Source organism: Vipera berus, assembly GCF_964194415.1.
Source record: "Vipera berus genome assembly, chromosome: 3".
Taxonomy (NCBI): Eukaryota; Metazoa; Chordata; class Lepidosauria; order Squamata; family Viperidae; genus Vipera; species Vipera berus.
This window is the reverse complement of record NC_138204.1, coordinates 67,264,191-67,840,906: the sequence shown is the minus strand read 5'-3', so window position 1 is coordinate 67,840,906 and position 576,716 is coordinate 67,264,191. Positions and strand designations below refer to the sequence as shown.

Sequence of the window (576,716 nt, the reverse complement as noted above, 5' to 3'; positions counted from 1 at the left end):
ATTAGCATAGGCCCCAAGTTCAGAAGCTACAGAAATTCTGTATCCATCTTGTTTCCCTTGGTTGAATTTCAAGAAATTGATAGCTTTTTCATGAACAATTCTCCTATTATGGTCCATATATTTCAGTTAAATGCTCCGAAACAAATGCTCATAGTGTAGCATGGAATTGGGTGAAAAGTACTGATTTTTAATATTGGGTGCAAGAGTAAGGGTTCTAATACTGGTCGAAAGTATCTATCTTGGGCTGTGCATGGGATGTTATTGCCTTACATCTCTAATGGGGCTACCCTTGCAGACTATCTGGAAGCTATAGCTAGTGCAGAATGAGGCTGTATAGCAATTCTAGGTGCCCCAAGGATGGCTCATGTTGCTCCGACAAAGTTCATTAAGTCATTTATGTCTCATTATTGCACGAGCTGAACTGAATGAATTAGGGCCTAATCAACCCCCAGCATGCTTTTTTCGAGAATGTGAGCTTTTCTCTCAAACTGTAGGGTTTTGGCCTTCTTAAGCCATGAGAGACAGTATAGTACATGAATAAGAAAAGTTTCTTTTAAAAATACTAAGGAATAACTTGGATAATCTTAAATTTGAGGGTAGGGGTGGGGAATGATGTGCCATCTAGGCTTGGCTTATTTATTTGCAGGTTTTGTGAAGTCTTAATAATTTTTTTTAAACAAAAGACACCCGTCTATGTAAGCTTCTTTGTGCTTTGCTTGCTTTTCTTTTTTCTTTTGAATATATCTTAGGAAATGATAACCTAATGCCAAATATACTGATGCATATTGGCCTAAACTAGGGGTAGGCAACCTTGGCTCTTTTATGACTCGTGGCTGGCTCAGGAATTCTGGGAGTTGAAGTCCACGAGTCATAAAAGATCCAAGGTTGCCTGCCTCTGGTCTAAACAAATGCTCTTTCCTTTTAAAGTTGAAGGTCAGGAAAAAGACAAAAAGCCCTGGCTTTCTCATTATTCATATATGAATTTGCTCTGTGAAAACAGCATTTCATGAGTACAGGATAATAAAAACAGCTATGTCTTAATACCCATGAAATGCTGTTTTTCCCCACTTGCTGTTTGATTAATGGTCCCAGATCAGGCATGATATAGCTTATGTGCAAGTGCCTTTCCTAAAATTATTGCCCTCCTGGGTGAATCTGCCTCATTCATAGTGCATGTTTTCCAACTCTAGGCTAAAGATAATAATTAGACATGCCAGCTGCCTTTAGGGAATTCATAGAAATATCTGTTGCTTGGTTGCATCATAGCATAGGCTGTGAACAGAAAGTTTTCTTAAGCAAATGCATGCTGCTCATTTGCTCAGACCATGTGGGTTTAGAGCAAGCCTGAGATATTGGGAATAAAGAATGAATTAACCCAGAACTTGGACTGTCATTCTGAATACATCTCTGAACTAAGGCCATGCCCCATAGCATCCTCCACTCCTAGCATCCTTTGATTGTTCTATGTGTTTGAGGAAGAGGCTATATGTTAGGAAAACAGATATGCCCAAACATTGGAAACTCGTGATTATTTAAAGTGAACAGTTTGGGTCTGACAGAGTAAGAGTCAAAGGTAGTCCAGTAAAGCTCACCGTTGTAGAGTTATATTAAGTGATATATTCCAAATACATATATATATATTGGAATGCTGCTTCTTTATAGCATTCTGAATTTTAAATTTTCATCAGTCATCTGAAAGCAGAAGAAAGTCTTGCTTCATTTATCACAGAACATCTGAGGGTAACGTCTGTAGTCATTAAGAACAATTATGGGACTGAAGATATTATAGAGCACATTGGATGACCCGGGAGGGAGAAAAAATATTCTTTGGTATTTGCAGAAATAATCAGAAATTTAAATTTTTTCAAAGGCATTGCATATAAGACTCAAGCAAGGAATAAGATCCAATCTTTTTTGTTGTTATTTTTAAAGGATTATAGGTTTGTGTTATATTTAGGACCAGGGCTTTTTTTGTCATAGAACGCTCAGAATGGAGTTCCGGCACCTTTTTGGGATGGAACCTTGTAGGGTAGGCAAGGTAGGTTGTATGACATGTGTGAGTTCCAGCACCTTTTTCTTTCACAAAAAAAGCACTGTTTAGGACCAATGTTGAATATAAAAAAATCACATATTTTCAAAGCTTAACATTAAGACTTTGGCATGAGAACACCAAAATCCACACTCATTTGACCAGGTTAGAAAAATAAACACTTTTCTTTTCAAGCATATTAATACTTTAAAAACAGTGACTGGATTCACAGCATTATTTTAATTTTAATTGGGGTTTTTACTCTTTCAGGGACTGTTATAATCTTTTTAATTGTGTTTATTTTTTTTTTTAATTTTTGTATTTCTTGTTTTAATTCCCTGTAAACCGCCCTGAGTCCTTCGGGAAACGGCGGTATACAAATCCAATTAAATAAAATAAAATAAATAATTATAGACTTATGAAAGATCCTAGGCCTTTCCATAATGTATCCAAAATATATTTTGAAGCTGGTTATTTGTGTCTCTAATCATTTGTTCTATGATTCATTTGCTTGTTTTCTTGGCTAATGATGGTATTCTCCGGAGTCTTTTCCAACACCAAAGCATTCATTCATTCTTGAACTCTTCTTGTTCTATCATGCACACTTCTTAAATTCACCATTCCAAGCTTCATTTCCATGCAACAGAGTTGGCAGAAACAGGATTTTGTATGTTGCACTGTTCCAGAGAGCAGGAAAAAAAACTGACCTGAGAAATGATTAATGAGACAAGTTGTATAACAATATCAGAATGGAGATTTATTTACAAGAAATACAATACATATTTAGGAAAAGCCTAGAACTCAACTAACTTTCTCAAACCAATAGAAAAGTCAAAGAGTATGTACTTTTTAATTTGTGCACCTGGGAAGAAAAGATGGAGAAAGTGACTAGAGATTAGTAATCTCTTAGAGCAGACAGAGCAATAAGATAAAGAGAAGACACAGGACACATCTGTAACTCTCTATTTACACTCCAGGGCTCCCTTCTGGCCAATAGGTCATGAGATCCTGGAGAATCAATGCCACTGGCTTCACATTTCCAATATTATATTCTACCATGCTTACTTATTTACAGAAACATTCATTCCTTGAAACAGCATACATTAATTTTCAGATCCAATTCCTAGTTACTTCATATAATATAACCAGGGCTTTTTTTCTCATAGAACGCTCAGAACGGAGTTCCGGCACCTTTTTTGGATGGAACCTTGTAGGGTAGGCAAGGCGGGTTGTATGACATGTGTGAGTTCCGGCACCTTTTTCTTTTACAAAAAAAGCACTGAGTATAACTAATTTTTGCCAGAAATTATTCTGGTTCTCAGACCACACTGTGTTTTTAGCTGCACACAAAAATGTGCATATGTTCATATCCTTAGCCAACACACCTATTACATCACCACAAACATTCCTAATACATAACATAACCAAGGGAATATAACACACCCTGCCTTACTCCCTGGTCAATGCTGAAGTATTCACTAAATGGTCCTTATATTCTCATGTATATTTACTTGCATCACATTCTGTTCTTACTGAATTCCACTACCAATTTCAACTCTAATCTGGAGATTACTTTGCAAAATGACGGATTTAGCATTTTATCAGTTTGGAGGTACATGCTGGCATGTACATAGAATGCAATATATTAATTAGCTTACTACTATTTAGATTCCACTTTCCTGCAAGGAATTCAAGGCATATTTATTCCTCTCCTCATTTTGTTCTCTCAACCGTCCTGCATATTAGCTCATACTGAGGTAAGATGACACTATTGTATAATATTGTCCAATTGCTTTAAATGAGTCTCAGGCCAAAATATATTTAATTATATTTATATAGAGAAGACCACTATACCTCTTTGCCTTGACAACAATCTTCCACAACAACACTATACAATCAAAGAAAAAAATATAATATCTTCAGTACCACCAAACACCAAATACAATTTTGCAAACCTCAATTGAAAAGAAAACAATACAATACAGTACTCAGTAGTAACTGAGACTTAGTTTCTGATATGGTATAGGGTCTCCTGCTAGAGCAGGAGGTTGGACTAGGAGAGCTGAAAGATCCCTTCCAACCTGGTTGTTCTGTCATTCCTTGCACAGAAGTTTATTTGCCTTCTTACTGAAGAAGGCATAATAATCCCTCACTGAGCTGGCACAATGGTTAGAATGCAGTACTGCAGGCTGCTTTTGCTGACTGCCCGCTGCCTGCAGTCTGGCAGTTCTATTTGCACCAGCTCAAGGTTGACTCAGCCTTCCATCCTTCCAAGGTCAGTAAAATGAGGACCCAGATTATTGGGGGCAATATGCTGATTCTCCCAACAGCTTAGCGAGGGCTGTAAAGCACTGTGAAATCTATATAAGTCTATAAAGATTGCTGTCAGCCCAAGATTGTTGAGACATAATTTATTTATTTATTTTATTTATTTATTGGGATTTATATACCGCCCCTCTCCCAAGGGACTCGGGGCGGTGTACAGGGCAATTAAAACTCTATGAACAACACATAATATACAAAAATTAAAACGAAATTAAACCAAATAACCCTAAACAATAAAACACATTCTAAAATTTAAAATTTTTAAAATTTAAGATCTAAAATCCCAGTCCCTCAGTGCAGGCCGGCAAGTTCAAATAGCGAAGTCTTCAGGTCACGGCGAAAAGAGCGAAGGTCGGGAGCTATCCGGAGCTCAACAGGGAGGTGATTTCAGAGGACAGGGGCGCCCACAGAGAATGCTCTCCCCCTGGGGGCCGCCAGTTGACATTCCCTGACTGACAGCACCTTGAAGAGGCCCTCTCTGTGGGAGCGCACAGGACGATGGGAAGTTAACGCCGGCAAAAGGTACTCCCGTAAATAACCTGGACCCATGCCATTTAGGGCTTTATAAGTCATCACCAGCACCTTGAATCTCACCCGGAAGACAACTGGAAGCCAATGCAGCTTGCGGAGCAGAGGTGTTACATGGAAGTATCGGGAGACCCCCATCACAACTTGCGCGGCCGCATTCTGCACCAGCTGGAGACTCCGAGTGGTATTCAAGGGCAGCCCCATGTAGAGAGCGTTGCAGTAGTCTATCCAAGAGGTCACGAGTGCATGAGTGACTGTGCGTAGGGCATCTCAGTCCAAGTAGGGCCGCAACTGGCGCACCAGGCGAACCTGGGCAAAAGCCCCCCTGGTCACAGCTCCTATATGATCTTCAAAACTGACCTGTGAATCAAGGAGGACACCCAAGTTGCGAGCCCTATCTACGGGGGGGTAACACCTCACCCCCTATAGATAAAGATGGAATAGAATGGACAACCCGAGATGCCGGTATGCACAGCCACTCGGTCTTGTCGGGGTTTAGAAGAAGCCTGTACCTCCCCATCCAGACCCTCACCGCCTCCAGGCAACGGGACATCACGGAGAGGGCATCACTGGGTTGATCTGGGGTGGAAATAAAAAGCTGGGTATTATCAGCGTACTGATGATACCCCACCCCAAAACCACGAATGATCTCACCCAGCGGCTGTTTGTTCTTATTGTTATTAATTGGTTAAATTACTTCCATCTAAATTCATGTCTCTGGTAGCTTACTGCTTCGAATTCCTATTCAACTAGAAGAAGAAAAATGAATTTTAGTCGTTGCCATATTGTATACTGCTGGCTGAGGGGATTCATTAGTGTTCTTGAATCCCTCCCGAATTACGTAGATGCCTTCAGGTAGAGATGTCTGCCAAGATCCAGCTATGCTCAGGCTATGAGCTGTAAATATGGATATTGATAGCCCTTGTTCTTGCAGTTTGCTTGTTCCAAACTATTATGAATGAATGCCCAAATTCTCTGTAATTTTATTTAAAAGGTATCAGCATGACAAGTCAGAAACCCTTGAATAAGAGTAACATTTTCAGCAACAGATGGATTTAACACTGCAGATGGAAGTTTAAGATACAGGTAATAACAAACTCAGCAATGTTCTTTACCAAAGTATAATTGTGAGAGATTCATCACATGCTCATTCCTTCGGCTTCACTAAATAAATTTTATTTGCCATTTATCTTTCTCTAAGGCTCCAGCAAAGATCTCTGTTCAGATTAGGCCTGACACTGGGTGAAATATTTCTGAGAACAACTTTCAGTTCACAATAAAGGGCCAAATAAACCATAATGTTAGTAGACCTGTGACTTAAAATCAGTTCAGCTTCCAAACCTACACAGTAAAAGAAAGAAGTGAAGATATAACTATTTGTTTGTTTCTGCAGTTTCCATGATACTAATTAACTATGATCCTAGTTAGCCATGTTTATGGCTACATTTGTTTATTTATTTATTCTGCCATATAATTGCTAAGCTCCTGAAGTTTGGGTTTCTTTACTCACTTTCTGTGCTGTCACACAAAGACACACACCATGGGGGTAGGGAGTTTTTATTAAGGCTTCTGAGCCTAAACTGGTCCTTGTGCCAGCACCAGCTCAACCCCAATGAGTTCCACAGGCTACTCAAATGAAACCAACACTAGTCCTTAAGGCAAAGGCAAGTTCAGTCCACTAGGCAAAAGCAAGTTCCAAGATGAAGGCAAATCCACAGGCAAAGGCAAGGCAAACACAGGGAACAGCTGAAGAGACACAATCTGAAGTTCAAGGCATGAACATGCAGCAAGAAAACAAACACATTGTTCCCAGCATTGACTCTGCCTGATGTGCAAAATAGAAAGTTTCTGGTGCAGCCCATCAAGAAGGGCGAGGCTTTCTCCTCACAAGTAATCTGGCTGGCTTCTTTGCTCCTGCCTTTTTTCTGTCCTACGTGTTTTTTGATCAGGTGCAGAAGGCAGTTCCTCTTCCTCATCACTGACTGGCTTTAGCCATATGCTTCCCTCCCCCAAAGCCTCAAGGTTGTCCTATTGCAGCTGTGCTTCAGCCAAATCCCTCTCAGACAGATGCTTGGAACCAACTTCCCTCCAGACATGCCTGGAACTGGTTCATCCTCCACCAAGCTGACATCTGGACAATTACGTGGGGAAGCATCCAGGGGAATTATCACACTTTCAAATTTTACAAAACAATTTTGTTTTGCAATTGTTAAAGTGATCCTGGATGTCTGATCCTAATCAATTTCAAAATTTTGATGTTTATCAAAGAATAAACAATAGACTTCAGAATCCAAATTTACTCATCCAGTGAAAGCCGACATATGATGGCCTATAGTGCATAGCATAAGTACCAAATTGATGGATATTTTGTCTCATCTGGTAATGTGGATCCAGGATATGGCTGATCTTTCCTTCTTGTCATAAACAGGAGCTTGTTTTTCCCCATTCATTCAAGTTCATATCCGTTATTAAGTGAACTCTGCCTGGTTTTACAAACTTTGTTGCCACTGTTGTTAAGTGGATCATTGCAATTGTTCAATGAATCAGGCATTTGTTAAGCAAATCTAGCTTCCCCCATTCACTTTGCTTATCAGAATTTGGCTGGGAAGGTTGCAAATGGGGATCTTGTGATCTCCCCACCCCCACCCCCACCCCCCCAGGATTCTGAAACCGTTGTAAATACATGCTGATTTCCAAGCACCCAAATTTTGCTCATGTGACCATAGGAATGCTGCAATGGTTTGTAAGTGTGAAGACTGGCTGTTAGTTACTTTTTTCAGTGGTGTTGTAACTTCAGTTCATCACTAAATGAATGGTTGTATCTTAAAGATTACCTGTACTAGTGTAGTAAGGATGTTCCTCCTAATTTCTAACCTGAACATATTTCCTTGTATTTTTAACACATATATCCATGGTGATTTTCAATCATCCAGATCACAGTTATCCCAAAGGTGCTTTTTCAAGAGGCAACTGGACTTTCTTTGCTTTTCCTGGAAGACATTTTGCTTCTTATCCAGGAAGCTTCTTCAGTTCAGAACCAAAGAAACTTTTTGGATGAGAAGCAAACACACTTATGTTCTGGTCCAGGCTTCTGGGATAAGTGATAATATATGTACTCCCTCTTTTATGTGTCAAGCCTTAGATATTTGAAGACTATTATCAATCCATCCTCAATCAACTCTTCTGTAAACTAAATATATCAACATTCTTTAACTGTCCCCATCTCACTATCTTGACAGCCTGATGTTCAATGAATTAGATCTGGACTGATGGGAAATGCATATGGATTGTAGATGAAGATGAACTGGACAACTGTATGTAATGGAGTTTTAAGTGGAGCAACAGTTGCACAGGGGCATCCAACTCTCTCTACAAACGAGATCTTAATCCAGTGGCACAGAGAACTGTTATGGCTTGAAGAACCTGTCTGTTGCAGTAAATGACCAGGACATCTAAGTGTCTTGTCATGCTCTTAATAGTCCACAGTGCTTTCTAGGCCTATCTTCTTGACCTTGATTGGTATCTCCCACTCAATACACCAGCTCAAGACTTCTCACACTGAGATAGACAAATCTGCAACCTGATTGAAGGTTGAAGACTTATTGGTTGCCCGCACAAAATAGTTTAATGTAATATGGCCACTGCATATGTACAACAGCCACAGGTGAAAGCTGAGTGCCAGATGGGGACCAAAAGTGGACAAGCTACCTTAAAATGGACATGGTGAGCCTCTCCACAAGAAGTACTACTACTCCCTGAGCATCCATACACCAATTTTCTAGAAAGAAAGGCGAAAATATACTCCTGCCTTGCTGCATCTAAAAAGCATTGAACTGAGGTTTGTGAATTTGTACCAGTTCTTTTCCTGTTTTGTTAACTTTACCATTGCTGTATCAGTTTCACTTGGAACATAGTTGCTGTCATATTACTTCAGAATCTATGACTACTTATAGTCATAGTAGTACTTATAGTCTGATGAAGCAGAAGGATTCCTTTCAACTAATTTTTGTTAAAAACAACCTTCAAGTACACAGCTGTGATTTTAACTGAGTATCATGTTTAAAGAAAGAATTATTCTACCCCATCTTCTCCCAAATATTTATAATAATGGAAAGATTATGCTGAATAAAATAAATATCTCAGAAGATAATAATGTGCTAACTTTATATTTTCAGATATATTATTCCAGGTGCAAAGCTGCTCTTCTCAAAGCACCAATGATTGGGGTTGCCAAGACATGCACATGCTTCTCTTTCTGTTGTCTTTGAGATTTTTACTGCAAGATTTAGATATTTAAGCATTTTTTTCCTAATGGTCGCTCAATAGTAAGCTTATTTTATAGATATAAATAGTATATTATGTTACAGGCAGCTCTAAGGGATATAGTCATCATTTTGTGAATATCTTGCTTGAAAATCAGCAGGTCAGCATTTTCAGCTCCTGATGAACCTTTCATTAAAATATTATGTGCACTCAATTCATCCAGAGTTAAGTATTTTAAATCCCATTAATTTCAGTTTCAATAATTAAATATATCATTAAATCTTTCCCAGTGAAATCAATGGGACATAAGAGTCCTTTAAAAATGGGTTGGATTCCTTTTTATACCTGTCAGCATTCTGTAATGTAAGGAATATTATGGCCATAAAGGTGGGTTGTATTGGGTGAGTGAGTGCCAGTCCAATTCATTTCCTCATTATCTTTGCTTCATCTTCCCTGATATTCATCTCCCCTCATCTTCACTTCTGTCGAACTGTAGTTTATTCCTGTGGCAGCGTCAGCAGTGTAGCCCCTGCAGAAATCTCTAAAAGCGCATTTCCGGAACTTTCGCAAAATGTCTGACACAGGCCAGGTTGCTGCTTTGTACAGCATCAGCTACACTGGGCATGGTGGAACCAGCCCCCCCCACCCCTTCTTGATCAGAAGGAAACCTAGTTCCCCAATATCCCAACCACGGCATTTTTGAAAAAGCATATAAGTTTTAGGCTGGAGCTTTGTGTTGCAACAGGCCAGCTTCCCATTTAACTTTATAAAACAACATTTTTATGTAGATGGGATACAACTTTATCCTTCCTTTTCATCTAACCAAAATGAGGGTGTAGATGTTCTGAATCAATCCTTGAGCAAGATGAGGGTAAATGAGTGAATAAGCTTTCTGTGCAGGAGAATGATTATTCACTGTGTTTGCAAGAGGACTGCAGAATCTATCATTGTCAGGTGAAGATACAGGTGATTTGATTTGTTGGGAGTATCTTCTAGCAGTTTAAGCTGATGTGTATCAACAACACTATCTGGACCAGAGTAACTTGGAATTAATTATTCCTGATTGAGTAAACTTCTAGTTGGATTTCTGTAATACACTTACAGTAAGAGACACTACAGGTAGTCCTTGACTTAGGAACCACAACTAAGCCCAAAATTTATCTTGCTAAGTGAGACAGTTTTTGAGTTTTGCTCCATTTTACGACCTTTCTTGTCACAGTTCTTAAGTGAATCACTACAGTTGTTAAATTACTAACACCGTTATTAAGCAAATCTGGTTTTCCCCCTTGACTTGGCTTGTCAGAAGTTCGCAAAAGGGGATCACATGACCCGAGGATACTGCAACCATCATAAATATGAGTCAGTTGCCAAGGGCCTGAATTTTGATCACGTGACCCTGGGGGTGCTGCAACGGTCGTAAGTGTGAAAAACAGTCATGGGTCACTTTTTTCAGTGCAATTGTATTTTCAAACAGTCACTAAATGAGCTGTTGTATTTTGAGAATTACCTGTATCTTTAAAACTACACAGTTCTGTCAGTTATTAACTGCAACTCTACTAACTGGATGTGGTGCAAAAGATCATGTAATGTGTGGCTTTTATGTTGCACTGCCTATCCTCTGGAATGATTTGCCCCCAAATATGATTGTCCTTGACCTTGTTGGCCTTTAGAAAAGTCCATAAAACCTGGTTTTCTTCAAGGTTAGGACAGGATGGCTGGAATTCCTGTGGAAAGAGGCTAATGATGGGGGGTTTCTGATGGCTAATTTAAGGCCTGTGTATTTCTTTTTAACTACAATTGATTATCTCATTTTTCTTTGGTTTTGTTTTATTGTATGCCATCCAGAGGTGCAGTGTTCAGGTTGGGCAGCAATACACATTTTTAAAACATAAATAATGAAGCCAGTTCAATGAAATTGCACTGACTTCCAATCTATTTCTGAGCCCAGTCCAAAGAGCTGATGCTGAACTTCAAATCCTCAAAGGCTTGGGTACAGAGTCTAAAGGAGAGGTGTCCAACTGTAGCAACCTTAAGACTTGTGGACTTCAACTCCCAGAATTCCCCAGCCAGCATGGCTGACTGGGGAATCCTGGGAATTGAAGTTCACAGGTCTTAAAGTTTCCAAGGTTGGATACCCTTGATTGAAAAGATTATACCCTCCCTTATATATCTGCCCAGACATCTAGCTTATTTCAGAGGACTTCTCACAAAGCCCTTGCCAAATAATGTTGTGTGGATGATTATCAGAAAAGGGAGGGGCTTTTCAATTGTGGCATTCTAATTATGGAATGACCCTTTTCTTCACCAGAAGAAACTTCACGCTGTCTTTTTCAGTGCAAAACTACAATGCTCTTCTTCCATTAAGGATTATACAGTAGATGTTAATAGTTGTGACATAATGCCTACACTAGGGTAAGGGTTTTTATTGTTTTATATGATTTTATATAATTACTTTATCATTCACTGGGCTATTCACACAGTCCCCTGGGATGTTCTTTCCCTCCAGCCTCAAGATGTTTTGGGAATAGCATTTTGCTCCAACAACTGCTACCCAACTCTTCCTATTCACTCACAGAGCAAGTCTGGCATAGTTGCTATCTAACAAGAGGCAGCTCTGAAGAGAAGATCTGGAAAGTGGTACTTCTGTCCTTAAATGTAACAGACATAATCCACTATAGAATTTGTCAAGCTCAATCTTATGGATGCCCACCAGGCACTGAGATGCAGTAGGTGCAGCTCAACTGTCTCCCAGGTAAATGCTACTGACCAAACAGTGTCTTCCCAAGGAGCAAACCTTGTTAGTAAATGGGATTAAATCCCTAGTTGCAGTTCTATTGCAATTGGATGAGAACCACTTCACCAGCATGCAAAGCCACTCTAACTTCCAGTCTGGGTTGGTTACAAACAACCAGGTATTGTCTCTTTTCCTCACACCAATGAACTTGTAAGGTGAGGGAAAACTTTCCCAGAAGCAACATTCCTGCTTTTTTCCAAGCATGTAACAAAATAGCAAAGCAATTGACTCATGTTTGACAGAGAGAAAGAAGACCATCAGAGCAAGCTTCTTGACTGCCCATCATTGCCACACCCACCCATTAAGATCAGATGGTCCTTAGATATTTTCTGAGGTAGAAAAGAACAAAAAAAAATTGTGTTCTGTTCCAGCCTATGACCGGCCCTGTTTGTGTGTCAGGGACAACCTCCTTTTTCTTTTAATAATCAATAGGCTGGAAAAAACCCAACCCAAATTTATTTACAGTTCCAAATAATAAAGTCTTTCAAACAAAAAAGCAGCAGAATATTTTCTTCAACCAAAAATACATGATTCAAAACATCCAACAAGAGTCAAACAAGAGTCAAACAGATTAGCAAGAACAGACCAGGATTCTCTTTGAATGTTTCCAAATGGTTGCCTTCAGCAACCAGCACTGCCCACACCTTCCCCTTTAAGTATCTGTCCCAAGGCGTGGCTTCTCAATGCCTTCTCCTCCTTTCACTGAGTTGCCTCATAGATTTTATCTCCTCTGCTCTGCTGGATTGCCTTCTGCTTCTACCGTCTCTGAACAGATTCAGCTGTGACTCCTCTGAGTCCGACACCTCCTCCTCACACAGCTGAGCCTCATGAGGAACACAACTGGAGGGGCCAGGCTGAGAGTCCTGCAGTGCATCAGAGCCTCCCTCTGACACCAAAAGCTCTCCAAACCCCTCCTCCTCTTCCTCAGATTCCTCAGACTCAGCTGCAGGGAGCACAGGCTGACACTGAGTCACAACAAATTGATAGGTGCACACTTGAGGTGGATCAAGAGGAACCCTGCAGGTCACTGACCTCACTCAGTATCCTTCTTCAGATGAAGCAGAAAGTTTGCATTGGAGAGGGCTTGTTCTACTTTCACTTTTCTTGGTTTCCTGCTAGATTATCGTGAGCCAGGATCCGAATGCCTTAGCAGCAGTCTTTCTCTCCAGACGAAAGCTCTGTTGTGGGCACGTGTCCTCAGCAAAGATAATCAGGTCACTTTGGAGATGTGGCAAGAAGATTGTATGCATGAACCCCTCTGTATTTTTTTTGTCATTCATTCAAAATCCACTTATTGGGTAGATTAAAGATGTGATAAATACATTATACTAATGAATGCTGTTTTATGTGTTAGCATCAGTACACTTTTGGTGTACTAATAATTTTAACCTTCTAGCCCAGAGGCCCGCAATCCTCGGGGCACCAGGGACCGGTTCTATGGAGAAAGATTTTTCTGTGGACCAGAGGGAACGTGGTTTCATGTGCTTCCTGCATCCCATGGATGGGGCTTCACTTATTTGCGCAGCACAGTTGCTGGCATGCCGCAGCCTGCTGCGGTCCACAGACTGGGGGTTGGGGACCCTTGTTCTAGCCCATTCCATTTTGATCTTACTGCCTGCCTAAACTGATTATTTATTTATACTTGTTTGAAAGCCTTGTAGTCTATTGTTCCTAAGCTCCTGCAAATGTTTGTTTTCTAGGATAGGAAATAGGTCATAAGTATTTCTAGGCAGTGCAATTTTCATTATCTGAAATGGAGAAACTGACCTGGTAAATGGCTACTTCGCTAATCAGAATTCCCCCACCTTCTGCATCGTTTCATTCCAATTTACTAGCATATGATTTGAATATCACATTGTTGCCCATTAGCAATCAGTGGTCAACCATCCAAATTGGTATATATTTGCTAAGATCTTATTGTTTGAAGCATTATGGTTTGATATTTTAATGCTAATTTTTTGTGATTCAAAATGCACATTATATTTTTACTGGCTACTATAGAATCATCAAATCAGCAAGAGCTATTGTATTAACTCATCTGGAAATTGATAGCAATTAGGCAGTTTCTATACAGAATTTCATCAGGTGATTAGCTAAGGTCACACTTTACTTCAAAAGGGTGTGAGGTCAAGCAAGAGATTTTGCTAACTATGCAACTTGCCCAATTATGCTTTTAAAGGATGCACACATGGGAAACTTTGCTCTCTGCCATTACAAATAGGTCCATTATATTAATGCAACCTTCTTCATAGTATATCATTAACATGTGGAATTAGGATACTATTTTAATCCAATAAATTTATGTACATTGAGCCTATCAAAATATAGAATACTCCAAAGTCAACAGCAATATGACAGGTTTTTTTTTATTGCATATCAAGGTCTTCTTCTGATTAGCTGCAGCCAAATCAATGGCTTTTGTAATATTGCTTTGAATTTTAGACACAAGAGCAAAGGTTTTGTACTTTTTTTTATCAATCATCTATAATAAATTCTCCATCTGGACCTTTTCCCAACACAGATACTTAAAATAAAATCTTTACCAGTGAAATACAGAGTACTACATAGTATTGTTACCTTACTGCTTAGAATTTTTTCCCCTTTTGGGCTTTCTTAAACTTAAATTTTATTAAGGGCCATAGACTGGCATGAAACAATACAATATAAAAAGTAAATCATATGACGTAGAACAGACATGTCAAACACAAGGCCCGGGGGCCGGATCCGGCCCGCAAAGTGGTTTCATGTGGCCCGCAAAGCCATCTTAGAAACAGTGAGGGAACGACCCCCTCTGCCTTGGCCCTGGCCCAGAGACCCTCCTTCTGCCAGAGACCCTCAGATCTGTCCCACTCCTGCCCAGGCCCCCATAGGCACCCTTGATGTGAACAATGTAGAGCTGGCCACGCCCACCCAGTAGGCCATACGCACTCTAGTCACGCCCACCCAGTAGGCCACACCCACCCTGGCCATACCCACCCGGCCCCCTGAGGGCAACCACAATGCTGATGTGGCCCTCAATGAAATTGAGTTTGACACCCCTGACATAGAAGGTGAAGCATACAGAAACAGTCAGGATATCAATATCAATCAGAATAGAGCTGGAAAGGATCTTGGAGATCCTCTAGTCCAGGGCTAAGCAACCTCAGCTCTTTTATGACTCATGGACTTCAACTCCCAGAATTCCTGAGTCAGCTATGCTGGGAGTTGAGGTCCACGAGTCATAAAAGAGCCAAGGTTGCCTTCCCCCGCTCTAGTCCAATCTCCTGTTCAAGCAGGAAATTCTATACCATTTCAGACAAGTCTTTTCTTAAAAACCTCCAGTGATGAAGCACCCACAACTTCTGAAGGCAAGCTGTTCCACTGACATTTTGATCTTGATAAATCTTGATATTTGTCAAGATTGCCACATATAATTTTGGAATGTCAAAATTTATAAAAGCTTACAGAAACGCCTGCAGCAAAAAAAATGGAGCTTCTGGATCACAGGTAGAACTTTGTTGTCTTCTTATTGCCTCCAGAAGATTATAAAGTAGTCCTTCAGCTCAGATTACTTACAGCATTGTTTCTGGGGTTCTTATATACCCTTTACCTACCCTTGTTCGCCAATTTTCAAATGAATAATGACCCATTTAGCAGAACATCATTATGCCTAACTGACAATGGATCTCTAATCCACATCATTAGACAGGGATCTTTACCTTCGTCACCTATGATTCTTCAATTACAAATCAGATCATTATGGTTTTTCACCTCCTAGTATGCTGTGACATTTCTATTTGCACATCTAGATTAAGATGTGGAAATGCCAATGTACTTGATTCTGAGTTTCATATTGCTAAGGCCCAGTGCCACTGAACAATAACCCCGCTAGAAGGAGACAACTTGGAAAAACTCAACTGGTACAGAAGAATAAGCAAGATCACAGGTGACAGAATTCTATTCCATCTGTGGTGCCATTTTCTTAGCAGGAGAGATTAAAGAATGTGATATTCTCTAGTTTAATTCACTGCCCTATTACACTCCAGCTCCTCTTTTTTTAGTAATGTCCTTTCATTACTAATTAAATACAACCCACTCATTTAAGTGCTATCCTTGTGCTTAACAAAAGAATTTTGCCCTCTTGCTTGTCTCCATTGATTAAGATTAGCAAAAAAATATAATCTTTTTTTTTTTAAAAAAATCTAGGGTTAAGACAGTGAGGGATTCAAATATGTGAACAACTGGTTCTCTGTGTGGATGCTGCTTCCGGAAGTGCATTATGGGCAACAAAAAATTAACTACCAGTTCTGTCGAAGTGGTGTGAACTGGCTGAATCCCACTACTGGATTAAGATATACAGGTAGCCCTCACTTAAAAACTGTCTACTTTAGCAACAATTCAAAGTTACACCCATGCTGAAAAGAAACTTTATGAACTGGGGGTTGCACTTATGATTATTGCAACATCTCTGTGGCCATGTGATTGACATTCAGGTGCTTTGCAACAGGTGAACATGGAGAACCATTGAAGCATCCCATGGTCATGTGATCATCATTTCCATACTTCACAGCCAGCTTCCAACAAACAGAATGAATGGACAAGCCAGTGGTAAAATCATAAGTCATGGTTACATAATGTTTTGCTTAACAACCATGGTAGGTCGAAAGCCCATCACAGTCGTGTGATGTCTAGTAGCTTAATGACTGTTTTGCTTGGTGTCAGAGTTGCTGGATCCAACTGTGACTGTTAAGGCAGTACTACCTATAAGCACAGGGAGAGACACTGTATAAGGCTTAAAGTACTCCTTTGATATCTTAACACGCCATATACTTCACAAATACATATGTATGTGTTTCACAAAAATCAGCCAAAAATATTGGTTCCATTTGCTTCTGTATTGTCATGAAATGTTCCTCCTAGTTACAAGAAAGTTGCTCAACCCCATTGTAGCAAAGCTTTGTAAAAGAACGACACATGCAACATGCCCACCACAAGACAAGACAGGTCCTGATAATGCCATGGTCTATGGTATAGGAACAGACTTGTCACTTGTGTAAGGATGAAAGCAGGACAATGTTCCTCTTCTGAAGGTCAGTCTTGATCTTCCATTAGCCATTGTTTTTTGGCATAAGAATCCCAGCGTCTTTTTGCCAAATTTACTTTTGTTTTGCCTCTATGTCTTATTTTTTCTTAGGCCAATTTTAAGTATCCGTTGTGGTAATTTTGGTGGAGGGGATTGTGTTGAAATAACATTCCAGCTATCTTAGGAAGAAGGACTGTTGTATTATCCATCCCCTTGCAAAATTGTCTCTCTTTCTGAACTAGTCCTGAACATTTGTGGTATAGCATGGAACTACCCTACAATGTCTTGTCCTATAGGACTTTTAGTGAGCATTTTTTACATTGTCTGCACTGGCAGGGGAGCAAAAATGACATCTTTCTGTACATTTTCACACACAAAAAATCAGACAAAATAACCTTGCATTAAAAATGACATTACTGATACTTCATGGAAATTGGAGTTCCAAAAATATGATTGATCATGCAATTACTGAACCTGTGGTGGGGCAGGGCTTCGCTTCCTGTATTCAAAAACATTTCAGCATAGTATTTATTTTAATTTTTATTTTAATTCCATTTATATCCCGCCCTTCTCCAAAGACTCATAACTATTTGCCAGGTAAAGTAAGAAGGTTCTTTTGCTGTGAGGTGGTAAGAACATGAGATCTCACAGACGTTGAGTCTTGCATCTTGAGGAACCAAGATAACATCATCATGATCCCAATATTTATGCAGACTATATCTGTAACACTTTGCTGCGACTTAGTGCAGCATTCTTAAGCAAAATGGCCAAGTTCTCCACAATATAGACATAGGTCTTATAGCCAATGGTACAACTTTTTTCAGATATATAATGGTACTCTGCTGGTTCCAGATAACTTTAATTCAACTTAATTCTGTTCTTAAGCTAATACTTGGCAGACATCTCATAGATAGAGAAAAGGATTTTTTTACCCTCTGTTGACATAAGGCTATAATCTGTCATTTACAGTACACCAGGGGTCCCCAACCTCCAGGCTGTGGCCTACTTGGAATTGGGCTGCATGGGTGGCTGGCTGGAGCATGTGCATGCAACTCAACTTGTGCGAGTGGCAGGCTGGCTGCCATTCATGCATGTGCACGCCAGTCTGCTGCTTGCACAAGTCCAGCTGCACATATGTATGCCAGCATGCTGCTTGCACTGGCCCACAGCTTGTGCAAGAGCTGCACATGTGTGTATGTGCTGGCCCACTGTTCATGTGTCCCAGTTCCCCTCTCCCCACCCCCCAGCCAGGCTACCAAGCCACAAAGGTTGGGGACCACTCATTTACACACAATATGGCTTAAAATTATTGCTTTTTCTTTCCCACCATTTTGTATTCTCTATAGAAGCCTATAGCTTCTATATGAGTCTGTATTTCAATTATTTTCAGAAAGTTTTGGAACCTGAAAGTCCAACATGCCATTAAATCATACATTGCAATAACTCAACTAGTGGATCAGAAAGAGCATTTATTCCATGTTCTTATATCTGGTTACATTACAGAAAGAGTGAAGTTCCAAGAGTTAAAATAAGAAATACTTTGTCTGGTGCAGTGAGGAGGTAATCAGAAGGGCTCAAAAAGTGGAAAAGTGGATCCTCACTACTGAAATACTAAACTGGAGATTTGTATGTCTTCTGGAGTTATTCAACCATTCTTAACAATAACGAGGACAGACTTCACAGTATATCATCTCCGTGATGAGATGACAGGGGTGTGATGCTAGAAGACACTATGTCACTCTTGGGGATCCTGCCAAAACGTTTTCCTGCAGGAATTTTGTCAAAGTCCATTGGAATAGCATATACTGGGTTTAAATCTCGAATTTGAAAAATGTCCACAAATGCAAATTGCTGAAGATGGGTGGATGTTTTCAGCATGAAAATTGTTTTGGTTTTGATACTGACTTGCTGAAAGGACAATTTACTGTACCGTGGCAGAATGACACTTTGAATGGCATCCTAAATAAATAGACAGCACTAAATGGATTTCTAAATGAAATCCACAGCCCACAGCCCAATTTTTGCCAAATTGTCACATGTACTCTATGTAGTTGAAGTAAGTAATCATATTTAATTTGTCCCTCGGGAACTTTTTCTTCATGATTAAGGATTGTACGCTGACATAGGATTTAACATATGGGTTTTGCTTCTAACTAAATATTAAATATGCGTTGGATTAAAGACAGAAGATTTAAATACATTTGAGGAAAAGTTATTGATGATTGTTTATTCTGAAGTGGGTATATCTAATTTTTATTTGAACTTTCTTAGTGCCACTGGATGTTTTGCAAATCAGTGTTGAAGTGAAGAATGTTACATTGTAAAAGGAAGATTGCTTTCATGATGAGTCCTTTAGTTGTTGCTAAACTAAGCGAACCCTAACAACCTTCTATCATTTTGTGTTGACATGCTAAGAGCCATGGATTCTTCTTTTTTATGAGTACCTTGAACAGATATTGAGAAGTAAGTGGAGTTTAATACTGTCTGTGGCTGATTTCACAAAAGTAAGCAGGGTTGAACCTAGTTAGTATTGGGACAAAAGGCTAACAGGAAATGTCAGAGCTGTAGTGTGTTGTAAAATAAGTATTTGCAAAATAAATATACAGGGAGACTATTTCTTTCTTTGACAGCAAAATATTATGGGTCAACTCTGCCACTTAATTTAGCATTAGCTTTAGGCAGATAGAAATATTCTGAGTTAAGTCTCAGTCTGAAATAGATTTTGCTTTTTATAAAGTTTTCTTTTTCCCATCTGAATTCATAGCTGGTGATCTTTAGTTGTTAAATTTTATTCCAGTAATGATACTGTCCAACTGTACCTAGATTTGGCTCTGATGGTTAGGAATTATGGAAGTTGACAATCTGGAACTCAATATATTGCTACGTTTAAAGCAATAACTACAGAGCTTTAAATCTAAAATGTTTTGTATATTTATTTATACATCATTCTGCCTTTTCTTGGAAAGGTGTTATAAGTTATGATAGTTGAGTGAGTAACTTCCACCAAATCAATGTCGACCCTTAAGAGGCATTAAAATAGGACTAGAGAGACCTATTTCAACCTTCATTCAAGAAAGTTAACAGGGCACCTTTGCCCCTGTGGCCCAACTTCACAGAATTGATTTTGTGAGGAAAAATTGGAAGAGAGTTTGTTATATATGACACTGGGGATTCTGGAAGAAAATCAGGATAATAATAACAAGAACAACAACAACCATCAGTCAATTGCAAAAAGCGGCTTTACTGGGGACAGCTTCCATCCTGCGATGATATCAGTAACACCATCAAATATCCAGATCTGCCTATCCCAGGTCCTTGGTAAAGACTCGATAGGTAGACAAAAATGCCAAATCCAGTTTGAACATCTGGCTGATGGTGTGAGGATTGATAATAAATAACAACAACAACAGTAGCAACAATATAGCACGTGATACACTTAAAATCATAGAATTGGAAAGGTTTCTTTAAAACAGGGATGTCAAACTGCTGGCCTGCGGCCCAGTTGCATCCTATGGAGGCCGCACCCACCCCAGCTCCAGCAATGCAAAAAAAAAGTCGTGATACGTCACGATACATCATGTGACATGGCAAGTTTGACACCCATGCTTTAATCCATTGAACACAACTCCTTGCTTAATGCACAGTTCAAATTAAGTATTCTGAACAAATGACTTTTTTTGTCTCTGCTTCAACACATCCATATAAGGAAGACATCGTCTCTCTGTAAATTGGATTTTTTTAAAAAAAAATGCAACCCTCATAATCTGTTTTCCTGTAGCTTAAATCTATTATTCCATGTCTCACATTCTGGATTGGGAGATAATTGTGTGACACCTTTTCAGATATCTGAAGAGTGCTATCATCTTACCATTCAGATGTCTCCCTTAAATGTTTAGTTCTTTGAGTTGCTATTCATAGGACTTACCTCTTAGACCCTAATCATCCTTGGCACCAATTTAGGTTGCTTTGAGTTTCTTTTTTGAAAGCAAACTTTAAAATCCACCTTGGGAAACCGCGTTGAATGTGTTATTTGCCACTGAGGTACAGATTCCAAGTTTCTTCCATTTTCTTTTCTTACAGGAACCATTGATCACCACCTGTTTCTCCTTCCTCCGTAGGACTTATGTTCTTCTTGGGAGAGGCGGTGGCAGGAAACTGCAATGAGAATTTGTCATTCCTAACTTGAGTTAAACCTTCTCTACAATGGATTCCTGCAAAAATGAACCAGGCCTTATTTCGTTAAAGCCCCAAACATGCATTCTTAGTTTATTTGATTCCAAAAGGAACTTTGCCTTAAATTGGCTGGGGGAAGCCTGGGCACCTTATAAGCAAGGGAACGGTTTTAAAAATATTTTCCGTTAATTAAAATAGATGCTTTATTTAACATATTACATAAACATTGCAATTTATTAGAAAAGACCTTCTAACATTTGACAGCAAACATTATTTCAAATATTTCTATTTCCTTCTTCAAACTTTTAGTGAATTTATAAGCGTGTTTAGTTCAACTAGCCTATGTCTGTTTACTTAGAAAATGTATCCATGCTGTTTCTTCTTCAGTTTTAGAGCTGGTTTATTTTTTCAATAGTTAATGTACACAATTTTAGATGTAGGAATTATGTAAAGAAAAATTATTATATTTTTTTTACCCTTAGGATCCATGCCTATGGTTCATGAAATTACTATATTAGTTAATTTGGTAAATAAAAAATGTATTTTATTCATATCATTTTATTTCTCAAAATAATAGCTTCAGATGACAGTATAAAAACTGAAAGGAATAAAAACAATAATAACACCAGCAGAGAAGACTCTAATTTTCTTTTTTATCATCTGAATTCATGATTTCAAGATCAGTTTCCAGTATTTTTTTACTTCTACACAGCCCTATCTCCGTTTGCATAGGTACCTTTCTATTGGTGTTTCATTTTGAGCAGATTTAACTAGCATTGTATAGCATTGAGTTACGATTTGACTATAATTCTGTTTTACACATAAAACAGACTGTGTTTGTCCATGTTATTCCATAAACATGGAATAGGTACATGAGGATATTCATATGTAAAGTTAAATTTGATATAAAGCTGTATCTTATATGTTGTTGTTAGCTGCAAAGTCGTGTCCGACCCACGGTGACCCCATGGACAATATTCCTCCAGGCCTTCCTGTCCTCTACCATCTCCTGGAGTCCATTTAGGCTCACGCCTACAGCTTCAGTGACTCCATCCAGCCACCTCATTCTCTGTCGTCCCCTTCTTCTCTTGCCCTCAACTTTTCCCAGCATTAGGCTCTTCTCCAGTGAGTCCTTCCTTCTCATTAGGTGGCCAAAGTACTGTATTTGAGTTTCAACTTCAAGATCTGGCCTTCTAAAGAGCAGTCAGGGTTGATCTCCTATAGGACTGACCAGTTTGATCACCTTGCAGTCCAAGGGACTCGCAGGAGTCTTCTCCAGCACCATAGTTTAAAGGCCTCAATTCTTTGGCACTCAGCCTTTTTTATGGTCCAACTTTCACTGCCATACATTGCAACTGGGAAGACCATAGCCTTGACTATACGCACTTTTGTTGGCTACAGTCCCCATCTGCAGTGATCTTGGAGCCCAGGAAAATAAAATCTGTCACTACCTCCATTTCTTCCCCATCTATTTGCCAGGAATTGAGAGGGCCGGATGCCATGATTTGGTTTTCTTAATGTTAAGTTTCAAGCCAACTTTTTCACTCTCTTTCTTCACCCACAACAAAAAGCTCTTTAGTTCTTCTTCACTTTCTGCCATTAGAGTGGTATCATCTGCATATCTTAAGTTGTTGATATTTCTTCCGGCAATCTTAATTCCAACTTTTGATTCCTCTAACCCTGACTTTCTCATGATGTGCTCTGCATATAAGTTAAATAGGCAGGGCGACAGTATACAGCCTTGCCGGACTTCTTTCCCAATTTTGATCCAATCAGTGGTTCCATGTCCAGTTCTCACTGTTGCTTCTTGGCCCACATATAGGTTTCTCAAGAGACAAATAAGATGGTCTGGAACACCCATCTCTTTAAGAACTTGCCACAGTTTGTTGTGATCCACACAATCAAAGGCTTTAGAATAGTCAATGAAGCAGAAATAGATTTTTTTCTGGAACTCCCTAGCTTTCTCCATGATCCAGCGTATGTTGGCAATTTGATCTCTAGTTCCTCTGCTCTTCGAAATCCTGCCTGCACTTTTGGTAGTTCTCGATCCACATACTGCTGAAGTCTAGCTTGTGGGATTTTAAGCATAACTTTACTAGCACGTGAAATGAGTGCAATGGTGCAATAGTTTGAACATTCTTTGGCACTGCCTTTCTTTGGAATTGGAATGTTAACTGATCTTTTCCAATCCTGTGGCCACTGTTGAGTTTTCCAAATTTGCTGGCAAATTGTGTGTAGCACTTTTACTGCATCGTCTTTTAAGATTTTGAATAGCTCAGCTGGAATACTGTCACCTCCACTAGCTTTGTTGTTGCTCAGCTTTCCTGAGGCCCACTTCACTTCACATTCTAGGATGTCTGGCTCAAGGTCAATGACCACCTCATCGTGGTTATCAGGGACGCTAAGCTCATTCTTGTATAGTTCTTCTGTGTAATTTTGCCATCTCTTCTTAATCTCTTCTGCCTCTGTTGGGTCCCTGCCATTTTGGTCCTTTATCATACCCATTTTTGCATGAAACGTTCCCTTCATCCCTCCAATTTTCTTGAAGAGATCTCTGGTCCTCCCTATTCTATTGTTTTCTTCTATTTCTTTGCACTGTTCATTTAAGAAGGCATTCTTATCTCTTCTAGCTATTTTCTGGAATTCTGCATTCAATTGGGCGTATCTTTCTTTTTCTCCCTTGCCTTTCGCTTCCCTCCTGTCCTCAGCTATTTGGAAAGCTTCCTCAGACAGCCATTTTGCTTTCTTGCATTTCTTTTTCTTTGGGATGGTTTTAGTTGCTACCTCTTGTACAATGTTGCGAACCTCCATCCATAGTTCTTCAGGCACTCTGTCTATCAGATCTAATTCCTTAAATCTATTTATCACCTCTACTGTATATTCAACAGGGATATGATTTAATTCATACCTGAGTGCTTTTCCCTACTTTCTTCAGTTTATGCCTAAACTTTGCAATTAGAAGCTCATGGTCTGAGCCACAGTCAGCTCCTGGTCTTGTTTTTACTGACTGTATAGAGCTTCTCCAACTTTGGCTGCAGAGCACATAGTCAATCTGATTTCGGTGTTGACCGTGTGGTGATGTCCATGTGTAGAGCCGTCTCTTGGGTTGTTGGAAAAGAGTGTTTGCTATGACCATCGTATTCTCTTGACAAAATTCTATCAGCCTGTGTCCTGCTTCATTTTGTACTCCAAGGCCAAACTTGCCTGTTATTCCGGTTATCTTTTGGCTTCGTACTTTAGCATTCTAATCCCCCACGATGATAAGGACATCATTTTTTGGTGTTAGTTCTAAAAGGTGCTGTAGGTCTTCATAGAACTGGTCAATATCATCCTCTTCAGCACTGGTGGTTGGGGCATAGACTTGGACTACTGTGATATTGAATGGTGTGCCTTGAATTCGAAGTGAGATCATTCTGTCATTTTGAGGATTGTATCCCAGTATTGCTTTTCCAGTCTTTTATTGACTATGAAGGCTACTCCATTCCTTCTGAGGGATTCTTTCCTGCAGTAGTATACTTGATGGTCATCTGAATTAAATTCACCCATTCCTGTCCATTTTAGTTCACTGATTCCTAAGATGTCAATGTTCAGTCTTGTCATCTCTTGTTTGACCATGTCCAGCTTGCCTTGATTCATTTTTTTAAAAATTCCATTTATATCCTGCCCTTCTCCGAAGACTCAGGGCGGCTTACAAGCTTAGCAGTAGCCTTCATTCTATGTATATGTCTGCTTATTAGGGCTTTCACACACACCCCAAGCGGCATTATTACAAAGTCAGCTTAATTGCCCCCAACAATCTGGGTCCTCATTTTACCTACCTTGGAAGGATGGAAGGCTGAGTCAACCTTGAGCCTGGTGGGATGCGAACCTGCACTAATTGCAGGCAGCTGGTGTTACTTAAGGAGGCATTAGCCCACTTTTCCACCAATTCATGGATCTTACATTCCAGGTTCCTATGAAGAAATAATCTTTACAGTATTGGGCTTTTCTTTCACCACCAGATACATCCACAGCTGACCGTCCTTTCGGCTTTGGCCCAGTCGCTTCATTCTTTCTGGCGCTACTAGTACTAGCCCTCTGCTTTTCCCCAGTAGCATATTGGACGCCTTCTGACCTGAGGGGCTCATCTTCCAGCATCATATCGTTTTGCCTTTTGGTACTGTCTATGGGGTTTTCATGGCAAAGATACTGGAGTGGGTTGCCATTTCCTTCTCCAGTGGATCATGTTTTGTCAGAACTCTCTGCTATGACCTGTCCATCTTGGGTGGCCCTGCATGGCATAGCTCATAGCTTCATTAAATTACGCAAGCCTCTTTGCCACGACACGGCAGTAATCCATGAAGGGGGTATCTTATATAGGAAAAGCTTTTTATATACTATAAAATGTGTACACATATTGATTGTTATCAATCCATTCCAGCCAATTTACCCATTTTAATTATCTGTAGCAAAGCTTTTTACTTTCGGATTGATTTGCTTGCTCAGTCAAATGCAAGCAGCTTTGCACAAACTTTAGAAACTCAACAATTTATGAAAGTGAAGGTAGATTTTCTAGAATTGTAGCCTTTGTGAACACAAACCCAAAGCTTGTGATTTACAATCTAAATATCCATTGAAATCCTTGTAAAAGATATCCTTTTTTTGGCTAAAAAATGTTCAAAGTACAGTGTAGGACTTTTGTTTTTCCTGGACTAAGTGTGCAATGGGTATTGTTTAGGGAAAAAAATACTTGTCCAAATTATGTTCTATAATATACTATTATAATACAAGTAGTCCTCACTTAATGGTAATGAGAACCAGCTACTTTATCATGAAGTGATGCATTTTCAAAATGCGATGTCACCCACATAGTCACAATTAAGCATAATGTCCCATGATTCCCATCTGAAACCTCCTGCCAGCTTCCTCATTGATTTTGCTTGTCAGAAACCAGCAATGAATGTAGTAATCACATGACTAAGAAATGCTGTGATGGCCACCACTATGAAGACCAATCATAAGTTGCCTCATTCAGTGCCATTGGAATTTCAAATGGCCCCAGAATGAGTGGTTGATAAATGAGGACTATCTTTACCACTTTCTTTCCTATTACCACTATTATAAAAGAAGCAACTTCATTCTGTTAGTGACAGTCTGCATAGACTCCAAGAGATTAGTTATTTTCCTTGTCTTCAGTGTGACTCTTAATGACCCATGTTCTAGGACTACAAGGTGTTCAACCACTTTTTGCAAGGAAGATCTAAAGGGAGGAACTCTGTACATGGAAATCTCCTTTCGCATTCACATTCACTGTACCTCTGGCAATTGAGATTATGGTCTGCTGTTGATGGCAGGAAGCTCAGCCAGTCTATGATATCTCGGATGGGCTAGAAAGGATCAAAGTTTCCTTTGAATTCTCCATAGAAATGTCTCCCTAACACTGTTTGGGAAGCAGCTTTACGCTGATCTTCAGAGATAACAGTTTCTCTTTTAGTGCCTGAGAATTTTAGGAAGATAAATAAAAGAATCTTCTGTTGCGGATTCCATCAGCCAAAGAATTTCAGCTAGTGGGATCCAGGAGAAGAATCTTTTCTGCCATACCCCTTGCCCTTTGGAACATCTTGCCATAGGAGGTACTATCTGCCCCTCTCTTTTTAACATTCAGGAAAGGCCTTAAAACCAGGCTATGCCAGCTGGCATGGGGTCCTGAAGGAGAAGCTGCTGGGTGGAGGTGGTTGGTAAACTAACAGATAAGGTATCCCACCTCTCCCCTCCAAAGTTTTGGGTTTTTTTAGCTATTTTAATTTCTGCAATCCATTTTATATTTATAATTGTTGTGATATGTTGCTTTATCTTGATGTAAGCTACTCAGAGTTGCCTGAACTGCAAGATGGGTGGCAAATAAATTTGACAAGTAAATAGCAATAGCAATAGCAACAGCAACTTAGACTTACAGTGGCGTAGCGTGGGGGGTGCAGGGGGGGCCGGCCGCACCGGGCGCAACATCTGGGGGGGCGCCCATTAAGCTCGCCGGAGGGGGACGATTCCGCTTCGCCGAGGGTCGGAGGAGCGAGTGAGTGAGCGAGCGAGCGAGCGGGCGGAGCGTAGAAAGCAACCGCATTCGCTGCGCCCAGCCAGAGCGGGATCCCGTCCTCTCGCGGCTGCGGATCGCCTCCTTTCTCGGGTGGGGGTGGGGAGGCTTGGCGGTGTCTTGCCTCCCTCTCTTTCTCCCGCCGCGGCTCTCCTCCGCTTGGCTCTCAACCTGCAAGCCCGGCCCCCCCGACCCAGCTCCCGCCCCCGTCTCCTCCTTTCCCGGAGGTAAAGATAACAACTGCAGCTGCCGCACCTGCGGCTGCTTGCTGCTGCTGCTCCTCCTCCTCCTCGTCCTCCTGCCGTATTGACTCTCTGCGGCCACTCGGTTCCCCCTGCAGGAGGCGATCGGGACCGCCCCCCCGACACACGTCGCCAGCAGCGAGAGTTTCCAGCCAGGCCGGCGAATCTTTGGGGCGAGGTGCCAAAGAGAAGGAGGCGGCTTGGCTTGGATAAGCAGCGTCTGGGCAGAAAATAGGTCGGGCGCCGCAGCAAGTATGAATTCCTGGGGTACAGCCTAAGCAGGCAAAGCTGCAGGGTGGGTTGGTTGGCTTTTCCGGCTTTGGAATAACCTTGGGAAGCTGAGGCATTGTAAGTTGGAAGTCATTGTTTGTCGCCTAACATGTTGGGTCAACCCCACGCCACATGCTAAGCCATAAACCGTGGTTGGTATCCAGGGTTTAGGACAAGATGGAGAAAACTAGCCAATTGTGGGATCATAAATCTTGGTGAAGCCCATCATCGCTCCATGTGATGTATGCACTCAATCTACAAACGTACGGTAGTCCAAGCCTATTCACATCTGTTGTAAGGTCATTCTCTTGTGGGGTTTATCCTGACGTCCACTAAGAGTGGAACAAACATGCCCCATTAACCATTTTCAACGCCATGTCCTCTCTTTGTCTCATCCTAAATCACAGCTGAGGCACCTTAAAGTTGCCTTGTTTCAGTTTTAAACTAGCATTTTCCCTCTTCTCCAGAGACCCTTTTTTGCCTTGAACCTAACTCAGGGGTAGGCAACCTTGGCTCTTTTATGACTCATGGACTTCAACTCCCAGAATTCCTGAGCTAGTGGAAGAGACTCGAATGCTAAAATCCACAGGTTAGGGGGCGCAAATTACTTGCCTTGCCCCGGGTGCTGACAACCCACGCTACGCCACTGTAGACTTATATACTACTTCACAGTGCTTTACAGCCCTATCTAAGAAGTTTACAGAGTCAGCATATTGCCCTCCCCCAACAATCTGAATCCTCATTTTACCAACTTTGGAAGGATGAAAGCTGAGTCAACCTTGAGCCAATCAGAATTGAACTCCTGGCTGTGGGCAGAGTTAGCCTGCCATGCTGCATTCTAGCTGCTGAGCCCCCACAGCAATAAATAAATAAATAAATAAATAAATAAATAAATAAATAAATAAATAAATAAATATTTTAAATCAACATATTCAGACTGCAGTCCTGTGTATTGCAAACTATGGCTTCTGACAGACATGCTTGGGACTGAACTGTTAAAGTCATGTAAACCTATTAACCTGTAAGCAACAAATGCACTCACACTGGATCTGATAACTCTGAACCAAATGAAATTGATTTGGGATCATGAGCGATTATTCCTCTTCCCAATTAGAGTGGAACTAAAAGGAGGGAGGGGGGAAACCCTCTACTTCCTAATGGATTCAAACCAACATACCAGATGAGCCATGTAACTAGGTATCTGAATTGTTTAGACACATTGGTTTGCTTCTTCATGACATGAAAGTAAACAATCTACCAACAGAGAAAAGAAACAGATCCACATTCTGCATTATATGTTAGTTGAAGTGCAAAAAAACTGGTGATGGGACATATGCAGTATGGCTTATTTTTAAATAAATATGTGTGCATATGTTTCGGGAGCAGGAAAGGTAGCATTGTGCCAGGAGTTTTCTCTTTCATCCTACAACTCTCTTAATGTAAGTGGAACGACTACAAACTAATTGAGGTGTTGCTTAGGAGCCTTCAAAAATGGCAGGATAAAAAAAAAAACAAACCCCAGAGCTAAAAAGAATTTGGATTGGTGGGAATTGCCCTATCTCTTTACTTTGTAAATAATCAAAATGTATTAACTTCTTTAGGCTTGATTAATGGAAAGATTCTTAAAATTACTACTAAGGATTTTGATTGGTTACTGTTTTAAAAGTGTAATGTTTAGTTTCAAAGTTGAATTCAAGTATAATTTCAAGAAAGAGGGGTGAGACATTTTTTAAAATGATTATTTAGGTTCTACTAAATATATAGGAGAAACTGCTAAACATCTACTGTAGGAAAAACCAGAATGTCAAGACGTTCATTGTCAGTTCTCATTTGCAACTAAAACAGTATTCCAAAAAATATGCACTCTTCAACGAACAAGTGGACACACTAAGAAAACCAGCGTACCAAAAAATATACCTTACAAGCAGGAATAAAAATGGATTTAACTAGTTGTGCCAATATTTGCTGTGTTTTTCCTGAACATTATGACTGAACTGAATTTGCAGAGAGAGAATTTACTGATATTTCAACAGCAAAATTTGAATAATTTGTTATGAAATATATAGATTTTTCTTTATGAATTTCAAAAAGTTCTGTGTGGTACTTCAATTCCAGTTCTAAAATAGATTTGAACTGTTTGTGTGTTTCTCTCACTCTTTCTGTCTTTCTTTGCCAAAATGAAAGCTGAGCAGATATAAGAACTCACTTTGTGTTCGTTTGAGAAAGTTTTTCTCTAACTTTCATATCATCAACATTAGCAAGAGAAAATCCTGGCAAGCTGAAGTGCAACAATTTTTTTTTCATCAAATACAGCCATTTTCTTTCTTTTGGTGGAATACACTGAATTGATTCAATACTGAGTCAAATACTGTAAGGTATATAGAACAGAGGTCCTTAACCCCCGAGTTGTGGCCTGGTATAACTTTGACACTGTCAGGATCAAACTCCTGGCAGAGAGAATGCAGTTACCCCGCAATGCTGCATTTTAACCACTGCATCACCAGGGCTCTTCCACATTACATATGAACTTTCAGTGAAGGAAATGGATTCTGTTCCAGTTTAATTCTAATTTTAAATCCCCCAAGTAGTTATTGCAGTAAGGCAGCACCTATCTTCCTTATGAGGAAAGGCTTTGGAGATGGTTAAATAGACAGGGTCAATGAAGGGGCAAAATAGAGCTGTGAAAAATTTCAAGTTTCAAATGCTTTGAGCTCCAAAATGTCAAAACAGCTGTTCTAGCCATACCAGAAGTATTCTCACCATTCTACAAGTGCTCCAAGCTCAAAACCATACTGGTTATCTGGAATGGTTAGAACTGCATCATAATTCTTCTGGGGAGGTTGGAACAAACAAAGCTCATCTGTCGGAAACTTGACAGCATATTTATAAAAAGACTATGTGATGCAGAGAGATAAATATTTTGTCCTCTCTTACAGTACTAGAACCCACACACATTGATATGTTAGTAATAGAGTGAAAAACAGCAATGAACAGACATTGCATTGTGTGTGTGTGTGTGTGATATTACCCACATATGTGTGTATTAGAATGATTAAACTTTGCTCCCATTGGAAAAGATTGCAGTAGAAGAATTTACATTAAAAATCAAAGAGGAAATTTAAATATGGCTCTGTGTGCATGCCTATATGCAGGCAAGCTGCGCACAAGAATTAAAGGTATTAAGGAAAGTTATGAACAACACATTTGTTGTTAGGCTTTTGCATCTAACCAAAAAGCAGCAACAAGCCTGCACATCCTCAGGTTTTCTGACTTTAATAGTGAAAAGATCAGTTTTATGAAGCAGGATTCAGCCATACCAAATCAATAGAACTTAGAGATTTAGAGATCAAATGTCTCTGTATACTCATTGCTATGAAGCAGATGGCCAAATTTACTTTTATAAGCAGCATGAGACTTTCAAAAGCCATTTGTTTGTCCATGATGAAAACAGGGTACTTGACAAGGTGGACCTAGAGGAGAATAGAAATGTTGTTGTGTGTCAAATAGGCATTAGTTTCAAATATTTCTGTTCTAGAATGAAAAGTTGGGAGCGCTTAAACTTTAATTATATATACTTTTTATTTCAACATTTAAAACCTGTTTTCTAATGGAATGGAAACCAGGTTTTCTCGGGTTAAAATATTCTGTCTTCATTTTTTTACTGATCATAGTTCCCTGCTTTACAAACCTTTGTACTTTGCTTTGCTCATTGACAAAGTTTACTTGGAATAATAGTACCACTTGCATTCACACAGTTCAGCTGGATGACTTAGCAAAAGGTAGAAAGTTAATTTCTCGTAGCTCAGTAAAGGCTAGATAAATCTATGACCATTAATATCAGACATTCCCATTTTTAAAAGATTTGCTTTGAACAATGCTGAGGGGGTAGAAAGGCAAAAAGATACGTATTACTCAGGTGTTGCACAGACATGAATAAGATTTGTCTGATTTTGAGGAGGAAGGAAATGGAATAATTGGTTCTGCATGTTTTACAATTCCAATTACCCTCTTTCTCTGTTTTTTAGCTTGCTTCTACAAGAAACTAATTTATGTTGTAATGTGTGCCGGATGTCCTCTACTGGAAACTATTGTTCATTGCAACAAACTGCTTTTAAGAAAAGAAGTAAAAGCAATGCTTATTCCATCTGTTCCTCTATGTCATTTTTTTTTAAAAAAGAAATCCAGTGAAAAATGTCCATCATTAAGTGTTGACACAAACCTTTGGCCTTGGCCAGAACTGTATAAAACCTGGACACTGATATTTTTTCCATCATTACTTTTTTCTTCTTTTAATTCTACAAAATAAATTATACAAATTACGAGCAGAATATTAGATTTTGTAGCTAACTATATGGTTAATTCTCAAAAGCTGAATGCAATATTTATAAGCAGGCATCGCAAGGGACAGTTTATAGTGCAGTCCCCTTAACTTGTACCGTTCAAATGTGTCTGATTTCATGTCTAATCAGTTTTGGAGGATCCCTGTTTTGAATTACAGAAGGTGAAACTCAGCGTAGCTGAAGGGTACCGGGATGGAGAATTAAGCAATGGTATAGGCAAAAGCATTCTGCTGGGGATACAACTGGTTGCAGAATCTGCTTAGGAACCAAAAACTGCAAATCACATTTCTTCTTTAGAATAGCATCTGTGCCCTGAGCTTGCCAAATAGAGCAAAAGAGTATTGGGGAGTGGATAATAGAGCAGAGTAGACCTAGGGGCAATTTGGCACAACCGCTATATCCCAAATGATGTTGGTTTTAAATTTCAGTTCTTGGAACCTTGAAAAGAATATGAAAAGCCATGCTACATTTTAAACTGATATTAATTTTCAAAAGGGGTTACATTAATTTATACCATTTTTAACATACCTGTGGAAAAACACAGACACACAGAGAGGATATTTGCTACCATTGTGAGAGAAAGGATCCGAAATCCTCACTAAATATGTAAGATCTGTGATAGCACTTTAGAATCCCTACAGAAGTGGATAATAGGGGCCAAAATTGCAGGTGTGTCTTTCTGGCTTTAATTTCTTATTAATCCAGCCAAATGATTCTTTCGTACATGCCTTCAGCCATAATAAAACTCGTCCATAAGTTGTTAATTAACAGGCGTGCACTGAAGCTACACTGAGTATCTAATTTCTTATGGAATCTCATTACAGATTTTCAAAGAATAAAAATGTTCATTGTTATTTTCTCCTGCATGAGAATTATTTGAAGAGTAATTTCTCCATTTTCCTACTCTATTACAATACAATCATAGTAAGGCAAAGACCTAATTGGTGTGGGAGAAAATGAACCACATATTATCCTGGTCCAGTAAGTTTCTTAAAGCTAGCTATGTGAAACTAATATCTACAACATGGTTATATATGTTTTGAACCAACTAGTGTAAACAGATTAATTTAAAGAACAGTGTCTTTGCCATTAGCAAAGACCAGATTTTATATGTAACAGAGTTGTACAAATTGTCAAGAAGATAGTGTGCTTTGATGAATTCAGACAAAGGAATGCTGCTTAAGGTGTTTCATCAAGCAAAGAAAGCTTTTGTTCCTTTCAAGTTCTTACTGAGGGTGAGATACTTGCTTTGCATTTCTTTTTCACCTTCCTGACAATAATTGCATAATCTTTGTAGTGCCAGCCCTTCACTGGGACTATTCAAAATTGCCTTGTGCAGGCCTAAAATATGACATGTAGCACTATTGTTAAATCTGCAATATTGTGCCTTATCCCAGAATCTAAGCTCTTCAAAGACAGAAATTTACACACTTAAGAACAAGGAGAATGAGGCCCTAATCCCAGATTATTTGGAAGTAATCACAAACCAGTACCATGTGTGTATGTGTGTGTGTGTGTGTGTGTGTGTATACAAACACACACACACACACACAAACACACACACACACACTTTGACTTATAACCACAATTAAGCCCAAAATTTCCGTTGCGAAGCAGGGCAGTTTATCCCATTTGATGACATTTTTTTGCCACAATTTTTAAGTGTATCACTGCAGTTGTTAAATGAATCTGGCTTCCCCCCTTGACTTTGCTTGTCAGAAGGTGGCTGGGAAGGTTACAAACGACCCTGGAATAGTGTAGCTGTCATAAAGACATGCCCGTTGCCAAGTGCCCAAATTTTAGTCACGTGACCATGGGGTAGGCTGCAATAGGTGTGAGTGTGAAAATGGGTCAACTGTCACTTTTTCAGTTCCATTGAAACTTTGAACAGTCACCAAACAAATGGTTATAAGTTGAGGACTACCTATATACACGAATCAGAGCAGAAATTATCTTTTATACCCATTTTTTAAGATCTCTTCAGGAATGTGAAATCATTCTGGAATTATTTAACATCTGACTTGGCTCATAGGATTATGCAAAGTCTTAAAAAAAGCTTCTGTTAGAATCTTGAAAAGATCTGCATTTTTGCAAGGCTCATGTATCTGCTCTGGAAGGTGATCCAGGATATCTATATGCATATCCAGGTTCAAAGGAATACCTGCTCAGAGAACTTACAACAGCTTCTGAAGGAACCATTTGGCCAGGCCTACTACAGAAAGTTCTGAATGAGAAGTCTTTCAAACATCTACCCATGGATTGAGAAACATCCCAATGCTTTCCACAGCTCCATTGGCTAACACAAAGTGGAAAACTGGAACTGGTTTTTTTGTGGGGGGTTTTTTTGGTAAGGTCTTTCTCCTGCTCTCTTCCACATAAAGGAAGGAGGAGGGCTTTAGAGTTAAAAAAAAAAAAAACCCGAAGAGAATTAATAGCAAGACCACCTAATCTTGGAAGAGAACAATTAAATAGATCAGGATTTTTCATTAAGTACCGTTTATAGTAATGTGCATCAAACGAGATGCATGTAATATTTGAGACAATTTTATTCTTACATTTTAATTATCAAATTCACATCTAACTTGCACCTAGCCAACGTGTAGAAGATATGAATAGAAATACAGTTGTTGTTGTTTTTATATTTGTACTTTTTCAAATTTTATAATGTAATGTCCTCCCATACCCCCATCAAAAAGTATACAAAATGAGTACATTTGGAAAACAAATGTAAAGAAAAACTGTACTGAAGGGATTTTATTATGCTTAAGGTTGATGTTAGTAGTATTGATATTAGTAGTGATACTTTGTAATCATCTTTGTTTATGTGCAAGCAGCTTTGTAGATGCTTTATATTGGGAAATTAGTTATATAAAAGCAAATGTTTCATGCTTCAGGTACAGGGGATTGCTTACATGAAAAGAGCATGGTAAGAGGAGGGGGAAATGGAGTTATGGTGGAGCCTGGGTTGTTGTGTATGAATCATCATCTAGGAATTATTTTTCTGTACCTTTTGGTTCCTAGTATCAAGACCAGATCTCTTTGTTCTGGAAAGGTATAAAAGGTGGAAGACATCTTTCCTGGTTGTTGCCTTCATCTCTCTACCAGCCACGAAGAGAGATGTGGCCAGCCAACTCTATTTTGATTAAAATAAAAGTTGTTTGCTTGCTGAAACCTCGGCTCAGGAGTTTCTTTTGGCTCTTTTAAATTCCTGAGTAATGCTGGGGAAATTGTGAGGCTAAGTGTAAAACCTTACAGTATATTAGACACATATGTTTACATGCATGGGGGGGCAGGCTGGCTAGACAGATAGATAGATAGATTCACAGTACAGTACATACACACATACAAATGTGAACATGAAAAGTGCTATGAAGTTTCATGTGAACTTCTTTAAAAAAAGAAATTGATCTGACATGCGAGTGAAACTGATTGGAAAAATCATTTCATTTCTAGTAAAATGCATCATTAGAACATACATTTACAAATATAAAGGGAAGAAATTGATTCAATCTGGGGTAGAAGAGAGGGACTGATTATATATATATACATATATATATATATATATATATATATATATATATATATATATATATATATATATATATATATATATATATATATACATATATATATATATATATATATATATATATATATATATATATATATATATATATATATATATATATATATATATATATATATATATATATATATATATATATATATATATATATATATATATATATAGGCTGGCCAGTCTCTTCTTAAAAACTTCCAGTGTTGGAGCATTCACCACTTCTGGAGGCAGGTTGTTCCACTGTAATTGTTCTAACTGTCAGGAGGTTTCTCCTTAGTTCTAGGTTGCTTCTCTCCTTGACTAGTTTCCATCCATTGCTTCTTGTCCTGCTTTCAGGTGCTTTGGAGAATAGCTTGACTCCCTCTTCTTTGTGGCAGCCCCTGAGATATTGGAACACTGCTATCATGTCACCCCTCACTCTTCTCTTAGTTAAACTACACATACCCAATTCCAGCAACCATTCCCTATATGTTTTAGCCTCTAGTCCCCCAATCATCTTTGTTGCTCTTCTCTGTACTCTTTCTAGAGTCTCGACATCTTTTTTACATCGTGGTGACCAAAACTGGATGCAGTATTCCAGGTGTGGCCTTACTCTTTCTAGAGTCTCGACATCTTTTTTACATCGTGATGACCAAAACTGGATGCAGTATTCCAGGTGTGGCCTTACCAAGGCATTGTAAAGTGGTATTAGTACTTCACGCGATCTTGATTCTATCCCTCTGTTAATGCAGCCTAGCACTGTGTTGGCTTTTTTGGCAGCTGCAGCACACTGCTGGCTTATATTTAAGTGATTGTCAACTAGGACTCCGAGATCTCTCTCACAGTTGCTACTATTGAGCAAGGTACCACCTATACTATACCTGTGCATTTGATTTCTCCTGCCTAAATGTAGAACCTTACTTTTTTCACAATTGAATTTCATTTTGTTAGATAGTGCCTAGTGTTCGAGTCTGTCCAGATCCTCCTGTATCTTAAGCCTATCTTCTGGAGTATTGGCTATTCCTGCCAGCTTGGTGTTGTCTGCAAATTTGATGAGTTCCCCATCTATCCCCTCATCCAAATCGTTGCTGAAGATGTTGAAGAGCACTGGGCCCAGAACAGAGCCCTGGGGCACCCCACTACACACTTCCTTCCATGTAGATGCAGTTCCATTGAGGACCACACGCTGAGTACAGCCTATCAGCCAGCTATGAATCCATCTGGTGGTGATGCTATCTAACCCACATTTTTCTATCTTATCAAGTAGTAGGTTGTGATCTACTTTATCAAATGCCTAGTCCAAGTAAATTATATCTACAGCATTCCTCTGGTCCACTAGTTTTGTCACTTGGTCAAAGAATGCAATAAGATTTGTCTGATCTGTTTTTGACAAACCCATGTTGGCTTTTAATGATAACTTTGTTCGCATCAAGGTGTTTGCTGATTTGTTGTTTGATTATCTTTTCCAGAATCTTCCCAGGTATTGAGGTCAGGCTGATAGGTCTGTAGTTTCCTGGATCTATTTTTTCCCCTTTTTTGAAGATGGGAACTACATCAGCTCTCTTCCAGTCCTCTGGTAGTTCCCCAGTGCTCCAGGATCTTTGAAAAATATAGTTCAGTGGTTCTGAGATCACGTATGCCTGTTCCTTGAGAACCTTGGGGTGTAATCCATCTGGTCCTCGTGATTTGAACTCATCTAGGCTGGACAGGTGCTCACTTACCATTTTCTTGCCTATCTTAACTTGAGTTTCTATTCTGTTTTTTATGGCACTGGTTTTGGTAGGTTGGACTGTTTTTTCCCTTTGTGTAAAGACAGATGCAAAAAATGAGTTAAATAGTTCTGCTTTCTCCCTGTTGCTTGTCACCTTCTTGCCACTTTCCCCCACTAATGGACCAATCATTTCCTTAAATTTTTTCTTGTTTCTTATATGTTGAAAGACGCTTTTTTGTTATTTTTGACTTTGGTCGCAATCCTTAGTTCATTTTGAGCCTTAGCTTCTCTCACTTCAACTTTGCAGGCACGGACTGTTTGCTGATATTCTGCCTTAGTTATGTGCCCCTCTTTTCACTTCTTATACTTGTCCTTTTTATCTTTCAATTTATCAGAGAGTTCTTTATGCAGCCATGCTGGTTTCTTTTGAAAGCTGTTATTTTTCTTCTTTGTTGGTATTGTGCTAGACTGGGTCTTTATTATCTCACTTTTCAAAATTTCCCAAGCTTCTTGAGTTGTTTTCCCCTTTAGGATTCTCATCCATGGAATTCTTCCCAAGGTCTCTCTAAGTTTATTGAAATTAGCTCTTTTAAAGTCCAAGACTCTAGTTTGGCGGTATTCTATTGCTTGTGCTTCCATAATGCTGAATTCCAATATTGCACGTGTGTGTGTGTGTGTCTGTCTGTCTGTCTGTGTGTCTGTGTCTGTGTGTCTGTGTCTGTGTCTGTGTGTGTCTGTGTGTGTCTGTGTGTGTAATAAATTTAAAAACTGGTGTAGACATTTGAAATCAGTAAAAATAAAAACGATAAGCTCCAGGATATAAGAAAAAATTCTTCTTTATTGCTGAGCTTTCGTCAACAATCTGTTGACATCATCAGAGCAAGGGCTGAATGATAAGGGAGTCAGTACATACACTTATATGGTAATAATAACGGTCAAATTGTGGAATGTGGGTGTGGCCTACTCGTGACAAGCTCACTCGTGTATAATCACAGTGGTTCCGGCTTTGTTGGAAAAGCCGGTCTCTGGTTGATTTTTAAAAGTCGCGCCAAGCAGCTGATTTTTAAAAGTCGCGCACTTAAAAAAACAAGCAAATTTCCAGAACCCCTGTTCAAGAGGCTAAACACTTGTGAAAGAAAATGCATTTGAATTTATATATCCAGTAAGAATTACCCCTAGGAAGAAAGCCATTTGGCCACTGATTCCTTCATATAAAAAGATGGGCGGGCATGGCAGCAGGAAAACTGTCCGACAGGAGGGCAAGAATCTCCTTGTCTTTGCAAAATGTAGCCAAAATCTCTTAATTTAGGCAGGATTTTCTTAAACTGGCTTAAAGTCAAGTCAATATGCCTTTGGATTATTCTTTCATCCCTTAGATGCTATTAGGTGGTTCCTGACCATTTTGGAGCTTAAGACCATCTTCATACAATAGTTGACTTGAATTAAAGTAACAATTTTGAAGTGTCAGGCTAACTATACACAGATGGAGTCACTTTTATATGGGTGACCATATAGAAATGATGGAATAAATAAATCCTGGGTGTGGCTTCAATCCCTAAATATCATTTCAACATTGATTTTTTAAAAAAATAAATAAATAGAAGTTGGCCACAGTGATAATGTTCACTTAGTTTTATCTATGGCTGTTCCAACAGGACTGATGCCTTCATGCCTTCATGATGACACAGAAAGCTGAAAGGATAGTTTTAGCTGACAGATGGCAAGCACACAGTCCAAGGGACACTTTATATCAACATGATGCGATGAAATTCCTGTTTTTAGGTTAGCGATTGAAGTGGCATTCTGCGCAAAGCGATTTTAAGCGAGGAAGGGGAAAAGGTTTTATTCGTCTTTAATTGTTAACATGTCCAATAAATTGTTGAGAAGAGGGTAATTTGTTTGTTCATTGGCAAGAATATGGATTCCTTGTTTGACCCTTTGCAAATTCAATTTTATTTAATTGACATTGTTTACCAATTTTTCTCTATTACATTAAAATCAGGAGTGAGAAGAAAATTAATTTTCAGGCACAAATCACAACCATGTACCATTAAGGTTGGAGAGACAAAAATTCACAGTGAAATGAAAAAAAGGAACTTGGCAAAAGAGGAGCAGTGTAGGATGGGGTTGTTGGTTGTTGTTTTTTTTTTTTTTTTGGATTACCATATCCTTAACCTGAAGTGAATGAAGAAGATATGTCAGATGTTTGAGAGAAAGTTGATTTTACATTCTATATCCTATTCAGCATTAAATACTTGCACATTCTTCAAGAGTCAGGTTCAACTAGAAGAGGTTTTCACTGTTTTAAGGTCAACCCTTTATTTGTGGGGTTTTTTGTTTTTAAAAGACATTTTGTATGATTGATTTCTTTTTGCCCTGTTACTATAAGAAGAGAGGTACACTTTTTTTTTCTTTTTCTGGTTCTATTTTCTTTAAAAAACAAAATGAAAAGAAACAGCCCAAAAGCAAAAACAAAAGAAAGGAACACACACACAGAGTCACATACGTAAACATTACAACAGGCAAAGGTTGAAGTGAAAATACAATGACTATTAATCAAAGTTTTAAAAGACAAAACAAAAAAGGGAAAAAGAAAGATACAAAAATTTTTCAGTAAATAGAGGTAGGTTGCATGCACTACAACTGTTAAATCAGAGGTTATATATGTAGAGGCACCCGTGCATGAAGGCAAACACGCAACCTATGCACACAGACTCACACTAGTCCCTACATGGTTATTGCAAATGCCCACATGTTAATCCTATCTTAATCTGGTTCTTCTGCAGTGGAGGACTATTTCTTTGCTCCATCTGCCTAGCTTTGAATGTTCACCTGGGAAAAGTGGAAAGGACTGCCAGGATGGAAAAAGTCCTAAGTTATAAGCCTGTGTAACTGGTGTGGAAAGAATGTTGAAACTGGAATATTGATCAGTATTTACTCTTTATTTTTCAAGTGGAAAATAATAGGAAAATTCTTGCACTAAAGGAAATGTATTAAACAAAGCAAATTATATACATATACATATATACATACATACATATATATATATATATATGTGTGTGTGTGTGTGTGTGTGTGTGTGTGTGTGTGTGTGAAATGTCTCAAACAGGTAATTCTAGCTTGATGACGGCTGCTTAGCAACTGTTCAAAGTTAAGACAGACCCCTGAAAAGGTAATTGCAAACCAATTCCAGAGTTTTGATGGCCATGCACACTAGGTCATGTGCTTGCATTTTGGAAACTTGGCAACTGGCTCACATTTACAGCTGTTTGCAGTATCCCCACAGTGATGTGACCACAATTTCCAGCATTTTATTTCTGGTTTCCAGCAAAAACAAAAACAAAAACTCCTATTGGATAAAATAGATTCATTTAATGATCTCCACTTTAGCTTAACGTGACATGAAGAAGGTTGTAAAATCATACATGGTGACCCGCTTAACAACTACCACAATTTATGATTGTAACTCTGGGCACAATTATGGTCATAAGTCAAGGGCTCTTTGTAATTAATAATTTGTATATGTGTGTTATGTATGAGTATGGGTAGATATATACTTCCTTTGGAGACCAGGCAATAGAATTTCATTTTTAATGTGGACCAGTGTGCTTACAGCAAAAAATGACAATAAAGCTTGTTTTGTCTTGTCTTGTCTTGTCTTGTCTTGTCTTGTCTTGTCTTGTCTTGTCTTGTCTTGTCTTGTCTTGTCTTGTCTTGTCTTGTCTTGTCTTGTCTTCTCTTCTCTTCTCTTCTCTTCTCTTCTCTTCTCTTCTCTTCTCTTACCTCATCTCATCTCATCTCAGGTGATCAGATCTTCATGTTTAGTATATTTTAAGTACATCTACTCCAGGAAACGTGAAGGAAATCTTATACTTGAAGACATAATTTAGCAGCCATGACTTTTTATCATATTATGGTGGCTCTGCAAAATATTGCTCCCGCAACAGCTATGACACTTTTTAACTAATAAACAAATTTAAGACACATGTCCATGCACTGATCAAGCTTGTTTCACTGAAACAAAGGAAAGCTGGAAGCCCCAACATTGAGCAAATCTAAGGGCTGCAAACCTACAAAGATGTGAATGTGTTACCTTCAGTTCACTTGCCTTTTCTCTCAGACTCTCCTAAGACCCAGAGCTGAATACTTTGACACAACTGCACAAAAGATCTTTTTTTAATATGTATAATTTAATCTCTATTCTTTTTTTGGAAGTTTATGAAAAATAAATAGAAAAGCAGGACACCAAGCAGAGCTCCAATAGAAGAGATATCTGTAGCTCAGCGGTGAACTGTGGCTTCTTAAGTGCTCACTGAGTTTGGTGGTTTTCTTGCAGCTGTCTCATTACCCAGCTTGGCAATATCATCACTAACCAGGTGGTACAATCAACCTAAGAGCCCATCAAGAATTCTACTAAAGAAAGCCAGCATAAAAGAACCCTGGAATACCAAACTTTTAATAAAGAACAACAACATTAAAGCAGCAATCGAACAATCAAAGGTGTGAAAAGAAAAAGACTTCTTCCAAAAAATCTCTTAAATCTTTTGGCCTAGTCACTAATGCACCAGGCTAGAGCGCAAAAGACCATGATTTAAAGTCTCGTCTTAGCCATGAAAGCTAGCTGGGTGACCTTGGGCCAATCACTCTCTCTCAATCCAACTCACCTCATTGGATTGTTGTTATGGAGAAAATAGGAGGAAGAAGGTGTGTTGGTGTCATGATTCTGATAGATGAAATCATTTAAAAGAACTTCAAGGCAAGGATTTCTTCCTTAAAGAACATTTTATTTAGGAAACAAGATATCGGCACATACAAAGGTGAAGCCAAGACTAAAAACCCCTCCCTCTGGTTACAATTCCCACCCCACTTTGCTGTCATAAATCACATTCAGCAATTGTTACAAAACACGGGCTCTCCTCCCAGCTCTCCAACCCAATAAAATGTTATCAGCAATGACCTTGGTTCTCACACATTTGAATTGTTTTGGCTAACTGTGAAACTACACCCTCCCCCCTTCATCTAAAGTCTCTAAACTAAGAAGTGGCAACAAAATGAAAATGGCTTCAGTTTGGTTTGTCACAGCGTTGACAGTTGGATTTGTTTGCCACTTTGAGTTATTTTTTTAAAAAATAATAAAAGAACGATACAAAGAAAGAAAAATCTTCTAAAGACTCTAACAGAACTGAACAAATTGCAGCATTAAACACCTAATAGATATGCTAAATGTATTAATTAAGTCACTGGCTTACAAAAGACGCCTCATCTACAATATTGTTCCAGAACAAAATCCCACATAATATTCCTCAGCCACTTGGAAATATTAATTGATGAAAGAAATCTATTTCTAACCAGAGTGAAAGGAAAAGAAATAAATAGAACCTTGAAAATTTAGAATAGGTAGGTGATCTTTGAAGAAATGTATCTTTTTATTTAGATATCCATTTATTTATGTGTGACTGTCTTTAGATTATTTAATATAAAGAGTTTTTAACCTTCAGTCTTTATGACTTTGTGAGATGGGGAGGTATATAAATATGCAAAATAAATAAGGTTTTACATCCTTGCAATACTGTAAATGAGTTCTCTGTTCCCATTGCTCATCAGTAACAATAGTAGTTCCTTGTTTGCACATGAAGCTACATAAATTCATTGTAGTGTTTGGCAATGATTTTTAAAAGGAGAAGAAGCAAGTGAAGCTAATTTCAATGGGTTGTTTTATGTATTTATGTATGAATGTATGTATTTACCCTTTCCTTCATCTGGTATGCCATTGCAATCTATCAAAACTCTGAGGAAGTTCCATGTTCATGCAAGTCCCATCTAAGAAACTGTTGTTATTTTTTAAAAAAGCAAATTGAGTGGAAAATCAGGCTATCTACTTGAAGATACAACAAAACACATTCATGCTTTAATAAGATGAAATAATTGTTGAAAGATACAAGAACAGAAGCCTTGTCCTTTTGCCAAGAGAATCTTCATGACCACCTAATAAAGCCCACTTCATATAGAAAGGGCAAAAGGTTAAAATATTGATGATCGGGTAAAATTATTCCAATTTTATCACTGTAAAAAAGAGATAATTTGTCAGGGAAAATATGTGATACAAGAAAACTGATTTTTTTTGCATTGGAGATTGTAATCATTCTAAATCTTGGTATTATTATGTTCTGTACACAACTGCACAGCCTCATGATTGGCTAATCCAACCGGCGGGAATTCCTGGACACCGGGTTGGGTGCCTGAGGCAAGGCGGCAGATTCCAGTTGGTGGGTTGGCTAGCGTCCGGCGGCTGCCAGACATATAAGCGACCCGGGGCATTGCCAGTCCAGTTCTACCACGTGCAGCTAAACATATTATATACAAGGTAATAAGTGTGGAGAGAAGGAACTTTTGCCTTGTTTGTTTGGATGAGGTAATTTGGATATAAAGATACCTAAATGTGTCATTGAGGGTCAGCCCAATGAAAAGTTAAATCTAAAACAGATATTTTAGCATGATGTGTTTATGTAGCCTTATATATTCCATAAAATATTTTCCTATATTTTCTTATCCAGATCAGTACAGAGTTTATCTATGTTCATTGCTCAGGATTATCTCAGCTCCACAGTTCATATCTGGATTAAAACAAAAAGGACAAATCTATATCTTATTATAAATTATCAGATTAAAACCTGGCTAAGGTTTCATTTTTGACCCAAATGGAGGATATTTGTACCTTGAATAGTAGAAAAGTTTCTCATGCTCCATAATACATACGTCTTCAGGACTATGAAGAATATAAGATAAAATGAGGATGGGGATTGAGATGACATGATATAGAAAAGAAAAGAGAAGGGAAGGGAAAGGAGGAGAGGAGAGAAGGAGATGATAGAAATTAAACTGATAATATATTTTAAAATGGTTGGTTAATTCTGAATTGCCATGTTTCTTCCCATTTTTTCCGGCATTCCTTTCTGAGAATTAAGCAACATGGATGTAAACTCTGAACTTGGTGAAACTACTTATTTCAATGTGTCATTAGAAGCAGAAGGCTCGAATTCTTCAAGGCACCTCATTTATTATGTCCAGAATAACAACCCTGAATGGTGACACTTATAATTAAAGTGCTGTATTTTTAATGCCACAGTCCTAATTGTTAATTGTTTGCACAACAGGTGATATTGTATAACTGTTGCTGATGAAGTTTAAGCATTCTTCTTACTCATATAATAATATTTGCAAATTCATGTTATTAAAAAAAATCTTTATTCTGGATCTGGATAAAAATTTAAGTCACCAACAATTAGGTTAATGAATTAGGGAAACAATAGGATTACTATGGACTACAAAACCCTGGAAATCAATAGATAGCATTTTCTAGCCAAAAATAATGCACTTCAAATAGATTCTGATCTTTTTACCTCCAGACATCTTTATGCCACATACACAATCCATAGTAAACACCAGACACAATTGGCAGACAGCTGATTGCATTTAATTACCCAGTATCAATAATATTGAAGTCCATTTGCTACCTCAAATCTCACGCATAATATTTTAAATGAACTTGTAGGTTATGAGTGGGATTCATCATGAGTCCTGAATCCATTAAAGCTCCTGTATATAGTATATGTGTTTTCAAACATACTTCTAGCGGATCCACTAAAAGCTTATTTGATTTCACAAAGCACATTTTGTGATAGGAATAAGAGAAAAGGGATGAAATGAAGAAAGAGAAACATTAAAAAGAAAGCAAGAGCCAGAGAAAGAGATTACAAGTGTAAAAAAGAAATAAGAAAATGAGGTTTATCTAACTATGTCCCTCAAAAAACTAGATGCAATTTCCAAATGTTTTCATTCTGAGCAAAAACAACTATGCAGCAAGTTACGTGGTCACATCAGTGGTCGCCAACCTTTGCAGTTTGGCGGCCCAGCTGGGGTGAGAGAGGGGAGCTGGGCCACATGAGCAGAGGGCTGGTGAGCATGTGTGTGCACACAGCTCCACTCACACAAGAGAAGCCTTTGGGGGGCTGATCCCATGTGTGGAACTGCATGCACTGACTGGGTTTGTCTCTCGTGTGGTCTGGTTGCGAATAGGCAAAAGCCTGAGGGTTGGGGACCCCTGATCTACATTGTAGATGCCCAAAATACTGAACAAAAGAGTATAATGGTGTAAAATCATGAGAAAATGTGTGTGTGTGTGTGTGTGTGTGTGTGTGTGTGTGTGTGTGTAAACAAAAGCTCAAAACAAATAGTCTTCTTCTACTTATGAGACACTTCTAATTGGAGACGTTAATGTATCTTCTATCTATGTTTAACTTCAAAAAGACCTATATGATATTTTGATGTCAGATTCCAGGATCCTTGGAATCAACTCTCTGCTGCAATAATAAAGCATGGCAAAATGGCTAGCAATTTTCTTTATAGTTAAGTAGCAATAGTAATAGCACTTAAACTTGTATACCACTTCACAGTGCTTTACAGCCCTAAGTGGGTTACAGAGTCAGCATACTGCCCCCCCCCTTATTTTACCAACCTCAGAAGGATAGACCTGCCTGTGGAACTCCGGACCGCCCCCGAACTTCGTTCATTTCGCCGGGACCTAAAAACCTGGTTGTTTGATTTAGCTGGCCTGGACTGAGGGGTTTAAAATTTTTAAATTTTAAATTAAATTTAAATTTGGGCTAACGTTATTTAATTCTATTTTAATTTTAACTGTATTCTAACTTTTGTACTGTTTGAACTGTTTTTAACTTTGCCCTGTAAACCACCCTGAGTCCTTCGGGAATAGGGCGGTATAGAAATCTAATTAATAAATAAATAATAAATAAATAAAAACAGAATCAATCTTGATCGAACTCCTGGCTATGGGCAGAATTAGCCTGCAATGCTGCATTCTAAACACTGCGCCACCATGGGAATCTGTTGGGAATCAATAAAATTAGGGACATTTACATAAAACTGCATGTAAAGCAGAGACTCCTGCTATCAGAAGCTAATAAAAGTCCGCCTCTTTATGTGACATCTTCACAAATGGCATTATCTCACTGGGTAATATTAATAGGAAACTAATGTTTTTGGGCAAAACCCATAAAAAGCAATGAGGTTCACATCATCTATTCATATAAAAATAGAGAAGGAAACAGAGGGACTTTTAAAGGGAATTTCCAGCTTTGTTTGCATCATGTGAACATAAAGAGAGTTAGAAGCATTTTTTAAAACAAAAAACAAAAAACAAAACATGTTTCATTGAATGACAGTACATGGTTGGGGGAAAGGGGTGGTGGTTCTGGGGATCATTCATGTCTGCTGTTTTAATTCTTAACTTGTGGTTTGAACAGGAAGAATACCCAAAGTATTTGAAAATGGAAAATGCTAATTGTGCCAAAAGGACTTTATTTTTAGCAGCACTAAGCTACTTGCGTGCATTAGTTCTTATAGTTGCTAAGGCCTCTAACAAATAAAGTTAGAAGATCCATGCAGACAATTTTTTCAATGCTGATCTTGCTCCTTTCCAACATTTAAGATATCTTTTTTCTGTGTTTCATGTTAAAATTCCACAAGTTTAGTAGTAGGGAGGAAATGGTAATCCCAGTGAGCTGTGTTTTCACTTCTGGCTGTGTCAGGATTAAATATGATCCATGGAGCTGAAGGAAATGAGTTCATAGCTTCTTCATCGTTCCAGTACATGAACCTAAACAAATATAGGTACAATTAATTGAAAGGACATGTCCACGAATCTGTGCAAGGCACGTTACAAGGGTATTTTAGTATTACTTTAAGTTAAGGGAAGTTGCCTTGCAACAGTATTAGGATGACTGAAGCAACCTGGAAGGAGAAACTTCCTAACAGTGAGGAAAATTAACCAGTGGAACAGCTTGCCCTCAGAAATCGTGGGCGCTTCATCACTGGAGGTTTTTAAGAAGAGACTGGACAGTCACTTGTCTGAAACAGTGGCGTAGCGTGGGGGGTGCAGGGGGGGCGGGCCGCACCGGGCACAACATCTGGGGGGGCGCGCTCGCACTGAGCTGCTCAGGGAGCCCCAAGGGCTGCACAGAGTCGGCTTGGCTCCGCTCTCGAGCTGCTCTTTCTTGCAAAGCGAAACGAGTCCGGCAGGTGAGATGGGCGGCCACATAAACTGAATAAAATAAATAGAAGCGCCCAACTCTCCGTCCAGGCTCAGGCCAACCGCAAGCGCCCCGCAGGCGCCCCGGCAGGCTTGGCCGAGCAAAGACGGACCCGCCGGCCGGCTGGCCTAGCTTCGTGCGCATGCGTGGCTTTATTTAGCGGGGCTCACGTGCGAGCTTGAATGCAGCGGCTCTTGCAGGTTGGAGCCCCGCCCAGCCGCCCTCGAGAGGGACCCGGAAGCATCCCGCATGCGCGCGACTCTTCTTGGAAAGTCTACGCCGCTGCGGGGCGCGTCTTTTCGGCGGTGCCATGACGTCACCGGGTTAGGGGGCGCAAATTGCCCCGGGTGCTGACAACCCACGCTATGCCACTGGTCTGAAATGATATAGGTTCTCCTGCTTGAGTAAGGGGCTGGACTAGACAACCTCCAAGGTCCTTTCAGCTCTATTCTATTCTATTGACTGTTGCTTCTGGCTTTTTGTAGAGCTGTCTTTCTCAGACATGCAGGAAACTGATTTGCAACTATAAGGGTGGACTTCTGCTTCATGAGGCATCTTTTGAAGTATTCCATCTGCTTTTAGTAGTTTCAAACTTATGTTCTACCAACATCTGAACGTTAGCTTGAGATCATGCCCCAACCTAAAATTTCAAATTTAGATATTACAGGGAGTTTTGGACAGTTTAAAACAGAAAGTGGACGTTTATGATTTCCTTTGGTATGCAAAAGAGGGACCAGAAGGAAGGTAAAGGTCTGAGAAATACTGATTCATTTACACAGATGGAAACTGTGCCTAGCTAATGGACATAAAATGATTGCCAGTTCTCCACAAATTTTAAGTTTACTTATTATAAATCTTAGAAGTGGCTGATGTTATGAATGCTCTTCATAACATCACACCATGTAAGGAATATCAGTGCAAAAACAATCACTTTTCAAGAAGTACATAAAACAAAATGAAAAGTGAAGTTGCAGCCATTCAAATAACCAACATGAATGAAATGGGTCTTCAGGTCTTATCTAAAAGCAAAGAAAGTATGAGGCTTCCAAAGTTGTAGCCAAAACTAACTAATGAATGGATAGTACAAGAAACCAGGATTACATCATCTGGAATTCTGTTGCACAAGGTGATAACACCACATTGAATTCTATCACACAAGCATGACTGAACCATTCGGAAATCTTTTAGCGTGAACCATAGGCAAGATACAAGATTATACCTGTTGCTGTATGTGCAGATTATATTACAATCATCTGGAGTTTCCTATTTAGAACAGAATAGAGCTGGAAGGGACCCTAGAGGTCTTCTAGTCCAGCCCCCTGCTCAAGCAGGAGAACCTATACCATCTCGGACAGGTGATTGTCTAGTCTTTTCTTAAAAATCTCCAGTGATGGAGCACCCACAATTTCTGGGGGTAAGTTGTTTGACTGGTTGATTGTCCTCCCTGTCAAGAGGTTTCTCCTTAATTCCAGGTTGCTTCTCTCCTTGATCAGTTTCCAAACATTGTTTCTTGTCCTTCCCTTTGATGCTTTGATGAACAACATGGCCCCCTCTGCCTTGTGACAGGCCCTCAGATACTGGAATATTGCTATCATGTCTCCCCTATTTATTAATATACAAGTCATACGTATGTTCAAGCCCTGCCTTAGTCATGAAAACCAGCAGGGTGACCTTAGGCCAATCACTTTCTCTCAGCCAACCACACCTCACAGGGTTGTTGTTCAATGGAAAATAGGAGGAGGAAGGTGTCTTGCATATATTCATTGCCTTGAGTTATTTTTACAAATAATAAAGATAGGATACAAAAAATAAGTCATGCATAAAATGTCACCTTTAGTCTGTTTTTAGACAGAGAATGTAATACCATTAATAAACCAAGACAGAGACATCACTTTAGATCAGGGGTCTTCAAACATGGCCCTTTTATGACTTGTGGACTTCAACTCCCAGAATTCCTCAGCCAGCATGCCTGGATGAGGAATTCTGGGAGTTGAAGTCCACAAGTCATAAAAGGGCCAAGTTTGAAGACCCCTGCTTTAGATGGAATATTAGAACGTTTTGCAGCAGAGATTTGTTCTGCATAGCTTTAAGTCTCTACTTTCTGGTATTCTTTAAACTGTTTTGAGGGTAATTCTTGAACTGAAGATGAATGGTTAATGTTATGGAATATGACCCTGCCCTGGAGAGCTGTTTTATAAAATAAATCTGATTATAGTTATTGCTCGAAAGCAACAGTGAGGTAAGGGATAGATTGTCAGGTTGCAGCTGTAATCTCACAGGGCTGTCTATATGAAGACTATTAAATATTCCATAATGGAAGTTGCACCATTAATCAGCATATAAATCAAACTCTTGTTTGCATTCTTAAGATATTTATCCTATAAGATGGCTCTAATACAAAGGAAACCTCACATCCCTTCTGCTCAGGCAAGAATTTAAGGTTGGTGCTGTAGTACTAATTGACAGTAATACCAGAAGACGTCTAAATTGTGATAGGACAATATAAATTTCTGACAGACTGGCTAGTTTTCCTTAGTGCCCTATGGACAATAAATCGGAACGATGATAATGATCACAGCAATAGCACTTAGCACGTAGACTTATATATATATAGCTTCACAGTGCTTTGCATCACTCTCTAAGCAGTTCACAGAGTCAGCATATTGCCCCCAACAATCTGGGTCCTCATTTTACTGACTTCAGAAGGATGGAAGAATGAATCAACCTTGAGCCGGTGAGAAATGAACTGCCAAACTGCAGGCAGACAGCAGTCAGCAGAAGTAGCCTGCAGTACTGCATTCTAACCACTGTGTCACCACGCCATCATGATGTACACCCAATGCCTATAATTTGAAACAGTCTTATATCTATTTTTTTGTTGTTGTTAATAAAAGATGCATGTAGCTTGCTGTTTTAAAATCAAACTCTCTGCATTTCTTTGTTTTGGTGCTTTATGAAGTACTGCAAACTTTCTTCCCCCAAATATAAATGGCCTTATTAGGACAGTTCAGGGACTCTACAGGGAATTCTGGGTAATTTACTTATCCTATCCAGAAGAAATGGCTTGACAGGGAACGTGATTTTTATAGTTCCTTTTCCTATCTGACTAGTCTTTGGATATATTTTCATCTGGATTGCCCAGTTCTGTTCCACTATATGTATTATCCAGTTGTCCTCAGGTCTGGAAAAGTATATTAATTTTATTTCTTTTTAGTTTTATACATGCTCATTTTATCTGTTTTATTTCTGACTGGCTGCTGGCCTTATGGCCATACTGAAAAATTGATTGATGAAGTAAATGGGTAAATGCACACTGAAATAGTTGAGACTAATGTTTCAGGGCATGTTAGCTATGGTTCCATCTGAATTTGGGGCCATTGGCCAAATCTTTTCTCTAGGAAAAAAGATTCCAAATGAGAAAAGTTGCAGCTACTCTAAGGTTGCATGTATTCCTTAAAAGCACCTGCAACTTTATTTTCAGGGTTACTAGAGGCTGGAAAACTGCCAGGAGAGAAATTAATGAATGGGAAGGAGAAATAATTTTTCCCAATCATGCTTAAAGTGCTCGCCAAAATAATTTAAGCTAATTACTGCACCAAGTTAATAAAGATTTTCTACAGATGAAAGCATGAAACTTAAAACCATTATTTAGGGTCTATATTGTCATATGTTTCAGTCAGTTGGTGCAATATATGGAGGCACACATTCTAATTTGCATTCTACCCTAAAGAAAACCTAGTCACTTGGACCCATCAATATTAATATACCTGAGATTTTTTGGGATGGCCATAAGAACATCTATATACAAAACATCTATACAAAATATATGATAGAAAAAGGTGCCAAAGAAACAAATGTCCACATTAAAAAAAGACTAAGACATTCTAACATGACTTATTCCATGTGTAAAGCCTGTAAGGAGACACAATTATACTTGTATTGACTCAATACCACTCCAATAGCTTCTTTTATTTAAAGGTCCAATCATGCAGAGAACTTCAGATGAATCTAGTCTGTTCTAGTGTGCCCAGCATATTTCAACAAAGTTGCTTTACAGGATTGCTCTTGCTAAATATAGGATTGCTACTGAGTTCCTCTCTTTGTATGCCAATCCTGGGAAGTTCTTTGATTTTTAAGTAGCTCAGGGATATGGAACATTAGATAAGAAATTGGTGAAGAGTGAAGAATGAGTAGGAAGGAAGGAAGGAAGGAAGGAAGGAAGGAAGGAAGGAAGGAAGGAAGGAAGGAAGGAAGGAAGGGAGGGAGGGAGGGAGGGAGGGAGGGAGGGAGGGGAGGGAGGGAGGATTACCTTATTCCATACCTCCCTATTCCTTGTCTCCCAGTGCTCAAACCAGAGACCTCTATCTTGCAGTGTCCTGTCTGGAGCACTTGTGGGCAATTTCCCATTCTCTTTTTGTCCAGAGAGGTCCAAAGAACCAGTTTACTCATCAGCTTTGTTCTTTGCCATGGTTGTTGGCTGTGTTTTTCACAGAGCCATCTTCAGCCTGTCATTTTTTTTCCTCCAGAAATCCCCTAGTTTTAGCATTTTTAAAGACAATGTCACTCTCATCCACTTTGAATGCTGGCCGGGCAAAATTTCACAGAAGGCATTTTTTGAGATAATTTGATATTAGTTCAAAAAGGTTTTTGTGAGATGAGCTCTGCCACCTGTGTGTTTCATCTTTGTGAGTTTCAGATGGTCATAAATGGTCCTTTAAGGGAGAAAGAGATGTCACTTGCTTTAAAAGGAAACTGTGCATCCATTCCTTCAGAAACTGTCCCTTAACTGAGATATTTGGAGCAGCTTGCCTCTTGAGGTGAGGAAGACTCCTTCCATTTTGTCTTTTTGAAATTCAATCTAGGTCAGAGGGTGCAATTTAGGCAAACAGCTAAGTTATGGAGGAAGTTTTTGAAGAGTGAGTGCAAAGGGTTTTTACATTTATTTTATAGCTTTGATTGGCCATCATGCTGTTCTAATGTTACATTGTGATGGTTTTAGTTATGAGTCCCTTAGAGTCCTATGAGGAAACGGCATCTAAATTAACATAATAAATAAGTAACTCTTGTGGTAGGACAACCACATAAATAAGTAACTCTTGTAGTAGGCTTTTCCCACAGAGTATCTGCAGTGCCATCCCACAGGCTTCACCAAATGTCCTCCCTAGATGGAACTTCAAAAAATTCTTACTGTTGCTCCTTTTTTCATTTTTCCAGTTTTACCTCACCATTTGCACTGTTATTCCTGAAGTATATTTAGTTTCAGTCAAGTGAGCTATGTAAACATGGATGTCCTTATACCAGATCAAGTGATATATATGAGAGTGAGTGAGCATGGTCATGTACATAGTTACATTTGCTTCTAGATATCCATTCCATGATGTTTTTTCTTAATGAAACATTTTGGAGTCTTCAGAAATGAATTTCACTCAGGAGAACACATAGAAACGAACCGTGCTACTTCATACCAATGTGTCAATTCAGTCAAATTTTAATCTATTCCAATTTTACAAGACACATGGACAGAAAAGTTTTCCACCAGTAAGCTTATACTTCTTTATCTTTATCCTACCTTTACAAAGGTAGGACTGGGGATTTTTTAGACGATTTGAAGACCTTTAGAAGAGGCTGTATCCTCATAAGACACTAATGTGATTTTAGATGCATGGGTGAAGTTTATGCTTTAGTGAACTGTAAAGTTTCTTTCTCTTTTCAGTGTTCCAATGAACGGGCTCGTTAGAATCTAGTCCATTCTGTGCATAACAAATGACATACGTTTACAAGTCTGTGGAATATTATTACTGCAATCCCTCAGGTCTGTTCTAACGACAAAATAGGAAAAGCTTTGGTCTGAAGCCTTTTTTTCATAAAGAGATCAAGGAGTATTCAAAATGAATTTCATAGCTGTCAAAAGTTCAAGTTCTTACGAGCTCTCAAGACCTTTTGAAGATGGGAGGAAGAAGAATTACCAGCCAAACTAATTCTTCTCTCTGTTTGAGCTGTGGGGAAGGAGGTGGGGATGCAAAAGGGAGAGGATAAAAACTGACAAAATTGTATGTGACTAATGGTGTAAGACGTGTTCCAAGTATTGTTGCTAAGTCCTTTAGGACATGAATAGAAATCACATGGAGATACCCAGGACTCCTTTGAGCGTTCAGCATTTCTAAATTTGTGCCAGGTGGCTGTAGTTTATTGAACATAGGTTTTTGTGCAATCATAGTCCTGTCAGGAAGAAGATTGGCATAAGAGAAATGGAGATAGCTAAATCTCTGGGGGTCTTTTTTGGCAAAAACCCTGCACTGCGTCCTCCTGTGACTTGGGCTCATAACTGCTGAAGAAAACAGGGCCTGCCATCTGTAAACTGTGATTCATAAACACACTGTCAATCTGCCACATTACTCTGACATCACAAAATAACAAGAAGCAGTATTATAATAAAGAGTGGAGGCTTGCAATCAACCAATTAAGTGCATCTAATTTATTTCTGTTACAGCTGAGGCTTTATTTATTAGTAAACAGCTGCATTTATTACAGGGATTTAGAAAAGAAAATTTAGGAGAGTGCCAAATGGCATTTTTGATAATCTATTAATCCTAAATAATCCTCTGGGTGTTTCATGAATTTTAGGAAAAATAAAAATAATCCCTGGTTATACAGCAACATGGCAAGCCAACCTGGTGTATTTGTTCAATGGTTTATTCCTGGATTTATGCCTTGATACTCAAATGAAAACTAATTTAGGAGTAAGCTAGCCTATGTATACTGCAACTCTGGACTTCTTAAATTGAAGCTGCTGAGTTGTGGCATCACACTGAAGAGTAGCTTGTGGAATAAAACATAGTTTGGCCAGATTACATGGGGAGGCCAGTCTGCATTGAGTTGTTGCTGATGAGTTGGGGTATGTGCTGAGTTGGGGCATCACACTGGAGAGTAGTTTGTGTGAAAGCCATGTTTTAGCTAGATAACCTGGAGACAATGACTGCAGTGGGAATATGGGTTTTAGGGTAATCTGAGGCTTATTCTACAAAACCAACCCTTTAGCTTTGGCTCGCATTGTTCCATGTTTAAGAGCATTGTGCAAAACCAATGCTTTGACTAAAGATGATGCTCAAGCATTTCATAGGAGACTTCTCTCAACCAGGAAATTCTTACAGGCTTCGGCAACATTCCATTCTTTCACATGCTGAATAACAAAATGGGAAGTGAAAATTAGTTTTACAAGACATTTCTTCTCAGCAGAAGAAGCATTTCATAGACAAAAAATAATAGGCAAAGATAAATACCATGTTGTCAGATAGTAGAATTCATCAAGGGAAATATAAAATAAAATCAAGAGAACAACTGATGATAGGGGGATATAGTTGTCAGTTGTCTTTGTTAGTTGTCATAAAAATTAAAGTAGGCAAAAGAATCCACGGTATTGAATATTTTGACAGAACCTGAAATGGAATTGCGTTCAAATGATAAACATGTAATTGCTAAAATGCATGAACTTTTACTGAAATTTGAAATGGATTAACAGGTCAAAGAATGCATAATAAGGCGGGCTAAATACTTCAGGAAAGAATAACATACAAAGGAAAGAATAAAAAAATATGCGGTTAAAGGAATTTATTCCATTATGCTATTATCTTAATGAGAATTTTTATAAAATGGTGCACTGTTGATATATGACACCATAAAAATTGTGTAGAAAGTATAAAGGTGCTTCAAATTTATGTTGGAAATGTGAACAACAGGATAGGTTATTTTATCATGCTTGGTGGATGTGTAAAAAAACTAAAAAAATTTGGGCTCCAATATACCCAGGGATTCAGATTATTCAAAGATTATCATTTAATTGAAACCAGAGCTTTTTCTTCTGGGACTGAAGGATAAACAGAAAAGAGCCATGGAACAGTATTTTTATATATGATAATTGCAACAAGGCTTCAGAAAAATAAAAAGATAGGGCAATATCTACAAGAGAGGAATGGTTGCTAAAGGTGACAGAACCTACTAAAATTGTTAAATTGATCTGATTAGAGAAAAAACAGTATTGTATTAACATATATTGGTGACAGGAAACCTGTTATAGACATTTTGCAAAAAAAAAGAATTTACAATTTATGACAGGGGTTCCAACCTTGGCAACATTAAGATCTGTGAAATTCAGTTCCCAGAATTCCTCAGCTAGCCATGCTGGCTGGCAAATTCTGGGAGTTGAAGACCACAAATATTAAAATCGCCAAGGTTGATTTATGGCTTTCATGATTAGACAGAATAAATTATAGAATGAAGAGAGTCATAATGTAACTTTAGAAAGAGAAATTAAAATATAATTGTAGATATAACTGTAGTGAAGAAGATTGGAAGACAATTTTTATATCTTTATGAGAATCCAACAATCCAATCCTACCCTACATCTATTCTCCATATATTTCCTGGTCAATAAGTGTTCTGCTATGTGAAGCTTTCTGAGCTTGTTGGTGACAAAGGCAATATATAAAAAGCAATTTGCAAAATCCAGAAGTTTATGATCCAAACACCTGTACAAAACATTGATATAAGAATTTAGCAAGAAAAATTGAAAGGATATCCATCTGTGAAGAAAACCAAATTTTTGAACCTAAGTGGAAACCCATCCAATGAAGCACCTAAGCCAAGTGATTAATGATGAAGATATTATTTAATAAGCAAGCAAGTCTATCAATAATCCCATTGGTTAGTAAATAACACAATATCACCTGTAAAGAAATATCAAAAATAACTTGAATACAGAAAAGCAGTAAAATATGAGAATTAGCTGCCTATGACTGAATTTGTGGGTTGTCATGAAAGGCTTATAAAACCAGAGTCTCTGTTATCTGACAGACAGTCATCCTTTGGAAAAAGCTCCTGTTTCTGACTGGATTTGTACTCTTATTTCTTATGTCTGAAGGAACCTGTTAATTAAATGCAGATTCCACCTTTGGGCCTAAGCTTCTAATGCTTTGCATTCTCTTTGGCTTGACCCAAACAACTGGTCAAAGCTCAGACTGGCTCTGCCTTAACTTCCTAGGGTACAAAAAAGGGGGAAAGAAAAATGCAATCAGTTTTCCGAATTCTATTATCATTATCAATAAATATAGTTCCACTCAAATTGGTAGAGTCAGTTTCTCGGTTAGGCCTACCTCGAAAGACTGACTGCTGCAGATCCTGATGGGATCAAATGTTGGTGTTTCACTCCTAGAAAATTCTTGGAAAAACACATGCTAGAAAGGAAAGAAGCCTGAGTAGTCTGGTCCCAAAGGTGCTTTCCCAAAAGGCAAGTGGACTTTCTTGGTGTTTTTTTTTTCTTTCTTGAAAACATTTCAGTTCTCATCCAGGAAGTTCCTTCAGTTCTGAAGAAGCTTTTTAGATGAGAAGGGAAACATTTTCAAGGGAAAAAAAACCAAGGAAGTCCAGTTGCCTTCTAGAAAAGCACATTTGGGGCAAATGTTATCTAAATGTAAGACAATGTGTTAAGGATAAATTAATACAGCTAGAGTATTGTTCATCTGATCTAAACATCGCAGACCATTTTACGAAGGTACAAAGTGCTGTGAAACGCAATGCTAATTGTGAAAGAATGTGCATAAGATTGTAAGAGGTTATATATTGTTCTACCCAAAGGGGAGAATGTTAGGCATATGGTGATAGCCTACAATGTTGGGTTGGAAATATATAAGCCATGATGATGTTGTAACTTTAAGATGTTAATTGGCCAATGGGTGTGTAAGTGTAAGTGTTCTCATGGCTGTAAGAGGAAGCTAGGAACGTAGCTTCTCTCTCTCTCTCTCTGAATTCACTGCTCTCTACTATTACTGTTTTTGCTCTGTTTTGCTGTACTGTTGGTTTACTACTGTGATAAACCTGTACAACTGTGTATTGACCTCTGGACCGGTAAGAAGACTTTGTATTTTGGATTACTCCTTGGACTGTTGCTATTGTGTATGACCTGGACTGTTTATTTTTGACCGTGCATTTTTGTTCTTTACACCACCTCAAAAGTTAAGTATTTTTTGTTTTCACAACTCAGTGTACTCTTGTGGTTACTGTGTGACTCTTACTGCTCTCAGTACCCTTCCTTGTCTGTGCAACTCCTTGGTAGCACAAGTAGACCTCTGTACAACAATCCTTAACAAACCATGACCTGGATGACTGAAAATCTCTATAGCCATCTAGGTAGACTTCAACTTCCCTGAAACAAAAATCTGACATACTGTTAAAACTTTCTGAAATTGTAAGTTTTCTGACCATTTTTGTTTGCGCTTTGTTTCCATTTTGACTCTTAATAGAGCAGTATGGGACTCTCACCAAATGGGCAACTATTTTTTCCCCCAGTGCTTTATGAGCTGACTATACCAAAAATGCATAACTACATAGACAGGCTAGGAAATGCCGCAAAGAATTTGTGGACAGGCCCATGTTGAAGACTCTATGGATAGTTCCCACCCACCCACCCCCAAACTGCAGGGCATTTCTATATGTAAAGGGAGGAAAAAGTGAGAGCTCTGCCATCTCATATTTTTAAAAAGTACATCCATTCTTTTATGTTTTTTAAACGCTCCAGTGAGTTTTTGTCCAGAGCTTTAAATTAAAAATCTGGAGGAAAAACTGCTGGCTTGCTCGTAAATCTGCCCTGCAAAGCAGATAATAAAACATCAACATTTTACGAACTATCTTTCTGTAATCAAATACTGTCTAGGTATCTTGGCAAGGACTGCTGGACTAAAGTCAGCAATCATGGTGCTTGTTGTCACCAAAAACCACGGGCAAGTATTATAAATATACATCTTCTAGAAGTGGTGTTTAAATTACTAAATAGGATGGGGAAAGCCACAAATTTCAAGGCAGCTTTTGCTGAAAAGATGCCTATTTCACATGCAATCAGCTAGACAGGTAAATTGAGTCATCTCTTCTGCCACTGACAGTAAAAATGGATCTGTCTGGGGTGCATCTGTGTATGAAGGAAAAGAGATATGTTTGTGAATATGGAGGAAGGAGTATACATATACCTACAGGTTTTTACCTTCTTGGTTGCAAATCCAGGAGCCTGGAACTTTTTACTAATAATCAAGGAAATTTTCAGTGGTTCAAAGGAATGATGTAAAATAAAAATGGTCACAAGAAAATCATTTAGGAGCCCTAGTGACATAATGGTTAAAGTGCAGTATTCCAGGCAAACCAGTGGTGGGATTCAGCCAGTTCGCACCAGTTCAGCAGAACCAGATTTTTGTTGCCCAGGCACAGAATGGACTTCCAGAAGCGGCATCCACACAGAGAACCAGTTGTTCACATATTTGAATCCCACCACTGAGGCAAACTCTGCCCACAGCCTGGAGTTCAATCCCAACAAGGCTTAAGATTGATTTAGCCTTCCATCCTTCTGAAGTCAGTAAAATTAGGACCTAGATAGTTGGGGGCAATATGCAAATAATGCTGTATATTATAAACCACCCAGAGAATGATTTAAAACACTATAGGTGGTATATAAGAATAGCTAGAAGAGATAAGAATGCCTTCTTAAATGAACAATGCAAAGAAATAGAAAAAAACAATAGAATAGGGAGGACCAGAGATCTTTTCAAGAAAATTGGAGAGATGAAGGGAACGTTTCATGCAAAAATGGGCATGATAAAGGACCAAAATGGCAGGGACCTAACAGAGGCAGAAGAGATTAAGAAGAGGTGGCAAAATTACACAGAAGAACTATACAAGAATGAGCTTAATGTCCCTGATAATCACAATGAGGTGGTCACTGACCTCGAGCCAGACATCCTAGAATGTGAAGTGAAGTGGGCCTTAGAAAAGCTGAGCAACAACAAAGCTAGTGGAGGTGACAGTATTCCAGCTGAGCTATTCAAAATCTTAAAAGACGATGCAGTAAAAGTGCTACACTCAATTTGCCAGCAAATTTGGAAAACTCAACAGTGGCCACAGGATTGAAAAAGATCAGTTTACATTCCAATTCCAAAGAAAGGCAGTGACAAAGAATGTTCAAACTATCGCACCATTGCACTCATTTCTCATGCTAGTAAAGTTATGCTTAAAATTCTACAAGCTAGATTCCAGGAGTATGTGGATCGAGAACTACCAGAAGTACAGGCAGGATTTCGAAGAGGCAAAGGAACTAGAGATCAAATTGCTAACATACGCTGGATCATGGAGAAAGCTAGAGAGTAGCTTCTGCTTCATTGACTATGCTAAAGCCTTTGATTGTGTGGATCATAACAAACTCTGGCAAGTCCTTAAAGAGATGGGCATACCAGACCATCTTATTTGTCTCTTGAGAAACCTATATGCAGGCCAAGAAGCAACAGTGAGAACTGGACACAGAACCACTGATTGGTTCAAAATTGGGAAAGGAGTCCGGCAAGGCTGTATACTGTTGCCTTGCCTATTTAACTTATATGCAGAGCACATCATGAGAAAGGCAGGGCTAGATGAATCAAAAGTTGGAATTAAGATTGCCGGAAGAAACATCAACAACCTAAGATATGCAGATGATACCACTCTAATGGCAGAAAGTGAAGAGGAACTAAAGAGCCTCTTGTTGCGAGTGAAGAAGGAGAGTGCAAAACTTGGGTTGAAACTAAACATTAAGAAAACCAAGATCATGGCATCTGGCCCTCTCAATTCCTGGCAAATAGATGGGGAAGAAATGGAGGTAGTGACAGATTTTATTTTCCTGGGCTCCAAGATCACTGCAGATGGGGACTGTAGCCAAGAAATTAAAAGACGCTTGCTCCTGGGGAGGAAAGCCATGGCAAATCTAGACAGCACACTAAAAAGCTGAGACATCACCCTGTCAACAAAAGTGCGTATAGTCAAGGCTATGGTCTTCCCAGTTGCAATGTATGGCAGTGAAAGCTGGACCATAAGAAAGGCTGAGCGCCAAAGAATTGAAGCCTTTGAACTATGGTGCTGGAGAAGACTCCTGCGAGTCCCTTGGACTGCAAGGCGATCAAACCGGTCAGTCCTAGAGGAGATCAACCCTGACTGCTCTTTAGAAGGCCAGATCCTGAAGCTAAAACTCAAGTACTTTGGCCATCTAATGAGAAGGAAGGACTCACTGGAGAAGAGCCTAATGCTGGGAAAGATTGAGGGCAATAGAAGAAGGGGACGACAGAGAATGAGGTGGCTGGATGGAGTCACTGAAGCAGTAGGCGTGAGCTTAAATGGACTCCAGAAGATGGTAGAGGACAGGAAGGCCTGGAGGAACATTGTCCATAGGGTCGCGATGGGTCGGACACGACTTCGCAACTAACAACAACAAGGTGATATATAAGTCTAAAATGCTAATGCTATTTTAGAATCCCTCATCTACTCACCTACTCCAGTATCCTATTTCCAGCTCTGAGTTTACTTATGCCTATGACTGGCATTTATGCTTTGGAAAAACATTCTAGCAACTGCTGTATACGTGGATTTTCAACTAGTTTTAGCAGTAGCAAAACCTGCTACAAAGCTATCTTAAAATCCCAAGTGGAGTTACATTTGTTGAATAGAAAAGATGCCAGTCTAATCTTTTTACTCGATTTAATTACTCGGATGGAGAAGGTGGCTGGGGTAATGGAAAAATAGACAGAACAAGAGGAGAAGTCTCAATACTATTCCACAAATATTCTTTTGACTGTTAAACAAAGACATATCCTATCTTGGCATATGATACCAGCTAATACAATGGGGCTTGTTCTGACAACTGTCCAGTTTCTTTTGGGCTGTATACTTTAATTGAGACTAAAGCCCTTATTAGGTTTCGCTGTCTTCCATTAAAAAGTAAGGTCTCTTTTGAATTGAGCGTGCTTTTCAATGGCAGATTGTAATCCTCCTGTTTGCCATCTTCCAGTCGGTTTTTGACATCCAAGCCTAGCTCACAGAGACAATCACTTAAATATGAGCCAGCAGCTGCCAAAAGAGCAGGAGGATAAGAGGAGTTGATTATGGTCTATCCTGCCCATCACTACTGTGGTTTAGGGATATTAATGGTTTGGGTTGGGCCACAGCAAATCCAGTTTCAACAGAATCACTTTTGGCAAAATTATAGCAATGCATAACCGTGTCGGCTTAAAGTGCTTTACTGGGCTCAAGACGTGGGTGGCCTCATCTCTATCATGCTTGTCTGCATCTCTTTGTTGAGCACATCTTTAGCAATCCCTCCAAACATGTTTGCTGTGAGCCTGATTTCCCACAGAGAAGTGTTAGCGCAAAGGTGTCTCTTTCATTTTAGCCAGCCTGTTCTGAATAAATAGCTCTTGCAGGAAGGAAGGCACCTTGTTCAATAAATTCTAGTTGTTGCCATACGCAGCTGGTGCCAAAGAAATCCACTGCCCAGGCAGAATTTGCAAGCCTCTTGCTTTAAATGCTTGAACTCTGCATCTCTTTCAAGCCCAGATTTCTCATTCCCACAACGAACACTGATACTTTTGTTGAGATGCTCCAGGCTGCTTTACTTGCTTGCATTGCCTTCCCCTCCCCAATAAAGCTCCCTCCTGGTACAAAAATGAGCCTCCCCACCGTTTGATTTTATTTTTTCCTTTGCCTGTGATGTATCTCTTTTTACCCCCTCTACCCCACCCCCTTCCTTTTCCAGAGGACATTGTCCTGTTCACCAGACCTGTAACTTTAACAGAGGGTGACAGGGTGACCTTGACAACAGATGTTCTTATGGCAACATATGGCAGTGGTAAACCCGAGAAGCTGCTGTATGCCATTTTGTGCCACCTGTGCACGGTCAGATTGAGTGCATCAATTATCCCAGCATGCCCATTCTCTGCTCTAGGCGCTTGGATGTTGTGGCCCAGAAGGTTTGCTACATTCATGACAATAGCCACAAGGCAAGGCAAGGTGCATTCAGGTGAGAAGCTCCCCTTTTTTTTATCTTCTCCTTTCTCCGTCCCACCTGCTTTTTCAATATATCCTTTGGAATACTAAACATTAACGTGACTTCTTCAAGGTGCTCAGGGAACATGGAAGTTATTGCAATAATGAAATGGTGGCGGAAATCAGGAGAATAAATGACATGTCATATCAGGGCATCAAGAGCCCTCCTTTGAGGAACTCTGATATTTCAATCAAAGGCAGGGGGAGATGAACACACTGAGCCCTGCAGGATATTTGTACCGGCTTTTAACATCTGATGTCAGATCAATGCAGTCCAGCAGAAGTCTGACTTCTTACTCTCCTCTATTATAGACTGCAAAACTCAGCTGGCAGTAAGAGACTAGTCTTAATACTGTTACTGTTATCCTGTTTTTGAAATTGTACTTAATGTCTCTGGGGTAGTTTTCTCCACTCAGTGGGTGGGGGGGAAGCTGGAGGGGGAGTACAATACCGTCTAAAATCATTGGTAGAAGTTAATCCAGATGGTAGCGTCATTTCTAAAGAAAAGCATATGTTGGCTATTATAGTACTTACGGTAAATGTAATGGTTTTATATACCTCAAGTGGGTAGAATAGAAAAAAAAAGATCCAACAAATTTTCTTCCGTCTCCATTTTTTACATAACAACTATAGCAGAAAATAGATTTCATCCTCTCTTCCTAACTGAAATGTCCTAACAGATGTAGCAAGTTTAATGAATTAGAAAGCTCATTAATATTATCGTCCTTTAGGAGAGAAGCACCTTTATTGCTTAAATCAATAACAAGATAAAGTCTTAATTTATGGCTCACTTAGGTGTCTTTCTTTTTTTTTTACTTTACTATTACTGCATAATAATAATAAAGAGGATCACACCAACTGATTATAAACAATGATATAACCAAAACAATTCACCGGAACATCTCTAAAAATTATCACGTGGCAGTAATGAAAGTTTGTTGGGATCTAGAGTTGAAAAAAATAGTTGAAAATGAGCAGGTTAACATATTATGGGATTTCCAAATACAACCTGATAAAGTCTTGGCTCATAAGACTACAGGTTTATCTCTGGTTGAAATGAGAAAAATATAGATAACTTGATGTGGCTATGGAACTGAAGACAAAGAATTGGAGAAGATCACAAAGTATCAAGATTGGAAGACCGAAATTGAAATTTTATCACAATGATCCCATTGGTTATTGGCACACTGAGAGCCATGCCAGAAAGCCTTGGTGTTGTGATTCAGGGTCAGCCTGTGGGTTCGGCAGTTGGGTCAGACGACTCAGAGGAGGAGGAGGGGGGTGTTGAAGAGCTTGCTGAGAATAATATTGAAGCTCCACAGAGCCCTCAGCCAGGCCCCTCCCACCTGGTCACGACGCAGACCCAGCTGTGTGAGCCTGACAGTGTGGATGAAGATGACCCACAGCTGGCCCTGTTCAAGGACGCCCGACGCAGGAGGCAGTCAATCAGGAGTAAACAGAGGAAGGCAATGGGGCACCTCGGAAGGAGGCAGAGAGAAGCCACGCCCTGAACTGTATAAAAGGGGAATGAATGGATTGAGTATATCCAGAACAAATACGGGACTAAAAAGTTTCATGTAGCATTTGAATAAGTCTTCCTTTCTTTTCTTTTTTCTTTTTTTTATATATTTAATAGTAATAGTGTTTGTAGTTATCCTATTTGAGCTAGAGAGTGATAGATTTTAGAGTTTGTGGTTGTTAGCATTTGGATGCTTATGATTGTTTTTATTTGTTTTTATACCCTGTACTTAGCTTTGGGAAGTCGGGGGGGGGGGAAGGGGGGAGGGGTAGGGAGGGATGGGTATGGGAGGGGGAGGGGGGATTGTTAAAGATAAAATGTATGTTAAAACTTTTTAATAAAAAAAAAAGGGGGAATGCATGGGAGGGCTGGTTTGCTGAAGGCAACCGCTTGAATAGCTCCTGTTTCATGGTTCATGTCTTGTTCTGTTTGCTTTTGTATCCATAAATTTGGCAGGCTTAGTTCCAGCCTCTTGCCTTCTTGTAAAAGGGGTTGTCCCTGCCTTTTCTGCAGGGCCGGTAGCAGGCTGGTACAGAACACTTGGATGGCACTTAGAAAATATGTATAGTGACAAAATCCCCATATATCATATATCCCCATATACTTGGATCCGCACATCTACTTGAGGAGAATTTGATATGTATGAAGGCCAACACCAAGTAAAGAACTGGCAGCTGTGACTTCACATTTTTGTGTCTATAATGTCCTGTGATGATGACTTGAACATCATCAAACAACAACATCTTCCTATCCCAGGTCCTTGGGAAGGACTCAACAGCTCGAGATAAAAATGCCAAATCCAGTCTAAACATCTGGCTGATTGTGCAACTGACTTTAATAATAGAAGGGATAACTATATCTTGCATGCCAATCACATTATTGTAACTATTGATCGGACAACTGCTTGAGAAGACACAGGCAAGGAACAGTTCTGCCTCTTCTCCCTTTGTTTTTTTCTTTTTCTTTTTTTCCCTCCTGTACTTGCTTTTCTAAAAAATAAAATTAGTGCTGGACGCTGTACCTTTTTTCCCTTCTGTCGCGGTTTCAGATTGAAATTTATTTACACTCTCATTGCTACAAAATAGGCACTCTAATTAATTTTATTCTTGCAATGATTAACTGCATATAACTTCCTAAGAAATTAGCAAGGGGAAGAAGAACTCAGTAAATCATATAAACGGCCTCTAAGTGAGGTTAAGACCGTCATTAAATAAATCACAGACCCTAAAGCCTGGCTTCCTTCTTTTGTATGCATAACATATATTTTTGCTTGTCTTTCTTCCTTAAACATTTAAGGAAGGGAGAGGGACTGTTTATTTTCAACATGCCATTGGCAAAACCCAAAATTATCTTGGTTCCAGCAAGCACTCTTCTTTTATCCCTTCTTTTGTGACCTTCTTTATGATCTCTCTCTCTCTCTCTCTCTCTCTCTCTCTCTCTCTCTCTCTCTCTCTCTCTCTCTCTCTCTCTCTCTCTCTCTCTCTTCTCTCTTTTCTAGACTTACCTTTCTCAACTTTGCAATGTAATAATATCCTAACCTATGCTGGACTCGTTGCAAACAGGACTGGCTAGTGACTATGCTGGGAGTGAACATTGGACCAAAACATGAACAGCAGATATTAAATTGCTACCTAAATGAGTACAAATTTTGGAGTTTGCACACAACCCACTTAACTTGGTTACTGCATTACCTCATCTTTAATTCATACACAATATTCTTCTTGTTCTTTGTGTTATTCCTGTCATATCATGAGGTGTATAGTTTTACATTTCACCCGCCACTTCACCCGGTCTGCAGCATTGGCAAGACATACGACTACAGCTTGCCTGTCTTCATACAGGCATGAAGTTATACACAATATAGGTAGCCCTTGACTTATGATCACAATTGAGCCCAAAATTTATGTTGCTAAGAGAGAAACTTGTTAAGTGAGTTTTGCCCCATTTTATGACTTTCCTTGCCAGAATTATTAAGTGAGTCACTGCAGTTGTTCAATTAGTAACATGGTTGTTAATCTGGCTTCCCATCAATTTTGCTTCTCAGAAGGTTGCAAAAGATGATTACGTGACCCCAGGACACTGAAACTATCATAAATATGAACCAGTTACCAAAGATCCAAATGTAAATCACATGACCATGGGAATGCTGCAATAGTCTTAAGTGTGAAAAATGATCGTAAATCACTTTTTCGGGTGCTATTGTAACTTCAAACGGTCACTAAACAAACCGTTGTAAGTTGAGGACTACCTGTACATTGAACCATAAATCAACCATCTGGGCTGGTTTGTATAATAGGTTAAATAATTTAAAAAAAAACACCAAGATTTACCATCTTGCACCAATGCAGTCTTTAAATAACCTACAAAGTATGTTTAGTGAATGCAGCTTTCATTAGCTAAATAACACCAAAAGCAGAGCTCAAGGGAAAAAGTACAAAACATACAAAGCAGCCAGGTATTGTCCCTCTTCTGTTTGCCAGTGAAAGGCTGCTGCCATCTGTTTTTAGTAGAATGCTTCCAACCGTATGATAAACAAAAGCATCAATGTGGAACCCAAAAGCGTGTTGTTAAAAATACTCATGATACTGGTGTATAGGTTTCCAGCATCTGTAGGAAGGGCAAGGTGGTCATATAGATGACAGCAGCCTCTTTTCTGTGTATGGCAAGACATTGGGTGTATATATATATACCCTTCTCATTAGGTGGCCAAAGAATTTATTTATTCTAGAAATTCTATCCTTTATTTGTTGGAATTCATTGTTGGAATGTATTTGTATACAACAACAACAGTAGTAGATGGCAATATTTACAAGTTTGGATCTATGGTATATATCCTATGCTCTTTTGTTCTGAGTACAGTTTTCTGTTACAGTTATATAGTTGAGCAGTAAAGCACATGGTGACTGTACTCTTCGTTTGCTCTGTGTGGTGCTTTATATAAACAGAATTTCTAACATTATCTACGAAATGTAAGCTGTGGCATGTATACCTGTCTGGGTGCTCTTCACTATGCTGCCTTTTTCTTTATTTCAGTAGAGCCTATCTATGATCTAAACATGGCAAGGCTATCATAGAGGTAAAAGAGAAAGTAAGAAAAGCATTTACAGTTGATCATTCCTTTGTGTCCATGGTTCTAAACTGAGATTAGCAGCTGAGAAACTAATCAGGAAATAGAAAAAGCAAGAGCAAGGAGGAAAAAAAGCATGAAGGAAGGAAGGAAAGAAGGAAAGAAGGTTCACAACATTGGAAAGAGCCACTCAACAAAATGAAGAGCAAGAAAAGGAAAAAAAAGGGGGAGGGCAATCCATTTAGCAATCTCTCTTCATCGTTCGTCAATGTGCAGTGCTTTCCCCACTCCCTGCCCGAAGTTTTGAAAGTTAGGATTTCATTGACATTGAATGACATGGAGGACACCCCTGGAATTTAGGCAGTCATGAGATTTGGATAATTGAGGTTTAGATAATGGGTGGTTTTCATTATATCTGACACATCTGTTCAATGTAAAACTTACATTCTCTCCCATTTTAAGATTAAAAATTCCAAATTGATCTCTGTTGGTAGCTTGGAAGCAGCTGCTCGCATTATGTTGTCAGCTCTCAACCATTTCACTGGATCCTTTCCCGAAATGGAGGTTGAACACATGAAAGAGATTACATGCTAAGTATCTGTAGGAAAGGACACCATCTGTACGCTACTTCCATTGGATGATTTAAACTAGGTACAGAGGGAGGTCACAATGGGGGGGGGTGTTGAAAAATATCTAATCAGGTTTATAAAGAGTTAAAAATGGATTAAAATAGCTCCTGAGCATTTTTTTAAAAAAATGTGCACTCTAAATTAATTTTTACTGGTAATCCAGATTGGGTTAAATAATGCCTCATTATTCTGCTGCACAGCTGAGGCTTCTCAAAATGTTTATCTTGTTTTGTAACTGGTACCTTCTGGCATATTCCAGTGCCAATTCGTGTAGCTATATTTTGGCTATATTTCATTCTCACTATTTTTGGAATGGAGTTGCTGGTTCCAGGTGATTTAATAAATTGCTGCTGCAGCTTTTTTTTTTTTGGTGTGTTCCTTTTAACTTACCCATCTGCGCAACACATGCGTAACTTACAATCTGTTGGCAGTTTGCAGAAAGACAAACTGTCAGAGCTGTGTGCATTTGACAACTTTGTTCCCAATTAGATTAGTGGTAATTTTAACAGATTTCAGGCTAGTCGGGGAAGAGGGGGCAGAAGGGGGGAGGGGGAGAAAGAGAGAGAGAGAGAATGACACATTATTAAAGCATCAATTTTGACAGACCTTGAGCACACAGGGCACCAGTGTAAATTGTATTAAATGCTTTGATTAAAGATATAAAAGTATTACCCTTTTAAGTCATAAGTGACTGCATTGCAAATATAAAGGGAGAGTGGATAACTGTTCTGTAAATGGTAGAGGCTGACCCAAACATGCACCAGACACTTCCTGGGCTATAATCTGTGGATGTAATGGTAGAGGCATCATTAATTATTCATCACCCCAGCTACATAACAGATGTGATTAAAAAACAAGAGCAGCAATCAAAGACCAAAGCCACTACCTCTTCTAAAAAATTTAAAAATAAGAGTTCCAGCTCCTGTTCAAGATGCCAGTGTGATCTTTAATATGGTTTATTTGTCTCAGCAAGCAGTGGTCCGTAGCTGGCCTTGGTTGATCTCTGGTGCTAAGCGTGGTCAGTACAAGTTATTGCTTGAATGGACAGGACATTCAGGCTTTGCGCTGGTCTGGGAAGCTGATAACACCCCTGAAGGAAAGAGTGGTCAGTGACTTCCCCAACACTGCATAGACCAAATTATCAGGAAGTGAATTTGACTTGAGAGCTTGCTTATCTTTGGGTTTGCATCTGTTTCCATTGGCCCTGCAGTATATTCTTTCTCAGGATAATGAATTTCTCCAGATAGAATGGAACTCCCAGGATTCCCTGAGATTTCCCCTGCTTTGTTGTTGTTGTTGTTAGCTGCGAAGTCGTGTCCGACCCATCGCGACCCTATGGACAACCTTCCTCCAGGCCTTCCTGTCCTCTACCATCTTCTGGAGTCCATTTAGGCTCACGCCTACTGCTTCAGTGACTCCATCCAGCCACCTCATTCTCTGTCATCCCCTTCTTCTCTTGCCCTCAATCTTTCCCAGCATTAGGCTCTTCTCCAGTAAGTCCTTCCTTCTCATTAGTGGCCAAAGTATTTGAGTTTTAGCTTCAGGATCTGGCCTTCTAAAGAGCAGTCAGGGTTGATCTCCTCTAGGACTGACCGGTTTGATTTCCTGGCAGTCCAAGGGACTCGCAGGAGTCTTCTCCAGCACCATAGTTCAAAGGCCTCAATTCTTTGGCACTCAGCCTTTTTTATGGTCCAGCTTTCACTGCCATACATTGCAACTGGGAAGACCATAGCCTTGACTATACGCACTTTTGTTGACAGGGTGATGTCTCTGCTTTTTAGTGTGCTGTCTTGATTTGTCGTGGCTTTCCTCCCGAGGAGCAAGCGTCTTTTAATTTCTTGGCTACAGTCCCCATCTGCAGTGATCTTGGAGCCCAGGAAAATAAAATCTGTCACTACCTCCATTTCTTCCCCATCTATTTGCCAGGAATTGAGAGGGCTGGATGCCATGATCTTGGTTTTCTTACTGTTAAGTTTCAACCCAACTTTTGCATTCTCCTTCTTCACCTGCAACAAGAGGTTCTTTAGTTCTTCTTCACTTTCTGCCATTAGAGTGGTATCATCTGCATATCTTAGGTTGTTGATATTTTGAGTCTAGCTTGTAGGATTTTAAGCATAAATTTACTAGCATGAGATATGAGTGCAATGGTGCGATAGTTTGAACATTCTTTGGCACTGCCTTTCTTTGGAATTGGAATGTAAACTGATATTTTCCAATCCTGTGGCCACTGTTGAGTTTTCCAAATTTGCTGGCAAATTGAGTGTAGCACTTTTACTGCATCATCTTTTAAGATTTTGAATAGCTCAGCTGGAATACTGTCACCTCCACTAGCTTTGTTGTTGCTCACCTTTTCTAAGGCCCATTTTACTTCACATTCTAGGATGTCTGGCTCGAGGTCAATGACCACCTCATCATGGTTATCAGGGACGTTAAGCTCATTCTTGTATAGTTCTTCTGTGTAATTTTGCCACCTCTTCTTAATCTCTTCTGCCTCTGTTAGGTCCCTGCCATTTTGGTCCTTTCTCATGCCCATTTTTGCATGAAACGTTCCCTTCATCTCTCCAATTTTCTTGAAGAGATCTCTGGTCCTCCCTATTCTATTGTTTTCTTCTATTTCTTTGCACTGTTCATTTAAGAAGGCATTCTTATCTCTTCTAGCTATTCTCTGGAATTCTGCATTCAATTGGGCGTATCTTTCTTTTTCTCCCTTGCCTTTCGCTTCCCTCCTTTCCTCAGCTATTTGCAAAGTTTCCTCAGACAGCCATTTTGCTTTCTTGCATTTTTTTTTCTTTGGGATGGTTTTAGTTGCTACCTGTTGTACAATGTTGCGAACCTCTGTCCATAGTTCTTCAGGCACTCTGTCTATCAGATCTAATTTGTCACCTCTACTGTATATTCAAGAGAGAGATGATTTAATTCATACCTGAGTGGCCTAGTGCTTTTCCCTACTTTCTTCAGTTTAAGCCTAAACTTTGCAATGAGAAGCTCATGGTCTGAGCCACAGTCAGCTCCTGGTCTTGTTTTTACTGACTGTATAGAGCTTCTCCATCTTTGGCTGCAGAGCACATAGTCAATCTGATTTCTGTGTTGACCGTCTGGTGATGTCCATATGTAGAGCCGTCTCTTGGGTTGTTGGAAAAGAGTGTTTGCTATGACCATTGTATTCTCTTGACAAAATTCTATCAGCCTGTGCCCTACTTCATTTTGTATTCCAAGGCCAAACTTGCCTGTTATTCCGGTTACCTTTTGGCTTCCTACTTTAGCATTCCAATCCCCCATGATGATCAGGACATCATTTTTAGTGTTAGTTCTATAAGGTGCTGTAGGTCTTCATAGAACTGGTCAATATCATCCTCTTCAGCACTGGTGTTTGGGGCATAGACTTGGACTACTGTGATATTGAATGGTTTGCCTTGGATTCGAACTGAGATCATTCTGTCATTTTGAGGATTGTATCCCAGTATTGCTTTTCCTACTCTTTTATTGACTATGAAGGCTACTCCATTTCTTCTGAGGGATTCTTGCCCGCAGTAGTATACCTGGTGGAACATTCAAAATACTTTTAAGAGAAAGATAAAGTTTTCTCCACAATTGTTTTTATTGGGTATTGTTGTAGATTGTGATACTAAAGAAACCAATCTGATGTTGAATTTGATAACAGCAGCATGGTTACTGGTGGGACAATACTGGAAGAAGGATAGTTTGCCTGCTATAGAAGAATGGGTACTTAAAGTATTGAATCTTGCAGAAATGTCTAAGGTTTCTGCTTATTTGAAGGATCATTCACAAGAAAGATATATTTCAGTTTGGAGAAGATGGATAGATTATATTCAGAACAAATATGGGACTAAAAAGTTCCACTTAGCTTATGAGTAGATTTTAGAGGGATGTTGTTATTTATTTTAGTATTAGTATTGATTATATTCATGTTTAAGTTATTATTATTATGTTTTTAATAATTTGAATGTATCTATGTTAAAGGGGAGTTAAAGCACATTATGAATTTGGTTAATTTTATAATGGATAATTTTCGTTAGAATATGATTATTATATCTATAACCCTGTATTCAGCTATGGGAAGTGCGGGGGGGAAGGGGGTGGTTTGGGGTGGGTGGGTTTTGGGGATATGTATTGTAATTTTTTTTTGTAAAACTCTTTAATTAAAAAAAAGAGAGATATAAAGCCATTACTCTTATATTTCAGCACAACTAACACCTGATGACATGAAAAGTCTTTAATGGGGATTCTACATCAGAAGCTAGAATTCAGAAGACATCTGGCTTAGCACATTGAAGAATGTGCTTCCTTCTTCTGCAAAGAAGTAGCTAAAGGAATCACGGAAATGCCTTACTTAGTTTTTTCATATTTCTCTTTCTGATGTGCAGACATTGTAAATTTAATTTTGGCTAGTAGTATAAATATAACATCATCATCATCTTATGCTATAAAGAGATTATAGGAGAAGGCTCCATGTGGTTTCTTGTTCCTGCCTTGCTTCAATTTTTTTTCTTTTTTAGTTCCTGCTTCTACACATGTTGCCAGGTAGGGAGAGCCATCATTCATGTTTGTTAGTCAATAAAATGGCATAAATGATTGGGGTGCTGTCAGTGGAACTTCTTTAGAGAGTTTCTAAAGCATAACTGCCAACAAGGTTAAGCAAAAGAAATGTGTGTTAAAATCAGTTGTCAAGCTAGAAATGGAACAAAATAGATAAATAGAATGATTTTAAAATGCGTACAGAGACTCTAAGGGACCCACCAACAGGTGCAGAACAACAGGGCTTTAAATGTTCTTTTTCTTTTGTCCAATGCCAGAAATGTTGTTCTTTAGAAGAAGAGGTATTTTTCCCAGGTAGGTATCACAGTTTAGCATCACTGGAGGGCTTTGCCAAGATCTTTTCAACAGGGGTAGGCTGATTATTAATCCCTGGAGTGCTAAAGTTGCTGCTGACCTTTTATTATTGCAGCTATTATTCCTGCAATCAAGGGAATGAGTGACCATTGAGATAATCAAGGAGAAGTGATGTGAAATGGTCCCGATAATAGCTGGAAGTAGATTTGCACTGAGGAGCACGTTATGGGGTGGGGGTGGGGGGGTGACAAAAAGGATACACCAAGAGGATAAGTTCACTAAAATAATCTTGATCTGACTCCAAAATTGGAAGCACTATATTATTCAGAGTATTTTCCAGCATAAACCTGAATTTAATGGTCCTCATTTCTCATCTTACATAAGTTTGATCTTCAGTAACATAGCAAAGGCTTGTACCATCACTTGAGTAACACATTGCTTGCTGAAATGATTTATGATGGGCAATTCTTGGTAAAAGGTTGTTTCCCTTTTCAATTTTTATTTTAGCTTTGGACAGATCCAAACTTTGATGCTGTTGCCTGAACTACTAGATCAAACAGATAATGAGATGATAGATAGATAGATAGATAGATAGATAGATAGATAGATAGATAGATAGATAGATAGATAGATAGATAGATAGCTCTTTTAGGCGTAACAGTAAACTTAACTACTATTAGCTAAGTGCAATACGCTATAATGCAAAATGTTATAATTATTATGTCCCCCTTTTTGAGTTTTAAAATAGTTTTACTATCAGTAATGGTAAAGATAGAAAAGAAAAGCCTGCTGGATTAACATTGTGAATGTTGATTGGGTATCACCTGCATTGCTATGTAACAAGTCTTTGGTGAAGAATCATAAAGGATTTTTAAAGTCAAATATTCTTCAATTTATAAATGCAGGTAACCCTGTAAAAAGGTATATTATCATCATGCAGTATCCACAATGTGGACATTTATATATGGAGGAGACTGTTGTATCTATATTGGCCAATTTATATCATATATGTAGATAATACAAAAGTATATCATAAACATAATGGAGGAGCTGGGCAAATTGATAAATTTTCATTTATAGCTTGAGACAAAATCAGTCATGGAGCTTGGATGAATGGGCAATTGAAAGTAATACAGGCAAGGATGTCTACAACAATACACCTTTTTTTTTCCTGGTATTTTAAACATTTCTTTTGAATCAACCACCCATAAGATAACAGATATCCTTTCCCACCTGAGTAGGTGAGACTAATCAAGCTGACTTAAATGATAAATAGCCACTATTATGACACTGGGGTATGTTTTATAAAAATAATCTGGTCATGATTATACCATATGAAAAGCGAAGCTGGGAAGTGAGTCCAACATGTTATTATTACACAGACCATAAGCCAGGCTACAGATGTGGTTGTCATCTAAGTGTCTGGTGTGGCCAATTTGGGAGAGGAAGAAAACATGCAAAGAGGCCAAGTCTCAAGACATCCTCTCTTTCTCTTCCTCCTCAGTACATATTTTTTAAAAATTCTGTAAGGTAGCAACCTTCTGTATTCATAACATGTGGCTTTAAACAACAACAAGAAGACATTTGTTACATGGGTTGGCCCTGAAGCCCCCTGGATACTCTGGCAATGAACATCTCAACTGATTTTAAGAGCTGTGGTTTGTTTCTGAACTTTAGCAGTTGCCTTTTTAACTGACCTATGAAATTTAGCTCTGTCCCTTTAAACCTGCTGTTTACTTTGAGCTACTCATTTTCTGTCCTTATTCAGGATTGTAACTCTGGTAAATCAGCCTCAATGGCCACCAGAGAGAGAGAGAGACATCTCTGGCAAAAGTTCAGAAATCAGTGTTTCGGAAAGATTGGTTTGACCAATCTCTCAGGTGGAATGCATGTTTTTGACCAGCTGCAGTCAAATTCTAAATGACATTTAACTTCTCCCTTGCTGCACTCCCTTAATACAGAAGTCAGTCTGTTTCATTTTTCTCTTATTGGGGGCTCAAGTGTGTCTCTCTGATTTCTTAGGCTTTTACATCTTAAATACCTAATTTGGATGGGATTCTCTGAATAGTCCTGGGGGGAAAAACATGCATGTTAAAATATGCTTGTACAAATTAAGAGGGGGGAAAAATAAACAAGATTTGTCAACACTTGCAACGCATGTAACTCATCCATGCTGTGCATTTTACTCACAAGTAAGTGAATGAGTGGGTTGCTCATATTGGAACATAAAGAGTTAATGACGGCATGGAACTCCTAAGTTGCATGTTTCTTAAAACTCATGGCCTAGTTTGGTAGTCATTTGTCATAAGATGTCAGATAGGAAACCATCACTTAAGGACTGGAGAATGCAGTCAGTCAAGCAACTAATTGGTTGGACAATGGCATGAAGGTCCCTGTCCCGGAAGAGGGTACATTATCAGAACAGCTGAAGCAAGACTAGATAGATGAGCATCTCACTGGTATAAAACTGAACACTTGGCTGAATTACACAAATGTCAACTGGGATGGCATCTTCATTTTTTTTTCTTTGGGGGCTGAACATCACAACAGAAAACTGAAATATATCATTCCCCTTCCCCACGCTGATTTCTGAATGAAATTGCTAGTCAGTTGAAAGCTTGAGACCATGAGACCAAGCTGTAAGGGACTTGAAAGACCACAAGTTTAGATACCTCACATCTGAAATGCTTGCAAGTTGTTTGTTTCTTTCAACATACCCTTCTTCTCATATTGCCTTGCCCGGTCAACAGTTAAATCTAGAAATGATGGTAATGTAGTTTCTGTTCCATTGGTATTGTCAAAATGATGATCTATTATAGGGGTCTTCAAACTCGGTCCTTTTTATGACTCATGGACTTCAACTCCCAGAATTCCTCAGCCAGCGTGCCTGGCTGAGGAATTCCGGGAGTTGAAGTTCATGAGTCATAAAAAGGACCGAGTTTGAAGACCCCTGATCTATTATCATTGCAAGTTCTCCTTTTTACCTTCAGTGTACCAACAGACAGAAAGTCAAAGTGGTTCCCAAACTTCTTTTAATGACCAGCTCAGCCACCATACAAATCCTAAAAAATGGGAGAGTTTCACAGTCCACAGCCTGAAAGTCACATATGATCTGTCTAGATAAATTATTTGGAATTCAAACAACTGCCTTTGGCACTTGATTGTAATTCCTGAATAAGTTCAGGATTAGCCATGTATATCACATATTATAGTAATCCAATCTTAGACCCCAGATGCTAAAGTGCTACATAGGGTTACCCTTGAAGAGCATTGGGAAGCTACGACCGGTACAGAGTGTGGCAGCTTTTGGGGCCCTTAGGGTGGCCCATGTTCCACCACTGTTTTGCAAGGTACATTGGCTGCTGATGTGCTTCCGGGTGTTGGTTATCACATTTAAAGCTCTTCATGGCATGGGGCCAGGTTACTTGAGAAACTGTCTCATCCCATTGGGATTGGCCCATCCCACCTGTGCCAGCAGAGAAGGCATGCTGCAGGCCCCGCCAGCCAGGGAATTCCAGGTGATAGGATCCAGGAGAAGAGCCCTATCTGATGTTGTTCCCAACCTCTGGAACATCTTGCCTTCTGGAGTGAGTTCGGGTCCCACTTTCCTGATATGTGCAAGAGCTTGAAGACCTGGCTTTGCCAGTTGGTCTGGAACATCATGTTGGAAGTGGTTGATAAGTTAATAACAGATCCTACTTCTCCCTTACTGATCCTACTCCTTCCCTCCCCATCTTTTAGTTTAAGCTGATAAATTGTATTTTTATAGTGTTTTATTCTTATTGTATATATCTTCTTGTATTGCTTTATTCTTTTTAACATTGTAAGCCGCCCAGATCCACTTTGTGGTGAGATGGGCAGCAAATAAATTCAATAAATTCAATAAATAAAGTGTGATGCTAGAGTTCTCTCTTCCAGCTACAAAGTGTAGGTAAGAATGCACTCCCAGCTGAAAAAGTTGTATAGGGAATCCTCAGATAGTGTCCATTCATTCAGTAACTGTTCAGAGCTAGAATGACACTGAACAAGGGGGTCTTATGACAGGGTCTCATAGTTGTCACCATTGCAACATCCCCATGATCAGGCACCTGGCAATCAGCTTGCAATTATGACACTGAAGTGTCCCACAGTGATTTGACCGTGGTGGCACAGTGGTTAGAATGCAGTATTGCAGGCAAACTCTGCCCATTGCTAGGAATTCGATCCTGACCGCTCAAGGTTGACTCAGCCTTCCATCTTCTAAGGTCTGTAAAATGAGGACCCAGATTGTCGGGTGGGGGGAATACACTGACTCTGTAAACCATTAGAGAAAGCTGTAAAGCATTATGAAGTGGTGTATATAAGTCTAAGTGCTAAGTGCTATTTGCAGCTTTCACTGCCAGCTTCTGACAAGCAAAGTCAATGGGGAAGCCGGCAGAAGGTTTTGAGAAGCTGTAGCCATGATTTGGGATTTGCCTAATAATGGTAACTGGGCTGTTCAAACTGCCATCGTAAGTTACCTTGGTCACATGACATTGTGCCTTGCAACTGCATTGCTTAGCCACAGAGTTCTTAGTCCCAATTACTGTCAGTACTGCAGCAGCCTAGCAATGAAAACTACCTAAATGCATTTCTTCTGTCTTGCTTGAATTCAGCTTTATTTTTTTTGGCCTCTGTCCATTCCACACCTCTACTTATTGGGAACCTTGTAAAAAAAAGGTTTTTTTCCATCCGCATATCAATTAAAAATGATTCCTCAAAACACGACCTTATTGAAATCATTCTTCCCTTGGTGACTCTTGAGGTCGTTTCACTTTGCATGAAAGGACCATGTTGTGAACTCCCTTGGTTCTAGCCCAGCCTATTAGAGAATAGTTGGAAATGAAATGCCATAAATGAGAAAATTAATAGGTATCCTTGAATATCTAAAGCAGGGGTGTCAAACTCGCAACGTCACGTGATGTGTCACCACGTATTGTGACTTTTTTGCCATTGCTGGCAATGGGGTGAATATGATGCATCCGGCCCGTGGGTCGGCAGTTTGACACCCCTGGTCTAAAGCTATCTTTACACTAATAATCAAGACTGGTCTGCAAAACTCAATCAGCCATGCCTGTTTCAAACATACTGCTTATCTATGCTTCTGTATTTAATATTAATATAGCTGACTTTATTTTTTTTTTCAACTAGCTTCCTTTCTAGGACAGTACAGCAATTAGATGACTCATTGTTTATCTAACAATGTAATTAGCATTTTCAAGCCTCTGCTACTTAAAGCACTGTCTTAAAACATGTTTGAAAAGTCACCTTGCCTTAGAACTGTCATTTTTAATATGCCAGAAATTATTACTCGGAATTATGCAGATTAAAATATTATGAGTTTCAAAGAGTTTGAAGTCATAAATAAATGGTTTATTGTGACTGTAAATATTGTGCGGGTGTAAATGTGTATGTATAATCATCCTGCATAGAAAAGCAGTGCTTTTCTTTTTATAGTTACGCATTCTCCTTCTGTTTCTCCTTTTCAGACCACTTTTTTTTTTGCAAAATTCTTTTACTCAAAACTATTTGTCACATCACCATACAGTATGTCGTAAATCAATCTACTAAAATAACTTCAGATAGCTCTGAATTTGATGCCTCAGATACAGCAGGCAATACAATAGTTCCCCAGATATGCTGTAAGCGTCAAACATCAGGGTCAATATATTTTTTTAAAAAGGGTTCTAACTATCTATGGGAATCTATCCCTACTCTGGTGTAGATAAAGGGCTGTATGTATTAATTTTATTGAACTTCAAGTGTTTAACATTGCGAAGGGAGAAGATATGTACAGTATCTAAAAGATATATAACAAATGAAATGTCTTTTAATTGTTTTTATGGTGTATTGTAAGCCGCCCTGAGTCTTCGGAGAAGGGCGGGATATAAATGGAATTAAAAAAAAATGAGGCTTTGTTCTATCTCCTATTCATGTAGGTTTCATAAGACTTTCATAAAACTTATACACATGCATCTTAGCTATTACTGTTATGCAATAGGATGGAAGAGATTCTGGTATGTATGTCTCTGGGAAGGTTTTGAGATTCAATTTATGGATCCCCAACAGTTCTCATCTCTCAATATAAATCAGTTGGAGAAAAGGCCAAAAAGTTTATAATGTGTTTTTATGCCCTCTTGATCCTTCCAGCAAAAGACAAGAGTATCGTAAAATGCTGACTGCACTGCTTTTTTAGTAGAAAAAGTCAAACTATAGAATGTGGAGATGTGAAGTGAGAACAAAGGTCACCAAACCAATAAGAAGAAGAAGGATTTTTCCTCACTGGTTAAACTCCACCGTGAGTATTAAATGCTACCATGATTTATTGAAGCAAATGGCTTCTCTGCTTGTTTTTCACAATTTGGAAAATATACACTGCATCAATTTGAACTTCTTCTATTTAACATTTATATACAGCATCCAATGTTCACTAGTAAACCACCTTCCTTTGGAAATCTGAACAAGTCATTATTTATTTATTTATTTATTTATTTTATTGGATTTATATACCGCCCTTTCCCAAAGGACTCAGGGTGGTTTACAGGGTATTTAAAACAAAGATCGATACAAAAGTTAAAAACAATTTTAAAAGATTAAATCAAATCCCTAAAAAATAAAAACCCCAATTAAAATTCTCAGCCCTGGGCCGGAAAGCTCAAAGAGCCAGGTCTTCAGGTCCCGGCGAAATGAGCGAAGGTCGGGGGCAGTCCTAAGCTCCGCGGGCAGCTGGTTCCAGAGGGCAGGCGCACCCACAGAGAAGACCCTCCCCCTGGGTGTTATCCGCCGGCAATCTTTTACCGCCGGCACCCTGAGAAGACCCTCCCTGTGGAAGCGCACTGGACGAAGGGAACTTGATGCTGGCAGCAGGTGTTCCCTCAGATATCCCGGACTCAAGCCATTTAGGGCTTTATAGGTCATCACCAGCACCTTGAATCTCACCCGGAGGGCAACTGGAAGCCAATGCAGCTCGCGGAGTAGAGGTGTTACATGGGAGTATCAGGAAACCCCCATCACAACTCACGCGGCCGCATTCTGCACCAGCTGAAGCCTCCGAGTGGTCCTCAAGGGCAGCCCCATGTAGAGAGCATTGCAGTAGTCTAAACGGGAGGTCACGAGCACATGCGTGACTGTGCGTAGGGCATCTCGGTCCAGGTAGGGTTGCAACTAGCGCATCAGGCAAACCTGGGCAAAAGCCCCCCTGGTCACGGCTCCTATATGGTCTTCAAAATTGAGCTGTGAATCCAGGAGGACACCCAAGTTGCGAGCCCTATCAATGGGGGGGTAACACCTCACCCCCCATCGTTAAAGGTGGAATAATCTGGTTAACCTGAGATGCCGATATGCACAGCCACTCAGTCTTGCCAGGATTGAGACGAAGCCTGTTTCTCCCCATCCAGACCTGGACCGCCTCCAGGCAACGGGACATCACAGCAAGGGCATCGCTGGGCTGGTTCGGGGTGGAGAAAAAAAGTTGGGTATCATCAGCATACTGATGATACCCCACCCCAAAACCATGAATGATCTCACCTAGCGGCTTCATATAGATGTTGAACAGGAGGGGCGAGAGAACCGACCCCTGAGGAACTCCACAAATGAGAGGCCTCGGGGTGGATCTCTGCCCTCCCATCAACACCGACTGCGAGCAGCCCAGGAGATAGGAGAAGCACTGTAAAACGGTGCCTCCCACTCCCAACCCCCTGAGACGCCGCAGTAGGATACCATGGTCAATGGTATCAAAAGCCGCTGAGAGATCTAATAGGACTAGGACAGAGGAACAACCCCTGTCCCGAGCCTGCCAGAGATCATTCACCAGCACAACCAATGCCATCTCCATGCTGTGTCCGGGCCTGAAACCCGATTGGTACGTGTCCAGATAATCAGTTTCCTCCAGGAACAGAGGAAGCTGATGCGCTACCACACTCTCAACAACCTTCGCCAAATAGCGAAAGTTGGAGACTGGACGATAGTTATTTAAAACAGCCGGGTCCAGGACAGGCTTTTTGAGGAGGGGTCTCACCACCACCTCCTTCAAGGTGGTGGGGAAGACACCCTCCTTCAAAGAAGCAGTTATTACTGCCTGGAACCAGCCTCGTGTTTATTTATTTATTTATTTATTTATTTATTTTATTATATTTATATACCGCCCTTTCCCTGAGGACTCAGGGCGGTTTACAGGGAATTAAAAACCAGCAATACAAAAGTTAAAATCAATTTAAAAGAGATTAAACTAACCCTGTGAAATTAAAACCCCGATTAAAATAAGTTACTCCTCAGCCTGGGCCCGAGAGCTCAAAGAGCCAGGTCTTCAGGCCCCGGCGGAATGACCGGAGGTCGGGGGCAGTCCTCAGCTCCACTGGCAGCTGGTTCCAGAGGGCAGGCGCCCCCACTGAGAAGGCCCTATCCCTGGGTATCACCCACCGGCAATCTCTTACCGGTGGGACCCTGAGCAGACCCTCCCTGTGGGAGCGCACTGGGCGAAGGGCACTTGATGCCGGCAGCAGGTGTTCCCTCAAATACCCCGGACCCAGGCCATGTAGGGCTTTATAGGTAATAACCAGCACCTTGAATTTCACCTGGAGGGCAACCGGAAGCCAATGCAGCTCGCGGAGTAGAGGTGTTACATGGGAGTATCGGGAGACCCCCATTACAACTCGCGCGGCCGCATTCTGCACCAGTTGAAGCCTCTGAGTGGTCTTCAAGGGCAGCCCCATGTAGAGAGCGTTACAGTAGTCCAAACGGGAGGTCACGAGCGCATGAGTAACTGTGCGTAGGGCATCTCGGTCCAGATAGGGACGCAACTGGCGCACCAGGCGAACCTGTGCAAAAGCCCCCCTGGTCACGGCTCCTATGTGGTCTTCAAAATTGAGTCGTGAATCCAGGAGGATGCCCAAGTTGCGAGCCCTATCAACGGGGGGTAACACCTCACCCCCCATCGTTAGAGGTGGAATAGTCTGGTTAGCCCGAGATGCCGATATGCACAGCCACTCAGTCTTGGCGGGATTGAGACGAAGCCTGTTTCTCCCCATCCAGACCTGGACCGCCTCCAGGCACCGGGACATCACGGCGAGGGCATCACTGGGTTGGTTCGGGGTGGAAAGAAAAAGTTGGGTATCATCAGCGTACTGATGATACCCCACCCCAAAACCACGAATGATCTCGCCCAGCGGCTTCATATAGATGTTGAACAGGAGAGGCGAGAGAACCGACCCCTGAGGGACTCCACAAATGAGAGGCCTCGGGGCGGATCTCTGCCCTCCCGTCAACACCGACTGTGAGCGGCCCAGGAGGTAGGAGGAGAACCACCGTAAAACGGTGCCTCCCACTCCCAACCCCCTGAGACGCCGCAGCAGAATACCATGGTCGATGGTATCGAAAGCCGCTGAGAGATCTAATAGGACCAGGACAGAGGAGCAACCCCTGTCCCTTGCCCTCCAGAGATCATTCACCAGCGCGACCAATGCCGTCTCCGTGCTGTGTCCGGGTCTGAAACCCGATTGGTACGGGTCCAGATAATCAGTTTCCTCCAGGAACAGAGGAAGCTGATGCGCCACCACACTCTCAACAACCTTCGCCAAAAAGCGAAGGTTGGAGACTGGACGATAGTTATTTAAAACAGCCGGGTCCAAGGCAGGCTTCTTGAGGAGGGGTTTCACCACCGCCTCCTTCAAGGCGGCAGGGAAGACACCCTCCTTCAAAGAAGCAGTTATTACTGCATGGAACCAGCCTCGTGTTCCCTCCCGGGCCGCATAAGCAAGCCAGGAGGGGCACGGATCCAACAAACAGGTGGTGGTGCTCAGTCTCCCCATGATCCTGTCCACATCATCAGGGGAAACAGGGTTGAACTCAGTCCAGATAACGTGCTCAAGACCGCCCGATTCCTCCACATCAGACTCTGCCCAGTCAGAGTCCAGACCGGTCCGGATCTGAGCGATTTTGTCCGCCAGATGATGACTAAACTCCTCGGCCCGTCCCCGCAAGGGATCCTCTCTTACCTCCTGGTTAAGGAGGGAGCGAGTCACCCTAAACAGGGTGGCCAGGCGATTATCTGCGGACGCGATAAGGGCAGCAAAGTAGTTAGACTTCGCCGTCCTTATCGCCGCAAGATAAGACCTTATAAAGGTTCTTAACTGCAATCGGTCGGATTCGGATCGGCTGGACCTCCAACCGCTCTCTAGACCTCGTCTCCGACGCTTCATCTCCCGGAGCTCCACAGAGAACCATGGGGCCCAACGGGATCTGCGCCGGGTCAGAGGTCGCATGGGTACAACGCAGTCGAGTGCCCTGGCGGCAGCCGTTTCCCAGGCATCCACCAGAGCATCGACTGGGCTGTGGGTAAGGGTGATGGGTATAGGCCCAAGCGCCCTCTGGAACCGATCTGGGTCCATTAGGCGCCTGGGGCGGAACCACCTGGTCGGTTCTGCCACCCAGCGGCGGGGGGTGGCATAATGGAAAACCAGCCTCAGGAGGTAGTGATCTGACCATGACAGAGGGGTGATGGATGGGGAACCCCCTCCCAGATCATCCAACCATTGTCCAGATAGGAACACCAGGTCGAGAGTATGATCCCCCACATGAGTCGGGCCCTCAATAACGTGTTCCCTCCCGGGCTGCATAAACCATCCAGGAGGGGCATGGTTCCAACAAACATGTGGTGGAGCTCAGCCTCCCCATGACCCTGTCCACATCATCAGGGGAAACAGGATCGAACTCAGTCCAGATAACATGCTCAAGACCGTCCGATTCTTCCACATTAGACTCCGCCTAGTCAGAGTCCAAGCCGGCCCGGATCTGAGCGATTTTGTCCGTCAGATGATGACTAAACTCCTCGACCCGTCCCTGTAAGGGATCCTCCCTCACCTCCTGGTTAAGAAGGGAGTGAGTCACCCTAAACAGGGTGGCCGGGCGATTATCTGCGGACGCGATGAGGGCAGCAAAGTAATTAGCCCTCGCCGTCCTCATCGCAGCAAGATAAGACCTTATAAAGGTTCTTAGCTGCAATCGGTCAGATTCGGAACGGTTGGCTCTCCAACCACTCTCTAGACCCCGTCTCTGATGCTTCATCTCCCGGAGCTCTGCAGAAAACCATGGAGCCCAACGGGATCTGCGCCGGGTCAGAGCTCACAAGGGTACAACACAGTTGAGTGCCTCAGTGGCCGCCTTTTCCCAGGCATCAACCAAGGCATCAACTGGGCTGTGAGTGAGGGCGATGGGTATAGACCCAAGCACCATCTGGAACCGTTCAGGGTCCATTAGGCACCTGGGACGGAACCATCTGGTCGGTTCCGTAGCCCAGCAGCGGGGGGTGGCATAACGGAAGACCAGCCGCAGGAGATGATGGTCGGACCATGACAGGGGAGCAACGACCGGTGAACCCCCTCCCAAATCATCCAACCACTGTCCAGACAGGAACACCAGGTCAAGAGTGTGACCCCCCACATGAGTCGGGCCTTGAATTACCTGGGTCAGGTCCATGGCCGTCATGGAAGCCATGAACTACCGAGCTGACTCCGATGACCCTCCCAGGGAAGGCAGGTTGAAGTCACCCAGCACTATAAGCCTGGGGAACTCCACCGCCAACCCTGAGAGGGTGTCGAGCAGCTCGGGCAGAGCTGTTGCCACACAGCTGGGTGCCAGGTATGTGAGCAACAAGCCCATCTGAACCCGAGGACCACATCTCAGGAGGAGGGACTCACTCCCACCAATCTGGACAATGGTGGTCTCCCGCAGACATAAAGTCTCCCTGATAACCACCGCCACCCCACCACCCCTACCCTGAGCCCGTGGCTGGTGTAGCACACGGAAACCTGGGGGGCATAACTCGATCAGAGGGACCCCTCCCTCCGAGCCCAACCAGGTTTCCGTAATGCATGCCAGATCCGCACGTTCCTCCTTGATCAGGTCACAAACGAGGGGAGCCTTATTAACAACGGATCTGGCATTAAGGTAAACCAGCCTGAGCTCAGGGACCTGATCACCCTCACCCCCGGGCAAAAGGTTGCTTCTCTCTCAGAGAAGGTTCAGGTAATTATGCTAAGGCACACTTGTAGGGTATTCTGACTCAGCCCAAAGACAAGAGAGCAAGGATTTCTTTAAAATAAATTAAAAAGGAGTTAACAAAACTTTTTAGTTTGGTTCCTAGGTATTATTACAGATAATGTTCCCTGTCATCTGTTCATTCTCAGATGAAACCAGTTTAATTACAATCCTTATTCACAGTTTATTTATAAGGGTGTTTTTAAATTTTTGTTTCATCATCAAAGTCCTATATAAAACTGACAGAAACATACTATTGTATTTGTGAAATCACTGATAATTTTTTATGAAACTTACATCAACAGGAGATAGACTGAAGCTTCATTTATTGAGATACACCATAAAAACAATTACGAAGCATTTAGTTTATTGTTTAGTTTGTTAGACGCGGTGGCTCAGTGGGTTAGGACGCTGAGCTTGTCGATCAGAAGGTCGGCAGTTTGGCAGGTCGAATCCTGAGTGCCGTGTAACAGAGTGAGTGCCTGTTACTCGTCCCAGCTTCTGCCAACCTAGCAGTTCGAAAGCACATAAAAATGCAAGTAGAAAAATAGGGACCACTATGGTGGAAAGGTAACAGCATTCCGTGCGCCTTTGGCGTCTAGTCATGCCGGCCACATGACCACAGAGACGTCCTCGGACAAGCGCTGGCTCTTCGGCTTTGAAACGGAGATGAGCACCAGCCCCTAGAGTTGGAAACGACTAGCACGCATGTGCGGGGGAACCTTTACCTTTTTAGTTTGTTAGATATAATTCTATATGATGTCTACATAGTGCACATTTCCATGTTTTATGATTTGAAAAAGGACAACTGGAATGAGTTTGGATTTCATACACTTTTCAGCAAGATTTGTACAATTTGATTCTAGTAAGGATACTATTTAAAGTGGTCTAAGTATAGTTTTAATAGATAAAGGCTTAATTTGTGTTGCTGTGTTGAGCCAATCAACAGATAATTGCCTTCTCCAAATTTACTTTTATAAGGAGAATTTAATTCATGATCAACAATTTCTCACATGAAATGTAAAGAAATTTGGAAAGTTCAAAAAGCAGTTTGATTACTCCCGAACTAATGAGATATGAGAATTCTAAAGCTACTGAGTAGCCATCATATCCAAGGTAATATTCAAACTGAATACTCTGATTCACATTTCATAGCAATCATGTTTGTTTTTCTGTTCCAACCTTCCCAAACTGTAAAATGATGCAGGCATCAGCACTCAACAATCTTAGTCTACCTAACAATCAGAAATGATGAAAGTTGTAGCCCAAATCATTTAGAAAGACTCGGCCTTTACATATCCAGCTGATGAATTAGCATCGCATTATTCAGTCTGGATGATGGTACACCTGATTTATATGAACGAAGGCTAGCAACAGGTTGAAAGGTTTGTACCATTAAAATCTGGCTGCAAAGACCTTTGATCCACAACAGATATCTAAATCATCCATGTGACAGTCAAAATGCCAATTTTTTCATCATACAATAGTTACAATGCTAGTATACCATGCTGCGCATTTACAACAGTCTCACTGTTTTTCCCCCCATTGCAGCTGTAGGTTAATTGCAGTGCTTCTACACTGTAAATGGCATAATTAATAATTGCATACTGATTAGTATTATGATTATCAGGTTAACATTTGTTGTAATTGTTTACACCATGATAATTGTTTCATAATTTCACTGGTAGCTGATTTGTTTATTTATTTAGCTTTTCTTATACAGTCTAGAGCAGGTGTGAATTTCTGCCTAAATTCAATTAACATACTTTTGTCCTAAAGTATACTCTATCACTATTAAGGCAACTGGCAATTCAGTAGATATTGTTTAAAAGTGGAATGCCTGGTGAGAAAGGAAGGAAGGAAGGAAGGAAGGAAGGAAGGAAGGAAGGAAGGAAGGAAGGAAGGAAGGAAGGAAGGAAGGAAGGAAGGAAGGAAGGAAGGAAGGAAGGTTGGTTTACACATACAGTGGTACCTTGGTACTCAACTGCTTTGAAACTCATCAAATGTGGTACTCAACACATTTTGACTAAAAATTTTGCCCCAGTACTCATCATTTGTTTGGTACTTCCAGTATCGGCTGCTTTATGACTTACTACATTATTCCTTATGAAAAAAAATTATTTGCTATTCATCGTTTTTGGTACTTACCACTCCTCCAGGAACTGGTTAACAATGATTACTGAGGTACCTCTGTATTTTAATCAGTTTGTTGAATTACAGCCATCACCTGTTACCATTTGTGGACTGCAAAATCTGATGACCACTAGATGGCAACAAAGAGTGCTGACACCTATTGATTTTTGCTATATATATATATTTTAATTATCCAGTCTGGTAGCCCTATATTAATTGGAAATAAATGTAGCACCAGTAAAAGATAGCACAGTTTGCTCATATTAGATTTTGATAGAATGTTCCCCATCAAAATGAAACTGAACATTCAGGAAGGTAATGCTGTATGTTCCCCACTGTGGGTGGGTAGTCAGATGATTATGTAAAAAGAGGTGATATCAGCAGTTGAAAAGCATCTCAGGTTAATCATCAGGTAAAAACTGAACATGAGGTAGTTTAATGTAGCTGATAAAACAAACAAACAAAAAATGCTAGTGTGGCTTTGTTGTTGTTAGTTGCGAAGTCGTGTCCGACCCATCGCGACCCTATGGACAATGTTCCTCCAGGCCTTCCTGTCCTCTACCATCTTCTGGAGTCCATTTAAGCTCACGCCTACTGCTTCAGTGACTCCATCCAGCCACCTCATTCTCTGTCGTCCCCTTCTTCTATTGCCCTCAATCTTTCCCAGCATTAGGCTCTTCTCCAGTGAGTCCTTCCTTCTCATTAGGTGGCCAAAGTATTTGAGTTTTAGCTTCAGGATCTGGCCTTCTAAAGAGCAGTTAGGGTTGATCTCCTCTAGGACTGACTGGTTTGATCGCCTTGTAGTCAAAGGGACTCGCAGGAGTCTTCTCCAGCACCAGAGTTCAAAGGCTTCAATTCTTTGGCGCTCAGCCTTTCTTATGGTCCAGCTTTCACTGCCATACATTGCAACTGGGAAGACCATAGCCTTGACTATACGCACTTTTGTTGACAGGGTGATGTCTCTGCTTTTTAGTGTGCTGTCTAGATTTGCCATGGCTTTCCTCCCCAGGAGCAAGCGTCTTTTAATTTCTTGGCTTTAGACTTCATTAATAGAATCATACTTGCTTTCCAATTTAGTAGTAAAAATTTCACTTCCCTCCCACAAGAAGTTAAATCTCATATGTTCTTCTGTGATGCAAATATAAAAGAACTAAGTCTGTTTAACTTGGAAAAGGGGAGATTTAAGGAAATTACAAATACTAGAAAGAGGGTCATGTAGGATCTAGGGATTTTTTTCTGCAGGATTAGAGATTGGGTTTCATGGGAGGGTGTCTGAGTTTATTTATCTTTTTGAGGACTTACCATGGTCCTGGATACTTTCATGAGTGTACGGGAGAATAAAGTTTGGTGGCTGTTTCTATATGGTACCATGCCCTATTAGTCTTGACTGAAATAGTTTTTCCTCCTTGATTGTTGTTTGAGCTGGGTTTTTTTCCCTGTTTATCTAGGGCTGGGTCTTGTTTGTTTACTATTAGTTAATAGGTGTGTGATGAGGAATGATTGCTTAGGGCTGCTTGCACCTTCCCTTGTCCTTTGTTTGCCTCCTTTATCAAATGGTCCACAAATGGAGCTTCTCTCAGTATATCTGTTAATGGTAGATTTGTCAGAGTGCCGAGCCTCTTGCATTTTTGGATCAGGCTTATGGTCTAAAATATCTGGCTCTGATCCAATTCTACCAAGACTGCATAGCTGTGGATAATAGGGTAGCTGAATCTCTAAATATTCTATCTCTAATCCTGGATGGAGTATCACTTGCCCGTTCAAGAGTAATGCACAATCTGGGAGTACTTCTGGACTCAAAGCTCCTGCTCCATGAGTAGGTGATAACTGTGAAAATCTTTATACAATTCCACCTAGTGCACCAGTTATGCCTTTTCTTGGACTAGGAAGCCTTTGGACAGTGACTCATGCCTTGGTCGCCTTGACTATTGCAACACACTCCACATACGTCTGTCCTTGAAGACCACTCAGAAGCTTCAAATGGTCCAGATTCCGGAACTTCAGGCAGTGATGAGTATGCCTCAGTATGCCTCCATGTGACACCCCTGTCTACAAGCTGCACTAGTTGTCAGTATACTTCCAGATGCAATTCAAGGTACTGGTTATGCCTAATAAAACCCTACGTGGCCAGGGGCCTAGTTATCCAGAGGGACTGCCAATCTTTCATGGTGTATCTCCAGCCAGTAAGAATCAACAGGGTTGGCTCACTCCCTTCAATTAAACAATGGCTCTCCTCTGGAATGAGGTTTCTCTGGAGATCCATATGGTTCCTGACCTGATAGATTGCAGGAAAACCTTAAACAGGTTCTTCCAGGCTGTGTGCAAAGGTGGTTGTATAAATATATGAAGACCTCTTTTTTTTCTCTCTGAACTTGAGCAAAGAAGGAGGACAAATGAGACTAATATGGCTTTATTTTAAAGAGTTAATTTTTTAAAAAAACACAATGTTCTATGTTGTTTGGTTATAGCTCATAAAACAAAACAATGTTGGAGGTATTTTGCTTTTCAGTTTAATATCAGTCTCACTATAATTATTCCTGTCTATTGTATTCTGTGTCTGAGTGTATATGCACATTTGTATATTGTATATTCTGCACTGCTTGGTGCTACAAAATCCTGATTGTACTTAAACATGTGCTTAAGTACTTTGTTGAACTGAAGCCCAGGATGGGAATAAAACTTCATCTGGGCCTACAATCCTTTTAGGCCTACAATCCTAAAATTGCTCTTGCAGCACTTAACTGATTCTGGTTAGTGGAACTGGTGCCAGCAATGTGCTTTCAAAATTGGTCTGTAAGACCCCTTCATGGCAATAGTATATTAAAATATGAACATAAGGAGATTGCAAAATCATCTGCTGGGTTTGTATGTTGTTCCACAGAAGATGAAAGGTCTGGAGAAACTTCTGTAGGGTAAGAGATGAATAATATTAATGCAGATTTTAAATCCTGGACATTCTTGATATTTAGAAATTTCCATAGTCCCCTTTTTGGCCAAATTGCTGTTAAAAATCTACCAAAAACTTATATTATTTTCCTGTTCATAATTCTTTACTTAACACTTCTCTCATCAGTTCTTTAAAAAAATGGAAGGATCTGGTTGGTCAAACTCTGTTTTCTCATATGAATGGATGAACATTTAGTTACAGATGTGGACCAGATCATAAGAGTTACAACAAACTCAATACAATCTGAGAATGCAACAAGATCTCATTAATTAAGTAAATTGCTTACTTCTGTTGTCAATGTAGCAAGACCTTATGGCTTGGGAACAGATAGTTTATAAATTAGTAGCCACAAGCACCTATCTATGGTGGATTGTTGAAGTCTGTCATATAATTAGGGTTTGGAATGGGTGTCAAAAGCTACTAATACCTTAAAGCAGCGGTTCCCAACCTTTTCTATACTCCGCATGCCTAGAATGCTTCTGATATATTCTTGCACCCCTTACAAAAGTTCTAAATAACAAGCAACGAATTATGCATATACACTATCATTTTGAAATATCTAAAACGAAGTTCTCGCACCACCTGGAATATCATCTCACACCCCGTTGGGAACCCCTGCCTTAAAGCATGTGAATGTTTCTTAGAGTTATAGGTATATATATTCAGATGTTAGAGGAGAGAGAGTAGTCTAAAGTTCATCTTCCTTCCCTAAAGCCTTCTTACTGAAGGTGTCAAACTCGCCATGTCACCTGATGTCTCATGATGTATCGCAACTTTTTTCCATTGCCGGCAATGGGGTGGGTGCAGTTTCGGCATGACACATCTGACCCGCAGACCAGCAGTTTGAAACCCCTGTTCTAGGGAATTATCTTACTCTAAGCAATTGCATAGTTACTTATGTAGATGTTTTGCAAATGTATATGTCTATATTGGGGCAGGGACTGCCCTATTGTCCTTTTTTAAAAAAAGACGGTCATGATGATAGTTTTGTCCTTGTTCTCTGAAGGGCATGCAGAGGAATAAAGGAAAAGAGAGAGAACTGGAACCCACCAATTTATATGGGTCTTAATTTAGTTCAGCTGGAATGAAATCATTTCCTGGGGATTTCCTTGTCTAAAACTGCTCAATTAGTTGCTTAATTTTTGAAGTGGTGATCAGGAGCCAAGGAGGGATGCCATTGCTGGTCAGGTTTAAAGGAGCGTAGCAAGGATGTACTCAGGCATTAAATTCAGGGTTGTTGTTGTTGTTGTTTACTACTCCTAGACAATGTGAAAAAATAATATTGCTACTAATATGTGCATGTTCCTCAGGGAGTTTAATTTTAAAGGCTGCAGAAAAATCTAAAATCTTTGAGAGAAGGGCAGATAATTGTTTCAACGTGGAGTAAGCTAACAAGCATTTGTGATTGTACTCAGGGCTGAAAATGCAGTAGAAAGCATATTTTGTGGGAGGTTTATATATGGAGGAAATGTATTTGGAGTTGTGTGTGTGTGTGCACGTGCGCACCCACAGGCACGCATGTATATTTGTTAAAACATTTCACCAATATTCTGAAAAGTATTGCAAATCTGGGAATTCTTAATTGCCTGCTTCAGAAGAGTAGGACAATTATTTTCAATTATAATGTAAAACGTACACAATTAGATGTCACTTTTTAAACAGGTATTCCAAGCAAGAAGAGTATTCCTCCTCAGGATGATATCCCTAAAGAAGACAATGAAATATTTAACATTACACTGTCCTGAAGAATCCAAAAATGGTATTCATTGTTATACTTCTGAAGTGCTAGAGAACTGCTGCCTGTCCAAATTTCTCTGGAAAGTTGTCTCCATTAGTTTGACTCCATATGAAGGGTGTGCAAAATGTTTTTTATACAGCACTCTCCCTTCATACTGGTGGTATTTTGAGTATCCTAGAAGTAGTGAGACCTTAAAGTACTCCTTGCATCAGTACAGTATAGAGATTTCTGTTCCAGCATTTGAGGGGATGCCACAAAGAAGAGGGGGTCAACCTATTTTCCAAAGCACGAAGGCAAGACAAGAAACAGTGGATGGAAACTAATAAAGGAGAAAAGCAACCTAGAACTAAGGAGAAATTTCCTAACAGTGAGAACAATTAACCAGCAGAATGGCTTGCCTTCGGAAGTTGTGGGTGCTCCATCACTGGAGGCTTTTAAGAAGGGATTGGACAATAATTTGTCTGAAATGGTAGAAGGACTCCTTCTTGTGCAGTGTGTTGGATTGAAAGACTTCCAAGGTTCCTTCCAACTCTGTATTCTCTTTCTGGTCCTTCCAACATATACCTGATGAGATTGACAGCTTCTGATTTCAGCGTTGTAATCACTATCTTTCAGTGTGGACTTACTTCTGTGAGTGATGTTTCCCATGCAGGCCTCAAAAATGTTTCCTGATTTTATATAAACTGTCCTTCCAAATAAACAAAACATATTAAATTTGGAAAAAAATATTGCTTTATATACTGACATTTTAAAAATATGGCTAAAAACATTAAATTGTGTCCTAGTTAGAAGGAAGCCAGTTCTTTATTATGAACTGGAAATTTAATGTTGTATGATTACCTTTACCTAAGGATCATTGTGTCTGTAGCATCTGACCACAGCATGAGGCTATATTATCCATGCTTCCATGCGACTAATTGGAAATGTCTATGCATGGGAACAAAGTTGGGAGTGATTGTAGGGCAAGTGATACAGAATATGCACTTACACATAAGATATTATACAGGTAGTCCTTGACTTATGACCACAATTGAGCCCAAAATTGCTGTTGCTAAGCAAGACAAGTGAGTTTTGACCCATTTTATGACCTTCCTTACTACAGTTGTTAAGTGAATCACTGCGATGGTTAAGTTAGAAACATTGTTGTTTAAGTGAATCTGGCGTCCCCATTGACTTTGCTTGACAAAAAGTCACAAAAGATGATCACATAATTCCAGGACACTGTAACTGTCACGAGTACTTGCCACTTGCCAAGTGTCTAAATTTTGAGTACATGACCAGAGGCAACTATCATACATGTGAAAAATGGTCATAAGTCATTGCTGTTGTAACTTTGAATGGTCACTAAATGAGTGATTGTAAGCAGTGGTGGGATTCAAATACAGTACGTGAACAACCAGTCCTCTGTGAGGATGCTGCTTCCGGAAGTCCATTCTGGGCCTGGGCAACAAAAAATTAGCTACCGGTTTTGCCGAAGTGGTGCGAACTGGCTGAATCCCACCACTGATTTTAAGTCAAGGACTAGCTGTACACACCATTTTCCATCTTTGCATTTAGTTTTGAATCTCTACTTAAACAAATGCAGAAATTTAGAAAGATAGGAAAGCTGGCCAGATTGAGTTGATAATGCTGTCTAAAATGGACAATGTGAAATTTGAGCAGGCCACGAACAAGGAGTATATATCGGAGGTGGTGACCCTTTGAGAGCTGTATGCGATGAAATTTCATTTTGATGTATGCCAATTCGTGTACACTCAAAGTGACAATAAAGTTATCATTATCATTGTCATAATGCTGTCTAGCCTTTTTGTTTCAGAACATACACAGTAACTGAAGAGCAAAAGACCTATCCAGATCCACAGTGGCCCCCAGTAATTCCTCCACAATTTGTCTTTGCTCCTTTTGATTTCAAGAATGATAGTTATTGACTCCTTCATAAAATATTGGGACATTGTAAACTGAATAGCTTTATGAATAACATGTTGTTTTAGAGCAGAAAGAAGAGAGTGAGTATTTTTGTTATTTTGTGACCTTTGAGCATTAAATTGCCTTTTCAGTTGTTTTAATTAATTTTAAATGAGCTATATTTTTCAAGTATTTTTCATTTTCGTCAGTAAAAGCAATGGACTATAATCAGTGGTATTTTAAAAAATTAAAATTGTGAATAGTTCTTTTGCTTTTTATAACATGATACTCTAGGTTTCGCCCAGAATAGTGTTAATTTTGAATGGGTTGTCAAAGTATTTCAATTAGGTCCAATGGGGGGGGACATTGATTTCTGCTTTTTTTCACAATAGATGCAACCTGCTTAATCAAAACACAACAGATGTGTAAATACAGCAAATCTTCAATTATGTAATCCTTCAACAGCAAAATAAAATGCTTGTTGTTTCATAAGAATGAATTGCTATGTCTATAACATTCTGACAGAACCACCAATGCATGCCACGTAACAACGAAGAAATTTGCAGTCAGCCAAGATAAATCCTGAATAGTACTTTCTTGAGATATTCTTCTAGGGGGAAAAATGAAACAACTTCTGCAACTGAAAAAGAAACATATAAGACATGAGCTAGAAGTGGAAATGTATACCTATCTCTATATCTATCTTTCTACTTCCATCCTGTGTCTTTTATAAAGTGGGGATAGAATATGGAGTCCTTAAACTGAATTTAACCATTCCTTTCCTCCTTGGCAGCTGGTGATAGTTGAATCCATTTTTCCTCTAAACAGCCCTTGACTTTTTTCCATTCCTTTTTTTAATTGACTTCCTAGGAGGGATACGACTTCCTAACTGATAACCTGAATCAAAACATTGTCACAGCTTTGGAACACCTGAGTTCTATCCACAGAGAATAACTTCCCCTCCTTTCACGGACTCCTTCTGCAACCCAGATGTCACTTTCAGATGCCGTGTCTCCAAGGTGATCCAGGTGTTTCTGCTAACGTAGATCACTTTTGATTGGGTTAAGAAAAAAACAGCTCAGATTGTCAGGATGCCTGGGGTTCCATTATGCTTGGGGGAGGGGGAGGGGTGGCATTTGCTTCTTTTAAATGTCTGTTCTGTATTTTATACCCTCAGCTTTGAATTAGCTTGAGCTGGATTTTAGCCCCCAGTTAGAAAATGTATGCAGTGCTGACTGACAGGTAGTTTTTGAGTTTGAATATTTAAATTCTTATGGTGCAACCAACTACTACTATTTTATTGAAAGAGGCCCATGGTGCCAGGGGATTTTCATGTAAAATAAAATCTCCAGCTGCTAGAGACAATGGAGGGACTAACCCAAATTTGGGTCAAGAGTGACACCCTGTGGCCAATTATTCTTTTTTTCTATCCTTTTTTTTCTCCTCCTCATGTCTTTTCCTTCCCTTCCCCCCCCTCTCCAAATGTCTTCCCACTTTCTGCTTTTTTGCATTTTGTTTCCACATTGCTTGCTCGAAGAAGACGGATCCTTGGGCAATACAGTTTTGGTTTCTCCTCAGGTGTTTGGTCAAAATATTCAGCAACCTTCTTTTTTCTGTCATTTCTAAACTATTAAACTGGAAACTGGAAACGGAGCTGACTCTGCAGGCATAAATCTGGAACTTAGACATTGTTCTGGCAAACAAAAACAAAAAACCCCCCAACCCCTGCTCTTGTTGCTTGGGGCTTTGTCTGCAGCATTTGGCTTCCGGCCCTTTTAGAAAGAAGTTCTCTGAAGATCACAAAATTAATCTTATTTCTGGTTTATTTCACAGATGACCTTGAATTGAAAAGATTACAGACCACCATGTAGCACAGCTCTCTGGGAGAATGACAGAATTAAATACTGGAAATGTCCAAGTTTTCCCACTGTTAAAATTTCTTTCTAAAAGAGGCAGGGAAGGAATTAATTAAAAAAAATTGAAGATCTTACAGTATAAAGGAGTGGGGACTTTTTTTTTTGCTACTGATCGATGCTGTTCTTTCTGGATAATATTCTGTAGTGTTTTTTGGTTACAGCCTATTGTTTGCAGTCCTAAAAATATTAATTATAGATTTTAGGATATTCCCAGGTGCGGTGAAATCCTAGTCACTTCCTTGGATTTTTTTCCCCTAAAATATGCCAATTAATTTTTTGTTACATTTTGCTTTAGAAGTAAAATGTACAGAGTAACACTCTTTCAACAGGAACAAATTACACAGCCTCTTCTATTACATGAGAAAAAGAACAAAAAGATATCCTATTAATCGCACTCCGTTTTCTTGCTGATGTTGCAAAATAAGTCATCATAAAATTATGAATATCTTTGCTTTTCAGGATAAATTAACCTTACAAATGTAACGGTGGACACAGAAGATCATCTAATGAAAAACCACAATTAAAATAATGTCCTAAGGATGTACCTGCTAAAACATAATTGCTTAAAGGAATCTGATTTGTTTTGCTAATTTAACCATTGTGTTCTCTCAACCAAGGAAATATTTCTAGCCTTGAATAGCAATGAACTAAGAGAACTTTTCTAGCTTTCTCATTCAGGTGCATTGGCCTTCATGTTTTATGATCCATAAGCAGCACGAACAATGTGTAGGCTGGCTGGGGGATCATGGGATTGACTTCATGATTCTGGGTGGCATATAATTTAAAAAGAGCAATGATTTTTTAAAAAAAAATATCAGTGGCCTGAAATAGACTTACAAACAACTGGAAGTTTTTAAGAAGAGACTGGACAGCCATTTGCCTGAAATGGTATAAGGTTTCCTGCCTGAGCAGGGGGTTGGACTAGATGACCTCCAAGGTCCCTTCCAAATTATTATTATTATTATTATTATTATTATTATTATTATTATTATTATTATTATTATTATTATTATTATTATGAGCCAGTCCAACAGGAACTATTCTCCCATTCTGCCCCATGATGGAAGAGAAGAAAAGAAAAGTTCTTCAAGAGCTTCCCAAACTTCATCACATGGAAAGACAATACCTGGAGAGCATTAAATCAGATGTCCAGTTTAAGAGCTGTAAACAAAAAGTTCAAATAAGCGGGTGCTGAAAATTCTAATGCAGGTTTTGGGGGACAAGAAAAGCTAAGAAAGGGGTTATTAAAGCAAACGATAAGAAACCCTTTTTATCATTTTTATTGTTTTTAAACTTGTGTTTGGCTGCCTGCGTTGTCGTGTGATTTTTTAAAAACAGCTAAAAGTCTCTCTCTCTCTTTTCCTGCAAACCAGTCAGAGGTAAATATGGCATCGTGGAGCCATATATCTAAACAAATCTGACTTTGTGTCTGAATTTGATACTGCTAGTAATGAAAAAGTACATTGGACTTAATACAGTTATGGTCTTCTACAGCCTCAAAACCAAGAAAATGGGGAAATGTTTGTGTTCTTTCATCTACTGCAATTTTCTGTTAAAGTCTAATGCAGCCTGACATATTTCATGTAAAGAATGTGCCATTCATTTCCATGACCTAATATGTTATATAAAATAGGCCAACTCCCCACCCCCTTCTAAATTTACTATGAGTTTATTTTGCACAAGTGTTGACAGGTTGGCATGAGATTGAGATACAGACTACTTACTTGTCAATAACTTCAAACTATCATTCATTCATTTGTTTGTTTGTACTTATTCAATTTGTATAACTGCCTATCTCAATCAAGGGCTCTGGGTCACTTACAATTCCCAAACTATAAAAACAATAAAAAAAACTAAAAACTATCTAAAATAAATATACACAGAAGCAGAGATAGTTAACCAGTTAACATTAAAACAAAGAAACAAGGCCTTTAAGACATTCACTATCCCATGCTCAGGAACACAGCCAATTTTTAAAAACCTTACAAAAGGCCAACAGGGTTGGGGTCATTCTAATCTCTGAGGCAATGTTGGAATTCAGCCATTTTGCTCCAGTTCGATAGAACTGGTAGTTAATTTTTTTGTTGCCCAGGCCCAGAATCCACACAGAGAACCGGTTGTTCACATATTTGAATCCCACCACTGCTCTGAGGTGCTACTGCAGAAAAGGTCCGTCTTCTAGTCTTCTAGTCCCTGCCACTCTTTGGCTGACAGGATCTGCAGCATACCCAATCTGCTAGATTTTCGGTAAATATGTTCACTATTTTTGATGAAATAATTTTTCAAATGATTAGTATTAAAAGAATCTCCCAACTGAAGTGACCAATACTGCTAAATCATATAGTTGTGCATTGAGGAACTGATCCAAGACCTGCTATGAGGAAGATTTACAGCATTTGCTTTTTATAATATTGACAAAATATTTAACAAAAAAAACAACCCACACCACCTAACTGCTTCTTCTGCTTTGCTCCACTAGAGTTCCCAAAACTCGAGGAAGACAAGGGCTGTAAGAAAGAATTAATGATAGGGAAGCTGGAGTATCCACCATATTTACATCAAACATGTTTCCAAGTTTTTGTATTGTTTAAGTAAAACCTAAAGGTAGGAAAAGTTAGGAAAACGACTGTACTGAGTTTTAATTTTCTCTTAACTATTTTGGAACTAAGGAATTCACCCAAGAGAAGCTGAAGTACAATTTTCTCCCCCAACTTACATTGCCTACTTTCGTTTTCAACCACAAAACCAATGTGAAGTTTCTTGGGAAGATTTGGAAGTGAAGAATGATCCAAAGCAATCACAAACAAGCACCCGGGAGGTTTAATGTGTTTATGGGAAGAAACTCAGTGACGAAGGGAAAGTAAAAATGTATTTAAGAATGCAGTTATCAGGTACAAGCAACCAGATTCACACATATAGAATTCAAGCTATTTTATTATATTCTACCTATAATACAAAAATCTCCCAGACTGCTTGCCTTCCCTTGGGAATAGATAAGGTTCCATGAAGCCCGGGGGAGAGGTCAACCTTGGATCTCTTGTGGGTGCCCAATGATTCAAGGTTAATTCTCCACTTCAGCCCTCCTCTCTGCCTGTCGGGTATTTCCCAACAGCAGTGCAGTTCTTATAACTTTAATTTTCACCCAACTGTGTTTAAAATTAACTCAAGCCTATAAACGTCTTGCTAATCTTGTGCCCCTAAATATCAAAGTGCCTTCCAAGCATTGACTAGGATCTCAGTCCCAGCCATCTGTCATTTATTATTTACCTGTTAAGGTTTTCTTTATCTTGGATGGATGGATAGATGGATGGATGGATGGAGAAGAGAGAGAGAGATGGGAGGAGTCTGTAAACCAGTATCTTCTTTGGACATTTACCAACCTAGCTGCAGTAGTAAGAAACATAGGGGACTAGAAGCAATAGCAGTAGCACTTAGACATATACCACTTCACAGTACTTTACAGCCCTCTCTAAGCAGTTTACAGAGTCAGTAAATTGCCCCCAACAATCTGGGTCCTCATTTTACTGACCTTGGAAAGATGGAAGGATGAGTCAACCTTGAGCCGGTCAGGATTGAACTGGCAGCGGGAAGAGGTAGCCTGCAACACTGCACTCTAACTATTGTACCACTATGGCATAGAAGATATGGTGATAGATAGAATCCTTTCTCCAAGCACTGTAAATGTCTCTCTTCCAGAGTGCTGTCTCAAACTGTAGAAAATCATATAAAGGCGTTGTTCGTGTGTTTGTGACTGTATGTGTGCTGTGTGTATATATTTTAACTTGCAAATTTTCCTTTCATGACTAGCTCAGACTTGGGGTGGAGGATAGTTAAACCTCTTATTGTCCTGAACAAAACCTGGCTTTCCATGCTTGTCAAAACAATTCTATAATATAAACATAGTTACTTACAAATGTAATATGTAAAGGATAAACTTGATTATAACCTAGAAAAATATGGAAAACTCAGGCATTGCAGATGTTCATAGTCTAGTGGCGTAGTCGGTACATATTTGTTGCTTTCAATTATTTTAATACATCACTTAGGTTTTGGGGGATTCACTGAGCATCTTAGCTTGAATGAAGCAATAGATTTCGATACTTCTGGAATCAATGTGCTGGCCTCTGGCTCTAATCAGTTAGTCCTTCTTGTGGATAATAGTTTAATAGCTATTAATAGCTTCTGAATTTTTCTTCTTTAGAGACAGTAATTCTACCAGATATAATTTATTAGGCAGTACTTACTTAATTTAGTGCCTCTTTGGTTTTGGCTTGCTGGGAAATGTGATAGAAATTCAGAAGTATGTTGTGATTTGTTTCTTAGATTCTGGAATAAATTATCCACACCCATCGGGACTTACATTCTATTTATCAATATACACATAGCATAGGCTGGTTGAATATTATTGGATGACTAGCTGAATTCTGGAAATGGATGATTATGAAAGGGAATGACTAGATGGATCTAGAAATTATGAACTCATATTTAGGAGAGGGAGTTTTAAAAAAGCACTCTGGAACAACCGTAATGGCTCCATAGGTCACTGACAAGATAGTCAAATGTGTTCAGGTTGATACTAGCTAGATCCAGGCATTGTTTAGTGATTTTGCAGGAATGGTTTCTACTTACGAATGTACTCTCTAAACAGGTCCATCTAAAACCTATTTTGTTGATCTCTACTTGCCAAGCAAAGGTATTTTCATTGTCTTGCACCTTTAATTGACTGTACACTTAAGTTGCGTCTCAAAGCTGCTTTGATCTCTCTGGGTATATTTTCAAAGTTGTAAAAAATGTGTTCTTCTACTTTCTGCTATTTACAGTTACAGTTATGGCAGCTGGATTTTGTTGTTTTGTTTTCGTTGGTTTTTTTTTGTGTGTGTATGGATGGATATCACCCAAAGAGCTTCTGCTGCAGAGCGACATATAAACCAAATAAATGAATAACAGCTTCACATCGTGCTTGTGAACTTTCTAGAGCTACAGTAACTGGTTGCCTGTGGCGGGAGGCAGGATGTTGGAATAAATGGGTTATTCTAGGAGGACTCTTTGTTCTTATGTCTATGGTAATCTAGTCTGTCATCTGCACTGGTTTAGATAATGTAACTGTAGTCATAAGGATAATATTAAGAAAGGTAAATGCAGTTTGTTATAGTTAGAAGTGAAACTAGGAACACATTGCAGCATTTTATTCTAACATTTTTTACAGGGAATAACTGGAAATATAGTGAAATCATGCAAAAGAGCAACCAAGAGTAGGCGAGCATGAGAGTTTGAGCCCAAGTTTCCCAAACTCAAATTCTGGACTGACGTAACTGCTTTGTGACAATGATGGCAGCATATATCTCTGGTCTCAAATGGAGAGGAGAGGAGAGGAGAGGAGAGGAGAGGAGAGGAGAGGAAGGGGAGGGGAGGGGAGAAGGACAAGGAGAGGGGAAAGAGGAGTATGAGAAGGAGATGGGAAATCAAGGAGACTCTGCTTCAGTCAGCCAGGGCAGAAATGCAGAGGGTTACCTATGGGAAATATAAGGGTTGAATGGCGCATGAGCTTCTAAAGATAAGGATAGTTCATTGACTTACTAGGCTAATGGGTTAACTGAAAGATTATTAAAAATGAAAGCTATATAGAAGCCCAGCAGCCCAGGATAAAATGCCTACATAGGGCAGTGAGCAACTGTTGAGGGCAAGGGATCTGCCAGAGCCTGTAGCTAACCAGACAGTTGGAGCTGCCCTTAGATTGGAACAAGACCATTGACCAAAGGGCAAAAATAGCCAAGGCTAGCAAAGAAGAGTTTTGAATGGTAGCTGGAAAAGGCTTGTGCAAAGTTTTAAACTGCTGCTTCACTTTGGCAGAAGCTGGAATGAAGCCTTAGTCAGAACATCTTCTCAAAACAAGGAAGCTACTCTGCTTCTCCAACTGACTACATGGCTTTGCTTCTTCCTCCTTTACCACAGAGGGACCTATCAAAGGGGCCGGGGGGGGGGGGTTGGGTAGAGGAAGGGATGATAGAGAAAGTATCATGCCATTACAATATAAGTTGTGTCCCATTTGCTTATGTGTCATGATATCAGCCTTTCAGGAATTGTATGCCAGCCAAGTTGTACACCAGCCATTCCATATTTTCCCTCTTTCCCCAAGCCTTGATCAGAAAACTAAGGTAGGAAAAGAATGGTGTCATTCCCACTGTAAAACAAAATCAATAATCAAGGTCTATACAATCAAAAAAAAACCTCCTCCTCCTCCTCCCAAGAAATTTCCTTATTTTGTTTTGCTTTAATCCACTTTCTTCCAGGCCCTGAGCTTTGTGGAGCCTCATAATATCCCATGTTAACTGACTGAAATCCTCATGAACACATATATTTTTTTATGGTTGCTGAAGAGCTGGAAACTGAAGTGGACAGCAAGGGACTAGTTTAGACACACTTGTTAATAAACTCCTTGTTCCAGCATGAAGCTGGACTGACCTTGCCCAGAAAGCCCTGGAGGATCATTACCACTAAATTGAAACAAAATATGTTGGCAAACATTTTGCCCGGAAAGAATAGAAAGCAAATGGAGGCCTGAAACTGTATATTTCCTCAATTAGACTTTTATACTGTTTACAGTGCCTTGTAAGAATTGAAAAACATTTTTGTTTTGTTCAACTGTTTTTCATACAAGGAAATAAACCATACAGCTTTAAACAATTTTTATTAGATTTAAACAGGAAAGAGGATGTGGCCTTTTTAAAAACCAAACCAAAAAACAACTAAAACAGCAACTGTTTCATTCCATCGCTTTAAAGCAACTTTTTAAAAAGTAAAATGTTAAGTTAATTTGGTACATTTAAAGAAGATAAAGAGCCTAATAGCAATTTTTAGTGAGTAAATTAAAATCATGTGGTTCAGATTAAAATGAAAACATATACCCCCAGTTTTTTTCAATTATCAGCCAGTTCTTCGCTGTTGGTCAGGATTAAATCCAGGCAAAGGAATCTGTTTGCCTATTCCTTCACGTGCAGAGACTTGAACTTGGCTCATTTCTGTAAAAGTTTTTTCCTCTATTCTTTGTAAACACATGCATTACACTTCAAATCAAAGTTTTTCTCAGGATAGACTCAGAACTTTTTAAATGTCTAAAAACTTTGACTTTCTGTTATTGTTTTTTTTAAATAATATTTTATTAATGTTCCAATTTTACACTTAAGTATTTAAAAAGCAACATGGTGGCTGGGTTAATCAATAGTTCGATAACATATAAAAATCTTTAGTACAAATCTCAAGTTAGAACATCAAATATTTTCTCTCTTTTCCCCTTAACATCTATCTCGAATCTAGTCTAATACAGTTCTTATTATATCAACTCAGTAAAACATCATTACATTTATCAATAAATTTTTAGCTTGTACATATCTTAACTACTTTTTACATTCAATCTTCATAAACAATCCATATCCTGTTATTAATTTTTTTCCAATTTTTAGTTTCCCATCAATATTCCAATTTAACATTTGATATTTATAATTTCCAGGCTTTAGGTAACCAAAATTTCCCTTATGTCAATTCATAACAGATTCTAATATTCAAAATACACATTTTATCTATTTGAATATAGTCTTGTTCTATTTCCTAAAAGTTATCTATTTCCCACCATATTAAATCATCTACTTAATAATACAATATTTCCTTTAATAAATCAAAACCATTATATATATATTACCTGGGTTAATCAATAAATCAAATATATTCATAATAATGCCATCCCCCGCACCACCCTCATCAACATTAACATTAAAAGACTTACAAGAGGCGTTAAAACTTCAATCTGAGCAAATTGCGGAGCTCATTAGTGAGAAAAATAAGGAAATAAGAAAGGATATTTTACTGGCATGCCAGGGGTTGGCAGTTTGTATTGAGCGTTTGGATGAACGTGTGGAAGAAATTAACCAAAATAATTTGATATTGGAAGCTAAAATATGTGAAGTTGAGAATAAAATGGATAAGATTGATGATGAGGTGGTAATGATACAATATAGAGACATGGAGTTTGCTTTGAGGATAAGAGGTCTGAAAGAAAATCCACAAGAAAATTTTGGAAGAGACATTCGCAAAGGCCCTGGCACCTATATTGGGATGGCGAGTTGAAGATTTTATAAGGGAAATAGATAGAATATTTCATGTCAACTCTTGGATTGCCAGGCAAAGAAAACTACCAAGAGATGTGGTTGTTTATTTTACAAAGAGAGCAATTAGAAATGCGATTATTCAAGTTTTTTATAATAACAGATTTAAAGTGGCTGATCAAAAGGTCCTAATTTTGAAAGAAATTCCATCAAGAATTTCAAGAAAAAGGAAAGAGTTTGGTTTCTTGGTAGATGAATTTAAAAAACGACAGATCCAGTTCAGATGGGAGATACCAACTGGGATGGTGGTGAACTATGTAGGTACAAGATATTGTCTTAATACAGTTCTGAAGGCAAGAGATTTTTATTGTAATGTACTGAAAGTAGATTCACCGCCACTCCCAGAATTCAAAAGAGGAAAGGAAGAAGGAGCGCGACAGCCTCAAATGGAAGGAATACAGTATGGTGAAGAAATAACCTCGCTGACTGTAAAAGAAGCACAGCAAACTTTGGAAACTGCGCAGCCCCTGGTACTATTAGAAGAGCCAAAGGATCAAATAATGACATGGGCTGCAACCAGACAAAAGGAACGACAACAGGAACAACAGAAACAGTATTCTAAAATCACAGCTCAAGAATCTACTAATACCGAACCAGTGGGAGGAGTGAGACCAAAGAGGCAGGTGTTTATGGATCTGCAAGATATGTTCTGAAAGCTTCAAGCTGCAAAAGATGGCGACAAAGCTTAATAGAAGGGAAGAATATACTTTTAATTGGAATATATGTACCTATAAGAGCAAAAGGATTTTTGGATTACAATTTGGTGGATATTTAAGAAAAAGATAAGGTTTTCTTTGCAGTTTTTTTTTGTTGGACATTATTACAGATTGTATTGTTATAGAAATTAAATTTATGTTGAATTTAATAGCGGCAGCAAGACTTTGGGTATCGTAATATTGGAAGAAGGAGGATCTGCCTATTATAGAAGAGTGGACTTTAAAAGTTTCGAACTTAGTAGAAATGGTAAAAATTTCAGTATATTTGAAAGGTTAATTGCAACAAAGATACATTTCGGAATGGAGAAGATGGATTGATTACATTCTGAATAAATATGGGACTAAAAAGTTTTATTTAGCATATGAATATTAGAATTTAATAAGATGTATTATTGTTTAGTTATGCTTAACGGGAGTTAAAGCGCGATAGGATTTAAAGTGTATTTATAGATAGCATATTCTAGCTCAAGCTTGGTAGATACAATACCCTGTATTCAGCTCTGGGAAGTCGGGGGGAGGGTAGAGGGGGAGGGAAGGGTGGGTTTTATGGGGAGGGGGGAAGTTGGGGGGGAAAGGGAGGGAAGGGTGGGTTTTATGGGAAGGCGGGGGCAATTTATGTTTAAAATCTACTGTAAAACTTTTCAATAAAAAAAAAGAAGAAGAAAATTTTTGGTCCCCAAGTTTTAGGAACATATAAATCCAATTAGATTAAAGTTGTTCTTTTAGTGCTTTAATTTCCCTGGGTAGTCAGTTACTACTATTAGAGGGTGGGATAAAAATTCCCTTCCCTCTCGCCTCAAAGGGGGAAAGATACTTTGGGCAGCTTTTACAGGAAAAGAAAATACTTAGGAGAAAGAGAAGATCAGATCTCACCTAGTTTCATCTGCATTGCTTTCAAAGTGCTTGGTGGTGAATTTGACTTCGGCTGTCTGCAGCCTAATGATGAGCCATATTACTATGGCTGGTCTTTCCTCTGCTGGTTTGGAGAGCTGCCCCAGATCGAGCGGAAGGGCTGCCGCTCTCCCACAATCAAGGGGGTCCCTTTCTTGCTCATCACCCCTACAGGGTGACTTTTGACCCTTTCCAGGGTCCCCTAGTGGAACAAAACCAAACGCAGAAGATGGAGCTCACCTTCCAGCGGCTGCGGCTGCGGCAGCCGCGATGGCAAACCAGCATTCGACTTTCTGTTTTTATATGGGTGGTTTAGATTGAGGGGGAAAAAATCCCTTGATTGCAAACTGTTCACTTCCAGCATCTTTTTTTTCTTGATCAACATACACAGAAATAATGTGGGAAGAAAAATGAATGATTCTAAGCCCTTTATTTTATTTCCTTTTAAAACAGAGGTGTCAAACTGGTGGCCCACGGGCCAGATGCATCACATGCAGGCCACGCCCACCCCAGCTCTGCAAAGGGGAAAAACATCGCAATACATCACAATACGTCACAAGACATAATTGAGTTTGACACCCATGTTTTAAAACATTTAGGACATATTTTGATTTTTTTTAATTAAAAAAAAGTTACTGATGCCTAAATTTGAATATCTAAGTTATTGATATCTAAGATCAGCTTTAGAGAGCCAGGTTTTGATCTTATTTCACAACACATTTACATTTAAAACAAATGATCTCATTCAACAATTGAACAAGTACTTCTCCCTTGTGTGGAAAAAAAAGCAGCTGTCTCTCAAATTAACTTGCACAAAAACATTGTTGGTATTGCTCTCAGAAACTTCTTTCAGCAAAAACAGTGGATCAGTATTCCCCAAACCATACCTCCTTCATCTACTTGGGGACAACCAGGCCCATGTCATGAGACAGGCACACTCTGAAGAATATAGCATTGAGCATTTAGCCATAGGGTCAACTGGGAAGCCAGCATTTGTACTGAACATATTAAATGAAGCAGGTTTCACTGTTTATTTATAAAATCTTATTAGGAATCCAACTGAAAAAGTCATTTGTAGTGGTTCTATTCTATTTCCATATAATCTGTGATTTCAGATATACAGTAGGTAGTCCCCGTTCAGCATTGTTCAACGACCATTCAAAGTTACAACAGCACCGAACGAGGAGTCTTATAATTGTTCTTCATAATTCCAGCCATTGCAGCCTTCTTCCAGTCATGTGATCATTATTTGGGCACTTGGCAACCCTCAATCCCATTATCACCATTTGTAATCTTCACTTCTGACTTCCAACAAGCAAAGTCAATGGGAAAACTATCAGGAAAAGACAAATGTCAGTCACGTGACTTCAAGATGCCGGAACCTTTCAGGATTCACCCTAATGACAGCAATTAGAATTGCTGCAATTGTCATCAGAAATTGATGTGGTCACCTGACATCACACTTTATAACTGCATTGCTTAACAATGCAACTGTCGGTCCCCTCACCATCGTTAAGCGAGAAATACTTATATATGACTAGAAGTTTGAAAGCTGTTTGATTAAACTAATGAAGGAAAAAGTAATTTTTTTTCTCTCTCTAAACAACAAAAGTAGGATGCTAAAATGCTGTAATTTTTTTTAAAAAAATCACACTTCTAGTTGGCCAATGTATCGTAAATTTTAAATGCAATTTCACAGCCACAGAATGTGAAAAAAATAAGTAATTAAATTCTTAATTTTACTGCAATCTTCCAAATGTTCTACCAACATGCTACACACATGCCAATAAACAGATGTGGTGTCAATTTTATACTTACCAACAGATGTGCTGTTAAGTACCTTTATTGGCCATGCAGTTTAAAAATAGCTTTCTTCATAGAAGTTTAAATAAGTTTTAAAATATCTTTCTTTTTTTTCTGGAAGAAGACACTAGAAGCTACTTACTGTATCTTCTTTTTTTGTCTTAGCCTTCCTTCTCATATAAAAATGTTCAAAAATAATCATTTTTTGTTTGGTTTAAGTGTTTTAATTTCATATAACTGTACGTGGTTTTTTTGTTTTAATTTTTGCAATTATTAATAGTCCCAGCCCCAGTTCTAAAGTATCTGTATCCCTTTATGCAGCACTTTTGGGTAACATAAATGTTTAAAAGTCAATCATTTATTTCATTGGATACACTTAATGTTAAACTGCCTAGCTGGGACTCCTCAATTTCATTAGAAGATGGTAGTGCTTAAAAAGAAAAACAGAAAATTGTGTAGTAATGTAATGTAACTAGGAAATAGCATCACTTTATACATGTGTTTTTGCATATTTTGTATTGTGCATTTCATTGCAAAATTTGTGCCTATTTGAATTTACTTATAGATTTGCAAAGTATGAATTACCTAAAAAACACATCACATTTCTCAACCATCCATATATGTGTGTGGGTTTTTTTTTCTGCAGATCATCAATTTTCAATAGGAGGTTAAGCTGACAATTGATTTGTATCATGTGTTAAAAATGATTTGAGCGTAAACAAAATCAGGCACTACCTTTTGAAAGTCCCCCAGTACCCAAAATACCAATCAGTGTTTGAACAGATGGAACAATATTTTTCATTCCAGCTTCTTGAAGTTCTTTCTTTCCTGCATTAGTAAAATCATAAAATAAAATTTAAAAAACCATAATGCATTGCATTTAACATCAATCAACAATGCCCATCACCAATAGAGATAGATTGAATTGGATTGGATTGGATTGGATTGGATTGGATTGGATTAGATTAGATTAGATTAGATGATTAGATTAGATTAGATTAGATTAGATTAGATTAGATTAGATTAGATGGAGAGAAGGAGGGAGAGATATGATGGATAGATAGATGATTGATGGATAGACAGACAGAGATAGGGGATTTTTTCTCTTTTTTTCCTGACACTCTGAATTAACACAGAGCATCAAGTTTTGGAAGTGGTGATGGAAAAATTCCCTTGACATAAACATCATACACCTTTTCAATGGATATATCTTTTATTCTCCCATATAAGAATCCATGAGGATTTCTGGGATTTGGGTTCAGAACAGTATCCAGTTATGACACAAATATGCCTCCAAGAAGGAAGTCCAGAACCTTTTATAAATGAAAATATCATCATCTTTTCTACACTGCCTTAAGATTTCTCTGATTTTTTTTTAAAGAAGCAAAACAGTGTTAACATTTTTTTTCCTTGTGTACATCAATTAGTACTGGCAGTACTTGCAACATTAGCCAACCTGTATCATGAATAATTTTTTTTCGAGTTTCAAGAACAAAGGAACGATGGCATTTCCCAGAATGAAAATAAAACAAAACAAAACAAAAAACTTATGCATCTTTAAATGGCTGTCTTTATTAATATGATATGGCAAATGTTTGCTCCTGTTTATTAAATCAACATGAAAGGTTAATTATGCTAAGTGACTATGGGTAGAAAACAATTCTTGGAAGATGCTTTTTAACAACAGGTTGGCAGTCTGCAGGAGCCATCTGTTTCCCCCAAATGTTAAGGTACAATCTTAAATTTGTGAGGTTAAAAAGTACAGATTGCTGAGTAGTTTAGGAGATATAAAATCTGTGCAGTGATGATAGGAAAGTACTGATTCTCCTTGACATACAGCCTGGTAGGTGTGCCATGTTTTCCAAATATGGTGGTGGGATGCAAATAATGGTGGAAATTACTGACACTAAGTAACAAGAAGACTCTTTTCCTTCATATATAAGGAATCAGGTATCCTGGAATGAACTATGGTTTGAATCTTTTGTAGGATAAGCATCCATTTTGTTTATTTTTAATACAATTTAATAATGATGAGAGTCCATATCTTGACTTTAAAAATCCTGAAGATACCCAGTTCAGTTGTATGAATCCTTAGTGCTTTTCAAAAACTAGCTTGGTTGTTTTCTTGCCCTATTACAGGGGTAGGCAACCTTGGCTCTTTTATGACTCATGGACTTCAACTCCCAGAATTCCTGAGTCAGCACAGCTGACTCAGGAATTCTGGGAGTTGAAGTCCATGAGTCATAAAAGAGCCAAGGTTGCCTACCCCTGCCCTATTAGGTAACATCAGCAGTGCTAGTGATGATGACTTTACCTAATTTGGGTAATGAAACGTCCACAAGAAAACAACCAAGCTCAAAGAGCACCAAGGACCTCTCATTTCAATCCTGAGCTACAAATATTCTCCTTTATTGGTACCAGTCACTGTTGTCCAGGGCTTAAAATGCTGAACAAATCCCCATTAAATTATCAGGTTCAATGGAGGGACTCACTCAGCCTAATTTACCTCACAGTTTTGTGGATGAAATTGAGGGTGGGGGAAATCACATACATGATATATATAATATAAATTCTGGAACATTCGTGCCTGTCTTTTTGTTAGTATATAGAGCTCAATCTGCCTACAATTATTATAGAACTGGTGTTAACAGACAATTCCATCCATTTTTAAAATAGTTAAGCTAGGACTGAGCTATGTTCCACATAAAATCTTTTTTGTGTTCTTCTAAACTTTTTGCTTCATAATGGATATAGCATCCCTCCCAATCTTTTTATATAACCCTTCTATATCAGACATGTCAAACACAAGGCCCGGGGGCCAGATCCGGCCCGTGAAGTGGTTTCATGCGGCCCGCAAAGCCATCCTGGAAACAGTGAGGGAACGGCCCCCACTGCCTTGGCCCTGGCCCAGAGACCCTCCTCCTGCCAGAGACCCTCAGATCTGTCCCACTCCTGCCCAGGCCCCCATAGGCACCCTTGATGCGAATGATGTGGAGCTGGCCACGCCCACCCAGTAGGCCATACGCACTTTAGCCACGCCTACCCAGTAGGCCATATGCACTTTAGCCATGCCCACCCAGGCCACACCCACCCGGCCCCCTGAGGGCAACCGCAATGCTGCTGCGGCCCTCAATGAAATTGAGTTTGACACCCCTGTTCTATATTCTAACCCAGGGGTCCCCAACCCCCAGTCCATGGACCGGTACCAGCCCACGGCATGCCAGCAACCAGGCCGCACAAACAAAGCCCCATCTACGAGATGCAGGCAGCACACAAAACCACACACTCTCCAGTCCATGGAAAGACCTCTCTCCACATAACCAGTCCCTTGTGCCCAAAAGGTTAGGGACCTCTGTTCTAACCAATCTGCACAAACCTATCAATTATTAATAGTTATGTAACTCTGAATTCAGTTCCATTAAATCCTTAGAGTTCAGTTTTGATTTAGCAAGAATGTAAGGACAGCAACATTTGGTCTAATCCAGACATGTCAAACTCACAACATCACGTGACATCGCGAGACGTATCGGAACTGTTTTGCCATTGCTGGCAATGGGGTGGGCGTGGCTTCCGGATGATGCATCCGGCCCATGGGTGGGCAGTTTGACACCCCTGGTCTAATCTGTTTGGATCAAGAAGAGCATTTATTACCTGTCCAGAGCACACTGGACTCAGGCAGCTAATACATTCAAATAAATAATACTAATCTTTACTGCATCATCTGAGCACTGTGGTTTAAGGGCTGGAGTAAAGGCTACATTTCACTGGGGTGAACTCAGTGATGAGATTCAAATATGTGACCAACCAGTTCTCTGTGTGGATGCCGCTTCCGGAAGTCTCTTCTGGGCCTGGGCAACAAAAAATTAGCTACCAGTTCTGCCGAAGTGGTGCAAACTGGCTGAATCCCACCACTGGGTGAACTGTTCTTGCTTGATTTGACCGTACCATTCAGTCTCTGCTTTTTGAGATTGTTTTAAATCTTTGCAAACTGCGAGTTGGAGAGAAAGATTTTGCTTGCCAGCCATGTGGATAAGCAAAGCCATCTCCCTTTTGTGCCCTTTGGTATTGCATGCACTACACTTACAGTCTGCTAATCTAATTATTTGAAATGCATGCCTCTCACTACATTGACTATGGAATGACAAGCACTGCTCAGCCCAGCAACGCCACTGCGTCCTTAGTAACAGCAGCTTCCTTGCTACAATGAGTGTGAAAAGCAGTTCATTTATGGTGGCTGGATGCCTGTTGCCTTTGCAGGTAAAGAAAGGCAAGACTACAAAGAGGTGGGTGTCTCAAAACTCAGAGGGAGAAAGGAAAACATATGCTTAAGGCCAGAAGGTTATTATTATTTTTTGCTGAGTGTGTTCTTAGGGAACAAATGACAAACTTTCCTTAAAAGTTATTTTCTACTTAGGGAAAGTTAATTCTCTGGGAATGCAATTAGGCCATTCAAAACAAGGTAATTGGATCCTTCACTAATCTTGAAAGGAGAAATTGGATTAGATCTGATTATTTCATGGACAGGAGTCTTCCAGGAAATACTGGAACCTGGATTGAGGTGTTAACAGAAGGCAATGGCAAACCAATTACATACTGTTTTCAAGAAAGCTACGTAGAGTCAACAGGAACTGAGTTCACCTCAAAGATTTTAGGTATTGTAGTAAGTTCTAGTCAACTATTTCCATGGAACTTTCCAGCATGAAAACAGTGTACTAATCTAGCTATGATATTGGGGGAAGGGAGAGAAATCTAACTATAATAAAGCAATGCCATTATTATGAAGAAGGAAAAAAAAGTATTTCAGGTTTCCTCCAGCAATACAGGAAGAAATTAGGAGTTCTGGAGATGTTTCCTGGGCTTTTCAAGAATTTTCTAGAAAACCTGCCAAGAAATACAACCCAGCTATTTTTACTGGGACAGCCTTGGTTTGTAGTATTTTTCTACAATAAAATCTCTAGACCCCAAAGTGATCCGTATTGACCCACATGATGGGATTACCCAAGGGCAATAGATGTCTGGAGGTCAAAAAAGGATCAGTAAATGTCACAGGTGGTCAATAAATGATGGAAGGACATATGGGATCAATAATTTTTTGGTGTCTCTGCAGTTAGTGGCAAGACAGGGTAGATGATCAGCCATCAGTGAAAGCGGTCTGGAATATTATTGTTATAGCTATTGTTCATAGTACTATTAGTTAAAGTTAAATTATTTTCTTATAATAAATTATTGGGATTCAATGAACAATCTGAAACTTTATGAAGGAGTCAATGAGCTGAAGAATTGTGATAACTTGCTCTATTGTTTGTTATGTTATTAACTGCTGCAAATGCTACTAATTTGAAAAGTAAAATGGGAGTGGTTTTTTTCAGACTGTTATTAACAACAAAAGGTATTTAGAAGGAAATGATTTTCCCATGTCACATTTGCAGTTATAATATTTAAATATTAAGACTGAGGAATCCTCTAAAATTACAATAATGTAGAGGTTTCACTAAGAGAAAGTTTTACCGACTTTAAGAGTGTTTGCAACTTCTTAGAGTATCATAGAACTGCACTTAAGTAGACATTTCTTTAGATGCAGAACCAACAGCTATTATGAAAATCAAATACCATGATATAGCTGATTCCCAATATGGGCCCAATATAAATCTCAAATTATTAACTAATCTTGCTATTGTGCTGGAATTGGGCCAGTTGTGTGGGAAATTCTTTCAGGATAAATGTATGAACATTAAAGATAGAGCCTTTTACATTTGTTCACACTTAATTTACTTTCCTGAGCTCCTTTTAAACAAGACATTTAACTTATAAGCTGTTTGCCAAGCTTTTGTTATTTTGTTACTGACTTAATATTGCTAAAATATTTGCAGGACCAACCATCTACCCACTTTCAGTTTCCATTTTTAAAGAAATAAACTTCTCCTGGGAAATTACAGCAAAGTGATCTTTTGGGGAAAGCAAGATAGAACTGGTAATGGCTTCAGTAAGAAACCTACCTTATGGGTTTGGTGCAAATTACGAGACTGTAATAAAGATAATTGGAAGCAAATATGTCCGATGCCTTGTAGAGAAAAGTGATGGGTAAGTATAATCTCAGGGAAATATAATTTTAATTAGAATTCATAGCATTATGTCTTTAATTAAAGTATCAAAGATGCCACAAAATATATATTGCAATTAAAATGCAGTAAATGCTGATACCTGGCATTAAATTATTATCAGCATCAGGACATTTAAGAGAATAAGGAAACATTTCATTTTTTAATCCATTGCAGGAAGAACACATAATATTTTACAAATCAAAGGGCTTAAATAGTTTTACTTCGGTTTTGAGTTATTTTTAAATGGCCAGGAAGGAGGATAAATTATTCTTTTATTGTTGTGGCATTTACAAATCCAGAGCTACTCTATATTTACAAGCAGTCACACATTAAAATTGTTTCCTTATTTTATTACCTCTGTCTATAGATAAGAATTGAGATTTGAACATTTAAGTGCTGTAGACTAAACATTATTTGCTATTCTAAACATCTGTAACAGGAATATTGGTTTATATAAATCAATGAAAAATACCAAAAGAGTCCACAAGACAGCAGAGCCCAATCAAGTAAAAATTTCATCTCTTAGACTATTAAATACACACACACACACACACACACACACACACACACACACACACACACACTTAAAATAGGGCAAGGATGGAGTATTACATAGGTCTGTTTACCATCTGGAGTTATTCATATATAAAAAAGTGAGATAAAAATAAATGAAGGGCACCATTGACCAGAATCATGAGTACTATGTGATCTTGTTTTCTCTCACTAATTTTTACTATGTGTACACATAAACACACAGGGGTACAGTTTGATATCATCCTTGTAGTGATGACACCATACCCAAAACTGACAGATGACCCATCCAAAGTTTCATGTAGATGTTTAAGAAGAGAGTAAGTATCAGACCCTGAGGCAGGAGTTATGGTGTCTCCCCTCCTGTCAATACCAACTGGAAACAATCTTTGAGGAGGGAGGAAAAGCATTACAACACAGTACCCTCCCTCACAACCACACCAGGGAGTCCAGAAGGATACCACAGTTGATAGTAATAAAATCTGTTAAGCAATCAAAACATTCTTGGATAGATTCACCACCATTATCTCAGCACCGTCAAATGTCATTGACAAGTGCAACCAGTGCTGTCCCTGTATGATATCCCAGTCTGAACCCTGACTAAACTGTGCCCAGATAATCCATATCCTGCAAAGCCCTATGTAGCTGGCATTTAACTATCTTATTCATAATCTTCCTCGAAAAGAGAAGAAAAGAAAAGAAAAGAAAAGAAAATATTGGAAACTGGATGATAATCATCCAGCATGGAGAGTCCAGTGATGGCCTCTTGAGAATTTGGGAACAAAATACATCATATAAATATTATTTTATTGATTATCTGCCAAAGAAAAGAGGGAAAGGAAGAACATGTCTGATCCTTTTACCCCAAATTTCCTTCTCCTAGATCAGGGATCCCCAGTCTCTGGTCTATGGCCCAGTGCCAGGCCGCAACCCATTCAGAAGTGAGCTGTGGAAGTGTGTGAGAAACTATCCCTTCTTCCCCCACTACCACTGCCACCTCCACTGTCCTAGATGCTTTTAACACAATGTTGCAGATCCAAGATAAATATTTTCTGGGTGTTCAGACACACTTGTAAGAACTAAAATCATGTTGGATGCATACAAACCTGGCTTCTATTAACCAGGGAGGGTTAAACAGGACAATCTCTGAAAACTTTGAGTTCAAATTATTTCATCTTCCTTTCCACTCTTTCAGCCTTGTAACAACTTGTGTACACAATTCTATAAATTATATAGAATAACTTCTTTGTAATTTTCATCAAAGACTTTGTGGTGTAAAGGAGAGGTTTATTCTCCTTTTTCACCATGCCATTGTGCTTCTGTTCAAACGGATTGAATGAGCCAAAGCTTCATTTCTTTTGTGCCTTGTTAGATGGCTTAACTTCAACTGAAGTTTTCTATTACAGAGCAAATCCTTCTTATGAATGTCACAATGAGAAAATGTGATGGACCAACCACTTCCCCATTCCTTCTAAACAACAGTATTTTCCTTGTATTTTGCATACATCTCACAGAAAAGGGAGACGTTCTAAGAAACAACCTTTCCTTAACGTTTATCTTTCAACAAAATACAATAGAATCACTGTAAGATAATGGCCTCAGTAATCTACTGCTAAGCTTGTAAGCCGCCCTGAGTCTTCGGAGAAGGGCGGGATATAAATGGAATTAAAAAAAAATCCAATATTGCAAGCTAGCACTGGGTGACCTCTTGCCTGCATGAAGATAGTCCCCCTTAACTCTTCTACCATCACATTGCAAACATTTGGTTTCTGTAGGAAAGAGTAATTCTAAGTGAAGGTGCCTTAGCTCAGTATTTTGTACTTGGGATGCATTAATACATGTTCCTACTATAGTGTGCCTTTCCACACATCTATTATTGGCCCTCTTGTACTTGGAAATCTTACCTTAATTGATTTTTTTTCTTTTACTGTATATAATTAACTAGCTTCATTCATCGTTTTGAAGCCTTTTTCTTTAGAACTCTTGAAATATTGTACTAAAAGAAGTATGCAGATCAAAGAATGAGTTGGCTGCAAAATCTCCTTTGAAGTAGGCCGTTAAGATTATGCAAAATATTTCTATTATTTCGTAGTAATCAGTTGTATTGCTCTTCCCAATGTTTGGATCATTCACTTTCCTATCAGTTACTAGGGACGCGGTGGCTCAGTGGGTTAGGACGCTGAGCTTGTCGATCGGAAGGTCGGCAGTTTGGCGGGTCGAATCCCGAGTGCCGCGTAACAGAGTGAGCGCCTGTTACTCGTCCCAGCTTCTGCCAACCTAGCAGTTCGAAAGCACGTAAAAATGCAAGTAGAAAAATAGGGATCACTACGGTGGGAAGGTAACAGCGTTCCGTGCGCCTTTGGCGTCTAGTCATGCCGGCCACATGACCACGGAGATGTCCTCGGACAAGCGCTGGCTCTTCGGCTTTGAAATGGAGATGAGCACCGGCCCCTAGAGTCGGAAACGACTAGCACGCATGTGCGGGGGAAACTTTACTTTACTTTACTTTAAGATAATGGTACAGAGGTCTAGATTTAAAAAGTGCAAGAGCTGAAATCTCACAAAAGGAAGAAATAGAAATAGAACATTGATGGACAAGGTTTTTCTCCACCACCTACTGTTAAGCATATCCTATTGTAAAATTGTCAGAGTAGCATGGTGAGCACTTGCCTATAAAATCAACAACAGTTGGACATGACTAAATGGTTACAACTACAATTGTTAAATATGATTGGTTATTATTCCTTATCAACTCCCTGATAAGTAGATAACTCTATTTCAAATATTCATTCAAGCATTCATTCATTTATCAAGCGTATATTTCCTTTGTTTATTTGATGGCATAAACCAACACTGCTGTTACCACCACGAGCTCAAAATCTAGTCTCATGCTTTCTGGTGATGACACCACATGCTTTTGGTGGTTCAGCAATAGCAACAGCACATAGTCTTATATACCACTTCACAGTGCTTTGCAGCCCTCTCTGAGCAGTTTACAGAGTCAGCATGTTTTCCCCAGCAATCAGGCTCCTCATTTTACTGACCTTGGAAGGATGGAAACCTGAGTCAACCTTGAGCAGGTGAGAATTGAACTACCAAACTGCTGGCAGCCAGCAGTCAGCAGAAGTAGCCTTCAATACTGCATTCTAACCACTGCACCACCACAGATCTGATGGTGGTGCAGCAACAGATATAGATGTAATTAGTTTCCCTTTGGGACTATATTCATTGGTTACACTACTTCGTTTCTGCCTAATGAACAAATGTTCCATTAAAAAAAAATATTTTGTATGTAAATGGAGAAAAGATAAAGCAGTTACGTCTCGGTGCCAAAATATGTATTGAATACTTCCCACTCACAGGAAAGCAAAGGAGATTGCGAAACCTGAGGCACAGTCCATGCTCCAAACTTTATCTCTGCGTAATATAGGACAGAGAAATGGAAAATCTCCAGAGCACAATAAGCCACCTGGTCAGCAAATCAGTAATGGTGTGAATATTGAATCTCTGAACAAAGATGGAGTGGAAAAATATACATCCAAACAAACAGAAATAAATGTTAGCAGATCTGTGGACAACAAAGTAAGTTGTTACAAGTGTTATAGTCCCTTCATTTTCTCATTCAGTTACAGATGGGAAACAGTCTGGGGATCAGGCCTATTAATAGACCAACTTTTCATAGGTGGCCTTCAATAAGATAGAGTGGGAGCAAATGATGATGTGGAATGGGTCTTTCTTAAGATCTTGTGACATTATTGTTTCATGGACACAGTGATGTCATGATGTACATGTCATCACTTTCAAGTCACCATGTCTTATTATGAATGCTGTCTGCCCCTACTTGGATAGTAGTTGCCAAAATTCCAAGAGCTCACCCAGAGCAGACTAGACTGGGAAAGATTGCATGAACAGGAATAAGGCAACTGTTTTAGTGGTAGATTATGGGCAAGTTATCAATTAAGTGGTTGCTATTGTGCTATTATTGCCCTAGATGGACAGAGATGCATGCTGGACATGACAAAAGACTGTTTTTTGTTAAAAAAAACATTTGCCCCTCATTCTTACATGTACCTCATGAGGACTCAGGCCACCAATTCTTTCAGTTTTTCTCTTCCAAGTGAGATATTAATAGTTTTAGTATAATGCAGTAGAATGTGCCAATTTGTGGAAAAAGGAGCTGGAACTTCCTCAGCCACAAAGCTCAGCCTATATCCTTGCCATGGCCATGATCTTTCATTCTTTTTTCTGTTGAAAGGATTTTAGTATTTGTACTGATTTTACATCATGAAAATTTGTTTGTCTTTATTTCTCTTTTTACTTCCTGTTCATTATTTAAGGAATTAAAACCACCGAATTTATACTGTGTTACTGCACCCTGTGGAGATAAGTCTTTATCTTATATTCACTCTATCAAAAAACCATCTTTTGAAGCTCAGAAATCAAAAACATTTCAAAAACAGGTAAGTAAACACGATTAAACTTCCAGTAGTTACACTGGGTTTCATAAGCATCTTCTAGAAAGGCAGAAATAGCCCAATAGATTTTATCACAGTGGTAAAACTTTCTTACCAAAGTCTTATACCAAGCTTGTTTACTGAGGCCAAGTAGTTTTATTGTAGCATGCCCATGGCTTGACCTGTGCATAGGATCCTAGATCCTTTCTAGGCTGATTTCAAAGTGTTGGCAAATTAATTTTTAAATTATATTCAGAGGATCTGAAGGTTCACCACACATAGCTGCCTTGGTTTTCAGTTCCTCTGATCCTTGACCATATGTCCTTGCAAAAGGCCAATCAGGGTAAGGATTAACCTAACCTCAGGTGAAATTATGTTCCACAGAGTGGGCATCATGGCATAAAAGCCCCTCCTCTTGAGCCCCATCAGCTGACAGTCCTTATCTGATTGTGACCACAGCATGACCATCCTGCTAGATTGGGTGGGACAGATACCTGTAGAAACAATTGGGAAGAGACAGTCCTACAAGTAAAATAATAGTATTTCTTTCAACAGGCCATTCTACCAGAGGATGAGGATGATTCTCTTCTAGTTCTGCTCAGAAAGGAATTTGAGCTGCATCCTATAAGTCTCACTGCTTTGGCCAGCCTGAATGAAGAGCTCAAAGAGACAGATCCCAGGAAATCAGGATTTCTGTCTCAGGCCCAGCTGAGCTCCCTGCTTCTCAAACATGATGTCCCGCTACAATTACCAACTGTGAAACTGCTTTTCAAGAGGTGTTCACAAGCTAATGACCAAGAACTGGTTAGTAGTGTAAGATTTTGAACTGTGGATCAAATTTATAATTTTGAGCTCAGTGGAAAGTAGCTTTATAAAGACTACTTTATTCTTTTGATATATTGATGGCATAGGTCTGGAGGAATCTTAATTTATAACCACAAATGGGTGTTGGGGAAAAACATTGTGTTGCCTACTCCTGTAAGTGATAATAGCATACTAGTGTAAATGATTATGTTCTTTTAAATGATTGGAAGGCAACCAAAACTTCATTAACTGGTAAAATTTACCTCTCATAGGACTGGGGGGTGTTGCTTGTTGATTTTGATAGCTCTGAAGGAGGATTCAATGAATGTTGTGTGAATAAGTCTATCAAGGACTACCCTGTAGATAGATGATTGATGGATAAATAAACAGATGATAGAGATAGATGATAGATGATAGATGATAGATGGATAGATGATAGATAGATAGATAGATAGATAGATAGATAGATAGATAGATAGATAGATAGATAGATAGATAGATAGATAGACAGACAGACAGACAGACAGACAGACAGACAGACAGACAGATATTCATGATTAGAAACAGCATGGATGGATAGTGTCATGGTTCTGACTAATGAGACAGATGAAAGAACATTGCATGATTGTTTATTCTAAAAAACATCTATAATAATGAGAACGAAGCATAGGCACTCATGGATGGATGTCAGAATCTGAATTCTCCTCCCCTTAACACATCATATTCTACAGAATTCCCTCCCTTAATTACATGTCATAAATCACATTCACCAATTAGTTTAACACACAAAGTTTCACTTCCCTTCTGAAGTGCGCTATCCCTTATCTTCTCAAAACATCTGGGTTGCATTCCTCCCGCGCTTTAGTGATTCAAAGCCAAACAGTTAAAGCAAAAGGCTGCCTCTTATATTGTCAGTGCAAAAACATGTCAATGTTTGAAGCATTGACATATAGATGGGTAGATAGATGGAGAGAGAGAGAGAGAGAATGGATAGAGGATGGATGGATGGTCATGATTGGATGCAGCATGTGGATGTATGGATAGATGGGTAGATAGATGGATGGATAGATATTCACAACTAGAGGCAGCATGTGTCCTCAAGTACCAGTTACAAAAAGACAAGAGCTGTTCCACTTTTGGCTTTTGGCTTAACCATAGTGCCCTGGCTCATAATTATAGAAAGTCAAATGATAATATGCTTACAGTGTGGGCCATTGGTCTGACCTCTTCTGTTCCAATCTCATGGATTTCAGCAGATCCAGCCTCTCTAGCTATACTAAAGTTAGTTAGTTTATTAACACCTACTATACATAGTTAGTTCAACCAACAGTAGTAATATTTTCTACACCATATCTTTTGTCTTCTGCAATTTTGAACCCGTTTTAAAATTAGCCTTTGAAATTATGTTTCCTTATGTTTCTTCTAGATAGATTATGAAAAATTGATCCAGTTATTAACACTACAGGCATCAAGCAAAATGCAACATATCCTTCCTGAGAAGAATCAAAATAAAAAGAATCCAAGGTTTCATTTTAATTTTGTATATTATATTACAAATATCAATAAAAAGGTATGAGAGAGGAATCTTCTGCTTTCAGCTTCCATTTGATTAGCTATAGCCTAAGACAACAGTTTTAATATGTAAATGTTATTTTTTTAATATGTAGCCTGTGGCTATAAAATTTTAGCAATGATTTTTATCTCAACTTTGCAATAGTACAAAGATATAAAAGAGATGATCCTCTCCAGGCATTACCAAGAATCATAGAATCATAGGGCTGAAAGTGACATTGGAGTCTTTTAGTCCAGAGGTCCCCAACCTTTTGGGTACCAGGGACCAGTTCCGTGGAGAAAGGTTTTTCCGTGAACCACAGTGCATGGTTTTGTGTGCTGCCTGCATCCCATGGATGGGACTTTACTTCTTTGTGCAGACTGGTTGCTGGCATGCATGGACCGGTACTGGTCCATGGACTGGGGATTGGGGACCCCTGTTTTAGTCCACCCCCATTTCCAAGGCAGGGCACCTCATTGGACAAACGGTTGTCCAATCTTTTCTTGAAGACCTCCAGTGATGAAGCACCCACACCTCTGGTAGGCAACCCGTTCCATTGACTAATTGTTCTTAATGTCAGGAAATTTCTCCTTAGTACCAGGTTGCATCTCACTTTAATGAGATTCCACCCATTGCTTCTTGTTCTGCCCTCAGGTGGTTTGGAAAATAAGTTGACCCTTTCTTCTCTGTAACAGCCCCTCAAGTACAGATAGTCCTTGACTTACAACCACAACTGAGCCCAAAATTTTTGTTGTTAAGTGAGACATTTAAGTGAGTTTTGCCCCATTTTACGACCTTTCTTGCCTCAGTTGTTAAGTGAATCGCTATAGTTGATAAGTTAGTAGCCCAGTTGTTCAGTGAATCTGGCTTCCCCATTGACTTTGCTTGTCAGAAGGTCACAAAAGGTGAATGCAGAATCTTGGGACACAGCAATGGTCATAAATATGAACCAATTGCCAAGCCTCTGAATTTTGATCACATGATCATGGGGATGCTACAAATGTCACAAGTGTGAAAAACAGTCATGTCACTTTTTTAGTGCTGTTGTAACTTTGAACAGTCACTAAATGAACTGTTGTAAGTGTTCTATCCCACTCACTCTCACACACAAGTGATTGTGGTTTAGTGAGTTTATTAATATTCCCAGCAATTTCCTTCACCAAAAAAAGTGGAACTGTCCCAATTAAGTCCAGCTATGAGCAGACCAATGCTAGTCCACAGAGCAATGGCCACTGTGAAAGATTGAAAGATTCTCAGTCAAAATAAATCCACCAGGGAAATTTAAATCCACAACACAAGAGAGTTCATGAGGCAAGAAAAGTCCAGAGTTTCCAAGGCACAATACAAGTCAAGGCACAGCGTCAATCCAAAGAAGGCAGGCATCACAATGACCAGAAAACACACATCTAGGAAACAAACACATTGTTCCCAGCATTGCCTCCATCTGTCTGCTGTACTAAATAGCCAGTTGCAGGTGCAGCCCATCAAGAAGGTTGAGTCTTTCTCCTCATGAGTGGTCTGGCTGACCTTCTCTGCTCCTGCCTTTTCTCTACCCTATGCGTTCTTGGATCAGGTGCAGAAGGCAGTTCCTCCTCCTCCTCACCGACTGGCTTCAGCTGCATGCTTTCCCCACCTGGAGCCTCAGCCAAATCCCTCACAGGTGGCTGCTCAGAGCCATCAATCAATTCAGCTCCTGACATGCCAGGAACTGGTTCATCCTCCCCCAAGCTAACATCTAGAGAGGTACCTGGGGAAGTGTCCGGGGGAGTCATCATAGTAAGTCAAGACTACCTGTATTGGAAGAGAATATCACTCCCAATTCTTTTCTTTGTTAGGATAGACATGCCTAGTTCCTTTAGCCACGCATCATACCTTTAGCCTTCAGACCCCTTATCATCTTTCTTGCCCTTCTCTGTACTCTACAATGTAGAGTAATTCAAAATGAGCTAGTACACCCAATTCAGTTATAACGTGCACCTGCCATGAACATGAATAATCAAACCAGAAAGCTTGTGTATGATTTGTCTAATATTATGCCCAATTCAACATCCCTGGGCTATTCCTCTCCTAAGGAATTAGAACCATAATCCCAGAATAAATCCTGAAACTCTGGGTTCTTTCCTAGAAACTGGTGAACATGAAACTTTTCTAGAAAGCACTTGGGAACAAACCAGCATTTTATTATTATTTCTTTTAATGATTTCTTCCTGCAGACACATTAATGTTTACTTTGTTTGGATGTTTTATTAATTATGTTAACTATTGGGAGTCCGTGAACATTACAGTAATACTATAAATGATTTTTTCTGGGATTGATTTGTTATAATTGGCATCTTATCTAGCTTGATGAAGATGATTATGATAAACCTGTAAATTATAATAATATTCTGACCAAGTTTAATCCATGCACAGCACTTCTATTTTCAAGATGAAGTTGTCTCTTTATACTATCATTCTTTAGCTCTTGGACACCAGAAAATACGTTTCTGGCACTGAAGCAGATACTAAAAGAACACAATGGAGAGCTCGATTTTGAAAAATTAACCCAGAGTTTTCTGCAAGAAGACCAGATTTGCTCAGGCCTTCTTTCATTTCCTGAGGTAAGGGTATGCATGATTTGAGGGACCACCTCTTCCCAATCTCATTTGGCTATCCATCACATCCAACAGAAAAAGTATGTTGTGGTCCCATCTGTTATATCCAGGGCTTTTTTTCCTCATAGAACGCTCAGAACGGAGTTCCGGCACCTTTTTTGGATGGAACCTTGTAGGGTAGGCAAGGCGGGTTGTATGACATGTGTGAGTTCTGGCACCTTTTTCTTTTACAAAAAAAGCACTGGTTATATCAATCAGAATATCAATCAGAATAGAGCTGGAAGGGACCTTGGAGGTCTTCTAGTCCAAACCCCTGCTCAAGCAGGAGACCCTATACCATTTCAGACAAGTGACTATCCAGTCTCTTCTTAAAAACCTCTGTGATGAAGCTCCCACAACTTCAGAAGGCAAGCTGTGCCTCTGGTTGTCCTCACTGTTAAGAAGCTTCTCCTTAGTTCCAGGTTGCTTCTCTCCTTGATTAGTTTCCATCCATTATTTCTTGTCCTGCCCTCTGATGCTTTGGAAAATAAGTTGACCCCTTCCTCTTTATGGCAACCTCTCAAATACTGGAATACTGCTATCATGTCCTCACTAGTCCTTCTTTTCTCTAGACTAGCCCAACCTAAATCATGCAACTGTTCTTCATATATTTTAATCTCCAGGCCTTTAATCATCTTAGTTCCTCATCTTTGCACTTTTTTCCAAAGTCTCTTTTTTTGTAATATGACGAGCAAAACTGGATGCAGTACTCCAGGTGTGGTCTTACTAAGGCTTTATAAAGTGGTACTAATATTAGTAGTAATGTTAAGGAGTCAGATCTGATGGGACCCAGGAGAGGGGCCTTTTCTGTCACAGCATTCACCCTGTGGAATATCAGCATTCACTTTGAGGTGAGATTGACACCATCCTTCAGGAAGTCCCTTAAAACATGGTTGTGTCAACAAGCTTGAGGATCTCAAGGAATAATGAATTGGTGAGATAGATGCTTTCTCCTAGTCTTTATGGTGGTTTTTTTCATTGTACAATGTTTTTAACGTTCATTTTATGGCTTATTTTTAATTGTATGCTTCCCAGAGTCATCTTTGCAAGATGGTGGCTATGTAAACGTGAATAAATAAACGAACAAATAAATTTGCTAATATATTTATACAGTCAATACTAGTATAAATTTAAGTTGGGAAATCCTGCCACTTGCTTGCTTAGTCACTTTTATTAGATATTACAGTACCTTTAAAACACTGCTTAGTATGCCTTTGTTTTTGTCTTTTGAATGCTTTAGGTTTTAGACTTAAATGTGACAAGGCAACCTAAGCGAGGCAGCTCCATTTGGATGACAATACATAAATCTTTATATAATTTTACATTTGTTTTTGTCCTATGTTGCATTCATAAAATAAAATATATATTTTTTACAAAAAGGGGAAAAATAGCCAGCAATATAGATATCCACTCTCCATTAGAAGGCCCTGCACAGGAAGAGGTGCATAACAGAATACTGTAACAGAGTTGGAAGGAACCTTGGCATTCCTCTAGTCCAGGGGTAGGCAACCTTGGCTCTTTTATGACTCATGGACTTCAATTCCCAGAATTCGTGAGCCAACATGGCTCAGCTTGGAAACCTCTCCCTTTCCCCTCAGCATGGCTGGCTGAGGAATTCTGGGAGTTGAAGTCCATAAGTCATAAAAGAGCCAAGGTTGCCTACCCCTGCTCTAGTCCAACCCCTTGCACAAGCAGGAAACCCTATACCAGGAGTCCCCAACCCCCAGTCCATGGACCAGTACCGGGCCACGGCATGCCAGCAACTGGTCTGCACAAACAAGCAACCCCCATGTGCGGGATGCAGGCAGCACATAAAACCACACACCCCTCTGGTCCTCTCTCCACGGAACCTCTCTCCATGGAACCGGTACCTGGTGCCCAAAATATTGGGGACCTCTGCCCCATACCATTCTGGACAAATGGCTGCCTTGCAGTGCATAGAATGGATGCTCAGCTTTCTGAAATTAATAGGAATTACGTATCAGAAGTGGCCATACTATTGGGCAGAGTAAGGCAGCTGCCCAAAGCAGATGAACTCTGAATTTCATGAAAAAAATGTAAACTGTCAATTTTTCAACGTATTAAAGGTTTTATTTGCTGTTGGTGGCATTTTCAAGCTCAGATCCCTTAGCCAATCTTGCCTACTACCGGTATCTACAGTCTGGCTGCTTATTTTTTTTCCTTTTTAACTATTCTTTTTAATCCCAACACTATCAAAAATATCATTGTTGACTTACATGTTTCAGAATTCAATTTTCTGGGAGGATTTTTGTGGCAGGTAATATTTAACTGTTATATGAGGACGATGAGAAGATGAAATACGAAGCAGGTGTGCAGCCTGCTACATGAGCAAATTTCAGCTGTTTCAATGCTTTGTGTGCAAGATCCTAGGGAAGTGGGGTTTGAAACCCTTTAGTCTAAAAAGACATGAGAAATTAATGTAGTAAGTTTTGTTTCTTTGATCATGCTGTTGTTTTTTCACACATAGCTTTTTTGGTTTATAGCTTGCCAATAAAATTTCATCATGAAAACATGTAATTTTCAGGTAGAAAATATTTGCCAAAGGCATGGACTAATTCTGCATCTTGGGATGATGGAAACTTTGGCCAATTTATGTGACTTTGGTAGAAGAGGCAGAATGCAGTGAGTTTTAATGAAATGCTTACTTCTTCTTTTTTCCATAATAATTTAACACCGAGATCACAATCCTAGAAAGACAGTTTGGTGTAGTGGTTCAGGTGCTGGCCTAGACTAGAAACCAGGAGATTGTGAGTTTTAGTTCTGCTTTAAGAATAAAAAAAACTGGCTGGGTGACTTTGGTTCAGTTTACACTGTCTCAGCCCTTGAGCTACAAATAAAAAAACCCAATAACCTATAGATCAGTTCAGACCATGCTAGCATGATTGAAATATGATGCTAGAAATGAAGCACTTACCCAGTGTTTATGGAAGTGGCTAGATTTGTTCAGCAATCTCCAATTTCCATTAACTAGTTCTTGCTGTTATTAAAGGGGGCATTGGCAACTCCCTTCTTCTAAGATGGATGCTAATATATAATGTTTGGAAGAGGACAAGAAACTTGGATCTCTTCCTTAATACTTGGTGTCTGTGCAAAGCTTAAGCAAACTCAGAGTTAAGACCTCCAAATGTTTTTGTGTTCTATTATAAATAAAACAAATTGTGTGATATGTGTGTGTCATCAGCATTGATTTACCTGTACATCCTCTAATTCAGGGATCTTCAAACGTGGCCTTTTTATGACTTGTGGACTTCAACTCCCAGAATTCCTCAGCCAGACACGCTGGGAGTTGAAGCCCACAAGTCATAAAAGGGCCATGTTTGAAGACACCCTACTCTAATTTAATCTCAACTTCCAGTGGGAATAAAACTCTGATGTAATTAGCTCTGAGTCATTTCCTAATTAAATGTATTTACGTTTGATAAATTATCTCAAGTTATTCTGGTCTTTAAGATGTTCCAGTAGCCTAAAGCGAAGCCCTGCTAAAGAAAAAATATTATTATTATTATTATTATTATTATTATTATTATTATTATTATTATTATTATTATTATTATTATTATTATTATTATTATTAATAATAATAATAATAATAATAATAATAATAATAATAATAATAATAATAATAATAATTTTATTTATATACCGCCCTTCTCCCGGAGGACTCAGGGTGGTGAACAGGGCAAATATATAAAAATACAAAAATACAAAAGTTAAAAGGAATTAAACATATGCCCAACTAAAAACAGTGAATACAAATATTAAAATAACAATAAAAAAACCCACCCATCCCCCATCAGGCCAGGCCGGCTTGTTCAAATAAGAATGTCTTTAGATCGCGACGGAAGGAGCGAAGGTCGGCCGCCATCCGGAGCTCAACCGGTAACCGATTCCATAGCTCCGGGGCGCCCACAGAGAAGGACCTCCCCCTGGGGGCCACCAATCGACATTCTCTGATCGGTGGCACCCTGAGGAGGCCCTCTCTGTGGGAACGCACAGGGCGGAGGGAAGTTGATGCCGGCAGCAGGTGTTCCCTAAGGTACTCTGGACCCATGCCATGTAGAGCCTTAAACACCATTACCAGTACCTTGAATCTCACCCGGAAGACAACTGGTAACCAATGCAGCTCACGGAGCAGAGGTGTAACATGGGAGTATCGGGAGACTCCCAACACAACTCTCGCGGCTGCATTCTGTACCAGTTGGAGCCTCCGAGTGGTCCTCAAGGGCAGCCCCATGTAGAGAGCATTGCAGTAGTCCAGACGAGAGGTCACGAGCGCGTGAGTGACCGTACATAAGGCATCCCTTATATGGTATAGCAAGATAAACTGAAACTGAAGTCAATGCATTTGATTGCTATGTTGTGGTTTTGTGGCAAGAAGGGACTGTAGATGGCACACCTCTAAACTTTCAAAAAGTTTTAATGGAAAGTTCTCCAGTTACCTGTTCTTGCAGGGAACTCCTAGATTTCTCCAACTCAATTGTACCTAGTGCAATTTTAGAATTTAAAAATGTTAGAAATTCTAAATTAGAAATTTTAGAATTTTAAAATTTAGACTTTAGAATTTAAGTGAGGTGACTGGCGTTAATGGGGCCATCCATGCTAGGCACAGTTGGGTAGATGAAAACGCCTGGAGTGACATACAGAATAACACAAAACACTTGGGACAGAACAGATGACTCGATTCAACATACTGGTTCTTTTTACTGTCAAACATTAATTGCATTTAATTTTAATATATTTTCATGTATAGATGGAAACCATTTGTAGAGTTGCTGAAGAAAGTCCAAATTGGAATGAACCCTGCTTCTCTTGTTTGTAAAAGTAAGGAATTACCTGCCATTTCTCAGCATATTAATCAATTAATATGATAATATGTTTTACGTTCCTGTAGAATGTTTTAAGATACTACACATTTGTTTATGCTAAGTTTCTTCTATTTACAAGCACCCTGAAGATCAGAAGAGAAAAGTAACGATGATCCTGGTTTCATGTAAACCTTACATATATTCATATAAACTTCCCTTAGAATGGGCATATATTTTCTCCAAACTAGGAAGTGACCTTTATTTTAGGAAGAAAGGTCATCATGTTGTTCCCTAATAAAACTTTCTATTAATGCCTAAGATTGGCTATAAAATGCTTGCATATAAACAAATCTAAATCATTTATTTTTCTCTCAAGTTAATAGAAAGTTTACTTTCCAATGCCTGTAATTCATTAATGTTATATCCTCCAGATCTTTTTGTTAAGTAGCCATTTTTGCAATGTCTTCTGCAGACCCTACAATTCACATCACTAGAATTTTGGAAAGTTTTGTAATTTATTTATTTATTATTTATTTATTAATGGGATTTATATCCCGCCCTATCTCCCGAAGGACTCCAGTGTTACTTAACTATGGCTGTCATACAGTTTCACAGTTTATGATGCCAGCTTAAGTGGCAGAACTCCAAAACCTCCCATATTCAGTCATAAGTCCCATTTTGGCCATTGGTTTGTCTCAGTCCATTTACTCTCTCATTTCACTTCCGTCCTGCTAATTTGAGTGCTTTGACAAAATAGTTAATTATGTTCTCTCTTTTCCTAACATTTGATCATTTGTCTTGGCATGGATTCAAATTTGACATACAACCAGAAATTATTAATAATTCTGCCACACAATTTTCTTCTAAATGGAATATCTGGCAAGACAGAATTTGGACAATTCTGTTTACTCTTAAACTGAAGTTTGACCTCGCAGTCTAAAACAAGTTTCAACAAGTTAGATTTTTTTTGGCATGCATCCAATACAACAACTTCATGCAAGAATAAATGTTTCGGTGGCTTTATTCTACATTCCTATGGTGGTTCTCTTTGCAATACGTAAATATTGTCTCAGCTGGTACAGTCAATCCAACATGGAGCCTGAATGAATAATGCAACTTCACCCAAAGAAAGGTGAAAAATCTTGTCTAGATAAAATTCAGGTTAGACAATACTATTAATAATATGACCATTCATGTTAACAGCATGTTTCATATATGACAGTTCGATGAATATTTTTTAAAAAAATCTGAAACATGAGAATTGAAGTCATTCTGTAAACATGAGAATTGCATTTTCTGCAATTGCTTTTCACTACTTTATAAGTCATAGTGGAAATTATCTCTCTTATCTAGCATACTTTCGCCATGCTCCATGAAGTTTGCCCTTTACTTTCTCACACTCTGTCATACTGAAAATAGAAGAATAATGCTTCTAATGTAGTTTCTTCCAACCCAATGCCCAAAAGATATCTTAGGATTGCAATCCCATTTGCTCTAAGAATTCTAGGAATTGTAGCTGCATCATGTCTGTAGGACATGTGTTGAGGAAGGGCACTGGGACTTTATTCCAAAAAGCTGTGGTGGTGCAGTGGTTAGAATGCAGTATTGCAGGCTAACTCTGCCCACAGCCAGCAATTTAATCCTGACCACTCAAGGTTGACATAGCCTTCCATCCTTCCAAGGTCGGTAAAACGAGGACCCAGATTGTTGGGGTCAATATGCTGACTCTGTAAACTGCTCAGAGAGAGCTATACAAAGTACTGTGAAGTGGTATATAAGTTTAAGTGCTATTGCTATTGCTATTATTCCCAATAATGCTGCAGTCTTATGACACCTCCTCTATCTACTGTTGTTAAACTGTGAAAGACCATCCACAAAGCAACCAGTCTAATACTACTCTCATCTTCGTTGACTTCTCAGACCATTGCAATACATCTGTTAGGAACAATTAGAACAGTTGGGCATGTGATTTACAGACCACTGGTAGAGAGATGGATGTGAAACATTGAGTTAGATGGTGCATTAATCTAATTATGTTTGAGAAAGCTCTCTGGCATATTTAATATTCAGGGGATGACTAAATGCAAAGGTGAGCCAATTGCAATCATTGCTACAGAAACCGATCAGGATGCAACAGTTGGCCTTGAACTTTAACCATCTGGCTATAGGCAAAGCAGCTGTCTTTCCAACGAGGAACGCTTTTCATTTCTGGGACTTGATTCATGCTTTTCCCATTGTTTAATTTTATGCTGTACAATCTGGTCTTCTATCCATAATGTCCAATCAATACGAATGACAAACTACAGGATTTAACTGAAGGATACGAAAACTGAAATGGAGAGAAATGTGGGAATGGGATTATGTTATAATGAAAAAGGACAACTCTTACAAGGTTGACAGTTTAAGGGGGAAAAACACGAACAAGCCTCCATAAGTAATTACAGCAATAATTGAAGTGCCATCATCATCTCTGTAATTATACATTTGCCCTGCCTTCCCTCCTATCATTATCTTTTCATTTCTCTTTTGAAAAATGGTCACTGTTCTCCCTTTTTATTAGTTCGAATTGGTTTGTCATTGAAAAGCCCCTGTTCAGGGTTTTCTTAACTATTACATCACAGTCAAATAAATTTAAATTTTCAAAAGCTGAATTGGGGAATTTGTAGGTGCCCAACAACTCATGATGTTGATATTTGAAGTTCATCAACATCTCTACAAGCTCAGTACAGCACCATTTTTTATCTTATACTATTACAATCATATCAGGAATTATTAAGCGTTCATACTATTGGCATTTATCGCTTCAGAAGTGTCTTCCTATCACCTTTGAGAGAAGCCGATCCTTGATCATTTGAGACATTAAACTACTCTTTCAACTGCATAAGTAAAAACTTCATAATTGTTTCCATCTTAGGAAGAAACGAGGGGAAAAGTGAAGATAATTCTCAGGTACCGTAAAATCCCTATTGATAATTCCACAAACTCTTAATGGAAAATTATGCATTACTCATTATTTAATTCATTTAATTATTTTTGATACCACTTCCTATACTAAGACTTCTCATTCATAAAACAGTAATATTGTTTATAGTTTTATTAACACAAATTATTTAGAAATCTATGTATATCCTCTTTCTGTCTACTACAACCTGTCAGAATATATAATTTCCAGTGTAAAATATGAGATTAAAAACTCAGCATTATCTAGGAGAGCCTCCCCCCAGCCTGGTGCCCTCAGGAAGAATTTCAATTTTGGTCCAGTTGTTAAGAGTTGAAGATGCCAAATGAAGAAGGCTGAACTTGGATGTTCATAGAACCCAAAATGCTTGCATCATGCAAGTGACCTTGTCACAGAAGCCACAAATTTGATATGTTGATTTTAATGAATAAATTGTATATAATAATAATTACTAAATATTGGGAGGAGCTCTAACAGTGAACTAAGTACAGTTCTTCACCACAATTTTATTATGAGAGCTGACAAACTTCTGACAATATAACATGTTCCTTTGAAGATTAAAGAACAGAATAAACTTCAAACTGCTAATCCATGGAATTCATATGACGCCAGTAATTCTGAAGAACAAGAGGCCTGGATAGACCGGTTCAGAAAATTGGAGAAAGCCCTTTATTTATCTGATGTCAAAAACACAGGTAAGGCTGATGCCTCCCAAACAAGGTTCTGCTTAATTAACATCACTGAAGATCGATGGCATATTTTACTTTCTATCTGCATAAGCGCATCTTAGTCATTCAAGCAAATTGTAATCCTTTTCAGGCATTAATTTCTGTAATTCTGAGAATGACAGAGGCACAACGGGGCTGTGCACATTGGCCTTGATCATGTCATCATACGTGCTGCCTGCTCCAGGACTACGTTTCCATGCTGTGTATGTTCTGAAAAGGACCTTGATCGGGTCCTTAATGCATGGAGGTTGATCTTATTCAGGGGACAGAGAACCTTTGGAAGAAATTGCTAAAAAGTAAAAGTGCTCTCCTCAGCCTTTGCAATCTGCACTGTATGGAAACAAGCAGGATTTTAGACACAGATCAAATTAAACTTTATTACCACTACCACCATAGAATAATACATTATAAATAGGAAGGAAATAATACGATGAGGAAAGGCAACCATACAAAGTCCATTGTAGTACCGGTATAATCAGATTCCACAGTAGATACCAAGGCCAGTATAAGGAGAGAGCCAAGACTGTAAAAATATGTAACTGATAAACCAAATCTAAGTATAAATTAAGAAATAATTTTGCTGGAAAGCTGGCAGCCCAGGTTCGAGATCCAAGCGTGAGGCAACGGGCTAAACTCCTGTCCTCGCCCCAGTTCCTGCCAACCTAATTTAATTTAATTTAATTTAATAATTTGATTTCTATACCGCCCTTCTCCCGAAGGACTCAGGGCGGTGAACAGGGCAATACACAATAAAAATCAGATACAAAAATTAAAAAACCATTAAAAACCAATTAAACATCATGCCCATAAAATCAATACATATTAAGTTAAAAACTAATTTTAAAAACCCAACCCCATCCCGTCAGACCAGGCCAGCTTGTTCGAAAAAGAATGTTTTAAGATCGCGCCGGAAGGAGCGAAGGTCGGGGGCCGTCCGGAGCTCAACCGGTAAGCTGTTCCAAAGGTCTGGCGCGCCCACAAACCTAGCAGTTTGAAAGCATGCAAATGTGAATAGATAAACAGGTACCTCTTCAGTGGGAATGTGACAATGCTCCATGACATCATGCTGGCCACATGATCATAGAAATGTCTTCTGACATCGCTGGCTCAATGGCCTTGAAACAGAGATGTCTACTGTCCTCTGTAGTCGGCAACAATTAGTGGAGTAACATCCTCAGGGACTCCTTTACCTTTTTATTCTACCTTTCTATCCCCACTGCGGCTGAATCATTCCAGATGGGGGCATTTTTCACATCTCCCCCTCATTAAAAAGTGAATAAGAATTGAGCATAGCAGTCATAGTAATTCCTATAACGCTAAACTATGCCTTGATGTTATACTGAATCTCTTCAAGGCTATGCACAATAAGCTATTACATCTGATTTGTCCAAATAGAAAAAACATTTTTTTATGAACTACAGGCAAGCTGGAAAAAGAAAAGGCCAAGCGTTTGATCCATAACTACAATCAAATTTATGACCTGTGCCTTAGTCCTCTAAAAATTGATAAAGCGTTTCGGCCTTTTCGTTATGGTCAAGATATGCCACTGGAACCCTTACTACAATACTTGAAGGAGCTTTAATCGCTACTGAGAGAGAGTTTTCTCATGGGTGTCTACCCACTGAAGTTCTTGCTAATTCAATACATAAGCATTCCTACTTTTAATTTTCAACTGTAATAAAATTATACGTATGCATACTGTAAAAACAAAAGTAATACTTTTAAATAAAGCTCTCTGTGTGAAGTATACTTGAACAAAGTGTGAATTTTATGTATCACCAAATTTGACAAATTTTCAAAATTTGTTTTCGAAAACCATCTCCACAGCAAAGAATTACTATTCATGTCTTCTGTTTGCTTTGTTATTTGTAATAATACAACTCAATTCAATCCTCCCAAAAGTAGCAAAATAGTTGTAGGAAATTGTTTGGACAATTCATTTCCCAGATGGCAGATTCATCCAGAGGAATTTTCTAGATAAAGATTCAGGTATGCCTGCAATGTATGGTAAGAAATTCAAGATGGTGGTCACAATGCTGAGAGCAAAGCTCTGAATATATTTTTTATGTGTATTGTACATGTGATACACATTAACAACAGGGAGAGTTTAAATCACACTGTGGACCTCTTGATTTAGGAATAAAATGGAGTTTCTGTAACTTAGCTCCTAATATCAAAATACAGGTAGTATTTACACTCTGATGCTTGACAAATGGTTCATAAGGGTCATGTGATCCCCTTTTGCAACCTTCTGACAAGCAAAGTCAATGGGGAAGCCAGATTCACTTCACAACCGTGTTACTAACTCTGCAATGATTCACTGAAACGTGGCAAGGAAAGTCATCAAATGGGGCAAAACCCACTTAACAAATTTCTCACTTAGCAACATAAATTTCAGGGCTCAATTGTGGTAGTAAGTTGAGGACTACCTGTATACAAAAATGTTTATTATAGAAATAGGTTACTTTTTTTAAAAAAAAAAAGTAGAGATAATAAAATGAGGAATGTTCATTATAAGGATGGATGGATTCTCCTCAGTTGCTGCTCTCCAGATTGTCATCTTGGCATTCTCTAGCTTACAGGACTCCGGAGTTTGGCACCAAGTGGTGCCTCAGCAACATGTGCCAGAAGAGCCTATTGTTTCACTTACAACAACACAAGATAATTACTTACTGTGTGCTGAGCCCTTGCTTGAGGGTTCTAAGTACAAGCATGAAAATGTTCACCACAGCCTCGACCTTGAAATGGACCCCAACAAAACGGGTCCATCGTGAAGGTCAAATTTATTTTTTAATATGAATACTTTTGAGGAAGATCTGAAAGCCTTGAAAAGAGTGGGGCCATTTTCCAGAATTCATAGCACTGTGGGAAATTTGGAAAGCTTTGCTACCGTGTGACAGCAATGAAGTAGCAATACAGTATTAGAGCTGGGAAATGTGTTAATGCTTGATGATGCCCTGAGAAACAAGTGTTTGTGTACCTCATAAATATCTTAATATATTGGGGTTTTTTAAAACCATGAGTTAGATGCCTGATATAGTTGCATTACACATTTCAAGAGTGAACTATTCCTTCCCTGTAGCTTTAAGGAACTGAAGATTTTTCCATCTGTGTATCCTGCTTTCCCATCTGTTCTCAAAGTCTGACACTTGTGTTCAATATGTTTACAAATAGCAATTTAAAAAAAGAATTCCAATAGTGAAACTATTTGCTTTCTAAAATAGAAGGAAGGAAGTTTTTTCGTTGTGAGGAATGTTCCCAAACTGAGGAATAGGTTAGGTACAGAGTATGAGAGAGTGACCCTTACTATATATTTATAGGTATATTTAAATTCAGGACTAAAATAATCAAATTAAAAATAATTTTAAGTCAGTCCTATAATTCCTCTGGCTTAGGTATGGCCAGGGACAATTTTGAGTTGACTCCCCAAAATTTCAGGAAGACTAACATAGGCCCTTTTTTCAAATTAAAACATGTGTAACAATCCAATCTGTTCTATCAGCTACCTTTTGAACAAACAAGAAGACTGTGGGGCAGGGATAGAGGTGTCTTGCTATGGAACATATTCAATCAACAGTAATTGGTTGCGCTACTACTTGATTTATACAGCTCTGATTAAAATCCAAGTTTGAGAAGAATTTGGGGCTTATAATATTCACTGTTTTATTATTCCCTGAGATCCTAAAATATAGTTCCTAGGAGCATCACTACCAATAAAGCCATTTTAAAGTTTGGTTTGCTGCAGTGGTTAAAGTGTCCTAGGAATGAGAAGAGTAACCTCAGCCACAGAAGCTCACTGAAGGACATCAAGTCATTCACTCTCTCCCAGCTCAACCCATGTGGTTCAGATAAAATGGAGATTTTCATGTAAATTGATCCTGGCTCAAGCCGTTGGAGAAAAGATGGGGTATAAATCTAACAAATATATTAAGGCCTCCATGTCTAGTATACAAGATTGCCCAATAATTTAGCTCTTGAAACTTCCTCTCAGACTTTGGATGAAAAGCTGTTGCCGATCGTGGTAGGGGAAGGAACAGAGCGAAGGCACTATATATTCCTTCTGTGCCAAGAAATGGAGTATTCTCCTCCCCATTTCAAATATGTAGAACTCCTGCTGTTGATATAAGCCAAACATCTGCTCTGGCTGTTCAGAATTCCTTAGCAGCCGTCGCCTTCCTGTTCATCACCAGAATTAGGATTTAGAATAATTGCGTTGCCAAAAACACCCCTTCTGAAACATGTGAAAAGTCCAGTTGCATTTCGGGCGGTCTAGTCAGGCCCTGCAGCTGTTAGCATAGCCACAAATCATCTGCCTCCCATTTTGCAATTTAAAGATGTCTCAAAAAGTAAGATACGTTGTTCCTAAAAAGTTCCACATTCTGTTCTCTCTGTCAACCCATCCTTTTTAATGCCAATGATTCATTAGCAGCCTAATAGGCGTCTCACGCTACATGGTGTGCCCGTGCCAGAAGGGCATATGTCCATGGCCATGTGCTTGAGACAGATAAGTACATAAACAGCATATTGGCACCAGACAGACATCTGTGCCTGGAAAAATGCATATGATATATACGTGAATGACATTTTAACTTTAATTAATCCATGGAGCTTTGAAAAGCAAGCTCAGCTCATCTTTTTAGTAAATATCAGCAAGATGTTTTTTTTCTTTTCTTCCCCCCCTCCCCCCACACCCAGCAATATGTCTGCAATGTTTGAAAGCCACATTAATAAATTTAGCCTGCAACTTCAGATAGGTAACTCAGTGTGAAATATCTACAATTATGTCTCAGGTAGTGAATGTTGAATTGAATAAACTGCAAAACAGATAATAGAACCTCTGTGCAGAAAAGCTAATCAGCCAGCTCTTAGTGGCTATCCCAAAAGATGAACAGGTTCAAATTTACTCAGTGCTGGTCCCTTCAAACTTCTCTGCAAACAGGGCAGAAAGCCCAAGTCATGAACATTGGCGATGCCTCCTATATGGCTTCATAACTGTGTCTTTTTTTTCAACATTTAACACAATGCCATGGTCATTTTCAGTAAACAATGTCATTAGTCTTGGACAGTGCTAATGTTGAAGATGAGAGATAATTTTTGTCAAATGGTTGAGGCACCGGATCAGGGGCATAGAAACTTGAGTTCTAATTTTATTTTAGACACAGAAACCAGTGGGATGACCTTGGCCAGTTGCTCATCTTAGCTCTGGGAAGAATTCAGTAGCATATGCTGCCTTGAAAATTGCACGGATTTGTCCGTGTATTCACCAGGAGCAAAATCTTCCTTGAAGGCCAAATAAAACCCCAGAATAAAGCTAAAATATACAGTACAGATAGTCCTTGACTTACAACCTGTTTAATGATCGTTCAAAGTTACAATGGCACTGAAAAAGTGACTTATGACCGTTTTTCACACTTACGACCATTGCATGGTCATGTGATCAAAATTCAGATGCGTGGCAACTGGCATGTATTTATGACGGTTGCAGAGTCCCGGAGTCATGTGATCGCCTTTTGTGAACTCCTGACAAGCAAAATCAATGGGGGAGCCAGATTCACTTAACAATTGTGTTCCTGATTTAACCATTGCAGTTATTCACTTAACAACTGTGCAAGAAAAGTCATAAAATGGGGCAAAATTCATTTAACAACCAGCTTGCTTAGCAATGGAAGTGTTGGGCTCAGTTGTGGCCATATATCGAGGACTACAGAGGATAGTTGAAGATAGCTGCTACCGTCTAATTTGAAATTTGAAATTGCAATGAACTAAATAATAATAATAATAATAAAGTATCAAAATGCAGAGGCACTTTCAGATGTTTAGCCCTTTCTTGAGGGAGGGGGCATGACTGTTGCTCTCCGCTTTGTTCTATAACTTTTTTTTCCTGCTGGAAACCAGCTCTCAATTTTTGGAAAGAAGCCCCACGTGGACCTTTTCAGTGGCCTGGTGGCCTAAATCAGCACTGAAGAACTGAGATCCATCAATTGTTGTTCAACAGACCCCGCCAGGGGTGGTATAACCAGTAACTGACTCGTTACTGGAATAACTTGCTGATCTTTTCTTCCCGGTGGTTGCCAGTACCAGAATTTTACAAAAGGAGGATGGGCAATCAAGTAAGGAAATGAAGAAGAAAGAACCTTTATTATTTTCTCCTCAGTGGTAAGTAAACTAAGACAAAATAGAACCTGCTATTTTATTAATACGTTTGTTTGTATTAATGCCTGGGAACAATCCTATTTCAGACACTTACTGTATCAGCCAGAGTACACATAAGGAGAATAGCTAATTTTAATAATATTTTTGTATGCATATTGTAAGCCTTTTTATATATTAATGCTTTTGTCAGTATTATTTTGCTTTTAGAGTACCCTTGAGAAAGGAATTCATTTTCAAAACAAGCTGGGGTCCAATAAAATCATTTTTATTGGCACCCAGGATTCCTCCCTCCCTCTTTTCTTAGTGCCAGAATGAAAATTATCTGCAAATCTGGAGTTTGCATAAAATTGTCTGATTGAGAGCCACACCGAAGCTATTCTTGAATTATATCGTCCCCATTTGCCATCAAATATACAGAACAAGCCAGTAATGAATTATCTCAAGCTGTAATGAAGTCCATTCCATCCCGTTGGAAGGAAGGTTGAATAAATTTTCTTGTCCTGACAAGCTGAAGATGATGCCTCTTATTTTAAAAGTTTACTATGCAAACATTTATAGTCACATATTATGCAGATGTTTGCAATAACTCTTAAATAACTCTGGCTCCCCGATGAGACTTTTATGTAGCTGGAACGGATGGCATCTTAGCCCCAATCTGGCTCTTATACACACAGAAGAAGGCTGCCTACTCTCATCTCTCATGCTGGCTTAGCGTAGAATGATCTTGATGTTCAAATATGACCTATGAATGCAAAAATCCCACCCTTCTAGACTCAGAATGGGTAGTGCTACCAAAAACCAGAACTGCAAGACTTCTGATAACCAATAAATGGCAGCAAAGAGATAGAAAGAAGCCACTATACTGCCGCCCGGTGGTCAAGCTAGCTTTTTCAGCTCAGATCTGATGACCCTAACTTTAAACAGTCAACGATTAAGCTGTCTCTTGTAAACCAACCTTGCAGAATTGACCTGAGTGCTGTTGGATGTATGGGTCCCATGTAACCAGACAGTCTTATGCTTCCCCTCCTCTGTATATAGTTGGATGGAGATGTGGCGTTCATCCCAGCCCTTTCTTTTGAGGCATGTCTTTCTGTCTATATTTGAGAAGTTTCTTCACTCAATGTAGCTCTAAAGGCAGCCCGAGAATGAAAGTGTGTTATTCTAGAACAGCCTGGCTGACTGGGAAATTCTTGTAATGAAAGTCCACACATCTTAAGGTTGCCAGGATTGAGAAACACTGCTCTATAAATTACATGTCATTGCAAAGCAAGATGCTTTCTTTTTATGAATGATTTAATGCCATGCATTTGTCTTTAATTTCATACCTCCTATTTCTGTAAAGCCTTGCAGACTTTGGGCAACGGCTATCTTTTTCTTTATCTGTTTGCTGTCATGTAAAAATAATTGTGCGTGCAGTTTAGATTTGATAGCATTGAGTTCAAAGTGGGAAAACATTGGTTGGTTTGTGGCAAAAACAGTACAAGAAAAATATACATAAAATCAGACAGATTTTGCTTCATTCCAAATTTGCAGGAAATTAAGGTGTGGTTTTTTTGTTTGTTTGCTTGCTTGCTTAGCACGTACGGATATGAACTCCTTGAATTTCCTTTGGTATGAAAACAATCCCACTTTAATTTAAATGTTTAGATTTAAAGAAAATATTACACTTAATTCGGAAGAGCTGCTTGAATAATCTGTTAAATCAAAATTTGTAACCGTCTTGCTGTTCAAATGTCAAGAAAAATGGATTGCGATTACTCATAAAACAAATGGACCTAGGCAACATTAAAACAATGGGCTTGATGGTAGCTAATGAATTTCCCTTATTTTTAGTATTTATCTATAATCATGTTTGTTATTTATTTGGTACACCTAACAAATAACATGGGAGAAATTCAACCCATTGTTTCCATGACAAAAGTGCCATCAGTGCAGGTTTAAACCACAAGGGGGCAGTATTTCCACACTGTAAAGCAACATTTTATTCCACAGTAAGAACTGTTGACAACTAAGACTGCAATCACATTTCTCTGAGAGTAAAGTCCAGTGAGATTTACGACTGCATAAACATGCATAGAACTGCACCTTACGTTAGCATGATTTAACTGCTAATTGTTCTTTAACTTTCAGAAAGTTTTAAAAACTACTTCCTAAAATTAAAAACAACGTGCTAAGAGCTGGGCATATATGCAAGAAAATATAGACATTTAGAGACTACATAAGGCAATCAAATTTTGACAAAAACCCCCATGTAGGAAAAATAGGGACAAGCAACCGGTTTATTGGAAAAATTAAACTCAAAGCTCAAGAAAAACTATGGAATAAGATCTGAAAGGATATAAAAAATGTAGTGGGCAAGTCCTTCTGCTCCATCTTCTTTTGACAAAGCATGTTGCTTGATTACAGAGGTGACCAAGGCCCTATAGTTCACAAGAGGTGAATTCCCTCCATCAGTATATCCATGTCTAGCTTTTAAACTCTGGTTGGGTCCATCAGACTGGTGTTTTTCAGAATTAGAAATGGGGCTAAAAGATCTTTCACTCACACCATAATTAACTGCAGCTTCTCTGCAATTAAGACTAGCTTTTAGAACATTTCTTCCCAGATAGAGAAGATAGTCTAAGGATAGCCAATACTTATGGTATTGATAAATAGCCTAATCAACAAAATACCAAGAACGCTCTTACCAACACTGAAAGGGCAAGCAATTAGTGTATAAAAATGACAAACCCAACTCTCTTCTAGGACTGATGATGTTACTAGTTTGGCAAAGAAACACCTGCAAGAAAACCACCAAGCTCAGAGAGCATCAAGGATCCCATAATAATCCATAGATATTTTACTTTGAACTAGGAAAGGATAAAATAAATTGGACGTAGCAATAAAATTATGACCTCTTATATGCATTTGTTTTATAAAGGATGCTTCAAATACCAGCGCCTGCCTTGGTAGGCTCTGGCACAAATAGGTCCTCACAGATTCTGGATTTCTTGTTGCTTAATCACCACCAATTGCTTCCTGGTTGTTCTATTACAGGATTCTCCAAACTTGACAACTTTTAAATTTGTGGATTTCTACTCCCAGAATCTTAAAAGTTGCCAAGTTTAGAGATCCCTGTTCACCACCTTGAGTTGGAGGTTCTGAAGTTCAACCTACCTACGTTATTTCACGCAAATAGGATTGTCTCCACTAAGGAAACAACTCTAATTGTTCCAGTTTAGAAAATATCTACATTTTGAGACAAAATTATTCAGGGCCAATAAGCATTTCAAATAAAAGGTTGTAATTCTTGTCTCAAACTGTTTCTGTTCCTGAATCTGGGGCATGAGGAAGAGCAGAGGTTTCGTTTTTAGTTTTGTGTTTGTTGTTTAGCAAAAGGGTCTGTAAAAATTGGGAATAAAACTCTTAAAGTATGTTACTAATTAATTCTGCAGGGCTAATGTCCCAGCTGCACCAAAGAACATTCATCCTGAAGCAATAATTGTTACAATAGATTAAAAATTTATCCATTCATATTTAAATCTGCATGCTGCTTTTCTATCCCTAGTTCCACAATTAGTTCTTAGCAAGGAACAATATATTAAGAGGCCCAAGTCATAAAGCATAGAAAAGACTGTAATAGCAGCTGCAGCCACTTTCTCCTATTAATAATAAAGAACAATATAAATCCCCACTATAAATCTCAACCATTCCCAAACTCTTTGCTAATTTTCCAGTGCCAATATATTGAAGTAGAGGTAGGTAACTATAGCCCTTTCATGTCCTGGGGACAACTCCCATGCTGCCTCAGGAATTCTGGGAGTTGAAGTCCACAGGTTATAAAGGAGCCATAGTTGCCCCCACCCCTGCTGTAACTGGTATTACTGCCTGAAGGTATCTTGAAAATGGTGGGTTGTCCCTTGGAGCTGCAATACAGCATATCACAGTGATGATTTCACTAACTAAACCTAGAGTTTGCACAACTTACCTTTCTAGTACATAGGTCTGAAACTCAGTGGTCTCTTAATTTTATTGCACTTTTGCCCCAGTCCACAATATTTTACTATTCTCATAGATAACTAAACTACTATTCATGCAGATGTACACCTTTTGTTAATAGAAAATGGATATTGTAAGATTCCATCAATACATTTTCATGTGCGACTTTTACATTTTGAGGAAGGGTGAGGTGTTTGCTTTTTGATTCCATTGATGCTGTTTTGGGTCTCAATATTACTTTTAAGGATTTCTCAGCTCAAAACGGTGCTAACCTATGTTTTCAAATTTTTAGAATTCACATTCAGAGGGGGGCTTGAGTCTGAAAGAGTAGTTGAGGTCACTGGGTGTCCAATCCTGATCTAGAATAATATAGTTTAAAATTTTCTATTAATCTTTCGTTAAGAATTTCTCTAGTTTAGAAATTCTTTTTGGAACAGCATAGAAATAATCTGAGTGCAGAAAGCAAAACTGAGATTCATACATTTAGGTGGCAGCTTTGAATGAACATGTGAATTTTACTCATCCTTGGTCCTAATTGGGGTCTGGTTAATTTCAGATTATGTCCTTTACATTTAATAACCACATGGGAGGTATAGGGATAAGAGCATCTTTTTGGTAGGGAGAGAGATGATTATGTTTAGATATTATGTACCAGGAAATTAGCTCCTTGATATGATAGGAGGACTCGGTGGCTTCAATGATCCTAAGCAAGATGCTTTGTGACTTGTCCATTCAGGCAATAAGAACAAGCCCAATTCAATTACATTCAACTGACCCAAACTTTTCCCTCATAAATCAACTGAATTTTAGAAAATGCATTTTTAAAAATCTGAGAGATTCGGCTATATTAGCATTGCTTTTCTTCTTCTTTTGGACATCAACTTCTCTCCTCTTCCTCCTGATTGTGAGAACTTGTCAATTAAATTTGTGGTAAACGTATGCTACAGTTGTTAGGAATATGCACTTGGTTTGACAACACACATTCGATTACAAATACAATATAAACTAATTAAAGACCATAACATTAATATCAATTTTTAATGGCAATATAAAACATCTTGAAGAATAAAACCAGGTTTATAAAGTAGTGCAAATTATTTTTATACTATTTCTGTACAGTTCATTTTCTTTGCACAAATACAGACATATATCATACACATTAGAACCTGAAAAGTCTAACCCAAAATATCTCACACTTACTACTATTAAAAGAGAAAACAAATAATTAGTAGTGCGGCTCAGTGGGTTAGGACGCTGAGCTTGTCGATCAGAAGGTCGGCAGTTTGGCGGGTCGAATCCCGAGTGCCGCGTAACAGAGTGAGCGCCTGTTACTCGTCCCAGCTTCTGCCAACCTAGCAGTTTGAAAGCATGTAAAAATACAAGTAGAAAAATAGGGACCACTACGGTGGGAAGGTAACAGCGTTCCGTGCGCCTTTGGCGTCTAGTCATGCCGGCCACATGACCACGGAGATGTCCTCGGACAAGCGCTGGCTCTTCGGCTTTGTAACGGAGATGAGCACCGGCCCCTAGAGTCGGAAACGACTAGCATGCATGTGCGGGGGAACCTTTACCTTTACCTTTAAAAGTATATCATCACAAGCAAATACTGGATAAAAACATATTTCATCTTAATAAAAATACATTAGTCTTTAAAGGAAGCTTTTCGCTGACTCTAAGAACTGCTTTAGTCAAATGAGACAGAAGCTTAAAAGCAAATTTCTTGTTAAAAATGTAATTTCTTTATATAGGTAAAATAACTTATTTTATACATAACCAGAATGTCAATGCATAAGTTATACCAGCATGTATTTTGGAATCTAATGAAAATATTCAGATAATCAATACAGGGAACACATTACTAAGTACCACCACAGTTAAATATTCTACATTATGAGAAATAGTACCAGTGACATAAAATCAATTAATTCACTTCTAATTGTAAAAAAAAAAGAGTGAATTTGTAGAATCAATTTAAAAAGAATCTAATTGGTTTAATTTTTGCTTTGCTGACTAAGAAAGAGGTATAAAATTCTGGATTCAATTGCTTTGATCAGTTATTTAAATTAGATTATTCAAAGGAGGTAGCTTATGTTTTGAAATAAGTGCTGTACCAAAAGGCAACTCCAAATTCAATTGCCAAGAGTTATTTCCAAAGGACTGTCCCCAGACTTTACATTTTATCATCCCCAATAATCACAAGAATAAACTGCAATATCATAAAAGTTATGTTACTGTTGAGCGTGGAAACACATAAATATATTTATGTGTATATGAAAGTGTGAGGCACCCACATTCTGCTAGGCTGCATAATCCAGTCCAGGATATGTACAGTTTATAGTCTACATGCATATGTAATTATTTTTAGCAATAATTTCACTAATATCACAGTTGAAAAGCATCACCTTTATGTCAATTCTTATAAAATGAAGCCATTAGTAAGACAGAGCTACAAAATCACAGACATGTTGATAGTATTAAACTAGTTTAGGATTACAAGCTAAACATGACTGAGAATATTGCTACCATTATAACTGAGAGCTGGTTATCAATTTTTTCTATCCATAAGTATTTGAATTTATCTTGAGTAAAGGAATTACATTCTAGATCTATTGCAGATGAACAGGTGAGACATTATATGCAAAAGAAAAAGAAATATTTTAGGGGCAGCAATAATTATATTTACTGAGCCATCTAATTTGGATTTTTTCTACTAATAAACTCAAGTTTTCTATTACATGGATTTTTAAAAAATAAAAAATGAGTTTGCTTCTATAAAAGCATGATTTTGAATCAAGTTACAGTAAAGACACAATTCTGAACTACTAAAAAGCTATGTTCTTTCCTGGTTCTTTAATACAAAGATGTGCAAACTGAAATACTTAAGCAGCAGAAACATACTGGCCAAAACGTAACTATTAGACCACAATCTAGCTCAACTGGTTAATGCAAACAGTTTTTGATGCTAGTCAGTCATAAATATTTTACGTTTCTTGCTTCCGATAAGATGAACTTCAGGTTTTTAATATTTTTCTATAATCTTGAAATTTGGTACAAATCTATTTACCAACAGTAGTCATGTTTTGTTTCCACAACACACATTACTGTGAATGAAATTGACTTGAGCAAAATTGTGATCTAGTGCGTGTTGGCTAGGACAATGAATGAAACAGCCTCTGACAACTATCAAATCCCAAAGCAGCAAGTGGAATGCAACCAAAGAACAAAACCTAAGAGACAATCAACAAACATGTAAATGCTGAGAACTGCAAACTGAAAAAAGTGAAATTATTTGACTATACATATAATTGCAATTGTGTGTGTACTTGTTTGAAAATAAATGTCACTGAGTTCATCAAGATTCCTGAGTCGTTATACCTATTGCAATACCATCAATTTTATTGTTTAAAATGAAACAAAAATGTCCCAAATGACCGCTACTTCAGTGACCCCTAGAATTTGCAACAGTGCTAAATGAGTGGTCCTTACAGCCAGTCCTTCAAGTTCTGGTTATTGCCTTACCGTGCCCTCGTGGTCACATGATCACAATCTGGGTGCTCAGCAACTGGCCGAGATTTCTTACCGTTGCAGCATCCTGCAGACATGAGTCTTCGGAGAAGGGCGGGATATAAATGGAATTAAAATAAAAATTATGATTTGCAACCTTCCCTACCGGCTTCTTACAAGCAAAGTCAATGGAAAAGCCAGCAGGAAGTTCAAAGTTGTAATTATGTGAGGCTCTCGCTTAATGATCTGCCTACTGCACGTTTAACAATGGTAACCAGGGAATGTGAGAACTGCCATCATAAAATGGCAGAATCATATGACATTATGGTATCATTTCACAACAAAAATCCGTCCTAATTACCATCACCGAGGACCACCTGTAGTCAGACGTATGGTATTGTATCTACACAAAACCATTTGACACTGAAGTTATTTGCTCAAGCCTCTTTTAAAATGCAAAAATAGTAAAACTATCACTCTAATTTCATTTATAAATGAACAATACAAAAACGTTATTAAAAAAATCCCAGCTTATAGGTTTCATCTTATTTGAGGTGCATGAGTTCAGGATTGTATTGCATTACAGTTTAATTTCAAATAGAGTAATTTCAACCTCTTCCATTCTGTTTAATGTGAATATGTGCATTTTCTTTTAATGGAAAATTTAAAGTTCTTGAACGCAAACGTACATTTCATTCCTTAATAAAAAAAACCTCAGGTGTTTGAAGTTCCTCCTAGCTTGATCAATATTGTGTCATGGTTTTTAAAAACTTACCTCCAAAACAAACTCAACTATTAAGAAAAAAAAATCTTTGTGTGTCAAAATAAGGATTAAATTATTCTAAATTTAATTACTTTTTGCTGAATGGAAGAAGGGCTTGGGGAGAACACATACAGCTTTACTGATTAAATCAATTATTTCACTCTACTTTGGCGAATATGGGATGAATGTCTTGCCATGAAACTTGAATAATATTCATGAATTTTCCAGTTGCAATGTTATTTAAAGAATAAACAAATATTAAAGAAAAAGAGCTGTGTAGACATATTACCAATGAAAAACATTCCTATTAAAGAATAAACTAACTTTAAAGAAAAAGAACTGTGCAGACATGTCACTAATCAAAAATATTCTTATTAAAACCAGCGATTAACCTGGAGTGAAAACTTTTTAAGTAGAACTTTAAATATGATGACAATTTACATACCTTTATATACAATACAATATAGAATGACAGCAAATATAAATCCTTTAAGAACTGCGCTTTTAAACATATCCCCAATCTTTTTAGAATCCCAAAGGAAACATCAACTGTCTCTTGTCCCAACGGTGGTTTTTCAAGAGGCAACTGGACTTTCTCATGTGGTTGTTTCTTTTTGAAGACGTTTGGCTTCTAATCCAAGAAGCTTCTTCAGCTTTGACAGGATGACAGGGAATGGGAGGATTTATATTCCTTGCTGACAGTTGGTCATTTGCTTTCTTCTATAGAGCTGCTGAGGCCACTTGAAGGGTTATCTGTGTCCACAAGATCACCTGAGTAGTTCAAATGGATGTGGAACTGTGTTCTAAGGAACTTCTTGGAACTGCTGAAAGGACTGTCTTGTAGACTGGAGATAGATGATGTATCCTCCCTCTCTGTTGAGAGGGCTGTTCACTTTTGACACAGATGGCCTCTTTGACCCCTCCTTCAAAGCAGAGGTCCTCTCTGTCCAAAATGTGGACTTTGTTTTCTTCAAAAGAGTGGCCTTTGTCTTTTAAATGCAGATGGACTGTTTGTTCTCCTATGTTGTGCCGTGGGTTTATGAAGTGGTTGTTTTGCTTCCCCAATGAACAGATTGCACATCTCACTGCATTGTACTGCATATACCATGTCGCTTAGTTTGTGTCTGGGTGTTTTATCCTTGGGCTGGACAAACCTCTGCCTTAGGGTATCCTTGGGTTTAAAGTGGGCACACATGTTGTGTTGGCTGAAGACCCTCTTGAGCTTTTCAGAAATTCCTGCAACATATGGAATGACAACATTGGTTCGTTTATTGTTCTCTTCTGTTATGGAGGAGCTCCTACTGGGTCTATTTTGGGATTTGATGAAGGCCCAGTTGGGATAGCAACACGTTCCAAGGGGTTCCTTGATGTGTTTTAGTTTGTTTTTTCTCCCATCTTTGCTGGTAGGCAGGCTTTCAGCTCAGTGGTGCAGGTTCCCATTTTGTGCCCCGGTGGATGGAGAGAATCAAAATGTAAATATTGATCTGTCTGGGTGGGTTTTCCATAAACTTCAGTGTTAAGGCTTCTGTCTTCTTTAATGTGTACTGCACAGTCCAGGAAGGCTAGACTATTTTCCTCAATATCTTCCTGCATGAATTTGATGTATCTGATATATATATCTGATACGTTTGGTGAACACTTCCCATTCCTGTGCTTTGATCTTGACCCAAGTATCGTCCACATACATATACCAGTGAATGGGTGGAATTCCTGTGAAGGACTTTAGGGCTTTGTGGTTTCTACCTCTTCCATGTAGAGATTGGCCACAATGGGGGACACAGGTAAACCCATGGTGCAGCCGTGTTTTTGTCTTTAAAAACCTTCATTTTATTTAAAATAAGTAGTGGTCAGGCGGAGGTCCAGCATGGCACATATGTGGTCTGGGCTGAGATTGGTTTTGTTACCTAAGGTGCTGTCTTGTAGCAGTCGTTTCTTCACTACCCCGACAGCTTCAGTTGTTGGAATGCAGGTGAAGAGGGAAGTCACATCATAGGAAACCATGGTTTCATCCGGGTCCAGTTTTAGTTTCTAAACCTTGCTGCTGAAGTCCTGTGAATTGTTGATGTGATTGGTGATGTTGCCAACTAGAGGAGCTAATGAAGTGGCTAGATGTTTTGCCATGTGGTAGTAGGTGACAAAGTTGATGCTGCTGAGAATTGGTCTGAGTAGAGTTCCCCATTTGTGGATTTCAGGGAATCCATATATGCATGGGGTGGCTTCCCCAGGATAAAGACAGTAATATTGTGGCTTGTCGATGACATTGTCCTTCAATAGGTGTTGCAAGAAATCAATGACGTTTTTCTTACAACTGCTGGTGGGATATCTCTTCAGAATCTCATACGTAGCAGTGTCCTTCAGAAGACTGTTCACCTTGGTCTTGTAGTCATCTGTGATCAAGATAAATGTGCATCTTCCTTTATTAGCTGGCAGGATGGTGATGTTTGGGTCTCTTCCTAGGGATATCACTGCTCTCCTTTCTTGAATTGTGAGGTTGGAACGGGGTGTTTGGCACTGGCCATCAGGAAATGCAGCCGTCCATCTGCACTTAAAAGACAAAGGCCACTCTTTTGAAGACAGCAAAGTCCACATTTTGCACATAGAAGATTGCTGGTTTGAAAGAGGGATCAAACAGGCCATCTATGTCAAAACTGGCCTCAATGACTCTCTAAAAGAATGCAAATGACCAGCGGTCTACAAGGAATATAAATCCTTCCATTCCCTACCATCCGGTCAGAGCTTCTTGGAGGAGAAGCAAAATGTCTTCAAAGAAAAACAAGAAAGTCCAGTTGCCTCTTGAAAAAGCACCTTTGGGACGATGATGACCTGGATGACTGAGAATCTCTATAGACATTTAAATGTCTCTTGTTTCTTATCATCTGGCTAAATTAGATTTAGCAGCATATAGATCCCATTTGTAAAATAGCTGATGTCCTGCATCATAGTTTATACTTTGTCTGACATTTTAAAACAGAAATAATAAAATAAATTAAGGACACTTTAGGGTAGACTATCTTCTATGACTTAATCTGACGATGTAGGTGGTGCTTTAACAGAGAGATTCCTTCGGGTGTTGGTCAGCCGCCGCTGTTGAGCAAGGAAAGACTGTGCAGGTGAGTACGAATGGCCTTCCTTGTGGACATTTAAAAGTCTGGATTCCATTCCTAGTTTATGAAATGCTAAACTCTGGAAAGAAACAAGATAAATTACTTAAATCCATGATTCTCTTCATTCAATCTGAAACAATGCTAAACCTTATGATGGCTGATGTCTACTCTATGGCTAAATTATTAATGCATACATTATTATTTTTTCTGGCTTATTGAAGAGATATACTGGCATAATCAACAGGCATTAAACATGCACAGGAGTCAGATAGTATGCTATATAATTGATTCACAAATTATGCATGATAATCCTGGAATAATTTCCAGAAACTGCTCTTCTTAAAAGGAGTATCACATTTGGAATATGACCACTGAAAAATGTATGACAATTATAGATTCCAGCACTCCAGGAATGGACAGTTTATAACACTCATAAGTTGTGGCCCCCAGCCCTCCACACCACCATTTGGCAACAAAACAAGAAGAACAATTTTTGGTGTTATTTCACACACGCATACCCTTCTGGGAGACATAGAGACCTAAAGGCCATTAAGCTGAATGCTCAGTATCTGCTATGGGACAACAAACAACAATACTGAGATCAAGAATAGCTGAAAAGTTGAATAACATTAAAAAAATCAAGTAAAATGTTAAGTAAAAATTAAGAATTTTACTTTGAAGGAAGAATGGAAGAGTGGAAAATCTGTCATAGGAAGCTGCTTCCATCAGTAGAATATATTTGGGCTTCACCCATGTTTACTAATGTTCTTTCCCATGTGCACAAGTACAGTAGCTCACCTGGTTATACCATGCAGATACAATTAACTTTTCTTCATGCTCCTGAATCCTGGCTGATTTACACTGACCCTAAAATGAATTTGTGGAAAATATAAAGTGAGTAGAAGAAATTAGATGACATTCAAAGCAATAAATTCATTACTATATCAATTTAATTTAATCAATTTAATTTTTAAAGCAACACATAAGCCTCAAAAAAAACCATTAAGTTTTACTGCTTTATATTATCTTCAGTAATAAATCCAGAGAGGGACGCGGTGGCTCAGTGGGTTAGGACGCTGAACTTGTCGATCAGAAGATCAGCAGTTTGGCGGGTTGAATCCCGAGTGCCATGTAACAGAGTGAGTGCCTGCTACTCATCCCAGCTTCTGCCAACCTAGCAGTTCGAAAGCACATTAAAAATGCAAGTAGAAAAATAGGGACCACTACAGTGGGAAGGTAACAGCGTTCCGTGCGCCTTTGGCGTCTAGTCATGCCGACCACATGACCACGGAGACGGCCTTGGACAAGCACTGGCACTTCGCCTTTGAAACGGAGATGAACACCGGCCCCTAGAGTTGGAAACGACTAGCACGCATGTGCGGGGGAACCTTTACCTTTATAATAAATCCAGATTTTAATCACATTCCTTCTGGCCTAATTTTACCAATCTCTTATGGCAGTTCTTAGTTCATTACTAGCGTTTCTCAACCTGGGCAACTTTAAAAGGTATGGACTTCAACTCCCAGAATTCCCGTCAGCCATATTGGCTGGGGAATTCTAGGAGTTGATGTCCACACCTCTTACAAGTAGCCCAGGTTGAGACACACTGGTTGTTACCATTTCAAGAAGGAAAATACATTAAAATGGCTTCATATTGCTTTAGTTTTACTGCTTGGTTTTATGTTTTGTTCTATTGTCGTAAATTCCCGTAAAGGTTCACATGAGCAGAAAGCAAGCATGCATTTAATAAATATATAAATACACAGTTGCCCAATGGTAAGATGAGCGGCGTATAAATTCAATAAATAAATAATACCTCAAGTGTTTCAATTCTTTTGTCTTTTTCTGCCAACTGTTTTCTTAGCAACATTATTTCAGCAGACGCTGGTTTTAATTTGGGATCTAAAGTTTTTATGACCTGCAGAAAAAACATACATTATGTTTGCAATTATTCTTATCTAGTTACAAAATCAACTCAGAAATAACTTGTGCAACCCTTGCATCGGTCAAGTAGTCTAAAGTTTGCCATTGTAACTGAACAACCCACCTTTATTAAAAATGTTTGGAACAATTTTTTTTTAATTTAAAAAGTTTTACAATACATTTTGACTTTAATCCCCCCCTCCCCCACCCCCACCCAACCCTCCCTATCCCTTCCCCCCATTCCCTCCTCCCCCCCCCGACTTCCCAGAGCTAAATACAGGGTATAAAATCAAAAAACAAACATAAGCACCCCTATGTTATCAGCAATAAACTATTAATTCTATCTCCCTCTAGCTCATGTAAAATGAATACAAACAATATTAATATTACAAATAAAGTAAAAATGAAAAAGAGAAAAACAGAAAAAGAGCTTTACTCAGAATAGATTTTCTTAATCCCAGTCCTTATTCATATTAATTTCAAAAAAAAAGAAAGAAAAAAAGAAAAAAAAAGAAACTTTCACCTACTATTTACATTCTCCAACCTTTCTCTAATTTCTAAACAAATTCTCAGTTACGCGCCAAAAGCGCCTATCTATTAACCTTAATAATCTCCAACCAAACTAAACCATAATCAAAAATAATTCTTGCATGTATCACACCAAATGTCTCGCAGTTCCAAGTCATCCTTGAGTTCAAATAAAAAGAGTTAAAAAAAAAAAAGGTTTAAGCAGTCTGTAAGACAACTTGTTGTTAATTAGGAGCTTGCATACCCATTCTTAGTTCAACACATACTTTTAGACCATAACCCTAATATACTTTTCTAACAAGCAAATAACATCCATCTTAAATTGTGTTAAATATTAAAAAAAACTTTCTTTCTCCTCTATGATAAATTTAATCCATTAAGATTCTAATTTAAAAATTTAATCAGCAATCTTAACGCCCCAAAACTTTTGGAGCACGTCTGTCATGACCCCCAAAACTTCTTTGGACCGCGCCCCTCCCACATCTTCACTGTAAGTACACTTTGGAGATTCCATAACTATCTGCTGGTCTTGCTCTTGCTCTCGTCTCGCTCTTCTTAGGGCGGCACGCGTCTTCCTCTGGCCTCCTGCAACATCCGATGAAACTGTATCTTGATCCCCTCCAACACCATTGTCCTCTATCTGTCTGTCTGCAACATCTTGAAGCTTTCCCTCGCCGTATCCCTTTACAGCTTCCAAAAATGATAGGGGGGTTGCTTTTAACACATTGCTATAAAAATCACGTGCCTGGGCCACAGTAACCAGACGATGTCTTTTACCTTCATGCGTCACCACCAGTCCAACTGGAATCTCCCATCTAAACTTAATATCACATTTCTTAAGTTCCTGTACTAAAAATGCAAAATCTTTCCTTCTCCTTAAAATCTTCGGAGGAATCTCTTTTAAAACCAAGACTTCTTGCTCAGCCACTACCAGTTTAGTATCATAAGCAGCTTGAATGACTTCATCTCTAATTACTCTCTTTGTAAAATAGACCACCACATCTCTGGGTAACTTCCTTTGTCTTGCAATCCATGAATTTACACGAAAAATTTTGTCCATATTTCCCTCAATTTCAGATGCTGGCTGGCCCAATACCCCTTCCAGAGCCTCAGAAATCAGCTGCTTTAAATCTTCTTTACAGTTCTCCTTTAAACCCCTGATTCTAATAGCATACTGCATCTGATGATACTGAGCAAGGCTCAATTCTCCGTCCATTTTATCCCTTATATTTTCATTTTCTAATACCTTTGCTTCTAATATAGAGTTCTTTTGACTGAGATCCTTCACTTTTACATCCAGCTGTTGCACACATTCAGCTACAGATTCAATCATAGACAACATGTCCACCCTCATTGCTCTAAACTTCTCTTCCATCTTCTCCAATTTCTCCATTTTCTCCTCCATTTTCTCCTCCAACTTTTTCAGCTTTTCATCCATCATGTCAGACATCAATTGTGAATGCTTTCCAAGAGCATCTTGTAAATCCTTAAGCGTCAATGCCGGAGGAGGTGCAGGAGGAAGCAAAGCTTGCAATGAGGTCTGTTGCACCAGGGAAGACCCCGCACTCCAAAGAGCTTTAGAAGTTTTAGCCGCCATCTTCCCCCACTTTCACTTATTGCGCACTTTCACTTTAAAGCTATAAAATCCATTGAGCTAGAGAGTAAAGATAAGAGTCCACATCACCTTGACCTCCTGTACCGCTCTGCCTGCATCTTGATAATCAAAAGTATTTCCTTTTGGCAGGGGTGGTTGCTAACGCCTGGCTCTGCTCCATAAATCCCGGAGCAGGGGCGCTGCGCAGCTCGGAGCAACCCAGGCTTCAGGGGGGCTCAATCCTTCAGCCGCCCAAACTCTCAGCTCAGGCGGCCCCGGAGAGCTCAACCCCTACCTGGGGCCTCACCCCCTCTTCTCCCGAGGAGGGGGCTTCAAATCCATCTAAACAGCTGATCGGCGCTGTTTACGATGGAAAAACACAGCTGCGAAGCGGGCAGCCCGAAAACGGCTGTCTTCGGCGTCGCGTCGCCACCGGAAGTCCTGTTTGGAACAATTTTGTACTGAGACTCCTACTCTTTCTTCCAGAATGTTTTTTTTCAACCTCCCAGTCTAGCCTATAGTTCTAGTCTATAACTTCTTTAATTTACATCAACAATTTTGCTCTGTTTTGTTTTTTTTTTTGCTTTTACGGGTACAATCTAACTGAGAAAAAGCTTTTTGATGCCTATCATATGTGATGATTGTCTCACAGTTTGAAGGGATTAATTTTTTTATTAACCCTCCATTTAAATGAAAAGGATATAGTGCATATACTGGAAAAGCAGAGTAAGCTAACATTGGGGGTTTGTTTTTTTATTTGTTTAATTCTTTTAGATCACAAGGAACAATTGAAAGCCATTTTGTTGTAAGCGTCAGGCTTGAAATTGGGAGATTGTGAGTTCTAGTACCGCCTTCGGCGCGAAGCCAGCTTTGATCCAGTTACTTTTTCTCAGCCCTAGGATGGATGCAATGGCAAATCACTTCTGAAAAATCTTGCCAAGAAAATTACAAGGACCTATCCAGACAGTCTCCAAGAATCAGACACAACTGAATGGAAGAAATAAGATTAATTAGATACTATCACATAATTAACTAAATTAGGAAACTTAAGCATGGAATAGAGAACTAATGTAGCTTTAAAAGAGTAGATGTGGTGGGGTTGAAACAATTTTCCAGGTCGAAAGTTCTTAAATAATTCATTACAGAAAATAATAGAAAATAATACTCACAATTCTTGCTTTTTCTAAATACATCTTATATCTCTCTTCCATTGATTTCATATCTTCATCTTTCTTATGCAAAGCAGCTTCTAATTCTTCTATTTTTTGTGCTATTATTAGAAAAGCCAATGTAATAATTAGTAGAGATGAAATATCCAAATCTGGAACAACCAATAACATTAGAATGTGAATGCTGTTAGCTCTGGAGGCCTACAGGATCAGTACTTAGTTGTAATCCATTAAGGCTACAGATTGTGATCCCATTAATGCCGATAAAAATTTGGATTCTAATAAAACACCTGAAGGACCACAAGGTCCTTATTTTTGCCAGCTGCATTCACTGTAGTATTCAGAAATACAGCTCAAAGTTATCATATATACTGCATTTAATAAAATATGACTTTTGAGAACAAAGAAAAAAGGGATGTATCCTTCAATTTATCTACTTGCAGTATTTTATCAATACATCGGGTAGTAAAAGACACCTAATAGAGAAAGTGTCATGTCCTCCGAAGTTTATATATGCAATAGGAATAAAGCATAGCTGTAGTAAAAAGTGAAAAGGGCAACAGATCACTTTACCATTTTGATTTAAATCTGGTTGAAGGTCTGCAAGAAGAGCTTCCTTCTTCTGCAGTTCATCATGGACTTCATTTAATTTCTCCCTGAAAGGACATGGCTGTTTTAACTAAAGGACAACATAATTGACTTACTTTATTTTATATAAAAAACTGCATGTTACTTTCTCACCTTACAATTCTATGAAACACTAAAAACACAGCATCCCACCATAAAACCAAAACAATGCTATTAAAAAAAACAAATCAAGATGATAACTTAGGTGAGAAGCATATAGTTTATCCTAACAGCTATGAATTCCTGAGCAAACCCTGACTCTCTCTCAAGGTTTGGAGGATGAATGCCTAAGGGGAATCCACCATTATTGAGTTACAAGATCAATATGTCTGGGAAAGAAGGAGAGGGGACCATGCAACTGCAAAAAAAAAAAACCCTGCTTCTCCATGATCCCCAACTTTGCGTACATATTTTACTACTAATAAAAGCATTATTTCATTCCAATTCCATAAGGGTGTTACAAACCAGAAAAAAGGTTAGTTAAATAAGTTGTAAAAAAAAGTCTTGTTCTCATGCCTGCTCACATGCATACAAAGAAATATAAATGTTTCACTTACATATGGGCTGCTATCTTCTGCTTCAACTCACTGGACTGCAAATAATAATTATAATGTCATTAGGTCATCTGAACAATCGTATACACACACGTAACTATGATCAATCCCACTGCAGAGGAACATAAAATACTACTTCATTACATAACCTCATTGGAACAGTCAATGTTTCAAGCTCTCACTTCAGTATCAGATAAAAACAAGGAAAGTTATATTCAGCCTATGTGTTTCCCATATCCTCATTGTCCTGTGATTTTTTTTAGGAATGGCTATGCATCACACTGATTCCTATTTGAAATCTTTTCTTAGTCATTCATGAACAACTGACTGCTCCCAACGTTAAAATATCTCATGCACTTGTGTCTGCGTTTAAAATGCATGTTTTAATTGAAAATTTATGCAATAAGCAATTAACTAAAGGACAAGAGCCAGAATAAATATTTGAAATTAAGATATACCAAGTCCAAGGAATGATTAACGACATAAATAAAAATGTTATAAACATATACAAAAATCTTGTACAACGTTCAGCTTTCCTGCTTTAACCAAAGCTGTCAATTCCCACTGAAATCAAGCCTGAATAATCCTTTCTTCAAAATAATGAACTCACTGTGCATATTTGCATACATACATGCATATATGCATTTTTATCTTAGAACTGGCCAGAGGCCATATTCCAAAAAGACAACTCAGGTTCACAATTTAATCAGCATTAATACGAATCATTATTGGTCAGAATTACTTCTCTGTAGAAAAAAGTATCCCATTATCAAAGTTAACTGATTCCTGTATGCATACTTAGACACAAATAGCCTTCTAACTATAGTAAATTATGCACATGCTGTCACACAAAGAAAGGCCTCGTATAGCAAACATCTGTACATTCTTACTCTGTAATATAACTTACGCTAGATTTTTACAGAGTACTTAGAACTTATTTCACTTATGTCCTACTATGAAATAAAGGTAGTCCTCCACTTACGACGACAGCTGGAACCGGAACTGCCATTGCAAAGCAACGCGATTGTAAAGTGCAATGTCACGTGACTGCATCAGTTACCGAGGGCAATTCTGCCAGTCCTGATAGCCATGGTTAAGTGAGGACTGCATGGGTTGTAATGAGAGAACCTTGGGTGACCAACTTCCTGCCGGCTTCCCTGCTCACTTTGCTTATGGGTAGCCAGCAGGGAATATCATAAATCGCAACCCCTTGACCATAAACACACACTGCAACAGCCACAATACAAGGACCCGTTGTAAGTACCATCTGCTCAGCCCTGACATAATTTTGAACAGTCACTGAACAAATGGACGCAATCCAAGAACTCTCGGTATATTCCCATGTCATACTTACCCTTTCTCTTTCTGACTTGGACTCTTGCTCCTGCAAAGACTTCTGAAGGTCTTCAATCTGCTGCTGCAACTCCCCAAGGCTCTCCTTGCTCAGCCTATCGTGAATCATTAAGCGTTAAGACTATGAGTAGAGTTCAGGAACTTGCAAGCATGAAATCATTGTTCTTGTAAGATTTACACCCACACGCTAGGCTGGCAGCAGGAACATCCTTGACAGCCTCTCTACTGAGGTATTTATCCCTGCTAAATAGATCAGAGATAATCCTGGGATTACAATGATAAATGGAACCCGGCTTGCTGTCACTAAGTGATGCGGTTATTATAAAGCACAACGTCATGCGATTGCATCCACATAGTTGCTATCGTAATTGTAAGTAGGCATGGGTCATTATTAAGCAGAAAGTGGCAGGAATCCCAGGTAAGGAGCAACGGGATGTCTTGGGGAGCTGGTGCATGATGCACGTTAATGGGGGGAGGCAAGGGAGGGTTTTGGAGGCAGGGTGGATGCCACGGCACAAGTGCAGGAACCCCAGGGAATGGATGGTGTAGTGTGATGCAAGCACAGGAAGATCAGGAGGACTTATCAGAGCAACTTATGACCATCTCTGCTGGCTTCCGCATTGATTTAACTTGTGGGAAGCCAGAAGGTCTCAAATAACGACTATGTCACCACAGGACACAAGCACCGTTGGAACTGTGACTTGGTGGCCAAGCGACAGCCATCACATGACTGTTGGGGCATTGAGACAGTTGGAGCTGGTTGTTCGCATGTCTTGGTCAGTGCCATCACCACTTCCAACAGTTGCTCAATGAACAGTCAGTACGCGAGGAATACCTGTACTTTGTTATGTAGGATCGGAGAACAAACCAGAGGGAAGAACTGCTGAGAGTAGAATTCCACTCAAGGAAACTGGCTGGCCCTAAACTTCAAGGATTTCTCTTTCCCAGTGAACCTGTCAATGCTGAAAACATTGTCATGTTTTTGCACTGACAATGTAAGAGGGAGCCTTTTGTTTAAACTGCTTTGCTTTGAATCCCAGAAGGGAGGGAAATGTCAAACGGCTATTTTGAGAAGATAAGAAATAGCCTGGGCACAGAAAAGGAAGTGAAACTTCATATGTAAAACTAATTGGATAATGTGATTTATGATGTGTAAATAAGGGTGGGAATTGTGTATGATACGATGGGCTTAGGGGAGGAGATTTCAGATTCTGGCATCCATCCATGAGTGCCGATGCTGCGTTTCATTGTTAAGACTTTTTAGATAAAAAATGCCTGAATTTTGGGTGGACTGTCTCATTAATCAGAACCATGACAGAATCACAATCTACCTCATTTTGAGAGGGTCCCCTATTCAGTATTTATAAGCAGCACTAGGAGGAGACTGAGTAGGAAAGCCCGCTTTCAATCCATTTGCACCCCTCAGTGTGAAGCCAATCAGTCCTTCATGTGCTTTCTATCATTCTTCAGCATGTTTACATCTCCCATTCTGTGTCTTCCACAGGTTTTTCGTATTTATAAAAAAAAAACAGCACTGAATAAATGTTGTGTGAAGGAGAGAATCACCTGTTTTCAGTTTCTAATTCATTTATCATCCGATTTTTTTGTTCCAGCTTCTCTTGGAGCCCCGCAATTTGTTCGTTTTCCGATCCTTCTTGTTGCAAATGAAGCATCTTGTTTTCATGCTGAAGCCGAATGAACATTTCCCTGAGATTTAAAATAAAATTTGAAAGCAGACACGTTTTTGCAAAATACTGCATTTTCCCGCCAACGTTATAAAAGAGGGCTCACTGTGTATTACAATTGGCAATCTCTGTGATAGTATACACTAAAGTCTGTTTGCAGCCCTAGTCATGTGTTAATTTCATTTCAGTAGAAAGACCCTAGAAAAACCTCTTAAAAATAGCATATGGATGTATAAGATTATAGACTTCTTCCTCAAAAGCAGCCTCTAATCCCATTTGCTGAAACAGCTAGGGGCAAGGAAATGGAATCAGGTTTCATTCTTCCAGAAAATTAATAAATCCCCAGGATCAACTTACTCCTTTGCCGATACACATCTGATCCTCTGGATGGGATCTTACCAGGAAAGCCTTAACACCATAAAGCTATATAATGAAATCTGTAAAACTCCAGTCCAATTTGGAGTCAGAGATACAGAATTATGTTTATCGCTGTATTTCCTATGTTGGTTACTTTTTTAAAATTGAGAATATAGATTTTTTTTCTAAATCGATTCAAATTAGAACCCCCCCCCCCGTTCCAATATTTAGGGTTTTAACTTTATATGAATATGGGATTTCTCTATTGTCTGATATTCCACGCTACACACATCACATTATAAATAAGATTCACACGTCCTTTTACATGTGTATACTTCTCTTACCTAAATTCCACAGGCAGAATTTCAGCAGCAAGGTTTTCTTGGCTTTTCACAGTAGATACACCTGACAGCATAAAGCAAAATCATAAGGCTACTTTCCATGGAGTCTAAGCAAAAATGATTCTAAATAATTTTTTTTAAGTACCTGCTTGGTTCAGATGATCCTGCTGCATTTGTGAATACCTGAGCTCTTCATTGGTCTCTTTCAATGCATCACGCTGAATTATCAATCTCTGAAAATAAAATAAAAGTCATTTAATAATGGTAGATGTGTATCAAAATACTTGTGTTGATATTAAATGAGAGCTTTAATTGCTTCTCCACCTGAAAAAGGACATCCCTGAATAACTCATAAGGGAACATGATTCTGTTATAGAATATAGAACATCATTCTCAAAAAGAATAAACCAGTTTTCACAATGGATAGTAACATGTTCTATGATGGCCTAAAACAAATTATCATTACATTGCAGCTAATCCGAGACTCAACATTCTAAGTAACCCCCTTTCCTTTGCACATGCACATACCGTATTTTCCGGCGTATAAGACGACTTTTGAACCCCTGAAAATCTTCTCAAAAGTTGGGGGGTCGTCTTATACGCCCAGTCGCTTTATACGCCGGAAAATCAGTGGGTGGCGTCTGGCGGGAGCCGGCAGGGCAGTCCTGCGCACGCGCGCACTCCCCGGCTGCTCCTTAGCAGCTGGGGAGTGCGCGCGTGTGCAGGACTGCCCTCAAGAGCGAAGAGCGTGGAGCCGGCAGGGAAGTCCTGCGTGCGCGTGCGTTTGCAGGACTTCCCTGCCGGCTCGCTTTTCCCTAAGAGCGTCGGACGGGAGCCGGCAGGGAAGTCCTGCTCCCGTCCGACGCTGCGCTTCCGCCGGGCGGTGCTGGCCGAGACGAGCCAGCAGGCAGCCGCCGTGAGCGCGGCGCTGAGGGGCAGCAGCCGCCGGCTCAGCAACAGGTCCGAGCGCAGGAGCCGCACCGCCAGGCTGCCCAGGAAAAGCAGCCACACCGAGAGGCTGCACGCCCAGTCCAGCTCCATGAGGGGCAGGGCGGGAAGCCGGTCGGGAAGAGGGACCGGGAGCCCGGGCCGAGCGCGCCTCGGCCGACAGTGAGAGGGAAGCGGCACATGAAAAAGAGGCTGCGGGCGGAGCTGCCCCGCCCTGCGCCGAATGGGAGAAGTTCAAGGCCTGGAGGGGGGAAAGCAGGAAGGGCGCCGGCCGTGGCGGGTGGCGGCTGCCCTCCGACGCTGCCTGCCGCCCGGGAAACGCTGCGTCTCGGGGGCCAACAGAAGCGCGGGAGCAGTGGGAGGGCCGGCGGGGCTGGTCGGGCCTTCGCCTCCTCTGCGACGGACAGGGAGGGCAGGGCATGTAAGTATTTTCCGGCGTATAAGACAAAAAACCTTGAAAAACTTCTTAAAAGTAGGGGGTCGTCTTATACGCCGGGTCGTCTTATACGCCGGAAAATACGGTAGGTAACTTGAATTCCCAATATTTTGGAAACTGTATTTCCACCACATTAGTAGAAACCTCACCTCTTTCTCTTTACTTAATGTTTCGTGCTTCTCTTCTAATTGTTTCATTTCAAAAGCTAGTGCATCTGCTCTTTTGGATTCTTCAGAGAGCTTGTTATGAAGTTCCTGGATCTGGTTTAAAAAGAAAACCAACAATCTTCTTTAAACGTTTCAGAACTTGTTGATTAATTTAAAATAAATTCTTCTGTAGTATTGGTGCAGAAATAATGTTACAATCAGAATTTCATTATCTTCATGAGAACCTATTATCTTTTCAGCATTAGCTGGAAATCAATTTTTCCCTGGTTAAATGGAATATATCCACAACTGGTCAGTGACTGTCTGAAGTTACTACGGCACTGAAAAGAGTGACTTATGACCATTTTCACACTTACAACTGTTGCAGAATACTCATGGTCATATAATCCAAAATTGGATGCTTGTCCTGATTCATATTTATGACCATAGCTGTGTCCCAAGGTCATGTGATCCCTTTTTGCGACCTTCTGACAAAGCAAAGACAATGGGGAAGCCAAATTCACTTAATATAGAGGTAGGCAACCTTGGCTCTTTTATAACTTGTGGACTTCAACTCCCAGAATTCCTGAGCCAATCATGCTGGCTCAGGAATTCTGGGAGTTGAAGTCCACGAGTCATAAAAGAGCCAAGGTTGCCTATCCCTGACTTAATACCATGTTACTAACTTAACAATGGCAGTAATTCACTTAGCAATTATGACAAGGCAGGCCATAAAATGGGGCAAAATTCACTTAACAAATGTCTTGCTTAGCAACAGAAATTTTGGGTTCAGTTATGGTCAGAAGTCAAAGACTACCTGTACTTGATTGTTCTTCTAAAGCATTTCATCATCATCATCTTAGCATGCATCATTTAATGCTTAGAAATTAAGGTCAACAGATGCAATTAATAGGGTATAGTAGGTCTGTGACACTAGTTTTCATGATTTAACACTTAATCCAACTAACAAGCATTGTTGAAGACATGCAAGTGTTACTGGCAATGCTAAATCTACCGACAAGTTTACCTTATTCATTTAAAGTACAATGAATGTGAGTGAAGTACCGCTGATATAAACAATAAAAATGTTTGCAAGGGCAACGTAAGGAGGAAGTCACTTTTCATTGTCAGCTTTTTTAGACCCAAAAGTGAACACTTTTACACAATTGAAATAGTACGAAGAAAGCACAGAAATTCAAGCAAGAGGAAAGGAAACATTTCTTACCTGCCTTTTGTAAGTTTCCAACTGTGCACAGGCTGCATTTGCTTTCTTTAATTCTTCTTCTAGGCTAACTGTGTTATGCATATACATCATGTTTGTTTCCTGAAGTATTTTCACCTGTCTCCGAAAGTCATTCAAGTCCTCCAACTTTTTGCGATACACCTCAACCATCGACTCCAGTTTATTTGTTTTATCAACAACAGTCCTACAATAACAACATATTCAGTTATTTCAAAAGCATGTTTTGAGCCATTACCAGACAACAAAATGCAAATACATACTTAAGAGAAAAGTAAGATCTTATTTATTAAATATTTTTTCTCAGGTTCAAATTGCAGGCCAGAACAGAAAACAGGACTTTCCAGTTCTACATAATTAAAACTGGAGCATCCTCTGCAGTCCTCCTTTTACTAGGCAATGATCCGTGTCACTTCAGGATAGGGCTTTCCTTTTGAATCACAGGTCAGTTTGGAGGAGAAAAACCTAAAACAGTCATAGGTTCCCCCAGGGAGGCCTCAAGAGGCTATTATTAGTGAACATAGAAATACTATGAAAGCTAAAATGCTGCAATACCTAACTGAAATTAGGTTTGTTTACCAGAGTTAAATTATTCCTTCAATACTTAATTCAAAATTAGTGTCTTAGCTAGAGATTGAATGATGATCTTGGTGTACTGATCTTATACAACATATGCTACCAATAGTAAGATATGCAAATAAATAATTTGCAATTTTCATATGAAGACATTAAATATTTGTTACTCTAGATTCTAGAACAATTTTAAGTATTACAAGAACCTGCAAGAGAACAAAGTATATCAAGAATATAAAATAAAAACTTTTAAGTGTTGGGATCACAAGACTTATTTTACTTGCCGCATTACAGTATCTAGGAAAAAGAATCAAATACCTAGGAAAAAATTGAATAGCAAGCAAAGAAACAAAAAATAAAGACACTCTGAATTTAATAGCTTGCTGCCAAATTTCAGTGGAAGAACCTTGGGTGTTCTGAATGTTGCCAAAAAGGAGGGAAGTGTTAATTTACTGTGCAGAAAGTCCTCAACTTACAACAGTTTATTTAGCGACCGTTCAAAATTACAACACTACTGGAAAAAGTGACTTATGACTGTTTTTCACACTTAAGACCACTGCAGCATCCCCAATGGTCATGTGATCAAAATTCAGACACTTGGCAACTGACTCATATTTATGACGGTTGCGGTGTCCCGGGGTCATGTGTTCACCTTTTGCAACCTTCTGACAAGTAAAGCCAATGGGGAAGCCGGATTCACTTAACAACCATGCTTCTAATTTAAGAACTGCAGTGATTCACTTAACAACTGTGGCAAGGTAGGCTGTAAAACGGGGTAAAATTCACTTAACAAGTGTCCCTTAGCAACAAAAAGTTTGGCCTCAATTGTGGTCGCAAGCTGAGGACCACCTGTATTATGTCATAATGAAAGCTCTCCCATACTTCAGCAAGTTGATGCATCTCAAATGTATTAGTCCGCCATCCTGAGAATTCACATCCACTATGCCCCTCTTAACAGTGAATCCTGAAATTCACAGATGAGAGTATCTGAAAGGTTTTCCAAAGTAACAACATAGCGAGTCTTTGATTTTGAGGATGTCAGTACTATAAAAAACAGTGCACCCTCTTTCTGCTGTGACTTATGCCATTTCCGTAATGATGTCATTGCACCAATGATATGAATTCAAGCAAATGACACAGTTCAAGTAAATCATAAGACACCTCATCCTCTCAATTAGATGATTAAAAACAGGGTTTCCCTGTAAACGGAAACAATATACAATGGCTTAGTTTGGTCTAGTAGTTAAGACACCGGGCTAGAAGCCAGGAGACTGTGAGTTCTAGTCCTGCATTAGGCATGAAAACTGACTGGGTGACTTGGGCCAGTCACTTTATCTTAGCTCAAGTCACCTCACTAGGTTGTTGTTGTAGGAAAAATAGGAGGAAGAAGGAGCATTTTATGTATTCACTGCCTTGAGTTATTTCTATAATAATAAAGACAGGAAATAAACAAAGAAAGAAAGAATGTGAGGGAAGGGTAGCAGCTGAAAAAGTGTGGTGTATTGTTTGGAAAACTCCAAGATGATAGAATTCTGCATATTAAAGAGACAGTAACATAGTGGATTGCATTTATGCTGTATACCTAAGAACATCAATTTCATCTTTCAGAGCCCGGGACTCTTCTGCTAGAGACGTCAGTTCATCATTTCGATGTTGCAGCTCAATCAGTTGTTTCTCAAGCTCTTCACAATGAACACGATAATCATCTTTTGTAGTTTCAAGTCTTTGCAAAAAAACAATAAAATTAATAGAAAGGGTTTTACTATCCACTTCCTTAGTATGAAACATTCTGGTAGCTTTCATAAATATATATGGAAAGGTTTTAGCACAGAAAGTTGTATAACTTCTCATATGTAGGCATACTGGGGGCAAATGAAGGACCACTCAGTCTTAAAATTGTAACCTAACAGCAAAATATTTCATGTTTAACCATTTTCTACGTCATATTTTTACCAACAAAGAGAAAAACCCTAAATAGTGTTTCTGCATTGTTAAAAATTAAACAATGAATTACAACCTTTATTTTTAAAAAAAAGCACAGCAAAAACAAAACTGGCACCATAATACATATTTAGGATATGTAGCTACTCAGTAATGGCACATTATTCCCCTGCCATGTGGAACATCCTCCACCTCCCCAAGATCTGGAAGACACTTCTAATTTTCTTCTAACCTTCTAATTTTCCAAAAGTTCTTTAAAAACTGGATTTTCCCCCAGGCACTGAGACAGGGTAAGGCTGGAGTTCAAAGATTACGTTCTCGTTTTCAAAAAAATGTTTGGGGCTTGTGTTTTAAGGCACCCAGAGTTGAGGGAAGGGGAAAGGTTTTATTATTTGCATGTTCTTGTCACTGCTTCTGTAAGTTGCCCAGATTTATGGCAAATAAGATAGGTGATCATGTATGTTTCTTAAATAAAATTGAAGGTTATATATCTTAATCATACAGTATGTAAAATTATGTACATAATGTCATTAAGACAGAACGAAGTAAGAAAAGAACCAAAACAAAAGACTACAATAATAAAAAGCAGCGTATTATACATGTATTATACTACAGTAGGGAAAAAAATTATGAACTGACTATAACTTCTGATATCCTGCACGATGAGATCTGATACTGGTCAGGGAGCAAATAATTAATTTACTAGTTTGGCCTAATAAGAATGACTTGAGAAAAGCCTCAATGCTTAACCTAATGCTTCAGAATAAAATACAAAGAGCTTTCTAAGGGACTAAACCTGCAAACTCGGGGCTTTTGTACCACAGAAGAGAAAATTGACCCCTTGTTGATCTCTGACAGTTACTCAAGCTTGCTGGCTAAACAAATCAAAGGCTAAAAATGCCAAGTTGCTACACACATGGATTCGGGTGGGCTATGTCATTGGGTGTGTATGTGTGCTATATTGTCCTTTTCCTTATAAGTCCATTATATAAGTTTCATCTTGTAACTCTCTGAGGGCAGAACCTTGTACTCCATCCCTTGCACAGATCAATAAACACGGATCAAGCAGATTGTGTGGACTCTACTCAACTGGGAGATGGTATGAGTCAAAAGAATGCTCACATGATAGCCAGCAATCCCACTGTTTTACATTATGGACTACATTAATTTTATAATAATCTCTCTGGAAACTGCTGAGACAGAATAGGTTGCAATCACTGAAAAAAACAATATGAATCTCTATGGGATACAGATAGCTGGACAAGGCCTCTTCAGGAAATAGTCACAAATGAACAGGATAATTTGAGAGAAGGCCGGCCTTTGACAGCTGCAGGCCTAATACACCACAGCGCTGCAAAAACTACAATAAAAACCTCAGAGATACATAACACAGTCAGAACAAAAAATGAGGTGTGTACAAAAGCTATACTGTAGCTTTTTTGCATCAAGTAGCACTTCAGAAATGTTTTCTATTTTGTTTCAGTAAACAACTCAAGATGCAGCAGTGATAGAGAAAATGGCTGGGTGACATTAAATCATACCTGAAATTTTCTTCTTGTAGCTGTTCTACTTGTAACTGTGCATGAAAATACTTTTTGGCAACTGCTGTATTTGTATCTTCAAAGGAACCATCTAACTGATCCAATCGGTCATTCATTATCTCATTTTCAGACATTAAACTGCATTTTTCCTCTTGAAGGGAAGCCACCTAAAGATCCAGAGTCCACTTCAGAATCATAAAGACGTCAAGATCATTAACAGTGTGTAATTATTCAAATATTGGCACAAGTGATTTTATCTCAGAAAAAGTGACTAGCCCCCAGTCAAATTATCTGCTTCCTAAATTATATGTGTGTGAGTGTGAGTGTATGCGTACGAACGCACAGATTAGGAGATAAGCACAAAAATGATTACATTAATGTACAATATACAACTAAATAAAATCAAGTCCAATTCTCATTTATTTCAGTATGAGTGTTTCAATTTATTTGTCAGTTTCTTACACTTCTCTCTGTGAATCCACAAATAGAAACATCAGCTGCACATCCATCCTCTATTTGCGGCTCTTCCGTTCTAAATCAGCAAGATCATAGGACTTATATCAGGGATCCTCAAACTTGGCCACTTTAAGACTTGTGGATTTCAACTCCCAGAATTCCTCAGGCAGTTACTTTAAGTCCACAAGTCTTAAAGTGGCCAAGATTGAGAACCCCTGACTTACATAATCAAGGTTACCAGTCACAGTAACAAAGCAGAATCAACATGGAAAAGTCTTCCAGACTATTATATGCAGTGACAAATAAGGGAAGAACTTCAAAACAGTCTTAAAATGATATAAGAACTGAGCCAAGTAGACTCTGGAATGATCCAGCAAGACATGTTTTCCTTCCCCTGACATAAGTACAGAAGAATTGCCTGGTTGAATCAGATCAAAATCCACCCAGATGACATTTCCACATTTCTCTGGACGCAGGAAAGGGATTAAAAAGGGAAGCATCATTAGCAAGTAGAAAAATATTGGTCAGTTTATAAACTGAAGATACAACAGCAGAGAACTGAGTAATAATAATAATACTTAGTAGTGAATAGTTGGGTAAAAAGCAATTCCAAGAGCCAAAACAAGTAGCATTAAAATTTAGACAGCATCGCATATATAGATCAATAGATAAAAAGATACATGCATTTTGCAATTATTTCTGAAAATAACACAAGCTAGAAAGTAGGAGCATAACAATACTGTAAGTATATTAATCAAATAAGGATTCTCATATTAACAAAACAGCCCCTTAAGTATCTTTCGTGGTGAAAGCCACCATGTTAATTGTAATACAGAAAACATCACAGCATATCACACGTTAGTTCACTGATACTTAAAATGCAAAGTACTCTTTGGGTTATGTCTTCCTGAAATAAATATAAACCTACCTTTCTTAAATTCTTGTAAAATATCATGGAACACAGAGACCTTACAAATGAATTTATTAACAATTAGATTAAGCAAGGGGTATGTATATTTTGACTTTCAAATAAATACTCATATTCAGTATAGTACAGTGGCATTAAATTATTGTGTTATCTTTGTCAAATATTTCAGATATTTGTAAAAATGAACTGCAATCAATTTTAGATATCAATAAGATTCAGAATCATTATATTAATTTATATTAGTAACTGCTGTCAGAGACAAGTATTTATAGCTTGCAATAGATTTATATCTTAAATATTTTTAAAAATATTCTAAATATTGTATGATAAACCCATAAATGAAAACAGCTACAAAATATTATTTATAAAATCTGCAATAAAAGACATTCAAAACAGTGAAAGGCACAGTTGGACATTAAGAAAAAAGTTCTTAAGAACTAAAAATAATAACATGGTGAATATCATAACTAATAAACTATATCACAGCGTTTAATCACAACACAGTAGAAGATGTTTTTAAGACAATCTGATTTTAGGCATTTAAGGTAAATATTAATCAATTACATTTTCTCCGAAAGGAACTTGGAAAAATGTGGTTACCTGCAAATCTAGTTCTTGACATCTTTGCTTCAATTCTTCTTTTTCTGCTATGACTTCATTAAGTTCTTCCATTGCTCTTTTCAGCTTTAAAAATGATGAGATATCATTTTCAAACATTTAGCAAAACAAATTTCTTGACCTTTTAGTCCAGTAGTCCCCACTAATGTGAAAATTACTTAAGGGTATTGAGGAAAAAAAGAACATTGATTAAACAGAAGGCAAGTCGGTAACGATCATACCTTCTAGAATAAATAACCAAATCTGTCTCTGCCACATACTTTCCTGGTCCTGAGGACCTCTTTCCTATGATCTTCTTGTACTTTAAAATAATCAAAATATTACCAACTCTGTAAAATGTACTTCTCTGGTTGCCACCAGCAAAACCTATTTTGATTTTTAAATGGTTTTTTTTCCCTTAAGGAACATACCACATAGGACTTAGGACAGCACTCCAGGTTAACAGTTAACCAAAGAAGTAAAATAACATTTGTATAAGAATGCAAATAATTTAAAAAATATGCAAACCACTTATTTTTATAATATATGTTCACCCAAATACTTATCCTACAGTGATACTAAATATATTTCTAAACCTGTGCTGCTGCCTCACTTTCCACCTCACTGCCCCCCCCCTCTCCTTGTTCTCCCTTCTCTCTGAAATATAAGCTGGGATGTGTTATTGTCATACTGAGACACTGCGGCCTTCTATGAACATGCTAACTTAAAATCAACTTATTCCCTTAACAAATACGAGTGCTCTTTTTTTCATTCTCTCTCTCTCTCGTTCGCTCACTGTTGAGTCAGCAAACACAATGGATTGTGACAGATTTGAAAAAAGCTAGGTGATCTGTATTACAAAACAGAACATTTCTTTCAGTCCTTGAGTCCCACGAAGTTCTGTAGCAACCCAGAAATGAAAGAGTACACACAGTGATAAATTCATTAACTAGACTTTCATCAGAAATTACAGGAAAAGATTACTAAAAGCTGAAAAGATAGTGTATCAATTACCTGTTGCTCCACATCTCCAGATATATCACTTGCAACAAAACCCAAAATCTCTTTGCTCATTAACTGCAACAATAAAAATTAAGGCAAAAACGCATGATTATCCATGATCTAAAACAGGCTCATAAGGGTGATACTACTAAAAGATCAGCTATTATTTTCCTTAAAATATATGAAATAATCCACATTCATTATACACTTCACATTTTTTTCCACATATGCCTTTTCAGTGTCAATTTAATTAACTAATATTACATAATTTAAACTAACATGAAATGTACATATGAAAGACTAGAAACTATAAATATTTGAGTAAGTAATATTAGTTGCCTTGTCTCTACTGCAAACTAGGTAAGTCCAGCCTTTTTTGGGTGGGGAGGGGGAAAAAGGAATCAATTCCAATTTTTCTGTTAGCTTTTTTCTTACCTCTTGGATAGCAGCCATGACGACATGCTGAACAGACTCCTCTAGTGTCATTATAACTTGTATATGTTCTACAAAGTAAGAGTTATTTTTTTTATTGAAAAGTTTTTCAATACATTTTATCTTTAACAACCCCTCCCCCCCACCCCCTACCCAACCCTTCCTAACCCTCCCCCCTCCCCTTCCCCCCTCCCCATCCTCGACTTCCCAGAGCTAAATACAAGGTATAAAAGTAAAAGCAATCATAAACAACCATATGCTAACAACAATAAACTATTAAGTCTATCCACTCTAGCCCATATAAAATGACTACAAGCAATACTATTATCACATCAAAACTTATGCAAATGCTAAGTGAAACTTTTTGGTCCCATATTTGTTCTGGATGTAATCAATCCACTTTTTCCACTCCGTAATATAACGTTGTTGCGAATGGTCTTTCAAATAAGCCGATATCTTTGCCATTTAAGAGTTATTTTTTGAATGATATATCTTACACAGTATGTAAAGGCTCAGGATACTTTACACATAAATGGACAGCTTTGTCTGCAGTTCATTTCTGAAGTCCACTCTGTAGTTGAATCTTAGCTATCTTGCAGTCTGCATTACTGCAATAGACTGAAGATCTGAAATAACATACTTTGCATTGCAGCCAACAATATCCATCTACTGATGGACAGTAACCACCAATGGGATATAATCCTGTTTCCTGATAGGAGAGGGGAGCCCATAAAGCAGAAACACACTGCAGCTCAAGTTTATACTAAGCCATACATTGGTATGGTATCCTAACACAGCCAAGGTTAGCTGGGCTTTTGGTTCTAAACATGCTTAGTTAATTTTCAAAAGTAATTCACTTTCCAAGAATACATGAGGGGTTGCAGTGGGCCTGACTGGACAATATGACTAAAATCATAAATGTGCAGGCAAGTTCTCGCTCCACGTAGTTCAACTGCAAGCTATCAATCACTTGAACGCAGTGCTAACGCTTCTCTTGTTAGAACAAACCAGAAGGGGTTTGTTTTGTTTTCCTTGCCTGGCTTTCTCTGGCTTGGGCAATGATGAGGTGGCAACGCAACTTAAAAACATTCACCAAAATTTTTCCATTAACCATGTTATTTATTTCACTCCACGTATTGCATGCTTTCCAAAAAAGAACATGCTCAAGAGAAGAAGTCTAAATATTACATCCTTTTTTTTTTGACTTTCACTGGACTCAGAAATGAAAGATTTCAGTTTCACCGATATAAAAATGCTGACAAATTGAGCTGCTCGCTCAGAGGAGATTTACCGTACCTTGTTTTCTTTCACAGTTGACTGCACAGCCTAAAATGAGCTGCAATAACCTGCCAAGCTCTACTGGATTAGAATGTTCAGAGATTTGGTTTAAATCAGGAAGAAGATCTTCTGAGATTTGCTGAGTCAAAAACTGTAGAATTTTTAAAAAGAGGAAGACCAGAGTTATAAAGTTATAATGAAGTGTGTGTGTGTGTGTGTGTGTGTGTGTGTGTGTTTATGGGTGGTGGTGGTGTGTTGTTAGATTTATATCCCAGCTTTCCTCCGCTGAAGGCTCATACCACATGCAGGTTTTTTTTCTTTCACAGCAGCTACCCCATCAGGAGAGGTTGGTGACTTGCCCAAAGTCACCCGCAGAGCTTCAATATCTGATAGGCTGAGATTCCAACCCCTTACCCCAATACACTGCCCTGAAGAAACAAACTGAGTTAGAATACTTTGGAAGGAGAGTAAACCCTAATTCTTAGGGTTTCTTTCTTTTAGCAGAGAGAATGTCTTCATTCTTATTATACTTCACATGAATGTTACATTTACTGAAATTAACCAATAATCAGTACTGCAACTAAATGTTTTAAAAACTTGAATACTGATCATTACAGCATTGCCCTTAAAGTGGGAGCAGATAGAAAAACAATACTTTCCAAAAAAATATTGTCCTTTTCAAATGAATTCATTTGCTTATAAAGTCTTCAGGGAATAAAATGTTAGTCATAGAACATCAAAGTTAAGCTCATCCACGTAAGTTTTACATGCGTAATAAACATGAAAATAATAAGACAAAATATTCTGTAAACTGAGATTTATAAGTAAGATTATAAAGAAGAAATTGCATATTTTACGGATTGCTATGGTTTTTCATACCTCATGATAATAATCCATAATTCCTTGAAGAACTTTCTTCAGATTGCTAGCCTAAAACATTTAAAATAACAAATCGAGTATGAATACACTGTTTTCATATTTTTGGAAGTTAAAATTAAACATTCTGAAATGCAGTCTTTATCCAACAAATTTAGCTCCTACAAATATAATCAAGTGAGTTGCATATACCATTCCAAGTGCAATATAACACTTAAAATACCATCATTCTAACAAAATTAGCCTCTGCCAAAAGAAAAACTTTACCAGATGGGATAAATCCAAGCAGAGGGAGTAAAGTAAAAACCAAAATATGACACAATGCTTTTATAAAACAAGCAGATGCTCATCCCTAAAAAAATTTTTCCCTCTGCTTTAGAACGGAAAACCTTATCTGATTTATTAGGAAAATATTGAATTGTTTTATATTTTGCTCAAACTTTCAAACTAAAAAAAAAATCTTTCCCTCATATGTGGTGTCAGTTTCCCATCTCTTTATTTCTCTCTCAAGCTTATCTTTCAGGAGATGTGAGGGAGGTTAAACTTAGAGCCTTGGTGGAGCAGTGGGCTAATGCCTCCTTAAGCAACACCAGCTGCCTGCAATTAGTGCAGGTTCGCATCCCACCAGGCTCAAGGTTGACTCAGCCTTCCATCCTTCCGAGGTAGGTAAAATGAGGACCCAGATTGTTGGGGGCAATAAGCTGACTTTGTAATAATGCCGCTTGGGGGGGGGGGCAAAGCCCTAATAAGCAGGCATATACATAGAATGAAGGCTATTCCTAAGCACATTGGTTTGTGCTTAAATTGTAAGCCGCCCTGAGTCTTCGGAGAAGGGCGGGATACAAATGGGATTAAAATTAAAAAAAATAGATGGAGAAATAATGTTAGGCAAAGCCATCCTAGTCACCCTTCAAAAAATGCTTTCCTAATGTCAATTAGGTATTGGTCCCCTGGATGGGTTGAATTTGTTGATACAGTGAAGTCAAGCTTCCTCATTACAAGTAAACCTCTGCTGCTGTTTTGTAAAAGGATTTCATATGCTATTTATAATTGGTATTATTAGATACTTCAATCCATTTATAGTAACTGTAAATTCATGAAACAGGATTCAATAAAAAAAATGAAGAAAAATAGTATGGGCTTGCAGGTGGAGGAAGACAGATGCAACTTCTGAAAGCAGCATTGTGAGTCTCAAAAAAATATCACATAACTGTTCAAATCATTGGCAAAGAAGCAGTTTGTTTGTGTTCCTTTATATTATGAAACATTATATTGATTCATTTTCTACGATAATGTAATCGAAGGCAGAAGTGGGCAATTAATGGGAAACTGGGACTGCTCTGGAGGGCCGAATAGGCCTGTGAAGATCCGTTGGCATGCACGCACATGTGTAAATTGAAAAAAAACAGCAGCTGCTTTCAAAATAAAAGCAATGCATGGAGGGACCAGTCTACCAGGCCTCTAATGCCATAGGAGGGACCAGTCTACCGCACCACCAGCAGAAGCAATGGTCTACCACAACTCCGGCAGTCTTAGGAGAGATCAGTCTGCACACTTTCTGATGTGCAAGAGGGGCCAAGGCGACTCCCCCCCTCGTTGCTACTTCTGGCAGTAAAGCCCTATTTAATCAGTGGGTTAGGACGCTGAGCTTGTCGATCAGAAGGTCGGCAGTTTGGCGGGTCGAATCCCGAGTGCCGTGTAGCAGAGTGAGCGCCTGTTGCTCGTCCCAGCTTCTGCCAACCTAGCAGTTCGAAAGCACGTAAAAATGCAAGTAGAAAAATAGGGACCACTACGGTGGGAAGGTAACAGCGTTCCGTGCGCCTTTGGCGTCTAGTCATGCAGGCCACATGACCACAGAGACGTCCTCGGACAAGCGCTGGCTCTTCGGCTTTGAAACGGAGATGAGCACCGGCCCCTAGAGTCGGAAACGACTAGCACGCATGTGCGGGGGAACCTTTACCTTTACCTAATTTCTGACTGACCTCACTCATCCTGGATTAATGTCCAGGTCCGATCTAGGGGTTTCATATGTCATGTTTATTATTTGAACACATAGCCTCAAAATAATCCAGCAACCTGGTCTGTAGGAAAAACAAAAACCCATGCACAATCTGGTACTTCTATGTTTAATGTTCATATACTCTGGGATCTTTCCCAAGGATATAAGGAGAAAGATATATATATATATATAGAATCACAAGCAAACAATATTCCATTACCTTAATTCTCCAGCTTTCGCCAGCATCTTCTTTAATACGGCTTAGCCAAGCTTTGTCAAACCAGGCAGGATCGCTGAAATAAAATCAGTCTATTATTAATTTTATTTTGGTGATGGTGGTGAAAACCTGAATTTCACCAGTCAGCTTCAACCTTGTTTGTTGCAATAATCAGTAAACAATGGGGTCTTATATGGTCTTATATGGCAAAGCAAATTGGACTGTACATAGTGCTTTGTGGTTTAGGAGATGCTTCTGAAAATGGAATGGTGACAAGTACATGTGATTTTCTATTATATGCACCCCAGAACAGCTATGAATGACAAGAAACTTGAAGAGTACCTTGTCTTCCAACTTACAATTTTAATTCAATTGCAAGTGGAATCTCCTATCTTCCCCTACAGCAAGAAATATTTCTGCCTGGGATTTCAGCCAACCTGCCATGCCCTTTTTCAGGATACAGTAGGAAACTAATTCACTTTTTTCTCTCCCTTTCCTTCTATTTTTTTTCAATAGACATCCAGTATTTTATGATATTGTGAAGTTAATCACTATGCACACCTTTTACTGGATAGAATTATAGCCTTCAAATTTTTTCATATATGTTTTTAAATATTGTTTCCTAATTCTACAAATGATTTGAGTATGCTCTTATCTCCTCCATCTTCCCAGTCTCGTACAGTGATCCAATTTCTGCAACTGTCACTTTCTCCCTAGAGAGTAACATGGTAATGTACAATATTTTCAATATAATGCATATTAATTTAATAATTCTTTTAAATAATTAACAGCCTTTCAGAAGCCTATTTTCATTAAAGTGTGTCCATGCTTTAATAGAATTCAGATAATTTAAAATGATTCAGAGTTGTCAAACTTTGCAACACACAAAACCCTTAAAAATGTGAAATGAATGTGTGCATCCCCCATTAATAAAACTAAGTGATAACGTTGTGATTGGCAGAGAGTTCAGTTCTAGCCACCTCTCATGTTTTGTTCAAGGTTTAACCTCTTGTTTGGCCTGAAAAAGCCCACTTCCAACTTGCCCACCATGCTTCAGTATGCCTATGTCCGGGGTGGGCAACCTTGGCTCTTTTATAACTCTTGGACTTCAACTCCCAGAATTCCTGAGCCAGCCACGCTGGCTCAGGAATTCTGGGAGTTGAAGTCCACGAGTCATAAAAGAGCCAAGGTTGCCTACCCCTGGCCTATGTAATACCTCTATTTCATGAGATGCACTAGTTGCTAGTCTTGTTTCTGGATATGTGTCAAAGTACAGCTCTATCTGGCATATGGTCTAGTACATTACTTGAGGGGACTGCCTGTCTCCCATAGTATCTATCTGACTGATTCAGCATAGGTACATTCTAGTTCCTTTGATTAAACAATATCATCTATTGGGAAGAAGTGCAGCATCTACCCTCTGGAATAAGGCGCTCTGCTTATTTTGCTGTTCATTAGAAAAGCAGAGAAGACCTGACTTTTCACCCACACCTTTGATGAGGGAACATTCAAGATTTCCTGCTTCATTCTATCCGCTCTGTCATTCTTGTCACTGTTTTCTTCTTTTTTTATTTTATTTTATTGAAATTTCCTCATTTCCACTGTTATGAGCCACCCAGAGTCACTGGGAATCAGGTGGCATGCATGTTCAATAATGAAAAATAATAATAAATAACTTACATTTCGTGAAGAACATATGCTAGGGCTACGCCATTTGTTAAGTCCTGTACTTCTCTGCAGGATTTAGCAATATTAAATGTCTGCAACTAGAGGGAAAGAAATCACAAAGTGTTTAGGATAGCAAACGAATAAAAAAGAATGTCACCCTTATACATAAAAGTAGCCCACCATATTGTGGGTGTGAAGCAGGGTAGCTGAGTGGTCAATTTGAAAATTATACGCAGAATGAATCTTTGCTCAAACTAATTAATAATCTCAATCCATCTCAATAGCACTCAGAGCAAACATTTCATCTGTACAGATATATTAAAAGGGAAGGTGCTCTATGTACAAGAATTCTTGAAATTTTAATAGCCTCTTGGGCATTCTTGAGACCACAGACTTTATAGATGTTAAATGTTTCATTTATAGGCTGACAGAGAAGGCATAAGTCATATAATTAGATATTATGCTCCAAATCAGATAATAAAGAATTTTCATTAAGCTGGAATGAAAGGCTATATTTCTGCCAAGTGATTTTTTTTATAAGAATAAGAGTAATTTTTCTATTATTAAAAATATTTCAGACAATATTTGAATATCTGAAAGTATTAAGTGGAATCTAATGTTCTGCAAAAGGACTTTGCCTTTCATCATTTCTGCTGCCCTTTCCCTCTGTTTCTTGTTATAGAGGGATCGGCAGATCCTAAGGAGAAGATCCATCTAAGGCAGGGCATTTCAACCTTTTCACCGATTGTACCACTGTTAGGATATGGCAATCGAGTACCACCTAGCAAGGTGTCAAAAACCTGATGACCAAAAAAAAATCGTGTTCAAAGTTGCAATTGCACTGAAATGACTTATGACCATTTTTCACACTTATGACCACTGCAGCATGCCCAGGGTTATGTGATTTATATTTGGATGCTTGGCAACTGATTCATATTTATGATGGTCACAGTACCCCAGGGTCATGTGATCCCCTTTTGCAACCTTTTGACAAGCAAAGTCAATGGCAGGGCTGCTGGTGGCCAAGTGCTAAGGCGGGACTTCCTTCCCTCCCTCCCTCTTTCTCATTTCCATCTCCTTCTGCAGGAAGAATTTGAACCCCCCATTTTCCCTCTTCCATATATTCATCAAACAAGGAAAAGCCTCCAGAGACAGAAAAGATAAGCCACTGAGGGGACTAGCTTAAAAAGGCACATTCCCCTTTAAGAATTAGCTACTGGCAGAAAGGAAAGTTAAGGAGCCTGCAGCTGGCACTTAAGGAAGAAAAAAAGATGTAGATAAGTACTGGCTGCTGGCTAAGGCAGCCTCCCCAAATGGCTCCATTCATAAGTAAAGGAATGCTACAGGCAAAATCCATTCAGGAGAAAAATATTTCAAAATCCCTTGGAGCAAAACTTACAGCTAACAATAACAGAGCAATAGAAGCTAACATGAGACATCTGCCATCAGCCAAATAGAAATGGCCAAACACTCCTTAAGGGTTTTGTGGGCTTTGTGTTCTTAAGAAGCCCACATTGCACAAAGCCCAGAACTTTAGTCACAAAGGCACATAAGAATCCTTCCACTCTCCATCTCCCTCCTTCTGTGCCTCACGTCCAGCCAATGCTGCCTTTCTTCATTGCTATCTTTCTTCATTCCTCGTGGAGGGCGACCCCTCCCCCGCTACATTTCTTGCCTGTTTGCTGCTGCCAGCACAGGTGGCTGCCACAGAAGTTGTAGATCAGGGGTGTCAAACTCAATTTCATTGAGGGCCGCATCAGCATTGCGGTTGCCCTCAGGGGGCCGGGTGGGTATGGCCAGGGTGGGCGTGGCCTACTGGGTGGGCGTGGCTAGAGTGTATATGGCCTACTGGGTGGGCATGGCCAGCTCTACATCGTTTGCATCAAGGGTGCCTTTGGGGGCCTGGGCAGGAGTGGGACAGATCTGACGGTCTCTGGCAGAAGGAGGGCCTCTGGGCCAGGGCCAAGGCAGTGGGGGCCGTTCCCTCACTGTTTCCAGGATGGCTTCGCGGGCCACATGAAACCACTTCGCGGGCCGGATCCGGCCCCCGGGCCTTGTGTTTGACATGTCTGTTGTAGATCAACTCATGGCTGGCCTGCTTGATCTCCTCTCCCCCCACCCTCCTCCTCCTTCTTTCTCTTTGGTGCAGCTAGAACTGACTGCGCCTACTCCCAAGGCTGCTTTTTTTCTCTCTCCCTATCCTGCCCAAACTGCCTCTTTTTATAGCCCCTCCTCCTCCTTTCTCAGACGTGAGCCTGGGGCCTTTGCCTCAGCCCAGCCACTCTGCAGCTCTGGAGGACTCACAGTAAGTCCTTGCCTGTGCTGGCTCATTCATTATGCATCATCTGAAGCACAGTCCATCGCCCTCTGATAGGAAGAATTATTCCTTGACACTCCCCCACTACACTTGTCTGGGCAGGGCTGTGTACCAAAGGTGGTACGCGTACCACCGGTTGAAAAACCCTGGTCTAAGGGACAATGGCGAGAACATCAATCTTCCCTCTTGTATTATGCCAAGAAAATAAGTTTGCACTACTGGAAATATGCTTTCTGCTCATAGTTTTATTCTTTGCTTTACTTAAGGAGAATTCTCTGTGCTGCATTACCATCATACTATGAGCAGGATTTGAATACCTAGGTTGTACATTTATTGTTCCAATACAGACCATCGGAAGGAACCTGTTTATTACAATCGTGCATATGCTATAATATCCTTAGGTGGCAACAGCTATTTCATTTTCACTAATCTGAACAATATCCAAGAGCAATAGGGATCTGGTTTGTCCTTAATAACAGAATACCGGAAAATCCCAAGGCTTTAGACAGACTGGAAATTCAAAACAACATCCTGGATGTAGGCAATGGGAAACCACTTTTGACAGGAAATTGTTGTTAGCAAGTCAATCTTATATGCTGATAGAATAAAATAGTTTACTTGGATTTCTTTATGTAATCAATATTACAACTCAGCTCTACAAACTTTATTGGATTGCAAACATAATCACTCTTTAAGAAAAGCTCATTCAGTGGAATTTTTTTTCTATCTGGTACTGGTTCATGCTATCTGCACCAGAAATAGTCAATTTTTTTGTGGCCCATGTGTAATTTTAAAAGAATTCCAATGCTCCATCCATCTATTTTAATTTAATCAATCAAATTATAGAGTATATCTTATCAGTCAAAGGATAGCTAATTTGTTAAGTGAACTGTTCTTATGAAATCTAACCATGAACTCCTAAGAGATCCTTAAGAGATAAGGAATCCACTTCAGGGGTTGACACATTTCTGTTCAGTATTTTAATTTCCCCAGCATTCCTATATTCTGCTAATCTGTTTGTTCTTAGGCAACTGAAAATTATTCAGATACCCTTGGTCATCATTCTAAGCATACCTTCTAATTAAAACTACATAATTATAAATAGTATGTAATACATTCTTATATTTAAGCTAGATGACTATAAATGTGTGCTTTTGCTAAGAGGTAAAAATTATACACTCTGGAAGAAAGTGGGTGCCAATAACATGAAAAAATATTGATTGTAAATAAATACTGCTCCTCAACAGAGGCATTTGCATTATAGAACATAATCAGATTTATCTCCATGTTATTAGGTTTTTGTAAACTTTTTAAAAATCTGATTTGTTTTGAAGATTCTATGAAACATAAATTGGTTTGTTATTATGGTTAAATTATAACTTTTAATTTTGTATTATGAGCATCTTATATTTCTATTACTGTTTCATTGATCACCAGAAAATTATTAATTACAGTTTGGAGGCAGCAGCAGCTATTTATTCACTTACTTATTTAGTGTATGATGAGACAATGAAAAAAGAGAAGTAAACATATAATCCACACAATTACATACAAAACCTGTGGCCATAACTGGATGTCCAAATTCAGCTAATCAGGTGATTATATTAGATTTGTATTTGTAGCAGCAGCAGCAAAATGCAAACTCATTATAATAAAGGTTTATAGCTTACATTATTTTACTGTAAAGAGTATTAAGTTTTATAATCTATAACTATAGAGAAAAAGATTGACCCCCTCCCCCCAAAAGTAATTCTGCATAACCAAAAATGTTAAGTATTACAAACAACAAGTATTAAGATTTACAAGAGATGGTGGGAAAACCAAGTGTTAAGAATGTGCACTTCCACCTAGCTGTCAACCATCTATCAGGTTGAATGAATGCAAAGGGATGTAAAATGACAAAAATTGTTAAATGAAATCATTTTTGTACCCTTTCCCAGTGGTGGGATTCAAATATGTGAACAACCATTTTTCTGTGTGGATGCCGCTTCCTGAAGTCCATTCTGGGCCTGGGCAACAAAAAACTAGCTATTTGTTCTGCCAAAGTGGTGCAAACTGGCTGAATCCAACCACTGCCCTTTCCTATATACCCTTTCACTTAGTTTCCTTTGGCTTAAAACCCAAGAACTATTTCATGCAATACAAAACAAGATTAAAAAACAAAATAAAAAACTGTTTATAAACTATTTTTGAATGATTTGGGAATGGCTAGAATAATGCTTTTCAAATTGCGTGCTATGGAACATTGGCATTCTGCAGAAATGAACACAGGTGTTCTATACAAAAACTTCACTGATTGTCAAACTGCCTGGCAACTAAGAATTTTAGGAGGTGATTGACAGAGAGAACCTGGTTTTGGTTTAACTTCAAAAGTATTTTTCTGCTACATTAGGCTACCAATTTAGAAGCACCAGTCATTTTCATTTATTTCTCTGTTGTAGGAATTCTAGAGTCTCTTATGAACTTCAAAGCCACCATCTGCAGCATTTGACTGATCATGCTCCCTTCTTTTAGAATACTACCATATTCTTTTGGGTTTTAAGTCCATTCATAATTATAATCAACCCAGTCCATGGTAGTCCACGAATAAGAGAATCTGACCAACTTAGCTTCCAACTATCATCTAAAAAACAAAAAGTGAACCTAGCTCCACCAAATGGTTTTGGATTTAGATCAAACACACTGTTTTCTTTGATATATTTTTGTACTATTTTGTGGGGGGGGGAACCAAGTAAGGAAGCCAATTTGTTACTACTGCAGATACAAAAAACCTCCAACATTTCAGCATTCTTTCTAAGGTAAAAGGTAAAGGTTCCCCCGCACATGTGTGCTAGTTGTTTCCGACTCTAGGGGCCGGTGCTCATCTCCGTTTCAAAGCCGAAGAGCCAGCGCTTTTTCTGAGGACGTCTCCGTGGTCATGTGGCCGGCATGACTAGATGCCAAAGGCGCACGGAACGCTGTTACCTTCCCACCGTAGTGGTCCCTATTTTTCTACTTGTATTTTTACGTGCTTTCGAACTGCTAGGTTGGCAGATGCTGGGACGAGTAACAGGCGCTCACTCTGTTACGCAGCACTCGGGATTCGACCCGCCAAACTGCCGACCTTCTGATAAGCTCAGCGTCCTAACCCACTGAGCCACCGCGTCCCAATAGTAAGCAAATAAAAGAAAAACATTCATCCCATTAAAGATTTTTAATGATAAAGTGTTATAAATGTTTCAACAGGTTTTTTAAATATGTATTTTATTTTTAAAGTTTCTAATTATAGTCTTAATATAAACACCTTCTGTCCCTGAAATAGTAGGCATGTATTTTGTCAACATTCTGAAAACCATAAAATGTTCTACAATTAAGTAATAAATTATTTTAATTTTCCAAATTGATAAAAGTTTGTGAAAATGCTGAGAGTTGTTTGGCAATCTAGACTCAGCTGACAGGAATTCTGGGAGTTGAAGTCCATGAGTCATAAAAGAGCCGAGGTTGCAAATCATTTACGTTTTTCTATGTCAAATAAAGGTTTTGATGTAGTAACCAGTTTTGCAAATCTCTAATTTGTATGACAGAAATTAAACATTGCTATATGGAACAATTTTAATCAGTAAAGTTCCAAATTAAAGTTCCAAATTAAAGTTACTTAATGTGTATCTTATTTCTGACGGCATAGTAACAAAAATAAATAACTAAAATAGTAGCTTTTACTTGCTAAAGCAGAGGTCCCCAACCTTTTGGGCACCAGGGACTGGTTCCGTGGAGAAAGGTTTTTCCGCAGACCGGAGGGTGCGTGGTTTTGTATGCTGCCTGCATCTTGCAGATGGGGCTTTGCTTCTTTGTGTGGACCGATTACTGGTCCGGTAGTGGTGCACGGACTGGGGTCCCTGTGCTAAATTATAAGTTACTTCTTATCCCTAGCAATATGAGTGCTTCCATTAAAAAAAGATCACAAAGATCACTTTAAATTGCTCTTAAAACCTACAGTTAGAGTCATCACAGAATCACCCTATCACTGATGTTAAACAATCTACCTATCAAATGTTTATATATACATACATACATACATACATACGTGTGTGTGTGTGTGTGTGTGTGTGTGTGTGTGTGTGTCTCAAGGTGGGAAATATCTAATACTCCTTCCTCTTCCTATTTTCCCCCACAATAGGTAGGTTGGGCTGAGTGAATGATTGGCCCAAAGTCACCCAGCTGACTTTCATGCCTAAAACAGAACTAGAATTCACAGACTCCTATTTTCTAGCTTCGTGCCTTAACAAGTAGACCAAACTGACTCAATTAAAACTTTTCTTACAAAATAAGAGAGCAAAGGGGCAATAACGGCACGTTTATCAAGTAAATTCATTGAAAAAACAAAGAGATACTAGGCTACTGGAAAATAAATGAAACAAAACTCAGTGGAATGCAAGTGAAAATTTATAATAAAGGACTGGGTTATTACTTACTAGATTTTTTATTTTTGAATTAATTTTTGTATATTGTTTTAAATATCCCAATATTGTAAATGAGATTTCTGCATTGTGCAAAGATTTAATAAGGAAGATCGATAACAACTTTGTTGATTTCTTGATTTTTTCTTTTTTAACCACCAATAACTTGCGGAGGAAAAAAACAATCAAATACCTTGCAATGAAAGTTTAAAAGTTTCTAATTCCAAAACAAGATAGAACCTGTTTCTGGAAACAGCAGACAGGCACATCCTCTATATACATGCTCAAAAATGCCTGCCACAGCATGAATATTTTCAGCATCCTTACTTTTAGAACCTGCATAGTAAAATTCACCTTAATTCATACAGAATGTATACATTCCTATGATATAGCACAGATTAATAATTCACTCTTCTGTGGAATAAGTTTTCAGGTGTATGTTGTTGGTCTCTATTCCATTTCCCGCAAACAGCTAATAAAATGTCGAAAAGTTATTTTCAAAACCAAAGAAAAGCTGAAAAGTCTACCCGATGTTTTCCATATGCAAGGTATTAAAAATCCTTTGGCTTTTTTTAAAAAAGTAACATTTTCACACAAGCTTTGACAGAACATTGAAAGCCTCTTAGATTTTCTCTTTGCCCTTTAACAAGCACGTGTTTCTAAAGGAGATGGGGCGGGATTCATCCATAACATTATCTTCCACGATTTCCTATCACTGCTTCCTAGAAAAAAAAATCTGGTATACGGAAGGAAAACAAGATTCACTCCATATTGACTTACTGAAAGGCAGCACCAGAAATTTATATGTCTAAAAGCTCTCTGGCTCAGAGATACATTTAGGGCAGGGGTCTTCAAACTTGGCCCTTTTATGACTTGTGGACTTCAACTCCCAGAATTCCTCAGCCAGGCATGCTGGCTGAGGAATTCTGGGAGTTGAAGTCCACAAGTCATAAAAGGGCCAAGTTTGAAGACCCCTGATTTAGGGGTTCAGGAGCAAAAGCCTCCCCTTTCCCCCCCCCACCCCGCCCCGCCCCTCCAAGCAGGTTACATTGGAGAGTTACTCACAGGGTATCCCACTGAGAACCATTTTTAAACTTTTATTGACCCACCAAAGGGAGGCCCCCTGTAAAGAAGCTCCCATAAACACGATGCGTATCAACACACGCACGGTGCACCCAACAAACCCCGGGCACGTTATGCGGAACGGAGATTTATTTATTTTTTATTTTATTTTATTTCCATTTATATCCCGCCCTTCTCCGAAGACTCAGGGCGGCTTACAAGCTTAGCAGTAGCTTTCATTCTATGTATATGCCTACTTATTATTTTTTATTTTATTTTATTTTATTTCCATTTATATCCCGCCCTTCTCCGAAGACTCAGGGCGGCTTACAAGCTTAGCAGTAGCCTTCATTCTATGTATATGCCTGCTTATTAGGGCTTTCACACACACCCCAAGCGGCATTATTACAAAGTCAGCTTAATTGCCCCCAACAATCTGGGTCCTCAGAGATAAACGACAAGCCAGAGAGGCGGTTGTGGGGAACCAACTTGCAGCTCCTTAGGGCAAGGTTGACCAAGGTAACTCGTCTGAACACAGAAACCCGCATTGAGGATGCGCGAAGGGCCAACAGAGGAGAAGCGGGAGAGGAGCGCGGAGGGTCGGTCAGTCGCCCAGATCTCCATATTGGATGTGCAGCTCCGCTCCAGGGCATATCCCCCCCTCCCTCCCCACTTTGAGTTGACTCGCGACGGCGAGTCCAAAGGGCGCGCGGAACCGGCTCGAGGAGGCAACAGAAGTCGCAGCGCGAGAGTGGCAGGCGGCGAAGGAGGGGGGGGGGTGAATGGGGCTCCTGCACCGATTAGACCAGGAGGCGGGGGCGGCCTCCCCTCCCCTTCTCGCCCCCTCCCTCGCCATTTACCCAGAGGATGAGGCTGTCGCAAAGCAGCTGGTCGGCAGGTCTCCCTTCCATGACGGCGGCCTCCACGCAACTGGATGACAACTGTGACGGCGGCAGCCACAGCGCCGCCACCAGGCTTTCCTACGCCACGCACGGTGCGCCAACGCCGAGCACAAGGCGCAGGTTACGTGTCAGCCACGGCCGGGGTTACCTTAACTTTTAACCAGCCGCCGCCCCCCCCCACCCCCCGCGCGCTCCTCTCCCCGGCAACCTTTAGCCCCTCCCCTCATCGGGCTCGTCCCTGAGGAGTCGTGCGGATGTTTGACGCGGGAGCCGACCAATTAATAGTTAGGAAAACCAGGCCAACGAAGCTTTATTGGGCAGCTTCCAGCCTCCTTTGGAGTCCATCCAAAAGGCGGCTCCCGAGGGAGATTTGCATCCCCGGCGCTGCGAATGGGAAAGGAGGGTGGGGGGGTGGGGGGGAAGGACATCGCAGGGATTGGCTAGGGCGCCCCCTGCAGGACTGATTGCGAGTGCGCTTGGACTTGCGGAGCTCCAAATAGGAGTGGACGAGAGGAAGCTCTTCCGTGCTTCCCCCCTCGACGATCCTACTAACTAGGCCAGGGGTAGGCAACCTCGGCTCTTTTATGACTCATGGACTTCTGGGAGTTGAAGTCCATGAGTCATAAAAGAGCCGAGGTTGCCTACCCCTGGTATAGGTTCTCCTGCTCGAGCAGGGGGGGCGGACAAGAAAACCTCCAAGGTCCCTTCCAGCTCTATTCTATTCAAAGAATGGATCTGTGACATAGAATTGTTATAACACTGGAAAAGCAAATTAAAGATCTCAAATGCGTGTAAGGGCTTTATTACTGATGCTTGCAATGATCGTAAGTGTGAAAAACAGTCACAAGTCACCTTTTTCAGTGTTGTTGTAACTCTGAATGGTCACTAAATGAACTGTTGTTAAGTCGAGGACCGCCTACACCAGCTGTTTTAAGCGTCCATCTATATTTGCCCCATCCTGGTTTTATGGAGAGTGCCTTCCTCCAGCAGGTGATGCCCGGTAGAAAGTGAAACGAACCCACAGCGATCCAACAATCCCTTTCCTTAAACTTGGCCCACAATCACACTGTGGTTGGCAGCCGCACAGAGGGCCTGTTTAGGGGGCTTTCCCGCGGGCTGAAAGGTAGCGCTTTATCTCAGCGGTAAGGAAGAGACCACAAGCAAGCTCCCTAAAGCAAGGGGGGACCACTGGTTCCCCACTTGTGTCTCCAGGTAAAGCCTACGTCGTGCTTGATTTGCAACCCATCGGGTTTCTAACAGGTGTTGCAAGCGAGGAAAAGCGCCCCCAAAGACAGCAGGGGAAAAAAAACGGGGAGGGGCCCGCATGGGCAGAACAGCCTACAACGCTCCGACAAATGCCTAGTTCAGGGGTAGGCAACCTCGGCTCTTTTCTGACTCATGGACTTCAACTCCCAGAATTCCTGAGTCAGCTATTTTCTCCCTCTTTCTCTACATTTGCTATAGAAAGTAAAAACTAATCTGAGACTTGGGCTCCAGCATTTTCACATTTTACTCCCTTAATTTGGGTAGGTTTATTCAAAACTAAATCCTGGTTTAATTGGATTTCAGTTGAATCAGTGTTGACTCCTGGCATTGCCTGACCCTGGACAGTCCCTGCAGTTTTCTTGGCAAGATTTTTTTTTTTTGAGTGACAGGTCTGAGGTCACCCAGCTGGCTTTGTACCTAAAGAGAGTAGAACTCAGAGCCTCCCAGTTTCTAACCTGGTGCTGTACTACTTCGCCAAACTAATTCATATACACTGATGTGTGCATGCACACACACACACCATGTAATAATGTGATGGAGATTTTAATATCAAGTAATTTAGCTTAGGGCCGAAACTTGTATTATGAAATAAATACCTTGATCTATGCCCTTCTTTCATTTTTCATTTATTCTAATGCTATATTTAATTTTGAAGGAAAAAATTGCTTGTAGCATTAAAATCTGAAATCATAATATTGATAGAATATCCAGAATATAAAAATTATACACACATATTACACTAAAGAAATGATTGCTTGTTTTTCATATTAGGTGGAGAGTGAATGCTAGACACCATTAGAAAACTGTTAGTTTACTCTCATTATGATCTTTATTAGGAGTATAACAAAATATACTGACAACAAAATAAATGTCAGTTTAATTAATTAGGAAGGAATTTGATCTTTCACAAGAAGTGGTTTTTTTGTTTTGTTTTTCATTCTACTGAGCTGCCAAGTATTGAGTTATTAAGTAACTCAAAACCACACCACATAAATAGTCAATGTCCCTGGGAGATAATGTGAGTCTTAAATTACTGATAGAAATATCAGAAGTCCAAATAAGATCAGAATTGGTTTAATCCTACTTTCCCATGCCGGAAAGTAGGAAGCAAGTTTACCATTCACTGCCTGATATATTGTGTAGTGCAGGGATGTCAAACTGCCAGGCCGATTGCATCATATGGAGTCGGTGCCCACCCCAGCTCCAGCAATGCAAAAAAAGTTGCGATATGTTGCGACACGTCACATGACATGGCAAGTTTGACACCCATGGTGTAGTGTATCTGCTTACATCTCTCTATAGCAATCCTTTTGTGAATGGGCAAACACCTAGATTTGCAGGAGTCTATATGATATTCTTTCAAATGTTCACATGTGTTTATTAGTTGTGTGGGTATATTATGCAGATTGTATCAAAGGTCAGGGCCTATAAGCCAATCACAGTATGTATTAATTTTATTAATAATACTGTACTTAAAAATATTCAAAAGTCATATGTCAATCAAGTCAGGAAATGCTTAGAAGAAAATGACAGCCAACTTGAACTTTTAATGTTTACAATAAATTATCTAAGGGGCTTGATTTTTTTATTTTATTTTTTTGTATTCCTTGGATATGTGTATATGTACACACACACATATCCCTATACACATGCACGCTTATTCACCATAGATATCTGTTCTGACAGGTTTGCGTAGAATGCTAAAGTATCAGTTCTGCAGTAATCACATCTGTTCTGTGATAGTTTGTTGTAAAGTGTAATCGAAAGAGAAGCCAAGGCACGATTCAGAGCTACAATTTTAGCATCTGTAAACACCAAAAAGGCTGTGAGGAGAAAAGTGTCATTTTGCACCTCCTCCACTTTTTAAGTACCAAAAGATAGTAAGAGGAAGTTGTGAAGGATGACATGGTGTGAAGCCCCCTCATAAACGTTCAGCGTTTGCAAAAAAAAAAGTAGAAGGGATTTTTCCACAGGTGCCCTTGCATCAAAGTTTCCTCCAATCTATGCAAGTATTTGAAGAGGCTCCAGAGGGCCTATGAAGCACACTGAAGCAAAGCAACAGAGCTAACCTTCATCCTTAGTAGCAAGTTGGTTGAATGCTTTGTGAACTTGTTTTGAGCTGCTTCTCTCCAAATTTCATTGAACCAAAGCACCTCTCTGCTCATCTGTTTCAATTTGTCGTGCTGACTTAAACATATTAGATATGGATTGTTGTTTTTTTATTTGATTTGATAATGTAATAAAAGAGCCAATCCATACCTAATCTTTTTAGCTTTGTTGGATACCTTTGACAGGAGGGATTTTGCCCCACCAGGATGCATTCCCCCACCATACAACCTAAATAACAGATTTAGCTTTTATTCCTGGGACAGAACTCTGAAACTTCTCAGGAGGACTAGGGGTGAGCAAAGCACTGTAATTGTTCACACAATGCCTCAGGCAGTTTATAAAACTCTGCTTTGTTCTATCCCAGTTGAGGAGTCAAGGAAGCTAGCTAAAAGCAGAGGCTTTAGAATAAATGGATAGACCAGACCAGATCTGGTTTCTAATAGAATTAATCACTGTCTGTCATTTGGAGGGCTTGGTACAGGAAACAACAGGTTGTGCAAACTCTGTTTGAAGACATGTCTATACTCAATTGAGCCCTTCAGAAGGTTGAAGAACAAGTTGATTTCTTATCTCTATCTTTGGTTGCTGATGACTAAAATCATTCTGAAGCTACATAGACCACCTGAAGGTAGGTCATACATGGTCCGTTTCATCCATCCTAGTAATCATCAGAAGTAGGTTGCCAGATATTACTCTATGGTGTTCAAATCTACATTAATACGGTGCATGGATTCTATTTCAGCAATAATCTTCCCCTGCAGGTATTCTTTCTATCTGTTTTTATGTGTATTCTGACTCCCTCGGCAAGGGGAATGAACTACACCTCCACTTTATAATTATGCAATTATTTTAAGTTCTATCTTCCTCCTTTCAACGCTTACTTGATAGCTTATTAGATTTGCAAATATGTCTAAAGATGGACATGTACATAGTTCCTAATTTAATATCTCAAGATCTGGAATCTTTCTGAAATCACTAAATCATAATTTTAATTATTTAATTCTTAAAAATATGATGAATAAAGGCTTCCACAAGTATTTGGAAATTCTACAAAACCTTGACATTAGTCAAACATGTTAATTATTAACTAAAATAAATGGCCCACCTTAATAAAGTATGGGCTGTGACTTTCTATCACAACACTCTTCTGTCACCCTAACCTAGAGAGATCAGAACATTTTTTTAAAAAAAGAGTTGTCCCAAGGCATCTACTAAAGTGTAGTCATACTTAATTCCTTGTGTGCCTCTTCTGGGACCAGGTAAGTAAGTAAGATGATGTGAATTTAATTTTTTAAAAAATGTGTTTTTGTATTTTCTTGTGCATAAGATAAAAAGGGGGGGGGGAGAAGGAGATTGTCATTTAAGTATGAAAGTAACTTTTCTTTCTTTCTTTTTTGACATCAGAAAGTAAAGATAGAGCATTTTGAAAAAGATATTTAATATTAATTTCAATTTTATATTAAGTGCTGGAGGTCTTATTCACATTCTCTGCTAAATTATTCCCTGAAATCATACAGGAAAAATGAACACAACTTAAAAATTAAACTTAGCTGAACTTTATGCAATTTTTATTTACGTTAGGATGTAGTAAGCGATATCCAAAGGTGAGCTGTTTCAGCTTACAGAAAGTAGGTTGATCCTTCCTCATTGTATGCTACCCAAAAACATCTCTGAGGATTGAGAGATCTTGTACGAGTTACAATACAAAAAGCTGCAATAGAAGAGGAACAAAAGTTGAGTACTTCATAGATCTGTTAACACGCATGTAAAACCGGGGTGTTCTTAACAGTAGTGAACAGAGAACAGCAGATCTGTGATTTCAGGTCCTCTTGGATTTGCATGTTCTATAGAGCAGTAGATGCAGGCCATGGTCAGAGAGCTCTTTACCAAGACTTGATTGGTATGCCAATTCTAAGACTTTTTGGAGTGAAAAACTGTTATAACTCATGCCCTCTTCACCTTACAATTAGGTTACTGAAATTCACTATACATGGGGCTGCCTTTGAAGATAACTCAGAAGCCAAAGTTGGCTCAGATAATAAGTTTAACAGTGCTATGATTTATGTACTGGCCACTCATCTGCTCCCAGGTCCAATTCAACATGTTGGTCATGATCTATGACCACATGGCTCAAATCCCAGGAATGGTCAGGACCACCTTTTTCAACCAGTATTGAACCCTTCCTGAGGTTTGAATCCTTCTGTACAACAGATACATGCATAACTAAACTATAACCATAATTATAGAACTTGATTTTGTCACTTCTCCACCTGTCATTCAATAGCCATTCTCCTGTACTATCATATAGCAGGAAGAAAGACATATACATATTTGGCCTTCAGTTATTCTTTCTTTTTCTTTTCCTGTCTCAGTATTCTGTAATCCTATGTAAGCACACAACCTATTCTTACTTTCTTACCTTGTAAATCTCAGGGTCAAGGCTTGCTCTTGTTACGATCACATGCTGAATGGCGAGTGTTGGGTCTAAGTAAATAAATAAATCTGCACCACAACTTCTAATAACTGGTCTGTTGAAGTATTTTATGTGCTTGACATCTGAAAACTTCCTCTCTAGATCTCTAGTTGAGTAAAGAGAAAACAAGACTGAATCTTTAATTCAAACTTTAAGCAGAATATATGCTTTTTTTAGTGTAACTTGTTTTGTTAATTTAATAGCCTCTAAACCAGAAATAATGGCAAGATAGTGTTAGTTCTATCTGTGTATGTACATGTGTGTGAGAGCACACGTGTGTACATAGACATGTGAGTGCCAGTGTGGTGTAGTGGTGAAAAGCTAAAAGCCAAAAGACCGTGACTTCTGGTTTTGTCTTAGGCACAAAGCCAACTGGGTGATCTTGGGCTGGCCACCACATCTCAGCCCTAGGAAGGAAGCAATGGCAAACCACTTCCAAAAACCTTTCCGAGAAAACTGCAGGGACTAGTTTAGGTAGTCATCAGAAGTCAAGACTGACTCAAAAGCATTTGTACAGAGAGAGAGAGAGTGTGTGTGTGTGTGTGTGTGTGTGAAGATCAGTCTGCCGATTTAGTCTTTGAGGAGAGATGGAGAGATTTTTCAAGTGGCATGCAAATGCCTCAATGAATCATTAACTCTGTGTAATACCAATTTCTTTTTATAACTCATCTGAGATGCTGGACTTAGCTCAAAATAAACAGAGCCCAGCTCTGATGCTTTTTTTAAACCAGCAGTGACTTAAAACTACAAATGGGGTCTCAGGTCAAAGATAAGGAAGCAGCTTTTTTGACCCGATCTGTCTGCTGATCGGGAACTGTAAATGTCAACAGACCTTGTGTTATGTTGGTAAAAAAGAACTCTCCAGATTCCATTTGGATTACACAGTTAAAAGAGTGAACTGTCTCCAACAATATATCAGGTTAGTTAACCACCAATGGATTCTAACAAGTTATTCCTTCAGTCTGAAAATAACTTTAAATGAAAAAAAATATTTTTAATGTAGTCACTTCTGGTTAGTTATATGAACTATTAAAAATAGAAATCAAGATTGTGATCACACCTAGGTTCCCAGTTTTGCCTAATCCAAGGCTATATAATTTTGAAATTATAATTTAAAATTTTAATAGTGAGATATCTAAATTTGATAAAATAATAAATGACTTCATAACTTCAGTGAGAATAAAATTAGTTATATACTACTAAGTTCTGAAAAAAATATTTACTTGTAAATATACTCTTGCTATCAACTAATAGCACATTTCTTGCTCTGCTTGAGATCAGTCCTATTGAGGATGGCAGGTATATAAAAAATATGCTGTAAGCACTTCAGAGACTCCATTCTTAATACACTTTGCCAAAATGCCACTGGTTGTCATTTTTATAGTGGAGGGGGAAAACCTGCTGTATTTATAGGGAGTACATCTATTTAATCAAATTTGACTCATCAACAGCCTATATTATCAAAATTATATCAACTCTTACTTATTTTATAGAGTTCTCAATTTAAAGACAAGAAATGAGTTCTTTGGAAAAGAATTGTGTTCCTTCATCCTCCAGAATAGTAAGTTTACAAAATCTTTTAAGCTACATAATATAAAATCCAAAAGATGTGTGCAAAAATTGTAGGTATCAAGAAAGTTTTCAAACTTCCCATTATTTATCCTCTGAAAGAATTGAATATCCCTGAACCCAGAGTTTTATGGCAGCTTAATTAGAAACATGTGGTTCCTGGTAAGACATGAAACTTCAAAAAAAGAAGTAGGATTACTTTTCCAAACAGAGGCTTGATATATGATATGCTGAATTTATAAAAACAGAATGACTCCATTAATCAAGTTTTCATGTATTAAAGGGATTGCCTTTAATATGCTACTCCACTTCTTTTCCATCCTACCACTTTTTTTTAAAAAAATGGTGCTTAGATAAGCGTTTTCAAAGGAAAACCATAGTGATACATCAACTACTATGGCAGTTTCAGAAATATGTAAAACTAGTAAGCATTTTGTTAAGCATTGTGACTGTACTATTTTTCCAGAGTTTTCTAGAATAAATATACAAATATTAAACCTTCTGAAGCATTTCTGGAATTAACTGGAATATCTTTAAACATAACAAATTTTTTCCCTCTTAGGAACGTCTTCAACGGTGGCAGCAATGCTACCCCAGTGATTTGAGCTGTCCTATCTGTCTCCAAACTGCTAATTTCCCTGTAGAAACCAGCTGTGGACATTTCTTTTGTGGCAAGTTAATTGGGCTACTGCATTTTGCTCATAAATTTTATTTTGCAAGACTACAGTAACCTTAACATTACATGAAATTATAGAATTAAACAGTAGAGAACATATACATTTTGCAAAACAAATGCCCATTTGTGGATGGAACTATGCAAAAGCTGATTAGGGCCAAAGTTTCCATGAAATAAATCATAACATTTGTTGGTGATCTATCTCTGAATATATTCACACTACCATACTCAAATTTGGTATCTTGATATCTATTGTAAAAGTGCATACACCCACCACTATCTTTATTATGAAAAAAAATAAATGAAGCAACGCTTTTACCTCAGCTATTGTATAGTACCACAGACACATTATAAAATTTTGCAGTACTCAGGAAGTCTTGTGGACAATTAAACAGGAAACTTATACTTTTCAGGCCAGGAGTACTGTACTGAGTCTCTGAGCTGGCAAAAGGCCAACAGAAACAGCTATATCAAACAGAACAAAAACAATTGGTAATCAAAGCTTTAAGCTAATTTAATAGCAAGAATGTGAACATTGCTGTCTTGAGAATTAAGTAAATTTTAAAAAATTACCTCCTGCCATCTGAAAAAAGGCACAAAAACAAAAATAATTTACAAGTATTTCAAATCTCCTAATTTTTTTTATTAAAAACACTCTAGAATTTAAAGAGCACACTTTAATGTCTGCTCTTTAAAATACCACAACATGCATCTTACAGGGTTAAAAGGATGCCATATTTTTCAGCAAACTTTTCCATCATGTGGAGAGATATTTGTGGATTTTATGCTTACATATATTTTGAGAAATTACATGCACATTTTTGCCAACTGAAGTCATTGTTGATAAAAAGGAAGTATCTTTATCACCAATGTATATGACAAAAAGATCTGTGGTGTCTGGCAATATTGAAACATAACAGTGGCAAAATACCAATGTTTTAATACAGAAAATAACTACCCAAAGGTTTATAAGATTAATTTATAAAATGTGTACAATCACTGACAAGCCAGTGCTTTTTTTGTTATAGAACGCACAGAACAGTGTTCTGGCACCTTTTTTTGAATGGAAGAACCAGTTCCTTCTAAGCTGCCAATGAGAGTGAGTTACGAGCGTTCACTTAATGCTCTTATGCTTCCCCCTCCCTTCCTGTCACGCGGGACTCACCTGGAAAAGGTCTGTCTCCTCTTTGCTGTGATTCTTGCTGCTGCTCCGATCTGAGGCCAGGGGATGCATCCACAGCCCCCCGTGGCCCGATTCGAGCTCTGGAGGCCTGGAAAAGACCTCCGCTGCCCAGATCTATGGTTGCAGAGCAATTTTGCGGCCCCCTCGTGGCCTAATCCGGGCTCCGGAGGTCATTCCTAAGCCTCCGGAGTCCAGATCGGGCTGCTGGGGGCCTGCAAAATCATTCTGCGGCCATAGATCTGGGCTCCAGAGGTCTTTTCCAGGCCTTCGTAGCTGATTGGGCCACTGGGAGGCCGCAAACTCATTCTGCAGCCATAGATTTTGGCTCCAGAGGTCTTTTCCAGGCCTTCGGAGCCCAGATCAGGCCACTGGGGAGCCGCAAAATCGTTCTGGGGCCATGGATCCGGGCAGCAGGTCTTTTCCAGGGCTCCAGATCAGAGCAGCAGCAGGAACCTCAGCAGAGAGGAGACAGATCTTTTCTACGTGAGTGATCTGCACCTCGAAAGGTCCCTAAAGCAGTTTCTTCTCCCCCCTGCCCCCGCTCCATAAAGGGCTTTCGACTGGAGCCGAAGCTGTGTGTGAGTTCCGGCACCTTTTTTTTTTTTTTTTTACAAAAAAAGCACTGTGACAAACAAATATTCTCTGCATGGCTTATAGTTTTAAGATAATTAAAATAGAATGTTCAGGTTTTTTTTAAATTGCAGTTATTAAAAACAGTAAACACTCACCATAAAAATCCCATTTGTTATCAAGGACAACGTACAACAACCAACAATGCTTTTAAAAATTTATCCCCAAAGAGCAGTGTAGAATATAGAATTGGTGTCAATATTTTTCATGGCAGAAAGTGCTCCCCAAAGGTTTATACCATGAGACATATGAAAAGAAATAATAGCATTCCTAATGCAGCAAAATAGTAGTATTGAAGACAGCTATTTTTCTGATAATGGACACTGTGCCAATAATGTGACACTTTCATTTTTGCAGCATCATTCTACAAGCATTTAAGATCAGATTAGAATAAACCTGTTCCTCCAGAACCATTGTAGTACAAATAACATTCTGATATGGATTAGTAAAAAAATTAACAAATAGAGTAAAACCTCACATTTATAACTATATTAAAATGTAATTCTAATTCTCCCACTGCATTTGGTATCCACTTCACTCTATTATATAGGATAGATCATATAAAGGCAACATTTTTAATTTAGCCATACTGCAATATTGAAAACATCTGGCTATCAAAATCTATTTGATTTTCTGCTATAAAACAAGAGCATTCATGCAGTTAACCACACCCACACAGGAATCCCTTCCTGTCCTCTTTACTTTGTTCTAATATTAGATGCTCCAAGGAGGGAATAAAAGTTACAAAATGTATAAACCATATTATTTCAAACTTCCCAAAGTACAAGCTTGAAGAACAAGTTAATCAACACATCCACACAATGATAGATAGCAATAGGCAAACTTCCCAGTTAATATTTATAATTTTCCTTCACTTTCTTATAATTTTAAGAAGGAAAGTATAGTACAAACAGGCTTTGGGCTAGCTAAATTTCACTTTTTTTGAAAGCTGCACATTTCATTATATTTGCCATTACAGTAAAAGGTGCAAGAGTGGAGCAAATGCCTTACTGAAAATGTATTATCTACAGTTTTTAATCATAGGGCATGGTTTTTATTTAAAAAGTCATGATTGTTCTTTTGTATTATTGTTACAAATTGCTATACATCTTCCAAAAGTCTCAAATTTCAACTGTACTTCAAACCATATGTCCAGGAAATAGCACAGAACATTAATATTGGGCTAATATTATTTCTGATTACTAATAATGTTTCTTCTGGGGGCCTAAAAAAAAAGAACTGCAACAAACATGATTGAAAGATTCAATGTCATTTTGAAATGTCTGAATCCACAAATACCCTGGCTTGAAAAAGGTTTGCTCTTCCAGCCTTCAAATTGTATGTCAACACAGGAAACAAGTGCAAAACGTGACTATTAAGTTTTCAAGCAACGTTTAATTCTGTTTTCAATGTGCAAATGGATATCTATTTAATTACTGGCTCATCTGGAATTAAAATTTCAGTGTATTGGCTACCTCACCTACTTGAGTTTTTGTTGCCTTCTTGAACGAAGAAACTACTCCTGATTAGACCCTGTAATATAGAAAGTAGCTTTCAGTGTAAACAGCTACAAAGTTGGCTACGCCGTTTTCCCACTACGCAACGTTTTGGTTTACAAAGACATGTCTTCCTTTCCTAGGTTACTGTTTAATTGAATACTGGAAACATGGGTCTTGGCTAAGAGCAATCAACTGCCCACTTTGCAGGCAAGAAGTAAGTTTTCATCTTTTATTTCAAGTTACAAAGGAAGATAGAAAAATGCCAAGAATAACCCTCTCATATTTCAGATTTTCATTCCTTAAGCTAATATAGGTATCAGCATTTCTAATATCATGCTTGTCAAATCAAAGAAGTATGAATGATTAAACAGTATACCTGCATCAGGCTTTCTTTTTTTTCTTTTTAAAAAAGTTGATTGTCTTCAAAGAGACATTTTGGTGTAGTTGTTAAAGTGCTGACCTAGAAACCAAGAGACTGTGAGTTCTAGTCTCACCATAGGCATGAAAACCGGCTGGGTGACTTTGTGCCAGTCTCTTTCTCAGCCCAGCTCACTTCACAGGGTTGTTGTTGTCATAAGGAAGGAGTATTTATTGTGTTTGTTCACCACCTTGAGTTATTTATAAAAATAATAAAGGCAGGATAGAAGTCTAATAAATAAATAAGTTTGCTTTTTCTTCTTATACTCTACTGAGTTTCACCTGCTGGCTGTGGAGCAAAATGCACAAAGGTCTCAAGTGTAAAGAAGCAAGGATGCTATGGAAGACATTAATGTCACAGGGTAAACCATATAACCTAGAACAGGGGTCCCCAACCCTCGAGTCGTGGACCAGTACCAGTCCGCGGCATGCCAGCAACCGGTCCGCACAAACAAGCAAAGCCCCATTTACAAGATGCAGGCAGCACAAAAAAATATGCACCCTCCGGCCCGTGGAAAAACCTCTCTCCACGGAACCGGTCTCTGGTGCCCAAAAGGTTGGGGACCTCTGACCCAGAAACTCAAAGAAATAGCAGTCAAGGAAGGAATAAGAAAATCAGGACATGTCCGGTTCTGCAGTTTTGTTGGCTAAAGAGTACTGGCAGATGGAGAACAGGATAGCCTTTTCTGCTGAGCTGCCCAGCCTCATTTCCTCTTAGACTAGCCTTGACCCTGCTGGACTTTCAAACCCCTGAAAACTTGCAGGGCTGGGGACTGGATGTGTGATAGAGCCCGTATTCAGGCCATGTTGATGGTTGTTTTATGATGCTTAGCAGTTACGTGTTTTCATTTTTATATAATATGTATTTATCTATTTTATTGTAAGCCATGTAGAGTCACATATGTGAGATGGGTGGCTATGTAAATCCATATAATTAATTAATTGGGTCTTTCTATCTAGCAGAAGACGAACCTACACCTCGATTCTAAATGTCTTGTGTTTTTTTATTATTATTATTACAAGGTTGGTTTTTTGTACACCTGTTCTGAAAACCAGCCTGACAGGAAAAGCAAGCGAACTTTCTATGACATCAAAACTTACAACAAACGCTTCTCGGGAAACCCTCAGCCTGTAAGTGGCAATATTTTCCACATCAAGAAAATTCGTCCCCTTAAGTTGGTGTATATTAACAAGATTCCATGAGTGAAGTGGTGCTGGGTATTCTCCTAAGGAGAAGTTAGATTACACAAATTGTGATTTCTTTGAATAGGGCATTAAATAGGAGATATGGTGGTTGTCATGCCAAAGGAAAACAGTCTTTTGGGGTGACCAAGTGAGGAGGACAAAAGAGAGCTGCCTAGTTATTTATTCTGCTTTGTTCAGTTTTATTCCATGGAATTTAGCAATGGGCAACTCCCCAGCTATAAAATTCCTTCCCTTAAAATCAGAGTAATTTAAATTAACAGCAAAGTAGTAGATTCCTAACTTACCCAATCTCTGTGCTTAGTTTATAGATCATCTTTATGACATACCCCTTCTTGTCCCTGTTATCCTAAGAGGAATCTTCACGCTAGCTGGCCTCATGTGGATCTTTCTCTTCAGAGTAGTCATCTGTTTTTTTGGCACCATCATGTGCTCGACCTGTCCACTTGAAGTGATGCCTGAACCTCTTTGTGGAATCTTGCAGGCAGCTGATAACTTAGCTGTTATAATCTTACTTTTGATTAGCTTTATAAACATTTGCCCTCAAATGGAATCAGAAGGTGCAAACATGATGATCTCTAGGGAATAAAACATTACCTTGGCATCATCATGGAAGGAACTGCAATGTCTCTGAAAGGTCAAAATTAACCAGGCCACGATACATTTATAATGGACTTAATTTTAAAAAGTGAATAAGGGCTAATGTATTGCATTGAACTGTAAGCAAATGATAAGAGAATATTTTGGCCAGATGCTATTATGCTAATAAAGGACTAAAACCCAGTGAGGTCTCCGAATCTTTAAGCAGGCATTGCTGTTGTTTTAAGAATACGTGTGGAAGACCCAATAATTGATATAACCCTGATTAGGACATTGTTGCTGGTAGTTAGGAGCAGGCACAGGAATTAGGAAATAGAAGAAAATGAGAAAATGAGGAAGTGGCAGGGAGTTTCACAGGCCATGCAGAGGAGGCAAAGAAGGGGATGGTGTGCCTTGTCTTAGTGATCCTGGAAAACTCCAGAATTGGTTTCAGCTGTATAACAGCTAAAATGAGAGATATTTTAGAGTATCATTATCCAAGACAAAACTTCAAGGTTCAAAACAAACTTATTTTCTATCCCTAGTAAATCTGAATATAAGCTGGCTACAACAAACATTACAGGTAGTCCTTGACCTACAACCATTCATTTACGGACCATCTGAAGTTATGACACCACTGAAAAAAGTGATTTATGACCAGCCCTTGCATTTACGACCATCACAACATCCTTATGTTCACATGATCAAAATCTGGGATCTTGGCAACTGATGTGTATTTATGACTGTTGCAGCATCCCAGGGTCACATGATTGCCCTTGGTGAGCTTCTGACAAGTAACGTCAATGGGGGAAGCCAGATTCACTTAACAACTTCAGTGATTCACTGAACCATCATGGGGGGAAAAGTTGCAAAATTGGACATGACTCACTTAACGACCGCCTTGCTCACCAAATGAAATTCTGGTCTTTATGGTGATTGTAAGTCAAGGACTGCCTATATTATCTAGAGTCAAAACAAGATATGAACAAGCAGCTCTGTAATGGAATAATTAACCAGTGGAACAACCTGCCTCCAGAAGTAGTGAATGCTCCATGCTCCAACACTGGAAGTTTTTAAGAAGAGACTACACAGCTATTTGTCTGAAATGGTATAGGGTTTCCTGCCTGAGCAGAGGGTTGGACTAGATGACCTCCAAGGTCCCTTCCAACTTTATTATTATTATTAATGTGACTATATGAATCAGACAAAAGAGCCTGAGAAAAAATATATTTGATTGCAGCAGTGAAGTTGCATAAACCTTTTCAAATAACTTTAATTCAATGAGCTATTTCTTTTAAATGAGATGTTGTTTACTTAATGCAGTTTTGGGGGGTATCCTTGCAAATATTTTAAGTACTGGATAAAGGTAAAGTATAGATGTTTTCACAAGAATCGTAGGAGTATGTGAATACGAATAAAATAAAGTGATGGTTAATGAAAAACACTCACTTCCCATGTAACCAGTGCAACTTTTTTATGTTGAAACTCTGTTGGAATCATTTCACAACACGAGCTTTGATACATTAGTTATGCATGAAACTATTTTTATCTAAATATAATATGTATACATCTATGAATGTATTTATTCTTTACCGTGTTCCAGGGGTTGCAGTATTTCTTTTTTACTTACATCAAGTTTTTTGTAAAAATTATCTCAGAGAATTCCCCATTGACTTTGCTTGTTGGAAGGTCCCAAAAAGTGATCACATGACCCGGGGACACTAAAACCATCATAAATATGAGTCAGTTGCCAAGCATCTGAATTTTGATCATATGACCATAGGAATGCTGCAATGGTCGTAAGTGTGAAAAACAGTCATAAGCCATTTTTTTCCAATGCCATTGTAACTTTGAACAGTCACTAAATGAACTGTCATAAGTTGAGGACTACCTGTACTGTTATCCTAGAAAACCCAAGTAAGAAAGGCTAGTTTTGAGAAACAGCATCTACAAGGAAACATAAAATAGTTGTAAAACTCTCAGGTAGTCATTATTTATTATTCCTCTTCATCCGTCAATTCTGATGCAACTTTATTTCATTTTATCCCAAGCTGGTGCTACAAACTGAATATTCTGAAATACATTTTGGACTACTCAGTGTATTTGAAACAAATGTAAGATGTTATCCAAATATTGAATTATTCTTTTGTGGTAGGGGATTGAAAAAAATATAGGTGAAGACCATAAACAAAAACAACATTATCTAGATAACAATAATGCTAAACCTAGGAATTTATGAGCTGGAGGAGGGGAATTTACCTGATGTTCATCTAAACGTTTATTTTTATCTTTAAAAGTTTTGAATAATTGAGCAAATTTCAGATTAAACCGATCAGCTAAAATAACTGAATAGAGATATTAGAAAAAATGTTTGAATGATCTTTATTAATTTTGATAAAAAACAATAACTGCCATACTGCAGAGCCACAGAGATCACCTTGAACAAACTGCATTTATTAAACCCAGGAAACAAGGACATTAGAAAGCTCAAAAGGATTTTGCCTTAACACCCTGCATATAAGGATGGAAAGGAAAACACAACCAGATTTTTAACATCATGTTACTCTAGTTGGCAATATCAAGAATCCAACATTCTTGTATCACAAGAATCCAATATTCTGTTTCCTGAGTTAGTCTACACTGAAGGGCTGACAAATGTGTTTTAAGACACATTTAAAATTACACTGATAATGAGTTGAAAAACATATGATGTAAAATGCAGCAATTTTTTCTACAGAGTTCATTAAGTGGTATGTTTTCCTAGCTCTTGGTTCTCATAGTATCATATTATGACTCTTGATTTTATTAAAGGGAACAACAATAAGCAGCAATTTAGTTTTTGACATTAAATGGAAAGCTTGACCAATGAAGGTACATTTATAATTTTGACTTTTCTTAATTTAGCACTTTCCCAAGCTTCATTTTATTTCATTTTCATATAAGTTTGCAAATTTTAAGAAAGCATGGGAGATGACATGCCTTCTGCATATTTTACCTAATGTATCTCTTTTTATACACCTTTGCTTAATATACATATTTTTGCAAGCTTTTTAACAGATGATATAATTCTGAAAAGTGTGAATGATGAATGATAGCTGTAGTTCTGGTTGAGACACTGATCCAAGAAATGTAGATTTGACAAGTTTAATGTACCATGATATCACCTTAATAAAATACACCTACATTCATATTTAATAGGCTATAAAGTATTTTTTTTATTTTTATTGCAATGCTTCTCATTAATGTAAATAGCTAATCAAGAAAGTCAAAGGAATCAGTCAGACCTCTGATATCAAAGACGATTCTTTTTTATGCTGTCTATGCATTCTGCATGATGGATTTATATTTTCTTTGATCTTCCGCAAGTTTTAGAAACACTTGGTATTTCTTGTCATAAAATCTGTGGAAAAAGCATAAGGCCCAACAAGATAAAGGATTTGGCAATATTTAGAATGCAATAGGCCTCTTCTATGCTAAACTCAGTGAAACAAACAAGACCTATGGATTAGCACAATATTGCTGTGATGCTGTTCTGATTCAGTTAGATAGGGACCATCTGCCTGAAGGTTTTGACAAGTTGCAATAACGAAACACCAAAAACTACCACTGAATTTGCTTTAGAGGGGACCTTGGTAATATGTCCAATTCCATTTCATTTCCTACTTGAGACAATAAAAAGGGGAGAGAAGAATTTTAGCAGCTGCTGGACCGGAAAGTCATAAAAGAATATGAAACTAGCCACTTATTAAATGAGGCACTACAGTAAATTTCTGCCCCCCCACCTCCCCATTCTTTCCTGAAACCATGCAAAATTCTATAGCAACACTATATAAAAATAATTTAAAAGAAAGCTGCCAGGAATTTTGCAGTAGTTAAATGATCGTCACAGATAAGTTGTTTCAACTGTATTTATTTAGCACAGTTGGGGAGGTTGGACAACTTCTGAAGTATACCCATTGTCATTCTATAGCAAGAAAATATTTGCTTTTTGTGTTACAATGTTATTGAACGAGACTCTACCATGGTCGATGTAAACACAGAGGTGAAACTTGGCTGCACAATTACAATGCTATCTTGACTTTTTAAACTCCACTGCTGATGCCCCATTCAAGCTGTTTGTAAACTACCAAAAGGGTCCCATTCCTTTAACATATTATTAATGTATCCAGTCCTATATAATTATAAAGTACAAACGTAAAATGTGGAGTTCTATGTTTATTTCAATGCTTCTAATACATAGACTCTTACTATTAGAGTCACACATACAGTATTTCTGTTATGAGTGATAGACTGAAGTGAGCTAGGAATTGGTCAATCAAGAGACTGAACTATAACTGAGCTACTTAAAATCTAGGTCATGAATTCTATGGCTTTACAGAGCAGGTAAACACATTCTTCTGTATTGCTGGATACTTATGCAAAGTGATATTTCACAATCTGCAGTTATTGCGGTTAACCACCCGAAATATCACCAGGATTGTTTTCTGGCAGGCTATCGTATTGCCAGAGAGTATCTGATGTGTTTTCAGAATTCTTACTTCAGAATGGCAGGCAATATATCAAATGCCCATTGCAATCAGTGGGAAACTTAATCCGAATGCTTTAGAGGGGCTGTTCCACTTCCTAAAAATAGAAGCATGTGCCGGGACCAATGTGTAAACAAGGGAAGAATCTTGGCAATGTCAAACCCAGAGAGTATTGGTTCAAATAATCTATTCTAGGCCCATCCCTTCATGACCTTGTATTTCCTCGGGGCTAATGACCTAGCTCCTTTTGATTTTCCAACTACAAAAGAAAATTTGTCAGGGTGTCCTGACTGGTAGGAGATTTAAAGCAACAGGAATCTGAATGCATCACAGTCCTGGAATTCTCCATGTGTTGAAAAGATGTTTCATTGTCACTTTTTCTGAGTCATCTTAAAGCTAGATTCATTTTGCCAGAGTTCATTTTGTGTTCACATTCTTAACCTGTAAACAGACTGAAGTCTTCCCTGCAAATAGCCAAGTATAAATAAATAGGAGAATTCTACGTAGCCTTTATGTGTAAAACTTTCGCTGAACCTGCAGATGGCACCAATGCACTTCTTCAGTAAGGTTCCCTACTGTTTAATATTTGAGGAAACCTTCTTTGAGACTAAAGTAAATTCACTTAAGAAACTTCATGAAAGGAATGTTCTCTAGCTATGTTCTGCCATCTTGTTGGAGGCTGGTAACCTGCTTCAGGTTCAATCCTTTGTTTTACCTGTAAACTGAAAGCAAAAAATATTCTGCGCTATATAGAAGATTTTGATGTTTTGAACCACTCATCTTTCATCCTGCCGCCACTGAATGTATAAATGCAGAGGGCCCTCAGCTCAAAAATACCGTCTTCCAATCAAAGACTACACAAGAGATGACAAGGGCTAAGTTCTTCCTTTGAAAACATCTGATATTCTTGTTGTGAATTTATGGTGTTTAGGAGTCCTCATGGGAGTCCAAATTTGTTTCTGGTCTTAGAAAAGCAGCAGAATCCCTTGCACCCAGGAAACTAAACATGTTAAATAAACAATATACCGGCAGGATAGTTAGAAAGATCACAGAAAGGAAAATGTCAGGAATTTTCTTCAGAAGTCTTGGTTTTCTAATTTCACAGGTTAGGATGACAGAAGCTCCAAGCAGTTTTGTAAATGAAACACAGTCTGTTAACATTGCAGAAGTGGAGTAGATGCCCAGATCCCCAAAAACTTTAAAAAGTAGAAATTTTCTATTTTCTCATCTCTCTGGAAGGAAAAATGCTAGTGAATGCCATCGTTCTTGCAATTCTTCTCTCTGGTGGAGCAAGGCCTTGGCCTCCTGAGTGTGGCTTGTACCTTATCACCACCTCACCGTGCCCAGAAGACCTGGGCCCTCTCCCTGTGCTCTGCTTAATGACCTATGCAAAACTGGGAGAGCCAGGATTGCAGTGTGGAACAAAGCAATCACGCATTATCTCACTTAATGACCACTTCAGTGAATGAGTGAGATTCCAGGACCAATTATGATCCTAAGTGGAGGACTACCTGTACGTAAATTGATAGATTCAGTGATTTGAAAAGCAGGGCTTGGCCAGCCAGTACTAAATGAAAGTGAAGAAGAGACAAATGACAAAACTGAGTCATCGTATGTTCATCCATCAACTCTTGTGGGCCCTTACCTCCCCTATTCCATGTCAGGGCTAGGAGCAGAAGAGACAAAAGAAGGAAAATTGGAAGGGGTTGGGCGATGTGTTCACAATAAGGACTTTTAAAAAACATTACACGGTGACAACCATCCCCAACATACCATAATTCATATGGCCCCACATGAATATGGAAACCCCAGCAATATTTTCTAGTGGAAATCAAAAATAGGGAGAGACTTGCAGCAGAGAGATAACTGATAGGGGAGTTACTTGCTTAACTATTGGTCTGTCTTTCTAATTTCTTCTACTTGATGCAACACAGATATTGTTAAAAGCTGGTGAAATAATCAAGGTGCAACTATAGAGAAAGAAAACCAGCTTTCTTTTTTCCATAAAAAGTTCTATTACTGCCTCAACACGTTAGAAAGGAGAAGTACACATGGGTTTCCTAGCATGTGCTGATCACCTGATATATTATTCAGAACAACATATATCTTTTTTAAAGCATCTTATACATCAGGTTGCAATTTTTTTGGCCACATGTTCCTAAGTTATATTTTTTTTTAAAAATGGATATTTAAGAACAAAGGGATAAAAATTCATTTCCCAGCATAAATAGCTTTATGCAACTTTATAACTCTCTAGCAAACAAAACTCACTGAAAAATCCTATTACCTTTTATCCTTGTGGTTTGGCAACACAATCCGCCCAATTTTCTCCATTTTCTCCATAGCATCCTGTTCAAAGATCAACAGAATACAAAGTTGCCTGTTTCAGTTTAACATTCTTGGTTTTGTTTTGTTTTTTAAAAAAAAGCCATAGATGTTTCAGAAATTAAACAGACCACTGACGAGCCTAGACAAGAGCATTTGAAATATAGTTTTCCCACTCTACAATGGCAAACAGATTACTCAAGTACGCCAAATATCCTGGACCCATGAAGTAATCTGATTTTTTACACTTTTTAAAAAAAAACACATAGTGACTAATTTAGAATTTGAATAAAATATCTTGTGGAAATTTTTAAAAATAAATAAATGTATCTATCCAGGTGACACTGATAATTTGCAAAATTAATATTTTTGAAATGTCTTCACCAAAAAAATCTTAAAGAAAATTTTATTAATGACAAAAAAATTTTTGCATCCTCTGATTACAAAGCTTTTAGCCTAATACACTACTAAGAAAATATGGATGAAGATCAGGAATAGATTCTCTCTATGCTGAAGGCAATTTATCAAACTGATAAAATATGAGGTTGTAGAAAAGAACAAGGTCAGCCCAGATACACGAACTCAAGCTTTGATTACAACTAAAAATTCAACTACACAGAATATAACAGAAAAAGTGGAACAATTAAATACCATGATCAACAAACACAATGGAAAACCCAGAAAAGGGACTGATAATATGGAATATGATAATATGGAAAAAGGAAAATAGTTTCTACATAAATCAGAAGGAATCTCAGGATCAAGAAGAAGAATAGACTGAAGAGAAGATAAACAGTTCAGGACAACTATGTTGAGATGGAAAAATAGACGATTTGTTAATCCTCTCAAAAAAATGGCGACCGGATGGTTTTTTCTACGTCAAACAATATATATAACAATACAGGGAGATTTGTTTGATGACTCAAAAGCATGGACATGGAAGACAAAATGGCAAAGAAAGAAAGCTAGAATAAGATTGAAGAAAATTGGGGTTCTGACTTACTAATGAGAATTAAAATAGAATATACTCAAATAGAAAAGATATGTACTTTGAATATTAGATATTGTTATGAGTTGAGATAAAGAAAACTTTGGTTATTTAAAATTTAAAAGTATAAATATTAAACAGTTAAAATTTGAACATTGATTTGCTTATAAAGGTCAACCAAATTAAAATATGTTATTCCCAAATTTCACTGAAAACAGATTAGGGTTAGTTTTGATTAATTCCTTTTGCTAATTTCAGTTCAACCTAAGACTTATGGACTAATTTGTGGCATGCATACACGAAGCCTGGTCCTTTGCTTTTATTTTTTCAAGAGCTGGACTGCTACTATCTTCTGTTAAAGTGCCATGAACCCTTTCTCTGCCAAGTGAATGAAGTAATAGTAGTTTTCAAATATATCCTGTTGTTTTAACAAATTAATATGCAGAAAGCATTGGGAACAAGTGGCCTATATCTCCATCTGCTCCAACCAACACTGACTGTCATCAACAAGTATAGAAAATGAAGTCCAAAACCAACTACAGGACCAGCTACTCCATGCCTATTGGATTGTGTACTCCCATAAAATCTAGTTTAGGTTTGCAGATCTTCAGTGGACACCTTTGCTACTTATGCTCTGGATAGGTTTTACATTGACAGTCAATATACCTTTTTTCCATCAAAGTACTAATTTCTTGTGAAAACAATTACCATTGGAGTTGCAGAAACATTCGCAAACATTTTGCTTAAGGAAGCAAATGACTAATCCAGCCCAGAGTTAAGTACATTAAACCACACATCTTAATTTGCTTAAGGCTTAACACTCTGATATGTTGTGGCCATTATTCATTCTTATAGCAGTTATATTTTACTTATTTAATATACTAAGTAGGTTTACTTAAGTAGATTATATATACCTGCTTTCTCAAGTTGTTTGGTTTATAACCCATGCTTCCTACAGGAGTGTCAGTCAGTGTCCATAGCACTCCCTCCTCCAAATATATTCCCACCATAATTACTGTGTACTTTGGGCTAGTGAGCTCCTATAGCTGAGGCTAGATTAAAATCAGAATCTCCCTTTTTGCCAGTCCACCTTAACTGATGCACTGCATTTAAATATAGTTAGAAATGAAGAGGAGTGGAATAGGCCACAGTGTAACAAGATTTCATTAGCTACTCTCAGTCACAAAGGCTCATTTTAGGGTAAGACGTTTGAGAGGGAGGAAAAATCAGAAAGCTAGTGGCACCTTTCCCAACCTACACATTTTATTGAAAGGAATATGTTTTATTAAGCTGCAACTCACTTCACCAGACACAAAGAATCCTACCTGGTGCTACCATAAACCAAGAGTCCTCCCCACCAACAACATGGGGCAGAATAGGAGTTATCCAGGCAGCTCTTAATATTGTTACTCCCTCTTCAACTGTTATCCTCACAAATAGCTTGCAGAGTCAGTTGGGTCAGGAGTGACATGTTGGCCCAAGGCTACCAGTAAGCTTAAACCTGGATCTTCCCGATGGCTTTCTATCACCTTAATAATTATAGCACCTTTCATTCTATTTGGATTTTACATCACAGTAAAATACAATCAGTGTAGCAAATAGATTCTTTAATAGGAATTATTACAACATATTAAAATGCCACGCTCTGTGTATGTGTATGAGTGTGTGTGTGTGTGTATAAAGGTAAAGATTTCCCACCTCTGACTCCAGGGGGCATTTGTATGAAGGCATTTCCATGGTCATGTGGCCAGATTGACTACACACTGAGGCACATGGAATGCTGTTACCTTCCCACTGAAGTGGTACCTAGTTATCTACTTGCATTTGCACGCTTTTGTACTGCTCGGTGGGCAGGAGCTGGGCAAGTAATGGGAGCTCACTCTGTTCCAAGTGACAAGCTCAGGGTCTTAAATGCTAAGCCATCGTGCTCCATGAAGGAGAGAAATGTAAAAGGTGAAGGTTTTGTAAAGAAAAAAGAAATCTGTAGTTATCAAAGCCGATTGCCTCAAAAGAAATACTTTAAAAGAAGTCATGTGATTGGACTTCCGGTGCGGCGCGGCGCTGGAGACAGCCGTTTCGGGCTGCCCGCTGCTCAGCTGAGTTGTTTTCACCCGAAACAGCGCCAATCAGCTGTTCGGGTGGATTTGAAGCCCCCTCCTCGGGAGAAGAGGAGGGGGTGAGGCCCCAGGTAGGGGTTGAGTTCTCCGGGGCCGCCTGAGCTTAAAGCTTGGGCGGCTGAAGGATTGAACTCCCCCGTAGCCTGGGTTGCTCCCAGCTGTTCAGCGTCTCTGCTCCGGGATTTTTGGAGCAGAGCCAGGCGTTTGCGACCACCCCTGCCAGAAGGAAAGACCTTGGAATAAAAAGGAGCAGGCAGAGCGGTACAGGAGGTCAAGGTGAAGAGGACTTTTATTCTTATTCTCTAGCTTAATGGACTTTATAAACCTAAAGTGAAAGTGCGCAACAAGTAAAAGTGAAAAGATGGCGGCTAAACCTCCCTCAAAAACTCTTCGGAGTGCGGGAACTTCCCCGGTGCAACAGACATCGTTGCAAGCTTTCCTTCCTCCTGCTGCATTGACATCGAAAGAGTTAGTAGATGCCTTGGAAAAACAATCCCAGGTAATATCAGAAATGCTGGGTGACAAGCTGGCAAAGGTGGAGGAGAAATTGGAGGAGAGGATAGAAGAGAAGTTTAAAGTAATGGAGGAGAGGATGGAAGAGAAGTTTAGTGCGATGAGGGTAGACATATTGTCTACAGTGCAAAGCGTGGCTGAATGTGTGCAAAGTTTGGATGAAAAAGTGGAAGATCTGAGTCAAAAGAATGCTATATTAGAAGTAAAGGTACTGGAGAATGAAGATTTAAGGGATAGAATGGACGGAGAATTGAGTCTTGTCCAGTATCATCAGATGCAGCATGCTATTAGAATCAGAGGCTTAAAAGAGAATCCTAAAGAAGACCTAAAGCAGTTGATTTCTGAGGCGTTGGAAGCAGTATTGGATCAGCCAGCATCTGAAATAAAGGGATGCATGGATAAAGTTTTTCGTGTAAACTCATGGATTGCTAGACAGAGAAAGCTACCTAGAGATGTGGTGGTCTATTTTATAAAGAGAGAAACCAGAGATGAAGTTATTCAAGCCGCTTATGATACTAAAGTTGTGATTGCTGACCAAGAAGTTTTGGTTTTAAAAGAAATTCCTCCAAAGATTCTAAGGAGAAGGAAGGATTTTGCATTTCTTGTGCAAGAACTTAAGCAACGTGAAATAAAGTTTAGATGGGAGATTCCTGTCGGATTGGTGGTGATGCATGAAGGCAAAAGATACCGTCTGGTTACTGTGACACAGGCGTGTGATTTCTATAATGATGTTTTAAAAGCGACCCCACTATCACTTTTGGAAGCTGTAAAGGGATTTGGAGAAGGAAAATCTCAAGAGGCTGAAGGTGGACAGAAAGAGGAGAATGGTGCTGGAGGGGATCAAAGTACAACATCGTTGGCCGGTGCTGGAGAGCAGAGGGTGACACGTGCCGCTTTAAAACGAGCAAAACAAATAAAAGAGCAAGACCAACAGAAGTTTATGGAATTCTCAAAGCATACTTACAGCGAAGCAGTGGGAGGAGCACGGCCCAAAGAAGACAGAGGGGCTATTAAAGATCTGCTCCAACAGCTTCGGGATGCCACGTATGGCGACTAAATTTCTAACCTGGAATGTTAATGGACTAAATTCACCACAGAAGAGAAAGAAAGTTTTTCAATATTTAAAACAATTCAAGATTGATGTTATATGTTTGCAAGAAACACATATCAGGGTTATGGACCAAAAGTATTTATCCAATTCAAGATTGGGCACGCAATTTGTTGCCTCTGCGATGAATAAGAAAAATGGAGTGGTTGTTTATGTTAAAACTACTTTATCAGCGGAACTAATTGAAGCGGATAAACGTGGTAGATATCTTATGATAGATTTGCTGCTAGAAGGCAAAAAAAACGCTTTTAGTTGGACTGTATGCTCCTAATCAACAGCAAGCTGATTTTTTTAGCTTACTTCATACAAAGCTTACCCAATTGGATTACAAATCATTTATTTTTATGGGGGACTGGAATGGTGTTTTGGATGTACAGATGGACAAGGCTGGTCTTTTTAAGCGCTCTCCGAGTCATGCCAGATTGCCTAAATCTTTTTTTGAAATGAAGGATGATTTGGAACTGCGAGATATTTGGTGCGACACTCACCTGCATGAAAAGGATTATACTTTTTTTTCTGATAGACATCAATCTTTTTCTAGGATTGTTTTTATTTTGTTGACCAATGACTTTTTTTCTAGGATTAAGAAGGTAAAGATCTGTGCAAGAGCTATTTCTGACCATAGTCCAGTTTGGTTAGAGATCAATAAGGACAATAGAGATAGGCGCTCGTGGTGCGTAAATGAGAACTTGTTTAGAAATCAGAGAAACGTGGAAGAATGTAAACAGCGGATGAAGGATTTTTTTGAAATTAATATGAATAAGGATACTTCTATGGACATGGTTTGGGATGCTAGCAAGGCCTATATGAGAGGGGTGTTGATATATATGAATAATAAACACAGACGTACTTTGGAAGCCAGAAGGAAAGAATTGGAGAATGAAATTAGGGAAAAAGAAAAGGCCTTGATTTTGAACCCATTGGATGTGAAGACTAAGGAGGTTATTAAGCTATTAAGAGGACAATTTGATAAATTAATGGCTGACCAAGTGGCAACCAATTTGCGGTTTGCTAGGCATAACACTTTTTGCAATGCTAACAAGCCAGGTAGATGGTTAGCTTATAGACTAAGGAAAAAGCAAAGGGCTTCTAATATAGATAAAATTGAACATAAGGGAAAGGTTGTGTTTCAACAGGATCTTATCAAGGAGGCCTTTCTGGACTTTTATTCTAAATTATATGCCAAGGAGAAGATTAATGAAAAAGATATTGACGTATATTTGGAGAATGCTAGCATCCCGGTTCTTACGCAGGCACAAAAAGAGCAGATTAACCAATTGATAACAGAAGAAGAAATTCTTACAGCAATTAAGGAATTGAAATTGGATAAAGCACCAGGTACGGATGGTTTGACTGCGATTTACTACAAAAATCTACAAATGGAGTTGATAAAGCCGTTAAAGGAGCTGTTTCAGATAATTCAGAGAGGGGGAAAGGTGCCTCCGTCTTGGAGAACTGCTTTTATCTCTTTGATACCGAAGGAAGATCAAGATGCTACTCAAGTTAAAAACTATAGACCGATATCACTTTTAAATACAGATTATAAGATATTTGCTAAGGTATTGGCTAATAGACTGATGAGGGTTCTGCAACAGGTGATTCATGGGGATCAAACTGGGTTTATTAGTGGTAGGCAAATGAAAAATAATGTGAGGCATATAGTTGATGTGTTAGAGTTTTTGGAAAGGAACAACCAGATCCCTGCGGCGCTAATTTTTTTAGATGCTGAAAAAGCCTTTAATCAATTGAATTGGCAATTTTTGATGAAAGTTCTAGATAAAATGAATTTTGGGGATAAATTTTTGCAACCAATTAGGGCATTATATCAAAAACAAACTGCCCGAATAATAGTTAATAATAGCTTGACTGAAGCTTGTAATATTGAGAAGGGCACAAGGCAAGGGTGTCCGTTATCGCCTTTGTTATTTGTGTTAACACTGGAGATATTATTGGTAAAAGTACGGAATTCGGAAAGAATTAAGGGTATACAAATTAGAGATCAGGATTATAGATTGAGAGCGTTCGCAGATGATCTGGTTGTTACGGTGACCCAGCCGGAGAACTCTGTTGTGGACCTGATGGAGATAATAATACAATATGGGAAGGTTTCTGGATTTAAAGTTAATGTACAAAAAACTAAAATTCTGGCCAAAAATATGACAGTATTGCAAAAGGCCCTTTTAGAAGGATTAACTGGATTTGAGATTGTTAAAAGGGTCAAATATTTGGGGGTGTTTTTGTCACCCTCTAATACAAAGTTATATAAAAATAACTATGAAAAGTTATGGGGAAAAATTCAAAAAGAATTGGAGAGATGGGAAAAACTGCAATTGTCTTTGCTGGGAAGAATTGCAGCAGTGAAAATGAATGTCCTGCCTAAATTTTTATTTTTATTTCAAATGATACCGGTTCTTAAGAAAGATTCTAATCTGGAGGAATGGCAGCGAGGTATCAATAAATTTGTTTGGGCAGGGAAAAGGCCACGAGTCAAACTTAAGATTATGCAGGATACTCGTGAGAGAGGTGGCCTTAAAATGCCCAATCTTAAATTATATTATGAAGCTGCTGCGTTAGCAGGAATAAGTGATTGGATTAATTTGACGCAAGAGAGATTATTAAATCTTGAGGGCCACGACTTGTTATTTGGCTGGCATGCATATTTGTTGTATGATAAGAAGGTAGATAATGTGTTCAAAGTGCATATTTTAAGACAGGCATTGTTGAGAGTCTGGAAGAAGTATAGACATAAGTTAGATTGTAAGATACCATTGTGGGCAATTCCAAAACACGCAATAGAAAATATAAATGTTGGTTTTAAACATGATGTGACTACGTATAAGGAGATTTTAAGTTTGGAAAGAAATGTCTGGTGTCTGAAACCATACGATCTCTTGCGAGATGAGAAGATTATTCAAACTTGGTTTCAATATATTCAGCTACGGGCCAGGTGGAAAGAAGATCTGAAAATTGGTTTTACAATGACTGATGAAAATCTGATAAAGCAAATTAGAAATCAGGGTCCTGCACATATTAAACAGATATATCTTGCATTGATAGAAATTGATTCAGAAACAGAACTTGTTAAAGACTGCATGATAAAATGGGCCCAAAATATCCAAGAAGTTATTACAATGGACACGTGGGAAAAGATCTGGGTGAGGAATGTAAAATTTACACAAGCTCAAAATTTAAGAGAGAACTTTTATAAAATGTTTTATAGATGGCATTTAGATCCTAAAAAGCTTGCAAGTATGTATCCGAATTATCAGCCCAAATGCTGGAGGTGTGGTGACGAAGATGCAACATATTTTCACATATGGTGGACTTGCAAAAAGGTTAAGGCCTTTTGGATAAAAATTTGGTGGAATATGCAGAAGATCTTCAAGCAAAAGATAAAGTTTTGTCCGCAATTCTTTCTGTTGGGTATAATTACAGAAGCTACTGTTGTGGACACTAAGTTGATGTTGAATTTAATTACGGCAGCAAGACTCTTAATAGGTCAGTATTGGAAGAAGGAGGAACTGCCGACTATAGAAGAATGGACTTTAAAGGTTTCAGACCTGGCAGAGATGGCAAAGATATCGGCTTATTTGAAAGATCACTCGCAAGAACGTTACATTATGGAGTGGAGAAAATGGATTGAGTATATCCAGAACAAATAGGGACTAAAAAGTTTCATGTAGCATTTGAATAAGTCTTCCTTTTTTTTCTTTTTATATTTAATAGTAATAGTGTTTGTAGTTATCCTATATGAGCTAGAGAGTGATAGATTTTAGAGTTTGTGGTTGTTAGCATTTGGATGTTTATGACTGGTTTTTTTTCTTGTTTTTATACCCTGTACTTAGCTCTGGGAAGTCGGGGGGGGGGGGAAGGGGGGAGGGGTAGGGAGGGATGGGTATGGGAGGGGGAGGGGGGATTGTTAAAGATAAAATGTATGTTAAAACTTTTCAATAAAAAAAAAAAGAAGTCATGTGATTCAAGCCTGAAGCCCACCTATTTATCTCAAATTTCTAATGTCTTTGGCAGAATGTAGAATTTATGACAACAATTATATTATGGGCCTGTTCAAGTGTAACATTTTGGCTATCATGAAAAAGAATACAGAAGACTAGATTCAAATGTCTGATAATTATTATTGTGATTATGATTGTGAGGCATGTCATGAATCTGAGTTAAAAGGGAAAAGAACTTTGGAGCACACAGAAATATGCATATTATACCTGTTGGCACAGCCTAAAATCAAATACATTTTTCCTAGGTCAAATGAAGCTTAAGGGAAAACATCTACTTTAAGGGGTTGCCAAAAGGTATGGCACATACATCCACACATGCTCTGAATCAGGTTTCCTATTCCAATCAACATCACTGCACAACCTTATTATATATAATGGAATGGATTCCTACACCAGACAGGGGATAGGATGATTGATTTCCAACATTCCCTACAACCTTTCATTATTCTTGCTCCAAAATGGGGGTTTTGTGCTGGCTTCACAAACTTTTTGGCCCACCCTGGGAAACACTCCACTGGAATTTAACTACTATAGTAGTTTCAAAGAAGCACTGGGAAAATTGGCTGCCAGGTTAACTGTGTCATTCTTAATGGCAGCTTTCACGTGAGCATTCTCTTTGGAGGTTGAATGTTGTTATTAACATCAATGATGTCACAAGCATTTTTCATTAGTTCCCCAGACATCTGCAAAAACTGCAGTTTAAGCACAATGCCTTAATGGTGGGGGGGATCTTTTTCTTAGACATTATATTCTGCTTTGTGTACTGAAAAAGATATAGCCTCAAAACCCAAATTCTTTGCAGAATCTCATAACGTCTCATACCATGCCCCAAAGAAACAACTATGCATTTGTTGCACTGTAAAGTGGAAAGGCCTTAAGTGATCTGGAAAGTAAGGAATGTAATAGGAAAAAACAGAAACAGCTAGCAATTCCCTTCTGCAATCCATTTTTCCCCTGTTTAGATTAGAAGCATCATGCAAACTGAAAAATATTCTACTTAGCTTAGATTCTTGTTATTGTTTTGGAGATCATCTAGTATTTTCCGATAAATAAATGCTAGCAGAAAATTTATTTCAAAATAGTTACTAACTTAACTTCTAAAGCTGTCCTTTCCTTATTTTTTTCAAAAGAAGAAAACCATTACACAGTGGATAACACCTCGGAAAGAAGCCTTATTATATTTAATAGGACTTTCTGCCAATATCTAGGAGTGCAATTAAATTGCTCTCTTTTAGAGAAGAGAAAATAGAGAAAACAAACCGGTGTCATCCTTAGGACTTTGTTATGGTAAGACACCTAAAAACCCTGGGAAGATAAAGAAAGGACAGATGGAGATATACATATACATATTTGCAGGCACACCAAGATGGATCTAGGCACCACTGACTGTTGAAGGTTTGTGTTTTCAGGAGACCTTGGCCTGAAGCTTTTGATGTGATTGTGAACAGGGAGGAATCACATGAGACAAAGACTACCCTTTGCAGAGATAAAGAAGCCACCTGGAGAGAAAGTATGCCAGGGAGCATAACCACTCTATTTTTTATCTCTGACTAGAAAGTCGGCATAGAACCTAATTGTAACAATGCTTGTATTTAACCAACACTGTAGACTCCACAGATAACATAAGCTTCATTAGATACAGTACAGGAAGCCTTACTACAACAGTGGAGAAATGTCTATGGAAATTCTCAGTCACCCAGGTCATGGTTGTCCCAAATGTTTGTCCCAGTTCTTCAGAACTGAATAGGCTTCTGGATGAGAAACAAAATGTTTTCAAACAAAAAAAAACAAGAAAGTCCAGTTGCCTTTTGGAAAAAGTACCTTTGGGACAACAATAGAGGAAGAACTTACTTTAAGATGTCTGGGCAGTTGCTTCTAACTCAAACTACAGCTGATTCCATTATTCCTGCTGTTATTTGTTCCAAGAAGGTAGAAAAGTGAGAAGAAATGAATACTACTTAGAATTGAAGCTAAAGACTTCTCTCGCTTTGTTTACTGAATAAAAGGAGGAAGCATCGCAGAGAGTTCTGGTCTTAAATCAAATTTCCAAAGATTTGCAAAAGCCCATGACATACCTTTTATATGTTGTATAAATGTAGCTACAATGAGCAATCTTAACCTGTCTGGTTCTTGGAAAGGATGAGATTTTTTCAGACACTCTCAACTAATTCTAATGACATACTACAACATGTATAAAACTACAGAAGGTAGTGACACCCCAGTGCACTGGAGCACAACTTTGCTATGTGAAAATTATGACAACCTTAAAAAAAAAATAGCATGCTGGGTGCAAATGTGACAGCATGCTAGGAAGCTGTGGCTGGCAGCAGATTGTCAATAAGTGAAAAGGTCTTTCCCATCACTCTTTCGTAACCCATAATTATCATGGAGAGGAAAAGGGAGAGAACTAAGTAGCATGATTGCTTAACTTTTATGCTGCCCTTGTTTTTTTTCTGGGAAAGGAGTGCACAAGATTTCCCGGGACCTGACGTGACATTTTATTCATATTGATATGGTTAATGATGGTGAATTATTGCACAATTTCAGATCCCACATGTCTGGGGTTATAACACCGATTAGGATGAGAGATTTTGTTAAGCATATCCTCAAATGGACTGGGATTTTAGATGCTTTTCCAAGTAATAGTCCTTAGACTTTGCTCCTTAGAAGGTTCTCTTACAAACTGATTGACACAGATAGTTCTGTTTTCAGCACTTTGCACCTCACTGGATTTTAAAATGCTCATTTTCGAGTCCCTACTTGCTTGCTCTTATTCAAAAATAAGCATTACGTAGCTGTCTTCTTCTATATTGTTATTTTGGTTCCAGAATAAAATATGTTTGTTGTTCCTGAGCTTTTTATCTCATTTCATGTAATTCTCCTACAAGGTTTTATGCTTGTGGGTTTTCCCCCTCCGTTTAAATAAATCTGTGTATTATTATATTTTTTGTTCTCTCTCTCTCTCTCTCTCTCTCTCTCTCTCTCTCTCTCTCTGTGTGTGTGTGTGTGTGTGTGTGTGTAAACTAATGGAAATGCAGACATGAAATTACTAAATACATGTAAATTATAAAGGAAGTATGCATGTCATCTCTGCAAACTTAAATAATCGCCATGGAATTTTGGAGGTTAACAATAATAAAACATTAACAAATAATTCAAAAGCATTAATACTAATGATCGCCAACAGTGCCAAATGGTCTCTGGGAAAATTTGGTTTTTATCAACTTCCAGAAGGTCATGAGAATGAAAGTTAACCAGAGTTTAGGAGGAAACTATTTAATAAACCAGAGACCATCAATTGAAAAATGTGGTTTTCAAGCTCTTTCCCTGACTTTCTGAAAACAGGACTACCGTACTCATATATAATATGTAAAATAACATACTGAATAGGACAATTCCACTTGGAGAAGGCAGTCTTACAAATACCCATGAGCCAACCCATACACAGATAAAACTTTTTAAACTAGAATATCATATTGGTTTTTGAGGATAGCGTAATAACAGTTAAACAGACTGATGGAAGGAGTGAAAGAAGGCAATGCATGAATCAACATGTGTGTGCAATGGAGATTAGGGGTGAGTGGATTGATGGGAAAATCAGAGAACCAATATTTATATATAATAAGTATTTCTTTTCTAATTGCACGTGCGCACACACACACACCTGATTACAAAGTAAAATGGAAGGAAAAGGTTCTTCAAAATTATTTCTTATAAACATTTTCAGACCCAAAACTTAACAAAAGAAACCAACATGTTTTCAAGCAGCACAATAAGCATCAGCTCCCAAAGGCTATAGAAACTAGCCTTGTATATAGTTTGTCACATGACTAAGACATTCACATTGTGGCTTTTATCTTGTTTGTAGCAATATTCCATAAATTATACAAGTACAATAAATGCTTTCTTTCCCTCACTCATTCACTCACTCACCCACATATTCTAAGATGGCTTTTAAAATTATCTCTATTCCCCTTTCCAGTAAAAGTTGTGCTAAAATTAAAACATAAACATTCACATTTGATCATAATTTGATCATGATTTCTAAAGGCAAGGCAACATGCAAGTGAATGGATTTTTCAGACAAAAATAGAGGCTCTGTATAATAAATAAAAGGATGCATTCATAGTTTTCAAGTCTTTGTTATAATGTCAAAGCTGAGAAAGATGCAAACCAGTAAACAGACTAGTCAGCAATGATGATTAAATCTGCAACAGTCATATATATATACATATATGTTTGTGTGTGTGTGTGTGTGTATGTGTGTGTGCGCGCCCCCCCCCCACACACACAGAGAAGAAAACTAGGCCTATCAAGCATGATTTTTAAATTAAAAGGAGAAAAAATATGGTTTTTTTTAAAGAATGAACAGCGGATAAAACTGATGTCTATTTATGACATAAAAAGTGGTAGAATGGTACAATTTCTCTAAAACAGGATTTTCTATTTTAGGGGGAAAAGAAGGATACCATGCAGAAGTGTACTTCATTAATGAATATAAACATTGAAGCCTCTTTTCTATTCAGAGCTCTGTTCAATGACCTTAAATTACTCTCTCTGAAGCTGCATAAGGAACATCCCAACAGAGTAGCTTAAAAATACTGAAGACACTGCATGCAAAGAAGTATTTGGGGTTTGGGCTACATTTTGTACTATGAAGTGTGATGAAGTGTGATAATAATTGATAGCTCAATCATCTAATAAAGTCCCTGAAATTCATTGATCATTGACAACTCAATGCCTTGTTGCTAATAAAAGGGAAAAAATAGCTTAATGCCTCAAAAGCATGCCCTCAGCTTCTTCCTGAAGTAAACTGCGCTAAATAAATCTATCCCCAGCACTGCAGTTGTTTATGTTTACTTACATATGAATAAGATCCACCAATATAACGGTGAAGAAACATGAAAATATTGATCTTTGTTCAATTTAATTTTGGTACCCTTAGCCATTTTTATTAGGCAACCTAGTGATATTACCGTAGAAGGTTTTGATTATAAATAATTTTTATATGTTGGGGATATCTTATAATTTTAGATAACTGCTTTCACTGCAAAATTTTACATAGATGATTCAACATTTTGCTAAGTATTAAAGATATAAAATTAACTGGATTTTTTAAATTTCCTTTAATTATGCCTTGAAACTATGGTTTCAAGGCATAATTAAACACACTTTATGTGTTTCACTTTGAGAGAGGGCAACTGAATTTTATGTGTGCCGTTGTGCCCACAGTAAAATGACAATAAAGATTATCTTATCTTATTTGGCTATTTTGGAGGAGTTATGGCTATACTGAACTGAGAGAATTATTTTGAAAAACTGAAAAGTAATAATATTTCTGATATTAAGGATTAGATTACAGAGATGTGTGAGAAGACAATTTTATTTACTAATAGAAAAAATAACTCAATATACTTTTATGTAGGATATAAATTTATGATATTAATGTCAGACAACCATTAATTACTATTTTCTCCCCAAGAAAAGATTTATAAATCTGTTTGACATTTATTAATGTGTGACATATATCAACAAGAGTTTCTCCTTTTTATGTTTTTTTTTGGGGGGGGGATTAGTTTTACATGAATCTCTTTCTTTTTTATTTCTTTTTAAATTTCTATTCCTTTCTGTAAAGCTTGCAGATATATTTCTATGCTGCCTAAATATATATATTCTGGCAAAGGGGATGGGCAAGAATAATTGTTGCCCAGAGCCCACTAAAGTTGGGCAGCCAATAAACTTAAATAAATAAACCTTGAGTTCAAATTTCCCTTCCTTTCAAGTAAATATGATACATTAAAAATAAACAATAAATAAAACCACAAGGCTACAAAAATACGACAAATGATAAGCAATTTCTATTTACCACCTACTTCTCTCCTTTCATCCTTCATCTAGCACAGCAAATCCTAGCATTGTTAAAGAAAATATACCACGCAACTCATTTAATTTCATGTTTGACAGGAACATTGCATTTTGTCCAATATAAAAGCACCTGTAAAGGTATCACTAAAAAGCCTTTTCCCCTCTCCCTGGACTTATTTTCCATAAGCAATGAAAGGAGGAGAAAAGATGAAAAAAATAGGCTTATTATTACCATGGGCCAGTGAGGAAATGGCCATACGGGGAGTAAGAATCTGTTTACTAAGGATCGGCTACAGAACAAAGCAGCTTATGGTAGGCACCAAATGTGTCAACCACCAATCTAGGGACCATCCGTTATGTAAACAGATCCATAGATAGATGGCAGCTGGGTGAAATCAAATGGAGAAAAGGGTCAGTGTAACTGGAGGAGGAGTTTTCTGGCATTCCAGCCATGATGTTACTCATTTATAAAAGAGGCTAAACTTAGAAGTAGAATGAGCCATACTGATTGTCATTCCATCGGTCCTCAGTTGTAAAGCCTGTCTTGTGTCTGTTGCTAATATTAGATAACTGCTTGTTTCACTTGTTTTACCAGGGCCTCCCCCACAATATCCCACAACGAACAAATAATTAAGTAACTGTATTTAGTGGGCAGCTAACACTCTCGCACAAATTAAAATGGGTCAGATGCCGGTCTGACTACCCGACAGTGGGAGGCTCAGCTTACGTGGGCCATGAAAAGAGCCCAAGATCTAAATTCTGTTTTCAGCTCCCAAGTTTTGCTGGCACCAGGCACAATGTTTCATGTGTGCTGGTCTCTGACTCAGCGAAACTCGGCTTTGCACAGTGAAATGGACAGGTGTCCTTGAACCGGACTGTGACTCAGAACTGGGAAGGGATCAACAGCAAATGGCAAGGGATCATATAAAAATGTGGGCAACTGAGGTGTCTTTAACCTGTGAAGAAGCAAGAATAGAAGACAACCATAGTAGTGGTTCTATCCATAGTCCTGCACTGTTGCATAAAATTTCCATTGCATTATTTCATAGCTACTAGATTTCCATAGATCTGTTCAATGCTGACAAACGTTCAGAGAGGTTGCTGACTGATCAGTCCTGCTAATATGAGACTCACCCTATCATCTACAACAGGGGTCTCCAACTTTGGCAACTTTAAGACTTGTGGACTTCAATTCCCAGAATTCCTCAGCCAGCTTTCAAGTCCACAAGTCTTAAAGTTGCCAAGGTTGAGGACCCCTGATCTACAAAACACAAAAATACCATGTTACATTTCTAGTTACATTATTATTCCCCCCCCCCAAAAAAAAGAAACCCCTCCTGTAATAACCAACTGTGAAAGGAAGGGAGAGAAGGAAGATCCATAAATTTTCTAGCTTGATTATAACTAAACCCTCTGCTGATCGTTTTATTCAGTTACAAGTGCTACACTTAATATTGCAAATAGTTTGATCCTACTATCAGAGCTGGCTGGCTCATCCTAAGTGAAGTATTTAGGACTATCATGAAATCTCCTTTGAGTTGAGTTCAATTCGTTGTGAATTCGTGGGAAGTTTTCTTTGCACCAATACTAACCAGGTTCAAGCTCCTTTAGCATTTTAGATAAGTATTTTAGCATTTCATTTTATAAGTATTTTAGCATTTTAGATAATTCAATATTGGGTAGGTGTTTTCAGCCTTTTTTTCCCGTTTTCTGTTGCTTATGGCTCCCTAACACAATCAGGGAAGACTTCCATTAAGGAATCAACAAACAATATATGCTCATCACTGCACATACTGTTCCTAGATGGAACTTTCAATAATAACACATACAATCTTTAAGGAACACTTTCACGTCATACCAGCTGGTGTGGTTCATATCAAATACTATGAGACTCTTTTGGAGTGCCAACTTTGTATCTCTGGAGGTTTTGTGTTTAAAACCTCCTGCACTCCATAAGCTGTTTTTTCTTTTTATATTGTGAACTATACTCTTGAGTGTTGTACTGCTTTAGCCTATTTACGATAATGTTCTTTTTCAGAAATTATATACAACTACACATATGTCACCCACATGCTTCCTTTTTATGGCTTCATAGCTGTGAGACAGTCAGTGAAAATGATCTCAAACTTGATAGTAAATTTTTGGTTTTTTTTAAAAAAATGAATTCACTGTATATGATCAAAATGCCCGACCAATATTAATATTCGTATCTTATTTTCAGTGAAATTCACTTTTCAAGCTGTTTATGAAGGAAATTCCACACATAAAAGTCAAATTAGGAGACGTATCATATGTAAGGTGTTTTTTTTTAAATCCCATTTATATCCCGCCCTTCTCCGAAGACTCAGGGCGGCTTACAATCTAAAGCACAATGTGGTTAGCAATAGCCTTCATTCTATGTATATACCTGCTTATTAGGGCTTTCAGCCCCCCCCCCAAGTGGCATTTTTACAAAGTCAGCTTATTGCCCCCAACAATCTGGGTCCTCATTTTACCTACCTCTGAAGGATGGAAGGCTGAGTCAACCTTGAGCCTGGTGGGATGCGAAGTGAAGTGTAATAAGTGTAGCCTATCCCCATCCAAATGTAGCAGCAAGCATTATAATGTTGGATTAATAAGCATCTCCAGAGTATAACTTTCTATCTTTAAAAATTAGCAATTCTTCTTAGAACACCACAATATTCGGTGGATGAACCAGTAACCAAGAATACCTTTATCATAGATATTCCTCACCTAGCAACCATCAAAGTTACAATGGTGGTGAAAAAGTAATTTTATGACCAACCCTCACATTTATGACCTTTGCAGCTCTATAAAGGAAATGAAAGCTGAAGTGAGCACAGTTGCAGTTTCACTTAGTGACCATTTTATTTGACATCCAAGTTGCCGGTCCCAACTGTAATAGCTAAAAGAGGACTCTTTGTATGTGGGGAAAACGCAGCGGCTGGGAATACCAAACCACAGAAATCTACTGTAATATACAATATACAGAATTGTTCATGTAGGAATTTTGTGACATGCAAAATGCTCTTTTGTAAGCTGTAGCTATCCAGTTCTATCCGCCTAAGTATGACTTCCTTATCAAACTTTGTATTCGCTGATTTAGTAGCCTGAGTATTAAAATACTACATTGCTTTCCACAATGCACCAAAATATCCATTACAGCCTCCTAAGCAAGCCTCTTCTTGAATAATTGATGTATATCTTCAAAAGCAATAATCACACTTTCTTCTGTTATCACAGAAAAGAATAACTTCCCTCCACAGATGCAACAGTGTTCCTACGATGACTTGGTTTATTTTACACTCTTTCTCTTTCTCTCTTTTTGAAGAAGATGATAAAAACAGTTGGATCTTAGCAGAATACTAGCCTTGTATGTTTAATAATGTGCAGTTGGGAGAAAAATAATTTCTCACTGAGCTACCAATATTACCCTGTTCCTAGGTGCTCAATAAATGTTGAAAAGTTTGTTAATTATTTAAAAATATATTATTTCTAAGTAACTCAGATCTGTGGTTTTTCAGCATTTGTAAAAGAAAAGAAAATGTTCCTTCTCCACTAATGTTAAAAATAAAAAAAACCCTCTCACCTATATGTTACAGCCTGCCTTGAGGCCAAATAAAGTAGGTGATCAATAGCCCATTAAGTTAATCAACAATACACTTAGAACAATTTGGAGCAAGGCATAATATCCATGTTAACAGAAAAGAGACAGACAATGAGAAAGGAAAATCTTGAAATATGTGCCAAAACATCCTTAAGATTTTGTATAGGAAATCCGGGATAATTCCAAGATTCTGTTCAAAGATAATACACTGTTTTCATTGTTCAGAGGTAAATGAGAGTTAGCAACAGAGGAAAGAAGGCAGCAAAGAGATGATAGTTGCATTCAAATACTGGATAGATGCTTGATTCTGAAAGCTACTGAACTCTAAATGTTATGAGAAGCCACTTGACCAAAAGTGCAGAATGAAAATTTATCCCACCTATTTTTTTGCAACATTCATGGCATACATTTTGCTTTCATCAGCTTCAAATTCAAACATTTCTTCACCATCTGGTGACCGGGTGCTTTAAAAAAAAATCAGTTATTTACTTTATGATCTACAGCTAAAGCACTGTTTACATATTAGAAGCTGGATGGGGTTTTCACAATTTCTTCCATATGTTAATTTACTCTCTCATAAAAATGCTTTCGATTTACAGGAATATACTCTGCTCTGTCAAATCTTTAAGCACGAACCACAGTATAGCTCTTTTGAGTATCCAGCTGGGATTTTATCATGAGAACCATTTCAGAGCCCTGCCCCCCCCCCTCATTTTATTACCATAAAAACCCATGAGCATACTGTTAGGCTTCCTAATTTTGTGCCCAACAAAACAGTCTAATCAATCAACCAACTTACAGTGAGCAGGCACTAATCATAAAGAAGAAATATCAGCTGGCATGTCATTAACAGTACGTATACAGATGCACACGTCTGCACGCACGCACACGCTTTACACTATTTTCACTTTACATTTGTATTTAGTATGTAAAATAGTTCTGAAAACTATGTATATTTGAAATACTTCTTAGAGCTGAGTATAAAGTTCTGGTTTTACAGATATCTCTGACATATTTCATGAAAATAAGGATGATTCAGCTGGGCTAATTCTTTTTATGGGTATAACATGGGAGAACATTAGGTAGATCAGAGGACCCCAACCTTTCCAGCTTAGTGGACTGGGGGGGGGGAGGATCCCTCAACTACCACTTGTGCAGCCTGGGTCCAAACAGGTACAGCCTGGTAGTGGGCCACAACTCAGGGTTGAGGACCCCTGAGGTAGATGGCATCCTATATCATGGAAGAAATACCTGAATAACGTTATCCTACAGTAAGGCAAAGGTTCCCCAGTACATGTGTGCTAGTCGTTTCCAACTCTAGGGGCCGGTGCTCATCTCCGTTTCAAAGCCGAAGAGCCAGCGCTTGTCCAAGGATGTCTCCGTGGTCATGTGGCCGGCATGACTAGATGCCAAAGGCGCATGGAACACTGTTACCTTCCCACTGTAGTGGTCCCTATTTTTTTACTTGCATTTTTACATGCTTTCGAACTGCTAGGTTGGCAGAAGCTGGGACGAGTAACAGGCGCTCACTCTGCTACGCGGCACTCGGGATTCGACCCGCCAAACTGCCGACCTTCTGATCGACAAGCTCAGCATCCTCACCCACTGAGCCACCGCGTTCCTTATCCTACAGTACATGCTACTAAAACTACTATTTGGGAATACATTAGTAATAGCTTATATTTAGTACCAGGTTGCTCCAGAACTGAGTACTCATTCTCAAAATGTTTAAAAGTCAGCAGAAAACAGCTGTGTATGTTCACTTCTTCTATTTCAGACTCTCTGTATTTTCTTCTCAACTAGCAGTGGCAGGTGTCATTTGTCTTTACTACACACGATAGTCTGGTTCCTAAAGCTAGAGCAAGACATTAAAAATCAGTGGGGCCTCTCATGCTTTTATTGCTCTCACATTGTAGAACGTATTGTGAGGAATTCTAGGCTGCTTTAATCACTGAAACCAAGTTTATTTTTCCACTTGAAAGGGTGCATGTTAGCACAATCTTTATGTTAAACTTCCAGTGAGACCTAGATGCTTATTGGAGTGAAAGGTACATTAGCATCTGGAGAAATTTGTAAAACTTATAGAAAACATAAAAAGCATTTCTTGTGTTAGTAAAAGGCAAACTCCTCTTGGTTTTCTTTGCAACTTTAACTATGTTAAAAAACATAGGGTTTTTTTTGTATTATCTTGCTTGTTCTAAAGAAAGAAGAAATAGGAGATACATAATAGCAGTATTCTAGTATTTGAGGGGTTGCCACAAAAAAGAGGGGATCACATTATTCACCAAAGCACCAGAGGGCAGGACAAGAAACAATGGTTGGAAACTGATCAAAGAGAGAAGCAACCTAGAATTAAGGAGAAACTTCCTGACAGTGAGGACAATTAACCAGTGGAACAGCTTGCCTCCAGAAATCATGGGCACTCCAACACTGGAGATTTTTAAGACGAGGCTAGACAGTTACTTGTCTGAGATGGTATATATTCTAATGTTTGAGCAGGGGGTTGGACTAGAAGACCTCCAGGGTTCTGTTCTATTCTATTCTATTCTATTCTATTCTATTCTATTCTATTCTATTCTATTCTATTCTATTCTATTCTATTCTATTCTATTCAAGACATTATTCAACTATGTATTTCAATTCCATGTAGTTTTTGCTGATTTGCATATGAAGCCAGTAGTAGAAACTACTACGCTTATACTCTTTCACAGGAAATGAAATTAAGGAATGTCATTCCTACTGAGATACATTTTTCTGTCTCTATCAGGTTGTCACTGTCTGAGATGCCTATGTAGCATCTTCACATTTTGCAAAGAAAAGAGAAGACTAGGAACAGAATGAAAATCCCCATGTTATGCTAAACCAACATGTCAGTCTGTTAGAATTTCTGAATTGGAGATGCGTATTTCAAGCCATTAAATTTTAATTCTAATCCGTATTCTTTTTCATGTCTTTTTCCACTTGACTACATAGCACATACTAGTGGCTTGAAGAAAACATCAAGAAAAATGAAGGAAAAAAATAATGATTCTGTATTTCAGGGATGAAGTGCTTCTAAATGGCATGAGTAAATATATGAATAATTAGAACTTATAATTTCTATAATTATATAATGATAATTGATAAATCCAGTTAGATCCAGTGATTAAAACACCAGGCTAGAAAGCAGGGCTTAGCCATGAAAGCTGACTGGGTGGCTTTGGGCCAGTCACTCTCTCTCTCAGCCCAACTTACCTCACAGGGTTGTTGTTGTTGTGGGGAAAATAGGAGGAGGAAGGTGGGTTGGGTACGTTCAATGACTTGAGCTATTTGTAAAAATAGTAAAAGTGGGATACACATAAATAAAATAATTTATTGTAATATTTCAGACAAAGAAGGAATAATCTACAGATGTCTAAATATTCATCTATAATAAATCAACACATATTAAAAATAAAAATTTACATGTTTTCATTCATGTAAACATTTTTTATAATGAAACTCATATTAAATTTTTCCTAAGCTGATTTTAAACAACGTTGATAGTTTTTGAAATGAGTTTGTTTTTTTTATGGAATAGGAAATGTTATAGCATATTAAACTAATTGAAGTGGATATAAGTCTTTTTATTCGTGTTATGTTTTTAGAAAGGGCAGAGATGCTATGCAAAGTTCACAAAGGGAGGGAGGAAAAGACAATACACCAGAGCGTGTGCATAAATTGCGAATGTGGACCATATAGAAAACCATCAAAGAATTGCTATGAATAATAAAGAAGAAATTATATTTGGCAATGTAGTCTAGGAGGCAATCCCTTTCATGCAGCAGAGAAAGAACTTTTCTGCCCATTCAATTTTTGGGTGGAATAAAATAACTTCCGTTCTTAGACTTATTGTAGTGTTTACCTCTTTGTTTCCATTCCCTCTTAGTGCCATGAACAGAAAGCTACATGGTTTAATACAAGCAGCTTGATATTTCCAATGTCAGATTAGCTGCATAGTCTGCTTTGGGCTACTGTTAATCTGGATGTCCAATTTACAGCTGGGGCTGCTATAGCTAGATCTTGAGATGACAGAATAATTTTGAAATATGATTTTTATAAAGTAAGCATTTCTTAATGAGAAAACAGGAGTAAAGGTAGGAAAGGATCCATTGGGGCAAGAGAAAAACTATGGACTGCCCCTGACCTTCGCTCATTCCGTCGGGACCTGAAGACCTGGCTCTTTGAGCTTTCTGGCCTGGACTGAGAGTATTAACTGGGGTTTTAATTGTATTTTAATTGGGGTTTTTATTTCAAGGTTAATGTAATCATTTTAATTGTTTTTAGTTTTTGTAATTTGCTGTATTGTTTTTAAAAACCTTGTGAACCGCCCTGAGTCCTACGGGAGAAGGGCAGTATATAAGTCTAATAAAATAAATAAATAAATAAAATATGGGCATTATAGAAAAGGTACTGACAGAAACAAACTTAAGTTTTGCATTCTTACTCTTAAAATTATCCTAATGCTTTAAAGTCACTCTTAAACGTGTTGTTTAGCAACAGGCTTATGCAGAGGGAAGCAAAATCATCTACTGTATTTGTGACAAAGGGCAATGTTAACAGTGAAGATTACCAGTTAATCTTTGCAATTTAAGACAATGTTCTCATAAATTCAATGATCTGCTTGATATCCAATTAATACTAAATAAAGATCATTAAGTTCGTAATATCCAACATATTTCAGTCGACTCCTCACGATGTGCCCAAGAAAAAGAGAGATGGTCAGTGGAAGTAGTGACATCTAAAATTGGTAGATTTACTAATTTTCTGACGTCAGTAAAGCATAATTATGGGCAAGATCCAATGTTACTGTTCTAGCATTGTTCTAATCAATGCTTATGTTGCATTGCCAAAGCAGTATGTACAGTAACCATACTATGAGCTCCATCTACCCACCAGAGGCTCTGGTCATACCAGTTTTACATCAATGACCATTTAACATTTATCAACTGTACAACATTTATCAAGTACAAAAAATGGAAAGAAGGACACATACATAACTAAGGCTGATTATCAGCAGACAGCCAGAACATGCAAAGACGAAGTCAGGAAAGCAAAGGCTCAGAACGAACAAAGACTTGCAACAGAAATCAAAGACTATAAACAAGTTTCTTTCAACATATTAATAACAAGAAAAGTCAAGGAAACTGTAGGTCCACTAGAGAAGATGACAAGGAAGTAACAGGCCGTAGGGAGAAAGCAGAGTTGCTTAACTCATTCTTTGCAATCAGTCTTCACACAAAAAGAAATTATAACCCAACATACCAAAAAAAAAACCTAGTGCAAAAGACAAACTAGAAACAAAAATTAAAATAAGCAAGAAAATGGTTAAGAGAAAACCTATCTGACCTTGACAAATATAAATCACTGGGACCCAACAGATTCCATCCCAGAGTTCTGAAGAAGCTGGCAGATGCTATCTCAGAACCATTGCACCACATCTTTCAAAAATCCTGGAGCACCGGGAAAGTACCTGAGGATTGGAAAAGGGCTGATATGGTTCCCATTTTCCAGAAAGGGAAAAAACAGATCCAGAAAACTACAGACCAATCAGTCTAACATCAATATTGGGAAGATCCTGGAAAAAAATAGATCTGCGAACAACTAGAAGCAAACAAATTATAATTAGTAGCCAGCATGGGTTTGTTAAAAACAGATCGTGCCAAATCAATCTTATTTCATTCTTTGGTAAAGTGACTAAATTAGTAGACCAGCAAAACGCTGTGGACATAGTATACTTAAGACTTGCTGCTTAGTAAGCTAGAAAAAGGTGGGATAGACAACATCACCACCAGATGGATCTGTAGCTGGCTGACAAACCGTACTCAGCGAGTAGTCCTCAATGGTACTACATCCACACGGAGAGAAGTAAGTAATGGGGTACCACAAGGCTCCATCTTAGGCCCAGTACTCTTTAATATCTTCATTAATGACTTAGATGAGGGAATAGAAGGGGAACTCATCAAATTTGTAGATGACACTAAACTGGCAGGAATAGCCAACACCCCAGAAGACAAGCTCAGGATCCAAAAAGATCTTGACAAACTTGAACAATGGGTCTTATCCAACAAAATGAATTTTAATATGGAGAAAAGCAAAGTTTTACATTTAGGCAGGAAAAATCAAAGGTATAAGTACAGATTAGGCGAAACCTGGCTCAAAAACAGTAACTGTGAGAGGGACCTTGGAGTCCTAGTGGACCGAAATATGAGCCAGCAGTCTGCGGCAGCAGGCAAAAAAGCTAATACAATCCTTGGTTGTATAAACAGAGGCATAGTATTAAAATCATGTGAAGTATTAGTGCCGCTTTATAAATCCTTAGTAAAACCACACCTGGAATACTGCAACCAACTTTGCTCACCATACTACAAAAAAGATATTGAGAGTTTGGAAAAAGTTTGGAGAAGAGCAACTAAAATGATCAAAGGCCTGGAGACTAAAACATATGAAGAATGACTGCAGGATTTGGGTTTGGCTAGTCCAGGGGTCGGCAACCTCGGCTCTTTTATGACTCGTGGACTTCAACTCCCAGAATTCCTGAGCCAGCTATGCTGGCTCAGGAATTCTGGGAGTTGAAGTCCACGAGTCATAAAAGAGCCGAGGTTGCCGACCCCTGGGCTAGTCTAAAGAAAAGAAGAAACAGGGGCAACATAATAGCAGTATTCCAGTATTTGAGGGGCTACCACAAAGAAGAGAGCATCAAACTATTATCTAAAGCATCAGAGAACAGGACAAGAAACAATGATTGAAAACTGACCAAAGAGAGAAGCAACCTAGAATTAAGGAGAAACTTCTTAACAGTGAGGACCATTAACCAGTGGAACACCTTGCCTTCAGAAATCATGGGTGCTCCATCACTGGAGGTTTTTAAGAAGAGACTAGACAGTCACTTGTCTGAAATGATATAGGTTCTCCTGCTTGAGTAAGGGGCTGGACTAGAAGACCTCCAAGGTGCCTTCCAGCTCTATTCTATTCTAAAAACTGCTACCGTCTCATAGAATCTTATAAGTGAGCTTGTGCATATTATATTTTAAATTCAGATACAACATGAATGGAATATGGGAATATTATTAATCTTCTGTCCTGTAAATGAAATCCTGCTATTTACATAGTTTAAATAGAGTTTAAATTAAGAGCATTTCTATATGGGACCAATTCCATTCCCTAATTATCCCAAGCTGTTTTGAAGCCAACTATGAGCATCCTGATACTAGCTGACTTAGCTTAACACAATTACTCAGATCACCATGAACCTATCAGCACCAGGTAGCAGAACAGCACAAAGTAAATTATCATATAGCTCCTGCCTCAACAAGATTAAAATCCCATAACAAGGGAAAAAAGTTTAAATCATTAAGGTCATCCAATCCTCTACCCACATTTTCAAAAGAGGTGCACAGTTATGCTGAGTTGAAACTGACTCATCCACAAGCCTTGGCAAAATAAATAGAAAGCAAACCAATAAATTCATTTTTGTTTGATTTCAAATAAGGCTTTATTGAACTAGAAATTTAGTCAATTCAATCTGAGTATCCCTGGCCAGGAGGGGGGAGGCAAGGGTGTGTGCGCAAAGCATATGAGACTGCCATTACTTATTTATGTGTGTCACACCTGGGGATGCAACTACATTACCTTAGCATTTGGGTGACAGCAACCAAATTCACTATCATTTTGCCATTACTGCAATTAGCTCTGGAGGCTGCTTCAATTCAACCTCAGAAGCGACTGCCATTTATATGAATGAACAGTTTGGGGGCTATTTCTGGGTTGGCATAAAGGTGACATATGGAGTTGCCCGCAGTTATTCCTCCTTTGCAAATCTCCCTATACAGAAATTACTTGTTTAAAACATGGCCATAACTTAAAGATTAACTGGAAAAAATCAACATATTATATTTTAAAGTGCACTTCAAATATCATTCCACAGGTGGAGCTGCTGCAAAATTAATAGTAAAATTATCCACTTCATTGAAAATACAGGGGGAAATAACTAATGGTGACTTTCTTATATACATTACACTAAAAGTAGAAATATTATTCTGTCCAAGGGCTTCAAGATGTGTTGCCTCTTCAAAGAAATTAATCTTCCTGTTCCCCATGGCTAAACGCCTGGTCACATTATAAAAGAGAACAGATATCATTTACCAGCAACGTTCAGCTCATCTTTCCTTCCTCACTTCTCTTGAAACCTAATCTATGAGAAGTTAGCAGAAAGACTGTAAGTTATTTTCTGCCGATGAATGAAAATCACTTGGACAAGTAGTATTTTTTTAAGAAATGTATCATCCCTCATAAAATTGCAGTACAGGTACAGTATTTTATAGGGATTAAATCAAACCATTCTCCAAAGCACCAGAGGACAGGACAAGAAACAAGGGCTGGAAACTGACCAAAGAGAGAAGCAATCTGGAATTAAGGAGAAACTTCCTAACAGTGAGGGCAATTAACCACTGGAACAGAAATCGTGGGCGCTCCATCACTGGAGATTTTTAAGAAGAGAATTGACAGTCACTTGTCTGAGATGGTATAGGTCAGGGGTAGGCAACCTCGGCTCTTTTATGACTCACGGACTTCAACTCCCAGAATTCCTGAGTCAGCATAGCCATAGTCATAAAAGAGCCGAGGTTGCCTACCCCTGGTATAGGTTCTCCTGCTCGAGCAGGGGGGGCGGACAAGAAAACCTCCAAGGTCCCTTCCAGCTCTATTCTATTCAAAGAATGGATCTGTGACATAGAATTGTTATAACACTGGAAAAGCAAATTAAAGATCTCAAATGCGTGTAAGGGCTTTATTACTGATTCAACTTAAATCCAATTAAACCAGGATTTAGTTTTGAATAAACCTACCCAAACTAAGGGAGTAAAATGTGAAAATGCTGGAGCCCAATTCTCAGATTAGTTTTTACTTTCTATAGCAAATGTAGAGAAAGAGGGAGAAAATTGGTCAGATCTTAGATAACTTAGGTCTCATACTGAAACAATAGAGGCATCTGGCTATCTTAGCCAGCTAATAGCAAGAGTGATTTTTCTTCTTTCCAGTTCCTTTTTATTGCATATGCAGCTTCTGCAATCATTTTCAAATGTATCTCCAATCATTGCTTTCTCATAGCAAATTCTGACAAGCATGGGAGAAGCAAACTGGCAGATTCATCATTCAGGGAGAGGATTTGTACCGTAGGTTAATTGAAATGCTTTATCCGAATCTGTATCATGCCTGCGATACTGAAGAAGTGTTTTTTTGGGCAATATTCTCAGCTTTAACACTTACAAAGTAGTCAGTTTGGGGAAAAAACACTCTCATTATATTATTCCCAATAGAGATGAGTAAGATCTTATTTTTTTTAAAAAAAAAGATTGATCAAACAGTGCAATTTATTCAGAAAGAATGAATAAGTTTGGGAGAAAATGAAACTGCCAAATTTATCACTCTTCACCAGAGAACCAACTACTGGCCAGAGAAGCTTTTTGTTACACCCCCGCCCAGGCTGCATTATGAATTCAAAGCATTGTAATGGATCTACTTTAAAGGTCCTGTGGAAACTAGCAGTGTTTTCATACTGTTTCAATACTGTTTGTTTGACTGATCAGTTTAGTATGAGATAGTCTTCCGTAAAGGATAGTAAAGGTAAAGGTTCCCCCCCACATGCGTGCTAGTCGTTTCCGACTCTAGGAGCCGGTGCTCATCTCCGTTTCAAAGCCGAAGAGCCAGCGCTTGTCCGAGGACGTCTCCGTGGTCATGTGGCCGGCATGACTATACGCCAAAGGCGCACGGAACGCTGTTACCTTCCCACCGTAGTGGTCCCTATTTTTCTACTTGCATTTTTTACGTGCTTTCGAACTGCTAGGTCCGTAAAGGATACTATCTGGCTAATCTTGGAGCCCTCATTTGTAATAAAGGACAGAAACATACAAGGCAGCAATCGCCTTCATGAAGTTAGCTTGCTGAAGAATGACCTAGTGGTTCAGACGGTTGTCATCCAATCGTCAGATGCAATAACTCTCGTGTCCTTTGAAAAAAGTCATTAAAAAATAATCCTAGGCATTTCAGACAGTGAGCACAGTGACTACATGCGTTTCCTTACAGAACGCTCTGATCTCCCACACTGGCACAGCAAGAGTTCAGATCCAAGATGGGGAGTTATCGCAGCGGATTGAGTTTCCAACTCCCAAGCACATGTCTTGAAGTTTTTCTTCAACTTAGCTGGAGGGAAGGGCGACCATGCTTTTCCATTTGCCTTCAATGCAGCACACATAATTAAGGAAGACATGCTCTGGGAAAAGGAGACGATAAATTTGGAGGAGCTATTAAAGGTTATCTTGCTCTACCTTAGGCTTTTATAATTGCACAATTCTTCTAGAAATTCAAAAAATGGCTTTAATTGTAACAGATTGGAAAGGAATTACGTCTGCCTAGAGAATCTGGTCTGCATACAAAATATTATGCAGGTTTTGAATAGCTTAAAAACAAGAACCACTGTCTTCCCAGTGTGCTTCAGGAAAACTAAACAAAGCCAAGGTAATTATTTTAATATAAATAACTGTTTGTACATAACATACCCATTACTCTTTTAGAGTCAGCAGTGTTATATAAATTGTAAAAAATAATGTGCCAAAGAAATTAGAGGTATGAGAGAAGAAACAAGTAAATCTTGTTTGCAGAAAATCATTTTCCATTTCCCTCTTGCAAACCATTCTTGTTTCCACCACATCCATATACTGCTTCATACTCTACCACTTGAAATTCAGACTGTCTTTATGAGGATCTTACCAATTCCAAACCTGATTCTTTCTCTTCATCTTGACTCATTCTTCTTTCATGCATTTAACTTAAGTTTTTTTATTTATACTTTACTATATTAATATAAAGGGACGCAGTGGCTCAGTGGGTTAGGACGCTGAGCTTGTCGATCAGAAGGTCAGCAGTTTGACGGGTTGAATCCCGAGTGCCGCGTAGCAAAGTGAGCGCCTGTTACTCATCCCAGCTTCTGCCAACCTAGCAGTTCAAAAGCACGTTAAAAATGCAAGTAGAAAAATAGGGACCACTACGGTGGGAAGGTAACAGTGTTCCGTGCGCCTTTGTTTTGGCATCTAGTCATGCCGGCCACATGACCACGGAGACGTCCTTGGACAAACGCTGGCTCTTCGGCTTTGAAACGGAGATGAGCACCGGCCCCTAGAGTTGGAAACGACTAGCACGCATGTGCGAGGGAACCTTTACCTTATATTAATATAAACCTCCTTGAATCATGCATATATGACTTTTCATATATGCATATAAACAAATACTCTGATTTAATCTTCATTAATTCTCCCTGTAAAATCTTAAGAGTTTACTCATACTGATCACTCATTTTTGTATTCAGTTCACATGCATTGAGCAGACATTCACCCTTGAAAACAACCCTCTTTTAAATACCCATTTTACCTGCACTGAACTCGTATGCTTCTCCTGATATACATATATTTTCAAATACCAAAGTAGGTAGGCAGAGATAAGCTCTTATAGAAAACTCTGATTGTTTCAACAAATATTCTCCATTTCCCTATCATTAGTGAACAGTGTACCAAGGCACACAAACTGACAAATGTGCTCTACTTTTTCACCACTCATATCTAAGTTACAACTGTTTATTCCACTGTATTTGTGTCAGACAGCTACTGTAGGTCTTGTTTGATCTGATTTTCAGATCCAAATTCCTCACTGCATCATATAATCTATTTTACATGAGAAGCAAATAATTTGGTTTTCTCAAGGAATAAAACAGACTCAGCTACATAAAAAGCATCAAGATCACTAGTACTGCTGTATATTGCACTAGTGAAGCCACATTTGGAATACTACAGCCAGTTCTGGTCATCACTATACAAAAAAGATGCTGAGATCCTAGAAAGAGTGCAGAGAAAACAAAGGTGATAAGGGGTCTGGAGGCTAAATTCTATGATGAATGGCTAAGGGAAATAGGTATGTTTAGCCTAAGTAAGAGAAGGCTTAGGGGACACCTGATAGCTGTCTTCCAATACCTGAAAAGCTATGACAGGAAAGAGGAGGTTGATTTATTCTCAATAGCACCTGAAAGCAGGACAAAAAGCAATGGGTAGAAACTGTTCAGAGGAGATTCAACCTGGGCAGAAGGAGGAATTTCCCGACAGGAGAAAGATTGCTTGCCTTCTAGAGTTGTGGGTACTCCACTCCTGGAGGTTTTCAAGGAAAGTTTGGACAACCTATTGTCCAGCATGGTATAAGGACTGCTGCCTTGGGCAGGAATTGAACTAGAAGACCTTCAAGTTTCCTTCCAGCCCTATGATTCTATCTGCATATGCGATCACTAACCAACACTTCTCTAATGCCACTAGTATTTCAAATATATTTATTTGTAAATACAGTGAAAGGGACGCAGTGGCTCAGTGGGTTAAGATGCTGAGCTTGTCGATCACAAGGTCGGCAGTTTGGCGGGTCAAATCCCGAGTGCCGCATAACAGAGTGAGCGCCTGTTACTCGTCCCAGCTTCTGCCAACCTAGCAGTTCGAAAGCACGTAAAAATGCAAGTAGAAAAATAGGGACCACTACGGTGGGAAGGTAACAGCGTTCCGTGCGCCTTTGGCGTCTAGTCATGCCGGCCACATGACCACGGAGACGTCCTCGGACAAGCGCTGGCTCTTCGGCTTTGAAACGGAGATGAGCACTGGCCCCTAGAGTCGGAAACAACTAGCACACATGTGCGGGGGAAACTTTACCTTTTACTTACAGTGAACGACTAATGGGACATTCCATACCCTTGCCTTGCCTCCCTGCTCCCTACTTACCTCACTCACTAAGTATTCCATTTATTCTCACACATAATTTACTTGTGAGTAAATATATACCACCCTGATCACATCTAGCAAACAAACTTCAGCTCCATAGTTATGCAAAATGTCCAGTAATTAAAGCCTGTTCACTTTCTCACATACTTCCTTAAATAAACAAATGTGCAATAAAACTTTCTTTCTCACATTCGTACATTTCTCAATGATTTCCTGAGCAGAAAAACAACAACAACAACTGTTGTGCATGGCCCTTGCCTAACGTAAAAATGCAGTGCTGTTCACAAATTCTGCTTATTGTCACCACTTGTACCCTTCAGTCAGAACTTTGCCAAAACACCTTCCCAGACACACTTAACAAGCTAATCCCCTTTCATATTAGAGAACAATAACAGCATTCTTCCAAACATCAGGGACAGACGTGCTCTTCCCACACACGTTAAACAAGTCACACAGCCACTTCATAAGCAAGCCATGTCCATATTTTGACAATTTCTCATTATGCATTCTACACCTGCAGATGTATCATTTTTCAACATTCTCCCAGCATTTATGACTTCCTTTTTAACATATTTTCCCCTTGGACCTTAGCATTAATAGCATTTGTTTCAGTTTTATTCTTTGACATATCACAGTACAAATTCCTTGACATATTGCAGTCTTTTGAGTTTCCATTCCCTTTAGCTCTATCCCAAATCATTTCATCATTTTTATGTTTAATTACATTCACTTTGCGGAGGCACTTCCTTTAGTTCTCTTCATCCACTTCCAGAACAAATTTTTATTTCTTTCAATATTGCTCTGCGCTTTCACTATCTCTTCTAATCTAAACTATTAATGATATTTTTTGGTGTGCCCAAAATATTAAAATATCTCCTTTGGATACGTTTTGATAGAATTACTGACATTTTAATTCAACTACAATGATTTAAATTTATATACTTTTTAATAACAGCGATCTGCATATCTCCATCTGCAAATAATTTATAGTATCTGTAAATAGGATAACTGAATAGTTTAATTCCAAAACCTCATTTCCAGTATTTTAATTGGAATTAAGGATAGTTCTCGCCACTGCTGAAGCTAACACTAGTATTTTGTACCAGAGTTTCCTAAAATTAATACAGGCAATCCTCCTTTTTGACCACAACTGGAACCAGTAATTTGGTCATTACAAGCAAAGTGGTCACTAAGTGAAACCGCAACTGTGCTTACAATCTTATTTCAGCTTTCCTTCACTTTACATACATTCAAAGATCATAAACGTGGGTGCTGGTCACAAAGTTAATTTTCCATCACTGCCGTAATGTCACATATGTATTTCTTTTAGTAAACATGCAATGTGTACATCTGCTTCCCATAGGTTCTGTACAAGATGATTATGTTACTTCAGGAATGTATGTAAGGGCATAATTTGAAGTCTTTATTCATATTTAAAGGTATGACTTAGGAAGAAAATTTCTGCTGAGTCTTCCTTTATGTGAACTTTGCAAACAGTTTCAAAATATATGTCCCTTGCCTCTTCCCTGTATGCCTAAATTTCAGATTATAGGCTGCTTAAAATCAGATATACAATTTTGGTTGAAAACGGACACACTTTTGAAGCTGTTTCACTTCAACAATGAGACTAATTTTTAAATAAAAGTGCATATGACTAGAATGTGTATATCTATACTCTAGCTATTCAGCTTCTGGATGCCATATTTAAGTGATGATATAAATTGCCAAATTCTGAAAAGACCTTGCTTTAAAATTAGAGAATGGCAAAAAAAATCAAAAATAAGTAAATTAAACTAATGTAATCTAGACTCTGGATGGATGGGCTAGCATTTCAGCTTGCATAATACCTAGTATGCAGCTGTATACTAATGTCGTTGTTAAACTAAACAATAATAAACTAACATAAACAGTTGGCATGTATTTACAGTGGTTGCAACACCCTGGGGAATCACGTGATTGCGAATTGCAACTTTCCAGCCAGTTTCTCTCTGGAATGAACGTTTCCTGAGCCTTGCTTGTGTTTTCAGACTGAGTTTAGGACAGAAGAAGGACTTCACATAGAAAAGTCAAAATTTGAGAAAGAAAAGGATTTGGATTTTCTCTCTGGGGGAAAGCAAAAGGGGAAGAAAAAAAAAGGATGAAATCAGTGGGGAGATTATACAGGACAGGAAGCTAGGACTTGCCTAATATTAACCTACCTTGAGACAAAAGGTTTTTTGTCCACAAAGATGGGATTAAGGCAAACTTGTTGGGCATGTCTAGACAAGGTTTTCTTTCCACCCCACCCGCCTCTCCTGGATATATTTATATATCTAGAAACCTGGATAAATATATTGGATGGATTTTGGTTCTGCTTATACATAGCAGGCTTGGGTGAAGAGTTAGGAAATGTGAAGGTTTTGCCCTGCCCTGCCTTGCCTGAGTATTTGCCCAGGCTAATACAGAGAAGTATGTGACCACAACTGGCCCCAAAATTTCTCTTACTAAGTGAGACATTTGATAAGTGAGTTTTGCCCCATTTTATGACTTTTCTTGCCACATTTGTTAAGTGAATCACTGCAGTTGTTAAGTTAGTAACACAGTTGTTAAGTGAATCTGGCTTCCCCATCGACTTCTTTGTCAGAAGGTCACAAAAGGGGATCACATGACCCCCGGGTCACTGCAACCGTCATAAATATGAGTCAGTTGCCAAGCGTCTGAACTCTGATCATGTGGCCATGGAGACGCTACAGTGGTCATGTGAAAAATGTTCATGTCGCTTTTTCAGTGCGGTTGAAACTTCAAACGGTCACTACATTAAATGTTGCAAGTCAAGGAGTACCTGTATTCTTCTTCGTGGCATGCAAAAGAATATATTCATTTTCCTCTTTGTTCTGAAGATAACAAGCACAATTTCTGAACTCAAAACAAAAACTCCCTTTCATAAAAAAGTAGCTTTTTTATTCAAGATGGTCTTTCCTAAACTCTGCTCTAAATTATAGGATGACATTGTAAGTATAAGCATAACACAATTCTTTTGGCAACAAATGAAACAAGACAATTAGAACATCTTAAGCTAGTTCTGCCTGCCAGTGTGAACTTTCAAAACTTCAGCTCTTCCTTCTGCTCAGTAACAATTCCATGATTAAAGGAATAGAAAATAAAATGTATCAAGAGCTATTTAGAAAATGCATTAACAGCCAGCCAACAAAATGATTCGTTAGCTTTTCCTTTTCAATACTATGTTTACACAAGATGATTACACCAACTAATTAGTATTTCTTCCTAGATTATATAAGAGATTTTTTTTTAGATTTTTTATGAGATGAATGAAGGAGGCTTGGATTAATTTAAATGAGACGAGTTAATTTAGTTTCTAAATGTGATCTTTCCAGTTATTAGCATAAAGCATTTATATCTTCATCCTCCTTAAAGGTACGCAACCAAGCCAAAAAAATAATAATAATCAGTACAAATGGCTAGACAAAAACAGAATTGTTTACATTGGAAAACTATAGATGGAATTTGTATGTCTTGATTATGCTTAAATTCTAGTTTGGATTTCTGCAACTACTAGACTCTGGAGGAGACAATGAACGCTTCACATTACAGTAGAGAACAATTTCTAGGCCTTTATTGCCCAGGTGATTAGATTCAAACATATCTTAGTTTGTTGAACAAACTATAATCGGCTGGGTCTGCAAACACTCCTAAGACCGTGGTGGCAAACCTATGGCACGCATGCCACAGGTGGCACGCAGAGCCCTCTTTGTGGGCAGGCGTGCCGCCACCCCAGTCCTAGGCCTTCAGATGGGTTTTATAAAACCTTTTCACTTTAGGCCTCCGCCACCGTGTGCAAAAAAAAAAATAAAGGTTCAATCAATCAATTTCAACTTCTCGCAAAGTTGGAATTGATTGATTGAACTTTTTAGTGCCACCCAGTCTGCCGTTACCACCGCAGCCACGCCTACCCAATCAGCCATGCCTACCCAATGGGCCATGCCTACCCAATGGGCCACGCCCACCCGGCACCTGACAATACATAAGTGGGTTTTGGGTTGCAGTTTGGGCACTCGATCTCTAAAAGGTTTGCCATCACTGCTCTAAGACATAAAGCTAGTATTCCCAGTGAATGCCTGTCTCAACATACCAGTTTCAAGGTGCTGGTGATGACCTATAAAGCCCTGAATGGCTTGGGTCTGGGATATTTGAGGGAACACCTGCTGCCAGCATCAAGTTCCCTTCGTCCAGTGCGCTCACACAGGGAGGGCCTTCTCAGGGTGCCAGCGGTAAAAGATTGCCGGAGGATAACACCCAGGGGGAGGGCCTTCTCTGTGGGTGCGCCTGCCCTCTGGAACCAGCTGCCTGTGGAGCTTAGGACTGCCCCTGACCTTCGTTCATTCCACCGGGACCTGAAGACCTGGCTCTTCGAGCTCTCCGGCCCAGGCTGAGAATTTTTAACTGGGGTTTTTATTTTTAGGGATAATTTAATCTTTTTAAATTGTTTTTAAACTTTTGTATTTTGTATTGGTTTGGTTTTTAAATACCCTGTAAACCGCCCTGAGTCCTTCGGGAAAGGGCAGTATATAAATCTAATAAAATAAAATAAAATAAATAGTTTTGTATCCTGCTTTTTCTTCAGAAGTTCAAAGTTGCTTGTTTCATTTTATCACAATGTGGAGAGAGACAGCAATGGGCCCAAAGTCACACACTGAATTTCCATAACTGAGGATGATCAAACTTAAGTCTCCCAATCCTACCCCTATCCTAAAATCCTATATACATTGGCTGTACCACATAAGAAACCACAAACTTCAAGGAGACTACAGATATCTTCCTTGGTGCCCACCAGAATCCCAGCCCTCTTTAAATGTATTAAAACACTTCATACAAAACACTAGCTTCCAGAATTATCTTTACATCCAAGAAAATCTGTTGTTTCCGCAAGGTCCCTGTAGGTGTTCTTAGAAAAACAGAGTAAGGAACTACAGTACATCCTAGTGCATTGTTGTAGAATTGATCGTCTTCTAAGAGGAAAACAAAGTCAATCAGAAAGATAAAGAAAGGTTAATATCGATGGAGGGGCTAGATTAACTCACCTAGTCATCACTTTGCTTTCCGATGTTCTGGTGTTCTGTGACTAGCAATGGTTCACCATAGCAACCACATTGTACCTGGAGAAGAGCCTCACAGCAGGGGTGTTTAGCAATTCAAAGCAAGATTTTCCCAATAGCTAAAGAAATGATCCCAGGATATTGATATGCCTCATCAATCTAGCACAAATTGTTTATCACCAAAGGTAGTCCTTAGGTTATGACAGCAATTAGGGCTGGAATTTCCATTGCTAAATAATGTGGCCATGAAGTCCAATGTCACACGGCTGCATCGCTTAGCGACAGTAATCCCGGCAGTCCCAGTTACCATTGCAAATCCCTGGAACTGTGTGGGACATTAGGTGGGAAGAGGCAGGAATCCCAAGCAGCAGCATGGATGGGTGCGCAGGGGGTGCTGGGGAGTGGGGGAGATGCCATGGTCAGGCACTATGGAGCATGGGTTGGCTGACAGGGACTGCAGGCACATTGGTGAGGGCCACAGGTGGGTGGTAGGGAGTGCAAGTGGGCTAGCAAGGGCCACATGGGGCACCAGAGAGTGTGGACAGGCCAATAGGGCCTGGGCGGCAGGGAAGTGCCACGGGTGGGTGGGCATGGCATGGAGTGTTGGCAGGCAGATCTTGTATGTAGCACAAGATCTCATGTTCTGTAATGGGGTTCCCCAGGAGAAACAGTGGCGAAAGCGATTTAAGGGAGCGACTTGCAAACTTTGCTGCCAGCTTCCCCATTGTCTTTGCTAGGGGGAAGCCAGCAGGGAAGGTCGCAAATGGTGACCACATCATTGTGGGCCACTGCAACCATCGTAAGTGCTAGCTGGTTGCCAAGTGCACGAACTATGATCACTTGACACGGGGGATGGGGGGGATGTGACACTTAGAACTTCAGGGACAGGTTGTAAGTACCATTCGTTCAATGCCATCCTAACTTTCAACAAGTGGTTGTAATCCAAGGACTACCTATGTGTAGTCAAAAATTAGAAAGTGAATATAACTGGGGGGGGGGAATGTGCTATTTTCACATTTACATGGAAGTCCCAATACAGGTAGTCCTCGACTTACAACCATTTGTTTAGTGACTTTTCAAAGTTACACTAGCACTGGAAAAGTGACTTATGGCCATTTTCTCACACTAATGATCGTTATATCACCCCCATAGGCATGTGATCAAAATTTGGATGCTTGGCAACTGGCATGTATATATAAAGGCTGCAGTATCCTGGGTTCATGTGATCACTTTTTGCAACTTTCGGGCAAGCAAAGTCAATGGGAAAACCAGATTCACTGAGGACCCAGATTGTTGGGGGCAATAAGCTGACTTTGTAATAATGCCACTTGGGTGTGTGTGTGTGAAAGCCCTAACAAGCAGGCATATACATAGAATGAAGGCTACTGCTAAGCTTGTAAGCCTCCCTGAGTCTTCGGAGAAGGGCGGGATATAAATGTAATAAAAATAAAAAATAAAAATAAAAAACTGCAGTGGTTCACACTTAACAACTATGGCAAGAAATGTTTTTAAATGGGCAGAACTCACTTAACAACCGTCACGCTGAGCAACAGAAATATTTGGTTCCATTGTGGTCATAAGTTGAAGACCACCTGTACTGGATAAGTTTGAGTGACTATCATTTCCTGGAAAAGCTGGAAACAACCACAGAAGGGCAAAAAGTCTGTTCATTTACCAGCTGTCAGAGAAACTCTGCATTTACAACCTACTGTATGTACTGCACAGCTCATAAACTGAAATTTAAAGGATGATCCGTTTGCTTGCTTAAATATAAAAGCCAAACCGCCACTGTCACTGAGCATCCTTTCACAGGAGAAAACTATTATTAACTATTTTAAATTATAATAGCTTAACAGAAGAGCATAAGTGGTTCACGACGAGGAAAAGATTTATTATTGCAGGTTTGAGGAAGGATGTTACCAAGCCATAATCATCTTATTAATATAGAATTGTCATTTAATGTAATTCTGTACTTCAGATATTTCACCCTTTCTAAAAAAAATTGGGAGCAATATTTCCTATTTCCTGTATGTAGGTCTTTGCCACTTTAATTAGCAAAGATGACTCCAAGTCAAATTGCATAGAAAGCTACCATTAGCTTCCATAAGGCAATTGTTCTGATTAATGTACAGTAGAAAAAAAACCTGGCTTTTATAAATCCATAATAATCATGCCCTCAAGTGTATAAACTCTGTCTAAAATAGTTATGGTGAATGATAAAACTGGGAGATTGCCAAGTAAGGGTCCGATTCCCCTCCCCATACATATTTCCATTTAAATGCTATGCATTTGACTCATATGACCCAACTGCATTGTTAAAGTAGGAACTGTGCCTCTGTTACGCTTTTCAGACTGAAAATGATTCACCTCTACTATATGTTTTTAAAATTCACCCTCCATTTTTCCTTGTAACATACAGCCAGAAAAATATCGTTTTAGTAGCAAAACAGTTCTTTTTTTTTATTGAAAAGTTTTAACATACAATTTTTCTTTAAACCCCCCCCCTCCCCCTCCCTTCACCCTCCCCCCCTACCTCTCCCCCCTCCCCCCCTCCCCCCCGACTTCCCAGAGCTAAATACAAGGTATATATAAAAAAACCAATCCTAAACAATCATATACTAACAACTATAAGCTCTAAAATCCATCACTCTCTAGCTTATATAGGATAAAACAAACCTTAGTAATATTAAATATATATATAAAAAAAAAACAAAGAAAAAAAAAGAAGAAAAAAGAAAGAAGACTTATTCAAATGCTACATAAAACTTCTTAACCCTATACTTATTCTGGATAAACTCAATCCATTTTCTCCATTCCATAATATAGCGTTCTTGCGAGTGATCTTTCAAATAGGCCGAAATCTTCGCCATCTCTGCCAGGTCGGAAACCTTTAAAGTCCACTCTTCTATAGACGGCAATTCCTCTTTCTTCCAATACTGACCTATCAAGAGTCTTGCTGCCGTAATTAAATTCAACATCAACTTAGTGTCCACAACTGTAGCATCTGTAATTATTCCCAACAAAAAAAGTTGCGGACAAAACTTTATCCTCTGTTTAAAAATCTTCTGCATGTTCCACCAAACTTTTATCCAAAAGGCCTTAACCTTTTTACATGTCCACCATATATGAAAATATGTTGCATCTTCATCACCGCACCTCCAACATTTAGGCTGATAATTCGGATACATACTTGCGAGCTTTTTGGGATCTAAATGCCATCTATAAAACATTTTGTAAAAGTTTTCTCTTAAATTTTGAGCTTGTGTAAATTTTACGTTCCTCACCCAAATCTTTTCCCACGTGTCCATTGTAATAACTTCCTGGATGTTTTGGGCCCATTTTATCATACAATCCTTAACAAGTTCTGTTTCTGAATCAATCTCTATCAATGCAAGATATATCCGTTTAATATGTGCCGGTCCCTGATTTCTAATTTGCTTTATCAAATTTTCATCAGTCATTGTAAAACCATTTTTCTGATCTTCTTTCCACCTGGCCCGTAACTGAGTATATTGGAACCAGTTTTGAACAACCTTCTCTTCTCGCAAGAGACTATATGATTTCAAACACCATACATTTCTTTCCAAACTTAGGATCTCCTTGTACGTAGTCACATCATGTTTGAAACCAGCATGTATATTTTCTATTGCGTGTTTTGGAATTGCCCACAGTGGTATCTTGCAATCTAGCTTATGTCTGTACTTCTTCCAAACTCTCAGCAATGCCTGTCTTAAAATATGCACTCTAAACACATTGTCTACCTTCTTGTCATACAACAAATATGCATGCCAGCCAAACAACAAATCATGGCCCTCAAGATTTAATAATCTCTTCTGTGTCAAATTAATCCAATCACTTATTCCTACTAATGCAGCAGCTTCATAATATAGTTTAAGATTGGGCATTTTAAGCCCACCTCTCTCACGAGTATCCTGCATAATCTTAAGTTTAACTCGTGGCTTTTTCCCTGCCCACACAAATTTATTGATACCTCGCTGCCATTCCTCCAAATTAGAATCTTTCTTAAGAATCGGTATCATTTGAAATAGAAATAAAAATTTAGGCAGGACATTCATTTTCACTGCTGCAATCCGTCCCAACAAAGACAATTGCAATTTTTCCCAATTCTCCAATTCTTTTTGAATTTTCCCCCATAGTTTTTCATAATTATTTTTATATAACTTTGTATTAGAGGGCGACAAAAACACCCCCAAATATTTAACCCTTTTAACAATCTCAAATCCAGTTAGTCCTTCTAAAAGAGCCTTTTGCGAAACTGTCATATTTCTGACCAAAATTTTGGTTTTCTGTGTATTAACTTTAAATCCAGAAACCTTCCCATATTGTGTTATTATCTCCATCAGGTCCACAACAGAGTTCTCTGGCTGGGTCACTGTAACAACCAGATCATCTGCGAATGCTCTCAATCTATAATCCTGATCTCTAATTTGTATCCCCTTAATTTTTTCCGAATTCCGTATTTTAACCAATAATATCTCTAATGTTAACACAAATAACAAGGGCGATAACGGACAGCCTTGCCTTGTGCCCTTCTCAATATTACATGCTTCTGTCAAGCTATTATTAACTATAATTCGGGCAGTTTGTTTTTGATATAATGCCCTAATCGGTTGCAAAAAAATTTCCCCAAAATCCATTTTGTCTAAAACTTTCAACAAAAATTGCCAATTCAATTGATCAAAAGCTTTTTCAGCATCTAAGAAAATTAGCGCCGCAGAGATCTGGTTGTTCCTTTCCAAAAACTCTAACACATCAACTATATGCCTCACATTATTTTTCATTTGCCTACCACTAATAAACCCCGTTTGGTCCCCATGAATCACCTGTTGCAGAACCCTCATCAATCTATTAGCCAAAACCTTAGCAAATATCTTGTAATCTGTATTTAAAAGCGATATCGGTCTATAATTTTTAACTTGAGTAGCATCTTGGTCTTCCTTCGGAATCAAGGAAATAAAAGCTGTTCTCCAAGACGGTGGCACCTTTCCCCCCCCTCTGGATTGTCTGGAACAGTTCCTTTAACGGTTTTATCATCTCTATTTGTAGATTTTTGTAATAGGCCGCAGTCAAACCATCCGTACCTGGTGCTTTATCCACCTTCAATTCCTTAATTGCTGTAACAATTTCTTCTTCTGTAATCAATTGATTAATCCCTTCTTTTTGTACTTGCGTAAGAACCGGGATGCTAGCATTTTCCAAATATATATCAATGTCTTTTTCATTAATTTTCTCCTTAGCATATAATTTAGAATAAAAATCCACAAAAGCGTCCTTGATAAGGTCCTGTTGAAACACAACCCTTCCTTTATGCTCAATCTTGTCTATATTAGAAGCCCTTTGTTTTTCCCTCAATCTATAAGCTAACCATCTACCTGGTTTATTAGCGTTGCAAAAAGTATTATGCCTGGCAAACCGCAAATTGGTTGCCACTTGGTCAGCCATTAATTTATCAAATTGTCCTCTTAACAATTTAATAGCCTCCTTAGTTTTCACATCCTCTGAGTTCAAAATCAAAGCCTTTTCTTTTTCCTTTATTTCATTCTCCAGTTCTTTCCTCCTAGCTTCCACAGCACGTCTATGTTTATTATTCATATATATCAACACCCCTCTCATGTAGGCCTTGCTAGCATCCCACACCATATCCATAGAGGTACCTTTGTTCATATTAGTTTCAAAAAAATCCTTCATCCGCTGTTTACATTCTTCCACATTTCTCTGATTTCTAAACAAATTCTCATTTACGCGCCACGAGCGCCTGTCTCTTTTCTCCTTATCAATCTCTAACCAAACTGGACTATGATCAGAGATAGTTCTTGCACAAATCTTCACCTTTTTAGTCCTCAAAAAAAGTCATTAGTCACCAAAATAAAATCAATCCTCGAAAAAGATTGATGTCTATCAGAATAAAAAGTATAATCCTTTTCCTGCAAGTGTCTCTCACGCCAAATATCTCGCAATTCCAAGTCATCCTTCATTTCAAAAGAAGATTTAGGCAGTCTAGCATGACTTGGAATGCGCTTAAAAGCTCCAGCCTTATCCATCTGTACATCCAAAACACCATTCCAGTCCCTCATAAAAATAAAAGATTTATAATCCAACTGGGTAAGCTTTGTATGAAGTAAACTAAAAAAGTCAGCCTGTTGTTGTTGTTGATTAGGGGCGTACAGTCCAACTAAAAGCGTCTTTTTGCCTTCTAGCAACAAGTCTATCAGTACATATCTTCCATGCTTGTCTGCTTCAATTAAGTCCGCTGTTATGGCACTTTTAATATAAACAACCACTCCATTTTTCTTATTCATTGCAGAGGCAACAAAGTGCGTACCCAGTCTTGAGTTCAATAAAAGCTTTTGGTCCATAGCCCTAATATGCGTTTCTTGCAAACATATAACATCTATCTTGAATTGTTTTAAATATTGAAAAACTTTCTTTCTCTTCTGTGGTGAATTTAGTCCATTAACGTTCCAAGTCAAAAATTTAGTTGCCATGCATATCCTCCCAAAGCTCTTGAAGCACTGCTTTGATAGGACTATCTTCTTTAGGCCGTGCTCCTCCCACTGCTTGGCTATGAGTACGTTGTGAAGATTCCGAAGACTTTTGCTGGTCTTGTTCTTTTATTTTCTTTGCTCGTTTTAAAGCAGCACGCGTTACCCTTTGCTCTCTAGGATCATCCAAAGAAGCTATAGCTTGATCTCCTCCAGCACCGTTTTCCTCTACTTCAACCTCTTGATGTTCTCCCTCTCCAGATCCCTTTGCAGCTTCCAGAAGTGTTAATGGGGTTGCTTTTAAAACGTTATTATAGAAATCACGCGCTTGCTTCACAGTAATCAGCCGGTACCTTTTGCCTTCATACATCAACATCAGCCCATCTGGAATCTCCCATCTGAACCTTATATCTCGTTGCTTGAGCTCTTGCACAAGAAATGTGAAGTCTTTCCTTTTCCTTAAAATCTTTGGAGGAATTTCTTTTAAAACCAAGACTTCTTGATCAGCAATCACAACTTTAGCATCATAGGCAGCTTGTATAACTTCATCTCTAATTTCTCTTTTTGCAAAGTAGACCACCACATCTCTAGGCAGCTTTCTCTGTCTAGCAATCCATGAATTCACACGGAACACTTTATCCATAGCTCCTCTTATTTCAGATGCTGGCTGATTCAATACCACTTCGAGAGCCTCAGAAATCAGCTGCTTTAAATCTTCCTTAATATTCTCTTTTAAGCCTCTGATTCTAACAGCAAACTGCATCTGGTAATATTGAGCAAGACTTAATTCCCTTTCCATTTTATCTCTTAAATCTTCATTCTCCCGTACTTTTGCTTCTAATATGGCATTCTTTTGAGTCAAATCATCCACTTTTTCATCCAAATCATCCACACATTCCGCCACTTTATGCACTGAAGACAAAATGTCTACCTTCATCACGCTGAACTTCTGTTCCATCCTCTCTTCTATTCTCTCCTCCAGTTTCTCCAATTTCTCCTCCATCTGTGCAAATTTATCACCCATTGATTGATTAATTGATTCCAAAAGTTTATCCAGAGCATCTCGTAAGTCCTTCGGTGTCAATACATCAGGAGGGTGCAACGCCTGTAATGATGATTGTTGCACCGGAGAAGATCCACCACTCCGAAGAGTTTTAGGGGGAGGTTTAGCCGCCATCTTTTACTTTCACTTGTGACACACTTTCACTTAAAGTTTAAAAAATCCATCAAGCTCGAGAGTAAAATAAAATAATCCTCTTCACCTTTTCCTCTTGTACCGCTCTGCCTGCTCCTTTTAATCCATAGTCCTTTCTTCAGGCAGGGGTGGTCGCAGACGCCTGGCTCTGCTCCAAGAAATCCGGAGCAGAGACGCCGGCCAGCTGGGAGCAACCCAGGCTTCGGGGGAGTTCAATCCTTCAGCCGCCCAAGCTCCAAGCTCAGGCGGCCCCGGAGAACTCTACCCCTACCTGGGGCCTCACCCCCTCCTCTTCTCCCGAGGAGGGGGCTTCAAATTCGCCCGAACAGCTGATCGGCGCTGTTTCGGGCGAAAAAACACTCAGCTGAGCCGCGGGCAGTCCGGGAAGGCTGTCTCCGTCGCCGCGGAGCCACCGGAAGTCCAAAACAGTTCTTTTTTTCAAGAGGCAACTGGACTTTCTTGTTTTTCTTTGAAGACATTTCGCTTCTCATCCAAGAAGCTTCTTCACCTCTGACTGTATGGTGGGGGAATGGAAGGATTTATATTCCTTGCAACTAGTTGATCGTTTGCATTCTTTTAAAGAGTCATTGAAGGGACGCAGTGGCTCAGTGGGTTAGGAGACTGAGCTTGTCGATCAAATGGTCGGTAGTTTGGCGGGTCAAATCCCGAGTACCGCATAACAGAGTGAGTGCCTGTTACTCGTCCCAGCTTCTGCCAACCTAGCAGTTCGAAAGCACGTAAAAATGCAAGTAGAAAAATAGGGACCACTACGGTGGGAAGGTAGCAGCGTTCCGTGCGCCTTTGGCGTCTAGTCATGCCGGCCACATGACCACGGAGACATCCTCAGACAAGTGCTGGCACTTTGGCTTTGAAACGGAGATGAGCACCGGCCCCTAGAGTTGGAAACGACTAGCACGCATGTGCAGGGGAACCTTTACCTTTACCTAAAGAGTCATTGAGACCATGGGAGATTTATCTGTGTCCTCAGGGTCACCTGAGTAGTGCAAATGGGTGTGGAACCTTCTTGGAACTGCTGAAAGGACTGTGTTGTAGAACGGTGATAGATGATGTCGTATCCCTCCCCCTCTGTTGAGAGGGCTGTTCAATTTTGACATAGCCTCTTTGACTCCTTAGAACCTGAATGGAACAGTTTCTATCCATTATTGTTTCTATTTATCCACTGTCCCCCAATTATTGCTTAAAAGTCAAGCTGGTAAAGCAATTATAATTGCACCACAACAAACAAACAAATCTCTGCCATGAGTTATTAATATATTCACCTCTGTTTTCAGTGGGACCTCTTTCTATGTAAGTGAGGATCAGACCACTGCCAAAGCAGAAGAAACTGGATGGTATTCATGAAGCAAATGTAAGAGACTATGGGAAATTGTTCTTAATATACAATGTTCTACTCCCTTTTTGTCAGAAGAATGATACAGAGGAAAAAGAATTTAGGAGTCTACCACAGAGTACAAGCATATACTGATTATTAATTATTATTACACTAAAAACACATATAAGTGCTTACTCTTCTATGTCTCCAGGAAATAGCATTTGTTTTTTTTTTGTTTTTTAAAAATCCACTGAAGGACATAGGCTAGTTATTTTCAATTAGTCCATATACTGAGGGACTGAAACTTTTTCATTACCTCTACAAACATCCTGAACTCAAAAAATGGGATACTTACTCACTTCAGTGATATCAGAATTCTTTATACTATCATGACTTCTGTTTCAAAGGCAAATTTAATTGATTTCTCTTCTTGACTGTGACCAACCAATATAATTTAATACACTGCATATCCACTCTGTGATATGTCAACACTTCATAAATTAGAATGTCTACTAATTTCCCAGTGCAGAAATCAATGTTTCCTAATGATGCATCAGAACTTTAGCTTTAAAAGTAAATTAAGTGCTCATTGCCTCAAAAATAAATATTAATTCCAATTCCACGCTGAATTTCTCTGTCTTGAATGTCTAGGCCCTATTATACAGCACTTGTGGGCTCCATGTCCTTATTTAACCTAACCAACTAACCAGCCAAATCCATAAACAAAAAAAATTGGCTAAAAACACTAGCTTCTGTAATGATCAAAACCTGTATTTTCTCCCCCTTCTAAATTATAACGTGCCTGAGGTGGAACAGAGAAAAACAGAGTTCAAGTTGTTGTATTCAACTTGAACCTTCTGTGATTACATACCTGCAGGGAAGCAAAATCTTTAGAAGCACAGGCTCCAAGAATAGCAGCACCCATTAGCACAGACTCCACTTCTTGGGCTAGAACAACAGGCATGCCTAGACAAAGACAACAAATCAGTTAAAGGGCCTGAGGTATGAAGCATGTAAGAAACACCTCTCCCTGAAATATTAAAGCAGTTGCCTCTTTTTAAAGGCTGATATGGCTTCTTGGTATGATCTTATTGGTGTCCCCAAAGCATTAAATGCAAGCCAAATTGAATGTGGAAACAGCCAGGGGCAGCATTAAGAAACCTGCAGTGATGTATGTATACTGTCTTAGGATGCATAGATGAAATTAGTAGGTTTTCTGTGGTAAAAAATATTTTGACAAACACTATTGTTTAAACTTGTGGAGCAACTAAATTATAAAAGGGCTTTATAGCTGTCATGCTTTAAATGTATTTTTAATTTACTTGGTGCTTATGTTTCACATTGTAAGTGCTTTCGAACAATGAATGTATTCATCTTGCCCTCTGAACAATATGAATCTGAGGTTTTTAAATGTTCTATGAAATTATCTGTTGGTAGCCCGTATAATTGGCTAATGGGTGCTTGCATTTAACAGTAATATATTCAGTATTTTCCTGGAAGAATAGGGGATTGATACAGGAATGTTAGCTATTTTATCAGATAGATTTTAATGAGGGCAACAGAACCAAGAGCTTTTTAGTCAGATGAACTCTGACATCCTATGTCAATCACAGTTCCTACAATCAGGAAAAATTCCAAAGCTGCAGAAAGGCCTCTTTGTCCAACATTCTGCTTGGCTATTAGATACAGTCAAAGGACCCCAGTTTAAAATTTAATCAGAATTATCTATTAATAGATCTTTAATTTTAGACATCAGAAAGAGCTCTTGGTTCCAAAGCTATTTGAATTAGATAAGGAAAAAGGTCCAATCACATTGGACAAATAGAAAAAAACCGCTGTGGCAACAGCCTGTTGTACATATCTAGCTCAGGTCAAGACCTTATATCATTTGGTTCACTTTTTCTGCTTTCAAGAAATGTAATTACTTAATGCTGATTTTGATCTCAATTCCTGGTTTGATGTTGAAGAGATGCAAATCTAAAAGCAAAATACCCAGAGCCCAAGCTTTAGACCTGATCTAAACCATATTGGTTCCTCTGAAGAATAAACAGCTCATATGGTTCATAGTTTGCTTTTAATCCCAACCTTTTAGAACTGTAGAAATACATTTTCCACAGGTGAAATACATAATCTTTTTAACCACAAGATACTGTATATCCAAAAATACTCATGCGTAAATGACAAGTTAACTGAGTTGGATCTCCTTTTATAGACAGGCACCTTGTTATAAATGCTATTGACATTTTGACCAGAAAAATGAATCTCTTGATATCTACTTCTGATTTAAAATATGCCAATTTTATATATCTGAAAGAGTTGATAAATGGCAAATACTAACACACCACTGAATACTATGAATTAAATGCAACTGCTTGCCTATATTGAATCAATAGATATATTAAATCCTACAACACATGGCTTACTGTACGTGGTTGCATTACTTGACAAATTAAAATTATTCCTTTACTTTCAACAAATTATTGAGAAATAATCCATCAGCAAAATACAACTGTAATAATATTATTTCACAATGGTACATACTCTGAACCATTTCAATTCCTGGAATTTACTTATCTTTATATAGGAATTTGTTTTTGATTGAATCAGACTAATTCATCAATTTCAGCACCATTTATAATTATTGCCATGCCTATCAGAACAATCTAAAAGGATAAATCCTGAAGATTCTCCTTACAAAATAGAGGCTTTGCTATTGCACTTTAGCTCTTCTGAGATTTTTTTGGGAGTCCAATGCAATAGTATCCCTTTTTTCACTGATTTTTTTTAATCTATCCTAATTGCATCTAGCTGTGGTTTAGCTTAATGAATTTAACTTTTCCAATGAAACACTGAGATACTATTAATATTAACCAGTAAAGGTAAAATGTACAATGGCAGACTCCCAGTCTACACGTAGTCCTTGACTTATGATTACAAATGAACCCCAAATTTCTGTGGCTAAGTAAGACAGTTCTTGAGTGAGCTTTGCCTCACTTTATGACCATTCTTGCCACAATTGTTAAGTGAGTCACTGAAGTTGTTAAGTTAGTAACAAGGTTGTTAAGTGAACTTGGCTTCCCCATAGACTTTGCTTGTCAGAAATTCACAAAAGGTGATCACATGACTCCGGGACGCTGCAAGTGTCATAAATGTATGCCAAGCGCCCAAATTGGGGATGTTGCAACAGTCGTAAGTGTGAAAAACATAACTCATGTTTTTCAGTGCCATTGTAACTTTGAACAGTAACTAAACTAGGGGTCTTCAAACTTGGCCCTTTTATGACTTGTGGACTTCAACTCCCAGAATTCCTCAGCCAGGCACGCTGGCTGAGGAATTCTGGGAGTTGAAGTCCACAACTCATAAAAGGGCCAAGTTTGAAGACCCCTGAACTAAATAAATGGTTGCAAGTCAAGGGCCTACTTGTATTGGAAAGATTAATATATGACTTATTTGCTGATTATTTTTATGAACTTGTCATAATATTCACCCTGCAATTTCTTCAGCCAAGGAACAGGAAAGCAAGTCTAGTGCTAATTTCCTTTGCTGTATTCTGAAACTTACCAATGATGTCCGCATGCATTTGGACAAAGAGAGGGTTCTTGCTCAGACCACCACACATAAAGAGAGTGTTGATATGATGCCCTGCAGCTTGCATTGTTTCTACAATATGTCTGGTTCCCAACTTAAATGCAACAGAACATAAAGAAATATCTATTAACAAAAAACCCTACAGGTAAAATGGTTCTTTGAAAAGCTGAAAAGCCATAGTTATTTCCATTGAGAAGAAAGAAGAGTTTTTTTAAGTGACTATAATGTTGCATTTCTAAGTTCTCTGCTTTTGACATTAAATTGTCCATCTACACCTCCAGATTAATTGTAAGACAGACATTAGCTTATAAGAAAAACATACACAAAAGTACATCTTCTTCCTCACTCACAAAGTTGAAGAAATGCAAGAATTAACAGTTAAACATAGAGCAATCATATTTTTATCTCTCTTTTATATCCATGTTAATACATTTTTTTGTTTAGAAATCAATTTGATTATAATAGCTCCAATCAAGAGCATTTTTTCAACTCTAACCTTTGTTTTACCTTCTGAAAAAGTAAAATTAAAAAAATAGAAATAAACATTTAAAATGGGTTTACGGGATTTTTGTTTCACATTTCCAGCTCATGCTGAGAAACCCTTTGAACGCTGTGTATTTAAAATTGTTTTTTGAATTTCAACTGAAAGAAAATAAAAACCTCAAAAGTAACATTACTGCCAAATCTACCCTTTGCCAAACTCATAATGCTAAAGAATTCCCTCAGCATTTAACACTGAACATCTTCTGAAGCATGGCCAAAGTTCATTGTAAGATTTACAATGTACTACAAATGCCTGTACAGACTCCGCCAGGATATTTAAGAAAAGCAGAGTTAAACTTCAATTGTTTATTTCATCCTGATTAAGTTTCACAGGAACTTTGATTTAAGATAGGTAGTTCTGGCAAACTTTTAACATTAGCAAGGGCATCTAATGGAAAGCACAATACAATTAATGACACACAATACGTTAATTAGCTATTTTAGATGTGGATGATGGGAAATGTAATCCAACTCTTCTGGAGATCATTAGACTGAGGAAAACTATCCTATGCCCATTACTTTCATTACTAATGGACAGGTATTCACTTTTAAAAATTGTGTCTTGGTTTGAGATTGTGAATGGTTTCACTCTTAACTACTACAATTTTACCACTTGAGAGCACTGTGGATATTTTTCAGAATTCCCACAACCTATATTTATCTAGATATCTGTAACATTAACTGAAGTTAATATTTATAGTATCTCCACACACACAAAAATAACCTTTTCCCCATCTCAAGCCTAATTATTCTGTTTTTCTTCTCTGCAGTATGACACCCACTAAAATTATCCTTACCTTTGCCTGAAAAAGGTCACAGCAAAGTTTAAGGTGAAACTACCTCATTTGTTTGAGTTAACATCAATATAGTTAATATAGATTCATTATCTTATACATTACTACAGGTAGTCCTCAACTTACAACCACAATTGAGCCCAAAGTTTCTCTTGTTAAGTGAGACATTTGTTAAGATTTGCTCCATATTACAAACTTTCTTGACATCGTTGTTAAGTGAATCACTGCAGTTGTTAAATTAGTTACACAACTGTTAAGTGAAACTGGCTTCTACATTGACTTTGCTTGTCAGAAGGTCGCAAAAGGGGATCACATGACCATGGCACACTGCAACCGTCATAAATATGAGTCAGTTGTCAAGTATCTGAATTTCGATCACGTGACCATGGGGACCCTGCAACGGTTGTAAGTGTGAAAAACAGTCATAAGCCACTTTTTTCAGTAGTGTTGTGACTTCAAACAGTCACTAAACAAACTGTTGTAAGTCGAGGATTACCTGTATAGGGAAAACTATGCAAACTAAAAGATATCCCATGCAAATGCCACTTTCCTAAAAAATCCCTTACTAGAAAGAAAACAGATGAGCTTTTAGAGAGTTCAAATGATATTTAATACATGTGAACAACATGCCGCCTGAGGTTGTATACAGTTGTAAGTTAACATATTGTGACTGTAATATTTTGATTCCTATAAGAGTGACTAATTTCCAAGTAAGAAAGTTATACTTCCAAAATGCCCTTAAGCATTAAAAGTAATATTTTCTGAATGTTACAGAAAATAGCAGGCCCTGATCCATTAGGTTTTTGTTGTTTTAGTTGCTACAATACTAAAAACCAGCTCTGTATATCACTGAGTAATAACCCCCCCACACACACACACTATTGTGCATTACATTCTATATGCAGTACCTCTGTAAAAATAACACAGGAGGGATCAGTGAGTTTAATTTCAAAGCACAATAGAATCTAGTATAAAGAAACACTAGAATAATAATAGATGGATTTCCCAGGATACCCAACTGAGAAAACTTCCGCCTCATTAGCATAAAATAATGACATAGTGCTTGTTTGGCAAAGAGGTACTATAGTCTTTCACAAGATAATGTTAGTAGTTCTCATTTTCTGAGAAATGATTTGCATTTCTTATTTAAATCAAAAAGACTGGCATGAAAGTACACCACTGTTGTACTATCAAAGCACAGTAATAATAAGATTAGCAAATATACATTCTAGCTGTATATAGAGTAATTCTGTTTGTGTGCGGGGAAGTGTTAAAACTGTGCAAGTGGATTTCAAGAAATTGGTCTCATTGCTAAACTGGGCAGAGTAATATTATGGAACACTCTTAACAAAGAACAGAAACTATTGGACTATGATTGGAAAAAAAAGTTATAGTTCCATAGCAGATTTGATAGATATCTGTAAGGTTGTATCAATTATAAATGTCCACATATGAGGAAGATGAAGCAAATATCTATTTGTGTGTGTGTGTGTGTGTGTGTGTGTGTTATGTATGTGTATGGGTACATACTGTAGTAAAAAAATGACCATAAAGGTTATCTTATCTAACTGGGATGCCACCCAAAGGTGTGCACAACTGGCCACAACTGCAGCCTGCTCTTTGAGCAGGAGCCATGAGGCCCCCCAGATTGTGCACTGGGTCTGTTTGGGGCAGTGTTGTTCCATCCAAAACCAAAGATGAAAAACCTTGTCTCTGAGGGATCCAAATATCCACAGCCATTCCATCTTGCTAGGGTTGAGTCGGAGTGCATTTCATCCAATCCAGTACCTAAGAGCCCCCATAGGACATCCATGGCATTTCTCAGGGGGGGCTTTTTAAAAACAAACAAACATACAAACTTTCTTTTGAACTGGATCCAAATGAGTGTTGTTTGATGTTCCAGCAAAAAGCTAATCCTAGAAATCTACATTCTGTGTAATCCTTGCCAGGCACCATATCTTGGGATTTTTAAAAAAGTTATTTAGAAATATTATGTATAGTGAATATTAGAAAAGTATTGGAAGATCACAGGATCATCTGCCATTCTATTTCACAAGGAAAAGGAAAAGGAAAATCTAATTAATTACTACCTGCTAATGGTATGTGTCTTCACAATTCCCTTCCCTTTTGCTGTTTGTTGAATGGGAAAATAAAATGGCCACTGAAATTACTTCAGCCATAAAAACTGAACTACTCATATGCAACAGTATCTTGAAAAGTAAGTGAAATAGTTTTTTTTTTGTTTTTAGCTCCTAAATTCTTGGCCTGAGGTAGAAAAGCCTGCATTCCAGATGTACAAGGCTGCCTCCTAAAAATTCAAGTACAACATATCAATCAATAGTACCAGTAGTCCACACTACTGCTTCTGACACGACCAAATTATCATTGCATTCCGTATCGCTCAATCAAATGAATTTCCCCCTGTTGAACAGGAGTTTATATGTAATTAACCACAAGGAAGACAGATTTGGAGAGGAGACAACATAAATACAAATGTAAACACATTTGAAATTTCTTTTCTTTTTGTACTTTCCTCTTTTTAAAAAAAATTTTGCCACACTGCCTGCATTACTCCATAGAATAATATTAGGTTTAGGCTATTGCGGGAGATGCTAATGCTGATAGTTATTTCTACAGGATACCGATGCAAACCATTTGCAGCAACAACAAAAAGAAAGAAAAAACGCTCAATGCTATTAGGGTTTTGTTGTTAGTTGCGAAGTCGTGTCTGACCCATCACGACCCCATGGACAACCTTCCTCCAGGCCTTCCTGTCCTCTACCATCTTCTGGAGTCCATTTAAGCTCACACCTACTGCTTCAGTGACTCCATCCAGCCACCTCATTCTCTGTCGTCCCCTTCTTCTCTTGCCCTCAACCTTTCCCAGCATTAGGCTCTTCTCCAGTGAATCCTTCCTTCTCGTTAGGTGGCCAAAGTATTTGAGTTTCAACTTCAGGATCTGGCCTTCTAAAGAGCAGTCAGGGTTGATCTCCTCTAGGACTGACCGGTTTGATCGCGTTGCAGTCCAAGGGACTCGCAGGAGTCTTCTCCAGCACCATAGTTCAAAGGCCTCAATTCTTTGGCGCTCAGCCTTTCTTATGGTCCAACTTTCACAGCCATACATTGCAACTGGGAAAACCGCTATTAGGGTTAGATAAATTGTTTCAGTTTCTCCATTCACAAATAGACCTAAGAATTTCAACAGTCATTTGCTACGAAAAAAAATAATATATTATGACCTCCAAGAAAAGAACATTTCCCTTAAATCTTAGGGAAAATTTACTGAACTTACCGCAATGGCTTGAACTGTAGCTAGATAAATAAGAGCAAGATCATCAAGACTTTGAGATAGTGTCAGTCCCACTACCTGAAGGAAACAAGAACATTTCTGTACTTACTAATTTCCTTTCCAGGAGAAGATTCTAATATATTTTATCATAGAAGTAATTTATGGATTTCATTATCACATGGTTTGGTAATAAACTCTAGCTTGAATTGCTTGGATTGGATAAATTTAAGAATACAGGTCTTTAAAAAGGCACTCATCTTCAGGATTTATTGTTACTTCCAAGTTGGGAAAATAATGCCAGTTGCAAGGGAACAACATAGATACTGGGGTACATAAAGGATAAATATACTTGCCATTTTTTGTGAATGGGGAACTGAAAACTGAGACAGACATCAATTTAATGTATTTTGAAGGAAAGCAGCATTTCTCCTTGCTTATTTTTATTGCAAGTTTCAGTTTAACTTCAAGCACCATGCATTTTGCCATGAAACCAGCATAAACATAAATCAAAATGAGCAGTTATCCCCAAAGCAAAAGAATTAATGCCATCTAAAAAGCATGCCATCTTTAGGGTTTAATATGTGGAACATGAGATTGAATCCAGTCTAACAAGTGACTTGGATAAGTATCTCCTTTTTGCTATGCTACGAGTATTGCAGAATAAGCACAAAATCTATTTGAAAACTCACGTACCCTATGAAACGTCTCTTCAAGAAAACCCTTATGGGCCACAAACATAGCATTCAACTAAAAAAGAACTTTGATGCAGAAAATAATTTTGTGGAAAGAACATAGAAAAATATAGAATAGCGGGCCTGGAAGGGACCTTGGAGTTCTTCTAGTCCAACCACCTGCTCAAGAAGGAGACCATTTACCATTTCAGACAAATGGTTGTCCAACCTCCAAAAGCTAGGCATTTGTGAAAGGGTAAATGCTTGTTAATGGAAATGCTTGAGGGCAGAAAGAAGCTGGCAGGTGAGGTTTGGATCCAGAGATTAATAAGAAATACAGTGGATCAACAGTTTTATACTGAATTCAAGTTTTTTACCAGGATGAAATTCTCTCTCTCTTTGTCCAAGTCTTCATATGCCTAATAAAGCTTTTCTAATGTGGCACATAGACTTACTGTATATACTTCCCACCCTATGTAACCTCAAAAACAGCCTCTCGTCTTTGTAGACCTATCATATACTTCTGTATCTTTAACTGCATTTTTGCTGTTATATTCAGTAGCAATTATAATTTGGAATTTGCTGCTTATCAAATCCCTGCAAATTTCAGATAATCCTATAAAATCATATAAAACTATGCAAAATTAAAAAAATAGCAACAAAAGTTTTATATGTATAGGGAATGATTTATCATTATGTTTTAATGATAACAGAATTACATATAACTTTTGGGGTTTTTTCCATCTTTTTCAGTTTGGATGTCAATCATTTCAGGAAAAACATTCTGTAAGATTTTCAAATAAAAATGATAAAATATGTAAAATAATGCTAATTTCATGGTCTTATTTTATACAATTATTCTGTTTTCACCCTTTTACAACAACAGACTGTTTCTTACCATGCCCTTTAGAGTCAAATCTGCAAGGGGAGATCGGTTGCCATGGAAATCTGGCCAAACATGTAAATCAACAGTGAGCAAACCCACAGGCAAAGATTTCTTAATCAGATCCAGGTGACCATTCAAGTATGTATATATACTTTGAGCTCTGCAAGAAAAACAAATGAAAAAAAAGGGAGTGAGCAGAGCTGGGGGAGAAAGGTTATTCTCTGAACATATTGCATGATTTGGACTCCTAATAAGAGATACACAAACTAGGAAAGGCTTGCAAAATGAAACTGTAAAGGAATAAGGAAAGAGAATATTAATATATTACTTGATGTATGGGGGTTTATACAGGGGTCTGAAACAGAATTAGGAGGTAATTTCAATGCCAGCAAGAAAATGAACTGCACTATAATGCTAAAACACAGTTTGCTGTAATCAAGTCTTGTTCAGAATTAGACTCTCAAATTGCAAAAGGTTAACTAAGTCTTAATGACATTTTATATTGCTATCTATACACTGACTGTCCTGCTAGAAGTTTAAGGACTATTATCTTTGTACAATCCGAATAGAGCTGGAAGGGAACTTGGAGATCTTCTAGTCCAACCTCCTGTTCAAGCAGGAGACCCTATACCATTTCAGACAAATGACTGTTGCTAGTCTACTAATTTAGTCACTTTGTCAAAGAATGAAATAAGATTGGTTTGGCGTGATCTGTTTTTAACAAACCCGTGCTGGCTTTTAGTTATAATTTTATTTGTTTCTAGATGTCCGTAGATCTGTTTTTTTATTATCTTTTCCAGTATCTTCCCAGGTATTGATGTGAGGCTAATTGGTCTGTAATTTTTTGGGTCTGTTTGTTTTCCATGAAGAAAGAAGTGTACTTTGTGAGATCACAGAAAACAAGTGATTTGTATGTGAGACCACATATAAATACATGTGATTTATATATACAACTTTAACAGAGAGATTAAATGGTGAAATACTCATGCGAGTCGGGATATTTAGCAGGCACAATGCAAATTCCACAGCCTCATCCACTGAAGGCTTGGATGCAATCCAGATAATGTGCACTGGGTTTAATTTCATTAATTTCAAGTGGAACTTAAGTGTGCTTAACTTTCTCCAGTATGCACCCAGAGGCTGAGAGCCAAAGAAAGCAAAACATGCCAAATATCACTGAAATCAACTGGAACAGCAATCTAGCCTCATAATGCCTGCACTGACATGCCAATGGAACTTGCTCTTACCACTTTTATACATGTCTAAAAACCTTTTGAGCAGCTTTCTAATTTTTATCATTGGTTTTACCTTCTTTATCTAAGTATTGAAGACTTTCCATCTCCAGAGAGATTGGCCAAAATAGCATCTCTATCTAATTATAACAGACTAATCAATGTCTCAGTTCTGGAGGTCTAAATAGTGATATTCATTTAGCCCCAGCCATGCACTAACGAGTTCCCTGTGGGAATTTGGCATGTGTTTACTATTCTGACTTCTGACCTCCTTGCAGCTGTATATTTATATTCTACATTTAAGCATTCAGCTTCACATTGTTTCAATTAGATCTTACCATGTGTTTGCTATCGGATGGTATCATTCAAAATGAAGTACACTTGGAACACATTAAAATAGCTAATTTACTTCATTATTGATATACTTTAAAGTTTTTTAAAACATTATTGTTATATTAATGTGATGTCTTGTATATGGGGGGGGGGGAGTCACTAGTTTGAAAGTTGTTAAAATTCTTCCGTAGAATTATTTCAATTTCATTTTTACTGTGTTGCCCAACATAACTGTTCAATGAAAGAGGACAAGAAAAAAGATAATAAAAAGCAGGCTTCAGTGATGTAGCACAAGATTTCAAACAGAGAACATGGGACAATTCAAATATATTTCACAAGAAGTTAGGTCATGAAGCTGTAACAGTCCACAAATTCATCTAGAACAGGCATGTCAAACTTGCAACGTCACATGATGCCATATGACGTATCGGGACTTTTCCCCCATTGCCGGCAATGGGGTGGGTGCAGTTAATAATAATAATAAAGTTGAAAGGGACCTTGGAGGTCTTCTAGTCCAACCCCCTGCCCAGGCAGGAAACCCTATACCATTTCAGACAAATGGCTGTCCAATCTCTTCTTAAAAACTTCCAGTGTTGGAGCATTCACCGCTTCTGGAGGCAGGTTGTTCCACTGGTTAATTGTTCTAACTGTCAGGAAGTTTCTCCTTAGTTCTAGGTTGCTTCTCTCCTTGATTAGTTTTTGGCATGACGCATCTGGCCCGTGGGCCGGCAGTTTGACATGCCTGATCTAGAATTTACACTCATTAAGTATCCCAAAAGTAAACTTTTTGTGGATGAAGGTATGTATGAAGGTATTTCAGGCCTTTATTATTTTTAGAAACAACTTAAGGCAGTAGCAAACATATCCAGCACTTATTTGTCCAATCTTCTCCACAATAACAACCCTGTGAGTGGGTTGAGCTGAGAGAGAAGGACTGGCCCAAAGTTACCTAGCTGCCTTCATGGCTAAGGCAGGACTTGAACTCGTAGTCTTGCTTTTTAGCCTAATGCCTTAATCAGTGGACCTTGAGTGAGATTGTAAAATGGTCTTGGAAAGGTTTCTCAGGTCAAAACAATCCTATGTGTTAGCTGCAGTCAAACACATCTCTGTGAGGGAGATGGGTAATTTCTAAATTTGATAAATAAATAAATTTGTCTATAAACTTAATATATTGCTATACCAATGATTAAATATTCTGTAACATCAATTGGCAAAGCAAATACATCCATCAAAATATACAATAATATTTTTAAAGACTTCTATGCTACTGGTCTTCAAAAGATATACTGAAGAAAATTCGCAAAAAATGTAAATTCTTTGGGGGACATCTTCTGAAACAATGAAATCTCATTTGCTGCAAAATAAATGCACGAATTACAAAGGACTGCTTTTGTAAGACTGCTTTTATCTGAGCAATTATTGTGCTAAGATAGCTATTAATTATTTAAATTGCATTAATTTTGAAATTAATTAATTTTAATTACATTAATTAATTAGCACGTCGTTTGTACAATTTTGGCCACTGAAAGAAAATGGAAAAAGAACTACAGGAACAAAAGGGAACATAGAGAGCAGAATACAAGAATGGTTTCTTATTAATATTATATTGAAAAAAATGAAACATCTATAATGAAAGCAGGAGGTATGATATGACCCTCTGAAATGATTATTTGGATGTGTAGCTCACTTTTCTATTTAAATGTTACAAAAACAAAGAAACAAGAATGGTGTGTGGCCATAAGAATTGGTTGTCCATATAGTTTGCCCCTGACAAGGTTCTTATTCTGATCTTCTTTCATTCCACCACTATTTTATCTGGAGATTGCCTGGACCTGTTCAGACCCGGTGCTTCAGGTGCTTTAAAGGGTATTAAAAGCTCATGTATTTAACTATATGATTCTCTCCATTTAACCTAATTACTTGATGTTCAGAATATACAAACAAATGTCTGTCATATTTATATGCCACCACTGATTCTACAAAGACTCCCAAGCATTTGCAACAAAATAAACACAAAATCCTTAAAGTGGAGAATCAATGAAACATCACCTCACTATCACATGGCATCTTTATTAAGTGGCCAGCCCCATTTGCCATTGTCTCCTTCCCAGGCCTGACAGAATGTAACTGGTCAAAGGTCACCCGGCTGCCTCTGCGCCTATGGTGGGACTAGAACTCACAGTCTCCCACTTTTTAGCTTGGTGTCTTAATCACTATACCAAACTGGCTCTCTCATAGCTTATATTGTATAGTATAAAATAGGTGTCCTTCTGTAATATTGCGTAAATCTTTTAATCACAACACCTCTCTGTCCAGCTTTACACAATCACATCCTAACTAAGAATAAAATGAATTTTCTGATATTATAGGACAGTGTGGTAGGATACAGAGATCCTGATGTCAAAACTAAAAATTGAAGAAATAATAATCGTCAAACCTAAACATACTCTCTAACTCAAATTTTTAAAAGTCCACTACTTTTTTCCATTAAGCGCCCCCCCCACCTAAAAACCTGCATAATGGTTAACATGCCGGCATGAGGTAATATCTCTTTTCCTTCCTTATTTCCACTTGGTCTTTTCTCTAGAGCAGTAGCCTTTGCACCGGGTGGAAATAATTTTATTTGGAGCACATTTTTTAACTGAACTGATCTAATTCATATTTCTAAAACTGCTACGTAGACTGGACTTAAAATATTACAAGTTTTCAGTTCAAAACTTAAATACATATCCTGAATGCGTATAAGCACACTGCACATATCTGCTAGTTGATGGGATACACGGAACAAATTATCTGTTACAAAATAGAAAAGTATGTGTGTTTGTGTGTTTAGATTCATGTCTTAGTCTATAAAAAATGAAATTGTTAAGATATAAAGTAAGCTATCATTCCCTAAATAAAAGAGATATTGTGAGTCTTAAGAATCATTGGTGAGTGGATTAAAATTGGGGAACCTGTTTGGAATGGTTCAAAAATATGGCCAAATGCTTTTGTTAGATTATTAAGAGACTTTCACTGAGTTTTTCCTCTTTTGTAAAAGCTAAAAATGTTCTTTTCTGTGAGATAAACAAGATAAATACCAGAGTATATCCTTTTTGATTAATGGTGAGCACCATTTAGTGGAAAAGAATCAAAGATTCTATTTAATTTTTTTAGCAGGAGAGGCTAGGGCAGGGGTTAGCAACCTGAAACAGTGAAAGAGCCACTCGGAACCGGTTCCCTCACAAAAGGAAAAACTGGGAGCCGCAAAAAATTGTGTGCGCATGCGCATACATGCACACATGCGCAGAACAGGGTTTGACTGAAGAGTGGAGCCAAGGCAAAATATGCACCTACCCTGCATATTTGAATTTATTGGTTGAAATTTTTTAGTCCCACTTTTTTTTTTTTTTTGGACTGCACATGGCAGAGGACTGGGAGCTGCAGGAGACAGCTGAAAGAGCCGCATGCGGCTCCGGAGCCGCGGGTTGCAGACCTGTGGGCTAGGGTAACATTATTCATATGAATGAGTGTGGGTGAGTGTTTTAAAGTCTCAATTAACTTTCCATTACTTATATTATTATAAGAGCTTTCTAACTGCTTGGTTATAAGGTTAAATTCTTCACATGATCATCTCACCAAGAATGGCACCATTATTAAAAGATGGATTTTTGTAGGAATTTTGCAAAGATAAATGCATATCTAAGCACTGAAACTAAGCATGTGAAAATTAGGCTCAACTATTGTCCAGGCATTCACAAAAAATATTTTACAAGTCTGCCATGACTAGAGAAAATCAACTCCTGTTGATGACAGCATCTTAGAAACAGGCATGTGACTCATTCCTCAGGTGTATTAAAAATATATGCTAAAATAGGGAGGATAAATACGTTTGGACAGACACGTATATATGAGACATAGCCCTACCCACATCCCAAATGAAGCTGGAAGATTCTGGCTAAGTAGTTTGTCTGTATTACAGCCAAAAAGAAATTTCTAAACAGAATAATAAATGAAGAAGAAATAAGGTTTATGACCTGACCTGGCTTCAGATTTTGTTTGTAGTTCTGGGAAAGCAGCATGTCCTTGGACAATATGCTCTATCTTAAGAAAAGAAAATGAAAAAAATATTGATTTTTGATTGAAGGTAGTTTTATATTTCTGAAATATGAATACCTGGATGACAGATTTGTTTCAGCAACTACGCATTCTACCAATATGCAGAAAAATAAGCAATGAATTGAAACTTGCCATTTTTTTAAATAAAGTAAGGCCTTACTACAATTACCCTTTACACTGTTTTTTCGTACAAGGTAATCCAAACTATAGCAATTACAGCTATAATTGTGAAATGTGATGTGGGCCCCAAACCTTCAACAGAATGACTTTTCATTTGTTCCCCAATATACTGTTTACAAGTCCCTTAACATTAAATACAGTCAATAGGTATGTGCATTTTATGTCTGCAAACCTGAAATATGCAGCAGATTATTATTTCTACACACATCTCAAGAATATCGTAAATTCTGTTGAACTATATGAGTCTGGAATACCCTACAGTAGGTATGTATAGAATTGTGCAGACAGTCTAGAAAGTAAAGATAAATTTAACCTTGAAGTATGACTGATGATGATATAAATTCAAATTTCTACTCAGTCCTGCAGCTCAGGAAGCTTAGGCCAGTTATTTTCACTCGGTCCAATCTACTAACAACTTGTTCTGAGGTTAAACTGAAGAATGAATCCAAATTTAATATTAGTAGCTTACAATGGTTGTTTCACACAGTTTCAATGGGAACTTCATGAGGCACACTGCTACATTCCAGGCCATTCTCCAAAAGAATGAATTGCAACCAATCCAACTTCAAGGTTATCAGAAAATGATCACTGAAGCTAGTATTCTTCTTTCAAATAGGACATGGCTAAAGCTGATAAAGAGCCCTCCATTCCATTATATGTTGTAGCTATGCAGGATTAATACTAGATCCAGGAGGATATAAACTTGATTCTGGAGGGATCAGTATTAGGGAACAGCAGTTCCTTTCAAGAGCAGGCATTTCTCCCAAGTTCTCAAGTTCAGCACATGAATCAGCAAGCAAAGGTGTACCAGACATATAAATTTAATAATAAATAAATAAGTAGAATTTCTATTCCCAGACATATTTAAAAACAAAACAAAATGAAGCTGTCAATAACTGAAATGAATATCTCTGTGAATAAAGTTAAATCTTATTCTTTAAATCCCAAGTCACCCAATATTAGTTCAGAGGTATGATCCAGAGCAAAGAAACTTTAGCTTCACTACTAATGAATGTATTCATATACTTGAAACATGTATATGCTTCCTTCGGCAGCATGTGAAAGACAGTATACAAAAATAAGGTAATACATAAATATGTGTATATATTAAGAAGATACAACAGGAAAGTAGTTTCTTTTTTATCTTTCTTTTGCATACAGAATTCAGTCCAGAGCTAAAATCTATTTCATGACAACATGAATAAGGCAAATCTACTTCTTATGGCATATGAGGGATAAATATAGTTATCATCCTATCTCCCACGACTTAGAGAAACTTACTATGGATCTGCTATATATACTAAAATTATTTCAAAGTTTGAACTGTCACATACCTTTATAATTCTAACCATTATTATCCAACTGAACTCATATGATATATTGCATGTTTTCATTTAACTAATGTGAAGATAATGATGTAGCTTAAATATCAATAAAATGATAAATGGAACTAAATTTAGACCTACCAGTTTCCCTGTTACACTTTGACCTCCTTCATTTAGCCACAATCCTGGCACCATTGCGGAATAATAGGGTCCCCAAACACCAGGGACAAATATAGGGGATTTACTAATCTGAAAAAGAAAATTTAAATCTAGTTATGCTAGTTATGCAGGAGTTCAAGCATTACAAAGTCACAGGTTTATGGGTAGATACTTGGAAAGGTATGTGAACCATACAGATAATTTCTTTCCTTAAGCTACTGATGGTCAATGTTCAACAGCAAAGACAGCAAAGGAAAACTAGTGGCAAAGAAAAAGAAGCAAGATAGAAATTTGAGAAATTGTCTCTAAAATGCACATAATTGTTCTTGAGACTGCAGCACCTCATCAGTAGCAACTGTCAAAGATTTGGGGGATTTCAGTGTTGACAACAAATACATGTATGGCAGCATCCTGGCCATATTTACAAAATATATAGCTCAATTTTATCAAAAGTTGAAATCAACAGGCAATTTAAAGATAAAGAAATTTATCTTTAAGGAGACAAATTTTGTGACTGTCCAATCACATTTGGCCAATAAAGTATATTCCTATTCCTATTCCTTCCTATTTAGGAAAAGAAAGCAGGGATTTTGGAGTTGTCTATCAACCACGATCAATCACCAAAGAGTATTATTCCTAACTAAACTAAAATCTATTGCATTTATATTTGAGATTTTGATTACTTCTGAATTTCCACACATACATCTGCACCATCATGTGTACACTTTATGAAAACATCTTACCTCATCTTCTCTCTGCCAACACATCAAATAAAGTTTTCCCATTTTTCTGAAAGAACCTTGTTTTGTATTCTGAATTTCTCTCTCTCTCTCTCTCTCTCTCTGTGTGTGAGAGAGAGAGGGGGGGGGAGGGGGAAGGAGGGAGGGAGGGAAAGAGAGATGTCCTCTCCTAACAACCCAAGGATAGAGTACAAATGAAAGTAAGAAGGTATGATCCAAATAAGCAATATTATATTTTTATAGGTTGGGTTTTTACAGGTTTTTATAGGTTACTTATAATTATCCCAAAAATGAATAAATAAAAGTACAAAAAAAATAACTGACTACCTTATTTTAGAAATGTGCCAAAATTATTGTTCACTTGCAGTTGTTTTTAATCTAATACAACTTGCAACACTTCCAGAATATGTGAGCTGAAACTGGAATAAAAAAATGAGACCACCTGCTGCCAATGTCAACCTCCCATCGCCCGGTTCGCTCCCACAGAGTCGGCCTCCTGAGGGATCCGTCGGACAGGCAATGCCGGCTGGTGACCCCCCAGGGGGAGAGCCTTCTCTGTGGGCACGCCGACCCTCTGGAATGAACTGCCTCTGGAGCTGCGGACGGCCCCCGATCTTTGATCCTTCCGCCATGACCTGAAGGCATGGCTGTTCCAACAAGCGGGCCTGGACTGATCATGGTTTTTAAATTTGGTTTTTATCGGCTTAAATTGTCCTTTATTTCTTTATTTTGTTTAATTCTTTTTTAATCTTTGTATTCTATTCTATGTTTTTTTTATTTTTTATTGTTGTGAGCCGCCCTGAGTCCTTAGGGAGAAGGGCGGCATATAAATTTAATTAATAATAATAATAATAATAATAATAATAATAATAATAATAATAATAATAATAACAACAACAACAACAACAACATATACACAAACACAAAAACGTCTAATATGTATTTTTCTGAACAACTCCAGGAAGGTCTAAATATTTTATGACTTAACTCATTATTTGCCATATTCCATAAATGATTGGTTCATTGTTTCCAAAGCTACCTGAGTCTTTGCCAATCCTCAAAGGGAAAGTCAAATTAAAAGACTATAATTGGTTCTGCTGGGAAACCACCAGGTTTTGAATATCTGCAGCCCAGCTTGGCATTTTCAAGAATACCCACAATAATTTACCAAGGTATTTCTGTCACTAGCTGATCTCCACTAACCCACTCAGATGTTCATAGCATCTTACTTCTGAAAAACCATTTGAATGCATTCCAAAAAACTATCAACAAATCTGAAGAGCAATAAAGATTTGCACATTAGTACATCTTGAGCATAGACAATGGGTGTGGAGCTTTTCCTCTGTACAAGGATTTTCTTTCCTTCTGCCAGAAACTCTACTGGGATCTTTTAAAAATCCTGGAATTTGGCAGAAGGCCACTTGTTCTTTCCAATAGATTTCTCCAGGGTTTATGCATGCAAATATATTCTGCAGATTCACCGTTCTCACAATTAGTAATAGCTTCCATAGAAGAGATGTCCAAACAGAAAGGGATGAATAGCTATTAAATTAGGGCTGTGCACATTTCAAATTCTATGAATATAAATGTATGCATAAAAGGTAGCAATAAAAGATACCATAGATTGGGCCGCATGTGAACGCATGAAATCAGCACCTAAGACAATTCTTTTAAGTAACGGAATCTTCTCCCAAAATTGTAAATCCAAATCTGCCTGGTGAATGAATGCTAAAATACTAAACCAGACCATATCTAATTTACAACAGGTACACTGAGGAACTGATGCACAATAGCATATGTTGTTGTGCATTTGAGCTCCTCTTTCCATTTTACTTTCAGTAATTCCATCTTCTGAAGTACATTTTGAGTTAAATACTGAACCAGCTTGATTATTAGTCCAAATTTATTTTTAAGAATCACGCATGTAAATATTATAACATTTTAAAATGTCTTGGGCTGGCAGGCTCTTGAAAGTGCTTTCGATGAGTATGATAGACCTTTGTAAGTTAGTGTAACAAAAAACAAACAAAAAAACCCCCCGAACAGTATTTGGAAATATTTCCACATCCTTAAATGTATTCAATGCATCTGCATTGTAAATATTCTGATTTTTATTCAATATTTTGTCATCTCATTCTATATCATTTTTAATGAATTCCATTTTTTTTAAAAAAACAACAACAACAGACAATGAAATTGGTGGCAACTATGTGAGATTTCCTGACAGCCAGATACCTTCCTCAGGACAGATGCAAAGCTGTATTTCATTTTAAATATTTATAGGCTATCCACTATTCTGAAGACTTCACAATAAAATATAGACCATAAAAAAAGAAATGCGAAGCAGTAAAACCAAGTCAATAAGTAATAATATAAGTAAAACATATTATTTAAAATGCACAATTATCAATACAACAACACTGAGAGGCATTATTAAACAAAGCATTGTATAGCTGTGACTAAGCTCTAAATGTGAGAATAAAGTTCTTCCTCTAGTACTGAAAGTTAAGATATCAGTACCATCCTGACTTCCAGGAAAGGCATCCCAAAGTAGGCTGCCACACTAGAGCAGGGGTCCCCAACCCCCGGTCTGTGGACTGGTACCAGGCCACGGCATGCCTGCAACTGGGCCACACAAACAAGCAAAGCCCCATCTGCGAGATGCAGGCAGCACACAAAACCACGCCCCCTCCGGTCTGCGGAAAAACCTCTCTCCATGTAACCGGTCCCTGGTGCCAAAAAGGTTGGGGACCTCTGCACTAGAGAACACACCTCTGGCAGTGATAGGTCACTTAAAAGACTCTTTTCTTGTAAATCTAAATATATGAGTAAATTCACATTGAGAAAGGTTCTTGCTCAAGTATCTTGGTTCTGAGACAATAAGGGACTCAGCCATTCTGAGATTTTTAAGTATGATTGGTAGTACATAGACAGGCAGTGCAGTTCTTTTAGGACAGATGCTATGTTAAATCTGAAAGGAGTCCTAGGTAATAACTTCACTGCTGAATTGTACAACGGGTGCAATTTCTGAGTCATATTTAAAGGCATATTGCATTACTCCAATGTAAAACGTAAGTCAAACAAAGCCACTGCTATCCGAGAAGGATCACAGCATAACCAGAAACACTGGCCAAATGAACTCCAGACTTCTGATGTCACTTGATTCTTGGGTGATACAGAAGAAAGCAGGAGTACATCTGGGTACCTGCTCCTTCAATTGGGAAGCAGCTTTATACAGATTCAGAGCTAATGAATTCTGAGACCTGTACGTGGACCCAGAGAGTCAGGACATCACAGCAGATGGAATCAAAGTGGCCAAAACATCCAGACAGATCAACAGAGATGAATTATGTCTTTTCCTGAAAACAGGCCATTTGCTAGCATGGTCAAGAGTACTTGAGTGACAAAACCAAGCCTGAAACTCAACTGGAATGGGGAGAGATAACCCACATTTTCCAAGAATGTATAAAGCTGACCAGCCATCGCTTGCAGAAGTATTTTACCCAGAAAGGAATTATTTGATAGAAGTTCTCAAGTACCTCCAAGTCCATCTTGTGTAGGAAGCATAGCATCACTTCAACTTTCATCACAGACTATCTTCTGCTGTAATCAGTTCTTTTATCATTTCATGGATATCACCCCTTTCTGCTAAATCTCAATAGCCAAATGGGCAAGATGGAAGCAGGCTGAACAGATGCAAATTTTTTAACCAACATCTTCAAGCCTGAGAAACTGAAACTAACCTAAAAACATAACCAGCCAGTTCCCCGTATCTCCTCAAGAAAAGTGATATCAAATTCTGCACTGACTCAACGTCTTATATCTCCTGCACCACAGCAATCTTCCAGCTCTTGCATCACACTAGCTTTTCTCTATTAGAAAACCCTATTCTGTCAAGCTTTAAGAAGCTCATATATTTGAATTGCTGGTATTAGTTAACTGATAATTAAACACAGTTTTGGATTCTTAAAAGTATGTGAATTAAACCAAGTTTTACACTTTAGGCCTTCAAGTTAAAAACTGTTCTCTTATTAAAATGTAACAGGAGGACATTTAAAAACTGAACAGAAATATGATAAATAATTGTTCCCTTGACTGAATTTTCATCCTCAGTAAGTAATCTCTGTGTTAATTACGCTTCTCAGTTGTAAGCATTTTTCTTTGTTGTTCTTTTTTTTGCCTGCAACATGTGCCTTCAATAGAGCTCTCTTTCTTCCGCAGATAACCTTTACAAGTTATAATTTTTAATTTTCTATTGTTTACAAAAAGGTTTAAATTCTGACATTCATATTTTTCAGTTTTATCGCTGACAATTCCTTACAATTAGAATGTATTTGGGAGAGAGGGGCTTATAATTTAACAATCTGAAACAGCAAAGGAGAAGGAAACTCTTTCAAACGTATGGTCAATTTTCATCCAACAAAAACATTAACTGTAGGTATTAAAAAATAAAGTGTAGCAAAGACAGGCTTTTCTTCAAAGAAAAGTCATAACACCGATAACAGCTGGAGTGGGGGGGGAAGGGCTGGTAGTCACAAGTATTTCCAAAAAAAATCTTCAAATGTAAAAGGAAGCATAATGTGCTGGAGGGAAGGCAGACTTTAGTTTCTGATTTCAATCCCAGCTACACATCAAATGCAAACTTGCTTGTACAAATATCTCTCTCATTTTGAGCTGAGTAGTTCAAGCAACCTACAAGATAGTCTTCCTCAGGCTAAACTGAATTTTTAGTAACTTACTACACATATTCCTGTAGTTTTATGGTCAACAAAATGGACCTGTTTTACACTATCATCTTGAGTTTTCTTTTTTCTTTTTTAAAGTCCCACTCTATCTGACAGCTCAGGAATTACCTAGTGGTCTCCATTCTAACTACTAATGAGGTCCAATCCTGCCTAGCTTTTCAGCTAGGTACTGCCATCTGCTATAAAACAGATCAGTAAAAGCTAAGGAAACCAATTCCAGTGACAATAATGTATGCTTATGCATATAGAAAGTGTGTTTGAGAAATAGTATTGTACTTTTTTATTTTTCCTATTTTTTAATGCACTTACAGGCTGCCTCAAACTCTGAGGTAACTTTTCCATGCGGTACATGAGACCTATCATTTGCAATATTTAATTTCTTTAGAAGGGAGGGATATTATAAAGTTGTGAATTCGGAAAATACAGAGATAAAATAATAGAGCAATACAAAATTTTGGGAAATATAAGGATTTTTGTAAGGAAATGGGTAGTAAGTATACAAGTAGTCTATTTCACATATGGCAGAAAAGATCACCTAATTCTTCTTTTCCATGGCTTTCATCTTTACTATTGATACTGTTACAAGATTAATACTGATACTATTGATCTTTCTGCATCCTGATTTCAGTGGAAGGAACATGAGAGTGCACAGTAGATGCAAGAAAGTGGATTCATTTCATTTTCAGGAGTTTTATTAGGATAATCGTAATATCTATTCCTGAAAGGAATCACTTTCTTGGTTGCAATGGTATTGATAGTATTTGGATTTTTCTATTAAAAAAACAGCAGAAGGAAAAATTAGAGTTTAGTGGAACACAGAGGAATAATTAAAATTGTATAGCCAAGAACAAAGTCTGATTAAGAATAATTTATGTTATTTGAAAAAGTGATAGGAAATTCTTAAGATCTGGATTAAAAAAAATATGGAAGACAAATTTAAAAGTAAATTTGGAAGGGAAGTCTGAAAAGGATGGTGGGGAAAAAAATCTATTTAATCACAAACCACTAGTATCATAAAAAAAATACATAGATGGTATAAGTACCCTGTTAGATTATTACCTGGCAGTAGACAAATTCTTCAATTTGTTAGAGATGATAGATAAATTTTCATGTCTGGTGAATATGTCATAAAGTAAGAACTTTTTGAAAGGGGTTTTCAAATTGATTTCTCAAAACTGCTTAATATTCACCCCCTCAAATGTGACTTTAAATGATAAATTTTTGGTAATTCTATCCTGGAAGCTCACCACGCAACTAGATTTAGAAAAGAAGTGGGATGGGAGAAATTGGACAATTGGTATGTGATGGAATGCAATACTGCATTGTTAGAAAAAATAGCCATTTCATTTTGGGCTAATTAGGAATCCAGCCAAATTAGATGAATATGCGACATCATTCCTACCAAGGTTCTGTCAACTAGCTTGAAGATTTGATGACAGAGTGGATACTAGATGGCTATATGATAGTTAACTGGATGCACTCTTTGTATAGTCACCATTTTGCCTTTTACCTTTTTTAATATTTTAAGTTGTGGTTTTCTAATGATTTTTATGTATTTTATTTTATTATATATACTTCCCAGAGTATAAATAGAGTATCTTTATAAATTTTATAAATCAAAGAAATAATAATGTTCACAAAGAATATGAACAATTATTGAAGAGTGGCTTATTTCGTTTTCTCTTTTACCATAAAAATATATAATTGAACTGGCGTATGTAATGGTTTCATGCCCTTCAAAGGTATAAGATAAAAATCTAAAAAACTCTCCATCCCTTCTGACAATTATTTTGACCGGAATGACAGCGTCCTCAGACATCTGAAGAAAAACATTGTAGTTTTTGTGGTTGTCTGTTCTTCATTTGTAATCCATTTTAAACCACTGAATTAACCACGGACATATTTCTCTCTTGGTTTGGAATATTTCAACTGTTATGAAGGTTCAATGCTTATAGTAAGTAAGATTGAGAAAAGAAAAAAGAGCCATGTGGGAGGACTTAACCTCAATCTACTCCCTCCAAGATTTATACTAATATGTTAGATATGTAAACACTATAGAGCAATCAGAAACAAATGAAATGATGAATCTAGTTTAACTGTATTCAGCTGTGATGCAATTGCCAGAAGGCAAGAGTTTGTTATGAATAAATCATCTGGATGAGATACAGTCCTCAATTCAACCTTGGTGTGCCCAACCAAAATTTAGTGTCAACTCTTGAGGAGGAGTGAATTGCAAAAGTACTTGAAAACACTGAAAAATGTAACTTTTTTCACTTTTAAAATGTATAATTGTATATTAAAAATGACAGTACTAAGAAATCAGTTCAAATGATCTTCCTTAGTTTATCATAGCTTTATAAAATCAAACAAGTTTAAATTTAAACATATGCAAGCAACATGGTTGTCTTTTCTTTCTACTAAACTCAACTCGTATTTGTGCACAGATAACAAATACGGTAAACCCATCACTTTCCGAATAAGATGAAAGCAGTGGTCTAGATTGTAATCTATAAAAAAACAGGGCAGGCAGGAAGAGGCATTTCTGAGAAGAAAGTGGAAGAGTTCCCTATACAATCAGAGAATAAAAGGCCATATATAATTTCCCAAAGCTTTTTGAAACAACCATCCTCAGCACTTATGAATGTGTGCACCTCCCATTTAATTTTGATTTGTAGCTCTCTCATACTGTAACATGCTTGTGTGTGGGGGAAGCTTTCCAAAAGATTCTTGCAATGTAAAGTTGCGTAATTTAGTATTATATGCAGTAATTTATGTTATTGTATCTTTCCCCCCATCAAATGGAATTGGTGCTGAAGGACACAAAGGGTCATCTTCAGTTGACATGTTCATTGGAAACTATTTCCTTAATGCTATTGGTGTTAAGAATCCTGAGTTTGTGAAAATAATTTATAGTTGTTGAAAACTCTGAACTTGTCATTAAAAAGACAAAGGAGTCCTTGCAGATTTTACTCCGCTAGCTGTTGCCAACTTTAGGGGGTGGTGCTCAGCTCCATTTCAAGGCCATTGAGTCAGCACTGTCCAAAGACATTTCTGTGGTCATGTGGCCCGCATGACATCCTGGACCACTATTATCTTCCCACTGTATGCAAGTATTTATCTGCTTGCATTTGCATGTTTTCGAACTTCAAGATTGGCAGGAGATAGGCAAGGATGGGAGCTTACCCCATTGTGTGGTGCTCTGGTCTTGAACCTGGGCTTCCAGCTTTCCAGCCAACTAGCCAAGTATCTTAACCACCGAGCCACCGTACCACCCAAACTTGTCATTAATAACACTAAAAATGTGTAACTTAGTAGTTGACATCAAGCTGTCTTTCATGACAAAACAGCATAAGAATTATAAGGCAAAATACTGTACTGAATCTGTAAAAAAAATGTTTTTTCCAGTGTAGTGCATAACTGAACTGTTAGCTTGAACTGAACTAATATACAGCTATCCATAACAGTTTTCAATAGAAAACACTACTAATAAAGTTATTAGTCATTCTGGGATGAATTTTCAATGGGATGACATTATTGCTAATAAAAATAAGTGCAAATATATTTAAATGTATCTTTGAAAGGATGAATAAAGTCTTCTCTTCTGACCGTTCTTATTGCAATAATTACAACAGGCTGTTAAATATTTTACAAATCATTTTACAAGTGATACAAATCCTTTAAGAACCTTCTTCTCCACATTGTAGATTTCCAGCTTTTATTTTTCTGCTTATACCTTTGAGTAATTGGACGCATATTCTAAACAATTATGCTAAAAAATTTGCAAATTACAGCTAAGTATTTTCTCTCTTTCCAAAATCATACCCGTCAAGATTTTCATAAAACCTTAAATTCATACTTTATCAGGGCGTAGACAGTCAAGATTCAGAATTACTGAGATAGGCTAAAACAAAGTCAAAATCAGCAAAATAACATTCAGTAACTGCCTTTCATAACTTTGTGCCATTGGTATATTTGGTAAACTCATTTACTGAATGTGTAGATGCAGATTTCACTTTTTCAAAACATTTTTTTTAAATCCAATGGTGGAATGGAAAGGCCTTATTTCCCACCAGGTGGACAGCTATTCATGAAACCCATTTAAAATGCTTGTTTAATTAAGTTGTGAGTATTTCTAATAATGATACTGTCCAGTTCATTTCCTGTCTTCTTAAGAGCAGGGTTATTATATGAATTTATATCAAATGTTTCACAGAAGACAAGATCTGTAAATTTTCTTTAATGTTTTGTAGTTTGGCAATTTTGAATAACATTTTTGCTTTGTATTTTAAGGCCTGTAGTTCAATTTTTTAAAAAATCATTTCAGTTAATGGGACTATCTGTATAGAGAATAACCTTTGCCCCTCTAATATTTACTATGTCGCCTGCAATGAAATAGAAGCAGAGAGCTTTGATAAATGAACACAAAGGGCTGTCTGGATATGTTTCTACAGGCAGTCTTGCACTGCACTGAAATGCCTTTTTGTACTCTAAAGTAATGCACTATTTACAACAGACACATACAACCGATGTTATATTATTCAGAAACTCTGCAATGCATATTAGCAAGACTGTTGTAGTTGTTATATTAAGATTTTTTAAAAATAAGGTATTCCTTTTTTAGTGTACAATTACTCTAGCAACCTAATGTATTTATTGTTCATACCTTATCTTCTTTTTTTTTTTATTTGCAAGATTTCAATTACCCTTTTTGGAAATTTTAACTATATTATTTAAAGAGTATTCCTAATAGAATTCTCCAGTGGGTAAAGCATAATATATACAAATAAAATGCATTAAATAGACACACACTCTGCTAGAGAGAAGTTCTCTGAAGATGGACTCCAACACAAGAGGTCTGAAAGCTTGAAAGGCAAATCCTCTGGTTCTGGTGAATCACCCAAATTGGATCCTGCAACATTATTCTGGGACACGTATATTCGCCTTCATTCACAATGGATACGTTTTAAAAATGTTTCATTTTAAAATTGAACCAAAATGATTGTCTAACATTCTAGTTACTGGAACCTTAAATGATACTAATGAATAGTTTTTCTTACTTGATAGCTATAAAGATCTTCAGTATAATTTTTTTAAGACTCTATAGTGATAGTCCCTTACTTCGAAGTAGAATTGGGGCGACCAGATGGAGTTGAGCATTTACGGCTGGATGACTTTCCTGATGCCACATAGAGTTTGTAGCAGATTTTTTTTTCTTTGTGCCTTTGGAGAGAAACATATACTGCTGCCTATAATTGAAGTCTCCATCTTCCGAATGGGACTTGAGGATCTTCACCACCAAGTCGCTCCTTCAGTATAATGAATGTTCCATATAAATGTAAAGCTAAGCTTTTTAAAACTTTCTGACTATTATTTAAATGTCCAGCATGCTTACTCAGACAATGATTATCTCAGATATAAATTAAGCAAGTAAGTGATTTGTGGACATATTAAAATCTTTGATAGTTGCATGATGCCACAGTTAGGGAGTTCCTGATGGATTTTTGAGCTCATATTCAAGAGAAATAATATGACATATATTAAAGCTGGAAAAATGCACTCTGTCCCATCACTATATAGTGGCTTAAAAAAATAAAAACATATGACATCTATGGCTCCCTACAAGTGGCAAGGTTTTGTACTTCATGTGTATGTTCATCTATGCATCCAATATCTCAAGTCAGTATTTTTAATAGTATCCCACCAAGGCTACAGAGCAGTGCCCCAATAGATTCTGCTGATTTACAGTTGCCAGCAACTCCTATTGGACTTGCTGGGAATACAGTTAAAGGCTCCCTATATAATAAGTTAGCGAGATAGGTTTGGAAAAGGTCAGATTCCTAATCAATAGACCATCCTCTACAAAAGGAAAGCCACTGTTTCTCTCATCATTAACTTGTCTCAAATTACAACATTCAGCAGTAAACCAGTTTAAAGCACAATTGAAGGAAGACTTCTTACAGATTTTAGAAAGCAGTCATATATTTTAAATATTCAATGAGGCTAATATATTAGAAAAAATGACAATAACCTGAAATTCGATACACTAAGAAACATCCTTCAAAGATATTCGCCTGCAAGTTTTATTTCTGTTCCAACCTGGTTTGGTTTTCTGAGAGTGGTATTTAAAAGTAAAATATTACCAAAAGTAAAATAATAAACGTGTTTAAAATAAAACACCTCTTCTAAATTATTTTAGAAATAGAAATATTTTTACCTTGACTAGGAATAAAAGCCTAAATGATCAAGCCTATCTGAACAGTCAATTTGTAGAAAAATGGCAATAGTCTGAAATTCCACACTCTAAGAAAACAAAGATTTTCACCTACAAATTTTATTTCTGTTCCAACCTGTTTTAGTTTTCTGAGTGTTTGTCAATAAGACTACGCAAGCTGACAAGGTTGCATTACAGGAGACATGTCAAACACAAGGCCCGGGGGCCGGATCCAGCCCGCGAAGTGGTTTCATGTGGCCCGCGAAGCCATCCTGGAAACAGTGAGGGAACGGCCCCCACTGCCTTGGCCCTGGCCCAGAGACCCTCCTTCTGCCAGAGACCCTCAGATCTGTCCCATTCCTGCCCAGGCCCCCATAGGCACCCTTGATGCGAACGATGTAGAGCTGGCCACGCCCACTCAGTAGGCCATACGCACTCTAGCCACGCCCACCCAGTAGGCCATGCCCACCCGGCCCCCTGAGGGCAACCGCAATGCTGATGCGGCCGTCAATGAAATTGAGTTTGACACCCCTGCATTACAGAAAGCAGGAGTATATGCCAGCCATTCGTTTAATGACTATTTGAAGTTACAGCAGCATTGAAAAGAGCGATTTATGACCATTTTTTCCACACTTATGACCATTGCAGCATCCCCATGGTCACATGATCAAAATTTGGAGGCTGGGCAACTGGCATGTGTTTATGATGGTTGCAGTCATTTTTTTTTAAAAAATGACAAATTTGTATTAGTTTATCAAATTATAAAATACAAAGGAAAATGAAAACAATGGGGAAGTAAGGGAGGAAAAGGGGAAGGGGAAAAAGTGTAGGGTAAAAGGGAAAAGAAAAAAAAGCAAATGAATCAACTTGTGTATCATCTAAAAAGTTGAACAAGTCTAAATCAGAAACAATGCATCTTGCATGACCTTTGGGGGGAAAAACATTTAGCGCCATATCCCCATTTTAACTGCAACTCTGAAATAGTTCCCTATATTTCAACCAAAACAGAATCTGTAATAGAACTGTTAGTTCTAGTCGGGGTGCGTGTTTGTGTTAGGTGTGTGCCAAGAAGAGTGTGCAAGGGTCCTTCCTATTCCGCCTGGGGAGGGGAGGGAATGTTCCCATAATTCGAAATGAGCTTTGTGGGACCACTGAAGCAGCCCAGCAGAGCTGAAGCAGCAGCAGCCTGACAAGCCACAACTTCTCCATATTAATTACCTTGGGTCCTGGATTTTGGATGTATTCTGTAGTTTTAGCCCATTCAAAATACATTCGTTCAAAAATTATTGACCTATAATGCACCGTTTCTCCCAGTTAAAGGTTACCAGAATGAGAGTTTTAGCAAGATATAGATAATAACACAACACTAGATAGGAGAAATTCTTAGGATAAATGAGTCCCGAGTCTTCCATTTCCCCCCTCCTGAATTTACAGACAATTACTTCAAAACAAAAAGGAAATAGAGCATGGTGTGCATTTAATGTTTTGACAAATTGCTGTAGTTGTAACTACTTTTTGTCCAAGTCCCATCCACTTTATGGACTGTAGCTTCCAATCACAACATTCAAAGGTCAAGTGCAGCCTTCAAACAGAAATTTCTATGCATCATTGAGAGTAATCTTTGCATAACACAGTTGTCGTATGGAGGGCTCTCAGAGCTTCTATTAAAATAAATTGCACATTATTCTATCTTTCATGACTGTTATATTATATAAAGAAAAGGCGGAAGTAGCAATCAGAAAATATAGGACATAAGTTGCAAATAGGGAATTATGGATTATGCCTGGATCCCTGTTTCATGAACAAGATATGTATAGCAAGTCCCATCTGGCAGCTCCCAGTTAGTGGAATGAAACAAAACAGCACAACACATAGCTAACCTTTAGTTGTACTGTTTTGTTTCATTCCACTAACTGGGAGTTGCCAGATGGAAATATACAGATAGCAATCAATTTACAACCACAATTGGGACCAGAATTGCCATTGCTAAGCAAAGTGGTTGTTAAGTGAATTGTGCCCAATTTTACATCTTTTTTTTTTTTGGCCATGGTGTTAAGCGAATCATTACAATTGTTAAGTTAATCGTGCAGTCCTTGGATGCTGCAACCATCCAAAATACATGCCAGTTGTCAAGTGCCCAAATTTTGATCATATGACCACGGGATGCTGTGACAGTCATAAGTGCAAGGACTGGTTGTGAGTCACTTTTTTCCAGTGCCGTTGTAACTTCAAACAGGCACTAAATGAATGGTAGTAAATTGAGGATTATCTGTACTGCTTTCCTCCTGAGGTAAAACATACAAAGTGCGAAGGGACTGGATTTGCTACAAAAGGCATACTGATAACTAGTACTTAGTCTGCATTTGCTTAATACAAGATATACTTTGTGTATGTAATGCATATTTATTCCTCCAGGAGGGCTTCCCTTTTAAATGTGTTATTTGTGAGAAAAATCTGTATTAACTTTTCATATTTGGGAAGACACTTAGATATATTAAATGTTCACGTCTCCTGCTAGATGTTCTCCATACCAGTTTTTAACAAGAAACAAAATATCTCAGCTAAGTAGCAAACCATTTCATTTCTACTACTGGCAATGTGATAGTATTCATGTATGTTTTATTTTAAACAAATAAGTACAAGATAGTTTAAGTTGTAAAATGCTCTGTTGCATTTGAACATTCATCTTGAACAAGCCCTAAATGGCGAGGGTCCGGGATATTTGAGGGAACACCTGCTGCCAGCATCAAGCTCCCTTCATCCAGTGCGCTCCCACAGGGAGGGTCTTCTCAGGGTGCCTCCGGTTAAAGATTGCCGGTGGGTAACACCCAGGGGTAGGGCCTTCTCAGTGGGTGTGCCTGCCCTGTGGAACCAGCTGCCTGCAGAGCTTAGGACTGCCCCCGACCTCCGTTCATTCCGCCAGGACCTGAAGACCTGGCTCTTCGAGCTCTCTGGCCCAGGCTGAGAATTTTTTAATTTTTAATTTTAACTGGGTTTTTTATTTTTTTCAGGGTTTTATTTAATCTTTTTAATTTGTTTTAACGTTTGTATTGATTTTCTTTTAAATACCCTGTAAACCGCCCTGAGCCCTTCGGGAAAGGGCGGTATATAAATCTAAATAAATAAATAAATCTGTTACTCTAGACAGAATACTGAGGAAAAACTGGGATTTGAATAATTGTAGTTTCGTGGTTCTGAATTATTTTTATGAGTTTTTTGGGGGAGGGTTTGTTTTCATTTTCCTGCAGCACTTCTCACTTCATCCACCATCCTTTGTACTAATGTGCGGGACAACAAATTGCTGCTTTTGTTAATCGCTGTGTTATGGCCAATTGCTGAAAAATTCTTTGTCCCAGGCATTTGACTCCAGCCTCTTGGAGATTACACATTTAAACTGCCTAACATAAAAGCTAGTAAATAATAAGTGAACAATACAGCAGAAGTGAATAGTGCAACATGAAAATCCACCATGTAGATTTTGAGTGGTCCTGGGGAAAACTACTCAAAATGCAATCAAATTCAGCAGCATGTTGTGATGTGTTTCCTTTTTATGCAGACATTTTCCAGCACAGCCAAGAACTTCTTCACAGTAATGATTTGAGAAGCCTGATGCTTTTGCGATGTGGCATGTTCTGCCATCAAATTGCAGCCAACATATACTAAAACCACTCGCTGGTCTGGCTCCTACTGAGATTACAGAAATCAGCCTGTAGGAACACTTTGAGCCAGCATGCCTCTGCGGTCTCCACCCCAGGACGTTCTGGAAAGACACGTACTGTGCAAGCTCTAGGGCTGAAAACGTGCTCCAGACTCTATTTGTGTAAACAAAGCTGGCAGCTTGGGTGGATATTGTGGAGCAAACAGAGCACTGTGTGAGTTGCTGGGAGAAACAAATCAACCAAGTCAGAATATGCACAATTGCTTGGAGGTTTTTTTCCTAAAAAGATATAAACAAAACCAGGCAAAGGACATCCCTTTGAACTAAACTGAGAACCTTGGGGATATTTATAATACACAGATTCACCCAAGCAATCCCTCAGTTCATGTATCCTGTTGATCTTTAAGAGGACCTTTTAACAGTCCAAAAGATAAAATCAGAGAAAATTAAGTTACTGCGAGATTTTCAGGCCAAAAGTCATCAGCTCCAAACTGAAAACACAGACTTAATTCAGAAACTGGGTGGGGTGCCTGCACAAATTGCATGATTTAACAATTGTCCTTTTCTGTCTGTGTCAGCATGAACTTTGTAAATGCACACTTAGAAGAAAACATAAGCATGAGATACAAATAAACCATATGGAAATTAGGGGAGGATGAAAGCTATTTATATGGTTCTAAGAAAAATAAGTTTAATTCCATATAACCATCCTTGGTTCCTTGAATACAGTGTTAGTTGAGTACTGATTTTAAAAAAAATCAGTGTCTGAACTGGACTGGAAGAAGATTTTTAGCAATTTTAAGGTTACCTAGTAAATTGTAATCAATTTGGGAATGCCTTACATCAATGCACTAAAAAAAACCCAGAGGATTAATTTTAAGAACTTTTATTGATTCAAAGCCCAATGTCTGGGACAACTTGAAAACCTTCTTTAATTTAGTTTTCAGAGATTTTTTTGGCTAGTTGGTAGTTAACAAGATTTTAAAAAAAAACAAACCTAGTATACATATTACGATTTTATAAGCACATAAACTCACCAAAGTCTTCCTATTCATCAGATTAAGAGTCCCAACACTTATCATTGAATCCTGCCCCCCTTCTTCTACGGCATTTCCCATCCACACTTGTAGGAAAATATGGGAACCCATCAAATTATCTTGAATGCTTTCTTGTTAAGATTCTTTGAAAGAAGCCCATTACTTGACCATTGCACTTTCACCCTGTTTTATGTTTGCTGAATTTCTCCTGACAGTTGACTTTTTCGCTTGCCAGAACCACAACAAAGGAAAGCCTTGAATTTTCATTCAGGCCATTTCGCCCCCCCCCTCCCATACCCTCCCCCCCACACTCTATTTCATTCTCTGCTCTGATCATCTCACAAAGATATTATTGTTGCTGGCTGGTTGGGGCTCAGTGCACCTGAAGTAGATCAAAGCCACTGTTTCATGCCAATTTGACCACACAGGTCTCCCTCCTATTGCATTAAATTAAACCTGATGATTCATCTCTATTGCCCTCAGGGTCCCTGGATACAAAGGAGAAATGTATAGAAAGATTTTTAACAAAAACATGGAGGATAATAAACTTACAATTTTATAGACCTAATTAAAAAAAGGTACAGTTAATTTCAACCAACTGCAGCTGCATATACATCTCATTAAAAAGACATATATAATCGCTCTATGTACTCGGCCCAGTATAAACAGGTACAGATAAAAGGATCCTTCAACCAAAAGCCTTTTAAATATTCACTCCAGATTTGCCATTGATTTCTCCAATGGAAAATTGCTTTGCTTATTACAATGAAGTAAGGTGGGCAAAAGTTATATTAAAGCCGAAACGTAATTATAGTCCAATCCGAAAAGTGTGTTCGGTGGTCTTCAATTCAGGTTGCTGTGTACAACATTATAGCCTCACATATGAATTACTTTAAGAAGAATTTCGATTATAACAATGTTCCAGTTATGACTGGGGGTAAATAACTGGTACCTATGGACACCTGTGAGCCTCCTAGAATTGATAAGTTAGTAACCCAGTTGTTAAGTGAATCTGGCTTTCTCACTGACTTTGCTTGTCAGAAGGTCGCAAAAGGTGATCCCTTGACTTTGGGACACAGCAACGGTCATAAAAGTGAACCAGTTGCCAAGCAACTGAATTTTGATCACACGATCATGGGGATGCTTCAAAGGTTGTTAACTGTGAAAAATGGTAATAAGACACATTTTTCAGTGCCGTTGTAACTTTGATTGGTCACTAAACAAACTGTTGTAAGTCAAGGACTACCTGTAATAGTAAAAATAAATAATGGCTCACAGATTTACCTATATCCCAATCTTAATTGCTGTGGCTTGGCTAGACTAACCAAAAGGATAAAAATGCAATTGGAAGGCTTCTGCAGCACAGAAGCACAGCACAGTATATGTTCTAATAGGATAATCTTAACCCACTGGTCCACGTGCTATGCCCTGCAGCAAAATCAAGAAATCCCAGTCTATTTACATCTGTGTTGCTACGGTATTACTTGTTTAGGCCATTTTTTTTTCTTTAGATCATGAAAATTGATCAGAGTAAGCAATTATTGTGGACAAATTCATTTGGGGGCCAACATGTAAGTTTGCTAACATGATGTAGACTTACTGCAGTATGACTTATTCTGTTTTTAATATCACTGAAAGCATGTAGGCAAATTAAATACACAAAAAAGATAACAGTTATTAGTAACTTTGTGTTTTAACTGTTGAATTTTTAATTGTTAGTTTTTATGACTGTCTTTTTTATTGTATGACATCCAGATTCATAAATCTGTGAGATGGGTAGCTATATAAATGTGATGTATAAACAGATTAATTAATTAACCATAATGACTATTCTGACAATGCAATTAATTCTACTGGCCCACCTGGAGCAACAAGTCAGCAACCTTACCAACAGCAATTGTTACACAATGCTAATTATCCATTTCAGGGTGATATATAACATGTGCCAATGAAAGCTATGTTCTTTTTTTTTCCTACCAAACAACTTGCTTTAAGGGAAATTCATTATGATGATTATGTGCTACCAAGGAAATATTTGGTGTTGACTCCTAGCAGTCACATAGATATATTATTAGAGAAATACTCTGCATTTAAATGCTCAAAACACTTTTTGTTTCTTGCCAGTATACTTAGAAGACTCAAGCCTCAAGTCCAAAATTTCAATGCTATCAGTTCTCCAGTTTACTGTCCTCATAAGTTTGCGATAGGACCATAAGAAAAGAAAGATGAAAAAGGGATAAGACAACAAAATGATTCCAGATGGATTAATTTGGCCCGGGTTTATTCCAAACTGAGTTCAAAAGAATTTCCCACTACCACAAAACTATCCAGGGCACACATAGACTCAATTTTTCCTTTGATAGGAACTATAATTCATACAAAAACTCATATATCTAAACAGATGGATCAAAATTATTTTCTTTATAATTGAATACTAAGGTACTAGACTACTGTTGACAGCAATCCCTTATTATAGTTTCTTTCCTGCATGCAAGCACACACATATATATGTGACTACAAACACCAGTTTACAAAATTCTAATTTATACTACCCATTCAATTTCAATAAAGATATACAAAATGTTTACACTATAATTAGTAATGTGTATACCTAACCATTTTTGCTTCATATTCGTCAATTTTATTACATTTCATACAATGATTCAGTTAACACAGGCATGTCACAACTCGCGACGGCATGTGACGTCGCGCGATGTATCGCGACATTTTCCCCATTGCCGGCAATGGGGTGGGCGTGGTTTCAGCATGATGCATCCGGCCTATGGGCCGGCAGTTTGACATGCCTGAGTTAACATAAATTATTTCTAAATGAATCAAAAAATGATAGAAAAGCTAGTCACAAAAATTGATTGATTCCAGGCTTAACAATATTAATTTTAAAAAGAGACACTCCGAGATGAGATTACAACTCCAGGGAAAAGCTTTCGCACTAATTCACCGAGAAAAATTACGGAAGCACAAATGGCTTACCCTACCTCTTTTGGAGCCACAGAAAGATTTATATTGATTAGGTAAGGAGGTGGAAGAAATAAAAGTCTGTGGGGCTTTTCTAAAGACACTGAATATTCCATTATAGAGTAGCGTCATTCTCATCAAGGGTTACTCAGGGCCCAAGTCCCCAGTTATAATTTCATAATGCCCAGTTAAAGTCAGAGTAGAATAATTTTTAACACTGCTTTTATATTTTGGGCTTTTTCCACAGTACTAGTTACCTACTATTATTATAGCTACTTCTTTTATGGCAAATTCATGATGATATATAAACCTGTGAAGGTAACAATAGCTTCAAAATCCTCATAATTCAAAACAGAGTATAAACGATATGAAAAGATTTTAAAAGTTTCATTTTTCATCAGCTAACAATACGCAGTTGTTAATTTACTACCATGAACTTACCGCCATGTGGCATGATGATGTCCCACATATTACAGCCAATCGGGAAGCAATTGGCTGATTTTCACAGGGCACGTTATGTCCTTTCACGCTAGCTCCAATCATACCTGGTCCAAAAATTAAGAAGAAAGAAAACTGGCTTGTCAAGCAAAACAAAACTTTTAAGAGATATTTGTTGAAAAACCTGCCAAATATTAAAAAAACGGCCTGTATCTCTATTTTCTTGATCTTGCAAAATTATAGCCAAAAATCTGCTAAACAATAGGATGAAGCAATAGGATAAGAACAAGTAGAATTAAATAAGATTTATGGCTGGACATACCCCATGCCTGTAGGAGATAAAACGTTCACACAGCTTCTAATGTGGTGGTAGAAAGCGTATGTATTGGTATGCCTGCAGGATTTCAAAATGAAAAATGATGAGGCAATATCTGAATCCTTTTTTGCCACTTTCCTCCTTTCTAATTTATGGAAGCAATCCCACTATCAAGCTAAATCACCGGGTGCTTTTGAATTTAAAAATCCAAAAAGTAGAAGAAGGGCTCTTTGTCTTTCACGGACTTTTCCAGTAAAATTACTGTGCTGAGAATTCAAAGGAAAATAGCTGTTTATATAAGATATAACTCTATTACGGGATATGCTATAGTAAAGACGTAGAGATGTCTGCTGGCTTATAATGCTATTAATAAGGCTGCATGGTAGGAACCAGTTGTTCCTGTGCTAAAAACAACTGTTATTTCAATGTACATCAGGTGCCTTCCAAAGGCATCAAAAGAACAGCCAAGAGAAGAAAAAGGCTGTCACTTAATCCCTGGAGCACAGATCTACACATTAATTTCGGTGTCCTGCGCTGGGCAGATTTTTATGTGAATGTACCTTCACTCTTGTCTGCAATGAACAGACTAATCTTGCTGAGTCAAGTCTATGAGCTTTTTGCCAAGTATGCTGATTCCTGAATGTGGGATTAAATATCTGGAGAGCTCAGATTTACAGCTGTGCTTGTATGAAACCTAACAGATAGCTTTAAAAGGATATTCTGTGTTATCAAAAGCATTTATAACCTCCTTTTGTACCCTCTATTTCAGTGGCTTCCAGAATATATATTTTTTTAATTACAGACAATTCTTGGAAGATGCTCTTATCTGTCTCTATCAGCCATCATGTTTTTATGGAATTTCTAGAATCAGAGGCAGTAAGTGCCAGGTGCAAACCAAACAGCTGACAAAATTTGCTACCTTCACACTTTTGTTGGTTCTCTCTAGCTGGTCACTGTGTGAAGGAAAATGCTGAATTAGAGACTTCATTCCAGTCTGAAGAGATCCTTCATTTGTTCTTACTGATTCTGAATTTCGTTTTAAGACATGAGTACTTTCATTTAACTGTAAATAATATCTAAACATTCACTAAAGCTTTGATGCAGCTCTTTTGATCGTTTACTTCTTTAGTTTTTATATGAACTGATTATGAAAACTGCTAGTAGAAACGAGAGAAAACATTTCTGAACGCAGTATCCACTTCTGAAGGCAGTACTATCAACAAAATAGTTACTGTATAGTCTTTTTGAATAATCAAATTATAATTATTAAAAATTCAACTTGCAATGCCATGAAATTTTCTTATATAAATTCTAAATAAATAAAATTGGGGTTTGTTCTCAATAGACATACTTAAGGTTTCTCCATTATGCCCTACTGAAAGAGGTGGACATAAACAGCAATTAAATCATTACATTGGTTTCTATTGTCTTTGGAGATTCTCAGTCATCCAGGTCACGGTTGTCCCAAAGGTGCTTTTTCAAAAGGCAACTGGACTTTTTTGTTTTTCTTTGAAGACGTTTCACTTCTTATCAAGAAGCTTCTTCAGCTCTGATTGGTTTTTATTGTGTTTATTACAACTAAGTTATATCTGGAATCTTAAAACTTCAAGAAACAGTATAGATTCTCAGAAACTCTAAATATAGCCCTACTTTAATTTCAACATTTAATTTAAGACAGAATGCAAAAGACTGTGAAACTGTGTTAGAAATTAGTTTTGATCTTGTTATAATTATTATTTTTTCAGTAGCTAAGGATTAATCGAGTCTCAATGCTGAATTTTGAAAAGGAAAATGTCAATAGATGCTTTTTGTTAATAATCATGTCAATAAGCATGCCATCTTTCACCTCTAAAATGAACACATATACCTACATGAAATCTCCCTGTTTTTAATATCAAAATGTTTTGAAAATGGAACGATGCTGGATTTTAAGTGAAATGCATATTAAAATATTCAGTGGGTCTTTACAGAGAATTTTCTGAGGCTACTGTGGGCAATTATTTTCATCTCTTGATGCTTAAATATTCAAAACTTAAGTTCATGTATGGCATTTTAAATCAAGTCATTTACCTGACTTCTCCTATTATATCTTCTCTATCAACTAGTTTGTGTTTATTTAAACTTCACACACATTTATTTACACAAAAATAAATCTATCCTTTACTGAGACCATATGCATTTGGAATGAAGCTTTTTATTGATCCTTTTATTGATGCTTCAAATTATATTAATGTATACATAAGACATTCTTTATCTTCTATTTAAGAAGATATTCACATTCTGCAGAAGTGGAATTTCTATTTGGGGAAATTCCCATAATTTAATTCTCATAGGCTTGTATTGTATACAGCACAGTGGGATGTTGATTTTTAGCTCCAAACCTTTTGACAGGCATTCTTAACAATAACCTGAAGAGAAGTCAGCTGTATTCCTAATCACAAGGGAAGGAAGCCCTAGCACATATTTAACTGAGATATAACTTAATTCTGTACAGCAGAATTCCTGATTATCTAAAGGCAGGCAGACTCTTAAATGCAGCAACTGAGGCTGAAAAGAGTGTCTAATTGCACAAAGAACTAGTTACACAATATGTCTTTCTTTAAAAAGGAAAACTAATCAGAGCAACGGGTCCTCAAATCAATTCTGTACCAATACTTATCCACCAACACCTAAGATAAGAATAACAAGAATATTTCATTTTTCAAAAGTCTACTTGCATACACCAACCCAGTGAGAAAATAAAATTGTCTAAGGTTTCTAGCACATTAAATAAGTCACTGAAGAAAAAAAATCTCCCCATCTTCTTTCTTGCTTTGTAATTCATTTCCAAAGTAATTTACAAAACAAATAGATAAGAAATAAAGAAGAAATACTGGAAAGTGGATAAAGAGACAGGGAGGGGGTTATAGATCCACAAATAATTCTCCCACATATTCCTTCCAATTTTGCATTATTTATAAAGAAATGGAATTTTAAAGCATTTCTTTCTAATTTATGCCTGGAAATTGAACAATTGATCCACTTAGAGACAACACCAAATTGATTAAAGAAAGAAGGAATTGTATTTATACTTCAGAAGTCTAGAATCCATTTGAATTTATCTCTACAAATAAGAATGAAAAACTCTCCCTGTTTTCAAAACTATTTTCCAGAGAGGTATATGGCTAAACTTGATACTGGTCATGCTGAAAAGTAGCATTAACTATTTTTCAAAGAGCGTATCTAAGATACAGTATATTATACATCAGCTGAATTACCTGCTGTTTATTCTCTGTCCAATTAACTTGACCTAATGAATTATTATTTTTCAAAGCAGACAAAAAAATTTCATTTGACCATCAAGACATTTCTTGGAACAATATGATATGGAATAAATTATTAGACATTAAGTGACCACGGCTAAAAAACTACAATTTAGATATGAAGATCTATAATATGTGGAAACAGACATCTGCTAGTACAACAGAATTTTAATCTGTGCTTCATATGCCAGATCAGATCTGGAGTCATGTGAAGCAACAGAAGGAGGAAAAAAAGATCAGGTTGTATCTGTACTGGAAGCAAGCTGAAGAATGTACTGAAATTAAAGTTTATGAGGCAAAAGACACAATGGTGCAATCTGTTTTTATCCCATTATTTCAGTAACACATGTACGCTCTAACAAGGAAAACATTTGCTCTGCAGAAAGTATTCACTTTCAATGTATTGTAATCAAACAGAAGATAAAAATTTGTGCGCCCTTATTGAGCAATATCACAGGAACAGACAACTGAAGAACTATCATGTACTCAGGATATTCCCTTTTTTTCTCAATATCTTAGCATATCATTTACATTTACATTTTATGTCTTCTTCTGCAGAATTTTTTGTAGACTGCTCAGAGCAGAAGGTGCCGTATAATTAGAGAGGCAAGGTGTTATTTCTGATTGTTGTTTCTGTGTAATATATTGTTTTATTCGGAGACACTGGACATAGGCTGCCTACAGTCTTTCATTATATCATAAACAAATTGATGTAATGAAATCAACAAACATTTTCTTAATTTTTTTCCAATGTCTTCCCTGCCATCACTCTTATTTAATAGGTTAATTTGTTTATTTACACAGTTATCTCTAGCCTGCAGGACCCAATTTGTGACAGTCACGGGGTCCAGAGGGGCTAGAGAGAAGTTCCCTGAAGATGAGGTCCAACACGAGTCCGAAAGCTTGGAAGACAAAAACTCTGGTCCTGGTGACCGATCCAGACTGGATCCTGCAACATTATCCTGGGACACGTATATGTGCTTTCATTCGTGAGAGATATCTATAAGCTATCCGCTTCCACAAATGGACCTGAGGTGGTTTACAATCAAAAATAACAACAACCAGTAAAATTAGCAATCTGTCTATCTGATCTCACTAAGCTAAAGCAGCCCTAGAATCTTCAACATTCATACACTCTATAGCAGAGCTTTTCAACCAGTGGTACGCATACCACCTGTGGCACTTTGCCATGGGGCAGGTGGTACGTGACTGCTAGCCCAGTGTAGCAGGGGAGGGGAATCAGCCAAAGTGAGCCAAGCCTGAAGGAGAGGCAGCTGCAGGACTGTCTGGGCTCAGCAGCTGATTGGCTCCAGCTGATTGGCTCCAACTGATTGGTGCTTCCGGAAGCAGCACGGAGCTGGAGATGAACTGAAGAAAAAAGGGAGCGAGCAGAGGAGAGGCTATAAAAGGAGGTAGTTTGTGCGGGAAAGGGGAAAAAAGACAACAGGGAAAGAGAAGGAGAGGTTAGCAGGCAGGGAGGAAACAGAGAAGAAGCAGCAGCTGTTGCTGGAAGAAAAGGTCCCTTTGTTCGTTTTCTCCAGCCAGGAGAATGTAATCAGCACTGATGAAATGAAAAGCTGGCATGTCGGAAAGGAAGTGAGTTTATTTAGTTCTGGATCAGCTGGCAGCTTGATTGGGTTACCATAAGGATTTTTGTACAGTTTTTACAGCGTTTTGTAATTCAAAGGCTCCTTTGTGTGCTTTGGTTATTGGAATATTTTAGTTTGTATTTTAGGCTAGCAATGAGTCCAAAGTGTTGACTTCTGTAGGTTTAATCCCTTTAAACAAATATAATTAGTTTTACCCCCTTATCTTGAGTCTGTCTATGGCAGGGGTGAAAAACTTCCAGCTCACAGGCCGGACGTGTCATGGGGAAGCCGCACCCACCCCATTGCCGGCAATAGCAAAACAGTCCCGATACATCGTGCAACATCATGTGATGTTGCGAGTTTGACATGTCTGGTCTATGGTTTTTAGAAAGTTTTCTTTGAAGGTGAAGGTGAAGATGAAGGTTCCCCCGCACATACGTGCTAGTCGTTTCCAACTCTAGGGGCCGGTGCTCATCTCTTTTTCAAAGCCAAAGAGCCAGCGCTTGTCTGAGGACGTCTCCATGATCATGTGGCCGGCATGACTAGACGCCAAAGGTGCATGGAACGCTGTTACCTTCCCATGTTAGTGGTCCCTATTTTTCTACTTGCATTTTTACGTGCTTTCGAACTGCTAGGGTGGCAGAAGCTGGGACAAGTAACAGGTGCTCGGGATTCGACCCGCCAAACTGCCGACCATCTGATCGACAAGCTCAGCGTCCTAAGGTTTAATTTTAAAGCTAAAGCTTTTCGCAATTTCTGGAGCCTTTCAGTCTTGGATTGCAACATTGTAACACATGACACCCCTGAGGCAGCTTTAAAAAAAACAGAGTTTATCTGTTTATTTTGTGAGCCTCTCTTGCTTTGCAGTTGATTCCTGTGTCTTTAAGGGTACAGGGAAGGTATTTGGGGGGGTGCATTCTTATTACACTGTGGAAGGAGAGCTAAGAAGAGCCGACCAGCTAGCTCAGGGGTCTATAAATTTAGCAACTTTTAAGACCTGTGGACGCTTACATGACAAAACCAACAGTCATATCATAGAATACCTAATCCTCCAGCATGTGCATCAATAAGAGAGGCAGCTACAGCAATCCCCTTAGACAGACCAAGATCTTCTGCAGCTTCTGCTGTTAATCCATTTCCAACTGGACTTCCTGGAGGGAGAACTTCATTTCCTAAGCAAAAACAAGGGGAAAAAAAATCAAAGGCTTACAGTGCTGAAACAAATCATAGTTCTCTATGTCCCTAGACAGGAACAAGAAGTCTAGGTCAGTGTTTACAAATTGTGGTCTGAGGATTCCTGGGAGGGTCCCTCAAGACCCGCTCATGGGTCCACACAATTAAATTTTTTTGCCAGCTTATGTTAAAAACTAATATAATGTATACAATATTATATTGTACATAATATTAAAATCCCAGCAAACAACTGTGAGAAGCAATGGTGGCAGTGAAAGCATCAAATTTAATTTTAACACAATAAATATTGATAAATATAATTCATATAAACAAACACTCTCTAGAGGTCCTCTATAATTTTTAAAAGTGGAAAGCGGTCCTGAAAGACAAAAGTTTAAGAAACACTGATTTTATTTTTTTAAAAAATAGTTTTGTCAATTTATTTTATAAAAGGATCGCCCACCGGCAGATATCACATTGAAAGTCTCTCAAATATTAATATGTGGGGGTGGGAAGTGGGGGGTGGGGGGAAATCCCTGCTTTTGCTTTTATTTTGGTTTTATTTTTTCAAATCATAAACATAGAAGCCTGTACATTATATTCCCCTATCCTGAAGAGGTCCTGAACCTCTGGCCTTTTAGAAAAAGATGGGAATTGACTTCATGATCATACGGTCTTGTAAGATCTGAGATAGTAAGCAAAAATAATATACATACCCAAATAATTTTGCTAAACATATGAAGGCTTTTCTACCCACATGCTAAATGGAATCAGCAAACAAGGAGTGGGAATCATATTCTCCCCAGTGCATGCCTTATTTTCAGAGAAGATGAAAACAGCCCAAGCAATGCTAATATTCTCAAAAGTTTGAGATTACTTTGGGTTACTAGAAAAAGTGTACCTTAAGATCTGTACGAAAGGCAGAATAAGTCTGTCTTCAGGACGAAGAAAAACAAACGCACCATAAACACACTAAAAGCAGACTTCTAATTTGGCTATTTTAATATGTTAGGAATGGTTCTCCAACCCAGATACCTAAAAGTAATCTTAACTTAGATATATATTAAATCAAAGAGTTCCCGTTCAGTTGTTTGAGACAGAGACCTTCTTTCACTGAAACCTTCACTTATGCCATCTCTTTTTCATGGCTGACATCTCATTTTTTGAAAAGGCTTCTTTCATCCTGTGAAGTGAAAAGCAAGTTTACCAAAGGAAAAAGCTGTCTGAACGGTTTCCTTTTCCTTTATTCTTGTCTAAACTCTGGCTGAGGAATTTGCTTCGCTTGTGTTTTGCTTAGAGAAAACGTAGGTGCTATAATGCTAGTGACCAATTATTTACCAGGCCACACTACATCTCTGGTTAACCTGAGCAAGTAAATCATAGGGTCCAAAGCTATCTTAACACTTAATAACATGAGACACTTCAATATTCACTTGACTTTAAAAACAACAAAAGAAAAATCCGGCAAAGGGGTCCAGTTGATTCAACCATGAGGTATCCACTTATTCAGGCAGTGCTTTTAATTTGTTGTGCAGAAGTAGCGCCATTTATGTGGAACTAAAATTGGCTCCATCCCAAAAGAATCTGAAGAGGAGAATAGCTCACTTGTTAAGTTAAAGTGGTGTCTACAGAAAAACCTAGTGTGTTCGTCTTAGTATAAACCTCACTGACTCTGAGTAACCCTTCTCAGTGAAAATATATAGTCGTGAATTAGGACCACAATCAAAGTCTTAACACTTGGTTCCAATTTGTTATGGTTAGATCTGAGTTAAGCAGAGATGGGCAGTCATGAACCTGTGCCATCCTCAGTACCCAGTTTGCAGTTAAGTTATCTTTACCAAAATATGGTGGCAAAATAATAGAATTTGGGGGGATGGCGTTTCTAGTTTTAGAGGGTTTTTTTTCCTGAATTAAGGGAAAGCTTCTGAGAGTTAACTGGTAGTACAAGCAACATGCTGCAAGTATCAAAAAGGGATAAGAACTAATAGCATTTTTTCTTCCTAGTTTTTCCCCCTCAAGTGTAGGATCCACTTTTTTCAGATCAACCAGGTGTTGGTTCCAACAAGAATTGACTGACCACCTAGTTGCCTGAGCTTGACATTGTGGGTTGAGAAAGAGACTGGCCCAAATCACCCTGCCAGCTTTCATAGCTAAGGCAGGACTAGAAATCTCAGTGTCCTGGTTTATAGCCCAGTGTATTAATCACTAGACCGAATTGGCTCTCAAATAAGAAATAAATAATATTAGAGCATGGAGTAAAAAGAAGGGGAAAAATACATTTAAATCTAGCTTACACCAATGCCATTCATCCTTCTTCTTCATACCTGCCTGGGGGCATTTCCCAAAAGTCAACACTTTTGGGTAATGAGATGTCCACCATGATGTCCTGACACAAGCTCCATCCCTAACATACATACGTGTGATGTTGCAACACAACTACAAAAGGGGAGACAGTGTGCTTCACAATGGAGGACATGCATTTCATCTTTTATGCTTTCCCCCTTGCTTCTATACTTCTATATGTACTGTATTAGTATAGATATGATTTTGTTCTATAAACCTCGCAACTCTTTCTGTTTGAAAACTTCCACTTTATCCAGCCACTATAGCGGGGGGGGGGGGGGGAGTGATCAAAAACATCCTAACGTAACTACTTCAAAAGTTCTTGGCTGCATCTAGCTGAGTGCGGGTGAGCATTATCATGAACCAACACACCGGAAGTGGTGCCATAGAAAATCCCACCAAATGTGAAGATGCCAAAGGAGTACTGCTAGTGAAGTTCATGGAGCGTGGTCCGACCATCAATTCAGAAGTCTACTGTGAAATGTTATGAAAACTCAGACAAGCCATCCATAACAAGCGTCAGGACATGCTGACTTCCGGTGTGGTGTTGGTTCACAATAATGCTTGCCCGCACACTGCTAGATGCACCCAAGAATTTTTGAAGCAGTTCCGTTGGGTTGTTTTTGATCACACACACACCCATAGCCCAGATTTGGTGCCGAGTGACTACTACTAAGGAATTTCAAACCTTGTAAGACGTTATGGCAAGTGCCTCAATTTGAATGTAGATTATGTCTGTCATTGATAACCAAACCGAGGTTCATTTCCGAATTACCCTCGTATATAGTTGTTTTGATAATACAAGTTGAATCCATTCTTAGAATGTGAGGGTTTTTTATTCACTTACAAAAAATACTTCAGTCAAATAAAGAGAATAAATTAGCACAAATTGTAGAATAAATGCATACAGAAATACTGAAATAATTGAGACTGAAAAAGTAGTGGCTGGATGAAGTGGAAGTTCTCAAACAGAAAACTAATGTAATGTAGTTTTCTAATGTGTATAATAAAAATTCTGTATCTGTGTCTGTCATCGATAACGAAATGGAGATTTACTTCCGAATTGCCCTCATAATTTTTCTTAATTTAACTTAAAAAAACAAACATGAAAATAAGTGGGAAATCGAGCAGGCAGCCTCTTGTAAGTTCTGAGCTGACATTTCTTAGATGATTTTCCTTTCTAAGCAAATGAGCAAATAATCATATTCTATATACTATGGCATGCTGTAAATCTCTTAAGCAGCCACAAAGGAATGTGAATTCAAGCCACAGCTTTGCATAGTGATCCTAGGCTTGTTACAATGAAGTAATCAAGACAATGCAATTATCTGTCAGCTAAATAAATAAATCTATCGCTCCAGCTCATTTAATAAGGGAAGATAGGGAACCCATAAAACACTTGAACTGCAAGATGATTCAATGCAGAATGATGTGTTTCTAGATAGACCTTGATTGTTGAAGGTACAAATAGTCCTCTGTGGCACAAAGTCCTTTACAAGAAGTGTGGGTTGGAAAGCCAACTAACCCGTGCTGTAGTAATCTTATGACTGGATTATCGCAATGTGTTATTCAAGGGGCTGCTCCTAAAGATGTTCCAGCAACTTTAGTTAATATAAATAAGGCATTAAGAATACTGATTCTATCCAGCCAGCATGATTATATCACTCCAGAATTATGGCATTTATACCAACATAGAGATCACTTCTAGTCTGATTTCAAAATCCCACTTTTATTAGTAAATTCACTTATGCATTAAGTCTATATTATCTAAAGGAATAGCTCTTTCTATATATTTCTGCCTTACCCTTAAATCAATTCCTGAGGCTCTGCTATGGGTGCCATAATATAAAAGATGAAAAGCTGAACCAGAAACATAAAGGTGATGGCCTTGCAACTCTGAAAACCTTCTCAGAGAACATATTTTGTTATTGTTTTTTTCAGGATCAAGGACATATTTATTGTCCAGGCTTTTTATTGTGTAAAAAAAATAATATTTATGCTTTTCAATTTAATTCCTTTCTGTTGCTTTATTGCTCATACATTCTGTATGTTCCCTGCTTATTTATTTGCAACAGTAAATACAAGATGTTCTCCCCATTGGAAATAGTTAGAACAAAACAAGAGAACATATTGTCCATATGTTGCTGTCATATTAGCCATATTGTCACTCTTTATCTATTCAGCTAACCACGGGTAATTGTATTGCTGGCAATTATCAGATGACTGTGTTTTTGTATTGTGCACCAATATTCTTTTATAAAGACTTGTGTCAAAGCATTTTTATTATTTTTGCTGAACACATACACGTATTTCACCACCCTGACCATAACAGCCACACAAAACATTATTGAGGACTTGTTAAGATCTAGCTATTTTGTTACTTGTCAATCACAGCTACTGGAAAAATAATGAAATCTCCTAATTGCCAGATAGCCACCTTAATAATTTTGTTCAGTGGATTCTAAAACCTTTAGGTAGGGTTTCCACGATCAGTGACTTTGGAAGCCACATCTAGGACTCTATATCATATTGTGTCAGAATTATATATGGTTCACTTCAGGGTTATATAAATTTAAGGGTATGTCTCTAACTTTTTTTAACCATGAGTACTGGTTCACAGTGCATCCCTGGTCCATTTAGCAGTGTTGATACTAATCTTTAAAGTCTTGACATCAGTTCAAATATGATATTTATTTAGTGTGATTCTTAGAAGTGACATTGGTTTAAAATGCCAATTTCTCATAAAATATTTATATCTTGTGTATTTTCCATTGTTAGAACGTGAGAAAAAATTATCCCAGCAGAGGTTATGTACTCTTGGAAATAAAAATAATAAAAACTAGTCATTTTGCCTGGACTGCATGGCTGTTTCCAATATTTATTTCTATCTACCTACCTATGGGACTATCTGGGACACTTAGCATCCAAGCAACATTCTGATGGAGAGAGTTAGGCACCCAAATATGGGTAAATAAATAGCTTCACAATCACAAGAAGGAGCCTCGGTGTCAAAGCATCAAGGCAGGAGCAGGCACATTCATAAGTCTTGGAAAGGTGGGCTTTTCCTTCCTACAAATGGATATTAGAAGACAGAATCTAATTAATACAGAGCTTTAGTAGAACACGCAACTAGCTGATATAAGTTTAGAGAAGAATAACTATGGGCTTTCATCCAAAACCATAAGATAAATACAGCTCCCAATAAAGACTCTTGTTACATTACATAGGATAATATGGAATATACAATGCAAATCCTTCTCTCCTAATTATTTAGGTCACTGTCATCACTCTGTATTCCTTCAAACAATTCAGGTGTTCTTAGTTACATGCAATCAGGAGTCCTGTTTTAAAGACTCTTAAGCTAAGTACCCTTTATAGAAGTGTCTGTTACCAGAATCCATATCAACCTATTAATTCTGTCCCTAAGATCTCTATCTTAGAAGATGTCTTTCACCAGACGTCTAGATATCTATTCCCCAGGATGAAAACGTTCTACCGAAGCATATAATTTCCCTGCCACCACCTGTCCTTGTAGGAGATCTACCCCTCTCACTTGGAATCTGGATGGGGTTGGAAGCCCTCCCTCTGCAGAAATAAACTTTTAAAAACTTATTTTACTTGATGTTTCTAAACATACATAGTTGGGGTTGTTTGGGGGGGGGGTAGCCAACATTGGAGTAATCAACAGCAACAAAGGATTTTTGTTTTAAGAAAAATAACAGTGCAAAAATGTTAGGAGACACGTAGCTGCCAAGATTCAGATCTGCTTAAAAAGCTAGCCAACAAGAGAGGGGGGGGGGAAGGGAAAATGGAAACATGAAAAACAGAAACTTGTGAGTTGATTGTAGACCTTCCCTCCTTCTTATACTTTGGTGAATCAGGGAAGCATTTGCATGAGCCACTTCTGAATATTATTTTGTTTCCCAGGACTTGAAAGAACGTTTCAATCTGAGAAACAGCTCGTGCATATTTCTGTGAAGTTCACCTTTCTACCTGTCTATATTTATCAAGAAGTCAGTTAAGGCTGAAGCCTCATATCTACATGGGGCTGCCCTTGAGGACCACTCGGAGGCTTCAGCTGGTGCAGAATGCAGCCACGCGAGTAGTGTTGGGGGTCTCCCGATACTCCCATGTTACACCTCTGCTCCGCGAGCTGCATTGGCTGCCAGTTGCCCTCCGGGTGAGATTCAAGGTGCTGGTAATGACCTTTAAAGCCCTACATGGCATGGGTCCAGATTACCTACAGCAGCACCTGCTGCCGGCGTCAACTTCCCTCTGTCCAGTGCGCTCCCACAGAGTGGGCCTCCTCAGGGTGCCTCTGATCAGAAAATGTCGATAGGTGGCCCCCAGGGGGAGGGCCTTCTCTGTGGGCGCGCCAGACCTATGGAACCGCTTGCCAGTTGAGCTCCGGATGGCCCCCGACCTTCGCTCCTTCCGACGCGATCTAAAAACTTATTTATTTGAAAAATCCGGCCTGGTCTGATGGGGTTGGGGTTTGGATTTGGTTTTAACATTGTTTTAATCATTGTTTTATATTGGGCATAATTATTTAATTCCTTTTTTAACTTTTGTATGTATATTTTGATATTTATTGCCCTGTACACTGCCCTGAGGCCTTCGGGAGAAGGGCGGTATAAAAATTCAATAAATAATAATAAAATAATAATATCGGCTGTTTGTAGATGCAAGATAACATGGTTTCATCTATGCCATGTCCTCTTTGTGTGAGGGAGGCAGAAAGGGTGACTTGCCAGATTTCATCCGCCCCAACATTTCTTCTTGACACCCGATTTCAATTATATATTCATTTACCTCTTGTTTATATTTTTCAAAAACTCTGTACTGTATTTATTTTTATTTTTCTGTCTCTGTGTTGTTTTATCAAAATAAATAGCAGCACCAGAGACCTCGGCGGATCCTGAAAAAAAATTAAGCTGGGGGCACTTGGTTGGGAGATTATAAGAAAACCCAGGGCGATAGGTTAAAGGGAAAAGTTGGAAACATCCCAGAAGAAGGTAATGGCAAAACACTTGCTGTTTCCAAGAGAATTACATGAATATGCTATCTCATTACCAGGAATTGAGCTTGATTCAAGGGGGTGTTTACCATTTAGTTTCTACAGTTTTAACCATAATCTATTTGAGTGCTCTTTCTGAACAGAAATATAGGTAGTCCTCATCTTATGCCCACAATTGGAAATGGAACTTCTGTTGCTAAGCAAGGCACTTGTTAAGTGTGTTGTGCTCAACTTTATGACCTCTTTTGCTGCGGTCATTGTCATTAAGTGATTCTGGCTTTCCCTGTTGACTTTGCTTGTTGGAAGCCAGCTAGAGAGGAGGGGGTCAACTTATTTTCCAAAGCACCAGAAGGCAAGACAAGAAAAAATGGATGGAAACTAATCGAGGAGAGAAGCATCCTCATCTAACAGTGAGGACAATTAACCAATGGAACAGTTTGCCTTCATAACTTGTAGGTATTTTACTGGAGATTTCTTTAAAAAAAAGATTGAATAGCCACCTGTCTGAAATGGTATAGGACAGGGGTAGGCAACCTTGGCTCTTTTATGACTCGTGGACTTCAACTCCCAGAATTCCTGAGTCAGCATGGCTGGTTCAGGAATTCTGGGTATTGAAATCCACAAGTCATAAAAGAGCCAAGGTTCCCTACCCCTGATATAGGATCTCCTGCTTGAGCAGGGAATTGGACTGGAAAACCTCCAAGGTGCCTTCCACCTCCATTCTGACTGAGACTGAGGTAGAAAAATCACAAATGGGGATCAGGTGACCCTAGACACTGAAACTATCATAAATACATGTTAGTTGCCAAACTTCTGATTTTGATCCTATAACTATGGGGAGGCTGTGATGGTCATAGGTATGAGGACTGGTTGTAAGTCACCTTTTCAGCACAATTGTAATTTCAAACAGTCATTAAACCAATGGTCATTCAGTTTAGGATTATATGTATATCTAAATCTGATACACACAAACCAAAGGATGGGCAAACAACCACAATTTCAACAGGGCTTGGGTGAAGCAAGAGGGGCTTCACTTGATGTCTTCTGGATAGGCCTGGTTAGCTTTGCAAAATGGAGGTTTCCCATTCTTAGGTACACACAGTCAACCACTGAACCCCCTGTGGTAACTGTACTTTAATCCCAACTATACAGTAGTGTACGTTTTACCACCGAGCAGTTTTTCACAAATGTTTGAATTCAGCTGAATCTTCCAACACAAAATGAAAATATTGAGTGGTGATGTTGGATGATACCAAGTGAAAACAAAACACAGAAACTACGCATGGATAGAAATCCAGCGTAATCTTACTTCTTCAGGAACAACTAAGCTATACAGTTTGACATCCAATGGTTATTCAAGCAAGCCACTTATAAGGTAAAGGTTCCCTGCACATGCGTGCTAGTCATTTCCGACTCTAGGGGCCGGTGCTCATCTCCGTTTCAAAGCCAAAGAGCCAGCGCTTGTCTGAGGACGTCTCCGTGGTCATGTGGCCGGCATGACTAGACGCCAAAGGCGCACAGAACGCTGTTACCTTCCCACCGTAGTGGTCCTCTATTTTTCTATTTGCATTTTTACGTGCTTTCGAACTGCTAGGTTGGCAGAAGCTGGGACGAGTAACAGGCGCTCACTCTGTTACGCGGCACTCAGGATTTGACCCGCCAAACTGCCGACCTTCTGATCAACAAGCTCAGCGTCTTAACCCACTGAGCCACCGCGTCCCTAAGCCACTTATACAAGCTTTTAAAATTTTATCTGCTCCCTGCTGTGTTATTAGTGAGCCCCAGGAAGCCTCTCTGAATGATTTGTGTTCCATCTAGAAAGAAGGGAATGAATCACAGAGGAACAGAATCACCCACTGAACTCTGCACCCGTAGGGAATACCAAAATGCTGTACTGAGGCAACTGGAGAAAAAGACAGCTTGAATCTGTTTTGCTGTTGCATCCAACAATTTATTCTCAAATTCTCTGAAGTATACATAAAGACATTATGAATTACTTGCATGCTGGGCCCATTTTGCATGCACCCAACTACACAGAGCTTTGGAATCAAGTTGTAGTAGAAAAAAAAACCTGCCACAGCATTCCATATTATGTAATAAGATAAAATGAACTTGCAAAATGCAAAAAATCAGAGTTAGCATTAAAAACTAATGGAATCTACTGGCTCACATTTATTTGTATGTTTACAATTCAAGTGCAGAAAAATTATCTTCAAAATACTTATCATTTTCACACTGTACAACTGTTGCTTATTACATGCCATATCCTAGTTTTAATATCTCAAACGATCAATTATATAAAATAATTTCTTATTTGCACAGATAGGTTTGGTAAAGGAAAGTGCTTTCCTCGTCCTTGAAATAAACAATATAAATATTGTATTCAAACTCTAGCTTGAGCTTCATAAATTATTTAAGCTAAAAAAAATAACAATTTTCCACCGCAGGGCAACTTGGCCATTAGGGTGCTCAAATTTCTGCTAAAACATATAAGTTGTATCCTTTTAGTGTAGAAAGAAATAATTGCCAAAAGGTAATTTCTATTAAGATTGTACTTAAGTAGAGGAGAGAAAAATTGAAAGACCAATATTTAAGAGCATCTATAACACTGGGGGGGGGGAAAGAGGGGGGGGGTCAAAAACCCCAAGGCTATCACATGGGGAACTTCTGTGTATTGGCTCCAGCACTGAAGCTTTCAGTTGCTTTCTACTGGGGGTTAACAGATCTGTTCAAAATCAAATTCTTCCCCAATTGGCAAGATCATTTTTACAGCATCAAACTTTTCAGTAAGGAATAGCTATTTCTTTTTTAAAAAGGGGGAAAAACAAAAGGTATTGAAATATTTTATATTTCAATAATGTTTCAATCTTTCTTTACATATAATAAATAGATTGTAAATTGTAATTGGTTGCATGAGCTTACATATGATTTTATATTTTGTCAATGACTGAAATCATTAATTGTAGAAGGAATCAACATAGCAATTCAACAGCTTTTGGTAACAGTAAGTGTTGTAAACCCAGTCTCACAAAGATATATTGAAGGAAAAAATAATACTTAAAAGCTCATATTTGGGGTAAACTTTCGTCCAAAAGTCTTTCATGATTACTTTTTAATTCAATGGTTTCAGTGTAACATCTAAGGAAAGATCTGCAAATATCTTCCCTACTACTATGATGACTGCTCCTTTAATTCTGATACTACTGAATAGATCCAAAATCCACAAAAAATTTGGCTTGAATCTTGGAAACAATTCAAGGAACATGTTAATAAGATGTCAGGTTATTCAGAGAACGTTGGTATTCCATGAAATATAGTTTAAGAAACACTGTATTAGACGATGTCAGAGAACATAGCCAAAGCCTTACGTTCTTCTATGGAAGTAACCTGGAGCATTTAAGGAATTCCCGCTTAACAGCCATTGTTTGTACTCCCAATAGAGAGGGTTTTTTCCTCCCATTTTTGGAAAGCGGAAAAATAGGTGAAGCCAACTAACAGAATAACAGAGTTGAGAAGGGAACTTGGAGATCTTCTAGTCCAGAGGTCTTCAAACTTTTATGACTTGTGGACTTTAACTCCCAGAATTCCTCAGGCCTGGCTGAGGAATTCTGGGAGTTGAAGTCCATAAGTCATAAAAGGGCCAAGTTTGAACACCCCTGTTCTAGTCCAATCCCTGTCCAGGCAGGAAACTGTATACCATTTCAGACAAATGGTTGCCAATCTCTTCTTAAAACCTTCAGTGTTGGAGCATCCAGAATTTCTAGAGGCAAGTCATTCCACTGATTAATTGTTCTAATTGTCAGGAAATTTCTCCTTAGTTCTAGGTTGGTTCTCTCTTGGATTTGTTTCCATCAGCTGCTTCTTGTCCCACCTTCAGGTTGCTTTGATAATAGCTTGACTCCCTCTTCTTTGTGGCAACCCCTGAGATATTGGAAGACTGCTATCATGTCACCCCTAGTCCTTTTTTTCATTAAACTGGACATACCCACTTCCTGCAACCACTTTCCATATGTTTTAGCCTCCACTCCCGAAACTGTGGATGTTAAGAGAACAAACACAGAAAGCAGATTCTAACTTATATCCCAGATGGAGGACAGACTGACAAAGTGGACTCAACAGATAGGTCAAGATTCCTTGTGAACAATTTGGACACAAGTACTTTCTTATGGATAATAAATCTATTCCAATGCCTTTCTAACAGACCTTAAGATCTAACTACAACTTCTAAGGCAGGAAGTATACAATTCTTTTCACTTTTAGGGCAAAGTGTGCTAAACCATGCACATTTTCTCTTCTCATCTGACAGAGATTTTACTATAGATTTTACTGACAGTTAGAACAACTACCGTATTTTTCGGACCATAAGACGCACCTGACCATAAGACGCACCCAGTTTTTAGAGCAGGAAAACAAGAAAAAAAATATTCTGAACCAAATAGTACCAGTATACTAAAACAGGGCTTTTCAACCTTTTCATCCATTGTACCACTTTTAGGACAAGGCAATGTCACCCAGCAACGTGTCAAAAACTTGACCCCCCCCCCTAAAAAAGGAAAAAAAATGATAAAGTACAGGTAGTCCTCGACTTACAATGATTCACTTAGTGACCGTTCAAAGTTACGACACTGAAAAAAGTGACTTATGACCATTTTTCACACTTATGACCGTTGCAGCATCCCCAGGGTCATGTGATTTACATTCGGATGCTTGGCAATCGATTCATATTTATGATGGTCACATTGTTCCAGGGTCATGTGATTGCCTTTTGCAACCTTCTGACAAGCAAAGTTAGTGGGGAAACCAGATTCACTTAACAATCATGTTACTAATTTAATTTCTCTCTCTCCTTCTCTTTCTCTCCCTCTCTCCCCTTCCCTCTTTCTTTCTCCTCTCCTTTCTCTCTTTCCCTTTCCTTCTTTCCCTATTTTTCTCTTTCCCTCTATTTCTCCCTCTTTCTCTCTCTCCCTGTTTCCCTCCCTTTCTTTCTCCTTCTCCCTCTCTATTTTTCTCTTTCCCTCTATTTCTCCCTCTTCCTCTATTTCCCTCCCTTTCTTTCTCCTTGTCTCTCTCCCTTTCTTTCTCTCCCTCTTTCTCTCTCTCCCTCTATTTCCCTCCCTTTCTCCTTCTCTCTCCCTCTTTCTCTCCCTCTCTTTCTCCCTCTTCCTCTATTTCCCTCCCTCTTTCTTTCTCCTTGTCTCTCTCTCCCTCTTTCCCTCTCCCTCTTTCTCTCTCTCCCTCTATTTCCCTCCCTTTCTTTCTGCTTCTCTCTCCCTCTTTCTCTCCCTCTCTATTTTTCTCTTTCCCTATTTCTCCCTCTTCCTGTTTCCCTCCCTCTTTCTTTCTCCTTCTCTCTCTCTCCCTCTTTCTCTCTCTCTATTTTTCTTTCTCCCTCTCTCTCTCTCTCTCCCTCCCTCTCCCACTGTCCCTTCCTTCTTGCCTTCCTTCCTTCTTTCTTCCTTCCCTCCCTCTTTGTCCTTCCCTCTCCGCGTTAGAGCAGTACCTACGGAGGCAGCCCTGCGGCCCGGCTTTCTCTTGCAGAAGGCAGGCTGAAACGGAGCAAGGAATTCGAATCGCCCGATCTCGTGCTTCAGCGATCTCCTCTTCCCGGTTTCAGTTTCTCTTGCTACAAGACAAAGCAGGCTGAAACGAGCTTTGTTTCAGCCTGCTTTCTCTTGTAGCAAGAGAAGCTGAAACCGAGCAAAGGAGATCGTAGGAGCGCGAGATCGGCCGATTCGCATTCCTTGCTCCGTTTCAGCCTGCCTTCTGCAAGAGAAAGCCGAGCCGCAGGGAGATTGCAGGAGCCAATTGCAATCTCCTTTGCTTTCACTTGCGGAGGTTTGGGGCTGGCCATACAGATCACCTTCGTACCATAAGACGCACCCTTGTTTTCCCCCCCACTTTGGGGGAAAAAAGTGCATCTTATGGTCCGAAAAATATGGTAACCAGTGGAACAACCTGCCTGCAGAAGTGGTGAATGCTCCAACACTGGAAGTTTTTAAGAAGAGACTGGACAGCCATTTGTCTGAAATGGTATAGGGTTTCCTGCCTTAGCAGGGGGTTAGACTAGATGACCTCCAAGGTCCCCTCCAACTTCTTCTTCTTCTTCTTCTTCTTCTTCTTCTTCTTCTTCTTCTTCTTCTTCTTATTATTATTATTATTATTATTATTATTATTATTATTATTATTATTATTATATATGATGTTACTCTTTATTAGCAGTACAGTAAACAAAGAAGAGCCTATACAAAATTTTCAATGTAACATAAATTTAAAAAGTAGCATATGAAAGTTATTGTATACAAGAAACCTTCATACATTACACTATGGCTGAAAAAGAAAATCTAAATGATTAACTGTGAAGGGTATTTTAAAATAAGTAATTCTTTAAAAATGTATGCTAATGTTCCCATTCATGTCATGGCTGCTTAGCATAGCCATTAAAAGCCCATTACGTGAACAAGGAAAATTGATTACAATTAGCCTGGAAAAATTTCGCCAAATGAGCATTACAGTCTTAAATGGAAATCTACTTTAAGTACTGTGCAGTTAATGAGATTAACACTGTCATTAAACTTTGGCTCAAATTGGTAAAATAATTATAGTTGAGTTCACAAACCATGTTAAATTATATCAGCTTAATCACATTTTTAAAATCCAGATTTTTTTTACTAGAAACAGTAAGTATACCAGTCCAAATCAAATACCCTTCTGTACTACGTAGAGTGAGCAATCTGTGATTCACATAGTTATTTTGGAGAGGGACACAGAAGGGGTGCATAATGACAAAATGACGAAGTAGATTGTGTATCTTTGTTACTTTGTCTTTAGGCGCATTGTTCTAGTTTTGTATTGTTTTGTTTTTGTTTTCTCTTTGTTTGTTTGTCTTTTTTGGATTTTGTATTTTACCTTTGGAAATAAAATTACATTTTTATTTTTATTTATTTTTTTAAAAAAGAAGGGTGCATGATAACTGCAAAGTAGTTTCAAGACTGTTATCCATTCCTGGTGTGTTGGGATTGGTATGGAGGAAAAGCAGTGGCACTTGATGCTGTAATAATATTTTCAGTTTATTAAATATTTTCTGGAATATACATGCCACAGCAAGCCTTTAACTTTTCACTTTCCTTACCTCTGAATGGGGCCATGGCCTCCTTGTCATAGCAGGCTTCAGTACTGAGGCAGTATCACATGTGACTGCTTAGAAAGTGGCATTTTGTTTCATACTCTAAGGCAGAGGTCCTCAATCTTTTGGGCAGCAGGGACCAGTTCCGTGGAGAGAGGTTTTTCCATGGACCGGAGGGGGTGTGATTTCATGTACTGTCTGCATCCCGCAGATGGGGGTTTGCTTGTTTGTGTGGACTGGTTTCTGGCATGCCACAGCCCGATGCTGGTCCATGGACTAGGGGTTGGGGACCCCTGCTCTAAGGAAGTCTATTGTGAAGAGGTACAAAAAATGGATAATACCTAACACTTTACCTGGGAATGGCTGTAAATTAGAATCATAATGTAAGGTCATGTTTGATGAAAGTCAAGAAAAATATCAATTTATCATGGTTGTACTCTGATTTTCCCTTGAAAATGATGAACATAGTAGCTAGAAATTCCTTGATTCATCTTTTGACTGAGCGAGAGAACTTCTATGAAAACTAGATTAAGATATCAACATCACAGGTATCCCATAGGATTGGGGTTTTCAGTGTTTACTCTCCTCTGACTCTCCTCTGCAGACACTTCTGCCAACTACCATTTTTGGATTTGAATAGCTTCCTTAAATCTCAGTACTTGAAGATTTTATCCACAGTTAGAATTTGTTTGCTGAAAAAAGAGAAACAGACCAATTCCAATCTCTCAAGATCAAGCTTACCCATTTTGATAGTCTTGCAGCTATCTGAACCTGCTGTTCAGTCACAGTTAAGTTATCTCTTTTAGGTGCAGAATTGACAATGTGTGACCTTGTAACACACACCAATGGGCCATCTCTGTGATGATCCCTGCCTGAAATTTATAAAACCTAACAATAAGTGTAATTTTCCACTAGACCTCTGTTTTCATTTATTTTTCCATGAATAAATATTGGATGCTTTGTTTTGTTTTTCTCCACCACATTTTAAATGAATCTAGGTTTATATTGCTTTATTACAGAGACAGTATAATGTAGCAGTTAAGGTATCCAGGTAGAGAGGCCTTGGTTCCACTCCATCCTCAACTACAAAAGCTTACAGCATATCCTTTCTCTCTGGCCAACCTCATGGGGTTCTTGTGGTGGTAAAACAGGAGGGAGCTATATTTATTCTTCCTTGAGAAAATCTAATGCTTCCTAGAATGCATTCAAAATAGATCTAAAAATTACCTAAACCAGGGGTAGGCAACCTTGGCTCTTTTATGACTTGTGGACTTCCAACTCTGGCTCAGGAATTCTGGGAGTTGAAGTCCACGAATCATAAAAGAGCCAAGGCAACCTACCCCTGACCTAAACTATACTTGCATTAAGCCAGAACAAGTCACTATCAATGACAGTCACATTATACGCATTAACTCTCCTTTTCTTAATTCAAGCATGACATACGAGTCACATCTACATCAGTTCTTGGCAAAACAACAGCTAAAATGTGAAACAAAAAGTTTAACCAGATTCTAGCAAGGTACCCTCAATTTGTAAAGTAAGGATCTATTGTCATAATTTAGACAGAAAGTTTCCAGCAATTTTCTACCACGAAGTGTAGAATACAGCATACAATGTAACAACAGAAGTAGCTTAGAGATACAACTCTTTTCTTAAATAAAGTCCCCAAAATGTATAATTATAATAGTAAACATGGCTTTCCATTACATTTGAACGGACTCTTATCTAGCCTTAAAATTTCTTACTGAATCCTACAATCAAAAAGAATTCAATACTATACATTACCTATTTTTGAGTATTTATTTGCCATCAGATCTTCTAATCCAATTGATTTCCAGAAACTATCATCCCAGCCAGTTTCTGAGGAGTATGTCCATTTACATACAAGTGTACACAAAGATCTGTTGAGGAAAAGATACTACTTAATTTAAAATTAAAGGTTTACATAGCAATACAAAATCATGATCTTCTTATTATCGGAATTGATAATATAGACACACAATTGATAATGTGATTTCTATGGATCATAGACAAAAAAATAACAAAACTACTGTGATTCAAGCTCTGCCATTTCAAGTTTCAAGTTTCAAGTTTTATTTAATTTGTATACCGCCCTTCTCCTTGGTAGGGACTCAGGGCGGTTCACAGGGCATATATAAGAAAGACAATACAAAAATTAAAAAAGATTAAACCCATGCCCAGTTAAAAACAGTAATACAAATCTAAAACGACAAATTAAAACCCATAATCCATTTCATACATGCATATATTGTAACACACATTTTATATGTATAATATAAATATTATAACAGTTAACACTGTAATCCTAACCCTAAACTTGTCATTCTTCCAACAAAGGACTTTTAAATTATATATATTTATTAAACAAAAATACATCAAGATGTCTGACTCTATTTAGCTAAGTTTCAATCAACAAAATGTTTTTCGTCCACTACAGCTATTACTTAACTTAACAGAATTAAAATTAGCTGCATTATTACCAGTTATCTTCATCAGGAATTTGTATACCTTTAATCCTTGCACAAATATCAATAGCATTTCATGACTGTTTGGCTCTACATCTTATTTTTTTCTATTCACGTGAGCATCCAAAGACATCCCCTTTAAATGTCAAAAAAGGGGCTCTTGTTAAAAGTTCCACTTTATTCTACAAACAATACTTCAGGATGTCAGGAAATTCTTGACACCACTATCCTAATTCTTGAATGTCAGATAGCAAATTACACTCTATTGATTCCTGGCATGGAATGTGAGTTTTAATTTTAATAGCCATGCCTGTACTGATAGAGTTCAAGCATAAAAGTCAAGTGAAATAATTAAAAAAAACAAAATCTTATAAAAAGGACAGAATGAGAGGACCCCCTCTTTTCAACCATGAGCTACAAATATTGTCCTTTATCAGAAAGGACAGACCACTAAACAGTACTAGGGCACCCCGGCTAACATTAAATTAGCATCAGATTCAGCGCCTTAAAAACTTGAAAACAACAGAAATAACAATCCTTGTTAGTTAAAGATCATACTGTAAGAAAAACCTCAGCATTAGATAAGATAACCTTTATTGTCATATTTTACTGTGGGCACAACGGCACACATCAAAAATGAAATTTAGTTGCCCGCTCTCGAAGTGAAACAAATACATGACACACACCTAAAACATACTATATACAACATATGTATAGACCCACACCCCTACATTACATAACAAACAAATATTAAATACTGTCCATCTTGAATATATAATGGAAGGAGGAAGCCTGAGAGTTCACAAGGTTAATGCTATATGGAATGAAACTATGGTTGAATCTGGATGTGTTTTTTTTAATTCCATTTATATCCTGCCCTTCTCCGAAGACTCAGGCCGGCTTACAAGCTTAGCAGTAGCCTAAGATACCACGGATACCACAAAGCCACGGATACCACAAAGCCTCCTCCAAGAAGGTAACAAGGAAAACAGGTTGTGAAGAGGATGTGTAGTGTCCCTGCTCAAGCAACACTTCTGTGCTATGTCCTGAATGGAGGGGAGGGAACTGCCAATGATCTTTTCGGCCATCCTCACCACTCTCTGCACCAACTTCCTGTCTGAAGCAGTGATGCGTCCAAACCAGACTGTGATGCTGTATGACAGGATGCTCTCGATCGTCCCCCTGTAGAAAGTGGTCAGGACAGGGGAAGGAAGATATGCTTTTTTCATGTGACGCAGAATATGCAGGCACTGCTGTGCCCACTTCACCAGTTTCTCACTGTTGAGCAACCAAGCCAACATACTTAGCATACATTAGCATACTTAAAGGTCACAGACTTTAATAGCAATAATTAATTTTATTGTGTTTCATGTTTACAATGAAGTAAAAACTGATAGCTGACTATATCCATAAACTACAGATGATGTTGCCTATTACTCCAAACTAAAACAACTTTTTTAATTCTTGTCTTTCTGCATCTTGCCATTGGAGCTTCATCATATACATCATTATGGTTCAAAGAATACTCAGAAATTGGGTGCTTCCAGAAGTATCAGCTAGTGGTTCCCACATGGTACAAAACTATCCACCTGAGTTGGTAACAAGTGGGGGGAAAATGAAGTGGACAGGAGTGAGAACTTTTTCACTGCGCTACACTTAAAAGCAATCCATCTTTTACAAAAAAAAGTGTTTTTCAGGGAAATTTGCTTAAATTGTGAAGTAGCACTTCTGAAACCGAGATTGTTGCAAAGTGCCCTATTTGTTATGTTTGAAATATCAAATGCCATGGGGACAAGCTTATGTCAGGTCCAGTCAGGCTGCTACAACCCAACAAAGACACATGGAGGTTCATCTAAGTAGTTTCCCTTATTGTTCCTCGCCCGTAGAGAGAAACCTTGCCAAACTACTTCTTACACCAGAAAACTTCAAACTTGGCGACTTTAAGATTTGTGGACTTCAACTCCCAGAATACAGCATGGCTGGCTGAGGATGTCTCAGAGTAATCCACAAGTCTTAAAAATGGAAAAGTTAAGTTTGGAGATCCCCCCATCTTACAACTTTAAACATATACTGTAAGAATTCCTAGGGAGGAGCTGTTCTGTTCTGACTCTCTTCCTCCCACTCAAACTATCTAAACCTCACTGTTTTTTGCTCCTCAGGAATGCAGCCCCTCCCTCCTGGGAATCCATACTACATTCCACCATAGATTCATTCAGTGGTGCTTCTTCTTGGCCCCTTCCCCAGACTTCACTGGCTATTATGCTATACTGTGAAGCTATGTAATCTTTAACTACAGTAACAACACAGAGAGGTTTCATGCAAAAAAAGCTCTAATCGTAATAGGATTGGGTTTATTATGGTCACCCAACCTCAGGAGCACTCAAACAGGTGAAAGGTATGTTAGAAACAAGGAGCACTGTCCATTGCTGGAGGCAAATTTGAGACAGATGTATGGATTCAATTACCCCTATCTATTGTAACACCCTTGGAAACCTGTTGTCAAAGCAAAAACTTCCATTCTTTGAAGTGTTTCATTAGTCGGAACCTTGACACCTGTCCTTCTAGGATCTAGTAAGAAAATGGGGGATGAAATTAGGATGGAGGAAACTCAACCAGCAAAGGAAAGATTCCAAAAGTTGACCTCAGCAGCAGGGAATAGGTACCAAATATCCTCAGCAAATGTTACAAAAGACAGATGAACAAAAGCGAGGGAGGCCATACCATTAGTAAATATCCAACTTGCAGAGGAAGCAGTTTCAAATTAACAAAGGAAAGCTTAACAGGCATCGGATGAAAAACAAACAAAAAACTATGAGAATTTTGTCAAGAACTAAGTAAGTACTGCCTCTAAGCTGATATTTGGAAATGTAATAGCTGCTTCAAATAGATACAATGGTAACTGATTTTACACTAATGGAAGCAATCTACAGGCAATTTTGGCAGCTACGCTTCAAAACAGTACAGGTAGTCCACAAGTTATAACAGTTCATTTAGTTGACTGTAAAAAGTTACAACTGCACTGAAAAAAGTGACTTATGACCATTTTTCACACTTAGACCACTGCAGCATCAGCATGGTCACATGATCAAAATTTGGATGTTTGGCAATTGACTCATATTTATGGCGGCTACAGTGTCCCCGGGTCATGTGATCCCCTTTTGCAACCTTCTGACAAGCAAATTCAATGGGGACGGCAGATTCACTTAACAACTGTGTTTCTAACTTAACAGCTGCCGTGATTCACTTAACAATTGTGGCAAGAAAAGTTATAAAATGGGGCAAAATTCACTTATCAAACGTCTCACTTGGCAGCCAAAATTTTGTGGCCATAAGTTGAGGACTATCCACAATTCTAGACATAAAAATCTTTTATTGCCTTTAAATAAGAAAATATTGTTCATATGCCAGCTTGTTGTTGTTGTTGTTAGTTGCGAAGTCATGTCCAGCCCATCGCGACCCCATGGACAACGTTCCTCCAGGCCTTCCTGTCCTCTACCATCTTCTGGAGTCCATTTAGGCTCATGCCTACTGCTTCAGTGACTCCATCCAGCCACCTCATTCTCTGTCGTCCCCTTCTTCTCTTGCCCTCAACCTTTCCCAGCATTAGGCTCTTCTCCAGTGAGTCCTTCCTTCTCATTAGGTGGCCAAAGTATTTGAGTTTTAGCTTCAGGATCTGGCCTTCTAAAGAGCAGTCAGGGTTGATCTCCTCTAGGACTGACCGGGTTGATCGCCTGGCAGTCCAAGGGAGTCGCAGGAGTCTTCTCCAGCACCATAGTTCAAAGGCCTCAATTCTTTGGCGCTCAGCCTTTTTATGGTCCAACTTTCACTGCCATACATTGCAACTGGGAAGGCCATAGCCTTGACTATACGCACTTTTGTTGGCAGGGTGATGTCTCTGCTTTTTAGTGTGCTGTCTAGATTTGCCATGGCTTTCCTCCCCAGGAGCAAGCGTCTTTAAATTTCTTGGCGGCAGTCCCTGTCTGCGGTGATCTTGGAGCCCAGGAAAATAAAATCTGTCATTTCTTCCCCATCTATTTGCCAGGACTTGAGAGGGCCGGCTGCCATGATCTTGGTTTTCTTAATGTTTAGTTTAAACCCAACTTTTGCAGTCTCCTCCTTCACTCGCAAAAAGGGGCTCTTTAGTTCCTCTTCACTTTCTGCCATTAGAGTGGTATCATCTGCATATCTTAGGTTGTTGATATTTCTGCCGGCAATCTTAATTCCAACTTTTGATTCATCTAGCCCTGCCTTTCTCATGATGTGCTCTGCATATAAGTTAAACAGGCAGGGTGACAGTATACAGCCTTGCTGGACTCCTTTCCCAATTTTGAACCAATCAGTGGTTCCATGTCCAGTTCTCACTGTTGCTTCTTGACCCACATATAGGTTTCTCAAGAGACAAATAAGATGGTCTGGTACTCCTATCTCTTTAAGAACTTGCCACAGTTTGTTGTGATCCACACAATCAAATGCTTTAGCATACTCAATGAAACAGAAGTAGATGTTTTTCTGGAACTCCCTAGCTTTCTCCATGATCCAGTGTATGTTGGCAATTTGATCTCTAGCTCTTCTGCCTCTTCGAAATCTTGCCTGTACTTCTGGTAGCTCTCGATCCACATACTACTGGAGTCTAACTTGTAGGATTTTAAGCATAGCTTTACTAGCATGTGAAATGAGTGCAATGGTGCGATAGTTTGAACATTCTTTGGCACTGCCTTTCTTTGGAATTGGAATGTAAACTGATCTTTTCCAATCCTGTGGCCACTGTTGAGTTTTCCAAATTTGCTGGCAAATTGAGTGTAGCACTTTTACTGCATCGTCTTTTAAGATTTTGAATAGCTCAGCTGGAATACTGTCACCTCCACTAGCTTTGTTGTTGCTCAGCTTTTCTAAGGCCCATTTCACTTCACATTCTAGGATGTCTGGCTCAAGGTCAGTGACCACCTCATCGTGGTTATCAAGGACGTTATGTTTGTTCTTGTATAGTTCTTCTGTGTAATTTTGCCACCTCTTCTTAATCTCTTCTGCCTCTGTTAGATCCCTGCCATTTTGGTCCTTTATCATGCCCATTTTTGCATGAAAAATTCCCTTCATCTCTCCAATTTTCTTGAAAAGATCTCTAGTCCTCCCTATTCTATTGTTTTCTTCTATTTTTTTGCACTGTTCATTTAAGAAGGCATTCTTATCTCTTCTAGCTATTCTCAGGAATTCTGCATTCAATTGGGCGTATCTTTCTTTTTCTCCCTTGCCTTTCGCTTCCCTCCTGTCCTCAACTATTTGCAAAGCTTCCTCAGACAACCATTTTGCTTTCTTTTTTTTTCTTTTTTTTTAAATCCCATTTATATCCCGCCCTTCTCCGAAGACTCAGGGCGGCTTACAAGCTTAGCAGTAGCCTTCATTCTATGTACATGCCTGCTTATTAGGGCTTTCACACACACACCCAAGCGGCATTATTACAAAGTCAGCTTAATTGCCCCCAACAATCTGGGTCCTCATTTTACTTACCTCGGAAGGATGGAAGGCTGAGTCAACCTTGAGCCTGGTGGGATGCGAACCTGCACTAATTGCAGGCAGCTGGTGTTACTTAAGGAGGCATTAGCCCACTGCTCCACCAAGGCTCTTTTCTTGCATTTCTTTTTCTTTGGGATGGTTTTAGTTGCTACTTCTTGTACAATGTTGCGAACTTCCGTCGATAATTCTTCAGGCACTCTGTCTATCAGATCTAATTCCTTAAATCTATTTGTCACCTCTACTGTATATTCAACAGGGATATGATTTAGTTCATACCTGAGTGGCCTAGTGCTTTTCCCTACTTTCTTCAGTTTAAGCCTAAATTTTGCAATGAGAAGTTCATGGTCTGAGCCACAGTCAGCTCCTGGTCTTGTTTCTACTGACTATATAGAGCTTCTCCATCTTTGGCTGCAGAGCAACACAGTCAATCTGATTTCTATGTTGACTGTGTGGTGATGTCCATGTGTGGAGCCGTCTCTTGGGTTGTTGGAAGTGTTTGCTATGACCATCATATTCTCTTGACAAAATTCTATCAGCCTGTGCCCTGCTTCATTTTGTACTCCAAGGCCAAACTTGCCTGTTATTCCAGTTATCTTTTGGCTTCCTACTTTAGCATTCCAATCCCAATCCAATCATTTTTTGGTGTTAATCCTATAAGGTGCTGTAGGGCTTCATAGAACCGGTCAATTTCATCCTCTTCAGCACCGGTGGTTAGGGCATAGACTTGGACTACTGTGATACTGAATGGTTTGCCTTGGATTCGAACTGAGATCATTCTGTCATTTTGGGGATTGTATCCCAGTATTGCTTTTCCTACTCTTATTGACTATGAAGGCTACTCCATTTCTTCTGAGGGATTCTTGCCCGCAGTAGTATACCTGATGGGAATCTGAATTAAATTCACCCATTCCTGTCCATTTTAGTTCACTGATTCCTAAGATGTCGATGTTCAGTCTTGTCATCTCATTTGACCACATCCAGCTTGCCTTGATTCATAGATCTTATGTTCCAGGTTCCTATGGAGAAAAAATCTTTAAGCATCGGACTTTCCTTTCACCACCAGATACATCCACAGCTGAGCGTCCTTTCGGCTTTGGCCCAGTCTCTTCCTTCTTTCTGGCGCTACTAGTACTAGCCCTCTGCTCTTCCCCAGTAGCATATTGGACGCCTTCTGACCTGAGGGGCTTATCTTCCAGCATCATATCTTTTTTTCCTTTTGGTACTGTCCATGGAGTTTTCATGGCAAAGATACTGGAGTGGGTTGCCATTTCCTTCTCCAGTGGATCACGTTTTGTCAGAACTCTCTGCTATGACCTGTCCGTCTTGGGTGGCCCTGCACGGCATAGCTCATAGCTTCATTGAATTATGCAAGCCCCTTTGCCACGACAAGGCAGTAATCCATGAAGGGGATATGCCAGCTATCCGGAAACAATTTATGTTATTCTTGTTATTTAGATTTGTATCCCCTTTTATCCAGGAGACAGTTTCGGGGAGGACTCTCCCTTTGGTTTTTTCCAGATTCTTCCAAGCAGGAGGAGTTTCTACCGTTCAGGGTGGATAAATTCTGATTTTCCCCAAGTGGATTCTCACATGTATCTCTCTATACAACATTGGCATTTACTGACAAAGTGGCTTTGAACTTGAAATTGCTTCAAATGAAGAACACGCTCATTTCAAACAACGTCAATTTTGTAATCTTTGCAACAAGGGAAGTCAATAGGGGAAGCCAGACTTAACAACTACGTGATTCACTTCACGACTTCAGTGATTCTTTTAACAATCGTGGCAAAAAAAAGCTTGTAAAATCAGGAGTGATTTGCTTAACAACCACCTTGATTAGCAATGGAAATTCTCATCCCAACTGTGGTCTTATGTTGAGGATACCAGTACCGGTATTCTATGATAGACTAATATTTGGAGTATATTATACTATAAATACAGATTTCATGTGTGATTTATCATAAAATATGCATTTCTTACACCCTGATAATTTCTGTAAAATGAAAGTTGCCTTACAAAAGCTGGAGAAGTACAAAACCATTAAATTAACAGCATTCACTTCTACATATTAATATACAAAATACGAATCATGCTCCAGCTTGAACAGTTCTCAAGCCTCCTCTGATTTAAACATTATTTTTGAATAAATATAACTTTGACTTGCTCCATTTTAAAAAACAACAGACCAAACTCTCTTTATTATTTACATCTACAAAAGCTCCAGTCTTCATATGGAAGTCTGTAGCGGAGTTTACAAAAGAAACCTCAATAGTTTGTACTAAAAAAAACCCTGTGTGTTTTATGAGTTATGTACAACACAGAATGGTCTGGTTTGGTTCTAGCATGAATCAAAAAAGGATCATTTTGACTGGAACTGATTCAAACATTCTGTGCTGCTTTGGGTGATGTGATCAGAAGTTGTCTTAATACTTGTAATTGCAATGATGTATTTTGGATTTCCCTTCCCGAGCCAGCAAAACAGGAAAAATGGGTCATGTCCTGGGTACAACTGGTTTAGGCAGAGAAGGCTCAACAAGGAATGGAGATTTAAAGTTTTAGAAAAACATGGCAAAAAAGGGTGCCATACTGGACCTTACTATTTCCAGCTCACATCATGCCACCGACTGTTTTATCTTGAAGATAAACCACATTTGTTTTCTAATAAAGGCTCTTTGGGTAAAGTTGGATGAGTTTAAATATACACATGGCCTTCAAAAGAAAAACGGATGGGGCATAAACGCACAAAGCCACTAGTGCAGTATTGGTTTGTCTTGCTGAGTTTTGAGGTGGATAAGGACAAAGGTTTGAGGATCCTGCTGATTTTAAGATTCAGAATGCCTTTATGACTGAAGTGGATTCATCTTTAAAAGAACTCTAAAAGGCCTGTTAACAGCAGAAAAAAATGGAGCGCATACTCAAATTCATCAAGCCTTCAAATTGTTTCCCCCCACCCACCCTCAAATTCTTTTTATGCCAGTTTGTTTGTGTCAACCCTCCCAGGTAAACCAGACACGAAACAGGACTAGATGACTAATTCTACTTCACTGCAAAGCTTCTGAAAACATAAACTTCCCACAGTCACTTTTAACTGTGATTGATCCATTAGGGCAGGCCTTTCCTAAGTTTCTGTGACTATTAAGCCACTGGGGGCTGCTGACTCTCCTGTCTGATTTGTTTCCTAGGCAACCTGTCTTCCCCTCTTTCCCCAACGTCATTCAGATGTTTAATTAGAGGAATGGCTACTTGAACATTGACTGCTTTGGAGTTAGTTTTAAGTGTATTTGAAATCAGTAAAAAAAAGAATAATTCTGGATATTGGGCTTGCAAAAATTTTGGTGTTCCTCATCGCCTTCTATGAATTATATTGAGCTTTTTTATTTATGGAGACATCATAGGCCACATGATCAGGAAGATTTTAATGTGTTTGAGCAACATGGTGGAACTAAGGTAACATACGACATACGACCGGCAATCTTTGCTGGCATGGCGAGTTTCTAGTTGTTTTGGAACTGTTGGTGAGACCGTTAAAAGTCGTTGGCGCTGTTTGAATTTGTTCTACCAGCAGCAAGATCTGACTGCTGGCCCAGTGATGGATTGTATTGCAAATCAGGGCTGTTTCCAGAGGAGGCAGAGGAGGAGAGGACCTGGAGCTTATGGAGCGAAGGAACTGGATGAGGCTGTCGGCAAGCCCAGAGGAAGAGAGAGAGGCTTTTGGAGGAATTGGTGGCGGCGGCAGCGTGCTCCAGGGGCAAAAAGAAGCAAGGCCTCTTTAAGGAAAGGGTGGAAGAGTCAGGATCAGAAAAAGGAAAGAAGGCGAGGTTGTCAGAATACAAGCTAACTTGAGGGCTAATCCACATGGAGCCCCATTTCCATCTGTCCTGTTTGCCATCGTTCACTCCCTAGAGACTAAAATGGACAATGTGAAATTTGAGTGGGCCCCAAACAAGGAGTATATATCGGAGGTGGTGACCCTTTGAGAGCTGTATGCAACGAAATTTCATTTTGATGTATGCCGATTGGTGTACATTCAAAGTGACAATAAAGTTATCATGTATCAGAATGCATTTAAAATAAAAGAGAATGTAAATGCTGGCAATCAGACAGGAAAATATATTTTCCCATTTGGTGTAGCTCCTTCCTTCCTTCCCTCCCTCCCTCCTACCACAAAGAAATTATTTTTTTTCATATTAAAAAGATAAACAACAGCAAATAAAAAGTAATCAAAAACATAAAGTAAATCTGCAGGAAAATCTTTAAATACCAAGCTGGAAACAGATACCCCATGTTTCTGTCTGCAAATTAGCTTAAATAAATACAACTTAGATTAAGAAAAGGTTTCCTTTAAAAAAAAATTTTAAACAAACCCCATTGGTATTGATGAACAGATTGGAATTAATTTTCTGCCAGGATGTCCTCCTTGCTCGGAGGACGCCTTTGATTTGAAAGGGATGTGGGAGAGTTTAAGAGGAGTGACGATGATTTCAAAAAGTGGCCACTAACAGGGATTATACAGGCCCGTCAGATAATGTAAAAATTATTGCAATAAAAATACTAATGGAGACATTTTAAGAATGGAATCAGAAGATAGTAACCACAATATTAACAGTGCCAGTAATAAACGTTGCTTAGACTATGTCTAAAAGATGTCACTGAAAACATGTCACATGTCGTAAAAAATTTATCTGACAAAACAGAGATGGTATCGAAAGTGGATTTACTACTGACAAGAGAAATATTTAGAAGAGGATGTTTCACCGGATCTATGAAAGAATCTGGCTGGGATTTTAAAATTTAAAAGGGAAATACAAATGGCAAACGAAGAGAGCGGATCATTGTTTTCCTATTGGATTTATAAAAGAGGCTTCCTTTATAAATGAGACAAACGAAGAGAAATCAAACCCTACAACAATATTTGAATGACGTAAATGTTAAAAATTAAAATGTTTAGAGGTAAATGGAATATAAGCTTAGTTTATTTGTTCAAGGTTAAAACAAAATAATTTGTTACTTCTGGCTATTCATGGACATTCTGAAAAGATTATGTTTTATAAATTTGTTTATAGATAAGAGATAGCATGTGAGATGAAGAGATTTTGTTTGTAACTTTAGAGTGTGAAGAATAGCTAAATTTGTTGTGATGAAGGTTGGAAATCACTTTACGTATTTCTTTTCTCTTTATTATATTCTTTTCTTTTTTTCCTCTTTCTTTTTCCATGCACCTTTTATTCATTCTATTCTCTTTTCTTGTCTTTCTGTAGGTATTAAGCACCTGTAAATACCTCCAGGAGCATAATGGCTCAGCGGTTTAAGACACTGAGATTTCCAGCTGACAGCCCAGGTTTATCCATGCAACAGGATGAGCTCCTGTTTATAGATAAATAGATACCACTTTGGTGGAAAGGTAACAGCATTCCATGCACCTCAGCATATAGTCTAGCTCCCTTGGCTAAGAAACTTGTAAGAATAAGAATTATATATTAAAAATGGAACAAGAGAGTTTTTTTCCTGTGTTTCCGTATTTCTTACATTCAAAATACTTTGAGTTCTGATACGGTGAAATACAGACTACTTAAATTTTTAATCAGCCAACTTGAAAATGTTCTGTTATACTGCCATTATGTACCAGCACTAGAGTTCTAATATACTTATTAATAAACTGAACATGTATAATGTCTTTTGATTTATTTGTTTAACTAGGCTTTCTTTATCTAGTTTTAGGGCTTGCATGGAGAACAGATCACATTTTCATCATATTCATGCAGAAATATTGAAAATTCAAATGGGTGCACAAATGTTTAAGTAGTATGGTCTATATAAAAAAGGTAAAGGTTCCCCCGCACATGCATGCTAGTCGTTTCCAACTCTAGGGGCCGGTGCTCATCTCCATTTCAAAGCCGAAGAGCCAGTGCTTGTCCAAGGACATATCCGTGGTCATGTGACCGGCATGACTAGACGCCAAAGGCGCACGGAACGCTGTTACCTTCCCACCGTAGTGGTCCCTATTTTCCTACTTGCATTTTTATGTGCTTTCGAACTGCTAGGTTGGCAGAAGCTGGGACGAGTAACAGGCGCTCACTCTGTTACGCGGCACTCAGGAATCGACCTGCCAAACTGCCGACCTTCTGATCGACAAGCTCAGCATCCTAACCCACTGAGCCACCGCGTCCCTTTTATGGTCTATATACCAGGCCCAATTTCAAGCAAACCTAAACTGCTCTCTTAGACACAGACTTTTTCTGCCTCTAATTAGCATGTATCCAACAGAATTGCATTAGAGTTCTCTAGAAGTTAGTTCATATAGTTTCTGGACTTTTTGCTAAGGTTTTGTTAGCAGCCACAGATTCACAGGGCAGGGATTTAGAGAACATCAATAAGTAACTTCTGTTTGCAAGCTAACAAAGGAAACAAAAAATATCACCAGGGAAAGCGATACGGGTAATGTTACTAAATTAAATTATTACAATTATTACAATTATTACTAAAATTAAGTAGTAATAAGGGAGGAAAATAATTTTAATGAGGAAATTGGAACCCTCAGGATTCTTTATTTAACTTCAGAACCTTAAAATTCAAAACAGCTTCCCTAAAAAAAAATGAATGGCAAGGTGATTCATTCCTAGCAGGAGTCAAAGTGGTTAAGTTCAAGGCCAAATAATGTGAAAAATAATGAGGTAAATGTCTGATCTCAGAGAGTTTAAAGGAATGCAGACTACCCGGTGGGGGAAAAAGGCACAGCAGTTTAATTTGCTTTTTTCTGCCACATTTCCAAAGTTCAGGTCTAGAATAACAGTAAACATCTTTTTTTGAGCTACGGCATTCAGAATTCATGAAAACAGAACACCAGACCTGCATTTCAGTTTTTTTGTTTTTTTTTAAAAAAAGAATTTGATTTGACAGTAAATTTTCAGGTACAGCTCTCAGAAATAACAAGATGGATACCAACATAAGAGGTACTAACATGTTAAAAAGGTTTTTAACCAATTAATATATTTTAAAAATTGGCCCAGAGCAATTTCTTTAGGTAATGTTTTTGCAAGGTATTTCTGTATTGGTGAAGGGAGCTCAGTCACTGAATTAAATTGTCCCACTTGGCATTTGTCATATATAACATTTTTTTTTTCCTGTTTCAATAATGGCCATAACATTTTACATTTGCTAGGAGTAATTGCTTTTGGCATTTGAGAGACTTATTCACAGATCACTTTGCAGAAACTATAGGCAGTAGAATTCCTTTCATTACTGATCATTTCACGACAAAGAAAAGGCAAAACCTATATTCCAGAGCAAGTTACATGGAAGACCTTAGAATTTTGCTTTCAAATAAACTACTTCAGAGTGAGGAGTAAAGGGGGAAAAAATAAAACATATCAAAACAAAATCAAGGTATTCATTTCTAAAGTCTCTCTCAACAATTTCCTCAAGTACAATTTTCAATTAATAAATAAAAATTAAGATGTAGCATTTTGATAAAATATTTAATACATAGGTATTTAGATCATAGGAAGAGCCCTTCAAATATTTTGAATGCAGCTGCTTCAATCATTGCAATCATGGTTAAACCTAAAAGAAACTGAATAACAGAATTACAGAGTTGAAATGGATCTTGGAGGTCTTCTAGTTAGTACATCCCTCTGCTTAAGCAGGAAACCCTACACCATTTCAGACAAATGGTTGTTCAATCTCTTCTTAAAAACCTCCAGTGTTGGGGAACCCACAACTTCTGAAGGCAAGGGAATGCATTGATTTTGCTTGCCCCTAATCTAGATTATAAATTTATAAGGATTTACTTATATGGTATATCCTACGCCTATTTACATGAAATAAAATTGCTGTTAACTCATTGGGACTGCTCTATTGGCATTAGATTTCATAATGTTCCAGAGCTGAGATTAATCATTTTATTGAGCAATGCTGCTGATATACTGTTTGATGTCAATGCAATCTGACAATGTTTGGATTCATGTGACATTAATCTTGGGGTTGTTTAAGCATAATTAATTGCTTGGCTTGCACAAGATTCTATATCAAATCAAAGAAAGCATATTATGATTAAACATCAAAAATAATCACAATCTCTACAAGGTACAGCACCTTAAATTAGAATGACTACTCTGACAATAAAATGTCCTTACTGTTTAGAATCATTGATCATTGAAATCTTTAGGATGGCTACTGATAATGTTAGGTTCCATATACAGGGGTTTTGGAGACAGTTGTCAATCCTCTTTCTCTCTCTCTCTCTCTCTCTCTCTCTCTCTCTCTCTCTCTCTCTCTCTCTCTCTCTCTCTCTCTCTCTCTCAAAATAAGATAAAGGAAACAAAGAAGGCAAAAAACTGTCAGCAAATTGTAAAGTTTTTCATCCATAAAAAGATGGGATAAATAATAATAATAATCTGACCTTAGAATCTACATTTAATAGCTATCAGTAATAAATGAAAGTTTAATCTTCTATTTATTCTCCACTGCTTTTATTCTTCTGTACTGCTTTCAACCAAAACCTATCTCTCAATTTATAAAAGATTAATACATGAGTTCCTTTAGGAAACGGAGAAGAGAATGTCGGTATTCTGTTGAATGAGAACTTGGCATTTTTTTACTCACTATTAAAAATAAAGAAGCCAAGCCACACAGAGTAAAATCACAGCCTCACAGCCAACAACACACAAATTCAATTCCTGACTTCATTTTCCTGAAATAGAAAAGTACATACATTTCTCAAATTTCCTACCAAGCCTTCATATACCCCTAGAACAGCAGGAAATGCAGGGTGCCAATGTTATGCTCAAGGCTGGGGAAGTTAGTCATAGAAAGTGAGAAAAAGTGAATTCTCTCACATCACTATATTTTATGTTTTCAAACTAAAATTTATACGCAGTATTCCCTCCTCGTGTCATTGAAAGGTCCTTGTTTAATAGTCTTCTAGCTTAAGACGACTTTACTTTGTAAAATTAAAGACACCGTGCTTTGGATCACTGAAACTCCTTAAATTCAGCATGACTTCATGGTTGGCTCAGAATTCTTTGTCACCGTGGCAGCCAGCCAGCCATATACCCACTACAATTTCTGCCTCCATCTCCATCATCTCCTCTTTTCACTGCTGAGCTAGTTCATTTGGTTTTCTAAAGGGGAAAGAACGTATGTTTATCAATCAAGAACTGATGTACAAGAACTGAGTCCTACGGGAAAGGGTGGTATATAAATTCAATAAAATTCAAATTTAAAAATTCTTTTTAAAAAAACCAAGTTTATAAATTGTTTCAGATTGCAGATATTAGATCTTGAGGGGCACCCAGTCCAGATGCTTTGACTGAGATAGAACACTCAGGTGCTACTTCAGCTGATTATATAGGAATTAAACACTGCAATGGAGGAAAAAAATAGATAGAAACAGAAAAAATCAGAAAATAACTTAGAAAGCGTCTCAAGATCTTCCTGTTTTATGTATGCTAAAGGACACTGTACCACAATGATGATTTGTAGGTTCATGCAGGATTCCCCAACCTTGGCCACTTTAATACCAATGGACTTCAATTCCCAGAAGCTCACATGTCTCAAAGCAGTCAAAGGAGGGAACCCTGAATTAGTGGTATGATTCTTTAGCAAGTGGCAGTAAAACAGACTGTTGCATTTAAGTTATATACAAAAAAATAAGTAACTGTTTTACAGTTTGTATGTAAGATTCAGGAGCTTAACCTTAAAACATCTGTTTAACTCAAAATAACATTTCTTTTGTTATAGACTTACCACTTTGTGAAAAGCTGTTGAGTTTGGGATGATAAACCGACTGTGTATGGTTAAAAAGCTTTCCTATGTCTATCTACACTGGCCAAGAGTCAGAGAACAGGAGATAATGAGGACCTTTATAAAACTTGAGCAGTTTGGTCAAAGGGGAACACAATAGTCCTCTGCTTATCACACAGAGCAAAAGAATGGCGTTGTGAGCTCTAGAAAATTTGCAGGCAACACCTGCTGCTAAGGCAGATATGTTTCAGTGACAACTTTGGGAAGAAAGGTTATCGCTGGTCACAAGATCATCTTATCCCTATGAAATGAAAGTTATAGCTCGTTCAAACCCAGGGTGCAGATTTCATTGGGATATCATGTTGACAGAATGACAGCTAAGAATGTTAACTTCCAAATAAAAGAGTGAAGTGAGGAAATAGCTACAGTTTCTAAAAGTATACATAGAGATTATTATTATTTGTACAAACATAAACAAACGTGTTTATATTTAACCATTTATATATTGAAAATATTAAGAATTACATTTTGTTTAAGGAGGATATAAACGGGAGAAGGGAAGATCAAAGAAATATATTATTAATTAATATACTAATTATAGAATTATCAAACTTAATCACTAATGATTGTTAATTGATTATTATTGTCTTTTTTCCGCTTTTATTAAAACATAAACCAAGACAACACGCTGTACACTAGGCACTGGAGATTGTTATAGTTAAAACCAATAAAATGTGTGTGTGTGTGTGTGTATGTATGTGTACATATACATATACATACATACATACATACACACACACACACACACACACACACACACACACACACACATATATATATATATATATAAAGTTTGCCCATCATCTCAGAGAAAACTAGACCAAATTCAATATAAATTTGTTATTGAAGGGGAAACGTTCAAAAGTCTTTTTCCTAAGCTGCATATGAATGAGGGGAAAAAAGACATTTGCCCAGATTTGTTGCTATTTGAAGGGGGGCAAAGGCAAGTTTCTTTGATTATAATGACAAAAATTCCAAATATAACAGGGAAAAAACCTCAATGAAAACAATGAGACAAATCTCAGCCAATTATTAGAACAGCTGCTTGCACAGCAGGTTCGCATGCCATACATAGAATCTGAGCCATTGTGTTGAAAGAAGCACCTTAAAAACATCCTCTCCAAGCTATCAATCTGAAGATTGTCAACTCCAGGTGAAGAATTGTGCCACTGTGAACTGAGATACAAATGGAAAATGGAAATGGAAATGGACAAATGGAAAAGAAAAAGTCTCCAAGATAGATAAAAGGTGCAAACTGCATTAGGAGATACTTATTGATATCATCATGGATAGCATTGGCTACAACTTGAAGAATGGAGAATACTAAAATAATAATTTAAAAAATCCCCTTGAGATCAGAGGAATTAGAAGACAAAGAAAAGGACAAGAGCTTCACTCCTGCAAAATCTGAGTAATGGTCGACTCAGTGCAAATGAGAAGAGGAAAACAAATGAGTGGCGTTTTCACACGAGCCGGTTAGAGTCCATCAAGACATTGCAACACTGAGATGAACCAATACCCAGAAAATCATTGTTATGAAATGCACCAGTTCCGTTTGATGATATTAAGTTATAAACCAGGAAATCAATTGGAACCATCCTGCTTATTCCAGGTTCACACTGCTGTGAAATTGCCAATACGTTCATGAATCATGATGGTGGCGGTGATGGGGGAGGGAGAAGGGTTTGAACGGCTTCGTGCTGTGGATTTTTAATGCTATAAGTTGGGCAACTACATAAATTTATTAAACAAACAAACAAACAAACCATATGTTTTGCAACCAGAAACAAAAACTTACAGTGCCTTAAAGAAAGCTACCATTTGGTTTTAATCACCTTTGTCTCTACCACAGAACAACATCAAAGTATCGCAAGCGGGAGAGCACAAATTCTTACCATTGAATCTGTCTACTCATTTCCCAGCCGCTTAAAAAGATTAATCAGGCAGGGGGGCAGTGACCACGTTGTGATACAGTCACAGCCAAACAGAGGGAAAGAATGCAGCCCTCTCCCAGCCCTCACTGCTGTACAGAGCAGCCTAAGCCTTCCTCTTTCAAAAACCAGCTTACATGAAAGTTCATTATCTCGGTGTCTCCTTTTACAATTCCTGCTCCATTTTACCCCTCTCCCCCACCACACGCACACCTAAAGAATACACAAACAGTATAAAAATATAAATGATCAGAAATATGTTCTTTCCCCAAAACCCCTAGGAAGAATCCAGCTGGAGATAGAATAGGGTTGAATTTCAGAATATAACAATGTCCAGGCCTGGATCTTCCAAGAGGGTGGGCAGAAATTCTTCAAAGGGTGGAACATTTCAGGCTTAGATTGCATGCAAGGCCTTGCTTGCTTCAGTCCGGGAAAAGTGGTCTCATGAGAGATGTGAAACTCACAACTTATGGCTACTATTAAATCTTTTACTCCATCAAAATTAAGGCCAGAATGTTCAATACCAGCTGTTCAGGTTAGCCTTGAGATTGCACTCCCAATTTATTAACACTAGATTTATGATTTAATTGTAATAAAGGCCGGCAATATTAATGCCCAGTTTTATCAATGACTGCCTATTATGGCCACAGCAAATTTACTGAAATTATCTTCATTCCAGATTTTGTTTCTCTTATTTGCATAATATAAGAGATACAGAACAAAAATCAACTTTTACAAATCAATATATGTGCGTATTTTAAAGTATAACTGCTAGATAGAATCTTGCTCCTAAAAAATGTGTAAGTTTTATTTCAAGAATTAAAAGCCTGTAATGTACTCTCAAAAGAAAAAAAATAAAACATTTGTTTGGCTTTCTCAAACCCTTGGCTGTTCTCCCTCTAGTTCTAAAAGGGGGTGTAAAATCTGGATTTATTTTTACTTAAATTGGAACGAGATGTTTTATCCCCTGTGAAATATAATGCCCTAGCTGTTGTCTCCAAGAAATTGGTACTGAATTGGTCAAATTCCAGAAATGGGAATGTGAAATTAGGGAACCAATAGTTACAACAATTAATTAAGAATTGAAAATGCTCACAGGAACTATTTTGTTCAGGAATGCACAACAGCAAGATAGGTTCAAGATGTAATTTAAATCATATGCAGGTACACGTACATTGCATACAGTCAAAATAAATGAAAGAAAAAGCTGGCTCAAGAAAAGAGATGAGGAAAAACAAAACATGCCATAATATTTTGCATACCTTGCTCTGGCACCTGTTGCTTTCCATGATAAGAAATCCGGAAGATCAAAGAAGTGTCCTGCCTTTTCCCAGCAAGACTCTCGCAAATTCTGATAATTTTTGTTGGAGATAAAAAGGATAGTTTTAGTTCATATAATTTAAAAACAAATTTAAATCATATGCGGTAGCTAAGACAACACTGATGTTCCCTCCATCCAACTTTTACGTTTCATAGAATGATAGAAATATATATATATATATATATATATATATATATATATATATATATATATATATATATATATATATATATATATATATATATATATATATATATATATATATATATATATATATATATATATATATATATATATATATATATATATGGATCTTTGGTTATTCGGGTTTTTCCCCGCGTAGAACTAAAGGTGTAGGGGCGACGTTTCGACGGAATCCCATCCGTCATCATCAGGCTGGTGGCTTCTGCTTCCTTCTTCTGGGAGAAGCATGTGGCTGTTTGTTCCTCTTTTTTAAACTGCCAGAGGGGGTGTGTTCTGTGGGTGGAGGTGTGCTCTGATTGGGTGGGGGAGTAAGTGTGTTCTGATTGGGTGGGAGTGTGTTTTGAATGGTGGGTGTGTTCTGATTGGGTGGGGGTGTGTTTTGAGTGGATGGGCTGGTCTCAGCTGCCAGCCTTAGACCTGAGCTGGTGAGTTGTGCTGCTTTTGTTCGGCTTCGTGTTTGTGGTGGTGCCATGTTTTTATAGTGGGTGTCAGTTTGCTTATTGTGTGGTTTGGAGGGGTTTAAAGTGGCTGATGTTGCAGCTGTAGTTAGGTTTCTGTTTTGTGGTTGTGCCTCGTTATCATTGTGGGTTCGGATTTGCTTTTTGAATGGTTGTGTGGTGGTGATGTCATGTGGTGTTATCATGACTTTGGGTCTATCATTGTTGACGTCGCCCCTACACCTTTAGTTCTACGCGGGGAAAAACCCGAATAACCAAAGATCCACATACGAACACCCGCGAAAACCTCAGAAAACAAATATATATATATATATATATATATATATATATATATATATATATAATGTATTACCATTTTCTCTACATTTATATCCATGGATATATTTCTGTGCCCTTTCTATGTACTCTGAGAACCCTGCATCCTGTTCCCAAAGGAACTGGATATTAGAATATAGTTCAAGCCATAACTCTCTAATTAATAAACAGGAAAAGAATAATAACTTAATAATGAGTCTAGATGTCTCTGGCATCTCCCAGTAGTGTCTCTAAAAGGCATCTAAGTAGCAAGACTGAACAACCTAGGATAGGAGCAAATATCTTTGGGAATACCAAGACACTATAGTATCTTTAAGGTAAAATAACATCAGGACATCTTATCACCACTAAAAACTACTGGATGTCCTAATGTTGCAAATTCCCTGCATTTGCTTAGGAGAACGAGTAGCAGAACCAGGGGCAGAGTCAAAAAGAGGAATTGGCCTAGATACTCTATGTAGCCACAGGTGGACCAAGTACAATCCCTCTTGAATTCAACTGACTTTTATCTAATACCAAGATAGTGTTAACAGTTAGTTGAGCAGATTCTTATGCATAGGCATGATTAGTAATACATCAGTTTAATTGGAACTTCACAGTTACTCTATTGCTCCTGACATTACTCTATTCAACTCACACAAAACATTTCAGCAGGATACAAGAGGGGTTTGATTTGGTCCATTTGTGGCTACATAGAGACTCTAGGCAGATTCCTCTTTTGACTCCACCCCCAGGTTCTGCCACTCCTCCTACAATTTGTTTTAGAAAGAATATTTTCACAGACAGAACTTGATGGTTCAGTTCTCTATGTTTAGCCTCACACACAATAATATTTGCCCTCCATATCTTTCGCTTTGAATAAAAGTTTAATGTTGTTGACTTTAATGCTTTATTTCATGTAGTAGCATGGCACTACCACTGTAATTACATCCATAATTTAGAGATAGTTTAGTCTAGTGGTTAAGGCACGAGGCTAGAAACCATGAGACCCTGAATTTTAATCCCACTTTAGCCATGAAAACCAGCTGAGTAAGTTTGAGACAGCCATTTTCTCTCAGCCCAACACACCTCACAGGGCTGTTGTTGTTGTGGGGAAAACAGGAGGAGGTAGCATTAGAAATGCTCACCGCCTTGTGTTGTTTATAAAAATAATAAAGGTGGGATATAAAATAAATAAATATAGATATCATTATCTAACTATAATTCTTTAAATCCAATAGTTAAGCAAATCAATAGGAAAAGGAACAAAAGCGGGCATATTCTGGATAGAAATGAAATAAGAATTTCCAGGCAAGAGTATTGAAAATCCTGTAAAAAGTTTATTCTTGTTCCCTTTTATGGAAGCCAGGACTAAGATGACCAGAGAGTGATTTAGTGTCAATGGGGTCAAATGTCTAATGTAAAAGGAAAAATAAGTAGGCACTTTCTAAAAACCACAATAAAAAGATTCTAAAATGAGCCCCTTGAAACAGATCCAAATGATTCATTTTAGTCACCAAAATGATTTGTCACCACTGGTTAGATCAGAAAAACACATTAGGTTTTGCTATATGTTTCCACACTAACAGTAAGTTTTACATATACCAACCTGATCTCACAAGTCATTCGATTACTTGCAGTACTCTACACAATTAACAAATGTACTGAAAATACCCTAATGCAGTTTTCAATATAGCAATTCATATGAAGTAATTCATTTTCCACAACTCCAGATTTATCTGTTATTCACTGGAACCCAAGTATAGTTGGCCTTCTTTTCCCAAATGTCACAATCTAGACTTTTTTTTAAAGGCTATTTTGAAAGTACTAGTCAATTCCAAGAAGTTAATCAGCTGCAAATGTGATCACAATGGTCTACTGTCCAATAGCAGATAACTCAGCAGATAACATTACTTTGACCAACTTCTTACAAGGTGACAAGCCAAATCACTTACATGTTTTCCAAGAAATACAGCTAAGACCAGAACACAAGGACCCACAACTTTAAGAGCAGACACTGAGATTTAATACTCTGCAGAAGTTTATTTCTTATTAAGAAATAAACTTTTTTTAAAAAAATGAAACTAATCATTCTTCTGTTTTTTTAATATTTAAGAAACATGATAGGTTTTAGACAATTGAAAATTTCAATCTGTTCCTTCCATTCCCACAATCTTCATATTTATTTCTGTGTAATTATTCATATTCTGCCTCCACTACTGATTTGAGGGGGCTCACAACTTCATAAAATCAATTAAACACTACAATCCTGAAAAGTGGTCAATATATAAAAAGATGCCGCTATCATAAAAACGTAAACGTTAAAAATTAGATTTCAATGGAATGATACATTCCAAATTACTTAACACTTTATGCTTTGTGATAAAGAATTGTTTTAGGTGCCTTTCTGACTCTCAATAAGAAAGGAATTCTAAGGGAAGCAAGTATTGCAAAATGAGAGGACTATAGCGAGTCTATTATATACAAAAAAAATGGAGAAAAATGGCAGAAGTTGCAGAAATGACTACATTGACTTGTTTGACCAAGGAGGGAACAAAGTCAGGAAACTTATGGACTTTTTGCTGAAAATGGACAAAGTGAATTGGTGATGCTGGGATTTACTAATTAAAATGGGTTGTTTGTGGGAAGAAGTTGGGAGGGTGGAGGTGGTAACTATCATGTTTGTTAGTACTGCAAAAATGGGTAGTGGCGTCTTTAGATATCTTTCTTTTCCTTTTGTCATCTTCCACTTTTTCTTTTATTCTTTCATATCTTTTTTCTAGTTTTTATTTATGTAGGTTTTTTTAAATGTAGTTTTTTTAAAAAAGGGAAGCCTATTCTGAGATTCCTGTTCTACTAAGATCCCAAAGTGGAGGCTACTGGCAGCTTGTCCTTTTGGCCAGCCCATACTGGACAAGCAGATTTTATGCAAAGCAGGAAGCATATGTACAATAGTGGCCAAAATTGTGGAAACCTTTTGGGAAAAGTGTATTTTGGAGGTTTGATGGCTAATAACACTTTTCTTTTGGAATAGTACCATAAAATTATATATCAATGGAAAGATAATTTAATCAACAATGTAATGCAACAAGGTTTGTTCAATTATTTGTACTGTATTCTATGAAAGGTTATAGCCAAATAACCAGAAAAAGGAAGCACAACTTGCTTAGGTTCATATCATTAGCTTTCCTTCATCTGATTGTAGCCAATGAGCATGAGTGTTTAGAGAACCAATCAGGTGGCTTGTTTTGGCAATGAGCCAATCAGATCACAGTAGCATTCAGTTACTGATGTCATGTATTGAAGCTGAGAGGAGAACATTTGTCAGTGTGTTGTGTTGGTTGGGTTTTTTTGCGTTCTTTCATTTAGCGAGCTTGTAAAATGTAATAAAATTAAAGTAATGGTGCAAAGAGTTGACTGGTCACCCAGAAAGCGATGTAAAATAGTATTATTAAGTGAACAAGGCTACAGGTATAAAGAAATTAGAAGAAAAATTGATGGAAACTTAACCAAAGGTGGCATTTCTACTGTACACTTTTCCCAAAAGGTTTCCACAATTTTGGCCACTACTCTACATATGCATACGTGCTCATTAGAACCCATTAAGACATAATAACTCTGAACTCATATTACTCCTCTGCAGAAACAGGTAGTCCCCAACGTGCGATCACATTTGAGCCCAAAATTTCCAGTGCTAAGTGAGATAGTTGTTAAGTGAGCTTTTTCCACTTTATGACCTTTTTTGCCACAGTTGTTAAGTGAATCACTTCAGCTGTTAACAACATGGTTGTTAAGTGAATCTGGCTTCCCCCATTGACTTTGCCTGTCAGAAGGTCACAAAAGCTAAATCATTTGACTCCGGAACACTACAAGTGTCATAAATACACGCCAGTTGCCAAGCGTCCAAATTTTAATGTCGTGACCATTGGGATGCTGCAAGTCGTAAGTGTGAAAAGCCATCGTAAGTTACTTTTTTCAGTGCTGTTCTAACTTTGACCGGTCACTAAATGAATGGTTCTAACTCGAGGATTAATTGTGGTGACCATACAAGTCATTTCCATTAGCTGTGCGCTAATCGCAGCATTATATCTGTGCAATATCACATAGCAATCCAAACATTTGGGAAAAAAGAATCTAGTCCTGGATCTCCTATTAAAAGCATGCTTAATTTGAAGCAAATTCAAGCAACTATACCTCTGATAGGACTTCATTCAGATTATAGTAGTTGCTTTTCAAAAACCTTCTTTTTTATTCCCCACTCCCTCAAAAAAAAAAAAAAGCAAACACCTGATTCATCAACATGGGGATAGGATCAGAACAAGTAAGTGAATATTCCTTAATTGGCAGCAGTTGGCATGTAGAATTACAGTGGCGGGAAGATTTGATGATTATATAATTCAGTTCTCCAGAAGGAAGAAGGAAGGATTGACCCAAATCAAGTCACATTCTTAACAGAGAATGTGGGTGAACGTGGGAGTTGAGCAGAGTAATTGGAAGTGGGCAAAACAGCATTATTCTAAAAATAATTGCCAGGCACAAGATCTGCAAAATAAAGCCAGATTGGAAAGAGAGGGGGGGGGGGAATAAATAAAACCAACCTGTTTTTTTAGCACGTATAAAAATAAATTTTAAATTATTATCAACCTGCTCCCAGAACACAAATAGGGAGGAAAAAAAACCTGAAAGGCTTCAAACATTGGTTTACCATACCTGGCTATTCAGGTATGTTGTGATAATTTCTGATGGATCACAAGGAAAGGAAAATCATACACACACTGAACAGTTCAAGTTCAGCTAGTTCCCTGAAGTACAGCAGCAGATAATGCTCTTCTCTCAAATCCAAAATTAGTAGTTATTTTGGCATTTGAAGCAAAACAAAAACCTCAACCCTCACAAGTAGGTCTTCCCTTCTGCGATAAAAAATACCATAATACTTATAATAAATTGAATAATAATTTACAGTCCCTTTCATACTATTTAAGATAAGCTGCCAGAGGCTTATAGTTTTGGGGGACTTCAATCTACCATCGCTGGGAGGATCATCTGAGTTGGCTCGGGAGTTCATGGCTTCCATGACGGCCATGGACCTGACGCAAGTAATTTCGGGACCGACTCATGAGGGAGGCCACACTCTTGACTTAGTTTTCTTATCTGGACGGTGGTTAGATGATCTTGGTGGGGGTTCCCCAATTGTTATGCCCCTGTCATGGACCGATCATCATCTCCTGCGGCTGGTCTTCCATTTTACCACCCCCCGCCGTGGGTGTGTGGAACCAATCAAATGGTACCGCCCCAGACGCTTAATGGATCCCCAGAGGTTCCAGGCGGCGCTGGGGTCCCCACCTGCCTCCCTTGCTCACAGCTCGGCAGACGCCTTAGTGGAAGCCTGGGAAAGGGCAGCCACTGAGGCTCTTGACCGAGTTGCACCCCTGCGGCCCCTGACCCGGTGCAGATCCCGTCGAGCTCCATGGTTCTCCGCGGAGCTCCGGGAGATGAAGCGTCGGAGACGGGGCCTAGAGAGCGGTTGGAGATCCAGCCGATCCGAATCCGACCGATTGCGACTAAGAACCTATACTAGGTCTTATCTCGCTGCGATAAGGGAGGCGAGGTCTAACCACTTCGCCACCCTTATCGCGTCCGCAGATAATCGCCTGGCCGCCCTGTTTAGGGTGACTCGCTCCCTCCTGAATCAGGAGGTGAGGGAGGAACCCTTGCAGGGTCGTGCCGAGGAGTTTAACCAGCATCTGTCGGACAAAATCGCTCGGATTCGGACCGGTCTGGACTCTGACTGGGCAGAGTCTGTCGAGCAGGACACGGGCGGTCTTGTCAATATCACCTGGGAGGAGTTTGATTCTGTGACTCCGGAGGAAGTGGACAGGATCATGGGGAGGCTGAGCACCACCACATGTTTATTGGACCCGTGCCCTTCCTGGCTGGTCTATGCAGCCCAGGAGAGGACACGCAGCTGGTTCCAGGCAGTTATATCGGCTTCTCTGAGTGAGGGTAGCTTCCCCGCCGTCTTGAAAGAGGCGGTGGTGAGGCCTCTCCTCAAGAAGCCTGCCTTGGACCCAGCTGTATTGAACAACTTTCGTCCTGTCTCCAACCTTCGCTTCCTTGCGAAGGTTGTTGAGAGTGTGGTGGTGCACCAGCTCCCTCTGGTCCTGGATGAAGCGGATTATCTAGACCCGTACCAATCGGGTTTCAGGCCCGGGTACAGCACGGAGACGGCATTGGTCGCGCTGGTGAATGATCTCTGGAGGGCTCGGGACAGGGGGAATTCCTCTGTTCTGGTCCTATTAGACCTCTCAGCGGCTTTCGATACCATCGACCATGGTATCTTGCTGCGGCATCTCAGGGGATTGGGAGTGGGAGGCACGGTTTTACAGTGGTTCTCCTCCTATCTCCAGGGACGCTCGCAGTCGGTGTTGGCAGGAGGGCAGAGGTCGACCGCGAGGTCTCTCATTTGTGGAGTTCCTCAGGGGTCGGTCCTCTCGCCTCTCCTGTTCAACATCTATATGAAACCGCTGGGTGAGATCATTCGTGGTTTTGGAGTTGGGTATCATCAGTATGCTGATGATACCCAGCTTTTCCTTTCGACCCCAAACCACCCCAGTGATGCCTTCAACGTGATGTCCCGTTGCCTGGAGGCGGTTCGGGTCTGGATGGGGAGGAACAGACTTCAACTCAACCCCGACAAGACCGAGTGGCTTTGCATACCTTCATCCCGGGTTTATTCGGACATTCCACCTCTCGCTATGGGGGGCGAACTATTACCCCCCCGTAGATAGGGCTCGCAACTTGGGAGTCCTCCTAGATTCACGGCTCACCCTGGAAGACCACATAGGAGCTGTGACTAGGGGGGCTTTTGCCCAGGTTCGCCTGGTGCGCCAGTTGCGGCCCTATCTAAGCCGGGATGATCTATGCACGGTCACTCATGCGCTCGTGACCTCTCGACTAGACTACTGCAATGCTCTCTACATGGGGCTGCCCTTGAGGACCACCCGGAAGCTCCAACTGGTACAGAATGCAGCCGCGAGAGTTGTGTTGGGAGTCTCCCGATACTCCCACGTTACACCTCTGCTCCGCGAGCTGCATTGGTTACCGGTTGCCTTCCGGGTGAGATTCAAGGTACTAGTAATGGTATTCAAAGCCCTACATGGCAGGGGTCCGGAGTACCTGAGGGAACACCTGCTGCCGGCATCGACTTCCCTCCGCCCTGTGCGTTCCCACAGAGAGGGCCTCCTCAGGGTGCCACCGGTCAGAGAATGTCGACTGGTGGCCCCCAGGGGGAGATCCTTCTCTGTGGGCGCCCCGGAGCTATGGAATCAGCTACCGGTTGAGCTCCGGACGGCGCCCGACCTTCGCTCCTTTCGCCGCGAGCTAAAAACATACTTTTTTGAACAAGCTGGCCTGGCCTGATGAAGGGATTGGGGGGGTTTGTTATGGTTATTTTATTGGGTTTTAAAGATGTATTTTAGTATGTGGGCATTTATTTAATCTTGTTTTAACTTTTGTAATGTGTATTTTTATTCTTGCCCTGTTCACCGCCCTGAGTCCTTCGGGAGAAGGGCGGTATAGAAATAGTATTAAATAAATAAATAAATAAATAAATAAATAAATGCTTCTGTCTACTTAATGAAATGGGAAAGGGGGGCATAAAAAAGCCACGCATAAAAGGAAGAAGATCGCACAAATATACAAGGCATTTCAAAGAAGAGGAAGAAAGCAGCAATGTGATGAAAAAGAATTATTGCATGTAATTGCCATTTGATTATTAATTGTCAAGCTATTGTACTCTTTTTACTCTGTGGAAAAAGCATGCGAAGGAAGATCTTTTTCCTTTCATGAAATAAATGAAGTGTGAATGAAGCTTTTAAAATCAATTTAGGGACATACCTAGTCCAATTAGTAACTCAATCTCTCTAAAGAATCAGAAATATTCAGTCCAGACTGAAGGTGCCCAATCCATCAGGTTACAGGCTAAATTGCACCACCATTATACAAAGAAAATGTAACAAATACTTTTTGGTGTAATGCAATTCAACAGCCACGGGTTAAACATGCTGTCTTTCCCCGAAAATAAGACCCACCCCGAAAATAACCCCTAGCCTGATTTATGGGAGTGGGTCCAATATAAGCCCTACCCCCAAAATAAGCCCTAGCTTATGGGGGATGGGTGTGGCCAGCACAAGAGGCAGCAAATGCGCGGGGGCCTCCTGCCCTGGCACGGCCATGGGCAAGCCAAGAGACAGTGGGGTAGAGTGGGTGGCGTGTCGAGATCACTTGCCTCTCCCCCCATGCCTCTGTCTCCACTTGCTGATGGTGCTGTCACGCAAGCTGATGGTGCTGTCACGTGAGCCAGGCGGCTGCGCACCACATCTGAATCGCAATGGTGGGAGGGAGCAGGCGGGCGGCAGCAAAATAAGACATCCCCCGAAAATAAGACACAATGGGTCTTTTGGTGCCAAAAAAATATAAGACCCAGTCTTATTTTGGGGAAAACATGGTACTAGCAAGCAATAAATAGAACTCAAATTCAAGAATTCAGTGGCAGACAGAGAGAAACCGATATAAAACATTTACCAATGACATAGCTCAGGGTAGTCTTCATTATGATTTTTCTAACAGAGAATCTACTGAACACTTCATGTTTTGCATAAAAGTCAAAGCAGAGGCCTCGGTTTTCTATGGCTACTAACCCAAATTCTAGGATAGGTAGGAACAGTATTAGGAACAATAGACAATCAAAACTTCCAGACTTCAATTTTATATGGTCCAAGAAACTGGAAAGAACAAGATGGCTTAATTCTTAGCGCAGGAAACAGAGTCTATTTATCCAATGAGATACCTGAATGAACAAGTGATTTGAAGTTGTTGGTATTATCTATTTCTGCATCTTTATTTAAGGTATATAGACTCAGCTATTTGGGTGGTTAATGAATAATGAAAACCAGATAATTCCTGCATTCAGTCTAAAAATTATATCCCACCGAAGGAAGAAGGGGTCAAAGACGTAAACTCTTGTTCCTAAAGCTGTTCCTAACAGCGATGGGGATGGAGGAGATACAAGGTCTCAGGATTGGGGAAAAGAGGGATTCCTTCCCATTGATTTCATTATTTAAAGTTATTCTTGTGCACGTTTAAATCTGGTTGGAGAGCTATGTGATTACTGGTGTAATACAAATAGGAAATGAACGCATTATCAACCTTTTGGCATTGAAATGCAGGAAGATGTATTGTTTGTTGATAACGTGGATGTCTTCACTGGATTGAGAAGGGAAGGTTAGAACCCCTAGTGGGGAAAGAATTAGGAGTCACTGAGAGTCAAATGGCACGCAAATTTAAATTATTATTATATGGGTAATCTACAATTAGATTCACAAAGACTGGTGAAAATTTAATACCTGTACAATAGAGTCAACATGTATTTGTTGTTGTAGTTAGTTGCAAAGTCGTGTCTGACCCATCGTTACCCTATGGACAACATTCCTCCAGGCCTTCCTGTCCTCTACCATCTTCTGGAGTCCATTTAAGCTCACGCCTACTGCTTCAGTGACTCCATCCAGCCACCTCATTCTCTGTCGTCCCCTTCTTCTCTTGCCCTCAACGTTTCCCAGCCTTAGGCTCTTCTCCAGTGAGTCCTTCCTTCTCATTAGGTGGCCAAAGTATTTGAGTTTCAACTTCAGGATATGGTCTTCTAAAGAGCAGTCAGGGTTGATCTCCTCCAGGACTGACCGGTTGGATTGCCTTGCAGTCCAAGGGACTCGCAGGAGTCTTCTCCAGCACCATAGTTCAAAGGCCTCAATTCTTTGGCACTCAGCCTTTCTTATGGTCCAACTTTCACAGCCATACATTGCAACTGGGAAGATCATAGCCTTGACTATACACACTTCTGTTGGCAGGGTGATGTCTCTGCTTTTTAGTGTGCTGTCTAGATTTGCCATGGCTTTCCTCCCCAGGAGCAAGCGTCTTTTAATTTCTTGGCTGCAGTCCCCATCTGCGGTGATCTTGGAGCCCAGGAAAATAAAATCTGTCACTACCTCCATTTCTTCCCCATCTATTTGCCAGGAATTGAGAGGGCCGGCTGCCATGATCTTGGTTTTCTTAATGTTTAGTTTAAACCCAACTTTTGCACTCTCCTTCTTCACTCGCAAAAAGGGGCTCTTTAGTTCCTCTTCACTTTCTGTCATTAGAGTGGTATCATCTGCATATCTTAGGTTGTTGATATTTCTTCCGGCAATCTTAATTCCAACTTTTGATTCATCTAGCCCTGCCTTTCTCATGATGTGCTCTGCATATAAGTTAAATAGGCAGGGCGACAGTATACAGACTTGCCAGACTCCTTTCCCAATTTTGAACCAATCAGTGGTTCCGTGTCCAGTTCTCACTGTTGCTTCTTGGCCCACATATAGGTTTCTCAAGAGACAAATAAGATGGCCTGGTACGCCCATCTCTTTAAGAACTTGCCACAGTTTGTTGTGATCCACACAATCAAATGCTTTAGCATAGTCAATGAAGCAGAAGTAGATGTTTTTTCCGGAACTCCCTAGCTTTCTCCATGATCCAGCATTTGTTGGCAATTTGATCTCTAGTTCCTCTGCCTCTTCGAAATCCTTCCTGTACTTCTGGTAGTTCTCGATCCACATACTACTGGAGTCTAACTTGTAGGATTTTAAGCATAACTTTACTAGCATGTGAAATGAGTGCAATGGTGCGATAGTTTGAACATTCTTTGGCACTGCCTTTCTTTGGAATTGGAATGTAAACTGATCTTTTCCAATCCTGTGGCCACTGTTGAGTTTTCCAAATTTGCTGGCAAATTGAGTGTAGCACTTTTACTGCATCGTCTTTTAAGATTTTGAATAGCTCAGCTGGAATACTGTCACCTCCATTAGCTTGTTGTTGCTCACCTTTCCTAAGGGCCATTTCACTTCACATTCTAGGTCTAGGATGTCTGGCTCAAGGTCAGTGACCACCTCATCGTGGTTATTGGGACGTTAAGCTTATTCTTGTATAGTTCTTCTGTGTAATTTTGCCACCTGTTCTTAATCTCTTCTGCCTCTATTAGGTCCCTGCCATTTTGGTTCTTTATCATGCCCATTTTTGCATGAAATGTTCCCTTCATCTCTCCAGTTTTCTTGAAGAGATCTCTAGTCCTCCCTATTCTATTGTTTTCTTCTATTTCTTTTCACTGTTCATTTAAGAAGGCATTCTTATCTCTTCTAGCTATTCTCTGGAATTCTTCATTCAATTGGGTGTATCGTTCTTTTTCTCCCTTGCCTTTCGCTTCCTTCCTGTCCTCAGCTATTTGCAAAGCTTCCTCAGACAGCCATTTTGCTTTCTTGCATTTCTTTTTCTTTGGGATGGTTTTAGTTGCTACTTCTTGTAAAATGTTGCGAACCCCCGTCCATAGTTCTTCAGGCACTCTATCAGATCTAATTCCTTAAATCTATTTGTCACCTCTACTGTATATTCGTCAGGGATATGATTTAGTTCATACCTGAGTGGCCTAGTGTTTTTCCCTACTTTCTTCATTTTAAGCCTAAATTTTGCAATGAGAAGCTCATGATCTGTGCCACAGTCAGCTCCTGGTCTTGTTTTTACTGACTGTATAGAGCTTCTCCATCTTTGGCTGCAGAGCACATAGTCAATCTGATTTCTGTGTTGATCGTCTGGTGATGTCCATGTGTAGAGCCGTCTCTTGGGTTGTTGAAAAAGAGTGTTTGCTATCACATGTATAACATGTATAACAAGTAACAATTTTGCCTTTGCCTCCAATACAATTGCCTTGTTATTAAAAAGAATGTGAGAGCACACCGTGTACTTTACTTTCAAACAAACTTTATCAAATTCTTTCTGAGTAGGGCAGCTATATAAATCTGTTTAATAAACAAATAAAAGATAGATAGGGAGCTAGCTACCAAGACCCACGACGTTCCATTGAAAATAAAGAATTAATTATAGAATAGGTTTTTTTCCACAATTAAAGGTAAGAAACAAACTATGTACAGAGATAGTTTATTTATTGCATACTTAGTAGCTAATCCTGTAGCTAATACTAAGGAAAGCTATCCCTAACAATTATAGAACCTTAACTGTGGCTTTCTACCACCAATAATGGAAACCAAATCCCTGCCATCTGATTTTTTTCTTTTGTTCTAAATTTGAAGCATGGTAAGCATTTTTAAAATTAAGTCATGCCTAATCCAGGCTGTGATTCATCAATCGTTGGCACTATTCCCTTTCTTCTTTTACGAGGCTGCTAAGTGACAATACATCTTTTATGGTAACAAAAGATGAGATAAGCTGATTTTTTTCTCAGCAAGTCAGGATCAAGAGATACAGGTAGTCCTCAACCTATGACCACAATTGAGCCCAAAATTTATGTTGCTAAGTCAGACATTTGTTAAGTGAATTTTGCCCCATTTTACAATCTTTCTTGCTACAGTTGTTAAGTGAATCATTGCAGCTGTTAACTTAGCAAAACAATTTATTAAATTAAATTTTAAAAGCTGCCAAGATTCATGAAGTTCCATAAAATTAAGTAATATATAATGGCACAGCTTTTCCACATTTAAAGGCCACTTCAGTCGATGCAGGTGTTAATTGTCACTTGGTAGAATGTACCGTATTTTCCGGCATATAAGACGACTGGGCATATAAGACAACCCCCTACATTTCCTGTTAAATTATAGGGTTTGGGCTATACTCGCCGTATAAGACTACCCCTCTTCCAACGCACACCAAATAAAAATTTAAAAACATCAGATTTGATTTTAATATGGTAATTTTAATTAAAATGCTTATGACATGCAGGTACTTAGTAGGAAAACTGTCACTTATAAACATAAGGCTGTTTGTCATCAAACATGTAAACATAAAACAGTGCAAGTGGATTAAACTTATAATAATAATAATAATAATAATAATAATAATAATAATAATAATAATAATAATAAGAAGAAGAAGAAGAAGAAGAAGAAGAAGAAGAAAAAGAAGAAGAAGAAGAAGAAGAAGAAGAAGAAGAAGAAGAAGAAGAAGAAGAAGAAGAAGAAGAAGAAGAAGAAGAAGAAGAGGAGGAAGAAGTTGGAAGGGACCTTGGAGGTCATCTAGTCCAACCCCCTGCTCAGGCAGGAAACCCTATACCATTTCAGACAAATGGCTGTCCAGTCTCTTCTTAAAAACTTCCAGTGTTGGAGCATTCACCACTTCTGGAGGGAGGTTGTTCCACTGGTTAATTGTTCTAACTGTCAGGAAGTTTCTCCTTAGTTCTAGGTTGCTTCTCTCCTTGACTAGTTTCCATCCATTGCTTCTTGTACTGCTTTCAGGTGCTTTGGAGAATAGCTTGGCTCCCTCTTCTTTGTGGCAGCCCCTGAGATATTGGATCACTGCTATCATGTCACTCCTCACCCTTCTCTTCGTTAAACTACACATACCCAATTCCAGCAACCGTTTCCTATTTTCCTAATTCACTTTTTCACTTTTCCTAATTCACTCTAAAGCTTTCCCTGCGCAGAGCCTAATTCACTCTAAAGCTTTCCCTGCGCAGAGCCTTAAGTAACACCAGCTGCCTGCAATTAGTGCAGGTTCGCATCCCACCAGGCTCAAGGTTGACTCAGCCTTCCATCCTTCCGAGGTAGGTAAAATGAGGACCCAGATTGTTGGGATCAATAAGCTGACTTTGTAATAATGCTGCTTGTGTGTGGGGGGTGAAAGCTCTAATAAGCAGGCATATACATAGAATGAAGGCTATTGCTAAGCACATTGATTTGTGCTTTAAATTGTAAGCCGCCCTGAGTCTTCGGAGAAGGGCGGGATATAAATGGGATTTAAAAAAAAAGACCAAATGGGAGATCCACTCCAGGTTTTCCAGCCAGCCCACCCAGTTCCTGAGTCAAATGTGTCCTTAGAGCTAAGCAGCTGCTCTGGCTGCGGCATTCCCCACCTGCCTTTCAAGTTGGGATAGACTACAGCTGCTCTTCAACTTTAGAAGGAAAGACGCCCAGACCCCAGCCTGTAAAAAATCACAGACTGCAGCTTCTACTCCAATTGGTCCCACTTTCCCTGCGCAGACTAAATGGGAAATCCTCTCCAGGTTTTCCAGCCAGCCCTGTCCCTAAAGTTTCAGCGCCCTGCGTATAAGACGACCCCTGACTTTTGAGAAGATTTTCATGGGTTAAAAAGTCGTCTTATACGCCGGAAAATACGGTATGTATCTACAGTTTGGGCAACAGAATCATCCAAAAAGGGGCAAATGAAACAGCTTACTCTCTTGAAATCTTTTCTTCCCCAATATCTTCACTCAGCAGGTAGAGGAGAAAAAGGGTCAGGCAGAATACTTACCTATAGTACTGGTTTGCTTTATTTTCTACCCCCCACCCACCCTCACTCCACAGAGCAAAGAGATTAGAAAATGAGATTTCAAGAGAGTAATGTTTGCTCTTAAATTGAGAATTATGAGATCACATTGTTAGCAGCAAAGGGTCAGATAAAGTAGATTTCCTACAGAAATTGCTTGCTTTGTTTTTCCCCACTTCCCTTGCACAGTGCAAAGATTGGAGAGAAAGAAGTTTCAAGAGAGTATTGTTATCTATTTGCCTAGCACGTCTACCATTCTCAGCTTTGGGCTGACAGCACAAGTAAGTATCAATTCAAAGACACTGGGGTTTTTTCTGCTTTTTTCTGCTTCTTTTTTCTCATCCAAATGCTCTTCAAAGAATCATAACTTACATTCCTTTTATAAGGCACTGTATATAGTAAATAAAAATAAAATAAAATGTTAATTAAGGAAAGTTATTACTAGAATCCACAGAAAGTATAGGTACAACAGCCATAAAAACAATAAATTACACTACCCCACCAATTTAGAGAGAATTGTATATTTTTTCCATCAGAAATAATAAATCCTATTATTTGTTTTTTATTGGTAGGCAAGAAAATGACATACAGCTTCCCATTAATCTATACTGGATATTATTCTATTTCCATAACATAGACTTGTATTTTCACACTAATTTATTTTCTATGGGGCTACAATTTTCTCCTTGGGGCTACAAGCCTAAAGAGTGACCTTCGCATGTTTATAAGTAGTCCTCAAGTTACAAATGTAATGGAGCCTGCCCATTCCATTCATAACTCAAGTATCTGTGGCAGTGAATCTTGTAGCCCGAATGAGATTACTCCCTGCTTTTGCCCAAACATTCGCTAATTTAATATTTTTGTTTACAATCCAACTGAAGAGATGTCTTGCCTACCCTTAATACCTTTCCAGAAATATGGATATTTGAAAACGTATTGAAATACTAAAAGTTCTCTGTATTTTAAAAAGCTACTTATTTTCTGGGCAGATGCTATTTTGAAATAATCATCTGCACTCTAAGAATCCATGTCTCTTAAACCCTGTTTATGTATACTACAAAATTCTATAGCCTTTTCAATCTAATGTACTGTCTAGAGATCTTATAGGTAGCAGTTCCATTTTTCTTTGCATTTCTCAATTAGAAATGTATACCTTTAAAACTGAAACATTCTGTCTTGCTTCTTATAATAAGATACTGACAATGAGATGAAAAGGGCCTCTTAGCACATTGCAGATCATCAGTTATTAGAAACAAATCCCTTAGTTATTGTTGGAAGATATATTTCGTCTGTCCTGAACTTATTTATCAAATCAATTTTCAGTAGAGAACTCAGTATGTTTCAATAGTATCCAAAAATGGCCCTCCTATTCAATTTCTCCATACATCATCTACTTTTCTAATATGCCAGTTTATTTCTTCCCTGATGAAAGCTTTTTTTATATAAATATTTTATTAATTTTCTAGTTTTACAATCATAAGTACTTAATAAACAATGTGTTGCCCTGGGTCCATGAGTAATTCAGTGGTACATATTAACTTCTTCAAACTAGGCCCAATATCACACCATCCAATGCTTCCTCTCTTCTTCCAGTAGTACACATTTTCCCATATTAGGCAAATACAATTCTTATTGTTGTTAATACATATACAATTGAATATCAACATCTTTGTTACATTTTCCTAATAATATCAATAATGGTTTAAAATATCTTTTCTAGCCAAAATATATCTTAACTGCATTTGCACTTAATATCCATTTGTTCAATTAATATCCTGTTTTTCCCACTTTTTTAAAAAAAAATTAATTTCCCATCAGTGTTCAAAATGTCTCTATCGCTTATAATTTCTCATAATATGTTATATTTGGGTAACCAAAAGCTTCCCCTATTCAAACCCTCTTATCATTTTCATATTTCCCTTCTCATACCAAAATATAATATTCTAGTTATAAATAATATTTATAATTTCTAGTTATAATAATAATACTACAGGGACGCGGTGGCTCAGTGGGTTAGGACGCTGAGCTTGTCGATCAGGAGGTCAGCAGTTTGGCGGGTCGAATCCCGAGTGCCACGTAGCAGAGTGAGTGCCTGTTACTCATCCCAGCTACTGCCAACCTAGCAGTTCGAAAGCATGTAAAAATGCAAGTAGAACAATAAGGACCACTACGGTGGGAAGGTAACAGCCTTTGGTGTCTAGTCATGCCAGCCACATGACCACGGAGATGTCCTCAGACAAGCGCTGGCTCTTCGACTTTGAAACGGAGGGACCCCAATGGGGCAAAATCAAACACGGAAGACGGAGCCCTGTCTTCCAGGGCCAGTCACACCGTGACATGAAACCGGAAGTTTCCTGATGAAAGCTTTATATTGTTACATAGAGTTGATAAAGAAACTTGCTCAATTCCCATTCCAACATAATATTTTTCAAATTTAAATATTCTCCTTTACATGGAATCACTGCTAAAGTGTTAGTTCTTATATGAATGCCTGCAGCTGTGTCAAATCAGTCTAATTATTGTATTGTGAACTGTTGCAGTGTAAGCTCTGCTCCTTTTGTACATGCATTATGACATCACACTTCACATCTGAAAAAGGTAAAAACCTTCCAGCATTATGGTGCAATGATCCTTTTGTTAATTTTCAAGCAAGAAGCAAGAATCTGCAGATACCCATTAATATTGTTAACATGTGCCAGCTAGATCCCATCCCCATAACATGCAGTACAATGTACTAAATTTTGTGTTTTGTCATCTGACAGGAAAGAATAACTACAAAACCCTAATATACCTCCAACAAGATAGCAGAATCGTTGGGAAAAGGGAGAAAAGTACATTTCTTTATCCACTTCTACCATTTACTTCTTAGAAAACCAAACAACCAACCAAGTCAATTAAAAATCCTACTTACACTATGAATAATTCTGAAGTGGATGAGACATTAGTCCTACCATTCTTGATGTAAAATATATAAAAGTTAGTGAATATTAATTAACATTTTATTTTTAACTACGGTATGTATTTTTCTGTCATTAGCAAATAGTCCAGGCTTGACCTCATTCTTCAAAAGACCAATATACAACATGCCAGGCCTTCCAACTGAGAAAATATTAAATATTTCAATCCAACATTTAAAAATGACCATATTAGGAACTATCACTATATTTATAAACAGCCAGCATAAAAAGCAGGAATCATTAGAAAATTATTGCAATTTCCTTGTTACTGGTAGTTTCCAATACTTCTATATTTTATTATCTTCGAACATTAGCAGCAGCCTTTCCCAACATGCTTTCCACAGAAGGCTAAGGAAAGAAGCAGGTTAGAAGCAATGTTTGCTTAAGCTGGAGATAATGGATGTAACATTAGCAAGAAGCAGATTGAGAACAGTTGATATACAGGTTAGAAGACTGAAGCATTCTTGACAAAAATAGGCAAAGCCTATTGAATTCTTGAACTTACTTCTTTCATCCATAGCAGTTTAGGTGGCTGCATTTCAACCGACATCACACCACCAACAAAGGACAGCACATTATGCTGTGTCTCATTGATGTGTGTTGTTTGATTAGCTGCACGATGGTCCATCCACATGATGATGTTTCTTTTGTGTTCTCCTTATAAAACAAAACCAAAGCAGTCATTGTTTCCACTAAAATATTTAGTACGCATATTCTTCTATCCAGATACTTTCCATTATAAAGATATGCTTTCTTCATAAAAAACATGTGCCATACCTATAATTACAACATATTTAAACAGATCACAAAAATAGTCACACGTGACTGCTGTAAAGGGCACAACTACAATTAAGAAAATTCAATATTGACAGGTGATCCTCCCCTTTTTCTGATTATACAAGATTTGCAGATTCTGCCTTCCTTCAGACTGCATTAGCATTTATGAAAGCTACAGTTAAACAGAAAATAAATGTACAAAAGCACCTAGCGCCGACATAGCATGTTCCAGAATTTCCTGTCATTAATTACCATTGTCTCTTGACAGCCTTTAGCATATCACTTCAAAGTTGTAACCTCCACGTGAGTTCAAAAATCTTTTGGAAGACATTCCTTGGTTTGATTTTTGGTTTGTTTATTTGTTTGTTTGAGGTTTTGTGTGTGTGTGGCTTTCTCCATCTTGATGTCTTTACAGATGTCATTGTTCTACTAACATCTTTCTAAAATTCTTTGTTAATATCTTTCCTGAGAGTTTTGTACTTCTTGGCTTCAGGTTCTTTATTCTTCCTAATAATTTTCACGGTTTGTTCTAACATCCAGTTTGATTTCTTTTTAATCTGGCAATTTTCCCCCCACTTTCCTCCTTAACAATTCCTTTAAGTTCACTTCACTGTTCCTCTGCCTACGTAGAAGCTGAGGGCTTCAAAGTGATTCTTTTTGTTTTTCTTAAAAAATGTTGTTTCAAGGCTGCTGAAATGCACAAACACAGTATTCGAAGCTTTCAAGTCAGAATCAGCCTCTGAATCATGGCTTATAACCAAAATGGTAGGAATATGATCGATATCATTTTATAGAAACTAATCAGCTGTCTTGTTCCTCTTTAATTTGGCTTCAAATTTTCACATGAACAATTTGTATTTTGTTTCACAGTCAGCCTTTGGCCACACTTTTGCTATTCTGAGTGAGCTTTTCCATCTTCTTATACCAATAATATAACCAATTCCATTTCTGTGTAATGCATCTGGGGATATTCACCTATATACGGTAGTCATTGCAAGTCTGTGCTAACAAGTAGACATTTGATAGAATTGTTAAAAATATTTTGATTTCCTAGGTAGTAGGACCAACAATGTTTTCCTTCTTAATGCTTTGACATTCCAGTCTCAAGTCACAATCTGGATACCTTGGTTGCCTGTTTTACCAATTCCAGATAGATGGTGAACATAAAATCCATCAGCTTCCTCTTCTTCTGCATCAATGATTGGAGCATAGGTTTGGATAATTGTTAACAGGGTTATCTAGAAAGTTTAATTGGTTTTATTCAATTACTGATTGCATCATAACCAAGTACTGTCCTTGCTATAGCCTCCCTTGTTATGAAGGCAACATTTTTTCCTTCTTAGTTAACTTAGTTTACTGAATAGTAAGCTGAATGACTAAAAGGGTCCAATTCCAGTCCACTCCAATTCAGTGGCTGCCTAAGATGCCAATGTATGGATGATTCATTTCATCTTTATGTTTATTTAAATTTTACAATGGAATACAAAAAGTAAATGTTGGATGTTGCTGTACTTGTTATATTATATTCTCTTTATCTAACTGTAATGTTAAAACAAAGCTAAAATATTTTTATGTTGAAATATAATGAAAAAGTAAAAAAAAGGTTGTATTTACTTTTTCACATGACTGTAGTTGGGAAGGCAGGATTCGTACATCTTTTTTTTTAGGAGATAAGAATGAAGGTACTCAAGAGTCAAAAAATGTCTCAGGTTCCATGTAGTAATGCATGAGATCAAAAAGAAGACTATTTCCTTTGCCTTCTGACTGCAGCCCTGTGACTTAGCCCTCATTCTATAGAGCAGACATGTCAAACACAAGGCCCGGGGGCCAGATCCGGCCCGCGAAGTGGTTTCATGTGGCCCGTGAAGCCATCCTGGAAACAGTGAGGGAATGGCCCCCACTGCCTTGGCCCTGGCCCAGAGACCCTCCTCCTGCCAGAGACCCTCAGATCTGTCCCACTCCTGCCCAGGCCCCCATAGGCACCCTTGATGCGAACAATGTAGAGCTGGCCATGCCCACCCAGTAGGACACACGCACTCTAGCCACGCCCACCCAGTAGGCCACGCCCACCCAGGCCATACTCACCCGGCCCCCTGAGGGCAACTGCAATGCTGATGCGGCCCTCAATGAAATTGAGTTTGACACCCCTGCTATAGAGGAATCTTCACTTCTTTCTGAACACAGCCAAATTTCCTCTTTGTGTTCACTTTCTCCTTCTAGTTCACTTACCTTTTTACTTTAGATAAAACTTGATAGAAAATCTCCTTCCATAAAAATATATGAAAATCCTATACGCTTAAATACAAACATTTTAATCAAATCTATCTGAAAAGTGGGTAATTCGGTATCAGCACAATTTGTAATTGAATTTATACTGGCTAAATTATTATTGCCCCGATTTTATTTTTAAATTATCATCTTACTATTGCAAATCTTAAGTCATTATTTGAAAGTTTTACCTTCATAGTTGACTGCCAAAGGATGAAAATGGCTATCCAAAACAACAAGGGAACAGGTAGCATCAAAGCCAAGCCCTCGAATCTGGGAAATATTTATTCCTTGGGTAATTTTCTGTGAAAGAAAAAATAAATAAATAAATACATAGCTCACTTTTCTATTCATTGAGGCACACAAAACAGTTAGTACAGTGGCGTATAAAGCTGAAGTTCAAATTAAACTTTAAATCCACAGCACTACATGTAGAGAGTATAAATGCCCAACACTATATGATTATCTAAATTACTAATAAGGATAACTATATAACAGTTTGGACTATTGATTACTTTATCCATTTTTGATTAATTCATCCTTCTTAAAAATCAATAATTATATTTTCCTTTACATTTAACTGATTGATTATATATTATAATGGAGATGCATGAGCTTGCACATGTTGATATATTGGTCAATAATGAGAATGAAACTATTAAACAAATGGTATCTGTAACTGCCAGCGTAACAGGTTATTACTGTGATTGTCAAAAATCCACTTCCAGAAAAAATAATTTGAAGGAAAAACTTCAACAATGTTCTCTTACTAAAAAGCTCATTGTGTTGATCAGCTCTCATCCAAAAGTGTTCTCATGATGTTTTTCCCAACTGTTTCACTGTGAGATCTGAGGAGAGATCTGTTAATATAAATTCTTTCATGGACGTAGTACTTGTTTACCTGGTAGAATTGAACTGATCTGAAAACAACAACAAGAAACTGTACATCTTAGAACCCAGTTTAAGAAATGTTCATGTACTTTGAGTGACAATAGGTGTTCAAAGTCTCAGACATTTTTCTGATGTAGAGAGCCCCATGGTTGGCCTTGAGGGAAATATTTAGAAGCCCTTACAGAAACAAAATTGACAAACCTATTTCTTAAGGTTTGGGTAATACCAAAAGAGACTCAGAATGGCTTTTCCCTGAATCATTAGGATATAAGGAGAGATGGAAAAATACAGTGAGACGTGCATGATTGATATCAGCCTTTTAAGTTTCTCCAGATGAGGAAACAACTCTACAAGAAAACTAATCTTCCAAGTATTTGGAGGTCCAGTCGGTCTGAGTCTGACCGAACACAGTTAAGATCCTTTTCTAGATCTTATCTTGTGGCAATGGAGGTGGCGAAGCGTGCTCACTTCGCCACCCTCATTGCATCCGCAGATAACTGCCCTGCCGCCCTGTTTAGGGTGACCCGTTCCCTGTTAAATCAGGGGACGGGAGAGGACCCCTTGCAGGGACGGGCTGAGGAGTTTAGTGAGTATCTGGTGGATAAAATCGCTCAGATTCGGGCTGGCTTGGACTCCGACTGGGCAGTGTCTGACGAAGGGGAAACGACGGGTTTGGCCGATAATATCTGGGAAGAGTTTGATCCTGTGACCCCGGATGAAGTGGACAGGATCATGGGGAAATTAAGTGCCACCACGTGTTTGTTGGACCCGTGTCCCTCCCGGCTGGTTTATGCGGCCCGGGAGGTTACACGAGGCTGGCTCCTGGCAGTTATAAATGCTTCCTTGAGTGAGGGGTGCTTCCCTGCCGCCTTGAAGGAGGCGGTGGTAAGGCGCCTCCTCAAGAAACCTGCCTTGGATCCAGCTATCTCAAACAACTTTTGTCCTGTCTCCAACCTTCGCTTTCTTGCGAAGGTTGTTGAGAGCGTGGTGGCACGGCAGCTCCCTTTGGTCCTGGAGGAAACTGAGTATCTGGATCCGTACCAATCGGGTTTCAGGCCCGGGTACAGCATGGAGACGGCATTGGTCGCACTGGTGGATGATCTCTGGCGGGCCCGAGACAGGGGTTATTCCTCTGTCCTGGTCCTTTTAGATCTCTCAGCGGCTTTTGATACCATCGACCATGGTATCTTGCTGCGACGTCTTGCGGGGTTGGGAGTGGGAGGCACCGTTTTATGGTGGTTCTCCTCCTACCTCTCGGGCCGCTCACAGACGGTGTTGACAGAGGTCAACCCCTAGGCCCCTTAATTGTGGGGTGCCTCAGGGGTCAGTGCTCTCGCCCCTCCTGTTCAACATCTATATGAAGCCGCTGGGTGAGATCATCCGTGGTTTTGGGGTGAGGTATCATCAATATGCCGATGATACCCAGCTTTTTATCTCCACCCTGAACCAAGCCAGTGATGCCCTCGATGTGATGTCCCGTTGCCTGGAAGCGATAAGGATTTGGATGGGGAAGAACAGGCTCCAGCTCAACTCGGCCAAGACTGAGTGGCTTTACATACCGGCATCTCGACTTGTCCAAGAGGTTCCATCTTTCGTTATGGGAGGAGAGGTGTTACCTCCCGTTGATAGGGCGCGCAATTTAGGCGTCCTCCTGGACTCACGACTCAGTTTTGAAGATCATATTGGAGTCGTGGCCAGGGGGGCATTTGCCCAGATTCGCCTGGTGCGCCAGTTGCACCCCTATCTGGACCGAGATGCCCTACGTACGGTCACTCATGCACTCGTTACCTCGGATAGATTACTGCAATGCTCTCTACATGGGGCTGCCCTTGAAGACCACCCGGAGGCTTCAGCTGGTGCAGAATGCGGCCGCGCGGGTAGTGATGGGAGCATCCCGATACTCCCATATTACACCCCTCCTGCGTGAGCTGCATTGGCTACCAGTTGTCTTCCGGGCAAGATTTAAGGTGCTGGTACTTACCTTTAAAGCCCTACATGGCTTAGGCCCGGGATATTTGCAGGACCGTCTGCTACCGTGGACGACCTCCCATCGCCCAGTGCGCTCACACAGAGAGGGCCTCCTCAGGGTGCCGTCGGCCAGACAATGTCGGCTGGCAACCCCCAGGGGGAGGGCCTTCTCTGTGGGAGCACCAGCCTTTTGGAACCAACTCCCCCTTGAGCTTCGGATGGCCCCGGACCTCCGGTCCTTTCGCCGCGACCTCAAAACTTTTTTCTTCCATCAGGCTGACCTGGATTGATGATGGGTTTTTAAATATGTTTTAATTTTTAATTTTTTAACTGTGTAGTTAATTTATTTTGGGGCTGTTATTTAATTCTTTTTTAATTTTTGTATTGTTGTTTTTTATTGTTGTTAGCCGCCCTGAGTCCTTCGGGAGATAGGGCGGCATATAAGTCCCAAAAATAAATAAATAAATAAATAAGTATAATGATTCCTCTGTGTCCTTCTTCGGCTGTACTTAAAATGCATCCAGCTACATTTTAAAAGGTTTCAATTCTCTCAAAGCCATAATATTAGGCCCAAAGAAATGAAGGAGAATGGATGAAGGAAATTGGCAACTGGCTCACTATGTCTGCTTTGAGGATCAAGAAGCTATTTCCCCACCCCACCCCAATAAAAGACAAATAAAAAAACAAATATTAATGTCAATGAAAAATTTTTTTTCATCAGTGTCTGGTAGAATCACTCTTACCTTTTAAATACTTTGTAAATCAGATTACTAGAGTGTAATAACAATGTATTTAATCTTCAAGTTAAATAGGAAAAGAGAGGGGATATGTGACAAAAAGAATCTCTATTCTTATTGCATTATTCACATAACAATTGTTCTGGCCTCAACCCTCTTAGGACACTCACTCAATAGCATGGCTCATGAATGTTTAAAAAGACTGATCAATAACAAGAGAACTATGAACTGTCCATCTACAAATTACCAACTATCTCATGCATATTTAAAAAGCCAACCTCAGAATATCGGCTGATTTGAGTCCACATATTTTTTTAGAGGACTAAAACACCTCACTGTCCCCAATGTCCATTATCACTTCAGCCCATGGTATCCATATTAAACCAAAGGAGCTGGAACCGAGTAATAACCTTCTATTTTGCATTCATTATTTGATTTCCAGGCTTCATTTTCATTACAACGAATATACAGTTGCAAAATATAAAAACATATGCATGCCCTCTTAATCATCTTGAGGAAATTTATGCATGTTTTTTTGTAATCTGATCACGTGCTCAGAATCACTTTAAAAAAGCAAATAAGAATTTGGAAGTTTTTTTTCTGAGTGCCTTATTGGATGACAAAAAAAATACAACTTCAAGGTATGAATTTTGCAATAGAAACCCAACACATTCAAAACCGCCATGAGTTAGAAAAAGCTCTCCGTGAATCCCACCCTGCAAATTAATTAATGAATAAATGGCTCAATAAATGAAGGAGATCCAGCCCAATAGCATCTATGCTATTTTTAATACAGCTTTGTTACGTATATTGGAAGGGGTACAATTAAAACTCTCCTAGCAACATGGGAAGAAGACATTTGATAGAGAAAGAGAGAGAAAGAATGCAGCTGTAACTGACATATGACACATTTTGTGAGAAGCTGCTGTCAGTCTTTAAAACATGGCTATCATGCAGCCAAATATGAACCCAAAAGCCAAAATTTGGTAAACTTAACAGTGAAGAGATGGGTGATCTTCTAAAATGATGTGTGTCGGGGTGAATGTCACATTGCAATCATTTTCAAAGACAGTCAACTTCTCTCAGATAATTAGATAAAGTTCCTCAAAGCACGTAACATACAATAGTCGTTTATTCACACTACGTCTGTACCTTTGTGACTATACAACAAGCTGCCCAGATGTCATCAGAGGATTGTTCATAATAGTCAGGTTGCGGTGCCCAAATTTGAATTGGATGGTCTGCATAGGCCACTACTGTGCCAATCTGGTCTACCAAAGCCGCACGGACACTCGATGTGCCAACATCAATTCCAACATAGTAATTTACTGGTCCCAGGTTCTCAGTTTGCATTTTGAGCAGGCTTCTGGAAAACAGGGAAATGAAAATTGAATCTGTAAAAGACACGTGATTTAGACAGCCTTGGAGAATACTGTACTTGCAAAGCTTTGCAGCAAATTCTTAACGTTAAGCATACAATTTGAAATTGATAAAAATTTTGGTAATTCTGCATAGAATATTTATTCAGTTAATCAGTCATTTATTTTTTAAAAAAAAAAATCTGTTATCACCCAGTCCAAAGATTCTACATAGTGTATACTGTAATAATATAACTCTATATAAAAGCAACATCCTAAATACCTCAATTAATACAATTAAAGCCCATTTAAAGCAAAATAAAAAAATGCCCCCCTCAAAACCTGGACACCAAAATGTCATGGTTCTGTCACCATAGTTGGACGCTGCGTGAACCTGGATATGAAGGACCCAACTCCAACTCAATTCTACCAAGACCAAATGGTTGTGTTTATTAGGGCTCCCTAGAACTGGCAATTGTCCATCTTTATTTGTGGATAGGACCACACTTCCCCTCTCAACAATGATATACAATCTGGGGTCTTCATGGATTCTCAGCTCCTGCTCAAAAAGTAGATGACACTATGGACAGGCCTTCACATTGTTTCTGAAGTCCCTGACAGCCTCAAGGATCCAGTTCAAGACTATTATAGTATCTCCAGCTTGATTTCGGGTTGTGACGTAAAAATGAGTATAATCAGCATACTGGTGATTGTTGTTGTTAGTTGCGAAGTCATATCCGACCCATCGCGACCCCATGGACAACGTTCCTCCAGGCCTTCCTGTCCTCTACCATCTTCTGGAGTCCATTTAACGTCACGCCTGCTTCAGTGACTCCATCCAGCCACCTCATTCTCTGTCGTCCCCTTCTTCTCTTGCCCTCATCCTTTTCCAGCATTAGGCTCTTCTCCAGTGAGTCCTTCCTTCTCATTAGGTAGCCAAAGTATTTGAGTTTCATCTTCAGGATCTGGCCTTCTAAAGAGCAGTCAGGGTTGATCTCCTCTAGGACTGACCGGTTTGAACGCCTTACAGTCCAAGGGACTCGCAGGAGTCTTCTCCAGCACCATAGTTCAAAGGCCTTAATTCTTTGGTGCTCAGTCTTTCACTAGTGATACTTCACACCAGATCAAAGGATGATCTCTCCCATCAGTTTCGAACAGATGTTAAATAACATTTGGACCAAGCACTATGAATCACAATACTAGAATAACTATTGAATTGATTGCTTTTCTTTCATTACTGCTACTACTACTGTTGTATTACTATTACTACTACTACTAATGACTAGAACTTGCCACTCTGTGAGGAACTAAACCAATGATGAAAGTACATCTAAACCTTGTAAGAAAAATACTATTTTGGAAGGTTTTGAACAATACTTAAGGATCTAATAAGAACAAGAGGGATACATTCCCCACATCCAAGTCCTGTTTAAGATAATTCCCTAGAGAAGGCATGTCAAACTCGCAATGTCACATGATGTCGTGCAATGTATTGCGACTTTTTCCCCATTGCCAGCAATGGAGTGGGAGCCATTTCGGCATGATGCATCTGGCCCATGGGCCAGCAGTTTGACATGCCTGCCCTAGAGCAATAAATAATAATAATAATAATAATAATAATAATAATAATAATAATAATAATAATAATAATAATAATAATAATAATAATAATAATAATAATAATTATTTAATTTCTATACCGCCCTTCTCCCGAAGGACTCAGGGTGGTGTAGAGGGCAATAAATACAATAGAAATACAATGTACAAAAGTTAAAAAAGAATTAAACATTGTAGCCCAATTACAGTAAAAATAATAAAATTAATATTAAAACACCCCAAACCCATCAGACCAGGCCGGCTTGTTCAAATAAGTAAGTTTTTAGGTCACGGCGGAAGGAGCGAAGGTCAGGAGCCATCTGGAGCTCAACCGGTAAACGGTTCCAAAGGTCTGGTGCGCCCACAGAGAACGCCCTCCCCCTGGGGGCCGCCAGTCGACACTCTCTGACCGACGGCACCCTGAGGAGGCCCTCTCTGTGGGAGCGCACTGGACGAAGGGAAGTTGATGCCAGCAGCAGGTGCTCCCGTAAGTAATCCGGACCCATGCCATTTTTATCCCACACCTGGGGGATAAACTTAATTACAAAGAATTTACTTCATCTATGATTCTTTGTTGCCATCATTTTCTCAATAATCTTCATCACAAAGAGAAAGTTGGAAACATTGAGAGTTAATACAATTGAATTGAGAGATGGCCTCTACAAAAGAGTCCACTGCCTCTTTCGAAACAATAAACTTCTCCCAGAGATGTTCATCAATTTCCAAATCCCACTACAAGCACATCCCATTGACTATTTGAAGAAGCCAGGTAAGTGTTACACATATGACAATGTCACACTACAGCTAACTTCCTCATTTCCATAAGGTCAAAAGAATTCCAGATAACATTAATAATCATTGTCCTATTCACCTCGCCCAACTCTGCCCAACTGGTGTCAAAACCCATAACTTTACACATAACTCAGAACTTATTATGAACAATTTTATAACCTTTGTTACCATTTGGAGAAGAAATAAGGGGCATAATCACATTTAAAATCACACATTACCGGCCTAACACATGTGAACCTTGGCCACAGTATACACCAGGGGTCTTCAAACTTGGACCTTTTATGACTTGTGGACTTCAACTCCCAGAATTCCTCAGTCAGCATACTTGGCTGAGGAATTCTGGGAGTTGAAGTCCACAAGTCATAAAAGGGCCAAGTTTGAAGGCACCTGGTATACACTCAGCCAGAAATATGACTATTCTTCAGTGCTAAAGGTAATTCTTTTGTAGTACACTGACATTTTTGTAAATGTGATCATGACACATTTTAAAAACAAAGTGAAAGAACCCTCAAGTTACTGCACTGCTAGAAACCTATTTGAGCCCATTTGTTCACCAAGCAGATCATTATCACTTTTACAAATAACCGTTAGCAAGTGGATTATGTCAGAATATAGTTATAATGCATACAAACGTAAACAGTAAATATTTACCATCTTTTCACTACTTATTATTAGTTATAGTCAAAACATCATGGTATAACAAGCAATCCTATAATGTGCCACTTTGCATTTTAGCTACTTTTTAATAAAAGCTTGTGACTATGAAAATTTTAAAAAAATAATCTGTACAAGATTTTGGTTAACTCTTTCAGAAATTATAAAAAAGCTCAAAATTAAGTCAAACCTCTGCAGCAGTAGAATTTCTCAGCCCAATATTGCATTTATTTTTAAATTCTCCTCTTTAAGTTTAAACAGTTTTTGAGCAAAAAAAAAACAATAAGTACTTTTTTTTTACAAATGCTAGAAGTGGAAAGCTTAACAAACTACTCTTAACGTTCAAAGAGTCATAGTGCATAATAAATATTCATGCAGTCCGGCAACCAGTAATCTGCAGAGATATTACTCAACCTGTGTATATAGCAAAGCACATACTTCCTGCTTTCTCCTTGAATAAATTTTCCAGTTTTCTGGCACTGAACCATGATGACAGAAGCAGAAAATAAATACTCTTTGGAAGTCTGTTTTGTTTGTTTGTTTTTTAAAAAAAAATCCAGAGCATCGTTTAAAGTGAAGAGGAGCAAATACAGAGCTGATCAAACCAGCCAGGAAACAAAAGAAACAAGTTTTTAAAAAGTTTGATTGCTGAAATGACCATGAGATCAATCAGTGATAAAGAGTCTTTCACATTCTCCAAAGGACAATTACTAGGATATACTTTCTTAATGGGACGCGGTGGCTCAGTGGGTTAGGACGCTGAGCTTGTCGATCAGAAGGTTGGCAGTTTGGCGGGTTGAATCCCGAGTGCCGTGTAACAGAGTGAGCGCCTGTTACTCGTCCCAGCTTCTGCCAACCTAGCAGTTTGAAAGCACGTAAAAATGCAAGTAGAAAAATAGGGACCACTCCGGTGGGAAGGTAACAGCGTTCCGTGCGCCTTTGGCGTCTAGTCATGCCGGCCACATGACCACGGAGACGTCCTCAGACAAGCGCTGGCTCTTCGGCTTTGAAACGGAGATGAGCACCGGCCCCTAGAGTCGGAAACGACTAGCACGCATGTGCGGGGGAACCTTTACCTTACCTTACTTTCTTAATATTTTTCCTGGACAAAAATAAGGCAGAATGAAGGTGTGTTGTAAAAAAAGCAGTCACTTCTAATATGATGCCTGATTAATGTACAGTACATATTGAACTTCAACTCCATAACTTCATTAAGTACCACCAGTGACCAACTAATCTTCAAAACCTGCTGTTTAATAACTACATATTTTCTGGTACTGGTCCATGGCTTGTTAGGAACTGGGCTACACAAACAACGGCTGAGCAAGTGAAGCTCCTCTGCGAAAACACAGGATCTAGGTTGCACACGAAACCATCCCCACTCCTGGTCCATGGAAGATATGGATGTGGCTACTTGTGATTAAACCAGAGGTATAAACTCACTGTGGTTGATAAACTACAGTTAATGACTAAGGGTAATGTCATGAACCTAATCAATTGTAACATTTTAACAAACCATGGTTACCAAACTGTAAGATATTCCATGGGAAACTTATGAGGGCATTATAAAATAACGCCTCAGCCAGAAAATTAGTAGAATGTATGGGTTGGGAGGGAACCTCAGAGATCCTCTATACAACCCCCGCTAAGTGCTATTATGGCACCTGTAACAAATAGCTATACAACCTCTGCTTAAATAGCTCCAGGGAAAGAAATCCATCATCTTCTGAGGCAATCTGGTCCATTGTTAAACAACGTTTGCCAGTTCACGTAATCTTCATCTTCTAAACTATAATGGAGCTTGGAATTATGACCATAATTCACGCCAGTCGTTAAGTGAATCATTGTGGTTGTTAAGAGAACTCATTGTCTGCAAGAATGTTTTTTGTTGGAAACTGGAAGTAAACATCACTTTCCAGCAAAAATCGTGGAAAACTGCAAATGGCTATAAATGCAGGCCTGTTGCCAAAATGCCCAAAATACAATCACAGGATGGGGGGAGGGGGGGCAGCCATTGGAACTTCAAATCTGAGTCCTAAGTATCTTTTGTTTGCTTGTTTGTTTGTTTGTCATAACTTCAAACCGTAAGTTGAGTACTGCCTGTAGGAAATTCTTCCTGATTTCTCATCAAATTTTGTTTCCTTGCAATTACAACTCACTGCTCCTTGAAACAATAACACTTCCCTTGATTCTGCCTTTGATTGCATTTGCTTTTTTGCAACAGGATCACTCTATTTACACTCCATTAAGGTTCTTTTTTGCATCTACTTCTGCCAGATATGATTGCTCTAATCGTATATTCATGCAGTTGATTTTTTATAAAAGACTTTGCATTTCTCCCTGTTGAAATTTATGTTGCTGGCTTCTGTCCACTGATTAGCATGCCAAAATCCTCCTAAATCTTGAATCTGTCCTCTAAGGTATTTACTCTTCCTTCATCTATCTCCCAAATTTGCAAGTCTCATATTTTCTAATCCTTCATCCAAACAGAAGATGGCCTAGAATGGAATCTTGCAGTTCTCACCTCCTTCCAGCTTGAGGCACACTTATGGGTGGGTATCAGTGTTCAACCACCATTGTGCCCAACTAATGGTCCAGCCCACATTTTGTTATCTTCTCTATAAATGTTTCATAAGAAACACTGTCATATATTTTGTTGAAATTTAAGTAACTACCAGTATGTCCATTACACTCCCACAGCCAATTAAACTGTCTGCTCTTTAAAAGGAAAATAAGAAAATAAGTTCAGTTTGACAATTACCTGCCTCTGGCAATACAATGATGGTTCCTGCAATGTAATGTATTCCTCTCTAAATAATCACAGATCAATTGCCTAATAAACTGAACCAGAGTTTTTGTAATGGCGTATTCACAGTTGAGCAGTGTTCAGGGAGTGGGCAGACATGTGAGAAAAGATTTGCAGATAGCTGCACATTCCTCAATTGTCTGGGAAACACGTTGCCAGCCCATTGATTCAACATTGGGGCACTGGAAAGAGCAGATATGACAAACTGGCTTCTTAAAGAAAGCAATCTAGTTGTAGAAATTTTCTATAATAAAATCTCTTTCCCTCGTAATAAATCCTGTTAAAGATGATTCCAAGAGAATGATGTTTTTGGTAAACTTACTGCCAAGAGCAAGGGTCTTCAAACTTGGCCCATTTATGACTTATGGACTTCAACTCCCAGAATTTCTTAGCCAGCATACCTGGCTGAGGAATTCTGGGAGTTGAAGTCCACAAGTCATAAAAGGGCCAAGTTTGAAGACCTCTGGCCAAGAGCCTAACACTCATATCAACAATACTTAAAAGGAAAGGCCACATTTTATTATGTTCTTGACTAAAACCATGGCAGTGGCTTGACTAAAGCCCTCTGGGAACACCACTGACTGTTGAACAAGTCATCAATGCTACAGTTCAACATTCAACTGCAGCACTGAATTACTGGTATACAGCTCAATACTTGGTTTATGTCAGCAACTGGGTTGCGTTGAACCAGCTATGGCGATTCCTGCCCATTCAACCATGTTTCTTGTTACCAGAGCTTGTTACCAGACAAATAGGGAGGATCTCCAAATAAATTTGTGGCTTTTATCCTTTAGTGTAGGCTGTACATTTAATTGGGAATAACTGAAATTTCCACATGTTCCATATGGGTGAGATTTTTCCTTGGGCTCTTGCCTTTTAAGGTACCAAACAGGCAATTACTCTGGTAGACAATAATAATCCTGTGATGGACAGCTATGCTAATTTTATGCAGATACTCAAAGATGCTTTTAAAAACCAGCCAGAAAGCTAATCAAGAAATTAGGAAATTGTGTCAAGGTGTGGTAGATACTCACAGATAACAGTCATTCAATTCTATCTGAAAGGTGGAGACTGAAATGAATTAGATTTAATTATTCAATTTAAAGAAGGCTTATCAACTGAATTGCAAGATGAGCAAATTTATTAGGGTATACCAGACATATGAGCAGATTTGCTCCTCTAAACTGTACAAATATACATGGTAAACTAGAAGAGTTAAAATACACTGGAGGGGATGGAAAACAGAAAAAAAACCCTTCTTACAATGACTTCTTTGTTCCTGGACTCTGATTTCTTCTGGAATTCAGTCTATGCACATTGACCTTACTTTTCAGCTACAGAAGGAAACTAGAAATTAAGATCTGTTTTCTTATCACTTCCTACTATCCCCTGTTCAATGAGTAGGAAGTGCACTCCTTTTTCTTCCACTTTTCAACTGACAGACCCCAAACTCCAGTTGCTGTCCTTTACTAGTGAAACTAAACTCCTTTTCCATGTTAGCCTAACTTTGTTTCTGCTGATAGCTACTTGCTTGTGTGCTTCCTTAAGGATAATACTCATCATGGTTCCTACAGAAGATGTCCTTGCTTAAAATTCTAGGTCAGTTGAAAGTTTCTTTGGTCTACAATGGTTTCTTAAGCTGCCCCATTTTTTGTGTGACTGAAATGGGGTACAATTCTGCACTCAAAAGAAGTGCAGAAGGGTTTAGTACAGGGGTCTTCAAACTTGGCCCTTTTATGACTTGTGGACTTCAACTCCTAGAATTCCTCAGCCAGCGTGCCTGGCTGAGAAATTCCTTGGAGTTAAAGTCCACAAGTCATAAAAGGGCTACGTTTGGAGACCCCCTGGTTTAGAATATCTTGTTTTTCAGAAATATTCTACTCTTCTGCAATTCCCTTTAACCTCAATACTTCTCTAAGCTAGCTGAAATTGTCTCTCCTAAAATCAAGTGTGACTGTGTTCTAATTTTTCTTTCTGCAATATCTTGATTCTGAAGATGACAGATCATCTCCACTCAAGTTTCTGGCTGCTTTTACATCCCCCTTCCCTTTCCCTATTGAATTAGAACTAGTTCTGCAGTGGATATCTCATCTTCAATTTTTTGAAGCAGTTAGAAAAATCAATAAAAACATTCTGAAGCCATTAGACCAGAAATGAGAGAACTGTATTTCACCAACTACTTTCTGTGAACATAACCATTGAAATTAGATTTTGGTGAGCAGGGATAACTTATGCATGAACTCTGCAAGTGACCTTCCTTCCTTCCTTCCAAATAATAATAATAGGAAGGGATCTTGTAAGTCTTCTAGTCCAACCTCTGCTTAGGCAGGAAACTTAACTTCTCTCTCCTTCCTTCCTTCCTTCCTTCCTTCCTTCCTTCCTTCCTTCCTTCCTTCCTTTCCATCCTGAAGAGCAGGTATAGCTAGCTCAGGAGTAGGCAACCTCCGCTCTTTTATGACTCATGGACTTCAACTCCCAGAATTCCTGAGTCAGCATAGTCAGCATAGCATAGCTGACTCAGGAATTCTGGGAGTTGAAGTCCATGAGTCATAAAAGAACCGAGGTTGCCTACCCCTGGTCTAGCTAGTGCTCAAAAGGTGAGCCAGACTTGGGGAGAACCCAAATCAACTCAAGCCTTGGAGACCCATTGAGTGGTTTTGTGCTGTCACTCTCGGGGTTACAGAACTGTGTGTTTTGGAGGCAAAACTGGAACTAGTTTAAGGTCCTGCAGGAAAGCCAAGAAAGCAATCTAACGAATGAAGCAAGGAAAATGCCCCTGGCAAGGACTTTCATTTCAGCTATCGGTCTCAGGGTTGTTGTTTTTTCCAGGAAGCTGCAAGGGAATTCGCGTTCTCCTTAGTTAACCCTGAGACGGTTCGCTTTACCCATCATTATATTTTCTCACCCGTTTCCCAGGCTCGGTCATCAGGTGCCCAATAAAAAAAAGTATTATTTCTAGAACGCAATGGCTCTGCTGTCACTTTACGAGCAGAGAAGAAAAATTTCTACGATACCATACTTTTTTTTTAATCCCATTTATATCCCACCCTTCTCCGAAGACTCAGGGCGGCTTACAATCTAAATAGCACAATGTGCTTAGCAATAGCCTTCATTCTATGTATATGCCTGCTTATTAGGGCTTTCATACACCCCCCCCCCCAGCGACATTATTACAAAGTCAGCTTAATTGCCCCCAACAATCTGGGTCCTCATTTTACCTACCTCGGAAGGATGGAAGGCTGAGTCAACCTTGAGCCTGGTGGGATGCGAACCTGCACTAATTGCAGGCAGCTGGTGTTACTTAAGGAGGCATTAGCCCACTGCTCCACCAAGGCGTAGGGGGGGGGGGGAGGAATCCAAGCCAAAGAAACCCACTCGCATCGCAGGGGCTGGAAGGAGGGACCCCTCTCCTGTCTTCCCTGAGAGGCGCCCAGAGGCAGCCTTTCGCCGGAGGTGGAGGGGGGGAGAGAAACCGGGCGTGTTTTTGTCCTTTACGGCAGAGGTCTCCAACCTTGGCAACTTTTAAAGACTTGTGGACTTCAACTCCCAGAATTCCTCAGCCAGCATTGAAGTTCCCCCCAAGTCTTAAAATTGCCGAGGTTGGGAGACCCCCTGCTCTACGGAAAGGCCGGGCAAGGCGCCGTTAAGGGGGGAGGGTTTCTTGCGACAGGACGCTCTGATAAGACAACCTACTCTTTGCCTTGGAAAGCGAAAGCCACTTACTTGCCCGAAAGTGAAACACGATCTTAGCAAGCAAGCAGTGGGGGGGTCAAAAGCAACGATCAACCGCGCGCTTGATGAGCAACCACCGGGGCTCCTGGCAGAGCAATTTCCGGCCTTCGGGGAGCCGCCGTGACCGGAAAAAAAAAGAAAAGAAAAGCCGCACGCCTGTTTCTTCCCTTGGCAGGAGGGCATTTGTCAATGCTTTTTCTGATTGGTCTGTTGACCGAGAGCCGCCCCCCCCCCGGCTCCGCGCTCAAATGCGATGGTGGGGGCGAAGAATAAGGCGCTCCTTTCCCCGAAAATGCTATTTTTTCCTCGCCGCCTCCATTCCGCCCACCCCGTTTCTACCCACGGTTCTTACTATTTGCAAAATCGAGAATAGAATTAACAGAGTTGGAAGGGAGCTTGAACAGTAAACCCTGGCCTACCATTCCGGACAAATGACTGTCCAATCTGTTCCTAAAAATATTTCAAATCAGAATAGAGCTGGAAGGGACCTTGTCCGACCCCCACCACCACCACTCCGCTCAAGCAGATCTACTTCCTTTCAGATAGGTGGCCAAGTAAATACTGAACATATTTTAATTTAGGGTGATGGCTAAGAGCAGCCTACAAATAAAACGACTGTATTTTTATTTGAACTGTAGGAAGTATTCCATTTAAAAAAAATAAACTTAAATAGGCTCACAATTGCATTAATTTAGGTTTTAGGTTTAAAAAAATAATAATTGGCTGGATACTAAATTTTATTCTGACTACACTAAAAAAAACACTATGGTATGGTTTCCTTGTTTGTGGGCGCGGTGCATTTCTGTGAAGGTAGTAATTACGTTACTGCTAGCCATGTTTATATACTCTGGTATGTGTGAACCCAGCCAATTAAGGTTCATTTTTAAAAAGCCATATAATAATTCACTGGGTTCATATATCATGGAAATGCATTACTGGCGTGTATTTATGATGGTTGCACTGTCCCGGGGTCGTGTGATCACTATGACCTGACAAGCAAAGTCAATGGGGAAGCCAGATTCACTTAACCATGTTACTAACTTAACAACTGCAGCGATTCGCTTAACAGTGGTAAGAAAGGACATCAAAATGGGGCAAAACTCACTTAAAAACTGTCTTGTGTAACAACAGAAATTTTGGGCTCAATTGTGTTATTAAATTGAGGCACCACCTGTACTCAATGCTATTTAACACAGAGACATTTTAGCACCTTTGTATATATATCTGCTCAATGGGTCAGTCTCCCTTTGCTCTCATCTGTTGTAGGGGGGAAAAAAACCCAGACAAATGTTTTTATTTGAATCACCAATTGTGAGGAGTTGAACAAATACACAACTTGCACTGTCCATCTGAGTTTGCAAAACATGTGGATGCTGAACTTAGAAACTTATAGAATCAATATGTATTCCAGGCTGAATAGCATACAATGTCAGGCAGCTTATATGCTTTCAGATCAGTGTTTTAACTTTTCTAAGTGATCTTCCTAGGAAGATTAGCACAGTTACATCGCCTCTCTGCTACAAAAATTTTGCACTGTGAGTGAAAGCTCCTAGTTTTCCTGCTTTAAAAGTAAAAAAAGAAAGCCTACAATAAATGTAGGATAAATCAATAGTGCTCCAATTTGGCCTGCTGCCCATTTGACCACTAATCTCATCTAATTTAGTGGGTCTAAATAAGAGGTGGCATCTTTGAAATATTCTCCCTGAGTTAGACCCCATGTGACACTTACTGGAGGAAAAATTCTTTGCATAAATCTGTCCTAAAAGGTTCACTTAATCATATTGCTTCACTAGCAGCAGTAGCCTTTGAAGCCAGAGACCTGACATGTTGAGAAATGGATAGAGTACATAAATATAATATTTCTTATTAACTATTGCAGCACAAAATAACATTTACAATCAGGATTGTGAAGTTTGTATAATTCTATGAGCTTTGAAAAGTATTTCCATATTGTGAATGTGTATGTGCTAGGCTATTTCTCCTCTGATCTATGCTAATCCTATAAAAATGTTTTCTGCCCATCCATTATATTACCATTTTTATATTTGCTGTGCAGAACACAGTCATATAATAGGCAGCGGCAAGTTTACCATATATCTCTTGAAATCTTTTTTTCCCCTTTATTCAGGTTAAAAGTTAACCTTGTTTTTCTCCTTGAAAGGTTCTTCCAGTTCACTTGAGATCTATCACAGAACAACCTGGCTACCAAAGCATTACCACATAAGTCATCAATTACTCATGAACCCTTGCTATAAATACAATTTATCTTAGTTGCTGTGGCATTTTTGTGAGCATTTTTTTTCATTAAAGTTCTTCACTGTATCCCTTCTTTGTCTTCCTCACAGACATCATCTCCTTAAGGAACAATAAAAATTAGATTTGTTTGACCTGTAGTAAGGGTTCATACAGGCAAGAAGATTTAATTGCTCTGCTTGGTCTTCCAGACAGCTTTTTATGCAATAATTCAGACATCCAGACCGTTGTGTTTGTCCAAGGATGGATGCCTGCATAGTAGGACTTACCGTTCACTACACATCGCTTTAGCTCCCCTGGGAAATCATTTGCTGTGAGATAGCATTAATTAAAAACTTGCATCATTGCCATGTCTTGCTTTCTAATGCCCTGTGCTCTTCTTTTTCATGTCAACTTTTATAGTACAATTAATTCTACAAGAACATCAGTAGCGATCCGAATCTTCACAGCTTAATCCACAGTCAAAACTTTGTACACAAGACCTAAGCTTTAAATCAGGGGTCTTCAAACTTGGCCCTTTTATGACTTGTGGACTTCAACTCCCAGAATTCCTCAGCCGGGCACGCTGGCTGAGGAATTCTGGGAGTTGAAGTCCACAAGTCATACAAGGGCCAAGTTTGAAGACCCCTGCTTTAAATAGTATGTCATTTGAATGTTGCCCTGGATCTAGGCAGACATCATCCTTTGGCTTCCATTCCTTCCCTTCCCTTCCCTTCCCTTCCCTTCCCTTCCCTTCCCTTCCCATTTCTCCTGTCCTAGTTTTCCTTCTATTTATCTAAAACATCACCAGTCCATTTTATTGCTTCCAAAAATCCAGCACCTCTGCCTATATAGTTGCCCTGGCAATGCAAGCCATATTTGCCTGTAATACGCCTGCATGTTTCAAACTTGCCCCACATTTTTATACTTTATGCCAAAAGAAAGAAAAGTTGGAACAATAAGTATAAATCAATAATAAATCGTAATATTTGCTCTTTCAGCCAACTGGAAATTCTATTACCTTTTGAGTTTTTATCTCTCTCCAAAAAGACTGTTTTGAAAACATTATCATCTTTGTGCTTGTGAATGTCTGCATCATAGGATGTCTCCTTCACTTGAAATCAAATATGCATTCGGGATATGTACACCTGTATTTTATTTCCCTCCCCCATGTGTCATTCACATTTTATTTTACAATGGTAAGGCATTTACACTAACTGGGATGCCATTCATTCTAAGCAACAGTGTCACAGTGCATCTAATTTCATTATCTCTGCTCCTGTCATTTGCAATACTGCATAGTAAAAGGTGGCCGAGAATTGTATATTGGATACTAGTCTAAGAATAGAAGCTAGATGTCATTATCATCATGCAAAAGAGACTTTATAACTGTTTTAGACTGCAGAACCATAGAAGCATAATTAGAAACAGGTCATATTGAGATGGGCTGATGGGTTTTTCACAGCTTGTTATAGGCACTCTCATAAGATGGCTGTCCCAGAAAACTTCCCTGACATAGCATGCCCTGCCAGCCACAAAACAACTATTTTTACCAGGCTTATTCAGAATTCTCTTCTCCTCCAGAATGCTGTCAACATTTCTAGGGAATACTAAAAACATCCTTGTCATTAAGGATATAGCTGGAGGAAAAAATGGGTAACCTTCAGCCTCTCATCCTCATGCAGCCCACAGACTTCAAGCAAGGCATTAAATTAAGTGGAAGTAGAGAAGATTCAGTAATGAAGATTATCAAAAGGGCTGGAGATTTGGGTTGTTTTTGTTTCTTCCACAGCATGTAATTAAATTTTGGGATTTGCTACCAGGAGATGTGGTGCTGGTTACCAGCTTGGCTGCTCAATGAGTGGGGTTCCTCGTTCAAGTCTGTAATAGCTGGACCGGGGGTCCAATCCAGCAGAACTGCTTACATTTTTTGTTCCTTCCCCAAATCCCCTCCTTTCATCTGCAACCAAAGTCACATTAACCAGTAACCAGGAGAATAACTAAGGGAAATTTCCTCTAAATTTTTATTGCCAAGTTGTTTCACTGATTGTTCTGTTAGAAAGTTCTCCTTAGTTCTAGGTTGGTTCTCTCCTTGATTAGTTTCCATCCATTGCTTCTTGTCCTGCCTTCAGGTGCTTTGAAGAATAGTTTGACTCCTCTGTGGCAATCCCCGAGATATTGGAACACCCCCTTGACCTTCTTTTCATTAAATGAGACATACCCAATTCCAGCAATCATTCTTTATATGTTTTAGCCTCCAGTCCTTAATCATCTTTGCTGCTGTTCTCTGCACTCTTTCTAGAGTCTCAACATCTTTTTAAAATTGTGGTGACCAAACTGGATGCAGTATTCCAAGTGCGGTCCTATCAAGACATTATAAAGTGGTACTAACCTATTCTATACCTGTGCATTTGATTTTTCTTGCCTAAATATAGAACCTTACTTTTCTCACCACAAATTTCATTTTGTTAGATAGGGTCTAGTGTTCCGGTCTGTCAAAATCCTTCTGTATCTTGGTTACCAGTTGTCTTCCGGGTGAGATTCAAGGTTCTGGTAATGGTCTTTAAGTCCCTACATGGCATGGGTCCGGAGTACCTCAGGGACCACCTGCTACCGGCATCAACTTCCCTCCGCCCTGTGCATTCCCACAGAGAGGGCCTCCTCAGGGTGCCTCCGGTCAGAGAATGTCAGCTGGTGGCCCCCAGGGGGAGGGCCTTCTCTGTGGGCGCTCCGGCTTTATGGAACCAGCTGCCGGTCGAGCTCCGGACGGCACCGGACCTTCGCTCCTTCCGGCACGGTCTGAAGACCCATTTATTTGAACAAGCTGGCCTGGCCTGATGGGGGATGTTAGGGTTTTTAATGGGTTTTTATATTGTTATTGTTTTATCTGGGCGATTATTTAATTCTTTTTTAATTTTTGTATTCTCTATTTATATGTGCCCTGTTCACCGCCCTGAGTCCCTCGGGAGAAGGGCGGTATACAAATTTAATAAATGACAAATGAGCCTATCTTCTGGAGTTTTGGCTATTCCTTCCAGTTTACTGTTGTCTGCAAATTTGATGAGTTCCTCTTGTATCTCCTCGGCTAATTCATTGATGAAGATATTGAAAAGTACTGGACCTAAGACAGAGCCTTGGGTTACCCCACTGCATACTTCTCTCCATGTAGATGCAGTTCCATTAAGGACTACATGCTGAATGTGGTTGGTCAGCCAATTACGAATCCATTTGGTGAGTGATGCTGTCTAATCCACAGTTTTCTATCTTTTCAAGTTGTAGGTTGTGGTCTACTTTATCAAATGCCTTACTGAAGTCCAAGTAAATTATATCCACAGCATTTTGCTGATCCACTAATTTTGTCAGTTTGTCAAAGAATGTAGTAAGATTTGCTTGGCATGATCTGTTTTTGACAAACCCCTGTTGGCTTCTAGTTATGAGTTTGTTTGCCTCTAGGTGTTCACAGATTCATTGCTTGATCATCTTTTCCAGAATCTTCCCAGGTATTGATGACAGACTGATAGGTCTGTAGTTTCCTGGATCCATTTTTTTTCCTTTTTTTGAAGATAACTGTGTGGACTTGACCATGAGGTAATTAGGCAAAAGGGAAGGGAAGGGAAGGGAAGGGAAGGGAAGGGAAGGGAAGGGAAGGGCTTAAAATGCATAATCTTTATCAGTGACATTTTAAAATACGTTCTTCAAAATCTACCATTCAAAGCTTAGCCTCCTTGATACACAAACTGACAGATAATTTTGTGGAGACACAAGACTGGCAGTTTACGAAGAGATCAGCAGACGATGGAAAACAAGATGAAACAAAGAGAAAATTTTAGAAATTGCAGCTGTATCGTAATTCCCCAGCTGGCATTACAATCAAAGTAAGTTCTATGGTTCAGAGAGCAGAAAAACAAAATCCAGAATACTGGCTCTTTCATCTGAATATCTCCCTATAAACATACCCACCCACCCACCACTTAAAACTGCAGTAATTCAAGAAACTTATCTTGAAGTAATGCAGTATCTGTGTGCATTATCTTGCATCTTGACTGGTTCACAAGATTGCTTTCAAAGCCAAGAATTTGAAAGGGTGGTGGTGGTTGGGAACGAAAAGGATATATGAATACATTCCTTTGATAACATATTTGTCAGCAGTCATCAGTATATCTTATTGTTTATTTTTTTTAAGCCATGGCCAGTTCTATAAGCAAGGCCTAGGGCAAAAGGGTAATGGTACAGATTTTCTTCATTTGAACCCAACTCCCAGTGACTATAAAGATGTACAAATAGAAGAAATGTATACATAGTTCATGATTGAACTGTGGAGTATATAGACATACAGTATGCAGACATATCCATCTAATTTTCTTGCCAATAGTATGGAAGCAACTTGCTTTGTACTATATCAGCTGGCCAGTTTAGCCTACAACCCTAGATTTCCTGATGGCATCTTACTCAAAGAGTAACTTGACTTGATCTGACTAGGTCCTCCAAGCTTTTTTTTTTCTCAGCTGAGATTGGCTACCTGTTGTTACCCACCCTTCATAATAATTTCTATCAAAATTCTACTACTTGATGCAGTTGAGACTTTTGTTTTCCATATATATATATATATATATATATATATATATATATATATATATATATATATATATACACACACACACACATACATACATATACACATGTACACACACACACACACACACACACACACACACATATATATACCGGTATATATATATATATATATATATATATATATATATATATATATATATATATATATATATATATATATATATATATATATATATATATATATGCAGTGGCTCAGTGGGTTAGGACGCTGAGCTTGTCGATCAGAAGGTCGGCAGTTTGGCAGTCGAATCCCGAGTGCCGCGTAACAGAGTGAGCGCCTGTTACTCGTCCCAGCTTCTGCCAACCTAGCAGTTTGAAAGCACGTAAAAATGCAAGTAGAAAAATAGGGACCACTATGGTGGGAAGGTAACAGCGTTCCGTGCACCTTTGGCATCTAGTCATGCCAGCCACATGACCACGGAGACATCCTCGGACAAGCGCTGGCTCTTTGGCTTTGAAACGGAGATGAGCACCGGCCCTAGAGTTGGAAACGACTAGCATGCATGTGCGGGGGAACCTTTACCATCCATATATATATATATATATGTTAACTCTTAGACTACCTTGCTAGGCCCCAAACATGGGGCAAATCTTTATTTCCTGTTTTCAGCCTTATCTCAAAGGCCATCGAACAGGCTGTAGTCACACCGGACAGTTCATATATTTGTGTAAATTACTAACAAAGAATTTAGGGAGGCTGATATGCATTTCGGACTCATTAGTCTTCATCAGTCAGTCATACCCTTCCGAGATTCGAACCTGGGCTGCTTGCACATTAGGCAGTGTTTTTACTTCTTGAGCCACAGGTTCTCTCTCGCTTTGTTAGCTTTTTTGCAAGGGGAGAAATATGTGTCATATGTTAACTCTTAGATTACCTTGCTAGGCCCCAAACATGGGGCAAATCTTTATTTCCTGTTTTCAGCCTTATCTCAAAGCCATCGAACAGGCTGTAGTCACACCGGACAGTTCATATATTTGTGTAAATTACTAACAAAGAATTTAGGGAGGCTGATATGCATTTCGGACTCATTAGTCTTCATCAGTCAGTCATACCCTTCTGAGATTCGAACCTGGGCTGCTTGCACGTTAGGCAGTGTTTTTACTTCTTGAGCCACAGGTTCTCTCTTTTTACACACACACACACACACACACACACATATATATATATATATATGGATCTTTGGTTATTCGGGTTTTTTCCCGCGTAGAACTAAAGGTGTAGGTGCAACGTTTCGACGGAATCCCATCCGTCATCATCAGGCTGGTGGCTTTAGCTTCCTTCTTCTGGGAGAAGCATGTGGCTGTTTGTTCCTCTTTTTTAAACTGCCAGAGGGGGTGTGTTCTGTGGGTGGAGGTGTGCTCTGGTGTGCTGGATATTTTTCTGTCTGTGTAGAATGCTGTTTTGATGTTGTGTTTTTGGAGGACCTTGCTGATTCTGTCTGTGGTCCCTTTTAAGTATGGGAGGAGGGCTCTCCTGAACGCACTCTCACACCACCACCCAGCACAGATCAACTCCGTAGCCAAGACACTCATCTCCAGAACAAAACACCTAGCTGACGAACAACACCTAAAAACCGAACTACACACTCTCACTAATGTACTAACAGCCAATGGATTCCAAAGAAACACGATTACCAACTTAATCCGAAGAGAGACACCCACAAAAACCCAAGACAGAGAACAAGAAAATGGCAAAGCCCTCCTCCCATACTTAAAAGGGACGACAGACAGAATCAGCAAGGTCCTCCAAAAACACAACATCAAAACAGCATTCTACACAGACAGAAAAATATCCACCATCCTAAGAAACCCCAAGGACATAATTGGGTTAGAAAACCAAAGAGTATACGAAATCCCATGCACCACCTGCACCACCACATACATCGGACAGACCAACAGAAGAATAAGTGCACGCATTGAAGAGCACAAAAACTCACTCAGAAAGGGAGAACAAACTTCATCCCTGGTCCAACACTTTGAAGCCACGGGACATGAAATTGATTTTAAAAAAAACAAAACTATCGCCAAAATTGAACATTTTAACAACAGAATAATCAGAGAAGCCATTGAGATAGAAAAACGCCCCCACAGCATGAACAAACGAGATGATACCTCTCGCCTACCAGCCATTTGGAAACCCGCCTTGATTGACAGACGAGGCCCAACCACCAAGAATGATACCAGACCCAAACTCATGATAACATCACATGACATCACCACCACACAACCATTCAAAAAGCAAATCCGAACCCACAATGATAATGAGGCACAACCACAAAACAGAAACCTAACTACAGCTGCAACATCAGCCACTTTAAACCCCTCCAAACTACACAATAAGCAAACTGACACCCACTATAAAAACATGGCACCACCACAAACACGAAGCCGAACAAAAGCAGCACAACTCACCAGCTCAGGTCTGGGGCTGGCAGCTGAGACCAGCCCATCCACTCAGAACACCCCCCCCACCCAATCAGAACACACCCACCATTCAAAACACACTCCCACCCAATCAGAACACACTTGGTCCCCCACCCAATCAGAGCACACCTCCACCCACAGAACACACCCCCTCTGGCAGTTTAAAAAAGAGGAACAAACAGCCACATGCTTCTCCCAGAAGAAGGAAGCTAAAGCCACCAGCCTGATGATGACGGATGGGATTCCGTCGAAACGTTGCGCCTACACCTTTAGTTCTACGCGGGGAAAAACCCGAATAACCAAAGATCCACATACAAACACCCGCGAAAACCTCAGAAAACATATATATATGTAGGTCTTGGCGTATTCGTGTCTTTTCCCGTGTAAGATTGAGAGTGTCAATCTTACACAGGAAAAGACCCGAATACACCAAGACCTACATACCTGTACCCGTGAAAATCTATACACACACACACACACACACACATATATATATATCTTATTCTGATCATTAGCTAACTTAGAAGTGCCACAAAGTAGCATCAAGATCCAGATTTAGTATTTAAATTTTGAACTCAAATTTTGTTCTCAAAACATACCATTCCAACATTGCATATAGTGCAGGGCTATGCTATATTCTGAGGCTAAATAAAAGCATTCCAAAACAGTTCCTTACTTGCTCTAAGAAATTTCTGTACTTGTTAAGTATTTTAGAAACCAGCCTAAACATTTTTTTTAAAAAAAAAAAACCAACCAACCAACTAACCATCCAGGTTTGGAAGATATGGAAAAGTTGAAGCCATCATTCCAATGAGAATTTTGTAAAATTCCTATCAAGAGCTGAATGTGCAATTGTTCAAAAGCTAGAAGTTTCTGTTGCTTACAATGTTCAAGAAATAACCCAAAGACGTCTCTTGAGTGCAAACCCTTCACACCCATTAAAAGCGTCCAAAGATCAGCTTCTCTAGGAGACATACAAATCAATTCAAGACGTTAGTAAGAGTAGTGTAAGTGGCAGGTACTTAGAAAAAGAGCACAAAGAATGAATGAATCTAGCCAGGAGAGAAAAGAAAGAAAAACAGCTGTGTTAAATATGCAACACTGGCTTTAAAAAGAAAGAAATCTGGCTTGCTGCCAAGTTGTCCCTCCCACCTCAGAAAGCATTTGGAGTTGAAGGAAGTATAAACAAATCTTACCATTACATATAATTAACGTCTGAGCCTAGTTGGTATCCAGATGCTAGAATTGGTTGAACTTGATATGCTACCAACCAGGGGGGGAGGGGGTTGGAAGTTTTTGGGGAGAGGGGTGTACAATGGGTCGTTTTAAATTATTCCCTTTGTTGTTCAATAGGGTCCTTAAAAAGTTCATGTGGGGAAAAGCGTATCTTTCCATATGGAACGTGTCAACTGTATATTTTTTTTTCCCAAGTGTACTTCATTCACAGCCTTTGTTAGGAACTGCAGGACTGTGAGAGGGAGAATAAGACAGAATGTATTTGCGCTATTCTTCTCACACCAAATGTCTCATTTGCAGGAATGGCAGGATAAAATCTTTCATACAGTAAGAAAGTAAGAGGAATAGGGCTGGATCAGGCCAGCATTCTGTTCCCATAATAAGCAACCCCTGGTTTCTGGGAAACCTATCAGCAAGACATAGTGCGGTATCGTTTTTCTTTTCATAGATTCCTCAGGAACAGTTGGTATTAAGAAGCCGATGAAAACTCACCATTGACAAGCTCCTCTTACGAATGGGTCTACTCTTTTTTTTTCTCAAAAGCATCCATACTGATAGTCGTCAATAAGGAGTAAATTTTACCTTTAACTGTTTGGAGAAGTGCTTCCTTTAATCAGTCCTGTTTGTCCCACCACTAAACTTCAAGTATTATAACTTTTTTTCCTGCAAAAAGTTCTCAACCCTTGATCTTCTGTTTTTTTCCCCCCGGTACCTTTTCAGTTTAATGTCATGCCTTTTGATCTAGGGTTAGATTTTGCACATCATATTCCAAGCATGATTATACCCCAGATTTATATAAAGATATAGCAAGTTTGACAATGCAACTTTCTGTTCATTGACTAGGGCAGGGGTAGGCAACCTTGGCTCTTTGATAACTCATGGACTTCAACTGCAGAGTAGGAGCATGCTCACAGGGCAAGGTCCAAGGTTCCAGGTCCCGCTGGCTAAGTGAGTCCACAAGGAAGAGTCCAGGCACAAGACAAATGGCAGTCCTCAGGGCAAAGACAAGGTACAAGGCAAGAGGCAGTTCTAAAGGCAAAGCAAAACAAGGTCCCATTGTGATTCAGTGTCCGCCTGTGCTCCCAGCAGCTGAGTCTGAGGAATCTGAGGAGGAGGAGGAGGAGGAGGAGGAGGAGGAGGAGGAGGAGGAGTTTGGAGTCTTTGGTGTCGGTGTCAGAGGGAGGCTCTGATGCACTGCAGGACTCTCAGCCTGGCCCCTCCAGTCGTGTTCCTCATGAGGCTCAGCTGTGTGAGGAGGAGGTGACAGACTCAGAGGAGTCACAGCTGAATCTGTTCAGAGACGCTAAAAGCAGAAGGCAATCCAGCAGAGTGGAGCAGAGAAAATCAATGAGGCAACTCAGTGAAAGGAGGAGAAGGCATTGAGAAGCCACGCCTTGGGACAGATACTTAAAGGGGAAGGTGTGGGCAGTGCTGGTTGCTGAAGGCAACCATTTGTAGACATTCAAAGAGAATCCTGGTCTGTTCTTGCTAATCTATTTGACTCTTCTTTGTTGACTCTTGTTTGATGTTTTTAATCATTTATTGAAGAACATATTCTGCTTTTTTGTTTGAAAGACTTTATCATTTTGGAACTGTAAATAAATTTGGGTTGGGTTTTTTCCAGCCTATTAATTTGTCAAAAGGAAAAAGGGGTTGTCCCTGTCACACAAACAGGGCCGGTCGTAGGCTGGAACAGAGCAGGTCCAAAAGCAGCCCACAAGACTAGGGCAAGGTCCAGGGCAAAAGGCAGAAAGCAGTCCTCAAGGCTAGGCAAAGCAAAAGGCGAAAAGCAGTCTTCAAAGCAAGGCAAGGCAAAAGACACGAGTCTAAGCCGGGGGAGTATTCATCAAAACAAACAATTGTTCCCCATGACTTCTCCATAAGTCACTGCACCCCAGTGTTGCTTTTGAGGAGAGTTGGGACAACCTTCTCCTGAGTAGTTTTGCAGCTCTTCTCTGCGCTTCCTACTCTGCTCCATGCCCTTGGATCGAGTGGAGGAGGCAGCTCTTCCTCATCAGAGGGGATCTGCTGCCTATCAGCACCACTGCCTGTCAGCAGCCGATCCTCCCATGTCTGTGAAGGCAGGCAGCTCTCCGTCTGGTCAATCACCTCCCCCAATACCTGAGGGCCTGGGACAGCATTGTTCTCAGCTGCTGGCCTCGCCAAACATGCCAAGGGAGACATGCCATCCCTGTCAGACGGTCCTGGTTCCAATTCCTCCTCCTCCAAACTGGGCTTGGATGGGGTTAATGACACCCAGGGGCACTGCAACCATCATAAATACATGCCAGTTGCCAGGTGTCCTAATTTTGATCACATGACCATGGGTATGGTTGTGAGTGTGAAAAGACCCTAAAGTTACTTTTCTCAGTGCAGTTGTAACTTTGAATTGTCACTAAACAAAATGGTTGAGAGTCAAGGACTTCCTGTAGATGTGGAATTTATACGGAAGATTGAATGAAATGCCTCCGAAATGGAAATTTAGCAGTCTATGTTGACCCTCAATAGGTTGAGAAAGAAATCAGGAGAGGCTAGCTTCATGAAGGCTTTTGAGTATTAACTTTGCCATTCCTTGTATCCTAAATATGGAAGGCCACGAAAGGAAAACAGTACATCTGAACAGAAGCTGATATGCTTCTAATTCTCAGGCACATTTTTCTTATATTGGTGGAAAAGCAAGGTATAACAGAAAGTGACAGGGAATTAGGGGAGGAGTAAACAATAGGTATAATGGAACAAGGACAAAGCCAGCAATGTAAAGTGCTAATGGGTTTTGTATTAATTTTGTGACAATTACTTGGATGTTTTGGGGCACCAGTTTAATTTCCACCGAACTTAGTCTTTCTTCGGGAGCAACAAAAGAGAAGAGGGACAGAGAAATTCTTTTAACGTACTGCTTAATTGTGCCACTTATTTAAATCCTCATTTCTGAGAAGCTATACTTCAATATCCATTTGTGAGAACGAGACTTCTTAAATTCAGTTGGAGTTTCCTGACAATAGACAAGCATGCATTGGGTTGCATTGCTCCTTTTTTTGTAGAATATCCAATAGCTGTATCTGGAGTGCAAGCTAAGCAAATATGAATGGGCTGGACTTTAGGAACAGCTACATATCTAAGAAAGAAGAGCAGTTTAATGATATGTTCACTGACAGTTGCTTTAGCATCTTATTAATTCATTGTTGGCTGCCTTGCGATCAGTGGACAAAGGCAATTTAAAACTGCTTTTGATATGTCCATAAAGGGAGAGAGAGGGAATCTCCCAACACTGGCCTTTTTCAGTATTTGGTTTTACAAAGTAGACTCAGTAATTTTAGCTTGGCATGCTAAAGACCCAGCTCTAACCAAGTGAAGAACACTGGATTCTCCAGGGCACCTTTCTTAAATCAGCCCTCTGAAATGTAGAAGTGTCACAAGAACATGGTTGCAGGAGTCCACCCAGTTGCTCACCATTATGTAAATCTATTCCTGTCATCAAATACAATTGCATGTAACCAGGGCTTTTTTTCTCACAGAACGCTCAGAACGGAGTTCCGGCACCTTTTTTGGATGGAACCTTGTAGGGTAAGCAAGGCGGGTTGTATGACATATGTGAGTTCCGGCACCTTTTTCTTTTACAAAAAAAGCACTGCATGTAACATTACCTGGAAACTTGGGACTTCTAAAATGGTTTATTATTGTTTGAGTAAACACCACACACAAACTCCTTGACCTCAGTGAAAGATTCAGACATTAATGGGGAGCCCCAGATATGGGGGCTACTTCGCTTCAGCATCTAGCACTGCTATCACCCATGATCTAACTGGAGGATGCAGCCTCAGCTGAGAAGCCAAGAAATTACTTTTCCTTAGCTACAAGCTTCCATTTGTGTCTAGGAGAATCAAAAGCATAATCTAATCAATCTGCCTCGTCTCTGATGCCCTAAGAGTTCAAAGGGGCAACTTGAGCCATCTAGGTAGGGAGGGACCAAGGCCGAGCACCTGCTCAGTATAGGAATTTGAATTAAAGCATTCCAGAAGATGGCCCTGTTGTTTCTATTTGAACACATCCAGTGAAGCAGAATTTCACCTTCCCTGGATAAATAACTCCAAAGTTGAACCGCTTGTACTCTTAGAAAAACAATCAGAATCTGCTTTTCAGGCAGTCCTCGGCTTACAACCACAACTGAGCCCAGAATTTATGTTGTTAACTGAGAAACGTGTGTTAAATGACTTTTGTCCCTTTTACGATTTTTTTCTTGCCACACTTGTTAAGTGAATCAGTGCAGTTGTTAAAGTAGTAACACACGGTCATTAAAGTGAATCTGGCTTCCCCACTGGCTTTGCTTGTCAGAAGGTCGCAAAAGATGGTCACATGACTCCGGGACACCACAACCGTCATAAATATGAACCAGTTGTCAAGCATCCGAATGTAAATCACGTGACCACGGGGATACTGCACTAAATGAACTGTTGTAAGTCGAGGACTATATTCAGTGTCATATATTCAGATATTCCTATTCGCTCTTCTTTCCCCAGGGTTAAACACAACTAACTCCTTTATCCTCTCTTCCCTGGACTTTGCTTCTAAATCTCTGGCCATACCTTCTCTGACCTTGTTCATTTGTCTGAACTCTTGAAGTGAAACCAATGGCTTAAATTTCACATCCACAGCAGATTTGGAAGAGGTGAGAGCTAACCTATTATACTGTAGTTGTTCCAATTTCTCAGCAGACATGTAGATTGCCTTCTGCATGGAATTTTGTAAAAGTTAAATACAATGAACACTATTTGTTCTCTCTTGTGGACCTGGGTTATTTTTTAAACCTGAGAGCACTGCTTTGTAATCATTTGAATAAAGCACCTTATATCCGCTATTATCCTAATATAATCTTTTGACAGATTCTCCTGATACGAGACTGCAACCATTTTCAACAACACATTTAATAGGTGCACAATATGTAAACATGATCAAAGGGGTACCAGAGGTAAACATAAGAAAAGTGAGGTATTTTTTCTCGTAGCTGCTTAATAGGCCCATATTAGTCACAGAGGCATTTGAGTCCTCGCAGCTGAGCTTTGATCAGATGGATGGTGCTTTTCGTAGCGCGCAGTCATAGTGACATTGTACAGAGTGCTGTCAAACGCAAGTATGATATTTCTGCGAGTATTCACATGCTCTTTTATAACCTGTCTTTTGAAATAACGGAGGAAATGATTTATAAAGGTCAGTGAACATTCCAACACCATATGCCTTACTTTTTGCCATGCAACCTTAGAGATACAGTAGTAGAAGAACCGAGGGAAAAATAAGTATATACTGTATATCTTATCCATACAGAGGCATTTTGGGGTGGTGGTGTTTCCACCTGTAAAATAGAAATATTCATGGTTGCCTACAATCCAGCTCCCCATGAAGGTTTGCTAATACTCAACGTATTGTACATTTCAATTTTGTTTAGATAACAGTTTAAACAATATATACAAAGTAATGTGAACAGTAAAAAAATTTCTAGAAGTAGCGGTACATAAATTGCTGGGAGAGAGGAATAGGTTCAACCCCACGCTAGTCAAATTGCATTCCACACCTAAGCAAGTTGCTCAAGCATCACTGAAAATGTTTTACAGCAGTCATAAATCTAAAAAAGTATGAATGTGATTCCCAAAGAATCTACAGGGGACGCAGTTTTGAAATTTTTGTGTCGCTTGACTGCGATTTCAACCCATGCTTTTTCATTGTGCCATGTCAAAAATGAACACTCATGCCGAGCAGTTTATGTCAACTGAGACATCTGCTGCTTATTTGGATGGCAGATTGGCAAGCCTTTAATATTGTCATTATTGATCCAAGAAGACAATAAACAGCCAAGTGGCCATGGAAACCAGAGTTTATTCTGTTGCTTTATCCCTAAGTATGGGTGTAAATCTGGCAAAGGCAGGCAGGTTGGCAGCACTAGAGGACAAAGTCTTCTGCTTCTCCAAAGATCAGAAGAAGCCTAGATGAACACAACACTGTTTTCTCCCAAAACATTATCCTTATATTGCCTTTCCTGGTCTCTTTACTCTTCCAGAAGTAAAGAAAGAGTTCTGTTGTGTAGTTTTTTTCCCATCATTCTGGAGATTTTGCAAAGAAGAGACAAGTGAAACCAAGGAGATCTAAGTTTGAGGATCTGCAGGAATTATTCCCAAGGGAAGGGGAATGCTGCAACATGGGATATGTTTGGAATTTGTGCGCATAGCATAGGCTGCTGCTACAGTTTTCCCCGCTTTTCTTTTATGCACGCATTGCAGCTGTGTTTCACATTCCTTGACAGAAGCTCAGTGCAGTAATATAAAGAAAATCCTGGGTATTTTTGATAACTTCCTTGATTCATACTCCATATTCTAGAAAGGGAATATGCTCTAGTTTAGTATTGTAGATTAGCAGGAACTCTTTAGAGTTTTCGGATTCAAGTCTTACTCACTCCAGGAAGAAGAACCAGGGATTCAGACTTGGACTTCCTGCATGGAAAGCAGGGGATCTACCACTTAGCCATACCCTTCTTCTCTGTCTTAACACTGCTGAACATTTTATAGTCTGGAATATCATTTGTAGTGGGGAAAGGAAGGGAGGGAGGGAGGACTGGGTAGGTTAACTTGAAGCCCAGTATATTGGCTAGCTAGAAGCTTGAAGAGTGCAAATTCAAGGAGACTGTTAAATCTTAAAACAATGTTTGATATAACTCATGAATTGGTGACAAACAATAAATGCTGCTTCATTAAGGTTACATAGAAGTGTTCCTATTCAGTCAAAAGGCAGCTCAAAGAATTGTTAGCCATGATCACCATTGTGGAAGGAAAATAAATGTAAGAAGTCAAGAAATACTATCTGTTGTGTAGCCGGTTCTTTGCAGGCAATAAGCGAGACGGAAGGTTGCAAACAGGAACATGCTTTATTGGAGTCAAGCAGAATAAAACCGAAACAGTGGCTGCTGCGCAGCTACTTATACGGTTGGCCACTAGGCGGCGGCCAATAGGTTTAAAAGAAACCATTCCCACCCCAAATCTACCAATGATCTTCTTGGAGACAACAAATCTGGCTTAGTAACTGTTACACAGACACACCATTAAGCAACCTTTAAGCAGCATTTAAACAGACACGTGAATCAGTACAAGTAAAAACCCCAATACATTATACTATCCTTGGTTCTCATTATCTATCTAATGGCAATCAGTGTGCCTTGCTGCTTTATCCCTAGGCTCTGCCCCCCAGATAATACATAAGAATTTGGATACTTTTCACAGCACTACACTAATTTCTAAGTAACACCAAACTGCTTCAAGCAATACCTGTTGTATGAAGTTTGGCTTCTATTTGTTACCACCCCAAACTGCACCAAAACCTTTAATTTCTGAGATATTATTTTTACAGTCTGGATTCGCTTCACATCAGGGGATATATTTTTAACGAAACCTTTCTTTTCTAGGCAAACATGCAACATGTCAGCGATTGTTCTTGTAAAAATAAAAGCTAAAAATCTAAGTATTCTGGCAAGTGCCCCATAATGCCGAGTGTTCTAATGACTTGCAGTATGAATTTTTTGTCTAGAGGGAAGGTTGCTAGTGTCAATAAGCTAATTAAACAATTCTGTCTCTCTGGGTTAATATTTTTCTAAGGACCACACAAATATGTTTGGCTCTATTGTTCAGATAGTTTGGGAAACCTTTTACGTTGAATTGAATATTTGATTTCACTTACAGTGAGACCATATGTATACTGGAAAGCTGTATCTTTCGCCTAGAAAGATCTGGCATCTTAGTTTATGCACAGATGTGCATTTCACACAAACAAGTTGCATGTTTTATTGATCAAGAGTACAGGCTGTGCTCCAGCCTTTTGCAAGAGCAATCATAAATAATATTCTTGTCAAAACAAGTCCAGATACTGTCATCAGGAGAAATTCCATGATATGACCTCTAACATCTGATTTGGAAATAATATATGTAGTTCAGTGAGGAGGTATATAACAGACTGGAGCAAAAGGAGGGATGTAATCCATAAAGGAGAGGTAATTGGACTGTTTACTACTGATTTGAGGTCAGATTCACATGCCAAACCCTAAACGAAGTGTTAGTGTTCATAGAGTGCAGCATGTACATTGTTTATTATTTCGATTTTTAAAGCCAGCCAAATTCATCAGCAATTCCAGGTACCTCACAAATTAAAAAAACAGAACCACAGTACTGTATGTTAAGCAGAAGAATGATTAAAAGACTATCATAAAGGAGGATCAAACATATACAAATAGTCCTCATCTTATGACTGCAGCTGAGCACAAAATTTCGGTTGCTAAGCAAGGAAGCTATTAAGTGACCCTGTGCCTCATTTTGCAACCTTTTTTGTCACCGTCATTAAATGAAACACTGCAGCTATTAAGCAAATCATGCAGTCGTTAAGTGAATCTGGCTTCCCCCCTTGACTTTGCTTGTTGGAAGCTGGCTGGGAAGGTTAGAAATGGGGATCACATAACCCAGGGACAGTTCAAGTGTCATAAATAGATGCTGGTTGCCAAGTGGCTCAATTTTGACCCTGTGACCACGGGGATGCTATGACGGTCATAAGTGTGAAAAGCGGTCATAAGTCACTTTTTTCAGTGCTGTTGTAACTGAATGAGTGGTGTAAGTGGAGGACTGCCTGTATCATTATAAGGGACGTGGTGGCTCAGTGGGTTAGGACGCTGAGCTTGTCGATCAGGTCGGCAGTTTGGTGGGTCGAATCCCGAGTGCCACGTAACAGAGTGAGCGCCTGTTACTCGTCCCAGCTTCTGCCAACCTAGCAGTTCGAAAGCACATAAAAATGCAAGTAGAAAAATAGGGACCACTCCGGTGGGAAGGTAACAGCGTTCCGTGCGCCTTTGGCATCTAGTCATGCTGGCCACATGACCACGGAGACGTCCTCGGACAAGCGCTGGCTCTTTGGCTTTGAAACGGAGATGAGCACCGGCCCCTAGAGTCGGAAACGACTAGCATGCATGTGCGGGGGAACCTTTACCTTTACCTTTACCTACCTGTATCATAAATAATCCATATAGTTCAGATGGTTAGCTACCCCAGCTTATCTCAGGATTGCGGGGATAGCCATGTTTTAAGACCCTTTTAAAGTATATAGTAAGGTCAAGGCTCTTCAATTCTCTGGGAGGGCAGATATTAAGATAAGTAAAAATGTAAATTCTACTTCCACTGAAGTAACTACAGTATTAAGTATTAAGGTTGCCAGAATCAGTGACAGTTTTGATGTCGTCCCTTACTATCCTTTATCCAAAAGATTTTGAATAATACATTATGGTGACCATAATGTAGTCCTTTATCATTTGAAATCAAAGTAATCTGTTTTGTTTTTTTGGAATACTGTCCTTAGAACGTCTCAAGGGTGCCCGTTTGATGATCGGCATATTATAGGCATGCTTAACTAGCTGAAGTTTCTCACGGGAATGCTGAGTGAGGAAATGTTTTGGAGAAGGAAATAAAATAGCCATCCTGTAAAATAATGCTGTAGGCAAGGGGATAAACAGCAAGAGAAACTTTCTGTCCTAAATTCCCTTTAACGGTTGCTCAATCCAGTTAAATTCTCACCACCAAAATCAGTCCCAGCAGGAAACTCATGCAATACATGTAAATAATCCCTTGGCTTGGAATGGCTATTGCACTAACAGCATATTGGTCCCCTACAGTTGAATCAGCTTGTGGCAATATTAAAGAATTTAGAGGCTTTCCAGCTTTCTTGATCATTCACAATGCATGTTAAAATTAGAACATTTCGGAACTGTTTTTAGATTTCCTAAGCTTTTGCTAGTTTAGGACTTGCCTCAAAATGCCAACCAATCATGGTTTGTTGTTATATCCAGACTGGCCAACAGCGGCCTATTCTGCTTCCTGAGCTTCAATGGAACTGACTTAATATCCTTCATCATCACTCCCCAAATAATTTAGAGCTATCTGGTGGCAAGGGAGGACTCATAGTTAAAATTGTAAACAGTTGCATTGGAAAGCCTCATACACATTTGGAGTGTATATATGCTGATCGTGGTGAGAAACTAGAGTCAAAATACAAATGGTGGACTAGGGAGATAATTTGGCATTTGGAAGCCCACTCTCTGAATAGTTGTGGCAAGAGATTACTAATCTTGGAGGTTGAGAAGAGTGAAGGAAGATCACTTCCAGAAAATGTATACACAAACAGTCGGAAATTGAACAAGATGTTAAATTTCTAGAGGAGTAGAGGAAGGGGAAGAAAGAAAATTGGCATGGAAACTGAGCATGGCTGAACTTCCAAAAGGAATACTAATGATGCTGGCGCTTATTAAAGCAATTTTTTCTTCAGAAGGACTTGGAAAGTCTTTTGGTCCTACACAGAGAGAAAGAAAAACTCTTTGGACAGAATTATCATGTTGCGGCACAGTAGGCAAAATCATATTTTCAGCATCTGGTGTTCAGTTAGATTACAAAGCAGTTTTTCAGATCTGCAATCTGCAAACCTGTTGATATATTGTGTAGATGTATTGTAAGGGGTATTTTTATATATCAGCTGGCATTGTCAAGATCTATTCACCACAGAACATAAAAGACATAGACAACTGATAAAAGTGTGCATTTGTCGTTGGCAGTTTATGAGAAAGACAAATTGTTTTCATATAACTAAGATAAGTGGCAAGAGCCAGTTTGGTGTACTGGTTAGGCCAGGGGTAGGCAACCTTGGCTCTTTTATGACTCATGGACTTCAACTCCCAGAATTCCTGAGCCAGCCTGGCTGGCTCAGGAATTCTGGGAGTTGAAGTCCACGAGTTATAAAAGAGCCAAGGTTGCCTACCCCTGGGTTAGGCCATCAGGCAAGAAGACTGTCAGTGCACAAAACCAGCTATGTAACCTTGAGCCTGTCACTCTATATCTGCCCTAGGAAAGAGGCACCGGCAAACCACTTGCCAAGAAAACTTCAGTCTACGCAATTGCCAGGAGCAAGATGACTCAAAAATAACAAAAAACGCTTATATTTATATAGTATTTTTTCCCCCTAATTATTCCAAATTGGGTTTTCATTTTAAAATTTACTAGGAAAGCAAGAAGAATTAGCAATTATTATTATTATTTATTTATTTTTGAATACTTAGAATTTCACGGAAGCCCTGAATTTTGAACTGTATAATATTTATCTCTTCTTAGCTTCTTAGGCTTGTTGTTATATCAGCAATTCAACCATTTCTGACAGCAGGTTGGCCAACTGTTCCTAGACAGTCTGCGAAAAGCCATCACCTCCTCTTTGGCTTCTGCTCCGCTGACATCTGTTGCAGAAAGGGAGTTCACCACACCCTTGTGTCAGCATGCAAACCCTCAAATCCCAGGAGGAAGCTTATTAAAGGGAGGGACTGCAGCCTTTTAAATTCCTGGGCAATTTTTCGTGTTTTCTTTTCAGTCTGAAGGTCAACAAGAAAAACAAAAGCCACAGTGCAGCCCAGAGAGTGAAACCTACTTCACTGGTAAAGAGATTTCTTCCTTTGTCTTTCAGCTCAGGTCAGGGATCATATCTCACTGCAAACTACATGCTTTGCATGCAAGAAGTCCCTTTAAGATTTAATGTTTGGACTTCAAATGTTTCAAGATCAGGCTGAAGGAGAAGCTCTGTCAGTCAGACTTGACATAGTGATCAAAACAGATTAAAGGCAGGTATCTTGTATCTGGAGGATCACCTGCAGCCCTCAAAGCATTCTAACCAATCTTGCTGAAAGGCAGCGGTCTGATTTCTATCACAGCCAGACTCCAAACACAGGAAAGTCCTCGACTTACAACCATACAGTCCATGACCCTTTGAAATCACAACAGCATTGAAAAAAAGTGACTTATAACCAGTCCTCACACTGATGATCATTGCAGCATCCCCACAGTCAAAGAGATCAAAATTTGAGCACTTGGCAACTGGCATGCAGTTATGAGGGAATAGAATAGAATAGAATAGAATAGAATAGAATAGAATAGAATAGAATAGAATAGAATAGAATAGAATAGAATAGAATAGAATAGAATAGAATAGAATAGAATAGAATAGAATAGAATAGAATAGAATAGAATAGAATGGGACCTTGGAGGTCTTCTAGTCCAGCCCCCCGCTCAAGCAGGAGAACCTATACCGTCTCCCAGAGTCATGTGATCACCATTTGCAGACTTCCCAGCCATCTCCTGGTGAGCAATGTCAATAAAGCCAGATTTGCTTAATAACCACATGATCCACTGCACTGATTCACTTAAGAACCATGGCAAAAAAAATAATCATAAAAATCAGCCCTGACTCACTTAAAATCTACCTTGCTTAGCCCTGGAAATTCTTGCCTCAATTGTGATTTTAAGTCAAGGATTACCTATATACCCAAGGAACAGACTATATACATTCTTAGAAACAAGGATTCATCTAAAATGGCACAGCAAAATCTAGATAGAAAATCCCAGCCCCATCATCTAGTTGTGGTCCTAAACAAATGCTAAATATGAAACTGGTCACTAAATGGTTGCCTGCCTCTGTCCATCTCTGTATGAGGCAGCAGCCCATACGTTTTCATCTTTAGCCATTTCATAACTGCAGTTTTAATGTAATAATGTTAGAACCAGCATGTGCATTCCAGTACATCCTACAAGTGGAGAGGAGCACAATCACACTATACTTTATCATTAACACTATTACAAAACAGCAACAATGACACAGAAAGTCACACATACAGTGTCCAACAGGAATCCAAAAAGTATGTAAGTAAAACTCTTCCACTTTAGCAGTGGAACTAATTGTGATCGCCTGCCCGTCACAATCATACATGGGCACAATGGAACTGCAAAAATCCTGACATTGGGGAAAGAGTAACTGATTAGTTTGGATCGCCTTAAAATTTTAGTTAATGCATTCACGGGAAAAAGACTAAGACCTCAATCAGGTCTAGGCCCCCGCCATCCAATTTTGTTTCTCCTACCTTTCACGCCTGTTTCCTGTTGTTTGTCAAATGAATCATGTAAGCTTGCCAAGTAGCAGTTGTGAAAATGCCTTTGCATTGCACACACCGTTGATGTTCAGCATTAGTGAATAGCTGGAATAATGGCGTTCCCTCCCTTGCTTCTTGCACAGAGGGGAAAAAAAATGTTGGGTACAATCTTTTGCAGCCTGGAAATCCCAGGGCAAAAAGCCCTGTTTCTTAAAATGATTGCAGCCTGCAAAACTGGTCCTGGTGGACAGCAACGTGGTGGAACCATTCAGGAACACAACTAGTCCTTGACTTACAAGAGTTTGTTTAGTGACGTTCAAAGTTGCAAGGGCACTGAAAAAAAGTGACTTACGATCATTTTTCACGCTTATGACTGTTGCAGCATCCCCCCATGGTTAGGTGATTTACATTTGGATGCTTGGCAACTGGTGCACATTTATGACGGTTGCAGCGTCCCAGAGTCACATGATCCCCTTTTGCGACCTCCTGACAAGCAAAGTCAATGGGGGAGCCAGGTTCACTTCACAACCATGTTACTAACTTAAAACAACTACCATGATTCACTTAACAAATGTGGCAAGTAAAATCATAAATCATTAATTTTGTAAAAACAAGAAAGGTTTTAAGCCCTCTTTTTTAAACCATTTAACAACTAGAAACTCTTAACAACTTTATATTGTATTGTATTGTATTGTATTGTATTGTATTGTGTATTGTATTGTATTGTATTGTATTGTATTGTATTGTATTGTATTGTATTGTATTGTATAGATAGATAGATAGATAGATAGATAGATAGATAGATAGATAGATAGATAGATAGATAGATAGATAGATATAGATAGATATATAGATATATAGATATAGATGTATATAGATTCTACCGGACCTTTCTCAGTCTAGGTTGGCTGATGGCCACAGCAATATGGGGGCCGGGGAGAGTCTTGGGACCCAGGGGGATGGGGTAGGGATAGCGATCCCCACGGTGATTGGGAATGGCGGCAAATGGATGAACAGAGGGCCATATCGTAATCTGGGATCACGTCCCCACTATTTTCGAGCTGTGGCGCGCTCCGACCCTCTGGCTCTCACCTGCTCTCCCGGGGAAGGGGGAGGGCAGACACCTGAGCTCAGGCTGATCTATTTGAATGCCAGGTCTGTTGTGAATAAAGCTCCCCTCATCCGTGATTTGATTGAGGACGCAGACCTGGCATGCATCAGGGAAACTTGGTTGGGCCCGGAGGGAGAGGTCCCTCTGATTGATTTATGCCCTCCAGGTTTCCGTGTGCTGCATCAACCTCGGGCTCAGGGTAGGGGAGGTGGCGTGGCGGTCATTATTAGAGAGACCCTCCGTCCACGGGAGGCCACTGCCCCTCAGATAGACGGATGTGAGTCCCTCCTCTTAAGGTGGGGTCCTGGTGGTCAGTTAGGCCTGTTGCTTGCGTACCTCTCTCCAAGCTGTGTAGCAACGGCTCTGCCCAGGCTACTTGACGCCCTCTCGGGATTAGCGGTTGAATTTCCCAGACTTATGGTTCTGGGAGACTTTAATCTGCCTTCCCTGGGCGGTGCGTTGGAGGTGGCCCGGGAGTTCATGGCTTCCATGATGGCCATGGACCTGACCCAAATTATTCAGGACCCGACTCACGAGGGGGGAAACACGCCTGATCTTATTTTTATCTCTGGGCAGTGGCTTAATGGTCTGGGGGGGGTTACTCCAACATCTCAACCCCTTTCATGGACAGACCATTATCTCCTGCGGTTGGGCCTCTGTCATGTCACCCCCCGCTGCCGGGAGGCGGAACCAACCAGATGGTTCCACCCCAGGCGCCTGATGGACCCAGATAGGTTCCAGACGGCGCTTGGATTGATTCCTACATCCCTCTCCCACAGCCCGGTTGAGTCCTTAGTTAATGCCTGGCAACAGGCTGCTTCAGAGGCTCTCGACCGCATTGTGCCTTTGCGGCCTCTGACCCGGCGCAGGTCCTGGCTTGCTCCTTGGTTTTCCAAGGACCTGCGGGAGATGAAACACCGGAGAAGGGGCCTAGAGAGCATTTGGAGAACCAGTCAGTCCGAGTCTGACCGAACACAGTTAAGATCCTTTTCTAGATCTTATCTTGTGGCAATGGAGGTGGCAAAGCGTGCTTACTTCATCACCCTCATTGCGTCCGCACATAACCGCCCGGCCGCCCTGTTTAGGGTGACCCGCTCCCTTTTAAATCAAGGGACGGGAGAGGACCCCTTACGAGGACGGGCCGAGGAATTTAGTAAATATCTGGTGGACAAAATTGCTCAGATTCGGGCTGGTCTGGACTCTGACTGGGCAGTATCTGACGAGAGGAAAACGATGGGTTTGGCCGAGAACATTTGGGAAGAGTTTGATCCTGTGACTCCGGATGAAGTGGACAGGATCATGGGGAAATTAAGTGCCGCCACATGTCTGTTGGACCCGTGTCCCTCCTGGCTGGTCTATGCGTCTCACGAGGTTACACGAGGCTGGCTCCTTGCAGTTATCAATGCCTCACTGAGTGAAGGGTACTTCCCTGCCACCTTGAAAGAGGTGGTGGTAAGGCCCCTCCTCAAGAAACCTGCATTGGATCCAGCTATTTTAAATAACTTTTGTCCTGTCTCCAACCTTTGCTTTCTTGCAAAGGTTGTTGAGAGCGTGGTGGCACGGCAGCTCCCTTTGGTCCTGGAGGAAACTGAGTATCTGGATCCATACCAATCGGGTTTCAGGCCCGGGTATAGCACAGAGACGGCATTGGTCGCGGTGTTGAATGATCTCTGGTGGGCCCGAGATAGGGGTTATTCCTCTGTCCTGGTCCTATTAGATCTCTCTGCAGCGTTTGATACCATCGACCATGGTATCTTGCTGCGTCGTCTTGAGGGGTTAGGAGTGGGAGGCACCGTTTTGTGGTGGTTCTCCTCCTACCTCTTGGGCCATTCGCAGACGGTGTTGGCAGGGGGGCAGAGGTCAACCCCTAGGCCCCTTAGCTGTGGGGTGCCTCAGGGGTCGGTACTCTCGCCTCTCCTGTTCAACATCTATATGAGGCCGCTGGGTGAGATCATCCGTGGCTTCAGGGTGAGGTATCATCAATATGCTGATGATACCCAGCTTTTCATCTCCACCCCGAACCAACCCAGTGATGCCCTCGATGTGATGTCCCGTTGCCTGGAAGCAGTACAGATTTGGATGGGAAAGAACAAGCTCCAGCTCAACCCGGCCAAGACTGAGTGGCTTTACGTACCGGCATCTCGTTTAGTCCAAGAGGTTCCATCTTTGGTTATAGGAGGAGAGATGTTACCTCCCGTTGATAGAGCACGCAATCTAGGCATCCTCCTGGATTCATGACTCAGTTTTGAAGGTCATATTGGAGTCGTGGCTAGGGGGGCATTTGCCCAGGTTCGCCTGGTACGCCAGTTGCGCCCCTTTCTGGACCGAGATGCCCTACGTACAGTCACCCACGCACTCGTAACCTCCCGTATAGTTTACTGCAATGCTCTCTACATGGGGCTGCCCTTGAAGACCACCCGTAGGCTTCAGCTGGTTCAGAGTGTGGCCGCGCGGGTAGTGATGGGAGCACCCCGATACTCCCATATTACACCCCTCCTGCGTGATCTGCATTGGTTACCGGTTGCCCTCCGGGTGAGATTTAAGGTGCTGGTACTTACCTTTAAAGCCCTACATGGCTTAGGTCCGGGATACTTGCAGGACCATCTGCTGCCGGGAACAACTTCCCATCGCCCAGTACGCTCACACAGAGAAGGCCTCCTCAGGGTACCGTCGGCTAGACAATGTCGGCTGGCAACCCCCAGGGGGAGAGCCTTCTCTGTGGGAGCACCAACCCTATGGAACCAGCTCCCCCCGAGCTTCGGATGGCCCCAGATCTCCAGTCCTTTCGCCGCGGCCTCAAAACACTCCTTTTCCACCTGGCTGACCTGGACTGACAGGGATTTTAATTATGTTTTTAATTTTTAACTCTAATTTTTTTAATTTATTTTAATTTTAATTTATTCTACAGGGGCCATTAATTTAATTTTTATTTTAACTTCTGTATTATTGTATGTTATTGTTGTTAGCCGCCCTGAGTCCTTCGGGAGATAGGGCGGCATATAAGTCCCAATAATTAATTAATTAATATATTCTAATATATTTTAAGTATGTATGTATGTATACATACATACATACATACATGCATGCATATATACAGGTAGTCCTCAATTGGGACAGGCAATTCCATTGCTAAGCAACACAGTTATAAAGGGAAACATCATCTGATAGCCTCCAACTTACATCAGTTCCAGCTGCATTCATTAAATGAGTCAAGCAGTCATTAAGTGAGATATGAATTGTGGACTTCCCGCCAGCTTACCCATTGACTTTGCTTGTCAGAAACCACCTGTGAAGGTTGCAAATAGTGATCACATGACCACAGGATGCTGTGATAGTCATAAATTTGCACCAGTGGTCAAAAAACACCTGAATTGCAATAACTTGCTGGGAAACAGGTCATCAAGGACCAGTAGTAACTTTCCTTTTTTCAGTGCCGGTGTAATTTTGAATGGTCACTCAACAAGCAGTCTGTAAGCAAGGACAACCTGTACGCACATGCACATACACCTATATTCATTGTATAGCGTTAGTCTTTGATTCATGATTGGTCATTTAATGACCATTTGAAATTATAACACACTTTAAAAGGCTACTCATGACCCATTCTTGAAGTTATGATTGCTGCCCCTCCTCTGTGGCCACACAATTAATTGTATTTCGGGCAAGCAACTCACATTTATGACTGGTTGCTGTGTCCTACAGTTACATGACTGCAATTTGTGACTTTTTTTGCCAGTTTCCAGGGGTTTTTGCCAGTTTCTACCAAAAAAGAATGGATTTGCTTAATGACTATGGTGACTCACTTTACAAATATAGTAAAAACAGTCACAAAATTGAGCCCAGTCAAGTGGTACCTTGACCTGCGACTGCACATGATTTAGAACCAAAATTCCTGGGTCCACTGTGGTCATAAGTCAAGGACTACCTATGAATGCAGTACATTTATTTTACTTTCCTGCCACATTCAGATTTATTTATTTGTATCCCACCCTTATTATTTTTACAAATCTGGCAGTAAAACATATCCAAAACGCCTTCCTTCTCCTATTTGCCCCACCACAACAACCCTGTGAGGTGGGTTGGGCTGAAAGAGAGATTGACTGGCCCAAAGTCACCTAGCTGCCTTTCATAGCTAAGGCAAGACTGGAATTCACAGTCTCTTGCTTTAAATCTTCCTGGGAAGAGAAAAAGAGAGGAACAGCAGACTCCTGAGCTTCAATATCATAACAGCAGGTAGACTGGGAAATCATCATTAAAATGTTATCAGATGGGTCTGTTTGGCTAGAACACTGTCAGGCTGTAAATTCACCTCTGGAGGTAAAGCATGTGCTTGCTGGTATATGCCAGAGGGGTTTCTGGGAATTAAGCTCTGCTCCAAAACTATTCCAGTTATTCCTATGACTCAGCTGCTGAAATCGTTTTGTGGTCACATGGGGGGGAATGCTGAATCAGTCTCTGTTTGAGCAGCCCTGCATACAGGAAAAAGATAGCTCATTAGAGAAAAAAGCTACTTTCTCTTATTCTTGTATCAAAATAATCTCTGGTTAAGATTGCAGGGGTTTTTTTAGGAATAAAATGAACTGTCTACACAGGTATGAAAGAAGACAGATAAGCCAATATCGTTTGGTTTCGAGAGGTTAATTTCAAGAATTAAAATCTACTGTATTTCTAGTAGGGATGCTTGGTTAAAGGTAAATAACCTAGTGACAGAGATGCCTGTGCCTTCCCAAACTTCCTGAACAGCCCGACTGGATTATTATTTATTGTTTTTAATGAAGAACTACTCACAATTTACAAGAGCCCATTCAGATGCTGGGGTGGATCTTATGCTGGCTTCTGAGAATGTGAGTAAAATCAGTGGAACAACTTGTCTCCAGAATTTGAATTTGAATTTTATTGAATTTATATACCGCCCTTTCCCGTAGGACTCAGGGCGGTTTACAGGGTACTTAAAACAACAATACAAAAATTAAAAACAATTAAAAAAGATTAAATCCCTGAAGAAATATAAAAACCCCAGTTAAAACTCTCAGCCTGGGTCGGAAAGCTCGAAGAGCCAGGTCTTCAGGTCCTGGCAAAATGAACGAAGGTCGGGGGCAGTCCTAAGCTCCACGGGCAGCTGGTTCCAGAGGGCAGGCGCACCCACAGAGAAGGCCCTCCCCCTGGGTGTTATCCGCCGGCAATCTTTTACCGGTGGCACCCTGAGAAGGCCCTCCCTGTGGGAGCGCACAGGACGAAGGGAACTTGATGCCGGTAAGTTGTGAATGCTCCAACACTGGCAGTTTTTAAGAAGAGATTGGACAGCCATTTGTCTGAAATGGTTTAGGGTTTCCTGCCTGAGCAGAAAGATCCCTCCCAACCCTGTTATTCAATTCTTAAGGGCCTTAAAGATTTTATGAGGATGAAAACCAAGTGTTTGGTGAAGCATTACTGTATATGCACCTGTGCCTTGAAGATCCAGGTAGTCCTTGACTTACAACAATTCACTTAGTGACTGTTCAAGTTTACAACAGCACTGAAAAAAGTGACTTACAACCATTTTTCACACCACCATTACAGCATCCCCATGGTCACGTGATCAAAATTGGACACTTGGCAACTGTCTCAGGTTTACGACTGTCGCAGTGTCCCGGGGTCATGTGATCATCTTTGGCGACCTTCTGACAAGCAAAGTCAATGGGGAAGCCAGATTCACTTACCAGCCGTGTGTCTAATTTAAGAACTTCTGTGATTCACTCAGCTGTGCCAAAAAGGTCATAAAATGTCTCACTTAGCGACAGAAATGTTGGACTCAATTGTGGTCGTGAGTCGAGGACTACCTGCATAGACTAGTGCAGGGGTAGGCAACCTTGGATCAGGAATTCTGGCAGTTGAAGTCCACGAGTCATAAAAAAGCCAAGGTTCCCTACCCCTGGACAAGTGTTATCTCAAACCTGGCTATTTTAAGATGTGTGGACTTCAACTCCCAGAATTCCATGAGCTATCACTCAGGATAACAAGTCCAGACATCTTGATGGTACCTGAAGGAAACTGTCCTGGAATCATCTGGGCACTGAGTCGTGGTAGTTCTTTATAGATTAAAAACCAGCACTTTGAATTCTGTTCATAACCCAAGTGGAAGTCAACGCAATGCACACAGTATTAGTGCTAAATGGTTATAAAAGCTCCCAGCACACAGCAGATCTATTGTTGAATTTCCAGGTGTATCTTCAAGGGCAGCCCCACTTACAGCACTGAATAGGGTGCATTTAGCTCAGTGAAGATGGGATAGAAATCATTTCGGAGGATCTCTTCCGTGCCCACACCAGACAACTGGTGACTGGGCTTTATAATTAATATCTTCTGAATGGCAACCTGAGAGAATTCTGAAACTGAAGATCTGTTGCAATCCTGTAGTGTAGTCTACTGGTATTCGTTTCTCATGAGATTGCAGCAGAGATAAGTCTGGATTGAAACCCAACCCTGCACTGAAATGCAGTGTCATTTAAGAAGAGAATGCATATTAGGGCCAACGGTGCCAACTGTGCGGCATTCTTGCATCTAAATGAGCTTACTCTAAACCAGTGTTTCTGAACCTTGGCAACTTTAAGACATATGGACTGTTCAACTCCCCAAATTCTTCAGCCAGCATGCTGAGGCCCTCTCAGAGCTGAAATCCACATGTCCGAAAGTTGCTGAGGTTGAACACTGCTCTAAACCGCAGTAATCAGTTTCTGGTTAGCCATGAGTAAATTTCACTTCATCATTCATCAAGCACATTACATCCTACCCTTTTGTGAACTACGGTGACACCTTACAGGTAATCCTTGTCTTACAACAGTTCATTTAGTGACCATTTGTGGAGTTACAACGGCACTGAAGAAAAGTGACTGATGACCATTTTTCAGACTTATAACCATTGCAGCATCCCCAGGATCACGTGATTAAAATTGGATGCTTGGCAACTGTCTCATGTTTATGACGCTTACAGTGTCCTGGGGTCATGTGATCCCCTTTTGCGACCTTCTGACAAGCAAAGTCAATGGGAAAGTCAGATTCACCTAACAACCGTGTTACTAACTTAACAACTGCAAGCAATTCACTTAACAACTGTGTCAAGAAAGGTCGTAAAGTGGGGCAAAATTACTTAACAAATGTCTCGCTTAGCAACAGAAATTTTGGGCTCAATTGTGATCGTAAGTTGAGGACTACCTGTATGGCTTGATCAACAAATAAGGGTTAAATATCCTGATTTAATGTTAGGTGTAAATGGCATTAATTTTGTTTAAAACTGCTGAGTAACACAGAATGGAGATTTGCCATATGTTATTAAACATTAATTACATACATAGATTCTGCTCTTTGTGTAACTATAAAAGGATTATTTCTGAATTCAAATGACAGTAATTATCAAAGCAGCCAGAATATTTCTGGGTTAGCTATGTTTAACAGGTTGTAGAAGGCAAAAAAAGGGCCATTATCTAAACTTTTTTTAAAAAAAAATATTGCATATAAATACAATAGAAAATAGTGGTATTTATTTCAAGTGCTCTGGAATATTAAAACAAACCACAAGGCACTGGAACATTTCTGATGTGTGAAACTGCTTGGGAAAATTAGGGGATTTCCATCCCTTCCTGCTTGGGGAAAAAAAAGTAAGATAGCTTTAAAGGAGGGGAAAATAATCCTCGAAAAGCAGAGTATTTCCAACTCCCTTAAAGGGGCGGTCTCACGTTATGAAGGCCATTGACAAACGCAGTAAGAAAAAAAAAAGAAAAGAAACTGTGCTTTCATTTGAAATAAGACAGTTCATGAATGCGGCTTAGTTACTGCAAGAAAAAAAAAAGGAGGGGGGGGAGAAGACGAGTTGTGTAGTTCTTTCGGAAAAAAAGAAACTCCGAGATGGGAGAACAAAACAGGGCGGGGGGAGGCGGCGTTCAGCCTGGATATAAACGCGAGTCGAAAAGCGTGACAAAACGCTGAAAGAGACGGAAGAGGGACAAGCATACGCTGTTTGGCGGGTGGATCCCTAGTTAGGTGTCTTTCCCACCTCGCCCGGCTCAGGGAGAGATCCCGGCGCTCGCCTAGAGTCGCTTCGCCTCCTATTCCGGCCTCGCCCAGATGAGCACAGCCGCGTCGGGGTTACCAATCGGGTCCGCGCTAATTAGGGCGCCTGCAGGCGATCCGAGGAAGCCACGAAAGGCGCTCAACTCTTGGACTCGGACTAGCGCAGGGGTAGGCAACCTCGGCTCTTTTATGACTCATGGACTTCAACTCCCAGAATTCCTGAGTCAGCATAGCTGACTCAGGAATTCTGGGAGTTGAAGTCCATGAGTCATAAAAGAGCCGAGGTTGCCTACCCCTGGACTAGCGAGTTATTTCTGGGTTAGGCGGTCTTCCCGGCAGAGCTAGCCGAGTAGGCATGAAAACTGCTTGGCCCCCAGGAGCACAAAGGGTTGGGCTTCAGAATATCACTCCTGAAAGTTGAGACCAGGGGTCTTCAAACTTGGCCCTTTTGTGACTTGTGGACTTCAACTCCCAGAATTCCTCAGCCAGCATGGCTGGCTGAGGAATTCTGGGAGTTGAAGTCCACAAGTCACAAAAAGGGCCAAGTTTGAAGACCCCTGGTTGAGACGTTTGAGGGGGGGGGAGTGCAAAGAGCAACTAAAATGATCCAAGGCCTGGAGACTAAAACATGCGAATAACGGTTGCAGAATGTGGGCATGGCCAGTCGAGAGAAAAGGACTAAGGAGGACGTGATAGCGCTATTCTGGTATTTGAAGGCCTTCCACAAAGAGGAAGGGTCATCTTATTTACTGAAGCACCTGTAGGGCGGAACAGGAAACAATGGATGGAAACTCATCAAGGACAGAAGCAACCTGGAACTAAGGAGAAACTTTCTAAAACAGTGGAGAATTAACAGAATTAACCAGTGGAGCAACTTTGCCTTCAGATGGCTGGGTGCTTCATCACTGGTGGTTTTTAAGAAGAGACTGGACAATCACTTGTCTGAAATGGTATAGGCTCTCCTGCTTGAGCAGGCGGCTGGACTAGAAGACCTCCAAAGTCCCTTCCAGTTCTATTCTGATCTGATTGGAGCTGGAAGGGACCTTGGACCCCCCCCCCCTCCTCTAAGCAGGAGATCCTATAGTAGGGCTAGGCATCTAAAACAACTTTACAACCTGTGGACTTCAACTCACATAATTCCTGATCCAGCCAAACTCATATATGCCATATAAATATGGTACAGGTAGTCCTAAACTTAACAACAGTTAATTTAGTGACCAATCAGAGTTACTATGGCACTGAAAAAAGTGACATGACCATTTTTCACACTTAGGACTGTTGCAGCATCCCCTTGGTCATGTGATCAAAATTCAGATGCTCGGCAACTGGTTCATATTTATGACGGTTGCAGTGTTCTGGAGTCATGTGATCAGTTTTAGTGTCCTGACAAAGCAAAGTCAATGGGGAAGCCAGATTCACTAAACAACCATGTTATTAACTTAACTGAAATGATTCACTTCACAACTTTGGCAGGAAAATTATAAAATGGGGCAAAGCTCACTTAACACATGTCTTGGCAACATAAATTTTGGGCTCAGTTGTGGTCGTAAGCCAAGGACTATTTATTAATATTTTTCAATGTTATCACAGCATTGGAACCTCTTGGCTTCACTTCTGAGCAACAGAGAGTAAGATGTTACTGTGCAATGCTGGCTGAGGAATTCTGGGAGTTGCAGTCCACAAGTCTTAAAAGTTGCCAAGGTTGGAGACCCCCAAGTTAAGGAGAAGCTAGATCTAGCTAATGTTTGGTTCTGAAGTGCAGTTTAGAAAACTTGAGCTATGATCTCACTGGAAGGATTCTTCCTGTAGAATTAAAAAAAAATACTTTTTCAGACATAAGTATTTTTTCCTTTGAGAATGCCTGGTGTTGAATGCAGTCTTTCCCAGATAAGCCTGACAGGAAGGTTTAAGATGTAACTAGACATCTTCCTCCTTGATATATGAGTGGGGAAAAGAGCTTTTTATTTTTCTCTTGTCATAATTTGAGAATCTTCACACTTAGAATGTGTCAAAGCTCCCAAACCATAAATCAAAATCAGAATTTCGGATAAAGTTTTTGAAATAGAACCGAGAGAGAGATAGACCCATCCCCTCTCTTGTGTTAATGACAAATCTGTTCTGAATTATCCCAGGATGCTCTGGAATTTGGACTTTGTCTGAATCTAGAGCATAGCCCTACTTGAGAATATCATTGAGACACCAGCATGGAATAGGTCCAAGTGGTTCTTTTCAAGCCAGGGTCATTCCAATTTGAGTTTAGAAGAACAATTTTTGCAGCTGTTGAAAACCTTTTGGAGCTTGATTCTGTTTTACGACTTTTCTTTTGGCAGAGAAATATGAATTGCATAAAGCAAAACTTGTGTGTCAGTCACTGGACAAATATGTGTAATTCACTTTTCAGTGTGCTAATTCTGCTAAATCCCACCAAGAGGAAAGAATCCTTTTCTTTTGCTGCTTTTCACACTTAGCAGGTATGAAAGAAGAATGTCCTAACTGAAAATAGCTTTCAATTTGCAGGAAAGAAAACATTTGCTCTTCACAAAGTTTATTTCTTGCAAGTAAATATTAACGTTCCTCACACACACACACACACACACACACACTTTTAAATAATTCACAACAATCTGATTGGGATAGATTTGGGTGAGAGACAGTGAGTGACTGCAGATCGTACAAAGTTAGGTGTATCAATTTGATTTTCTAATCACCATACCACATAACTTCAAATGCTTGTGCATGATCTGAAGTGGGGAAATACCTTGCTTCATTCTTGCTCATTTTTTAAAGTTCCTCACTATCAAATATCTAAATCAAAATGCAAAACATAAAAATGGAATGAATAGCCCATTTAATAAGTTCAGTAATTTTCACTGAACGAAGAAACATGATTTTCTTGGCTAGATTCGTAGTAGATATTATCAATACCTTTTAACTCCCAACATATAGCTAGAACACTGTATCTTCCATAACGCTCCTGGATTAGTTCAATGCCAAGACATGAAAGAGAAACATAATGGAAAATATAAAGAGAAAAACTGGCCAAGTTGTCTCATTTTCTAGAAGCTGAGAAATAGAAAAACAAATCATGTTTAGAAAATGTCTTCCACAAATTTTGGTTCAGTTCTAAAATTTTCAGAGTAACTCTAGCCTTTCATATTCTCCTACCATCTTCTTGCAGAAAGAAGCAAGGACAGATATACTCAATCATATTTAACTACATTTCATACTTATCTTTCATACTATGGTTGTACATACTATGTACAACTTTATACACAGAAGGATTTTTAAAAAATGAAGGAAGAAAGGTTCGAACTATATTTCTATATTTCTACTGCTGCTGTGTGCTACAGCAGCTAGCTAATGTTCCAAGGACCTTAACAATTCAACTTTTGGCAAGGTTTTCTTTTTAAGGGGAGACTGACCTACACAAGACTAATGAAATGCTGCAAAAGATACAAGCCACTGTTTTGTGAGTGTAACCCTTAGATCCATTTAATTGCCTAAACAAGCTTAGTAAACTGGAAGCCAGTTGCATTTGAACACTGGGACACTGAAATCCAGTGCTGCATTTACTGCTTGATTTGACAGCTTCCTGTTTTTGTTAATTTAAGATTTACTGTGGAGTATTGTCACTTTGAGCAGTCCTGAAAGTGATTTAAGGTTCCCATTGTTGTACAGTATATATTCAGGCAATCCAGGGCTTGGAAAATAAAAGGTCATCCTGATAAACAGGTGGTGTTGTGACCTGGTCACTCCTTGGCTGTGGATCTAGTAGTCTGACCAGAGTATCCACTTGTCCTTTGATATATTCATATTAAAAGCCACATTAGTGCAATCCAAGAAGCTACATTTGGCATTTGGGAGTTGGCTGCAGATTTTCTCTGTTCTCTCTTAGCATCAAACCCAAGCACTCTGCCCGGCATACAGGCACAAGGAAAAGCTGTTGCTAGGCTTATTGGCAATGTTTGGGTCCAGCCGATAAACTTTGTTTCAACTTTGACATTTCACTTTTCTTTGGTGACTCACCCCACGATTCAAGAACTGCAGGAAGCAAGCTCCCAAGACAGAAAAGAAAGCATAGCAACTTTTTCCCCCTCTCTGACACATGAAGGGGGAGAGCAGGATGCAGAATTACCTGGCATGACATGAACATTAAAAGGAGATAGATCTGGACGGATGGCATAGGAGACATAGTCCAGGTCACCCTTCCATTCATTGCAAGGTATGCAAGCTGAAGCATGGGCCATCAGTAGCCCTTCAGAGGCTTCTGAAGTATAACTCCCAGCATCCTTCACCATTAGCACCAATGGCTAGAGCTGGGAGGAGTTGGCATTCAGCAGCCTTTGGAGGATTGCATGTTTCCTGTTCCTATGAGAGATTGAGGAGAATGCGTGAACAAGAAACAGGTCTAACAGACCTGAAAATTATTCCCATCAGAAGCTAGCAATTGCACGTGCATGACATGCTTAATTGGGTCCTGGGTGGAATCCTACTTCGTGAGAACAGCTGTATCTAATCAGCTTTGCAGTCGGGATTTATTTTAACCCCAAAAATCTAAGTTGCTTTGGGCTGAGCTAACCTCTCACCCTTCTTCTCTACTTTAGCCCAAAGACAATTGCTGTAGCGGTTTCTCACCCACTGTCCAAATTAACCAGACAACTGGGAAACGCTCAGTGTTTACTTTGAACTGCAAATCATAAACATTTGATCAAATGTTTATGTCTGTGTGCATTTACCCCTGTAGTATGGCTGTTATTATTGTCTTTACTCCCCCATCTTATTGGTAATAATATCATTATTCTGTTTCTTTGCATGTACACTGAGAGCTTCTGCAATGGAGACAAATTCCTTGTGTATCTCATCATATTGGCCAAATAAAATGTTCAGTTCAGTTAATTCAATTAAGTGTGTTGCCTCATCAGCAAACAGTTTGGCGGGTCGAATCCCGAGTGCCCGCGTAGCAGAGTGAGCGCCTGTTACTCGTCCCAGCTTCTGCCAACCTAGCAGTTTGAAAGCACGTAAAAAAAGCAAGTAGAAAAATAGGGACCACTACGGTGGGAAGGTAAGAGCGTCCCGTGCGCCTTTGGCATCTAGTCATGCCGTCCACATGACCATGGAGATGTCCTCGGACAAGCGCTGGCTCTATGGCTTTGAAACGGAGATGAGCACCGGTCCCTAGAGTCGGAAACGACTAGCACGCATGTGCGGGGGAACCTTTACCTTTACCTTAATGTTGCAGTGACTGTGTTTCTTTGAAAAATGGCACCTGTCTGGCACACGTCTGGTTGCCTGCCACTAGTTTAAAGTGATGAATATTTACCCTAAAATGACAGAAGACCAAGCTAGCTATGCCACACAAACACATTGCCTGTAGATTTTCTAAAGAGCTTATATACACCCGAAATAAAACAAAGGGGAGAGCTTTCCCCTCTGTGCTAAATATCTTGCTTCATATGTATCTGCGTGGTGTTCAGTTGTGATTTTCTTAAAAAAAAAAGAACCATAATTGGCTGTATGTGCCTTTTTATCTCAAATATATGTTTAACCCTGTGTGCTGTGCCATGATGTTCATTTTTAAAGGTTTTTCTCATCCACGTGTCCCTCAAAATCTAAGCAAAACAAACAAACTCTTTGAAGTCAGTAGAAACTTGCGTTTTCCCTGAACTCTAATGGCACATGGTGAAAAGGAGGGTCTGCGTTGAAATCATAAGAAGAGAAATTTTTCATCCCTGTTTGTTGTGGTTCTCACCTACAACAATCTGTAAAAGCGACTATATAAAACATTTTTTAAAAGGATATTAAGTTGCATTCTATATATTTAATACTGTGGTGAGCTAGATAAATAGAACAATGCAGTTTAGCTCCTGGCCTCTGACAGCTGTTTGGAAGGAAGCCCAGAACAGCTGAGGAACAGAAAGATGAGGAGGCTTTACAGTGCAGGAGACAGAAAGTTTGTGAAGGAGGAGAATCCCTATCAAAGGACGGGAAAAAAAATCTGTTGGCAGAAATCAGACAACACATTATGCTAATACTGGATTGGCTCAGTTTGTTGTGTGAATCAGGCAGTCGGGCTGCCTCAGGCTATTGGGGTTAAGTAAACCATGGGAAAGCATATTGTAGAAACACAGCCTCTGAAAAGGGTTCATTTTGCTTTGCTATACATAATCTTCAATCCATCCCTATGGTAAATTAAGGTTTCTTAGTTAAAGAACAGAGACTGGGAAGGATTTCAAACCATTTCAAACCCTCCCCGTTCTCTGAAATGTGGAGGGGGGGGTGATTGTTTTGAAAGGCCAGCAAATTTATATGTAGGTTGGGATTATAAACATAGAGATCAAATGGAACACTAGCTAGTTGCATCAAATTAAACCCAAACCACAATAGTTGGGTTCACACTAAACTAAAAACAAATAAGCTAAATTACAGCTTTGTTCAATTTGTGAACCTAGAGAGAAAACACATTAGAAAGTTTGTGGCTTAAATCAGTCATACTCAAAGATCCTTACCATATTGTCACTTTAAAATGTTTGTACATAAATGTTAACTTACTAAATGCCAGTATATCTCCAGTAATTATCATCTAAAGGAAATCAAAGTTGCTGTCATCTGAAACATTTCACTAGTCAGAGGAATGAGTTTACTAGTACAAGTAATCTTCACTTAACGACTGCTTTGTTTAGTGACAATTCAGAGTTATGACAGTGCTGAAAAAGTTACTTATCCTTGTACATGACTTATCCTTGTACATGACTTTCGCAGCATTCTTGTAATCATGAGCTAAGAATCATGATTATGATGGTCACAACATCCTGCAATTATTTGATCACCATTTCCATGTCTCACAGCCTGCTTCTGACAAGCAGGATCAATGGAGCAGCTGCCAGTGAAATAGTAAGTTGTGGTCATGCGATGTCTCTCTTAATGACCATGACAGAAGTGAGGTTGTAAGTCCATTACAGTTGCATGATGTTTTAATGATTGTGTTGCATAGCAATGGAGTTGCCTGTCCTAAATATGGTCATTAAGCAAGGTATTTAGAATACCTATATTCTTATATACAATATGTCCTCATTTAACAGACAAATGGATGGAAGTAGTGTTTCCGAAATCTGAATGGGATTTTTCCTGTATTGCACTGGGATTTTTAAAAATACTTTTTACATATGTATAAAATGGAAATGGGACTTCACTCATTCATATTTTATACATTTTACACAGGCATAGAATGGCAGGCAGGATTTTGTATGGATATACTGTATGGATGGATATAGTGTATGAATGGATTTTGTCCTTTGCATTCAAAGTCTTCCTGTTAAATTGGGGATTTACTGTACAAGGATGGCTTGTATTTGATGAGTATTTAAATAAGTGGAATGGAACAGCCAATTAAACCAGACCAAATGTCAATTTAGATCAACATGCTGTTTCTATAATGGTCAATCGTATATCTCTGAGAGCCGTGAAGGAGAACAAAGACATAATATATTTTTGCTATATTTTCTCAGCCAGAGGTGACATGATTCCCATACTGAAATAATAAAACAAGTTATCTAGCTTCTGTAGTAATCAAAGTAGCTTTACTGCCAGCCATTTTGCTGACTTTGATAATACATTCTATGGTAGGACACTTATAATGCTATGTGAAAAAGTTTTTTATTTGTCTAGAATTTCGCACATACAGCTTCTGGGGGCGGCCTTGGCTTTCAGGTTTTTCCCCCATATCTACCTTTCTCAGCACCACGTAGAACTATATAAATATTTACTGGTAGTTTTTTTCTTTTATTTGTAGAGGTGATACGTCTAAACCTATAAAATACATAGTTTTACTTTCCTAGCTCTATAAAATCCTTTTCAAGATTTGATGCTAAAAACCTGACACTATACTCTAGGTGTGATGCTACAATGGATTTTGTCAGAGGTTTTATGATACTAGCAGAGTTTTTCTTAAATTATCTTTTGCAGCAATTCGCAACATAAACTTTAAACAAATGATTAGAATGTAGGTGGGAGAGACAGGCATATTGATATGTTAGCATTTGTATATGCTGTCTTCAGGAGCCAAATTAGATTCAGTGGCACTACCCATCACTCTATCCTTGCTTATACAGGATCAGATTTGATATTTTAAGTTTATTTCCTCAGTTTTAAAATCTTCTTTTACAGCAGCCCAACTAGTAAAAGGAGAAAGGTTCAGGGAACACGAATGTCATGCTGTCTTGAAATTATATATCTGCAAGCCCCAGGATAGGGGAAAAATGGGTTGTCCTATTGTTAGGTCTGAGCATGGAGAAATCCACAATCATGTTCTCATCCTGACCTTCCAGTGAGACTAAAACTTAATATTTTCTAGATTGTCCAGTCAAACTAGATAGGAATAAAAAGTTTCTAGGAAATCTCAAAGTAAATCCTAGAAATAATTAAAACAGTGAAACTGGAAGGTATGTCATTCTTCCCTCTGTATTTGACTGAATGTTGGCAGGTTCAGAACTGACTACATAATTAAAAATTGAAAAACAGTTGCAAAATTGTTCCAAGGATGTGTCTTGATGAATCATCAACTCCTACTTATAGTTTTTTCTTTGTAAGAATGGCTTTCTCTGAATATTAATTGGCTATCGGAACTTTGAATCATTCATTTTTAGGCCTTTAGGAACAGAGAACTAGGCCTGATCTTTCTGAAAATAACCTATATGAGTTCACTATGTTTACCTTTGCAAGAGCTGGTGTTATCAAAAACACCACACCAACCTGGGTTGTTTAGAATAGAGGCCCCCAAGCTTTTGGGCACAGGGACCAGTTCTATGGAGAAAGATTTTTCCACAGACCAGAGGGGCATGGTTTCGTGTGCTGCCTGCATCTTGTGGATTGGGCTTTGCTTGTTTGTGCGGCACGGTTGCTGGCATGCTGCGGCCCAGTACTGGTCCACGGACCGGGGGTTGGGGACCCCTGGTTTAGAAGATGTGGAAGTCCATATACAGTTGCCTAAAAAGTGTCTTTGGAAAAGCTTGCTTGTGCTACGTTCTGTTGATAACTGATAACAATCAGAATAACAATCTAATTTCAATGGCTGGATGCTCTCTCTATTAGGCCCAAACAAATAACAAAACGTTGGGCATACTTTTGAACACTTCTTCAAACAAACGTTAAAAAAATTTTTTTTTGTTTAAAAAATAAATGGAATCTACTTTTTGCATTCTATGTCAGAACGGTGCCCAACTAAATCTATAGGAAGGATCCTACGAATAATGTTTTATTATTTAAAGTAATTTCCGTGTTTTCATTTCAAACTATTTATACGTAGTCCTCGACTTACAACCATTTGTTTGGTGACTTTTCAAAGTTACAACAGCACGGAAAAAAAGTGACTTATGACTGTTTTTCACACTTATGACCGTTACAGCTTCTCCATGATCATGTGATCAAAATTTGGGCTCTTGGAAACTGGCAGGTATTTATGACTGTTGCACTGTCCTGGGGTCATAGGATCACCCTTTGTTAGCTTTCCAGTTGGCTTCTGATAAGCAAAGTCAGTGGGGTAACCCAGATTCGTGTAACAACCACATGATTCACTTAACAAGTCCAGTGATTTGTTTAACATCTGTGGCAAAAAAGATCATAACATGGGGTACAATTTGCTTGACAACTGTCTTGCTTAGCAATTTTGGACTCAATTGTGGTCATAAGTTGAGGACAGCCTATATACTGCTTATAAACTACTTTGGGAGGAAAGATGAGATATAAATCATAGTTATACAAATAACTAAATTGCTTTGATCCTAATAAGGGTATCGCCAGCATCCCTCCACATATAGATGTAATAGCTTTAAATGATCACATTGACTTGATAGTCAAAAGGAGTGAGGGATCAATCTCTGGGCTAGATATTTCTTAAAGTTCTTTTCCACAGGGTAAAAGAAAACAAAATATACAGTATATGCCAGAACTTAAGAAAGTACATTTGGCAAAGAATGTTTATCTAGCAGTGATTAAAGAGTTTCTTACTTAATGGGAAAAGGAAGATTATTGTAAAAAAGCTTATTCTTGAAGGCTGCAGCTTATAACCTGGAAGCACTGTTTGTTTCTGAGTTGGGTGGCAACAGTTGGCTTTGGCACTGAACTTTAAACAGGTATTATTAAGGTGTCCTATAAATAGAAGACATATAGTGGAGAATTTTCTGGAGGGGAAAAAAAAGGACAGAGGCCAAGAGAAAACAAGGCTTTCTGCCATAAATCAGTGCTATAAAGGAGAAAGAAAACTGACATTTTGCCCCTACGTTTATTATAAAATGACAATAGAACTCTACCACCAAGTCATCATGACTTCTAAAAAGCACAAATAAAATCCCACACTGTGTCTTAAAACAGCCACTGCTTCCAAATCTGTAGGTGGAATAAAATTAACATTTGAAAACAGAAGGAACGTAGAAACACTCTCTAGTTTATGAGTACAAATTATACAGTTCTTGTATTTTTTTTCTTCTAGGGAGGACAGTGTGGAAAAAAACAGTTACCACTACAATAGTGTCTCAGTTGAAGCTAAGGCAGGGGTAGGCAACCTCGGCTCTTTTATGACTCATGAACTTCAACTCCCAGAATTCCTGCAACAGTCATAAATGTGAAAAATGGTCATAAGTCTTTTTTTTTCCAGTGCCATTGCAATTTTGCACAGAAACTAAGCGAATTGTTGTAAGTCGAGAACCACCTGTACCAACTTCTGATTGGGAACTGCAGTTTTTGTGAAGCACAAGATTCTGCCCTTAGGAGCCTGTTCCCAATTACTCCTCACCTCCTCTGCTTCTGTTCTTGAAAACTTAGGGGCAAGGTCTGAAGGGGGTGGACCTTTGGTTTAATTTCAAGTACACATTAGCAGATCTCCTTTTCACGATAATGGAGAGAAATTTATGAAGGGATTCTGTAAGCTGGCAGATCAACACTGTGCTGTTTGTTTCACAGATTTGGAAATCCTGTCAGAATTTATTGTTCCAGCTCACGCTGAGGTATGCTCACATTGGGGAATGCACACCTGCAGTGCTTTGGACTTCAAGCCAGGCCTGACTTCAGCAATCTGAACTTTCTGCATTTCAAGAAACAAGGGTGCCACACTGATTTCTCCACCCCTCTAAAGAATATCGTCTTCAACTTGATTTGTTAAATTATGGGTTCCATTGATTCTGACACTCCTTGGTCATCTTGTCTATATGGCATACAGGTAACCCTCAGAATTATAGTCGTAAGTTGTGCTGGTCATTAAGTGACTGTGCCCAATTTTATGACCTTTTCTGCAATGTTTGTTAAGCAAACATCACAGGCATAAAGCAACACCATGGTCCTAAAGTGAACATTGCAATCATTAAGCAAATCCGTTGTTCACAATGGATGTAAACTGGCTTTCCTCAAAAAATGTAAATCTCTGTCGTGTGACCATGGGTCACTACAAACAGAGGTAGGAGAGACTTCGAACCTGGGTTCTAAATAGCCTGGGGGAGGTCTCTCATAACTTCAAATGGTCACTAAGTGACCGGTCATAAGTCAAGAAAAATCTGTAAAACAATAAAAACAACATCCCAAGTGCCTCAGTGAAAATTGGGTGTACGTATATTCAAATTAGGAATTTATATTAACATTTATCCCAGGGAATTAGCTTTCGCACACCATCACCACCATCATTGCAACAACAATAGCATAATAACAATAGTACATTAGAACCTTTCTCTATGATCAGTGAAGGCCCATTTATTAATTGCTTTGAGATTTCCATCAGACCTGTGCATTGATTTTACAGGCTCCCTGGGCACTTCGACTTTTCCCTTATATAATAAAATCAAGAAGAAAGAAAAAAGCAGGTCATAGCAGGGAAGGAATTGGCTTAAAGTTTACACTGTGAAGCGTTCTAAAATAAACGAGTTAGCTGCATGTTGGAATACCTGGAAAAGTTATTGAAGACACACCTGGCTGAAGTTTTCAATAAGGCTTTCTCCTTACCCAGAACATAATATCTCTGCCATTGATGGAACATGTAATAAAGTCAGGCTAGCATATTTTCAGGAACAGGCAGGCTATTCTTTAAAAGGCTAAAGAGGGCATTTTTTTCAAATATAGAACTGAGATTAATTTATATGCATCTGAATATCCTGTAAGAGAAATAGATTGATTTCATGTAATGAAACTCCTAGAATCTATGACATAGCTATGTAGCAAAACAACCTGTACCTTTAGTACGTGAAGAAAGGGACAGATAGAAACCCATTTACCTGCTCAGAAGGTAGGTGGGTAGGTAGATAAGTACATACATACATACATACATACATACATACATACATACATACATACATACATACATACAGAAAAGGAGGAAAGATCAGAGAAGTAGAAAATAAAGGAACATATAAAGAAATGGATCACTTCTTTATTTCCTCTTTTACCACTTGGGGTGTCTTGAAATGCTAATAGGACCTGAGCTACAATAGAAAAGAGTTCACTTGATTCGTGTGTATGTGTGTGTATGTATATAATATGTAATAAATTTCTTTCTCTTAACTTTGAAAATTTAAATCCTATAGTAATTACTACTATAATTCAGGCCCTGTTGAATTATACTTCTGAGTAGATGTATAAAACAACAAAGTTGTTTTAAGTAGTATTTTCTTCCAATTTCAGGAAGTGAGCTTCTTAACGAGTTTAATCAAGAACAGTACTTGATCGTTCAGTTTTAAACTCCCAGAACCCAAGCAGAGAATATTGTCCTGAAACTAATACAAACTTCAAAAAATAAAGTAAAACACGAAATAGGAAAATAATTAAAAATAAAATGTTAATTAAAATATTGAGAGAGAGAGAGAGAGAGAGAGAGAGAGAGAGAGAGAGAATACTGCCCTAAACTACTGCATCTTGTACTAAGAGCAATTCTCTTTCATTTTTGCAAAGCCTCCCCAAGGATATTATGACATGCCACAGGAAAAGCTCAAACTAATTAACTAGGTGTGCCAAACTGTGTTTTTGGCAGAGTGGCTTGAAAAGATTTTTGAAAAATGCCAACCTTTAGCTTTATCTACTGAGTCAGCATAACTCTGGACAGCTAAATTTGACAGCCTGTGAGCACAGGCAGGCTGAAGAATAGGAGATTGTGACTTCCTTTACACTGCCATTAAAAAGAGTTGTCGTTTGTGTTATAGCGCTGGGTTGGGCTGTAGCCCAATTATTAGTTTATGTTTTTTAAAAAATTGTAAGACTGTTCTAAAGGCCAATTTACATCATACGTGGTTTGAGAAGAGATGGATCCTTATAGAGAGTTTGCTTGCGACAAAGCATCAGATGTACTATTTGTTTCTCCTAATTTGTTAACCCATAAGGACCAGTAGAACTTTCAGATGAAGACCTTCATGCATTGTTCATTTATGCATTCGTTTGTTTGTTCATTCATTCATTCATTCCAATTATATCCCAGCCATCTTACCTAAGTAACTCTGTTAGAAACTAGCCTGATTTTCCTGCCATTCCAGAAAAATCTTCAAGTAGTAAAATTCACACAAGATTAATCACTAGATCAGTTAAAGTCACCCTGGATAAATTTGCATGATCTTGACCAATGTAAACTTTGACTCAGTGTTGTGGGGGACTTAGCATGTTGTAGAAACTGGCAATTTTGGGAACCCGGAGAACCAAATCCACAGAATACCAGTTACTTATACTTAGCCTACCGGTATGTTTGGATGTCAAGCTAAACCGAAATTCTTCAGGTAACTACAGTAGCTTAGTGTGAATGAACATTGTAATGTAGCAGTGCTGCTCAATACCTGCCAGCAGAAACTTCTGAACAAGGTGTGGTTCCCACAGGCCTTCCCAAAGTTATTGCCAATTTGTAAATTTTAATATGGCAAAAGAGGCAATTGCTAGGTACATTTATGCCCTGAAACTAAGTTGCATCAAATTGTCCTGTTTCTGCCTCTATTTTGGAGAAGCTGAGCTCTTCTACACAGAAAGCGAAATGAGACCTGGACAGTGGGCAAATTTATCCAGAATTAACGTGGTCAGTTCCTGTAGACTCCACATTTGTTACATAGATAGATAGATAGATAGATAGATAGATAGATAGATAGATAGATAGATAGATAGATAGATAGATAGATAGATAGATAGGTAGGTAGGTAGGTAGGTAGGTAGATAGATAGATAGGTAGGTAGGTAGGTAGGTAGGTAGGTAGATAGATAGGTAGGTAGGTAGGTAGGTAGGTAGGTAGATAGATAGATAGATAGATAGATAGATGAGAGAGAGAGAGAGAGAGAGAGAGAGAGAGAGAGAGAGAGAGAGAGAGATGGAAGGGAGGATTCATCTATTTTTTTTTATCTGAACGCTTTTAAACCAGATTGGTCTTGTGTTATAGTATGCCTCATAAACTGCATAGGTTCACTTAAACTTTGATCTCTGCATAGCAGAGTACTTTTACAATCCTGAAAAATACCAAGAAACATTCTCAGTTTTGCAAAGAATTTGACACTGGTTTGTTTCCCAGTTATCACCTTGGAAATCAGCACTGATAGTGAAAGCCTCTTCCCTGCCAAACGGCAAAATTGCTGGCTTCTTGAATGAGAACTCACATGAAGTTTGTTATTTTGATCATTGTGTTGGCGGCGCTACTTTCTCCTTTCAGGATGTGATGGCAAGGGAGGCTTCGAATTCTTTGCGCAAGGTTTGCATCTCAGCAGCAAAGCCACACAATTCATATCCAGCATCTGCTCCGTTAGTCACCCTCCGTTTTGTCAGGCTGGATCTTCTGCTGTATGTTCTGGAGTTATTCCTTGCTTTTGTCTCAGATCATGCTTTTTTTTTTTACTTGTCTTGTGTTTCCCAAACACTGTGAGCCAAAACAAGGAGGGAAGATCTCGGTCCTAGAAAACAGAGGACCGGGAGAGTGGGAGGGAGGGATATTAAATGAACTGTAATTTCAACTTCAAGAATTAAGAATGGTGAGAAAGTTTCTCTTGGCAGCCTTTACCTGGCAGCAAAACAGATAATCTGTTTGCTTGTCAGTCTAGAAAACTATTTTATGCCTGATGTAACAATAGGGGCATTTTCAATGCCATCCCGCCAAACGGAACAAGCTGCCAGGTTTCTGCCTCCCTTTCTGTATGGGAGCAAGAGTGGGAATCTTCCAGTGGTTTGAAAGCCACATCAGAGTCTCTGTGATGTGTTGAGGGCTGTACTCAAAAGGGATGATAGCCAGACCCTTTGGAGGGAAGATAGTCAAGGATTTTAAGGAGGGAAAAGAGTGCCAGGGCTTAAGATATCAATTTCACCTTATTCCAGCACCCCACTCCACAAACAGTTGAGCCTCATCCATTCTGGGAACCAAAAAGCTGATCCTAGTATGTTGCATAAAATGTCTAGCCAGATTTACTACGCCTTGGTTTTATAGGCCTCCACCTTTTCATAGATACTAATAAACAATATTCTGGGCAGGTGAGTATTCTGACCAAAATGGCTTCCATATATACATAGAGGATATAGACCCTTTCTCCTTTAAGAATCAGATAAATGAGATCATTCCCAAGCAAAATGACTGAATTAACTTCAGTTTCTAATTCTCTAGTAGAGAAGAGTCAGAAAGGGTTAGTTCTTGTTGAAATAAAACAGACTTAGATAACTGCCAGAAAGTTCGTTTTTTGAGGAGACTTACAGCTATTGGTTATTGTTTATAGACTCTGTCACTAGATCCTATAGTCTAGAATTTTTTTCCCCACAATCTGAAAAACCTTGTAACACCTTGATTCAGAGGAAGACATTTTCCTAGGACTTCACATCCTGATTATATCTTTTCTCTTGGAGGCAGCTACATGATGGCTCAAACGGACCATTCAGATGTTTTTTAGGTAACTCCTGTGGCAGCTGGTTAACATAAGGCTAGTCTTCTTTTTTTATTGCAAATTTTATTATTTAAAACTTTGGACAAAGTGTTAACGGTCTGACATTCCTTCTTGTCTACATCATTTTTGTATTTTATACACATATATACGTTTTATGTCCATATCATTTATATACAATTATACAGTATTCGATCTTATCAACCATCTTATTCTAATCATGTGTGAAATCAGCATCCTGTATATCTCTATTTAGACCTTCCTTTCTGCTCCCACCATAGGTAAAACTTATTCCAAATTTTGTAATAAACTGACTGATCCTTATTTTTAATTTCCATAGTTAACTTGTCCATTTCTGCGCATGCCCAAATTTTATTTATCACTTCACTCTGATTCACTGATTCACCCCATAAAATAGATCTCTCTGATTTAAAGAGATCCCACAATCATCTACGTTCCTTTATCCTTGATTTAGTTCCTCACTTGGTTTACTTTTTTAATCCTCTCCTTGCAACAAAAACATCAATTTAGGCAGCAGCAGCAGCAGCATAATGTGTTGATATATGTCATTTTTGGTTTTTTTGAGATACACAAGTGTAGACAATATACCTAGAACTAAGGAGAAACTTCCTGACAGTTAGAACAATTAAACCAGTGGAACAACCTGCCTCCAGAAGTGGTGAATGCTCAAACACTGGAAGTTTTTAAGAAGAGACTGGACGGCCATTTGCCTGAAATAGTATAGGGTTTCCTGTCTGAGCAGGGGGTTGGACTAGATGACCTCCAAGATCCATTCCAACTTCATTGTTGTTGTTGTTGTTGTTGTTGTTGTTATTATTATTATTATTATTATTATTATTATTATTATTATTATTATTATTATTATTATTATTATTAGTCTGGATTGGACCCGAATGAATAGATGGGAGTAACGGATTTCTGAAAATGGGTTACAGGAGGACAGCAGGGAGTGGACACTGAATCAGAGCTAGGACCTTGCAGACCATGGACAGCTCCAAGGGCAGAAGACATTACCTTGATATCTGGATTTGTGAGATAACACTACTTTCTAGCTCGAATCAATTGTGCAATTTACTCCTCTCAACCCCTCGCTTCCAAATCAGATTGCCCTAGTTTTTTCTCTCATTGTAGAGGACTGAGTTCAGGAGAAGAGTATATTTTTGCCTACTGCAGCCCTTGTGGCTTATTGCTTCCGTATTTCCTGGTAGGGCTGAGATGGAATTCATTGCAAAGAAAGGCACTGACAATTGCAATGGAAATATTTGACTTCATGGACCAGTGATTTGAGATATGCTCAGGAAGCTTTCATATTTATTTCCACGCTTGTGAAGATCTGCTGCACCCATCAGTGTCTCTTTCACCCAGTTATTGTTTTCCTAATATCTTGTTGCTACATCAGCTTTAACAAAGTAAAAATTCATCCTATGCTTCTGAAAGTAGTTACCTATCCTAACCATCTAGGTTATATAACAAATATCAGAGTTACATTGCATATTCAATCACATTTTGCTGCACAATTAGAGCATAAAGGTATCTAAGAATGAATTACTTCGTACAGACTAACTGTCCTTAATTGTAATGTGCAAAAGCATGATCTGGTTATATAGATGAGACAAAAATAAATACAAATGCCTGAAAAGGCATTCTCCCTCCCCCATTCTTCTAAATCGGAAGTATTTTTATATTACCAATATTTTTAATCATTGTATCATGTTCACTGCAAGTATTATCTGTTAATATTATTGCAGACTAGAAATGTTATAAAAGGGTGCTTGTTTAAATGGAATGTTTAGTATCATTCTAGAAATCTTGATGAAGCATAATTGCCCCAATCACTCCTTACAAAAAGCAGCCCTTTGTAAGATCTAATAAGATCACATAAAAGACTTGTGCACAAAGTATATGTTACACATGCCCAAACAGGCAGGAATCTGTTTTGATTATGATTGGTATAAATTTGATAAATAGAGGAATGCTCCTGGCCCCCAAGATTATATAACACAACTGCCTGCTCCAACAACTTAAGAATATACAGGTTTTCATCTCATACTGGCATTGCATATGGGTATTTAACAGGAAAAAGTAATAGTCAAGAACAGAGAGAGCAGAAAGAAATAGACCAGTCTTTCTCAACCTTGGCCAACTTGAAGATGTGTGAACTTCAACTCCCAGAATTCTCCAGCCAGCATGGCTGGCTGAGGAATTCTGGGAGTTGAAATCCAGGCATCTTCAAGTTGGCCAAGGTTGAGAAACATACTATAGATCATTGTCAGAAGGTGAGTTTCTTATCTCTTTAGATTGTGCAAACTTCATTTGAGGGAAAACATTAGTTATGTGAACCCCTTGGTAAGGTTGACCTTAGCTTCCAAATAATTTGCACTACTGGATGAATCTGATAGAAGCTAGGACCTAGCAACACCTGGAAGGTCCCATGCTGAACAATTCCAACAAACTATGACAATTCTGCTATCTTGTATGAAGTTTAGAACATATCTGAATAAAAAGAAAAAAGCAAACAAGCAAAACCCAATTTGCTATTTTGAAGGCAGCACCCTTAATAATCTGAACTGGAAAATAAATCAGTATAAAACACAGATATAAAATAATCATATAAGATTATCTGAAGGATATAAAGAAGTTGCTTGGCTCTCTAAAATCTATCGCCAACTTTCTTTCTTCAGCCAAGAATGAAACTTGTCCTGTCGGATGCCAACCAGGCTGTAACTTGTTTTGCTGCAGATGTTACTATGCAACAAAGCTGTTTTTACTTATTTGCTTCCCTTGGGCTGTTTCACAACCCTTGGTAACATATGCTGTTCTTTCTCTTCCCCCGCCCCCAATCTAAACATCTGATTTGTATTTTTGAGTTTGAGATCCCTTTTTGCACACTGTAAACACAGCACACATAGCTTTCCAATATATTGCGTGCACATTCTGTAGGAGATAAGCCCAGCCCACCATCCTTATTAAGATTCTTTAAACCCTAAATACATACTTAAAGCAGTGAGTTTAGAAGGAAGAGTATTGGTCTTTGTTAATGACAGACTTGTGATGACCAGCCTTACAAACAGTTTTCTGGATTCTCAGCCTAAGACCAAGGGCTGATCGATCATAAACATTATTTTTAAACTAATAATTCCAAGAGATGGACATATTACTAAAATTAAGAATTCCAAGAGATTGGGCACAGCATATTTTGATTCATATGCAAAGACAGAAACTATTAAGACTGGATAAGGTTCAATAGCTAAAGTTTCAGAACACACACTACAACAGAACATTTTGCTACTTATATAATGGATATTGATTTCCACTTTCATAGTTCTCTGTCTTATTATCCCCAGATGCTCCTCAGAGTCGGTAGCCCCAGATGCTGCCCTAGTCAGCTCCTGAGTGGATTACTGCAATCTGCTGTACATGGGGCTGTCCTTGAAGAGAATTCATAAATTTCAGCTAGTGCAAAATGCAGTAGCCTGGGCAGTTATGTGCGATCCTAGAATGGCCCATGTTACTTCTCCTGTTCAAAAGCTGCACTGGTTGTCAGTTTGATTCTGGGTCTAATCAGGGTGCTAATTAAATAAATGTATAGAGGACTCAGGAGTCCTAATCAAATCAACTGTCTCTTTGGATCAGTTGGTGGAAAAGCAGGCTGCTTAGAAAAATTATTGGCAAGTCTCCCGTTCTCCTCCCACCCCTGTTTCAAGGTTGCGGCTTTATTGGCAACTCTTGCCATGCTGACATTGGGGGAAAGGCTCAGATGGGAGGGGAAGAAAGCAGCACAGGTATCTGCAGTTTTTCTTTGTCCCAACTCAGCCTTCTTCTTTTCCTTTCCAAGAATAAGGAAGATAAAGTGTTTTACAACATGGGAAAGGATCTCAGTGTATTAAGAGTGAAGTGTATTTTCACAGTCAAACAAGAGAAGCTTGCTTCCTGGAACACTCAATCAGTACAGTGCTTCTCCAATGCAGGAAGCCCTCAACTTGAACACCAAAATTTTGTTGCCAGGCAAAGCAGTTGTTTAGAGAGTTTTGCTCCATTTTATGACCTTCCTTGTTGTTAAGTGAATGACTGCAGTTGTTAAATTGCTAACGCAGTTGTTAAGGGAATCTGGTTTTCCTCAGTGAATTTGCTTGTCAGAAGGACGCAAAAGGGGATCAAGTGACCCCGGGGCACTGCAGCCATCATAAATATATGCAAGGTGACAAGCCTCTGAATTCTGATCACGTGGCCGTAGGGATGCTGCAGTGGTCGTAAGTGTAAAAAAAACCCCCAATCATAAGCCACTTTTTCCAGTGCTGTTTGAACGGTCACTAAACAAATGGTTGTACGTCAAGGATTACTTGTACATATCCGTTTGGGTAGGTTACATATCAAATGGGGGAAAAAAAACATTTTTTTTAAAATGTTCCAAGGATACTTAGATGGCCATTTCAAGTGAGACACTTATGCCTGAGTCTTTGGTCCAATTCAGGATTGTAGATCTTACTTTCAGTACTTAAAGGTAACTTCTCAGCGACACACCTGCTGTATTGCATTTGTTTCCCTTTTTCGGTATCTGATGTCTTCCATGATCTGTAAGACTCCATGGAAAAAACTGTTGCTGGATCCTGATGCTTCTCAATTTCGACCAAACAGCACATGAGATTAGGTGAGAAACACTCGATGCCTATTTCCCTTCCCATCCGTACCTTGTTGTTGTTGTTGTTGTTAGTTGTGAAGTCGTGTCCGACCCATCGCAACCCTATGGACAACGTTCCTCCAGGCCTTCCTGTCCTCTACCTTCTTCTGGAGTCCATTTAAGCTCACACCTACTGCTTCAGTGACTCCATCCAGCCACCTCATTCTCTGTCGTCCCCTTCTTCTCTTGCCCTCAATCTTTCCCAGCATTAGGCTCTTCTCCAGTGAGTCCTTCCTTCTCATTAGGTGGCCAAAGTATTTGAGCTTTAGCTTCAGGATCTGGCCTTCTAAAGAGCAGTCAGGGCTGATCTCCTCTAGGACTGACCGGTTTGATCGCCTTGCAGTCCAAGGATCCGTACCTAGTTGCTCCCTAATGATCAGTTTTGAAGGACAAGATATAAGGAAGTTAGTAACCTAGAAGAGAAGAGAGTAAAGGAAGAAAAGCAGGGTTATACTATACAATGGGAAGCTTTGCTCAAGGATAGAAACTGATGTTGTCCTTAGACTAATTTCAAATCTTAGTGGAGATCCTTGGTAAAGACTACCTATCACTTGCCTGTAGTTCAGAGGTAGGTGACTATGGCAACTTTATGACTTGTGGACTTCAACTCCTAGAATTCCCGAGCCAGCCAGAGGTCATAAAGTTGATATAGTTGCCCACCCATGCTGTTGACCAGGGATCTTCAAACTTGGCCCTTTTGTGACTGGTGGACTTCAACTCCCAGAATTCCTCAGGCACGCTGGCTGAGGAATTCTGGGAGTTGAAGTCCACAAGTCATAAAAGGGCCAAGTTTGAAGACCCCTGCTGTTGACTATTGCTTGGAGAAAAGAAGACAAAAAAAGGCAGGGGGGAAAGAATTAAAGAACGGATGGCCCCACTCACTTTTTCTGTGGCCCCACCCAGGACTTCTTTCAGTTCTATCTCCCTTGCAGCTCTCAGCAAATTGTCCCTGAGGGAATGCAGTCCTCAAAAGAGTGTGGAAGTTGAACTTGGTACAAGCAAGTTTTTCCATTCCATTCATATTCTGAGATGCCTGTTTTGAATGTTTGCTGTTACAAATGAAAGGGGTAGCTTGTTCTTGAAAAGAAAAAAAAGCACTCGAAGGAGAGGACTTGAAAATACTGTTCAAACAAGTTTTCAGTTTTCAGCCAAACCCATTGTCCGTACATAGTTTGGGGCATTCCCTTCCCCCCATTCCCGTTCTCCCCTCCCCCCAGTATCCACCCATGTCTGTCTGGAACTTGAGAGGTATGTGGCTGGCACAATATAAAAATGTTTGCAACTGGGCTAGGTTACTAATTGCTAGGTCTGGAACAGCCGAGCTAGGGCTGTCCAACAGGTATGTGCTCTTTCTCTCATGAATATATAGAATTGATTAATCACACTAAAAAGACATTTTAACTATGGAGAATCTAGCTTAATTAATACAATTTTGCTCCTTTTCAAAGGAATCAAGAAAATAACCTCTCCTTAAGTTTCCAGAAGGACTGAGGCAGCAAATATTCCAGCATACCGATCTCCCCTTCTGCTATTTTGCGAGTGTTTGTCCCAGTCCAGGCTCAACAACATTCTAGTCAACAGTGTGGCAAAAGAGAAAAATGAACAATCTTGCTTCGAGATCCAAGGGCTCCAGGATACAATGAGATGGGAATACACAATTGAACTGGATTGTGTTCAGTGCTCATTAACAATGATATGTTCGTTAACAAAACCTTTTCCCTCTGAAGGAATCATCAAGCTGAAGGGAAGTCCAGACTCAGGCTTAGGATCCACCAGAGCAGTTCTGTCAACTGGTGTTAATTTTTGCCACAGGAAGACAAAGAGACAAGCCCAAACAAATATTCAGGGTGATAACTGTTAAAAGGGTAGAATATTGCCACACCCATTCCACTATTCCACCTTCTGTTTGATTTTTTAATATTTATTTTATTTTATTTTATTTTATTTTATTTTATTTTATTTTATTTTATTTTATTTTATTTTATTTTATTCCCATTTATATCCCGCCCTTCTCCGAAGACTCAGGGCGGCTTACAATTTAAGCACAAACCAATGTGCTTAGCAATAGCCTTCATTCTATGTATATGCCTGCTTATTAGCCCCCCCCCAAGCGGCATTATTACAAAGTCAGCTTATTGCCCCCAACAATCTGGGTCCTCATTTGTCCTTCACTTGTAAATATCTTTTCAATAAAGTTCCAGAGGGCAAAAATACACAAAGGAATGTATTTCTATAATGCTATAGCATAGCTAGAAGCAGTTGCTCTGATCAGCCGTATCATTTTCCACTGACCATTTTGCAATTCAGTTTCATCTCCTTTTAAAGAACAAAAATGGCTTTTCTCCCAGGCAATGAGTATTTTGTTGAAAATGCGTAAAGAATCCTCCGTTTAAGAACAGGGAGGTATAATATGATGTAGGAAAGGAGCAGGCTGAGCTGGAAGGAGGGCTTAAACATGTCATCAGTTTAGAGTCCTTGAATTGCCACAAGAGACCTAAGTCAGCTCCTTATGAATTCTGTTGACCCTTATCTAGCACCAATATTGGTTTGAGCATTAATTCACTAGATTCTTGTGTATAGGCAGCTATAATAATTTCTATGCTTTGAATGCCACAAATGCTCCCACTTAATTGCACCTGACACATGACAAACTATTAAACTTACTTAAGGTTTCAATTGAGCAGATGACACAGTTCAAATTAATTCTGGAAATAATAAAACTGGTTGCAGTAACATGAGTCAGAGATGAACTCAGGCTATGATATACTTGCCATATATCCATGGGGATACTGCTTTAGCAAGAAATCGGTATCATCTCTGTTGATTCTGAGGTCCAGAGAGTTTTCCTTTCCAGGTTGTTGATAGGATAATGGATCCACTTGGTCAGAAATACATAATGGATTGTGACATCTTGAGTGAATACTACAACTCATCTGAAATGTGGAATATCACCAGCAGATGATGGAGAATGGCTTCAATTTGATCACAACTCCTTTTACATTCTAGAGCATAGGAAGCAAAAACTCTTGGGTTGTACCAAATTCTTGCATTCTTGAATTTCAAAATTTATCTCACTCTGCCAAAAGGTCCTAAGGGGAAATCATTCTTGGCTTCATGTAAAGCCCCTGAAGAAAGCCCATGGATCTCAAAGTGAAGGCATCATGGCCTCTCTTAAACTCAGGCACCTTCACACAATATTGGGTTTTTATTTTGACTAAATGTAGCCAAAGGTCCATATCTGGACCTCAACTTGTCAAGAATTCACACTCAAGTAGCAAAATGGCAGGCAAGTTTTTTGTATGGCGTAAAGCCAAAAGACCATCCCTAGCTTGGTCATAGATTTTTAAATGGTTTTAAGGACACTGAATAAGCAAAGTGCTTAACATTTCTTTCTCACATTTTTTTTCCTCTAAAGGCCTATAAATAATACAATTAGCCCTCATTCTCAAATGCTCTTGTTGTGCCTCTCCTCTGCTGTGTTTTTTCTAGAGGTGTGGCCATTCCTTTTTCTTCCCACCCTCTGTCACCAGCAGAGCCTTGGAAGGCTGTCAGCAAATCTTTTTCCACACCCCAGAAAAAAGCTGCCCAGAATATTATCCCTTTTGGTGAAGTGAGCTCATGGTAAATTTTCCATTCAGTCCAGCATTTCTGGACTGTTTACCAAGACTTTTTCTTTCTAATGGTTATTTTAAGCTCCTCGTTCATTTTCTTTCTTTAACTTAGTCTTAGTTTCATTTCCCTTAGAAATCCAGTGTACATAGTTCTTTAAAAGGCAAATAGTTTGATAGATTAGTCTGAGAAAACTTGGGTTTCGGAAAGATTGTTCAGTGAGAAATGCTATTCATGATTTTCACTCTTTTCCAATAGAGGCAAGTATCAATGGCTGTGAATTGGAGTTTCGTAAAGCTTTGAGTCTGGAAAAATATTTGTTTTACAAAGTAGGAAACTTCATATCAACCTGACAACTTGATGTTTTTATTGCCTTGCAACAGAAAGATTTATCAGGTTTTTGATGGTAATCTTTATCTATTTATATATATATATATATATATATATATATATATATATATATATATATATATATATATATATATATATATATATATATATATATATATACATATACATATACATATACATATACATATACATATACATATACATATACATATACATATACATATACATATACATATATATATATATATATATATATATATATATATATATATATATATATATATATGGGATGCGGTGGCTCAGTGGGTTAGGACGCTGAGCTTGTCGATCAGAAGGTCGGCAGTTTGGCGGGTCGAATCCTGAGTGCTGCGTAACAGAGTGAGCGCCTGTTACTCGTCCCAGCTTCTGCCAACCTAGCAGTTCGAAAGCATGTAAAAATGCAAGTAGAAAAATAGGGACCACTACGGTGGGAAGGTAACAGTGTTCCGTGCGCCTTTGGCGTCTAGTCATGCCGGCCACATGACCACGGAGACGTCCTCGGACAAGCGCTGGCTCTTCGGCTTTGAAACGAAGATGAGCACTGGCCCCTAGAGTCGGAAACGACTAGCACACATGTGCGGGGGAACCTTTACCTTTAATATATATATATATATATATATATATATATATATATATATATATATATATATATATATATATATATTGTACAAGCATCAAAATTGCAAATGGAAGAATCCATTTAATTCATCAGTGCAAGGAGAATCATAAAGAACTGTCTATTTAGAAATGAATATGGGATGTAAAAGTGAGTCAAGTCATCACCTTCAGGGATTATAGAGCTGATCTTGGAAACTGTAGGGAATAGCATTAAATGTTTTAAACAACCACAAGTGTAAAATCAGAAAAAAGTTGGGGGTTTTTGAGCAACTATCCAACATTTGTGTAAGAGGCCATGCTATACAGTAGTATTTAAAAGAGGCAGTTCTTGCTTCTGAATTAAACTTTGCAGACATCGGTTCTATCAGGCTTTTGTACACATCAGTTGTCTGGAAATCTGTTGTTACATTAGAAGCCTTTGTTAAAACTGGCTGCTTTAAAATTTTGGGAATTGGTCCAACCCCAGAGCACTGGGTTGGGGAAGTTTGTACTAGTGATACATTTAGGACAGGGGTAGGCAACCTTGGCTCTTTTATGACTTGTGGACTTCAAGTCCCAGAATTCCTGAGTCGGCATGGCTGGTTCAGGAATTCTGGGTATTGAAGTCCACAAGTCATAAAAGAGCCAAGGTTGCCTACCCATGATGTAGGAGGACTATAGATCAGCACCCAATACAGTAAGCATAGTAAAGATAGTTTATTGGAAAATAGGAGAACACACACACACACACACACACACACACACACACACACACACAAAAGAAGAAGATGCTAACAATGAAAATTCATGGACCACAGGCCTTGCTTGCAAAAAAAAAGAAAAAAAAGAAAAGACATTCCATCTGACAAAATGATATCAACTGCCCATTGATATATTATCCCAGTTGTTACTATTTGGTATCTCATTCTCGTGGACTGACACACGAGCAACCTTTCATATAAAACTCAGAACATGCCTTAAGCCCTAGCTTCAGCAGCAACCTCTCCTTTTCAGAACACACTGTACTCTACTCTGTGTGACCACAACAGGGAACAGAGCCATCACACTTAGCTGGAACTGCAGCATATTGAAAGCCAAGTTGGGCTGCACATGTCTGGGGAAACAGACATGGATTCTGGGTGAACAGCCAGGACCATAGCATGAACTTGGAGGGTGTTTTATTCAAACAAGGCAACAGGACAGGCTTTGCGAACTCACGGCATTTGACTCAGCCAGGTTCATACATGTTTCCCAGATTATTCCCATGCAAAATCCCAGGAAGCTCTTGTGTAAATATCCCTTTGTAAAGTCATTAAAAGCAAGAGAGTTCCCCAAAGACATCTAGTTTCCTCCTCTCCATTGATGCATGTCAGCCAGTTAACCAGTGTTGAAGGAAAAGTCTTCATCATGGTTCAATCCAAGCCGGGAATAAACAACATGGCGACTGCTTTAGAAAGAAGGTTGCAGTTTATTGAAGAGGAGAGCCATACAGAAAGATGGCCCTGGAAGAAAAGAAAGAGAGCACATGTAGGGTAGGGAGTGGGTTTTTATACCCTCTGGGGCTCTTCAGGATGTTTCCTGTTCCTGTTTGAAGCTTTGTATTTCCTGTGTCGTGTGTTTTGACCTGAGTCTGAGTGTGCCCCTTTGGCATCTGTGGGTTAATCCTATTATGTCCTGTCTTAGAGTTTGGGTGGGATATGTAGATTTTAGGTGTCTTTGTCTCCTTAATCTTCTAGCTTCAACCTTCCTGAATGGTTTACATCTGTATTTCTACAGAGCTGGTTTCTGCTTGGGGGAGGGAGTCTTGGGGCTATTAAGAAAAACTGGGCATGCTTTTCTGCCTCTTTAAGATCCTTTGGGGAAATATATTTTCCTGCCCTTTTAACATTTCCTTCTCTGCGGGGCTGACTTCCCACACCAGTGTGCCATGTGGCTGTATCAGAATATTCAGAGGATAGGAGATTGTGAAGCAAAGAGCAGCTGGTAAAGATTGCAACATGGGTATTGCTTGAAACGAAATCTGAATTCAAAACTCTTTGTAATTCCAGGGAAGGGTTTAGTTTTGAAAGGTCTGTCATTCTTAATTTCTCAGATTGCAAAGGAACGATTACCTAAGCAGTTAATAAATTCTAAAATCAAAATGAAATAAAAACCACTATGAGGCATTCCAGCAATCTCAAACAACAACGACTGCCCTTCTCTTGTTTTCTTTATCCCTAGATCAGTATTCCTCAGATATCTACAAAATTTGGATACAGTTCAAGCTATCTCAGAGGATTTTGTGACTGATAGCTCCAAAGAAGAACTAACCATGATTATCCCATCAGAAGCCCTGAATTATCATGAAGTTTCAGACAGCACCAAATTAGCCTAAGGACTAAATTTTAAATAAGATTCAGTATCACCTTATCCCCTCCTCCACCCCCTCCCCTCACAAATGCTATAATTATCAGAAGAAAAACATGGAACATCTGCCAGCCTGAGAAATTGTACTCACGATGTGTAATATGGTTGCAAAAAAGGTAAATGTAATTTTTTGGTTGCATCCATAGAAAAATAGCTTTCAGGTCATGAAGATTTCCATTCTTCACATTTTAAGAAAGTTTCAAATAAATTGCATGGGTTTCAGAAAATAATGATGTAAATGATCAAGGGGTTAAAAAAAGAGAGAGATTCCAGTGAATGATCTGGGTATGCTATGCCTTAATGGGAGCAGAACAGAGGGGCAAGATACCCACTTTTTTAGGTTCTTGTATGGCTGATGGATGAAAGGAGATGGTCATCCATTCTCTGACACGTGAAGTACTAATACCACTTTACAATGCCTTGGTAAGGCCACACCTGGAATACGGCATCCAGTTTTGGTCACCACTATGTAAAAAAGATGTTGAGACTCTAGAAAGGGTACAGAGAAGAGCAACAAAGATGATTGGGGGACTGGAGGCTAAAACATATAGGGAACGGTTGCTGGAATTGGGTATGTGTAGTTTAACGAAGAGAAGGATGAGGGGGGACATGATAGCAGTGTTCCAATATCTCTGGTTGCCACAAAGAAGAGGGAGTCAAGCTATTCTCCAAAGCACCTGAAAGCAGGACAAGAAGCAACGGATGGAAACTAGTCAAGTAGAGAAGCAACCTAGAACTAAGGAGAAACTTCCTGACAATTAGAACAAGTAACCAGTGGAACAACCTGCCTCCAGAGGTGGTGAATGCTCCAACACTGGAAGTTTTTAAGAAGAGACTGAACAGCCATTTGCCTGAAATAGTATAGGGTTTCCTGCCTGAGCAGGGGGTTGGACTAGATGACCTCCAAGGTCCCTTCCAACTTCTTCTTCTTCTTCTTCTTCTTCTTCTTCTTCTTCTTCTTCTTCTTCTTCTTCTTCTTCTTCTTCTTCTTCTTCTTCTTCTTCTTCTTCTTCTTCTTCTTCTTATTATTATTATTATTATTATTATTATTATTATTATTATTATTATTATTATTATTATTATTATTATTATTATTACATCATGGAATATGGGATATCTGGGATAAAGTTTAGTAAGGCAGATTTCAGCTGAATATTAACAAATTATCCTTACAGGAGGAGGAGGAGGAGGAGGAGGAGGAGGAGGAGGAGGAGGAGGAGGAGGAGGAGGAGGAGGAGGAGCGAGATGGATATACCTTTGTCACTGGAAGTATTCTTGACCTAGAGGTCCAACCCAGTGGCCTACAAGTCTGCTTCCAGCTCTTATGATGTTGTTCCCCTTTCCTCCACCCAATATGTCTTCTACTTTATCCATGTCTTGCTATTCTAGTTCTTGTTTTAGCTTCCTAATAGCACCAAATATTTATTTCATTTTTTTCCTTCCCAAATGCAAATCCCACAACATAGTTATTCACTACCAGTCAACTGATATTTATCACTATCTGCCTTTTCAGGCAGTGTGTTCTCTTGAGTCATGCTTTATCTCACACTGCTGGTCCAAAGCTTGACATCATTTCTTCCACAGCATCATCTCTAACAGCAGGATTGCACTTCGGTTTTACTCTGACAGTCCATCAAGTTCAGAAGACGAACCATCAAGACCAACAAACCACATCCAGGCCTGGCATAGAGAGTTTTTAAAAAATCTATTTCCCAATTATCTTATTATGAATTGTCCCCTGCTGTTGCCCAGTGTACTCCCTGACTTGTTTTCATTGGCAAAGAGGCTGAACTGTCTTTTCCTCAATTTCTTTTCTACTGTCTTCTTATAAAGCCAGTCCAGCTAAGTATGCAGACCACACACCTTTGTTTTTGACACTGGAGGCACAGAATATTCAGGTAATTCCAGGTGCCACCATTATGGGTTTGACTGTAAATAAAGATTTGTTAAATTGATCCCGAGCCATCACTAGAATCCTGGTTCAGTCTGAAAAGTTTATCATCTAGATTGTCAGCAGTTTCTCCATTGTGACACATCACATGACATTGCGAGTTTGACACCCCTGCTGTAGGTCCTCTTACCATAAAAGGTCTATATCAGATGTGGCCTTCAAAAGTTTTACCAATCACTGAAATATTTTCTAGATTCTAGAACACTTCAAAGACTCTGGCTATAGAGTTCCTTACATTGCGCTGTGGAAAATTAACCAACATTCATTCATGTTGGTAAATCTAAGTTGCGTTAAACTTTAAGAACTGACACTAATTAACATACTGAATTATGTTCATGATTCATGATGCAATTCTTAAATAAACACTTCATAATGTTATAGAATTACAGAATGAGAAGGAAACAAATGAGACTTCGTGATTTGCTTATGCAATACTCCATCAGATTTGTCATATGTTGACATGATAAAATGCTATGGCAATGCTGATCATTTGGTTACAATTGTCCTTACAGTAGGTAGTTCCCCTGTTTGATACTTCTTGTGGTTCTTTAGCTTAGTTTTATACCAGAAAGGAACACAGGAAACAGAAATCAAATTACACTAAGGCTGTTATCCCGTATCTACTTCCCTAAGAGGAAATTCCATTGAATTCAATTGATTTACTTCTGAGCACACGATTATTGGTTTGAACAGCAACCAGTAGTGTTCTAAATATTTTTTTTTTAAAAAAAGACTAGTGAGGGGGTCTATTTTGCTTGCCTAAACAGAAATACCTGTTAAAATATAATTGATAATCACATAAAAATTATTTCTGTTTGAACTTCAAATTCAGTTAGCAAAATCCAATGAAAGCCAGACATTTTATGCCTTAATGATACAAATGCATCAATTTGCCACAAAGAGCAGCCAAGAATTTGGCAAGCTTCCATGGCGTTTACTTAAAGGTGATAATACATTTTAAAAAAGAGCACTTGAAGCAAAATTTGTATTAAACACTGATGAACTTGTGTGGATTTATTATTAAATGCTTTTAGACTGTCTGTACCCTGGAGCTTTTTAAAAAATTATTTCTAGAAATTAAGGAAGAGTCATATATCACTTGGATACATCAAATATCATGACAGGTTTTCTCTCTCTCCTCACCCTCCCACTCTTTTCCAATCATGCTATTTTCTGTTGGGGAGGTGTGGTGACAACTAGATTCACTTCAACAACACCCACAAATTGACAAGCATCCTGGCAAACCTAACTTTAGCAGTTTATTACAAATCTACAACATTGTTTAACATACTGTATTCGTTCGGTCATTTCAGATTTTAGAGCTGAAAAAAGGGAAGAGATGGAATTGACTATTGTAGATTCATTTGTTCATCCTACTCTTCTTGTAAATAATTTCAAATTATCCTAGTTACATCTGAAACCAGAAGGGAACTCGTTGCAGTATTTGCAATTTTCTCCCATATTCCATCTGAAGATGCTGCCGTTGTAGATTTCATAACTTCCAGTGCTTTTTTTTTTGAAAAAGAAAAAGGTGCCGGAACTCACACATGTCATACAACCTGCCTTGCCTACCCTACAAGGTTCCATCCAAAAAAGGTGCCGGAACTCCGTTCTGAGCGTTCTATGACAAAAAAAGCCCTGATAACTTCATTATCAAAACAGATAATTTCCTCCACTCACCTTCCCATTAGATTTTTTTGGGGGGTGGAGGGGAAGATTACCCGATTGTGAGATTTAAGATAACAGAAAACATATTGCAGATTTTTGTAGCATTTGAAATGGCTCAGTGTAAACTAGTTTTTTTTCCTTTGAGATCAACAGTTTCTTTTTGTAAAAACCAAATACAGTTTCATTCTGGAGTTTATTGCGGATTTTTTTTTTGTCCACATCAAGCTATTTGGATGTAATTTTTTTAATCTCAAAAAGTTATTAATTAAGCCAAAAAGTGGCTTAATTCATATCAAGGGTGTCTGGAGAGAAAAGGCAATGACACACAAATTATAAAATCTGCATTGTGATGTTGCAACATAATTTTGCCCTATTGTACAAGCATTTTGATGTCACACCCAAGTGCATAAAAGGCAGAACTTATATCACGGTATCACAACATATATTTTGTCATTTTAACAAAACCATGGCTTGCTGTGGAAGCCCTGACTCACGCATACCTAATCTGATTTGGTTGGTTTTGGTTAAGCATAATATGCAAGCCTATCCATTTGACTTAACAAATCATAGGCCCTAATCACTTTGCCTACAAGTCATGGTTTAAAATCCTGGCTCAGCATTATATGTACATTTGTTCCAAATTCATCAAACTAAATCCAACTCCAAAACCAAATTCATTACACTAAAGTGTTTGTAAAGCATAGTTCACCTCTTTCATCTCTTAGGATTTTGATTTTCCAAAATAAGAACCTACCACATATCTTCTAAGGCACTAATATAAATTTCTTGTTTAGAGGACAGCAAAATTGAAGAGAGCTTAGAATAGAATAGAGGTGGAAGGGACCTTGGAGGTCTTCAAGTCCATCCCTCTGCTCAAGCAGGAGAACCTATACCATTTCAGACAAGTGGCTGTCCAGTCTCTTCTTAAAAACCTCCAGTGATAGAGTGCCCACGATTTCTGATGGCAAGCTGTTCCACTGGTTAATTGTCCTTACAGTTAGGAAGTTTCTCCTTAAATTCAGGTTGCTTCTCTCTTTGTTTAGTTTTCAACCATTGTTTCTTGTCTTGCCCTCTGGTGCTTGCTCATCTGAAGTCTAGAAATAAGGCTACTAAACTTAATTACATTTTTAAAAATAGAGAGAGGAATTTACAAACAGTCCAACTTCAGCATGGCCACAGATTTATACCAACATCTGCTTTGCCAATTTTGGTGGCAAAGCATAATAAGAGTCTGAATATAAAGAAAAAACTCCATGTAATAAGGACAATATTAATAATGACAATCAAGCAATAAATGGAGTGTGCACATTCATTAATACTCCATTACCTAAAACCTATATAATTACAGATGCTTGAAAGATCCATGGCATTGAGCAATATTTCTCACATGTGATATCAAGATGTAATGCTGATTAATCTTAAGACAATTCAGGCATGAACTGTATATCCTGTTCAAAACAAGACATAAATGGGTATATAACCCAAGTGACAGAGGCCCAGTCAATGGAGGAATTCTAACTAGCCTAAGACTCTGATCTTCAAACTAGCTTTTCCCCCCCCCTGCAAATAAAGTAGGATAGACACATCATAGAATAGTCTACCAACCGGTGTGTTGCCATTGTGCATTGAAGGGCAAGACATGGAAATCAACTACATTGACATGAATTGAATGGCATAAGTGAACGGATAAACTACTGTCATGAAGCAGCCCCTTCAGCAATAATGAAGGTAACTCTGAAGGTAAAATAAGCTGTGGTGGCACAGTGGTTAGTGGGCAGTATTTCAGGCAAATTCTGCCCTCAGTTTGGAGTTTGATCCTGACCTGCTCAAGGTTGATTCAGCCTTCCATCCTTCCAAGGTCAGTAAAATGAGGATCCAGATTGTTGGGGGCAATATGCTGATTCTGTAAACTGCTTAGAGAGGGCTGTAAAGCACTGTGAAGCGGTATATAAGTGTATGTCAGACATGTCAAACCTGTGACATCGCACGACGTATCAGGATGGTTTCGCCATTGCCGGCAATGGGGTGGGCATGGCTTCCGGATGACGCATCCGGCCCAGAGGCCGGCAGTTTGACACCCCTGGTATAAGTGCTATTGCTAACTCAAAATGAAATTCATTTGAAATTTACATACGTGCTGTCAACAAAATGTCTGGAAAGTATGCTTTTTACATGTGCAAAACAAAAATGATCAGTTCTGTAATTCGGTGTCCGTCATTTAGCTAATTAAGAAGACAGGTTTTTGATAAAAGGCTACCAGATTGCTTATTACCATTTATGTTTGTTTGATTCCAACTCCACAGAGAAAATCTATGTGGTCTCTAGAAGTCAAAAACAACTTGATGGCACATAATCAATCAATCGATTCAAACTATCCTCAGTCAGTACCCTTGATTGACAGAAGCTCCGATGCCCAAAAGTAAAATAAATCCAGTTAAGAAGTGTGCAATCTTATTATCTTTGAATGTGCAACTGAGCAATGCAAAGCTGAAAAAAAGAAAATGTTCCCTAAGAAGTGGGCATAATTTTCAGATTGCTCAGAATTTCTCTTTCCAACTTTGCAAAATGATATCCTCCAGCTAGAAAGGGGTCAAAGAAATGGTTTGCAATCAGTCTGCAATCTGAAGCTAGGATAAATAAAGAACTGAGAATTTGATTAAAGCTACTTAAAGCTAAAATGGCACATTGGGACAAATCAGACAGTGTTTCTCTGGTAAGTTGATGCCAGGAGCAGAAGTTTTGCTGTCTGTTTTTCACTGTTTGCTTACTTCAGAACACTTTGTTTCTCCATTTCTAAATAAAGTGTATTATAGAGACAATGTCACTATCATGCTTTCACATCCAAAGAAAAGTACAGTGTTTTGTTCCACCTGGACTGGAGGAATGTTTGCACAAGTTAAGTTGAACAGAGGAAAACCAAAGCCTATTCCCTTTATAACGGTTCTGTTTTGTTATTTATTACTTCTGAATAAAATGATATTGTTGCTTTCGATGATTTTAGCTTCCTGTTGCCTTTGGAAATGAGATGGTGCCAAGAACAGACAGTTTTTACAACGTGCTTTCTTTTGTATTATTCTTTTGCATGAAACTGAGGACAAAAGAAACGACCAGCTTGTCATTGACACCACAGTATTTTTCAATCCGAAATTGTTAAAAAAACAACATTTCAACCGTACCGCCTTATCTGATTAATTCAAGTGTAAGTGCTATAATAGATACATGAGTGAAAAGAACCAATATAAAAAGATATATGCCTGCCCAAGACAAAATCTCTTTGACATTTCTTTATATGACCTTGTTTGATTTGAATCTAATTTGTTAACAATTCTTTTTATTGCATAAATTTTGACAGATTATTTAAACAGATATCACACAAGAATGAAGATATAAAAGCAAAGCAGAATTATAAGCAATTACTAATACAAAAATAAGTAGAAACTTCATGAAAAAAATATTTTGCAATGCCTTCTCCCCTCCCCTTCCCTTCCCCTTCCCTGTTCCCCCACTGTTAACCACTAGATAAATATTTGTACTATACGGGGAACATTAAACATTAGAGGTTATGGCTAGTATCTGTTTAAATCATCTGTTGCTTTTGACTGGTCTTTTAACTCTTTTCCTAAAACCCTTATTCCAGAAGTCTGAATTTGAACCTAATTAATGATGCTCTGCTCAACAGTTGCCCACAGTATGGTATTGTTTAACTGGGAGAACATAATATTGCAAAAATAAATAGTATTGCCGAATGAAAAACATGGGGCCTAGTTTTAGTTCCTTTTATACAATATTTATCTGAAATAAAACTATTTTCTGCCACCTTCCTCTGTAAAGTATCATTTAACTAGGAGAGTCCTCTTAGGTTCACGGAGAATGTTATATAGGAAGCAGATAAGTTTTATTTTTGTCATCTTCTTCTTCCCCATTGCTTTGTCCTTCACCATAAACATTGGAATTAGAAGTAGAAGTCTAGGCCAGGATTCTTAAAGACCATCCTCTAAAAGGTCCTTAATTAGCTTAGAGAAATGTTCTATCCTAGAGCTTGCAACGCTAAACTGTTTATCGTATTTTTCTTTAAAATCTCTATGAACAACAGTCAGACAATCAATAAGAAAGAAACACATGCATGCTGCATCCACTTTGAAGGGCACATGAATATATTCTTCACTACTAATCAGTTTCTAGCATAATGCTAAACATGTTTATTCCTAAAGAACTGTGATTGCAGTCAAGTGTGCAAAGCAATAATAATAATAATAATAATAATAATAATAATAATAATAATAACAACAATAACAACAATAACAACAACAACAACAACAGCAATAATAATAATAATAATAATAATAATAATAATAATAATAATAATAATAATAATAATAATAATAATAATAATAATAATAATAATAATAATAATAATAATAATTTTATTTGTATACCGCCCTTCTCCCAAAGGACTCAGGGCGGTGAACAGGGCAATAAATACTAAAATACAAAGATACAAAAATTAAGAAAAGATTAAACAAAGTGCCCAATACCTTACAACAATAAGTTAAAATACATTAAAACAATAATAAAACCCAAACCCATCAGGCCAGGCCGGCTTGTTCAAACAAGTAGGTCTTTAGATCCCATCGGAAGGAGCGAAGGTCGGGCACCATCTGGAGCTCAACCGGTAAACGGTTCCACAAATCCGGCGCACCCACAGAGAAGGACCTCCCCCTGGGGGCCACCAGACGACATTCTGTGACCGGTGGCACCCTGAGGAGGCCCTCTCTGTGGGAGCGCACTGGGCGGAGGGAAGTTGATGCCGTTGATGCACCCATGCTAAGTTGGGGCTAATCTTTTTCTAATCTGTCCTCTATACAAGATACAGGATTCAAGCAACATCAACATATATTGTGCCCTGGCCTTGTCCCCAAAATACAAAAACATGCATGAGAGCCATCCTTCAAGTCTATCTCTCTTGCCTAGAAATAAGATAGTTTAGCTAGGAAAAGCCTTAAGGCAATATTTAGCTAGTGAGTTTATTGTTGATATTGAAACTGAGTTGGATCCAAGTTTAATTAGTCATATTTAGGTGTTATTGAAATTAATGTGACAAATTAATCATGACTAATTTAAGTTCTGATGAACTGTAGATCTAGAATATAATTAACGTGATAAGAGCGTGAAATAGTTTGGATGTTTTGAAACAGAAGGTGGTGACCTAGCCCACAACCTTAATCCAGCTGCATTGGAAATGTAAATCTCTTCTGCAGTGTTGCTCAATTAGTGGGCCAGGTACCATTGCTGATATGCAGAAGAAGCCTAGGTGAGATATGATTTTCTTCTAATGCAATCTTTGTCAATTTTGACAACTTTAAAGATATGTGAACCTCAATCCCCAGAATTCCCTGTCCAGCATGTGCCCTGTCTGCGGAATTTTGGGAACGGAGGTCCACGTATTTTAAGGTAGCCGAGGTTGGGAAACACTGCTCTATTGTTAGCAAGGGAGAATGAGAAGAGAGCAGAACAGAAAGGCAGAACAAACCATTTTCCAGTGCACTAAGCTGAAATACTTTGGTCTGTTGACCATGGCCAATATTGGAACAGGAAGAAGGAAAAGTAAACGGTGGATAGGATAGAGGAACATATCTCCAGTATAATTACTGGGAAAGATTCTCCATTCTTCTATGTGCTAGAGAATATTAAAGGGTAACCTGCAAGCATTTATATAAAAGTGTTGCCAACTATGAGGCACAATACAGGATTTGTCTAGTTGTGAGGTGAGAGCTATATAAATATTTCCATTTGACTGCAAACATATTTGACATTGTTTTATAATATTCCAGTGTGGGAAGAGATCATTTTTAACCCATATATTTATTTTGGGGTGGATTTGTTGTATTATTGTGTTATTGCCCTTATTTCTGAGGAGATTTCATTTTCTGTTGACTAAGATGCTAGTTGGTGAAATGCAGCCAGAAGTTTCTATCTGATAAATTGGAATTATTATTTTACCCAAAAATTATTATTTCAACATGAAATTATTTGTGTAGTTAGAGCAGTAAAAACCTGTTAAAAGCATTACTGAAATATTAATACTTATTCTAAGTAATAATTATAATAACATACAGTATATATTATTATATGACTATGGGTACAGTAGTCCTTGACTTACAATAGTTTGTTTAGCGGTCATTCAAAATTACAATGGCACTGAAAAAAGGGACTTATGACCATTTCTCACACTTATGGCCATTGCAGCATCTTCAAGATCACATGATCAAAATTTAGAGGCTTCGCAGCTGACTCATATTTATGACGGTCAAAGGGTACCGGGTCACTTGATCACCCTTTGAGACTTCTGACAAGCAAAGTCAATGGAAAAGCCAGATTTGCTTGACAACCATCTTATTAATTTAACAACTGCAGTGATTCACTTAACAACTGTAGCAAGAAAAATCATAAAATGAGGCAAAACTCACTTAACGAAAGTCTCACTTAGCAACAGAAATTTGGGGCTCAGAATTTGTGGTTGTAAGTCAAGGACTACCTGTAACCAAGAAACACTCAAATATTCTTTTTGAAAAAGTAGGGTTTTTATTTTTATTTTGAAAGGTTCCAGGTTATTTTATAAAGTAATTGTGGGCATTAGGAAACAAAGCATTGAAAATCATCATTTTATTGTTTTAACATTTTATGCACTTTAGTAAACCAAAATGATCTGCACCTTTTTCATGCTGTGTTAAGGATATATATTATCATATTATTTTAAAGAACAAGACTAGAAGGACAGTTCCTTTTAAACAACCTTTGGCCAAAGTCATACAAGAATTCTGTGGTTTGACTAGAAATTTACTGTTTGGTTCTGATAGACGAGGACTCAGAGCAGTTTGGTAATAACTGGTTTATTGAATACACATAAGTCAACTGGCAACTGTCAAATGTTGCAACCTTTTATAGTGGAACTGTTTGAACTGTAACCAATCAGCAGCGTTTATTTTCCCGCTTCTTGCTCATTGCAGCCAATGATTGCAGCAGAATCCCCCGCTCTAATCCAGCAAATACTGCAGGCTGCAATTCCCTTGTTAATAACTATGTACATACACAACACCCCTTACCCCCCAGTTGTTGTTATTTGTGAACGAAGTCTTTTAAGTATTTTGGAGGCCTGTGAATCCTAGAAGGGTATCTATTGCCCTGGCAGCTGGGGACACCTTTACCAGGTAGTCTGCTTGGCTGATTGTCTGTGTTGGACCTGGACTCTTGGTTGCCTGACTCTGATGTTTCCCGATTGCTAATTTGTGAATTTGTGTTTGTTTGTGTTTGAAGATCAGTAGTGGCTGGCCTACTCCTCAAGGGTGTTACCCAATTGAACTGCCTAGCTTGTTGTTGTTGGTTATCAGAGGCTGAGTTATCTTGCAATTCGGTTTCCCCACTACCCGGCGTGTTGTTATCACTGACCCTGAATGTACTGTTCCCCACAAATCTGTTTTGATCCCCTTCTTCTGGTACGCATCCACTGGTTCTCTTTCTTAACTGATCTATGTGTCTCTTGCTGCTCCAATTCCCTTCCCCCTCAATAGTGTATGACAGGGGCCCCAGAATTTCAGTAATCACCCCTGGGATCCATTTATCCCCGGATGCATAGTTTCTGGCCCATATCAAATCCCCCACTTTGAATGTTCTATTAGGAATGTCCGATTCAGCACTTGGTGGAAGTCTGTCTGGGTGTAATCTGTCCAATTTGGTGGTTAGTCTTCTACCCCACCTCATTTCAGCTGGACTTTTGCCAGTGGCAGTACATGGGGTCGTGTGTTGGGTCAGCAAGAACTCGGCCAGTCTTTGATGCCAGTCACCTCGGATGATTCTTTTTAATGCGTCCTTCGTGGTCCTCACGTTACGTTCAGCCAAGCCATTGGACGATGGGTGGAAGGGTGCTGATGTCTTGTGCTTAATCGAGTTGGCCTTGAGGAAATCCTGGAATTCAACAGATGTGAATTGTGGCCCGTTGTCAGACACTAGTATATCAGGTAACCCATGAGTGGCAAAGAGGCCCCTTAATATCTGTATGGTCTTACCGGAAGTCATGGAACTGACTGGTACTACCTCTAACCATCTGGAGAAACTGTCCACAACCACCAAAAATGTCACCCCTTGGAAGGGTCCAGCGAAATCAATATGAATCCTGGACCACGGATTCCTAGCTAACTCCCATTTATGCGTGCGGATGTGTTGTTGTTCAGGCCTAGAGCGTTGACACTGATGGCAATTGGCAACACATTCCTCAATGTTATTGTCCAGACCTGGCCACCATAAGTGGCTCCTAGCTAACGCCTTCATGCGTACTACACCTGGGTGACCCTCGTGTAATTCTACTAGGATAGCAGGCCTATGGATTTCAGGAATAACCACGCGGTTTCCCCACAGTAAACATCCCAAATGAACTGATAGTTCATTTTTCCTTCTGACATATGGGATGTATTTGGCATCCGGATTGGTACTAGGCCACCCACTTAGAACCCAAGCCAATATCCTCCTTAGAATTGGGTCGGAGTTTGTTGCCACAGCAATATCCTTGGCTGTTAAGGGCCAGTCCGGGATGTCTTGTAGGGACATTATTTGCCCCACAGGGGCAGGGTCATCCTCAGTTATGTTTAAGGGCAACCTGCTCAGAGCGTCTGCGTGCCCCATGTCCTTGCCCGGTCTGTATTGGAGAGAGAACGAATATGCTGAGAGGAAGATGGACCATCTCAGCATTCGGGGTGACATGATTTGGGGGGTCTGTTTATCCGTGGTGAATAGTCCCAACAGGGGTTTGTGGTCAGTTAGTATGGTAAAGTTCCTACCATACAGGTAGTCATGGAACTTTTTAACTCCTGCCACAATTGCCAACGCTTCCCTGTCAATCTGTGCATAATTTCTCTCAGCTTTGGTCAGTGTCCTAGAGTAGTATGCAATTGGTCTTTGTATTCCATGGTTGTCTAAATGGCTGATCACGGCCCCCACACCATAAGGTGAAGCATCACATGCTAGGTAAATGGGTTTATTTTCAAGGAAATGGGTTACAGTGGATTGGCTGGAAAGAATGTCTTTTAATGTTTGGAAACTCACCCTATGTTTGTTAAGCCACTGCCATGGGGTTTTTTTATCTAAGAGCCTATGGAGAGGTTCTGCAATGGCAGCTTTGTGAGGCACAAATGTGTGGTAAAAATTTACTAAACCAAGGAAGGCTTGTAATTCTGCCTTGTTTTTTGGTTCTGGTGCCAATTTGATTGCCTTGATGTTATCAGGGGTAGGATGAATTCCATTCTTGTCTATTTTAAACCCTAGAAATTCAGTGGACTTAACCCCAATGCTACACTTTTCTTTTTTTAGTTTTAGTCCAGCCCTTCTGAACCTTCCCAATACCTGTTCCAGTCGTTCCACTAACATACCTTCATCTTTTCCAGCTATCAGGACATCATCAAAGTAAGGGCATACACCAGGTATGCCCTTTAAGGTCCTCTCCATCACTTCTTGAAAGATGCCTGGAGCTGCTGCAATACCGAATTGCAGTCTGTGGACCCGGAACGCCCCCTTGTGGGTAACGATCGTCTGTGCTTCTGCAGCCTCTTCAGAAACAGTCAATTGTAAGTACGCATGCGCCAAGTCTAACTTGGCAAACATGGCGCCGTCCTGGATCGTCGCGAGGACCTGCTTCACCGTCGGGACCGGGTAAGCATGTTTTTTCATTCCAATGTTGAGGGTGGCTTTGTAGTCAGCGCAGATTCTCACATCCCCATTAGGTTTGAGGGGTGTGACAATCGGCGTTTCCCACAGGCCTCCCTCAACGGGTTCTAATACCCCTTGGCCTACAAGCCGGTCGAGCTCGGCCTCGATTTTTTCCTTCAGCGCGAAAGGCACCCTTCGGGCCTTAAGCCTGATGGGTTTCACGGAGGGGTCTAGGTTAAATTTAATTGGGGGGCCCTTGTATTTACCAAGAGACCCGTCGAATACGTCTGCAAACTCGTTGCAGACTGATTCGAGGGTCTTATTTTTAATTATTGAATTTATTCCCCCAACCCAAATGCCCAGGGCAGGGAACCAATTAAGGCCAATTAGACTAGTCCTATGCCCTTCAGTAACTATTAAATCTAAGACCCCCTTAAAATTCTTAAATTGAACCCTAGGACTGATTTTCCCTTTTATTTTTATTGGGCTTTTCTGGAAATCTGTTAATTGGATATTTGTTGAAGTCAGTGGAATTTTCCTTCCACTTAATTGTTCAATTCTCTCCAGGGTTTCCCTGGAGATTATTGACACTGAAGCTCCAGAATCTATCTCCATTCTGCAAGGAACCCCTTGCAGATGGACTATGATTTTTAATTTTCCATCTGGAAAATTGCTGTTTTTCCTTGTCCTCCTGTGACTGACACCTGCCACCTCCCCTAGGTTAGGAATTCTAGCCCTTAATCTAGGGAACTCTTTGCCACTTAAGTAAGGGGTCACCTTACCTTCGGGCCACACATCCACTTCGTTAAGGCGGTTATCTCGAGCATGGCTCCTGCAGATGGCCTGGATGTGGCCGGTCTTCCCGCAGGCCCTGCACTTTGCGTTCCGGAATCGGCAAGATGCGCGGGGATGGTTACCTCCACAGCTGCCGCACCGGTTTTGGCTGTCGTTGTCTCTTGGTCGGGTTGCGGTGTCCTTCCAAGGTCGTTGTGCCCCGGTCGCTTGTCTCTGCGGCGTTGCGGTTTGTTGCCGGCGGTTAGGCTCGGGCCCCTCGGTTCTGGTCAGTCTTGGCGCCATTTTACCGAATCGCCTTGAGACTTCGGCGATCTCGTCCTCCCACTGCTGATCCACCTCCCCACAGTCCACATAGCCTTCCTGATTGATTTCTGACGCCGCTGCCATGCTACTGCGGGGGGGGTCGCGATACCCGGTAGACTCATACGTTAGGAGTTCGTCTATCACCTCCTGCAGATCGCCGGTGGGTTTGGCAATTATTCGGTTTTGTAGCTGTTCATCTCGTAAGCCCAGTACGACTCGGTCCCGAATTCTTATCTCTAAGTTATCGTACTTGCACCGTACTGCGGCTTCCCTGACGGCAGCGACAAATTTTTGGATGGATTCACCCGGTCTCTGGTTCCTTTTCTCGAAGATGCGGCGCCAGAACAGCTCCGATCTTCTAGGCGTGAAGTGGACCTTTAATTTGGCTAAAAGGTCGGCGTAAGGCACACTAGAGACTGGTTGCGGTTGACACAGTCCGACAGCGATTCTGTAGACCGGTGTGCCGCAAATCGTTAATAAGGCTGCCGCCTTTTTCCTGTCGTCAGTGATTCCGTTCACTAACAGGAACCCTTCTACTTGTCCTATGTACTCTTCCCAATCTTCGGGGAAGTTTGGGTCGAATTCCTTCAATGACCCTATTTGCGCCATTCGGAGAATTTCTCTTCGCCGCGGCCACTCGGTTGACTGTGACACGTTTTCGAATTTGCCGCCTTCGCGCAACAAATCGACGATTCTCTGGTCTTCTGTCTATCCCACCCTCGTCGCCAATTTGTTTGGTTCTGATAGACGAGGACTCAGAGCAGTTTGGTAATAACTGGTTTATTGAATACACATAAGTCAACTGGCAACTGTCAAATGTTGCAACCTTTTATAGTGGAACTGTTTGAACTGTAACCAATCAGCAGCGTTTATTTTCCCGCTTCTTGCTCATTGCAGCCAATGATTGCAGCAGAATCCCCCGCTCTAATCCAGCAAATACTGCAGGCTGCAATTCCCTTGTTAATAACTATGTACATACACAACATTTACCTTCTCTTGAATTCTAAGTCTATGTAACCTGAATTAGAAGTCCAGAGTTCTTTGTTAGCATGTTTCTACTTAAGTATAAAAGAAAGAAAACATGTTATGCTTAGCCTCTGTCCTTATTTTCAGACAAATAACTTCACAAGAGAAGGAATGCTGTTCCATCTTCTACAGTATAACTTTTCTGAATTGGTGCTTTTCAACTTTAGAACTCTAGCCTGGTTTTGACTATAACATGAATAGAATAGAGATGGAAGGGACCTTGGAGGTCTTCTAGTCCAGCCCCCTGCTCAAGCAGGAGAACCTATACACCATCTCAGACAAGACTATGATCCTGCCCTGACTTTTAACCGATTCTCTGGAATTCAGTCCATTTTGACTTGGGTCACAGACCTGTTCTAGCCAGTGGTGGGATTCAAACAACCGGTTCTCTGTGTGGATGCCGCTTCCGGAAGTCCATTCTGGGCCTGGGCAACAAAAAATTAGCTACCGGTTCTGCCGAAGTGGTGTGAACTGGCTGAATCCCACCACTGGTTCTAGCCCATTTGGATTAACAAGCTGGTCCTTGGGAGACTTGAGAAAGAGCAAAGCAATTCCCAATCTTACAGGCTAGAGCTTCCCTTTTTGACTAGGCTGGCATCTGCTCCATATTCCGCTTAGGAGAGGTAATTATTTTTATTTCAGCTTCTTTTATTTTTATTCTGCTATCTGTCCAGCTCCTTCTCTTCCCCACACAATTAACAAATAAACAACCCAGGAACGGTAGTAACAGCGACGCAGAGAGCTGCAGATGCTTCTTGTTGCTCCGTCAGGTTTCATAATTCACTTGATTTCATTTTTATAAGAGGCTTTTAATTAAAATTGAATGAAGTGGGAGTTGGCAACAACATATTAATCTTTGAGATCATCTTTATTTCCAAAAATATCACTGGGCTTCAACCTATAAATTCTTAGAAAAGAAAAATGGTGGCGACTGTTTGCAGATAAGTGCTTTCTTTGCCACTGTGGTCTACTAATTAGAAAAATACACACACACACACACACACACACACACACACACACACAGACCATGGGGGGGGGAGAGAGATAAACTGTAATGAGAAGATTTTAGGGAATAACCTCATCTTTTAATAACCAGTGTTTTATGATAGGCAACAATCATTCAATGAATTGTCAAAATTCGGTGGGATCCATTTTACATATGTCTCCACAATAGACCCAAAGTTAGTAATGATTATTTCAAATACATAGCCGCTGAAATATTTCATTGCAAAGAAAAGCAGTGGAACGTGCTTCTTCTTTATATGAAGATGTATTGCCTTCACCAGTCTTCTCAGTGGCGTAGCGTGGGGGGTGCAGGGGGGGCCGGCCGCACCGGGCGCAACATCTGGGGGGGCGCGCTCGCACTGAGCTGCTCAGGGAGCCCCAAGGGCTGCACAGAGTTGGCTTGGCTCCGCTCTCGAGCTGCTCTTTCTTGCAAAGCGAAATGAGTCCGGCAGGTGAGATGGACGGCCACATAAACTGAATAAAATAAATAGAAGCGGCCAACTCTCCGCCCAGGCTCAGGCCAACCGCAAGCGCCCCGCAGGCGCCCTGGCAGGTTTGGCCGAGCGAAGACGGACCCGCTGGCCGGCCGGCCTAGCTTCGTGCACATGCGTGGCTTTATTTAGCGGGGCTCACGTGCGAGCTTGAATGCAGCGGCTCTTGCAGGTCGGAGCCCCGCCCAGCCGCCCTCGAGAGGGACCCGGAAGCATCCCGCATGCGCGCGACTCTTCTTGGAAAGTCTACGCCGCTGCGGGGCGCGTCTTTTCAGCAGTGCCGTGACGTCACCGCCCGCCCGCCCCTCTATTTCCGCTTCCGGTTGCCTTGCCCCGCCCCGGGTGCTGACAACCCACGCTACACCACTGAGTCTTCTTCTTCTTCTCCCTTTGTCTTCCCTACAAGACTTTATACCAGAATGAATTTAATCTAATATTCAGGAGAGAGGGATACCAGCCCACCTGTTCTAAAAATCCAGTATGTGTATGAGATATAAAAAGGGGCACATATATTGCACATTTCTTTTCCTAATTTTAACAGACAAATCTTTTGAAATACAAGTTGAATCACCCTTTCCCTTGAGGTCAGATAAAGTCCTCTAAGTGATGATGGTCTCTGGTTGAGTCTTAATCTGTTTTAGTGTTTTATTCTTCTCTGGTCATTCTGCAGTGAATTGTATTTCAAGGAGAAGGAAATGAACAAGGACAGTTCAGTTTCCTTTGAACCTGGACAGAAGATTCTAAGCTCCTTTTTCATTTGAGGACTAAATTGGCACCTTCTGCCCTCTTTTCTTCCCGTCTTCCTATTTATGGAGTCTGCTAAAATATTGGCTACTTCTCCTCAAACAATTCTTAATATCCCCCTCTTTTATTTAGTTCCACAAGTACAGTTAAGATGTTTTCCTAAGATTTCCTGTTATTGTGGCTGCTGAAAGCTAAGCAGTTAATCCCAATGAAAGCCCCTGGAACATAAAAAAATAATAATAATAAGTGGAGACAAGCTACCGCATGAAAAAAAAACAACAACACTGGGCATATTGTATTGATGTGACCTGTAACTAAGATGCCATGTCACCCCAAATAACAAAACAAATCCTATTTAATCGAACCCCACAGTGCCTTGATCATGGCCCTGGTCAACAGGAGCGAAGGTAATATAATTTCTGTCTGGGATGCAACCGAATGCAGGGATGCTGGTCGAAAGAAAAATCTCTTGCTCCACTCTGTGTAATGGTGCTTAGACAGGAAAAATTACTTTGAAATAATCAATGCACTCTACTCTTCTCTGACCCAATTCAAAAAGCTTTCTTATTCCCAACAGGCTTCAGAACAATCCATTTCTCATCAAACCCTAAGGAATCACCATCATTAGACTAAAGTGCTTGACTGAAATATGCAGGACTAAATGAGCCTCTTTTAATTTCTGCACATCAACTGGTTTTGTTACCAAAAAGCAAATGCTTTGTTCACCATTATTAGGTCGGGAAGTTAAAGCCTCAGCATCATAAATCTTATGAACATTTTCTTCTAGTTACACTCCCTGACAAATCTGAAGTGTTGTGAGCTAAAAGCATGTCAGAAGACATGAGGGCCATCCAAAACACACATCCTGGAGAGGCAGAGAGAAATTGTTTCCTCTAATGTACCTGAGTGCTGAAGAAACAATATTAGCTTGCATTTCCCAGGGGCATCCATGCATAAAGACAGGCTCAGAATGAGCAAATGACTGTCCATAAAGCATTTGATTTAAGGATGTCGGTTAAAAATGACATGGTTATTATAGGGAAAAAAAGGTTATAGTTGCTTTTAAAAATTCTGTAGTTAAGCCACAAAGTATTTAACCAACCTTCATGGAATATTCTACTTCTATTAGCTAAGAGCCAATGCTGATTTGGTGGCACATCAATCAATCAATCAATCAACATTAAGAACATTTTTAACACTAACAACCTTTCTACTTTAAGCTGTATAAGAGGGGATTTTTTTTTAATATATAGAGCAGGCAACTTAATTGCCTCCAGATATTTTGGACTTCCTATACTGCAAGGCTGATGGGTACAGCAATCCAAAGCATCTGGAAGACATTTAGGTTTTCTGCCTTTGCATTTGCAGAGTTAACATACCCACAACGGTCTAGGATTCAGCCTTTATTTGTGTGTTGCATTTATGTACCACTTTTCCTACAGGACAATGTGTTGTGTTGCCCTAACCCAGGACATTTCTGTGCTGCAAGAGTTAATAGCTGAGTTGACACATCACCATGATTTTGTGAATGATGATTTGCTGGAATGAATTACAAGTACTGAATTTCCACATTGCATTAATTTATAAACAATATTCAAGACGACACAACAAAGGGATCTAGGCAGATTTCATGTCCGTTTGACTTTGAAACTGCCCCCCCTTCCCTGTTATTTTCAGTCAAAAGGGTCTTGTACTATGAATCATTTTTCCTCCTCTTCATAGCAGACCATGAAAAATGTTTAATTTTTATTATGATAGACATGATGTGATATTAAGGTTAGCAAAATTTTGAACAGTAACCGTAGCAAATGATGCCTCTCGACAGATGCAACTCATGATTTGTCAGCTAAGTTGATGATCTGTTGGGTTAGCTAAATTGTTTATCAACTGAGTGATTTGGGATTACATTGTTCAGAATTCCTAATCAGGATTAGCTATTTGTGCAGACATATGTTGGTCATCAGGTTGGGAAAGTTGGTCTGATATTTAATGCTGTATGGATGATGCCGTTCAGAGGTACAATTGTCTTAAATTATTCTGATTCTTAGGCCCAATTCAAAGTGGGACAATTACTTTTACAGACACAGTTTGGTGTAGTGGTTAAAGCAGCAGGCTAGAAAACAGGAGACTGTGAGTTCTAGTCCTACCTTAGCCACGAAATCCAGCTGAGTGACCTTGGGCCAGTCACTCTCCCTCAGCCGAACTCACCTCACAGGGTTGTTGCTGTAGGGGAAACAAGAGGAGAAAGGTATACTGAATATAATCGCCACCTTATTTGCCTTCTTGGTGGTAGCCCCACTCTCTAGAACACCAATAGATAGATAGATAGATAGATAGATAGATAGATAGATAGATAGATAGATAGATAGATAGATAGATAGATCCTCACACATACCCCTACACACAGCTGCACAGCTTTGGTATTTTGTTTTACATTTGTTTGTGGTCCATGGTCTGGCAAGATTGAAGTGAGTTACAAATAAATACATAAATAAATAAAATTCAGTTGCTCATTTATCTCGGAAGGGCTAAGATGGTACAGTCATTAGAATTCTGATTTTACATTCCAGTTCTCTTAGAAAAATTATAAAACATCAAATGTATTATTATTATTATTAAGAGTGTCAACAATGAGATAGGCAGCTGTATAAATAGATAAGGGGAAAGAAAAGGTGGAGTTTCTTATTATACAGTCAGAGTAATGAGATTAAAATGCTCCTTTTTCAACAGGACAGGCTAGAAACTTAACCATAATTAAAAGTAAAAGCTATTACCTCTGATTATTGAGGTTCCATTTGAAAAATGGAATGTAATAGCATTACTTGTTTTGATCTATTTATATTCTTTTTGCTATAGACAGCTCCTAACTTTAAATTGTCAAGTGAGTGAGGTTGAAAATAAATCTTTGGGGTATTAAAGACAGATCTCTTTGAGCTTCTTCTGTTCAGTGAATTATGAGAAAATAAGTGGCATTATGAAACCTATGAATTGAAAACAATACAATAAATCACATATTTATCATTGGACATGTAAAGAACTTCACCTCTATATGAAGATTCCTCAGACTCCTTCACTGCACGGTGCATTTTTCTGATAAGTTTATAGCAGCATTAAAACAACCATCAGGAACATCAGTTTTCACAGTTGCAAACTGCCTCTTTGTATAAGTATTGTTGATTCTGCATACAAATTCCTTGCAACCCCCAGAGCTTTCATGATTTGAACTATAAGAACAACAAAGAAAGTTTACCATATGGGCAGAGGTCAACCCACATTCCTTTGGCAGTTTTCTAAGTTTCGGTTTTAAGGCACAAGGGTGGGGTTCAATGATGGAAGAGCATATGCTTTGGATGCAACAGTCTCCAGACAAATCCTAATAGCCCCAGCCAGCATAGGAAAGAAGACATCTGCCTGAAACTCTGACCTTTGTGATGTAAGATTAGAAAAAGTCCTGTCTGGAAAAATTAACAACTTGAGTATGCTAATCCCATGATTTACTTTAAAACCATTGCATGCACGGCACTTTACATCTCAATTAAAAAAAAATATTGAAGTATTATAAACAATGGAAAGGGGAGCCTATTTCAGAGAGCCATTAAACTTTAAATCTTCTGATGTTTTTCTTGAATTTTTTAGACTGATTTTCAACAAGGAGCTGGCTGGTTTTGATGATACTTGAAGAACAGCTTGGGGCTTACAGGCATGGGAAAATAGCCCTTCCCTGAAATCTTTTGGCAGGTTTTCCTGCCCTGGAGTTGGAGGCTGCCCTGGTGAGATGCTTCTATATATTTCAAGAACAGAAAAGGCTTTCTTTGCATCACATCTATTGTGGGTTCTTCTCTAGTATAAACAAGGATGAATTGGATGACGTTGTTATTGGTCAGGAAAAGCAGTAAAAGAGGAGTGGAACTCTTGTCAACAAAACTCTTTCCCCAGTATATTCTCCCACGTATCACCTTACATTATTTTGCACCCTGTATTCCTCTTGCATCATACCATAGTACTGATCATTATCTCAGCAATCTTGTTTATAGCATTAGAAACCACCTCTATCGTGCATGTTTTCTCACAACCACTGGTTCTGGAGCATCCTAGAAATTGCTGGGCATTTAGAAAGCAATCTTGTCAACACTTATGACTCTGCAATGCAGTTATGATTTTTTGACTTGGAAAAAAAAGCATAATTTTAAAACACTGTCGTACAACCTAAAATTCCAAGATTGCATGTGCCCCCCCCAAAAGAAATCCTGGATGCAGATTGGGAACCCTCTCTGAAAGGTAACCACCATGCTGCAATTTTCAAGGTAAAGGAGAGAAAGGTATTAAATATATGAGGATAATCTGTTAATTTCAAAGTTATTAATTTTTATTTTTATTTTTATTACATTTATATCCCGCCCTTCTCCGAAGACTCAGGGCGGCTTACAAGCTTAGCAGTAGCCTTCATTCTATGTATATGCCTGCTTGTTAGGGCTTTCACACACACCCCAAGCGGCATTATTACAAAGTCAGCTTATTGCCCCCAACAATCTGGGTCCTCATTTTACCTACCTTGGAAGGATGGAAGGCTGAGTCAACCTTGAGCCTGGTGGGATGCGAACCTGCACTAATTGCAGGCAGCTGGTGTTACTTAAGGAGGCATTAGCCCACTGCTCCACCAAGGCTCTTTATGTCGTGTAACGTTTAAAACCAAATGAAATCAAATTTAATCTTTGCCTTGACTTCAAAGGTATATGCAGGTAAGAAAAAGAAAGCCCCAAGACAGTGGTCACAACTGTTCTATCAAAGTTTCATTCCTGATATACAGATACATAAGGAGCAGAGGTTCAACTGTGTGGTTGTGACCACCGTCCTAATTTATTTTTTTTAACTCTTCTGCCTGGCCTTGACATTTCTTTTGAGGTATACCCTATTGATTACCAAGGCCAGGGCTTTTTTTGTCATAGAACGCTCAGAACGGAGTTCCGGCACCTTTTTGGGATGGAACCTTGTAGGGTAGGCAAGGCGGGTTGTATGACATGTGTGAGTTCCTGCACCTTTTTCTTTTACAAAAAAAGCACTGACCAAGGCCATCTATGACTTTTGATTCCTCCATTCCTTAATGTCACCTCCCTTCTTCTGTTGATATTCTGCTTCCCACCTGCCAGACCACAACCATTTCCTTTTCAGGCTGAGCTGAAACTAAGGAGGCTTCCTATTCTAACAAGCAAACCAGAAGTTAGGCTCATCTTTTGAAGCAATAATAATAATAATAATAATAATAATAATAATAATAATAATAATAATAATAATAATAATAATAATAATAATAATAAAAAAAGTGTCAGCATATAGTTCACCGGCAACATGAGGCTCACTCAGCATTTCCTATCCCAAAGAACCTCAGAATGCAGAAAGTGAGAATAGTCAGCTAGAAGGATGTTGAAGCATACAGTCCCATTGCTGAATTTCAAGGGTTTTGATACTCTTATACAGCTTTCTTTAGCTTCTCCTGATCACTTGTCTTTCAGGATTATGATTATGACAAAACGTGTTCCCACTGCTACCACAGTACTTTATCCCTGCAGTGTGATAGCTCCTATGTGCCACATCAAGAAGATCAAGCTTAGCCTAGAATTACCAGATATCTCAACAGGCAAAGGAGGACACAGAAAATTAGGAAGAAGGACAAAGGAGGGTAAGAGGAGGACACATAGTTTAATATAACATAATACAAATAGTTTAATATTTGTATTCATTTGTATTCATATTCATTGGAGAAAGAGGGATGACATAGACCTTGGAAACCAGCTGCTAGTGAGTTTGGTTTGAGACTTAAACTGATGACTTCAAAGAGTAAGGTGGTTTTTGTTTTTTTCTGGTGGCAGATCAATTAAAACTATGGTAAAGCAATTGGAAGAAGTTCCCCATTTCAGAGTTGCATAGAATCTATTAATTGGCTAGTAGAATCCCATGCTTGTTCCAATTGCAGGTTGCATCTTCTAAGGCACATGTGTCAAACTCAATCGCATCACATGACAGATCGCAACGATTTTGCCGCTGCAGAGCTGGGGTGGGTGTGGCCTGCATGTGACGCATCCGGCCTGCGGGCCGCCAGTTTGACACCCCTGTTCTAAGGCATCTTCTCTGCCTCACAGCCACTTCATTTTAGCTTGTCTTGTGTAGAACCTAAGTCAAAATAGGGACATTGTGGTAGTGATGCTGTGATAGGAGGCATAATTTTATGTGAAATGGTTATCACACATGTGCATCCTGGAGCATTGCATTGCACAGTAATTTCAAAGCCCTTAGATGGAAATTAACTCTTTTTAAGGGATATAAGGAAATATTAAGTAAATACATATCTTCAGAAATCATATAAACTCCTCCTTGATTTGAGCCACAAGTTAGAACATGGTTGACCTGTGAGTCATCAGATTTTCCCATCAAAGTACAACTGAAAATATGTGTGATTTTAAAAAAATCTTACCATTAGCATTTTTTAAAACTTTTTTTCCATTTCCTTGGTTGTCATGTGGGTAGGTGAGAGTCGGGATATGACATGAAGAATCTTAACATGCCACATTTTATATCACATCTATTGTTGGACAGGCAGGAAAATGGATGAGCAATGCATGGTTTTGCAGTGCTCATAAGTTCTTATGCCAGAGTTCAAGACCACCACTACATTTACATATTGCATTAAGCTGTGGTTTGAGTAAGCCATAATTGACCAGGCTCACAGCTAAGCCATGCGCCGTGATTCATAAACCACAGTGACTATCACCACATGTATTAAACAAATCACAGAATGGTTGAACTAGTTGCAAACCCAACAAACTCTTTCTCAGGATATACTCTTGTTTAGAATCCATTAATAATAACCCATTCATATACTGTCCATCTTGAACTCAAAAGTTCTGGCAGCTGTTGACTTTGTCCTCCTTGTTTGAATCTTCATACGAAACATTTTATGTAAGCATGTATTGCATAGAATTGCCTTTGGCAAGATGGGCATCCTGATGATAGATAGATTATAGATAGATAGATAGATAGATAGATAGATAGATAGATAGATAGATAAAGGTAAAGGTTCCCCCGCACATGCGTGCTAGTCGTTTCCAACTCTAGGGGCCAGTGCTCATCTCCGTTTCAAAGCCGAAGAGCCAGCGCTTGTCCGAGGACGTCTCTGTGGTCATGTGGCTGGCATGACTAGACGCCAAAGGCGCACGGAACGCTGTTACCTTCCCACCGTAGTGGTCCCTATTTTTCTACTTGCATTTTTACGTGCTTTCGAACTGCTAGGTTGGCAGAAGTTGGGACGAGTAACAGGCGCTCACTCTGTTACACGGCACTAAGGATTTGACCCACCAAACTGTCGACCTTCTGATCAACAAGCTCAGCGTCCTAACCCACTGAGCCACCGCGTCCCTAGAATATATAGATATATAGATATAGATATATAGATATAGATATAGATATATAGATATAGATATAGATATAGATATAGATATAGATATAGATATAGATATAGATATAGATATAGATATAGATATAGATATAGATATAGATATAGATATAGATATAGATATAGATAGATGGATAGAGATAGAGACAGAGACAGAGACAGAGACAGAGACAAAGACAAAGACAAAGATAAAGATAAAGATAGAGAGACAGAGAGAGAGAGAGATTAAGATATTCAGATATCTGCATTTTAGGAATACATATTTTCAGGACATACTCTTTAAGTTATTTTTATATTAACCTTTGCAATTCTGTTTTTAGTGATTGAAAGAGAAAGCATTGGCATTATCAAGTCAACCTAGGCCTATAGAGACTCAGATTCAAACTTTTCACATAGTTGTGAAGTTTGATGGAATAAATTGAACCCATCAGCTTAACAAGGTTATTGTGAGAATCATGTATTCTATCTTAAAAATGTGGAGAGATTGTAACCAATGCACATTTAAAAATTCTAAGCCATCCTCATTGTTAGTAATATATCCAGCACATCCTCAAAGTTGCTAATATTGAAAGAACTTAGGAGCAAAAGGAACTGAATGGAACTGAAAGAATAAAAAATCAGGATGGTCTTAATTTACTTCATAAAAACAATCCAGTCATCCAGAAGTTATTTAGGCTTTTGCTAATATGTAAAGTAAATAGTTTTAATTAAAACCGCAGGCATTCTGTAGTCATTTTCCCATATTTCTATTATATTGGGGTATGGGAACATTTGCATTCTTGTTAATGGAAGACTAAATATAAGATGTCAGAAAATGTTTGTTTGTTCTTGATCTTTTTTCCTCAGGGGTTATTTCACACACACACACACACACACACACACACACACACACACACACACCACTTTTCTTCTGTCATTTTTCCTCCACGTCACACACATGCCTGTCTGGTAATAATGTCCCTGACTGCTATAGGAAGCCCAAATAATGTATCATTAAATCAATTCTTAACAGGAATGCAGGCCAACAAGATAGTTGCAGGCAAACCTGATCCAAGAAAAATGTTACTGTTTAGTTGGCACCTTCTCCAAGACAGAAGTTTTGTATGACAATGAGGGACAAAAAAAACAACAACCCAACAAAGGAAGAACAGGGAGGAAAAGCCCATGTACCCCACCATTGTTGGCTAGGAAATGCAAGCCACTACGGATTTTGATGGAAGATATTTTCTTGGTTTTAAAGAGATTTATGGAGTAGGCAGGCTTGACTATGCCCAAGAGCAATAAAAACAAACAAACAAACAAAAAAGATTGTGGAGTTGTCTTGCTTTGACACACCCTTTCAGTATAGGTCTCTGGTTCTAATGGAAAAAAATAACCTCTCTGTTTGCAGCCTGCACTATTTAACATGGTATTATTATTTTACAGAAGCAGGTTATTGTCAAGTGTTAAAATTAGCATGCGAGGAGGAAAAAAATATACTGTTAAACATATACTCTTGAAGCACCAGCCATACTGGTTTAAGTATGTCTAAAAAGCTAGGAATAGGCTTTTCCACTGTTTGCTTTTGCTATAATAGGCTAACTGTGCTACCTGTCCAGATTCTTGAAAATGTTAGGGATATGATAAATGATCCCTCATAATTGTACTATTAAACACATGCCTGTTGCTAGCATGTGCTAGCTAGTTCCAAAGGTGCTTTCTCAAGAGAAAACTGGATTTTCTTTATTTTTTCCTTGAAGATGTTTCACTTTTTATCCAATAAGCTTCTTCAGTTCTTGACCGAAGCTTCTCAGATGAGAAGTGAAACATCTTCAAGGAAAAACAGAGAAAGTCCAGTTGCTTCTTGAAAAAGAACTTCCGGGACAACCATGATCTGGATGACCCAAGAATATCCATAGATATTTACCACTAGCTAGGATGAGGTGAGCCATCTCTGTTGACTTGCATAGAACACCAGAAATGGAGACACACCATGGATAATAACATCAGCAATTATTTTAATCACCTTAAGCAATGTGTTTTCTGTTCAGATACTCAACTGTCTTTGGTTGTCTCTGAAATATATCTGATTCAAGGGCAACCAAATGGTTCTGCTTTCAGAGACCTCTGTTGCCACTCTCACACTCCTCACTCCCAAGTCCCCAAATCCTTATTGTTTTCCTTGTATGTATATGTGTGTGTGTGTGTGTGTGTGTGTGTATACACTCTTGTGCTCTTGTTTTAGGGCCTACCATTCTGCTGGGCGGGGGAGAGGGGGGGGGATATTCACTTTTGCTTGGGATAATTTTCGCTTTCTACTTTTCCTCTCCTGCCTCTATCCCCTTGAGAAAGGAATGTGTCTCCCTTATCAGGGAGACGGTTACAGAGAAACGAAGACCTTGAGATGCCCACCAACTGTGCCAGTTACCCTGTGGATTGGCTGGATTTCAAATGGACATTATGACACTGGTGGGAGGAAAAATATTGCTGGTTTAACTATACCGTTTCAGTGGGATTTCCCCCCCCCCCCATCTTGCCTTGACTTCCCTACTGTCACTAACCCCTAATAAAAGTTTCCTTTTGAGACAATGCCTGTTTCAAGAGTTCTGCTTTCCTGGGTGGTTAGCTGAGGTGGGTCCTTACACTCCACACGTACTCTTTCATTCACATTCCTTTTCCAGGAACAGCCATATTGCCACCCATCCTAACCCAATCAATATCACTTGGAAATAGCCTTCGAAAGATTGCTTGGAAAGGGTGGAAAAACCAAGGCAGCTACCTATCAGATAAATGCCTATAGGTTGGGCGGGAGGCTAGCAGGTTGCTCCTTATGGGCAAAGAAATGGCTGCTTTTGGCAGAATATCTGGAAGGCAGTAAGTGGAATGTTGCCTATTCTGGTCTAGCCAATCAAGGCAGCCACTTTATTTTCCTTACTGATCAGATCAGTTTTGTTCATTGCTCTTCTGAGCCCCAGAGCAGAACACTGATGTCTCCAATCTTTGTTTATGTATATTGGAAAGAGAAGCTCCAAACCAGGTGGTTGTTTTTTTTCCTTATGACAACCTTGTGAAATAAGCTCATGTTATAGGTAGTAACAGAAAGTGAGCTTCGTAGCTTAATAGGGATTTGAACCCAGGTCTGTCCAGGAGAAATCGAATTGATTTATTCATATCCTATAATGATTAAGAATAATGGCACAACAGAACAGTGGGCCGGATCCAATCTAAATTAATTGCATTGAGTTCAACTAAGAAGAAACGTGTACAGTTGTATCAGTACTGTTAACATTGATAATAGGTAAAGGTAAAGGTTCCCCTGCACATGCATGCTAGTCGTTTCCGACTCTAGGGGCCGGTGCTCATCTCCGTTTCAAAGCCGAAGAGCCAGCGCTTGTCCGAGGACGTCTCCGTGGTCATGTGGCCGGCATGACTAGACGCCAAAGGCGCACGGAACGCTGTTACCTTCCCACCGCAGTGGTCCCTATTTTTCTACTTGCATTTTTACGTGCTTTCGAACTGCTAGGTTGGCAGAAGCTGGGACGAGTAACAGGCGCTCACTCTGCTACACGGCACTCGGGATTTGACCCGCCAAACTGCCGACCTTCAGATCGACAAGCTCAGCGTCCTAACCCACTGAGCCACCGTGTCCCTTTTAACATTGATAATACAATACCATTTATTTAGGTGAAAATGACAATGAATTCAGTGGGGCTAGTATAGCATAGAACAGAATTCTCATTCAATGGGGTGCCAGCATGAGATCAGCAAGAAGACTTTGACTATAAAATAATAGTTTGTTGCAGTTCACTAAAGAGAGAAGTGCATGCAAAAATGTTCTCTTCCAAAAGAGAGTGCTACTACTTGACTCTACTGTAAGCCATAGAGATGAGATTTACCCAGCATGGTGATACTTTTTCATTTTAACCCACAGCTTTATCAAATGCAAAGAACATTCTTGTTAAAACAAAAACTAAAGGTGGAAACTATAACCATCAAATTAGGTGGCACACAGGTGAAATCAAATAAAGGAATGGTAACTAGAGTTGACAGGCCTGCATTCCATATGTACTAAATTTCATTGTAGCATGAAAGAAAGAAACCCTATGCTAAATTTAAGGAATTTACTGCCATCATAGTCTGATTGCAGGTTCAGTATTTAAGTTTATGAAAACAAAGCCACAGTCCCACTGTGTGAACTCAACTGTTTTCTTCCATGACTTTTGCTCTTACATTTGTCTTTGAGATGATTTGCTAATTGCATTCACAGGTGTCCTATCAAACAAATATGGGTGAATGATTACAATCCTATAATTGCTTTATCTAATTTCAGTGTATTCAGCTGTAATTTAGCATCTGCCCCCCCATCATTACAAGTCCAATTATCTTTATAACATAAACAACGGTATCTGATGAAGTTATCTATATAGAAGTAATTTGAAAATACAGAAGTAAGGAAAATATACACAACTTTGCTGACTGATGATGCAGTAGAGTTCATTGGCTTCTTTTAACTTATGGAGAGCTATCAAATCTTAAGAACAGACTGGAAGCACCTGCACACAATGATTACTATGAAAGTATGACATTTTCTATAAAGATTTAGCCAGTTGCAAAATATCCATTTCCCAGAAAACAAATTGGTGCAAGTGTTTCCCATCAATCTCACTACCTTATCAGGGCACCTGTTCTAGATCATTGTTTTTCTGGGAATTTGGAAAAAACTTCTAATCACCTCCAAAATTTATTACTTAAGAATACTTATAGAGACCAGAGGCAATCTTGGAAATCAATACTGCAGACATCTAGCACTTTCACTATTCAGCATGCCAGGTTCCATCTCATATTTTATTTAATAATAAAAGAATCTGGATTTGTTCAAGGTAGGCTGCTCAGAGGCTGATAAGCAGCAAGGCAGGTATTTTTCATGGAAGAAAAAATAAAAGTGGAAATGAAAGGAGAAACAAATAAATATCAAGGAAATCTTATCGGCACAGCTTGTACTTTCTGTTCAACACAATATTCAGTGAAAGGGTTTAGTTTTTCAAATTCTTAAACAAGGCAGGGGGAAATATTTCTTAGGTACAGATTTTAGGAGGCAATTGTGGGTGGGTAAAAGAACATCTGACTATAATTGAAGGAAGCAAGAGTAGGGTTTGTGGCTTTTATCGTGCCTCCACCCCTACTTCCCTCTCCCTAATTTAAGTAACTCTGGAGAGCTCATCTGAACAAAGAGTCTGCATAATGTAGTGAAAGGATGTTTACAATCCACAGCTTCAAAAAAAATATTATTATTTTTGCTTGCATTTATAGCCTCGTACCTTCTAGTTATGATGACTTTGGCCACAATCCAGTCAATATTAACCATGACTAACTTCCCCTAAAATTAATGGGCCTTGAATTAGTCATTATGACTAAGCCCCATTCTTTGGCTTTGGGGAGAATTTGACTTCTACTGGATTATGCTTATTGCAGCCCTACATTTCCTGCCTTGACCCAAGGCAAGCTCACATGATATCCTTTTCTCACCTTAGTCCATATTGTTCTGAATTCTTCTATACCTTCCAGTGTTTCAACTGGGGTATAGAACAGTTACTCCATCAGCTATGATAGCTGATGATCAGGAACAAGGTACCAATAGTCCATGGCTTATGACCATAATTGGGAACAGAACTTTCATTGCGAAGCTATGCATTCATTAAACGAGCCATCGTGTGACCCCGCCCAATGCTACCTTTATTCTAATATTTGCCACCTTCATTAAGTGAGGCATCGCAGTTGTTAAGCCAATTCAGCTTCCTCCATTGACTTTGCTTGTCAGAAGCAAAGGTTGATGACATAACTCCAGGACGCTGCGACCATCATAAACACATGCCTGTGGCCAAGCACCTTGAATTGTGATCATGTGATCACAGGGACCCTGTCGTGTCAGGACTGGTTGTTAACTTTTTTTATTTTTTATTTTTTTAAAAAATTCCATTTATATCCTGCCCTTCTCCGAAGACTCAGGGCAGCTTGCAAGCTTAGCAGTAGCCTTCATTCTATGTATATGCCTGCTTATTAGGGCTTTCACACACACACACACACCCAAGCGGCATTATTACAAAGTCAGCTTAATTGCCCCCAATAATCTGGGTACTCATTTTACCTACCTCGGAAGGATGGAAGGCTGAGTCAACCTTGAGCCTGGTGGGATGCAAACCTGCACTAATTGCAGGTAGCTGGTGTTACTTAAGGAGGCATTAGCCCACTGCTCCACCATGGCTGCATTGCAGCCTTGCATTGCAACTTCCGTTGCTAAACGAATGTTGTAGGTTGAGGAATACCTGTAGGCGTGATCACGGGTTGTTTTTAGGACAACCTAAAACCTCTCCTTTTCTTTTCTCTATGTTACTTTTCTATCATCCATTTCTGCCTGCCGCCCCCCTCTCTCGCCAGACCACAGGGTCTACCAGGGACAGGATAGACAGCCTGAGTTGATTGTTTGCAGACATTGTCTGAAATTAGAGTGAGGAAATGCTGAAGATTTTATTTCTCTAACGTGAGGTTGAGATTTGGGGCACCTATTGTTCCACTCTGACTTCCAAGTATGAAAAACTGAATTTGCTTTTTTTTATAATTCCCCCTAGCATAATCAACATGTTGCAGTATACAAATAGAAACTTGTATTCTTTAATTTGTTTAACAAGCTGGCCTGGCCTGATGGGATGGGGTTGGGTTTTATAAATCGGTCTTAACTTTTTAATCTGTATTAATTTATTACGGGCATTGCTGTTTAATTACTTTTTAATTTTTGTATCTTGTTTTTTATTATATATTGCCCTGTTCACCGCCCTGAGTCCTTCGGGAGAAGGGCGGTATACAAATTAAATAAAATAATAATAATAATAATAATAATAATAATAATAATAATAATAATAATAATAATAATAATAATAATAATAATAATAATAATAATAATAATAAAAAATTTCCCCTGCCATTACTTAAATTTCTGCTGAGCCCTTATTCTCTCAGCATATAGGCACTTGTAGAACAATATACCAATGGCTAAATTTACCATGATTTACTCAATAATCTCAATTTTTCAGTTTATCACGAAACACTGAAGCCTTAATGAAGCATCTGGGACATGTTCACTAAACATTCTGCTCCAAAATGTGATTGGCTAGTTTGTGATTTGGAGTATCATAAGGTTAACCATAAGGACAGTAAAAGTCCGGACAACCACTAAGTCAAGGGTACCCAAGCCCCGGTCTATGGACCAGTACCGGGCCACGGCATGCCAGAAACCGGTCCATACAAACAAGCAAAGCCCCATTTGCAAGATGCAGGTAGCACATAAAACCACGCACTCTCTGGTTCGTGGAAAAACCTTTCACCACGGAACCGGTCCCTGTTGCCCAAAAAGGTTGGGGACCTCTGCACTAAATGACAGCAGAGATACAGAAGGCACTCTGTGCTGCCATCTAGTGGTGTGAATTTTCAAACTCCCTTTATGTACAGTATTTCAGAACTGCTCCTTTCCAGTTTATAGGACAAAAAGGTAGCCCGTTCTTGTTTTCAGGCTTGCAAGATTAAAAAGGGGAACATGTTCAGTTAGGACAAGTAAAACAAGATTACCTCTAGTTTTGATTCTGAAGCCTCTAAAAATTCTCCATGTGCAACAGTTGGATGGATTAGTTGTTGGATGAGCAACGCTGTAGAGGAAAAACAAATTGTGTTGAGTTCATATAGAATCTGCTTTCAAAATGTGTAATTTAGTCTGTTTTATTTTATTTACACATTACGGTTTTCAGTTATGCAGAAAGTTAAACACCAGGAGCCCTGGTAGCGCAGTGGTTAGAATGCAGTATTGCAGGCTAACTCTGCCCACTGCCAGGAGTTCGATCCTAAATGGGCTCAAGGTTGACTCAGCTTTCCATCCTTTTGAGATTGGTAAAACGAGAACCCAAAATGTTATGACCAATAGGCCTACATTGTGAACCAGCCAGAGACTGCTATAGAGCATTATGTGGCTGTAAATATGTAAGTCTAAGTGCTAGTGCTATTGCTGTTGTTCATGCAAGCACTGATGGGGGCAGTCAATGAACAGGATGATGGAAATTATAAAAAAAATCTAAAAACCAATAGATTGTCTGTATCTACTTTAAAACGTTATCAGTGGCTTGATGACTAGAACCCAGGCAAAAAATAATAATAATTTGTTGCCATCTTCTCTGAAGTATTTTGCTTTTTTCTACTTCATTCTGGTCAGAAGCTTTCTTCCAGAGTCAGTGACTTCCTTTAGGCTCTCTAATCTAGTGTTTTTCAATCTTAGCAACTTTAAGATATGTGGACTCAACACCCAGAATTCCTCAGCTAGCATTGTGGGAGTTAAAGTCCACACATCTTAAAATTGTCAACTGTGAAAAACTCTGGCCTAGTCTTATACCCTCATCTTCTGCCTCTTGCTCCTCTGAAGAATTTCTCTTCCTTGGGTTTCTTCTCTAAGCAACTTCAATTCAATCTGAACAATATCAAGACTCTCCTTTATATGCAGGCTTGACAGATCCATCTAAGTAATTACTTTTTTTGCACACTCTAGTCTGAACTATATTTTTGAAACAATCCAGGAACATTTTCCATTCAGTTTATTGTAAGATAAGCACACCACATCTAGACTTCAAAAGGCTAAATGACTACTAGAGGCAGTGCTTTTTTTTGTAAAAGAAAAAGGTACCGGGACTCACACATGTCATACAACCCGGTTTGCCTACCGTACAAGGTTCCATCCAAAAAAGGTGCCGGAACTCCGTTCTGAGCGTTCTATGACAAAAAAGCCCTCACTAGAGGACAGCAAAAAATATTGACAACTGCAACTCCTTCCTGACATCTAGGGTGACTCAGATTATTGCAGCCTAAATATGATGCGCCTATATAAATGGATGTTTTTTTCAGTTTATGATCTTGTTTATAAGCATTATGTTAATTGTTAATATAAGTTAATTTCACAATGGCACAACTGAGTTTTAAAAAGCTGCCCCTCTGAATTTTAATTATAAATATTAGGTTTTCACCTCATACCATTAAACAATATTACATTGTAGAGGTGATTAATGTTATCAAAGGTTTGTTTCCTCCCCCCTCCAGTAGCAGAAGAAATAAATTATCTCCTGGATTATAATACTGTTTTTATATGCATTTTCCCGAATGGAATTAGGCTGACTTATTTTGTCTCTCTGTGTCCTACAACAGCAACACCCAACAGCAAAGTTATTTCGCTGTCTCAAAGGGTCTATAATTCTCTAACAAATACCAGAGAGAGAGAGAGAGACAGTTTATTGCAGACTTTTTTAAAAAAACACATTCTGCTATTAGAGCTGTGTTCCTTTGTTACACAGCCATATGTTCCAGGGACGCCTTTAATTTTAATGGAGTTAGGGCACATCCCTTAAAAATGCATAAGCAGGACACTCATCACATGGTTTTGCTATGGATATTTTATGAAGGGGTCTGGATGCATGCTGCGTTTTTGAAACAAAAGGCTAGATAATCCACTGTTGGGCCTGAATGCATATTAACATGTACTGTATGCAAGGTGTTTGAGAGCTTCGAGCTACACATAAAGAAACAACAGCCAAGGGCATGAGAAAAACTCCCCTGTTCCAGCATGAGAGTCACTAGCTGTGCTCTGACTATATGTATTGCCTGAAGGAACTGTAATTTAATCGGTCAGAGAAAGCAGAGATGGAAAGAAAAAGCAGATTTAGGGAATCACAGTTTCCTTATCCCCTTTGATTAGGTTTCAGCCAGGACTTAGGGCAGAAGTCCCTGGGTAATTTTAAATGTTTAACTTGCATTACAAGCGTAGGGGGATCAGATGTTGGCTTCACTTAGGATGATGTTTCCCTCCACTTTTTGCTATTTTTCTTTTCCTAAATACATTTGTGATTGGTAAAGTGGTTTCTTTCTCTGCAAAGCTGTTCAGTAATAGTCGTAGTAGTTGCTAGGTAAATGAATCAGGTCCTTATAAAATCCAGAGATTAAATTCTCTACATGGAAATAGGGCTATAATTTCAGTTACCGTGAAACAGCAATGAATCTGGTGCCATCATAAAAATAAATATTTACAATGGAACAAGCTGTTGTTATGTAAAATATAAATCCCCCAGTTTCATGCCCTATTAAATGTTTTGTCTACTAATGAGACTTTTATAATCCTTCAGTCATAAGTGACTAAGTGGCATACAAGTCAACAATATATCAAATAAATAGCACATTAAGAGTAATTCAATTACAATGCAATAAATGCATTCAATTACAGCACCTTAAATATTCATCACAATGAACTACATTCAAATTGTAATTTTGAAAGACTTCTGAAAGAACTGGTTTTAACGACTCTTCCAAACACAGCCATTATGGAGGAAAATTACTCTAGGGGGTGGGGGCGAGGGGAGTAGGTCTTGTACGCAGAAAGGATACTCCATTCTCATAGGTAGAAACTTTCAACAACCATATTTGGAGCCCTTTGTGCAAACAGCTTCTATCAAAAATAGTGGGTCTAGAACAGAATAGAATAGAATAGAATAGAATAGAATAGAATAGAATAGAATAGAATAGAATAGAATAGAATAGAATAGAATAGAATAGAATAGAATAGAATAGAATAGAATAGAATAGAATAGAATAGAATAGAATAGAATAGAATATGGAAGGGACCTTGGAGGTCATCTAGTCCAACCCCCCCTACTCAGGCAGGAAGCCCTATACCATTTCAGACAAATGGCTGTCCAGTCACTTCTTAAAAACTTCTAGTGTTGGAGCATTCACATCTTCTGGAGGCAGATTGTTCCAGTGATTAATTATTCTAACTGTCAGGACATTTCTCCTTAGTTCTAGGTTGCTTCTCTCCTTGACTAGTTTCCATCCGTTGCTTCTTGTCCTGCCTTCAGGTGCTTTGGAGAATAGCTTGATTCCCTCTTCTTTGTGGCAACCCCTGAGATATTGGAACACTGCTATCATGTCACCCCTAGTCCTTCTCTTCATTGAACTAGACATACGCAATTCCAGGAACTGTTCTTTATGTTTTAGTCTCCAGTCCCCTGATCATCTTTGCTGCTCTTCTCTGCACTCCAAATCATTTCAGTCATAAAGTCATATAAGGCTTTATAGGTGATAGTGTCTTGATTTGTAATCAAATAAACTGGTAGTTGGTGTAATATGGCAATAAGGGATTGACCATCATCATATGAGCAGCTGCATTCTGCCCCACCTGAAGTTTCTGGGCAACCTTCAAGAACAGCCCCATGTAAAACGAATCACAGCAATCTGATGGAGAGGCGACATGGGCCTGAGTATGTTCAGCATTTCATATTCCAGAAAATCAGCTGAAGCCAGGCAAAGGCTGTAATGTCAAACCTCTCTTCTGGAAAATATCATGAGATTATAAGCCTAAACTTTCAGGAGAGCACAAGCTTGTAAATTTTGTTACACTTGTATGATGGTAAGCATCATTCATACAATTGCGTATTTAATTCAAATATATTTAATTTATCTCCCTTCTGACAGCATAAAAAACATTTCGGCAGCATCTTTTAAAAGGTTGTGCCAAGATTTAGCAGGAATGGAGTGCAGATGAGCCCCTGGTTTAAAAGCTTTTTCTCTTCCAAGCACTAAAGAAAGACAGAGCATAAGGAACAAGGAAGAAACACACAACAAGAATCCTGAACTTAAGAAACAAAACTTTGTTGTCCTCATAAATGGCTAAGAGGCTGAGAATGAGAATTAAGATAACATGTCAAAGCAGAGGTGGTATGAAAGTGTTGATAAGGAATTCAGTCCAATAAAGGACTGAAAAAATCACAAGAGACTGTGAAAGACCAGACTCCAGGAGTTGAAGGCAAAGCAGGAGGTCTGGAATCTACACTGTGGGTGGAATAAAGTGATCTGAAATTGCTTTGTTGTATTGAAAGAAAAGTCTTCATCGTGGTTCAGTCCAAGCTGGGAATAAACATGACGACTGCTTTAGAAAGAAGGTTGGAGTTTATTAAAGAGGAGAGCCAGACAGAAAGATGGCTCTGGAAAAAAGAGAAAAAGGCCTGAGCACATGTAGGGAGTGGGTTTTTCTACCCTCTGGAGCCTTTTGTTTGGAGTTGTTTCCTATTCCTGTTTTGAGGCTTTGTATTTCCTGTGTCATGTATTTTGACCTGTGTCTGGGTGTGCCCTTTGGCATATGTGGGTTAATCCTATTATGTCCTGTCTTAGACTTTGGGTGGGGTATGTAGATTTTAGGTATCTTTGTCTCCTTAATCTTCTAACTTCAACCTTCTTGGATTTACATCTGCATTTCTATAGAGGTGGTTTCTGCTTGGGGGAGGCAGACTTGGGACTATTAAGAAAAACTGGGCATGCTTTTTGCCTCTTTAAGATCCTTTGAGGAAATATATTTTTCTGTCCTTTTAATATTTCCTTCTTTGGGGGTGGGGGCTGACTTCCCACAGTTTCTAATGATAGATTTATCTCTGTTCCTGTGTTATTTTCAGATTCCATGGTTAACTGGGCATTGTGGTTACAATTTGTAGTAATTCCCATCCTTCATAGGGGAAAAAAAAAATCCCTCAACAAGATGGCCTTGCAGCAAACTAGCAAAAGGTGTGGTTCATGCTTGGAAGGGGAGGCACCAGGAAAAATCAGAGCATTATGCTAGACTAGGAAAAAACAACCTGAAAGAAAAATGGGAAATCTCTTCTATGTTGTTGCCAAGTAGTAAACATTGAATTGGGCCCAAAAGAGACTTTCCCTCCTTAGCCTAAGAAGAACCAGGTAATAACCAGGGAATTCCATATAAACAGCAACACATAAGGCACAGTCCACCCAGTTGTACACTAATGGGACAACTTGTCAATAAACCTCACTTAACCAAGATCATAAGGTTTGCAATAGTGGTGAATATCTGTAGCTCAGATCATAAGGCTCAAGATGTTATCTAGGTGGGCCACAGAACAAATGAATTCCAAATGAAAAACCAAGCTCAAAAATCCAAATTGAGTTAAAATCACAAGACTGCTATACTAAAAATTAATGTTAATCCTTGACAGATCAGATCAAGTTACTGCAATCAATCCACTGATGTCTATTCTGCCCAGAAATTGCTTTCCAGAATTGCAGAGATGCCATACATGCATCGGATATGCTCTAGAATACATTATGGTAATCTTTCCTGATTATTTCTGTTTTTCATGGACTGAAAACAACCCAGGAGCTTTATTTTCTGTTTCATTTCACCTTAATACCCTCGTTAAACATCTTTCCAAACTTTGGAATCTTCCCTACCAGATACAAAGAATAGAAGCAATTCCTTTTTCTCAGTAAGTAACTAAGAGAAGGAGTAACAAAATCTTTCTATCATTCCATTGGTCATCTGGTTCCATCTTTTCCAATCTTCTCTTAATTGCTGCAGATTCCTGAAGTGCAGCTTGCTGCTGTTATCTATTGGAGTTCTAAATCTCAGTTTTGCTAATTGGTTCACACTTCTTTATCACAGTTATTCCTGATCTTGCACAAATGCTATATACTGTATTAGTACCAAGATCAGAAATGTAGGAGTTCTCCCTCCTCCAGGCTCCATATGCTTGCTTGTTTTGGTTTTTTTCTTCTTCTTCTGTGTTTCAACATGTTACTTGATTATTAGTATTCCTTTTAGACTCTTGGGTGTTTATCTTCTGAAGACTTTCCCAAGAATTCACAGAAAGAAAATTGCCAAGAAGTGATGGTTTGGAAATAAACACCTACTTAAGTACTCAGCAGAACAATTAAAACCTAACAGCTGGGAATTAAAGTGCCATGACATGGGGTTTCTCACCTCTTCCTATAAGTTTGCAAAATCTTTTTTTGAGCCTCAACTATAGCTGAACTGTAACAACAAACAACCTCCAATTTCTGAGGAACATTTATCTACATTTATTTATTTGCATAAATTAAGAACTGACAGAAATCCTTTTTCTTTAAGGCTGCCTTGCCTTTAAAAAAAAACCTTTGAGAACACTAGAGCAGAGATGGACAACTATGATCTCTTTATGATCTGTGGACTTCAACTCCCAAAATTCCTAAGTCAAGAATTCTGGGAGTCGAAGTCCACAGGTCATAAAGGGCCCATAGTTGCCCACCCCTGCACTACAACCTTAGTGGATACAATTATTGTTTCTGGGACTGTTGTGTATTTATATATATTTTGCAATCATTTTATATTTACTTCTGGACCACTCTACATTTGGCTAGATCTCATACCACAAAAACACAACACAATGGCTTAATTGAAATAAACCAGTCAAGAAGTAGAAAGCTAGCTACAGGATCAGTATCTCCAGGAGCTTGTTGTTGTCATGGGAAGGATAGAAATAGAGTCACACCACAAGGTCATGTCACAGCGCGTGTATAAAAGGGATGAGACTTTAGTCAAGATCCAGTTGCTTTCAGGAGTCTGCTCTCCCTACCTGTGTAGAAACAGGAGATTCTGAGTTCTAGTCCTGCCTTAGGAATGACTTTGGGCCAGTCAATATGTCTCAGCCCAAGCTCTCTCAGTACTGAATGCTGTATGTTTATAATTTGAAGATGCTTCTGACACAAAGCCCAAATTATCTCACAGAATTGTTGTTATGGGGAAAATAGCAGGAGGAAGGGATATTAGGTATGTTTGCTGCCTTGATTTTTTTTATAAAAATAATAAAAGCAGGGCGAAAATCCTTTTAAAAAAACCTAAAAAAATATTACTAGTATGGGAATATATACTATATATGTGCTCCATATGCATTCCATTAGAAAATAAAATGGCGGACAGATGTACCCTGATGATGCATTTGAAAATGAGCCCATCTGCTGAGGGAAAAAGCTAAAGGTAATGTAGCACTGCTTCATCAGCAGCCTTTTCATCTTGCAAATTACAGCAAGACGGACAGCTGCTGATGGTGCTTCTCTCTGCACTTCTCAGGCCCTTCCACATGGAAAAGAACTTCTGTGATCGACTGCAAACAGTTGATCTTTGATAGGCCAGTTACCTAGTGCTCCCTGATTGGCTGGTGGCTGGAACCGCCCCCTCTTGAACTCTGAACAGGTGGAGGTTTCAGGAGACAGAGATGGAGGCAGCTCAGAGGGGGAAAGAAAGGAAGAGGCAGCCCTTGGAGGAGGGACTGGGGGGAAAAAAGGCAGAGATTTTTTTTTTATTAAATTTATATGCCGCCCTTCTCCCTGAGGACTCAGGGCAGCTCACAACAATAAAAATTTAAAAACATAGAGTAAAAAAAATTAAAAGAGAATTAAACAATAAAATACGAAATTACAAAACAATTTAACCCAGTAAAAGCCTAATTAAAAATCGTAGTCAGTCCAGGCCCGCTTGTTCGAACATCCATGTCTTCAGGTCACGGTGGAAGGACCGAAGGTCAGGAGTCGTCCGCAGGTCCGGAGGCAACTCATTCCAGAGGGTCGGTGCACCCACAGAGAAGGCTCTCCCCCTCGGGGTCGCCTGCCAGCATTGCCTGGCCGACGGAACCCTGAGGAGGCCGACTCTGTGGGAGCGAACCGGGCGATGGGAGGTTGACAATGGCAGCAGGTGGTCTCACAAGTACCCCGGGCCTAAGCCATGCAGGGCTTTAAAGGTTATTACCAGCACCTTAAATCGCACTCGGAGGGTAACCGGAAGCCAATGCAGCTCGCGCAGGAGTGGTGTAACATGGGAGTACCGAGATACTCCCATAAGCACCCGCCCGGCCGCATTTTGCACCAGTTGAAGCCTCCGGGTGCTCTTCAAGGGCAGCCCCATGTAAAGAGCATTGCAGTAATCCAGGCGAGAAGTGACGAAATTTATTGTTTGTGTAGCATATGGCAATGGTACAATTAGCCAAGGGCTGCAATGTTAGTACATAGCAGTTATTTGGCTACCATCTAGTTCATGCTGATGCATTTAGACTGCATCATAGGAGATGAACCAGCTTTGCACCAGAAAGATGAGCGGTGTCCTATAGCATCATCTGGGGCCTTCTCTCACCACCAATGTTGCCTGGTAGTTGGGCATTGCATCCAGGCAAGTCCAGCATCAGTAGGAGTCTGACCATCTGCATGAAACACTGCCATATTTCCCACTGAAGTGGTACCTATTTATCTTCCTGTATGTAGCATGCTTACAATCTGGTGGGCAGAAGCTGAGGGAGGTGACGGGAGCTTACCCCGCCATGCAGTGCTAGAACTCAAACGACTGGAGCAGAGACCATCCCCAGTGTCATTCAGCCATTGAACCACCAAACCTCTTAGGTGGTGGGGGGGGGAAGGACTGGGAGAAACAGGGTTGTTCTGAGGGGGAGGACTGCTGTGGCATTCCTGCTGCCATAAGAGAGGAGACAATACTAGTCGAAGGCAGAGCTCAGAGGTGGCCCTGTTCCTGATCTGGCAGCAATTTCCTGATTCATCACCTCTGGCTAGAGGGGACTATTACCTCAATTAAAGCCTCACAAGTCCCACAATGAATGTGTGTGTGTTTGGACTGGTCATCTGAGAAGAAGGACAGAAGCACCTAATCATCAGTGCCTGCTTTGGAGGTGAGCGCTACGGTAAGAAGGGTGATATCTAGAAGAGATCACAGGAAAGAACCTTAAGGTTTTACTTTTTATGAATGGAAGCCCACCAGAACAGCCATTTTGAGAAAGTATCTGTAACAAACTTTCAAATTCCATATTTCTCCCTGGCTCCAAACATTTATTAACTCTTATATGTAGCATAAGATTAATGATGATGATGATGATGATGATGATGATGATGATGATGATGATGATGATGATGATGATGGAAAGGATCTTGGAGGTCATCTAGTCCAACCCCTTGCTCAGGCAGGAAACCTATACCATTTCAGACCAATGGCTGTCCAGTCTCTTCTTAAAAATTTCCAGTGCTGGAGCATTCACAGATTCTGGAGTGAAAATGTTTCACTGCTGTTTCTTTCACAGAAATCTTTCTTTTCTCCTGCTTGGAGATGTGTTGGAACTACAATTTCCCAAATTCCTAGCCAGCCTGACTGCTGGGGATTTTGGAGCTGTAAATCTAAGCACTTCTAGAAGGTGGGGGTGGGGTGGGGAAATCATTGGATAAGAATCCAGTGTATTTGTTGTGATTCTTACATGAGTCGTTGTTCATATTACATATAGAAAGATGAATTGACTTTTTGTTTAATCTATTTCTTAACATCGTCAGGTTTTAATTTCGTTAGCCATTTTAAAACCTAGGGAAAAACAAACAAACTGCCAAAAAAAAATTCTGAAAGCCATCTTCTGGGATCTTTGTAGCCAAAGTTCATTGTATTAAAATGTCATTGGATCACAATATATGGCTTCTCCTTGAAATGTTAAGCTAAAATCAGTGGCTACCTAATGTTTGGCTGAGACACATCAAGAGATCATCTGAATTTTTTGAGGAGAGCCCTCAGGAGGCTGGTTTGTGTGGAAGCCATAGCTGAAGACCTTGAGTGAGAACAATGTCTATGCTAGTTGGCTAGGTATTTCACACAGAGGATGTTTGAATAGCTGAGTTTCAAAGACAGAATTCCTTTGATTGGCCTTCTTTTTAAATCAAAGCTTGGAAAAGAAGAAACCATATTTCATTCTGTTAAATGGTTTAATGCTGCAGACTTTCTGGTTCTAGATCATCTATTATCAGTTGGTAGGGAGAAAAAAATGCAGTCTGCATGAGTAAATTCTGCCCTTGGTTAAGCCTATTCATCTATAATGGTTGCTATTCATTCTCACCTGGACACTATCGTACATTGTCACGGCACTGTATTTTTACTGCCATCGGTTCTTGGGTGACTCACAATTTAACACAGACTAGCTTTTTGGTACACTTAAACACCTGCACGTCAAAGGGCAAAGTCATGCAATCCAACACTGCTTTCTGCTCAGCACATCAGTCACAAAATAAATGCCACATTATTGCTTTTACGCAGAACTCCCACGTGCTTATTTTCCTAGTACTCTTTTTGTCATGCTTATTATTTTTAAAATGAAAAGAATTAGTTGCCTATTCATTGCACACTCCCCTGCTCTGAATAAAACAATTTAATTTATACAAGGTACAGGGTGCATTGGATACATTCTGTTTCAAAAGTTCTTCATTAAGGAAAAAACATTCTTCATTAAACTTACCTTTATATTTTATACTTCGTCTTGCACACACAGAATCCTAAATTTTATCCAGCTGTCCCTTTCAAAAGGAAGGTATCCTGCTATCATTTCTAAATTGAGGAGAAAATTGTTCCTATAACCAGTACAGGAACTCCTCGACCTACAACTACAATTGAGCATACTGCTGGCTCATATTTAAATGATTGTCCACTAGGACTCCAAGATCCCTCTCACAGTTACTACTATTGAGCGAGGTATTTTTATTTTTTTATTTTTATTTTAATTCCATTTATATCCCGCCCTTCTCCGAAGACTCAGGGCGGCTTACAAGCTTAGCAGTAGCCTTCATTCTATGTATATGCCTGCTTATTAGGGCTTTCACACACACCCAAGCGGCATTATTACAAAGTCAGCTTAATTGCCCCCAACAATCTGGGTCCTCATTTTACCTACCTCGGAAGGATGGAAGGCTGAGTCAACCTTGAGCCTGGTGGGATGCGAACCTGCACTAATTGCAGGCAGCTGGTGTTACTTAAGGAGGCATTAGCCCACTGCCCACCTATACTATACCTGTACATTTGGTTTTTCTTGCCTAAATGTAGTACGTTACTTTTATCGCCATTGAATTTCATTTTGTTAGATAGCGCCCAATGTTCAGGTTTGTCAAGATCCTTCTATATCTTAAGCCTGTCTTCTGGAGTTTTGGCTATTCCTGCCAGCTTAGTGTCGTCTGCAAATTTGATGAGTTCCCCATCTATCCCCTAATCCATATCATCAAAGCCCTTCATGGCATGGGTCCAGAATACCTTGGGGAGCACCTGCAGCCGGCGTCAACTTCCCTCCGCCCAGTACGCTCCCACAGAGAAGGCCTCCTCAGGGTGCCACCGGTCAAAGAATGCCGACTGGTGGCCCCCAGGGGGAGAGCGTTCTCTGTGGGTGCACCGGATTTATGGAACCATCTTCCGGTTGAGCTCCGGATGGCGCCCGATCTCCGCTCCTTCCGGCGCGATCTTAAAACTTATCTCTTTAAACAAGCTGGCCTGGCCTGATGGGACGGGGTGGGATTTTTATAAATGACTTTAATTTTAAATTTGTATTAATTTATGGGCATTGTTTAATCATGTTTTAATAATTTTAATTTTTGTATCTAGTTTTTATGTATTGCCCTGTTCACCGCCCTGAGTCCCTAGGGAGAAGGGCGGTATACAAATTAAATTAATAAATAATAAATAATAAATAAAATAATAAGATATTGAAGAGCACTGGGCCCAGAACAGAGCTCTGGGGCACCCCACTACACACTTCCCTCCATGTAGATGTGGTTCCATTGAGGACCACATGCTGAGTACGGCCGGTCAGCCAGCTACGAATCCATCTGGTGGAGATGCTGATAGCAGTGTTCCAATATCTCAGGGGTTGCCACAAGGAAGAGGGAATCAAGCTATTCTCCAAAGCACCTGAAGGCAGGACAAGAAGCAACAGATGGAAGCTAATCAAGGAGAGAAGCAACCTAGAACTAAGGAGAAATGTCCTGACAGTTAGAACAATTAACCAGTGGAACAACCTGCCTCCAGAAGATGTGAATGCTCCAACACTGGAAGTTTTTAAGAAGAGACTGTACAGCCATTTATCTGAAATGGTATAGGATTTCCTGCCTGAACAGGGGGTTGGACTAGATGACCTCAAAGGTCCCTTCCAACTCTGTTATTGTTATTGAGTCCAAAATTAGGGTTGTAAGTCACTGCGGTTGCAAGTTGAGGCATCAGGTGACCAGATTGAAAGTTATGACTGATTTTTACATTGGTCATTAAACTAACACCGTGGTTGTCAGTTGTTAACACCATAGTCATTAAGTGAATCCATTTTCCCTCAATAGGCCATTTTTGGGGATTTGGGGTTTCAGACTTTGGCACAGAACCAGGACAGTGTTTGTCATGCTTGCTGATGAGATATGACAGAACAGAGATGGTGGCAGTGCATCCATCCAGGGCTTTGATAGCATGGATCATAGTATCTTTCTGGACCAGCTTAGGGGATTTGGATGTGGGAGCACAGGGTTATGCTGATCTTCCAGGGTTAGTTCCAGTTTTCTTGATGGATAGAAGGGGGTCTAGTCCATGGCCTTTGCTTTTGGCAATGTTCATTCCGCAGATTAACTCATGATAGGCCTCAGCGTAGTTCCTGAAAAAAAAAATAATTTTGTGGATTTACCCAATACACTAAACCAGAACCAGAATAAGGAGCCACGTCAACTGGGACTTTATAGGTAATAAACAACACTTTGAATTAGTCCACTGGTAGCCAGTGCAGTAGCTGAAAAATTGTGTTGTAGTAAAATAGCAGTCACACATGCCAGCTTTCTGACTATACTACCTTTTATGCCAACTGTAATTTTCAAATGTTCTTCAAAGGTATCAGGTTATTCATGCGATAATGAATAAACGTGTCACTCATCAAGGCTTCACAGTCCAGATAAGCTTCTAACTGCTGCACCATTCTGAGCTGGGGAGGAAATCCCATCTAACCATGGCTTCAATTAGGAGTGATGAATCTATGAAGTATATGAGTATATGAGGTTCCCAAGTTATGGACCTCCTCCACAACCCCGATCCAGAACAATCACTTGGGCTATCAATAGTCTAGATGTTTCTGGGCAAAATGTTTTGCTGGCATTTAACTTAAGCTTGTTTTTGTTCATCTTCATAGCTTCTGGACACTAGGTCAAGATTTCCATGGCAACTCAAACCTGGCTACAGGATGATACATCACCCCAAACTGATCAATAATTTCTCCCTGTGGCTTCATATATACACTTAATAGCAGTGGGGAGACAGTCATGTCTATGTTGCCTCTCTCCCATTATTTCCTAATTGAAACTGTCTCACTGAGGTAGGGATGAAACCACTGTAAAGTGGTTCTTCCCATTTTCAAGCAGGCAGTCTATTAAGATCGGTAGCCCAACAGTATCAAAAGCTGCCAGGAATTTTAACTGGACAAAGAAGGGCACAATCCCACCTTAAAGTCCTAATGAAGGTCATCCATCAGAGCAATTAGAGCTGCTTATGTCCCATATCTGGGCCCGCATGGAAGGGATCCAGAGGATCCACTTCATTTTGGAATCCCTGTAGCTGATGCCCCACCATTTTCTCCAACACCTTCCTCTGAAAAGGAAGCCTTGAGCACTGAGCAAAATTGCCAGATACAGCTGGTTTGGGAGGTGGTTTCTTTAAAAAGAAGGAAAAATGTTGCCTTTTTCAAGGCTTATAGCATAGTGATCACCCTCTGAGAAGCATAAACCAACTTTCAAATCCAATCCTTCATATACGCAGCTGCTGAAGGTTTCAGAAAGGGCAGGGATCTAGTCCAACAATTTGCCCTGAGTAGGAATTCTTAGACCATTCCAAACAAGTAGCTTTACAACCTTTGTTTGAAAATATCTTGTGATGGAACACCCAGAACACCAGGAGGCAAGCTACCCTGTTGGGTGCTGTCTCTCTCTTTCTCTGTCTCTCCCTCTCTCTGGAAATTCCTCCGTATTTCAAGTTCGTTTCCCTTCTGTAAAGATTCAACTCATTTAGCCCTGACTTTCCCTTCCTTTAGGAAGGACTCAAAAATGTGGCTTTGCTGCTGTGCCTGGATGATCCTGGCAATGGTGGGGAGGTCTTATAGCAGTTGTGTTGAGCTGATGTACGGATGGATTCTGCCAGTGATCATGTTCTTTTTATTGTTTAAAATTGATTATGGATGGTTTTTATATGTTTGTATATTTTTATTATATGTTTGTATATTTTTTTAATTTGGTTTTCATTTCTTTTCTTTTTTAAAAATGAAGACGGTGGGCACAATTGCACAACTGAAGCCTTGTCCCTTTTGTAGTATGTCGGTATCAAATGTATGTACAGTATGAAGGAGCAGACCTTGATCACATGGTCATGGCTGACATATTTCTTTTTCTTCCCTGCAAATGCCCCCAAAATAAAAGAATATTTTTGAGAGAAAAAAATATGTGAAAGGAAACTTGCAAACTTCCTAGCGGACTTGTGCTGCTTTGAAGCTATTCTATAACTTCATTGTGTAGCCTGTGCATGTTCAAATAGTTACTGAAAATATATTCTCAATATCTCTTATCCAAAGAAATGAATTCTGTCCAGGGGATCTCTTACTACTGAAAGCATAAAACAACATGTTCCACTGGGCAGTGGAGTTGAGTAGAGTTGAGTTGAGTTGAGTTGAGTTCAGTTCAGTTCAATTGAGTTCAGAAAAATCCACTATGTGCTGAAAGAACAGATAACGGCAGGTCTGTGTACTAACTCCACCCAATAGGCCAGTACAACTATGTCAACAGAGAAATGCAAAATTTACGTATGTACGGAAAGATGATTATCTATACAGGTAAATGGTATGTGCCTAGATGCAGAGGGAGTGGTTCCTTTTTCTGATCATGTGTACCTTCAAATAGGTGAAAAGGATGGGGATTTGAATTCTTCATCCCAAAGGCTTCATTCACTGCATGGTGATGTGAGAATTAAACCTGCACACGTACAATATGTCCCTGCTCTCTCACTGTCATCAAGTTGAGAAATGGGAATATAAGGAGAGAATGTATACTATCAGGACATGCCTTAACTATCTGAGAAGTAATATTCTGAATGCTTTTTCAAATCATGATTAATACAAACCATTAGAAATGAAGGTGGCAAAATAACCACTAAACACCACTGCCACTGTGACAAGCAACGTACAAGTAGTGTAAGATCTATGTAGGAACCAATGATATTTGTCATACCCTTTTATTAAAGCCAAAGGGACTTGGTGGCTCAGCAGTAAAAAGCACTGAGCTTGTCAGCTGGAAAGCTAGCAGCCTGGATTCGAGACCTGATGTCAGGTCCCTGTCGGAACGCTGCCATTCTGAGAGGAGGGGAGATGTAGATTGGGGAGTAGTGAGTTTATTGCTTTGCTCTGAAGTATCTGTTTGGGGATTTGGGAGGGGAGAGATGGGCCATCAGGGCCATCTGGATGAACTCCTTTCCGGCCAGTTCCAGCCAGTTACCAAGGTCAAGGTGCCAGGAAGATGACTTGTTATCACCTTCTCGGCTTGGAATTCTTTACACCAGCAGATTGGCTCCTGATGGACCAGGGCATTGGTGTGGGGTTTGTGTATTGGTGATTTTAACTTGACGTTTTGTGCGGTAGCTTCAGATTCCACCTGACGACCTTGCAATCACTTTCTCTCAGTAAAAGTCCTTTTGAAATAATGCTGGTTTCAACAGTCATGCTTTCCTGAGTAGAATAGCTGAGGCAGGGCCTTAAACCCGAGTGCCACATAACAGGGTGAGCTCCTGTCTCCCTAGCAGTTTGAAAGCATGCAAGTGTGAGTAGATAAATAGGCACCATTTTGGTGGGAAGGTAACAGTGTTCCGTGCACCTTGGCCTATAGTCATGCAGGCAATATGACCACAGAAATGTCTTTGGATAATGCTGGCGCCCTCAGCTAAAAAATGGAGACTTGAACATGACTGGAAAGGGGAAACCTTTACCTTTTTAGTTAAAGTCAAAACATTTAGTAGTTATTTTGTTACCTTTGTTTTAATGGTTAGAATCAGCCAGGATACTGAGTGAGACTGAGCTACAATTAGCCACTACTACTGAATGGTAAGGTCTAAACATGAGGAAAAGCTTTCATAACCCCAGATGACAGACCCTAGGACTTTCAGAATCCGGAGAGAGCATAGTTCTTCCTCACAGCTCATGAATTTATGATGCAACATCCAATCTGTGGTTCATTTACAGACCTAGTGACAAAAGATAGATTTTTCTCCTCATCAGCAACCTTCACTGGGCAAACACAGGCAGGCTTGCTTGTGAAATTCCATTAATTTCTAAGCTGTTCATGATTTCACAGGCTTGGAGGAAATCTTAGGTTGCTCTTTGACCTCCTGGTGGGTTCAGGGCAACAAGAAAGATACCATCACAGTCACCATAACAGTCCATCCATGAATTAGGGCCTAAAGCCATACAAAGACAGAGGCCATAAATTATCCCAAGGGCTAAAAGTGAAGCTAAAATCATATTGTTTGTGGCATGACCCTAGAATTTCCATCTTTGGACTGAAGACTCATTTCTTTACTCGTGAATGGCATTTCTTTTGCAGTAAAAAATAAAACCTAAAAACAATTTAATAATACCTGTATCTGCACAAATGCCCTATAAATACTATTGTTTAATTAAAACCAAAGTCATAACAAGAACAAAATCAACTATAAAGATTATATTGGTTGATTGTTTTTATGGTTTGGTATTTAGTTTCTTGTTCTCTTTTAACCACACATGCACACACAACAATTATTTGGAGATTTTAAAGTGTTCTTTTTTTAGCAGTTAAAAGTATTACCAAATAACCATTTTATTTTTAATTAATAATCCTATCTAGCAACTTTCTCCAAAGGTTAATCTAAAAGATCTTTCTTTGTTGGCAATTAGATTTGCCTCACATACAAAGCCACTTATTTCTTCAATTTTAACATGCTAGAATAACTCAGCAATGGGGAAAGTACATTCTGTACATGATCAAAGGTACATGATTTTACAATTTTAACATGTGCCTTCAATACTAATTAATCCACTGCTTAGGTTCTGCAACAATTTTTGAAATAAATCTTTGCTCAGAATTACACCCCCGAAGAAAGTAACCCATCCTCTCTCAATCAGCATGTTAATTTCATCTCTGATGTTTACTAGAAAAAACAAAATGTATGCAAACATATCTAAAAATTACTGCTATATCTTACATTGCCCACACCTAGAATTTGAGGCCAGAAGGAACTAATATCTTGTGATAACTTTTCTTTTGGCAGCGGGACTGCACAAAACAACTCAGAATAAAATCATAATCTTGCAGACCTTAAAGTCTAAGACATTTATTTATTTATTTAGTGATGATGATGAAGATGAAACAAATCTTGGATTATTTATCATATGCATGGGATATTATTTTAAGGTACACAAGCATATTTATTTATTTGAATCCCAACTTTATCATTTTTACAAATACTCAAGGCTTATCCAACACACCTTCTTTCTCTTCCTTGAACACACCTTCCTCTTCCTATTTTCCCCACAACAGCAACCCTGTGAGATGGTTTCGGCTGAGAGAGAGTGATTGGCCCAAAGTCAGCTGGCATTCATGGCTAAGGTGGCAGTTGAACTCATAGTCTCCCACTTTCTAGCCTGGTGCCTTAAGCACCAGACCAAACTGGCTCTCTAATTTGAATATGGTGCTAAAAGATTTAAAAGAAATGAAAAGAGACATGAGGAGCAAATCAAGTTAAATGTATGGTTCAAAAACAAGTCGCCATAAATCTAGCATGCTATTCAGAAATAACTTTCACTCACCGCTTAAAGCTGATTCCTTAAAGGTAAAGGTAAAGGTTCCCCCGCACACGTGTGCTAGTCGTTTCCGACTCTAGGGGCCGGTGCTCATCTCCGTTTCAAAGCCGAAGAGCCAGCGCTTGTCTGAGGACGTCTCCGTGGTCATGTGGCCGGCATGACTAGACGCCAAAGGCGCACGGAACGCTGTTACCTTCCCACCGTAGTGGTCCCTATTTTTCTACTTGCATTTTTTACGTGCTTTCGAACTGCTAGGTTGGCAGAAGCTGGGACGAGTAACAGGCGCTCACTCTGCTACGCGGCACTCGGGATTTGACCCGCCAAACTGCCGACCTTCTGATCGACAAGCTCAGCGTCCTAACCCACTGAGCCACCGCGTCCCTTTTAGTTACTTCTAGTAACTGGTTATAGAACCACTGGCTTTATCCAAAGACTCTCTATTCCTATGTTTACCTAGCATTTCTCCCCATGTCATATACAGGTAATCCTCTGCTTGCAAACGTTCATTTAGTTGTTGTTTGAAGTTACAATAACACTGAAAAGGTATGATCGTTTTTCATGCTTACAACTGTTGCAGCATCCCCCTGGTCACGTGATCAAAATTCAGGCACTTGACAACTGAAATGTATTTATGAGAGTTGCACTGTCATGGGATCATTGTAATCAACGCTGGTAATCTTCCCAGCCAACTTCCAACAAGCAAAGTCAATGGGAGAAGCCAGATTCACTTAATGACTGCATAACAACTGCAGTGATTTGCTTAATGACAGTCATAAAATGGGATAAAACTCATTTAACAGCTGCTTTGCTTAGCAATGGAAATCTAGAGCTCAAATGAGGTCATAAATCAAGGTCTACCTGTATTTGTGAATTATCCCAGAGCCTTGGTGGAGCAGTGGGCTAATGCCTCCTTAAGTAACACCAGCTGCCTGCAATTAGTGCAGGTTCGCATCCCACCAGGCTCAAGGTTGACTCAGCCTTCCATCCTTCCGAGGTAGGTAAAATGAGGACCCAGATTGTTGGGGGCAATTAAGCTGAGAAGGGTGGTTTTCGCGGGTGTTTGTATGTAGATCTTTGGTCATTCGGGTTTTTCCCCACGTAGAATTGAAGGTATAAGAGCAACGTTTCGACAAAATCTCATCAAAAAGCAAATCCGAACCCACAACGATAACGACACACAACCACAAAACAGAAACCTAACTACAGCTGCAACATCAGCCACTTTAAACCCCTCCAAACCACACAATAAGCAAACTGACACCCACTATAAAAACATGGCACCACCACAAACATGGAGCCGAACAAAAGCAGCACAACTCACCAGTTCAGGTCTAAGGCTGGCAGCTGAGACCAGCCCATCCACTCAAAACACATCCAATCAGAACACAGCCCCCATTCAAAACACACTCCCACCCAATCAGAACACAGCTAACCCCCCACCCAATCAGAGCAGACCTCCACCCACAGAACACACCCCCTCTGGCAGTTTAAAAAAGAGGAACAAATAGCCACTACCACACACTTCTCCCAGAAGAACGAAGCTGAAGCCACCAGCCTGAGGATGACGGATGAGATTTCGTCGAAACGTTGCTCTTATACCTTCAATTCTACGTGGGGAAAAAACCCGAATGACCAAAGATCTACATCTCTATATATATACTAATTGGCAAAGCCTTGTGTTGAACAAGAGCAGTTTGCCAACATTTGCAGAGATTCTGTTTATATGCTATATTTATCTGCTGAAATAGTATCACATAAACTTGGGCTGTGCGGTTACACAGATCCGTGTGTCCCTCTTGGGTGCATTGAAAGAAACGTCTTTCCTTTCAGATGTCTTGGCTGTAATTTATAATAGAATATATAGAAACTCTCCAAGGGGGTTAGGTGATTATCAAACAAGCCTGGCTTTCATTTCATTTCATTTTCTTTCTATTTGGACAGGTGTATTGTACTGTAGCCTGTGGTGCGAACATTTTCCCCTTCATTGCTCCTGGCACATGCTCAAACGTTTCCCAAACTCTCACTTTATTTGGTTTCGGTGTTCCATTTAGGGCTGTTTGTTTAAGCCTGAACCAAGTCATAAATTAACAAGTTGTTTGACCCATCCTAATTAAAGAAGAAAGGTCTGTGAAATGCACCTTTGTCTGGGGGGTTGAGGCTGGCCATTTTTCTTCATGAGACCCTCAAAGGGAGCAGGTCACATGCTGACTGACAGAATATGGGGCATGGCCTTGGCCTTGTCATATGGGTGTCTAGGTTACAGAGGACCCTTTGCATCCATGTTTAGCTGTTTTATTTTCAAAGAAATAATAACTGAATGCACGCTGTCCATCCATTTTCTTAAAGTTTTTTTTTCCTGTGAAAGAAGCCTATGTATATGTTTGGGCTTGGCGTTTACTTTCTTATGCACATTATCCAGTTATTTCAGAATTTCTATGGAGGGTATTTTTTGCACTTGCCGTATCTTTGCAAAGTAGTGGAGAGTGTGGTTGTTTGGTTATACTATTCTCCATCACTTTATAACAGGGGTCTTCAAACTTGGCCCTTTTATGACTTGTGGACTTCAACTCCCAGAATTCTTCAGCCAGCATGTCTGGCTGAGGAATTCTGGGAGTTGAAGTCCACAAGTCATAAAAGGGTCAGGTTTGAAGACCCCCACTCTATAGCCTTGCCAGCGGCTTGTGGAACAGCATTTAATTGGTAAGAATTCTTATCCAATATTCAGTTGGATAGTATTTATATCCTAGTGCTCTTTCTGCCATTTTGCTGATTCTCATCCCACTCTGTGAATGCTGCTGTGTCCATTTTCTGATCTGAAAAAGCCCCACAGGAAGAATTTGTTATGAGAGTTGGAAGTCAAGGAACAGTGAGATAAGGATTGTGTAGCCAAACCTTAATTTCATAGACCTCCCCATTTGGTAGAGTTTGGATGCAATGGACAAAACATAGTTTGGAGCGCTCCCCTAAATCCTAGCCAAAAAAGACTGCTGTTTTCAAAACAATCTAAATAGTAGATGTAATGCATATAATTTGTGTAAATGATGTGAACTGAATAATTGCCATGTGGCATGAATTATACCTTTTTGGATCTAACAGACATTTGGATTTAACAGATGTTGCTACCTTCAATATTCCATTAAACTCAGATTTTACTGAATAGCAGAACATAGAACACTGAGAGTTCTTTCAGCATGATCAAAGTAGACATAAGAATATTGAAACCCAGAAATAAAACTAAAGACAAAGAAATAAAGAGAAAGCCAGCAAGATCTGCATCAAATTAATTGGGGATGATTATAAAATATGGAAAACTGCTGTTTGAGTATTGATAATGAATCTTGTGGTAGATTTGTTTGTAGTTTGCAAATAACCTGGTGTTTATTTTTTTTTTACTCATTTGTTATTGGAGCTTATTGTCTCACATATATTATTATTGAATTTGGATTTTGTAGACATTCTAAGTTTGAGAACAACATAGAATTTAAGATAACATGATCCTGTAACAAATTAAAGCCAAGAAATTTTGACAGTGCAATTCTAGATAATGAACCCTAATGGGACTTCCTCCTAGTTTAAGCTTGTCTTCTTCCCTCCTCTGAGTTTAAAACAATTTGTGTGAAAGGTATACAAAATCTACCAGAACTTCTATGACATTGTAAGAGGAGAGCTGTGTTTAGTCTATAGGGTAAAAAACAAAAAACAGGAGTCTGGCATCTTTTTCAACTAATACATTTTATTGAAAGCTATAGGCTTTTGTAAGCTTTGTAGCTGTATAGCTCAGCGAAGCTTATGCTTTTTAATAAAAGATTTTCATCAGAAAAGGTACCACCAGACTCCTGAATTTGATGACTAAAGTGTATCTTTAGATGTTTTCCTTCCTTCCTTCCTTCCTTCCTTCCTTCCTTCCTTCCTTCCTTCCTTCCTTCCTTCCTTCCCTCCCTCCCTCCCTCCCTCCCTCCCTCCCTTCCTTCCTTCCTTCCTTCCTTCCTTCCTCTTTTGACTAAATATTTTTAAAATATTTATTATAAAACTTCATACACACTAGTTTGTGAGGAGGACTAAAAAGACACGACTCTAGCAAGAATTGGGATCCGGTAAAGAAAGTTAGCTGTTCAAAAACTCCCTGAATTCTTCCAAACTTTGCATTCTGTTTTGATTTTAACTCAGTATTAATCCACTCTACTTTAGTTACCACAGAAACAGAGTAATATTTGGGACTCTGTAACACCTATTGCTAAAATTCCAGGGGAGAATATATAGGAAAGAGTGGCTATCAATCAAACGCTTCCTGATTGCTGAAGGGTTTGTGCAGCTGTCTGCTCATGCCCTGTTTTCAAAAGACTAAAACTCCCTCCTCACAGTTGTTTTGGTTAGAAAACGTGTTTGTTCAGCATTTATTTGGCAAACTGAAATGATAATGTAAACCCAGCTCTTGACGGCTTGAGCAGGGCATGTCAGGGTTGGGTGTGTGTGTATATATGTGCAGGGACACGATAAAACTAAAAATATATTTTCCCCGGTTGCTCTGTATTGGTGGTTTCTCAAATTATTTCACTTAAGGCCTCATGTGATCCCTCTGGCAGTCTTCCAATGTTTTCTTTTCATCTCCAAATTCATGGCTAAAGGTTATTTTTAATCTTACTGTGATAACCTGATCAGGCTGCCTATTTTACTATCAGGAGGGGTAGCTGAATCCTGCCAAGTATTTTTTACCTGAGGCTTCTGATCCATCTAAATTTACAGCTGTGGGTAAGAAGCAGGAATCCACAGCAGGTGCAGCTTTAAAAAAAACAACAGCAAAAACAGCTGAGTTTCAACATCTCCTTGCCTTTTTCTCCTAAAGACTATAGTAACTGCAGTATTAATGTGGAAAGAAGTTCTTCTCATTTTTATACCCATTGAATCTAATGATCCACTTCAGCAATAGCAATCTTGTTGTATTAATAACTACTAAAATATGTTTACCTGGCACCATCATGGTTGAATTTTCCTATGGCACTCTATGGAATCAAAAATTATGCTTTGTAGAAGCAGGATTAAAAGTGTATTGGTTCTTTTGAAATTTACTGTTATTTTCAGAAGTCTCCTGAAAATACAATGGAGATTAAAAAAAAAGGATCATCAACAACCATTGTTGTCACTTGAGGCACAAATGACCAGGTTCAAAATATCATACTTTGGATACATTATGCAAAGACATAACAGCTGGTCTTCAATGACAGTTACAGTTGGGACTGGAATTTTGGTCACTAAGTGATACTGTTGTTAAGTGAGTCTTCATGTGATCAGATCCACATTTACAGTAATTTTTTTCATGGTCATTAATCAAATCTGGGTTCCCAACTTGTTAGAAGCAGGCTGGGAACATTGTAAATTGTGATCCTGTGACTGTAAAATGCTATAACCATTGCAAATGAGAGCTGGTTGCCAAGCACCAAGGCTCACTCAAAAGTCACTTTTTTCATAGCCATCATAACTTCAAACCATCATTAAAATAATGGTCCTATATAGAAGTGCAGCGTGCTGGGAAAACTGAAAGGAAAGAGTAAAAAAAGATAAGCAGCAAGGTGAATAGGCTGAGCGCCAAAGAATTGAGGCCTTTGAACTATGGTGCTGCAGAAGCCTCCTGCAAGTCCCTTGGATTGCAAGGTGATCAAACTGGTCAGTCCTAGAGGAGATCAACCCTGACTGCTCTTTAGAAGGCCAGATCCTGAAGCTAAAACTCAAATACTTTGGCCACCTAATGAGAAGGAAGGACTCACTGGAGAAGAGCCTAATGCTGGGAAAGGTTGAGGGCAAGAGAAGAAGGGGACGACACAGAATGAGATGGCGGGATGGAGTCACTGAAGCAGTAGGCGTGAACCTAAATGGACTCCAGAAGATGGTAGAGGACAGGAAGGCCTGGAGGAATGTTGTCCATGGGGTCACAATGGGTTGGACACGACTTCGCAACTAACAACAACAACAACAACAACAAAGGTGAATAGACTGAAGTTATTATTGTTGAAAGACCTGAAGGACCAGGTTCGGGTCAGATCATCCTGGAGAAAAATGTCTCTATATTATCTGATTGTAGAACCCTCTTATGTTTTAGGCTGGCTGTATTCCCAAATCACACTAAACCATAATGCAGCTGATTTGGTTTGGGTTTGGCATAAGGTGTCCATTTGAAACTTATGCAATCTATGCAATGAACCACAATCAAACGGACTGTGGTTTGGATCAAAGTGTTAAAACAACGCCTATATAATTTTTCCATGGTGAAGCACTGTTACTTACAAACTTTTTGTTTGCATTTAAATTCATTTGTGTTTTGTCTTTCTATAGTCATTCCGTGGGTTTTTGAAGCCACCTTAAACATTAATTAGAATAATGAGAGAGAAGGATGGCTACCAGACATTTCTATTTTTCCTCCCTGTCTTCAGTGATCCAAGGGTGATTAGCTGAAGTCAGGGAGAGGGAAAATCGGAGAGAAGAAAGGAAAGGTGCAGCTCGGAAAGAGTCCCAAAGATGCTTTTTCACGAGGCAATTGGACTTTCTTGTTTTTCTTTGAAGACATTTTGCTTCTCATCCAAGAAGCTTCTTCAGCTTTGTCACGGCTGAAGGAGCTTCTTGGCTGAGAAGCGGAACATCTTCAAAGAAAAACAAGAAAGTCCACTTGCCTCGTGAAAAAGCATCTTTGGGACAACTGAGATGACTGAGAATCTCCATTGTCATTTAGTTCAGGAAGAGGAAAACTGACTTGGATAAGTATTGAAGGCAGTTGGATTGCTTTCTGATTCAGCATGGATATAATTTGTTTACTCCATTGCAATGTTGTACGCATTCACTTGGGATTCATTATAACAACAGTGTCTACTGGAGGGGAAATTTCTATGATTTATAGCTTGCATGATCCCTTAAGCCAGGGGTCCCCAACCTTGGCCACTTTATGACTTGTGGACTTCAACTACCAGAATTCCTCAGCTGGCTGGTGAGGAATTCTGGGAGTTGAAGTCCACAAGTCATAAAGTGGCCAAGGTTGGGGATCCCTGCAGGTTTAAGCAGAAGGAGACCTCTCTCTTTTTTTAAAAGACAGTTATGACTTAAAATCTTTTTGCATTGGAAACAGCATAGCCTTCCTAAATAGAAGGAGGTTAAGCTGATCCTTTGTTTTGGAATGGCAGAACCGGTGATCAAAGACCACTTGACTATCCACTTCCGGCTGCTGATGTTTCTCTGGATGCTCTGTTAAAACTGCCAATAAGGCTTCCATGGACAGCCTTTCTACTGGCCAGCTGTTGTTCTTAATAGGAAATCCTACAGCTTATATTATTCTGCAACTTTACAGAACAGTTATTCAGTTTTTCAGATTGGCTGCCTCTTGTCTATGGTTTCCGAATCAGACTTCTGCCAAAGTCAAGATTAAAATGCTGTATTTGCAGTATTTGGGGTAAGCATTTTGATTCCTGTATGCCAACTGAAGCATTAGTATAATGTTTCAGGGAGAGAGATAGCTTTATCTGCTGACCAGAAAAATATGTTGCACATATTGTTCCTGGGCAACTTCTTATGACAAAGAAAGGGGGGGGGAATTACTGCAAATACATGCTTCATTAGTAAAAATTTTGTGCTTAAAAACAAGAGATGATGCTCTGATACAGTTTCAAATTCTCCAAAAGCACTGCACAATCTGTTACTGTAATACCTCAGGTCATAAAAATCTAATTAAAACTTCATAAAATGATTGAGCAATGTTTGAAAATGTAAAATAAAACGGCTTTTAATTAGATCCGCATAGTGTCTGGGGCTTTTCAAAACTGCAGTGCATTTTTAATGAAACTTGTGGACTTTGAAGGTATGCAGTAGGTTTTGTCTGATTCCCGACCCACCCCCCCTTCACCAACTGCTACAACCTGATACTCATTAAAACCACATCCACTGCATTAAAATTATTAATGCGAGCTAACTACTAGGCAGATCACTGCCAAGAAAAGCAAGGTTCACTGTGGCTTTTTCGATGTAGCTTTGGAAAATTAGTCTCAAGGCTCTAACAAAGATCACATTTTCCCCTTTCTTCACTAATAAAAACTATTACCTTTCATGTATTCTGCTGTTTCTGCATCTATGGGGAAAACTTGGTTGGATGGAGTTGAAAGTAGTCTGTTATTTAGTGAAAACTTGTCAGTCTAGGGGTCACCATTCACTTTGGTAGTAAATCTTAGAATTTATTAACTCCTTTTCCACTAAGCTCTTCCTTGTCGGCATCTCAGGATATTCAGAATATTCCATCTCTTTCTATGGGGGGTGAGCTATTACCCCCCGTAGATAGGGCTCGCAACTTGGGGGTCCTTCTAGATTCACGGCTCTCCTTAGAAGATCATATAGGAGCTGTGACTAGGGGGGCCTTCGCCCAGGTTCGCCTGGTGCGCCAGTTGCGGCCCTATCTAGACTGGGATGCCTTGCGTACAGTCACTCATGTGCTCGTGACCTCTCGTTTGGACTACTGCAACGCTCTCTACATGGGGCTGCCCTTGAGGACCACCCGGAGGCTTCAACTGGTGCAGAATGCAGCCGCGCAAGTTGTGTTGGGGGTCTCCTGATACTCCCATGTTACACCTCTGGTCCGCGAGCTGCATTGGCTGCCGGTTGCCCTCCGGGTGAGATTCAAGGTGCTGGTTATGACCTACAAAGCCCTACATGGCATGGGTCCGGATTACCTACGGCAGCACCTGCTGCCGGCATCAACTTCCCTCCGTCCAGTGCGCTCCCACAGAGAGGGCCTCCTCAGGGTGCCTCCGATCAAAGAATGTCGATTGGTGGCCCCCAGGGGGAGGGCGTTCTCTGTGGGCGCACCAGACCTGTGGAACCGCCTTCCGGTTGAGCTCCGGATGGCCCCCGACCTGCGCTCCTTCCGGCGTGATTTAAAAACTTATCTATTTGAACAATCTGGCCTGGTCTGATGGGTTTGGGGTTGGATTTAAATAAGTTCTTAACACATTTTTAGTATTGTATTCTTGGGCATAATTTATTTAATTCTTTTTAATCTCTTTTTAACTTTTGTATTTACACTTTGATATTTATTGCCCTGTACACCGCCCTGAGTCCTTCGGGAGAAGGGCGGTATAAAAATTTAATAAATAATAATAATAAAATCAGAGCTGTGATTGTTATACAATAATATTATTATTGTTTAATATTGATGTACAATAATCACAGGCTTTTTCTTTAAGTAGGAAAATAATGAAGTAGTCAAAATCCTTCTGCTGCCTTAGGTGAAAGTTACATTATGGTTAGAAGATGACCATTATTTTAAATTGCATCTTGTACTCCTTGTTTTCAAGATTGTTTGAAAATGTGCACCAAGTCAGGATGATTAGTTCGTTTTCTCTGACTATCTCCTCCTATGCTTATTTGCCCCCACAAACATATTATTGTTGTTGTTGTTGTTGTTGTTGTTGTACCGTATTTTCCGGCGTATAAGACGACCCGGCGTATAAGACGACCCCCGACTTTTAAGAAGATTTTTTAAGGTTTTTCGTCTTATACGCCGGAAAATACTTACATGCGCTGGAGAGGCGGGCTTGGGGCGGCCATGCCGAGGCCGGCTGGTGAGGGCCGCTGTGTGGTCTGCGGGCGAGAGGGGCGCCAGGCCCGCCAGAAGTCCCCGGAAGTTTCTGGAACTTGGAACGGCCTGGTGGCGGGCGGGCGCTCCCTCCCCAGGGGGGATGCAGGGGAGGCGTCCTGCGGGGGGGGCGGTGCAACCACCACACCAGCGCCTGGGGTCCAGCTCCACCCCACAGAAGGCGGCTCTCGGGCCCCTGCGGGGAAGAGGGGCTGCTGGGGGGGCTCTTGCCTTCGAGCTCTGGCCGGGAGGACGCCTCTCAGCCCAGGAGGCTCTTCTCAGGGGAGGGCGCGGGGGACGCGCAAAAGGGGCCATTTCACCTGAGGGCTCCTAGGCCTTGTGGGGGTGGCGAGGGGGCAACTTTTGCCAATTGCACCTGCGCATACAAGACCCGCAAAGGCGAGAGCGGAGAGCCGCCCTGCCCTCCGTGTCCGTCGCAGAGGAGGCGAAGGCCCGACTGGCCCCGCCGGCCCTCCCGCTGCTCCCGCGCTTCTGCCGGCCCCCGAGGCGCAGCGTTTCCCGGGCGGCAGGCAGCGCCGGAGGGCAGCCGCCACCCCGCCACGGCCGGCGCCCCTTCTGCTTCCCCCCCAGGCCTTGAACTTCTCCCATTGGGCGCAGGGCGGGGCAGCTCCGCCCGCCGCCTCTCACTGTCGGCCGAGGCGTGCTCGGCCCGGGCTCCCGGTCCCTCTTCCCGGCCGGCTTCCCGCCCTGCCCCTCATGGAGCTGGACTGGGCGTGCAGCCTCTCGGTGTGGCTGCTTTTCCTGGGCAGCCTGGCGGTGCGGCTTCTGCGCTCGGACCTGTTGCTGAGCCGGCGGCTGCTGCTGTGCGTAGGGCTGCTGGCCGTCCTGCAGGCACTGGGCCAGGCCGTCCTGCCGCTGCCCCTCAGTGCCGCACTCACGGCGGCTACCTGCTGGCTCATCTCGGCCAGCACCGCCCGGCGGAAGCGCATCCCCACGGGGGGAGAGCAGTGCTGGTGACAGGTGAGTGCGGCGGGCGCGAGGCCCTCCCCTCGGGCCAAGAGCCGACGGGCAGCGCCGCCTTCGCGTGGGGAGAGCCGCCCGACGCTCCCGCCCAGCCGTGTCCCGGAGCCACGCCGGAGATAGCTCGGTTGCGTGGGGCGGCCCGGCTTTGCAAGAACGGGGACGCTCGACTGATTTATGTTTTTTTTCCGGCGTATAAGACGACCCGGCGTATAAGACGACCCCCCAACTTTTGAGATGATTTTCATGGGTTAAAAAGTAGTCTTATACGCCAGAAAATACAGTAATCCACAGAAGTGTGAAGAAAGTGGCCTCATCTTTGTGGAAAATCACTACACAGAAAGCAAAGCAAGCACACACACTGTCTACCACTATATACAATGGATTTAAAGTAGCTTCTTCAAAGTGCGGCTCCTTTTCCTGAATTCTAAATATCTTTCTTGGACATTCTTTCTAGCCAAAAATAAATAAGAAAACAAATGAAAAGCTTTCTTTGCAATGACCTTTCTGAGCAGCAGTAGCCTTTAAAACAGTGGCATCTGCAGATGGTCAAAATAGTCAACCAGGCAGCTGTAGCTGTGTGATCACCATTCTCTTCAATGTCAATATTGCAAGTATATAGAAAAGAGTGAGGCTTTGATTACATTCTTACAACTGTTTTGACGCCTCTTCCCAAAAATGTTGCTTTAAGAAAAGGAGGGATTGCATTTCCATATTCAGGGGTGGGGGGGAAGGTTTACAAAAAAACTGTCCCTAACTCTTCTCCTCAAAGTTGGCAAAATTTCAGCCATATTTACCCCATTAAAGTCACTATCTCACTGGCCATGTTCTCTGCAGCCATTTGATGGCTGTTCTTGAAAATCTTGGCCTGGTCCTGCTTTATTCAGGATGTTGACTAAGGATAATGGGAATATTAATTAATAAATTAATTAATAATAAATAAAATTGCAGTGCAATGTACCTGTAAGATTGTGGACTAGAGAAGGCTATTTATCAGTTGCCTTCTACAGCAATATGAAAATAAACAAATGGCTTTCATGGCTGCAAAAGACAGTAGCTCCCCAATCCAGCATGTGAGTTGAGGTCATGCCTGCTACAGAGTAGGAGAATATTCAGAAAAAGCAAAAGGAAAATGCATAAATTTGCTATCCTAGTAAAGAGATTAATATGGTTATGAATGCAAGAAATCACAGCTGCCATTGGATTGGCATGATCTTTAAACTGTAGAATCAACTGTGGTAAGCCATGTGAATTGTAAGGAGCTGGTGTGGTTGCAGTGACATACCTGTTGTTGCTGAAGAACTATGAGGAGAACCAAAGGACTGAGGCTTTATAGAGGAGATCCAAACTCAAAATAAGGAGAAATATTTCTGATCATGGGAGATATTAAGCAGCGGAACAGGTTGCCTGCTAGAGTCAAGAGTGCAACTTAGATGAAGGTTTTCAAGGAAGTTTGGGCAACCATTTGTATGGGAATATATGAGGATTCTTACCCTGAAGCAGGTGGTTGGACAAACACCTCTGTGTTTCCTTCTAGTCCTATGACTTTATGAGTTGCTATTCTTCAGATGTATCAGCAGCAACTAAGGAAGAATGCTACATTTTAAAGAGATGCTATAGCCCATGACAGCTGGGAAGCTCTTTGACAGAGAACCTATAGTTCTAATTTTTTTCATGTATGGAGCTGGCTAAAATTCAGTGGTGGAGAGAAGACACTTTGCACTTGCTTAAAAATACCTTCATACTACGTCATAAAAGGTTGAAGTCTCTTGCAATAAAGATAGGGTCTTGGGCTAAGCCTTGCTTATATTATGACTGTATGTTAAGAAATCATGACTGATTATTAGAAACAACTTTTTAAATGAAATTCCCCTTTGCAGCAAGGCATTTCAACTATCTTTATGGTAAAATTATTAAAAAGGCTTCATGCAATTAGAGAGGATAAGTGATAGGACTTTTTAGTATTTATTTCTTTTAAGTCACAACGATCAGTTGATAAAATAACCTTATAGTCTTTGTTGTTTTGGTATTATGTCTTCAGAGATGACCACATGGCTCAGATGAACACCTGGCTAAGAGAACAACATTACTGGACAATGTGCAAGGCAGTAATAATTAGATAAATAGCTCTGCAATGGCTAATACTTCTTTACACTTGTTTTCAAGCTGTAAGCCAAGTTGTTATATATTTATCTTGGTTTCATTAATGGCCAGACAGCTAAGCCTACAAGTTCCAAGTTTCTTTTCTTCTTATTTTCCAATGCAGAGTGGATAAAATTACTACTTACTTTCATTCCACTCAACCTTTTGGGCCTGTCGATCAGAGAAATTAAGTACTATTGTATTACAACTCCTGGTTTTTACAAAATCATGTTCTAAGCACCTTAATTATAGGTGTATGTAGAAGAAGTTGACTCCAAATGTACATAGCATACCACAACAGTGGAGTCCGGTCCCAGGGTTTTACTTTTACATGTGTGCTTGCAAAAGACTAAAGGCTTTGTAGAGAGGTTTCACCGTAAATGTCATTCTAAAAATATCACAGACATAACATCCTACGTTCCATTTTCCGCATCTTTTTTGACATTAGCAAATTAAGTCCTGGGGTTGCTGTAGGAATCTTTTGTTTAAGAGTTTTGGTGGTATCTGTTTGGGCTTCAACTGAAGCAGCCACAGATCTGGGTTCTATTGCATTTGGATGCCCAATGTATCTCCTTGTACTGGCAGATACATTTCCCCATCTTGCCTCCACTGAAACTTTGCCACAGAGACCCGACAATGGTATCTTGATTTTCACACACAAACACCCAAGACACCAATATGACACTTATGGGCAGTCACCATCCTGTATTTCCTGGCTTATATACCACCCTCTATGCCAGGGATTCTTAACCTTGGCCAATGGAAGACATGTGGACTTCAACTCTCAGAATCTTCCAGCCAGCATTGCCTCAGGAATTCTAGGAGTTGAATCCATACATCTTCAAGTTGCCAAGGTTGGGAAGCACTGCTCTATGCTATTTCTGCATCAAGATATGTCTAGAATTTCCCAGCACTTGGTTGACTATTAAGGGAGGCTGGGTTGTGGTTCCCCTCTTTTCCCCCCAATTATGTGTTGTGGTAGAACATATGCCCCATTCCAATGATTAACAGAACTATCAATATTCCTCTAAAGCTATGCCATATCCATATGAAGTATTAGGAAAGCATCTGTACATAATGTGATAGTTTCTTAGGCTGTTAGAACAAATGATCTTAAATCTTAAATCAAACTTATCTAAGTGGTGCTCTCCAGATGTGTTGGATTACAGCTCTCTTATTTCTCCAGCCAACCCTGGGTTAAGAAACACCCTATTACACTGTAATACAAGGCCAGTTTTAAGCAGTGATTTATTATTAGGCTTAACTGCCAAAGTCGAAACACTGTGCTGATTTCCTGTGGTTTGTACATGATGCTTTCCTAATGTGATGCCCCTAGACAAAATGGACTTTGGTTGCTGTAATTCTCATCCAGTAAGGCCATGGCTTAAACAGTACCCAAGTCAAATGTCAAGCATATTTTTTTCAACTAGTGATTTGCACTAAAATAAACGTATGTTCTATTTTACCCTATTCTCTTTCAAACTAATGAAATAGAATTTGGTTTCAAAAGTACTTTCCACAATGTAAAAAAAAATGGTGAGAGGAGTTTAGGGCTTTTGGGCATATTTAGCTAGTAATCATGCCACACATGTAAATACTCTTTCTTTTAGTGCATAATAACCTGTCCCTGGCTTCCCATGTCCCCATTAAATCCCAAATGAAGACAACATGAAGGAACTCCTCCAATTGGCCTTTTTCAGTGGGGTGCTTCTGAAAGATGGAATAGATATATACAGCACCTCCAACAATAAAGTAAACGCAAAGTCACTACCAAGATAAAGTTGAAACAAATGTTCTAGCACCCTGCAAATAAAGTACATAACAAACAGGATTTTTTTCTTCAGGAGAACAAAAGTTTGGCATAGTTGCAAGGCAGATTTTGGCAAAGCCTTTAATCTCATCTAGTTTTGTCTAGAACACTATATTTCCATATACCTTCCTCTGGAACAGATTGGTCCAGATAGGAAATGGAATGTTCCTGATTCTTCCATGCCCTTCCATTCTTAAACAGGTGAGTTTTGTACATCCTTAATCTCAGCCTGTAACCACATTTACCATACCACCAGAACCTAGAAGACAAAAAGATAATCAGGATTCAATAAATATAAAATGGCATGTATTGCCGTGACAGGTCCCTTAAGAACAGTTCCACGAAACCAGATGATTTCATCATTATAGTCTATTTCATCAAGAATACATGTGAATTGAATGAAGAAGTCTAGCATTCCTTCCCTTGTGTATCCGCCATTAGCCGGTGATGGCAGCTAATCTAAACCAATCCAGCAAACCGAGATAATACACCTCTGGAACCTTTGAATCCAAACTTGGTGACCTTCTTTCCTGTTCACCTCTAGGAATGTCAAAATACCAGATATGATACGGTGATTTTGAAAGCCTTGTTGAACTCCACTATAAACACAGCATGTCAGTTCCATCCTTGCATCTCCTACAGAATGGCAAGGCTTTGGGCAGCAAAATCAAGCTATCTTTATCTCCTTGGCTATCATCCAGTTGCAAATAATAATCCATTAACATCTGCTCCACTGGTATCCTGGCCAAATAAAAGGGATATCTTTTAAATAAACACTGGCAGTTCCCAGTCAGAGAGAAAGCAAGGGAGTAGAGGAAAAACAATCCTTGACATTTCGGTGACTTTGCAAGGCTAGCTGACACCTGGTACTACCCTGATCTGGTGGTGTTTATGCAGAGCTGTTGGCTCCTACTCTGACTTTAAATAGAATCGAAAAGGCGTAATGATAGGCAGTGTCTTTCTTGGACATCCATGGTGGCTGATTCTCCCTTCCCCCATTATTTTCCCAAGCAAGGGAGATCCCAGTGTTAACACAAACATCTGTCTTGCCGTCTTCCTCTGAAATTCAGCAAAACAGCTTAGCTGGCCAGCATGCCCCACGCCCTTTGTCAACAGTATTCTTTTTCCCACACTGTGCTTCTCCGATGGATTCAGATTTCACATGCTCTCTCTCTCATCTATTGATTTCTTAGCTTAATCACGTTGATCATCTGAGAACAATATGCTGGCTTTCTGCACAGCTTTTAGATTTCCCTAATAGATTTTTCTCACCTTTTTAAAAAATCCATTATGGTTGTTGTTGTTATTATTATAATACTTATCCTGTCTGTGATTTTTTTTTAAAAAACATTCCTCATTCCTACTTTTCCTTTTGCGGCCTTGTAGACCCTTTTGAAGCATAATGCTTAGAACTGGATTTTGCTTGAATAGGTTTTTGGGGCAAACATGAAATCTGCATTGGCCAGAATGCCTGCAGTATTTAATTTCAAGGTTCTCTGTTTCAATTCCATATGAATATTCTTCCAATTTATGAATCGTATACAATGGAGGACAAACAAAGAGATTCTTATGTATGGGAAATTCTTTGAATCTTCTTTCAATCGCAGCCCTTTGTTTTCTGGGAAGAATTGAATAATCTGTGACCCTCCAAATATTCATAAAGTACAATGTGCAACATCCGGAGAGCCACACATTACCCATCAATGGATTAGGACATTAAGTTGGACGCTGCCAAGAAATGCCATTGCCCTCAGCTTTTCTTGAAACTCTCTCATCCTATTGGAGAGATTTTTCCAGAAAGTGGCAGGGCTAGTACAGAGAATGAGACAGAAGAGATTGCTACAAACGCTTACGGTATCCTTACACAAATTACATATCCCCCAAAGTATTTTATTTAATAAAATATATTTATAAACCAAATACATGTACATTACATTGCATTCCAGTTGCAGGTGCAGTGAGATAAATACAGCATTATAGTAACCGTGAAGGATACACACTGCATTTTTGAAATGAATGAAAATGTATTTAAAAAACATATTCTAGTTCTTTTTGTTCCGTAGTAACCAAGAAACAGACTGGAAAAGAAGGTTATGGATTTGTAGGATTCTGGGAGAGTGTGCACATGTACAAAACCATGCCTTTCCAAACACAGCACAGAAAAATGTGTAATATCTATATAATTACCCTTGTCTTAGTGTGTTTTGGTATATATAAATTTGGCACATTGGTTGACTCGAAGTGAGAAAATGAGGAATTTCAAGCTAATAGTAGTGATTCCTATTAAAGTCATGATACGGGAGGGAAGTATTAAAACTCCTTACTGCATGCCAACATCTGCACTCTGCACACTTAGGGCTGCTGAGTTTGCATTTAGCCATGGCAGAAACATACGCCTCAATATTTTTTCCCTCTTATATTTCACTGTTGTCTTCATTTCATGAAAGAGACCATTTTAAATTGCCCTTAAATGGGTCCCCATTAAAAGAGTCTTTTCCTAATGGAAGAGAACATATGCATCTCAGGGTTGAACTGTGAAGTCCTTGGTGCTCTCTGAGCTTGACTGTTTTCTTACAGATGTTTCATTACTCAACTGAACTTGTTGCCTAGTCAGGCAATGAGACACCTGCAAGAAAACCAGCAAGTTCACAGAGCACCAATGGTTCCATAGACTTTTTCTTACTCTGACACTATTGTAGGCAAACTTTGAAGTATAGTATCTGTTCAGTCTTGTCGCCCATTATCTTGAAGGAAAATCTGGAGGCTGCAATACCTTGAAACAGAGGTGACAGAAAAAGGGGAGGGATCAGCAGCGGGGAGGCAAATATCATGTTGGTAGTTTTTTGCAGTTTCATGAATACCTGGATAACAACTCAACTGTGGGAAAAGGCCCATGCATACACACCTTGTGCCACGTTTTCAAAAGATTTGTGCAATTTCAGTGAAACATTTTCCTCCCCATGCAGCCTGTCTCTAAGATTCTTATTTGGAAAGCACAAAAGCTACCCAACATCTAAAGAAGAAATGAATGGGCCCTTGTTCTGTAGCAGGTGCCATGTGTCATGACCAGGAGACAGCAGTGAGGGTTTACATCTTTATTGAATACAAGATGGAACTGAGTCCTTCTTCCCCAGGTGCCCTTTTATAGCTTTCCCACATCCCCGCAGTCAGCCAATCCGCTGGCTCTATTTTCCCGCCAGACAGGTGACACCCAACCCGGTGTCCTGCTTTTCCCGCCGGACAGGTGAACCAATCGGACGCCTGACTCATGCCACCAGGTGTAGGGTGGCATACACAACAGGCCCTTTGGATGGGACTGCCTTATCTATGGTCTTCCCCTGAAAAGGGTTGGCACTACTTAAAAATGGCTGAACAAGAGGTGAACTTACTTGTATCCCTGTATTGGTTCCACTTTGCCTACACCACAATCTTCTTTTGCAGACCATGTGAAAGATGCAGTGGACCAAAATTAGCAAATGAATAGAAGCAGCTCCCACCTCTTGCTTAATCAGATTAGGCCCACAGGATGAAGGTTCCCCATTCTTTAGGGGAACATAGATTGCAGGCTCAGAGTATTTGATTCGCCCTTTAAATGTGTGCATATTTTTTGTAACATCCCCCAGGTCTTTCTCCTGCATAAATATTAGGGCTCCATTTAGCCTTTTGCCAGTTTATTCCAATTCTGTTTTGTTTTATGTTTTAAATGCTACTGTTACATTACTTACTGCACTGAATACCCATCTCATTTTATACTGCTATAAAAAACAGATGTACCAAAACAAAGATTAAACTGCTATAGAAAAGAAAAAATAATGTAATTTAAAGGATATTTTAATGTAACTTATTGTACAGTAATTTTCAGGTTTCCAGATTTCTTTTTTTTTTTTAGGTAAAACTAAACAGAAAAATAATTCAGGATAATGGCTTTGTCTTTCTGTTCCCTATCTTCTTTAAAGCCGATATCCAGTTGTATATATATTCTTGTAAACCGTATAGCTACTGTTCTGAAGTTTTAACAGGGAGGAAACCAAATGCTTCCTTTGCTGACTGCCAAGAGTGAGGGATTATATTTAATATCTTTAAAGTGTAGAAGGTAGGGATTGAGCCAATCCAAAAATAGAAGGCAGCTCTATATCACTGTATTTTTAGTTTGAACATGTGACTCCATCCCTTGTGCAGCCCAAATATGGCAATCTGTCTTAACTTCCTGTTTGGTTTCTCAATACTGGAGAATCACGTTAGTTTCGCTTTCTGAGGCAACACAAAAGGGAGTCTGTGTAGGTGGAAATCTTCCAAAAGATAACAGATTAGAGTGGATAGGCGGAAGGAAAAAAAAGATTGTTTACAAATCATGAGCCCATATCTTTTGTTGATTCTTCCTAATATTTACAGGTATCCTAGTGTGGGGTAGAAACAAATACACATTTTAAAGTGTTTGGAAGTGGCCTGAGCACATATTTACTTTGCTTCAAAGCATTTGGTTTCAGATTGGAGAGACCTCGCTCTGGAGTTCTAACATGCATTGCCTGTGCAGAGATAAAAATAGATTGGGCATAAAGACAAGGACATTTTGGGCCCCAGGTGACCCAGTGGTCTTACCCTGCCTCTGTGCAGTTCCTAACTGAGGGAAGGATGCTTGACTAAGAGTCCTTTTAGAGTCTCAGGGAATTCTAGAAGTACTCTGCATAGTTGCCTGGGGGTGCCTTTGAGGTATTGAGCAATGAGTCTTCTGTAGGAGAGTGAGGATATGAAATTGCATGGTGAGTACCAGTGAAAGGCACTGAGGATTGCAATGCTATGTAGGCCAAAAGCATCTAAAAGGTTAAATAGTGGCAACTGGACAAAAGTTTATTAAAACTGAGACATTTCGTTACTCATCCAAGTAACTTCTTCAACTAAAATGAAAATTTCGGGGTAGGCAGAGGGTCAGAGAGTTGTCAGAATGAACCAACTCTTGCCACGAAACATCTTAGTTTTAATAGACTTTAGTCCAGTTACCATCATTTAATTTTTTAGGTGCCAAGAAAACTGCATAGACATGACCCTGTAGTTACCGGCAATTAGAATTGACTCCATGGACCACCACCACCAACAACAACATCACCACAAGAGACATCTGACAACAAAGGTGTATACTGCCAAAGCTATGGTTTTGCCCGTTGCAAGTTACAGCTGTGAAAATTGGGCCATCAGAAAAGCTGATCAACAACGTGTCTTTAAATTGCCATGCTTGAAAATATTCAGAATGCCTGTAGTTGCAGGAAGAACAAATCCACACTAAGTTGTGTAATATGAAACTTTAAAATTTTGGATACTTAATTTGAGGGCAAGCCGCTAGAAAAAATGGAAAGCAATAGTAAAAGGCTGCAGATAAGTGGCTAGATATTATCACTGATGACACAAGCATGAGCTTCCAAGAACCCAGAGAAATAGTGACTGACAGTCCTGACAAAATGATAGCTATCAGGTCATGAAGAGCCAAAGGCATCTGAATGACTCAACCACAACAACAACAAAACTGAGGTCAGGAAAAAAATGAAATAAAACTCATCCCAACAAGCGGGCCTGGACTGACTACGGTTTTAATTAGCTTTTTACTGGTTTTTAAATTGTCATATAATTATTGTATTTGTTGTTTAATTCTTTTTAAAATTTTCTATTTTATGTTTTTAATTTTTATTGTTGTGTGCCGCCCTGAGTCCTCAGGAAGAAGGGCGGCATATAAATTTAAATAAACAAACAAACAAACAAACAAACAAACATTTGACTTGAACACAACCAAATTTACCATTATGCCTAAAGACCCTATACTGCATCTGCATTGCATCAGAATAAAAATTTCTAATGTTTCCATGAGAAATTATGACTGTTAAATGGATTTTAATATATAATTGTTCCAATGTTTTGGATATCTTTCAGATTATTACCTGCTTGCTTCTACTTGCAGATAAAATGAAAAGTGCCCTAACATGAAAAATGTCCCTCTCTGCAGAAGAATCTTAAGATTAGGACCTGCCAGATTCATTAATCTAATTAATTAACTCATTAATCTAATTAATCTTAAAATGGCCAATGTCTGAGAGACTATAAAAGTTCGTCCTCTGGACAGCACTATTTCAGAGTGGTTTCTACAAGGTTTTTCTGAGCATGGAGCATGGTAAAGATTTATTGTCTTTACTAGAAGATATGCCATCATATTATTACTACTAGAATGAATAATTTAAATAATGATTATCTAAATATCTAAACTAAATCTAAATCTTAAAACCATGGTGGCACAGTGGTTAGAATGCAGGACTGCAGGCTAAGTCACTGCTCACTCCAGGAGTTTGATCCTAACCAGCTGAAGGTTGACTCAGCCTTCCATCCTTCTGAGGTCAGTAAAACGAGGACCTAGATTTTGGGGGGCAATAGACTGACTCTGTAAACCGCTTAGAGAGGGCTGTAAAGCACTGTGAAGCGGTATATAAGTCTAAGTAGTATCGCTATTGCTAAACTAAAACAATGATGGCTTAGCTGGGGGATAGAAAAGCATACAACACAGCATAAACTATTATTATAATAGGTAGTCCTTGACTTGCAACCACAATTGAGCCCAAACTTTCTGTTGCTAAGTGAAACATTTGTCAAGTGAATTTTGCCCCATTTTTTAACCTTTCTTGCCACGGTTATTAAGTGAATCACTGCAGTTGTTAAGTTAGTAACATGATTGTGAAGTGAACCTGGCTTCTCTGTTCACTTTGCTTGTGAGAAGGTTGCAAAAGATGATCGCATGACATTGCAACCACCATAAATATGAATCAGTCGCCAGGCCTCTGAATTTTGATCACACGATCTCGGGGATGCTGCAACGGTCGTAAGTATGAAAAACAGTCATAACAGTCACCTTTTTTCCAGTGCCATTGTAACTTTGAATGGTCACTAAATGAACTGCTATAAGTCAAGGACTACCTGCATTCAGTGGTGGGATTCAAATATGTGAGCAACCGGTTCTCTGTGCGGATGCCACTTCTGGAAGTCCATTCTTGGCCTGGGCAACAAAAAACTAGCTACCAGTTCTGCCGATGTGGTGCGAACCGGCTGAATCCCACCACTGCCTGTATTTATATACTCGCTTGGTTGGTTGTTCAGTTAGCTATTGTTTCAGTTCCTTCACAGAAAGATTTTTGCCAAACTAAAAATAGTCAGAATCCTTTAATAAACTGCCGTGCTTTGAATGTGTGTGCCGTTTTCTAAAAAAATTGTAGAAGCTCCAAAGCTGCAGTCTACAGCTGGTCTCCTCTGTTATCAGAGGATTTGTGCAGTCACCTCAGGGTATTTAGTGCTTTAGGGAGTCAAATTATCTAATCTGTCTTCAATATTTCTAATCTTTGTATTCCTAGAGGGCTGTTGTTGTACCCTAGGCTGAGCCCTTATCTAGAAGAACGTTCTGTGTCATGCTTATCTGCAATTCACATTGACACAGGAACTGTTCTGATGTTGGCTTTTCGTGGATGTGGGAATTGATCCAGTGTAGCCTCCAATGGCCTTTAGCATATATGCCTGAAAATGCCTGAGGCGTTTTCTAGCGCAAAGAGCTGAAATATTCCGGCAAAGTCTGACTTCCCCCTACCAACAAACACACAGTTCAGCCCTCCAAATCACACAAAAGAATGGGTGGAGCAGGACAGTTCTTTCAGTCCTCCCATCCTTAAACAAAGCCACATGAATAATGACATTTAAGGGATAAACGGAAGGCCTTGCTTTGTCTCAGGCTATTAATACGATCAAAATATTTGTCCATCACAGACCCTTGTATGAGTTTCCTCTGCAATCATCTTCCATTGGTGATGGAAAATAAATGGTATTGGGCATGTTGCCAATTTGTTAAGAAGGTGTCTCCAGTTACAGGCAGCATAGAATGGGTGGAAAGGTTGGAAAAGTCTTGATTTGATTCTCTGGAAAAAGCAAACGTCCGTAGAAATAATAATAAAAAATGTACAGAAAAATCCAGGATATTAGAGACCGGTCAATCTAATAGCAATACTGCTTTAATAACTTGATCTGTAAGGAGTTTAAAAGCAATGCAGTGATTACTAGAAATCAGCATGGATTGGTGAAGAACAAATCTTGTAAGACTAAACTTATTTCATTTTTTTACTTGGGTACCTTCCTGAGGAGATTAAGGGAATGCTGTGGATGTGGCACATATTGATTTCATGTGGTGTGATGCGGCATATGTTGATTTCAGCAGAGTAGTTGAGCAAGCTCCCCATGGTATTCTGATTAGCAAATTAGTTCCATGAAGTATGTTTATTACCTAAATCCTCAGCTGGTTCAAAATATTGCTCAGAGGAATGCCAAACAATAATTTCTCATTGGACTGAAGTGCTATATTGAATGGGGTTTAGTAATAAAATATGTGGAACTTGGAATTGTTGTTAGTCACACTCACTAATACGCAATGTCCCTACCAAAAAAAAAAGGCAACTATAGGTTGCATCATTAGAAGTTTGGTTTTCCGAATCGCTGCAAGTAATAGTTTCATTCTATTCTTCGTTGATCAGACACTATCTTGAATTCTGTATGACCAGTCAGAAACATTACATTTTAAGGACTGAGATAAGCTGTGGGGGGAAAAATACAACTCTATGAGCAAAGTTGTTTAGCCTTGATACACAAACTGAGTATGAAAACAAATATAGGTGTCACATAGATAATGCTGTGAAAGCTATCTCCCAGAACAAAAGACATAAAGCAAAGGTTTTACATTATATATCTATTCGCAGGATGTGTTCATGGAAAAGATATCCAGACTTTTGCTTGGGATGCTTATTTGGTTTGCTATACTCAACAGAGGTTTAGTCATGGTTTAATTGGATTTTTCCAGCTCTAAGATTCCTTGAATTCTTTGAACAGTCTTGCCAGATTGGCCAATAAGATTCAACCCATAAACAACTGTGACACAGTGCCAATACCATAGAAAATTTTGATGATACCCTACAGGGTAGCAAAAACCTGACAGAAAGAGTTTTAGAAATAGTGTGGCACTTTTAAATTGGCCAATGAGGATCCATACCTTATACAAGTGATATCAAGTTTTTGCACATTTTAGTACTAAGCAAGTTTTCTGCAGTCATCATTCTACGGTCATCGTCAAAAGTTTACTTTAGTTTCACATATGCAGTTCACATTAAATAGTAAATAATTTAGTTTAGTGCTTTTCAGGAGGAAAAAAAAGAATAAAATAGAATACTGATCTGCAGATCATAAAAGGGGAAAGGTGAGTGCTACTGTGGGTTTCTAAATGGGAAGACTTCATGCATGCAGTTACTCAAATCCCATGAAGCCTTCTTGGTGGTCTTTGGAAAAGTAGCCATCTCTAAGCTTCTTTGAAAGACTGTAATGAAGATAAAATGAGATAATCTTGTACATGTTGTTGATTTAAGCTCTTTGGGAGAAAGTATTTAATGGATGTCCTTTGAAGTTTTTCTAGAGTGGTTGATTCTTCTGCTCAAAGAACACAAGAACAGCCCTCTTAGATCAAGCCAAACAGCCTTCTGTTTCAACAGTGACCAGTAAGACACATTCAGGAAATCCCTAAACGTGGACAAAAAAGCTGGCCTCCACTGTTGCGCCATAAGGGCTTCATTGGCATGCTGGCTATTGTAGTAAATAACCATCAAGACCAGTGTCCTTTGATAACTTGACTGTCCATAACTTCTCTCATTCCCTTGTTTGCGCAGTGATGCTTACTGTCATGATGTTATTACCAGTTGGACAATTCTGTTGCTGTTATTGTGGTGGTAAATAATGCTAATTGGGGTGGGGCATGGACCAGTTGTTGTTGTTAGTTGCGAAGTCGTGTCCGATCCATCGCAACCCCATGGACAATGTTCCTCCAGGCCTTCCTGTCCTCTACCATCTTCTGGAGTCCATTTAAGCTCACGCCTACTGCTTCAGTGACTCCATCCAGCCACCTCATTCTCTGTCGTCCCCTTCTTCTATTGTCCTCCATCTTTCCCAGCATTAGGCTCTTCTCCAGTGAGTCCTTCCTTCTCATTAGGTGGCCAAAGTGGGATTCAAATATGTGAACAACCGGTTCTCTGTGTGGATGTCGCTTCTGGAAGTTCATTCTGGGCCTGGGCAATAAAAAATTAGCTACCAGTTCTGCTGAACTGATGCGAACCAGCTGAATCCCACCACTGGCATGGACCCATCTGAAATGGTAAATTGTGACAAAATGGCAAAGCCTTCCTAGTTCACAAAGGGAACCAGTGAGGTTGCTTTGCATTGCTTCCTAGAGATACTCCGCACAATCTTACTTTTGCCCTTCTCCTGGGAGATAAATCTAATACTTTGCTTTTGTGCCATGCTTTACTTTTTTTTAATTAGAAGAATAGTTGAAGAATTAAGTCAGATGGAACACAACTGAAGAAGTCCCAAAGGCATGGTTTTAATCATGCTGATGTTCTCGGTCGCAGTGTTGCCTAACCCAAGAATAATGCCATGTTCTCAACACATGATCAGAGGCACTCTTTAATCTGAATTCTTCACATGTTCCATGGCACTGGAACAGATGTTTCACTTTGATAAGTCCCATTTCATGTTATACAGTGATAGTTCAACAGCATTCCAAGTTTTGGGTTCGCCAGAAGGAGCTGACATGAGAGATTGCAGCAATAGCTGTCTTCAGTGATGAAGTGGCTAGTATGATAACTTGAGATAGATAAAGTGAAGTATTTAATAGGAACAGCAATACGAGGAAACAGCTGAGGCATATGACAAAGAATGGCCATTGTGTAGTAAAGGAAAGTGTTTACACCAAGGCTAGACTTTTGCTACTCTAATACTCTAGTGCAAACTAGTCTTTTGACTTGCCTGTCCAACAGGCACTAGTAAGTTATGATACGGATAGTAAATATCTACCACACCCTTGAGTGTGCAGACAGATTGTTTGCCAAATGAGCCCATTTCATTTGTGCTGTAACTATAAAAAGAATCTCAGTGTTTAATCTGCTGCTAAGTGTGACTGCAAAGTCATCAAAGCAGCTTGTTTTTCTAACTCCTACTCTCCTCGCCCAATCATTTGCAAATAGACTGGCAAGGATGTGATGTTCAGTTAACTAAAAATTGTACATCTTAGTTACAATAATAACAATAACAACAATAATCATCCCTTTTACCAGATGCACCAAGAAATGCTGTCTTATCTGGGAGAATTGCTTTCCATGCACACAAACACAAAAAAATAATTTATGCATTAGGGAACTATGGAGAATGATCTCTCAGCCATATAATAATGTTGTCTGTAAAAGGAAAAAGCAGACACTCTTCAAATCAGAAGACACAGTCATTCTTGTGTTGCACGATGCTTCATAGGTGGCCTGGCCTGGCCTGGCCTGGCCTGGCCTGGCTTGCTGGATCAGGTCTCCACAAGGATAGATTCTCATTCCTCTGCTAAATAAATCACTGCTACCGTAATCCCAGAATCCAGCTTTAGAAGAGGGAAAACAGCTGGCACAAATGACTTGTAAACCAGCTATCTGCTGATTTTGAAGCTACGAGTTGGTTAGTGAATATGAAAGTTAGGGAACTTTGTGCCTTTCAAGCATCTTAGATTGTACATTCTACTGTTTCCAGCACTAGTCACTTTGGCTTGGGCAGATGGGAGCTACAGGATCCAATATGAGTCGGTCACCAAGAGTTTTAGTCTTCCAAGCATTAGGATTCATGCTGGAGCCCATTCTCAGGGAACCTCTCTTTCTATGTGTGCACTAGGCTATGCATAGATCATAGATGGGAGCTAGTACAAAACTCAAGAAGATCATGCATTGCTTATACCTATCCTAGGCCTGGAATGGAAAGTATCCTTTGTTGTACTGTATTGCTCAGTCACTTCTGACTCTTTCTGACCTGATGAACATCATGTCACCATAATTGTCTGTCAGTAACCACATGCTTGTGTCATCAGTGATAGTATCTCCAGTAGCTATCTTGTTTGTTCTGAATCTCTTTTTTGACTGCCTTCATATTTTGTTTCAACTACCTAGGCCTTTTCCAGTGACTAAAGTCATAACTTTATCTTTATCTTTAGAGGACAATTCAAGGATGTTGGTTTTTCTTGATGCTGGCCATATTCAAAAGCCTCAAAATGTACAGATAGGCTCATTAAAATCTGTAAGAGATTCATATGACTAACCCCTTAAACCGCTGCTTTTCTAACTTTCAAAGTATTTTTTTGGTGGAGAGACAGTTATAAACCAGATCCTTGCTCCCTGTTGCTATCTGCAGAGAACTGATTACTATTCCATCTATTATATAGACATAGTCAGTGAAGAAAAATGAGGTTAAGATTATCTGTCCAGCTTGCTTGTTCTCTAATTCCACCCCAGCTATGAAGGTTTGCTACAAAATAATTGTGGAGCACTTTGAATCTGCATTTTCAAGGCCACATTCTCCAGTCTCTCTCTCTCTCTCTGTGAATTTCAGAAGGCAATACATAGCATGTTTTAAATTACTGCATTTCCATTTATTCACTAGCCTCATTACAAGTAGTCCTCAACTTACGACCACAATTGAGCCCAAAATTTCCATTGCTAAGTGAGAAATTTGTTAAGTGAGTTTTGTCCCTTCTACAATTTTTCTTGCCACATTTGTTAAGTGAATCAACGCAGTTGTTAAATTAGTATCACAGCTGTTAAGTGAATCTGGCTTCCCCATTGACTTTGCTTGTCAGAAGGTGGCTAAAGATGGTCACATGACCTCTGGACACTGCAACTGTCATAAATATGAACCAGTTGTCAGTCATGTGACTTGGGATGCTACAATGGTTGTAAGCATGAAAAATGGTCATAAGTCACTTTTTTCAGTGTCGTTGTAGCATTGAACAGTCACTAAATTAAGTGTTGTAAGTCAAGGAGTACTTATATATTTAAAATAAACTATAATGGTATTTCAGTACAAATTGCATATGGCAGGGAATAGTTAGAAGACACATTTTATGTCTTTGTATTATGCAACTTCTATCAAGGTGAAAGAACAAGATTTATCACTATCTGGAATAGTATGCAGCTTTTCTAATTATGAATAAGCAATCATCTTTAATTCAATCAGTTGCAAATAATAAACATTAATAAGCATTTTTTTAGATTTCTTAAGCAGTGCTAATTGTTATACACCAGATTTGTTTAATTCTTTTATAATAAAACATGCCCAGAATGGCTTGAATCTTTTGGATTCTTTTTAATTTTTTAAATGTCATTCTCCTCCTTATTCATGGGATGAAATATTTATTTTGGAAACCTAAAGGTACAGAAAGTATTAATAAACTGCCCAAAACTATCTCCATTAATTTACATACACAGAAATATCTACAACTCCTCTGTATATTTATATCACAAAAGATTATCTCTGCTTATGGAAAAGTAGTTGACTTGCATTGTAAAAGCTATGTGATCCAGAAAGGCGACTGCATGCTACAGTATATAACTGTACTGTACATTACTGGAAAATAATGCTTATAATACAAATATGTGAAATTGGTTGGAGAGAGGGCTGTTTCTTCCCCATGTCCAGTTCTTAAGTATCTGCTTGGACCCTGGAAGAAATGAGGGGCAGACAGTATCTGGCACTTAAGCTACCTTCCCCCCTGTGCTCATGATGACTTGATTTTAAACTGCCTTAGGAAAATGGTATCTAGATTAGGGTGTTTTGGCAACAGCTTGCAAATTACTCAATCTGGACTGCCGCACGGCACCTTCATCCTTCCTGCTGCCTCTTTTTTTTTCCTTCCAAGAAAGCAATTGCCAAATAGCTTTCTTTCCCATGGGCATGTCTTCCTGGATCTACTATACAGATTTTCCTTTTGGTATGGGTGTGTATTACCTACAGTAAAGACAGCTGCTAGTTTAAGGCCCAGAGAATTGTGTTTTTTTTTAATTACTATTTTTCTTTTCTTGAGTAGCTAACTTTTCCCCCCTGGGTTTTTAAAAATATTTATTAACTCTATGGGATGACCACTTTACCAGTTACCTGAGATAGAAGGATTGGTTATCTCATTCATTTTTGCATCTAGAACAGAACAGAACAGAACAGAACAGAACAGAACAGAACAGAACAGAACAGAACAGAATAGAATAACAGAGCTGGAAGAGACCTTGGAGGTCTTCTAGTCTAACTCCCTGCTCAGGCAGGAAACCCTATACCAGGGGTAGGCAACCTCGGCTCTTTTATGACTCATGGACTTCAACTCCCAGCATAGCTGGCTCAGGAATTCTGGGAGTTGAAGTCCATGAGTCATAAAAGAGCTGAGGTTGCCTACCCCTCCCCTATTACCATTGATGTGCCCATAAGCAAAATGCAAGAAAGGAAGCCCAGAGTCTGTCTGATAAAGTGGGGGGACCAGCCCCCCCCACTTCAATGTTCTTTCCTTCCCCTCCTCACCTCTCCAGAGGTCTCCAGATGGGCCCCTTCCATGCAAACACAGGTTGATTTTTTAAAAAAATCTAATAAATATTATAAAAATTGGGAACTAGACTAATTCTTTCCGCCTCATCCCAGTTACTCCTCCTAAATCCTTTTTTCCCCCTGAGGTAAAAGGAGATTTCAGAGGTGCAGAAATGCTGCCGGCCTGGCAAAGACATGGGGTTCCTGAGCATGAGCAGAGCGCCATTCTCTCACAGAGCCACCTGCAGCTCCTGGCCAAGGCTTTCAAGGCCCCAAGACCACTTTGGGAAGTAAACAGTCAAGACTCTTGTAGTAACGTGAAGACTAGCAAAATTCTTATCATAGAAACTTCTGTGAAATGCAACCCAGACTAACAAGACCAAGGTTTATTGAAGTAGACCAGGGGTTTTCAAACTTGGCAACTTTAAGACTTGTGGACTTCAACTCCTAGAATTCCTCAGCCAGACTGGCTGAGGAATTCTGGAAGTTGAAGTCCACAAGTCTTAAAGTTGCCAAGTTTGAAGACCCCTGAAGTAGACTGTGCAGGATGAAATTCATAAAAACGCATCATATATATATAATCTGTAAAGTGCCACAATTCATTGTCTAACTTTATTCTGTCAATAAAAGCAAAATTATTTTGCTTTTTTTAAACACAGAAAATAATCACAGCTTAACTGATTGTTTAAATGCAAAGCTTGAAGAAAGTTGGGCTGTTTTCGCAGAAGGAAGTCCCATTGTCTTCAATGGAGCTTAACTGTTAGTTTGCAGCCTGTATGTCTCCCCAGTTCCGTGCTGCTTGTGACCACCCGCTCAACTGTATTTCATATAGTTTTGCCTTTTCTGCCGATTGAGAATATGCTCATTTCTCCTGCAAGCCATAAAGGCTGAGCTCTGATACAGGTAGTCCTTGACTTACAGCAGTTCGCTTAGTGACCGCTCAAAGTTACAACAGCACTGAAAAAAAGTGACTTGTGACTATTTTTCATACTTATGACCATTGCAGCAATCCCATGGCCACGTGATTTACATTCGGATGCTTGACAACTGACTCACATTTATGACAGTTGTAGTATCCCGGGGTCATGTGATCCCCTTTTGCAACCTTAAGATTCACTTAACAACTGTGTTACTAATTTAACAACTACAGCTATTCATTTAACAAATGTGGCAAGAAAAGTTGTAAAATGGGGCAAAACTCACTTAACAAATTTCTCACTTAACAACATAAATTTTGGGCTCAGTTGTGGTCGTACGTTGAGGACTACCTCTAGTGTGTTTTGTATTTGAAGAGTCTTGCAAGTGAATACATAGCATCTCTTGATTTATTTAATTACTTCTACTTCACTCAACCATACCTTAAACTGAAAACAAGGATGTAAATACATGAACAAAAAATCTGGAGTCATAGATTTGCCTTGATTATTGTGATAAGGATGAATACATAATAAAAGTTTTATTTTAAATTGCTGAATTTTTAAAAAAACAAATTCCTACATATTTATGGGACATAATTTATGGGACATGAATATATAAATGTATAATTTAAATTAATTCCTATCTCTTTGTAGGAATTCATTATATTGGATAATCAATGTGCAGATTCACATATTATTGTAGTTTGATACACAGGAGAAAAACACATCAACTGTATCAAATGAGGAACTTCTGTGAATTTACAGTAGTTAATTTGTAAATGACCATTTTCCCCTTATCTAGGCGATCTGCAAAACTACACATTCATTTCATCTCAGAATGATGTGAGACCTATTTTATTTTGAGAAGAGGCATGTTATACAATTCAGCTTAAAATTATATTCTTTTATTCATAACTTTAGATGTAGCCCTCCTGCTTTCCTTTGCTAGAAAAGAATGAAGGATATTGAAGAGGAAATTTGTTGTTTATTTGCAGCTATGATTTGCAATCCTCATAACATAAAGTATTTTGTATGAGTAGCAGATGTATAAAAAGGCGCACAACGTGCAACAAATTCTTTTTTAAAAAATAATCTACTAAGGCTAAGGAAGTAAAACAGACATGTCAAACACAAGGCCCGGGGGCCAGATCCGGCCCACAAAGTGGTTTCATGTGGCCCGCGAAGCCATCCTGGAAACAGTGAGGGAACGGCCCCCACTGCCTTGGCCCTGGCCCAGAGACCCTCCTTCTGCCAGAGACCCTCAGATCTGTCCCACTCCTGCCCAGGCCCCCATAGGCACCCTTGATGCGAACGATGTAGAGCTGGCCATGCCCACCCAGTAGGCCATGCCCACCCTGGCCACACCCACCCAGCCCCCTGAGGGCAACCACAATGCTGATGCGGCCCTCAATGAAATTGAGTTTGACACCCCTGAAGTAAAAGAAGATCTGACACCTACTTCCATCCACTATTAGGGGGGGGGGAAACATTGCTTCTGTGAAGATTCATGATCTTTTCACATTGAGTGGGCTTGTCAAAATACACATGAACTGAATAGCATAAGGTCTTGATCATGAGTCACAATGCTCAGGCTACAACTCTGAAAGTTTTCCTCTGACAGCTTTATATTCATTCTCCTTCCTCCCACATGGATGACTAATTAGCTGTACAGCAATTAAGATTTGTTTAACATATCAGGTGAATTCATTCAGAAAGTTAAAATAAATGTTCTTATGGAGAATTGTCTCTCCTCCCAAAGACTGCTCTCTGTGGTCCTTTTACACATAATTTACAAAGTGGTTGCCATGTGAACTGTTCTACTGCTTGAAAAATGTCCTGAGCAATTAGAGAGGATATACCATGGGTGTCAAAGTCGATCACATCATGTGATGTATCACAATGTTTTTTGCCTTTGCAGGGCTGGGGTGGGCGTGGCCTGCCAGTTACACATCCGGCCTGCGGGCCGCCAGTTTGACACCCCTGGAGTATACTAATACCTAGCTCTGTGGTGGTGAACCTATGGCACACGTGCCACAGGTGGCACACAGAGCCCTCTCTGTGGGCACATGAGCCGTCGTCCCAGTCCTAGCCCTTCAGCTGGGTTTTATAAAACCTTTTCGCTTTAGGCCTCCGCTGCCATGTGCAAAAAAAAAAGGTTAATCAATCAATCAATTTCAACTTCTAGCTGGAAAAAAAAATCTTGCAAAGTTGGAATTGATTGATTGAACTTTTTAGTCCCACCCAGTCTGCCGTTACCGCTGCAGTCATGCCCACCCAATGGGCCACACCCACCCAATGGGCCATGCCCACCTGGCACCTGACGATATATAAGTGGATTTTGGGTTGCAGTTTGGGCACTTGGTCACTGACCTAGCTTGTATGGTGTCTATCCTGATCCCTTCTTATTTTTATCCTTTCACACATAGCTTTCATCAAGAACATTTTGGGTTTGCATTATGGAGAGCTGCAGGTATTACACACATACACGGACATAACTACAGAATCATAGAATCAATCACAGAACCATAAAATCATAGAATCATAGGGTTGGAAAGAACTTTGGAGATCTTCTAGTCCAGCCCCCTCCCCTAGTCCAGCCCCCTCCTCCCAAGGCAGGACTTCTTATACTGTTTCATCCTGGATAAATGTTTGTCCATCTTTTCTTGAAAAATCTCCAGTGATGGAACACCCACAACTGGCTGGGGGGTGGGCAAGCTGTTCCATTATTTCCAGGTTGAATCTCTCTGATGAGCCATCACTTGTCTTGCCCAGAGGTGCTATGGAGAATAAATCAATCCTCTCTTCCTTGTGGCAGCCCTTCACGTGTTGAAGACTGCAATCAGGTCTCCCTAAGGCTTCTCTTAGGGCTAAACATATCTAGTTCCCTTAGGCATTCATCTTACAATTTAACCTCCAGACTTCTTATCATCTTTACAGCTCTTCTCTGCATTTTCTGGAGATCTCAGCATCTTCTTTTGTATCATGTACATCTGGCATGTCAAACCCGTGACACCATGTGATGTTGCGCGATGTATCACGACTTTTCCCCCATTGCCCGCAATGGGGTGGGCGTGGTATCAGTATGATGCATCCGGCCCATGGGCTGGCAGTTTGACATGCCTGATCTACATGTATTAGATTAGACATTATATTGCTGTATAATCTCTGCCTGTACAATATTGTACTCATAGAACTGCTGAAAAATAATAACAGTGTCTTGACCTTTCCCCCCCCCCTCAGATCATACCATGCTGCCCTCAGCCCAAATATAGCACTTCAACTACAAGCAAGGTTAAAACCGATCTGAATAGGTTTATACTGGGGAAGGTAGTTATTCAAATGCAGTATTCTTGTATCAATATGTTTAGAGCTATATAGATTCAAAATAGAAAAAAAATAATAGTCTCCTTTTGGTAATGATCAGTACACCCAGCCCTGTCAAAATCTTTTCATCTCATTCATCCTATCTCTACTACTTAGAATTGGCCATTCACCCAAGCATTTCATCATCTGAGTGTACTAATTGTTTGCTTGTTTTATTAGTTTGTTAAGAAGTACATACATTTTTTCATATACATAGAGTTGATGATTGGGTTAGTCTTTATTTAAAATGTTTGCCACACCACATTACTGTTTGGTAGACCTCAGAACACTATACAACTAGTACCACCCCAAGATTCCTGCCAGCGCTAGTGCCACCCCACCCCAGAATGTCCCACCAGCACTAGTGCCACCCATAGTGTCCTGCCAGCACTAGCGCTGCCCCATTTGCAGCACTCGCTCCTGCGTAGCCCCATTTGCATGTGCACATGCACTGATGTACAGCCATTTGCGTGTGTGCATGCACTCATGTGCAGCCATTTGCATGTGCCCATGCACTCGTATGCAGCCCATTTGTGCACACATGCACAGGGCTCATTTACACATGCGCACATTGCAGTGCCTGCCGGCATCAAGTTCCCTTCATCCTGTGCGCTCCCACAGGGAGGGCCTTCTCAGGGTGCCGCCGGTAAAAGATTGCCGGCGGATAACACCCAGGGGGAGGGCCTTCTCTGTGGGTGTGCCTGCCCTCTGGAACCAGCTGCCCGTGGAGCTTAGGACTGCCCCCGACCTTCGTTCATTTCGCCGGGACCTGAAGACCTGGCTCTTCGAGCTTTCCGGCCCAGGCTGAGGGTTTTAATTGGGGGTTTTATATTTCTTCAGGGATTTAATTTAATCTTTTTTAATTGTTTTTAATTTTTGTATCGTTGTTTTAAGTACCCTGTAAACCGCCCTGAGTCCTACGGGAAAGGGCGGTATATAAATTCAATAAAAATTCATAAAATTCATAAATTCATAAATTCCCTTTCTGGGCCGGCAAACCAAAAACGTTGGAGACCTCTGCTCTATTTTACTGCCACATAACCACCATGCGAAGTAGCCTATCCTGAGAAAAAAATGAATGGCTAAAGTCACTCATTGAGCTTCCAGGGCTGTGGAAGGACTTGTACTATAGGGTCCTAAGGCCAAATCTAGCATCTTAGCCACTAGCATAATTACAATTGGTCTGGGTAGATTTATATTCTGGGAAGATCACTGTTCAGATACAGTATTCTGGTATCAAATTGTTTAGAGCTGCATGGATTCAAAACAGCACTTGAATTCAGAAACAAATTGACAGCTGATACAGGGACCCCTCGACTTACAACCACCACCAATTGGTGCCCAAAGTTTCCATTGCTAAGCAAGGCAGTTGTTAAGTGAAGCTTGCCCCATTTTACAAACTTTTTTGCCACAATCACTGCAGTTGTTAAGCCAAATATCTGGTCTGACTTGGCCTATCAGAGGCTGGCTACAAAGGTCAGACATGGGGATCACATGACCCCAGGAGAGTGCAACTGTCATAAGTACATGTCAGTTACCAAGTGCCCTAATTTTAATCACGTGACCATGAGGATGCTGCAACATCATAAGCGTAAAAACCAGTCCAAAGTCACTTTTTCCAGTGCCATTGTAACTTGGGATGGTCACTAAACAAATAGTTGTAACTCGATGGCTTACCCGTATGGTTGGATCTGTAGCACATGATCCACAGTTATGAAAATGTGATTAGATCCAAATTATTATTTTTGTTTTTTACTTTTGTTGAAGCCAGAGAAATGAGCTTGGGGAAATAAGCGCATGTCTGTTCTCTTATATTTAAGGTTTATGGTAAAACATTTCTTTAAATGTGTTGTTGTTGTTAGCTGCGAAGTCATGTCTGACCCATCGTTACCCTATGGACAACATTCTTCCAGGCCTTCCTGTCCTCTACCATCTTCTGGAGTCCATTTAAGCTCACGCCTACTGCTTCAGTGACTCCATCCAGCCACCTCATCCTCTGTCGTCCCCTTCTTCTATTGTCCTCAATCTTTCCCAGCATTAGCCTCTTCTCCAGTGAGTCCTTCCTCCTCATTACGTGGCCAAAGTATTTGAGTTTTAGCTTCAGGATCTGGCCTTCTAAAGAGCAGTCAGGGTTGATCTCCTCTAGGACTGACCGGTTTGATCGCCTTGCAGTCCAAGGGACTCGCAGGAGTCTTCTCCAGCACCATAGTTCAAAGGCCGCAATTCTTTGGCGCTCAGCCTTTTTTATGGTCCAACTTTCACTGCCATACATTGCAACTGGGAAGACCATAGCCTTGGCTATATGCACTTTTGTTGACAGGGTGATGTCTCTGCTTTTCAGTGTGCTGTCTAGATTTGCCATGGCTTTCCTCCCAAGGAGCAAGCGTCCTTTAATTTCTTGACTACAGTCTCCATCGGCAGTGATACCCATAGTTTAATAACCTCTCTGACAACTGCTGCTGTTCTAAGGCAACCAATGAATTTGGAAACATGAATAAGCAAAGAGCATTCAAGGACACAATGTGACAAGCGCCCTTAAGTATGTTTCCAAAGGAGGTCACATCGGTGGCAAAATCTAAATGAAAAAGTACATGATAAGATAGTTCAAGATCACTTTGCTAACTTCAGATTTTATTTATTGATTGATCAAATTTATATAGCCGCCCATCTCACCAAAAATGACTCTGGGTGGTGCACAACAGATTTAGATCCAATGGAAAAAATCTCTCTAAGGTAAGATCAAAGCTTTTAGATGTTCCAGCAACCATACATGACAGAGGAATGACTACTGGATTCAGGAGCTGCTGTCTGGTTTTGCCTTTTGATAAAAGAAGATATAATAGGAATTCCATGGTTCATTTTACTGTAGCTCTCTCTTTTATTAAAATATATCTATAAATTTGCATGTGCCTTCAAGTTGGAACTGTACTTTGTAGCCTTCATATCTCCGATTCAAGATTTATTGGAAAAACTATATCAAAGATCAAATAGAAATGAGTTGCAGATGTATTCACATCCATTGTGATATGGGCTCACATTTCCCAACTGCTTTTTGTCAAAATTTTGTCCTTTGTGTCATTCTATATAATTTGTGTCTTTTTGAATCTCTTGTCTGAGTTTACTTCCATATATCAAAAGAAATGCTAGCTTTCAACCTTCATATCAGTGAGAGGAAAAAGAAATTAGTTCTCAAAATATTAAATATTTTATTTAGAATAAACTTATTTGGCAAAACCAGACACGATTCAGCTAGATTAATCTCTTTTGTCTCTTTTGCAGGTAAAAATAATGTCATTTAAACACACAAAAACTTGTTCCAAATCTATATTTATAGGTCTACAGAGTTTAAATCCTAGGGTGTTTTTTTCCCTTTTCAAATCAACAGATACTTATCTGCTCTATTAGATCTGAGGGACAAAGGTTTTCGGTTGACAAAATTAATTTCTAGGCCAACCCAAATGTGATTTTTAACGAGGCAACTGGACTTTCTTGTTTTTCTTGAAGATGTTTTGCTTCGCATCCAAGAAGCTTCTTCAGCTCTGGGTCAACCATTTCCCACCTTACAGTTACAATTAAGCTACTTATTTGCTGTGGTATACCAAGACTGAGCCAACAATTTTCACAGTGAGCTCAGAGAGATATTTTTCAGTCCTTTACATATGGTGATCTATTTGCAAGTGGGCTTTTTCAAGATAGCAACAATAGTGGCACGGTTATATTAAGATATTAATAATAGTTACCAGCAGATAGTGGAATTACAAAAAAGGAACTCAAAATAGATTTTAGTATATTATGACAAAATATAATCATGACCACCTCCAAGAAATTAATCGAGAAAAGTGCTATATATATGTAAGAAACTTTGGAAATCATACTTTTCAACGTAAAGATGAATTTTTAAGGTTAGATTCAGATACAGACTTCACCTTCTAGTTCTGATATATCCCCAAAGACTGCCCTACATAGAAATATTTCTCTTGAACAGAGCACAGCAATCATAACATGGTTGTCCCAATGGACAACTTCATAGTCAAATATCCCTTATTCCCGACCTCCCCTGTGCTACATTAGGCTTCATTTTGAAATACATACTCTGTTCAGAGATATAATCCAGGCATTTTAACACATTGCTTTTATTTTTCTCTGATCAGAAGTCTACAGTTCAATAATAAAAGTGTGAACATTTACTCATGCTAAATTCAGTGGTAACACTTTCAGATGCTGCATCAAAAACTTGGCTTAGAGTTTTGTACTGAAGACACACAATTTTGTCCAGGGAAAGTTATTCAAACTGCTGAATTGTTGGGGGGGGGGGGAGGGGAATGTTACTTTGCAAAAAGTTGTTTTTTTTATTTAAACAACCAATATTCATATATAAAATGTGTTCTTGGATTACCTGATGTGGGTGTAAAAGCAATTATCAGTTTCTTTTCTGCTTAAAATCTGAACTAAGTTATGGTTGAGATTTGAGGTTCTGTGAAATTAAGGTATCTTTGTTTTGAACTTCTTTTGCTAGGTATCTGGAGAATCATGATTAAATTAATATCCTTTTGTACACCTTAAGGATATTTCTATCTCTTTCATCCTGCTTAAGTTCTAAGCAAGGCCTAAAATTGAAAGCAAATGCTGGAGCTGCATTCTGACATAAACGTAGCTCTCTCCAGTAGCAATTCTACTACATTCTATGAGAATTTATTATTTAGTAAATGTACAGAAACTGCACTCCACTTTCAACTATTTTTTCAGCAAACCTCCATTAGATTTTGTGTATACCTGACTATCTAAGCACTCATCTTTACTTCTCCTCTGGAATATGACACTAAGATTTCTTCATGTTTATATTATGAACATACTTTCATGTTAATCAACATTATTGTTTGTTCTTCTCAAGCCAGGAATATTTTAAAAAAATGAAATCCAGAATCAGATGTTCTCTAGATGTGCAGTAAAGTTATTTAAAATGCCTGAGGAATGTAACACGAGAAGGCAATCTGTTCATATGCTATATAAGCAGAGCTTCTGGGGTTTGGCATATAAAATAACCATTTCAAAATATGGCCGCACGTTTGGGCATGTTTATAGGGTATGATAAATACTCAGAAAAGAGCAAAGATTCTCAAATGTTTCAATGCCTATTTTTTTGTTGGTCAATTTGTGATATAGATATTCTAAAAACCTGTTTTGAATAATATACATTCTTTGATTTTTTTTCCACTGTTGTCAGGGTGAAGGCCATTTACACAGAGTTAAACTGCACAATATGAAAAAATGTGACTTGTGAGGCTACTTTGCCATTTTTATTTTATGTAGCCCTGGGGAGGATGGAATTTAAACCTTCTCAGCCCCACTATTTAATGAAATTCATACTCAACAATATGTATGCTTGCTCTCATACATTTTCTTTTTCTCCCGTACCCACCTATACTTTTTAACTCTTTCTCCCATAGCTACATGGTTGGAGGACAGAAAATTCAAGGTTTCCTATGCCAGTGTGTAGTCCTGCTGTAAACAGAATATGTATCGGTCAGTTATATAGCAATATAAAAATGCAACAGGCTTTTTGCGTTTTGATATGCATTTTAAGGTTAATGTGGCTTTGTCCTTAGAATGCATTCAGCTGGGATTTGTCAAGAATGATGCTTAACAGATTAATCTTAGCTTGTTTTTTAATTGTAAATTTTTAAATTGGCAGAGTTTTAAATGAAAGAAAGAAATGGTTTTATCTTGTTTTAGAAACCCTGTATTGAGAATTGTTTCTAGGTCTCGCTAGTACTGTTGGAAAGATTCAAACATTTTTTTTTAATTCCATTTATATCCCGCCCTTCTCCGAAGACTCAGGGCGGCTTACAAGCTTAGCAGTAGCCTTCATTCTATGTATATGCCTGCTTATTAGGGCTTTCACACACACCCCAAACGGCATTATTACAAAGTCAGCTTAATTGCCCCCAACAATCTGGGTCCTCATTTTACCTACCTCGGAAGGATGGAAGGCTGAGTCAACCTTGAGCCTGGTGGGATGCGAACCTGCACTAATTGCAGGCAGCTGGTGTTACTTAAGGAGGCATTAGCCCACTGCTCCACCAAGTCCCTGCTTAATGACTACAATTGGGACCAGTCACTCTGTCCCTAAACGTAGTTGTTAAGCAAGACACCGCATACTGCAATGGATGAATGACCTCAAATTCTGCCACAATCATGAAGTGAGACATTACATGATTGCAATTTCTCATTTGGCTTCTCCATTGATTCTGCTTGTCAGAAGTCGGTTGTGAAATATGCAAATGATGATCACGTGACTGCAGGACACGGCAACAATCATAAATGCCTACCAGTTGTCAGGCATTTAAATCTCAGTTATGCGACAGTGAAGACACCACTGAGTACCAATCTTAAAGTTACTTTTCCAGTACTGTCATAACTTTGCATAGTTACTAAACAGGGCAGTTGTTAAGTGTAGACTACCTGTATTAGAAAAATCTTCCTAATAATAAAAGCAATTTGACAGTATAATCATTTGTCCAGAGAGTTCCAAGCTGTGATCCCTATGGATGCCTAGCTGCTATGAGTTGCTTTTAATGGAGAGATGGGTAGCATATAAATTTAATAATAGATAGGTGATAGAGATAGATGGACAGACAGATACATGGATAGATAGACAGACAGAAAGACAAGCAGGCAGAAGTTTTAAATTGGGTTTCTATACTGAATAGGGAGATTACACTTGTAAAGAGCTAAATAGCCCTTTGCAACTCTCTATGATATTCATTTACTCTATAAAACACAATGAAAACATTGGATTGTGTTATGATTTGTAAACTTATTTTTATGATCTATTTATTTATGTCAAGTTATATGGTTGTCCCTCTGGGCAGAAACCAAACTGAAATTTAGAACAACAAATAAGAAACTATCATGTTTTAGTTGTTGAAAATATGCTTTGTAGCCTTTGCTGGAGGCCTTCCCAATTCAGTCTTCATCAAAGGATTTGAAACAAGATACTAGACTAAGCTTTCTTTAAAATTCCTCCTTAGAATCACATCAATCAGTATGTTTGACTGCGATATGTTCTGTCGTTACTTAATAATAATAATAATAATAATAATAATAATAATAATAATAATAATAATAATAATAATAATAATAACAACAACAACAACAACAACCTAGGATGCTGGCAGCAACCCGTGTCAACCATTAGTGCCAGTCAATTTGAATGTTCAGTTCAACATGTTTAATAAATAAAAGTTTAATAATAATAATAATAATAATAATAATAATAATGCAAAAGCGAAGATATAAAGATACAAAAATCTACTGACAATCCAAATTGCTGACTTTGCAACAACAAAGTTGAAGCTGTTTCACATTTAATATGTGAGTGCAGCAAAATCGCACAAACTGATTACAAAGCTAGACATGACCGAGTTGCTAAACTAATCCACTGGGCATTGTGTAAAAAATACAACTTGCCTGTGTCCGAAAAGTCATGGGAACATAGGGTGGAAAAAGTTGTCAAGAATGAGAGGGTGAAGATCTTGTGGGACTTCCGAATACAGACAGATCATCATTTGGAACACAACATGCCAGATATTGCAGTCATAGAGAACCAAAGCATACAGTTGATTGATGTCGCTGTACCAGGAGATGCCAGAGTCGAAGAAAAAGAACTGAAAAAAATTATGAAATACCGTGACCTGGCCATCAAAACTGCGTGATTATGGATGAAACGTGTAACAGTGATACTCATTGTCATTGGGGCACTGGGAACTATGTCCAAAAACTTTGCAAAATACATCAAGAAACTGCAGCTTCCTGCAATAACTCCAGCAAACCTACAAAAAACTGTGCTACTTGGACAGATCATCATTTGGAACACAACATGCCAGATATTGCAGTCATAGAGAACCAAAGCATACAGTTGATTGATGTCGCTGTACCAGGAGATGCCAGAGTCGAAGAAAAAGAACTGAAAAAAATTATGAAATACCGCGACCTGGCCATCAAAACTGCGTGATTATGGATGAAACGTGTAACAGTGATACTCATTGTCATTGGGGCACTGGGAACTATGTCCAAAAACTTTGCAATGAGTGGGTATATAACAGTTAGATGTTTCAACTAAAAACCATGCAGTTCATCTTCACCTGGTGCTGACCAATTTTTGATCTTCCTTGCTTTTTTTTCTACCATTTTTGTTGATATTACTAGTTCTTTCATTTCAACTTCTGTTTTATTTGCATCCACCTCTTTTAACCAAGCCGCATCCTTGTTGTGTTTCTTTGGGTTATCCCATATCTGCTTCCAGAACTGCACTGTTTCTTCCTTGTCAGGTACTGACTGATTCATTGCAGTTTCTCCATTGATGGATTGGTAGAAACATTTCTGATTGGATTGAAATTGGAGGTTCTGCCTATAATTTGCAATTTGAGTTCATATCTACTGATTTTCCTGGTTATAGCTGTTATTTGCTGCTTTATTATTTCCAGTGCTTCCTTGATCTTCCTTGTTTCTAAGTGATATTTCTTGATTAGATATTCTTTGGTCTTCTTGTTCTTCAGCTTCTTTTCTTTCATCTGTTCCAGCTTGCTTGCATATGATCTTAAATTGCTGATCTTATTTTCTAGTCTAACCTTCCATTTTTGTGGTGCACTGTTTGTTTGTTTTTCTTTTCTTGATTTTGCATCCCAGGTATTCAGTTATAACTGCAGCTGTGCTGTACATTAGTTGGTTTGTTTCTTGCAGTGAATTGGTGCTTATACTTGATATTGCAGTATTTGCATATTTTAATGCTTGTGCTAGCTGTTTCTTTGGAACAAGCTTCAATGCAGGCAGCCTTATTCTGTTGTTTTTGTGCTGTTCTAGATGCTCAGTTATTCTTTGTTTCAATTCTTATATTTCTTTAGCTGAAAAATGACAAGTCCTGAAGGAAGGACACAGAATGTTCCAGCAAAGACCGGATGAGCAGCAATAGTTAACAAGCTGGTGTGGGGGGAAAAACTATACACTAAGAGGGGTAGGGAAAGTGGGGTCAGCTCTACATCAAATCAAGGTAAGAATGCTGTGGTCAGCCTTCAAGCTGGGTGGGATTGAGGAGATTCAGGTTTGATCTGGATGGTAGTTGTCTTTTTGGCAATTTTGGCACCCTCTGAACAACGCCTACACTGAAACTCACGAGGGAAGAGAAGCAGCAGATAGCAATAAATAGTTAAAAACAAAGTACTGTTGGATTTTTTCGCTATTTCTGAGAGGTCTTTATGTTGAGAAGACATTCCAAGCCAAATTCACTGTATGGATATCACAGTCACAAGAAGAAGGGTTGTTGTTAGTCATGGTATACTGCTACTAATAAACATCAGTCCCTTTCTTTTTAAGATTTTGTATTTTTTTTTCTAATCTGAGAAGATACTGTAGTTTAGGCCTATCGTTGTGAGAAGCTAGGCACAAAATACTGATTGAAAACAGGAATGATTCCTTCAGGATGGATTAGGGCAGGAGTCTTCAAACTTGGCCCTTTTATGACTTGTGGACTTCAGCTCCCAGAATTCCTCAGCCAGCGTACCTGGCTGAGGAATTCTGGGAGTTGAAGTCCACAAGTCATAAAAGGGCCAAGTTTGAAGCCCCCTGGATTAGGGAATCTTTCCTGTATGAAACCACTGTGAAAGCAAAAGTTTTGAAGCTTTGACTAGGTGGCCTGAAGGTCTAATACCCATGTTAAATAAGAGGCTCTGTCTCACAGCTTCTGGACTCCATGGATGACCTCTACATGACTAAAAATGTGTATGTCAGGATCATCGCTAAATAAAGAGCACAACATATTTTTTCTCTACATAACAAGAACTAATGAGCTTCGGATGGCCCAAGATCTCCAGTCGTTTCGCCGCGGCCTCAAAACACTCCTTTTCCACCTGGCTGACCTGGACTGACAGGGATTTTAATTATGTTTACAATTTTAACTCTAATCTTTAATTTATTTCAATTTTTAATTTTAATTTACTGTACAGAGACCTTTAATTTTTGTTGTTGTTATGTTAGCCGCCCTGAGTCCCTCAGGAGATAGGGCGGGATATAAGTCCCATTAATAAATAAATAAATAAATAAATAAATAAATAAATAAATAAATAAATAAATAAATAAATAAATAAATAATGCTATGGATGTAAATAAAGCTAGGAGCTAGCAAAGTTATATCTTAGTCATAAATTACTTGGTGGTCTACAGGGGATCAGGAAGGTCTTTAACTATCAGTTGTCTAACAGTTAAAAAGCCTCTTACACAAATTATGGGCACAAACTAGAAATGAAGTAACATTTGTGAACTTGGTTCTGAAATCAATTAGTGGTTTTTTTTGCTTGAATTTGTGTTCTTCTTCTTGTCATAGTGAAGTCTACTCATCTGAACCACTCCTGCACTTGACTCTGTTGATGGCACTCACATTGTAATAAAACAAAATCAGGAATTAATTTTTATTTGGGCTCTTCAGTTCTTATTTTTTGAAAATTGCTTCTGCTCTCACTCTAACTAGCCTTGTTGGATATGAATCAGAAGTGGTTTGAATTTGATTTCTCTTTTGTGCCCCATCACTTCTCCAGTTAGGAATTGTAAAAGTTAAGCCAACTGAGTTGGACTAATTATGGCATTTTTAGGGTACTAACGCTGAAAGAAATGACAAAGGAAAATCTTCTTAAGAAGGAAATGTGACAACATTTAGCAATATGTTACTCAAAATTAAAAATATGGGTGACAGTTGGAGTAGTTCTGAGATTCATTTTAAAAAGAATCCAAGGGTAGTCAGAATATTGCCTATGACTTTGCAGGATGATTCATGGATGTCGAGCATGTCTGCTATGTTGACATTGGTTACCTTGAAAGAGAGAAGCATAAGATGCTCAGGAAGAAACGACAGACATCTCTCAGAGACAGGTGACACAGTTTCTGGCCCACTATGGGCCTGAAAACATACTTTATATCAGGGATATAAGTTTTAAGTTTTAAGAATCCTGCAAAATGTAATTTTCAGTATGATTGGTGGGGAAACATTTTCCGTACGTGGGGAGTTATCATACCAGTTACATCTAATTTATTCGTTAAAATTAGCTGTAATTTAAAGCAGGATATTTTTCTCTCTCTTATCCACTTCTTTCTTTTGTCCTCTTCTCCTTTTGCAGTAAGGCCCCTGTCCTAACCATCTAAGGCAAATTCTGGAGCTAGTTCAAAAAAAAGAAGAAGTAATTGTATGCTTTTGTGTTTCTCACAGGACCTCTAAGTTTTATGGACAAAGCTTTTAAAGAACCGAGTCAGCCACTAAAATACAGAAATTTCATAATCCCTAATGGATTAACTGTATTGCTGAATGTTTCACAGCAGGATTTATGGGTGAGAGCAACTCTGAATTTAATGCTTCTTCATGAGAAAGCCTTCTAAGATTGATTGGGGATTAAAATGCACTCATATGGCGCTACACTTGATACTACCAAAGATGCAGGGTGTGGCAGATGGCATATTAATATTTTAAATACATAAATCCGATCTGTTGGTTTAAATTAGCCTTGCTCAGTTTGGCACCGGACTATAACTTCTATCACCCTCTGGTTAACGTGTCCCCATCAGTTTGCTCTCTGGGTACCACAAAACTTCTAGTCCTACATTAAATCAAACTCTTACGTGGAGTTGGTAAAATTTGATCTGAGCTTTTATACTTTTACAATCACACATAAAGCCAAAGAGAGAAAACAAATTTTTAGAACGAAAAAGAGAAAAGATGAACCAGGGAGACCGGATGCCCTCACTCGTGTCAGCCTTTCTTGTAATTTTTCTTTCCCTCTTTTTATTCCAGCTGAACCACCTTTTTTAAAACTGGAGAACTGCTTCAGGAGAAAACCCAGTGTTAGTAGAAATGCTGCAAGAGTTAAAACCCTGGAGTATCTAGCAACTCCAGCTTGGGCCTTGTGCTTGTTTCATTCTGACTCTCCCAGCTGTCCTATTTTTTTTTAAATAAAAAGCATGTGCTTTCCAGCACCGTGCATTTCAGAATGACTGCAATAAAAGATCTTTTTTTTTCCTCCCCCCTCCCTGACACACACACACACACTTTAGAGGACACCTAAGGACTCTGGAAAACTGAATTGTGCTAAAGGAGCGTTCCTTTATCTGGCTGATGCCTTATAATGAAACCTAGATAAATCTATGTGCATTTCCACCCTGATGGAATCTCAGTTGGCTTAATCACAACTGTTTGGTTTCTAACCAAATATTTGCTGTGCTGGGAGCAACTCACACACTAATATCCTTTGGAGTTATTTTGCAATCCTAAAGATTTCCATATGTACTTTCCAAACCCATTGGCTAAGTGGGATTCACTTTATTGTTCTCTGGGAAGAACAAAAAACAAAACAAAACAAGGCACAGTCAATAAAATTCCTAACAAAAGACCATTAGTGTTAAAAGAAGATAGCAAAAGATAGGACAATAGAAGGAAACCATTAAACTGGTCTCTTCAGTCTCAGGGATGAAACTCTATTGTGTGAGCCAAACGTCCTTGTTATCATTCCAAAATGTCATAAATATTATAGTTCTGAAATGTCAGAATACAATTCAAGCACAATTTGAAATGTATTTCATCTCTTCCACCTCTCACTTCCTTTAGATTATGTCCTATTGAGTGAGATAACTAGCAGGAGGAATGTTCCAGGGAAAGCTGCCTTGGGATACCACTCAGTCTTAAAACAAAGAGGCACAATCTAAGGTCCAGTTCTCCCAACATTATTGACAATAAAAGTTGATAACAAATTATAATGTTTAATGTCATGAGGGAACACAAAATTATGAGTGGGATCCAATCTTATCAATGACAATCCAATTTTATTAAATATAAGGTAATGAAATCAAATTTAGTCTTTGTCTCCACTCCATCCACTCATTCTGGAGTGACATGTCTTCCAGAAGGTCCTTGGTGCTTCCTGACCTTGGTTGTTTTCTTGCAGACATTTCATTACTCAGACATCTTTGAGAGGTTACCTAGTTTGGGTAACGAAACGTCTGCAAGCAACCAAGCTCAGAGAGCACCAAGGACCCCTCATTTCAACCTTGAGCTACAAATATTCTCTTTAATGTTTTTTTTGAGTCTGGCAAAGGTTGCACACCCCTATCTGAAGGAGCTAAAGGTGAACCAAAGGAACAACTGACCATTTCCTCTTTTACTCTTCTCATTTAGAAAAGTTATTCATGTAATTCACATACAGCCAGAAGCAACTGGAAAGCCCTCCCCCCCAACTTTTTAATGATGTCTCCCATGACTTCCTTTCCTAGATACCAAATGCATGATGAAGAAGTATTCAACAGCCTGTCCATAAGGCTGTTTCATTTGTAGTTTTTGGACTAACAGTTTGGAATTGTTGTGGCTTGGCTGCAATAAGATCTACAACTGCCGTCACCAAATCACACAACTGGACTGATCGGAATTTATTTTTCCCCTCTCGGTATTGAACCCATGTAAAAACTATGCGAGCCAGGATTCACCTTTAGATTCCCTTAACCTTGTTTTCTCTAATAAGGCATCCCAGATTAAAAGATATCTTGAGCGTTATTGGAGGGAGGTGATGCTTTTTTTATTTTAAAAAAAGGCACGGCATTTGATCTCCGGGGTTAGATATTTTTAGCAAATCCAATACACGTGGAAGAGTGGCTTACTATATTTTCAATCCAAACAGAAAGCCCGTGGGCTACTTAGAATAATCCCATTTAAGAAACTTGGCAGATTTCAGCAAACAACTGCTGTATTCAGATGGCTCATTTTGCTACACAAACTCCAGAACCCTGTTTGTATCGTGGGGGATGGAAAGCACTATCTTTCTCCAGGGATAATGTTGCCTTGCTTTTGTTCTGCCCTTGTGTCACTAGTTCCACGCTGAATCAGGCACATGACAGCAAATAAGGCAAAGCCTGGTGATTAATTGATAAAGGCAGTATAGATGTCAGAATGCAATTTTAAAAAAGATAAAGCCAAGAAAGGGTAGCCCTGATAAAGGAGGTAATGAAAAAGTTTGCAGGAACATTTATCAGATATGAAAGGGCTAAATACAGTATCAGTGGGTTCTCTCAAGGGCCATAAAACTCTGTGCATTGTGTATTCAAATGTCAGTTTATGTCCACTTCTCCTAAAAGATAATGGAAAACTTCCTTTCTAATCTACGTGCTCCATGACTATAAGGTGGTCAAGTCTTTATGTAGTATTTTTGAGAAATCCTGATGAAATACTAGATCAGGGGTGTCAAACTCAATTTCATTGAGCGCCGCATCAGCATTGCGGTTGCCCTCAAGGGGCCGGGTGGGTGTGGCCTGGGTGGGCATGGCCTACTGGGTGGGCGTGGCTAGAGTGTGTATGGCCTACTGGGTGGGCGTGGCCAGCTCTACATCGTTCGCATTAACGGTGCCTATGGGGGCCTGGGCAGGAGTGGGACAGATCTGAGGGTCTCTGGCAGGAGGAGGGTCTCTGGGTCAGGGCCAAGGCAGTGGGGGCCGTTCCCTCACTGTTTCCAGAATGGCTTCGCGGGCCACATGAAATCACTTCGTGGGCCACATCCGGCCCCCGGGGCCTTGTGTTTGACATGTCTGTACTAGATGAATGGAGGAGAAAAAGGGTTTTCCCTCCCTTCAAACAAGGAAGGGAAGTGAACTGGAAAACTATGTACCTGTATAATATATTGGAACAGCATACACTATTCGTTTGATGTGAACACTTGGCAAATTCTAGAGTAGATCGTATAAAAGACCGATTTGCAAGTCCCTCAAAAGCATGATACTTATCAGAAGTCTGCATGGAATCTTAGAGAACAAATCTTGATAGACTAAATGTATCATAAATTATTTCCAGACTGCATAGCTTATTTTTTTTTTAATTAGGCAACTTATTTAGTGAGATCCAGTTTGATGTAGTGGTTAAGAGACCAGGAGAGACTTTCAACTTTAGTTCTACTACTGGCACAAAACCAACTCAGTGATTTTGGGGCTGGTCACAGGGAAGGGAAGGGATGAGAAGGGAAAGGGAGAGGAGGAGGGAGAGGAGAGGAGAGGAGAGGAGAGGAGAGGAGAGGAGAGGAGAGGAGAGGAGAGGAGAGGAGAGGAGAGGAGAGGAGAGGAGGAAGGAAGGAAGGAAGGAAGGAAGGAAGGAAGGAAGGAAGGAAGGAAGGAAGGAAGGAAGGAAGGAAGGAAGACAGATTTCTGATGCTCCCTGTCAGATTCTCTCAAGGAAACGTGAGGAAGTTGGCAGGAAGTTGGAAGTGACTCCTGCTTCCACTGTTTTTCTGCCCACCTTTGGTCATTCTGTTTCTCTGTTTAGAAAGAAATATCTCTGAAACAGTCACCCAATGGGGCATGGGTTGTCTAGTTTTTTTTTCCTAAAAGTCCTGGGATCTTGGAATCTATCTGTACCACACATTTCAGTTTTCTGTCTGTCATAGACATATTATAGCAGTTTTAATCCCCATTTCCCAGTGTATCTGGAACTAATTGAGCTGTCTTTAAACTTGGAAAAGCAGAAAAAATAGCTACAGGCTTGTCAGTCTGGAGAGACTGTTATAACCAATTACTTTAAAAATGGAAAAAATTGTGAAGAAAGGGGCAGAGGCAAAACCATCAACTCTCATGCAGAATTAGAATCCCATGCAAAGGAAATTGATCAAAGAGATACAAAGCAGTAATAGCAAGGAAGAATTTACTGACATCCGCATTTGAGAGGTTAATAAAGCTCTCTAAAAAGGAAGCAGGTTTGTCTCTTTGTCTTGGTCCCACCATGGAAAAATATCAAAACAATAAAAAGAAGAAGCAGTGGAGTGTGTTTTTGTAAAGAAGCAAATTTCCTGCCTGCTGTGGCTCTGATAAATTTCAGTCAGGAATGACAAGAGAAGTTGGCGTGGGGGAAGGTCCAGAGGAGTAAAATGAGACTTCCTGGAAAACCAGACAGCCTAGAATTAATTGAGGACATCTTCATCAGCAGAACAGCTGGTACAGCCTAATCACCAGCAAAAAAAACACAAAAAAACAGAACCATAAAATGAACAGGAAACAAAAACTTCTGAATCAAACTTTTCAGGATCCAAATGTGCAAAAGAAAAAGCCTCCTCAAGCCAAACCTTTCTGAATCTCAGTCAAACACCAAAGGAAGTGCCAGTGGTCTGAGCAATAAAACAGCCTCACAACACAAATGCTTCTTATGCCAGCTGTTGGCATCCATTCAGTAGTGGGTGGCTGTTGTTGCAAACCCTTTGTAGTTCAGCATGAATCATAATAGCAGAAGATCCCTTCCGGTTCCTGCATGAAATCCAAGTCACCGAGTTACTGAGGCTTTTTGTAATTCATAAGAGTGCTACTAGCAAGAGTAGCAACAGATGCTGCCCCTCCCTTCTCACAGATTTCAAAGTCCAGTCAGAACAATGGCAAGATCAATCATTACCATTCGATTGTGAGTTATCAAGTTAGAATTCCATATCAGTCTTCTGGAAATAGTCTCTGTTGAGCCCAATGGTTCAATAAGGATGAGAAACACTGTTCTAGCGAATTACCATACTGGCGGATGAACATTTCAGTGTGAAGCTGTACTAGTCACACTGAGAATAAACATTTTCACTGGCATCTTAGCTTCTTTGGTAGGACTATATTGGCTGTCTTTAAAAAAAAATGATTTACAAGAAAAATTACATAGAAATTTGTGGTAACCCAACACTGGCTAGGGATGCAGCATTCTGTAGCTTAACCTTTCATCAACCCTTTCTTTCATTCACTTTGTATAATAGTTTGACCCGAAGATGGTAGTTTAAATTTGATCAACTCTAGGTGTGTTTGGGGTTAAAACCTAGCCATTCCTGCCCCATTGTAGATTGAGCGTTCATGTTTGCACAAGATGCTAACTCACCTTTCCCCCAGTTAAGCCCAGCCAACACACTACTTCTATGGGACTCAAAAGCAGAAGTCCTGGGAATGTATTTAACAGCAATTATCTCCCTAAAAATAACAATTACTATAGGAAAAATATAAGGGGTTGCAGGTATAATGAGGTCCAACTGATAGCAGAATCAAATTTGCCAGCAGTACAAATTTCTTCTTTTCTTAAACATCCTTGCAATAAAACTTGAGGGCTCAAAGACTTTGACAGCAAATTTGGAATATTATGGTCTTAGTTTTGTGCCTGCAAACTGTAATTGGGGTAATTATGAAAAAGGGGGTGATATGATTATATTCCGTAAGAAGTGATCTACAAATTATCATACTGGTGGACATTCAAGATACTGAAATTGTCACCAGGATGATATTATGAACCTCTAAAGTGTTTTGCATTTCTTGTGATAATGGAAGAGATGTCAACCTGGGCTGAACATTTCAGGAAATCACTCAAAGAATGTAGTTTTATCTAGTCAAATAGATTTAGAGTATCCAGAAGAAGTTAATGGCAATGTTATTACAGGTAATCCTCACTTAATAACAAGTCACTTAATGGTTGTTCTAAGTTATTGTGGACCCCCAAAAGCTACTTATGACCCATTCCAAAGTTGTAGCCAGCATCAACATTCTAGTTTGCCATTATGACTGACTGCAGGGACGCTGCAGGGCTCCCCCCATCTATCTTCCCTCTCTCCCTCCCTTCACTGGGTTCACGCAAGCCTTTCTCTTTCACACAGGTCCTTGCAGACCTTTTGCTGCTTCACCCAGCTAGACAGGCTCCACTACAATCATATGCCAAGAACTACCTCTTTCCTTCCTTCCTTCCTTCCTTCCTTCCTTCCTTCCTTCCTTCCTTCCTTCCTTCCTTCCTTCTTTATTTTATTTTATTTTATTTTATTTTATTGTTTTATTTGTATCAAGGTTGAGATTCTGAATAGGAAAGTCAGGTTGTCAAGATCCAAGAGAATTCTCAAGGAAGATAATTGTGACATGGGATCTAACTGCATGTCTAACTTCCAACCTTTGGAGCTGATCATTTTTCTGAACCATGGATAGTGAGTTTTACCTTTGCTGAACTTTTGGGAAATCTTGGTCCTGAGGAAAGTTAGCAACACATTTCAGCAAATCAAGGTTTCCACAAGGTGCTTGTAATAGCATCACTACTAAGGTGCCCTGTGTGTGTGTTAATATCAGCCACACTGAATTATACCTGCATAGGAAAAAGAGCCCATTCCGTTCAATGGAATCGTTTCCCCAGCCCGAAATTAGAAGTTATTCCAGACATCTCACCTCACCTCCCTCCACTGTATTATAGTAGAGAAACTGGAAAAATAAAATAATGTATTGAGACCTTAATGAATCATTGAAAACAGAAGCATCAATTTCCTAAATTTGTTCTCTAGACTTTGCTGCTATGCTGCTATTTTGTAAATTATGTTACATTGTCTGAGTTATGGATTTTAAACATTTCTGTAATCTACTGTCGGAAGTACTTGCCATGCTTCACTTAAAGGCAGGGTAAGCTCAGATTGTGCTGATTATTAGAGAATATCCATAACAAAAAAGCAATTATAGTACATTACGTGACTTGATTCCAGGAAAGAATTCTTAGTAAATCTGAGAATTATGGATGGCCCACCCATTGCAAATCTTTAATATGGATTTTTGTCTCATGAACAAAACAATTGCTTTTGCAACCAGGATTTCAAAAGTTGAGACTCAAAAACTGAAACCAGCATTGGTTTAAGCACTGGTGTCTTTCGGCACAGTAAAAGAAGCCTCATTGTATTGGCTATCGATTTCTGAGCATCACCAGTATTTGAAAATTTGGATATTTTCCCCCCCCAAGATAAAAACAGTGTCCTAAAATGGGTCCAACTGGCTTGAGCTGAAATGTGAAGCTTCAGCTGTAGATCGTTTCTACTGTATGGATTTGGATGAGAAGTCTTGTTTTGATTTTAGCTGATGCTTCCCAATGGGCTGCAGATGATGACAAACTGCATATCTGATCAACTGATCTCTGATAAGCTTATGTAATAATGATAATTTAACTGGGAAAGTGGAGAGTTTGCATTAGTCAGTCACCGAAAGAGAGTTGTATGACATGCAAATGCCTTTCTAACCAAATCCTTTCTCTGGTGACTGAAAAATGAAATAATTATTTGACATAACTGGTCTAACAGGTGCTTAATCTCATATGTTGTCTTTGGTTTTGGCGGCCTGTGGTTGAGCCACATCCTTTGAGGGCATCAGACATTGCGTTTCATTTCAAAAGTATACAAACAGAAGCTAATGATGCTCATGGATGAGTCATTCATTGCTAATAACGAATGAGTAGAGCACCAGTTAGATAGGATATGCAGCAAAAGCAGAAAAACTTGGCTTTTATCTCTCACCATTTTCTCCTAATTTAGCATGAACGTTCCTTGGTGTGGACTTCCTCATGAGATGGAAGACTACGGGAAGCTTTACATAAACACTCAGCATTTTTTCAGTCTGTAGCTTGACAGAGCCTAACTCATATACTTTAAAAAAAAAGTCAGCGCACATTATCTCTTTACCCTAGTAAATTCTTTCAAACATAAAAAGGAAATTTTAGTGGGAGTTTATTTGATGTTTTAAAATCCCAGACCCTAAACAAAACCAGAAAGCTGTATTCTTGACTGCTGCCTTCCCTTCCAAAACCAGCTTCTTTTGGCTGCCGCTTCTTTGACAGACCACTACTCAATGCCTACGTTTAGACTAGATCGGCAAATTTGTTCCTGGTATCATATGGCAGATTTCTGAAGCTTCAGATGTGCAGTGGCCTTTACTTCTTGTCTTAAAGGTGGAGTGGGGCACCAAAGGACCAGAGCCGAAACAGGAGGATCCAATTGTCTGATAAACAGAAACATCTGTTGGAATCATGAACAGTTGATTAGTGGAGTTCATTTCCAGGGTACAGCTTCAAGGGAATACTCTTGTTTCTCCTCGCTGTACATGCCAGCAATTCCCAAATTGTGGGGTAGGAATCCCAGCTGGCTCAGGGGAGCCCTTGTAGCTGAATCGCCAGCATATGGAAGTGGTGCAGGGTCAATGGAGAAGCTTCAAGGAAGATAATGATATCTTGAATCTTGAGCATCTTTGGACGGAGACCCTTGCTTGTTTAGAATGCAATCATTTGTCGTGAAGTTGAGACAGTCTCTGTCTTTCAAAATAGCTTTCTGGATTGTGCCCCTTCCCACAGGAAGCAACATAATTTTAGTCATACTGCCTCTCTTTCTTTTAATTGTATCTTGTTTGAATCTATAATATGGTTGGTTTACTTGTCCACATTTGTTCCTTTTGCTAGCTAGTATTCAGTATTGTCCTCCTAAGATTTTCAAATTTCTAACGGTGGGTAAATACTAACTTTGATTTCAGTATGAATCCTGTAAGATTGAATTGACTCTTCAGTTACCTTGCTGGGACGTAGACAGGTAGTCTTTTACTTACAACAGTCCATGTTCTGTACCAGCCTGCTACCGGCCCTGCAGAAAAGGCAGGGACAAACCCTTTACAAACGGCAAGAGGCTGGAATTACGCCTGCCAAATTTTTTCACATAAAACAGAGCAAGACAAGACACCAACCATAAAACACGAGCTAAGAAGCAGGAACAATCCAAGCCTTCAGCAAACCAGCCCTCCCACACATTCCCCTTTTAAACAGTTCAGGGCGTGGCTTCTCTCTGCCTCCTTCCGAGGTGCCCCATTGCCTTCCTCTGTTTACTCCTGACTGACTGCCTCCTGCATCGGGCGTCCTTGAACAGGGCCAGCTGTGGGTCATCTTCATCCACGCTGTCAGGCTCACACAGCTGGGTCTGCATCGTGACCAGATGAGAGGGGCCTTGCTGGGGGCTCTCATCAAGCTGTCCAATCCCCTCAGCAAGCTCTTCAACACCCCCCTCCTCCTCCTCTGAGTCGTCCAACCCAACTGCCGAACCCACAGGCTGACCCTGAATCACAACAGTGCATTTAGTGACTGTTCAATGTTACAACGGCACTGAAAAAGTGTCTTATGACCGTTTTTCACACTTACAACCAATGCAGCATCCCCCAGGTCACAGGATCAAAATTCAGACGCTTGGCAACCAACTCATATTTATGACGGATGCAGCATCCCAGGGTCATGCGATCCCCTTTTTTGCAACCTTCTGACAAGCAAAGTCAATGGGGGAGCCAGATTCACTTAAGAACTGTGTGACTAACTTAACAATTGCAGTGGCAAGAAAAGTCGTAAAATGAGGCAAAACTCATTTAGCAAATGTCTCACTTAGCAACAGAAATGTTGGGCTCAATCATGATAATAAGTCGAGGACTACCTGAATTATGGCAACATGGAATACCATTAGCAGTATTATTTTGAATAGAAATGATGCAAATACTCTCCAATAGGAGGTTGTTGTTATTACCTATGATATTTATCAGTGCATGTATGCAATGAGTGCACACATTAAAAAACATGAGAATAAAATTATACATATTATACACAAGCTTTGTTGTCATGTTTAAAGTCTCCTTAAATCAAAATATACAATTTTATTTTAATTATGAAACTTTGTCTATAATGCAAATAATCAACCAGACCATACAGTATATTGTTTACCAAATGTGTAACAAAACACAATTCAGTGAAAACACCCAAATCCTTTAACACATACATATATATCCTATTAGAATCCATTATATTTTATCAATATTATCGTAGCACTTCATAATAGAATTGAGGCCTTTGAACCATGGTGCTGGAGAAGACTCCTGCGAGTCCCTTGGACTGCAAGGCGATCAAACCGGTCAGTCCTAGAGGAGATCGACCCTGACTGCTCTTTAGAAGGCCAGATCACGAAGTTGAAACTCAAATACTTTGGCCACCTAATGAGAAGGAAGGACTCACTGGAGAAGAGCCTAATGCTGGGAAAGGTTGAGGGCAAGAGAAGAAGGGGACGACAGAAAATGAGGTGGCTGGATGGAGTCACTGAAGCAGTAGGCATGAGCTTAAATGGACTCCAGAAGATGGTAGAGGACAGGAAGGCCTGGAGGAACGTTGTCCATGGGGTCACAAAGGGTCGGACACAACTTCGCAGCTAACAACAAAAATAACAACTATGCTAAATTTTTCAGATTTAAATCCAAACTTACATATAAAACATTTACACAGAAAAATAGACCCTTGTCATGAATCTTAGGGAGATCAAAGATGTTTCCATCATAGATAGACTAATATTCCCTATCATTGTTTATGACAAATATGGCAAAGTTATGATTTACAGATCTCACGTGCTGTTTTCGTGGTGTCCGATTCCGAGACACACAGGTAAGATGTAACTACATCTTAATATGTAATTATGTAGTCTTTTCTGTGACCATTGAAAAAATAACTTTAGCAGAGTTCAGTCTAAACTTCATTCCATATTACAGTTGGGTAGTGTACAACATCCTGGGTGAATCTTTGATCTGTGGAACCCTTTTGTAGTATTTGAAAATTCGGAAGAAAACTAAAGGTAAACAGTCCCTACTCCTGATTTACCCAATTTATCCAAATTATACCTTACAAGGTTTGGTAGGAAGGAGGTTGAATATTAGGTTTCTTTAAAAAAAAAGCAGCACAGACATACTGTTATCAGCATTTCCTTTCACGTTTCACATCCCTAGTTTTGAGGTTCATCTTTGTTGAATCACATCCTTCTGAAACACAGCTTTTTAGTCTGACTTCTAAACTGTGGGAAATCAGTTGATCATGCTCACAGATAAGTTGCTCAACAGTGCCTTAGCAGTCAGTGGTTTAATCAGAATGTCACCATTTTTACTTATGTTCCTGCTTTGTAAGGCTGTGCATGTTTTCCAAGCATTTTGAAAATTTCTAGCTTTTTATTAGACCTACCCCAGTAAATATGTTTATTTATATGTTATAATTTTGGGTCATTCAAAGGGGATTTGAGACTGACAAGTAAGTAAAAAAAAATAAATCAGAGCCCTGGATCAAAGATTTGGAGTAAAATGAGTGTGAAACTGGGCAAAAATGCTCAGAACTGTTGCTTTAAAAAGTTATGGACTTTCTTTGACTTCCCGAATTTTCTAAAACTTCAGTTCTTGCTAATAGCTACTAAAAAGCACATGGCAAAGACATATTTCATAATAACGCATAGCATGTTTGCGGCTTTTTATATGTCTTAACAAATTCAGTAAAGCTTATGATTCAGTCCAGTTCCTGTTTTATTCCTGATTGGTTATATGCATGCACACAAACAACACAAAAACACAATGAAGTTGTGGAATAACTCAGTGCCTATAGAAAGATCTAGAGTTCAATCTTTAGTATCTCTATGGAGGGCTAGGGGGGAAAAAAGGAAAACAGAATTATGACTTCCGCCCTTCTTTCCATTGAGCAATTGCCTTCTTAATTTTCCCCCTTCCTCTCTAACACTTTTTAATCCCAAATCCATAACTTTTAACCTATTAACCTTTCTGCAGTATACTGTGAATAACTGCATATTGTGGCCCTCTGTTCAAAAGTCTCTGTCTGAACAATGATCAGTGCCAGGACTGCTCGTGTCAAATGTGATTTTTATTATTTATTTTTTATTTTTATTTTAATCCCATTTATATCCCGCCCTTCTCCGAAGACTCAGGGCGGCTTACAATCTAAGAAGCACAAATCAATGTGCTTAGCAATAGCCTTCATTCTATGTATATGCCTGCTTATTAGGGCTTTCGGGGGCCCCCAAGCGGCATTATTACAAAGTCAGCTTATTGCCCCCAACAATCTGGGTCCTCATTTTACCTACCTCGGAAGGATGGAAGGCTGAGTCAGTTTTGTATTTCTCTTAATCTCTTATTCTGAAAAAGAGGCAAATATACTCACTCTGCTTTGCTAGCTCTATTATATTGTATTAAATAGGAGACTGGCTTCCCATAACCTAGAGCAGGGGTCCCCAACCCCAGGACCGTAGACCGGCACCGATCCACAGCATGCCAGCAAGCGGGCCATACAAACAAGCAAAGCTCCATCCTTGGGATGCAGGCAGTATTCAAAACCACACCCCCTCTGGTCCACGGAAAAACCTTTCTCCACGGCACCATCCCTAGTGCCCAAAAGGTTGGGGACCTCTGACCTAGAGGCTATATGGCTGATAGTTCTACATTTTACTACTTCCAGCACTTTTTCTTAAATTACTATTAATTATTTTATTTGCAAATAGTCACTAAGTGAGATAGTGGTCAAATGAAGAATGGCCGTAGCAGTAAAAAGTTCTTCTGTCTTTTGCCATCTAGGAGTTGTCCAGAGTTTTGCAGTCCTGATCTTTCTTTTTTTTAAAAAAAAAAAATGTTACTAACCTATTCTTGAGCCATATGAAGTGCGAGTCTCAGAACATCAAAAAGCTGCCCACATCTGCATTACAGCTTCAGTCATATGATAACGACCACATTAGTTCTACTGATTACTCTTATTGACCCAACCATATTACATATGGTAAAAAGATCTGTTCTGATTACCAGTTGTTTACCTAATGCAACTTAAGGAGTTGATTTTAACCTTTAAAGCCCTAAATGGCTTAAGACCTAGGTTATTCAAGGGCTGCTTCACTAGATACGACCCTTTGAGAGGCTAAGATAAGTCAGGGAATCATTATTTAAAAAGCTGCCACTTTCTGAGATCTATTTGTTGGACACATTATTATTATTTATTTAAATGTATTGGCTGCCTGATATGGGAAAGGAGTTTCCATATTGCTCTCAACAAATATGAACGGCACTCCAGTGGAATTCCACTTGGCCTCCATTCTTTCCACTTACTGTATTTAATATTCTGCCTTTATCATTTTTACAAAGGCAGCGAAAATATTCAATATACCTTCCTCCTTTTTTCTCTACAACTACGCCTCTGTCCATAGAAGAAATTAAGTATGGGTTGATTGATGCCTGTTTTACCAGATCTTTCTCTGCATGGAAACTAGAAAACTGCTAGAAAACCCATTATTTTGTCAACAATTTCATTTATTTCAGTTTCTTCCCACTTTAGTTACTAAGTTTTGGAGGTTTTAACTTCAGGGTAAAAGTAATAGGAAGAATTTGAAGGCTAGGAAGCAGTCTTGCTCCCAATGACAAATTAACCCTCACAATGTATTTTATTGAGACAACCATACTTTCCTTTAATTACTAAATTTGTATTCATTTATAGCTCTGGGTGTATAATTGTCTCAGACAATATTTTCAAGAACTTAAAATGTTATTATTTTTAAGCAGGGCTGACCAAATTTTCCTTTGCTTTAGTGTAGCACAAAAAGGCAGATTTCTGTAAGTTGCTCCTGTATTAAACCTATGAAGGAAACTGCTAAAAAGATTAGGATTTACCATGCTAAGCTATTCTTTCTTTATCATTAGTGGCCACCTGGATTTTTCTGGGTCAAAGGGGAAGAAGAAAATATTAGAAGAAACAGTGTTAGACTATCTTTAGCAGCACTTCTGGCTATCATGGGGGTTAACCATTTGTATTAGATAGCTTCAAGACATTCTATAGCCATTCTAAAGGTAAAGTGTAAATAACTATTTCCTCTTACTGGATTTTAGCCCATGACCTTATGGAGTAATAAAAAAAAATGTTCAGGATGTTGTTGTTGTTTTTGAAGCAATCATTCATGCTTCAAAAGAAACACCCCAATAAACTGCCTGGACCTTCTTTTATTTTTTTAAATTTTTTTTTTAAAGAACACGCATCTTTAAAATAATCCAGAGTCAAAGGGAAGAGATCAAAGGTCAGTATGCAATAGTTTGTAAGACACAATGTACTACCATAAATAGGCACAAACGAATACCTTATTGTCATGTTATGCAACCCAGGTACTAAGAAAGCCTGGGATCTGATTGTTCCATATTAAATACACACCTAGAATACTACGTGCAATACTTTCTCAACCCTTGTACTGATTGCATTCAAAAGAAAATCACATTCACATTTACACTGAGGATTATTAATGTGTGAGGGTTCCTTACGGGGTATTTATTAAACTTTTTCCTAGTTTTATGGTTTGATGATTTCTTGAATTGAATTGAATTGAATTGAATTTATTAAATTTATATGCCGCCCTTCTCCCTAAGGACTCAGGGCAGCTCACAACAATAAAAAGTTAAAAAACATAAGATACAAAATTTAAAAAAAGAATTAAACCATAAATGTAATAAACACATAACAATTAACCCAATAAAACCAAATTTAAAACTATAGACCAGGGGTAGGCAACCTCGGCTCTTTTATGACTCATGGACTTCAACTCCCAGAATTCCTGAGTCAGCATAGCATAGCTGACTCAGGAATTCTGGGAGTTGAAGTCCATGAGTCATAAAAGAGCCGAGGTTGCCTACCCCTGCTATAGACAGTCCAGGCCTGATTGTTGGAACATCCATGTCTTCAGGTCACAGCGGAAGGACCGAAGGTCAGGGGCCATCCGCAGCTCCGGAGGCAACTCATTCCAGAGGGTCGGTGCGCCCACAGAGAAGGCTCTCCCCCTGGGGGTCGCCAGCCAGCATTGCTTAGCTGATGGAACCCTGAGGAGGCTGACTCTGTGGGAGCGAACTGGGCGATGGGAGGTTGACAGTGGCAGCAGGTGGTCTCGCAAGTACCCCGGGCCTAAGCCATGTAGGGCTTTAAAGGTAATTACCAGCAACTTGAATCGCACCCGGAGGGCAACCGGAAGCCAATGCAGCTCGTGCAGGAGTGGTGTAACATGGGAGTATCGAGAAACTCCCATAAGCACCCGCGCAGCTGCATTTCTTCTTATTGATCTGTGATCGTGGGACATATATGAATTTACTCTAGTCTGACAAAGCGCTTTTAAAACTTTTTGTGCAATTTAAAACAGAGTTTGATTTTATTTAGCATGCTTCCCAGAAGTTTATTGCTATTTGGATTACTCTGTCCTGTCCTTACACTATTTCTGAAGTTCCACATTAAATGTTTGGGATGACTCAAATAAACTCCTGATCCATTTTTACAAGAAGTTGAAAGGATTCAATGAAATTGGTATTAAATATTGATGTAGCTTTAGAAAGAACGACTTCTGCTACTGTAAATCATTAGAAGGCTGCAAGTTACTCTGAAAACTCTTCTTCGTATGAAATTAATGCAGAGGTATAGGACTACACAGAGAATATTTAATAAGGATTGGTTGTAATCATCTTGCTATTTGATATGAAGTTCAAGACCTGGAACATTAAGAAACATAGTCTGAGCAAGTCTAAGCATTGCCACATTTGGGATTGAAATCCCAAGGTCACCAGCATGGGATTAGGCCAACTGTTGGTTATCAAAGAAAAATATAGCTAAATCCCACTATACGTGCAGGTATCTTCACCTTACAACCACAATTGGGATCGGAATGTCTGGTGCTAAGTGAAGCAATTGTTAAGCAGGTTGCGTCTGCTCTTGTAGCTTTTTTGCTGCTGTTGTTATGTAAATCACTGCAGTCATTTAAGTGACTCACATAGTTGTCAAGCTCATCCAGCTTTCCCCACTGACTTTGCTTGTTAGAAACTGGCTGGGAAGGTTGCAGATGGTGATCACGTGACACTAGGATGCTGCAACCATCAAAATAAATGCCGATTGCCAAGTGCCCCAGTTTTGATCATGTGACCATGAGGACAACATAACAGTTGTAAGTGTAAGGAACAGTTGTAAGTCATCTTTTTCAGCATCATTGTAACCTTTGGCAGTCCATAAACAAATGACCATAAGTTGAGGACTATCTGTACATTGGGAAATATGAAATTTTTGCACAAGAGGGATAATTCAAAAATGATATAACTCTGGAAAGATAAATGTGTACCTGGTTTGCTGCAATAGCTGTGTTGTATGTCATCTGAATATTCTTTTTGTTTGAGAAAGAGTCAAGAAAGATAGTTATTGGCAGTTTACTTAAATTATTTGAAGGTTTTATGTTTTTTCTTTTTCTTTCTCTTTCTTTTTCCTTACTTCCTTTGGGAGAAGATAGGAACCCATATTTGATCTTTCCAAGCTTTCTTTCTTTTCTTTCTTTTTTCTTTCTTTTCTTCCTTTCTTTTCTCTTTTTTTATTTTTATTTTTATTTTAATTGCATTTATATCCCGCCCTTCTCCGAAGACTCAGGGCGGCTTACAAGCTTACAAGCTTTTCTTTCTTTCTTTCTTTCTTTCTTTCTTTCTTTCTTTCTTTCTTTCTTTCTTTCTTTCTTTCTTTCTTTCTTTCTTTCTTTCTCTAATGTTATATTCCACTGTTGGCCTAATGCCTGGCCTACTTTTACCTGACTTGGAAGCTAGGCAAGCTTGGATCTGATTAATGTCACTGGGTGGAAAATTACTGAGAAATTCCTGGGCTATAGATGACGTAATGGTTATAAAACATCCAAAAAGGGACATCTTCCCTCCCCCCAAAACCCCCACCCTTTCAAAGATGTTCTATGTAGTCAGTAGGAATCATTCTCAATGTAACAATCTCTGTACCTTTTAGTGAGACTATTAATATTTATATCAATAGAGCTTTTCTATTAATCTGGTACAATTAAATATTTTTTTTAAGTAAAATGAGCTTTTACCACAAGCAGTTTGGCCAGAAAAGAAGGTTCTTCTTCAGGAAAAGGCAGGAGGAAAGAAATCTAAAGTTACAGCTGTGTTTTTGTTCTTCGTGATATATGTATGTTCAGCTATATGTTCACAATTTCTATTAAATCACCCAGGACATTTCTGGATGAGATACTAACTGTTAAGACAATATTATACAAAGTTGTTGATATTACCACAGAGTTAGCTTGTGCTGCATTTTCCTTTTTGCTTATTTTTACCTTTGATCACCATGTATTTGGAAATACAATACACTTAGAAACCCACAATTGGACAGAGATTACCAATTCATGTAAAAGGCACTCTCTGTTTATGTATTCAAATTCCTATGAACAGAAGTGCCATAAGTGACCATTTACAATTTTCTTACCTATTTTTGTTGCACGTAGGAATCCAATGTGAATGGGCATTTGTAATTCCCCACCCAATTCTACTACTAACAAAGTACCAGAGTGCCAATGTGGTTTTGATGTGATTGTGGTCATACTTGCAAATAGGATTGAACAGGGACAGATTTTCTCATTTCTATTGCATAAAACTGTTGATTACAACCTCTCAAATTCTTTCAATGTGTTGTAAGAATTACCTTACTCCAAAAACAAGAGGTTTTCAGGACTTTCATTTCAACCTTACGTATTCCCATTTTTTGCATGTTAATAGGACGTGTTTAAAATAAAAAATAGGTAAGTTCATACTTCCTAAATGAAACCATTTTTACCAAGAGGAAACTAATTTTGCTCTTTCCCCTGATGCTTTGATAGTGATAAATTCAGGCTTTGTGGCATCTATGTTCTATGTGCATTTTTAAAAAGCAAGGATCATAAAAAAGAGGGGGGGGGAAGTAAGGGTAGGTGAATAGAGATTGCACTAGTTATGTCAAAAAGTTAGCAAAAGGAAGAGATAGGGCATGGGAACCAAATCAAAACCCAAAGCTTGCAACCTCTATTTTCCAAAGAACCCAGCTACAGGCTGCCAAATTCTTGCCCAAACCAAATCAGATAATGCGGATGTTCCATTTAAGCAGCTTTCATGCTAACTTTTATAGTTGCAATTTATAATCTGATGAAAATAATGTGTAAAACTGATAGTTGCTTTACCCATTATGGAAGTGTTACCTCAGAGATTACCACCAAGACTGCATGTAATCCAGGGGCATTAGTATTGTACATTATATACACATGTATGTTAGTATTGTGTGGCCAATCAAGTCAAGATGGTGGTTGCAATGGTGCGACTGAAACTCTGCCTGGGTTATGTGATGCACATAAAAACCAGCTGGAGCTTCAATAGTAATGGTGTTCAAAGCCCTACATGGCAGGGGTCCGGAGTACCTTAGGGAACACCTGCTGCCGGCATCAACTTCCCTCCGCCCTGTGCGTTCCCACAGAGAGGGCCTCCTCAGGGTGCCACCGGTCAGAGAATGTCGATTGGTGGCCCCCAGGGGGAGATCCTTCTCTGTGGGCGCCCCGGAGCTATGGAATCAGCAACCGGTTGAGCTCCGGACGGCGCCCGATCTTCGCTCCTTTCGCCACGAGCTAAAAACATACTTTTTTGAACAAGCTGGCCTGGCCTGATGGGGGACTGGGGGGGTTGTTATCGTTATTTTATTGGGGTTTTAAGATGTATTAATTGTTTTTAGTATCTGGGCATGTATTTAATTATTTTTTTAACTTTTGTAATCCTGTATTTTTATTCTTGCCCTGTTCACCGCCCTGAGTCCTTCGGGAGAAGGGCGGTATAGAAATATTATTAAATTAAATTAAATTAAATTAAATTGCACTGTCGTAACCACCATCTTGACTTTTATTTAGTATACCTTGCCAACATCTCTGACGTATAATCTCTTTTTCTGTTCTCTAGCAAAACATCTTCAGTGATTGAGAAACACTTTCCAAATTGGGGGGGGGAGTTCAATTTTTAGTATGATTAAGCACTAGAACAGGTTAAGGTGAACAATCTATAGAGAAGAAAATATTTATTTAGCTAATTATGATGATTGGTCACACAGTTAGCCAGATGTTTAGACTAGATATGGTGTTTTATCCACCTACTGAATCCTTCCCAGGGACTTGGAATAGGCAGATTTGTTTGATGGTGTTAAAGGTATTATTGCAGGTTGTAAGCTGTTCCAATAAAACTGCCTCTTGCAACTGACAGATAGTGATTTTTTTTTCAATGCCAATGGTGATCGAGGGTTACTATTAACAACAACAACAAAACAAACACCTGTGGGTATCCTTGTGGAAGATCAGTGGAATTTTCTTTATGCAACTTGGAGGATTCCATCCCAAAATAATATTCATGAAATTTACCCTGAACAGATTTTAAAGGCAAGAGAGAACCATTTTTTAAACAGCTTTTCAGTCAAGGAAGAAAGATACATACTGCATGCTTCAAAAGTGACCTTCTCTTTTAAGGAAATCCTGGTTGAGAATAAATAAAGCTACTTTGGTAGAACTGGGCTTGAGTGTCCCAAATATGCTTTTTAAAAGGCCTGACTTTCTTGGTGTTTTTCCTCTTAGTTTATTTCTGGAAGATGTTTCGCTTCTCATCCAAAAATGCTTCTTCGGTTCTTACTGAATGGTGGGGAATGGAAGGATTTATATTCCTTAACTCAGGGGTGTCAAACTGGCAGCCCGTAGGCCGGATGCGTCATGCTGAAATCGTGCCCACCCTATTGCCGGCAATGGGAAAAAAAGTTGCGATATATCATGACACGTCATGTGACGTCGCGAGTTTGACACCCCTGCTAACTGCTAAGGAATATAAATTTTTCATTCCCATGATTCAGACAGAACTGAAGAAGCTAACAAAGTCCAATTGCCTTTTGAAAAGCACATGGATGATTGAGAATCTATGTAGACACTGGGCTTGAATGTTTTATGTCTTATCATTCCTGTTGGATAACATTAAAAAAAAAGCACTTGTTTGGGGAGCAACCGGGATGGGAGAAAAATGGCATAACTTTTGAGTACCATCCAGTGACTAAAATATAGTGTCCAATATAGGTATATGTTTCAGTAATAAGGAATAAACAACTAAGTTGAGCCAGCTGAGTTCCTTTTATTTTCCACACTTATGAAATACTATCTCCAAAATACATTGCCCATATCCTTTGGTGCATTTTCACACATAATGGTGGGTTTCATGTCTCTGGAGTGAGACTATGGTTTGTCAAGTAAGCCAGAAGACTCATGCATGCAATTTTGGCTTTAGGCTGCCACATCAACCTAACCACCTAGCCAACCTCTCACATCATCGTATCCTATATATATACTAGCAAGAGAATGAATCTCATTTAACAAAGCTGGCCTAGTGCTTGGTTGTGGCGTTCACAACAGACTAATTTGTTAATGAATGTTTCTCCGGTATAGTAACTTGCGAACGCTGCGTCCACCCAGGTGTAAAAAAACAAACACAAACCCACACCCAAAACTAATCCGAGATCAAATTTCCTCCAAGTGCCGAAGCCGCGCGAGTAAAGGAATCCCTTCGCCTTTGCACTGATTTGCTCATACGCGCGGTGCAACAGCAGCCGAGGGAGTACATTATAGAGAAGCCTGAAGGCTTGAGGCATCTTTGGAGAGGGGTGTGTTTGTGTGTGGGGGGTGTTATTAAAGAGAAAAGTAAACGCAGAGCCTCCTTTGGTGGCTTGTTCCTTTATTTATTTTAAAACCCGCATGCCGGTCACGAGCCATCAGGAGCCATCAGACGTTACCATACAGTCCAGGGGTCTTCAAACTTGGCCCTTTTGTGACTTGTGGACTTCAACTCCCAGAATTCCTCAGCCAGCCATGCTGGCTGAGGAATTCTGGGAGTTGAAGTCCACAAGTCACAAAAGGGCCAAGTTTGAAGACCCCTGCCATACACGGTCGAAGCCAAACCACCAAACAGGAGCGGCGCGCGCAGCTTGACGGCCCCTCCCGCTTCCTTGCAGACATTCGGTTGCCCCCCTCCTTTCCCCCCCCCTCCCACCCTCCGCTGCTGTCAGGGAGGCCTCGAGAGAAAGCGGCGCGTTCTCTTTGCGCGCGCTGCCCGGAGAAACGCTTCCGCCGGCTACGTGCGGCGGCTCAGCTAAATCCTCCGCGCTGTCGCAATCCTGTTGCAACCGTCGCGGAGGGGAACCGAAGGCGGCTAAAAGCCTGGCGCGCCCGTTCGCTCGCTCGCTCGCTCGCTCCCACAGCAGGAAGGGTGGGTCCCTTTTGCCCCGCCGCCCACCCCTTCCTCGCTCGCCCGCCCGCCCGCCTCTGCGCTCGCCCTCGTCTCCGGCGCGAGGTGAAACGCTCCTGAGTTCGAGTCCCGAGACAGGGTTTTTTGTTTTTTTTTTTGGCTTCGGCCGACCCGCTGACAGATTTATTATGAAACGCCGCTGTGGTTAGCGAAGGTGCCGAAGAAACAATGGGAGGGCCGCTCGGGGGCGGGCAGGGGAAAAAACAACAACAACAAAAACGACGGCGTCGGCTGTTGTTGCTGGCGGCACGGCCGGATGACACGGCAGTGTGGGGGAGGGTGGCGGGAGGCTGGGAGAAGGAAGCCGGAGGAGTCACCAGTTGCCGGCTCTTCCTGGGAAAGGCTTAACTCCTCCTGCAGCCTCGGGACAAAGCCGCCTGCTCCGGCGTGGGGAAAAGCGGAGAATCGGTTGCCATCCTAAAACTGGTGCCTTTTAGGTTGTTAAGCCGCTGCGATTCCCACGGGGAGCGACAAACGTCCAGTCAGGTCGTGAGAAGGCTAGGCCAACATTCCTGGGGGGAGGGGGAGGGGCTGGGTACTGTATGGCAGGGGTGTCAAACTCAATTTCATTGAGGGCCACATCAGCATTGTGGTTGGGGGGGGGTATGGCCAGGGTGGGTGTGGCCTATTGGGTGGGCGTGGCTAGAGTGCCTATGGCCTACTGCAGCGTTTCCCAACCTTAGGAACTTGAAGATGCGTGGACTTCAACTCCCAGAATTCCCCAGCCAGCATAGCTGGCTGGGGAATTCTGGGAGTTGAAGTCCACGCATCTTCAAGTTCCTAAGGTTGGGAAACGCTGGCCTACTGGGTGGACATGGCCAGCTCTACATCGTTTGCATCAAGGGTGCCTATGGGGGCCCGGGCAGGAGTGGGACAGATCTGAGGGTCTCTGGCAGAAGGAGGGTCTCTGGGCCAGGCCCAAGGCAGTGGGGACCGTTCCCTCACTGTTTCCAGGATGGCTTGGGGGGGGGCACATGAAACCATTTTGCGGGCCGGATCTGGCCCCCAGGCCTTGTGTTTGACATGTCTGCTGTATGGTGTTGAGAAAAGTTCCAGAGAAGGGAGTTCTTCAGGGTGTCATGAAGGCGGCACTCTTCAAGAGCCCAAGGAGGAATGGCACCAAAAAAAGCCATTGTCTTTTCCTCCACCCCAAAGCAGAGGTGGGCAACTATGGCCCCTTCACGACCTGTGGACTTCGGCCCCCAGAATTCCTGAGCCAACACTGTTGCCTCAGGAATTCTGGGAGTTGAAGTTCACAGGTTGCAAAGGGGGCCCGTAGTTGCTCATCCCTCCCCCAGAGAGATGGACACAGAATAATGGCCTTGTTCAATTAAAGGACCAACTAGTAAAATCTAGAGGGGAAGTGGCTACTCTTTGCTGGATATATTCAAGGGAGACTAGACGGCCATCTGTTGGGGGAAGTTTAGTTTAAACTGAAAAGAGGGTTGGGCTCGGGGTCCATGGCTACATCAAACTCTGTGGGCCTTGTTGATTTTATAACTTTCCTTATTCTTAGGAGCTTAAGGAAATGTATACTGTCCTCTGTCCCTCAGTGGAATCTCAGTGTCCAGCAGTTTTGAATATAGGTAGTCTTCAACTTAAAACCATTCATTTAGGGACAAATTTGAACATACGGTGCACAGAAAAATGTGACTTATGACTGGTTTTCACACTTATGACATAGCAGTATTCCCCAGTCACATGATCGAAATTTGGCTCCTTGGCAACTGGCATGGCAGTTGCACCGTCCTGGAGTCATGTAATCATCATTTGTAACCTTCCCAACTGGTTTCCAACAAGCAAAATCAGTGGAAAAAACCAGATTTGCTTACAGACTGCATGATTCACTTAATTACTGCACTGATTCATTTCATAGCTGTGGCAAAAGGGTCACAAAATTGGGCAAACCTCATTTAACAACTGCCTCACTTAGCAACAGATATTTGGTGCTCCATTGTGGTTGTAAGGCAAGATTACCTGTAATAGGTTGGACTGATGGGCCCAAATCAGCCAACAACTGGCTATGATGGAGGTGAAACTGAACTCAATTGCCTACCACTTTGCTGGCACTAGTCAGCTTAGCTAACTTGACTCAGATGGCTAACAGTTTCATTATAAGGGGAGGCCTACTTTTCATTTCCATTGTTTTTTTTTAAAGCAGGGGTGTTCAACTCGGGGCCAAATTTCAAAAGGGATTGGAGCAGGAAAAACGTTGGGAAGAAGCAAGGCAACAAGTATTGTTATTTTTGAAAAAAATATTTATTTGAATATGTTAATAGACTTAATGTGATGTGTGAACCCAACCATTATTCCCTTACAGTAGTGGCCAAAATTGTGGAAACCTTTTGGGAAAAGTGTACATTTGAGGTTTGATGACTAATAACACCACTTTTTTTTAGTAGTACCATAAAATTATATATCAATGGAAAGTTAATTTAATCAAGAATGTAATGCAACAAAGTTTGTTCAATTATCTGTATTCTATGAAAAGTTATAGCCCAATAACCAGAAAAAGGTTGATATCTTAGGTTGATATCAGGTAGCTTTCCTTCATCTGATTGTAGCCAGTGAGCATGAGTGTTTAGAGAGCCAATCAGGTATCATCTTGTTTTGACAATGAGACAATCAGATCACAGTAGGATTCAGTTATTGATTTTCTGTATTGAAGCTGAGAGGAGGACATTTGTCAGTGTGTTACGAGATCACTATCAAGTTGGTTGGGGTTTTATGTGTTCTTTCATTTAGTGAGCTTGTAAAATGTAATAAAATTAAAGTAATTGTGCAAAGAGTTGACTGGTCGCCCAGAAAGTGATGTAAAATAATATTAAGTGAACAAGGCTACAGTTATAAAGAAATTAGAAGAAAAATTGGTGGAAACTTAACCAAAGGTGGCATTTCTAAGTTTTTGAAGAGGTATAAGGAGACTCAGTCACTACAAAACCACATTGGTAAAGGCAGGAAAGTGATGATAGAAGAATTAAGAGACTGTGCCTACGTGACAGAAGAAAATCATCTGGGTGTATACAAGATGAAATGGCGCAATGCAATGTGAGGTTGAGTGCAAGGACTGTTCGGCGCAGACTGCAGGAATTTGGCCTAAAATCTAGAATTCCACAAAAAAGCCACTTTTATCTCTCAAACAAAGGTTGAAAAGACTAAACTGGGCTAAAACCCATGTTACCTGGACAGAGGAACAATAGGACAGTGTTATTTGGAGTGATGAGACCAAGATCTCCCAGTTTGGTAGTGATGGCATAAAATACATAAGAAGAATCGGAGAAGATTTGCATCCTGATTGTATTACATGTACCATGAAACACCCAGTCAGTGTTATGATCTGGGGTTGTATGACATCAAAAGGTGTGGGCAGAATTTGTGTGATTAATGGGAATATAAATGGCCAAAAATACATTAATGAAATACTTGAGCCCAAAATGAAGCCTTCCGTACATGATCTTTTCCAAGACAATGAAGCATTTATATTTCAATAGGATTCAGCTCCATTTCATGTTGCATGTTGTTGTGCAAAAAGTGGTTTCAAGATAATCATATTCCACTGCTGGAATGGCCTGGGAATAGCCCAGACCTTAACCCAATTGGAAATCTATGGAGCTGACTAAAGAAACTTGTTAGTCAGAAGCGACCCAGCAATAAAACCCAGTTAATAGAAGCAATCATTCAATCTTGGTTTTACATTATAACAGTCACAGAACTAAAGGACTTGGTTCACTCCATGGGAAGACATCGTAAGGCTGTAATTCATGCTAAAGGATAACCAACTAATTAACTGACGTGATAATTTTTGTATATCTTGTTTTTTCTATGTGTTTCACTTTTCTTCTTTATAACTGCTATTCTAATAGCAAATCCTTCATAAGCGTTATTGCATTACATTCTTGATTAAATTATCTTTCCATTGATACATAATTTTATGGTACTGGAAAATGAAGTCAGCATCCCCCTAAAGCTCGTCTGCGGAAGGAAGCATGAAGTGCTCCAAAATCTCCTGGTAGACGTCTGCATTGACTCTGGACTTAATGAAGCACAGTGGACCAACACCAGCAGATGACATGGCTCCCCAAATCAACACAGACTGTGGAAACTTCACACTGGACTTCAAGCATCTTGCAGTGTGTGCCTCTTCATTTTTCCTCCAGACTCTGGGTCCTTGGTTTCCAAATGAGATGCAAAAGTTGCTCTCATCAGAAAAGAGGCTGCTTGTGCACCTTTTTCTTCCACACTTTTCCCTTCCACATAACTTTCTATTAATGTGCTTTGATACAGCACTTTGGGAACATCCAACTCTCTTGCAATTACCTTTTGAGGTTTTCCCTCCTTATGGAGGGTGTCCATGATGGTTTTCTGCAAAACTGTCAGGTCAGCAGTCTTCCCCATGATTGTGATTCCTACTGAACCAGACTGAGAGACCATTTAAAGGGTCAGGAACCCTTTGCAGGTGTTATGGCTTAATTAGCTGATTAGAGTACGACACTTTGAGCCTAGAATACTGCACCTTTTCACAATATTCTAATTTTCTGAGATTGTGGATTTGGGGTTTTCATGAGCTGTAAGCCATAATCATCACAATTATGACAAATCATGGCTTGAACTATCTTGCTTTGCATGTAATGAGTCTATCTCATATATTAGTTTCCCCTTTTAAGTTGCATTACTGAAATAAATGAACTTTTGCACGATATTCTAATTTTTCGAGTTTCACCTGTATATTTAAAGCAGAACATTGTAAGTTCAGTCCTGGTATTTACTCTTTCTGAAAAAATGGAAGAAATATCTGAAGGCCTACAGTCTGTTAGAGTAGTTGATAAAGTAGTAGATAAATAAAATGATAAAAAAGAACTCATGTTAAGTGGTTAAGTTCATACATGCAAAACCATAATGTTTTGTTTTCACTTCGCCTGAAGTATTATTTTGGCATAGAATTATGTTTTGATGAAATAAATCCTGTCTGAAATTTATGTTTGTAGCATTTGTTATTAACTATACATTAAATTGATTTTATGACTTGCTTTGATCTAAATGTTTAGTTGAAACCTGGCAATAACTTGTAAACAAACATAGACACACACCCTAAACATTTATCCTTGATTTGCTGACCAAACATTTTCCTTGCACTTTATGCAAGAGATCCAGAAAAGGGAAAACAATAACATTTACCAATATCCCAAAATGGAACCAGGGTGAACCCTATTATTATCTATTTTTCCCACATATATATTTAAACTTCTCAAGAGCTTAGCTAGTTTAAATCAGTTAAAAGCTATATTAAAGAACTGACCATTTGGACTGGGCCTTCCTGTTTAAAGTTTTGGAAGAAAACTTTAAACAGGAAACATTTTGGAAAAAATGTTATTAAATGAGTAAGATTGACTTACACTTCATAGGAGCATAAATAATTGTCAATGGAGATCTAACAAAACTTCATGAGATATAAAAAGACAAGATGGGAATGCCTATCTTGTCCCTGTTTATTTTAGTTCTTGAAATATTGAATAGCGATATAAGACAAGATGAGAAAATTATGGGAGTAAAGATTTTTAAAAAACTTTTAAGGGCATTTCCTGCTGGTTTGGTATTGGTTTTGAAGGATCCACTAGAGGGAATAGAAATATTAACAGAAAAATTTAAAAAATTTGGTACACTAGCACAGATTTTAAAGTTAGTAATCAGAAGACAGATGTTAACAAAAACATTAAAATAGAGAATCAAGCAAAATTGATGAAGAAAACAGGTTTTAAGTTTGATTAAGTATCCTGTGGTCATATGATAACCTTTTGTGACCTGGCAAAGTCAATGGCAAAGCCATATTCACTTGCCATGTTACTAACAACTGCAGTGATTCACTTAACAAATGTAGCAAGAAGAGTTGTAAAATGTGGCAAACCTCACTTAACAGCTCTTAGCAATGGAAAGTTTGGTTTCAATTGTAATCATATATCAAGGACTACCTGTACATATAGTCCCCAATTTACAACCACAGTTGGTTCCAGAATTTATGTTGCTAAGCAAGGCAGTTGTTAAATGAGCCGTACCTGATATTACAGTCTTTTATGCCCAGGATGTTAAGCAAATCATTACAGGTTAGTGAATAACATGAATCTGGCTTTCTTCTTGACTTGCTTGTCAGAAGCCAGCCAGGAAGATCACAAATGGTGACCACATGACCCCAGGATGCTGCAACTGTTGTAAATACATGCTGGTTGTTAAGTGCTCAAATTTTGCTCATGTGACTGTGGAGATGCTGTGATAGTCCTAAGTGCGAGGATCGGTCATCAGTCACTTTTTTTACTGCCATTGTAACTTATTACAACTCATTTAGAATGGTTGCTAAATGAATGTAAATGTAAGTCAAAAACCCTGGCACTTGTTTCTTGTTCATTAAATTTAGTCATGGAATAGGTAGCTTTGCTTTATGTTGTTTGTAGATATGTATCATTATTCAGCATCTGTTGGAATGGAAGTCCTTTTTAGTCAGTTGATCCAAAGTATACAAACATGACCAATTAAAATGAGCACTTTATCTAAAATATTCAAATTGAGAGAAGATCTCATCATTTTTTCCCTCATGAGTAAACACAGAATGCATAATACTTTTAAGAAGTTGTCAATCAATTGCCTATAATCTTGAATATAGATCCTGAGAGATACTCTTGTATAAACTGAAGGCATAGAGGGAATGTATAACCAAAAGCTGCTTTCTATTATGACCATTATTTTATGTGAGTATAACTTTATGAAAAGGGAGATGAAGCGTCGGAGACGGGGCCTAGAGAGCCGTTGGAGATCCAGTCGATCCGAATCCAACCGATTGCGACTAAGAATCCTCACCAGGTCTTATCTCGCTGCGATAAGGGTGGCAAAATCCAACTATTTTTCCACCCTCATCGCGTCCGCAGATAATCGCCCGGCTGCCTTGTTCAGGGTGACTCGCTCCCTATTAAACCAAGAGGTGAGGGAGGAACCCTTGCAGGGTCGAGCCGAGTAATTCGGTCAATATCTGCTGGATAAAATTGCTCGGATTCGAACTGGCCTGGACTCCAACTGGGCTGAGATGGAAGAACAAGACATGGACAGTCTTGTCGGCGTCATCTGGGAAGAATTTGATCCTGTAACTCCTAAGGAAGTGGACAGGATTATGAGAAGGTTGAGCTCCTCCACATGCTTACTGGACCCGTGCCCTTCCTGGCTGGCCTATGCAGCTCGAGAGGGGACACGAGGCTGGTTCCTAGCGGTCATCTCTGCTTCTCTGAGTGAGGGTCACTTCCCCACCGCCTTGAAGGAGGCGGTGGTGAGACCTCTCCTCAAGAAGCCCACCTTGGACCCATCCTCTTTGAATAACTTTCGTCCAGTCTCCAATCTTCGCTTCCTTGCGAAGGTTGTTGAGAGCGTGGTGGCGCACCAACTTCCTCAGATCCTGGATGAAGCGGTTTATCTAGACCCGTACCAATCGGGTTTCAGGCCGGGCTACAGCACGGAGACGGCATTGGTCGCTCTGATGAATGATCTCTGGAGAGCCCGGGACAGGGGCCATTCCTCTGTCCTAGTCTTATTAGACCTCTCGGCGGCTTTCGATACCATCGACCATGGTATCTTGCTGCGACGCCTCAGGGGACTGGGAGTGGGAGGCACGGTCCTGCGTTGGTTCTCCTCCTTTCTCCAGGGTCGCTCGCAGTCGGTGCTGACAGGGGGACAGAGGTCGACCCCGAGGCCTCTCGCTTGCGGAGTCCCTCAGGGGTCGGTCCTCTCGCCTCTCCTGTTCAACATCTACATGAAACCGCTGGGTGAGATCATTCGCAGTTTTGGAGTAGGGTACCATCAGTATGCTGATGACACCCAGCTTTTTATCTCAACTCCAAACAATATCAGTGATGCCCTAGACGTGATGTCCCGCTGCCTGAAAGCGGTCCGGGAATGGATGGGGAGAAACAGGCTTCAACTGAACCCGGACAAGACTGAATGGCTGTACGTACCGGCAAGCCAGGATATTCAGAACGTCCCATTGCTTAACATCGGGGACAAGTTACTACCCCCTGTTGATAGGGCCCGCAACCTGGGTGTCCTCCTAGACTCGCAGCTCTCCCTGGAAGACCACATAGGAGCTGTGACCAAGGGGGCCTTCTCCCGGGTTCGACTAGTTCGCCAACTACGGCCTTATCTGGACCTGGATTCCTTACGTACAGTCACCCATGCCCTTGTGACCTCTCGCCTAGACTATTGTAACGCTCTCTACATGGGGCTGCCCTTGAGATCCACTCGGAAGCTTCAACTGGTGCAAAGTGCAGCGGCACGGACACTCTTGGGAGCTTCCCGATACTCCCATATCACACCTCTCCTCCGTGCGCTGCACTGGCTTCCGGTTGCCTTCCGTGTGAAGTTCAAGGTGCTAACAATGACATACAAAGCCCTACATGGCATGGGTCCAGACTACCTACGGGAGCACCTTCTGCCAATGTCAGCACCCCACCGTCCTGTGCGCTCCCACAGAGAGGGCCTCCTCAGGGTGCCACCGCTCAAGGAATGTCGGCTGGTGGCCCCCAGGGGGAGGGCATTCTCAGTGGGTGCGCCAGCCCTCTGGAACAGCTTACCAACCGAAATCCGGATGGCCCCCGACCTCCGTACCTTCCGACGCGACTTAAAAACTTTCCTGTTCCAGCAGTCCGGCCTGGCATGATAGCGTTAATTGGGGTCCCAGTTTGTTTTCACTATTGTTTTTTATTATTTTTATTGTTCAATTCTGTATACATTCCTTCCTCTGTACACCGCCCCGAGTCCCTCGGGAGAAGGGCGGTTTATAAAAACTAATAAATAAATAAATAAATAAATAAATAAATAAATAAATAAATAAATAAATAAATAAATAAACCAAGTAGAACACTTTATCCTTTTGGTATCAAAACATGGAGGGAGGGAGGGGGGAGGGGAAGGAAGGAGAAAAGGAAAGAAAAAGAAAGAAAGAAATGAATGAGAAAAAAAGAAAAAAAACCATGGCCAAGGAAACCAGTATTTGAACTGCTGCGACTTAACAAAAAATATACTCTAAATAATTTATATCCTGCTTTTCCTCACTTAAATAGATTGTGGTGCACACTACAAACAGGAAAATGGTATAAACAAACAATAGGATGCTGGAGGCCTGAGGTTCAAACCCTAGCATTTCCAGTTTGAAAAGGGGAAGTCCCTTGCAAAACAGTAAGCCACTGCTGGTCAATGTAAACAGTACGAAATGAGATGGCCCAATGCTCTCACACTGCATAAAGCAACTTCCTGTGTTCACCGGAGTCAGGAGGTTCACAGCACTATTAGGATTTCCTTTGGTTGCACGTTACGATGCATTCTCTGAATTGGCAGAGCTTTATTTCTGTCTTTCTGGCTTCGCAATCTTCTTCCTTCCCAATTGTCAAAAATCCTATTGCTCTGACAGCTGCCGCCACAGTAATGTTAACTTGAACAGGCTTTGTTTCCTTTCTTCCTTCCTTCCTTCCTTCCTTCCTTCCTTCCTTCCTTCCCTCCCTCCCTCCCTCCCTCCCTCCCTCAATGTTTTGATACCAAAAGGATGTTTCACAAAAATATTTATTTGTAGTTCACCAAGCCTAACTTCAAACAGTTAAAGCAACCACAGAGCATTAGCTGATGATATCATTTTTTATTGTAAAGGAATGATGTTACTTTCTCGTTAATTGCAATATGCTCAACAATGTTCATAACAAACCGCAATGACACCAAGATGATGACCCTCACTTAATGACATAATCATATAAGTGCCATGGTTCAGTGCTTGCATCACAATGTCCAATATGTAATGGTATGTGGAAAACACTTTGGAAGATAGGGTGAAGACACTGCTTAGGGAATGGTCAGTTAAGAAATAGCATAGCCTGCAGAGATGATGGATGAGACAAGAGGCTCAGAAAGGACCCTCCCTAGTTTCTCAGGCTTTAAACAAGGTGGCAGCAGAATTGTACTTTCAGATTTGCAAAATTCTACTAATGTAACTTTACAGTAAAGTAGAATTAATTTATCTGGTTGTGTTTCCTGTTTGGTCTACCAGGTATTCTGATAAATGCAAGTACATAAGTTATGGTATCTGCATGATAATGTCATCATATATGAGCCATCATTTGTTCCTCCCTTCTTGCCCCCATTGAAGCCCCTTAAGTATAATCTTTCTTTACTCTGTACTCTGGAATTGGTGTGAATGCGGGGAACAATTATCCTACCATGACTGATCTTATAATAAAACCAATTCCTGTGGGAATGTCTATCCCCTGGGACATTATCAGAAGGGAGATCTGGGAAAGCTTGTATCATTTAGGAGGCCTTAAACTTTGGGAAGGGGTGGGGGTCCTAAACAGCTCTCTGGATCAAGATCTACATAGATTTGTTGAGTTATCTGAATCACTTTTTTTCTCTTTGATCACATACATAGCTACATCGTTACATATCATTGATCGGGTGTCTCTTGGGTTCTCTTTCAACTAATGGCATATACAGTACAGGTTATTTTTTTCCCTACTGCTTGAAATGCCCTTTCTTCACCCAAAGTAATTGTACTTTTGCTGACTCTCCATTATTTACCCATTTTCCTCTATGCCTAAAATGGATCATTTCTCAATTACATATTTCAGCTAATATGTAGCAGACGGTAAAAGAATAGAGCAAACTCCTGATATAAAATTGAATTTAAGGATTGTGGCATTATATTTTATACATGCCTATATGCCTGCAATATTTACTTGAAGGCATCAGCAAAACCAGGAGTCACTAATGAATATCTGATAAAGAATTTTATGTTTTTTATGAGCTCTCTAAAAGGTTGAATTCTGAACCAAGTCTGTACTTTTAAGTCTATAAAGTTATCTTAGAGTCATTGAAAAGACTGCTATGTTGACCAAATCTTGACAGTATGCAATATGGTTATAGCAAGATTGAACCTTTTTGGCAATACAGGCAGCTAAGTGAACATTGAGATCAGAAACAAGGTGTGTTTTTTTTAGCAGAACGTCCAAACAAGTACCAATTAGGAGTATGATTAATGGTCTGAAGGATATGTGCCATAGCTAAAGGCCTACCTCTTATCTCTAGAAAAACTGGAACGACCTGCTATGACCACAGCTATGCTGCAACAGTACATTTGTGAAAGAATGGAAGTCTAGGTTTAATTATTACATAAATATTTGTGAAAGACAAAGGAAAAAAGAGGAAAAGTGAATGATGAATGTCATGCTCTAAATATAACAAACTCCAAAGGTATCTTGTCATCACCAACAACAAAAAGAGGCTTGGCTTGACTGAAAAACTAGTAAGCATCTCAAACGTGTGCTGATATATAGTGAGGGAAGAAAGTATTTGATCCCCCGCTGATTTTGTACGTTTGCTCATTGACAAAGAAATTATCAGTCCATAATTTTAATGGTAGGTTTATTTTAACAGTGAGAGACAGAATAACAACAAAAAAATCCAGAAAAATGCATTTCAAAAAAGTCATAAATTGATTCACATTTTAATGAGTGAAATAAGTATTTGATCCCCTATCAATCAGCAAGATTTGTGGCTCCCAGGTGTCTTTTATACAGGTAGTGAGCTGAGATTAGGAGCACTGTCTTAAAGTATAAAAAAACACCTGTCCACAGAAGCAATCATTCAGGGACAAGTTTGTAGACCTACACAAGGCTGGAATGGGCTACAAGACTATTGCCAAGTAGCTTGGTGAACAGGTGACAACAGTTGGTGCGATTATTTGCAAATGGAAGAAACACAAAATAACTGTCAGTCTCCCTCAGTCTGGGACTCCATGCAAGGTCTCACCTTGTGGAGTTTCAATGATCATGAGAACAGTGAGGAATCAGCCCAGAACTACATGGGAGGATCTTGTCAATGATGTAGCTGGGACCACAGTCACCAAGAAAACTATTGATAATACACTATGCCATGAAGGACTGAAATCCTGCAGTGCCCGCAAGGTCCCCCTGCTCAAGAAAGCACGTGTACAGGCCCGTCTGAAGTTTGCCAATGAACATCTAAATGATTCAGAGGAGAACTGGGGTGAAAGTGTTGTGGTCAGATGAGACCAAAATTGAGCTCTTTGGCAACTCAACTCGCTGTGTTTGGAGGAGGAGGAATGCTGCCTATGACCTCAAGAACATCATCACCACCATCAAACATGGAGGTGAAAACATACTTTGGGAGTGTTTTTCTGCTAAAGGGACAGGACAACTTCACCGCATCAAAGGGACAATGGATGGGGCCATGTACCATCAAATCTTGGGTGAGAACCTCCTTCCCTCAACCAGGGCATTGAAAATGGGTCATGGATGGGTATTCCAGCATGGCAATGATCCAAAACACAGGGCCAAGGCAACAAAGGAGTGGCTCAAGAAAAAGCACATTAAGATCCTGGAGTGGACTAGCCAGTCTCCAAACCTTAATCCCATAGCAAATCTGTGGAGGGAGGTGCAGGTTCGAGCTGCCAAATGCCAAATGATTTGGAGATGATCTGCAAAGAGGAGTGGGACAAAATCCCGCTGGAGATGTGTGTAAACCTGGTGGCCAACTACAAGAAATGTTGACCTCATTGCTAACAAGGGTTTTACCACCAAGTACTGTCATGTTTTGCAAAGTCTGATATCATATTGTATGTTTATCAACTGGAGAAACACTTATAAGAATATTGTATTTGTTCCTGAAAACAATACCAGAGTTAGGCTACCTTACAGTTTATTAAAATAAATCACAAAGTTGAATGTTCATCTATCTACTGATGGATTGATCTAATCTATATGGCTGCTCATCTCAACAATTGACTGGGGAAAAAATGGAATTAAAATAAAACAATTATAAACATTACAACAGTTGAAATACAAAGCAGCTGAGAAACATCAAATTGACATCACTAACACATTCATCTATCCTTCCTTCCAATGCTCTGCACTTTGCCTCTCTAATGCTCCAGCTACCATCCTTTACAGCTGAATTATTGCTTCACTGATAACACATTTTTCCCCCAGTGGCTCAAGATATCTTAAATAGACTTTTTGCTGCTTTAGTTTTATAATGACTCTTTGAGAAAGGTTAGGATGACAGTGATTGACCAAAGATCAGTTAGTGTGTTTTGTCATCAAATGCACATATGAACTCGGGTCACCCTAGTATGGTGACACTCCAACTATTACAGCTTCACCCTAGGCATGGCAATAAATCTCTTTATAGGAATGCAGGAATGCACACCCTCAAAAGCGTAGCCCCAGAAGGTTCAAGGATGCAACTTAGATGTTGCATTTTTTACACATGCAAAAAAGCTCTTATATGGATGCTAGATACTGAATCTAGATACGTTAAATGTATTGCATAGTATTTGGGGGATCAAGTGACGAATTAATATTAACATGCCAGGAATTATATTCCAAATACTAGGTAGGACTAGAACATAAATATTTGATTTAATTTAATTTGCATTTACAATTAATGGACCTGGTATTCTGAGGTCTATCTGAACATACAACTCCAATATGGCTGCCACTTTTTTATTACACCTGTAGAAACCTCTCATTGGTGCCATCCCATTGGGCTATTTGTAAATTTGCAAAACAGTTCTACTTTAAAGCCTCTACATCCAATCCAATCAAATAGGATCAACTCCCACTCGGTTCTATCCCTATGGAACTGTTGACTGACATGGTATAGGACAGAGGTAGGCAACCTCGGCTCTTTTATGGACTTCAACTCCCAGAATTCCTGAGTCAGCATAGCTGACTCAGGAATACTGGGAGTTGAAGTCCATGAGTCATAAAAGAGCTGAGGTTGCCTACCCCTGGTGTAGGAGATAGGCATTCGCAGAGGCTGACTCCATTCTTTGGAACTGGAAACCCCCCACCCCCCCCCACCCACCCCCGGGGAGGGGAGAATTTGGTCAGTCTCATCCTTCCTAGGTGTTCTTTGAAGACCTTCCTGATCTTGTAGAGAAGGATGGTACTTTTTGATTGGGAGGTGGGTTTGCTAGCAAATGATATTTGCATTTATTGGTGTTGACCTGCTCTAACTGCTGCTTCACATTTATTCATTTGAACTTAGTGGTTAAGTGATTGTTTGAATTTAAATTTCCACAATCTCATCCAGCCATCTAATTTCTAATTACACCAGTTCATTAATTAAGTCATGGTAACAGAAGAAAGAAGAGAAGCCACTTTTTCAGGTCTTGTGAAATTAACATAAGGAAAGCCCTAAATTGGTCAGGCCAGTGACCTATTTAGAGAGGAGTGGAAGAAGCTCTTTTATACAAGAAACATGAGGAAATTGGAAGATAGATTTTGCAGTGTTATGTTTGATGGCAAAACAACTCTAGTGGCCTCTTACAGCTTTGTTTCTATCTCTAATTAAAAGAAGTATCCATTCTCTTCAGTATTTATGATATAGTCAGCATAGGAGTGATTGTATTTTCTGTTGATTTGGAGAACAGAGAGGGCAAGGGATCAAATAAGATGACATGTATTATGGTCTCATGAACCCTGTGACTATTGTATTTTTCCCAACATCAGCACACCATGACCAATTATTAGATGATATCAGGTTGTTGGTTTTTTTGAGTTCAACCAAAGCTTTTTAACTGCAAAGTGTGGTTAAAAAAAGATGGCAGCCACAACAAAGTGCAATTAAAGTTCCTGTTGTTGTTATGTGCATCAATCGTACTATAGTGGCTGCCACTTTTTTTATTACACCTGTAGAAACCTCTCATTGGTGCCATCCCATTGGGCTATTTGTAAATTTGCAAAACAGTTCTACTTTAAAGCCTCCATTTAAAGTATTTTTAGTTTGGAACACCCGCTTATGAAGGTGAAGTTCTGGGTGAAGCATCAGTAGATATTCTGCCATTACAGAAGTGGGTTGTGGGCTTGACGCAGTCATATAAAAATGTTTCAAGCTTGTTTTTAGTGACCCACTGTTTACATCCATTTCAAAATACAGATTAGCAAAAACAAGGATTTGTGATATAGGGGATGGCTGCCATAAGCCATCCAAGCTTTATTGCACGTAATAGTGATGATGGAAAATCTGTGCTGTCAACAACAGCAAGACGTTTACTTCAGTGCAGAACATGGTGCCCTAAGGCTGAGTCAAGCAATAGTCAGAATTTGAAAAGTAGGATAGCCAAAAGTCATTAGAGGTCACACCTGTTATTACCCAGAGGGTGGCTCTGGACAAGCCATTCGGCATTGTGAGGAGATTTGATTTCAGCATTCTCCAGCTGCTTGGTCTCAGTTCTAGAATCCCTACACATACCATATTCAGAAGCTAGGTGGTGCCCACCCTGTATCAGATATACAGGAAAGACCTGTTGGGGTTGCTGCCAGCAACAGGAACTGAGAGTAAAAGCATGTCTTTTCATACACTTTGAGACAGCCTGTTAATCCCTTCCACACATTGGGGAAAGAGAAGGCATTTTCTGCTATTGGCATCATTTTCCAGGCTTTAGGACCTAGTAGTACATTGCTTCCCACAGAGGTCATGGACGTAGCCTCTACAGATGTAATACAGAGGGCCATGATTCTCATGGACAGCTGGCTATGAAATCTCCAACATGGGCTCACAGATACTGGGAATGGACTAACCTACAAAAGGCAGCCAAGCAGGTGCAGTTTGATAATCTACCCCAGCTCTCACAAATTGACATTTCATTATAGGGGATATTGTTGGTAAGTCCAGCATCACGTATTTTTCCAAGAATTGACATGGATAACTGCAGTCTTGCCATAAGAATGCAGGATATTTTAACTCTAGGTGAAGGAAATACAAGGCAATATGAGCAGAGACACATCAAGCTCAGCCTATCTTGATCCCTGACAATGCTATGGGAAATCCATTTGACTATTGCTTAACAGCTGCCTAAATACAGGTGACTAGAGGTGGATAAAGATTCATCACAAGTTTAAAATACAATGCATCTATACTCATGATCTTAGCTTAAAAACCTCTTGAGGTCAATCTTGGAATAACTTGTTCCCTTTTCTGGTAAGTCCTTGGGTAATTTTCAGGACAAGTTAAGGATCCCATGTATGTGCTGGCTAGCTCATTGAGTTCAAAGACGAAGGGACTACTGAAAGCAATGATATCTTAAGATGAAGTGATAGCTCTGGTCTCAGTAAGGAAGACTGAATTGTGGAATTAAGCATCTGTAGCAATAACGGCAAAAATAGCAAGTAAGGCAGACATGTCAAATACAAGGCCCGGGGGCCGGATCCGGCTCACAAAGTGGTTTCATGTGGCCCGCGAAGCCATCCTGGAAACAGTGAGGGAACGGCCCCCACTGCCTTGGCCCTGGCCTAGAGACCCTCCTTCTGCCAGAGACCCTCAGATCTGTCCCACTCCTGCCCAGGCCCCCATAGGCACCCTTGATGCGAACAATGTAGAGCTGGCCATGCCCACCCAGTAGGCCATACACAGTCTAGCTATGCCCACCCAGTAGGCCACACCCACCCTGGCCATACCCACCCGGCCCCTTGAGGGCAACCGCAATGCTAATGCGGCCCTCAATGAAATTGGGTTTGACACCCCTGAAGTAAGGGGTCTGATTCTGGCAGTGTATTCAGAGAACAGCCACATAAGGCTATCAAGAAAACAGGTGATTTTATAGTTTTAACAGTTCTGTGCTACCCGACAAAACAGACAGGTTTCCTTCTGTTTCTTAGATTTGTCTAGTTCTGGCAGTTACCCAGTAGTACAGTTTATCACAGCTCATTGTCTTGAATTAATGTTTTCCAGGAGAGGAGACCTAGTGATATCCCATTGTTCATTTCTGAACCATTGCCCAACTTTCTTGATCTGGCACTGGAGGCTAGTGAGACTTACAGCAGCAATGCTGCAAGCATGCCATAATTGGTAATCTTCTTTCGCCCTAATCTCACATTTCATCCTTTTTAAATGTGTATGTTTAATGGCACCTGATACCTGAAAAGACTGCTGACTGCAGAGAAGCGGAGCAATCCTAAGTGTACCTAAGTTTCATGATGTTCAGAAAAGTTACGAAAATAAAAGTAACTGTTACAAACCCCAGAGTTGCTTTGAGATGGGTGGCATATAAATGAAATAAATTTGTTAATTCTTTAAAAAAAACCAAAAATTATCATTTAAAACAGCCTCTTAAGTCTACTCAAAAGCCACCCAACTTGGTACATTAATTATACTGTCTTTGTAGTAGACATGTATCTATTTTCCGCTTCATCTCCAACCATACATTTAGAGGTGGGTTTTAACATCAGAATGTCCTATTTTTTAAACTTGGGAAGCAACTCTTGTTTGTTTATCCTTGCAGCTGTGGGTGCAACCTGACACCATTTCAGTACCAGATAGAGCTTTCTTTGAATACCTACAGCCCTCCCACATTCCATTCTAGATTCTGGCAGTCAACATTTTAGGACTTCCTGGCTACCAGCTTTTCCCAACTCCACTTCTGGAGAGGTCATTCACAGCTTTCACTTGTTTGTGACCTTACACCAGGGAGGGGTGGGCAACTATGGCAACTTTACGATCTGTGGACTTCAACTCCTAGAATTCCTGAGTCAGCATCATGAATTCAGGCAGCATGATGCTGGCTAAGGAATCGTGGGAGTTGAAGTCCACAGATCGTAAAGCTGCCACAGTTGCCCACCCGTGCCTTAAACCGAAGTGAGAACCGCTATAAAGGAAGTTGAAATTTCGCTTTCACGAAGTGTGTTTTAGGACTGGCTTGTTCAGATTCATTCTACTAACTCCTTAACCTGGAAGCGGCAGAGTTAAAACGCCAGGATAGCAGCCAAATGGTTGTGACTGACGGCGATCATAGGCCGTTTAGTAGAAGTCGCCGTTTGCCCCCAAGATGTGTGTGGTGTAGTTGGTTCACATAGTGTGGTGGGATGGAGGGTTTGTTGTCACTGTGTGTTGGGGGGAGGGAGCACGGGGGGGGGGAGGCTCAGCTAATCTCAATGTACACATGTTGTACTTTGACAATAAAGGTTTATTATTATTATTAATTAATGTAAGATCCCGCCGTTAATGCAGGAAACCTGCCCCTTCTCCTATCCCACCTCGCCTCCATTTGACTCCTCGCCACCCGAGGACCCATAAACGAAAACTCCCTTCTACCAGGAGGCGCACCCAGGCTAAACGTCAGGAGTTCCTGGCGGGAATTGACCCAAACGTGACTTTTTTTTTGGGGGGGGGGGGAAGGCTGAAGCCGGAGAAGGGATGTTACGTGAAAACAATAAAGACGGGATATGAATAAATGTATGAACTTTTTTTTTAAAGTTCCTCTTGCAAAGGTGCGCTGTGGTTCCAGTAGGCACCAAAGGGTCTCGGCGCGCTCCCCTTTCCCCATAGGAAGCATTTTTAAAGAAATGCAGACCACCGTCTGCTCCTCTTTCCGCGGACAGGGTAGGATAGCAGCCAGACTAGACCCAACAGTCCCAAAGAAGCGCTTCTTTGGTTGTCAAGTTCGCCCCCGCCCTCCCCTCAGCCGGGGGCTGCAGCAAGTTTGCCTCAGAAAAAAGCGCGGAGGAGAGGGCGGCGGCGATAAAAGGCTTTCCTATCAGCCCTCGCGAGGGTCTCAGACTCTCCGAAGCGCGGCTGGGAAGGCTCGCGGCTTCCAAAGGGAGCCCCTACCGAGTCGTAAAAAGCCCGGTCCACCGCAGCGCTGGACTCGGAAGAGGCTGCCTTTGATGCCAGCGGGACCCGCTTCCCAGCCACGGGAAGACCAACAGGCTGCGGCAACAGCCTCTCCCTGCCGCCCGCCCGCCCCCGCGTTTCCCCCTCCCGGGAAGCGCTTCGCAGAGCAACAGGATTCTCGAGGGCGGAGGGGAGGGCGCGAGAGGCGGGGTGGGTGGGTGGGAGAAGAGGGTCACGTGAGCGTCAGCCCATCGCACCCCTCCCCCGCCTCCTCTGCTGTGTCTCAACCCAAGCTTCCGCGCTCTATTCCCGGGCATGAAAGAGCTGGGAAGGAGGGGGAGGGGGGAGGGGGATTAGAAAGCTACTTTTCAGTCTTCGTCTCCTGATTGGCCGCGTCTCTTGGAATCAGCCGACACTCTTCCGGGAAAAGCCAAGAAAAAAAACGTGTCTTTCTTGGCGGGCGGGGAAAGTCGCTTCTCCTTCCGTCTTGGGAAGTTGGTCCTTCGGAGCGACGCTTTCCCCCCCCCCCCTTTCCTGTTCAGGCTTGGTATGTCCCGTTGCAGGACACCTTCCCCTCCTCCTTGTCCGGTTCCTCCAACCCCGCTAGAGCGCTTAAGCGGGTAACCAGATATTCAAAAACAATACGTCAGCCCACAATGCCCTGCACGGAGCTCAGGCATTACCTCATCCCACAATGCCTTGCGAAAAGGGGCCGGGATAACTTATTGGGATGGGGTGGCCATGGAGATGGGCGCCTTTGCAACAGGCTGGCCCGACCGCCCTCCTCCCCCTGAGAGGCGGCGGCAGCCAATGGGAAGGCTCCGGGGTGACATCATGGGCTATTTTTAGTGGGTTACTGCTCACTGATAAGTGTTGTGCTCCACGCTGGGAAAGCGCTCAGAGTGAGATTGAGTGGCGGCGGGAGAAGCGACGGTGGCAGCGCTCCCGTCCGGCAGGAGAAGAAGCCCAAGCGGCCATAAGCAGGGCCAGTTTCAGCTCCAGACGCCAGCAGAGCCCGGGCGGCTATTCCTGAGAACCTGACGCTCAGAGGACGAGCCGGCGCTCTCTTGTTACAAAGTCGGGTCGGGGTCGCTGCGGTTCCCCCACCACCACCACCACCCGCCAGAGCGCGAAGCCTGAACTTGCCCGGGCATCTTTCCTTTGAAGCGCCGAGCGCTTGACTCCTTGGGCCGTTTCAACTCTTCTCGTCTGGATCGAGAAGTTGCCGAGCGTGGGAATCTCCTCTTCTTCCTTTTTTTTTTCCACCACCCCCTACTGTGAGCAAGTAGCGGGGCGATCTACTTGTGGCAACTTTTTTTTTTTTTTGCTTTTCTAGCTGGGACTGAGGGTGACCTGCTTTTTTGACAACCGCTGCAGAAAGGCGAGGACTCAGACAAGTGGGTTTGAAACTCGGAAACGCTCCAGACCGACCCAGGACACTCCCACGAGGAGCGCGAAGGGGCGGAGGAGGGAAAAAGGACTCCAAAAAAGTTTCTGGATTCCATCCTTGCAGAGAGCCATAAAGAGCCCCCCCCCGAAGGTGTTGGCAGCATTACCTCGTGGATTCCTTCTTTGGACTGAGAAAGGGATTCTGGATTTGAAAAATAACTTTTATTTGGTCTATTTCCCCCCCCCCCATCCCCTCCCAACAGTCACAGTCGGGAACTGATGCGCATGCTGGGTCTTTGAGGTGAAACTCTGTCGAATCTGACTTTTTTTTTCTTCCTAACCAAACGGGGAGAAAACTGGGGACTCTAAAATCAATGCCTTATTGCAAAAAAATTAAGACTTGATTACTTTTGAATTGTGTCTTCATTGTTGAAAGAGTTATTAGTGTTGTAAGAACTGCTCCTACTTAGTAACTCTTGCAGCTGTGAACTTCTTTAGGTTGTAACAAACCAGCTTCCTTTTTTAGGTCTGTTTTTGGGCTATAGGTGAACAAACTTGTGGACTGTATTCTATGACTGCAAAGATGGAACCTACATTCTACGATGATGCCATCAATGCTACCTTTGTGCAGCCAGAAAGTGGTGCTTATGGATATAATAATCCCAAAGTTCTGAAGCAGAACATGACGCTCAATCTGGCTGACCCTTCCAGTAACCTCAAGCCCCACTTGAGGAACAAGAATGCTGATATCCTGACCTCTCCAGATGTGGGCCTTCTCAAGCTGGCTTCTCCTGAACTGGAAAGGCTGATTATTCAGTCAGGCAATGGACTGATCACCACCACTCCAACCCCAACCCAGTTTCTCTGTCCCAAAAATGTCACCGACGAGCAAGAAGGCTTTGCTGAGGGCTTTGTCAGGGCACTCGCAGAGCTACACAATCAAAACACCATGCCGAGTGTTACCTCCACTGCTCCGCCTACGAACTCCGGCATGGCCCCTGTCTCTTCCATGGCTGGAAACAGTGGCTTCAGTGCTAACATGCACAGCGAGCCACCCGTCTATGCTAATCTCAGTAACTTCAATCCTAGTGCACTCAATACAGTGCCTTCCTACAATGCAAACAACCTGGGCTTTCCTCCACAGCATCATATGAACCCCCAGATGCCAGTGCAGCATCCGCGCCTCCAAGCTCTGAAAGAAGAGCCTCAGACTGTCCCAGAAATGCCCGGGGAGACTCCTCCCCTGTCCCCTATTGACATGGAATCCCAAGAAAGGATCAAGGCAGAGAGGAAGCGCATGAGAAATCGAATTGCAGCCTCCAAGTGCCGGAAAAGGAAGTTGGAGCGGATTGCCAGGTTGGAAGAAAAAGTAAAAACTTTGAAAGCCCAGAACTCGGAACTAGCGTCTACTGCCAACATGCTGCGAGAGCAGGTTGCACAGCTGAAGCAGAAGGTCATGAATCACGTCAATAGTGGATGCCAGCTAATGCTCACACAGCAGTTGCAAACTTTTTGAAAAGACTGAAAAGTAACTTTAGGATGATGGGGAGAAATTAAGGAGAGGAAAGAGTTTGGGAGGCAGAACCCCCCCCACATACACACACACACTTGTGATGGGTGGAGAGAAAAGGCTGAAAGGCATTGATTCCGAAGACTGCCATCCCCAAGTCAAATGCATGTGTGGAGAGACTGGTGTGCCTTCTGGGTGAGGTGGTGGCATATCAGTTGACAGAACAACTCAGCAAAACAGCTGAGCTCTTCCAGCTCAGATAAGGCATGGATGCCTTGTGTTCGTCTTTCTTTTTCTCTCTCTCTTTTTTAACATTGACCAAGACTTGCATGGACCTAACATTAAATGATCATTCAGTATTAAAAGTTAAACTGCAGTAGATACTGTAGATGGCTTTCTTTTAGTACTCCTTTTTAAAACAAAAACAGTGTTTTGGGGAGGCTAACAGAAACTGAGCTATACTGCCTATCTGAGTTGTGTATGTACATATTTTTTTATTTTATGACAACTGATTAATGTCAAGTAAAACTACTTCATGACTTTGTAAGTTATTTTTTATGTTCATTTGGGTTTCACCCAGTATTGTTTGTAAATAAGAGATTTTTTTTAGCAACTTTTGAGTTTTTCCCCCATTTGTAATAAAGTATATAATTTTTTTAATGCTTATTTCTGAAACAAAAGAAAGGGTTGATCTTATTTAAGAAAGCACCGGTAATCTTTAATCACTTTCTTTTGATTAGTATCATTTAGATTTCAATTCTACACACACTTACCTAGGAACAAGTCTTATTAAATTCAGTGGGGCTTACTGCTGAGTAGACATAAAAAAAAGATATTTTTAAATTGGGCATATACAGGATCAACTTTTAGTTGAATGTTAAAACTCAAGTGAGGAATGAGAAACTTCTTTGATCTTCACAAACTGTAACAACCATTTTAAAAGTCTTGTGGTACTCCTGTTATAATAAAACTATTGGTCTTTAGGATGCCATAAGATTCCTTGTGTTCTAATTCCCAGATGGATATTTTTTTCCTAAGGGCATCAAATTGATATTCCTAGGTTACTAACAAATGTTGGATGGAAAAGATACAAAGACGTACACATTCAAAGATTTATTTTAAGTAAGAGAACTGTCTTCCTCTTAAAGGCATAATTTAGGGAGGTTGTATTACTAGGGGGAAAAAACTGGGGCACCAGAAATGCTTGACAATCTATTGCAAATATCTACTGGTAGATTCTAATCTACATTTGCCTACCCCTGCTTTTAACTGGAATGCAAGAAGACATCTCAGTGACCCCCTGTGGTAGGAAAAAAGAGCTGCTATCTAATCTGACTTTAAACTTGTACAGTTTGCTCCACAAAGAAATATTGATAACATTTTAACAGAAATGAAAAAAGTTGGTAAAATTATTCTGTATCTAGGTACTTGTAAAATAAGCTTTTTTAAAAGTATAACTGGCCATTTTACAATTACATGTTCTTTTCTTAAGGAAATATGAATCGATAACCTTTGGAAGAAACAACTGTTTTTAAAAGCAGCCTTCAATTTGTCATCGTTCTGTTTTGTTATCTCTTTGATTTTTTTTAAAAAGGATCTGTTCATAAGTATTTAGGACTATGCCTGTTGTCCAATAAAACCATTCTATTAATCTTCCAACAAATATGAATCTCTTTTCCCTCTTTTGGTGGTGGTTCTTTAAAACTATAAATTATTTCACAACAGATGAGAGGGGACAATAATTTAAACTGGATTATGTGCCTTGGAATTTGGCAAGTAAAATTCATAAATACTAAAAGATTTTTTTTAATAATAGCAGATTTTATAGTCTAGTAATAAAAAAATGGCATGAACTTAATTCCAAAAGCAAAGCTTCCTCACAGCTGAACACCAAAAACACATATCCAGTGTTAATCCTAAAATAAAATGTGCCAAATTCACTAACAGTTTGACTCTTGGTGCTCGATCAAATTCCCTTATAAACTTCACTGGAAAGACGGATGTTATTTATGTTTATGAGAAAATCTTGTCAAAGCTATAACCATGTGTGCATTTCTTAGTCGTTTCTAAATGCGTTATATTTAAATAGAGTATATTTAATGGTAAAGTCTCAATTACATCTAGGATTTGTGTCATTCTTACTCAGGTTTCTTTAGAATCAGGCTTGATCAATTGCAATGGGGAATATTTACTTAACATTAGGATAGAATTCTGTTATATGTTGAAACAAGCCTTCTTGAATTTGGCAGGACTTACAAGCAGATGACCTTGGCCTACATAGCCTACATCAGGATTTTTTTTTTAAAAAAAAAATCTTAGACAAACCAGCCCTGCATTAATGCTAACAAAACATACGGGTGGCCCTGTCACCAGGAGCTGACCTCAACTAGAGAGAGATTTTACTTTTGTAAGAAAATTTAGTTGGCTACTGAGTTCAGTTGGAGTTACTTCCATTTATCTCTAGAAAATAGTTCAAAGCGTTCAATTGTAAATTTGAAGATGAAAGAGAATTAAGTGGGCTACCCTAGTCGCTTATCTGCACTTTAGAGTGGATTGAGATTTGCAGTATTTGTTCTTTTCATAACAAGTTCATCAGATATAACTTTTCCATGGCTGAATTGAGGAAACGCTTTAGCAGTTTGATTTCTGCTGTCAAAGATGATGTTTTCACAATGGTGTTATCATTTCTCTGTAAAAATTTCCTCACTGAGTGATAAGTTAGCATGAACTTAGAAGCAGATTCTGCTCTTTCCTTTGTGGTTTTGGAATATTAGTACGTTCAAAAACACAGGCAATTCATTTCATGCAGGATCCCCCCACTAAATTTCTGCCTGTTGTGCATCTGTTAAAATAAACATCCAGAGGCACCTAAGAAATACTTAAGTGCAGTGTTCCTAAGTAGTACGATGCAACAATTTTTAGTTTTCTTCAGAAAAGTGGTTTCTTTATGACTGAATCTTTCTATAAAGAGGCTGAATTAATAGTGGCAATTGACTGTTTCATATATTTAATGGTAGTCAGTTAAAGGAAAAGTTGTCAAGCAAGGGGTTAACCAGGACGACTGCATACTTTGTTGGGTGTCCCTAGTGCTGACACAAGCAAGCTGGAAAGCAAGTTGATTCTGACCATCTGTAGGAACAGGCAATCAAAGGACAGAATGAGCAGAAAACTCAGCTGGGTGTGGTCTTGCTGCTCCCCAACATGTGCCAACTAGCAAAACAAACAGCCTACCTGGAAAGGTAAAGCACTGAGAACTATCAAGCGTACTTCTGTTGTGCAAGAGATTTTATAGTTCTAAACATTCCATGTCACTCTGGATGGGAGCAGACTGCCCTGATTTAATCTTGGTGTTTCTAAACTCCTTGACATTTCCAGGAATGTCTTCTCATTCTACCCTTTTTTTAAGGCTGTCCACTGATCCACCTTGTTTTTTTTTTACTTTACAGTATCCACGCAAAAATAAAATACTGGAGAGGTCCGGTGCCAATTTAAAGAAGGGATCCTTAAGGATTCCAGCAAGTATTTTTAACCCAAGGGGAAAAAAAAGACTGCTTGAATTTTCCCAGATACAGCACATACCAACTCTCTGCCAATCTGCTTGGGGTCCCAGGACAAATGGACCATTTTGGAGGATGGTTGGTCCTGGATTTTCCCTTTTGGTATGACTCTTGTATCTTTATAGCTGGATTTGCAAAATATGTTGAATCAAATTAACCATGTGGGCCTATACTCATTGGGTTTTGCATCTCAGTGTCTGGGCCTGAGACAGAGAACCAGCCAATCACAAGCTAGACCTGTCCAAATCACACACACACACACCCGCACGTAGTTAGTTTATGATTTCATGTGTTGTGCGTACCCAGGAAATGGGGTTAAATAATCTATGACTTATTTAATATTGGGCAAATGTATTGTGTGAACACAGCCCATAAGTTGTGCAAACCAAGTTGATGTGTGTAGGTTATGATTTGGTGAGTTGAACAAATTTGTGTCAGTACAAATTTGTGTCAGTAGTTCAGTTATCCAGGGCTTAGCTTGCATGAATATACCTTTCTGAGATGGATGGCAATGCAGTCAATAAGATTTTTTTTTCATATTTGAGTTATAGGAATTGAAAAATGTTAACCAATTTCAGTTAATAAAAGAACTGTTAAAGTTACCAAAGCCCTCACAACCATGGACAACTTTAGAAGAAACATAAAAACAGGAGAGTTGCTTGTCTTTATTTTTATTTTTAATGAACAGAAACTCTATAAATCAACTGTAGACGTCAGTGGCACTTGAAAACTAACACATTTATTTAGTATTAGACAACCCATGCCCTGTTGGGTCATTATTTTGGAGATATTTCCTTACCTAAACAGAGAAAGGAATGACCACAGGTAGGCAAAAAAGCAGTAATAGCAGAAGTGACTTCTGACTTCCTGCCACCTTTCCCATTGGGTCTCTTTGTGAGAATATTAGAAATATCCCTCCCTCCTCCTTCCATTCCCTTCCCTTCCCAGCAGGAGCAAGGAATTGCAAGAGTGGCTGGGAAACTGTCACAGAATGTTGAAAATGAGGATCATGTGACCACAGCAGCAGCCTAAAACAGCTATATTTGTCTCAAATTCCATTCCCTCAGGAATCGTGAATACCGGACTTTGGAGGTATTCTGTAAGAACACATTTAAGATACCTTGGTTCAGAAATTGTTGCCCTGTGATGTGTTGTTTTGCTCAGTTAAAGTTTATATAAACAAAGGTTTTACTGGTATACAGATTTCTTTTTACAGACTAAAGTTCATTTTACCATGTATGTGACATATTCTATGTTACAGTTGCTACATTTCATTTATGAAAAAGAAGCCCTGTGGAGCATTTTCCTGGCATCCTTTGCTACTGTGCTCTAACCAGTTTGAAGCAATGAACCAAATTTTTAAAAGAACAGTAAAATGGCATTAGTCCAAAGGGAAAGATGCTAAATTCTACCTTCTTACAAACCCTCCCCACCCCCAGCCAGATTTCCACCATTTTACAAAACTTCATTAGGGAGTTCTTACAGTTCTTATATATAAGAGCAGTTTGTTTTAGGTAGAGGTGCCATCACTAACAAGGCCCTACTATGCAGATGAAATTCTTTGGGAAAATGATCGTCAGTAAGGCCTTACTCCCAAATGTCATAGGATAAGCAGATTTATTTTGGAGCAGATCATGAGAATAACCAGGCCCTGAGTCCTGTTGACGTAATATGCTCACAGCATAATATTTATTTCTAATGACTGGTCCTCTAGCACTATGAATTCTTCATTAAATGATTTAAGATTCTTCTGGCAGCTCCCACTTGAGCTAAGTAAGCCTGAAATAATTTTTCGAATTTCCAAAACTGTCACTAAATCAGCATTTGTTGTATGAAATCACAAATCTCTTCAAGCTGAATTGGAATTTAAATATAACTATTTCTTTGACTATAACAATTGACACTTGAATAAAAACAAAAGATTAATACATGGCTAGATCAAACAAAGTTAGAATGCATTTAGTTTGGGAGATAGTATGAACTCAGACATGATTTATGATTTATGGTTTAGCATGCTATTGAAACCAGGCATTATACCTTAATCAGCGGTTATGGTTTATTAAACAAACTATGTTTCATAAAATAGATTCCAGATCCCCAGAAAGAAACCTAAACTAAGAAGTGGGAGGATTAAAGAAAAAAAAACTTAAGAAGATGGTAACATGCACAAAGACCACTGGTGGACCAGATGAAGATCTGGCTCGACTTTCGCCACTCTGGCACCCTCTATATCAGGGGTGTCCAACCTTGGCAACTTAAAGGCTTGTGGATTTCAACTCCCAGAATTCCCCAGCCAGTCATGCTGAGAGTTGAAGTCCACAAGTCTTAAAAGTTTACCAACGCTGGATGCCCCTTGCTCTGTATATAGGACTGGGAAAGCATTTCTTCATATTTCTTGAGAGGCCTATTCCATCCCAGGGGAGAAATATGAAGCAATCATGAGTATTAGCCATTAATATTCCTTCCCAATATAGATTTGCTTAGCCCCTTTTCCAGACTGTTTTTTTGTTATACCATGAGTTATCAACACAGAGACATTGCATTAGTCTTGATAGTTCTGACAAACAGGGGATGAAGTGCTTCTCCAGCCAGGCTACACAAAACGGGTTTATAAATACAAAGATTCAGATATGTCTGTGATGGACGTATCGCATGGACATGAGGCAAGTTTGAATTAAAAATCTCAAAAGGTGCTATTTCTTGAGAACACAGCATGTGGTCAGCTTTTTTGTTTGTTTGTTCTCTTTTTTTGCAAACTACAGTTTCCTGATGAATACCATCAACAGGCTGGGATCCTGTGAGTATGTTTTGTGCTTCCAAACCCATTGTCTGCCAAGAAAGGAAAAGAAAGAAAGAAAGAGAGAGAGGGGGGGGGGCTTGGAAAGATCAGATATGGGTTTCTATCTTCTCCAGTAACAGATTAGGTCCTCAGGGACTTCTGTTTTATCTTTTGAGAATGTTCTGGCTAAGGAGAGTTTCTTTAATCATCCCCCACAACAAGAGACATTTTCTAGGGAGAATATTCATGCCCCTGAAGGGAGTTTCTACCAAACAGAAACAAATCCTCTCATTAACCCTACATACCTGGAAAATGGCTTCTCTTTGAACCATGCAGTCAAATGAATTCCAACAAGGGAAGTCACAGTGAAGTTCTCATTATTACTTCTCTGGGATAAAACTGGTCAATTGTCAGGGGGAAAAAATCTATAGTACTCCAAAACTTAATTGTGGGAATTATGCTTGTCAAAAAATTTCCCATGTTCAGTTTGTGATAATTCTCAGGAAGTGATTGTTAGATGGGAGGCATGTAAAAACACCTCTCGTCCATTTGACCGAGAACTTGAAGGGTTGTTCTGTTTTACTCTATGATCAGACCTCTAATGTGATATACAAATCCAGTGTGCTTCAGGGCTGAGTCTTGTTTCAAATGGCTATGCCCAACATGACTGCCATATCTGCCCCGGGAGTTGAGTGCAAACCATGCTGAGTTAGTATTAGCTCCCGGTTTCTTATTTATGTGAAAGATCAAAACCTCAGATAATGAACTCAGGTAGATAGATGTAATACAAGGTGGACATAAGATTCTTCAAATACAGTCCAGAAACCTTTGCTAACAGAGTGCAGTGCGGTATACAACACAGAACGATGCAATGTCATGTTGGGAGTTGCATGTCAGCAAATCTTGAAGACTATGGCTCTCCGTCCCAATGTTAAGTGAACAATTCTGTGTCTGGTAAAATGGACTGTGAGTGACAGAAACGTGTTCTATATTAAATACTGTGTGTCAGTCTTCAAAAGACCACAAGACCCTTCCCTTAAAGACTCTGGAAACAGCTTATTTCTTCTTCTGAGTGAATAATAAATCTAATAATTACCGGTACCTATCACAAAACACGTGAGTGCAATCCAGTCCTAGATATCAGTTACAAATAAATGCTTTACACCACCCAATTCCTTTTAGCACACATCGAATCATGCACTGAACACTTTATCAAATTTGTGCCTCAGTAAAGAACAGGGAATGGCAAATTTTTAACCAGCTCCAGCATGGTCAGCTATGGAACAGGAAAAAAAACTGAATTGTTATAATGTACTGTACAATTTTATTTTGTTTTTAGGGGGGTTTTAGCGGTTAAGGCACCAGGCTAGAAACCAAGAGACCATGAGTTCTAATTCTATCTTCAGAATGAACACCAGCTGGGTGACTTTGAGCCAGTCACTTTTTCTCAGTCCATGATATCAGGTTGAGGCAAGAAAGCTATCCGTCAATTCCTGTTGCAGCCAATAAATCAAGACTCGACTGGGGGCAGGGGAGCAGAACCTGGACTTGCAGGAAAATGCTAGAGAGGGGGGAAAAATCAAATTGGGACATAGGCAGCTACCATCTGAATATTTCATGAAGACCAACCCTAAAGTATAAAGGATACTTGGAGCCCTGCTATATCAACAGAAATGTTTGTGTGGTGGCTCCTATCTCCTGCCCATTTTGGTACTGGTTTCAGTATCAGTCGTGGCAATCCAATCACGATATAGCAGAGATAAAAATGAAAAGAGCTGAAGTAGTTGTGAACGAAATGGGTGTGGGGAAGGGGAAGGGGAAGAAAAGAAGTACACTTGAGAGAGTGAAATCCTTGGATATATTGGCAGTGTTTAATCTCCGCCTCCCCCACCTTTGTAGAACAGTGACGTGTCTGGCATGTACTTAATGTGACTCTGAAAATCTCCACAATAAGGGCAGGGCTGTCTAGACAGAACTGCTCTCTCTGTCCTTGTTGTTTTGTTCTTCAGAAACCAACACTTTTTGCTTATCTTCACATTGATTAATTAACTGTAACGATATTGAATATACAGATGTCTACAAGGGCAGTCAGCAATCAATAACAGATGGACAACCAACCAACATCACTTATTTTTTAAAGGAAAACACAGGCGTTTTATCCTTGTAAAATGTCCCAAAGCAATATTCCTGGAGGCACTGATCCTGGTCTCTAACCAGATACCTTCCAAATGTGCTGGGATTATAGTATATGGAATTCTGAAAAGAATACTTCAAGTATATCTGAAGCCTGACAAATTCTATCTATCTATCTATTCATCCATCCATCCATCCATCCATCCATCAATCATCTATCTGGTTTGGAAATAAATTTAGCAGACATATATCTACTAACTGTTGCTCCAACCTTATTTATGCGAGGAAAATAGAACTTTGTGAATATGTACTTATCAAAGCAGTCAGAAGTGACAGAAAAAGAAAGGAATAATTTGAATCAGGTAGAACACACAGAATCACTCAGGCTCTGGGTATTCCTACCCAGTAGTGAGAATCATGGCCATAATATATAAGCAGGAGGACATGTGCTTCAGAGCAAGTGGTTGGCCTTCAACCTTAAGTCTCAACTCTCTTTTAAACAGAGGAATGAATAGGGATAGTAATTTGGCTATTATTCTTGATCAGCTGTTTAGTTGCTTTGGTGATCTGCTATGAAACAGCTGCTTACGCCAAATTAACTGTTTTTTCAGCAAAAGGAAAAGACCTCCTGTAATATTCCCATCCACACATACCACCAAAACAATTTCTAAGGATTGTACCAAAATCCCATGTAGGGTACACTTGAGGGTAGAGGTCTGTGCTTTTGCAGTTTCTGTGTTCTTCATGAAGATCAGTTTACAGCATTCAATTACATTCTTTCAATAAAATTTAGGAAAACTAAATTTAAAACTAAATTTAAAATAAACTATTCAATTATATTCTTTCAATAAAATTTAGGAAAACTGAGTGGTTAGATTTAAAAGCCTGACCTATCATAAATGCAGTATCTTTGCCTGAAGGAACATGCAGAGTTCACTGATAGGCCATATACTCTATAAGGAGAAGGTCCCAGGAAACCTATTAGTGAATTTCTTCTTCTTTCAAACAAGCTGGGAAAAGCAACCACCTCAAATGTTGGAGAGCTGCCTTACTGTCAGAGTGAATTGGCCATATAAGCAATACTTTATATATTCTATAACTTGTGGTCAATATTACTATGGCCGGGGCACAGCAGGGCAGAGAATGTCTAAACCAGAGGTCCCCAACCTTTTGGGCACCAGGGACTGGTTCCATCGAGAGAGGTTTTTCCACGGACCGGAGGGTGTGTGGTTTTGTATGCTGCCTGCCTCCTGCAGATGGAGCTTTGCTTTTCTGTGTGAACTGGTTGCTGGCATGCCATGGTCCAGTACCGGTCCACAGACCAGGGGTTGGGGACCCTTGGTTTAAACCATCCTGTTAAGCCAGGACAAAATAATAGGAGACTGTGAGTTCAAGTCCCATCTTAGCCATGAAAAGCAAAAGGGTGACTTTGGGCCAGTCACTGTAACAGAACAACAGAGTTGGAAGGGACCTGGAAGTCTTCTAGTCCAACCCCCTGCTGAAGCACGAAATTGTCTCTCAGCCCAACCCACTTCACAAGGTTGTTGTTGCGGGGAACATAGGAGGGAGGAGTATTGTGTGTGTGGCTGCTGGCTTGAGTTATTTGTAAAAATAATAAAGATGGGATATAAATAAATAAATACACTTTTTCAGAAGTTCTAAAATATAGGCCATTTAATACAAAATCCCATTACTGTATAAACACTGCTTTTTTCCTGAGAAAACTTGTAGGTAGTATAATTACTCAGTTGGAACTAGTTGTTTGATAGTAAGTGAACAGCTTTACATAAAACTTACGAACTCAGCTAAAGTCCTCCTTTGCTACCAATGGATCATCTAACTTCCTTGTCTACTGGGGAGTCATCCTGAACCTAGTGTTCACTTTCTTTTGAAGTCCATCTGGAAAGTACCAAATTGGGTAAGCCTTTGGAGAAATTCAGTTCCATTAGAAGAATATGCTGAGCTCCAGATTCAGCACCTTAAAAGGTGGCATTGTTTTAAAGACAGCTCAGTTCTTGTAAAAAAAAGGCCTCATTGAAGTTGTGGCTGACTTGAGGCACACCTACATTTCTGAATTGCCTGCCCTGTTTAAAAGAGAGAGAGAGGGAGGGGGGGAGAGAGAGAGAGAAAGAGAGAAGAAAAGAACTGAAGCAAAGGCTGCCACCTATAAAAATAGCTGATTGTTGGCATGAAGGCCTGTTAAATATATTTCCAAGGTATGCCTAGCACACCCTTAATTGCTTTCAAGAGCTCTTTTTGGCACTTTTTATCTCCCGGCCTTGTCATTCCAGAGTGCAGAAATGCAGATGTCCTTAAGTCAAACCACTCCTTTAGTTCATTCAAAGAACAATTGCTGTACGTGACATCAGGGCGCAGGTGACATGGTCTCCTTGTGCAACACAGTCTTAGCTGTGGCTGAAAAGAAATAGAAGTGGGCATAACTTCAAAGAGGAATAAATAAGGATTTTTATAAAAAGACTGCAGAATAAATTCACATTCCAACTCAGTGTTTACATGCCTAAAAACCTACAGACTGAATGTTGTGAGCCTCTTACCCTGTACTGTCCCTGAGCTGTTTCAGTTGTGGCATTGTCTTCCTCTGCCTCCTTCTCTACTTCATATTATTCCAGTGCATTGCCATGATTTTTATATTTAGAATATAAAAAAAGAGGCCTTTCCCTTTCCATTCGGCTATTGTCCGTTCTTCCTTGCAACCGTTTGTTTCCATGAAGAAGTGACACTCGGGGAACTAGAATGTTCATACATTTATAAAAAACATCGAGATTACGAAGCTCTTTTGCCTCTCTGGGCTTCCCGTTTTTTAGCTTTTGCAGAATTTAATGTTCTTTCTAAAACTTCGAGAATTACAAATTGTTATGTATGCAGGCACCTGCATAGCAACAGCCACCAGGGGGCGTTGGCCTGAACGGTTTTTGGCGGGAAACCCAGTTTCGGCAGGAAACCTAGGGCCAACCCCATTGGCTGTCCGCTTACCTGGCTAGGTATTTAAGGAGGCCAGGTAACCCTCATTCCCCAGTGGGCCATCCCCTCCAATAAAGAGCTGAACTCACACTCTGGCTGGCGTCTCTTCCTTGCGTCGGACCCACTACACAATAGTGGCGACGAAGGTGGGATTGCTGCCGACCAAGAGCTGAAGTCACTGGGGAAACGCTCTGCGAGCTGAAGGGAAAGGCATTTTCTTTCCCTCTCCCCCCACGACCGCCAGCCGACCAGCTGACCAGACCACGCCGGTCACTGCATCCAAAAACCGTTCAGGCCAACGCCCCCTGGTGGCTGTTGCTATGCAGGTGCCTGCATACATAACACAAATATTGGAGTAGGAGTCACGTCTTAATACAGAAGATTCTTAAAGTGAACTTAAAGATAAAACCAGGGACTTTTCTTTTAGGCCTAACAGATAAAGAACTTGAAAAATAAATGGAACTTTGATGTTATACATGTTGATGGCAGCAAGATTATGTTATGCACAAAAATGGAAGGACAATGCGATGCCCACAATAGACGGACAGCTGCAAAAGTTGATGGAGTTAGCAGAGGTGGCTAAACTGACTGCTTTGATTAAAGAAAAGAACATAATTAATTTTGTTTCTGCTTGGAAACCGCTTTTGGACTTTGTGCTTGAGATGGAAAAAACTGAAACTTTGATTTTGGGTTTTGCTGATTAGATTGGTTTGGTGTAAAAAGTTGTGGTTTCATGTTATTATTTTATTCTACTGCACCAAAAGGAGTCAGAAGTCAATGCTTTTTTTTTACTTTTTCCCTTCTATCCTATACTTTTCTTTCTTTCCGTTTCCCTCCCCTATCTAACCTTCATCTTTATATTTTTTTTATTTAATGCTTTGTTAAATTAATAAAAAGTTTGAAATAAAACATTGAGAATTGCAGGGGAATGGTCACCTAAATAAGGATTAAGCTGCATAGAGCTAGCTGCGTATTTAGTTCAAGGATCACATCCTCCCATTTCAAAAACATCACAGGACCTTTTACAAAGACCTTTGTTGGCTAAGTGGGAAAATCAAAACAATCTTATCTAAAAAGTAAATAAATAAAACTGAAATCCAAAATAAAATCAAACAACTGCCTACCTGCCATTCTTTAATGGAACGCCCCAGATACATTGCTTGAGGATGTATCATAACAAAACTCATTTGGAGTGTCAATTGCTTTCTGCCTCAAGTGGTTATTTATTATTTATTTTAAAAATTTATATAGCTGCCCATCTTATACTAAAGTCTGGGCAGGCTCCCAATCAAGAACACAGATACTGTGTATCATAGCAAATAAAACCTTCCCTATTCATGTTTTGGAAAGTTACGAAATAGCAAACTTTGCCTCTGCCCCAACAACAACAACAAACATACTTTGCTCTGATTTGAACCGGTAATATCGAAAACTGTTAACTTGCCCTGGTCAGTTGCTCCATTTTTATAATGAGTAATGGTCAAGCCTATAATCATCTACACTATGCTGCAATTACTAAGTGAGCAAGAAATTTCAAAGTTCCAAAGTAGGGATATACTTAGTGAGACCACTAGGAGATCTCTTATTATCTTCTTTTTAAGAGAGGTATTTGATAAATAATTCCATAGAATATTTCTACCTCTGAATCACATGTTTAGCATGTAGCTCTCCCTACTGCACTGGCTCTAGAAATTCAAATAATAGATACCGGCTGAATAGTAATGTATTTTGAAGATATGTAGCCGACACTGCACACAGTATCATCTACAACATCTCACAAGTACTGAGAAATTTTGACTAATCAATGATACTTCCAAACTGGTTTGTATTTCCCGTTGTATTATCTGAACCCTTGTGCAAATATATTTTCCATGAAATACTCAATATGTGCACTGATCCCACTGCAGATCAGTGAGGTTGAGCCAATATTGTTCAGGATTTTAAACCTGGGATGATTGATCCCTATATGTAGCTCCTGCCACCACAAAGCAATGATCATGCCATCCAAACCAGCTGCAGGAGAGGGCAATCAATCAATAGCTGCTCATAATAAGAAACATTGCAGCTCAATGGTAGAACACTAGCTTTGCACACTTAAATTCCCAGGATCATTCTATACCCTCTGCATTTAGAAAGGTTGGGAAACAAGTGATGAGAAAAAATACTTGCTTGGAATTCTGAAGTGTTGTCAGTCAGAGTAAATAACACTGAGGCAGATGGACAACCAGCTTTACCTGATATAAAACAGCTGTCAACATTGAATCGCTATGATGCCTGCTAGCTTCCATCACTAATCAACTTGCCATAAAAAAGTGGGGAGGGATGGAAAGAGAAGGGAGAGAATGGAATGCCAAGAAGCCATTCACGGACCATGAGAGCCAAGGTCAATACTGCAGGTGCTCAGTGGAGAAGTGAACTATTCCCATAACAAAAAGAAATATTACAACTGGACAATGTGAACACCTGGTGGGTGGGGGCCATGCTTCTTCAGTTTTGAGATGGTGTAGCCAATAAAGGTTTACCTTATAGGACTCAAATGCCTTGAGGAATTCTTTTGTTGGGGCAGATTGTTGACATTAGCTTTCAGTAATTCCAATCCTACTGACTATGTGAAGATGAAATAAGAAGTATATACTATAAGTAGTGCCAGAATCAAATACGGTATATCAGAAAGATCTAG

At 39.4% G+C, this 576,716-nt stretch overlaps 5 protein-coding genes across 7 annotated transcripts; 3 read left to right on the top strand and 2 right to left on the bottom strand.

Moving 5' to 3' along the window:
• Positions 1-112,637: 112,637 nt before the first annotated feature.
• Positions 112,638-132,932, top strand: LOC308666595 (uncharacterized protein C1orf87). The gene is made up of 11 exons (XM_081325488.1): positions 112,638-112,761; positions 116,675-116,894; positions 117,650-117,772; positions 118,322-118,570; positions 119,997-120,094; positions 122,584-122,722; positions 125,301-125,398; positions 127,527-127,597; positions 130,496-130,530; positions 131,097-131,235; positions 132,690-132,932. The coding sequence occupies exons 1-11, from the start codon at positions 112,655-112,657 to the stop codon at positions 132,848-132,850; spliced, it is 1,440 nt and encodes a 479-aa protein (XP_081181614.1). The 5' UTR covers positions 112,638-112,654; the 3' UTR covers positions 132,851-132,932.
• Positions 132,933-142,428: 9,496 nt separating this feature from the next.
• On the bottom strand, positions 142,429-184,071 carry HOOK1 (hook microtubule tethering protein 1). The gene is made up of 22 exons (XM_081323956.1): positions 183,855-184,071; positions 175,192-175,277; positions 173,515-173,587; positions 171,299-171,349; positions 170,438-170,570; positions 169,145-169,212; positions 168,722-168,784; positions 167,711-167,794; positions 165,727-165,893; positions 163,827-163,967; positions 161,657-161,858; positions 160,435-160,545; positions 159,047-159,134; positions 158,905-158,965; positions 158,085-158,225; positions 156,520-156,613; positions 155,169-155,203; positions 154,558-154,640; positions 153,985-154,085; positions 150,587-150,688; positions 149,569-149,637; positions 142,429-148,849 (listed from the first exon to the last, which is right to left on the bottom strand). The coding sequence occupies exons 1-22, from the start codon at positions 183,903-183,905 to the stop codon at positions 148,688-148,690; spliced, it is 2,166 nt and encodes a 721-aa protein (XP_081180082.1). The 5' UTR covers positions 183,906-184,071; the 3' UTR covers positions 142,429-148,687.
• Positions 184,072-190,540: 6,469 nt separating this feature from the next.
• On the top strand, positions 190,541-197,586 carry LOC308666091 (E3 ubiquitin-protein ligase RNF170-like). The gene is made up of 6 exons (XM_081324606.1): positions 190,541-190,663; positions 191,238-191,305; positions 191,876-191,984; positions 195,442-195,515; positions 196,679-196,849; positions 197,226-197,586. Exons 2-6 carry the CDS (start codon positions 191,261-191,263, stop codon positions 197,508-197,510), a joined length of 684 nt encoding a protein of 227 aa, XP_081180732.1. The 5' UTR covers positions 190,541-190,663; positions 191,238-191,260; the 3' UTR covers positions 197,511-197,586.
• A 2,357-nt stretch (positions 197,587-199,943) lies between these two features.
• Positions 199,944-364,432, bottom strand: FGGY (FGGY carbohydrate kinase domain containing). 3 transcript variants are annotated; one of them, XM_081324604.1, is made up of 16 exons: positions 364,165-364,432; positions 354,388-354,601; positions 349,831-349,942; positions 347,100-347,251; positions 328,265-328,353; positions 309,059-309,174; positions 292,661-292,789; positions 286,414-286,517; positions 266,588-266,695; positions 264,865-264,926; positions 259,291-259,438; positions 257,725-257,799; positions 253,069-253,189; positions 250,379-250,473; positions 204,314-204,375; positions 199,944-200,900 (listed from the first exon to the last, which is right to left on the bottom strand). In XM_081324604.1, exons 2-16 carry the CDS (start codon positions 354,586-354,588, stop codon positions 200,819-200,821), a joined length of 1,656 nt encoding a protein of 551 aa, XP_081180730.1. In that variant the 5' UTR covers positions 354,589-354,601; positions 364,165-364,432; the 3' UTR covers positions 199,944-200,818. The 3 variants fall into 3 exon arrangements, 2 of the variants coding, with proteins under 2 accessions (XP_081180730.1, XP_081180731.1); XM_081324605.1 differs by lacking the exons at positions 250,379-250,473; positions 253,069-253,189; XR_014026026.1 differs by lacking the exons at positions 199,944-200,900; positions 204,314-204,375; positions 250,379-250,473 and adding an exon at positions 257,438-257,573 and having other exon boundaries at positions 253,099-253,189.
• Positions 364,433-560,567: 196,135 nt separating this feature from the next.
• Positions 560,568-564,242, top strand: JUN (Jun proto-oncogene, AP-1 transcription factor subunit). Its single transcript, XM_081325215.1, has one exon. The coding sequence runs from the start codon at positions 561,647-561,649 to the stop codon at positions 562,589-562,591; it is 945 nt and encodes a 314-aa protein (XP_081181341.1). The 5' UTR covers positions 560,568-561,646; the 3' UTR covers positions 562,592-564,242.
• Positions 564,243-576,716: the final 12,474 nt, after the last annotated feature.

Bases quoted from the DNA above. Each gene is read 5' to 3' on its own strand.
- JUN (XM_081325215.1), top strand. From the start codon at position 561,647: ATGACTGCAAAGATGGAACCTACATTCTACGATGATGCCATCAATGCT.
- FGGY (XM_081324604.1), bottom strand. From the start codon at position 354,588: ATGCAAACTGAGAACCTGGGACCAGTAAATTACTATGTTGGAATTGAT. The intron at 309,175-328,264 runs GTATGCAAAATA...TTTCCTCAACAG, and splicing joins GCAACAGGTGCCAGAGCAAG to ATCTTTGTGTACACTTGTAT. The intron at 266,696-286,413 runs GTAAGTTCATGG...TTTCTTTTTCAG, and splicing joins CATCATCATGCCACATGGCG to ATTAGTAAATCCCCTATATT.
- HOOK1 (XM_081323956.1), bottom strand. From the start codon at position 183,905: ATGGAAGGGAGACCTGCCGACCAGCTGCTTTGCGACAGCCTCATCCTC. The intron at 170,571-171,298 runs GTATGAAAAACC...AAAATTCTACAG, and splicing joins TTATGGATTATTATCATGAG to TTTTTGACTCAGCAAATCTC. The intron at 156,614-158,084 runs GTGATTCTCTCC...GATTCACGATAG, and splicing joins GAATTAGAAACTGAAAACAG to GCTGAGCAAGGAGAGCCTTG.
- LOC308666091 (XM_081324606.1), top strand. From the start codon at position 191,261: ATGAGTTCTTTGGAAAAGAATTGTGTTCCTTCATCCTCCAGAATA. The intron at 191,306-191,875 runs GTAAGTTTACAA...TTTCCCTCTTAG, and splicing joins TTCCTTCATCCTCCAGAATA to GAACGTCTTCAACGGTGGCA. The intron at 196,850-197,225 runs GTAAGTGGCAAT...CTCTGTGCTTAG, and splicing joins TCTCGGGAAACCCTCAGCCT to TTTATAGATCATCTTTATGA.
- LOC308666595 (XM_081325488.1), top strand. From the start codon at position 112,655: ATGGCTTCAGTAAGAAACCTACCTTATGGGTTTGGTGCAAATTACGAG. The intron at 116,895-117,649 runs GTAAGTTGTTAC...TCATTATTTAAG, and splicing joins GCAGATCTGTGGACAACAAA to GAATTAAAACCACCGAATTT. The intron at 131,236-132,689 runs GTAAGGCTGATG...TATGAACTACAG, and splicing joins ATCTGATGTCAAAAACACAG to GCAAGCTGGAAAAAGAAAAG.